The following is a 567,723-nucleotide window of genomic DNA, read 5'->3' as shown; positions in this document are numbered from 1 at the left end:
GGCGCACAGAGACTGGGGCTGCTTCGTTGCCTTGCCACCTCAAACTTCAAAAGTAACCTAGGGGGTCCTTGCCAAGCTCCTTCCGCAGCACTGACCTGAATCCGAGAGCGTCTCAGGATATCTCTTACCAAGAAGGGGCTAGCCTGGAAAGCTGTTGCTCAGCCTCATCTGCCCATGGCACTGGTCGGACAAGCGCTCTCAGACTGGGGCTGTTTGCTTGCCTTGCCACTTGTACTTTAAACATAGCCCGGGTGTCCCTTCCAAGTGCCTCCAGCAGGCCTGCCCCAAATATGCGAACGTCTCCACATAGCTCTCAACCAGAAGGGGCGAGGCTGGAAAGCTGTTGCTCAGCCTCATCTGTCCATGGCACTGCTCGCACAGAGGCACAGAGAATGGGGCTGCTTGCTTGTCTTGTCCCCTCAAACTTCAAACGTATCTTAGGTGGTCCGTGACGGGCGCCTCCGGCAGCCCTGCTCTGAAAATGTGAACGTCTGCAGATAGCTGGCAGCCAGAAGGGGCTAGCCTGGAAAGCTGTTTCTCAGCCTCATCTGCCCATGGCACTGCTCATACAGGCGCACAGAGACTTGGGCTGCTTGCTTGCCTTGCCACCTCAAACTTCAAACAAATCCCGGGCATCCCTGACGTGTGCCTCCAGCAGACCTGCACTGAAAAAGCGTAAGTCTCCGGATAGCTCGCACCCAGAAAGGGCTAGCCTTGAAAGCTGTTTCTCAGCCACATCTGCCCATGCCACTGCTCGCAAAAGCGCACAAAGACTGGGACTGCTTGCTTACCTTGCTACCTCAAACTTCAAATGTAGCCTAGGGGACCCTTGCCGGGCGCCTGCCGTAACCCTGTCCCGAATATGCGAGCGTCTCAGGATATCTCACACCAAGACGGGACTAGCCTTGAAAGCTGTTGCTCAGCCTCATCTGCCCATGGCACTGCTCGCACAGGCGCACAGAGACTGGGGCTGCTTGCTTGCCTTGCCACCTCAAACTTCAAAAGTAACCTAGGGGGTCCTTGCCAAGCTCAATCCGCAGACCTGACCTGAATCCGCGATCGTCTCAGGATATCTCTTACCAAGAAGGGACTAGCCTGGAAAGCTTTTGCTCAGCCTCATCTGCCCATGGCACTGGTCGGACAGGCGCACTCAGACTGGGGCTCCTTCTTTTCCTTGCCACCTTAAACTTCAAACACAGCCCGGGTGTCCCTTCCTAGTGCCTCCAGCAGCCCTGCCCCAAATAGGGGAACGTCTCCAGATAGCACTCAACCAGAAGGGGTGAGCCTGGAAAGCTGTTGCTCAGCCTCATCTGCCCATGGCACTGCTCGCAGAGGCGCCCAGAGACTTGGGCTGCTTGCTTGCCTTGCCACCTCAAACTTCAAACGTAGCCCGGGTGTCCCTTCTTGGTGCCTCCAGCAGCACTGCACCGAAAATGCGAACGCCTCAGGATAGCTCGCACCCAGAAAGGGCTAGCCTGGAAAGCTGTTGCTCAGCCTCATCTGCCCATGGCACTGCTCGCACAAGCGCACACAGACTGGGGCTGCTTGCTTGCCTTGCCGCGTAAAACTTGAAACGTAGCCCAAGGGTCCCTTCTTGGTGCCTCTAGCAGCACTGCACCGAAAATGCGAACGTCTCCAGATAGCTCGAACCTAGAAGGGCATAGCCTGGAAAGCTGTTGCTCAGCCTCATCTGCCCATGGCACGGGTCGCACAAGCGCACACAGACTGAAGCTGCTTGCTTGCCTTGCCACCTTAAACTTCAAACATAGTGATGGGGTCCCTTCAGGGTGCCTCCAGCAGCCCTGCCCCAAATATCAGAACGTCTCCAGATATCTCGCAACCATAAGGGGCTAGCCTGGAAAACTGTTGCTCAGCCTCACCTGCCCATGGCACTGCTCGCACAGCCACACAGAGACTGAGGCTGCTTGCTTGCCTTGCAACTCAAACTTCAAACGTAGCCCCAGTGTCCCTGCCGTGAGCCTATAGCAGCCCTGCACCGAAGGTGCAAACGTCTTCAGATAGACCGCAGCCAGAAGGGGCTAGCCTGGAAAGCTGTTGCTCAGCCTCATCTGCCCATGGCACTGGTCGCAGAATAGCACACAGACTGGGGCTGCTTGGTTGCCTTGCCACCTTAAAATTCAAACATAGCCTAGGGGGACTTTGCCGGGGGCCTCCCGCAGCCCTGACCCTAATATGCGAGCGTCTTCAGCATATCTCTTACAAAGAAGGGGCTAGCCTGGAAAGCTGTTGCTCAGCCTCATCTGCCCATGTCACTGCTCGCACAGAGGCACAGAGACTGGGGCTGCTTGCTTGTCTTGCCACTTGAAATTCCAAACGTAGCCTGGGAATGGTGGTGTCCCTGCCAGGCTCCTTTCGCAGCCCTGCTCTTAAATTGCGAATGTCTGCAGGTAGCTGGCAGCCAGAAGGGGCTAGCATGGAAAGCTGTTGCTCAGCCTCATCTGCCCATGGCACTGCTCGCACAGGCGCACAGAGACTGGGGCTGCTTGCTTGTCTTGCCACCTCAAACTTCAGACGTAGCTTAGGTGGTCCGTGCCGGGGGCCTCCGGCAGCCCTGCTCCCAGAATTCGAACGTCTGCAGATAGCTCGCAGCCAGAAAGGGCTAGCCTGGAAAGCTGTTGCTCAGCCTCATCTGCCCATGGCAGTGCTCGCACAGAGGCACAGAGACTAGGGCTGCTTGCTTGTCTTGCCCCCTCAAACTTCAAATGTAGCTTAGGTGGTCCATGCCGGGCGGTTCCGGCAACCCAGCTCGAAAAATGCGAACGTCTGCAGATAGCTCGCAGCCAGAAAGTGCTAGCCTGGAAAGCTGTTGCTCAGCCTCATCTGCCCATGGCACTGCTTGCACAGAGGCTCAGAGACTGGGGCTGCTTGCTTGTCTTGCCACCTCAAACTTCACATGTAGCATTGGGGGTGCATGCCGGGCTCCTCCGGCAGCCCTGCTCCCAAAATTCGAACGTCTGCAGATAGCTCGCAGCCAGAAAGAGCTAGCCTGGAAAGCTGTTGCTCAGCCTCATCTGCCCATGGCACTGCTCGCACAGAGGCCCAGAGACTGGGGCTGCTTGCTTGTCTTGCCACTTGAAACTTCAAACGCATGCTGGGAATGTGGGTTGTCCCTGCCAGGCTGCTTTCACAGCTCTGCTCCCAAATTGCGAATGTCTGCAGATAGCTGGCAGCCAGAAGGGGCTAGCCTGGAAAGCTGTTGCTCAGCCTCATCTGCCCATGGCACTGCTCGCACAGAGGCACAGAGACTGGGGCTGCTTGCTTGTCTTGCCACTTGAAACTTCAAACGCATGCTGGGAATGTGGGTTGTCCCTGCCAGGCTGCTTTCACAGCTCTGCTCCCAAATTGCGAATGTCTGCAGATAGATTGCAACCAGAAAGAGCTAGCATGGAAAGCTGTTGCTCAGCCTCATCTGCCCATGGCACTGCTCGCACAGAGGCACAGAGAATGGGGCTCCTTGATTGTCTTGTCACCTCAAAATTCAAACGTAGCCTGGGAATGGTGGTGTCTCTGCCAGGCTCCTTTCACAGCCCTGCTCTGAAAGTGCGAACGTCTGCAGGTAGCTGGCAGCCAGAAGGGGCTAGCATGGAAAGCTGTTGCTCAGCCTCATCTGCCCATGGCACTGCTCGCACAGAGGCCCAGAGACTGGGGCTGCTTGCTTGTCTTGCCACTTGAAACTTCAAACGCATGCTGGGAATGTGGGTTGTCCCTGCCAGGCTGCTTTCACAGCTCTGCTCCCAAATTGCGAATGTCTGCAGATAGCTGGCAGCCAGAAGGGGCTAGCCTGGAAAGCTGTTGCTCAGCCTCATCTGCCCATGGCACTGCTCGCACAGAGGCACAGAGAATGGGGCTGCTTGCTTGCCTTGCCAACTTAAACTTGAAACGTAGCCCAGGGGTCCCTTCTTGGTGCGTCTAGCAGCACTGCACCGAAAATGCGAACGTCTCCAGATAGCTTGAACCCAGAATCCCCTAGCCTGGAAAGCTGTTGCTCAGCCCCATCTGCCCATGGCACTGCTCGCACAGAGGCACAGAGACTGGGGCTGCTTGCTTGCCTTGCCAACTCAAACTTCAAACGTAGCACCGGTGTCCTTGTCGGGAGCCTCTAGCAGCCCTGCACCGAAGGTGCAAACATCTCCAGATAGCTCGAACCCAGAAGGGGCTAGCCTGGAAAGCTGTTGCTCAGCCTCATCTGCGCATGGCACTGCTTGCACAGATGCACAGACACTGTGGCTGCTTGCTTGCCTTGCCACATGAAACTACAGAAGTAGCCCGGGGCTCCCTGCCTGGTGCCTATAGCAGCCCTGCACCAAAGGTGCAAATGTCTCCAGATAGCTTGCACCCAGAAGGGGCTAGCCTGGAAAGCTTTTGCTCAGCGTCATCTGCCCATGGCACTGCTCGCACAGGCGCCCAGAGACTGGGGCTGCTTGCTTGCCTTTCCACCTTAAACTTATAAATTAGCCCGGGTGTCCCAGCCGGGTACCTACAGCAGACCTGCACTGAAAACGCGAACATATCCAGATATCTCGAATCCAGAAGGGCCTAGCCTGGAAAGCTGTTGCTCAGCCTCATCTGCCCATGGCACTGCTCGCACAGGCGCACAGAGACTGGGGATGCTTGCTTGCCTTGCCACTTAAAACTTCCAACGTATCCCAGGTGTACCTTCTTGGTGCCTCTAGCAGCACTGCACCGAAAATGCGAACGTCTCCAGATAGCTCGAACCCAGAAGGGCCTAGCCTGGAAAGCTGATGCTCAGCCTCATCTGCCCCTGGCACTGCTCGCACAGGCGCACAGAGACTGGGGCTGCTTGCTGGCCTTGCCACCTCAAACTTCAAACGTAGCTCGGTACTCCGTGATTCGTGTCTCCAGCAGACGTGCTGCGAAAATGCGAACGTATCCAGATATCTCGAACCCAGAAGGGCCTAGCCTGGAAAGCTATTGCTAAGCCTCATCTGCGCATGGCACAGCTCGCACAGACGCACAGATACTGGGGCTGCTTGCTTGCCTTGCTACTTCAGACTTATAACATTTCCTATGGGGTCTTTTCCAGGCGCCACCCACAGCCCTGACCTGAATATGCGACCGTACCAGTATATCTCTTACCAAGAAGGGGCTATCCTGGAAAACTGTTGCTCAGCCTCATTTGCCCATGGCACTGCTCGCACAAGAGCACAGAGACTGGGGCAGCTTACTTGCCTTGCTACCTCAAACTTGAAACGTAGCCTAGGGGACCCTTGACGGGCGCCTGCCGTAACCCTGTCCCGAATATGCGAGCATCTCAGGATGTCTCTTACCAGGAAGGGGCTATCCTGGAAAGCTGTTGCTCTGCCTCATCTGCCCATGGCACTGGTCGCACAAGCGCACACAGACTGAAGCTGCTTGCTTGCCTTGCCACCTTAAACTTCAAACATAGTGATGGGGTCCCTTCAGGGTGCCTCCAGCAGCCCTGCCCCAAATATCAGAATGTCTCCAGATATCTCGCAACCATAAGGGGCTAGCCTGGAAAACTGTTGCTCAGCCTCATCTGCCCATGGCACTGCTCGCACAGGCACACAGAGACTGAAGCTGCTTGCTTGCCTTGCAACTCAAACTTCAAACGTAGCCCCAGTGTCCCTGCCGTGAGCCTATAGCAGCCCTGCACCGAAGGTGCAAACGTCTTCAGATAGACCGCACCCAGAAGGGGCTAGCCTGGAAAGCTGTTTCTCAGCCTCATCTGCTCATGGCACTGCTCGCACAGAGGCACAGAGAATGGGGCTGCTTGCTTGTCTTGCCACCTCAAACTTCAAACGTAGCCAGGGAAAGTTCGTGTCCCAGCCAGGCTCCTTTCGCAGCCATGCTCTTAAAATGCGAACGTCTGCAGGTAGCTGGCAGCCAGAAGGGGCTAGCATGGAAAGCTGTTGCTCAGCCTCATCTGCCCATGGCACTGCTCGCACAGAGGCACAGAGAATGGGGCTGCTTGCTTGTCTTGCCACCTCAAACTTCAAACGTAGCCTGGGAATGGTGGTGTCCCAGCCAGGCTCCTTTCGCAGACCTGCTCCGAAAGTGCCAACGTCTGCAGATAGCTGGCAGCCAGAAGGGGCTAGCCTGGAAAGCTGTTTCTCAGCCTCATCTGCTCATGGCACTGCTCGCACAGAGGCACAGAGAATGGGGCTGCTTGCTTGTCTTGCCACCTCAAACTTCAAACGTAGCCTGGGAATGGTGGTGTCCCAGCCAGGCTCCTTTCGCAGCCCTGCTCTTAAAATGCGAACGTCTGCAGATAGCTGGCACCCAGAAGGGGCTAGCATGGAAAGCTGTTGCTCAGCCTCATCTGCCCATGCCACAGCTCGCAAAAGCGCACAAAGACTAGGACTGCTTGCTTACCTTGCTACCTCAAACTTCAAATGTAGCCTAGGGGACCCTTGCCGGGCGCCTGCCGTAAACCCTGTCCCGAATATGCGAGCGTCTCAGGATATCTATTACCAAGAAGGGGCTATCCTGGAAAGCTCTTGCTCAGCCTCATCTGCCCTTGGCACTGCTCGCACAGATGCACACAGACTGGGACGGCTTGCTTGCCTTGCCGCGTCAAATTTGAAACGTAGCCCAGGGGTCCCTTCTTGGTGCATCTATCAGCACTACACAGAAAATGCGAACGTCTCCAGATAGCTCGAACCCAGAAGGGCCTAGCCTAGAAAGCTGTTTTTCGGTCTCATGTGCACACGGCACTGCTCACACAGGCGCACAGAGACTTGGGCTGCTTGCTTGCCTTGCCACCTCAAACTTCAAAAGTAACCTAGGGGGTCCTTGTCAAGCTCCTTCCGCAGACCTGACCTGAATTCGCGATCGTCTCAGGATATCTCTTACCAAGAAGGGACTAGCCTGGAAAGCTTTTGCTCAGCCTCATCTGCCCATGGCACTAGTCGGACAGGCGCACTCAGACTGGGGCTGCTTCCTTTCCTTGCCATCTTAAACTTCAAACATAGCCCGGGTGTCCCTTCCTAGTGCCTCCAGCAGCCCTGCCCCAAATAGGCGAACGTCTCCAGATAGCACTCAACCAGAAGGGGCGAGCCTGGAAAGCTGTTGCTCAGCCTCATCTGCCCATGGCACTGCTCGCACAGGCGCCCAGAGACTTGGGCTGCTTGCTTGCCTTGCCACCTCAAACTTCAAACGTAGCCCGGGTGTCCCTTCTTGGTGCCTCCAGCAGCACTGCACCGAAAATGCGAACGCCTCAGGATAGCTCGCACCCAGAAAGGGCTAGCCTTGAAAGCTGTTGCTCAGCCTCATCTGCCCAAGGCGCTGCTCGCACAGGCGCACAGAGACTAGGGCTGTTTGCTTGCCTTGCCACCTCAAACATCAAATGTAGCCTAAGGGGTCATATCTGGGGGCCTTCTGCAGCCCTCACCCGAATATGAAACGTCTCAGGATATCACTTACCAAGTATTGGCTAGCCTGGAAAGCTGTTGCTCAGCCTCATCTGCCCATGGCACTGCTCGCACAAGCGCACACAGACTGGGGCTGCTTGCTTGCCTTGCCGCGTCAAACTTGAAACGAAAAACACAGAAAAACACAGAAAATGCGAACGTCTCCAGATAGCTCGAACCTGGAAGGGCATAGCCTGGAAAACTGTTGCTCAGCCTCATTTGCCCATAGCACTGCTCACACAGATGCACAGAGACTGGGTCTGCGTGCTTGCCTTGCCACCTCAAACTTCAAACAAATCCTGGGCGTCCGTGCCGGTTGCCTCCAGCAGACCTGCACTGAAAATGCAAACATCTCCAGATAGATCTTACCCAGAAAGGGCTAGCCTTGAAAGCTGTTGCTCAGCCTCATCTGCCCATGGCAGTGCTTGCACAGACGCACAGAGACTGGGGCTGCTTGCTTGCCTTGCTACTTCAAACTTATAACGTTTCCTAGGGGGTTTTTGCCAGGGGCCTCTCACAGCCCTGACGTGAATACGAGAACGTCTCAGTATATCACTTACCAAGAAGGAGCTAGCGTGCAAAGCTGTTGCTCAGCCTCATCTGCCCATGGCACTGCTCGCACAGATGTACAGAGACTGGGGCTGCTTGCTGGCCTTGCCACCTCAAACTTAAAACGTAGCCCGGGACTCCGTGATTTGTAACTCCAGCAGACGTGCTCCGAAAATGCGAACGTCTCCAGATAGCTCGAACCCAGAAGGGCCTAGCCTGGAAAGCTGTTGCTCAGCTTCATCTGCCCATGGCACTAGTCGGACAGGCGCACTCAGACTGGGGCTGCTTCCTTTCCTTGCCATCTTAAACTTCAAACATAGCCCGGGTGTCCCTTCCTAGTGCCTCCAGCAGCCCTGCCCCAAATAGGCGAACGTCTCCAGATAGCACTCAACCAGAAGGGGCGAGCCTGGAAAGCTGTTGCTCAGCCTCATCTGCCCATGGCACTGCTCGCACAGGCGCACAGAGACTAGGGCTGTTTGCTTGCCTTGCCACCTCAAACATCAAATGTAGCCTAAGGGGTCATATCTGGGGGCCTTCTGCAGCCCTCACCCGAATATGAAACGTCTCAGGATATCACTTACCAAGTATTGGCTAGCCTGGAAAGCTGTTGCTCAGCCTCATCTGCCCATGGCACTGCTCGCACAAGCGCACACAGACTGGGGCTGCTTGCTTGCCTTGCCGCGTCAAACTTGAAACGAAAAACACAGAAAAACACAGAAAATGTGAACGTCTCCAGATAGCTCGAACCTGGAAGGGCATAGCCTGGAAAACTGTTGCTCAGCCTCATTTGCCCATAGCACTGCTCACACAGATGCACAGAGACTGGGTCTGCGTGCTTGCCTTGCCACCTCAAACTTCAAACAAATCCTGGGCGTCCGTGCCGGTTGCCTCCAGCAGCCCTGCCTTAAATATGCGAACGTCTCCAGATAGCTCTCAAACAGAAGGGGCGAGCCTGGAAAGCCGTTGCTCAGCCTCATCTGCGCATGGCACTGCTCGCACAGGCACACAGAGACTGGGGCTGCTTGCTTGCCTCGCCAACTCAAGCTTCAAAAATATCCTAGGGGGTCCTTGCCAAGCTCGTTCCGCAGCCATGACATGAATCCACGAGTGTCTGAGGATATCTCTTACCAAGAAGCGGCTAGCCTGGAAAGCTGTTGCTCAGCCTCATCTGCCCATGGCTCTGCACGCACAGATGCACAGAAACTGGGTCTGCTTACTTGCCTTGCCGCGTCAAACTTGAAACGTAGCCCGGGGATCCCTTCAGGGTGCCTCCAGCACAACTGCACTGAAAATGGGAACATATCCAGATATCTCGAATCCAGAAGGGCGTAGCCTTGAAAGCTGTTGCTCAGCCTCATCTGCCCATGGCACTGCTCGCACAGGCGCACAGAGACTGGGTCTGCTTGCTTGCCTTGCCGCGTCAAACTTGAAACGTAGCCCAGGGGTCCCTTCTTGGTGCCTCTAGCAGCACTGCACCGAAAATGCGAACGTCTCCAGATAGCTTGAACCCAGAATCCCCTAGCCTGGAAAGCTGTTGCTCAGCCCCATCTGCCCATGGCACTGCTCGCACAGACGCCCAGAGACTGGGGCTGCTTGCTTGCCTTGCCAACTCAAACTTCAAACGTAGCACCGGTGTCCTTGTCGGGAGCCTCTAGCAGCCCTGCACCGAAGGTACAAACATCTCCAGATAGCTCGAACCCAGAAGGGGCTAGCCTGGAAAGCTGTTGGTCAGCCCCATCTGCCCATGGCACTGCTCGCACAGATGCCCAGAGAATGGGGCTGCTTGCTTGCCTTGCCAACTCAAACTTCAAACATAGCACCGGTGTCCTTGTCGGGAGCCTCTAGCAGCCCTGCACCGAAGGTGCAAACGTCTCCAGATACCTCGAACCCAGAAGGGGTAGCCTGGAAAGCTGTTGCTCAGCCTCATCTGCGCATGGCACTGCTCGCACAGGCGCACAGAGACTGGGGCTGCTTGCTTGCCTTGCCACATGAAACTACAGAAGTAGCCCGTGGCTCCCTGCCTGGTGCCAATAGCAGCCCTGCACCAAAGGTGCAAATGTCTCCAGATAGCTTGCACCCAGAAGGGGCTAGCCTGGAAAGCTGTTGCTCAGCGTCATCTGCCCATGGCACTGCTCGCACAGGCGCCCAGAGACTGGGGCTGCGTGCTTGCCTTTCCACCTTAAACTTATAAATTAGCCCGGGTGTCCCAGCCGGGTACCTACAGCAGACCTGCACTGAAAACGCGAACATATCCAGATATCTCGAATCCAGAAGGGCCTAGCCTGGAAAGCTGTTGCTCAGCCTCATCTGCCCATGGCACTGCTCGCACAGGCGCACAGAGACTGGGGATGCTTGCTTGCCTTGCCACTTAAAACTTCCAACGTATCCCAGGTGTACCTTCTTGGTGCCTCTAGCAGCACTGCACCGAAAATGCGAACGTATCCAGATAGCTCGAACCCAGAAGGGCCTAGCCTGGAAAGCTGATGCTCAGCCTCATCTGCCCCGGCACTGCTCGCACAAGAGCACAGAGACTGGGGCTGCTTACTTGCCTTGCTACCTCAAACTTGAAACGTAGCCTAGGGGACCCTTGACGGGCGCCTGCCGTAACCGTGTCCCGAATATGCGAGCGTCTCAGGATGTCTCTTACCAGGAAGGGGCTATCCTGGAAAGCTGTTGCTCTGCCTCATCTGCCCATGGCACTGGTCGCACAAGCGCACACAGACTGAAGCTGCTTGCTTGCCTTGCCACCTTAAACTTCAAACATAGTGATGGGGTCCCTTCAGGGTGCCTCCAGCAGCCCTGCCCCAAATATCAGAACGTCTCCAGATATCTCGCAACCATAAGGGGCTAGCCTGGAAAACTGTTGCTCAGCCTCATCTGCCCATGGCACTGCTCGCACAGGCACACAGAGACTGAGGCTGCTTGCTTGCCTTGCAACTCAAACTTCAAACGTAGCCCCAGTGTCCCTGCCGTGAGCCTATAGCAGCCCTGCACCGAAGATGCAAACTTCAGATAGACCGCACCCAGAAGGGGCTAGCCTGGAAAGCTGTTGCTCAGCCTCATCTGCGCATGGCACTGCTTGCACAGACGCACAGAGACTGGGGCTGCTTGCTTGCCTTGCCACCTCAATCTTCAAACGTAGCCCGGGGCTCCCTGCTGGGTGCCTCCAGCAGACCTGCACTGAAAATGCGAACATCTCCAGATAGATCGCACCCAGAAGGCAGTAGACTTGCAAGCTGTTTCTCAGCCTCATCTGCGCATGGCACTGCTCTCACAGCTGCACAGAGACTGGGGCTGCTTGCTGGCCTTGCCACCTCAAACTTCAAACGTAGCCCGCGACTCCGTGATGTGTGACTCCAGCAGACGTGCTCCGAAAGTGCGAACGTATCCAGATAGCTCGCACCCAGAAGGGGCTAGGCAGGAAACTTGTTTCTCAGTCTCATCTGCCCATGGCACTGCACGCACAGATGCACAGAAACTGGGTCTGCTTACTTGCCTTGCCGCGTCAAACTTGAAACGTAGCCCGGGGATCCCTTCAGGGTGCCTCCAGCACACCCGCACTAAAAATGCGAACATATCCAGATATCTCGAATCCAGAAGGGCGTAGCCTTGAAAGCTGTTGCTCAGCCTCATCTGCCCATGGCACTGCTCGCACATATGCGCAGAGACTGGGTCTGCTTGCTTGCCTTGCCACCTCAAACTTAAAACGTAGCCCGGGACTCCGTGATTTGTAACTCCAGCAGACGTGCTCCGAAAATGCGAATGTCTCCAGATAGCTCGAACCCAGAAGGGCCTAGACTGGAAAGCTGTTGCTCAGCTTCATCTGCCCATGGCACTGGTCGGACAGGCTGACTCAGACTGGGGCTGCTTGCTTGCCTTGCCACCTTAAACTTCAAATATAGCCCGGGTGTCCCTTCCGGGTGCCTCCAGCAGCCCTGCCTTAAATATGCGAACGTCTCCAGATAGCTCTCAAACTGAAGGGGCGAGCCTGGAAAGCCGTTGCTCAGCCTCATCTGCGCATGGCACTGCTCGCACAGGCACACAGAGACTGGGGCTGCTTGCTTGCCTCGCCAACTCAAGCTTCAAAAATATCCTAGGGGGTCCTTGCCAAGCTCGTTCCGCAGCCATGACATGAATCCACGAGTGTCTGAGGATATCTCTTACCAAGAAGCGGCTAGCCTGGAAAGCTGTTGCTCAGCCTCATCTGCCCATGGCTCTGCACGCACAGATGCACAGACACTGTGGCTGCTTGCTTGCCTTGCCACATGAAACTACAGAAGTAGCCCGGGGCTCCGTGCTTGGTGCCTATAGCAGCCCTGCACCAAAGGTGCAAATGTCTCCAGATAGCTTGCACCCAGAAGGGGCTAGCCTGGAAAGCTGTTGCTCAGCGTCATCTGCCCATGGCACTGCTCGCAGAGGCGCACAGAGAATGGGGCTGCTTGCTTGCCTTTCCACCTTAAACTTATAAATTAGCCCGGGTGTCCCAGCCGGGTACCTACAGCAGACCTGCACTGAAAACGCGAACATATCCAGATATCTCGAATCCAGAAGGGCCTAGCCTGGAAAGCTGTTGCTCAGCCTCATCTGCCCCTGGCTCTGCTCGCACAGGCGCGCAGAGACTGGGGGTGCTTGCTTGCTTTGCCACCTCAATTTTCAAACGTAGCCCGGGGATCCCTGTCGTGTGCCTCCAGCAGACCTGCACTGAAGATGTGAACGTCTTAGGACATCTCCTACCAAGTATTGACTAGCCTGGAAAGCTGTTGCTCAGCCTCATCTGCCCATGGCACTGCTCGCACAGGCGCACAGAGACTAGGGCTGCTTGCTTGCCTTGCCACCTCAATTTTCAAACGTAGCCCGGGGATCCCTGCCCGCTGCCTCCAGCAGACGTGTACTGAAGATGCGAACGTCTCAGGATATCTCTTACCAAGAAGGGGCTAGCCTCGAAAGCTGTTGCTCAGCCCCATCTGTACATGGCACTGCTCACACAGGCGCACAGAGACTAGGGTGCTTGCTTGCCTTGCCACCTCAATTTTAAACATAGCCCAGGAATCCCTGCTGGGTGCCTTCAGCAGACCCTACACTGAAAATGCGTAAGTCTCCAGAAAGACCTCACCCAGAAGGGACTAACCTGGAAAGCTGTTTCTCCGCCTCATCTGCCCATGGCACTGCTCGCACAGGCACCCAGAGACTGGGGCTGCTTGCTTGCCTTGCCACCTCAAACTTCAAATGTAGACCGGGGATCCCTGCCGGGTGCCTCCAGCAGACCTGCACTGAAGATGAGAACGCATCAGGATATCTCTTTCGAAGTATTGGCTAGCCTGGAAAGCTGTTGCTCAGCCTCATCTGCCCATGGCACTGCTCGCACAGGCGCACAGAGGGACTGGGGCTGCTTGCTTGCCTTGCCACCTCAAACTTCAAACTTATCGTAGGGGGTCCTTGGCGGTGGCTTCCCGCAGCCCTGACCCGAATACGCAAACATCTCAGGATATCTCTTACCAAATAGGGGCTAGCCTGGAAAGCTGTTTCTCAGCCTCATCTGACCATGACACTGCTCGCACAGGCACACAGAGACTGAGGCTGCTTGCTTGCCTTGCCACCTCAAACTTGAAACCTAGCCTAGGGGGTCCTTGCCAAGCTCTTTCCGCAGCCCTGACCCGAATATGCCAACAATCTCAGGATATCTCTTACCAAGAAGTGTTTAGCCTGGAAAGCTGTTGCTCAGCCTCATCTGCCCATGGCACTGCTCGCACAGGCGCACAGAGAGTCTGGGGCTGCTTGCTTGCCTTGCCACCTCAAACTTCAAACGTATCCTAGGGGGTCTTGGCCGGGTGCAGGTAGCACGCTTATCCCGAATATGCGAGCGTCTCAGGATATCTCTTACAAAAAGGGGCTAGCCTGGAAAGCTGTTGCTCAGCATCATCTGCCCGTGACACTGCTCGCACAAGCACACAGACTCTGGGGCTGCTTTCTTGCCTTGCCACCTCAATTTTCAAACGTAGCCCAGGGATCCCTGCCGGGTGCCTCCAGCAGCCCTGCACCAAAAATGCTAAAGTCTCCGGATAGCTTGCAGCTAGAAAGGGTTAGCCTGGAAAGCTGTTGCTCAGCCTCATCTGCCCATGGCACTGCTCGCACAGCCACACAGAGACTGTGGTTTCTTGCTTGCCTTGCCACCTCAAACTTCATACGTAGCCTAGGGGGTCCTTGCTGGGGGCCTCCCGCAGCCCTCACATGAATATATGAACCTCTCACGATATCTCTTACCAAGTATTGACTAGCCTGGAAAGCTGTTGCTCAGCCTCATCTTCCCATGGCTCTGCTCGCACAGGCGCGCAGAGACTGGGGCTGCTTGCTTGCTTTGCCACCTCAATTTTCAAACGTAGCCCGGGGATCCCTGTCGTGTGCCTCCAGCAGACCTGCACTGAAGATGTGAACGTCTTAGGACATCTCCTACCAAGTATTGACTAGCCTGGAAAGCTGTTGCTCAGCCTCATCTGCCCATGGAACTGCTCGCACAGGCGCACAGAGACTGGGGCTGCTTGCTTGCGTTACCACCTCAAACTTGAAACGTATCCTAGAGGGTCCTTGCCAAGCTCCTTCCGGAGCCCTGACTTGAATATGCCAACAATCTCAGGATATCTCTTACCATGAATGGTTTAGCCTGGAAAGCAGTTGCTCAGCCTCATCCGCCCATGGCACTGCTCGCACAGGCACACAGAGACTGGGGCTGCTTGCGTGCCTTGCCACCTCAAACTTCAAAATTATCATAGGGGGTCCTTGGCGGGGGCCTCCTGCAGCCCTCACCTTAATATGTGAACGTCTCAGGATATCTCTAATCAAGTATTTGCTAGTCTGGAAAGCTGTTGCTCAGCCTCATCTGCCCATGGCACTGCTCGCACAGTCACACAGAGAGACTGGGGGTGCTTGCTTGCCTTGCCAGCTCAAACTACAAATATATACTAGGGGGTCCTTGGCGGGGGCCTCTGGCAGCCCTGACCCGAATATGCGAACGTCTCAGGATATCTCTTACGATGAATGGTTTAGCCTGGAAAGCTGTTGCTCAGCCTCATCTGCCCATGGCACTGCTCGCACAGGCGCACAGAGACTGGGGCTGCTTGCTTGCCTTGCCACCTCAAACTTCAAATAAATCCGGGGCGTCCCTGCCAGGTGCCTCCTGCAGCCCTGCACTGAAAATGCGAACGTCTCCAAATAGCTCGCATCCATAAGTGGTTAGCCTGGAAAGCTGTTGCTCACCCTCATCTGCCCATGGCACTGCTCGCACGGGCGCACAGACTCTGGGGGTACTTGCTTGTCTTGCCACCTCCAACTACATACGTATCCTAGGGGGCCTTGCTGGGGGCCTCCCACAGCCCTCACCCGAATATGTGAACGTCTCACGATATCTCTTACCAAGTATTGGCTAGCCTGGAAAGCTGTTGCTCAGCCTCATCTGCCCATGGCACTGCTCGCACACGCGCACAGACACTGTGTCTGCTTGCTTGCCTTGCCAACTCAGTTTTCAAACGTAGCTCGGGGATCCCTGAAGTGCGCCTCTAGCAGACCTGTACTGAAGATGCGAGCGTGTCAGGATATCTCTTACCAAGAAGGGGCTAGCGTGGAAAGCTGTTGCTCAACCTCATCTGCCCATGGCACTGCTCGCAGAGGCGCACAGAGAATGGGACCGCTTGCTTGCCTTGCCACCTCAAACTTGAAAACGTAGTATAGGGGGTCCTTGCCACGCTGCTTCCGCAGCCCTGACCCGAATATGCCAACAATCTCAGGATATCTCTTACCCTGAATGGTTTAGCCTAGAAAGCTGTTGCTCAGCCTCATCTGCCCATGGCACTGCTCGCACAGGTGCACAGAGAGACTGGGGGTGCTTGCTTGCCTTGCCAGCTCAAACTACAAATGTATACTAGGGGGTCCTTTGCAGGGGCCTCTGGCAACCCTGACCCGAATATGCGAACGTCTCAGGATATCTCTTACCAAGAAGCAGCTAGCCTGGTAAGCCGTTGCTCAGCCTCATCTGCACATGGCACTGCTCGCACAGGCGCACAGAGAGTCTGGGTCTGCTTGCTTGCCTTGCCACCTCAAACTTCAAACTTATCCTAGGGGGTCTTGGCCGGGTGCAGGTAGCACGCTTATCCCGAATATGCGAGCGTCTCAGGATATCTCTTACAAAAAGGGGCTAGCCTGGAAAGCTGTTGCTCAGCCTCATCTGCCCGTGACACTACTCGCACAAGCACACAGACTCTGGGGCTGCTTTCTTGCCTTGCCACCTCAATTTTCAAACGTAGCCCAGGGATCCCTGCCGGGTGCCTCCAGCAGCCCTGCACCAAAAATGCTAAAGTCTCCGGATAGCTTGCAGCTAGAAAGGGTTAGCCTGGAAAGCTGTTGCTCAGCCTCATCTGCCCATGGCACTGCTCGCACAGCCACACAGAGACTGTGGTTTCTTGCTTGCCTTGCCACCTCAAACTTCAAATAAATCCGGGGTGTCCCTGCCAGGTGCCTCCTGCAGCCCTGCACTGAAAATGCGAACGTCTCCAAATAGCTCGCATCCATAAGTGGTTAGCCTGGAAAGCTGTTGCTCACCCTCATCTGCCCATGGCACTGCTCGCACGGGCGCACAGAATCTGGGGCTACTTGCTTGCCTTGCCACCTCCAACTACATACGTATCCTATGGGGCCTTGCTGCGGGCCTCCCACAGCCCTCACCCGAATATGTGAACGTCTCACGATATCTCTTACCAAGTATTGGCTAGCCTGGAAAGCTGTTGCTCAGCCTCATCTGCCCATGGCACTGCTCGCAGACGCGCACAGAGACTGTGTCTGCTTGCTTGCCTTGCCACCTCAATTTTCAAACGTAGCTCGGGGATCCCTGACGTGTGCCTCCAGCAGACCTGCACTGAAGATGTGAACGTCTTAGGACATCTCCTACCAAGTATTGACTAGCCTGGTAAGCCGTTGCTAAGTCTCATCTGCACATGGCACTGCTCGCACAGGCGCACAGAGACTAGGGCTGCTTGCTTGCCTTGCCACCTCAATTTTCAAACGTAGCCCGGGGATCCCTGCCCGCTGCCTCCAGCAGACGTGTACTGAAGATGCGAACGTCTCAGGATATCTCTTACCAAGAAGGGGCTAGCCTGGAAAGCTGTTGCTCAGCCTCATCTGCCCATGGAACTGCTCGCACAGGCGCACAGAGACTGGGGCTGCTTGCGTGCCTTGCCACCTCAAACTTCAAATGTTGCCTAGGGGGTCTGTGCCGGGTGCCCGCCGCACCCTTGTTTTGAAGATGTGAACGTCTCAGGATATCTCTTACCAAATACGGGCTAGCCCGGAAAGCTGTTGCTCAGCCTCATCTGACCATGACACTGCTCGCACAGGCGCACAGAGACTGGGGCTGCTTGCTTGCCTTGCCACCTCAAACTTGAAAACGTAGTATAGGGGGTCCTTGCCACGCTGCTTCCGCAGCCCTGACCCGAATATGCCAACAATCTCAGGATATCTCTTACCATGAATGGTTTAGCCTGGAAAGCAGTTGCTCAGCCTCATCCGCCCATGGCACTGCTTGCACAGGCGCACAGAGACTGGGGCTGCTTGCGTGTCTTGCCACCTCAAACTTCAAAATTATCATAGGGGGTCCTTGGCGGGGGGCTCCCGCAGCCCTGACCCGAATATGCGAACGTCTCAGGATATGTCTTACCAAATAGGGGCTAGCCCGGCAAGCTGTTGCTCAGCCTCATCTGACCATGACACTGCTCGCACAGGCACACAGAGACTGAGGCTGCTTGCTTGCCTTGCCACTTCAAACTTCAACCGTAGCCTAGGGGGTCCTTGCCAAGCTCCTTTCGCAGCCCTGACCAGAATACGCAAACATCTCAGGATATCTCTTACCAAGAAGTGTTTAGCCTGGAAAGCACTTGCTCAGCCTCATGTGCCCATGGCACTGCTCGCACAGGCGCACAGAGATTGGGGCTGCTTGCTTGCCTTGCCACCTCAATTTTCAAACGTAGCCCGGGGATCCCGGATTTGTGACTCCAGCAGACGTGCAATGAAGTTGCGAACGTCTTAGGATGTCTCTTACCAAGTATTGACTAGCCTGGAAAGCTGTTGCTCAGCCTCCTCTGCACATGGCACTGCTCGCACAGGCGCACAGAGACTGGGGCTTCTTCCTTGCCTTGCCACCTCAAACTTCAAATAAATCCGGGGCGTCCCTGCCAGGTGCCTCCTGCAGCGCTGCACTGAAAATGCGAACGTCTCCAAATAGCTCGCATCCATAAGGAGTTAGCCTGGAAAGCTGTTGCTCACCCTCATCTGCCCATGGCACTGCTCGCACGGACGCACAGACTCTGGGGCTACTTGCTTGCCTTGCCACCTCCAACTACATACGTATCCTAGGGGGCCTTGCTGGGGGCCTCCCACAGCCCTCACCCGAATATGTGAACGTCTCACGATATCTCTTACCAAGTATTGGCTAGCCTGGAAAGCTGTTGCTCAGCCTCATCTGCCCATGGCACTGCTCGCACACGCGCACAGACACTGTGTCTGCTTGCTTGCCTTGCCAACTCAGTTTTCAAATGTAGCTCGGGGATCCCTGACGTGCGCCTCTAGCAGACCTGTACTGAAGATGCGAGCGTGTCAGGATATCTCTTACCAAGAAGGGGCTAGCGTGGAAAGCTGTTGCTCAACCTCATCTGCCCATGGCACTGCTCGCACAGGCGCACAGAGGGACTGGGGCTGCTTGCTTGCCTTGCCAGCTCAAACTACAAATGTATACTAGGGGGTCCTTGGCGGGGGCCTCTGGCAACCCTGACCCGAATATGCGAACGTCTCAGGATATCTCTTACCAAGAAGCAGCTAGCCTGGTAAGCCGTTGCTAAGTCTCATCTGCCCATGACACTGCTCAAACAGGCGCACAGAGACTGGGGCTGCTTTCTTGCCTTGCCACCTCAATTTTCAAACGTAGCCCAGGGATCCCTGCCAGGTGCCTCCAGCAGACGTGTACTGAAAATGCTAAAGTCTCCGGAAAACTTGCAGCCAGAAAGGGCTAGCCTGGAAAGCTGTTGCTCAGCCTCATCTGCCCATGGCACTGCTCGCACAGGCGCACAGAGACTGGGGCTTCTTCCTTGCCTTGCCACCTCAAACTTCAAATAAATCCGGGGCGTCCCTGCCAGGTGCCTCCTGCAGCCCTGCACTGAAAATGCGAACGTCTCCAAATAGCTCGCATCCATAAGGGGTTAGCCTGGAAAGCTGTTGCTCACCCTCATCTGCCCATGGCACTGCTCGCACGGGCGCACAGACTCTGGGGCTACTTGCTTGCCTTGCCACCTCCAACTACATACGTATCCCAGGGGGCCTTGCTGGGGGCCTCCCACAGCCCTCACCCGAATATGTGAACGTCTCACGATATCTCTTACCAAGTATTGGCTAGCCTGGAAAGCTGTTGCTCAGCCTCATCTGCCTATGGCACTGCTCGCACACGCGCACAGACACTGTGTCTGCTTGCTTGCTTGCCAACTCAGTTTTCAAACGTAGCTCGGGGATCCCTGACGTGCGCCTCTAGCAGACCTGTACTGAAGATGCAAGCGTGTCAGGATATCTCTTACCAAGAAGGGGCTAGCGTGGAAAGATGTTGCTCAACCTCATCTGCCCATGGCACTGCTCGCAGAGGCGCACAGAGAATGGGACCGCTTGCTTGCCTTGCCACCTCCAACTTGAAAACGTAGTATAGGGGGTCCTTGCCACGCTCCTTCCGCAGCCCTGACCCGAATATGCCAACAATCTCAGGATATCTCTTACCATGAATGGTTTAGCCTAGAAAGCTGTTGCTCAGCCTCATCTTCCCATGGCTCTGCTCGCACAGGCGCGCAGAGACTGGGGCTGCTTGCTTGCTTTGCCACCTCAATTTTCAAACGTAGCCGGGGGATCCCTGACGTGTGCCTCCAGCAGACCTGCACTGAAGATGTGGACGTCTTAGGACATCTCCTACCAAGTATTGACTAGCCTGGAAAGCTGTTGCTCAGCCTCATCTGACCATGGAACTGCTCGCACAGGCGCACAGAGACTAGGGCTGCTTGCTTGCCTTGCCACCTCAATTTTCAAACGTAGCCCGGGGATCCCTGCCCGCTGCCTCCAGCAGACGTGTACTGAAGATGCGAACGTCTCAGGATATCTCCTACCAAGAAGGGGCTAGCCTGGAAAGCTGTTGCTCAGCCTCATCTGACCATGATACTGCTCGCACAGGCGCACAGAGACTGGGGCTGCTTGCTTGCCTTACCACCTCAAACTTGAAAACGTAGTATAGGGGGTCCTTGCCACGCTGCTTCCGCAGCCCTGACCCGAATATGCCAACAATCTCAGGATATCTCTTACCATGAATGGTTTAGCCTGGAAAGCAGTTGCTCAGCCTCATCCGCCCATGGCACTGCTTGCACAGGCGCACAGAGACTGGGGCTGCTTGCGTGTCTTGCCACCTCAAACTTCAAAATTATCATAGGGGGTCCTTGGCGGGGGGCTCCCGCAGCCCTGACCCGAATATGCGAACGTCTCAGGATATCTCTTACCAAATAGGGGCTAGCCCGGCAAGCTGTTGCTCAGCCTCATCTGACCATGACACTGCTCGCACAGGCACACAGAGACTGAGGCTGCTTGCTTGCCTTGCCACTTCAAACTTCAACCGTAGCCTAGGGGGTCCTTGCCAAGCTCCTTTCGCAGCCCTGACCAGAATACGCAAACATCTCAGGATATCTCTTACCAAGAAGTGTTTAGCCTGGAAAGCACTTGCTCAGCCTCATGTGCCCATGGCACTGCTCGCACAGGCGCACAGAGATTGGGGCTGCTTGCTTGCCTTGCCACCTCAATTTTCAAACGTAGCCCGGGGATCCCGGATTTGTGACTCCAGCAGACGTGCAATGAAGTTGCGAACGTCTTAGGATGTCTCTTACGAAGTATTGACTAGCCTGGAAAGCTGTTGCTCAGCCTCCTCTGCACATGGCACTGCTCGCACAGGCGCACAGAGACTGGGGCTTCTTCCTTGCCTTGCCACCTCAAACTTCAAATAAATCCGGGGCGTCCCTGCCAGGTGCCTCCTGCAGCCCTGCACTGAAAATGCGAACGTCTCCAAATAGCTCGCATCCATAAGGAGTTAGCCTGGAAAGCTGTTGCTCACCCTCATCTGCCCATGGCACTGCTCGCACGGGCGCACAGACTCTGGGGCTACTTGCTTGCCTTGCCACCTCCAACTACATACGTATCCTAGGGGGCCTTGCTGGGGGCCTCCCACAGCCCTCACCCGAATATGTGAACGTCTCACGATATCTCTTACCAAGTATTGGCTAGCCTGGAAAGCTGTTGCTCAGCCTCATCTGCCCATGGCACTGCTCGCACACGCGCACAGACACTGTGTCTGCTTGCTTGCCTTGCCAACTCAGTTTTCAAATGTAGCTCGGGGATCCCTGACGTGCGCCTCTAGCAGACCTGTACTGAAGATGCGAGCGTGTCAGGATATCTCTTACCAAGAAGGGGCTAGCGTGGAAAGCTGTTGCTCAACCTCATCTGCCCATGGCACTGCTCGCACAGGCGCACAGAGGGACTGGGGCTGCTTGCTTGCCTTGCCAGCTCAAACTACAAATGTATACTAGGGGGTCCTTGGCGGGGGCCTCTGGCAACCCTGACCCGAATATGCGAACGTCTCAGGATATCTCTTACCAAGAAGCAGCTAGCCTGGTAAGCCGTTGCTAAGTCTCATCTGCCCATGACACTGCTCAAACAGGCGCACAGAGACTGGGGCTGCTTTCTTGCCTTGCCACCTCAATTTTCAAACGTAGCCCAGGGATCCCTGCCGGGTGCCTCCAGCAGACGTGTACTGAAAATGCTAAAGTCTCCGGAAAACTTGCAGCCAGAAAGGGCTAGCCTGGAAAGCTGTTGCTCAGCCTCATCTGCCCATGGCACTGCTCGCACAGGCGCACAGAGACTGGGGCTGCTTGCTTGCCTTGCCACCTCAAACTTCAAATAAATCCGGGGCGTCCCTGCCAGGTGCCTCCTGCAGCCCTGCACTGAAAATGCGAACGTCTCCAAATAGCTCGCATCCATAAGGGGTTAGCCTGGAAAGCTGTTGCTCACCCTCATCTGCCCATGGCACTGCTCGCACGGGCGCACAGACTCTGGGGCTACTTGCTTGCCTTGCCACCTCCAACTACATACGTATCCCAGGGGGCCTTGCTGGGGGCCTCCCACAGCCCTCACCCGAATATGTGAACGTCTCACGATATCTCTTACCAAGTATTGGCTAGCCTGGAAAGCTGTTGCTCAGCCTCATCTGCCTATGGCACTGCTCGCACACGCGCACAGACACTGTGTCTGCTTGCTTGCTTGCCAACTCAGTTTTCAAACGTAGCTCGGGGATCCCTGACGTGCGCCTCTAGCAGACCTGTACTGAAGATGCAAGCGTGTCAGGATATCTCTTACCAAGAAGGGGCTAGCGTGGAAAGATGTTGCTCAACCTCATCTGCCCATGGCACTGCTCGCAGAGGCGCACAGAGAATGGGACCGCTTGCTTGCCTTGCCACCTCCAACTTGAAAACGTAGTATAGGGGGTCCTTGCCACGCTGCTTCCGCAGCCCTGACCCGAATATGCCAACAATCTCAGGATATCTCTTACCATGAATGGTTTAGCCTAGAAAGCTGTTGCTCAGCCTCATCTTCCCATGGCTCTGCTCGCACAGGCGCGCAGAGACTGGGGCTGCTTGCTTGCTTTGCCACCTCAATTTTCAAACGTAGCCGGGGGATCCCTGACGTGTGCCTCCAGCAGACCTGCACTGAAGATGTGGACGTCTTAGGACATCTCCTACCAAGTATTGACTAGCCTGGAAAGCTGTTGCTCAGCCTCATCTGCCCATGGAACTGCTCGCACAGGCGCACAGAGACTAGGGCTGCTTGCTTGCCTTGCCACCTCAATTTTCAAACGTAGCCCGGGGATCCCTGCCCGCTGCCTCCAGCAGACGTGTACTGAAGATGCGAACGTCTCAGGATATCTCCTACCAAGAAGGGGCTAGCCTGGAAAGCTGTTGCTCAGCCTCATCTGACCATGATACTGCTCGCACAGGCGCACAGAGACTGGGGCTGCTTGCTTGCCTTACCACCTCAAACTTGAAAACGTAGTATAGGGGGTCCTTGCCACGCTGCTTCCGCAGCCCTGACCCGAATATGCCAACAATCTCAGGATATCTCTTACCATGAATGGTTTAGCCTGGAAAGCAGTTGCTCAGCCTCATCCGCCCATGGCACTGCTTGCACAGGCGCACAGAGACTGGGGCTGCTTGCGTGTCTTGCCACCTCAAACTTCAAAATTATCATAGGGGGTCCTTGGCGGGGGGCTCCCGCAGCCCTGACCCGAATATGCGAACGTCTCAGGATATCTCTTACCAAATAGGGGCTAGCCCGGCAAGCTGTTGCTCAGCCTCATCTGACCATGACACTGCTCGCACAGGCACACAGAGACTGAGGCTGCTTGCTTGCCTTGCCACTTCAAACTTCAACCGTAGCCTAGGGGGTCCTTGCCAAGCTCCTTTCGCAGCCCTGACCAGAATACGCAAACATCTCAGGATATCTCTTACCAAGAAGTGTTTAGCCTGGAAAGCACTTGCTCAGCCTCATGTGCCCATGGCACTGCTCGCACAGGCGCACAGAGATTGGGGCTGCTTGCTTGCCTTGCCACCTCAATTTTCAAACGTAGCCCGGGGATCCCGGATTTGTGACTCCAGCAGACGTGCAATGAAGTTGCGAACGTCTTAGGATGTCTCTTACCAAGTATTGACTAGCCTGGAAAGCTGTTGCTCAGCCTCCTCTGCACATGGCACTGCTCGCACAGGCGCACAGAGACTGGGGCTTCTTCCTTGCCTTGCCACCTCAAACTTCAAATAAATCCGGGGCGTCCCTGCCAGGTGCCTCCTGCAGCGCTGCACTGAAAATGCGAACGTCTCCAAATAGCTCGCATCCATAAGGAGTTAGCCTGGAAAGCTGTTGCTCACCCTCATCTGCCCATGGCACTGCTCGCACGGGCGCACAGACTCTGGGGCTACTTGCTTGCCTTGCCACCTCCAACTACATACGTATCCTAGGGGGCCTTGCTGGGGGCCTCCCACAGCCCTCACCCGAATATGTGAACGTCTCACGATATCTCTTACCAAGTATTGGCTAGCCTGGAAAGCTGTTGCTCAGCCTCATCTGCCCATGGCACTGCTCGCACACGCGCACAGACACTGTGTCTGCTTGCTTGCCTTGCCAACTCAGTTTTCAAATGTAGCTCGGGGATCCCTGACGTGCGCCTCTAGCAGACCTGTACTGAAGATGCGAGCGTGTCAGGATATCTCTTACCAAGAAGGGGCTAGCGTGGAAAGCTGTTGCTCAACCTCATCTGCCCATGGCACTGCTCGCACAGGCGCACAGAGGGACTGGGGCTGCTTGCTTGCCTTGCCAGCTCAAACTACAAATGTATACTAGGGGGTCCTTGGCGGGGGCCTCTGGCAACCCTGACCCGAATATGCGAACGTCTCAGGATATCTCTTACCAAGAAGCAGCTAGCCTGGTAAGCCGTTGCTAAGTCTCATCTGCCCATGACACTGCTCAAACAGGCGCACAGAGACTGGGGCTGCTTTCTTGCCTTGCCACCTCAATTTTCAAACGTAGCCCAGGGATCCCTGCCGGGTGCCTCCAGCAGACGTGTACTGAAAATGCTAAAGTCTCCGGAAAACTTGCAGCCAGAAAGGGCTAGCCTGGAAAGCTGTTGCTCAGCCTCATCTGCCCATGGCACTGCTCGCACAGGCGCACAGAGACTGGGGCTGCTTGCTTGCCTTGCCACCTCAAACTTCAAATAAATCCGGGGCGTCCCTGCCAGGTGCCTCCTGCAGCCCTGCACTGAAAATGCGAACGTCTCCAAATAGCTCGCATCCATAAGGGGTTAGCCTGGAAAGCTGTTGCTCACCCTCATCTGCCCATGGCACTGCTCGCACGGGCGCACAGACTCTAGGGCTACTTGCTTGCCTTGCCACCTCCAACTACATACGTATCCCAGGGGGCCTTGCTGGGGGCCTCCCACAGCCCTCACCCGAATATGTGAACGTCTCACGATATCTCTTACCAAGTATTGGCTAGCCTGGAAAGCTGTTGCTCAGCCTCATCTGCCTATGGCACTGCTCGCACACGCGCACAGACACTGTGTCTGCTTGCTTGCTTGCCAACTCAGTTTTCAAACGTAGCTCGGGGATCCCTGACGTGCACCTCTAGCAGACCTGTACTGAAGATGCAAGCGTGTCAGGATATCTCTTACCAAGAAGGGGCTAGCGTGGAAAGATGTTGCTCAACCTCATCTGCCCATGGCACTGCTCGCAGAGGCGCACAGAGAATGGGACCGCTTGCTTGCCTTGCCACCTCCAACTTGAAAACGTAGTATAGGGGGTCCTTGCCACGCTCCTTCCGCAGCCCTGACCCGAATATGCCAACAATCTCAGGATATCTCTTACCATGAATGGTTTAGCCTAGAAAGCTGTTGCTCAGCCTCATCTTCCCATGGCTCTGCTCGCACAGGCGCGCAGAGACTGGGGCTGCTTGCTTGCTTTGCCACCTCAATTTTCAAACGTAGCCGGGGGATCCCTGACGTGTGCCTCCAGCAGACCTGCACTGAAGATGTGGACGTCTTAGGACATCTCCTACCAAGTATTGACTAGCCTGGAAAGCTGTTGCTCAGCCTCATCTGCCCATGGAACTGCTCGCACAGGCGCACAGAGACTAGGGCTGCTTGCTTGCCTTGCCACCTCAATTTTCAAACGTAGCCCGGGGATCCCTGCCCGCTGCCTCCAGCAGACGTGTACTGAAGATGCGAACGTCTCAGGATATCTCCTACCAAGAAGGGGCTAGCCTGGAAAGCTGTTGCTCAGCCTCATCTGACCATGATACTGCTCGCACAGGCGCACAGAGACTGGGGCTGCTTGCTTGCCTTACCACCTCAAACTTGAAAACGTAGTATAGGGGGTCCTTGCCACGCTGCTTCCGCAGCCCTGACCCGAATATGCCAACAATCTCAGGATATCTCTTACCATGAATGGTTTAGCCTGGAAAGCAGTTGCTCAGCCTCATCCGCCCATGGCACTGCTTGCACAGGCGCACAGAGACTGGGGCTGCTTGCGTGTCTTGCCACCTCAAACTTCAAAATTATCATAGGGGGTCCTTGGCGGGGGGCTCCCGCAGCCCTGACCCGAATATGCGAACGTCTCAGGATATCTCTTACCAAATAGGGGCTAGCCCGGCAAGCTGTTGCTCAGCCTCATCTGACCATGACACTGCTCGCACAGGCACACAGAGACTGAGGCTGCTTGCTTGCCTTGCCACTTCAAACTTCAACCGTAGCCTAGGGGGTCCTTGCCAAGCTCCTTTCGCAGCCCTGACCAGAATACGCAAACATCTCAGGATATCTCTTACCAAGAAGTGTTTAGCCTGGAAAGCACTTGCTCAGCCTCATGTGCCCATGGCACTGCTCGCACAGGCGCACAGAGATTGGGGCTGCTTGCTTGCCTTGCCACCTCAATTTTCAAACGTAGCCTGGGGATCCCGGATTTGTGACTCCAGCAGACGTGCAATGAAGTTGCGAAAGTCTTAGGATGTCTCTTACCAAGTATTGACTAGCCTGGAAAGCTGTTGCTCAGCCTCCTCTGCACATGGCACTGCTCGCACAGGCGCACAGAGACTGGGGCTTCTTCCTTGCCTTGCCACCTCAAACTTCAAATAAATCCGGGGCGTCCCTGCCAGGTGCCTCCTGCAGCGCTGCACTGAAAATGCGAACGTCTCCAAATAGCTCGCATCCATAAGGAGTTAGCCTGGAAAGCTGTTGCTCACCCTCATCTGCCCATGGCACTGCTCGCACGGGCGCACAGACTCTGGGGCTACTTGCTTGCCTTGCCACCTCCAACTACATACGTATCCTAGGGGGCCTTGCTGGGGGCCTCCCACAGCCCTCACCCGAATATGTGAACGTCTCACGATATCTCTTACCAAGTATTGGCTAGCCTGGAAAGCTGTTGCTCAGCCTCATCTGCCCATGGCACTGCTCGCACACGCGCACAGACACTGTGTCTGCTTGCTTGCCTTGCCAACTCAGTTTTCAAATGTAGCTCGGGGATCCCTGACGTGCGCCTCTAGCAGACCTGTACTGAAGATGCGAGCGTGTCAGGATATCTCTTACCAAGAAGGGGCTAGCGTGGAAAGCTGTTGCTCAACCTCATCTGCCCATGGCACTGCTCGCACAGGCGCACAGAGGGACTGGGGCTGCTTGCTTGCCTTGCCAGCTCAAACTACAAATGTATACTAGGGGGTCCTTGGCGGGGGCCTCTGGCAACCCTGACCCGAATATGCGAACGTCTCAGGATATCTCTTACCAAGAAGCAGCTAGCCTGGTAAGCCGTTGCTAAGTCTCATCTGCCCATGACACTGCTCAAACAGGCGCACAGAGACTGGGGCTGCTTTCTTGCCTTGCCACCTCAATTTTCAAACGTAGCCCAGGGATCCCTGCCGGGTGCCTCCAGCAGACGTGTACTGAAAATGCTAAAGTCTCCGGAAAACTTGCAGCCAGAAAGGGCTAGCCTGGAAAGCTGTTGCTCAGCCTCATCTGCCCATGGCACTGCTCGCACAGGCGCACAGAGACTGGGGCTGCTTGCTTGCCTTGCCACCTCAAACTTCAAATAAATCCGGGGCGTCCCTGCCAGGTGCCTCCTGCAGCCCTGCACTGAAAATGCGAACGTCTCCAAATAGCTCGCATCCATAAGGGGTTAGCCTGGAAAGCTGTTGCTCACCCTCATCTGCCCATGGCACTGCTCGCACGGGCGCACAGACTCTAGGGCTACTTGCTTGCCTTGCCACCTCCAACTACATACGTATCCCAGGGGGCCTTGCTGGGGGCCTCCCACAGCCCTCACCCGAATATGTGAACGTCTCACGATATCTCTTACCAAGTATTGGCTAGCCTGGAAAGCTGTTGCTCAGCCTCATCTGCCTATGGCACTGCTCGCACACGCGCACAGACACTGTGTCTGCTTGCTTGCTTGCCAACTCAGTTTTCAAACGTAGCTCGGGGATCCCTGACGTGCACCTCTAGCAGACCTGTACTGAAGATGCAAGCGTGTCAGGATATCTCCTACCAAGAAGGGGCTAGCGTGGAAAGATGTTGCTCAACCTCATCTGCCCATGGCACTGCTCGCAGAGGCGCACAGAGAATGGGACCGCTTGCTTGCCTTGCCACCTCCAACTTGAAAACGTAGTATAGGGGGTCCTTGCCACGCTCCTTCCGCAGCCCTGACCCGAATATGCCAACAATCTCAGGATATCTCTTACCATGAATGGTTTAGCCTAGAAAGCTGTTGCTCAGCCTCATCTTCCCATGGCTCTGCTCGCACAGGCGCGCAGAGACTGGGGCTGCTTGCTTGCTTTGCCACCTCAATTTTCAAACGTAGCCGGGGGATCCCTGACGTGTGCCTCCAGCAGACCTGCACTGAAGATGTGGACGTCTTAGGACATCTCCTACCAAGTATTGACTAGCCTGGAAAGCTGTTGCTCAGCCTCATCTGCCCATGGAACTGCTCGCACAGGCGCACAGAGACTAGGGCTGCTTGCTTGCCTTGCCACCTCAATTTTCAAACGTAGCCCGGGGATCCCTGCCCGCTGCCTCCAGCAGACGTGTACTGAAGATGCGAACGTCTCAGGATATCTCCTACCAAGAAGGGGCTAACCTGGAAAGCTGTTGCTCAGCCTCATCTGACCATGATACTGCTCGCACAGGCGCACAGAGACTGGGGCTGCTTGCTTGCCTTACCACCTCAAACTTGAAAACGTAGTATAGGGGGTCCTTGCCACGCTGCTTCCGCAGCCCTGACCCGAATATGCCAACAATCTCAGGATATCTCTTACCATGAATGGTTTAGCCTGGAAAGCAGTTGCTCAGCCTCATCCGCCCATGGCACTGCTTGCACAGGCGCACAGAGACTGGGGCTGCTTGCGTGTCTTGCCACCTCAAACTTCAAAATTATCATAGGGGGTCCTTGGCGGGGGGCTCCCGCAGCCCTGACCCGAATATGCGAACGTCTCAGGATATGTCTTACCAAATAGGGGCTAGCCCGGAAAGCTGTTGCTCAGCCTCATCTGACCATGACACTGCTCGCACAGGCACACAGAGACTGAGGCTGCTTGCTTGCCTTGCCACTTCAAACTTCAACCGTAGCCTAGGGGGTCCTTGCCAAGCTCCTTTCGCAGCCCTGACCAGAATACGCAAACATCTCAGGATATCTCTTACCAAGAAGTGTTTAGCCTGGAAAGCACTTGCTCAGCCTCATGTGCCCATGGCACTGCTCGCACAGGCGCACAGAGATTGGGGCTGCTTGCTTGCCTTGCCACCTCAATTTTCAAACGTAGCCCGGGGATCCCGGATTTGTGACTCCAGCAGACGTGCAATGAAGTTGCGAACGTCTTAGGATGTCTCTTACGAAGTATTGACTAGCCTGGAAAGCTGTTGCTCAGCCTCCTCTGCACATGGCACTGCTCGCACAGGCGCACAGAGACTGGGGCTTCTTCCTTGCCTTGCCACCTCAAACTTCAAATAAATCCGGGGCGTCCCTGCCAGGTGCCTCCTGCAGCGCTGCACTGAAAATGCGAACGTCTCCAAATAGCTCGCATCCATAAGGAGTTAGCCTGGAAAGCTGTTGCTCAGCCTCATCTGCCCATGGCACTGCTCGCACGGGCGCACAGACTCTGGGGCTACTTGCTTGCCTTGCCACCTCCAACTACATACGTATCCTAGGGGGCCTTGCTGGGGGCCTCCCACAGCCCTCACCCGAATATGTGAACGTCTCACGATATCTCTTACCAAGTATTGGCTAGCCTGGAAAGCTGTTGCTCAGCCTCATCTGCCCATGGCACTGCTCGCACACGCGCACAGACACTGTGTCTGCTTGCTTGCCTTGCCAACTCAGTTTTCAAATGTAGCTCGGGGATCCCTGACGTGCGCCTCTAGCAGACCTGTACTGAAGATGCGAGCGTGTCAGGATATCTCTTACCAAGAAGGGGCTAGCGTGGAAAGCTGTTGCTCAACCTCATCTGCCCATGGCACTGCTCGCACAGGCGCACAGAGGGACTGGGGCTGCTTGCTTGCCTTGCCAGCTCAAACTACAAATGTATACTAGGGGGTCCTTGGCGGGGGCCTCTGGCAACCCTGACCCGAATATGCGAACGTCTCAGGATATCTCTTACCAAGAAGCAGCTAGCCTGGTAAGCCGTTGCTAAGTCTCATCTGCCCATGACACTGCTCAAACAGGCGCACAGAGACTGGGGCTGCTTTCTTGCCTTGCCACCTCAATTTTCAAACGTAGCCCAGGGATCCCTGCCGGGTGCCTCCAGCAGACGTGTACTGAAAATGCTAAAGTCTCCGGAAAACTTGCAGCCAGAAAGGGCTAGCCTGGAAAGCTGTTGCTCAGCCTCATCTGCCCATGGCAATGCTCGCACAGGCGCACAGAGACTGGGGCTGCTTGCTTGCCTTGCCACCTCAAACTTCAAATAAATCCGGGGCGTCCCTGCCAGGTGCCTCCTGCAGCCCTGCACTGAAAATGCGAACGTCTCCAAATAGCTCGCATCCATAAGGGGTTAGCCTGGAAAGCTGTTGCTCACCCTCATCTGCCCATGGCACTGCTCGCACGGGCGCACAGACTCTGGGGCTACTTGCTTGCCTTGCCACCTCCAACTACATACGTATCCCAGGGGGCCTTGCTGGGGGCCTCCCACAGCCCTCACCCGAATATGTGAACGTCTCACGATATCTCTTACCAAGTATTGGCTAGCCTGGAAAGCTGTTGCTCAGCCTCATCTGCCTATGGCACTGCTCGCACACGCGCACAGACACTGTGTCTGCTTGCTTGCCTTGCCAACTCAGTTTTCAAACGTAGCTCGGGGATCCCTGACGTGCACCTCTAGCAGACCTGTACTGAAGATGCAAGCGTGTCAGGATATCTCTTACCAAGAAGGGGCTAGCGTGGAAAGATGTTGCTCAACCTCATCTGCCCATGGCACTGCTCGCAGAGGCGCACAGAGAATGGGACCGCTTGCTTGCCTTGCCACCTCCAACTTGAAAACGTAGTATAGGGGGTCCTTGCCACGCTCCTTCCGCAGCCCTGACCCGAATATGCCAACAATCTCAGGATATCTCTTACCATGAATGGTTTAGCCTAGAAAGCTGTTGCTCAGCCTCATCTGCCCATGGCTCTGCTCGCACAGGCGCGCAGAGACTGGGGCTGCTTGCTTGCTTTGCCACCTCAATTTTCAAACGTAGCCGGGGGATCCCTGACGTGTGCCTCCAGCAGACCTGCACTGAAGATGTGGACGTCTTAGGACATCTCCTACCAAGTATTGACTAGCCTGGAAAGCTGTTGCTCAGCCTCCTCTGCCCATGGAACTGCTCGCACAGGCGCACAGAGACTAGGGCTGCTTGCTTGCCTTGCCACCTCAATTTTCAAACGTAGCCCGGGGATCCCTGCCCGCTGCCTCCAGCAGACGTGTACTGAAGATGCGAACGTCTCAGGATATCTCCTACCAAGAAGGGGCTAGCCTGGAAAGCTGTTGCTCAGCCTCATCTGACCATGATACTGCTCGCACAGGCGCACAGAGACTGGGGCTGCTTGCTTGCCTTACCACCTCAAACTTGAAACATATCCTAGAGTGTCCTTGACAAGCTCCTTCCGGAGCCCTGACTTGAATATGCCAACAGTCTCAGGATATCTCTTACCATGAATGGTTTAGCCAGGAAAGCAGTTGCTCAGCCTCATCCGCCCATGGCACTGCTTGCACAGGCGCACAGAGACTGGGGCTGCTTGCTTGCCTTGCCACCTCAAACTTGAAAAAGTAGTATAGGGGGTCCTTGCCACGCTGCTTCCGCAGCCCTGACCCGAATATGCCAACAATCTCAGGATATCTCTTACCATGAATGGTTTAGCCTGGAAAGCAGTTGCTCAGCCTCATCCGCCCATGGCACTGCTTGCACTTGCGCACAGAGACTGGGGCTGCTTGCGTGCCTTGCCACCTCAAACATCAAAATTATCATAGGGGGTCCTTGGCGGGGGCCTCCTGCAGCCCTGACATTAATATGCGAACGTCTCAGGATATCTCTTACCAAGTATTGGCTAGCCTGGAAAGCTGTTGCTCAGCCTCATCTGCACATGGCACTGCTCGCACAGATGCACAGAGACTGGGGCTGCTTGCTTGCCTTGCCACCTCAAACTTCAAACGTTGCCTAGGGGGTCTGTGCCGGGTGCCCGCCGCACCCGTGTCCTGAAGATGTGAACGTCTCGGTATATCTCTTACCAAGTATTGACTAGCCTGGAAAGCTGTTGCTCAGCCTCATCTGACCATGACACTGCTCGCACAGGCGAGAAGAGAGACTGTGTCTGCTTGCTTGCCTTGCCAGCTCAAACTACAAATGTATCCTAGGGGGTCCTTGGCGGGGGCCTCTGGCAACCCTGACCCGAATATGCGAACGTCTCAGGATATCTCTTACCAAGAAGCAGCTAGCCTGGTAAGCCGTTGCTAAGTCTCATCTGCCCATGACACTGCTCAAACAGGCACACAGAGACTGAGGCTGCTTGCTTGCCTTGCCACTTCAAACTTCAACCGTAGCCTAGGGGGTCCTTGCCAAGCTCCTTTCGCAGCCCTGACCAGAATACGCAAACATCTCAGGATATCTCTTACCAAGAAGTGTTTAGCCTGGAAAAAACTTGCTCAGCCTCATCTGCCCATGGCACTGCTCGTACAGGCGCACAGAGAGACTGGGGCTGCTTGCTTGCCTTGCCACCTCAAACTTCAAACGAATCCCGGGCGTCCCTGCCAGGTGCCTTCAGCAGCCCTGCACCGAAAATGTGTAAGTCTCCGGATAGGTCGCACCCAGAAAAGGCTAGCCTGGAAAGCTGTTGCTCAACCTCATGTGCCCATGGCACTGCTCGCACAGGCGCACAGAGATTGGGGCTGCTTGCTTGCCTTGCCACCTCAATTTTCAAACGTAGCCCAGGGATCCCTGCCGGGTGCCTCCAGCAGCCCTGCACTGAAAATGCTAAAGTCTCCGGAAAACTTGCAGCCAGAAAGGGCTAGCCTGGAAAGCTGTTGCTCAGCCTCATCTGCCCATGGCACTGCTCGCACAGGCGCACAGAGACTGGGGCTGCTTGCTTGCCTTGCCACCTCAAACTTCAAATAAATCCGGGGCGTCCCTGCCAGGTGCCTCCTGCAGCCCTGCACTGAAAATGCGAACGTCTCCAAATAGCTCGCATCCATAAGTGGTTAGCCTGGAAAGCTGTTGCTCACCCTCATCTGCCCATGGCACTGCTCGCACGGGCGCACAGACTCTGGGGCTACTTGCTTGCCTTGCCACCTCCAACTACATACGTATCCTAGGGGGCCTTGCTGGGGGCCTCCCACAGCCCTCACCCGAATATGTGAACGTCTCACGATATCTCTTACCAAGTATTGGCTAGCCTGGAAAGCTGTTCCTCAGCATCATCTGCCCATGGAACTGCTCGCACAGGCGCACAGAGACTGGGGCTGCTTGCGTGCCTTGCCACCTCAAACTTCAAAATTATCATAGGGGGTCCTTGGCGGGGGGCTGCCGCAGCCCTGACCTTAATATGCGAACGTCTCAGGATATCTCTTACCAAGTATTGGCTAGCCTTGAAAGCTGTTGCTCAGCCTCATCTGCACATGGCACTGCTCGCACAGATGCACAGAGACTGGGGCTGCTTGCTTGCCTTGCCACCTCAAACTTCAAATGTTGCCTAGGGGGTCTGTGCCGGGTGCCCGCCGCAGCCTTGTTTTGAAGATGTGAACGTCTCAGGATATCTCTTACCAAATACGGGCTAGCCCGGAAAGCTGTTGCTCAGCCTCATCTGACCATGACACTGCTCGCACACGCGCACAGACACTGTGTCTGCTTGCTTGCCTTGCCAACTCAGTTTTCAAACGTAGCTCGGGGATCCCTGACGTGCGCCTCTAGCAGACCTGTACTGAAGATGCGAGCGTGTCAGGATATCTCTTACCAAGAAGGGGCTAGCGTGGAAAGCTGTTGCTCAACCTCATCTGCCCATGGCACTGCTCGCAGAGGCACACAGAGAATGGGACCGCTTGCTTGCCTTGCCACCTCAAACTTGAAAACGTAGTATAGGGGGTCCTTGCCACGCTGCTTCCGCAGCCCTGACCCGAATATGCCAACAATCTCAGGATATCTCTTACCATGAATGGTTTAGCCTAGAAAGCTGTTGCTCAGCCTCATCTTCCCATGGCACTGCTCGCACAGGCGCACAGAGAGACTGGGGGTGCTTGCTTGCCTTGCCAGCTCAAACTACAAATGTATCCTAGGGGGTCCTTGGCGGGGGCCTCTGGCAACCCTGACCCGAATATGCGAACGTCTCAGGATATCTCTTACCAAGAAGGGGCTAGCCCGGAAAGCTGTTGCTCAGCCTCATGTGCCCATGGCACTGCTCGCACAGGCGCACAGAGATTGGGGCTGCTTGCTTGCCTTGCCACCTCAATTTTCAAACGTAGCCCGGGGATTTCGGATTTGTGACTCCAGCAGACCTGCAATGAAGTTGCGAACGTCTTAGGATGTCTCTTACCAAGTATTGACTAGCCTGGAAAGCTGTTGCTCAGCCTCCTCTGCACATGGCACTGCTCGCACAGGCGCACAGAGACTGGGGCTTCTTCCTTGCCTTGCCACCTCAAACTTCAAATAAATCCGGGGCGTCCCTGCAGGTGCCTCCTGCAGCCCTGCACTGAAAATGCGAACGTCTCCAAATAGCTCGCATCCATAAGGAGTTAGCCTGGAAAGCTGTTGCTCACCCTCATCTGCCCATGGCACTGCTCGCACGGGCGCACAGACTCTGGGGCTACTTGCTTGCCTTGCCACCTCAAACTTCAAATGTTGCCTAGGGGGCCTTGCTGGGGGCCTCCCACAGCCCTCACCCGAATATGTGAACGTCTCACGATATCTCTTACCAAGTATTGGCTAGCCTGGAAAGCTGTTGCTCAGCCTCATATGCCCATGGCACTGCTCGCACACGCGCACAGAGACTGTGTCTGCTTGCTTGCCTTGCCAACTCAGTTTTCAAACGTAGCTCGGGGATCCCTGACGTGCGCCTCTAGCAGACCTGTACTGAAGATGCGAGCGTGTCACGATATCTCTTACCAAGAAGGGGCTAGCGTGGAAAGCTGTTGCTCAACCTCATCTGCCCATGGCACTGCTCGCACAGGCGCACAGAGAGACTGGGGCTGCTTGCTTGCCTTGCCAGCTCAAACTTGAAAACGTAGTATAGGGGGTCCTTGCCACGCTCCTTCCGCAGCCCTGACCCGAATATGCCAACAATCTCAGGATATCTCTTACCATGAATGGTTTAGCCTGGAAAGCAGTTGCTCAGCCTCATCTGCCCATGGCACTGCTCGCACAGGCGCACAGAGACTGGGGCTGCTTGCTTGCCTTGCCACCTCAAACTTCAAATAAATCCGGGGCGTCCCTGCCAGGTGCCTCCTGCAGCCCTGCACTGAAAATGCGAACGTCTCCAAATAGCTCGCATCCATAAGTGGGTAGCCTGGAAAGCTGTTGCTGACCCTCATCTGCCCATGGCACTGCTCGCACGGGCGCACAGACTCTGGGGCTACTTGCTTGCCTTGCCACCTCCAACTACATACGTATCCTAGGGGGCCTTGCTGGGGGCCTCCCACAGCCCTCACCCGAATATGTGAACGTCTCACGATATCTCTTACCAAGTATTGGCTAGCCTGGAAAGCTGTTGCTCAGCCTCATCTGCCCATGGCACTAGTCGGACAGGCGCACTCAGACTGTGTCTGCTTGCTTGCCTTGCCACCTCAATTTTCAAACGTAGCTCGGGGATCCCTGACGTGTGCCTCCAGCAGACCTGCACTGAAGATGTGAACGTCTTAGGACATTTCCTACCAAGTATTGACTAGCCTGGAAAGCTGTTGCTCAGCCTCATCTGCCCATGGAACTGCTCGCACAGGCGCACAGAGACTAGGGCTGCTTGCTTGCCTTGCCACCTCAAACTTGAAAACGTAGTATAGGGGGTCCTTGCCACGCTCCTTCCGCAGCCCTGAACCGAATATGCCAACAATCTCAGGATATCTCTTACCCTGAATGGTTTAGCCTGGAAAGCAGTTGCTCAGCCTCATCCGCCCATGGCACTGCTCTCACAGGCGCACAGAGACTGGGGCTGCTTGTGTGCCTTGCCACCTCAAACTTCAAAATTATCATAGGGGGTCCTTGGCGGGGGGCTCCCGTAGCCCTGACCCGAATATGCAAGCGTCTCAGGATATGTCTTACCAAATAGGGGCTAGCCCGGAAAGCTGTTGCTCAGCCTCATCTGACCATGACACTGCTCGCACAGGCACACAGAGACTGAGGCTGCTTGCTTGCCTTGCCACCTCAATTTTCAAACGTAGCCCGGGGATCCCTGCCCGCTGCCTCCAGCAGACGTGTACTGAAGATGCGAACGTCTCAGGATATCTCTTACCAAGAAGGGTCTAGCCTGGAAAGCTGTTGCTCAGCCTCATCTGCCCATGGAACTGCTCGCACAGGCGCACAGAGACTGGGGCTGCTTGCGTGCCTTGCCACCTCAACTTCAAAATTATCATAGGGGGTCCTTGGCGGGGGGCTCCCGCAGCCCTGACCTTAATATGCGAACGTCTCAGGATATCTCTTACCAAGTATTGGCTAGCCTTGAAAGCTGTTGCTCAGCCTCATCTGCACATGGCACTGCTCGCACAGATGCACAGAGACTGGGGCTGCTTGCTTGCCTTGCCACCTCAAACTTCAAATGTTGCCTAGGGGGTCTGTGCCGGGTGCCCGCCGCAGCCTTGTTTTGAAGATGTGAACGTCTCAGGATATCTCTTACCAAATACGGGCTAGCCCGGAAAGCTGTTGCTCAGCCTCATCTGACCATGACACTGCTCGCACTGGCGCACAGAGACTGGGGATGCTTGCTTGCCTTGCCACCTCAAACTTGAAAACGTAGTATAGGGGGTCCTTGCCACGCTGCTTCCGCAGCCCTGACCCGAATATGCCAACAATCTCAGGATATCTCTTACCATGAATGGTTTAGCCTGGAAAGCAGTTGCTCAGCCTCATCCGCCCATGGCACTGCTTGCACAGGCGCACAGAGACTGGGGCTGCTTGCGTGCCTTGCCACCTCAAACTTCAAAATTATCATAGGGGGTCCTTGGCGGGGGGCTCCCGCAGCCCTGACCCGAATATGCGAACGTCTCAGGATATCTCTTACCAAATAGGGGCTAGCCCCGAAAGCTGTTGCTCAGCCTCATCTGACCATGACACTGCTCGCACAGGCACACAGAGACTGAGGCTGCTTGCTTGCCTTGCCACTTCAAACTTCAACCGTAGCCTAGGGGGTCCTTGCCAAGCTCCTTTCGCAGCCCTGACCAGAATACGCAAACATCTCAGGATATCTCTTACCAAGAAGTGTTTAGCCTGGAAAGCACTTGCTCAGCCTCATCTGCCCATGGCACTGCTCGTACAGGCGCACAGAGAGACTGGGGCTGCTTGCTTGCCTTGCCACCTCAAACTTCAAACGAATCCCGGGCGTCCCTGCCAGGTGCCTTCAGCAGCCCTGCACCGAAAATGTGTAAGTCTCCGGATAGGTCGCACCCAGAAAAGGCTAGCCTGGAAAGCTGTTGCTCAGCCTCATGTGCCCATGGCACTGCTCGCACAGGCGCACAGAGATTGGGGCTGCTTGCTTGCCTTGCCACCTCAATTTTCAAACGTAGCCCGGGGATCCCGGATTTGTGACTCCAGCAGACCTGCAATGAAGTTGCGAACGTCTTAGGATGTCTCTTACCAAGTATTGACCAGCCTGGAAAGCTGTTGCTCAGCCTCATCTGCCCATGGCACTGCTCGCACGGGCGCACAGACTCTGGGGCTACTTGCTTGCCTTGCCACCTCCAACTACATACGTATCCTAGGGGGCCTTGCTGGGGGCCTCCCACAGCCCTCACCCGAATATGTGAACGTCTCACGATATCTCTTACCAAGTATTGGCTAGCCTGGAAAGCTGTTGCTCAGCCTCATCTGCCCATGGCACTGCTCGCACACGCGCACAGACACTGTGTCTGCTTGCTTGCCTTGCCAACTCAGTTTTCAAATGTAGCTCGGGGATCCCTGACGTGCGCCTCTAGCAGACCTGTACTGAAGATGCGAGCGTGTCAGGATATCTCTTACCAAGAAGGGGCTAGCGTGGAAAGCTGTTGCTCAACCTCATCTGCCCATGGCACTGCTCGCACAGGCGCACAGAGAATGGGACCGCTTGCTTGCCTTGCCACCTCAAACTTGAAAACGTAGTATAGGGGGTCCTTGCCACGCTCCTTCCGCAGCCCTGACCCGAATATGCCAACAATCTCAGGATATCTCTTACCATGAATGGTTTAGCCTGGAAAGCAGTTGCTCAGCCTCATCTGCCCATGGCACTGCTCGCACAGGCGCACAGAGAGACTGGGGCTGCTTGCTTGCCTTGCCAGCTCAAACTACAAATGTATACTAGGGGGTCCTTGGCGGGGGCCTCTGGCAACCCTGACCCGAATATGCGAACGTCTCAGGATATCTCTTACCAAGAAGCAGCTAGCCTGGTAAGCCGTTGCTAAGTCTCATCTGCCCATGACACTGCTCACACAGGCGCACAGAGACTGGGGCTGCTTTCTTGCCTTGCCACCTCAATTTTCAAACGTAGCCCAGGGATCCCTGCCGGGTGCCTCCAGCAGCCCTGTCACTGAAAATGCTAAAGTCTCCGGAAAACTTGCAGCCAGAAAGGGCTAGCCTGGAAAGCTGTTGCTCAGCCTCATCTGCCCATGGCACTGCTCGCACAGGCGCACAGAGACTGGGACTTCTTCCTTGCCTTGCCACCTCAAACTTCAAATAAATCCGGGGCGTCCCTGCCAGGTGCCTCCTGCAGCGCTGCACTGAAAATGCGAACGTCTCCAAATAGCTCGCATCCATAAGGGGTTAGCCTGGAAAGCTGTTGCTCACCCTCATCTGCCCATGGCACTGCTCGCACGGGCGCACAGACTCTGGGGCTACTTGCTTGCCTTGCCACCTCCAACTGCATACGTATCCTAGGGGGCCTTGCTGGGGGCCTCCCACAGCCCTCACCCGAATATGTGAACGTCTCACGATATCTCTTACCAAGTATTGGCTAGCCTGGAAAGCTGTTGCTCAGCCTCATCTGCCCATGGCACTGCTCGCACACGCGCACAGACACTGTGTCTGCTTGCTTGCCTTGCCAACTCAGTTTTCAAATGTAGCTCGGGGATCCCTGACGTGCGCCTCTAGCAGACCTGTACTGAAGATGCGAGCGTGTCAGGATATCTCTTACCAAGAAGGGGCTAGCGTGGAAAGCTGTTGCTCAACCTCATCTGCCCATGGCACTGCTCGCAGAGGCGCACAGAGAATGGGACCGCTTGCTTGCCTTGCCACCTCAAACTTGAAAACGTAGTATAGGGGGTCCTTGCCACGCTCCTTCCGCAGCCCTGACCCGAATATGCCAACAATCTCAGGATATCTCTTACCATGAATGGTTTAGCCTGGAAAGCTGTTGCTCAGCCTCATCTGCCCATGGCACTGCTCGCACAGGCGCACAGAGAGACTGGGGCTGCTTGCTTGCCTTGCCAGCTCAAACTACAAATGTATACTAGGGGGTCCTTGGCGGGGGCCTCTGGCAACCCTGACCCGAATATGCGAACGTCTCAGGATATCTCTTACCAAATAGGGGCTAGCCCGGAAAGCTGTTGCTCAGCCTCATCTGACCATGACACTGCTCGCACAGGCACACAGAGACTGAGGCTGCTTGTTTGCCTTGCCACTTCAAACTTCAACCGTAGCCTAGGGGGTCCTTGCCAAGCTCCTTTCGCAGCCCTGACCAGAATACGCAAACATCTCAGGATATCTCTTACCAAGAAGTGTTTAGCCTGGAAAGCACTTGCTCAGCCTCATCTGCCCATGGCACTGCTCGTACAGGCGCACAGAGAGACTGGGGCTGCTTGCTTGCCTTGCCACCTCAAACTTCAAACGAATCCCGGGCGTCCCTGCCAGGTGCCTTCAGCAGGCCTGCACCGAAAATGTGTAAGTCTCCGGATAGGTCGCACCCAGAAAAGGCTAGCCTGGAAAGCTGTTGCTCAGCCTCATGTGCCCATGGCACTGCTCGCACAGGCGCACAGAGATTGGGGCTGCTTGCTTGCCTTGCCACCTCAATTTTCAAACGTAGCCCGGGGATCCCGGATTTGTGACTCCAGCAGACCTGCAATGAAGTTGCGAACGTCTTAGGATGTCTCTTACCAAGTATTGACTAGCCTGGAAAGCTGTTGCTCAGCCTCCTCTGCACATGGCACTGCTCGCACAGGCGCACAGAGACTGGGGCTTCTTCCTTGCCTTGCCACCTCAAACTTCAAATAAATCCGGGGCGTCCCTGCCAGGTGCCTCCTGCAGCGCTGCACTGAAAATGCGAACGTCTCCAAATAGCTCGCATCCATAAGGGGTTAGCCTGGAAAGCTGTTGCTCACCCTCATCTGCCCATGGCACTGCTCGCACGGGCGCACAGACTCTGGGGCTACTTGCTTGCCTTGCCACCACCAACTACATACGTATCCTAGGGGGCCTTGCTGGGGGCCTCCCACAGCCCTCACCCGAATATGTGAACGTCTCACGATATCTCTTACCAAGTATTGGCTAGCCTGGAAAGCTGTTGCTCAGCCTCATCTGCCCATGGCACTGCTCGCACACGCGCACAGAGACTGTGTCTGCTTGCTTGCCTTGCCAACTCAGTTTTCAAATGTAGCTTGGGGATCCCTGACGTGCGCCTCTAGCAGACCTGTACTGAAGATGCGAGCGTGTCAGGATATCTCTTACCAAGAAGAGGCTAGCGTGGAAAGCTGTTGCTCAACCTCATCTGCCCATGGCACTGCTCGCAGAGGCGCACAGAGAATGGGACCGCTTGCTTGCCTTGCCACCTCAAACTTGAAAACGTAGTATAGGGGGTCCTTGCCACGCTGCTTCCGCAGCCCTGACCCGAATATGCCAACAATCTCAGGATATCTCTTACCATGAATGGTTTAGCCTGGAAAGCAGTTGCTCAGCCTCATCTGCCCATGGCACTGCTCGCACAGGCGCACAGAGAGACTGGGGCTGCTTGCTTGCCTTGCCAGCTCAAATTACAAATGTATCCTAGGGGGTCCTTGGCGGGGGCCTCTGGCAACCCTGACCCGAATATGCGAACGTCTCAGGATATCTCTTACCAAATAGGGGCTAGCCCCGAAAGCTGTTGCTCAGCCTCATCTGACCATGACACTGCTCGCACAGGCACACAGAGACTGAGGCTACTTGCTTGCCTTGCCACTTCAAACTTCAACCGTAGCCTAGGGGGTCCTTGCCAAGCTCCTTTCGCAGCCCTGACCAGAATACGCAAACATCTCAGGATATCTCTTACCAAGAAGTGTTTAGCCTGGAAAGCACTTGCTCAGCCTCATCTGCCCATGGCACTGCTCGTACAGGCGCACAGAGAGACTGGGGCTGCTTGCTTGCCTTGCCACCTCAAACTTCAAACGAATCCCAGGCGTCCCTGCCAGGTGCCTTCAGCAGGCCTGCACCGAAAATGTGTAAGTCTCCGGATAGGTCGCACCCAGAAAAGGCTAGCCTGGAAAGCTGTTGCTCAGCCTCATGTGCCCATGGCACTGCTCGCACAGGCGCACAGAGAGACTGGGGCTGCTTGCTTGCCTTGCCACCTCAATTTTCAAACGTAGCCCGGGGATCCCGGATTTGTGACTCCAGCAGACCTGCAATGAAGTTGCGAACGTCTTAGGATGTCTCTTACCAAGTATTGACTAGCCTGGAAAGCTGTTGCTCAGCCTCCTCTGCACATGGCACTGCTCGCACAGGCGCACAGAGACTGGGGCTTCTTCCTTGCCTTGCCACCTCAAACTTCAAATAAATCCGGGGCGTCCCTGCCAGGTGCCTCCTGCAGCGCTGCACTGAAAATGCGAACGTCTCCAAATAGCTCGCATCCATAAGGGGTTAGCCTGGAAAGCTGTTGCTCACCCTCATCTGCCCATGGCACTGCTCGCACGGGCGCACAGACTCTGGGGCTACTTGCTTGCCTTGCCACCTCCAACTACATACGTATCCTAGGGGGCCTTGCTGGGGGCCTCCCACAGCCCTCACCCGAATATGTGAACGTCTCACGATATCTCTTACCAAGTATTGGCTAGCCTGGAAAGCTGTTGCTCAGCCTCATCTGCCCATGGCACTGCTCGCACACGCGCACAGACACTGTGTCTGCTTGCTTGCCTTGCCAACTCAGTTTTCAAATGTAGCTCGGGGATCCCTGACGTGCGCCTCTAGCAGACCTGTACTGAAGATGCGAGCGTGTCAGGATATCTCTTACCAAGAAGGGGCTAGCGTGAAAAGCTGTTGCTCAACCTCATCTGCCCATGGCACTGCTCGCACAGGCGCACAGAGAATGGGACCGCTTGCTTGCCTTGCCACCTCAAACTTGAAAACGTAGTATAGGGGGTCCTTGCCACGCTGCTTCCGCAGCCCTGACCCGAATATGCCAACAATCTCAGGATATCTCTTACCATGAATGGTTTAGCCTGGAAAGCAGTTGCTCAGCCTCATCTGCCCATGGCACTGCTCGCACAGGCGCACAGAGAGACTGGGGGTGCTTGCTTGCCTTACCAGCTCAAACTACAAATGTATCCTAGGGGGTCCTTGGCGGGGGCCTCCGGCAACCCTGACCCGAATATGCGAACGTCTCAGGATATCTCTTACCAAATAGGGGCTAGCCCGGAAAGCTGTTGCTCAGCCTCATCTGACCATGACACTGCTCGCACAGGCACACAGAGACTGAGGCTGCTTGCTTGCCTTGCCACTTCAAACTTCAACCGTAGCCTAGGGGGTCCTTGCCAAGCTCCTTTCGCAGCCCTGACCAGAATACGCAAACATCTCAGGATATCTCTTACCAAGAAGTGTTTAGCCTGGAAAGCACTTGCTCAGCCTCATCTGCCCATGGCACTGCTCGTACAGGCGCACAGAGAGACTGGGGCTGCTTGCTTGCCTTGCCACCTCAAACTTCAAACGAATCCCGGGCGTCCCTGCCAGGTGCCTTCAGCAGGCCTGCACCGAAAATGTGTAAGTCTCCGGATAGGTCACACCCAGAAAAGGCTAGCCTGGAAAGCTGTTGCTCAGCCTCATGTGCCCATGGCACTGCTCGCACAGGCGCACAGAGATTGGGGCTGCTTGCTTGCCTTGCCACCTCAATTTTCAAACGTAGCCCAGGGATCCCTGCCGGGTGCCTCCAGCAGCCCTGCACTGAAAATGCGAACGTCTCCAAATAGCTCGCATCCATAAGGGGTTAGCCTGGAAAGCTGTTGCTCACCCTCATCTGCCCATGGCACTGCTCGCATGGGCGCACAGACTCTGGGGCTACTTGCTTGCCTTGCCATCTCCAACTACATACGTATCCTAGGGGGCCTTGCTGGGGGCCTCCCACAGCCCTCACCCGAATATGTGAACGTCTCACGATATCTCTTACCAAGTATTGGCTAGCCTGGAAAGCTGTTGCTCAGCCTCATCTGCCCATGGCACTGCTCGCACACGCGCACAGACACTGTGTCTGCTTGCTTGCCTTGCCAACTCAGTTTTCAAATGTAGCTCGGGGATCCCTGACGTGCGCCTCTAGCAGACCTGTACTGAAGATGCGAGCGTGTCAGGATATCTCTTACCAAGAAGGGGCTAGCGTGGAAAGCTGTTGCTCAACCTCATCTGCCCATGGCACTGCTCGCAGAGGCGCACAGAGAATGGGACCGCTTGCTTGCCTTGCCACCTCAAACTTGAAAACGTAGTATAGGGGGTCCTTGCCACGCTGCTTCCGCAGCCCTGACCCGAATATGCCAACAATCTCAGGATATCTCTTACCCTGAATGGTTTAGCCTAGAAAGCTGTTGCTCAGCCTCATCTTCCCATGGCTCTGCTCGCACAGGCGCACAGAGAGACTGGGGCTGCTTGCTTGCTTTGCCACCTCAATTTTCAAACGTAGCCGGGGGATCCCTGACGTGTGCCTCCAGCAGACCTGCACTGAAGATGTGAACGTCTTAGGACATCTCCTACCAAGTATTGACTAGCCTGGAAAGCTGTTGCTCAGCCTCATCTGCCCATGGAACTGCTCGCACAGGCGCACAGAGACTAGGGCTGCTTGCTTGCCTTGCCACCTCAATTTTCAAACGTAGCCCGGGGATCCCTGCCCGCTGCCTCCAGCAGACGTGTACTGAAGATGCGAGCGTGTCAGGATATCTCCTACCAAGAAGGGGCTAGCGTGGAAAGCTGTTGCTCAACCTCATCTGCCCATGGCACTGCTCGCAGAGGCGCACAGAGAATGGGACCGCTTGCTTGCCTTGCCACCTCAAACTTGAAAACGTAGTATAGGGGGTCCTTGCCACGCTCCTTCCGCAGCCCTGACCCGAATATGCCAACAATCTCAGGATATCTCTTACCATGAATGGTTTAGCCTAGAAAGCTGTTGCTCAGCCTCATCTGCCCATGGCACTGCTCGCACAGGCGCATAGAGAGACTGGGGCTGCTTGCTTGCCTTGCCAGCTCAAACTACAAATGTATACTAGGGGGTCCTTGGCGGGGGCCTCTGGCAACCCTGACCCGAATATGCGAACGTCTCAGGATATCTCTTACCAAGAAGCAGCTAGCCTGGTAAGCCGTTGCTAAGTCTCATCTGCCCATGACACTGCTCACACAGGCGCACAGAGACTGGGGCTGCTTTCTTGCCTTGCCACCTCAATTTTCAAACGTAGCCCAGGGATCCCTGCCGGGTGCCTCCAGCAGCCCTGCACTGAAAATGCTAAAGTCTCCGGAAAACTTGCAGCCAGAAAGGGCTAGCCTGGAAAGCTGTTGCTCAGCCTCATCTGCCCATGGCACTGCTCGCACAGGCGCACAGAGACTGGGGCTGCTTGCTTGCCTTGCCACCTCAAACTTCAAATAAATCCGTGGCGTCCCTGCCAGGTGCCTCCTGCAGCCCTGCACTGAAAATGCGAACGTCTCCAAATAGCTCGCATCCATAAGTGGTTAGCCTGGAAAGCTGTTGCTCACCCTCATCTGCCCATGGCACTGCTCGCACGGGCGCACAGACTCTGGGGCTACTTGCTTGCCTTGCCACCTCCAACTACATACGTATCCCAGGGGGCCTTGCTGGGGGCCTCCCACAGCCCTCACCCGAATATGTGAATGTCTCACGATTTCTCTTACCAAGTATTGGCTAGCCTGGAAAGCTGTTGCTCAGCCTCATCTGCCCATGGCACTGCTCGCACAGGCGCACAGAGACTGGGGCTGCTTGCGTGCCTTGCCACCTCAAACTTCAAAATTATCATAGGGGGTCCTTGGCGGGGGGCTCCCGCAGCCCTGACCTTAATATGCGAACGTCTCAGGATATCTCTTACCAAGTATTGGCTAGCCTTGAAAGCTGTTGCTCAGCCTCATCTGCACATGGCACTGCTCGCACAGGCGCACAGAGACTGGGGCTGCTTGCTTGCCTTGCCACCTCAAACTTCAAATGTTGCCTAGGGGGTCTGTGCCGGGTGCCCGCCGCAGCCTTGTTTTGAAGATGTGAACGTCTCAGGATATCTCTTACCAAATACGGGCTAGCCCGGAAAGCTGTTGCTCAGCCTCATCTGACCATGACACTGCTCGCACAGGCACACAGAGACTGGGGCTGCTTGCTTGCCTTGCCACATCAAACTTCAACCGTAGCCTAGGGGGTCCTTGCCAAGCTCCTTTCGCAGCCCTGACCAGAATACGCAAACATCTCAGGATATCTCTTACCAAGAAGTGTTTAGCCTGGAAAGCACTTGCTCAGCCTCATCTGCCCATGGCACTGCTCGTACAGGCGCACAGAGAGACTGGGGCTGCTTGCTTGCCTTGCCACCTCAAACTTCAAACGAATCCCGGGCGTCCCTGCCAGGTGCCTTCAGCAGCCCTGCACCGAAAATGTGTAAGTCTCCGGATAGGTCGCACCCAGAAAAGGCTAGCCTGGAAAGCTGTTGCTCAGCCTCATCTGCCCATGGCACTGCTCGCATAGGCGCACAGAGATTGGGGCTGCTTGCTTGCCTTGCCACCTCAATTTTCAAACGTAGCCCGGGGATCCCGGATTTGTGACTCCAGCAGACCTGCAATGAAGTTGCGAACGTCTTAGGATGTCTCTTACCAAGTATTGACTAGCCTGGAAAGCTGTTGCTCAGCCTCCTCTGCACATGGCACTGCTCGCACAGGCGCACAGAGACTGGGGCTTCTTCCTTGCCTTGCCACCTCAAACTTCAAATAAATCCGGGGCGTCCCTGCCAGGTGCCTCCTGCAGCCCTGCACTGAAAATGCGAACGTCTCCAAATAGTTCGCATCCATAAGGAGTTAGCCTGGAAAGCTGTTGCTCACCCTCATCTGCCCATGGCACTGCTCGCACGGGCGCACAGACTCTGGGGCTACTTGCTTGCCTTGCCGCCTCCAACTACATACGTATCCTAGGGGGCCTTGCTGGGGGCCTCCCACAGCCCTCACCCGAATATGTGAACGTCTCACGATATCTCTTACCAAGTATTGGCTAGCCTGGAAAGCTGTTGCTCAGCCTCATCTGCCCATGGCACTGCTCGCACACGCGCACAGAGACTGTGTCTGCTTGCTTTCCTTGCCAACTCAGTTTTCAAATGAAGCTCGGGGATCCCTGACGTGCGCCTCTAGCAGACCTGTACTGAAGATGCGAGCGTGTCAGGATATCTCTTACCAAGAAGGGGCTAGCGTGGAAAGCTGTTGCTCAACCTCATCTGCCCATGGCACTGCTCGCACAGGCGCACACAGAGAATGGGACCGCTTGCTTGCCTTGCCAGCTCAGACTACAAATGTATACTAGGGGGTCCTTGACGGGGGCCTCTGGCAACCCTGACCCGAATATGCGAACGTCTCAGGATATCTCTTACCAAGAAGCAGCTAGCCTGGTAAGCCGTTGCTAAGTCTCATCTGCCCATGACACTGCTCACACAGGCGCACAGAGACTGGGGCTGCTTTCTTGCCTTGCCACCTCAATTTTCAAACGTAGCCCAGGGATCCCTGCCGGGTGCCTCCAGCAGCCCTGCACTGAAAATGCTAAAGTCTCCGGAAAACTTGCAGCCAGAAAGGGCTAGCCTGGAAAGCTGTTGCTCAGCCTCATCTGCCCATGGCACTGCTCGCACAGGCGCACAGAGACTGGGGCTGCTTGCTTGCCTTGCCACCTCAAACTTCAAATAAATCCGGGGCGTCCCTGCCAGGTGCCTCCTGCAGCCCTGCACTGAAAATGCGAACGTCTCCAAATAGCTCGCATCCATAAGTGGTTAGCCTGGAAAGCTGTTGCTCACCCTCATCTGCCCATGGCACTGCTCGCACGGGCGCACAGACTCTGGGGCTACTTGCTTGCCTTGCCACCTCCAACTACATACGTATCCTAGGGGGCCTTGCTGGGGGCCTCCCACAGCCCTCACCCAAATATGTGAACGTCTCACGATATCTCTTACCAAGTATTGGCTAGCCTGGAAAGCTGTTGCTCAGCCTCATCTGCCCATGGCACTGCTCGCACACGCGCACAGAGACTGTGTCTGCTTGCTTGCCTTGCCAACTCAGTTTTCAAATGTAGCTCGGGGATCCCTGACGTGCGCCTCCAGCAGACCCGCACTGAAGATGTGAACGTCTTAGGACATCTCCTACCAAGTATTGACTAGCCTGGAAAGCTGTTGCTCAGCCTCATCTGCCCATGGAACTGCTCGCACAGGCGCACAGAGACTAGGGCTGCTTGCTTGCCTTGCCACCTCAATTTTCAAACGTAGCCCGGGGATCCCTGCCCGCTGCCTCCAGCAGACGTGTACTGAAGATGCGAGCGTGTCAGGATATCTCCTACCAAGAAGGGGCTAGCGTGGAAAGCTGTTGCTCAACCTCATCTGCCCATGGCACTGCTCGCAGAGGCGCACAGAGACTGGGGCTGCTTGCTTGCCTTGCCACCTCAAACTTGAAAACGTAGTATAGGGGGTCCTTGCCACGCTCCTTCCGCAGCCCTGACCCGAATATGCCAACAATCTCAGGATATCTCTTACCATGAATGGTTTAGCCTGGAAAGCTGTTGCTCAGCCTCATCTGCCCATGGCACTGCTCGCACAGGCGCACAGATAGACTGGGGCTGCTTGCTTGCCTTGCCAGCTCAAACTACAAATGTATACTAGGGGGTCCTTGGCGGGGGCCTCTGGCAACCCTGACCCGAATATGCGAACGTCTCAGGATATCTCTTACCAAGAAGCAGCTAGCCTGGTAAGCCGTTGCTAAGTCTCATCTGCCCATGACACTGCTCACACAGGCGCACAGAGATTGGGGCTGCTTTCTTGCCTTGCACCTCAATTTTCAAACGTAGCCCAGGGATCCCTGCCGGGTGCCTCCAGCAGCCCTGCACTGAAAATGCTAAAGTCTCCGGAAAACTTGCAGCCAGAAAGGGCTAGCCTGGAAAGCTGTTACTCAGCCTCATCTGCCCATGGCACTGCTCGCACAGGCGCACAGAGACTGGGGCTGCTTGCTTGCCTTGCCACCTCAATTTTCAAACGTAGCCCGGGGATCCCTGACGTGTGCCTCCAGCAGACCTGCACTGAAGATGTGAACGTCTTAGGACATCTCCTACCAAGTATTCACTAGCCTGGAAAGCTGTTGCTCAGCCTCATCTGACCATGACACTGCTCGCACAGGCGCACAGAGACTAGGGCTGCTTGCTTGCCTTGCCACCTCAAACTTGAAAACGTAGTATAGGGGGTCCTTGCCACGCTCCTTCCGCAGCCCTGAACCGAATATGCCAACAATCTCAGGATATCTCTTACCATGAATGGTTTAGCCTGGAAAGCAGTTGCTCAGCCTCATCCGCCCATGGCACTGCTTGCACAGGCGCACAGAGACTGGTGCTGCTTGCTTGCCTTGCCACCTCAAACTTCAAATGTTGCCTAGGGGTCTATGCCGGGTGCCCACCGCAGCCTTGTTTTGAAGATGTGAACGTCTCAGGATATCTCTTACCAAATACGGGCTAGCCCGGAAAGCTGTTGCTCAGCCTCATCTGACCATGACACTGCTCGCACAGGCGCACAGAGACTGGGGCTGCTTGCTTGCCTTGCCACCTCAAACTTGAAAACGTAGTATAGGGGGTCCTTGCCACGCTGCTTCCGCAGCCCTGACCCGAATATGCCAGCAATCTCAGGATATCTCTTACTATGAATGGTTTAGCCTGGAAAGCAGTTGATCAGCCTCATCCGCCCATGGCACTGCTTGCACAGGCGCACAGAGACTGGGGCTGCTTGCGTGCCTTGCCACCTCAAACTTCAAAATTATCATAGGGGGTCCTTGGCGGGGGGCTCCCGCAGCCCTGACCCGAATATACGAACGTCTCAGGATATGTCTTACCAAATAGGGGCTAGCCCGGAAAGCTGTTGCTCAGCCTCATCTGACCATGACACTGCTCGCACAGGCACACAGAGACTGAGGCTGCTTGCTTGCCTTGCCACTTCAAACTTCAACCGTAGCCTAGGGGGTCCTTGCCAAGCTCCTTTCGCAGCCCTGACCAGAATACGCAAACATCTCAGGATATCTCTTACCAAGAAGTGTTTAGCCTGGAAAGCACTTTCTCAGCCTCATCTGCCCATGGCACTGCTCGTACAGGCGCACAGAGAGACTGGGGCTGCTTGCTTGCCTTGCCACCTCAAACTTCAAACGAATCCCGGGCGTCCCTGCCAGGTGCCTTCAGCAGCCCTGCACCGAAAATGTGTAAGTCTCCGGATAGGTCGCACCCAGAAAAGGCTAGCCTGGAAAGCTGTTGCTCAGCCTCATGTGCCCATGGCACTGCTCGCACAGGCGCACAGAGATTGGGGCTGCTTGCTTGCCTTGCCACCTCAATTTTCAAACGTAGCCCGGGGATCCCGGATTTGTGACTCGAGCAGACGTGCAATGAAGTTGCGAACGTCTTAGGATGTCTCTTACCAAGTATTGACTAGCCTGGAAAGCTGTTGCTCAGCCTCCTCTGCACATGGCACTGCTCGCACAGGCGCACAGAGACTGGGGCTTCTTCCTTGCCTTGCCACCTCAAACTTCAAATAAATCCGGGGCGTCCCTGCCAGGTGCCTCCTGCAGCGCTGCACTGAAAATGCGAACGTCTCCAAATAGCTCGCATCCATAAGGGGTTAGCCTGGAAAGCTGTTGCTCACCCTCATCTGCCCATGGCACTGCTCGCACGGGCGCACAGACTCTGGGGCTACTTGCTTGCCTTGCCACCTCCAACTACATACGTATCCTAGGGGGCCTTGCTGGGGGCCTCCCACAGCCCTCACCCGAATATGTGAACGTCTCACGATATCTCTTACCAAGTATTGGCTAGCCTGGAAAGCTGTTGCTCAGCCTCATCTGCCCATGGCACTGCTCGCACACGCGCACAGAGACTGTGTCTGCTTGCTTGCCTTGCCAACTCAGTTTTCAAATGTAGCTCGGGGATCCCTGACGTGCGCCTCTAGCAGACCTGTACTGAAGATGCGAGCGTGTCAGGATATCTCTTACCAAGAAGGGGCTAGCGTGGAAAGCTGTTGCTCAACCTCATCTGCCCATGGCACTGCTCGCACAGGCGCACAGAGAGACTGGGGCTGCTTGCTTGCCTTGCCAGCTCAAACTACAAATGTATACTAGGGGGTCCTTGGCGGGGGCCTCTGGCAACCCTGACCCGAATATGCGAACGTCTCAGGATATCTCTTACCAAGAAGCAGCTAGCCTGGTAAGCCGTTGCTAAGTCTCATCTGCCCATGACACTGCTCACACAGGCGCACAGAGACTGGGGCTGCTTTCTTGCCTTGCCACCTCAATTTTCAAACGTAGCCCAGGGATCCCTGCCGGGTGCCTCCAGCAGCCCTGCACTGAAAATGCTAAAGTCTCCGGAAAACTTGCAGCCAGAAAGGGCTAGCCTGGAAAGCTGTTGCTCAGCCTCATCTGCCCATGGCACTGCTCGCACAGGCGCACAGAGACTGGGGCTGCTTGCTTGCCTTGCCACCTCAAGCTTCAAATAAATCCGGGGCGTCCCTGCCAGGTGCCTCCTCCAGCCCTGCACTGAAAATGCGAACGTCTCCAAATAGCTCGCATCCATAAGGGGTTAGCCTGGAAAGCTGTTGCTCACCCTCATCTGCCCATGGCACTGCTCGCACGGGCGCACAGACTCTGGGGCTACTTGCTTGCCTTGCCACCTCCAACTACATACGTATCCTAGGGGGCCTTGCTGGGGGCCTCCCACAGCCCTCACCCGAATATGTGAACGTCTCACGATATCTCTTACCAAGTATTGGCTAGCCTGGAAAGCTGTTGCTCAGCCTCATCTGCCCATGGCACTGCTCGCACACACGCACAGACACTGTGTCTGCTTGCTTGCCTTGCCAACTCAGTTTTCAAACGTAGCTCGGGGATCCCTGACGTGCGCCTCTAGCAGACCTGTACTGAAGATGCAAGCGTGTTAGGATATCTCTTACCATGAATGGTTTAGCCTAGAAAGCTGTTGCTCAGCCTCATCTTCCCATGGCTCTGCTCGCACAGGCGCGCAGAGACTGGGGCTGCTTGCTTGCTTTGCCACCTCAATTTTCAAACGTAGCCGGGGGATCCCTGACGTGTGCCTCCAGCAGACCTGCACTGAAGATATGAACGTCTTAGGACATCTCCTACCAAGTATTGACTAGCCTGGAAAGCTGTTGCTCAGCCTCATCTGCCCATGGAACTGCTCGCACAGGCACACAGAGACTAGGGCTCCTTGCTTGCCTTGCCACCTCAATTTTGAAACGTAGCCCGGGGATCCCTGCCCGCTGCCTCCAGCAGACGTGTACTGAAGATGCGAGCGTGTCAGGATATCTCCTACCAAGAAGGGGCTAGCCTGGAAAGCTGTTGCTCAGCCTCATCTGACCATGATACTGGTCGCACAGGCGCACAGAGACTGGGGCTGCTTGCTTGCCTTACCACCTCAAACTTGAAACATATCCTAGAGGGTCCTTGCCAAGCTACTTCCGGAGCCCTGACCCGAATATGCCAACAATCTCAGGATATCTCTTACCATGAATGGTTTAGCCTGGAAAGCAGTTGCTCAGCCTCATTGGCCCATGGCACTGCTTGCACAGGCGCACAGAGACTGGGGCTGCCTGCGTGCCTTTCCACCTCAAACTTCAAAATTATCATAGGGGGTCCTTGGCGGGGGGCTCCCGCAGCCCTGAACTTAATATGCGAACGTCTCAGGATATCTCTTACCAAGTATTGGCTAGCCTTGAAAGCTGTTGCTCAGCCTCATCTGCACATGGCACTGCTCGCACAGATGCACAGAGACTGGGGCTGCTTGCTTGCCTTGCCACCTCAAACTTCAAATGTTGCCTAGGTGGTCTGTGCCGGGTGCCCGCCACACCCTTGTCCTGAATATGTGAACGTCTCAGGATATCTCTTACCAAGTATTGACTAGCCTGGAAAGCTGTTGCTCAGCCTCATCTGCCCATGGCACTGCTCGCACAGGCGCACAGAGACTGGGGCTGCTTGCTTGCCTTGCCACCTCAAACTTGAAAAAGTAGTATAGGGGGTCCTTGCCACGCAGCTTCCGCAGCCCTGACCCGAATATGCCAACAATCTCAGGATATCTCTTACCATGAATGGTTTAGCCTGGAAAGCAGTTGCTCAGCCTCATCCGCCCATGGCACTGCTCGCACAGGCGCACAGAGAGACTGGGGCTGCTTGCTTGCCTTGCCAGCTCAAACTACAAATGTATCCTAGGGGGTCCTTGGCGGGGGCCTCTGGCAACCCTGACCCGAATATGCGAACGTCTCAGGATATCTCTTACCAAATAGGGGCTAGCCCGGAAAGCTGTTGCTCAGCCTCATCTGACCATGACACTGCTCGCACAGGCACACAGAGACTGAGGCTGCTTGCTTGCCTTGCCACTTCAAACTTCAACCGTAGCCTAGGGGGTCCTTGCCAAGCTCCTTTCGCAGCCCTGACCAGAATACGCAAACATCTCAGGATATCTCTTACCAAGAAGTGTTTAGCCTGGAAAGCACTTGCTCAGCCTCATCTGCCCATGGCACTGCTCGCACAGGCGCACAGAGAGACTGGGGCTGCTTGCTTGCCTTGCCACCTCAAACTTCAAACGAATCCCGGGCGTCCCTGCCAGGTGCCTTCAGCAGCCCTGCACCGAAAATGTGTAAGTCTCCGGATAGGTCGCACCCAGAAAAGGCTAGCCTGGAAAGCTGTTGCTCAGCCTCATGTGCCCATGGCACTGCTCGCACAGGCGCACAGAGAGACTGGGGCTGCTTGCTTGCCTTGCCACCTCAATTTTCAAACGTAGCCCGGGGATCCCGGATTTGTGACTCCAGCAGACCTGCAATGAAGTTGCGAACGTCTTAGGATGTCTCTTACCAAGTATTGACTAGCCTGGAAAGCTGTTGCTCAGCCTCCTCTGCACATGGCACTGCTCGCACAGTCGCACAGAGACTGGGGCTTCTTCCTTGCCTTGCCACCTCAAACTTCAAATAAATCCGGGGCGTCCCTGCCAGGTGCCTCCTGCAGTGCTGCACTGAAAATGCGAACGTCTCCAAATAGCTCGCATCCATAAGGGGTTAGCCTGGAAAGCTGTTGCTCACCCTCATCTGCCCATGGCACTGCTCGCACGGGCGCACAGACTCTGGGGCTACTTGCTTGCCTTGCCACCTCCAACTACATACGTATCCTAGGGGGCCTTGCTGGGGGCCTCCCACAGCCCTCACCCGAATATGTGAACGTCTCACGATATCTCTTACCAAGTATTGGCTAGCCTGGAAAGCTGTTGCTCAGCCTCATCTGCCCATGGCACTGCTCGCACACGCGCACAGACACTGTGTCTGCTTGCTTGCCTTGCCAACTCAGTTTTCAAATGTAGCTCGGGGATCCCTGACGTGCGCCTCTAGCAGACCTGTACTGAAGATGCGAGCGTGTCAGGATATCTCTTACCAAGAAGGGGCTAGCGTGGAAAGCTGTTGCTCAACCTCATCTGCCCATGGCACTGCTCGCAGAGGCACACAGAGAATGGGACCGCTTGCTTGCCTTGCCACCTCAAACTTGAAAACGTAGTATAGGGGGTCCTTGCCACGCTGCTTCCGCAGCCCTGACCCGAATATGCCAACAATCTCAGGATATCTCTTACCATGAATGGTTTAGCCTGGAAAGCAGTTTCTCAGCCTCATCCGCCCATGGCACTGCTTGCACAGGCGCACAGAGACTGGGGCTGCTTGTGTGCCTTGCCACCTCAAACTTCAAAATTATCATAGGGGGTCCTTGGCGGGGGCCTCTGGCAACCCTGACCCGAATATGCGAACGTCTCAGGATATCTCTTACCAAGAAGGGGCTAGCGTGGAAAGCTGTTGCTCAACCTCATCTGCCCATGGCACTGCTCGCAGAGGCACACAGAGAATGGGACCGCTTGCTTGCCTTGCCACCTCAAACTTGAAAACGTAGTATAGGGGGTCCTTGCCACGCTGCTTCCGCAGCCCTGACCCGAATATGCCAACAATCTCAGGATATCTCTTACCATGAATGGTTTAGCCTGGAAAGCAGTTGCTCAGCCTCATCTGCCCATGGCACTGCTCGCACAGGCGCACAGAGAGACTGGGGGTGCTTGCTTGCCTTGCCAGCTCAAACTACAAATGTATCCTAGGGGGTCCTTGGCGGGGGCCTCTGGCAACCCTGACCCGAATATGCGAACGTCTCAGGATATCTCTTACCAAATAGGGGCTAGCCCGGAAAGCTGTTGCTCAGCCTCATCTGCCCATGGCACTGCTCGCACAGGCACACAGAGACTGAGGCTGCTTGCTTGCCTTGCCACTTCAAACTTCAACCGTAGCCTAGGGGGTCCTTGCCAAGCTCCTTTCGCAGCCCTGACCAGAATACGCAAACATCTCAGGATATCTCTTACCAAGAAGTGTTTAGCCTGGAAAGCACTTGCTCAGCCTCATCTGCCCATGGCACTGCTCGTACAGGCGCACAGAGAGACTGGGGCTGCTTGCTTGCCTTGCCACCTCAAACTTCAAACGAATCCCGGGCGTCCCTGCCAGGTGCCTTCAGCAGCCCGGCACCGAAAATGTGTAAGTCTCCGGATAGGTCGCACCCAGAAAAGGCTAGCCTGGAAAGCTGTTGCTCAGCCTCATGTGCCCATGGCACTGCTCGCACAGGCGCACAGAGATTGGGGCTGCTTGCTTGCCTTGCCACCTCAATTTTCAAACGTAGCCCGGGGATCCCGGATTTGTGACTCCAGCAGACCTGCAATGAAGTTGCGAACGTCTTAGGATGTCTCTTACCAAGTATTGACTAGCCTGGAAAGCTGTTGCTCAGCCTCCTCTGCACATGGCACTGCTCGCACAGGCGCACAGAGACTGGGGCTTCTTCCTTGCCTTGCCACCTCAAACTTCAAATAAATCCGGGGCGTCCCTGCCAGGTGCCTCCTGCAGCGCTGCACTGAAAATGCGAACGTCTCCAAATAGCTCGCATCCATAAGGGGTTAGCCTGGAAAGCTGTTGCTCACCCTCATCTGCCCATGGCACTGCTCGCACGGGCGCACAGACTCTGGGGCTACTTGCTTGCCTTGCCACCCCCAACTACATACGTATCCTAGGGGGCCTTGCTGGGGGCCTCCCACAGCCCTCACCCGAATATGTGAACGTCTCACGATATCTCTTACCAAGTATTGGCTAGCCTGGAAAGCTGTTGCTCAGCCTCATCTGCCCATGGCACTGCTCGCACACGCGCACAGACACTGTGTCTGCTTGCTTGCCTTGCCAACTCAGTTTTCATATGTAGCTCGGGGATCCCTGACGTGCGCCTCTAGCAGACCTGTACTGAAGACGCGAGCGTGTCAGGATATCTCTTACCAAGAAGGGGCTAGCGTGGAAAGCTGTTGCTCACCCTCATCTGCCCATGGCACTGCTCGCAGAGGCACACAGAGACTGGGGCTTCTTCCTTGCCTTGCCACCTCAAACTTGAAAACGTAGTATAGGGGGTCCTTGCCACGCTGCTTCCGCAGCCCTGACCCGAATATGCCAACAATCTCAGGATATCTCTTACCATGAATGGTTTAGCCTGGAAAGCAGTTGCTCAGCCTCATCTGCCCATGGCACTGCTCGCACAGGCGCACAGAGAGACTGGGGGTGCTTGCTTGCCTTGCCAGCTCAAACTACAAATGTATCCTAGGGGGTCCTTGGCGGGGGCCTCTGGCAACCCTGACCCGAATATGCGAACGTCTCAGGATATGTCTTACCAAATAGGGGCTAGCCCGGAAAGCTGTTGCTCAGCCTCATCTGACCATGACACTGCTCGCACAGGCACACAGAGACTGAGGCTGCTTGCTTGCCTTGCCACTTCAAACTTCAACCGTAGCCTAGGGGGTCCTTGCGAAGCTCCTTTCGCAGCCCTGACCAGAATACGCAAACATCTCAGGATATCTCTTACCAAGAAGTGTTTAGCCTGGAAAGCACTTGCTCAGCCTCATCTGCCCATGGCACTGCTCGTACAGGCGCACAGAGAGACTGGGGCTGCTTGCTTGCCTTGCCACCTCAAACTTCAAACGAATCCCGGGCGTCCCTGCCAGGTGCCTTCAGCAGCCCTGCACCGAAAATGTGTAAGTCTCCGGATAGGTCGCACCCAGAAAAGGCTAGCCTGGAAAGCTGTTGCTCAGCCTCATGTGCCCATGGCACTGCTCGCACAGGCGCACAGAGAGACTGGGGCTGCTTGCTTGCCTTGCCACCTCAATTTTCAAACGTAGCCCGGGGATCCCGGATTTGTGACTCCAGCAGACCTGCAATGAAGTTGCGAACGTCTTAGGATGTCTCTTACCAAGTATTGACTAGCCTGGAAAGCTGTTGCTCAGCCTCCTCTGCACATGGCACTGCTCGCACAGGCGCACAGAGACTGGGGCTTCTTCCTTGCCTTGCCACCTCAAACTTCAAATAAATCCGGGGCGTCCCTGCCAGGTGCCTCCTGCAGCGCTGCACTGAAAATGCGAACGTCTCCAAATAGCTCGCATCCATAAGGGGTTAGCCTGGAAAGCTGTTGCTCACCCTCATCTGCCCATGGCACTGCTCGCACGGGCGCACAGACTCTGGGGCTACTTGCTTGCCTTGCCACCTCCAACTACATACGTATCCTAGGGGGCCTTGCTGGGGGCCTCCCACAGCCCTCACCCGAATATGTGAACGTCTCACGATATCTCTTACCAAGTATTGGCTAGCCTGGAAAGCTGTTGCTCAGCCTCATCTGCCCATGGCACTGCTCGCACACGCGCACAGACACTGTGTCTGCTTGCTTGCCTTGCCAACTCAGTTTTCAAATGTAGCTCGGGGATCCCTGACGTGCGCCTCTAGCAGACCTGTACTGAAGATGCGAGCGTGTCAGGATATCTCTTACCAAGAAGGGGCTAGCGTGGAAAGCTGTTGCTCAACCTCATCTGCCCATGGCACTGCTCGCAGAGGCACACAGAGAATGGGACCGCTTGCTTGCCTTGCCACCTCAAACTTGAAAACGTAGTATAGGGGGTCCTTGCCACGCTGCTTCCGCAGCCCTGACCCGAATATGCCAACAATCTCAGGATATCTCTTACCATGAATGGTTTAGCCTGGAAAGCAGTTGCTCAGCCTCATCCGCCCATGGCACTGCTTGCACAGGCGCACAGAGACTGGGGCTGCTTGCGTGCCTTGCCACCTCAAACTTCAAAATTATCATAGGGGGTCCTTGGCGGGGGCCTCTGGCAACCCTGACCCGAATATGCGAACGTCTCAGGATATCTCTTACCAAGAAGGGGCTAGCGTGGAAAGCTGTTGCTCAACCTCATCTGCCCATGGCACTGCTCGCAGAGGCACACAGAGAATGGGACCGCTTGCTTGCCTTGCCACTTCAAACTTCAACCGTAGCCTAGGGGGTCCTTGCGAAGCTCCTTTCGCAGCCCTGACCAGAATACGCAAACATCTCAGGATATCTCTTACCAAGAAGTGTTTAGCGTGGAAAGCACTTGCTCAGCCTCATCTGCCCATGGCACTGCTCGTACAGGCGCACAGAGAGACTGGGGCTGCTTGCTTGCCTTGCCACCTCAAACTTCAAACGAATCCCGGGCGTCCCTGCCAGGTGCCTTCAGCAGCCCTGCACCGAAAATGTGTAAGTCTCCGGATAGGTCGCACCCAGAAAAGGCTAGCCTGGAAAGCTGTTGCTCAGCCTCATGTGCCCATGGCACTGCTCGCACAGGCGCACAGAGATTGGGGCTGCTTGCTTCCTTGCCACCTCAATTTTCAAACGTAGCCCGGGGATCCCGGATTTGTGACTCCAGCAGACCTGCAATGAAGTTGCGAACGTCTTAGGATGTCTCTTACCAAGTATTGACTAGCCTGGAAAGCTGTTGCTCAGCCTCCTCTGCACATGGCACTGCTCGCACAGGCGCACAGAGACTGGGGCTGCTTGCTTGCCTTGCCACCTCAAACTTGAAAAAGTAGTATAGGGGGTCCTTGCCACGCAGCTTCCGCAGCCCTGACCCGAATATGCCAACAATCTCAGGATATCTCTTACCATGAATGGTTTAGCCTGGAAAGCAGTTGCTCAGCCTCATCCGCCCATGGCACTGCTCGCACAGGCGCACAGAGAGACTGGGGGTGCTTGCTTGCCTTGCCAGCTCAAACTACAAATGTATCCTAGGGGGTCCTTGGCGGGGGCCTCTGGCAACCCTGACCCGAATATGCGAACGTCTCAGGATATCTCTTACCAAATAGGGGCTAGCCCGGAAAGCTGTTGCTCAGCCTCATCTGACCATGACACTGCTCGCACAGGCACACAGAGACTGAGGCTGCTTGCTTGCCTTGCCACTTCAAACTTCAACCGTAGCCTAGGGGGTCCTTGCCAAGCTCCTTTCGCAGCCCTGACCAGAATACGCAAACATCTCAGGATATCTCTTACCAAGAACTGTTTAGCCTGGAAAGCACTTGCTCAGCCTCAACTGCCCATGGCACTGCTCGCACAGGCGCACAGAGAGACTGGGGCTGCTTGCTTGCCTTGCCACCTCAAACTTCAAACGAATCCCGGGCGTCCCTGCCAGGTGCCTTCAGCAGCCCTGCACCGAAAATGTGTAAGTCTCCGGATAGGTCGCACCCAGAAAAGGCTAGCCTGGAAAGCTGTTGCTCAGCCTCATGTGCCCATGGCACTGCTCGCACAGGCGCACAGAGAGACTGGGGCTGCTTGCTTGCCTTGCCACCTCAATTTTCAAACGTAGCCCGGGGATCCCGGATTTGTGACTCCAGCAGACCTGCAATGAAGTTGCGAACGTCTTAGGATGTCTCTTACCAAGTATTGACTAGCCTGGAAAGCTGTTGCTCAGCCTCCTCTGCACATGGCACTGCTCGCACAGGCGCACAGAGACTGGGGCTTCTTCCTTGCCTTGCCACCTCAAACTTCAAATAAATCCGGGGCGTCCCTGCCAGGTGCCTCCTGCAGCGCTGCACTGAAAATGCGAACGTCTCCAAATAGCTCGCATCCATAAGGGGTTAGCCTGGAAAGCTGTTGCTCACCCTCATCTGCCCATGGCACTGCTCGCACGGGCGCACAGACTCTGGGGCTACTTGCTTGCCTTGCCACCTCCAACTACATACGTATCCTAGGGGGCCTTGCTGGGGGCCTCCCACAGCCCTCACCCGAATATGTGAACGTCTCACGATATCTCTTACCAAGTATTGGCTAGCCTGGAAAGCTGTTGCTCAGCCTCATCTGCCCATGGCACTGCTCGCACACGCGCACAGACACTGTGTCTGCTTGCTTGCCTTGCCAACTCAGTTTTCAAATGTAGCTCGGGGATCCCTGACGTGCGCCTCTAGCAGACCTGTACTGAAGATGCGAGCGTGTCAGGATATCTCTTACCAAGAAGGGGCTAGCGTGGAAAGCTGTTGCTCAACCTCATCTGCCCATGGCACTGCTCGCACACGCGCACAGACACTGTGTCTGCTTGCTTGCCTTGCCAACTCAGTTTTCAAATGTAGCTCGGGGATCCCTGACGTGCGCCTCTAGCAGACCTGTACTGAAGATGCGAGCGTGTCAGGATATCTCTTACCAAGAAGGGGCTAGCGTGGAAAGCTGTTGCTCAACCTCATCTGCCCATGGCACTGCTCGCAGAGGCACACAGAGAATGGGACCGCTTGCTTGCCTTGCCACCTCAAACTTGAAAACGTAGTATAGGGGTTCCTTGCCACGCTGCTTCCGCAGCCCTGACCCGAATATGCCAACAATCTCAGGATATCTCTTACCATGAATGGTTTAGCCTGGAAAGCAGTTTCTCAGCCTCATCCGCCCATGGCACTGCTTGCACAGGCGCACAGAGACTGGGGCTGCTTGCGTGCCTTGCCACCTCAAACTTCAAAATTATCATAGGGGGTCCTTGGCGGGGGCCTCTGGCAACCCTGACCCGAATATGCGAACGTCTCAGGATATCTCTTACCAAATAGGGGCTAGCCTGGAAAGCTGTTGCTCAGCCTCATCTGACCATGACACTGCTCGCACTGGCGCACAGAGACTGGGGCTGCTTGCTTGCCTTGCCACCTCAAACTTGAAAACGTAGTATAGGGGGTCCTTGCCACGCTGCTTCCACAGCCCTGACCCGAATATGCCAAAAATCTCAGGATATCTCTTACCATGAATGGTTTAGCCTGGAAAGCAGTTTCTCAGCCTCATCCGCCCATGGCACTGCTTGCACAGGCGCACAGAGACTGGGGCTGCTTGCTTGCCTTGCCACCTCAAACTTCAAAATTATCATAGGGGGTCCTTGGCGGGGGCCTCTGGCAACCCTGACCCGAATATGCGAACGTCTCAGGATATGTCTTACCAAATAGGGGCTAGCCTGGAAAGCTGTTGCTCAGCCTCATCTGACCATGACACTGCTCGCACAGGCACACAGAGACTGAGGCTGCTTGCTTGCCTTGCCACTTCAAACTTCAACCGTAGCCTAGGGGGTCCTTGCCAAGCTCCTTTCGCAGCCCTGACCAGAATACGCAAACATCTCAGGATATCTCTTACCAAGAAGTGTTTAGCCTGGAAAGCACTTGCTCAGCTTCATCTGCCCATGGCACTGCTCGTACAGGCGCACAGAGAGACTGGGGCTGCTTGCTTGCCTTGCCACCTCAAACTTCAAACGAATCCCGGGCGTCCCTGCCAGGTGCCTTCAGCAGCCCTGCACCGAAAATGTGTAAGTCTCCGGATAGGTCGCACCCAGAAAAGGCTAGCCTGGAAAGCTGTTGCTCAGCCTCATGTGCCCATGGCACTGCTCGCACAGGCGCACAGAGATTGGGGCTGCTTGCTTGCCTTGCCACCTCAATTTTCAAACGTAGCCCGGGGATCCCGGATTTGTGACTCCAGCAGACCTGCAATGAAGTTGCGAACGTCTTAGGATGTCTCTTACCAAGTATTGACTAGCCTGGAAAGCTGTTGCTCAGCCTCCTCTGCACATGGCACTGCTCGCACAGGCGCACAGAGACTGGGGCTTCTTCCTTGCCTTGCCACCTCAAACTTCAAATAAATCCGGGGCGTCCCTGCCAGGTGCCTCCTGCAGCGCTGCACTGAAAATGCGAACGTCTCCAAATAGCTCGCATCCATAAGGGGTTAGCCTGGAAAGCTGTTGCTCACCCTCATCTGCCCATGGCACTGCTCGCACGGGCGCACAGACTCTGGGGCTACTTGCTTGCCTTGCCACCTCCAACTACATACGTATCCTAGGGGGCCTTGCTGGGGGCCTCCCACAGCCCTCACCCGAATATGTGAACGTCTCACGATATCTCTTACCAAGTATTGGCTAGCCTGGAAAGCTGTTGCTCAGCCTCATCTGCCCATGGCACTGCTCACACACGCGCACAGACACTGTGTCTGCTTGCTTGCCTTGCCAACTCAGTTTTCAAATGTAGCTCGGGGATCCCTGACGTGCGCCTCTAGCAGACCTGTACTGAAGATGCGAGCGTGTCAGGATATCTCTTACCAAGAAGGGGCTAGCGTGGAAAGCTGTTGCTCAACCTCATCTGCCCATGGCACTGCTCGCAGAGGCACACAGAGACTGGGGCTTCTTCCTTGCCTTGCCACCTCAAACTTCAAATAAATCCGGGGCGTCCCTGCCAGGTGCCTCCTGCAGCGCTGCACTGAAAATGCAAACGTCTCCAAATAGCTCGCATCCATAAGGGGTTAGCCTGGAAAGCTGTTGCTCACCCTCATCTGCCCATGGCACTGCTCGCACGGGCGCACAGACTCTGGGGCTACTTGCTTGCCTTGCCACCTCCAACTACATACGTATCCTAGGGGGCCTTGCTGGGGGCCTCCCACAGCCCTCACCCGAATATGTGAACGTCTCACGATATCTCTTACCAAGTATTGGCTAGCCTGGAAAGCTGTTGCTCAGCCTCATCTGCCCATGGCACTGCTCGCACAGGCGCACAGAGACTGGGGCTGCTTGCTTGCCTTGCCAACTCAGTTTTCAAATGTAGCTCGGGGATCCCTGACGTGCGCCTCTAGCAGACCTGTACTGAAGATGCGAGCGTGTCAGGATATCTCTTACCAAGAAGGGGCTAGCGTGGAAAGCTGTTGCTCAGCCTCATCTGCCCATGGCACTGCTCGCACAGGCGCACAGAGAGACTGGGGGTGCTTGCTTGCCTTGCCAGCTCAAACTACAAATGTATCCTAGGGGGTCCTTGGCGGGGGCCTCTGGCAACCCTGACCCGAATATGCGAACGTCTCAGGATATCTCTTACCAAATAGGGGCTAGCCCGGAAAGCTGTTGCTCAGCCTCATCTGACCATGACACTGCTCGCACAGGCACACAGAGACTCAGGCTGCTTGCTTGCCTTGCCACTTCAAACTTCAACCGTAGCCTAGGGGGTCCTTGCCAAGCTCCTTTCGCAGCCCTGACCAGAATACGCAAACATCTCAGGATATCTCTTACCAAGAAGTGTTTAGCGTGGAAAGCACTTGCTCAGCCTCATCTGCCCATGGCACTGCTCGTACAGGCGCACAGAGAGACTGGGGCTGCTTGCTTGCCTTGCCACCTCAAACTTCAAACGAATCCCGGGCGTCCCTGCCAGGTGCCTTCAGCAGCCCTGCACCGAAAATGTGTAAGTCTCCGGACAGGTCGCACCCAGAAAAGGCTAGCCTGGAAAGCTGTTGCTCAGCCTCATGTGCCCATGGCACTGCTCGCACAGGCGCACAGAGATTGGGGCTGCTTGCTTGCCTTGCCACCTCAATTTTCAAACGTAGCCCGGGGATCCCGGATTTGTGACTCCAGCAGACCTGCAATGAAGTTGCGAACGTCTTAGGATGTCTCTTACCAAGTATTGACTAGCCTGGAAAGCTGTTGCTCAGCCTCCTCTGCCCATGGCACTGCTCGCACACGCGCACAGACACTGTGTCTGCTTGCTTGCCTTGCCAACTCAGTTTTCAAATGTAGCTCGGGGATCCCTGACGTGCGCCTCTAGCAGACCTGTACTGAAGATGCGAGCGTGTCAGGATATCTCTTACCAAGAAGGGGCTAGCGTGGAAAGCTGTTGCTCACCCTCATCTGCCCATGGCACTGCTCGCAGAGGCACACAGAGACTGGGGCTTCTTCCTTGCCTTGCCACCTCAAACTTCAAATAAATCCGGGGCGTCCCTGCCAGGTGCCTCCTGCAGCGCTGCACTGAAAATGCGAACGTCTCCAAATAGCTCGCATCCATAAGGGGTTAGCCTGGAAAGCTGTTGCTCACCCTCATCTGCCCATGGCACTGCTCGCACGGGCGCACAGACTCTGGGGCTACTTGCTTGCCTTGCCACCTCCAACTACATACGTATCCTAGGGGGCCTTGCTGGGGGCCTCCCACAGCCCTCACCCGAATATGTGAACGTCTCACGATATCTCTTACCAAGTATTGGCTAGCCTGGAAAGCTGTTGCTCAGCCTCATCTGCCCATGGCACTGCTCGCACACGCGCACAGACACTGTGTCTGCTTGCTTGCCTTGCCAACTCAGTTTTCAAATGTAGCTCGGGGATCCCTGACGTGCGCCTCTAGCAGACCTGTACTGAAGATGCGAGCGTGTCAGGATATCTCTTACCAAGAAGGGGCTAGCGTGGAAAGCTGTTGCTCAACCTCATCTGCCCATGGCACTGCTCGCAGAGGCACACAGAGAATGGGACCGCTTGCTTGCCTTGCCACCTCAAACTTGAAAACGTAGTATAGGGGGTCCTTGCCACGCTGCTTCCGCAGCCCTGACCCGAATATGCCAACAATCTCAGGATATCTCTTACCATGAATGGTTTAGCCTGGAAAGCAGTTGCTCAGCCTCATCTGCCCATGGCACTGCTCGCACAGGCGCACAGAGAGACTGGGGGTGCTTGCTTGCCTTGCCAGCTCAAACTACAAATGTATCCTAGGGGGTCCTTGGCGGGGGCCTCTGGCAACCCTGACCCGAATATGCGAACGTCTCAGGATATCTCTTACCAAATAGGGGCTAGCCCGGAAAGCTGTTGCTCAGCCTCATCTGACCATGACACTGCTCACACAGGCACACAGAGACTGAGGCTGCTTGCTTGCCTTGCCACTTCAAACTTCAACCGTAGCCTAGGGGGTCCTTGCCAAGCTCCTTTCGCAGCCCTGACCAGAATACGCAAACATCTCAGGATATCTCTTACCAAGAAGTGTTTAGCCTGGAAAGCACTTGCTCAGCCTCATCTGCCCATGGCACTGCTCGTACAGGCGCACAGAGAGACTGGGGCTGCTTGCTTGCCTTGCCACCTCAAACTTCAAACGAATCCCGGGCGTCCCTGCCAGGTGCCTTCAGCAGCCCTGCACCGAAAATGTGTAAGTCTCCGGATAGGTCGCACCCAGAAAAGGCTAGCCTGGAAAGCTGTTGCTCAGCCTCATGTGCCCATGGCACTGCTCGCACAGGCGCACAGAGATTGGGGCTGCTTGCTTGCCTTGCCACCTCAATTTTCAAACGTAGCCCGGGGATCCCGGATTTGTGACTCCAGCAGACCTGCAATGAAGTTGCGAACGTCTTAGGATGTCTCTTACCAAGTATTGACTAGCCTGGAAAGCTGTTGCTCAGCCTCCTCTGCACATGGCACTGCTCGCACAGGCGCACAGAGACTGGGGCTGCTTGCTTGCCTTGCCACCTCAAACTTGAAAAAGTAGTATAGGGGGTCCTTGCCACGCAGCTTCCGCAGCCCTGACCCGAATATGCCAACAATCTCAGGATATCTCTTACCATGAATGGTTTAGCCTGGAAAGCAGTTGCTCAGCCTCATCCGCCCATGGCACTGCTCGCACAGGCGCACAGAGAGACTGGGGCTGCTTGCTTGCCTTGCCAGCTCAAACTACAAATGTATCCTAGGGGGTCCTTGGCGGGGGCCTCTGGCAACCCTGACCCGAATATGCGAACGTCTCAGGATATCTCTTACCAAATAGGGGCTAGCCCGGAAAGCTGTTGCTCAGCCTCATCTGACCATGACACTGCTCGCACAGGCACACAGAGACTGAGGCTGCTTGCTTGCCTTGCCACTTCAAACTTCAACCGTAGCCTAGGGGGTCCTTGCCAAGCTCCTTTCGCAGCCCTGACCAGAATACGCAAACATCTCAGGATATCTCTTACCAAGAAGTGTTTAGCCTGGAAAGCACTTGCTCAGCCTCATCTGCCCATGGCACTGCTCGCACAGGTGCACAGAGAGACTGGGGCTGCTTGCTTGCCTTGCCACCTCAAACTTCAAACGAATCCCGGGCGTCCCTGCCAGGTGCCTTCAGCAGCCCTGCACCGAAAATGTGTAAGTCTCCGGATAGGTCGCACCCAGAAAAGGCTAGCCTGGAAAGCTGTTGCTCAGCCTCATGTGCCCATGGCACTGCTCGCACAGGCGCACAGAGATTGGGGCTGCTTGCTTGCCTTGCCACCTCAATTTTCAAACGTAGCCCGGGGATCCCGGATTTGTGACTCCAGCAGACCTGCAATGAAGTTGCGAACGTCTTAGGATGTCTCTTACCAAGTATTGACTAGCCTGGAAAGCTGTTGCTCAGCCTCCTCTGCACATGGCACTGCTCGCACAGGCGCACAGAGACTGGGGCTGCTTGCTTGCCTTGCCACCTCAAACTTGAAAAAGTAGTATAGGGGGTCCTTGCCACGCAGCTTCCGCAGCCCTGACCCGAATATGCCAACAATCTCAGGATATCTCTTACCATGAATGGTTTAGCCTGGAAAGCAGTTGCTCAGCCTCATCCGCCCATGGCACTGCTCGCACAGGCGCACAGAGAGACTGGGGCTGCTTGCTTGCCTTGCCAGCTCAAACTACAAATGTATCCTAGGGGGTCCTTGGCGGGGGCCTCTGGCAACCCTGACCCGAATATGCGAACGTCTCAGGATATCTCTTACCAAATAGGGGCTAGCCCGGAAAGCTGTTGCTCAGCCTCATCTGACCATGACACTGCTCGCACAGGCACACAGAGACTGAGGCTGCTTGCTTGCCTTGCCACTTCAAACTTCAACCGTAGCCTAGGGGGTCCTTGCCAAGCTCCTTTCGCAGCCCTGACCAGAATACGCAAACATCTCAGGATATCTCTTACCAAGAAGTGTTTAGCCTGGAAAGCACTTGCTCAGCCTCATCTGCCCATGGCACTGCTCGCACAGGCGCACAGAGAGACTGGGGCTGCTTGCTTGCCTTGCCACCTCAAACTTCAAACGAATCCCGGGCGTCCCTGCCAGGTGCCTTCAGCAGCCCTGCACCGAAAATGTGTAAGTCTCCGGATAGGTCGCACCCAGAAAAGGCTAGCCTGGAAAGCTGTTGCTCAGCCTCATGTGCCCATGGCACTGCTCGCACAGGCGCACAGAGAGACTGGGGCTGCTTGCTTGCCTTGCCACCTCAATTTTCAAACGTAGCCCGGGGATCCCGGATTTGTGACTCCAGCAGACCTGCAATGAAGTTGCGAACGTCTTAGGATGTCTCTTACCAAGTATTGACTAGCCTGGAAAGCTGTTGCTCAGCCTCCTCTGCACATGGCACTGCTCGCACAGGCGCACAGAGACTGGGGCTGCTTGCTTGCCTTGCCACCTCAAACTTGAAAAAGTAGTATAGGGGGTCCTTGCCACGCAGCTTCCGCAGCCCTGACCCGAATATGCCAACAATCTCAGGATATCTCTTACCATGAATGGTTTAGCCTGGAAAGCAGTTGCTCAGCCTCATCCGCCCATGGCACTGCTCGCACAGGCGCACAGAGAGACTGGGGCTGCTTGCTTGCCTTGCCAGCTCAAACTACAAATGTATCCTAGGGGGTCCTTGGCGGGGGCCTCTGGCAACCCTGACCCGAATATGCGAACGTCTCAGGATATCTCTTACCAAATAGGGGCTAGCCCGGAAAGCTGTTGCTCAGCCTCATCTGACCATGACACTGCTCGCACAGGCACACAGAGACTGAGGCTGCTTGCTTGCCTTGCCACTTCAAACTTCAACCGTAGCCTAGGGGGTCCTTGCCAAGCTCCTTTCGCAGCCCTGACCAGAATACGCAAACATCTCAGGATATCTCTTACCAAGAACTGTTTAGCCTGGAAAGCACTTGCTCAGCCTCATCTGCCCATGGCACTGCTCGCACAGGCGCACAGAGAGACTGGGGCTGCTTGCTTGCCTTGCCACCTCAAACTTCAAACGAATCCCGGGCGTCCCTGCCAGGTGCCTTCAGCAGCCCTGCACCGAAAATGTGTAAGTCTCCGGATAGGTCGCACCCAGAAAAGGCTAGCCTGGAAAGCTGTTGCTCAGCCTCATGTGCCCATGGCACTGCTCGCACAGGCGCACAGAGAGACTGGGGCTGCTTGCTTGCCTTGCCACCTCAATTTTCAAACGTAGCCCGGGGATCCCGGATTTGTGACTCCAGCAGACCTGCAATGAAGTTGCGAACGTCTTAGGATGTCTCTTACCAAGTATTGACTAGCCTGGAAAGCTGTTGCTCAGCCTCCTCTGCACATGGCACTGCTCGCACAGGCGCACAGAGACTGGGGCTTCTTCCTTGCCTTGCCACCTCAAACTTCAAATAAATCCGGGGCGTCCCTGCCAGGTGCCTCCTGCAGCGCTGCACTGAAAATGCGAACGTCTCCAAATAGCTCGCATCCATAAGGGGTTAGCCTGGAAAGCTGTTGCTCACCCTCATCTGCCCATGGCACTGCTCGCACGGGCGCACAGACTCTGGGGCTACTTGCTTGCCTTGCCACCTCCAACTACATACGTATCCTAGGGGGCCTTGCTGGGGGCCTCCCACAGCCCTCACCCGAATATGTGAACGTCTCACGATATCTCTTACCAAGTATTGGCTAGCCTGGAAAGCTGTTGCTCAGCCTCATCTGCCCATGGCACTGCTCGCACACGCGCACAGACACTGTGTCTGCTTGCTTGCCTTGCCAACTCAGTTTTCAAATGTAGCTCGGGGATCCCTGACGTGCGCCTCTAGCAGACCTGTACTGAAGATGCGAGCGTGTCAGGATATCTCTTACCAAGAAGGGGCTAGCGTGGAAAGCTGTTGCTCAACCTCATCTGCCCATGGCACTGCTCGCAGAGGCACACAGAGAATGGGACCGCTTGCTTGCCTTGCCACCTCAAACTTGAAAACGTAGTATAGGGGGTCCTTGCCACGCTGCTTCCGCAGCCCTGACCCGAATATGCCAACAATCTCAGGATATCTCTTACCATGAATGGTTTAGCCTGGAAAGCAGTTTCTCAGCCTCATCCGCCCATGGCACTGCTTGCACAGGCGCACAGAGACTGGGGCTGCTTGCGTGCCTTGCCACCTCAAACTTCAAAATTATCATAGGGGGTCCTTGGCGGGGGCCTCTGGCAACCCTGACCCGAATATGCGAACGTCTCAGGATATGTCTTACCAAATAGGGGCTAGCCCGGAAAGCTGTTGCTCAGCCTCATCTGACCATGACACTGCTCGCACAGGCACACAGAGACTGAGGCTGCTTGCTTGCCTTGCCACTTCAAACTTCAACCGTAGCCTAGGGGGTCCTTGCCAAGCTCCTTTCGCAGCCCTGACCAGAATACGCAAACATCTCAGGATATCTCTTACCAAGAAGTGTTTAGCCTGGAAAGCACTTGCTCAGCCTCATCTGCCCATGGCACTGCTCGTACAGGCGCACAGAGAGACTGGGGCTGCTTGCTTGCCTTGCCACCTCAAACTTCAAACGAATCCCGGGCGTCCCTGCCAGGTGCCTTCAGCAGCCCTGCACCGAAAATGTGTAAGTCTCCGGATAGGTCGCACCCAGAAAAGGCTAGCCTGGAAAGCTGTTGCTCAGCCTCATGTGCCCATGGCACTGCTCGCACAGGCGCACAGAGATTGGGGCTGCTTGCTTGCCTTGCCACCTCAATTTTCAAACGTAGCCCGGGGATCCCGGATTTGTGACTCCAGCAGACCTGCAATGAAGTTGCGAACGTCTTAGGATGTCTCTTACCAAGTATTGACTAGCCTGGAAAGCTGTTGCTCAGCCTCCTCTGCACATGGCACTGCTCGCACAGGCGCACAGAGACTGGGGCTTCTTCCTTGCCTTGCCACCTCAAACTTCAAATAAATCCGGGGCGTCCCTGCCAGGTGCCTCCTGCAGCGCTGCACTGAAAATGCGAACGTCTCCAAATAGCTCGCATCCATAAGGGGTTAGCCTGGAAAGCTGTTGCTCACCCTCATCTGCCCATGGCACTGCTCGCACGGGCGCACAGACTCTGGGGCTACTTGCTTGCCTTGCCACCTCCAACTACATACGTATCCTAGGGGGCCTTGCTGGGGGCCTCCCACAGCCCTCACCCGAATATGTGAACGTCTCACGATATCTCTTACCAAGTATTGGCTAGCCTGGAAAGCTGTTGCTCAGCCTCATCTGCCCATGGCACTGCTCGCACACGCGCACAGACACTGTGTCTGCTTGCTTGCCTTGCCAACTCAGTTTTCAAATGTAGCTCGGGGATCCCTGACGTGTGCCTCTAGCAGACCTGTACTGAAGATGCGAGCGTGTCAGGATATCTCTTACCAAGAAGGGGCTAGCGTGGAAAGCTGTTGCTCAACCTCATCTGCCCATGGCACTGCTCGCACAGGCGCACAGAGAATGGGACCGCTTGCTTGCCTTGCCACCTCAAACTTGAAAACGTAGTATAGGGGGTCCTTGCCACGCTGCTTCCGCAGCCCTGACCCGAATATGCCAACAATCTCAGGATATCTCTTACCATGAATGGTTTAGCCTGGAAAGCAGTTGCTCAGCCTCATCTGCCCATGGCACTGCTCGCACAGGCGCACAGAGAGACTGGGGCTGCTTGCTTGCCTTGCCAGCTCAAACTACAAATGTATCCTAGGGGGTCCTTGGCGGGGGCCTCTGGCAACCCTGACCCGAATATGCGAACGTCTCAGGATATCTCTTACCAAATAGGGGCTAGCCCGGAAAGCTGTTGCTCAGCCTCATCTGACCATGACACTGCTCGCACAGGCACACAGAGACTGAGGCTGCTTGCTTGCCTTGCCACTTCAAACTTCAACCGTAGCCTAGGGGGTCCTTGCCAAGCTCCTTTCGCAGCCCTGACCAGAATACGCAAACATCTCAGGATATCTCTTACCAAGAAGTGTTTAGCCTGGAAAGCACTTGCTCAGCCTCATCTGCCCATGGCACTGCTCGTACAGGCGCACAGAGAGACTGGGGCTGCTTGCTTGCCTTGCCACCTCAAACTTCAAACGAATCCCGGGCGTCCCTGCCAGGTGCCTTCAGCAGCCCTGCACCGAAAATGTGTAAGTCTCCGGATAGGTCGCACCCAGAAAAGGCTAGCCTGGAAAGCTGTTGCTCAGCCTCATGTGCCCATGGCACTGCTCGCACAGGCGCACAGAGATTGGGGCTGCTTGCTTGCCTTGCCACCTCAATTTTCAAACGTAGCCCGGGGATCCCGGATTTGTGACTCCAGCAGACCTGCAATGAAGTTGCGAACGTCTTAGGATGTCTCTTACCAAGTATTGACTAGCCTGGAAAGCTGTTGCTCAGCCTCCTCTGCACATGGCACTGCTCGCACAGGCGCACAGAGACTGGGGCTGCTTGCTTGCCTTGCCACCTCAAACTTGAAAAAGTAGTATAGGGGGTCCTTGCCACGCAGCTTCCGCAGCCCTGACCCGAATATGCCAACAATCTCAGGATATCTCTTACCATGAATGGTTTAGCCTGGAAAGCAGTTGCTCAGCCTCATCCGCCCATGGCACTGCTCGCACAGGCGCACAGAGAGACTGGGGGTGCTTGCTTGCCTTGCCAGCTCAAACTACAAATGTATCCTAGGGGGTCCTTGGCGGGGGCCTCTGGCAACCCTGACCCGAATATGCGAACGTCTCAGGATATCTCTTACCAAATAGGGGCTAGCCCGGAAAGCTGTTGCTCAGCCTCATCTGACCATGACACTGCTCGCACAGGCACACAGAGACTCAGGCTGCTTGCTTGCCTTGCCACTTCAAACTTCAACCGTAGCCTAGGGGGTCCTTGCCAAGCTCCTTTCGCAGCCCTGACCAGAATACGCAAACATCTCAGGATATCTCTTACCAAGAAGTGTTTAGCCTGGAAAGCACTTGCTCAGCCTCATCTGCCCATGGCACTGCTCGCACAGGCGCACAGAGAGACTGGGGCTGCTTGCTTGCCTTGCCACCTCAAACTTCAAACGAATCCCGGGCGTCCCTGCCAGGTGCCTTCAGCAGCCCTGCACCGAAAATGTGTAAGTCTCCGGATAGGTCGCACCCAGAAAAGGCTAGCCTGGAAAGCTGTTGCTCAGCCTCATGTGCCCATGGCACTGCTCGCACAGGCGCACAGAGAGACTGGGGCTGCTTGCTTGCCTTGCCACCTCAATTTTCAAACGTAGCCCGGGGATCCCGGATTTGTGACTCCAGCAGACCTGCAATGAAGTTGCGAACGTCTTAGGATGTCTCTTACCAAGTATTGACTAGCCTGGAAAGCTGTTGCTCAGCCTCCTCTGCACATGGCACTGCTCGCACAGGCGCACAGAGACTGGGGCTTCTTCCTTGCCTTGCCACCTCAAACTTCAAATAAATCCGGGGCGTCCCTGCCAGGTGCCTCCTGCAGCGCTGCACTGAAAATGCGAACGTCTCCAAATAGCTCGCATCCATAAGGGGTTAGCCTGGAAAGCTGTTGCTCACCCTCATCTGCCCATGGCACTGCTCGCACGGGCGCACAGACTCTGGGGCTACTTGCTTGCCTTGCCACCTCCAACTACATACGTATCCTAGGGGGCCTTGCTGGGGGCCTCCCACAGCCCTCACCCGAATATGTGAACGTCTCACGATATCTCTTACCAAGTATTGGCTAGCCTGGAAAGCTGTTGCTCAGCCTCATCTGCCCATGGCACTGCTCGCACACGCGCACAGACACTGTGTCTGCTTGCTTGCCTTGCCAACTCAGTTTTCAAATGTAGCTCGGGGATCCCTGACGTGCGCCTCTAGCAGACCTGTACTGAAGATGCGAGCGTGTCAGGATATCTCTTACCAAGAAGGGGCTAGCGTGGAAAGCTGTTGCTCAACCTCATCTGCCCATGGCACTGCTCGCAGAGGCACACAGAGAATGGGACCGCTTGCTTGCCTTGCCACCTCAAACTTGAAAACGTAGTATAGGGGGTCCTTGCCACGCTGCTTCCGCAGCCCTGACCCGAATATGCCAACAATCTCAGGATATCTCTTACCATGAATGGTTTAGCCTGGAAAGCAGTTTCTCAGCCTCATCCGCCCATGGCACTGCTTGCACAGGCGCACAGAGACTGGGGCTGCTTGCGTGCCTTGCCACCTCAAACTTCAAAATTATCATAGGGGGTCCTTGGCGGGGGCCTCTGGCAACCCTGACCCGAATATGCGAACGTTGCAGGATATGTCTTACCAAATAGGGGCTAGCCCGGAAAGCTGTTGCTCAGCCTCATCTGACCATGACACTGCTCGCACAGGCACACAGAGACTGAGGCTGCTTGCTTGCCTTGCCACTTCAAACTTCAACCGTAGCCTAGGGGGTCCTTGCCAAGCTCCTTTCGCAGCCCTGACCAGAATACGCAAACATCTCAGGATATCTCTTACCAAGAAGTGTTTAGCCTGGAAAGCACTTGCTCAGCCTCATCTGCCCATGGCACTGCTCGTACAGGCGCACAGAGAGACTGGGGCTGCTTGCTTGCCTTGCCACCTCAAACTTCAAACGAATCCCGGGCGTCCCTGCCAGGTGCCTTCAGCAGCCCTGCACCGAAAATATGTAAGTCTCCGGATAGGTCGCACCCAGAAAAGGCTAGCCTGGAAAGCTGTTGCTCAGCCTCATGTGCCCATGGCACTGCTCGCACAGGCGCACAGAGATTGGGGCTGCTTGCTTGCCTTGCCACCTCAATTTTCAAACGTAGCCCGGGGATCCCGGATTTGTGACTCCAGCAGACCTGCAATGAAGTTGCGAACGTCTTAGGATGTCTCTTACCAAGTATTGACTAGCCTGGAAAGCTGTTGCTCAGCCTCCTCTGCACATGGCACTGCTCGCACAGGCGCACAGAGACTGGGGCTTCTTCCTTGCCTTGCCACCTCAAACTTCAAATAAATCCGGGGCGTCCCTGCCAGGTGCCTCCTGCAGCGCTGCACTGAAAATGCGAACGTCTCCAAATAGCTCGCATCCATAAGGGGTTAGCCTGGAAAGCTGTTGCTCACCCTCATCTGCCCATGGCACTGCTCGCACGGGCGCACAGACTCTGGGGCTACTTGCTTGCCTTGCCACCTCAAACTACATACGTATCCTAGGGGGCCTTGCTGGGGGCCTCCCACAGCCCTCACCCGAATATGTGAACGTCTCACGATATCTCTTACCAAGTATTGGCTAGCCTGGAAAGCTGTTGCTCAGCCTCATCTGCCCATGGCACTGCTCGCACACGCGCACAGACACTGTGTCTGCTTGCTTGCCTTGCCAACTCAGTTTTCAAATGTAGCTCGGGGATCCCTGACGTGCGCCTCTAGCAGACCTGTACTGAAGATGCGAGCGTGTCAGGATATCTCTTACCAAGAAGGGGCTAGCGTGGAAAGCTGTTGCTCAACCTCATCTGCCCATGGCACTGCTCGCAGAGGCACACAGAGACTGGGGCTTCTTCCTTGCCTTGCCACCTCAAACTTCAAATAAATCCGGGGCGTCCCTGCCAGGTGCCTCCTGCAGCGCTGCACTGAAAATGCGAACGTCTCCAAATAGCTCGCATCCATAAGGGGTTAGCCTGGAAAGCTGTTGCTCACCCTCATCTGCCCATGGCACTGCTCGCACGGGCGCACAGACTCTGGGGCTACTTGCTTGCCTTGCCACCTCAAACTACATACGTATCCTAGGGGGCCTTGCTGGGGGCCTCCCACAGCCCTCACCCGAATATGTGAACGTCTCACGATATCTCTTACCAAGTATTGGCTAGCCTGGAAAGCTGTTGCTCAGCCTCATCTGCCCATGGCACTGCTCGCACACGCGCACAGACACTGTGTCTGCTTGCTTGCCTTGCCAACTCAGTTTTCAAATGTAGCTCGGGGATCCCTGACGTGCGCCTCTAGCAGACCTGTACTGAAGATGCGAGCGTGTCAGGATATCTCTTACCAAGAAGGGGCTAGCGTGGAAAGCTGTTGCTCAACCTCATCTGCCCATGGCACTGCTCGCACAGGCGCACAGAGAATGGGACCGCTTGCTTGCCTTGCCACCTCAAACTTGAAAACGTAGTATAGGGGGTCCTTGGCGGGGGCCTCTGGCAACCCTGACCCGAATATGCGAACGTCTCAGGATATCTCTTACAAAATAGGGGCTAGCCCGGAAAGCTGTTGCTCAGCCTCATCTGACCATGACACTGCTCGCACAGGCACACAGAGACTGAGGCTGCTTGCTTGCCTTGCCACTTCAAACTTCAACCGTAGCCTAGGGGGTCCTTGCCACGCTGCTTCCGCAGCCCTGACCCGAATATGCCAACAATCTCAGGATATCTCTTACCATGAATGGTTTAGCCTGGAAAGCAGTTGCTCAGCCTCATCTGCCCATGGCACTGCTCGTACAGGCGCACAGAGAGACTGGGGCTGCTTGCTTGCCTTGCCACCTCAAACTTCAAACGAATCCCGGGCGTCCCTGCCAGGTGCCTTCAGCAGCCCTGCACCGAAAATGTGTAAGTCTCCGGATAGGTCGCACCCAGAAAAGGCTAGCCTGGAAAGCTGTTGCTCAGCCTCATGTGCCCATGGCACTGCTCGCACAGGCGCACAGAGATTGGGGCTGCTTGCTTGCCTTGCCACCTCAATTTTCAAACGTAGCCCGGGGATCCCGGATTTGTGACTCCAGCAGACCTGCAATGAAGTTGCGAACGTCTTAGGATGTCTCTTACCAAGTATTGACTAGCCTGGAAAGCTGTTGCTCAGCCTCCTCTGCACATGGCACTGCTCGCACAGGCGCACAGAGAGACTGGGGCTTCTTCCTTGCCTTGCCACCTCAAGCTTCAAATAAATCCGGGGCGTCCCTGTCAGGTGCCTCCTGCAGCCCTGCACTGAAAATGCGAACGTCTCCAAATAGCTCGCATCCATAAGTGGTTAGCCTGGAAAGCTGTTGCTCACCCTCATCTGCCCATGGCACTGCTCGCACGGGCGCACAGACTCTGGGGCTACTTGCTTGCCTTGCTACCTCAAACTACATACGTATCCTAGGGGGCCTTGCTGGGGGCCTCCCACAGCCCTCACCCGAATATGTGAACGTCTCACGATATCTCTTACCAAGTATTGGCTAGCCTGGAAAGCTGTTGCTCAGCCTCATCTGCCCATGGCACTGCTCGCACACGCGCACAGACACTGTGTCTGCTTGCTTGCCTTGCCAACTCAGTTTTCAAATGTAGCTCGGGGATCCCTGACGTGCGCCTCTAGCAGACCTGTACTGAAGATGCAAGCGTGTCAGGATATCTCTTACCAAGAAGGGGCTAGCGTGGAAAGCTGTTGCTCAACCTCATCTGCCCATGGCACTGCTCGCACAGGCGCACAGAGAGACTGGGACCGCTTGCTTGCCTTGCCAGCTCAAACTACAAATGTATACTAGGGGGTCCTTGGCGGGGGCCTCTGGCAACCCTGACCCGAATATGCGAACGTCTCAGGATATCTCTTGCCAAGAAGCAGCTAGCCTGGTAAGCCGTTGCTAAGTCTCATCTGCCCATGACACTGCTCACACAGGCACACAGAGACTGGGGCTGCTTTCTTGCCTTGCCACCTCAATTTTCAAACGTAGCCCAGGGATCCCTGCCGGGTGCCTCCAGCAGCCCTGCACTGAAAATGCTAAAGTCTCCGGAAAACTTGCAGCCAGAAAGGGCTAGCCTGGAAAGCTGTTGCTCAGCCTCATCTGCCCATGGCACTGCTCGCACAGGCGCACAGAGACTGGGGCTGCTTGCTTGCCTTGCCACCTCAAACTTCAAATAAATCCGGGGCGTCCCTGCCAGGTGCCTCCTGCAGCCCTGCACTGAAAATGCGAACGTCTCCAAACAGCTCGCATCCATAAGTGGTTAGCCTGGAAAGCTGTTGCTCACCCTCATCTGCCCATGGCACTGCTCGCACGGGCGCACAGACTCTGGGGCTACTTGCTTGCCTTGCCACCTCCAACTACATACGTATCCTAGGGGGCCTTGCTGGGGGCCTCCCACAGCCCTCACCCGAATATGTGAACGTCTCACGATATCTCTTACCAAGTATTGGCTAGCCTGGAAAGCTGTTGCTCAGCCTCATCCGCCCATGGCACTGCTCGCACACGCGCACAGACACTGTGTCTGCTTGCTTGCCTTGCCAACTCAGTTTTCAAACGTAGCTCGGGGATCCCTGACGTGCGCCTCTAGCAGACCTGTACTGAAGATGCGAGCGTGTCAGGATATCTCTTACCAAGAAGGGGCTAGCGTGGAAATCTGTTGCTCAACCTCATCTGCCCATGGCACTGCTTGCAGAGGCGCACAGAGAATGGGACCGCTTGCTTGCCTTGCCACCTCAAACTTGAAAACGTAGTATAGGGGGTCCTTGCCACGCTGCTTCCGCAGCCCTGACCCGAATATGCCAACAATCTCAGGATATCTCTTACCCTGAATGGTTTAGCCTAGAAAGCTGTTGCTCAGCCTCATCTTCCCATGGCTCTGCTCGCACAGGCGCGCAGAGACTGGGGCTGCTTGCTTGCTTTGCCACCTCAATTTTCAAACGTAGCCGGGGGATCCCTGACGTGTGCCTCCAGCAGACCTGCACTGAAGATGTGAACGTCTTAGGACATCTCCTACCAAGTATTGACTAGCCTGGAAAGCTGTTGCTCAGCCTCATCTGCCCATGGAACTGCTCGCACAAACGCACAGAGACTAGGGCTGCTTGCTTGCCTTGCCACCTCAATTTTCAAACGTAGCCCGGGGATCCCTGCCCGCTGCCTCCAGCAGACGTGTACTGAAGATGCGAACGTCTCAGGATATCTCTTACCAAGAAGGGGCTAGCCTGGAAAGCTGTTGCTCAGCCTCATCTGCCCATGGAACTGCTCGCACAGGCGCACAGAGACTGGGGCTGCTTGCGTGCCTTGCCACCTCAAACTTCAAAATTATCATAGGGGGTCCTTGGCGGGGGGCTCCCGCAGCCCTGACCTTAATATGCGAACGTCTCAGGATATCTCTTACCAAGTATTGGCTAGCCTTGAAAGCTGTTGCTCAGCCTCATCTGCACATGGCACTGCTCGCACAGATGCACAGAGACTGGGGCTGCTTGCTTGCCTTGCCACCTCAAACTTCAAATGTTGCCTAGGGGGTCTGTGCCGGGAGCCCGCCGCACCCTTGTCCTGAAGATGTGAACGTCTCAGGATATCTCTTACCAAGAAGGGGCTAGCGTGGAAAGCTGTTGCTCAGCCTCATCTGACCATGACACTGCTCGCACTGGCGCACAGAGACTGGGGCTGCTTGCTTGCCTTGCCACCTCAAACTTGAAAACGTAGTATAGGGGGTCCTTGCCACGCTGCTTCCGCAGCCCTGACCCGAATATGCCAACAATCTCAGGATATCTCTTACCATGAATGGTTTAGCCTGGAAAGCAGTTTCTCAGCCTCATCCGCCCATGGCACTGCTCGCACAGGCGCACAGAGACTGGGGCTGCTTGCGTGCTTTGCCACCTCAAACTTCAAAATTATCATAGGGGGTCCTTGGCGGGGGCCTCTGGCAACCCTGACCCGAATATGCGAACGTCTCAGGATATCTCTTACCAAATAGGGGCTAGCCCGGAAAGCTGTTGCTCAGCCTCATCTGACCATGACACTGCTCGCACAGGCACACAGAGACTGAGGCTGCTTGCTTGCATTGCCACTTCAAACTGCAACCGTAGCCTAGGGGGTCCTTGCCAAGCTCCTTTCGCAGCCCTGACCAGAATACGCAAACATCTCAGGATATCTCTTACCAAGAAGTGTTTAGCCTGGAAAGCACTTGCTCAGCCTCATCTGCCCATGGCACTGCTCACACAGGCGCACAGAGAGACTGGGGCTGCTTGCTTGCCTTGCCACCTCAAACTTCAAACGAATCCCGGACGTCCCTGCCAGGTGCCTTCAGCAGCCCTGCACCGAAAATGCGAACGTCTCCAAATAGCTCGCATCCATAAGGGGTTAGCCTGGAAAGCTGTTGCTCACCCTCATCTGCCCATGGCACTGCTCGCACGGGCGCACAGACTCTGGGGCTACTTGCTTGCCTTGCCACCTCCAACTACATACGTATCCTAGGGGGCCTTGCTGGGGGCCTCCCACAGCCCTCACCCGAATATTTGAACGTCTCACGATATCTCTTACCAAGTATTGGCTAGCCTGGAAAGCTGTTGCTCAGCCTCATCTGCCCATGGCACTGCTCGCACACACGCACAGACACTGTGTCTGCTTGCTTGCCTTGCCAACTCAGTTTTCAAATGTAGCTCGGGGATCCCTGACGTGCGCCTCTAGCAGACCTGTACTGAAGATGCGAGCGTGTCAGGATATCTCTTACCAAGAAGGGGCTAGCGTGGAAAGCTGTTGCTCAACCTCATCTGCCCATGGCACTGCTCGCAGAGGCGCACAGAGAATGGGACCGCTTGCTTGCCTTGCCACCTCAAACTTGAAAACGTAGTATAGGGGGTCCTTGCCACGCTCCTTCCGCAGCCCTGACCCGAATATGCCAACAATCTCAGGATATCTCTTACCATGAATGGTTTAGCCTGGAAAGCAGTTGCTCAGCCTCATCTGCCCATGGCACTGCTCGCACAGGCGCACAGAGAGACTGGGGCTGCTTGCTTGCCTTGCCAGCTCAAACTACAAATGTATACTAGGGGGTCCTTGGCAGGGGCCTCTGGCAACCCTGACCCGAATATGCGAACGTCTCAGGATATCTCTTACCAAGAAGCAGCTAGCCTGGTAAACCGTTGCTAAGTCTCATCTGCCCATGACACTGCTCACACAGGCGCACAGAGACTGGGGCTGCTTTCTTGCCTTGCCTCCTCAATCTTCAAACGTAGCCCAGGGATCCCTGCCGGGTGCCTCCAGCAGCCCTGCACTGAAAATGCTAAAGTCTCCGGAAAACTTGCAGCCAGAAAGGGCTAGCCTGGAAAGCTGTCGCTCAGCCTCATCTGCCCATGGCACTGCTCGCACAGGCGCACAGAGACTGGGGCTGCTTGCTTGCCTTGCCACCTCAAACTTCAAACCAAGCCTAGGGGGTCCTTGGCGGGGGCCTCCCGCAGGCCTGACCCGAATATGTGAACGTCTCACGATATCTCTTACCAAGTATTGACTAGCCTGGAAAGCACTTGCTCAGCCTCATCTGCCCATGGCACTGCTCGCACAGACGCACAGAGACTGTGTCTGCTTGCTTGCCTTGCCACATTAATTTTCAAACGTAGCCCGAGGATCCCTGCCAGGTGCCTCCAGCACACCTGTACTGAAGATGCGAACGTCTCAGGATATCTCTTACCCAGAAAGGGCTAGCCTGGAAAGCTGTTGCTCAGCCTCATCTGCCCATGGCACTGCTCGCACAGGCGCACAGAGACTGGGGCTACTTGCTTGCCTTGCCATTTCAAACTTCAAAAGTATCCTAGGGGGTCTGTGCCGGGTGCCCGCCGCACCCTTGTCCCGAATATGCGAGCGTCTCAAGATATCTCTTACCAAAAAGGGGCTAGCCTGGAAAGGTGTTGCTCAGCCTCATCTGTTCGCGACACTGCTCGCACAGGCGCACAGAGACTGGGGCTGCTTCATTGCCTTGCCACCTCAATCTTGAAACGTAGCCTATGGGGTCCTTGCCGGGCCTCTCCCACAGCCCTGACCTTAATATGCGAACGTCTCAGGATATCTCTTAATGAGATGGGGCTAGCCTTGTAAGCTTCAAACTTAGCCTGGGGCTCTCTGCCCGGTGCATTCAGCAGCCCTGCATTGAAAATTTGAACGTCTTGGGATATCTCTTACCAAGAAGGGGCTAGCCTAGAAAGCTGTTGCTCATACTCATCTGCTCATGGCAGTGCTCGCACAGGCGCACAGAGACTGGGGCTGCGTGCTTGCCTTTACTCCTAAAACTTTAAACGTAGCCCAGGGATCCCTGCAGGGCGCCACAGGCAGACCTGCACCTAGAATGCGAAAGTCTCACGATATCTGTTACCAAGAAGGTTTTAGCCTGGAGATCAGTTGCTCAGCCTCATCTGCCCATGGCACTGCTCGCACAGGCGCTCAGAGACTGGCGCTGCTTGCTTGCCTTGTCACCTCAAACTTCAAACGCAGCCTGGGGATCCCTGCAGGGCTCCTCAGGCAGACCTTCACCGAAAATGCGAACGTCTCCGGATATCACTTACCAAGAAGGGGCTAGCCTGGAAAGCTGTTGCTCAGCCTCATCTGCCCATGGCACTGCTCGCACAGGCGCACACAGACTGGGGCTGCTGGCTTGCCTTGCCACCTCAAACTTCAAATGTAGCCTAGGGGGTCTTTGCCAGGCGTTTTCCGCAGCCCATACCCAAATATGCGAGCGTCTCCAGACAGCTCGCTTCCAGAAGGGGCTAGCCTTGAAAGCTGTTGCTCATCCTCCTCTTCCCATGGCACTGCTCGCACAGGCGCACAGAGTCTGGGGATTCTTGCTTGCCTTTCCACCTCAAACTTCAGACGTAGCCTAGGAGGTCTTTGCCAGGTGCCTGCCGCAGCCCAGACCCGAATATGTGAGCGTCTCAAGATATCTTTTGCCAAGAAGGGTCTAGCCTGGAAAGCTGTTGCTAAGCCTCCTTTGGCCATGGCACTGGTTTCACAGGCGCCCAGAGACTGGGGCTGCTTGCTTGCCTTGCCACCGCAAACTTCAAACCTAGCCTAGGGGGTCGTTGCCGGGCACCTCCCGCAGACGTCACCTGAATATGCGAACACCTCAGGAAATCTTGTACCAAAATTGTCTAGCCTGGAAAGCTGTTACTCAGCCTCATCTGCCCATGGCACTGTTCATAAAGGCGCAGAGAGACTGAGAGTGCTTGCTTAACATGCAACATCAAAATACAAACGTCCCGGGGGTCCCTACCGGGCACCTCCAGAAGCCCTGCACCGAAGGTGTGAACGTGTCCAGATAGCTCGCACGCAGAAGGGGCTAGCCTGGAAAGGTGTTGCTCAGCCTCCTGTGCCCATGGCACTGCTCAAACAGGCCCCAGAGACTGGGGTTGCTTGCTTCCCTTGCCACCGCAAACTTCAAACCTAGCCAAGGGGCTCGTTGCTGGGCACCTCCCACAGACCTGACCCGAATATGCGAATGCCTCAGGATATATCTTACTAAAATTTTCTTGCCATGAAAGCTGTTGCTAAGCCTCATGTGCCCATGCACTTCTCAAGCAGGCGCACAGTGACTGGGGCTGCTTGCTTGCCTTGCCACCTCAAACTTAACACGTAGCCTAGGAGGTTTATTTCCGGGCACCTGCCACAACCCTGACTCGAATATGCGAGCGTCTCAAGATACCTTATGCAAAGAAGGGACTAGAGTGGGAAGCTTTTGCTCAGCCTCATCTGCCCATTGCACTGCTCACACAGGCGCACAGAGACTGGGGTTTCTTGCTTGCCCTGCCACGTAAAAAATCAAATGTTGCCTAGGGGTCCCTGCTGGGTGCCTCCAGCAGCCCCGCAAAGAAGGTGTGAACATCTCCAGACAGATCACACTTAGAAGGGGCTAGGCTGGAAAGCTGTTGCTCAGCCTCATCTGCCCATGGCACTGCTCATACAGGCGCAGAGAGACTGAGAGTGCTTGCTTAACTTGCCACCTCAAAATTCATTCGTACTGGGGGTCCCTACCGGGCGTGTCCAGCAGACCTGCCCCGAAAGGCAGAATGTCTTCAGATAGCTCGCACCCAGAAGGGGCAAGCCTAGAAAGCTGTTGCTCACCCTCATCTGCCCATGGCACTGCTTGCACAGGCGCACAGAGACTGGGGCTGCTTGCATGCCTTGCCATCTCAAACTTACCACGTATCCTAGGAGGTTTTTTTCCGGGCACCTGCCACAAACCTGACCCGAATATGCGAGCTTCTCAAAATATCTTATGCCAAGAAGGGGCTGCTCTGGAAAGCTTTTGCTCAGCCTCATTTGCCCATTGCACTGCTCGCACAGGCGCACAGAGACTGGGGCTGCTTGCTTGCCTTGCCACCTCAAAATTCAAACGTACCCTTGGGGATCTTTGCCGGGCGCTTGCCGCAGCTCATACCCAAATATGCGAGCGTCTCCACATATATCACAGCCAGAAGGGGCTAGCCTGGAAAGCTGTTGCTCAGCCTCATGTGCCCATGGCACTGCTTGCACAGGTGCTCAGAGACTGGGGCTGCTTGCGTGCCTTGCCACCGCAAACTTCAAACCTAGCCTAGGGGGTCGTTGCCGGGCACCTCCCACAGACCTGACCTGAATATGCGAACACCTCAGGAAATCTCTTACCAAAATTGTCTAGACTGGAAAGCTGTTGCTCAGCCTCATCTGCCCATGGCACTGCTCATACAGGCGCAGAGAGTCTGAGAGAGCTTGCTTAACTTGCAACGTCAAAATTCCAACGTCCTGGGGGTCCCTACCAGGCACCTCCAACAGCCCTGCCCCAAAAGGTAGAATGTCTCCAGATACCTCTTACCAAGAAGGGGCTAGCCTGGATAGCTGTTGCTCAGCCTTATCTGCCCATGGCGCTGCTCGCACAGGGGCACAGAGACTGGGGCTGCTTGCTTGCCTTGCCACCTCAAAATTCAAACGTACCCTTGGGGATCTTTGCCGGGCGCTTGCCGCAGCTCATACCCAAATATGCGAGCGTCTCCACATATATCACAGCCAGAAGGGGCTAGCCTGGATAGCTGTTGCTCAGCCTCATCTGCCCATGGCACTGCTCGCACAGGCGCACAGAGACTGGGGCTGCTTGCTTGCCTTGCCACCTCAAACTTCAAACGTAGCCCGGGGATCCCTTCCGGGTGCCTCCAGGAGCCCTGCACCGAAAATGCGAACGTCTCAGGATATCTCGTACCAAAAATTTGCTAGCCTGGAAAGCTGTTGCTCAGCCTCATCTGCCCATGGCACTACTCGCACAGGCGCACAGAGACTGGGGCTGCTTGCTTTCCTTGCAACCTCAAAATTCAAACCTAGCCTAGGAGGTCGTTGAGGGGCACCTGCCACAGACCAGACCCGAATATGCGTACGCCTCAGCATATCTCGTGCCAAAATTGTCTAGCCTGGAAAGCTGTTTCTCAGCCTCATCTGCCCATGGCACTGCTCGTATAGGTACAGAGACACTGAGAATTCTTGCTTACCTTGCCACCTCAAACTTCAAATGTCCCGGGGGTCCCTACGGGTTGCCTACAGCAGCCCTGCCCCAAAAGGTAGAATGTCTCCAGATAGCTTGCACCCAGAAGGAGTTAGCCAGGAAAAGTTTTGCTCAGCCTCATCTGCCCATGGTACTGCTCGCACAGGTGCACAGAGACTGGGGCTGCTTGCTAGTTTTTCCACCTCAAACTTCCCACGTAGCTTAGGAGGTTTTTTCCGGGCGCCCGCCGCAACCCTGACCCGAATATGCAAGCCTCTCAAGATATCTTATGCCAAGAATGGGCTAGTCTGGAAAGCTGTTGCTCAGCCTCATCTGCCCATGGCACTGCTCATACGGGCGCAGAGAGAGTGAAAGTGCTTGCTTTACTTGACACCTCGAAATTCAAATGTCCAGGAGGTCCCTAACAGGTGCCTCCAGCAGCCCTGCCCCAGAAGGCAGAATGTCTTCAGATAGATTGCACGCAGAAGGGGCTAGCCTGGAAAGCTGTTGCTCAGCCTCATCTGCCCATGGCACTGCTCGCACAGAGGCACAGAGACTGGGGCTGCTTGCTTGCCTTGCCACCTCAAACTTCAAACGTAGCCTAGGGGGTCCTTGCCAGGCGCCTACCGCAGCCCAGATCTACATATTCGATCGTCTCATGATGTCTCTTACCAAGAATGGGCTAAACTGGAAAGCTGTTGGTCAGCCTCATCTGCCCATGGCACTGCTCGCACAGGTGCACAGAGACTGGTGTTTCTTGCTTGCCTTGCCACCTCAAAATTCAAATGTAGCCTACAGGTCCCTGCCGGGTGCCTCCAGCAGCCCTGCACCGAAGGTTTGAACGTCTCCAGATAGCTCGCACTTAGAAGGTTCTAGGCTGGAAAGCTGTTTCTCAGCCTCATCTGCCCATGGCACTGCTCACACAGGTGCAGAGAGAGTGGGGCTGCTTGCTTGCCTCACCACCTCAAACTTCAAACGTAACACAGGAGCTCTTTGCCGGGCGCCTGCCGCAGCCCAGACCTGAATATGTGAGCGTCTCAAGATATCTTTTGCCAACAAAGGTCTAGCCTGGAAACCTGTTTCTCAGCCTCCTCTGCCCTTGGCACTGGTTTCACAGACGCACAGAGACTGCGGCTGCTTGCTTGCCTTGCCACCTCAAACTTCAAACCTAGCCTAGGGGATCGTTGCCGGGCACCTCCCACAGACCTGACCTGAATATGCGAACGCCTCAAGATATCTCGTATCAAACTTCTATAGCCTGGAAACCTGTTGCTCACCCTCATCTGCCCATGGCACTGCTCATACAGGCGCAGAGAGACTGAGAGTGCTTGCTTAACTTCCCACCTCAAAATTCAGACGTCCTGGGGGATCCTTCCGGGCGCCTCCAGCAGCCCTTCCCTAAAAAGTAGAATGTGTTCAGATAGCTCGCACCCAGAAGGGGCTAGCCTGGAAAGCTGTTTCCCAGCCTCATCTGCCCATGGCACTGCTCGCACAGGCGAACAGAGACTGGGGCTGCTTGCTTGCCTTGCCACCTCAAAGTTCAGTCGCAGCCTAGGGGATCCTTGCCGGGCGCTTACCGGACCCCGGACCTAAATATGCGAACATCTCAGGATATCTCTTACCAACAAGGGGATAGCCTAGAAAGCTGTTGCTCAGCCTCATCTGCCCATGGCACTGCTCGCACGGGCGCACAGAGACTGTGTCTGCTTGCTTGCCTTGCCACCTGAAACTTCCAACGTAGCTTAGGAGGTTTTTTCCTGGCGCCTGTCGCAACCCTGAACCTAATATGCGAGCGTCTGAAGATATCTTATGCCAAGAAAGGTCTAGCCTCGATAGCTGTTGCTCAGCCTCCTCTGCCCACGGCAGTGCTCGCACAGATGCACAGAGACTGGGGCTGCTTACATGCCTTGCCAACTGAAACTTCAAACGTAGTTTAGGGGGTCTGTGACAGGCACCTGCCGCAGCCCTGACTCGAATATGCGAGCGTCTCAGGATATCTCTTACCAAGAAGGGGCTAGCCTGGAAAGCTGTTGCTCAGCCTCATCTGCCCATGGCACTGCTCGCACAGGCGCAGAGAGACTGAGAGTGCTTGCTTAACTTCCCACCTCAAAATTCAGACGTCCTGGGGGATCCTTCCGGGCGCCTCCAGCAGCCCTTCCCTAAAACGTAGAATGTGTTCAGATAGCTCGCACCCAGAAGGGGCTACCCTGGAAAGCTGTTGCTCAGCCTCATCTGCCCATGGCACTGCTCGCACAGATGCACAGAAACTGGGGCTGCTTGCTTGCCTTGCCACCTCAATATTCAAACGTAAACAAAGGGTCCCTGCCGGGTGCCTCCAACAGCCCTGCAACGAAAATGCGAACGTCTCCACATATATCACAGCCAGAAGGGGCTATCCTGCAAAGCTGTTGCTCAGCCTCATCTGCCCATGGCACTGCTTGCACAGGTGCACAGAGACTGAGGCTGCTTGCTTGTCTTGGCACCTCAATGTTCAAACGTAGCTTGGGGATCCCGGCCGGGTGCCTCCAGCAGACCTGCACCAAAAATGCAAACATCTCCAGATACCTTCCACCCAGAATGGGCTAGCCTGGAAAGATGTTGCTCAGCCTCATCTGCTCATGGCACTGCTTGCACAGGTGCTCAGAGACTTTGGCTGCTTACTTGCCTTGCCACCTCAATCTTCAAACGTAACCAAAGGGTCCCTGACGGGTGCCTCCATCAGCCTGGACCTAAATATGCGAACGTCTCAAGATACCTCTTACCAAGAAGGGGCTAGACTGGAAAGCTTTTGTTCAGCCTTATCTATCCATGGCACTGCTCACACAGGCGCACAAAGACTGGGGCTGCTTGCTTGCCTTGCCACCTCAAACTTCCAACGTAGCCTAGAGGTCCCTGCCGGGTGCCTCAGGCAGCCGTGCAACGAAGGTGTGAAAGTCTCCAGAGAGCTCGCACCCAGAAGGGGCTAGCCTGGAAAGCTGTTTCCCAGCCTCATCTGCCCATGGCACTGCTCGCACAGGCGCCCAGAGACTGGGGCTGCTTGCTTGCCTTGCCACCTCAAACTTCAAACGTAGCCTAGGAGGTTTTTCCCGGGCGCCTGCCGCAACCCTGACCCTAATATGCGAGCGCCACAACATATATTACGCCAAGAAGGGGTAACCTGGAAAGCTGTTGCTCAGCCTCCTCTGCCCATGGCACTGGTTTCACAGGCGCCCAGAGACTGGGGCTGCTTGTTTGCCTTGCCACCTCAAATTTCCATCGCATCCTAGGGGTTCCTTGCCGTGCGCCTACCGGAGCCCGGACCTAAATATGTGAGCGTCTCAGGATAACTCGTACCAAAATTGTCTAGCCTGGAAAGCTGTTGCTCAGCCTCATCTGCCCATGGCACCGCTCATACAGGCGCATAGAGACTGAGATTGCTTGCTTAACTTGCCACCTCAAAATTCAGACGTCCTGGGAAATCCTTCCGGGCGTCTCCAGCAGCCGTTCCCAAAAACGTAGAATGTCTTCAGATAGCTCGCACCCAGAAGGGGCTAAATATTCGAATGTCTCATGATGTCTCTTACGAAGAATGGGATAAACTGGAAAGCTGTTGGTCAGCCTCATCTGCCCATGGCACTGCTCGCACAGGTGCACAGAGACTGGGGCAGCTTACTTGCCTTGCCACCTCAATCTTCAAACGTAACCAAAGGGTCCCTGACGGGTGCCTCCATCAGCCCTGACCTTATTATGCGAACGTCTCAGGATATCTCTTACCAAAAAGGGGCTAGCATGGAAAGCTGTTGCTCAGCCTCATCTGCCCATGGCACTGTTCGCACAGGCGCACAGAGACTGGGGCTCCTTGCTTGCCTTGCCACCTCAAACTTCAAACGTAGCCTAGGAGGTTTTTTCCGGGCGCCTACCGGAGCCCGGACCTAAATATGCGAACGTCTCAAGATACCTCTTACCAAGAAGGGGCTAGACTGGAAAGCTTTTGTTCAGCATTATCTGGCCATGGCACTGCTCACACAGGCGCACAAAGACTGGGGCTGCTTGCTTGCCTTGCCACCTCAAACTTCCAACGTAGCCTAGAGGTCCCTGCCGGGTGCCTCAGGCAGCCGTGCAACGAAGGTGTGAAAGTCTCCAGAGAGCTCGCACCCAGAAGGGGCTAGCCTGGAAAGCTGTTTCCCAGCCTCATCTGCCCATGGCACTGCTCGCACAGGCGCCCAGAGACTGGGGCTGCTTGCTTGCCTTGCCACCTCAAACTTCAAACGTAGCCTAGGAGGTTTTTCCCGGGCACCTGCCGCAACCCTGACCCTAATATGCGAGCGCCACAACATATATTACGCCAAGAAGGGGTAACCTGGAAAGCTGTTGCTCAGCCTCCTCTGCCCATGGCACTGGTTTCACAGGCGCCCAGAGACTGGGGCTGCTTGTTTGCCTTGCCACCTTAAATTTCCATCGCATCCTAGGGGTTCCTTGCCGTGCGCATACCGGAGCCCGGACCTAAATATGTGAGCGTCTCAGGATAACTCGTACCAAAATTGTCTAGCCTGGAAAGCTGTTTCTCAGCCTCATCTGCCCATGGCACTGCTCATACAGGCGCAGAGAGACTGAGAGTGCTTGCTTAACTTGCCACCTCAAAATTCAGACGTCCTGGGAAATCCTTCCGGGCGTCTCCAGCAGCCGTTCCCGAAAACGTAGAATGTCTTCAGATAGCTCGCACCCAGAAGGGGCTAAATATTCGAATGTCTCATGATGTCTCTTACGAAGAATGGGATAAACTGGAAAGCTGTTGGTCAGCCTCATCTGCCCATGGCACTGCTCGCACAGGTGCACAGAGACTGGGGCTGCTTGCTTGCCTTGCCACCTCAAACTTCAAACGTAGCCTAGGAGGTTTTTTCCAGGCGCCTACCAGAGCCCGGACCTAAATATGCAAACGTCTCAAGATACCTCTTACCATGAAGGGGCTAGACTGGAAAACTTTTGCTCAGCCTTATCTGCCCATGGCACTGCTCGCACAGGCGCACATAGACTGGGACTGCTTGCTTGCCTTGCCACCTCAAACTTCAAACGTAGCCTAGGGGGTCCTTGTCGGGTGCCTCCCACAGCCCTGACCCGAATACGTGCGCGTTTCACTATATCTCTTACCAAAAAGGTGCTAGCCTTGAAAGGTGTTGCTCAGCCTCATCTGCCCTTGGCACTACTCGCAAAGACGCACAGAGACTGGGGCTGCTTGCTTGCCTTGCCACCTCCAACTTCAGACGTAGCCTAGAGGGTCCTTGCCGGGCGCCTCCCACAGCCCTGATTGGAATATGCGCGCGTCTCACTATATCACTTAGCAATGAGGGGCTAGCCTTGAAAGGTGTTGCTCAGCATCATCTGCTCAAGGCACTGCTTGCACAGGCGCCCAGAGACTGGGGCTGCTTGCTTGCCTTGCCACCTCAAACTTCAAACGTAACCAGGGGGTCCCTGACGGTTGCCTCCAGCAGCCGTGACCTGAATAGGCGAACGTCTCCAGATAGCTTGCAACCAGAACGGGCTAGCCTGGAAAGCTGTTGCTCAGCCTCATCTGCTCATGGCACTGCTTGCACAGGTGCTCAGAGACTGGGGCTGCTTGCTTACCTTGCAACCTCAAACTTCAAACGTAGCCTAGGGGGTCCTTGCCAGGCGCCTCCCACAGCCCTGACACGAATATGCGCGCGTCTCACTATATCTCTTACCAAAAAGGGGCTAGCCTTGAAAGCTGTTGCTCAGCCTCATCTGCCCATGGCACTGCTCGCGCAGACACACAGAGAGTAGGGCTGCTTGCTTGCCTTGCCACCTCAATCGTCAAACGTATCCTGGGGCTCCCTGCCCGGTCCCTCCAGCAGCCCTGCACCGAGAATTCGAACGCCTCGGATTATCTATTACCAAGATGGGGTTAGCCTGGAAAGCTGTTGCTCAGCCTCGTCTGCTCATGGCACTGCTTTCACAGGTGCTCAGACACTGGGGCTGCTTGCTTGCCTTGCCACCTCAAACTTCAAACGTAGTCTAGGGGGTCCTTGCAGGGGGCCTCCCGCAGCCCTGACCCTAATATGCGAACGTTTCCAGATAGATCGCACCCAGAAGGGACTAGCCTGGAATCTTGTTTCTCAGCCGCATCTGCGCATGGCACTGCTCACACAGGTGCACAGAGACTGGGGTATCTTTCTTCCCTTGCCACCTCAGTCTTCAAAATTAGCCTAGGTGGTCTTTGCCAGGCGCCTGCCACAGCCCTGACCTGAATATGCGAACGTCTCAGGATATCTTTTACAAAGCAGGGGCTAGCCTGGAAAGCTGTTGCTCAGCCTCATCTGCCCATGGCACTGCTCGCACAGGCGCGCAGATACTGCGGATTCTTGCTTGCCTTGTGACCTCAAAATTCAAATGTAGCCTAGGGGTCCCTGCTGGGTGCCTCCAGCAGCCCTGCACCGAAGGTTTGAACATCTCCAGATAGCTTGCACATAGAGGGGGCTAGGCTGGAAAGCTGTTTCCCAGCCTCATCTGCCCATGGCACTGCTTACACAGGCGCAGAGAGAGTGGGGCTGCTTGCTTGCCTTGCCACCTCATACTTCAAACGTAGCCTAGGAGGTCTTTGCCGGGCGCCTGCCGCAGCGCAGACCCGAATATGTGAGCGTCTCAAGATATCTTATGATAAGAAACGTCTAGCCTGGAAACCTGTTTCTCAGCCTCCTCTGCCCATGGGACTGGTTTCACAGGCGCCCAGAGACTGGGGCTGCTTGCTTGACTTGCCACCTCAAACTTCAAACCTAGCCTAGGGGATTGTTGCCAGGCACCTCCCACAGACCTGACCTGAATATGCGAACGCCTCAGAATATCTCGTACCAAAATTGTCTAGCCTGGAAAGCTGTTGCTCAGCCTCATCTGCCCATGGCACTGCTCGCACAGGCGCACAGAGACTGGGGCTGCTTGCTTGCCTTGCCACCTCAATCTTGAAACCTATCTTGGGGATCCCTGCCGGGTTCCTCCAGCAAACCTGCACCAAAAATGCGAACATCTCCAGATAGATTGCACCCCGGAGGCGCTAGCCTTGAAAGCTGTTGCTGAGCCTCATCTGCCCATGAGACTGCTCGCACAGGTGCACAGAGACTAGGGCTGCTTGCTTGCCTTGCCACCTCAAACTTCAGACGTAGCCCGGGGCTCCCAGCCGGGTGCCTCCAGTAGTCCCGCACCGAAAATGGGAACGTGTCAGGATATCTATTAACAAGAAGGGGCTAGCCTGGAAAGCATTTGCTCAGACTCATCTGCAAATGGCACTGCTCGCACAGGCGCACAGAGACTGGGGCTGCTTTCTTGCCTTGCCACCTAAAACTTCAAACGTATCCATGTGGTCCCTGCCGGGTGCCTCCAGCAGCCCTGCACCCAAAATGCGAACTTCTCCATATAGCTCCCACCCAGAAAGGGGCTAGCCTGGAAAGCTGGTGCTCTGCCTCATCTGCCCATGGCACTGCTTGCACATGCGCACAGAGACTGGGACTGCTTATTTGCCTTGCACCTCAAACTTCAAACGTAGTCCGGGGGTCATTGCCGCGTGCCTCCAGCAGCCCTGCACCAAATATGCAAACGTCTCAGGATGTCTCTTACCAAAAAGGGGCTAGCCTGGAAAGCTGTTTCTCAGCCTCATCTGCCCATGGCACTGCTCGCACAGGCTCACAGAGACTGTGGCTGCTTGCTTGCCTTGCCACCTCAAACTTCAAACGCAGCCTAGGAGGTTTTTTCCGGGCGCCTACCGGAGCCCGGACCTAAATATGCGAACGTCTCAAGATACCTCTTAGCAAGAAGGGTCTAGCCTGGAAAGCTGTTGCTCAGCCTCATCTGCCCATGGCACTGCTCGCACAGGCGCACAGAGACTGGGGCTGCTTGCTTGCCTTGCCACCTCAATCTTGAAACCTATCTTGGGGATCCCTGCCGGGTTCCTCCATCAGACCTGCACCAAAAATGCGAACATCTCCAGATAGATTGCACCCCGGAGGCGCTAGCCTTGAAAGCTGTTGCTGAGCCTCATCTGCCCATGAGACTGCTCGCACAGGTGCACAGAGACTAGGGCTGCTTGCTTGCCTTGCCACCTCAAACTTCAGACGTAGCCCGGGGCTCCCAGCCGGGTGCCTCCAGTAGTCCCGCACCGAAAATGGGAACGTGTCAGGATATCTATTAACAAGAAGGGGCTAGCCTGGAAAGCTGTTGCTCAGACTCATCTGCAAATGGCACTGCTCGCACAGGCGCACAGAGACTGGGGCTGCTTTCTTGCCTTGCCACCTAAAACTTCAAACGTATCCATGTGGTCCCTGCCGGGTGCCTCCAGCAGCCCTGCACCCAAAATGCGAACTTCTCCATATAGCTCCCACCCAGAAAGGGGCTAGCCTGGAAAGCTGGTGCTCTGCCTCATCTGCCCATGGCACTGCTTGCACATGCGCACAGAGACTGGGACTGCTTATTTGCCTTGCACCTCAAACTTCAAACGAAGTCCGGGGGTCATTGCCGCGTGCCTCCAGCAGCCCTGCACCAAATATGCAAACGTCTCAGGATGTCTCTTACCAAAAAGGGGCTAGCCTGGAAAGCTGTTGCTCAGCCTCATCTGCCCATGGCACTGGTCGCACAGGCGCACAGAGACTGGGGCTGCTTGCTTGCCTTGCCACCTCAAACTTCAAACGTATCCCGGGGCTCCCTGCCCGGTCCCTCCAGCAGCCCTGCACCGCAAATGCAAACGCCTCGAGTTATCTATTATCAAGAAGGGGTTAATCTGTAACGCTGTTGCTCATCCTCGCTGCTCATGGCACTGTTTGCACAGGTGCTCAGAGACTGGGGCTGATCTCTTGCCTTGCCACCTCAATCTTGAAACCTATCTTGGGGATCCCTGCCGGGTTCCTCCAGCAAACCTGCACCAAAAATGCGAACATCTCCAGACAGATTGCACCCCGGAGGCGCTAGCCTTGAAAGCTGTTGCTGAGCCTCATCTGCCCATGAGACTGCTCGCACAGGTGCACAGAGACTAGGGCTGCTTGCTTGCCTTGCCACCTCAAACTTCAGACGTAGCCCGGGGCTCCCAGCCGGGTGCCTCCAGTAGCCCCGCACCGAAAATGGGAACGTGTCAGGATATCTATTAACAAGAAGGGGCTAGCCTGGAAAGCTGTTGCTCAGACTCATCTGCAAATGGCACTGCTCACGCAGGCGCACAGAGACTGGGGCTGCTTTCTTTCCTTGCCACCTAAAACTTCAAACGTATCCATGTGGTCCCTGCCGGGTGCCTCCAGCAGCCCTGCACCCAAAATGCGAACTTCTCCATATAGCTCCCACCCAGAAAGGGGCTATCCTGGAAAACTGGTGCTCTGCCTCATCTGCCCATGGCACTGCTTGCACATGCGCACAGAGACTGGGACTGCTTATTTGCCTTGCACCTCAAACTTCAAACGTAGTCCGGGGGTCACTGCCGCGTGCCTCCAGCAGCCCTGCACCAAATATGCAAACGTCTCAGGATGTCTCTTACCAAGAAGGGGCTAGCCTGGAAAGCTGTTGCTCAGCCTCATCTGCTCATGGCACTGCTCGCACAGGCGCACAGAGACTGGGGGTGCTTTCTTGCCTTGCCTTCTCAAACTTCAAACGTATCCCGGGGCTCCCTGCCCGGTCCTTCCAGCAGCCCTGCACCGCAAATGCGAACACCTCGAGTTATCTGTTATCAAGAAGGGGTTAATCTGTAACGCTGTTGCTCAGCCTCATCTGCTCATGGCACTGCTTGCACAGGTGCTCACACACTGGGGCTGCTCTCTTGCCTTGCCACCTCAATCTTGAAACCTATCTTGGGGATCCCTCCCGGGTGCCTCCATCAGACCTGCACCAAAAATGCGAACATCTCCAGATAGATTGCACCCAGGAAGCGCTAGCTTTGAAAGCTGTTGCTCACCCTCATCTGCCAATGGCACTGCTCGCACAGGCGCCCAGAGACTGGGGCTGCTTTCTTGCCTTGCCACCTCAAACTTCAAACGTATCCTAGGGTGTCGTCGCCGGGCACCTCCCACAGACCTGACCTGAATATAAGAACGCCTCATGATATGTCGTACCAAAATTGTCTAGCCTGGAAAGCTGTTGCTCAGCCTCATCTGCCCATGACCCTGCTCACACAGGCGCAGAGAGACTGAGAGTGCTTGCTTTACTTGACACCTCGAAATTCAAATGTCCAGGAGGTCCCTACCGGGCGCCTCCAGCAGCCCTGCCCCAGAAGGTAGAATGTCTTCAGATAGCTTGCACCCAGAAGGGGCTTGACTGGAAAGCTGTTGCTCAGCCTCATCTGCCCATGTCATTGCTCGCACAGGCGCATAGAGACTGGGGTTTCTTGATTAACTTGACACGTCAAAATTCACATGTAGCCTAGGGGTCCCTGCCAGGTGCCTCTAGTAGCCCTGCATCGAAGGTGTGAACGTTTCCAGATAACTCGCACCCAGAAGGGGCTAGCCTGGAAAGCTGTTGCTCAGCCTCATCTGCCCATGGCACTGCTCAAACAGGCGCACAGAGACTGTGTCTGCTTGCTTGCCTTGCCACCGCAAACTTAAAACCTAGCCTAGGGGGTCCTTGCCGGGCACCTACCACAGACCTCACCTGAATATGCGAATGCCTCAGGATATCTTGTATCAAAAAGTGTCTAGCCTGGAAAGCTGTTGCTCAGCCTCATCTGCCCACGGCACTGCTTGCACAGGCGCACAGAGACTGGGGCTGCTTGCTTGCCTTGCCACCTCAAACTTCAGACGTAGCCCTGGGTTCCCTGCCGGGTTTCCTCCAGTAGGCCTGCACCGAAAATGCGAACGTCTCAGGATATCTCGTACCAAAAATTTGCTAGCCTGGAAAGCTGTTGCTCAGCCTCATCTGCCCATGGCACTACTCGCACAGGCGCACAGAGACTGGGGCTGCTTGCTTTCCTTGCAACCTCAAAATTCAAACCTAGCCTAGGAGGTCGTTGCGGGGCACCTGCCACAGACCAGACCCGAATATGCGTACGCCTCAGCATATCTCGTGCCAAAATTGTCTAGCCTGGAAAGCTGTTTCTCAGCCTCATCTGCCCATGGCACTGCTCGTATAGGTACAGAGAGACTGAGAATTCTTGCTTACCTTGCCACCTCAAACTTCAAATGTCCCGGGGGTCCCTACGGGTTGCCTACAGCAGCCCTGCCCCAAAAGGTAGAATGTCTCCAGATAGCTTGCACCCAGAAGGAGTTAGCCAGGAAAAGTTTTGCTCAGCCTCATCTGCCCATGGTACTGCTCGCACAGGTGCACAGAGACTGGGGCTGCTTGCTAGTTTTTCCACCTCAAACTTCCCACGTAGCTTAGGAGGTTTTTTCCGGGCGCCTGCCGCAACCCTGACCCGAATATGCAAGCCTCTCAAGATATCTTATGCCAAGAATGGGCTAGTCTGGAAAGCTGTTGCTCAGCCTCATCTGCCCATGGCACTGCTCATACGGGCGCAGAGAGAGTGAAAGTGCTTGCTTTACTTGACACCTCGAAATTCAAATGTCCAGGAGGTCCCTAACAGGTGCCTCCAGCAGCCCTGCCCCAGAAGGCAGAATGTCTTCAGATAGATTGCACGCAGAAGGGGCTAGCCTGGAAAGCTGTTGCTCAGCCTCATCTGCCCATGGCACTGCTCGCACAGAGGCACAGAGACTGGGGCTGCTTGCTTGCCTTGCCACCTCAAACTTCAAACGTAGCCTAGAGGGTCCTTGCCGGGCGCCTACCGCAGCCCAGATCTACATATTCGATCGTCTCATGATGTCTCTTACCAAGAATGGGCTAAACTGGAAAGCTGTTGGTCAGCCTCATCTGCCCATGGCACTGCTCGCACAGGTGCACAGAGACTGGGGTTTCTTGCTTGCCTTGCCACCTCAAAATTCAAATGTAGCCTACGGGTCCCTGCCGGGTGCCTCCAGCAGCCCTGCACCGAAGGTGTGAACATCTCCAGATAGCTCGCACTTAGAAGGTTCTAGGCTGGAAAGCTGTTTCTCAGCCTCATCTGCCCATGGCACTGCTCACACAGGTGCAGAGAGAGTGGGGCTGCTTGCTTGCCTCACCACTTCAAACTTCAAACGTAACACAGGAGCTCTTTGCCGGGCGCCTGCCGCAGCCCAGACCTGAATATGTGAGCGTCTCAAGATATCTTTTGCCAACAAAGGTCTAGCCTGGAAACCTGTTTCTCAGCCTCCTCTGCCCTTGGCACTGGTTTCACAGACGCACAGAGACTGCGGCTGCTTGCTTGCCTTGCCACATCAAAGTTCAGTCGCAGCCTTGGGGATCCTTGCCCGGCGCTTACCGGACCCCGGACCTAAATATGCGAACATCTCAGGATATCTCTTACCAACAAGGGGATAGCCTAGAAAGCTGTTGCTCAGCCTCATCTGCCCATGGCACTGCTCGCACGGGCGCACAGAGACTGTGTCTGCTTGCTTGCCTTGCCACCTGAAACTTCCAACGTAGCTTAGGAGGTTTTTTCCTGGCGCCTGTCGCAACCCTGAACGTAATATGCGAGCGTCTGAAGATATCTTATGCCAAGAAAGGTCTAGCCTGGATAGCTGTTGCTCAGCCTCCTCTGCCCACGGCAGTGCTCGCACAGATGCACAGAGACTGGGGCTGCTTGCATGCCTTGCCAACTGAAACTTCAAACGTAGTTTAGGGGGTCTGTGACAGGCACCTGCCGCAGCCCTGAATCGAATATGCGAGCGTCTCAGGATATCTTGTACCATAAAGGGGCTAGCCTTGAAAGCTGTTGCTCAGCCTTCTCTGCCCATGGCACTGGTGGCACAGGCGCCCAGAGACTGTGGCTGCTTGCTTGCCTTGCCACCGCAAACTTCAAACCTAGCCTAGGGGGTCGTTGCCAGGCACCTGCCACAGACCGCCTCAGAATATCTCGTACCAGAATTGTCTAGCCTGGAAAGCTGTATGTCAGCCTCATCTGCCCATGGCACTGCTCATACAGGCGCAGAGAGACTGAGAGTGCTTGCTTAACTTGCCACCTCAAAATTCAAATGTCCACGGGGTCCCTACCGGGCGCCTCCAGCAGCCCTGCCCCAAAAGGTAGAATGTATTCAGATACCTCGCACCCAGAAGGGGCTAGCCTGGAAAGCTATTGCTCAGCCTCCTCTGCCCATGGCACTGCCCACACAGGCGCATAGAGACTGGGGTTTCTTGCTTAACTTGCCACCTCAGAATTCAAATGCAGCCTAGAGGTTCCTGTTGGGTGCCTCCAACAGCACTGCATCGAAGGTGTGAAAGTCTCCAGATAGCTCACACCCACAAGGGGCTAGCCTGGAAAGCTGTTGCTCAACCTCATCTGCCCATGGCACTGATCGGACAGGCACACAGAGACTAGGGTTTCTTACTTGCCTTGCCACGTCAAAATTCAAAGGTAGCCTAGGGGTCCCTGCCGGATGCCTCCAACAGCACTGCAACGAAGATGTGAACGTCTCAGCATAGTTCGCACCCAGAAGGTGAAAGCCCGGAAAGCTGTTGCTCAGCCTCATCTTCCCATGGCACTGCTCGCACAGGTGCACAGAGACTGGGGCTGCTTCCTCGCCTTGCCACCTAGAACTTCAAATGTATCCTAGGAGGTTTTTTCGGGCGTCTGCCGCAACCCTGACCCGAATATGCGAGCTTCTCCAGATATATCACACCCAGAAGGGGCTATCTTGGAAAGCTGTTGCTCAGCCTCATCTTCCCATGGCACTGCTCGCACAGAGGCACAGAGACTGGGGCTGCTTGCTTGTCTTGCCACCTCAAACTTCAAACGTAGCCTAGGGGGTCGTTGCCGGGCACCTCCCACAGACCTGACCCGAATATGCGAACGTCTCAGGATATCTCTTACCAAGAAGGGGCTAGCCTGGAAAGCTGTTGCTCAGCCTCCTCTGCCTATGGAACTGCTCGCACAGGCGCACAGAGACTATGGCTGCTTGCTTGCCTTGCCACCTCAAACTTCAAACGTAGCCTAGGAGGTTTTTTACAGGCGCCTGTTGCAATCCTGACTCGAATAGGCGAGCGTCTCAACATATCTTATGCCAAGAAGGGGCTAGCCTGGAAAGCTGTTGCTCAGCCTCCTCTGCCCATGGCACTGCCCACACAGGCGCATAGAGACTGGGGTTTCTTACTTAACTTGCCAACTCAAAATTCAAATGCAGCCTAGGGGTCCCTCCCGGGTTCCTCCAGCAGACCTGCACCGAAGGTGTGAGCGTCTCCAGATAGCTCGCACATAGAAGGGGCTAGGCTGCAAAGCTGCTGCTCAGCCTCATCTGCGCATGACGCTGCTCGCACAGGCGCACAGAGACTGGGGCTGCTTGCTTGCCTTGCCACCTCAAACTTCAAACGTACCCCTGGCGTCTCTGCCAGGTCCCTGCAGCAGCCATGCTCTGAAAATGTGAACGTCTCCAGATAGCCCGCACCCAGAAGGGACTTGTAGGCGTGGGTTACGGACCCGTTGTAACGATGTGACCCCAATATGGGTATGATCGTACAGATTTATTAGTCAGCAAAAACAAGGTTTATATAGCAAAACTACTATAGCATCTGAAGGGTTAAAACCCCAACCCATATATAGGCAAAACTACTGCAACTCGTTGTGATTGGTGCAGAGCTGCATCTCGAAGTGAAAACAGTGCTGTGGCAGGAAACAGCAACGTGGCAGGAAGGAAGTGACAGTGTGGCAGGAAACGGTGACGTTCCCCCCTGCTCCAGTGTCCCGAGCTCGTCGCTCTGCCTTCCCAGCAGGGTTCTGTGTCAGCCTCTCCCAAGGCTCACTTCCGGATCGGAACCTGGGTTGCTCAACGCACCAAACTATGTCCCCTCTCGTCCAGCCAGGACTCCACAATTCCCCCTTCTTGTTTTTGAGCAAGCCAGGTTTGCTTCGTCATCTTGGAGAGAGCCCTTTTAAGACAGCTAAAGCAAATACATATTATAATTCCAACAGCAAGTAACACGATACATATGCGCAAAATTTCTACAATTAAACTGTTAAGCCAAGCGGGCAGATTACCAAAGAGCGAGGTGAGAAATCCATCAAAAAATCCCTGGTTTTGTTTATTTGACTGGCATGCTGTTCCAGCCATTGTAATTGCTTGTGGATGGACTTAGTATGATCGGACAAATTCATACAGCACATGCCTTCAAAATCTTCACAGCCATGTCCCTGGGCCAGCAGTAAAAAATCAATTGCGGCTCTATTTTGCAATACCGCATGTCGTAGACTACTCTGATCTTCTAGCAGGGATTGCAAGACTTTTGTGGTAACACTGGCTTGCTTCTCTGCCCAGCACGTCAATTTCCCTAACTGGTTTAACGCTGCGCCGGCAGCGGCACCGGGCACTAATAACGCCAGAAATACTCGCTCGGTGGTACTTGGGAGAGTGATTCGATCATCGCAGTTAGGAGGAAGACCCGTAACACCTCGCTTGGGACGAGTTGTCACCTTCTTCCACCACTGTCGATCTGGAGCTAGTAGTGTCAGCTGACCTAAGTAACAGGTTACGAGGAATTCCTTGCCATGCCCTGTCGCCACAGATTAAGAACACGTCAGGAGGCAAGGCTTTACGCGTAGCATTATTCCACAAGGGAGAACCACCTTCCACCCCGTAGGCGCCCAGACTTTGGAGGCTTCTTTTGTTCGTATCATTGGTGCCACAGAAGGTGACTGCTCTAGAGTGGCCCTGATAGTCATAATAAGAAGCAATTGGAGTGACATTGGCCCACCCTGACTGGTTGAAGAAATGGCGATGGTTAGGCCTAGCAATAGCAGGCCCTGCAAATACAAAACAAGTCTGAGTCCAATTTTTGGTCGTGTTACCAATCCTCATCAATCCTAACAAGTTCAGCACTTGAGGATCCCAGGGCAATGTGCGATTCAGACCTTGTATGAGCTTGGCACTGCAACTACTCACCTGAATCTCCTTTGTACATCTGCCTGCACTATAATTAGCAAAATGAGTAACATTATAGCTAGCTACCCCTATTAGACAGGTGCGAAAAGGTTCTGTTGCGGAAGCAAGAGACAAACAAAATGCTGATTGGCCCGTTTTGTTCACCCAGGTAACCCATAGATTTTGTCGGGGCTCAATGCGGTAAAGGGTTTCTTCGCCTACTATAATCTGACAACACGTAAAGACTACGGCTAACAGGGTAATCACTTGCTTTACGGCCATTCCCTTCAAAAGTGATGTAAGCATCGCACTCTCGTCTTTCCCCCTCCGCTTTGGGGATGGTCCAAACAGCAGGCACTAATTTACTTTGGCTATATTAAAAGAACTACTTACCCTTACGGTTTTAACTCTCTGGTTTGCTAACCTTACCCACTTCAAACTGCTACAGAAATAAGCATCGCTTCCTTTTATCTTGAGCTTTGTAACAATTAAAGCGCGAGCTACGCTGCGCCCTATTAAAGGCACTGATCACACCGATGCTTCCCACACGATATTCGACGCTGCCGCTATGGTTAGCAAGTGTAACAATTACATAAAACCCGAGGCTTACAGATCTCACAAAACATCACAGGTGGTATCGGTGACAAGTACCTCCTGGTAACCACTCCTATACTCTTCCCTCTATTCAGGTTATTTCTACTTGATTGCTCTGCTCGTGAGAGTCTGCTTGTTGCTCCTCGGCTAACTTGTCTTGCTGATTCAAAGCAGGCTTCACGGCTCGGCTAGGCACCCAGACTGGACCGCGATCTGTGGAAACGCACATATAACCTCGACCGTTAAATATCACTGGTACGGGTCCAGCCCATTCTCCAGTAGTCGGGTCTCTATAAATCACTTGAAACCGCGGTAAAGTCGTTGCACGATTGAATTTTAAATTCTGGTGATGCACCACAACAGGCGGTGCCTCCTGATCACCCATAAGGCACAAATAGTTTAAAGTAAAAAGAACTCGATGCAACCTTGATTGTGCTTCTGTTTCAGCTCCTCGCTGTTTATCTAGGTAGTCTTTCAGCACACGATGAGTGCGCTCTATGAGGCCTTGCCCTGTCGGAGAATGCGCAATTCCCATGGTGTGCTTAATTCCCCACGTCAGCAAGAATGATCTCATCTTTTGACTGACGTAGGCAGGTCCATTATCGGTCTTAATTTCTTCAGGGACCCCCAGTACTGCAAAACACGAAAGCAGATGTTTACAAACATGTTGCGCTTTCTCCCCAGGTAAAGCAGTGGCCCATATCATTTTTGAAAAGGTGTCTATTGTGACATGCATGTACTTCAGTCACCCAAATTCGGAGAAGTGTGCGACGTCCATCTGCCACAGCGCAAGTGCCTGTAGCCCTTTTGGATTTACTCCTTGGCCTATACCTGGTCCTTGGTTTCCGCACTTAGGACAGGCCCGAACAATATAACGAGCCTCATTCTCTGTCAGTCCAAATTGCCTTCGCATACCTCTTGCATTTTGGTGAAAATTCTCATGACTCTGTCTGGCCTGCTGAAACTTGTCTACTGGAGGCATAGGGCACGCGGGACTGACTAAGTTGTCAGCAATCTGATTGCCGTGCCCTAGTCCCAGATCCCATTGGTGGCTACGCACATGAATGACACAACAAGGTACGGCCCGTTGAGACAGTACGGTCCGCAACTGGATAAACAGCTTGCCTAATCTAGGATTGACTGCCTCCCTAAGCAAGGCATCCGGTATTCGAGGCACTATCCCGGCTACATAAAGGGAGTCAGTTACAACATTTAAAGGCTCATTTAACCAATTAGTTAAAGCCCAGACTACGGCAGTCAGCTCTAACACTTGCAGCGAATCTCCATCCTGTCCTTGTATCATATGATGACACCACCGGCCCCCTTCTTGCCAAACACAAACTGCCTTACGCAGCCTCCTGCCTGCATCTGTATACACTGTGATTCCTTCGGCCAGCGGCTTCTCCTGAACTCTGGACCTCTCAAGCCATAGATTACGCTTCAAGAACTGCCACAATCTCCCTTTCGGCTGTCGGGAATGTATCCTCCCATCATAGCCTAACAGGGCTTCCTGTATGGGTAGAGCATACCTCAACCACCATTCCAAATCTGCTGCTTTGACTGGTATACTGATGTCCTGCGGCTCTTCCTCTGATATTTCCACCATCCTCGTCCTACCTTTTCTGATTATCTCTCCCACAGCTTCTGATCGTGTCTGTGTACTAGTCTTCGGCTGCACACTTAAAAACACCCATTCTAGTATGTAAAATGGATCATCGCCCCTAATAGGTTTGTCAGTGGCAAAGTCAGGACTATTCAATGATGCTGTACAGGAAGGAGTCTCCCCCTTCTTGTTTTGCCACTGACAAACAAGGGCATACGGTGACTCTGCAGGGTTACAAATAAGCAAGGAAACAGGTAGGGTTAGCAATTGCCTAGCAGTCCAGGCTGTTTGAAGCTTCTGTACGATGTGCTGCAAAGCTGCTTGCTGTGTCTGTGGTAGGGTGACTGCTGTGCTGGGATGTGAGCCACGTAGTAATAATGTCAATGGTGCAATGTCAGCATTGGAAATACCAGCACAGTTGCGCACCCACTGGATATCTCCAAGTAAAGTCTGTACATCAGTCAATGTGCGCAAATTTGTCGCTAACTCCACCTTTTGTGGTCGGATCTTCGCGTCAGAGATGCGCCACCCCAAATACTTCCATGGTGTAGATCGCTGTACCTTTTCCGGGGCAATAACAAGGTCCTTGCTGGCTAAAACAGTACTCAGCTGTGTCAAGGAATCGTCATTGAACGCTTCCTGTTGACAGCAGAGGATGTCATCCATATAATGATAAATGATGGTATTCGGTCATTGCTCCCTGAGTGGAGCTAAGGCCCAAGCCACATAAAGTTGACACAGCGTGGGTGAGTTTCTCATGCCTTGCGGCAAGACAACCCACTCATATCGCTCTGAAGGTGCTGCTTTGTTGGTTACCGGTATCGAAAAGGCAAACCATTGAGTGTCTCGCGGATGTAAAGGTATAGTGAAAAAACAGTCTTTTAGGTCAACAATGATCATGTGCCAACCCGACGGAAGCATAGCAGGTGATGGCATTCCAGGTTGTACAGCTCCCATGGGTTGCATCTGCTCATTAATCTTACGTAGGTCGTGTAAGAGGCGCCATTTGCCGCTCTTTTTCAGAATGACGAAAATGGGGGTATTCCATGGGCTGACTGAAGGCTTGATGTGGCCTGCAGCAAGTTGTTCTGCTACCAATTGCCTTGTTATTTGCAGTCGCTCTTCTGTCATGGGCCACTGGTCAACCCACACGGGTTCGTTGGAAAGCCAGGTTAGCCGTGGGTTGGGCGACTGCTCGCCAGTGCCCATAACTAAAAAGGGGTAGTAGTTAGTACAACTCCAATTTGACTCAAAACGTCGCGGCCAATTAGGGCTGAAAGATTTTCGGGCAGCTGCATGACATAGACCTTTAGACTGACCTTCTGTCCTTCAGGAAAAGTTATTTGCAGAGGGTATTGGCTCATCATGGGAGTGGAGTGTCCCCCCACACCTGCGATAGCCATTGTGGGAACACTCAGTGGCCACTCCTCCGGCCAAACACCCGTACTTACGATCGTGATGTCTGCTCCGGTGTCTAGCATGGCATAGGTTTGTACTGATGCATTTTTCTGACTCAACACAATGCGCATATTAGGGCAACGGTCCATCTTTGTAGTGAAGCAAACTGCAGGGTCTGTGGAATCAAGACTTCGGTTTTCACGAGAAGTCTTTGCTAAAGAATGGTCGATTGAGCTGCCTGTCACTAAAACCTGTGCTATCTTACTGCCTTTGGAACAAACAAAGGAGGACAAAGGGTATGGACCATAATATGAATCTGGTCTGCATAGTTTACATCAATAACCTTAGGAACAATTAGCAGTCCCTTAACGCTGGCAGAAGAACGTCTCACTAAAAGTCCTTTCATTCTGCTGTCGGAATTAATCCTTGGCCCGACCGCATTGCTAGGGATCTCATGTACGGTTGTGTCGTTAAGGACAACGTCTATTGTGGTTGCCAAGTCGATTCCCAAGCTGCCTCTGGTTGCGGCTTGAGGCTGTTGTAAAAAACTCTTGCGTCGCTCGGAGGATTGATTTGTTTCCTCACGCGGCCTCTGTCTGCGCTCCTCCTCTCGTTTCCCGGACATACTTTTGTGGCATGGGTATCCTTTTGACATTTGTCACACCAGACGGCGCTACGGCAGCAACGTCTGACATGCCCCTTTTCCCCACACCGATAGCAAATACGGCAGACTGAAAATTGCGCCTGCAGAGGACTGTTTTGTTGCACTGCAGCTGCAAGTGGTTGGACAACTTCTCTGACCGCTCCTTGCACAGCAACAGCGATCGTTGCCTGTTGCTTGTGTTCTCCAGCCCTCTGGACCCTGGACAGCATGTCTTCAACTCCTGCCTCTCTCGGCAGACCTGCCAGAAGCTGTTTGGTAGCCTTATTGGCGTTGTCAAAGGCTAGCACACGAAACATTTGCTGCTTGGTTTCATCATTTACATCTGGATGATTCATTAACGCACTATACAGCTGGTCGATGAAGTTGCTGTAAGTTTCAGTGGCTCCTTGCACTACAGTTCCGAAAGATGGAACAGACGAACCAGGCAGTGCCAAGAAAGCTTCCAGGGCAAGACGTGCTGACAACTGAAGCACATGGGCGGGGAAGGTCAATTGCTGTTCCATGGTAGCATAAACTCCTTGTCCGGTAAGTATGTCCACTGTTATTCCATGATAAGGATCTTGCTGGTCCTGATGTCGCATTGACTCATCTATAGCCCGTTGTGTCCACGCTGCTCCCCACAACAAGAACTCAGTAGGGGTGAGTAACAATCGCATTAAACTTTGACAGTCATATGGACACATCAGGTCAGCGGAGTAAATCCAGGTAACAATTTGTCGAGTGGCCTCAGGCTTCACCCCATATTGTGTTATGGTGCTACGGGTCTGTTGCAAAATTTTCCAGTCATGTGGTTCCCATTTACTTTGTCCATTAACCTGTACCACAGGACAGGCTAAGGCTTGTGTACCTCCCATAGTGGTGGCAACGTTCCACTGTCCATCTAGGATGGCATCTCTTATAACACTGCTCCAGTGGGTAGGTGTGACCGGTGCTGGAGGCCCAGCTAAACATCTCGGAGAGGAAGCCTCATTTTCCCGGTGGGGGGGGTTGGTAACGATTGACATATGCTGGAACTGCGAGCTCATATCTCGAAGACTCTGTAAAACTGCCTGCAACAGATCGCACGCTTTTTTCCTTGCAATTCGTTCTGGCCGCCATCAGAGGGCATCGGGAGTGGAGACGCCTCGCTGGAATGTGGCAGGGGTGGATAGAGAGGAGGGGCCCATGTTGCAGGCCGGGCCCCAGGAGGGGCCGATGTTGTGAGCCGCGCCCCTTCTCCCTCCCCCTCTGGGGGTGGTACTAGCCGCAGAGGAGAGGCCGATGTTGTAGGCCGCGCCCCAGGAGGGGCCGATGTTGTGAGCCGTGCCCCTTCTCCCTCCCCCTCTGGGGGTGGTACTAGCCGCTCCTCCCCTCTTCCGCAAGACAGTCGCACGTCCGCGCCCGACTCCTCCCCGTTCCCCGGGGGCGGTTGTACTACTGCGTCCGGCTTGCATTTCGAGTTGATGTCTCTGGCAGCAACTTCCGGTGGGCCACCCCCCTCTGCGCCGAGACCGGAACCGCACTCTGCACTAGCTCGAATCTTGGCAATTGTGTTACAAGTGATCCCAGTCATCCCTCTAACGGCAGGTAGCCCGAAAACCCGTGGTAATGTCCCAGGCTTAGGCGCGTGATCTTTCCCGGGCTCCGGAGCTAGCATCTGAGCTGCAGCACACGCCACCTCTCTTTCAGCTTTCATGGCTTTTAAGGTGTTTAATACTGTTCGCCAGAGCTCGCGGACGGCTTTTATCTCCTTTTCCTCTTTGTCCTCCCCGGTTATTGTCCTTTCCCACATCGTCTCTCCTAAGTCTTGCCATTCCGAGACGGAAAACAGTAGCGGGGTGTCCGCAAAGTGACCCCATCGTTGCCCCAGTTTAATCAACTTCATGAGTTGCTTTGCCGTTGTGTCTATTCCTCTCTTAGAGAGAATACCGACTAGCAACGTTGCCGCAGCATCCACCTCCATGCCTGCGACCCCGGCCTCCACGTTAAAATTTAGCTGCGCCAGGCAGCCCCAGTGTGGCTCGAAAATCCCTGGGAGTCGGCCGTCCGTGCCTGCCCTGCGCGTCCGCACCCAGGCAGGACCCTCCCAGCCATTACTCCCACGCCCCCTCTCTAGCTGCTCACCGCAGACCGAGGCACTCCTGCAGGGAAACCGTCCATCCGCGGCTACCAAATGTAGGCGTGGGTTACGGATCCGTTGTAACGATGTGACCCCAATATGAGTATGATCGTTCACCTTTATTAGTCAGCAAAACAAGGTTTATATAGCAAAGCAATTACAGCATCGGAATGGTTAAACCCCCAATCCATATATAGGCAAAACCACTGCAACTCGTTGTGATTGGTGCAGAGCTGCATCTCGAAGTGAAAACAGTACTGTGGCAGGAAACAGCAACGTGGCAGGAAGGAAGTGACAGTGTGGCAGGAAACGGTGACGTTCCCCCTGCTCCAGTGTCCCGAGCTCGTCGCTCTGCCTTCCCAGCAGGGTTCTGTGTCAGCCTCTCCCAAGGCTCACTTCCGGATCGGAACCTGGGTTGCTCAACGCACCAAACTATGTCCCCTCTCGTCCAGCCAGGACCCCAGGGACTAGCACTGAAAGATGTTGCTCAGCGTCATCTGCCCATGGCACTGCTCGCACAGGCGCACACAGACTGATGGTGCTTGCTTGCCTTGCCACCTCAAACTTCAAACGTACCCTAGGGGGTCTTTACCGGGGTCCTTTCGCAGCCCTGACCCGAATATGCAAACGTCTCATGATATCTCTTACCAAGAAGGGGCAGCCTGGAAAGCTGTTGCTCAGCCTCATCTGCCCATGGCATTGATTACACAGACGCACAGAGACTAGGGCTGCTTGCTTGCCTTGCCACCTTTAACTTCAAACATAGCCCGGGTTTCCCTTCCGGGTGCCTCCAACAGCCCTGCTCCAAATATGAGAACGTCTTCAGATAGCTCGCAACCAGAAGGGCCTAGCCTGGAAAACTGTTGCTCAGCCTCATCTGCCCATGGAACTGCTCGCACAGGCGCACAGAGACTGGGGCTGCTTGCTTGCCTTGCCACCTCAAACTTCAAACGTACCCTAGGGGGTCTTTACCGGGGTCCTTTCGCAGCCCTGACCCGAATATGCAAACGTCTCATGATATCTATTACCAAGAAGGGGCATCCTGGAAAGCTGTTGCTCAGCCTCATCTGCCCATGGCATTGATTACACAGACGCACAGAGACTAGGGCTGCTTGCTTGCCTTGCCACCTTTAACTTCAAACATAGCCCGGGTTTCCCTTCCGGGTGCCTCCAACAGCCCTGCTCCAAATATGAGAACGTCTTCAGATAGCTCGCAACCAGAAGGGCCTAGCCTGGAAAGCTGTTGCTCAGCCTCATCTGCCCATGGCACTGCTCGCACAGGCGCACAGAGACTGGGGCTGCTTGCTTGCCTTGCCACCTCAAACTTCAAACGTAGCCCTGGTGTCCCTGCCGGGTGCCTCTAGCAGCCCTGCACCGAAGGTGCAAAAGTCTCCAGATAGCTCGAACCCAAAAGGGGCTAGCCTGGAAAGCTGTTGCTCAGCCTCATCTGCCCATGGCACTGCTCGCACAGATGCACAGAGACTGGGGCTGCTTGCTTGCCTTGCCACCTGAAACTACAAACGTAGCCCGGGGCTCCCTGTCTGGTGCCTACTGCAGCCCTGAACTAAAGGTGCAAATGTCTCCAGATAGCTTGAACCCAAAAGGGGCTAGCCTGGAAAGCTGTTGCTCAGCCTCATCTTCCCATGGCACTGCTCGCACAGGCGCACAGAGACTGGGGCTGCTTGCTTGATTTCCCAACTCAATTTTCAAATGTAGCCTGGGGAACCGTGCCGGGTGCCTCTAGCAGCTCTGCACTGAAGATGCGAAAATCTCCAGGTAGATCGCACCCGGAAGGGACTAGCCTTGAAAGCTGTTGCTCAGCCTCATCTGCCCATGGCACTGCTCACAGAGGCGCACAGAGACTGGGGCTGCTTGCTTGCGTTGCCACCTCAATCTTCAAATGTATCCTAGGGGGTCTTTTTCAAGCTCCTCCCGCAGCCCTGACCTGAATATGCAAACGTCTCTGGATATCTCTTACCAAGAAGGGTTTAGCCTGGAAAGCTATTACTCAGCCTCATCTGCCCATGGCACTGCTCGCAGAGGCGCCCAGAGACTGGGGCTGCTTGCTTGCCTTGCCACCTCAATTTTCAAACGTAGCCCGTGTATCCCTGCCGGGTGCCTCCAGCAGACCTGCACTGAAGATTCGAACATCTTCGGATAGCTCGCACCCAGAAAGGGCTAGCCTGGAAAGCTGTTGCTCAGCCTCATCTGCCCACGGCACTGCTCGCACAGGCGCACACAGACTGGGGCTGCTTGCTTGCCTTGCTACCTCAAACTTCTAACGTAACCTAGGGGGTCTTTGCCGGGCGCCTGCTGTAACCCTGTCCCAAATATGCGATCGTCTCAGGATATCTCTTACCAAGAAGGGGATAGCCTCGAAAGCTGTTGCTCAGCCTCATCTGCCCATGGAACTGCTCGCACAGGCGCACACAGACTGGGGATGCTTGCTTGCCTTTCCACCTTGTCCTGGGTTTGACCAGGCCAGGGTTGATTTCCACCGGACTGCAGGATGGGGCACAGCTGGTGAGTGGGGCCTGACCCCACCGGGGCAAACAGAGCTCGGTATTCCATACCATGTGACATCGCGCTGGGTTCCCTTGGGGGGGGGGTGACGCGGTGGGAACTCACTCGCGGCTTGGGGGCCGGGGCGCTGGTGCTGTTCGGGAGAGCGGTTGTCTGGGTCGTACGGTTCATTGCTGTGTTTTCTCTTCATCTGTATGGTAGTTGATGCTGTTTCCTCTGTTTGCTGTTCTGTTTAACTGCCCTTTTCTCGACCCAGCAGTTTCTCCCTCTTTCTTTTCATTCTCCTCCGCAAGCCAGCGGGGAGAGGGGCGGCCGCGAGGCGCTTTTGTTGCCAGAGACAGCCAAAACCAAAACACACGTCAAACTTCAAACGTATCCTAGGGGGTCCGTGGCGGGGTACTCCCGCAGCCCTGACCCGAATATGCGAAAGTCTCAGGATATCTCTTACCAAGAAGAGGACAGCCTGGAAAGCTGTTGCTCAGCCTCATCTGCCCATGGCACTGCTTGCACAGAATTACAGAGACTGGGGCTGCTTATTTGCCTTGCCACCTCAAAATCAGACATAGGGGTTCCTGCTGGGTGCCTCTAGCACCACTGCACCAAAAATGCAAACGTCTCCAGATAGCTCGCAACCAGAAGGGTCTAGCCTGGAAAGCTGTTGTTCAGCCTCATCTGCCCATGGCACTGCTCACACAGGTGCACAGAGACTGGGGATTCTTGCTTGCCTTGCCACCTCAAACTTCAAACGTAGCCCGGGACTCCATGCTTTGTGCCTCCAGCAGCCGTGCTCCGAAAATGCGAACGTCTCCAGATGGACCGCACCCAGAAGGGACTAGCATTGAAAGATGTTGCTCAGCCTCATCTGCCCATGGCATTGCTCGCACAGGCACACAGAGACTAGGGCTGCTTGCTTGCTTTGCAACCTGTAACTTCAAACATAGCACGGGGATCCCTGCCAGGTGCCTCCAGCAAACCTGCACTGAAAATGTGCAAGTCTCTAAACAGATCGCACCCAGAAAAGACTAGCCTTTAAAGCTGCTGCTCAGCCTCATCTGCCCATGGCACTGCTCGCACAGGTGCACACAGACTGGGGCTGCTTGCTTGACTTGCCACCTCAAACTTCAAACGTAGCCCGTGACTCTGTGCTTTGTGCCTCCAGCAGACGTGCTCCGAAAATGCGAATCTCTCCGGATAGCTTGCACCCAGAAATGGCTAGCCTTGAAAGCCGTTGCTCAGCCTCATCTGCCCATGGCACTGCTCGCACAGGCACACAGAGACTAAGGCTGCTTGCTTGCCTTGCTACCTCAAACTTTACACGTAACCTAGGGGACTCTTGCCAGAGGCCTCCCACATCCCTGACCCGAATATGCGAACGTCTCAGGATATCTCTTACAAGGTATTGGCTATCCTGGAAAGCTGTTGCTCAGACTCATCTGCGCATGGCACTTCTTGCACCGATGCACAGAGACAGGGTCTGCTTGCTTGTCTTGCCACCTCAAACTTGAAGCGTTGCCTAGGGGGTCTTTGCTCGGCACCTCCAGCAGCCCTGACCTGAATATGCGAACGTCTCAGAATATCTCTTATCAGGAAGGGGCTAGACTGGAAAGCTGTTGCTTAGTCTCTTCTGTCCATGGCACTGCTCGCACAGGCGCATAGAGACTGGGGCTGCTTGCTTGCCTTGCCACCTGAAACTCCGAAAGTAGCCCGGGGATCCCTGCCTGGTGCCTACTGCAGCCCTGCACCGCAGGTGCAAATGTCTCAGGATATCTATTACCAAGAAGGGTTTAGCCTGGAAAGATGTTGTTCAGCCTCAGGTCTCATGGCATTGCTTGCACAGACGCACAAAGACTGGGGCTGCTTGCTTGCCTTGCCACCTCAAACTTCAAACGTAGCCCGGGGATCCCTGCCGGGTGCCTCCAGCAGACCTGCACTGAAAATGCGAACATCTCCAGATAGATCGCACCCAGAAGGGATTAGCGTGGAAAGCTGTTGCTCTGCCTCATATGCGCATGGCACTGCTCACACAGATGCACAGAGACTCGGGCTGCTTGCTGGCCTTGCCACCTCAAACTTCAAACATAGCCCAGGACTCCGTGATTTGTGACTCCAGCAGTCGTGCTCTGAAAATGCGAACGTCTCCATTTAGCCCACACCCAGAAGAGGCTAGCCAGGAAAGGTGTTTCTCAGCCTCATCTGCCCATGGCACTGCTCGCACAGATGCACAGAGACTGGGTCTGCTTGCTTGCTTTGCCGCGTCAAACTTGAAATGTATCCCGGGGATCCCTTCCGGGTGCCTCCAGACTCCCTGCACTGAAAATGCGAACATCTCACAGAATCACAGAATCACAGAATAGTAGGGGTTGGAAGGGACCTCTGTGGGTCATCTAGTCCAACCCCCCTGCCGAAGCAGGGTCACCTACAGCAAGCTGCACAGGACCTTGTCCAGGCGGGTCTTGAATATCTCCAGAGAAGGAGACTCCACAACCTCCCTGGGCAGCCTGTTCCAGTGCTCCGTCACCCTCAGAGGGAAGAAGTTCTTCCTCATGTTCAGACGGAACTTCCTGTGCCTGAGTTTGTGCCCATTGCCCCTTGTCCTGTCACTGGGCACCACTGAAAAGAGCTTGGCCCCATCCTCCTGACACCCACCCTTCAGATATTTGTAAGCATTTATAAGGTCCCCTGGCAGCCTTCTCTTCTTCAGGCTGAACAAGCCCAGTTCCTTCAGCCTCTCCTCATAGGGGAGATGTTCCAGTCCCCTCATCATCCTCGTAGCCCTCCGCTGGACTCTCTCCAGTAGCTCTTCATCTTTCTTGAACTGGGGAGCCCAGAACTGGACACAGTACTCCAGATGAGGCCTCACTAGGGCAGTGTAGAGGGGAAGGAGAACCTCCCTCGTCCTGCTGGCCACACTCTTCTTGATGCACCCCAGGATCCCATTGGCTTTCTTGGCAGCCAGGGCACACTGCTGGCTCATGGTTAACCTGTCGTCCACCAGGACACCCAGGTCCCTCTCCGCAGAGCTGCTCTCCAGCAGGTCCACCCCAAGCCTGTACTGGTGCATGAGGTTTTTCCTCCCCAGGTGCAGGACCCTGCATTTGGCTTTGTTGAACCTCATCAGGTTCCTCTCTGCTCAGCTTTCCAGCCTATCCAGGTCACGCTGAATGGCAGCACAGCCTTCCGGTGTATCTACCACACCTCCCAGTTTGGTGTCATCAGCAAACTTGCTGAGGGTACATTCTAACTCTTCATCCAGGTCGTTGATGAAGAAGTTAAACAAGACTGGGCCCAGTACTGACCCCTGGCGGACACCACTTGTTACCAACCTCCAACTAGACTCAGCGCCGCTGATGACAACCCTCTGAGTTCTGCCATTCAGCCAGTTCTCTATCCACTTCACCGACCACTCATCCAGCCCACACTTCCTCAGCTTCCCTAGGAGGATATCATGGGAGACTGTGTCGAAAGCCTTGCTGAAGTCAAGGTAGACAACATCCACGGCTCTCCCTTCGTCTACCCAGCCAGTCATGTCATCGTAGAAAGCTATCAGATTGGTCAGGCATGATTTCCCCTTGGTGAATCCATGCTGACTACTCCTGATAACCTTCTTTTCTTGCACTTGCTTGATGATGGCCTCCAGGATAAGCTGCTCCATCACCTTTCCCAGGATGGAGGTGAGGCTGACCGGCCTGTAGTTCCCTGGGTCCTCCTTCTTGCCCTTTTTGAAGATTGGAGTGACATTGGCCTTTCTCCAGTCCTCGGGCACCTCTCCTGTCCTCCAGGACCTCTCAAAGATGATGGAGAGTGGCTCAGCAATGACATCCGCCAGCTCCCTCAGCACTCGTGGGTGCATTCCATCGGGGCCCATGGATTTGTGGACATCCAGATCACTTAAGCGATCCCTCACACAGTCCTCCTCGACCAAGGGAAAGTCGTCCTCTTTGTAGGCTGCTTCTCTTACCTCCAGGGCCTGGGATTCCTGAGGGCCAGTCTTAGCACTGAAGACTGAAGCAAAGAAGTCATTCAGTAGCTCTGCCTTCTCCGCATCCTCCGTCACCAGGACACCCGCCTCATTCAGCAGCGGCCCCACGTTGTCCCTAGCCTTCCTTTTGCTGCTGATGTAGTTGAAGAAGCCCTTCTTGTTGTTTTTGACATCCCTTGCCAGCTTCAATTCCAGGTGAGCCTTGGCCTTCCTCGTCGCATCCCTGCATGCTCTCACCACGTTTCTGTACTCTTCCCAAGTGGCCTGCCTCTCTTTCCACATTCCATGGACCTTTCTCTTCTGCCTGATCTCCGCTAGAAGCTCCTTGTTTAACCATGCAGGTCTCCTGCCTCCTTTGCTCGATTTCTTTCTCAGGGGGATGCATTGCTCCTGTGCATGGAAGAAGTGTTGTTTAAAGAGCGACCAGCACTCATGGACCCCCCTTCCTTCGAGAGCCCTGGCCCACGGGATTCCTCCCAGTAGCTCCTTGAAGAGGGCAAAGTCAGCCCTCCTGAGGTCCAGGGTTTTGATCCTGCTTATCGCCCTGCTTCCTCCACGCAGGATCCTGAACTCGACCATTTCATGGTCACTGCAGCCGAGTCTACCTCCGACCTTCACATCCTCCACCAGTCCCTCCTTGTTTGTTAACACGAGGTCCAGCAGCGCGCTTTTCCTTGTTGATTCCTCCACCACTTGCATCAGAAAGTTATCATCGATGCTCTGTAGGAACCTCCTGGATTGCGCCTGCCTAGCCGTATGGTCTTCCCAGCTGATGTCAGGGTGGTTGAAGTCCCCCATGAGAACCAGGGCCTGTGACTGTGAGGCTGCTTGCAGCTGCCTGTAGAAGGCCTCATCAACCTCCTCCTCCTGGTCAGGTGGCCTGTAGTACACACCCACCGTAATGTCACCCTTATGAGCCTGTCCCTTAATTCTAACCCACAAGCTTTCAACTTGTTCCTCATTTGCCCCCAGGCCAAGCTCAATGCATTCTAGTTGCTCCCTCACATATAGAGCAACTCCCCCACCTCTCCTTGTTGGTCTGTCTTTCCTAAAGAGTCTGTAGCCATCTATGACAGCATGCCAGTCATGCGAGTTGTCCCACCACGTTTCTGTGATGGCGACCAAGTCGTAGCCGTCCTGCTGTATAATGGCTTCCAAGCTCCTCCTGTTTATTGCCCATGCTACGTGCATTGGTGTAAACACACTTGAGCTGGGCTGTCAATCTCACCCCTGGCCTTGGCACTCCAAGCCTAGGCTCATCCCTAGTGAGCTGGGCAATATCCCCTTCCCCCTTCGAACCTAGTTTAAAGCCCTCTCAATGAGCCCCGCCAGCTCGTGGCCAAGAATCCTTTTTCCCCTTTGAGATAGCTGAGTTCCACCTGTCGCCAGCAGGCCCGGTGCTGTGTACACCTCCCCATGATCAAAGAAGCCAAAATTCGACCGATGGCACCAGTCCCTGAGCCACCTGTTAACCAGGTGAGTTTTCCTGCCCCTTTCAGTGCTGTTCCCTGCCACTGATGGGATGGAGGAAAACACCACCTGCGCCCCTGATCCCTCAACCAATCGCCCCAGTGCCCTGAAGTCCCTTTTGATGGCCTTGGGACTTCTTTCTGCTATCTCGTCCCCGCCAACCTGCATTACCAAGAGGGGGTAGTAATCAGAAGGCCGCACCAGACCATGGAGTTTCTTCGCAACATCCCTAACCCGGGCCCCAGGGAGGCAGCAGACTTCCCTGTGGGATGGGTCCGGTCGGCAGATCGGGCCCTCTGTTCCCCTCAGAAGGGAATCACCTATGACAATGACCCCTTTTTTTTTTCTTAGTTGAGGCAGTTGTAATTCTTGGGGCTGTGTGACTCGTTCTAGGCAACCCCCTGGATGGAGCCTCACCTTCACCCACATCCTCTGTGGCCAGTCCCTCACACTCCAGAGCCCCATATCTGTTGCTTATGGGCAACTGGGCCGGTGAGGGAGGCCGGGGGGAGATTTACTTGCCCCTCCGAGCAGGGACCTGTTTCCATTCCCCCCCATCTCTTAGACCCCCTCTTTCTGCTCGGTGGCAAAAGGGTAGGGGGTTCTCTGCTTTCTGTGGAGCCGCTTCCTGCTGCCTCGGCCTCAGGGAGGGCAGGGTGCGGCTCCACCAGTCGATCTCCCTCTCACACTCCCAGATGCTCCTCAGCCTCTCCACTTCCTCCTTCAGCTCTGCCACCAGGCTGAGCAGGTCATTCACCTGCTCGCACCGAACACAGCAGTTGTCTCTGCTGTCCTCCGGTACGAGTGCCAGGCTCAGGCACTCCCTGCAGCCAGAGACCTGGACACCTGCGTTCTTGCGTGGGGCCTCCGTCTGGGTCCCCACACTCCTTCGAGCAACAGCTTTACCACGGGTGGTAACCATGGCTAGAATATCTCCTGGAAGAGCGATGCCCACTACTTGAGTTGCCAGAAGGGGCGGCTGTACCCTGCCTGTCGCCTTCCCCGCTCGCCCTGCCTGCGCGAACTGCCGCGCAAACTGCTGCGCCGCTCCCGGGCTGCTGCGCCGTCTCTGTTTGCCGGCTCTGTTCGCCCGCGCTCCCTGGGGGCTGCTCTTATCCGTGAGGGGGTTTGGCCGCTGTCACACTCGACTCCGCCCCTGCTGAGTCAGAGCTGCCTCTCGTTGGCACCTCCCGCTTTCCCGCTCGGCGGGGGGGCTGGGATCTCCTCTCTCTCTCTCGGCGCTTTTTGCCGCCTCGCCGCTGCGGTTTTGCCACTGGAGAAAGGGTCCCTCGGCGCGAGCCTCTGCTTCAGAACCATTCACCTTCAGTAGCTTCGCCGAAATGGCCGAAATGGCGGGCACACCGGCTTTTAAACTGCCACTGTCACACTCGACTCTGCCCCCGCTGAGTCAGAGCTGCCGCTCGTTGGCACCTACCACTTTCCCGCTCGGGGGGGGGGGCTGGGGTCTCCTCTCTCTCTCTTGGCGCTTTTTGCCGCATCGCTGCTGCGGTTTTGCCACCGGAGAAAGGGTCCCTCAGCGCGAGCCTCTGCTCCAGAACCCTTCACCTTCAGTAGCTTCGCCAAAAAATCTCCATATAGATCGATGCGAAAAAGGACTAGCCTTGAAATCTGTTGCTCAGCCTCATCTGCCCATGGCACTGCTCGCACAGATGCACAGAGACTGGGTCTGCTTGCTTCCCTTGCCGCGTCAAACTTGAAACGTAGCCTGGGGATCCTTTCTTGGTGCCTCTAGCAGCACTGCACCGAAAATGCGAACGACTCCAGATAGCTCGCACCGAGAAGGGCCTAGCCTGGAAAGCTGTTCCTCAGCCTTATCTGCCCATTGCACTGCTCGCACAGACGCACAGAGACTGGGGATGCTTGCTTGCTTGCCACCTCAAACTTCAAACGTAGCCCGGGTGTCTATTCCGGGTGCCTCCAGCAGCCCTGCACCGAAAATGCGAACATCTCGGGATATCTATTACCAAGAATGGTTTAGCCTTGAAAGCTGTTGCTCAGCCTCATCTGCCCATGGAACTGCTCACACAGGTGCACAGAGACTGGGGATGCTTGCTTGCCTTGCCACCTCAAACTTCAAACATAGCCCGGGACTCCGTGCTTTGTGCCTACAGCAGCTGTGCTCCGAAAATGCGAACTTCTCCAGATAGGCCGCACCCAGAATGGGCTAGCCTGGAAAGCTTTTGCTCAACTTTATCTGCCCATGCAACTGCTCACAAAGGCGCACAGAGAGACTGGGGCTGCTTGCTTGCCTTGCCACCTTAAACTTCAAACATAGCCCGGGTGTCCCTTCCGGGTGCCTCCATCAGCCCTGCCACAAATATGAGAACGTCTCCAGATAGCTCACAACCAGAAGGGGCTAATCTGGAAAACTGTTGCTCAGCCTCATCTGCCCATGGCACTGCTCGCACAGGTGCACAGAGACTGGGGCTGCTTGTTTCCCTTGCCACCTCAAACTTCAAATGTGTCCTAGGGGGTCCTTGCCAAGCTCATTCCGCATGCCTGACCCGTATGTGCAAACATCTCAGGATATCTCTTACCGAAAAGGGTTTAGCCTGGGAAGAAGTTGCTCAGCCTCATCTGCCCATGGCACTGCTCGCACAGGCGCACAGACACTGGGTGTGCTTGCTTGCCTTGCCACCTCAAACTTCAAACATATTCCAGGAGTCCCTGCTGGGTGCCTAAAGAAGGCCTGCACCGAAAATGCGAATGTCTCCAGATAGGTCGCACACAGAAGGGGCTAGCCTGGAAAACTGTTCCTCAGCCTTATTTGCGCATGGCACGGCTTGCACAGATGCACAGAGACTGGGGCTACTTGCCTGCCATGCCACCTCAAACTTCAAACGTAGCCTGGGACTCTGTGCTTTGTGCCTCCAGCAGCCGTGCTCCGAAAATGCGAACGTCTCCATAAACTTCGCAGCCAGAAGGGCCTAGCCCTGAAAGCTGTTGCTCAGCCTCATCTGCCCATGGCACTGCTTGCACAGGCGCACAAAGACTGGGGCTGCTTGCTTGCCTTGCCAACTCAAACTTCAAACGTAGCCCTGGTGTTCCTTCCGGGTGCCTCTAGCAGCCCTGCATCGAAAATGTGAAAGTCTCCAGACAGCTCGAACCCAAAAGGGGCTAGCCTGGAAAGCTGTTGGTCAGCCTCATCTGCTCATGGCATTGCTTGCACAGACGCATGGAGACTGGGGCTACTTGCTTGCCTTGTCACCTCAAACTTCAAAGTCATCACAGGGGGTTCTTGCCATGCCCCTTCCACAGCCCTGACCTGAATATGCGAACGTCTCAGGATATCTCTTACCAAGAAGTGGCTAGGCTGGAAAGCTGTTGCTCAGCCTGACCTGCCCATGGCACTGCTCACACAGGCGCACAGAGAGACTGGGGCTGCTTGCTTGCCTTGCCACCTCAAACTTCAAACGTAGCCTAGGGGGTCTTTGCTGGGCCCCCACCGCACAGTTGTCCCGAATATGCGAGCGTCTCAGGATATCTCTTACCAAGAAGGGCTAGCCTGGAAAGCTGTTGCTCTGTCTCATCTGCCCATGGCACTGCTCTCACAGACGCACAGAGACTGGGGCTGCTTTCTTGCTTTGCCACTTCAGTTTTAAAACTTAGCCCGTAGATCCCTGCCGGGTGCCTCCAGCAGCCCTGCACCGAAATGCGAATGTCTCCGGATAGCTCGAACCCAGAAGGGTCTAGCGTGGAAAGCTGTTGCTCAGCCTCATCTGCCCGGGGCACTGCTCGCACAAGCGCACAGAGACTGGGGCTGCTTGCTGGCCTTGCCACCTCAAACTTGAAACGTATCCTAGGGGGTCCTAGGCGGGGGTCTCCCGCAGCCCTGACCCGAGTAAGCGAACATCTCAGGATATCTGTTACCAAGAAGGGGCTAGCCTGGAAAGCTCTTGCTCAGCCTCATCTGCCCATGGCACTGCTCACACAGGCGCACAGAGAGACTGGGGCTGCTTGCTTGCCTTGCCACCTCAAACTTCAAACAAAACGGGGGCGTCCCTGCCGGGTGGCTCCAGCAACCCTGCACTGGAAAAGCGAAAGTCTCCAGATAACTCACATCCAGAAAGACATAGCCTGGAAAGCTCTTGCTCAGTCTCATCTGCCCATGGCACTGCGTGCACAGGTGCACAGATACTGGGGCTGCTTGCTCGCCTTGCCACCTCAAACTTGAAACGTAGCCTAGCGGGGTCCTTGCCAAGCTCCTTCCGCAGCTCTGACCCGAATATGCGAATGTCTCTGGATATTTCTTCCCAAGAACAGGCTAGCCTGGAAAACTGTTGCTCAGCCTCATCTGCCCATGGCACTGCTCGCAAAGGCGCACAGAAACTGGGTCTGCTTGCTTGCTTTGCATCCTCAAAGTTCAAACGTACCCTAGGAGGTCCTTGCCAAGCTCCTTCCGCACACCTGACCCGAATATGCGAACGTCTCAGGATATCTCTTACCAAGAACGGGCTAGCCTGGAAAGCTGTTGCTCAGCCTCATCTGCCCATGGCACTGCTCAAACAGGCGCCGAGAGAGTGGGGCTGTGCGAGCGTCGGAGGAAAACAGGCAAACGACTCAATATGAGTGATAACACACTGAATCCATTTATTGTCCAGATAGCTCTCCTTTTATCCTGTTAGTTTTAATTATGCCTACTAGTCAAGCAGTAATTGGCCATAGCTCTAAAGGTTACATTCACATAGTCCTCCTACTTGCGGTTATCTTGCGGTTACAGCTGCAGCTGACTTTCTCTTCTGAAATCCTGTTTGCGCACTGCTGGGGATCTCCAGACCCGTCAAGGACACAGTGTCCTTGACTGGCGCCCACGGCCTAGTCATGCTAAGCTCTCTAGGCTTTGCTCGTACAACTGTTCCATGGAGTCGTGGCCTCTCTCCTTTAGCCAATTCCCAACAATTCCCCCTTCTTCTTTTTGTACGATCATAGCCTGTTGAGCTGCTTGCATAAACAGTTTCTTAATACACGAAAATATACATGAAAGACATAGCAACACTACCGTTACTATTATTAGTAACATAATTAAGCTTTGTAATAGGCTGCCAATCCACCCCCCAAGGTTAAGCATATTTGTTAGACCTTCCAACCCAAACAGTCCAGTATCCTGTTTTATCTTCTTTGAGTGGTCCATTAATTGCTGGATTTGCCTGTGAATGGCACTAGAGTTATCCTGTAGGTCCATACAGCACATACCCTCAAAATCTTCACACCCATGACCATGCGCTAAAAGCAAAAAATCAATAGCCATGCGGTTCTGCAATACAGCATGTTGAGCATGAAATAATGAGTCAGCTAACTCCCCCAAAATCAAGCTGGTTTGATTGGCCTCTTTCTTAGCCCAGCATGCAGGTTTATTAATCTTGGTATTAGCTTTTGCCGCAGCTGCTCCTGGGGCAAATATAGAAGCAAAGATTATTTCCCACCTATTCCATAAATTAACATCACCACATCTATTCCCTGCTGCACCAAATGCTTCCGAAGTCTTGATAAATCAGAGTCCAAACACAACAGTCCAAAGTCAAAAACCAGAAATAGTCAATACCTGCAGAACTTACCAAACCAGAGACACAAAACAGTTACTTAGTCCAGACAAATCCATTAGATCACAGAAACCAAATAAATCCATCAGATCACAGAAATGTAAGCACTGCAACATAAAATCACACGTTCACGGTCGCGACCACACACACATACACACAGGCACAACAAGTTTTCAGCATAAATCCAAATACTGCAAAGACAGGACTTACAATAATATTCAACATTTACCAGACAAATTCCCAAGCTTCAGTTTCAGGAAGAGTACTCTCTTTTCAATTTTGGATTAGAAAGGACGCTTTCCTTTCTCGTCAGGGATATAGCTTAATGCTGTGAAGCTTTTACTATGACTAACAAATAGGCAACAAGAAACAATACTGGAAGAATGCCTTTGCCTTATTAATGGTTCCTGCTCATAACTTTTTGGTCCAGTGATCAGAGGTTCTCCCCGAGAATCCCTCGGTGCCGGCTGGAGGTCCTGCAATCCCTCGGACCATTGAAGTTCAAGAGCAGCGTCCTACCTGGGTACCCAAAATCTATTACTAGAAAGCAGCAAAATAATTAACTTCCTAAAACTTAATGTTGGAGTTCTAGAAAGCAGGCATTCTTTACTACAGTACTGAAAGCACAGGGAACAGTTTTACTCAAATGTGTGTACCGAAAAGACACTCTTACTAGATATTTATGCCATGTTAACATACATAATCATTACATTTCTGCAAAGTACTTATCATTCTCCATTTCTCCCCTTTTTTTTTTTTTTATATATATTAATGTCTTTTGTACATGCATATTGGCACCTCTAGGCAGTTGTCAGGAGCCCTCAGGTGAAGGTTTATACTTTTCCTCACGGTGTCTGCTAGTTGACCTTTGCTCTTGTGCAGACGCACTTCTAAAATCGTGTATACCATCCAAGATTGCTTCGTTATACAATAGCTGTTGTGGGAGATAACTGCCAAATATGCAAGGAATGTATTAATTGGTGTGGGTGGTGCACCCACTGCAGTCATCAGAGCACTTGCGTTTGCTGTAATTTTTTCAGTGTTCCCTGTGTAATAGGATCATCCAGAGTGGATCTCTTCTGCTTCCATGTCAGAGGTTGCTCCCTGAGAGTGAGCGTGGTCACCTCTGGCATCGGATTCTGCGTTACGTTCTTTCAGCTCATGATATAGCTCCACATATTTTGCAGGTAACCATCGAGGGCCTGTTGAAAGAAGAACACACGCATACCCTCTTCCCCACATTATTAGTTCTATAGGACTTGTCCATTGTGATTCCCCAAATTCTTTATACCATACTTTTGGTCGAACCACAAATGGAGGGACCATCCCGAATTGACGGTCAGCTGCTGTTGTAAATAATTGAACATCAGAACGATTTTAAAAATTAAGTACATTAACTGTTCCTGTGGGGTAACACTGCCCATAGGATTCCCCCTTTTTTGTTTATTTAGCATAGCTTTGAGGGTCCCGTGGACACTTTTGACAATGGCTTGTGCAGTAGAAGAATGTTGTATACCTGTAACATGTTGTATACTCCAGTCCTGTAGGAAAACAGAAATTATCCGTGAAAAGTTCCTTTTCTCCCATATGTGCCGTGGCTACCAGAAATCCTGAGAAAGTATCCACATTAACATGTACACAATGCAGTTGACCAAATGTTGATATATGTGTAATATCACTTTGCCACAACTCATCAGCTCGTAAACCACGAGGGTTCACTCCTGCACACGATGGTACGGGTGTAATACATTGACAGTCAGGGCATGCATGAACATTTTTTGTGGCTTGCCCCTGGGGCAAAGCAAATTGTTTATGCAAGGAAGAGGCATTTTGATGAAAGAAGTCATGAGATAATCGGGCTTGCTTGAAACTGTGTGGCAGTACTGCTGCCATTGTCAATTGATCTGCTACAACTTTTTCTTCAGTTATTGGTTTTAGTAGAGTAGTATGTAACTATATATGCATTATAAAATACACACGTACACGATTTTCTAATTTCAATAGCAAGGAAAAAAAAATTGTTTGTTATTGACTTCTCTTATCATTGCATCTGCAATGCATTGAACAATATTCACAACATATGCAGAATCTGTGACAACATTGAGTGGTTCAGTCGAAAACAATTCAAAGACGTGCAAGGCCGCTGATAGCTTAAAAATTTGTGTGGATCCTTCAACGACTAAAATAGATGATTGCTAATCGGATGAATTTGTTTGTTTCCGAAACACCGTTCGTGCTCCTTTAATAGGAACAGAAACACATTGGTTTTTTGGCTGGAATGAAATTTGAGAGAGGGAATGTAACAGCTTATGTTGTGGAAGGGTATAATGTATGTTATTGAAATAATCAGCTAGAGCGACTTGCAGAGATAAGGATTCACTGTTTAATGCCACAAAGTCATCTTTAGCCAGCAGCAGGCAAATAGTATCAACTTGCTGACAGTGATTCCAACCTTGTGCTATTAAGGACACTATGATGTGTACCTTTGAAGTCAATGTTTTCATGGGCGTATGAGACAAAAAGATTCATTCCAGTGTCTTCAACTTCTGCGTGTTTACACACCACTGATTGAAAAGAGGGTAAGGCTGTAAAACAAAACCTTCATAAATGATATACAAATTTGTTGGCAATTCGACATTAATTCTGAAGGTAAAGGCAATTGCAATTCTAGCTGAAATCTTTTGTAAAACAGTTTTTGCTTTTGGCATTGATCTTCGGGAAAATAATAAATCTGAGTCCCTTTTAACAAAGTAAATAGAGGGGACAACTCTTCAGCTGTAAAGTCAATATTTTCACCTTTCAGCAGAGTGAATAACATCATGTAGGTAGACCATCTGAACCTTGGAAAGATAATAAAGTCCAGCTGTTTGTTCACAAGGAATTCTACTGCAGTAATTGAATTGTATACATTTTTTTGTAACCAAGTCCTTGAATGTCAGAAAGATGGTTCTCACCGCGACGCTTCTGGGCTGGCCGGGCCGGGCCGGCGTGCTGGGATCGAGGGAAGGGGGGGTGGGGGGGTTGGGGGGGGAACCGTGCCGCCGGTTGCCCGGGGGGAGCCATGTGCCCCACCAGGTGTAAGGTTTGCTGACCCGTTCGATGCGGTGACTGCTGGCGCGGCAGCTGTACAGCGTCTGAGGGACTGTGCAGTTTTATGTTGGAATTCACCTCGTTTTGATCTCAGGTCGGGTACGCCAATTGCTGTCGAGAGACCCTGTCGTGCACTTTTGGGATGCCGGATTTTTACACCCCACTTCCCATTTCTCTGGATTCAAAGGATCGTCAGGTTCTGGCAGATTTACTTCCCGCATTTCTCATGTTCGGTAGGAATTTCGTTGTATGTAGGGTTAAATTTCAACAGACTGCTGCTCTGTCCTTGCTTTTGAGATAAGGACAGAGGAGTAGCAGCTGCTTCTGAGATAGTCTCTGTAAGTTTTAGAGCATTTCAAGCTGTATGCACTGATTTCCAAGTCATGATTTTCTCAGGGATTTTAAACTGCAAGACTTTGTTCTTTCAAACTTCACTGTAAAAATTTTTTGATGGAGCTTTCGCTCCTTTCTAGGTGACTATCCCATTCTCCAGCGAGCCGGGGGGTGGGGGGAACAGACCTGATTCCTGCTCAGGGTCTGTTAGACCCAGCCCCTGCTCACGGCTTTCTTCAGGTGGTAACTTAGTGGCCACTCCTCCGGCCAAACACCTGTACTTACGATTGTCATCCATTAACGTGTTGCACAGGACAGGCTAAGGCTTGCGTACCTCTGATAATGGTGGCAACGTTCCACTGTCCATCTAGGATGGCATCTGTTATAACACTGCTCCAATGGGTAGGTGTGATCCGTGCCAGAGGCCCAGCTAAACATCTCGGAGAGGAAGCCTCATTTTCCCGGTGGGGGGGTTGGTAACGATTGACATATGCTGGAACTGCGAGCTCTTGTCTTGAAGATGCTGCAAAACTGACTGCAACAGATTTTTTTTTTGTTTGTTTGTTTTTTTGTTGGTTTTTTTTTTTTTTTTTGCAATTCATTCTGGCCGCCATCAGAGGGCGTCGGGAGTGGAGACGCCTCGCTGCAAGACGGCAGGGGTGGATAGAGAGGAGGGGCCCATGTTGCAGGCCGCGCCCCAGGAAGGGCCGATGTTGTAAGCCGCACCCCTTCTCCCTCCCCCTCTGGGGGTGGTAGTAGCCGCTCCTCCCCTCTTCCGAAAGGCAGCCGCTCATCTCCTCTTCTGAAAGGCAGCCGCAGTTCCGCGCCCGACTCCTCCCCGTTCCCCAGGGGCGGTCATACTACCGCGTTCGGCTCGCATTTCGAGTTGATGTCTCTGGCAGCAACTTCCGGTGGGCCACCCCCCTCTGCGCCGAGACCGGAACCGCACTCTGCACTCGCTCGAATCTCAGCAATTGTGTTACAAGTGATCCCAGTCATCCCTCTAACGGCAGGTAGCCCGAAAACCTGTGATAATGTCCCAGGCTTAGGCGCGTGATCTTTCCCGGGCTCTGGAGCTAGCATCTGAGCTGCAGCACACGCCACCTCTCTTTCAGCTTTCATGGCTTTTAAGGTGTGTAATACTGTTCGCCAGAGCTCGCGGACGGCTTTTATCTCCTTTTCCTCTTTGTCCTCCCCGGTTATTGTCCTTTCCCACATCGTCTCTCCTAAGTCTTGCCATTCCGAGACGGAAAACAGTAGCGGGGTGTCCGCAAAGTGACCCCATCGTTGCCCCAGTTTAATCAACTTCATGAGTTGCTTTGCCGTTGTGTCTATTCCTCTCTTAGAGAGAATACCGACTAACAACGTTGCCGCAGCATCCACCTCCATGCCTGCGACCCCGGCCTCCACGTTAAAATTTAGCTGCGCCAGGCAGCCCCAGTGTGGCTCGAAAATCCCTGGGAGTCGGCCGTCCGTACCTGCCCTGCGCGTCCGCACCCAGGCAGGACCCTCCCAGCCATTACTCCCACGCCCCCTCTCTAGCTGCTCACCACAGACCGAGGGACTCCTGCAGGGAAACTGTCCATCCGCTGCTACCAAATGTAGGCGTGGGTTACGGATCCGTTGTAACGATGTGACCCCAATATGAGTATGATCGTTCAACCTTTATTAGTCAGCAAAACAAGGTTTATATAGCAAAGCAATTACAGCATCGGAATGGTTAAAACCCCAATCCATATATAGGCAAAACTACTGCAACTCGTTGTGATTGGTGCAGAGCTGCATCTCGAAGTGAAAACAGTACTGTGGCAGGAAACAGCAACGTGGCAGGAAGGAAGTGACAGTGTGGCAGGAAATGGTGACGTTCCCCCTGCTCCAGTGTCCCGAGCTCGTCGCTCTGCCTTCCCAGCACGGTTATGTGTCAGCCGCTCCCAAGGCTCACTTCCAGATCGGAACCTGGGATGCTCAACGCATGAAACGATGTCCCCTCTCGTTCAGCCAGAACTCCACAGGCTAGCCTGGAAAGCTGTTGCTCAGCCTCAACAGCCCATGGCACTGCTCGCACAGGCGAACAGAGACTGGGGCTGCTTGCTTGCCTTGCCACCTCAAACTTCAGACATAGACCGGGTGTCCCTGCCGGGTGCCTCCAGCAGCCCTGCCCAAAATATGAGAACGTCTCCAGATAGCTCGCAACCAGAAGGGGCTAGCCTGCAATGCAGTTGCTCAGCCTCCTCTGCCCATGGCACTGCTCGCACAGGCGCACAGAGACTGGGGCTGCTTGCTTGCCTTGCCACCTCAAACTTCAAACATAGCATAGGGGGGCCTTGCCAAGCTGCTTCTGCACATCTGTCCCGAATATGCGAGCGTCTCAGGTTATCTCTTACCCAGAAGGGTTTAGCCTGGAAAGCTGTTTCTCAGCCTCATCTGGTCATGGCACTGCTTGCACAAATTCACAGAGACTGGGGCTGCTTGCTTGCCTTGCCACCTTAAACTTCAAACATAACCCGGGTGGCCCTTCCGGGTGCCTCCAGTAGCCCTGCACCGAAAATGCGAACGTCTCGGGATATCTATTACCAAGAAGGGTTTAGCCTGGAAAGCTGTTGCTCAGCCTCATCTGCCCATGGCATTGCTCGCACAGAGGCACAGAGACTGGGGCTTCTTGCTTGCCTTGCCACCTCAAACTTCAAAAATAGCCCGGGACTCCGTGCTTTGGGCCGCTAGCAGGCCTGCACCAAAAATGCCAAGTGTTGGAATATCTGTTGAAAAGAAGGTTTTAGGCTGGAAAGCTGTTGTTAAGCCTCATGTGCCCATGACACTCCTCGCACAAGCGCACAGAGACTGGGGCTGCTTGCTTGCCTTGCTACCTCAAACTTCAGACATAGACCGGGTGTCCCTGCCGGGTGCCTCCAGCAGCCCTGCCCCAAATATGAGAACGTCTCCAGATAGCTCACAACCAGAAGGGGCTAGCCTGCAAAGCAGTTGCTCAGCCTCCTCTGCCCATGGCACTGCTAACACAGGCGCACACAGACTGCGGATTCTTGCTTTCCTTGCCAACTCAAACTTCAAACGTAGTCCTGGTGTCCCTGACGGGTGCCTCTTGCAGCCTTGCTCCAAAGGTGCAAACGCCTCCAGATACCTAGCACCCAGAATGGGCTAGCCCGGAAAGCTGTTGCTCAGCCTCATCTGCCCATGGCATTGGTCGCACAGAAGCACAGAGACTGGGGCTGCTCTCTTGCCTTGCCACCTCAAACTTCAAACATAGCCCGGGACTCCGTGCTTTGTGCCTCTAGCAGCCCTGCACCGAAAGTGCGAACGTGTTCGATATCTCTTACCAAGAAGGGGCTAGCCTGGAAAGCTGTTGTTCAGCCTCATCTGGTCATGGCACTGCTTGCACAGGTTCACAGAGACTGGGTCTTCTTGCTTGCCTTGCCACCTCAATTTTCAAACGAATCCCGGGGATCCCTGCCAGGTGCCTCCAGCAAACCTGCACTGAAGATGCGAACGTCTCAGAATTTCTCTTACCAAGAAGGGGCTAGCCTGGAAACCTGTTGTTCAGCCTCATGTGCCCATGGCACTGCTCGCACAGGCGCACAGAGACTGGGGTGCGCTGCTTTCCTTGCCACCTCAAACTACAAACATAGCCCGCGTGTCCCTGCCGGGTGCCTCTAGCAGCCCTGCCCCAAATATGAGAACGTCTCCAGATAGCTCACAACCAGAAGGGGCTAGCCTGCAATGCAGTTGCTCAGCCTCCTCTGCCCATGGCACTGCTCACACAGGCGCACAGAGACTGGGGCTGCTTGCTTGCCTTGCCACCTCAAACTTCAGACGTAGCCTAGGGGGTCCTTGCCAAGTCACTTCTGCAGCCCTGACCTGAATATGCGAATGTCTCAGGATATTTCTTACCAAGAAGGGGCTAGCCTGGAAAAATGTTGCTCAGTCTCATCTGCTCATGGCACTGCATACACAGGCGCACAGAGAGACTGAGGCTTCTTGCTTTCCTTGCATCCTCAAACTTTAAAAAAATCCGTGGCGTCCCTGCTGGGTGCTTCCAGCAGACGTGCACCGAAAATGCGAAAGTCCCCAGATAGCTCACATCCAGAAGGCGCTAGCCTAGAAAGCTGTTGCTCAGCCTCATCTGCCCATGGCACTGCTCGCACAGGCGCACAGAGACAGGGTCTCCTTGCTTGCCTTGCCACTTCAATCTTTAAACGTAGCCCGGGGATTTCTGCCGGATTCCTGCAGCAGACCTGAACTGAAATAGCGAACATCTCCAGATATATCGCACCCAGAAGGGGCTAGCCTGGAAAGCTGTTGCTCAGCCTCATCTGCCCATGGCACTGCTCGCACAGGCGCACAGAGACTGGGGCTGCTTGCTTGCCTTGCCACCTTAAACTTCAAACGTTGCCCGGGTGGCCCTTTCGGGTGCCTCCAGTAGCCCTGCACCGAAAATGCGAACGTCTCGGGATATCTGTTACCAAGAAGTGTTTAGCCTGGAAAGCAGTTGCTCAGCCTCATCTGCCCATGGCACTGCTAGCACAGATGCACAGAGACTGGGGCTGCTTGCTTGCCTTGCCACCTCAAACTTCAAATAAATCCCGGGCATCCCTGCCGGGTGCCTCCAGCAGCCCTGCACCGAAAATGCGAAAGTCTCCGGATAGCTCGCACCCAGAAAGGGCTAGCCTGGAAAGCTGTTGCTCAGCCTCATCTGCACGTGGCACTGCTCGCACAGATGCACAGAGACGGGGGCTGCTTGCTTGGCTTGCCACCTCAAACTTGAAACAAATTCCGGGCGTCCCTGCCAGATGCCTTCAGCAGGCCTGCACCAAAAATGCGAAAGTCTCCGGATAGCTCGCACCCAGAAAGGGCTAGCCTGGAAAGCTGTTGCTCAGCCTCTTTTCCACATGGCACTGCTCACACAGGCGCACAGAGACTGGAGCTGCTTGCTTGCCTTGCCACCTCAAACTTCAAACATATCCTAGGGGGTCCTTGCCAAGCCCCTTCCACACACCTGCCCGAATATGCAAGCGTCTCAGGATATCACTTACCAAGAAGGGTTTAACTTGGAAAGCTGTTGCTCAGCCTCATCTGCCCATGGCACTGCTCGCACAGGCGCACAAAGACTGGGGCTGCTTGCTTGCCTTGCCACCTCAAACTTCAAACATAGCCCAGCGGTCCCTGCTTGGTACCTCTAGCAGCACTGCACCAAAAATGCGAACGGCTCCAGATAGCACGCACCCAGAAGGGGTTAGCCTGGAAAGCTCTTGCTCAGCCTCATCTGCCCATGGCACTGCTTGCACAGGTGCACAGAGACTGGGTCTGCTTGCTTGCCTTGCCACCTCAAACTTCAAACGTAGCCCGGGGATCCCTGCCCGTTGCCTCCAGCAGACCTGTACTGAAAATGCGAACGTCTCAGGGTATCTCTTACCAAGTATTGACTAGCCTGGAAAGCTGTTGCTCAGCCTCATCTGCCCATGGCAATGCTCGCACAGGCGCACAGAGACTGGGGCTACTTGCTTGCCTTGTCACCTCAAACTTGAAGCGTAGCCTAGGGGGTCTTTGCCGGGTTCCCGCCACACCCTTGTCCCGAATATGCGAGCGTCTCAGGATATCTTTTACCAAAAAGGGGCTAGCCTGGAAAGATCTTGCTCAGCCTCATCTGCCCATGGCACTGCTTGCAGAGCCGCACAGAGACAGGGGCTGCTTGCTTGCCTTGCCACCTCAATTTTCAAAAGTATCCCAGGGATCCCTGCCGGGTGCCTCCAGCAGACCTGCACGGAAGATGCGAACATCTCCACATAGATCGCACGCAGAAGGAACTGGCCTTGAAAACTGTTTCTCAGCCTCATCTGGACATGGCACTGCTGGCACAGGCGCACAGAGACTGGGGCTGCTTGCTAGCCTTGCCACCTCAAACTTGAAACGTAGTATAGGGGTTCCTTGACAAGCTCCTTAAGCAGCCCTGACCCGAATATGCGAACGTCTCAGGATATCTCTTACCATGAATGGTTTAGCCTGGAAAGCAGTTGCTCAGCCTCATCTGCACGTGGCACTGCTCGCACAGATGCACAGAGACTGGGGCTGCTTGCTTTCCTTGCCATCTCAAACTTCAAACGTAGCCCGGGACTCCATGCTTTGTGCCTCCAGCAGCCGTGCTCCGAAAGTGTGAACGTCTCCAGAAAGCTCGCACCTAGAAGGGGCTAGCCTGGAAACTATTGCTCAGCCTCATCTGCCCATGACACCGCTAGCACAGGCGCATAGAGACTGGGGCTGCTTGGTTGCCCTGCCACCTTGACGTGCGGAATCAAACTTCACAACTCAGAGAGTTATAAAGCAGGTATATTTATTGCGGCACTGGGTGCAAGGGGTTTCGCTCCTCCTAACTTGCACACCGAGTCACGAAGCATGCACCTACTTATTACAAAGTTTATCTAAGTAGGCTGGACTATTGTAATTATTTCTAGGAATTCATTATCATACTCCACCCCCCTTTACAACTTGCGCAGTGTCATCTGGTGGTCGTCTGTGGGGGTCTTCTGGATGAAGGCTCATAGTCTTCCTCGCTGTGTGCATTCAATTTTGGCTCAAAAACTCCTGAGTTGTCTGTGTTGGCTGAGTCCCAAACCATAGAACCAGTTTCAGCTAGAGAGTTGTTTCTTACAGACAACACAGTTCTGGTTATCAGTCCTTGTTTCTCTTCGTCTCTCTCGCAATCAGTCCTTGTTAGCTACATTTGAGCCACAACAGTCCTTGTTAGCAAGATTACAAAGAGTAGAACTAAATTAATTCACAGTGTTTAACTCTTACCTTAACACAGATGCAAAGTTATATAACAAAATTAAACTAAAGCTACAGCAAAATCGAACTAAATGTCAATTTCCCACATCAATATCTCGTACCAAAAAGCGTCTAGCCTGGAAAGCTGTTGCTCAGCCTCATCTGCCCGTGGCACTGCTCGTACAGGCGCACAGAGACTGAGAGTGCTTGCTTGCCTTTGCACCTCAAACTTCAAACGTCCCGGAGGTCCCTACCGGGCGCTTGCAGCAACCCTGCCCCAAAAGGTAGAATGTCGTCAGATAGCTCTCACCCACAAGGGGCTAGCCTGGAAAGCTGTTGCTCAGCCTCATGTACCCATGGCACTGCTCGCACAGGCACACAGAGACTGGGGCTGCTTGCTTGCCTTGACACCTCAAACCTCAAACATAGCCTAGGTGGTCTTTGCCGGGCACCTGCCGCAGCCCTGACCCGAATATGCGAGCGTCTCAGGATATCTCTTACCAAGAAGGGGCTAGCCTGGAAAGCTGTTGCTCAGCCTCTTCTGCCCATGGCACTGCTCGCACAGGCGCACAGAGACTGGGGCTGCTTGCTTGCCTTGCCACCTCAAACTTCAAATGTAGCCTAGGGGATCTTTGCCGGGCGCCTGCCACAGCCCAGACACGAATATACGAGCGTCTCAAGATATCTTTTACCAGCAAGAGGCTAGCCTGGAAAGCTGTTTGTCCTGGGTTCGGCCAGGACAGGGTTAGTTTTCACCAGAATCCAGGAAGGGGCACAGCCGGGTGGTCTGACCCAACCCCAACCTGGCCAAACAGAGCCGGGTATTCCATACCATGTGCCGTCATGCTGGGTTCCGGTGGGGGGGGCGTCGCGGCGGAAACTCACTCGCGGCTCGGGAGCGCGCGGCGCCGGTCCTGTCCGGGAGAGCGGCTCTGTGCGGTTCGTTGTTGTGTTTTCTCCTTATCTGTATCGTTGTTGTTACTGTTTCCCTTTGTTTGCTGTTCTGTCAAACTGCCCTTATCCCAACCCACCCGTTTTCTGCCTGTTTCTTTCCATTCTCCTCCGCACCACGGCGGGGGGAGGGGCGGCCGCGTGGCACTTTTGTTGCCGGCGACAGCCAAAACCAAAACATTCAATTGGCGCCCAAGCGTGGGGCGGCGATAACGGCAGGGCTGAGCAGTGAGTGTTAAAACAGCTTTCTTAGATTTTGTTATAATTTGTTGTACGTATTTGGTGTGTTAGTTAAACAGTCGCCAGTAAAAATGTTTCTGTCTTTGATCAGATGGCTGTGGTTTTTGAATCCTTATTTGCTGCATCTGTTCGTTGCCATGCTGTTCATTACCTCGGGGAAAAGGACCAGGATGATGATTTTGCTGTACTGTCTGATAACGACTTATGATATGATAACATCACTGTGCATGAAATTAGGCTTGTATTTGCATGCGGCACTACGATCATGTCCGTACCTCGGATCCTATGTCTTAGAATTTGTTAATAATCAAACCCAGCCTGTGGGGAATACCGGAGGGGATTCCTTCCCCCACTTTTTTGCCCCCACTCTTTCCTTCATGCTGGTCCTAACGGCTTTTGAGAATTTCGAGTACCCGTGGGATGCTCAGGGCAGCGCTCTCCTTTTGTTATGCCTCCTGAATGGGCTTCAGGTTTTGTTTAGGGTTAAGCAAGCAGTTAAGAACATTGTGCAGAGACCTGCCCCGGGGCCGGATAGCTGTGAGTGGCTGGGTCTGTGGGACAGCATGAGCAAGTACCTAGGGCAGTGGGCACCCCCGGTGTTTTTTAAACTCACCCCTGAACAGATACAGAATCCCGACAAACTAGTAAAATACCTGCAAAAAGTGTGCTGCCACCCTGGGAACTCCAGAGAGACACAAATCACCACAACGTGCTGGGGTCTGGCCCATGCCTACCAAGCTTCCCTGTTCAACAGTGTTCAGTTCCCTAAAGGGGAAAGGGGGGAAAACGAAGCGGCAGGCACTGCGGCTGGCACTGCCCCCCCAGCCGGCCCTGCAGCCCCTCCAGCCCAGCAGGCAGTCACAGCCCCCCCGACCGGCACCACCGCTGCTGCAGCCACTGGCGTGGTCCCGGCTCCCCCGGCGGGCATGGCAGCGGCTCCAGCCCCAGCTCCAGCTGCAGGCATCGCGGCCGAGCCCAATAACCAACCTGTGGCGGTAGCAGTCGCCCCCGTAAAAGCAAACAAAGACGCAAAGAGAGCAGATCGCTCCAGGAGGGATGACGATGAGCCAGGGTCATCGCGGGAGACAGAGACAGAAATCATCACCCGGTCCCTGTCCCTGGGCGAGCTGCGAGACATGCGGAAAGATTTCAGCCGCCACCCAGGCGAGCACATTGTCACCTGGCTGCTGCGGTGCTGGGATAACGGGGCCAGCAGCTTGGAATTAGAGGGCAAGGAAGCCAAGCAGCTGGGATCCCTGGCCAGGGATGGGGGCATTGACAAGGCCATTGGGAAGAAGGAACAAGTCCTCAGCCTCTGGAGGAGACTTCTGTCAGGCGTGAGGGAGAGGTACCCCTTCAGTGACGATTTTGTATGCTATCCTGGCAAGTGGACCAATATGGAAAGGGGCATTCAGTACTTGAGAGAATTAACTGTGCGGGAGATGGTTTACCGTGAACCAGACGATGACCAGTTACCCACAGACCCAGATGAAGTCCAGTGCACAGCATCTATGTGGAGGAAGTTTGTGCGGAGCGCACCCTCCTCATATGCCAACTCACTGGCAGTAGTAGACTGGAAAGGTAAAGAGGCACCAACAGTGGATGAGGTGGCTGTCAGACTCCGGCAATATGAGGAAAGTCTCTCTTCCTCCCTTGTCTCAGCTGTGAATAAATTGTCCCGGCAGTTCCAGCAATTCAAAGAGGATATGTCCTACTCCCCACCTGTGCGGGCCCGCATCTCGGCTATTAGGGGCAAGCGTTTCTCTGCTCAGGAGAGGGAATACAGAGGCTACACACCATGGGGCACCCTGTGGTTTTACCTGCGTGACCACGGAGAGGACATGAGGAAGTGGGATGGAAAACCCACCTCAAGTCTAGAGGCACGAGTGCATGAGTTGCGAGGTAAAACAATCACCAAAAGGGATTCTCTTAGGAAAAATGCTGCTCCAGTTTCCAGCAGCCAGCTCTCCAGGCCAGGTAAGCAGTTTGATCTTGATTCCGATCCTCTGGAGGGGACCTCCAAGTCATTTCTACAGCAGGTGAGCAGCAAATTCTCTGACCAGGATTAGAGGGGCCCTGTCTCCAGCCAGGTGGAGGGAAGGGACAACCGTGTTTATTGGATGGTGTGGATTCGGTGGCCTGGCACGTCAGATCCACAAGAGTATAAAGATCTAGTGGACACTGGTGCACAGTGTACCTTAATGCCATCAGAGTTCAAAGGGTCAGAGCCATTTGCATTTCGGGAGTGACAGGGGGGTCCCAAGAGCTGAGTGTATTGGAGGCTGAAGTGAGCCTCACTGGGCAGGACTGGCAGAAGCACCCCATTGTGACTGGCCCCGAGGCTCCGTGCATCCTTGGGATAGACTATCTTAGGAGAGGCTATTTCAAGGACCCAAAGGGGTATCGGTGGGGTTTTGGCATAGCTACTTTGGAGACGGAAGAAATTAAACAGCTGTCCATTTTGCCTGGTCTCTCGGAGGATCCTTCCGTTGTGGGGTTGCTGAGGGTTGAAGAACAACAGGTACCCATCGCAACCACAACGGTGCACCGGCGACAGTATCGTACCAACCGAGACTCCCTTCTCCCCATTCATCAGCTGATCCGCCAGCTGGAGAGTCAAGGAGTGATCAGCAAAACTCGCTCACCCTTTAATAGTCCCATATGGCCAGTGAGAAAATCTACTGGAGAGTGGAGACTGACAATAGACTACCGTGGCTTGAATGAAGTCACACCACCGCTGAGTGCTGCCATGCCAGACATGCTAGAACTTCAATATCAGCTGGAGTCAAAGGCAGACAAGTGGTATGCGACAACTGACATTGCTAATGCATTCTTCTCCATCCCTTTGGAAGCAGAGTGCAGGCCACAGTTTGCTTTCACCTGGAGGGGCGTTCAGTACACCTGGAACCGACTGCCCCAGGGGTGGAAACACAGTCCCACCATTTGCCATGGACTAATCCAGACTGCACTGGAAAAGGGTGAAGCTCCAGAACATCTGCAGTACATCAATGACATCATTGTATGGGGTGACACCGCGGAGGAAGTTTTTGAGAAAGGGGAGAAAATAGTTCAGATTCTTCTGAAAGCCGGTTTCGCCAAGAGCGAAGTAAAGTCAAGGGACCTGCGCAAGAGATCCAGTTTTCGGGAATAAAATGGCAGGATGGGCGCCGTCAAATCCCAATGGATGTCATCAACAAAATAGCAGCTATGTCTCCACCAACCAGCAAAAAGGAAGCACAGGCCTTCCTGGGTGTTGTGGGGTTTTGGAGGATGCACATCCCAAATTACAGCCAGATTGTAAGTCCTCTGTACCACGTGACCCGGAAGAAGAATGATTTTGAATGGGGCCCTGAGCAACGACAGGCATTTGAACAGATTAAACGGGAGATAGTTCATGCCGTAGCCCTTGGTCCAGTCCGGTCAGGGCAAGATGTTAAAAACGTGCTCTACACCGCAGCCGGGGAGAACGGCCCAACCTGGAGTCTCTGACAGAAAATACCAGGGGAGACTCGAGGTCGACCCCTGGGGTTTTGGAGCCGGGGATACAAAGGATCCGAGGCCTGCTATACTCCCACGGAAAAAGAGATTCTGGCAGCATTATGAAGGCGTTGGAGCTGCTTCAGAAGTGGTCGGCACTGAAGCACAGCTCCTCCTAGCACCACGATTGCTGGTCCTGGGCTGGATGTTCAAAGAGAGGGTCCCCTCTACGCATCATGCCACCGATGCTACGTGGAGTAAGTGGGTCGCGCTGATCACCCAGCACGCCCGAATGGGAAACCCCAGTCGCCCAGGAATTCTGGAGGTAATCATGGACTGGCCAGAAGGCAAAGATTTTGGAGCATCGCCAGAGGAGGAGGTGACACGTGCTGAAGAGGCCCCACTGCCGAGGGAGAAGGTGAGTCAAGCCAGTTTGCAGAGGTGAAAGCCATCCAGCTGGCTTTCACCTCAATACCCGCAATACCATCCTGGGCCTGGAAAAACAAGTCCTGTGGCGACATGGCACTCCCGAAAGAATTGAGTCGGACAACGGGACTCATTTTCGTAACAGCCTCATAGACACCTGGGCCAAAGAACACAGTATCGAGTGGGTGTATCACATCCCCTACCATGCACCAGCCTCTGGAAAGATCGAGCGGTACAATGGGCTGCTAAAAACCACTTTGAGGGCAATGGGGGGTGGGACTTTCAAAAATTGGGATACCCATTTAGCAAAGGCCACCTGGTTGGTTAACACCAGGGGATCCACCAACCGGGCTGGTCCTGCCCAGTCAAAACCTCAGCGCCCCGAGGAAGGAGATAAAGTCCCTGTAGTGCACACGCGGAACATGTTAGGGAAGACAGTCTGGGTTAGTCCTGCCTCGGGCAAAGGCAAGCCCGTCCACGGGATTGCTTTTGCTCAAGGACCTGGGTGTACCTGGTGGGTAATGCGGAAGGATGGGGAAGTCCGATGTGTACCTCATGGGGATTTGATTTTGGGGGAGAATAGTCCATAAATAAATTGTATAAAGTTAATTGTTAAATAACCCTGTCACTGTCTGTTACCACTGTTATAATTGTTATATTTTGAACCAGTAGTAGCATAGTAAGAATCGTCCAGATTAAAGAAAGATGAACTTTTTTTTTTTTTTTTTTTTGATGAAAACCTAGCAGAGCACAGCGATGATGGAACTGGACCTGGTTTTCAACAACTGGCACCCAGAAACTTCATCGAGATCGACGTCTCCAACCTGCAGACTGTGGGCACGGGTCGCACCAGATATATCAACCGTGAGCTCCAGATGCAGCAAGTGACCGCCCACCACCACACATCACCTCTCCTGCCACGGAAGACCATTACGACAGATGGATTAAGTGTACTCAACGGACACTTTAGAGTGATGATCCATAGACTAAGGTAACGGTATCTGGAGACAGGAGAAGTGGTGGTGATCAACTGGACAAAGGGGGACCCGGGCACGACGTAGATGGTATGGAATAAGGGGTGGATAATGTCCTTGGTTTGGCCAGGACAGGGTTAATTTTCACCAGAATCCAGGAAGGGGCACAGTCGGGTGGTCTGACCCAACCCCAACCTGGCCAAACAGAGCTGGGTATTCCACACCATGTGCCGTCATGCTGGGTTCCGGTGGGGGGGGCGGCACGTTGGGAACTCACTAGCGGTTCGGGAGCGCGCGGCGCCGGTCCGGTTAGGGAGAGCGGCTCTGAGGTTCGTACAATACGTTCTTGTGTTTTCGCCTTATCTGTTCTGTCAAACTGCCCTTAACTCGACCCACTGGTTTTCTGCCTGTTTCTTTCCATTCTCTTCTGCACCGCGGCGGGGAGGGGCAGCCGCGTGCACTTTTGTTGCAGGAGGCAGCCGAAACGAAAACACTTTTGTTCAGCCTCATCTGCCCATGGCACTGCTCGCACAGGCGCACAGAGACTGGGGCTGCTTGCTTGTCTTGCCACCTCAAAATTCAAACGCAACCCAGGGCTCCCTGCCCGTTCCCTCCAGAAGCCCTGCACCAAAAATGCGAACGTCTCAGGATGTCTCTTACCAAGAAGGTGCTAGCCTGGAAAGCTGCTGCTCAGCCTCATCTGCTCATGGCACTGCTTGCACAGGTGCTCAGAGACTGGGGCTGCTTGCTTGCCTTGCCACCTCAATCTTCAAACGTAGCTTGGGGATCCCTGCCGGGTGCCTCCAGCAGACCTGCACCAAAAATGCGAACATCTGCAGATAGCTTCCACCCAGAAGGCCTAGCCTGGAAAGATGTTGCTCAGCCTCATCTGCTCATGGCACTGCTTGCGCAGGTGCTCAGAGACTGGGGCTGCTTGCTTGCCTTGCCACCTCAAACTTCAAACATAGCCTAGGGGGTCCCTTACGGGTGCTTCCAGCAGCCCTGACCCGAATATGCGCGCGTCTCAGGATATCTCTTACCAAAAAGGGGCTAGCCTTGAAAGGTGTTGCTCAGCCTCATCTGCCCTTGGCACTGCTCGCACAGGCGCACAGAGACTGGGGCTGCTTGCTTGCCTTGCCACCACAATCTTCAAACGTAACCAGGGTGTCCCTGACGGGTGCCTCCAGCAGCCCAGCAAAGAATATGCGAAAGTCTCCAGATACCTCGCACCCAGAATGGGCTAGCATGGAGAGCTGTTGCTCAGCCTCTTATGCTCATGGCACTGCTTGCACAGGCGCCCAGAGTCTGGGGCTGCTTGCTTGCCCTGCCACCTCAATCGTCAAACGTATCCAGGCGCTCCCTTCCCAGTCCCTCCAGCAGCCCTGCACCGAAAATGCGAACGCCTCGGGTTATCTATAATCAAGAAGGGGTTAGCCTGGAAAGCTGTTGCTCAGCTTCATCTGCTCATGGCACTGCTTGCACAGGTGCCTAGAGATTGGGGCTGCTTGCTGGCCTTGCCACCTCAAACTTCAAACGTAGCCTAGGGAGTCTCTGCCGGTTGCCTCCAGCAGCCGTGATCCAAATAGGCGAACTTCTCCAGATAGCTTCCACCCAGAATGGGCTAGCCTGGAAAGATGTTGCTCAGCCTCATCTGCCCATGGCACTGCTCGCATAGATGCACAGAGACTGCGGCTGCTTGCTTGCCTTGCCACCTCAAACTTCAACGTAGCCTAGGGGGTCCTTGCCGTGCGCCTCCCACAGCCCTGACCCTAATAGGCGCGCGTCTCAGGATATCTCTTACCAAAAAGGGGCTAGCCTTGAAAGGTGTTGCTCAGCCTCATCTGCCCTTGGCACTGCTCACACAGGCGCACAGAGACTGGGGCTGCTTGCTTGCCTTGCCACCACAATCTTCAAACGTAACCAGGGTGTCCCTGACGGGTGCCTCCAGCAGCCCTGCAAAGAATATGCGAAAGTCTCCAGATACCTCGCACCCAGAATGGGCTAGCATGGAGAGCTGTTGCTCAGCCTCTTATGCTCATGGCACTGTTTGTACAGGCGCCCAGAGTCTGGGACTGCTTGTTTGCCCTGCCACCTCAATCGTCAAACGTATCCAGGCGCTCCCTTCCCAGTCCCTCCAGCAGCCCTGCACCGAAAATGCGAACGCCTCGGGTTATCTATAATCAAGAAGGGGTTAGCCTGGAAAGCTGTTGCTCAGCCTCATCTGCTCATGGCACTGCTTGCACAGGTGCCTAGAGATTGGGGCTGCTTATTGGCCTTGCCACCTCAAACTTCAAACGTAGCCTAGGGAGTCTCTGCCGGTTGCCTCCAGCAGCCGTGATCCAAATAGGCGAACTTCTCCAGATAGCTTCCACCCAGAATGGGCTAGCCTGGAAAGATGTTGCTCAGCCTCATCTGCCCATGGCACTGCTCGCATAGATGCACAGAGACTGCGGCTGCTTGCTTGCCTTGCCACCTCAAACTTCAACGTAGCCTAGGGGGTCCTTGCCGTGCGCCTCCCACAGCCCTGACCCTAATAGGCGCGAGTCTCACTATATCTCTTACCAAAAAGGGGCTAGCCTTGAAAGGTGTTGCTCAGCCTCCTCTGCCCATGGCACTGCTCGCACATGCACACAGAGAATGGGGCTGCTTACTTGCCTTGCCACCTCAAAATTCAAACGCAACCCAGGGCTCCCTGCCCGTTCCCTCCAGAAGCCCTGCACCAAAAATGCGAACGTCTCAGGATGTCTCTTACCAAGAAGGGGTTAGCCTGGAAAGGTGTTTCTCAGCCTCATCTGCTCATTGCACTGCTTGCACACCTGCTCAGACACTGGGGCTGCTTGTTTGCCTTGCCACCTCAATCTTCAAACGTAGCTTGTGGATCCCTGCCGGGTGCCTCCAGGAGACCTGCACCAAAAATGCGAACATCTCCAGATAGCTTCCACCCAGAAGGCCTAGACTGGAAAGCTGTTGCTCAGCCTCATCTGCTCATGGCACTGCTTGCACAGGTGCTCAGAGACTGGGGCTGCTTGCTTGCCTTGCCACCTCAAACTTCAAATATAGCCTAGGGGGTCCCTTCCGGGTGCTTCCAGCAGCCCTGACCCGAATATGCGCGCGTCTCAGGATATCTCTTACCAAAAGGGGGCTAGCCTTGAAAGGTGTTGCTCAGCTTCATCTGCCCATGGCACTGGTCGCACAGGTGCCCAGAGACTGGGGCTGCTTGCTTGCCTTGCCACCTCAAACTTCAAACGTATTAGGGAGTCCCTGACAGTTGCCTCCAGCAGCCGTGCACCAAAGATGGGAACGTCTCCAGAGTGCTTTTACCCAGGAGGGGCTAGCCTGGAAAGCTGTTGCTCAGCCTCATCTGCCCATGGCACTGCTCGCACAGGTGCACAGAGACTGGGGCTTCTTGCTTACCTTGCCATCTCAAACTTCAAACGTATCCTAGGGGGTCCTTGGCGGGGGCCTCCCACAGCCCTCACCCGAATATGTGAACATCTCACGATATCTCTTACCAAGTACTGACTAGCCTGGAAATTTGTTGCTCAGCCTCATGTGCCCTTGGCACTGCTCGCACAGGCGCCCAGAGACTGGGGCTGCTTGCTTGCCTTGCCAGCTCAAACTACAAACGTATCCTAGGGGGTCTTTGGCATGGGCCTCTGCAACCCTGACCCGAATATGCGAACGTCTCAGGATATCTCTTACCAAGAAGGGGCTAGCCTTGAAAGCTGTTGCTCAGCCTCATGTGCCCATGGCACTGCTCGCACAGATGCACAGAGACTGGTGTTTCTTGCTTGCCTTGCCACCTCAAACTTCAAACGTAGCCTAGGGGGTCCTTGCCGGGCACCTCTCACAGCCCTGACCTTAATATGCGCGCGTCTCACTATAACTCTTACCAAAAAGCGGCTAGGCTTGAAAGGTGTTGCTCAGCCTCATCTGCCCTTGGCACTGCTCGCACAGGCGCCTAGAGACTGGGGCTGCTTGCTTGCCTTGCCACCTCAAACTTCAAACGTAATCAGGGGGTCCCTGATAGTTGCCTTCAACAGCCCTGCACCGAAATTGCGAACGTCTCCAGATAGCTTCCAACCAGAAGGGGCTAGCCCGGAAAGCTGTTGCTCAGCCTCATCTGCCCATGGCACTGCTCACACAGACACACAGAGACTGGGGCTGCTTGCTTGCCTTGCCACCTCAAAGCTCAAACGTAGCCTATGGATTTCTTGACGTGGGCCTCTCGCAGCCCTGAGCTGAATATGCGAACGTCTCAGGATATCTCTTACCAAGAAGGGGCTAGCCTGGAAAGCTGTTGCTCAGCCCCATCTGCCCATGGCACTGCTTGCACAGGCGCCCAAAGTCGGGGACTGCTTGCTTGTCTTTCTACCTCAATCTTCAAACGTAACCAGGGGGTCCCTGACGGGTGCCTGCAGCAGCCCTGCAAAATATATGCGAACGTCTCCATATAGCTCGCACCCAGAACAGGCTAGCCTGGAGAGCTGTTACTCAGCCTCATCTGCTCATGGCACTGCTTGCACAGGTGCTCAGAGAGCGGGGCTGCTTGCTTGCCTTGCCACCTGATTCGAAGATCCAGTAAAAAAAACCTAACAGTACAATGTATACTGTTAAGCAGGTATTCTTTATTGCGGCGCCGGGCACACGGGGGATTTCTCCTCCAAACGTGCGCACCAGACACCCTGTTGCTTCAGGTTAAATACAATCACACAGGTAATTATTCATTATATTTCTGGGAACTAATTAGCATATGTAAATATCTTTCACACATGTCTGTTAGTATCTTTGGGTGGTCTTCGGGGGTCCCAAGATGAAGGCCCATCCTCTTCATCACGCTGTTCACTGATAGACATTTGTTTCTGCGCAAACTCAGTTCTAGCATCACATATATCATGTCCTTCAGGTTGTTTTGCTCCGGTCTTGTTGCTCTCTTGGTGCCTCCTTATCTCTGTAGCTTAGCGCATTTGCCCTCCCAAGGCTGAGCTGTCTGGAGTAGAGTTATTTAGGAGTCTCTTTTATCCCACAATTATCCCAATTATTTGCTGAGAATCAAGACCACTTTTGTTTCACTTAATTATTTTGTCTAACGACTAAGTGATAGCTTGTGCCCATGTCCTTCCACTACATTCCTTAATGAGAAAACAGGGATGAGTGTAACAGTTATATTGTTAGATCACTACGCATGCAGAAATACAAGTTACAGTACTAAAGACTACTAAAAACTAGAAAATATTAAGGCTTTTTGTTATAGTTTCACATTTCTTACAATCCCCTCTATCACACCTCAAGCTTCAAACATATCTCTGGGCTCCCTGCCCGATCCCTCCGGCAGCCCTGCACTGAAAATGCGAACGCCTCGTGTTATCTATTACCAAGAAGGGGTTATCCTGGAAAGCTGTTGCTCAGCCTCATCTGCCCATGGCACTGCTCGCACAGTTGCTCAGAGAGTGGGGCTGCTTGCTTGCCTTGCCACCTCAAACTGCAAACATATCCCGGGGCTCCCTACCCGATCCCTCCAGCAGACCTCCACCAAAAATGCGAACATCTCCAGATAGATTCCATCCAGAAGGGGCTAGCCTGGAAAGCTGTTGCTCAGCCTCATCTGCCCATGGCACTGCTCGCACAGATGCACAGAGACTGGGGCTGCTTCCTTGCCTTGCCATCTCAAACTTCAAACGTAGCCTAGGTGGTCCTTGCCGGGAGCCTCCCACAGCCCTGACCCGAATATGCACGCGTGTCACTATATTTCTTACCAAAAAGGGGCTAGCCTTGAAAGGTGTTGCTCAGCCTCATCTGCCCTTGGCACTGCTCATACAGGCGCAGAGAGACTGAGAGAGCTTGCTTAACTTGCCACCTCAGAATTGATACGTCCTGGGGGTCCCTACCGGCCACCTACAGCAGCCCTGCCCCAAAACCTAGAATGTCTTCAGATAGCTCGCACGCAGAAGGGGCTAGCCTAGAAAGCTATTGCTCCGCGTCATATGCCCATGGCACTGCTCGCACAGGCGCACACAGACTGGGGGTGCTTGCTTGTCTTGCCACGTCAAATTTCAAACGTAGCCTAGGAGGTCTTTGCCAGGTGCCTGCCGCAGCCCATACCTTAATATGCGAACGTCTCAGGATATCTCTTACCAAGAAATGGCTAGCCTGGAAAGCTGTTGCTCAGCCTCATCTGCACATGGCACTGCTCGCACAGACACACAGAGACTGGGGCTGCTTGCTTGCCTTGTAACCTCAAACTTCAAACTTATCCCGGGGCTCCCTGCCCGGTCCCTCCAGCAGCCATGCACAGAAAATGCGAAGGCAATGAGATATCTATTACAAAGAAGGTGTTAGCCTGGAAAGCTGTTGCTCAGCCTCATCTGATCATGGCACTGCTCGCACAAACGCACAGAGAGAGTGGGGCTGCTTGCTTGCCTTGCCACCTCAATCTTCAAACGTATCCCGGGGCTCCCTGCCAGGTCCTTCCAGGAGCCCTGCACCGAGAATTCGAACGCCTCGGATTATCTACTACCAAGAAGGGGTTATCCTGGAAAGCTGTTGCTCAGCCTCATCTGCTCATGGCACTGCTTACACAGGTGCTCAGAGACTGGGGCTGCTTGCTTGCCTTGCCACCTCAAACTTCAAACGTAGCCTAGGGGATCCTTGCAGGGGGCCTCCCGCGGTCCTGACCCGAATATGCGAACGTCTCCAGATAGATGGCACCCATAAGGGACTAGCCTAGAATCTTGTTTCTCAGCCTCATCTGCCCATGGCACTACTTGCACAGGTGCACAGAGACTGGGGTATCTTGCTTCCCTTGCCACCTCAATCTTCTAAATTAGCCTAGGTGGTCTTTGCCGGGCGCCTGCCACAGCCCTGACCTGAACATGCGAACGTCTCAGGATATCTCTTACCAAGGAGGGGCTAGCCTTGAAAGCTGTTGCTCAGCCTCGTGTGCCCATGGCACTGCTCGCACAGGCACACAGAGATTGGCGCTGTTTGCTTGCCATTCCACCTCAAACTTCAAATGTAGCCAAAGAGTCATGCCTGGCCCCTCCCACAGCTGTGAGCTTAATATGCGAACGACTCAGTATCTCTTACCAAGAAGGGGCTAGCCTTAAAGGATGTTGCTCAGCCTCATCTGCCCATGGCACTGCTCGCACAGGCGCACAGAGACTGGGGCTGCTTGCTTGCCTTGCCAGCTCAAACTACAAACGTAGCCTAGGGGGTCTTTGGCAAGGGCCTCTGGCAACCCTGACCCGAATATGCGAACGTCTCAGGATATCTCCTACCAAGAAGGGGCTAGCCTTGAAAGCTGTTGCTCAGCCTCATCTGCCCATGACACTGCTCGCAGAGGCGCACAGAGACTGGGGCTGCTTACTTGCCTTGCCACCTCAAACGTCAAACGTAACCAGGAGGTCCCTGACGGTTTCGTCCAGCAGCCATGACCCGAATAAACGAACGTCTCCAGATGGCTTCCACCCAGAAGGGGCTAGCCTGGAAAGCTCTTGCTCAGCCTCATCTGCCCATGGCACTGCTCGCACCGATGCACAGAGACTGGTGTTTCTTGCTTGCCTTGCCACCTCAAACTTCAAACGTAGCCTATGGAGTTCTTGTCGTGGGCCTGTCACAGCCCTGACCTGAATATGCAAACGTCTCAGGATATCACTTACCAAGAAGGGGCTAGCCTGGAAAGCTGTTGCTCAGCCTCATGTGCCCATGGCACTGCTCGCAAAGATGCAGAGAGACTGCGGGTGCTTGCTTGCCTTGCCACCACAAACTTCAAGCGTAGCCAAGGGCTCCTTGCTGGGCGCCTCTCACAGCCGTGACCCGAATATGCGCGCGTCTCACTATAACACTTACCAAAAAGGGGCTAGCCTTGAAAGGTGTTGCTCAGCCTCATCTGGCCTTGGCACGGCTCGCACAGGCGCCCAGAGACTGGGGCTGCTTGCTTGCCTTGCCACCTCAAACTTTAAACGTAATCAGGGGGTCCCTGACGGGTCCCTCCAGCAGCCCTGACCTTAATATGCAAACGTCTCAGGATATCTCTTACCAAGAAGGGGCTAGCCTGGAAAGCTGTTGCTCAGCCTCATCTGCCCATGGCACTGCTTGCACAGGCGCCCAAAGTCGGGGGCTGCTTGCTTGTCTTTCTACCTCAATCTTCAAACGTAACTAGGGGGTCCCTGACGGGTGCCTGCAGCAGCCCTGCAAAGTATATGCGAACGTCTCCAGATAGCTCGCACCCAGAACGGGCTAGCCTGGAGAGCTGTTACTCAGCCTCATCTACTTATAGCACTGCTGGCACATGCGCACAGAGACTGGAGCTGCTTGATTGCCTTGCAACCTCAAACTTCAAACGTATCCATGTGGTCCCTGCTGGTTGCCTCCAGCAGCCCTGACCCAAATAGGCGAACGTCTCCAGATAGCTGCCACCCAGAAAGGGGCTAGCCTGGAAAGCTGTTGCTCAGCCTCATCTGCCCACAGCACTGCTCGCACAGAGGCACAGAGAGTGGGGCTGCTTGCTTGTCTTGCCAATTTAAACTTCAAACGTATCCTGGGAACGGGTATCCCTGCCAGGCTCCTTTCGCAGCCCTGCTCCGAAAGTGCGAACGTCTGCAGATAGCTGCCACCCAGAAAGGGGCTAGCCTGGAAAGCTGTTGCTCAGCCTCATCTGCCCATGGCACTGCTCGCACAGGCGCACAGAGACTGGGGCTGCTTGCTTGCCTTGCCACCTCAAACTTCAGAAGTAGCCCGGGGCTCCCTGCCGGGTGCCTCCAGAAGCCCCGCACCGAAAATGGGAACGTCTCAGGATATCTATTACCAAGAAGGGGCTAGCCTGGAAAGCTGTTGCTCAGCCTCATCTGCCCATGGCACTGCTCATACAGGCGCAGAGAGACTGAGAGAGCTTGCTTAACTTGCCACCTCAGAATTGATACGTCCTGGGGGTCCCTACCGGCCACCTACAGCAGCCCTGCCCCAAAAGCTAATATGTCTTCAGATAGCTCGCACGCAGAAGGGGCTAGCCTAGAAAGCTTTTGCTCAGCCTCATCTGCTTATGGCACTGCTCGCACAGGCGCCCAGACACTGGGGCTGCTTGCTTGCCTTGCCACCTCAAACTTCAAACGTAGCCTAAGGGGTCCTTGGTCGGTGCCTCTCGCAGCCCTGACCTGAATATGCGAACATATCAGGATGTCTCTCACCAAGAAGGGGCTAGCGTGGAAAGCTATTGCTCAGCCTCATCTGCCCATGGCACTGCTCGCACAGGCGCACAGAGACTGGGGGTGCTTGCTTGTCTTGCCACCTCAAATTTCAAACGTAACCAGGGGGTCCCTGACGGTTTCGTCTAGTAGCCATGACCCGAATAAACGAACGTCTCCAGATAGCTTCCACCCAGAAGGGGCTAGCCTGGAAAGCTCTTGCTCAGCCTCATCTGATCATGGCACTGCTCGCACAGATGCACAGAGACTGGTGTTTCTTGCTTGCCTTGCCACCTCAAACTTCAAACGTAGCCTATGGAATTCTTGTCGTGGGCCTGTCACAGCCCTGACCTGAATATGCAAACGTCTCAGGATATCACTTACCAAGAAGGGGCTAGCCTGGAAAGCTGTTGCTCAGCCTCATGTGCCCATGGCACTGCTCGCAAAGACGCAGAGAGACTGCGGGTGCTTGCTTGCCTTGCCACCTCAAACTTCAAGCGAAGCCAAGGGCTCCTTGCTGGGCACCTCTCACAGCCGTGACCCGAATATGCGGGCGTCTCACTATAACTCTTACCAAAAAGGGGCTAGCCTTGAAAGGTGTTACTCAGCCTCATCTGGCCTTGGCACGGCTCGCACAGGCGCCCAGAGACTGGGGCTGCTTGCTTGCCTTGCCACCTCAAACTTCAAACGTAATCAGGGGGTCCCTGACAGTTGCCTCCAGCAGCCCTGCACCAAAATTGCGAATGTCTGCAGATAGCTTCCAATCAGAAGGGGCTAGCCCGGAAAGCTTTTGCTCAGCCTCCTCTGCCCATGGCACTGCTCACAGAGACACACAGAGACTGGGGCTGCTTGCTTGCCTTGCCACCTCAAAGCTCAAACGTAACCAGAGGGACCCTGACGGTTGCCTCCAGCAGCCATGACCCGAATAGGCGAACGTCTCCAGATAGCTTCCACCCAGAAGGGGCTAGCCTGGGAAGCTGTTGCTCAGCCTGATCTGCCCATGGCACTGCTCGCACAGGCGCACAGAGACTGGTGTATCTTGATTCCTTTGCCACCTCAAACTTCAAACGTAGCCTATGGAGTTCTTGACGTGGGCCTCTCGCAGCCCTGACCTGAATATGCGAACGTCTCAGGATATCTCTTACCAAGAAGGGGCTAGCCTGGAAAGCTGTTGTTCAGTCTCATCTGCTCATGGTTCTGCTCGCACAGATGCACAGAGACTGGGGTTGCTTGCTTGCCTTGCCACCTCAAACTTCAAACGTAACCACGGGGTCCCTGACGGGTCCCTCCAGCAGCCCTGACCTTAATATGCAAACGTCTCAGGATATCTCTTCCCAAGTATTGCCTAGCCTGGAAAGCTGTTGCTCAGCCTCATCTGCCCATGGCACTGCTTGCACAGGCGCTCAAAGTCGGGGGCTGCTTGCTTGTCTTTCTACCTCAAACTTCAAACGTAACCATGGGGTCCCTGACGGGTGCCTGCAGCACCCCTGCAAAGTATATGCTGTTGGTCAGCCTCATCTGCTCATGGCACTGCTTGCAGACTTGCTCAGACACTGGGCTGCTTGCTTGCCTTGCAACCTCAAACTTCAAACGTAGCTTGGGGATCCCTGCCAGGTGCCTCCAGCAGACCTCCACCAAAAATGCGAACATCTCCAGATAGCTGCCACCCAGAAAGGGGCTAGCCTGGAAAGCTGTTGCTCAGCCTCATCTGCCCATGGCACTGCTCGCACAGGCGCACAGAGACTGGGGCTGCTTGCTTGCCTTGCCACCTCAAACTTCAGAAGTAGCCGGGGGCTCCCTGACGGGTGCCTCCAGAAGCCCCGCACCGAAAATGGGAACGTCTCAGGATATCTATTACCAAGAAGGGGCTAGCCTGGAAACCTGTTGCTCAGCCTCATCCACCCATGGCACTGCTCGCACAGGCGCAAAGAGACTGGAGCTGCTTCCTTGCCTTACCACCTCAAACTTCAGAGTTATCATAGGGGGTCCTTGCCGTGCCCCTCCCGCAGCCCTTACCCGAATATGCAAACGTCTCAGGATATCTCTTACCAAGTATTGGCTAGCCTGGAAAGCTATTGCTCACCCTCATCTGCACATGGCACTGCTCGCACAGATGCGCAGAGACTGGGGCTGCTTGCTTGCCTTGCCACCTCAGTTTTCAAACGTATTTCGGGGATCCCTGCATGGTGCCTCCAGCAGACCTGTAATGAAGATGCGAACGTCTCAGGATATCTCTTACCAAGTATTGGCTAGCCTGGAAAGCTGTTGCTCAGCCTCATCTGCCCATGACATTGCTCCCACAGGCACACAGAGACTGGGGCTGCTTACTTGCCTTGCCACCTCAAAGTTCAAACAAATCCCGGACGTCCCTGATGGGTGCCTTCAGCAGCCCTGCACCGAAAATGCGAAAGTCTCCGGATAGCTTGCAGCCTGAAAGGGCTAGCCTGGAAAGCTGTTGCTCAGCCTCATCTGCCCATGGCACTGCTCGCACAGGCGCACAGAGACAGGGGCTGCTTGCTTGCCTTGCCACCTCAAACTTCAAACGTAGCCTAGGGGGTCGCTGCCGGGTGCCCGCCGCACCCTTGTCCCGAATATGCGAACGTCTCAGGATATCTCTTACGAAGTATTTGCTAGCCTGGAAAGCTGTTGCTCAGCCTCATCTGTCCATGACACACCTTCCCCAGGCGTACAGAGACTGGGGCTGCTTGCTTGCCTTGCCACCTGAAACTTGAAACGTAGCCTAGGGGGTCCTTGGCGAAGGCCTCTGGCAACCCTGACCCGAATATGCGAACGTCTCAGGATATCTCTCACCAAGAAGGGGCTAGACTGGAAAGCTGTTGCTCAGCCTCATCTGCCCATGGCACTGCTCGCACAGGCGCACAGAGACTGGGGCTGCTTGCTTGCCTTGCCACCTAAAACTTCAAACGTAGCCTAAGGGGTCCTTGGTCGGTGCCTCTCGCAGCCCTGACCTGAATATGCGAACATATCAGGATGTCTCTCACCAAGAAGGGGCTAGCGTGGAAAGCTATTGCTCAGCCTCATCTGCCCATGGCACTGCTCGCACAGGCGCACAGAGACTGGGGGTGCTTGCTTGTCTTGCCACCTCAAATTTCAAACGTAACCAGGGGGTCCCTGACGGTTTCGTCTAGTAGCCATGACCCGAATAAACGAACGTCTCCAGATAGCTTCCACCCAGAAGGGGCTAGCCTGGAAAGCTCTTGCTCAGCCTCATCTGATCATGGCACTGCTCGCACAGATGCACAGAGACTGGTGTTTCTTGCTTGCCTTGCCACCTCAAACTTCAAACGTAGCCTATGGAATTCTTGTCGTGGGCCTGTCACAGCCCTGACCTGAATATGCAAACGTCTCAGGATATCACTTACCAAGAAGGGGCTAGCCTGGAAAGCTGTTGCTCAGCCTCATGTGCCCATGGCACTGCTCGCAAAGACGCAGAGAGACTGCGGGTGCTTGCTTGCCTTGCCACCTCAAACTTCAAGCGAAGCCAAGGGCTCCTTGCTGGGCACCTCTCACAGCCGTGACCCGAATATGCGGGCGTCTCACTATAACTCTTACCAAAAAGGGGCTAGCCTTGAAAGGTGTTACTCAGCCTCATCTGGCCTTGGCACGGCTCGCACAGGCGCCCAGAGACTGGGGCTGCTTGCTTGCCTTGCCACCTCAAACTTCAAACGTAATCAGGGGGTCCCTGACAGTTGCCTCCAGCAGCCCTGCACCAAAATTGCGAATGTCTGCAGATAGCTTCCAATCAGAAGGGGCTAGCCCGGAAAGCTTTTGCTCAGCCTCCTCTGCCCATGGCACTGCTCACAGAGACACACAGAGACTGGGGCTGCTTGCTTGCCTTGCCACCTCAAAGCTCAAACGTAACCAGAGGGACCCTGACGGTTGCCTCCAGCAGCCATGACCCGAATAGGCGAACGTCTCCAGATAGCTTCCACCCAGAAGGGGCTAGCCTGGGAAGCTGTTGCTCAGCCTGATCTGCCCATGGCACTGCTCGCACAGGCGCACAGAGACTGGTGTATCTTGATTCCTTTGCCACCTCAAACTTCAAACGTAGCCTATGGAGTTCTTGACGTGGGCCTCTCGCAGCCCTGACCTGAATATGCGAACGTCTCAGGATATCTCTTACCAAGAAGGGGCTAGCCTGGAAAGCTGTTGTTCAGTCTCATCTGCTCATGGTTCTGCTCGCACAGATGCACAGAGACTGGGGTTGCTTGCTTGCCTTGCCACCTCAAACTTCAAACGTAACCACGGGGTCCCTGACGGGTCCCTCCAGCAGCCCTGACCTTAATATGCAAACGTCTCAGGATATCTCTTACCAAGTATTGCCTAGCCTGGAAAGCTGTTGCTCAGCCTCATCTGCCCATGGCACTGCTTGCACAGGCGCTCAAAGTCGGGGGCTGCTTGCTTGTCTTTCTACCTCAAACTTCAAACGTAACCATGGGGTCCCTGACGGGTGCCTGCAGCACCCCTGCAAAGTATATGCTGTTGGTCAGCCTCATCTGCTCATGGCACTGCTTGCAGACTTGCTCAGACACTGGGCTGCTTGCTTGCCTTGCAACCTCAAACTTCAAACGTAGCTTGGGGATCCCTGCCAGGTGCCTCCAGCAGACCTCCACCAAAAATGCGAACATCTCCAGATAGCTGCCACCCAGAAAGGGGCTAGCCTGGAAAGCTGTTGCTCAGCCTCATCTGCCCATGGCACTGCTCGCACAGGCGCACAGAGACTGGGGCTGCTTGCTTGCCTTGCCACCTCAAACTTCAGAAGTAGCCGGGGGCTCCCTGACGGGTGCCTCCAGAAGCCCCGCACCGAAAATGGGAACGTCTCAGGATATCTATTACCAAGAAGGGGCTAGCCTGGAAACCTGTTGCTCAGCCTCATCCACCCATGGCACTGCTCGCACAGGCGCAAAGAGACTGGAGCTGCTTCCTTGCCTTACCACCTCAAACTTCAGAGTTATCATAGGGGGTCCTTGCCGTGCCCCTCCCGCAGCCCTTACCCGAATATGCAAACGTCTCAGGATATCTCTTACCAAGTATTGGCTAGCCTGGAAAGCTATTGCTCACCCTCATCTGCACATGGCACTGCTCGCACAGATGCGCAGAGACTGGGGCTGCTTGCTTGCCTTGCCACCTCAGTTTTCAAACGTATTTCGGGGATCCCTGCATGGTGCCTCCAGCAGACCTGTAATGAAGATGCGAACGTCTCAGGATATCTCTTACCAAGTATTGGCTAGCCTGGAAAGCTGTTGCTCAGCCTCATCTGCCCATGACATTGCTCCCACAGGCACACAGAGACTGGGGCTGCTTACTTGCCTTGCCACCTCAAAGTTCAAACAAATCCCGGACGTCCCTGATGGGTGCCTTCAGCAGCCCTGCACCGAAAATGCGAAAGTCTCCGGATAGCTTGCAGCCTGAAAGGGCTAGCCTGGAAAGCTGTTGCTCAGCCTCATCTGCCCATGGCACTGCTCGCACAGGCGCACAGAGACAGGGGCTGCTTGCTTGCCTTGCCACCTCAAACTTCAAACGTAGCCTAGGGGGTCGCTGCCGGGTGCCCGCCGCACCCTTGTCCCGAATATGCGAACGTCTCAGGATATCTCTTACGAAGTATTTGCTAGCCTGGAAAGCTGTTGCTCAGCCTCATCTGTCCATGACACACCTTCCCCAGGCGTACAGAGACTGGGGCTGCTTGCTTGCCTTGCCACCTGAAACTTGAAACGTAGCCTAGGGGGTCCTTGGCGAAGGCCTCTGGCAACCCTGACCCGAATATGCGAACGTCTCAGGATATCTCTCACCAAGAAGGGGCTAGACTGGAAAGCTGTTGCTCAGCCTCATCTGCCCATGGCACTGCTCGCACAGGCGCACAGAGACTGGGGCTGCTTGCTTGCCTTGCCACCTAAAACTTCAAACGTACCGGGGGGTCCTTGGCGAAGGAATCTGGCAACCCTGACCCGAATATGCGAAGGACTCTGGATATCTCTTACCAAGTATTGGCTATCCTGGAAAGCTGTTGCTCAGCCTCATCTGCCCATGGCACTGCTCGCACAGGCGCACAGAGACTGGGGCTGCTTGCTTGCCTTGCCACCTCAAACTTCATACGTAGGCTAGGGATTCCTTGCTGGGAGCCTCTGGCAACCCTGACCCGAATATGCGAACGTCTTAGGATATCTCTTACCAAAAAGGGGCTGGCCTGGAAAGCTGTTGCTCAGCCTCATCTGCCCATGGCACTACTCGCAGAAGCGCATAGAGACTGCGGCTGCTTGCTTGCCTTGCCACCTCAAACTTCATACGTAGCCTAGGGGTCCTTTCTGGGGGCATCCAGCAGACCTGTACTGAAGATGCGAACGACTCAGGATATCTCTAATCAAGAAAGGGCTAGCCTGGAAAGCTGTTGCTCAGCCTCATCTGCCCATGGCACTGCTCGCACAGGCGCACAGAGAGACTGGGGCTTCTTTCTTGCCTTGCCACCTCAATTTTCAAACGTAGCCCAGGGATCCCTGACGGGTGACTCCAGCAGACCTGCACTGAAGTTGCGAACTTGTTTAGGATATCTCTTACCAAGTATTGGCTAGCCTGGAAAGCTATTTCTCAGCCTCAACTGCCAATGGAACTGCTCGCACAGGCACACAGAGACTGGGGCTACTTGCTTGCCTTGCCACCTCAAAGTTCAAACGTAGCCAGGGGGTCCTTGCTGGGGGTCTCCCTCAGCCCTCACCCGAATATGTGAACGTCTGACGATATGTCTTACCAAGAAGGGGCTAGCCTGGAAAGCTGTTGCTCAGCCTCATGTGACCATAGAATTGCTCGCACAGGTGCACAGAGACTGGGACTGCTTCCTTGCCTTGCCACCTCAAACTTCAAATGTAGCCTAGGGGGTCTTTGCTGGGTGCCCGCCGTACCCTTGTCCCGAATATGTGAACGTCTCACGACATGCCTTACCAAGTATTGACTAGCCTGGAAAGCTGTTGCTCAGCCTCATCTGCCCATGGCACTGCTCGCACAGGCGCACGGAGTCTGGGGCTGCTTGCTTGCCTTGCCACCTCAAACTTCAAACGTAGCCCGGGGATCCCTGCATGGTGCCTCCAGCAGACCTGTACTGAAGATGCGAACGTCTCAGGATATCTCTCACCCAGAAGGGGCTAGCCTGGAAAGCTGTTGCTCAGCCTCATCTGCCCATGACATTGCTTGCACAGGCACACAGAGACTGGGGCTGCTTACTTGCCTACCACCTCAAACCTCAAACAAATGCCGGGCGTCCCTGATGGGTGCCTTCAGCAGACCTGCACCAAAAATGCGAAAGTCTCCGGATAGATTGCAGACAGAAAGGGCTAGCCAGGAAAGCTGTTGCTCAGCCTCATCTGCCCATGGCACTGCTCGCACAGAGGCACAGAGACTGGGGCTGCTTGCTTGCCTTCCCAGCTCAAACTACAAATGTATACTAGGGGGGCCTTGTCGGGGGCCTCTGGCAACCCTGACCCGAATATGCGAACGTCTTAGGATATCTCTTACCAAAAAGGGGCTGGCCTGGAAAGCTGTTGCTCAGCCTCATCTGCCCATGGCACTGCTCGCAGAGGCGCACAGAGACTGGGGCTGCTTGCTTGCCTTGCCACCTCAAACTTCATACGTAGCCTAGGGGTCCTTTCTGGGGGCATGCAGCAGACCTGTACTGAAGATGCGAACGTCTCAGGATATCTCTAATCAAGAAAGGGCTAGCCTGGAAAGCTGTTGCTCAGCCTCATCCGCCCATGGAATTGCTCGCACAGGCGCACAAAGACTGGGGCTTCTTTCTTGCCTTGCCACCTCAATTTTCAAACGTAGCCCGGGGATCCCTGCATCGTGCCTCCAGCAGACCTGTAATGAAGATGCGAACGTCTCAGGATATCTCTTACCAAGTATTGACTAGCTTGGAAAGCTGTTTCTCAGGCTCATCTGCCCATGGCACTGCTCGCACAGGCGCACAGAGACTGGGGCTGCTTGCTGGCCTTGCCACCTCAAAATTCAAACGTAGCCAGGGGGTCCTTGCTGGGGGTCTCCCGCAGCCCTCACCCGAATATGTGAACGTCTGATGATATGTGTTACGAAGTATTGACTAGCCTCGAAAGCTGTTGCTCAGCCTCATCTGCCCATGGCACTGCTCGCACAGGTGCACAGAGACTGGGGCTGCTTGCTTGCCTTGCCAGCTCAAACTACAAATGTATACTAGGGGGTCCCTGTCGGGGGCCTCTGGCAAACCTGACGCGAATATGCGAACGTCTCAGGATATCTCTTACCAAGTATTGACTAGCTTGGAAAGCTGTTTCTCAGGCTCATGTGCCCATGGCACTGCTCGCACAGGCGCACAGAGACTGGGGCTGCTTGCTTGCCTTGCCACCTCAAACTTCAAATGTATCCGAGGGGTCCTTGCTGGGGGTCTCCCGCAGCCCTCAACCGAATATGCGAACGTCTGACGATATGTCTTACCAAGTATTTACTAGCCTGGTAAACTGTTGCTCAGCCTCATCTGCACATGGCACTGCTCGCACAGGCGCACAGAGACTGGGGCTGCTTACTTGCCTTGCCACCTCAAACTTCAAACAAATCCCGGGCGTCCCTGACGGGTGCCTTCAGCAGCCCTGCACTGAAAATGCGAAAGTCTCCGGATAGCTTGCAGCCAGAAAGGGCTAGCCAGGAAAGCTGTTGCTCAGCCTCATCTGCCCATGGCACTGCTCGCACAGACGCACAGCGACTGGGGCTGCTTGCTTGTCTTGCCAGCTCAAACTACATATGTATACCAGGGGGTCCTTGGCAAAGGCCTCCGGCAACCTTGACCCGAATCTGCGAACGTCTCAGGATATCTCTTGCCAAGTATTGGCTAGCCTGGAAAGCTGTTGCTCAGCCTCATCTGCCCATGGCACTGCTCGCACAGGCGCACAGAGACTGGGGCTGCTTGCTGGCTTTGCCACCTGAAACTTGAAACGTTGCCTAGGGGGTCCTTGCCAAGCTCCTTCCGCAGCCCTGACCCGAAAAAGCCAACAGTCTCAGGATATCTCTTACCAAGAAGGGGCTAGCGTGGAAAGCATTTGCTCAGCCTCATCTGCCAATGGCACTGCTCGCACAGGCGCACAGAGAGACTGGGGCTGCTTGCTTGCCTTCCCAGCTCAAACTACAAATGTATACTAGGGGGTCCTTGACGGGGGCCTCTGGCAACCCTGACCCGAATATGTGAACGTCTTAGGATATCTCTTACCAAAAAGGGGCTGGCCTGGAAAGCTGTTGCTCAGCATCATCTGCACATGGCACTGCTCGCAGAGGCGCACAGAGACTGGGGCTGCTTGCTTGCCTTGCCACCTCAAACTTCATACGTAGCCTAGGGGTCCTTTCTGGGGGCCTCCAGCAGACCCGTACTGAAGATGCGAACGTCTCAGGATATCTCTAATCAATAAAGGGCTAGCCTGGAAAGCTGTTGCTCAGCCTCATCTGCCCATGGCACTGCTCGCACAGGCGCACAGAGACTGGGGCTGCTTGCTTGCCTTGCCACCTCAATTTTCAAACGTAGCCCGGGGATCCCTGCATCGTGCCTCCAGCAGACCTGTAATGAAGATGCGAACGTCTCAGGATATCTCATACCAAGTATTGACTAGCTTGGAAAGCTGTTTCTCAGGCTCATCTGCCCATGGCACTGCTCGCACAGGCGCACAGAGAGACTGGGGCTGCTTGCTTGCCTTGCCAGCTCAAAATACATATGTATACCAGGGGGTCCTTGGCAAAGGCCTCCGGCAACCTTGACCCAAATCTGCGGACGTCTCAGGATATATCTTGCAAAGTACTGGCTAGCCTGGAAAGCTGTTGCTCAGCCTCATCTGCCCATGGCACTGCTTGCAAAGGCGCACAGAGACTGGGGCTGCTTGCTTGCTTTGCCACCTGAAACTTGAAACGTTGCCTAGAGGGTCCTTGCCAAGCTCCTTCCGCAGCCCTGACCCGAAAATGCCACCAATCTCAGGATATCTCTTACCATGAATGGTTTAGCCTGGAAAGCATTTGCTCAGCCTCATCTGCCCATGGCACTGCTCGCACAGGCGCACAGAGAGACTGGGGCTGCTTACTTGCCTTGCCAGCTCAAACTAAAAATGTATACTAGGGGGTCCTTGACGGGGGCCTCTGGCAACCCTGACCCGAATATGCGAACGTCTCAGGATATCTCTTACCAAGAAGGGGCTGGCCTGGAAAGCTGTTGCTCAGCCTCATCTGCCCATGGCACTGCTCGCACAGGCGCACAGAGAGACTGGGGCTGCTTGCTTGCCTTGCCACCTCAATTTTAAAACGTATCTCGGGGATCCCTGACGGGTGACTCCAGCAGACCTGCACTGAAGTTGCGAACGTCTTTAGGATATCTCTTACCAAGTATTGGCTAGCCTGGAAAGCTGTTGCTCAGCCTCATCCGCCCATGGAATTGCTCGCACAGGCGCACAGAGACTGTGGCTGCTTGCTTGCCTTGCCACCTCAAACTTCATACGTAGCCTAAGGGGTCTTTTCTGGGGGTCTCCAGCAGACCTGTACTGAAGATGCGAACGTCTCAGGATATGTCTAATCAAGAAAGGGCTAGTCTGGAAAGCTGTTGCTCAGCCTCATCTGCCCATGGCACTGCTCGCACAGGCGCACAGAGACTGGGGCTGCTTGCTTGCTTTACCCCCTCAATTTTCAAACGTAGCCCGGGGATCCCTGCATCGTGCCTCCAACAGACCTGTAATGAAGATGCGAACGTCTCAGGATATCTCTTACCAAGTATTGACTAGCTTGGAAAGCTGTTTCTCAGGATCATCTGCCCATGGCACTGCTCGCACAGGTGCACAGAGACTGGGGCTGCTTGCTTGCCTTGCCAGCTCAAACTACAAATGTATACTAGGGGGTCCTTGTCGGGGGCCTCTGGCAACCCTGACCCGAATATGCGAACGTCTCAGGATATCTCTTACCAAGAAGGGGCTAGCCTTGAAAGCTGTTGCTCAGCCTCATCTGCCCATGGCACTGTACGCACAGGCGCACAGAGACTGGGGCTGCTTTATTGCCTTGACACCTCAAAGTTCAAACGTGGCCCAGGGATCCCTGCATCGTGCCTCCAGCAGACCTGTAAAGAAGATGCGAACGTCTCAGGATATCTCTTACCAAGTATTGACTAGCTTGGAAAGCTGTTTCTCAGGATCATCTGCCCATGGCACTGCTCGCACAGGCGCACAGAGACTGGGGCTGCTTGCTTGCCTTGTCAGCTCAAACTACATATGTATACCAGGGGGTCCTTGACGAGGGCCTCTGGCAACCCTGACCCGAATATGTGAAAGTCTCTGGATATCTCTTACCAAGAAGGGGCTAGCCTGGAAAGCTGTTGCTCAGCCTCATCTGCCCATGACACTGCTCGCACAGGCGCACAGAGACTGGGGCTGCTTGCTTGCCTTGCCACCTCAAACTTCAAACAAATCCCGGGCGTCCCTGACGGGTGCCTTCAGCAGCCCTGCACTGAAGATGCGAATGTCTCAAGATATCTCTAATCAAGAAAGGGCTAGCCTGGAAAGCTGTTGCTCAGCCTCATCTGCCCATGGCACTGCTCGCACAGGCGCACAGAGACCCTGGATGCTTGCCTTGCCACCTCAAACTTCACACGTAGCCTAGGGGGTCCTTGCTGGGAGCCTCCCACAGCCCACACATGAATATGTGAACGTCTCACTATATGTCTTACCAAATATTGACTAGCCTGGAAAGCTGTTGCTCAGCCTCATCTGCCCATGGCACTGCTCGCACAGGCGCACAGAGACTGGGGCTGCTTGCTTGCTTTGCCACCTCCATTTTCAAACGTAGCTAGGGGATCCCTGACGAGTAACTCCAGCAGACCTGCACTGAATATGCGAACGTCTTGGGATATCTCTTACCAAGAAAGGGCTAGCCTGGAAAGCTGGTGGTCAGCATCATCTGACCATGGCACTGCTCGCACAGGCGCACAGAGTCTGTGGCTTCTTGCTTGCCTTGCCACCTCAAACATCATACGTAGCCTAGGGGGTCCTTGCTGGGGGCTTCCCGCAGCCCTCACCGCAATATGCGAAAATCTGACGATATGTCTTACCAAGTATTGACTAGCCTGGTAACCTGTTGCTCAGCCTCATCTGCACATGGCAGTGCTCGCACAGAGGCACAGAGACTGGGGCTGCTTGCTTGCCTTGCCACCTCAGTTTTCAAATGTAGCCCGGGGATCCCTGCATGGTGCCTCCAGCAGACCAGTACTGAAGATGCGAGCGTGTCAGGATATCTCTTACCAAGAAGGGGCTAGCCTGGAAAGCTGTTGCTCAGCCTCATCTGCCCATGGCACTGCTCGCACAGGCGCACAGAGACTGGAGCTGCTTGCTTCCTTTGCCACCTCAATTTTCAAACGTAGCCTAGGGGGTCCTTGCTGGGGGCCTCCCGCAGCCCTCACATGAATATGTGAACGTCTCACGATATGTCTTACCAAGTACTGACTAGCCTGGTAAGCTGGTGCTCAGCCTCATCTGCCCATGGCACTGCTCAAACAGGCGCACAGAGACTGGGGCTGCTTTATTGCCTTGACACCTCAAACTTCAAAAAATTCCCGGGCGTCCCTGCCGGGTGCCTTCAGCTGACCTGCACCGAAAATGCGAAAGTCTCCGGATAGCTTGCACCCAGAAGGGGCTAGCCCGGAAAGTTCTTGCTCAGCCTCATCTGCCCATGGCAGTGCTCGCACAGGCGCACAGAGAGACTGGGGCTGCTTGCTTGCCTTGTCAGCTCAAACTACAAATGTATACCAGGGGGTCCTTGGCGAAGGCCTCTGGCAACCCTGACCCGAATATGAGCACGTCTCAGGATATCTCTTACCAAGTATTGGCTAGCCTGGAAAGCTGTTGCTCAGCCTCATCTGCCCATGGAACTGCTCGCACAGGCGCACAGAGACTGGGGCTTCTTGCTTGCCTTGCCACCTCAAACTTCATACGTAGCCTAGGGGGTCTTTTCTGGGGGCCTCCAGCAGACCTGTACTGAAGATGCGAACGTCTCAGGATATGTCTAATCAATAAAGGGCTAGCCTGGAAAGCTGTTGCTCAGCCTCATCTGCCCATGGCACTGCTCGCACAGAGGCACAGAGACTGGGGCTGCTTGCTTGTCTTGCCAGCTCAAACTACATATGTATAGCAGAGGGTCCTTGGCAAAGGCCTCCGGCAACCTTGACCCGAATCTGCGAACGTCTCAGGATATCTCTTGCTAAGTATTGGCTAGCCTGGAAAGCTGTTGCTCAGCCTCATCTGCCCATGGCACTGCTCGCAGAGGCGCACAGAGACTGGGGCTGCTTGCTGGCTTTGCCACCTGAAACTTGAAACGTTGCCTAGGGGGTCCTTGCCAAGCTCCTTCCGCAGCCCTGACCCGAAAATGCCAACAATCTCAGGATATCTCTTACCAAGAAGGGGCTAGCGTGGAAAGCATTTGCTCAGCCTCATCTGCCCATGGCACTGCTCGCACAGGCGCACAGAGAGACTGGGGCTGCTTGCTTGCCTTGCCAGCTCAAACTACAAATGTATACTTCGGGGTCCTTGACGAGGGCCTCTGGCAACCCTGACCCGAATATGTGAAAGTCTCTGGATATCTCTTACCAAGAAGGGGCTAGCCTGGAAAGCTGTTGCTCGGCCTCATCTGCCCATGACACTGCTCGCACAGGCGCACAGAGACTGGGGCTGCTTGCTTGCTTTGCCACCTCCATTTTCAAACGTAGCTAGGGGATCCCTGACGAGTAACTCCAGCAGACCTGCACTGAATATGCGAACGTCTTGGGATATCTCTAATCAAGAAAGGGCTAGCCAGGAAAGCTGTTGCTCAGCCTCATCTGCCCATGGCACTGCTCGCACAGAGGCACAGAGACTGGGGCTGCTTGCTTGCCTTCCCAGCTCAAACTACAAATGTATACTAGGGGGGCCTTGTCGGGGGCCTCTGGCAACCCTGACCCGAATATGCGAACGTCTTAGGATATCTCTTACCAAAAAGGGGCTGGCCTGGAAAGCTGTTGCTCAGCCTCATCTGCCCATGGCACTGCTCGCAGAGGCGCACAGAGACTGGGGCTGCTTGCTTGCCTTGCCACCTCAAACTTCATACGTAGCCTAGGGGTCCTTTCTGGGGGCATGCAGCAGACCTGTACTGAAGATGCGAACGTCTCAGGATATCTCTAATCAAGAAAGGGCTAGCCTGGAAAGCTGTTGCTCAGCCTCATCCGCCCATGGAATTGCTCGCACAGGCGCACAAAGACTGGGGCTTCTTTCTTGCCTTGCCACCTCAATTTTCAAACGTAGCCCGGGGATCCCTGCATCGTGCCTCCAGCAGACCTGTAATGAAGATGCGAACGTCTCAGGATATCTCTTACCAAGTATTGACTAGCTTGGAAAGCTGTTTCTCAGGCTCATCTGCCCATGGCACTGCTCGCACAGGCGCACAGAGACTGGGGCTGCTTGCTGGCCTTGCCACCTCAAAATTCAAACGTAGCCAGGGGGTCCTTGCTGGGGTCTCCCGCAGCCCTCACCCGAATATGTGAACGTCTGATGATATGTGTTACGAAGTATTGACTAGCCTCGAAAGCTGTTGCTCAGCCTCATCTGCCCATGGCACTGCTCGCACAGGTGCACAGAGACTGGGGCTGCTTGCTTGCCTTGCCAGCTCAAACTACAAATGTATACTAGGGGGTCCCTGTCGGGGGCCTCTGGCAAACCTGACGCGAATATGCGAACGTCTCAGGATATCTCTTACCAAGTATTGACTAGCTTGGAAAGCTGTTTCTCAGGCTCATGTGCCCATGGCACTGCTCGCACAGGCGCACAGAGACTGGGGCTGCTTGCTTGCCTTGCCACCTCAAACTTCAAATGTATCCGAGGGGTCCTTGCTGGGGGTCTCCCGCAGCCCTCAACCGAATATGCGAACGTCTGACGATATGTCTTACCAAGTATTTACTAGCCTGGTAAACTGTTGCTCAGCCTCATCTGCACATGGCACTGCTCGCACAGGCGCACAGAGACTGGGGCTGCTTACTTGCCTTGCCACCTCAAACTTCAAACAAATCCCGGGCGTCCCTGACGGGTGCCTTCAGCAGCCCTGCACTGAAAATGCGAAAGTCTCCGGATAGCTTGCAGCCAGAAAGGGCTAGCCAGGAAAGCTGTTGCTCAGCCTCATCTGCCCATGGCACTGCTCGCACAGACGCACAGCGACTGGGGCTGCTTGCTTGTCTTGCCAGCTCAAACTACATATGTATACCAGGGGGTCCTTGGCAAAGGCCTCCGGCAACCTTGACCCGAATCTGCGAACGTCTCAGGATATCTCTTGCCAAGTATTGGCTAGCCTGGAAAGCTGTTGCTCAGCCTCATCTGCCCATGGCACTGCTCGCAGAGGCGCACAGAGACTGGGGCTGCTTGCTGGCTTTGCCACCTGAAACTTGAAACGTTGCCTAGGGGGTCCTTGCCAAGCTCCTTCCGCAGCCCTGACCCGAAAATGCCAACAGTCTCAGGATATCTCTTACCAAGAAGGGGCTAGCGTGGAAAGCATTTGCTCAGCCTCATCTGCCAATGGCACTGCTCGCACAGGCGCACAGAGAGACTGGGGCTGCTTGCTTGCCTTCCCAGCTCAAACTACAAATGTATACTAGGGGGTCCTTGACGGGGGCCTCTGGCAACCCTGACCCGAATATGTGAACGTCTTAGGATATCTCTTACCAAAAAGGGGCTGGCCTGGAAAGCTGTTGCTCAGCAACATCTGCACATGGCACTGCTCGCAGAGGCGCACAGAGACTGGGGCTGCTTGCTTGCCTTGCCACCTCAAACTTCATACGTAGCCTAGGGGTCCTTTCTGGGGGCCTCCAGCAGACCCGTACTGAAGATGCGAACGTCTCAGGATATCTCTAATCAATAAAGGGCTAGCCTGGAAAGCTGTTGCTCAGCCTCATCTGCCCATGGCACTGCTCGCACAGGCGCACAGAGACTGGGGCTGCTTGCTTGCCTTGCCACCTCAATTTTCAAACGTAGCCCGGGGATCCCTGCATCGTGCCTCCAGCAGACCTGTAATGAAGATGCGAACGTCTCAGGATATCTCATACCAAGTATTGACTAGCTTGGAAAGCTGTTTCTCAGGCTCATCTGCCCATGGCACTGCTCGCACAGGCGCACAGAGAGACTGGGGCTGCTTGCTTGCCTTGCCAGCTCAAAATACATATGTATACCAGGGGGTCCTTGGCAAAGGCCTCCGGCAACCTTGACCCGAATCTGCGGACGTCTCAGGATATATCTTGCAAAGTACTGGCTAGCCTGGAAAGCTGTTGCTCAGCCTCATCTGCCCATGGCACTGCTTGCAAAGGCGCACAGAGACTGGGGCTGCTTGCTGGCTTTGCCACCTGAAACTTGAAACGTTGCCTAGAGGGTCCTTGCCAAGCTCCTTCCGCAGCCCTGACCCGAAAATGCCACCAATCTCAGGATACCTCTTACCATGAATGGTTTAGCCTGGAAAGCATTTGCTCAGCCTCATCTGCCCATGGCACTGCTCGCACAGGCGCACAGAGAGACTGGGGCTGCTTACTTGCCTTGCCAGCTCAAACTAAAAATGTATACTAGGGGGTCCTTGACGGGGGCCTCTGGCAACCCTGACCCGAATATGCGAACGTCTCAGGATATCTCTTACCAAGAAGGGGCTGGCCTGGAAAGCTGTTGCTCAGCCTCATCTGCCCATGGCACTGCTCGCACAGGCGCACAGAGAGACTGGGGCTGCTTGCTTGCCTTGCCACCTCAATTTTAAAACGTATCTCGGGGATCCCTGACGGGTGACTCCAGCAGACCTGCACTGAAGTTGCGAACGTCTTTAGGATATCTCTTACCAAGTATTGGCTAGCCTGGAAAGCTGTTGCTCAGCCTCATCCGCCCATGGAATTGCTCGCACAGGCGCACAGAGACTGTGGCTGCTTGCTTGCCTTGCCACCTCAAACTTCATACGTAGCCTAAGGGGTCTTTTCTGGGGGTCTCCAGCAGACCTGTACTGAAGATGCGAACGTCTCAGGATATGTCTAATCAAGAAAGGGCTAGTCTGGAAAGCTGTTGCTCAGCCTCATCTGCCCATGGCACTGCTCGCACAGGCGCACAGAGACTGGGGCTGCTTGCTTGCTTTACCCCCTCAATTTTCAAACGTAGCCCGGGGATCCCTGCATCGTGCCTCCAACAGACCTGTAATGAAGATGCGAACGTCTCAGGATATCTCTTACCAAGTATTGACTAGCTTGGAAAGCTGTTTCTCAGGATCATCTGCCCATGGCACTGCTCGCACAGGTGCACAGAGACTGGGGCTGCTTGCTTGCCTTGCCAGCTCAAACTACAAATGTATACTAGGGGGTCCTTGTCGGGGGCCTCTGGCAACCCTGACCCGAATATGCGAACGTCTCAGGATATCTCTTACCAAGAAGGGGCTAGCCTGGAAAGCTGTTGCTCAGCCTCATCTGCCCATGGCACTGCTCGCAGAGGCGCACAGAGACTGGGGCTGCTTGCTGGCTTTGCCACCTGAAACTTGAAACGTTGCCTAGGGGGTCCTTGCCAAGCTCCTTCCGCAGCCCTGACCCGAAAATGCCAACAGTCTCAGGATATCTCTTACCAAGAAGGGGCTAGCGTGGAAAGCATTTGCTCAGCCTCATCTGCCAATGGCACTGCTCGCACAGGCGCACAGAGAGACTGGGGCTGCTTGCTTGCCTTCCCAGCTCAAACTACAAATGTATACTAGGGGGTCCTTGACGGGGGCCTCTGGCAACCCTGACCCGAATATGTGAACGTCTTAGGATATCTCTTACCAAAAAGGGGCTGGCCTGGAAAGCTGTTGCTCAGCATCATCTGCACATGGCACTGCTCGCAGAGGCGCACAGAGACTGGGGCTGCTTGCTTGCCTTGCCACCTCAAACTTCATACGTAGCCTAGGGGTCCTTTCTGGGGGCCTCCAGCAGACCCGTACTGAAGATGCGAACGTCTCAGGATATCTCTAATCAATAAAGGGCTAGCCTGGAAAGCTGTTGCTCAGCCTCATCTGCCCATGGCACTGCTCGCACAGGCGCACAGAGACTGGGGCTGCTTGCTTGCCTTGCCACCTCAATTTTCAAACGTAGCCCGGGGATCCCTGCATCGTGCCTCCAGCAGACCTGTAATGAAGATGCGAACGTCTCAGGATATCTCATACCAAGTATTGACTAGCTTGGAAAGCTGTTTCTCAGGCTCATCTGCCCATGGCACTGCTCGCACAGGCGCACAGAGAGACTGGGGCTGCTTGCTTGCCTTGCCAGCTCAAAATACATATGTATACCAGGGGGTCCTTGGCAAAGGCCTCCGGCAACCTTGACCCGAATCTGCGGACGTCTCAGGATATATCTTGCAAAGTACTGGCTAGCCTGGAAAGCTGTTGCTCAGCCTCATCTGCCCATGGCACTGCTTGCAAAGGCGCACAGAGACTGGGGCTGCTTGCTTGCTTTGCCACCTGAAACTTGAAACGTTGCCTAGAGGGTCCTTGCCAAGCTCCTTCCGCAGCCCTGACCCGAAAATGCCACCAATCTCAGGATATCTCTTACCATGAATGGTTTAGCCTGGAAAGCATTTGCTCAGCCTCATCTGCCCATGGCACTGCTCGCACAGGCGCACAGAGAGACTGGGGCTGCTTACTTGCCTTGCCAGCTCAAACTAAAAATGTATACTAGGGGGTCCTTGACGGGGGCCTCTGGCAACCCTGACCCGAATATGCGAACGTCTCAGGATATCTCTTACCAAGAAGGGGCTGGCCTGGAAAGCTGTTGCTCAGCCTCATCTGCCCATGGCACTGCTCGCACAGGCGCACAGAGAGACTGGGGCTGCTTGCTTGCCTTGCCACCTCAATTTTAAAACGTATCTCGGGGATCCCTGACGGGTGACTCCAGCAGACCTGCACTGAAGTTGCGAACGTCTTTAGGATATCTCTTACCAAGTATTGGCTAGCCTGGAAAGCTGTTGCTCAGCCTCATCCGCCCATGGAATTGCTCGCACAGGCGCACAGAGACTGTGGCTGCTTGCTTGCCTTGCCACCTCAAACTTCATACGTAGCCTAAGGGGTCTTTTCTGGGGGTCTCCAGCAGACCTGTACTGAAGATGCGAACGTCTCAGGATATGTCTAATCAAGAAAGGGCTAGTCTGGAAAGCTGTTGCTCAGCCTCATCTGCCCATGGCACTGCTCGCACAGGCGCACAGAGACTGGGGCTGCTTGCTTGCTTTACCCCCTCAATTTTCAAACGTAGCCCGGGGATCCCTGCATCGTGCCTCCAACAGACCTGTAATGAAGATGCGAACGTCTCAGGATATCTCTTACCAAGTATTGACTAGCTTGGAAAGCTGTTTCTCAGGATCATCTGCCCATGGCACTGCTCGCACAGGTGCACAGAGACTGGGGCTGCTTGCTTGCCTTGCCAGCTCAAACTACAAATGTATACTAGGGGGTCCTTGTCGGGGGCCTCTGGCAACCCTGACCCGAATATGCGAACGTCTCAGGATATCTCTTACCAAGAAGGGGCTAGCCTTGAAAGCTGTTGCTCAGCCTCATCTGCCCATGGCACTGTACGCACAGGCGCACAGAGACTGGGGCTTCTTTATTGCCTTGACACCTCAAAGTTCAAACGTGGCCCAGGGATCCCTGCATCGTGCCTCCAGCAGACCTGTAATGAAGATGCGAACGTCTCAGGATATCTCTTACCAAGTATTGACTAGCTTGGAAAGCTGTTTCTCAGGATCATCTGCCCATGGCACTGCTCGCACAGGCGCACAGAGACTGAGGCTGCTTGCTTGCCTTGTCAGCTCAAACTACATATGTATACCAGGGGGTCCTTGACGAGGGCCTCTGGCAACCCTGACCCGAATATGTGAAAGTCTCTGGATATCTCTTACCAAGAAGGGGCTAGCCTGGAAAGCTGTTGCTCGGCCTCATCTGCCCATGACACTGCTCGCACAGGCGCACAGAGACTGGGGCTGCTTGCTTGCCTTGCCACCTCAAACTTCAAACAAATCCCGGGCGTCCCTGACGGGTGCCTTCAGCAGCCCTGCACTGAAGATGCGAATGTCTCAAGATATCTCTAATCAAGAAAGGGCTAGCCTGGAAAGCTGTTGCTCAGCCTCATCTGCCCATGGCACTGCTCGCACAGGCGCACAGAGACCCTGGATGCTTGCCTTGCCACCTCAAACTTCACACGTAGCCTAGGGGGTCCTTGCTGGGAGCCTCCCACAGCCCACACATGAATATGTGAACGTCTCACTATATGTCTTACCAAATATTGACTAGCCTGGAAAGCTGTTGCTCAGCATCATCTGCACATGGCACTGCTCGCAGAGGCGCACAGAGACTGGGGCTGCTTGCTTGCCTTGCCACCTCAAACTTCATACGTAGCCTAGGGGTCCTTTCTGGGGGCCTCCAGCAGACCCGTACTGAAGATGCGAACGTCTCAGGATATCTCTAATCAATAAAGGGCTAGCCTGGAAAGCTGTTGCTCAGCCTCATCTGCCCATGGCACTGCTCGCACAGGCGCACAGAGACTGGGGCTGCTTGCTTGCCTTGCCACCTCAATTTTCAAACGTAGCCCGGGGATCCCTGCATCGTGCCTCCAGCAGACCTGTAATGAAGATGCGAACGTCTCAGGATATCTCATACCAAGTATTGACTAGCTTGGAAAGCTGTTTCTCAGGCTCATCTGCCCATGGCACTGCTCGCACAGGCGCACAGAGAGACTGGGGCTGCTTGCTTGCCTTGCCAGCTCAAAATACATATGTATACCAGGGGGTCCTTGGCAAAGGCCTCCGGCAACCTTGACCCGAATCTGCGGACGTCTCAGGATATATCTTGCAAAGTACTGGCTAGCCTGGAAAGCTGTTGCTCAGCCTCATCTGCCCATGGCACTGCTTGCAAAGGCGCACAGAGACTGGGGCTGCTTGCTGGCTTTGCCACCTGAAACTTGAAACGTTGCCTAGAGGGTCCTTGCCAAGCTCCTTCCGCAGCCCTGACCCGAAAATGCCACCAATCTCAGGATATCTCTTACCATGAATGGTTTAGCCTGGAAAGCATTTGCTCAGCCTCATCTGCCCATGGCACTGCTCGCACAGGCGCACAGAGAGACTGGGGCTGCTTACTTGCCTTGCCAGCTCAAACTAAAAATGTATACTAGGGGGTCCTTGACGGGGGCCTCTGGCAACCCTGACCCGAATATGCGAACGTCTCAGGATATCTCTTACCAAGAAGGGGCTGGCCTGGAAAGCTGTTGCTCAGCCTCATCTGCCCATGGCACTGCTCGCACAGGCGCACAGAGAGACTGGGGCTGCTTGCTTGCCTTGCCACCTCAATTTTAAAACGTATCTCGGGGATCCCTGACGGGTGACTCCAGCAGACCTGCACTGAAGTTGCGAACGTCTTTAGGATATCTCTTACCAAGTATTGGCTAGCCTGGAAAGCTGTTGCTCAGCCTCATCCGCCCATGGAATTGCTCGCACAGGCGCACAGAGACTGTGGCTGCTTGCTTGCCTTGCCACCTCAAACTTCATACGTAGCCTAAGGGGTCTTTTCTGGGGGTCTCCAGCAGACCTGTACTGAAGATGCGAACGTCTCAGGATATGTCTAATCAAGAAAGGGCTAGTCTGGAAAGCTGTTGCTCAGCCTCATCTGCCCATGGCACTGCTCGCACAGGCGCACAGAGACTGGGGCTGCTTGCTTGCTTTACCCCCTCAATTTTCAAACGTAGCCCGGGGATCCCTGCATCGTGCCTCCAACAGACCTGTAATGAAGATGCGAACGTCTCAGGATATCTCTTACCAAGTATTGACTAGCTTGGAAAGCTGTTTCTCAGGATCATCTGCCCATGGCACTGCTCGCACAGGTGCACAGAGACTGGGGCTGCTTGCTTGCCTTGCCAGCTCAAACTACAAATGTATACTAGGGGGTCCTTGTCGGGGGCCTCTGGCAACCCTGACCCGAATATGCGAACGTCTCAGGATATCTCTTACCAAGAAGGGGCTAGCCTGGAAAGCTGTTGCTCAGCCTCATCTGCCCATGGCACTGCTCGCAGAGGCGCACAGAGACTGGGGCTGCTTGCTGGCTTTGCCACCTGAAACTTGAAACGTTGCCTAGGGGGTCCTTGCCAAGCTCCTTCCGCAGCCCTGACCCGAAAATGCCAACAGTCTCAGGATATCTCTTACCAAGAAGGGGCTAGCGTGGAAAGCATTTGCTCAGCCTCATCTGCCAATGGCACTGCTCGCACAGGCGCACAGAGAGACTGGGGCTGCTTGCTTGCCTTCCCAGCTCAAACTACAAATGTATACTAGGGGGTCCTTGACGGGGGCCTCTGGCAACCCTGACCCGAATATGTGAACGTCTTAGGATATCTCTTACCAAAAAGGGGCTGGCCTGGAAAGCTGTTGCTCAGCATCATCTGCACATGGCACTGCTCGCAGAGGCGCACAGAGACTGGGGCTGCTTGCTTGCCTTGCCACCTCAAACTTCATACGTAGCCTAGGGGTCCTTTCTGGGGGCCTCCAGCAGACCCGTACTGAAGATGCGAACGTCTCAGGATATCTCTAATCAATAAAGGGCTAGCCTGGAAAGCTGTTGCTCAGCCTCATCTGCCCATGGCACTGCTCGCACAGGCGCACAGAGACTGGGGCTGCTTGCTTGCCTTGCCACCTCAATTTTCAAACGTAGCCCGGGGATCCCTGCATCGTGCCTCCAGCAGACCTGTAATGAAGATGCGAACGTCTCAGGATATCTCATACCAAGTATTGACTAGCTTGGAAAGCTGTTTCTCAGGCTCATCTGCCCATGGCACTGCTCGCACAGGCGCACAGAGAGACTGGGGCTGCTTGCTTGCCTTGCCAGCTCAAAATACATATGTATACCAGGGGGTCCTTGGCAAAGGCCTCCGGCAACCTTGACCCGAATCTGCGGACGTCTCAGGATATATCTTGCAAAGTACTGGCTAGCCTGGAAAGCTGTTGCTCAGCCTCATCTGCCCATGGCACTGCTTGCAAAGGCGCACAGAGACTGGGGCTGCTTGCTTGCTTTGCCACCTGAAACTTGAAACGTTGCCTAGAGGGTCCTTGCCAAGCTCCTTCCGCAGCCCTGACCTGAAAATGCCACCAATCTCAGGATATCTCTTACCATGAATGGTTTAGCCTGGAAAGCATTTGCTCAGCCTCATCTGCCCATGGCACTGCTCGCACAGGCGCACAGAGAGACTGGGGCTGCTTACTTGCCTTGCCAGCTCAAACTAAAAATGTATACTAGGGGGTCCTTGACGGGGGCCTCTGGCAACCCTGACCCGAATATGCGAACGTCTCAGGATATCTCTTACCAAGAAGGGGCTGGCCTGGAAAGCTGTTGCTCAGCCTCATCTGCCCATGGCACTGCTCGCACAGGCGCACAGAGAGACTGGGGCTGCTTGCTTGCATTGCCACCTCAATTTTAAAACGTATCTCGGGGATCCCTGACGGGTGACTCCAGCAGACCTGCACTGAAGTTGCGAACGTCTTTAGGATATCTCTTACCAAGTATTGGCTAGCCTGGAAAGCTGTTGCTCAGCCTCATCCGCCCATGGAATTGCTCGCACAGGCGCACAGAGACTGTGGCTGCTTGCTTGCCTTGCCACCTCAAACTTCATACGTAGCCTAAGGGGTCTTTTCTGGGGGTCTCCAGCAGACCTGTACTGAAGATGCGAACGTCTCAGGATATGTCTAATCAAGAAAGGGCTAGTCTGGAAAGCTGTTGCTCAGCCTCATCTGCCCATGGCACTGCTCGCACAGGCGCACAGAGACTGGGGCTGCTTGCTTGCTTTACCCCCTCAATTTTCAAACGTAGCCCGGGGATCCCTGCATCGTGCCTCCAACAGACCTGTAATGAAGATGCGAACGTCTCAGGATATCTCTTACCAAGTATTGACTAGCTTGGAAAGCTGTTTCTCAGGATCATCTGCCCATGGCACTGCTCGCACAGGTGCACAGAGACTGGGGCTGCTTGCTTGCCTTGCCAGCTCAAACTACAAATGTATACTAGGGGGTCCTTGTCGGGGGCCTCTGGCAACCCTGACCCGAATATGCGAACGTCTCAGGATATCTCTTACCAAGAAGGGGCTAGCCTTGAAAGCTGTTGCTCAGCCTCATCTGCCCATGGCACTGTACGCACAGGCGCACAGAGACTGGGGCTTCTTTATTGCCTTGACACCTCAAAGTTCAAACGTGGCCCAGGGATCCCTGCATCGTGCCTCCAGCAGACCTGTAATGAAGATGCGAACGTCTCAGGATATCTCTTACCAAGTATTGACTAGCTTGGAAAGCTGTTTCTCAGGATCATCTGCCCATGGCACTGCTCGCACAGGCGCACAGAGACTGAGGCTGCTTGCTTGCCTTGTCAGCTCAAACTACATATGTATACCAGGGGGTCCTTGACGAGGGCCTCTGGCAACCCTGACCCGAATATGTGAAAGTCTCTGGATATCTCTTACCAAGAAGGGGCTAGCCTGGAAAGCTGTTGCTCGGCCTCATCTGCCCATGACACTGCTCGCACAGGCGCACAGAGACTGGGGCTGCTTGCTTGCCTTGCCACCTCAAACTTCAAACAAATCCCGGGCGTCCCTGACGGGTGCCTTCAGCAGCCCTGCACTGAAGATGCGAATGTCTCAAGATATCTCTAATCAAGAAAGGGCTAGCCTGGAAAGCTGTTGCTCAGCCTCATCTGCCCATGGCACTGCTCGCACAGGCGCACAGAGACCCTGGATGCTTGCCTTGCCACCTCAAACTTCACACGTAGCCTAGGGGGTCCTTGCTGGGAGCCTCCCACAGCCCACACATGAATATGTGAACGTCTCACTATATGTCTTACCAAATATTGACTAGCCTGGAAAGCTGTTGCTCAGCCTCATCTGCCCATGGCACTGCTCGCACAGGCGCACAGAGACTGGGGCTGCTTGCTTGCTTTGCCACCTCCATTTTCAAACGTAGCTAGGGGATCCCTGACGAGTAACTCCAGCAGACCTGCACTGAATATGCGAACGTCTTGGGATATCTCTTACCAAGAAAGGGCTAGCCTGGAAAGCTGGTGGTCAGCATCATCTGACCATGGCACTGCTCGCACAGGCGCACAGAGTCTGTGGCTTCTTGCTTGCCTTGCCACCTCAAACATCATACGTAGCCTAGGGGGTCCTTGCTGGGGGCTTCCCGCAGCCCTCACCGCAATATGCGAAAATCTGACGATATGTCTTACCAAGTATTGACTAGCCTGGTAACCTGTTGCTCAGCCTCATCTGCACATGGCAGTGCTCGCACAGAGGCACAGAGACTGGGGCTGCTTGCTTGCCTTGCCACCTCAGTTTTCAAATGTAGCCCGGGGATCCCTGCATGGTGCCTCCAGCAGACCAGTACTGAAGATGCGAACGTCTCAGGATATCTCTTACCAAGAAGGGGCTAGCCTGGAAAGCTGTTGCTCAGCCTCATCTGCCCATGGCACTGCTCGCACAGGCGCACAGAGACTGGAGCTGCTTGCTTCCTTTGCCACCTCAATTTTCAAACGTAGCCTAGGGGGTCCTTGCTGGGGGCCTCCCGCAGCCCTCACATGAATATGTGAACGTCTCACGATATGTCTTACCAAGTACTGACTAGCCTGGTAAGCTGGTGCTCAGCCTCATCTGCCCATGGCACTGCTCGCACAGGCGCACAGAGACTGGGGCTGCTTTATTGCCTTGACACCTCAAACTTCAAAAAATTCCCGGGCGTCCCTGCCGGGTGCCTTCAGCTGACCTGCACCGAAAATGCGAAAGTCTCCGGATAGCTTGCACCCAGAAGGGGCTAGCCCGGAAAGTTCTTGCTCAGCCTCATCTGCCCATGGCAGTGCTCGCACAGGCGCACAGAGAGACTGGGGCTGCTTGCTTGCCTTGTCAGCTCAAACTACAAATGTATACCAGGGGGTCCTTGGCGAAGGCCTCTGGCAACCCTGACCCGAATATGAGCACGTCTCAGGATATCTCTTACCAAGTATTGGCTAGCCTGGAAAGCTGTTGCTCAGCCTCATCTGCCCATGGAACTGCTCGCACAGGCGCACAGAGACTGGGGCTTCTTGCTTGCCTTGCCACCTCAAACTTCATACGTAGCCTAGGGGGTCTTTTCTGGGGGCCTCCAGCAGACCTGTACTGAAGATGCGAACGTCTCAGGATATGTCTAATCAATAAAGGGCTAGCCTGGAAAGCTGTTGCTCAGCCTCATCTGCCCATGGCACTGCTCGCAGAGGCGCACAGAGACTGGGGCTGCTTGCTGGCTTTGCCACCTGAAACTTGAAACGTTGCCTAGGGGGTCCTTGCCAAGCTCCTTCCGCAGCCCTGACCCGAAAATGCCAACAATCTCAGGATATCTCTTAGCAAGAAGGGGCTAGCGTGGAAAGCATTTGCTCAGCCTCATCTGCCCATGGCACTGCTCGCACAGGCGCACAGAGAGACTGGGGCTGCTTGCTTGCCTTGCCAGCTCAAACTACAAATGTATACTTCGGGGTCCTTGACGAGGGCCTCTGGCAACCCTGACCCGAATATGTGAAAGTCTCTGGATATCTCTTACCAAGAAGGGGCTAGCCTGGAAAGCTGTTGCTCGGCCTCATCTGCCCATGACACTGCTCGCACAGGCGCACAGAGACTGGGGCTGCTTGCTTGCCTTGCCACCTCAAACTTCAAACAAATCCCGGGCGTCCCTGACGGGTGCCTTCAGCAGCCCTGCACTGAAGATGCGAACGTCTCAGGATATCTCTAATCAAGAAAGGGCTAGCCTGGAAAGCTGTTGCTCAGCCTCATCTGCCCATGGCACTGCTCGCACAGGCGCACAGAGACTGGGGCTGCTTGCTTGCTTTGCCACCTCAATTTTCAAACGTAGCCCGGGGATCCCTGACGGGTGACTCCAGCAGACCTGCACTGACTATGCGAACGTCTTAGGATATCTCTTACCAAGTATTTGCTAGTCTGGAAAGCTGTTGCTCAGCCTCATCTGCCCATGACACTGCTCGCACAGGCGCACAGAGACTGGGGCTGCTTGCTTGCTTTGCCACCTCCATTTTCAAACGTAGCTAGGGGATCCCTGACGAGTAACTCCAGCAGACCTGCACTGAATATGCGAACGTCTTGGGATATCTCTTACCAAGAAAGGGCTAGCCTGGAAAGCTGGTGGTCAGCATCATCTGACCATGGCACTGCTCGCACAGGCGCACAGAGTCTGTGGCTTCTTGCTTGCCTTGCCACCTCAAACATCACACGTAGCCTAGGGGGTCCTTGCTGGGGGCCTCCCGCAGCCCTTACATGAATATGCGAAAATCTGACGATATGTCTTACCAAGTATTGACTAGCCTGGTAACCTGTTGCTCAGCCTCATCTGCACATGGCAGTGCTCGCACAGAGGCACAGAGACTGGGGCTGCTTGCTTGCCTTGCCACCTCAGTTTTCAAATGTAGCCCGGGGATCCCTGCATGGTGCCTCCAGCAGACCAGTACTGAAGATGCGAACGTCTCAGGATATCTCTTACCAAGAAGGGGCTAGCCTGGAAAGCTGTTGCTCAGCCTCATCTGCCCATGGCACTGCTCGCACAGGCGCACAGAGACTGGAGCTGCTTGCTTCCTTTGCCACCTCAATTTTCAAACGTAGCCTAGGGGGTCCTTGCTGGGGGCCTCCCGCAGCCCTCACATGAATATGTGAACGTCTCACGATATGTCTTACCAAGTACTGACTAGCCTGGTAAGCTGGTGCTCAGCCTCATCTGCCCATGGCACTGCTCGCACAGGCGCAGAGAGACTGGGGCTGCTTTATTGCCTTGACACCTCAAACTTCAAAAAATTCCCGGGCGTCCCTGCCGGGTGCCTTCAGCTGACCTGCACCGAAAATGCGAAAGTCTCCGGATAGCTTGCACCCAGAAGAGGCTAGCCCGGAAAGTTCTTGCTCAGCCTCATCTGCCCATGGCAGTGCTCGCACAGGCGCACAGAGAGACTGGGGCTGCTTGCTTGCCTTGTCAGCTCAAACTACATATGTATACCAGGGGGTCCTTGGCAAAGGCCTCCGGCAACCTTGACCCGAATCTGCGAACGTCTCAGGATATCTCTTGCTAAGTATTGGCTAGCCTGGAAAGCTGTTGCTCAGCCTCATCTGCCCATGGCACTGCTCGCACAGGCGCACAGAGACTGGGGCTGCTTGCTGGCTTTGCCACCTGAAACTTGAAACGTTGCCTAGGGGGTCCTTGCCAAGCTCCTTCCGCAGACCTGACCCGAAAATGCCAACAATCTCAGGATATCTCTTACCAAGAAGGGGCTAGCGTGGAAAGCATTTGCTCAGCCTCATCTGCCCATGGCACTGCTCGCACAGGCGCACAGAGAGACTGGGGCTGCTTGCTTGCCTTGCCAGCTCAAACTACAAATGTATACTAGGGGGTCCTTGACGAGGGCCTCTGGCAACCCTGACCCAAATATGTGAAAGTCTCTGGATATCACTTACCAAGAAGGGGCTAGCCTGGAAAGCTGTTGCTCAGCCTCATCTGCCCATGACACTGCTCGCACAGGCGCACAGAGACTGGGGCTGCTTGCTTGCCTTGCCACCTCAAACTTCAAACAAATCCCGGGCGTCCCTGACGGGTGCCTTCAGCAGCCCTGCACTGAATATGCGAACGTCTCAGGATATCTCTAATCAAGAAAGGGCTAGCCTGGAAAGCTGTTGCTCAGCCTCATCTGCCCATGGCACTGCTCGCACAGGCGCACAGAGACTGGGGCTGCTTGCTTGCTTTGCCACCTCAATTTTCAAACGTAGCCCGGGGATCCCTGACGGGTGACTCCAGCAGACCTGCACTGACTATGCGAACGTCTTAGGATATCTCTTACCAAGTATTTGCTAGTCTGGAAAGCTGTTGCTCAGCCTCATCTGCCCATGACACTGCTCGCACAGGCGCACAGAGACCCTGGATGCTTGCCTTGCCACCTCAAACTTCACACGTAGCCTAGGGGGTCCTTGCTGGGAGCCTCCCACAGCCCACACATGAATATGTGAACGTCTCACTATATGTCTTACCAAATATTGACTAGCCTGGAAAGCTGGTGCTCAGCCTCATCTGTCCATGGCACTGCTCGCACAGGCGCACAGAGACTGGGGCAACTTGCTTGCCTTGCCACCTCAGACGTCAAACGTAGCCTTAGGGGTCTTTGCCGGGTGCCCGCCGCACCCTTGTCCCGAATATGACAACATCTCAGGATATCTCTTACCAAGCAGGGGCCAGCCTTGAAAGCTGTTGCTCAGCCTCATCTGCCCATGGCACTGCTCGCACAGGCGCACAGAGACTGGGGCTGCTTGCTTGCCTTGCCATCTCAATTTTCAAACATAGCCCCAGGATCCCTGCATCGTGCCTCCAGCAGACCTGTAATGAAGATGCGAACGTCTCAGGATATCTCTTACCAAGTATTGACTAGCTTGGAAAGCTGTTGCTCAGCCTCATCTGCCCATGGCACTGCTCGCACAGGCGCACAGAGACTGGGGCTGCTTGCTTGCTTTGCCACCTCCATTTTCAAACGTAGCTAGGGGATCCCTGACGAGTAACTCCAGCAGACCTGCACTGAATATGCGAACGTCTTGGGATATCTCTTACCAAGAAAGGGCTAGCCTGGAAAGCTGGTGGTCAGCATCATCTGACCATGGCACTGCTCGCACAGGCGCACAGAGTCTGTGGCTTCTTGCTTGCCTTGCCACCTCAAACATCACACGTAGCCTAGGGGGTCCTTGCTGGGGGCCTCCCGCAGCCCTTACATGAATATGCAAACATCTCACGATATGTCTTACCAAGTATTGACTAGCCTGGAAAGCTGTTGCTCAGCCTCATGTGCCCATGGCACTGCTCGCACAGGCGCACAGAGACTGGGGCTGCTTGCTTGCCTTGCAACCTCAAACTTCAAACGTATCCGGGGGGTCCTTGCTGGGGGCTTCCCGCAGCCCTCACCGCAATATGCGAAAATCTGACGATATGTCTTACCAAGTATTGACTAGCCTGGTAACCTGTTGCTCAGCCTCATCTGCACATGGCAGTGCTCGCACAGAGGCACAGAGACTGGGGCTGCTTGCTTGCCTTGCCACCTCAGTTTTCAAATGTAGCCCGGGGATCCCTGCATGGTGCCTCCAGCAGACCAGTACTGAAGATGCGAACGTCTCAGGATATCTCTTACCAAGAAGGGGCTAGCCTGGAAAGCTGTTGCTCAGCCTCATCTGCCCATGGCACTGCTCGCACAGGCGCACAGAGACTGGAGCTGCTTGCTTCCTTTGCCACCTCAATTGTCAAATGTAGCCTAGGGGGTCCTTGCTGGGGGCCTCCCGCAGCCCTCACATGAATATGTGAACGTCTCACGATATGTCTTACCAAGTACTGACTAGCCTGGTAAGCTGGTGCTCAGCCTCATCTGCCCATGGCACTGCTCGCACAGGCGCACAGAGACTGGGGCTGCTTTATTGCCTTGACACCTCAAACTTCAAAAAATTCCCGGGCGTCCCTGCCGGGTGCCTTCAGCTGACCTGCACCGAAAATGCGAAAGTCTCCGGATAGCTTGCACCCAGAAGGGGCTAGCCCGGAAAGTTCTTGCTCAGCCTCATCTGCCCATGGCAGTGCTCGCACAGGCGCACAGAGAGACTGGGGCTGCTTGCTTGCCTTGTCAGCTCAAACTACAAATGTATACCAGGGGGTCCTTGGCGAAGGCCTCTGGCAACCCTGACCCGAATATGAGCACGTCTCAGGATATCTCTTACCAAGTATTGGCTAGCCTGGAAAGCTGTTGCTCAGCCTCATCTGCCCATGGAACTGCTCGCACAGGCGCACAGAGACTGGGGCTGCTTGCTTGCCTTGCCACCTCAAACTTCATACGTAGCCTAAGGGGTCTTTTCTGGGGGCCTCCAGCAGACCTGTACTGAAGATGCGAACGTCTCAGGATATGTCTAATCAATAAAGGGCTAGCCTGGAAAGCTGTTGCTCAGCCTCATCTGCCCATGGCACTGCTCGCACAGGCGCACAGAGACTGGGGCTGCTTTATTGCCTTGACACCTCAAAGTTCAAAAAATTCCCGGGCGTCCCTGCCGGGTGCCTTCAGCTGACCTGAACCGAAAATGCGAAAGTCTCCGGATAGCCTGCACCCAGAAGGGGCTAGCCCGGAAAGTTCTTGCTCAGCCTCATCTGCCCATGGCAGTGCTCGCACAGGCGCACAGAGAGACTGGGGCTGCTTGCTTGCCTTGTCAGCTCAAACTACAAATGTATACCAGGGGGTCCTTGGCGAAGGCCTCTGGCAACCCTGACCCGAATATGAGCACGTCTTAGGATATCTCTTACCAAGTATTGGCTAGCCTGGAAAGCTGTTGCTCAGCCTCATCTGCCCATGACACTGCTCGCACAGGCGCACAGAGACTGGGGCTGCTTGCTGGCCTTGCCACCTCAAACTTCAAACAAATCCCGGGCGTCCCTGACGGGTGCCTTCAGCAGCCCTGCACTGAAGATGCGAACGTCTCAGGATATCTCTAATCAAGAAAGGGCTAGCCTGGAAAGCTGTTGCTCAGCCTCATCTGCCCATGGCACTGCTCGCACAGGCGCACAGAGACTGGGGCAACTTGCTTGCCTTGCCACCTCAGACGTCAAACGTAGCCTTAGGGGTCTTTGCCGGGTGCCCGCCGCACCCTTGTCCCGAATATGACAACGTCTCAGGATATCTCTTACCAAGAAGGGGCCAGCCTTGAAAGCTGTTGCTCAGCCTCATCTGCCCATGGCACTGCTCGCACAGGCGCACAGAGACTGGGGCTGCTTGCTTGCCTTGCCATCTCAATTTTCAAACATAGCCCCAGGATCCCTGCATCGTGCCTCCAGAAGACCTGTAACGAAGATGCGAATGTCTCAGGATATCTCTTACCAAGTATTGACTAGCTTAGAAAGCTGTTTCTCAGGCTCATCTGCCCATAGCACTGCTCGCAGAGGCGCACAGAGACTGGGGCTGCTTGCTTGCCTTGCCACCTCAAACTTCAAACAAATCCCGGGCGTCCCTGACGGTTGCCTTCAGCAGCCCTGCACTGAAAATGCGAAAGTCTCCGGATAGCTTGCAGACAGAAAGAGCTAGCTTGGAAAGCTGTTGCTCAGCCTCATCTGCCCATGGCACTGCTCGCACAGGCGCACAGAGACTGGGGCTGCTTGCTTGCTTTGCCACCTCCATTTTCAAACGTAGCTAGGGGATCCCTGACGAGTAACTCCAGCAGACCTGCACTGAATATGCGAACGTCTTAGGATATCTCTTACCAAGAAAGGGCTAGCCTGGAAAGCTGGTGGTCAGCATCATCTGACCATGGCACTGCTCGCACAGGCGCACAGAGTCTGTGGCTTCTTGCTTGCCTTGCCACCTCAAACATCACACGTAGCCTAGGGGGTCCTTGCTGGGGGCCTCCCGCAGCCCTTACATGAATATGCAAACATCTCACGATATGTCTTACCAAGTATTGACTAGCCTGGAAAGCTGTTGCTCAGCCTCATGTGCCCATGGCACTGCTCGCACAGGTGCACAGAGACTGGGGCTGCTTGCTTGCCTTGCAACCTCAAACTTCAAACGTATCCGGGGGGTCCTTGCTGGGGGCTTCCCGCAGCCCTCACCGCAATATGCGAAAATCTGACGATATGTCTTACCAAGTATTGACTAGCCTGGTAACCTGTTGCTCAGCCTCATCTGCACATGGCAGTGCTCGCACAGAGGCACAGAGAATGGGGCTGCTTGCTTGCCTTGCCACCTCAGTTGTCAAATGTAGCCCGGGGATCCCTGCATGGTGCCTCCAGCAGACCAGTACTGAAGATGCGAACGTCTCAGGATATCTCTTACCAAGAAGGGGCTAGCCCGGAAAGCTCTTGCTCAGCCTCATCTGCCCATGGCACTGCTCGCACAGGCGCACAGAGAGACTGGGGCTGCTTGCTTGCCTTGTCAGCTCAAACTACAAATGTATACCAGGGGGTCCTTGGCGAAGGCCTCTGGCAACCCTGACCCGAATATGAGCACGTCTCAGGATATCTCTTACCAAGTATTGGCTAGCCTGGAAAGCGGTTGCTCAGCCTCATCTGCCCATGGCACTGCTCGCACAGGCGCACAGAGACTGGGGCTGCTTGCTGGCTTTGCCACCTGAAACTTGAAACGTTGCCTAGGGGGTCCTTGCCAAGCTCCTTCCGCAGCCCTGACCCGAAAATGCCAACAGTCTCAGGATATCTCTTACCAAGTATTTGCTAGTCTGGAAAGCTGTTGCTCAGCCTCATCTGCCCATGGCACTGCTCGCACAGAGGCACAGAGACTGGGGCTGCTTGCTTGTCTTGCCCCCTCAAACTTCAAATGTAGCTTAGGTGGTCCGTGCTGGGCGCCTCCGGCAGGGCTGCTCCCAAAATGCGAACGTCTGCAGATAGCTCGCAGGCAGAAGGAGCTAGCCTGGAAAGCTGTTGCTCAGCCTCATCTGCCCATGGCACTGCTCGCACAGAGGCACAGAGACTGGGGCTGCTTGCTTGTCTTGCCCCCTCAAACTTCAAACGTGGCTTTGGGTGTTCGTGCCGGGCATCTGCGGCAGCCCTGCTCCGAAAACGCAAACGTCTGCAGATAGCTCGCAGCCAGAAAGAGCTAGCCTGGAAAGCTGTTGCTCAGCCTCATCTTCCCATGGCACTGCTCGCACAGAGGCACAGAGACTGGGGCTGCTTGCTTGTCTTGCCCCCTGAAACTTCAAATGTAGCATTGGGGGTGCATGCCGGGCTCCTCCGGCAGCCCTGCTCCCAAAATTCGAACGTCTGCAGATAGCTCGCAGCCAGAAAGAGCTAGCCTGGAAAGCTGTTGCTCAGCCTCATCTGCCCATGGCACTGCTCGCACAGAGGCACACAGAATGGGGCTGCTTGCTTGTCTTGCCCCCTCAAACTTCAAACTTATATTTGGTGGTCCGTGCCGCGAGCCTCCGTCAGCCCTGCTCTGAAAATGCGAACATCTGCAGATAGCTCGCAGCCAGAAAGAGCTAGCCTGGAAAGCTGTTGCTCAGCCTCATCTGCCCGTGGCACTGCTCGCACAGAGGCACAGAGACGGGGTCTGCTTGCTTGTCTTGCCCCCTGAAACTTCAAATGTAGCACTGGGGGTGCATGCCGGGCTCCTCCGGCAGCCCTCCTCCCAAAATTCGAACGTCTGCAGATAGCTCGCAGCCAGAAAGGGCTAGCCTGGAAAGCTGCTGCTCAGCCTCATCTGCCCATGGCACTGCTCGCACAGAGGCACAGAGACTGGGGCTGCTTGCTTGTCTTGCAACCTCAAACTTAAAACGTGTCTTAGGTGGTCAATGCCGGGTGACTCCGGCAGTGCTTCTCAGAAAATGCAAACGTCTGCAGACAGCTTGCAGACAACAAGAGCTAGCCTGGAAAGCTGTTGCTCAGCCTCATCTGCCCATGGCAGTGCTCGCACAGAGGCACAGAGACTGGGGCTGCTTGCTTGTCTTGCCCCCTCAAACTTCAAATATATCTTAGGCTGTCCGTGCCGGGCGCCTCCAGCAGCCCTGCTCCCAAAATTCGAACGTCTGCAGATAGATTGCAGCCAGAAAGAGCTAGCATGGAAAGCTGTTGCTCAGCCTCATCTGCCCATGGCACTGCTCGCACAGAGGCACAGAGACTGGGGCTGCTTGCTTTTCTTGCCCCCTCAAACTTCAAACGTGTCTTTGGGTGTTCGTGCCGGGCGTCTGCGGCAGCCCTGCTCCGAAAACGCAAACGTCTGCAGATAGCTCTCAGCCAGAAAGAGCTAGCCTGGAAAGGTGTTGCTCAGCCTCATCTGCCCATGGCACTGCTCGCACAGAGACACAGAGACTGGGGCTGCTTGCTTGTCTTGCTACCTCAAACTTCAGACGTAGCTTAGGTGGTCCGTGCCGGGGGCCTCCGGGAGCCCTGCTCCCAGAATTCGAACGTCTGCAGATAGCTCGCAGCCAGAAAGGGCTAGCCTGGAAAGCTGTTGCTCAGCCTCATCTGTCCGTGGTACTTCTCGCACAGAGGCACAGAGACTGGGGCTGCTTGCTTGTCTTGCCACCTCAAACTTCAAATGTAGCTTAGGTGGTCCATGCTGGGGGCCTCCCGCAGCCCTTACATGAATATGCAAACATCTCACGATATGTCTTACCAAGTATTGACTAGCCTGGAAAGCTGTTGCTCAGCCTCATCTGCCCATGGCACTGCTCGCACAGGCGCACAGAGACTGGGGCTGCTTGCTTGCCTTGCCACCTCAATTTTCAAACGTAGCCCGGGGATCCCTGACGGGTGTCTCCAGCAGACCTGCACTGAATATGCGAATGTCTTAGGATATCTCTTACGAAGTATTTGCTAGCCTGGAAAGCTCTTGCTCAGCCTCATCTGACCGTGGCACTGCTCGCACAGGCGCACAGAGTCCGGGGCTGCTTGCTTGCCTTGCCACCTCAAACTTCACACGTAGCCTAGGGGGTCCTTGCTGGGGGCCTCCCGCAGCCCTCACATGAATATGTGAACGTCTCACGATATGTCTTACCAAGTACTGACTAGCCTGGAAAGCTGCTGCTCAGCCTCATCTGCCCATGGCACTGCTCGCACAGAGGCACAGAGACTGGGGCTGCTTGCTTGTCTTGCCAGCTCAAACTACATATGTATACCAGGGGGTCCTTGGCAAAGGCCTCCGGCAACCTTGACCCGAATCTGCGAAAGTCTCAGGATATCTCTTGCTAAGTATTGGCTAGCCTGGAAAGCTGTTGCTCAGCCTCATCTGCCCATGGCACTGCTCGCAGAGGCGCACAGAGACTGGGGCTGCTTGCTGGCTTTGCCACCTGAAACTTGAAACGTTGCCTAGGGGGTCCTTGCCAAGCTCCTTCCGCAGACCTGACCCGAAAATGCCAACAATCTCAGGATATCTCTTACCAAGAAGGGGCTAGCGTGGAAAGCATTTGCTCAGCATCATCTGCCCATGGCACTGCTCGCACAGGCGCACAGAGAGACTGGGGCTGCTTGCTTGCCTTGCCAGCTCAAACTACAAATGTATACTAGGGGGTCCTTGACGAGGGCCTCTGGCAACCCTGACCCGAATATGTGAAAGTCTCTGGATATCTCTTACCAAGAAGGGGCTAGCCTGGAAAGCTGTTGCTCAGCCTCATCTGCCCATGACACTGCTCGCACAGGCGCACAGAGACTGGGGCTGCTTGCTTGCCTTGCCACCACAATTTTCAAACGTAGCCCGGGGATCCCTGACGGGTGACTCCAGCAGACCTGCACTGACTATGCGAACGTCTTAGGATATCTCTTACCAAGTATTTGCTAGTCTGGAAAGCTGTTGCTCAGCCTCATCTGCCCATGACACTGCTCGCACAGGCGCACAGAGACCCTGGATGCTTGCCTTGCCACCTCAAACTTCACACGTAGCCTAGGGGGTCCTTGCTGGGAGCCTCCCACAGCCCACACATGAATATGTGAACGTCTCACTATATGTCTTACCAAGTATTGACTCGCCTGGAAAGCTGGTGCTCAGCCTCATCTGTCCATGGCACTGCTCGCACAGGCGCACAGAGACTGGGGCAACTTGCTTGCCTTGCCACCTCAGACGTCAAACGTAGCCTTAGGGGTCTTTGCCGGGTGCCCGCCGCACCCTTGTCCCGAATATGACAACGTCTCAGGATATCTCTTACCAAGAAGGGGCCAGCCTTGAAAGCTGTTGCTCAGCCTCATCTGCCCATGGCACTGCTCGCACAGGCGCACAGAGACTGGGGCTGCTTGCTTGCCTTGCCATCTCAATTTTCAAACATAGCCCCAGGATCCCTGCATCGTGCCTCCAGCAGACCTGTAATGAAGATGCGAACGTCTCAGGATATCTCTTACCAAGTATTGACTAGCTTGGAAAGCTGTTTCTCAGGCTCATCTGCCCATGGCACTGCTCGCACAGGCGCACAGAGACTGGGGCTGCTTGCTTGCCTTGCCCCCTCAAACTTCAAACAAATCCCGGGCTTCCCTGACGGGTGCCTGCAGCAGCCCTGCACTGAAAATGCGAAAGTCTCCGGATAGCTTGCAGACAGAAAGGGCTAGCCAGGAAAGCTGTTGCTCAGCCTCATCTGCCCATGGCACTGCTCGCACAGGCGCACAGAGTCTGTGGCTTCTTGCTTGCCTTGCCATCTCAATTTTCAAACATAGCCCCAGGATCCCTGCATCGTGCCTCCAGCAGACCTGTAATGAAGATGCGAACGTCTCAGGATATCTCTTACCAAGTATTGACTAGCTTGGAAAGCTGTTTCTCAGGCTCATCTTCCCATGGCACTGCTCGCAGAGGCGCACAGAGACTGGGGCTGCTTGCTTGCCTTGCCACCTCAAACTTCAAACAAATCCCGGGCTTCCCTGACGGGTGCCTTCAGCAGCCCTGCACTGAAAATGCGAAAGTCTCCGGATAGCTTGCAGACAGAAAGGGCTAGCCAGGAAAGCTGTTGCTCAGCCTCATCTGCCCATGGCACTGCTCACACAGGCGCACAGAGACTGGGGCTGCTTGCTTGCTTTGCCACCTCAAACTTGAAACGTAGCCTAGGGGGTCCTTGCCAAGCTCCTTCCGCAGCCCTGACCCGAAAATGCCAACAATCTCAGGATATCTCTTACCATGAATGGTTTAGCCTGGAAAGCATTTGCTCAGCCTCATCTGCCTATGGCACTGCTCGCACAGGCGCACAGAGAGAGTGGGGCTGCTTGCTTGCCTTCCCAGCTCAAACTACAAATGTATACTAGGGGGTCCTTGTCGGGGGCCTCTGGCAACCCTGACCCGAATATGCGAACGTCTTAGGATATCTCTTACCAAAAAGGGGCTGGCCTGGAAAGCTGTTTTTCAGCATCATCTGCCCATGGCACTGCTCGCAGAGGCGCACAGAGACTGGGGCTGCTTGCTTGCCTTGCCACCTCAAACTTCATACGTAGCCTAGGGGTCCTTTCTGGGGGCCTCCAGCAGACCTGTACTGAAGATGCGAACGTCTCAGGATATCTCTTGCCAAGTACTGGCTAGCCTGGAAAGCTGTTGCTCAGCCTCATCTGCCCATGGCACTGCTCGCACAGGCGCACAGAGAGACTGGGGCTGCTTGCTTGTCTTGCCAGCTCAAACTACATATGTATACCAGGGGGTCATTGGCAAAGGCCTCCGGCAACCTTGACCCGAATCTGCGAACGTCTCAGGATATCTCTTGCCAAGTACCGGCTAGCCTGGAAAGCTGTTGCTCAGCCTCATCTGCCCATGGCACTGCTCGCACAGGCGCACAGAGACTGGGGCAGCTTGCTGGCTTTGCCACCTGAAACTTGAAACGTTGCCTAGGGGGTCCTTGCCAAGCTCCTTCCGCAGCCCTGACCCGAAAATGCCAACAGTCTCAGGATATCTCTTACCAAGTATTTGCTAGTCTGGAAACCTGTTGCTCAGCCTCATCTGCCCATGACACTGCTCGCACAGGCGCACAGAGACTGTGGATGCTTGCCTTGCCACCTCAAACTTCGCACGTAGCCTAGGGGGTCCTTGCTGGGAGCCTCCCACAGCCCACACATGAATATGTGAACGTCTCACTATATGTCTTACCAAATATTGACTAGCCTGGAAAGCTGGTGCTCAGCCTCATCTGTCCATGGCACTGCTCGCACACGCGCACAGAGACTGGGGCAACTTGCTTGCCTTGCCACCTCAGACGTCAAACGTAGCCTTAGGGGTCCTTGCCGGGTGCCCGCCGCACCCTTGTCCCGAATATGACAACGTCTCAGGATATCTCTTACCAAGCAGGGGCCAGCCTTGAAAGCTGTTGCTCAGCCTCATCTGCCCATGGCACTGCTCGCACAGGCGCACAGAGACTGGGGCTTCTTGCTTGCCTTGCCATCTCAATTTTCAAACATAGCCCCAGGATCCCTGCATCGTGCCTCCAGCAGACCTGTAATGAAGATGCGAACGTCTCAGGATATCTCTTACCAAGTATTGACTAGCTTGGAAAGCTGATTCTCAGGCTCATTTGCCCATGGCACTGCTCGCAGAGGCGCACAGAGACTGGGGCTGCTTGCTTGCCTTGCCACCTCAAACTTCAAACAAATCCCGGGCTTCCCTGATGGGTGCCTTCAGCAGCCCTGCACTGAAAATGCGAAAGTCTCCGGATAGCTTGCAGACAGAAAGGGCTAGCCAGGAAAGCTGTTGCTCAGCCTCATCTGCCCATGGCACTGCTCGCACAGGCGCACAGAGACTGGGGCTGCTTGCTTGCTTTGCCACCTGAAACTTGAAACGTAGCCTAGGGGGTCCTTGCCAAGCTCCTTCCGCAGCCCTGACCCGAAAATGCCAACAGTCTCAGGATATCTCTTACTAAGTATTGGCTAGCCTGGAAACCTGTTACTCAGCCTCATCTGCCCATGACACTGCTCGCACAGGCGCACAGAGACTGTGGATGCTTGCCTTGCCACCTCAAACTTCACACGTATCCTAGGGGGTCCTTGCTGGGAGCCTCCCACAGCCCACACATGAATATGTGAACGTCTCACTATATGTCTTACCAAATATTGACTAGCCTGGAAAGCTGGTGCTCAGCCTCATCTGTCCATGGCACTGCTCGCACAGGCGCACAGAGACTGGGGCAACTTGCTTGCCTTGCCACCTCAGACGTCAAACGTAGCCTTAGGGGTCCTTGCCGGGTGCCCGCCGCACCCTTGTCCCGAATACGACAACGTCTCAGGATATCTCTTACCAAGCAGGGGCCTGCCTTGAAAGCTGTTGCTCAGCCTCATCTGCACTGAAAATGCGAAAGTCTCCGGAGAGCTTGCAGACAGAAAGGGCTAGCCAGGAAAGCTGTTGCTCAGCCTCATCTGCCCATGGCACTGCTCGCACAGGCGCACAGAGACTGGGGCTGCTTGCTTGCCTTGCCATCTCAATTTTCAAACATAGCCCCAGGATCCCTGCATCGTGCCTCCAGCAGACCTGTAATGAAGATGCGAACGTCTCAGGATATCTCTTACCAAGTATTGACTAGCTTGGAAAGCTGATTCTCAGGCTCATCTTCCCATGGCACTGCTCACAGAGGCGCACAGAGACTGGGGCTGCTTGCTTGCCTTGCCAGCCCAAACTTCAAACAAATCCCGGGCTTCCCTGACGGGTGCCTTCAGCAGCCCTGCACTGAAAATGCGAAAGTCTCCGGATAGCTTGCAGACAGAAAGGGCTAGCCAGGAAAGTTGCTGCTCAGCCTCATCTGCCCATGGCACTGCTCGCACAGGCGCACAGAGACTGGGGCTGCTTGCTTGCTTTGCCACCTCAAACTTGAAACGTAGCCTAGGGGGTCCTTGCCAAGCTCCTTCCGCAGCCCTGACCCGAAAATGCCAACAATCTCAGGATATCTCTTACCATGAATGGTTTAGCCTGGAAAGCATTTGCTCAGCCTCATCTGCCTATGGCACTGCTCGCACAGGCGCACAGAGAGAGTGGGGCTGCTTGCTTGCCTTCCCAGCTCAAACTACAAATGTATACTAGGGGGTCCTTGTCGGGGGCCTCTGGCAACCCTGACCCGAATATGCGAACGTCTTAGGATATCTCTTACCAAAAAGGGGCTGGCCTGGAAAGCTGTTGCTCAGCCTCATCTGCCCATGGAACTGCTCGCACAGGCGCACAGAGAGACTGGGGCTGCTTGCTTGTCTTGCCAGCTCAAACTACATATTTATACCAGGGGGTCATTGGCAAAGGCCTCCGGCAACCTTGACCCGAATCTGCGAACGTCTCAGGATATCTCTTGCCAAGTACTGGCTAGCCTGGAAAGCTGTTGCTCAGCCTCATCTGCCCATGGCACTGCTCGCACAGGCGCACAGAGACTGGGGCAGCTTGCTGGCTTTGCCACCTGAAACTTGAAACGTTGCCTAGGGGGTCCTTGCCAAGCTCCTTCCGCAGCCCTGACCCGAAAATGCCAACAGTCTCAGGATATCTCTTACCAAGTATTTGCTAGTCTGGAAACCTGTTGCTCAGCCTCATCTGCCCATGACACTGCTCGCACAGGCGCACAGACTGTGGATGCTTGCCTTGCCACCTCAAACTTCACACGTAGCCTAGGGGGTCCTTGCTGGGAGCCTCCCACAGCCCACACATGAATATGTGAACGTCTCACTATATGTCTTACCAAATATTGACTAGCCTGGAAAGCTGTTGCTCAGCCTCATCTGCCCATGGCACTGCTCGCACAGGCGCACAGAGACTGGGGCAACTTGCTTGCCTTGCCACCTCAGACGTCAAACGTAGCCTTAGGGGTCCTTGCCGGGTGCCCGCCGCAGCCCTTGTCCCGAATATGACAACGTCTCAGGATATCTCTTACCAAGCAGGGGCCAGCCTTGAAAGCTGTTGCTCAGCCTCATCTGCCCATGGCACTGCTCGCACAGAGGCACACAGAATGGGGCTGCTTGCTTGCCTTGCCATCTCAATTTTCAAACATAGCCCCAGGATCCCTGCATCGTGCCTCCAGCAGACCTGTAATGAAGATGCGAACGTCTCAGGATATCTCTTACCAAGTATTGACTAGCTTGGAAAGCTGATTCTCAGGCTCATATGCCCATGGCACTGCTCGCAGAGGCGCACAGAGACTGGGGCTGCTTGCTTGCCTTGCCACCTCAAATTTCAAACAAATCCTGGGCTTCCCTGACGGTTGCCTTCAGCAGCCCTGCACTGAAAATGCGAAAGTCTCCAGATAGCTTGCACCCAGAAAGGGCTAGCCTGGAAAGCTGTTGCTCAGCCTCATCTGCCCATGGCACTGCTCGCACAGAGGCACAGAGACTGGGGCTGCTTGCTTGTCTTGCCACCTCAAACTTCACATGTAGCATTGGGGGTGCATGCCGGGCTCCTCCGGCAGCCCTGCTCCCAAAATTCGAACGTCTGCAGATAGCTCGCAGCCAGAAAGAGCTAGCCTGGAAAGCTGTTGCTCAGCCTCATCTGCCCATGGCACTGCTCGCACAGAGGCACAGAGACTGGGGCTGCTTGCTTGTCTTGCAACCTCAAAATTAAAACGTGTCTTAGGTGGTCCATGCCGGGTGACTCCGGCAGTGCTTCTCAGAAAAGGCAAACGTCTGCAGACAGCTTGCAGACAACAAGAGCTAGCCTGGAAAGCTGTTGCTCAGCCTCATCTGCCCATGGCAGTGCTCGCACAGAGGCACAGAGACTGGGGCTGCTTGCTTGTCTTGCCCCCTCAAACTTCAAATGTATCTTAGGCTGTCCGTGCCGGGCGCCTCCAGCAGCCCTGCTCCCAAAATTCGAACGTCTGCAGATAGATTGCAGCCAGAAAGAGCTAGCATGGAAAGCTGTTGCTCAGCCTCATCTGCCCATGGCACTGCTCGCACAGAGGCACAGAGACTGGGGCTGCTTGCTTGTCTTGCCCCCTCAAACTTCAAATGTAGCTTAGGTGGTCCATGCCGGGCGGTTCCGGCAACCCAGCTCCAAAAATGCGAACGTCTGCAGACAGCTCGCAGCCAGAAAGAGCTAGCCTGGAAAGCTGTTGCTCAGCCTCATCTGCCCATGGCACTGCTTGCACAGAGGCACAGAGACTGGGGTTGCTTGCTTGTCTTGCCACCTCAAACTTCACATGTAGCATTGGGGGTACATGCCGGGCTCCTCCGGCAGCCCTGCTCCCAAAATTCGAACGTCTGCAGATAGCTCGCAGCCAGAAAGGGCTAGCCTGGAAAGCTGTTGCTCAGCCTCATCTGCCCATGGCAGTGCTCGCACAGAGGCACAGAGACTGGGGCTGCTTGCTTGTCTTGCCCCCTCAAACTTCAAATGTAGCTTAGGTGGTCCGTGCTGGGCGCCTCCAGCAGGGCTGCTCCCAAAATGCGAACGTCTGCAGATAGCTCGTAGCCAGAAAGAGCTAGCCTGGAAAGCTGTTGCTCAGCCTCATCTGCCCATGGCACTGCTCGCACAGAGGCACAGAGACTGGGGCTGCTTGTTTGTCTAGCCCCGTCAAACTTCAAATGTAGCATTGGGGGAGCATGCCGGGATCCTTCGGCAGCCCTGCTCCCAAAATTCGAACGTCTGCAGATAGATTGCAGCCATAAAGAGCTAGCATGGAAAGCTGTTGCTCAGCCTCATCTGCCCATGGCACTGCTCGCACAGAGGCACAGAGACTGGGGCTGCTTGCTTGTCTTGCCCCCTCAAAATTCAAATGTAGCTTAGGTGGTCCGTGCTGGGCGCCTCCGGCAGGGCTGCTCCCAAAATGCGAACGTCTGCAGATAGCTCGCAGCCAGAAAGAGCTAGCCTGGAAAGCTGTTGCTCAGCCTCATCTGCCCATGGCACTGCTCGCACAGAGGCACAGAGACTGGGGCTGCTTGCTTGTCTTGCCCCCTCAAACTTCAAACGTGACTTTGGGTGTTCGTGCCGGGCGTCTCCGGCAGGGCTGGTCCGAAAATGCGAACGTCTGCAGATAGCTCGCAGCCAGAAAGAGCTAGCCTGGAAAGCTGTTGCTCAGCCTCATCTGCCCATGGCACTGCTCGCACAGAGGCACAGAGACTGGGGCTGCTTGCTTGTCTTGCCCCCTCAAACTTCAAACGTAGCTTAGCTGGTCCATGCAGGGGGCCTCCGGCAGTGCTGGTCCGAAAATGCAAACGTCTGCAGATAGCTCGCAGCCAGAAAGAGCTAGCATGGAAAGCTGTTGCTCGGCCTCATCTGCCCATGGCACTGCTCGCACAGAGGCACAGAGACTGGGGCTGCTTGCTTCTCTTGCCCCCTCAAACTTCAAATGTAGCTTAGGTGGTCCGTGCTGGGCGCCTCCGGCAGAGCTGCTCCCAAAATGCGAACGTCTGCAGATAGCTCGCAGGCAGAAAGAGCTAGCCTGGAAAGCTGTTGGTCAGCCTCATCTGCCCATGGCACTGCTCGCAAAGAGGCACAGAGACTGGGGCTGCTTGCTTTTCTTGCCCCCTCAAACTTCAAACATGGCTTTGGGTGTTCGTGCTGGGCGTCTGCGGCAGCCCTGCTCCCAAAATTCGAACGTCTGCAGATAGCTCGCAGCCACAAAGAGCTAGCCTGGAAAGCTGTTGCTCAGCCTCATCTGCCCATGGCAGTGCTCGCACAGAGGCACAGAGACTGGGGCTGCTTGCTTGTCTTGCCCCCTCAAACTTCAAACGTAGCTTAGGCTGTCCGTGTAGGGGGCCTCCGGCAGCCCTGCTCCCAAAATTCGAACGTCTGCAGATAGATTGCAGCCAGAAAGAGCTAGCCTGGAAAGCTGTTGCTCAGCCTCATCTGCCCGTGGCACTGCTCGCACAGAGGCACAGAGACTGGGGCTGCTTGCTTGTCTTGCCCCCTGAAACTTCAAATGTAGCATTGGGGGTCCATGCCGGGCTCCTCCGGCAGGGCTGCTCCGAAAATGGGAACGTCTGCAGATAGCTCGCAGCCAGAAAGGGCTAGCCTGGAAAGCTGTTGCTCAGCCTCATCTGCCCATGGCAGTGCTCGCACAGAGGCACAGAGACTGGGGCTGCTTGCTTGTCTTGCCCCCTCAAACTTCAAATGTAGCTTAGGTGGTCCGTGCTGGGCGCCTCCAGCAGGGCTGCTCCCAAAATGCGAACGTGTGCAGATAGCTCGTAGCCAGAAAGAGCTAGCCTGGAAAGCTGTTGCTCAGCCTCATCTGCCCATGGCAGTGCTCGCACAGAGGCACAGAGACTGGGGCTGCTTGCTTGTCTAGCCCCGTCAAACTTCAAACGTAGCTTAGGTGGTCCATGCCGGGGTCCTCCGGCAGGGCTGGTCCGAAAATGCGAACGTCTGCAGATAGCTCGCAGCCAGAAAGAGCCAGCATGGAAAGCTGTTGCTCAGCCTCATCTGCCCATGGCACTGCTTGCACAGAGGCACAGAGACTGGGGCTGCTTGCTTGTCTTGCCACCTCAAACTTCAGATGTAGCTTAGGTGGTCCGTGCCGGGGGCCTCCGGCAGCCCTGCTCCCAGAATTCGAACGTCTGCAGATAGCTCGCAGCCAGAAAGGGCTAGCCTGGAAAGCTGTTGCTCAGCCTCATCTGCCCATGGCACTGCTTGCACAGAGGCACAGAGCCTGGGGCTGATTGCTTGTCTTGCCCCCTCAAACTTCACATGTAGCATTGGGGGTGCATGCCGGGCTCCTCCGGCAGCCCTGCTCCCAAAATTCGAACGTCTGCAGATAGCTCGCAGCCAGAAAGAGCTAGCCTGGAAAGCTGTTGCTCAGCCTCATCTGCCCATGGCACTGCTCGCACAGAGGCACAGAGACTGGGGCTGCTTGCTTGTCTTGCCACCTCAAACTTCAAACGTAGCTTAGGCTGTCCGTGTAGGGGGCCTCCGGCAGCCGTGCTTTGAAAATGCGAACGTCTGCAGATAGCTCGCAGCCAGAAAGAGCTAGCCTGGAAAGCTGTTGCTCAGCCTCATCTGCCCATGGCACTGCTCGCACAGAGGCACAGAGACTGGGGCTGCTTGCTTGTCTTGCAACCTCAAACTTAAAACGTGTCTTAGGTGGTCCATGCCGGGCGGTTCCGGCAACCCAGCTCCAAAAATGCGAACATCTGCAGATAGCTCGCAGCCAGAAAGAGCTAGCCTGGAAAGCTGTTGCTCAGCCTCATCTGCCCATGGCACTGCTTGCACAGAGGCACAGAGCCTGGGGCTGCTTGCTTGTCTTGCCCCCTCAAACTTCACATGTAGCATTGGGGGTGCATGCCGGGCTCCTCCGGCTGCCCTGCTCCCAAAATTCGAACGTCTGCAGATAGCTCGCAGCCAGAAAGAGCTAGCCTGGAAAGCTGTTGCTCAGCCTCATCTGCCCATGGCACTGCTCGCACAGAGGCACAGAGACTGGGGCTGCTTGCTTGTCTTGCCACCTCAAACTTCAAACGTAGCTTAGGCTGTCCGTGTAGGGGGCCTCCGGCAGCCGTGCTTTGAAAAAGCGAACGTCTGCAGATAGCTCGCAGCCAGAAAGAGCTAGCCTGGAAAGCTGTTGCTCAGCCTCATCTGCCCATGGCACTGCTCGCACAGAGGCACACAGAATGGGGCTGCTTGCTTGTCTTGCAACCTCAAACTTAAAACGTGTCTTAGGTAGTCCATGCCGGGCGGTTCCGGCAACCCAGCTCCAAAAATGCGAACATCTGCAGATAGCTCGCAGCCAGAAAGAGCTAGCCTGGAAAGCTGTTGCTCAGCCTCATCTGCCCATGGCACTGCTTGCACAGAGGCACAGAGCCTGGGGCTGCTTGCTTGTCTTGCCCCCTGAAACTTCAAATGTAGCATTGGGAGTGCATGCCGGGCTCCTCCGGCTGCCCTGCTCCCAAAATTCGAACGTCTGCAGATAGCTCGCAGCCAGAAAGAGCTAGCCTGGAAAGCTGTTGCTCAGCCTCATCTGCCCATGGCACTGCTCGCACAGAGGCACAGAGACTGGGGCTGCTTGCTTGTCTTGCCCCCTCAAACTTCAAATGTAGCTTAGGTGGTCCGTACTGGGCGCCTCCGGCAGGGCTGCTCCCAAAATGCGAACGTCTGCAGATAGCTCGTAGCCAGAAAGAGCTAGCCTGGAAAGCTGTTGCTCAGCCTCATCTGCCCATGGCACTGCTCGCACAGAGGCACAGAGACTGGGGCTGCTTGCTTGTCTAGCCCCGTCAAACTTCAAACGTAGCTTAGGTGGTCCATGCCGGGGTCCTCCGGCAGCCCTGCTCCCAAAATGCGAATGTCTGCTGATAGCTCTCAGCCAGAAAGAGCTAGCCTGGAAAGCTGTTGCTCAGCCTCATCTGCCCATGGCACTGCTCGCACAGAGGCACAGAGACTGGGGCTGCTTGCTTCTCTTGCCCCCTCAAACTTCAAATGTAGCTTAGGTGGTCCGTGCTGGGCGGTTCCGGCAACCCAGCTCCAAAAATGCGAACGTCTGCAGATAGCTCGCAGCCAGAAAGAGCTAGCCTGGAAAGCTGTTGCTCAGCCTCATCTGCCCATGGCACTGCTCGCACAGAGGCACAGAGACTGGGGCTGCTTGCTTGTCTTGCCACCTCAAACTTCACATGTAGCATTGGGGGTGCATGCCGGGCTCCTCCGGCTGCCCTGCTCCCAAAATTCGAACGTCTGCAGATAGCTCGCAGCCAGAAAGAGCTAGCCTGGAAAGCTGTTGCTCAGCCTCATCTGCCCATGGCACTGCTCGCACAGAGGCACAGAGACTGGGGCTGCTTGCTTGTCTTGCAACCTCAAACTTAAAACGTGTCTTAGGTGGTCCATGCCTGGTGCCTCCGGCAGTGCTTCTCAGAAAATGCAAACGTCTGCAGACAGCTTGCAGACAACAAGAGCTAGCCTGGAAAGCTGTTGCTCAGCCTCATCTGCCCATGGCAGTGCTCGCACAGAGGCACAGAGACTGGGGCTGCTTGCTTCTCTTGCCCCCTCAAACTTCAAATGTAGCTTAGGTGGTCCGTGCTGGGCGGTTCAGGCAACCCAGCTCCAAAAATGCGAACGTCTGCAGATAGCTCGCAGCCAGAAAGAGCTAGCCTGGAAAGCTGTTGCTCAGCCTCATCTGCCCATGGCACTGCTCGCACAGAGGCACAGAGACTGGGGCTGCTTGCTTTTCTTGCCCCCTCAAACTTCAAACGTAGCTTAGGTGGTCCGTGCCGGGGGCCTCCGGCAGCCCTGCTCCCAGAATTCGAACGTCTGCAGATAGCTCGCAGCCAGAAAGGGCTAGCCTGGAAAGCTGTTGCTCAGCCTCATCTGCCCATGGCACTGCTTGCACAGAGGCACAGAGCCTGGGGCTGCTTGCTTGTCTTGCCCCCTCAAACTTCACATGTAGCATTGGGGGTGCATGCCGGGCTCCTCCGGCAGCCCTGCTCCCAAAATTCGAACGTCTGCAGATAGCTCACAGCCACAAAGAGCTAGCCTGGAAAGCTGTTGCTCAGCCTCATCTGCCCATGGCACTGCTCGCACAGAGGCACAGAGACTGGGGCTGCTTGCTTGTCTTGCCCCCTCAAACTTCAAACGTAGCTTAGGCTGTCCGTGTAGGGGGCCTCCGGCAGCCCTGCTTTGAAAATGCGAACGTCTGCAGATAGCTCGCAGCCAGAAAGAGCTAGCCTGGAAAGCTGTTGCTCAGCCTCATCTGCCCATGGCACTGCTCGCACAGAGGCACAGAGACTGGGGCTGCTTGCTTGTCTTGCCCCCTCAAACTTCAAACTTATATTAGGTGGTCCATGCCGGGCGGTTCCGGCAACCCAGCTCCAAAAATGCGAACGTCTGCAGATAGCTCGCAGCCAGAAAGAGCTAGCCTGGAAAGCTGTTGCTCAGCCTCATCTGCCCATGGCACTGCTTGCACAGAGGCACAGAGCCTTGGGCTGCTTGCTTGTCTTGCCCCCTCAAACTTCACATGTAGCATTGGGGGTGCATGCCGGGCTCCTCCGGCTGCCCTGCTCCCAAAATTCGAACGTCTGCAGATAGTTCGCAGCCAGAAAGAGCTAGCCTGGAAAGCTGTTGCTCAGCCTCATCTGCCCATGGCACTGCTCGCACAGAGGCACAGAGACTGGGGCTGCTTGCTTGTCTTGCCCCCTCAAACTTCAAATGTAGCTTAGGTGGTCCGTGCTGGGCGCCTCCAGCAGGGCTGCTCCCAAAATGCGAACGTCTGCAGATAGCTCGTAGCCAGAAAGAGCTAGCCTGGAAAGCTGTTGCTCAGCCTCATCTGCCCATGGCACTGCTCGCACAGAGGCACAGAGACTGGGGCTGCTTGCTTGTCTAGCCCCGTCAAACTTCAAACGTAGCTTAGGTGGTCCATGCCGGGGGCCTCTGGCAGGGCTGGTCCGAAAATGCGAACGTCTGCAGATAGCTCACAGCCAGAAAGAGCCAGCATGGAAAGCTGTTGCTCAGCCTCATCTGCCCATGGCACTGCTTGCACAGAGGCACAGATACTGGGGCTGCTTGCTTGTCTTGCCACCTCAAACTTCAAACGTAGCTTAGGCTGTCCGTGCTGGGCGCCTCCGGCAGCCCTGCTCCCAAAATGCGAATGTCTGCTGATAGCTCTCAGCCAGAAAGAGCTAGCCTGGAAAGCTGTTGCTCAGCCTCATCTGCCCATGGCACTGCTCGCACAGAGGCACAGAGACTGGGGCTGCTTGCTTCTCTTGCCCCCTCAAACTTCAAATGTAGCTTAGGTGGTCCGTGCTGGGCGGTTCCGGCAACCCAGCTCCAAAAATGCAAACGTCTGCAGATAGCTCGCAGCCAGAAAGAGCTAGCCTGGAAAGCTGTTGCTCAGCCTCATCTGCCCATGGCACTGCTCGCACAGAGGCACAGAGACTGGGGCTGCTTGCTTGTCTTGCCACCTCAAACTTCAGATGTAGCTTAGGTGGTCCGTGCCGGGGGCCTCCGGCAGCCCTGCTCCCAGAATTCGAACGTCTGCAGATAGCTCGCAGCCAGAAAGGGCTAGCCTGGAAAGCTGTTGCTCAGCCTCATCTGCCCATGGCACTGCTTGCACAGAGGCACAGAGCCTGGGGCTGATTGCTTGTCTTGCCCCCTCAAACTTCACATGTAGCATTGGGGGTGCATGCCGGGCTCCTCCGGCAGCCCTGCTCCCAAAATTCGAACGTCTGCAGATAGCTCGCAGCCACAAAGAGCTAGCCTGGAAAGCTGTTGCTCAGCCTCATCTGCCCATGGCACTGCTCGCACAGAGGCACAGAGACTGGGGCTGCTTGCTTGTCTTGCCCCCTCAAACTTCAAACGTAGCTTAGGCTGTCCGTGTAGGGGCCCTCCGGCAGCCCTGCTTTGAAAATGCGAACGTCTGCAGATAGCTCGCAGCCAGAAAGAGCTAGCCTGGAAAGCTGTTGCTCAGCCTCATCTGCCCATGGCACTGCTCGCACAGAGGCACACAGAATGGGGCTGCTTGCTTGTCTTGCCCCCTCAAACTTCAAACTTATATTAGGTGGTCCATGCCGGGCGGTTCCGGCAACCCAGCTCCAAAAATGCGAACGTCTGCATATAGCTCGCAGCCAGAAAGAGCTAGCCTGGAAAGCTGTTGCTCAGCCTCATCTGCCCATGGCACTGCTTGCACAGAGGCACAGAGACTGGGGCTGCTTGCTTGTCTTGCCCCCTCAAACTTCACATGTAGCATTGGGGGTGCATGCCGGGCTCCTCCGGCTGCCCTGCTCCCAAAATTCGAACGTCTGCAGATAGCTCGCAGCCAGAAAGAGCTAGCCTGGAAAGCTGTTGCTCAGCCTCATCTGCCCATGGCACTGCTCGCACAGAGGCACAGAGACTGGGGCTGCTTGCTTGTCTTGCAACCTCAAACTTAAAACGTGTCTTAGGTGGTCCATGCCTGGTGCCTCCGGCAGTGCTTCTCAGAAAATGCAAACGTCTGCAGACAGCTTGCAGACAACAAGAGCTAGCCTGGAAAGCTGTTGCTCAGCCTCATCTGCCCATGGCACTGCTCGCACAGAGGCACAGAGACTGGGGCTGCTTGCTTCTCTTGCCCCCTCAAACTTCAAATGTAGCTTAGGTGGTCCGTGCTGGGCGGTTCAGGCAACCCAGCTCCAAAAATGCGAACGTCTGCAGATAGCTCGCAGCCAGAAAGAGCTAGCCTGGAAAGCTGTTGCTCAGCCTCATCTGCCCATGGCACTGCTCGCACAGAGGCACAGAGACTGGGGCTGCTTGCTTTTCTTGCCCCCTCAAACTTCAAACGTAGCTTAGGTGGTCCGTGCCGGGGGCCTCCGGCAGCCCTGCTCCCAGAATTCGAACGTCTGCAGATAGCTCGCAGCCAGAAAGGGCTAGCCTGGAAAGCTGTTGCTCAGCCTCATCTGCCCATGGCACTGCTTGCACAGAGGCACACAGAATGGGGCTGCTTGCTTGTCTTGCCCCCTCAAACTTCACATGTAGCATTGGGGGTGCATGCCGGGCTCCTCCGGCAGCCCTGCTCCCAAAATTCGAACGTCTGCAGATAGCTCGCAGCCACAAAGAGCTAGCCTGGAAAGCTGTTGCTCAGCCTCATCTGCCCATGGCACTGCTCGCACAGAGGCACAGAGACTGGGGCTGCTTGCTTGTCTTGCCCCCTCAAACTTCAAACGTAGCTTAGGCTGTCCGTGTAGGGGGCCTCCGGCAGCCCTGCTTTGAAAATGCGAACGTCTGCAGATAGCTCGCAGCCAGAAAGAGCTAGCCTGGAAAGCTGTTGGTCAGCCTCATCTGCCCATGGCACTGCTCGCACAGAGGCACAGAGACTGGGGCTGCTTGCTTGTCTTGCCCCCTCAAACTTCAAACTTATATTAGGTGGTCCATGCCGGGCGGTTCCGGCAACCCAGCTCCAAAAATGCGAACGTCTGCAGATAGCTCGCAGCCAGAAAGAGCTAGCCTGGAAAGCTGTTGCTCAGCCTCATCTGCCCATGGCACTGCTTGCACAGAGGCACAGAGCCTTGGGCTGCTTGCTTGTCTTGCCCCCTCAAACTTCACATGTAGCATTGGGGGTGCATGCCGGGCTCCTCCGGCTGCCCTGCTCCCAAAATTCGAACGTCTGCAGATAGTTCGCAGCCAGAAAGAGCTAGCCTGGAAAGCTGTTGCTCAGCCTCATCTGCCCATGGCACTGCTCGCACAGAGGCACAGAGACTGGGGCTGCTTGCTTGTCTTGCCCCCTCAAACTTCAAATGTAGCTTAGGTGGTCCGTGCTGGGCGCCTCCAGCAGGGCTGCTCCCAAAATGCGAACGTCTGCAGATAGCTCGTAGCCAGAAAGAGCTAGCCTGGAAAGCTGTTGCTCAGCCTCATCTGCCCATGGCACTGCTCGCACAGAGGCACAGAGACTGGGGCTGCTTGCTTGTCTAGCCCCGTCAAACTTCAAACGTAGCTTAGGTGGTCCATGCCGGGGGCCTCTGGCAGGGCTGGTCCGAAAATGCGAACGTCTGCAGATAGCTCACAGCCAGAAAGAGCCAGCATGGAAAGCTGTTGCTCAGCCTCATCTGCCCATGGCACTGCTTGCACAGAGGCACAGATACTGGGGCTGCTTGCTTGTCTTGCCACCTCAAACTTCAAACGTAGCTTAGGCTGTCCGTGCTGGGCGCCTCCGGCAGCCCTGCTCCCAAAATGCGAATGTCTGCTGATAGCTCTCAGCCAGAAAGAGCTAGCCTGGAAAGCTGTTGCTCAGCCTCATCTGCCCATGGCACTGCTCGCACAGAGGCACAGAGACTGGGGCTGCTTGCTTCTCTTGCCCCCTCAAACTTCAAATGTAGCTTAGGTGGTCCGTGCTGGGCGGTTCCGGCAACCCAGCTCCAAAAATGCAAACGTCTGCAGATAGCTCGCAGGCAGAAAGAGCTAGCCTGGAAAGCTGTTGCTCAGCCTCATCTGCCCATGGCACTGCTTGCACAGAGGCACAGAGCCTGGGGCTGATTGCTTGTCTTGCCCCCTCAAACTTCACATGTAGCATTGGGGGTGCATGCCGGGCTCCTCCGGCAGCCCTGCTCCCAAAATTCGAACGTCTGCAGATAGCTCGCAGCCACAAAGAGCTAGCCTGGAAAGCTGTTGCTCAGCCTCATCTGCCCATGGCACTGCTCGCACAGAGGCACAGAGACTGGGGCTGCTTGCTTGTCTTGCCCCCTCAAACTTCAAACGTAGCTTAGGCTGTCCGTGTAGGGGGCCTCCGGCAGCCCTGCTCCCAAAATTCGAACGTCTGCTGATAGCTCGCAGCCAGAAAGAGCTAGCCTGGAAAGCTGTTGCTCAGCCTCATCTGCCCATGGCACTGCTCGCACAGAGGCACACAGAATGGGGCTGCTTGCTTGTCTTGCCCCCTCAAACTTCAAACTTATATTAGGTGGTCCATGCCGGGCGGTTCCGGCAACCCAGCTCCAAAAATGCGAACGTCTGCATATAGCTCGCAGCCAGAAAGAGCTAGCCTGGAAAGCTGTTGCTCAGCCTCATCTGCCCATGGCACTGCTTGCACAGAGGCACAGAGACTGGGGCTGCTTGCTTGTCTTGCCCCCTCAAACTTCACATGTAGCATTGGGGGTGCATGCCGGGCTCCTCCGGCTGCCCTGCTCCCAAAATTCGAACGTCTGCAGATAGCTCGCAGCCAGAAAGAGCTAGCCTGGAAAGCTGTTGCTCAGCCTCATCTGCCCATGGCACTGCTCGCACAGAGGCACAGAGACTGGGGCTGCTTGCTTGTCTTGCCCCCTCAAACTTCAAATGTAGCTTAGGTGGTCCGTGCTGGGCACCTCCAGCAGGGCTGCTCCCAAAATGCGAACGTCTGCAGATAGCTCGTAGCCAGAAAGAGCTAGCCTGGAAAGCTGTTGCTCAGCCTCATCTGCCCATGGCACTGCTCGCACAGAGGCACAGAGACTGGGGCTGCTTGCTTGTCTTGCCACCTCAAACATCAAACGTAGCTTAGGTGGTCCATGCCGGGGGCCTCCGGCAGGGCTGGTCCGAAAATGCGAACGTCTGCAGATAGCTCGCAGCCAGAAAGAGCCAGCATGGAAAGCTGTTGCTCAGCCTCATCTGCCCATGGCACTGCTTGCACAGAGGCACAGATACTGGGGCTGCTTGCTTGTCTTGCCACCTCAAACTTCAAACGTAGCTTAGGCTGTCCGTGCTGGGCGCCTCCGGCAGCCCTGCTCCCAAAATGCGAATGTCTGCTGATAGCTCTCAGCCAGAAAGAGCTAGCCTGGAAAGCTGTTGCTCAGCCTCATCTGCCCATGGCACTGCTCGCACAGAGGCACAGAGACTTGGGCTGCTTGCTTCTCTTGCCCCCTCAAACTTCAAATGTAGCTTAGGTGGTCCGTGCTGGGCGGTTCCGGCAACCCAGCTCCAAAAATGCAAACGTCTGCAGATAGCTCGCAGCCAGAAAGAGCTAGCCTGGAAAGCTGTTGCTCAGCCTCATCTGCCCATGGCACTGCTCGCACAGAGGCACAGAGACTGGGGCTGCTTGCTTGTCTTGCCACCTCAAACTTCAGATGTAGCTTAGGTGGTCCGTGCCGGGGGCCTCCGGCAGCCCTGCTCCCAGAATTCGAACGTCTGCAGATAGCTCGCAGCCAGAAAGGGCTAGCCTGGAAAGCTGTTGCTCAGCCTCATCTGCCCATGGCACTGCTTGCACAGAGGCACAGAGCCTGGGGCTGATTGCTTGTCTTGCCCCCTCAAACTTCACATGTAGCATTGGGGGTGCATGCCGGGCTCCTCCGGCAGCCCTGCTCCCAAAATTCGAACGTCTGCAGATAGCTCGCAGCCACAAAGAGCTAGCCTGGAAAGCTGTTGCTCAGCCTCATCTGCCCATGGCACTGCTCGCACAGAGGCACAGAGACTGGGGCTGCTTGCTTGTCTTGCCCCCTCAAACTTCAAACGTAGCTTAGGCTGTCCGTGTAGGGGGCCTCCGGCAGCCCTGCTCCCAAAATTCGAACGTCTGCAGATAGCTCTCAGCCAGAAAGAGCTAGCCTGGAAAGCTGTTGCTCAGCCTCATCTGCCCATGGCACTGCTCGCACAGAGGCACACAGAATGGGGCTGCTTGCTTGTCTTGCAACCTCAAACTTAAAACGTGTCTTAGGTGGTCCATGCCGGGCGGTTCCGGCAACCCAGCTCCAAAAATGCGAACGTCTGCAGATAGCTCGCAGCCAGAAAGAGCTAGCCTGGAAAGCTGTTGCTCAGCCTCATCTGCCCATGGCACTGCTCGCACAGAGGCACAGAGACTGGGGCTGCTTGCTTGTCTTGCCCCCTCAAACTTCAAACGTAGCTTAGGCTGTCCGTGTAGGGGGCCTCCGGCAGCCCTGCTTTGAAAATGCGAACGTCTGCAGATAGCTCGCAGCCAGAAAGAGCTAGCCTGGAAAGCTGTTGGTCAGCCTCATCTGCCCATGGCACTGCTCGCACAGAGGCACAGAGACTGGGGCTGCTTGCTTGTCTTGCCCCCTCAAACTTCAAACTTATATTAGGTGGTCCATGCCGGGCGGTTCCGGCAACCCAGCTCCAAAAATGCGAACGTCTGCAGATAGCTCGCAGCCAGAAAGAGCTAGCCTGGAAAGCTGTTGCTCAGCCTCATCTGCCCATGGCACTGCTTGCACAGAGGCACAGAGCCTTGGGCTGCTTGCTTGTCTTGCCCCCTCAAACTTCACATGTAGCATTGGGGGTGCATGCCGGGCTCCTCCGGCTGCCCTGCTCCCAAAATTCGAACGTCTGCAGATAGTTCGCAGCCAGAAAGAGCTAGCCTGGAAAGCTGTTGCTCAGCCTCATCTGCCCATGGCACTGCTCGCACAGAGGCACAGAGACTGGGGCTGCTTGCTTGTCTTGCCCCCTCAAACTTCAAATGTAGCTTAGGTGGTCCGTGCTGGGCGCCTCCAGCAGGGCTGCTCCCAAAATGCGAACGTCTGCAGATAGCTCGTAGCCAGAAAGAGCTAGCCTGGAAAGCTGTTGCTCAGCCTCATCTGCCCATGGCACTGCTCGCACAGAGGCACAGAGACTGGGGCTGCTTGCTTGTCTAGCCCCGTCAAACTTCAAACGTAGCTTAGGTGGTCCATGCCGGGGGCCTCTGGCAGGGCTGGTCCGAAAATGCGAACGTCTGCAGATAGCTCACAGCCAGAAAGAGCCAGCATGGAAAGCTGTTGCTCAGCCTCATCTGCCCATGGCACTGCTTGCACAGAGGCACAGATACTGGGGCTGCTTGCTTGTCTTGCCACCTCAAACTTCAAACGTAGCTTAGGCTGTCCGTGCTGGGCGCCTCCGGCAGCCCTGCTCCCAAAATGCGAATGTCTGCTGATAGCTCTCAGCCAGAAAGAGCTAGCCTGGAAAGCTGTTGCTCAGCCTCATCTGCCCATGGCACTGCTCGCACAGAGGCACAGAGACTGGGGCTGCTTGCTTCTCTTGCCCCCTCAAACTTCAAATGTAGCTTAGGTGGTCCGTGCTGGGCGGTTCCGGCAACCCAGCTCCAAAAATGCAAACGTCTGCAGATAGCTCGCAGCCAGAAAGAGCTAGCCTGGAAAGCTGTTGCTCAGCCTCATCTGCCCATGGCACTGCTCGCACAGAGGCACAGAGACTGGGGCTGCTTGCTTGTCTTGCCACCTCAAACTTCAGATGTAGCTTAGGTGGTCCGTGCCGGGGGCCTCCGGCAGCCCTGCTCCCAGAATTCGAACGTCTGCAGATAGCTCGCAGCCAGAAAGGGCTAGCCTGGAAAGCTGTTGCTCAGCCTCATCTGCCCATGGCACTGCTTGCACAGAGGCACAGAGCCTGGGGCTGATTGCTTGTCTTGCCCCCTCAAACTTCACATGTAGCATTGGGGGTGCATGCCGGGCTCCTCCGGCAGCCCTGCTCCCAAAATTCGAACGTCTGCAGATAGCTCGCAGCCACAAAGAGCTAGCCTGGAAAGCTGTTGCTCAGCCTCATCTGCCCATGGCACTGCTCGCACAGAGGCACAGAGACTGGGGCTGCTTGCTTGTCTTGCCCCCTCAAACTTCAAACGTAGCTTAGGCTGTCCGTGTAGGGGGCCTCCGGCAGCCCTGCTTTGAAAATGCGAACGTCTGCAGATAGCTCGCAGCCAGAAAGAGCTAGCCTGGAAAGCTGTTGCTCAGCCTCATCTGCCCATGGCACTGCTCGCACAGAGGCACACAGAATGGGGCTGCTTGCTTGTCTTGCCCCCTCAAACTTCAAACTTATATTAGGTGGTCCATGCCGGGCGGTTCCGGCAACCCAGCTCCAAAAATGCGAACGTCTGCATATAGCTCGCAGCCAGAAAGAGCTAGCCTGGAAAGCTGTTGCTCAGCCTCATCTGCCCATGGCACTGCTTGCACAGAGGCACAGAGACTGGGGCTGCTTGCTTGTCTTGCCCCCTCAAACTTCACATGTAGCATTGGGGGTGCATGCCGGGCTCCTCCGGCTGCCCTGCTCCCAAAATTCGAACGTCTGCAGATAGCTCGCAGCCAGAAAGAGCTAGCCTGGAAAGCTGTTGCTCAGCCTCATCTGCCCATGGCACTGCTCGCACAGAGGCACAGAGACTGGGGCTGCTTGCTTGTCTTGCCCCCTCAAACTTCAAATGTAGCTTAGGTGGTCCGTGCTGGGCACCTCCAGCAGGGCTGCTCCCAAAATGCGAACGTCTGCAGATAGCTCGTAGCCAGAAAGAGCTAGCCTGGAAAGCTGTTGCTCAGCCTCATCTGCCCATGGCACTGCTCGCACAGAGGCACAGAGACTGGGGCTGCTTGCTTGTCTAGCCCCCTCAAACTTCAAACGTAGCTTAGGTGGTCCATGCCGGGGGCCTCCGGCAGGGCTGGTCCGAAAATGCGAACGTCTGCAGATAGCTCGCAGCCAGAAAGAGCCAGCATGGAAAGCTGTTGCTCAGCCTCATCTGCCCATGGCACTGCTTGCACAGAGGCACAGATACTGGGGCTGCTTGCTTGTCTTGCCACCTCAAACTTCAAACGTAGCTTAGGCTGTCCGTGCTGGGCGCCTCCGGCAGCCCTGCTCCCAAAATGCGAATGTCTGCTGATAGCTCTCAGCCAGAAAGAGCTAGCCTGGAAAGCTGTTGCTCAGCCTCATCTGCCCATGGCACTGCTCGCACAGAGGCACAGAGACTGGGGCTGCTTGCTTCTCTTGCCCCCTCAAACTTCAAATGTAGCTTAGGTGGTCCGTGCTGGGCGGTTCCGGCAACCCAGCTCCAAAAATGCAAACGTCTGCAGATAGCTCGCAGCCAGAAAGAGCTAGCCTGGAAAGCTGTTGCTCAGCCTCATCTGCCCATGGCACTGCTCGCACAGAGGCACAGAGACTGGGGCTGCTTGCTTGTCTTGCCACCTCAAACTTCAGATGTAGCTTAGGTGGTCCGTGCCGGGGGCCTCCGGCAGCCCTGCTCCCAGAATTCGAACGTCTGCAGATAGCTCGCAGCCAGAAAGGGCTAGCCTGGAAAGCTGTTGCTCAGCCTCATCTGCCCATGGCACTGCTTGCTAAGAGGCACAGAGCCTGGGGCTGATTGCTTGTCTTGCCCCCTCAAACTTCACATGTAGCATTGGGGGTGCATGCCGGGCTCCTCCGGCAGCCCTGCTCCCAAAATGCGAACGTCTGCAGATAGCTCGCAGCCAGAAAGAGCTAGCCTGGAAAGCTGTTGCTCAGCCTCATCTGCCCATGGCACTGCTCGCACAGAGGCACAGAGACTGGGGCTGCTTGCTTGTCTTGCCCCCTCAAACTTCAAACGTAGCTTAGGCTGTCCGTGTAGGGGGCCTCCGGCAGCCCTGCTCCCAAAATTCGAACGTCTGCAGATAGCTCGCAGCCAGAAAGAGCTAGCCTGGAAAGCTGTTGCTCAGCCTCATCTGCCCATGGCACTGCTCGCACAGAGGCACACAGAATGGGGCTGCTTGCTTGTCTTGCAACCTCAAACTTAAAACGTGTCTTAGGTGGTCCATGCCGGGCGGTTCCGGCAACCCAGCTCCAAAAATGCGAACGTCTGCAGATAGCTCGCAGCCAGAAAGAGCTAGCCTGGAAAGCTGTTGCTCAGCCTCATCTGCCCATGGCACTGCTTGCACAGAGGCACAGAGCCTGGGGCTGCTTGCTTGTCTTGCCCCCTCAAACTTCACATGTAGCATTGGGGGTGCATGCCGGGCTCCTCCGGCTGCCCTGCTCCCAAAATTCGAACGTCTGCAGATAGCTCGCAGCCAGAAAGAGCTAGCCTGGAAAGCTGTTGCTCAGCCTCATCTGCCCATGGCACTGCTCGCACAGAGGCACAGAGACTGGGGCTGCTTGCTTGTCTTGCCACCTCAAACTTAAAACGTGTCTTAGGTGGTCCATGCCTGGTGCCTCCGGCAGTGCTTCTCAGAAAATGCAAACGTCTGCAGACAGCTTGCAGACAACAAGAGCTAGCCTGGAAAGCTGTTGCTCAGCCTCATCTGCCCATGGCAGTGCTCGCACAGAGGCACAGAGACTGGGGCTGCTTGCTTGTCTTGCCCCCTCAAACTTCAAATGTATCTTAGGCTGTCCGTGCGGGGCGCCTCCAGCAGCCCTGCTCCCAAAATTCGAACGTCTGCAGATAGATTGCAGCCAGAAAGAGCTAGCATGGAAAGCTGTTGTTCAGCCTCATCTGCCCATGGCACTGCTCGCACAGAGGCACAGAGACTGGGGCTTCTTGCTTTTCTTGCCCCCTCAAACTTCAAACGTGGCTTTGGGTGTTCGTGCCGGGCGTCTGCGGCAGCCCTGCTCCGAAAACGCAAATGTCTGCAGATAGCTCTCAGCCAGAAAGAGCTAGCCTGGAAAGGTGTTGCTCAGCCTCATCTGCCCATGGCACTGCTCGCACAGAGGCACAGAGACTGGGGCTGCTTGCTTGTCTTGCCACCTCAAACTTCAGACGTAGCTTAGGCGGTCCGTGACGGGGCCCTCCGGCAGGGCTGCTCCGAAAATGCGAACGTCTGCAGATAGCTCTCAGCCAGAAAGAGCTAGCCTGGAAAGGTGTTGCTCAGCCTCATCTGCCCATGGCACTGCTCGCACAGAGGCACAGAGACTGGGGCTGCTTGCTTGTCTTGCCAGCTCAAACTTCAGACGTAGCTTAGGTGGTCCGTGCCGAGGGCCTCCGGCAGCCCTGCTCCCAGAATTCGAACGTCTGCAGATAGCTCGCAGCCAGAAAGGGCTAGCCTGGAAAGCTGTTGCTCAGCCTCATCTGCCCATGGCACTGCTCGCACAGAGGCACAGAGACTGGGGCTGCTTGCTTGTCTAGCCCCTTCAAACTTCAAATGTAGCACTGGGGGAGCATGCCGGGATCCTCCGGCAGCCCTGCTCCCAAAATTCGAACGTCTTCAGATAGATTGCAACCAGAAAGAGCTAGCATGGAAAGCTGTTGCTCAGCCTCATCTGCCCATGGCACTGCTCGCACAGAGGCACAGAGACTGGGGCTGCTTGCTTGTCTTGCCACCTCAAACTTCAGACGTAGCTTAGGTGGTCCGTGCTGGGCGCCTCCGGCAGGGCTGCTCCCAAAATGCGAACGTCTGCAGATAGCTCGCAGCCAGAAAGAGCTAGCCTGGAAAGCTGTTGCTCAGCCTCATCTGCCCATGGCACTGCTCGCACAGAGGCACAGAGACTGGGGCTGCTTGCTTGTCTTGCCACCTCAAACTTCAAACGTGACTTTGGGTGTTCGTGCCGGGCGCCTCCGGCAGGGCTGCTCCCAAAATGCGAACGTCTGCAGATAGCTCGCAGCCAGAAAGAGCTAGCCTGGAAAGCTGTTGCTCAGCCTCATCTGCCCATGGCACTGCTCGCACAGAGGCACAGAGACTGGGGCTGCTTGCTTGTCTTGCAACCTCAAACTTAAAACGTGTCTTAGGTGGTCCATGCCGGGTGCCTCCGGCAGAGCTTCTCAGAAAATGCAAACGTCTGCAGACAGCTTGCAGACAACAAGAGCTAGCCTGGAAAGCTGTTGCTCAGCCTCATCTGCCCATGGCAGTGCTCGCACAGAGGCACAGAGACTGGGGCTGCTTGCTTGTCTTGCCCCCTCAAACTTCAAATGTATCTTAGGCTGTCCGTGCCGGGCGCCTCCAGCAGCCCTGCTCCCAAAATTCGAACGTCTGCAGATAGATTTCAGCCAGAAAGAGCTAGCATGGAAAGCTGTTGCTCAGCCTTATCTGCCCATGGCACTGCTCGCACAGAGGCACAAAGACTGGGGCTTCTTCTTTTCTTGCCTCCTCAAACTTCAAACGTGGCTTTGGGTGTTCGTGCCGGGCGCCTCCGGCAGGGCTGCTCCGAAAATGCGAATGTCTGCAGATAGCTCGCAGCCAGAAAGAGCTAGCCTGGAAAGCTGTTGCTCAGCCTCATCTGCCCATGGCACTGCACGCACAGAGGCACAGAGACTGGGGCTGCTTGCTTGTCTTGCCACCTCAAACTTCACATGTAGCATTGGGGGTGAATGCCGGGGCCCTCCGGCAGCCCTGCTCCCAAAATGCGAATGTCTGCTGATAGCTCTCAGCCAGAAAGAGCTAGCCTGGAAAGCTGTTGCTCAGCCTCATCTGCCCATGGCACTGCTCGCACAGAGGCACAGAGACTGGGGCTGCTTGCTTCTCTTGCCCCCTCAAACTTCAAATGTAGCTTAGGTGGTCCGTGCTGGGCGGTTCCGGCAACCCAGCTCCAAAAATGCGAACGTCTGCAGATAGCTCGCAGCCAGAAAGAGCTAGCCTGGAAAGCTGTTGCTCAGCCTCATCTGCCCATGGCACTGCTCGCACAGAGGCACAGAGACTGGGGCTGCTTGCTTGTCTTGCCACCTCAAACTTCAAACATAGCTTAGGTGGTCCATGCCGGGGTCCTCCGGCAGGGCTGGTCCGAAAATGCGAACGTCTGCAGATAGCTCGCAGCCAGAAAGAGCCAGCATGGAAAGCTGTTGCTCAGCCTCATCTGCCCATGGCACTGCTTGCACAGAGGCACAGATACTGGGGCTGCTTGCTTGTCTTGCCCCCTGAAACTTCAAATGTAGCATTGGGGGTGCATGCCGGGCTCCTCCGGCAGCCCTGCTCCCAAAATTCGAACGTCTGCAGATAGCTCGCAGCCAGAAAGAGCTAGCCTGGAAAGCTGTTGCTCAGCCTCATCTGCCCATGGCAGTGCTCGCACAGAGGCACAGAGACTGGGGCTGCTTGCTTGTCTTGCCCCCTCAAACTTCAAATGCAGCTTAGGTGGTCCGTGCCGGGGGCCTCCAGCAGCCCTGCTCCCAGAATTTGAACGTCTGCAGATAGCTCGCAGCCAGAAAGAGTTAGCCTGGAAAGCTGTTACTCAGCCTCATCTGCCCGTGGCACTGCTCGCACAGAGGCACAGAGACTGGGGCTGCTTGCTTGTCTTGCCACCTCAAACTTCAGACGTAGCTTAGGTGGTCCGTGCCGGGGCCCTCCGGCAGGGCTGCTCCGAAAATGCGAACGTCTGCAGATAGCTCGCAGCCAGAAAGGGCTAGCCTGGAAAGCTGTTGCTCAGCCTCATCTGCCCATGGCACTGCTCGCACAGAGGCACAGAGACTGGGGCTGCTTGCTTCTCTTGCCCCCTCAAACTTCAAATGTAGCTTAGGTGGTCCGTGCCGGGCGCCTCCGGCAGGGCTGCTCCCAAAATGCGAACGTCTGCAGATAGCTCGTAGCCAGAAAGAGCTAGCCTGGAAAGCTGTTGTTCAGCCTCATCTGCCCATGGCACTGCTCGCACAGAGGCACAGAGACTGGGGCTGCTTGCTTGTCTAGCCCCGTCAAACTTCAAATGTAGCATTGGGGGAGCATGCCGGGATCCTCCGGCAGCCCTGCTCCCAAAATTCGAACGTCTGCAGATAGATTGCAACCAGAAAGGGCTAGCCTGGAAAGCTGTTGCTCAGCCTCATCTGCCCATGGCACTGCTTGCTAAGAGGCACAGAGCCTGGGGCTGATTGCTTGTCTTGCCCCCTCAAACTTCACATGTAGCATTGGGGGTGCATGCCGGGCTCCTCCGGCAGCCCTGCTCCCAAAATGCGAACGTCTGCAGATAGCTCGCAGCCAGAAAGAGCTAGCCTGGAAAGCTGTTGCTCAGCCTCATCTGCCCATGGCACTGCTCGCACAGAGGCACAGAGACTGGGGCTGCTTGCTTGTCTTGCCCCCTCAAACTTCAAACGTAGCTTAGGCTGTCCGTGTAGGGGGCCTCCGGCAGCCCTGCTCCCAAAATTCGAACGTCTGCAGATAGCTCGCAGCCAGAAAGAGCTAGCCTGGAAAGCTGTTGCTCAGCCTCATCTGCCCATGGCACTGCTCGCACAGAGGCACACAGAATGGGGCTGCTTGCTTGTCTTGCAACCTCAAACTTAAAACGTGTCTTAGGTGGTCCATGCCGGGCGGTTCCGGCAACCCAGCTCCAAAAATGCGAACGTCTGCAGATAGCTCGCAGCCAGAAAGAGCTAGCCTGGAAAGCTGTTGCTCAGCCTCATCTGCCCATGGCACTGCTTGCACAGAGGCACAGAGCCTGGGGCTGCTTGCTTGTCTTGCCCCCTCAAACTTCACATGTAGCATTGGGGGTGCATGCCGGGCTCCTCCGGCTGCCCTGCTCCCAAAATTCGAACGTCTGCAGATAGCTCGCAGCCAGAAAGAGCTAGCCTGGAAAGCTGTTGCTCAGCCTCATCTGCCCATGGCACTGCTCGCACAGAGGCACAGAGACTGGGGCTGCTTGCTTGTCTTGCCACCTCAAACTTAAAACGTGTCTTAGGTGGTCCATGCCTGGTGCCTCCGGCAGTGCTTCTCAGAAAATGCAAACGTCTGCAGACAGCTTGCAGACAACAAGAGCTAGCCTGGAAAGCTGTTGCTCAGCCTCATCTGCCCATGGCAGTGCTCGCACAGAGGCACAGAGACTGGGGCTGCTTGCTTGTCTTGCCCCCTCAAACTTCAAATGTATCTTAGGCTGTCCGTGCGGGGCGCCTCCAGCAGCCCTGCTCCCAAAATTCGAACGTCTGCAGATAGATTGCAGCCAGAAAGAGCTAGCATGGAAAGCTGTTGTTCAGCCTCATCTGCCCATGGCACTGCTCGCACAGAGGCACAGAGACTGGGGCTTCTTGCTTTTCTTGCCCCCTCAAACTTCAAACGTGGCTTTGGGTGTTCGTGCCGGGCGTCTGCGGCAGCCCTGCTCCGAAAACGCAAATGTCTGCAGATAGCTCTCAGCCAGAAAGAGCTAGCCTGGAAAGGTGTTGCTCAGCCTCATCTGCCCATGGCACTGCTCGCACAGAGGCACAGAGACTGGGGCTGCTTGCTTGTCTTGCCACCTCAAACTTCAGACGTAGCTTAGGCGGTCCGTGACGGGGCCCTCCGGCAGGGCTGCTCCGAAAATGCGAACGTCTGCAGATAGCTCTCAGCCAGAAAGAGCTAGCCTGGAAAGGTGTTGCTCAGCCTCATCTGCCCATGGCACTGCTCGCACAGAGGCACAGAGACTGGGGCTGCTTGCTTGTCTTGCCAGCTCAAACTTCAGACGTAGCTTAGGTGGTCCGTGCCGAGGGCCTCCGGCAGCCCTGCTCCCAGAATTCGAACGTCTGCAGATAGCTCGCAGCCAGAAAGGGCTAGCCTGGAAAGCTGTTGCTCAGCCTCATCTGCCCATGGCACTGCTCGCACAGAGGCACAGAGACTGGGGCTGCTTGCTTGTCTAGCCCCTTCAAACTTCAAATGTAGCACTGGGGGAGCATGCCGGGATCCTCCGGCAGCCCTGCTCCCAAAATTCGAACGTCTTCAGATAGATTGCAACCAGAAAGAGCTAGCATGGAAAGCTGTTGCTCAGCCTCATCTGCCCATGGCACTGCTCGCACAGAGGCACAGAGACTGGGGCTGCTTGCTTGTCTTGCCACCTCAAACTTCAGACGTAGCTTAGGTGGTCCGTGCTGGGCGCCTCCGGCAGGGCTGCTCCCAAAATGCGAACGTCTGCAGATAGCTCGCAGCCAGAAAGAGCTAGCCTGGAAAGCTGTTGCTCAGCCTCATCTGCCCATGGCACTGCTCGCACAGAGGCACAGAGACTGGGGCTGCTTGCTTGTCTTGCCACCTCAAACTTCAAACGTGACTTTGGGTGTTCGTGCCGGGCGCCTCCGGCAGGGCTGCTCCCAAAATGCGAACGTCTGCAGATAGCTCGCAGCCAGAAAGAGCTAGCCTGGAAAGCTGTTGCTCAGCCTCATCTGCCCATGGCACTGCTCGCACAGAGGCACAGAGACTGGGGCTGCTTGCTTGTCTTGCAACCTCAAACTTAAAACGTGTCTTAGGTGGTCCATGCCGGGTGCCTCCGGCAGAGCTTCTCAGAAAATGCAAACGTCTGCAGACAGCTTGCAGACAACAAGAGCTAGCCTGGAAAGCTGTTGCTCAGCCTCATCTGCCCATGGCAGTGCTCGCACAGAGGCACAGAGACTGGGGATGCTTGCTTGTCTTGCCCCCTCAAACTTCAAATGTATCTTAGGCTGTCCGTGCCGGGCGCCTCCAGCAGCCCTGCTCCCAAAATTCGAACGTCTGCAGATAGATTTCAGCCAGAAAGAGCTAGCATGGAAAGCTGTTGCTCAGCCTTATCTGCCCATGGCACTGCTCGCACAGAGGCACAAAGACTGGGGCTTCTTCTTTTCTTGCCTCCTCAAACTTCAAACGTGGCTTTGGGTGTTCGTGCCGGGCGCCTCCGGCAGGGCTGCTCCGAAAATGCGAATGTCTGCAGATAGCTCGCAGCCAGAAAGAGCTAGCCTGGAAAGCTGTTGCTCAGCCTCATCTGCCCATGGCACTGCACGCACAGAGGCACAGAGACTGGGGCTGCTTGCTTGTCTTGCCACCTCAAACTTCACATGTAGCATTGGGGGTGAATGCCGGGGCCCTCCGGCAGCCCTGCTCCCAAAATGCGAATGTCTGCTGATAGCTCTCAGCCAGAAAGAGCTAGCCTGGAAAGCTGTTGCTCAGCCTCATCTGCCCATGGCACTGCTCGCACAGAGGCACAGAGACTGGGGCTGCTTGCTTCTCTTGCCCCCTCAAACTTCAAATGTAGCTTAGGTGGTCCGTGCTGGGCGGTTCCGGCAACCCAGCTCCAAAAATGCGAACGTCTGCAGATAGCTCGCAGCCAGAAAGAGCTAGCCTGGAAAGCTGTTGCTCAGCCTCATCTGCCCATGGCACTGCTCGCACAGAGGCACAGAGACTGGGGCTGCTTGCTTGTCTTGCCACCTCAAACTTCAAACATAGCTTAGGTGGTCCATGCCGGGGTCCTCCGGCAGGGCTGGTCCGAAAATGCGAACGTCTGCAGATAGCTCGCAGCCAGAAAGAGCCAGCATGGAAAGCTGTTGCTCAGCCTCATCTGCCCATGGCACTGCTTGCACAGAGGCACAGATACTGGGGCTGCTTGCTTGTCTTGCCCCCTGAAACTTCAAATGTAGCATTGGGGGTGCATGCCGGGCTCCTCCGGCAGCCCTGCTCCCAAAATTCGAACGTCTGCAGATAGCTCGCAGCCAGAAAGAGCTAGCCTGGAAAGCTGTTGCTCAGCCTCATCTGCCCATGGCAGTGCTCGCACAGAGGCACAGAGACTGGGGCTGCTTGCTTGTCTTGCCCCCTCAAACTTCAAATGCAGCTTAGGTGGTCCGTGCCGGGGGCCTCCAGCAGCCCTGCTCCCAGAATTTGAACGTCTGCAGATAGCTCGCAGCCAGAAAGAGTTAGCCTGGAAAGCTGTTACTCAGCCTCATCTGCCCGTGGCACTGCTCGCACAGAGGCACAGAGACTGGGGCTGCTTGCTTGTCTTGCCACCTCAAACTTCAGACGTAGCTTAGGTGGTCCGTGCCGGGGCCCTCCGGCAGGGCTGCTCCGAAAATGCGAACGTCTGCAGATAGCTCGCAGCCAGAAAGGGCTAGCCTGGAAAGCTGTTGCTCAGCCTCATCTGCCCATGGCACTGCTCGCACAGAGGCACAGAGACTGGGGCTGCTTGCTTCTCTTGCCCCCTCAAACTTCAAATGTAGCTTAGGTGGTCCGTGCCGGGCGCCTCCGGCAGGGCTGCTCCCAAAATGCGAACGTCTGCAGATAGCTCGTAGCCAGAAAGAGCTAGCCTGGAAAGCTGTTGTTCAGCCTCATCTGCCCATGGCACTGCTCGCACAGAGGCACAGAGACTGGGGCTGCTTGCTTGTCTAGCCCCGTCAAACTTCAAATGTAGCATTGGGGGAGCATGCCGGGATCCTCCGGCAGCCCTGCTCCCAAAATTCGAACGTCTGCAGATAGATTGCAACCAGAAAGAGCTAGCATGGAAAGCTGTTGCTCAGCCTCATCTGCCCATGGCACTGCTCGCACAGAGGCACAGAGACTGGGGCTTCTTGCTCCTCTTGCCCCCTCAAACTTCAACTGTAGCTTAGGTGGTCCGTGCTGGGCGCCTCCGGCAGGGCTGCTCCCAAAATGCGAACGTCTGCAGATAGCTCGCAGCCAGAAAGAGCTAGCCTGGAAAGCTGTTGCTCAGCCTCATCTGCCCATGGCACTGCTCGCACAGAGGCACAGAGACTGGGGCTGCTTGCTTGTCTTGCCACCTCAAACTTCAAACGTGACTTTGGGTGTTCGTGCCGGGCGCCTCCGGCAGCGCTGCTCCGAAAATGCGAATGTCTGCAGATAGCTCGCAGCCAGAAAGAGCTAGCCTGGAAAGCTGTTGCTCAGCCTCATCTGCCCATGGCACTGCTCGCACAGAGGCACAGAGACTGGGGCTGCTTGCTTGTCTTGCCCCCTCAAACTTCAAACGTAGCTTAGGTGGTCCATGCCGGGGGCCTCCGGCAGGGCTGGTCCGAAAATGCGAACGTCTGCAGATAGCTCGCAGCCAGAAAGAGCCAGCATGGAAAGCTGTTGCTCAGCCTCATCTGCCCATGGCACTGCTTGCACAGAGGCACAGATACTGGGGCTGCTTGCTTGTCTTGCCCCCTGAAACTTCAAATGTAGCATTGGGGGTGCATGCCGGGCTCCTCCGGCAGCCCTGCTCCCAAAATTCGAACGTCTGCAGATAGCTCGCAGCCAGAAAGAGCTAGCCTGGAAAGCTGTTGCTCAGCCTCATCTGCCCATGGCACTGCTCGCACAGAGGCACAGAGACTGGGGCTGCTTGCTTGTCTTGCCACCTCAAACTTCAAACGTAGCTTAGGGGGTTCGTGCCGGGCGTCTCTGGCAGCCCTGCTCTGAAAATGCGAACGTCTGCAGATAGCTCGCAGCCAGAAAGAGCTAGCCTGGAAAGCTTTTGCTCAGCCCCATCTGCCCATGGCACTGCTCGCACAGAGGCACAGAGACTGGGGCTGCTTGCTTGTCTTGCAACCTCAAACTTAAAACGTGTCTTAGGTGGTCCATGCCGGGTGCCTCCGGCAGAGCTTCTCAGAAAATGCAAACGTCTGCAGACAGCTTGCAGACAACAAGAGCTAGCCTGGAAAGCTGTTGCTCAGCCTCATCTTCCCATGGCAGTGCTCGCACAGAGGCACAGAGACTGGGGCTGCTTGCTTGTCTTGCCACCTCAAACTTCAAACGTGGCTTTGGGTGTTCGTGCCGGGCGTCTGCGGCAGCCCTGCTCCGAAAACGCAAACATCTGCAGATAGCTCTCAGCCAGAAAGAGCTAGCCTGGAAAGGTGTTGCTCAGCCTCATCTGCCCATGGCACTGCTCGCACAGAGGCACAGAGACTGGGGCTGCTTGCTTGTCTTGCCACCTCAAACTTCAGACGTAGCTTAGGGGGTCCGTGCCGGGGGCCTCCGGCAGGCCTGCTCCCAGAATTCGAACGTCTGCAGATAGCTCACAGCCAGAAAGAGCTAGCCTGGAAAGCTGTTACTCAGCCTCATCTGCCCATGGCACTGCTCGCACAGAGGCACAGAGACTGGGGCTGCTTGCTTGTCTTGCCACCTCAAACTTCAGACGTAGCTTAGGTGGTCCGTGACGAGGCCCTCCGGCAGGGCTGCTCCGAAAATTCGAACGTCTGCAGATAGCTCGCAGCCAGAAAGGGCTAGCCTGGAAAGCTGTTGCTCAGCCTCATCTGCCCATGGCAGTGCTCGCACAGAGGCACAGAGACTGGGGCTGCTTGCTTCTCTTGCCCCCTCAAACTTCAAATGTAGCTTAGGTGGTCCGTGCTGGGCGCCTCCGGCAGGGCTGCTCCCAAAATCCGAACGTCTGCAGAGAGCTCGTAGCCAGAAAGAGCTAGCCTGGAAAGCTGTTGCTCAGCCTCATCTGCCCATGGCACTGCTCGCACAGAGGCACAGAGACTGGGGCTGCTTGCTTGTCTAGCCCCGTCAAACTTCAAATGTAGCATTGGGGGAGCATGCCGGGATCATCCGGCAGCCCTGCTCCCAAAATTCGAACGTCTGCAGATAGATTGCAACCAGAAAGAGCTAGCATGGAAAGCTGTTGCTCAGCCTCATCTGCCCATGGCAGTGCTCGCACAGAGGCACAGAGACTGGGGCTGCTTGCTTGTCTTGCCACCTCAAACTTCAAATGTAGCTTAGGTGGTCCGTGCTGGGCGCCTCCGGCAGGGCTGCTCCCAAAATGCGAACGTCTGCAGATAGCTCGCAGCCAGAAAGAGCTAGCCTGGAAAGCTGTTGCTCAGCCTCATCTGCCCATGGCACTGCTCGCACAGAGGCACAGAGACTGGGGCTGCTTGCTTGTCTTGCCACCTCAAACTTCAAACGTGACTTTGGGTGTTCGTGCCGGGCGCCTCCGGCAGGGCTGCTCCCAAAATGCGAATGTCTGCAGATAGCTCGCAGCCAGAAACAGCTAGCCTGGAAAGCTGTTGCTCAGCCTCATCTGCCCATGGCACTGCTCGCACAGAGGCACAGAGACTGGGGCTGCTTGCTTGTCTTGCCACCTCAAACTTCAAACGTAGCTTAGGTGGTCCATGCCGGGTGCCTCCGGCAGCCCTGCTCCCAAAATGCGAACGTCTGCAGATAGATTGCAGCCAGAAAGAGCTAGCCTGGAAAGCTGTTGCTCAGCCTCATCTGCCCATGGCACTGCTTGCACAGAGGCTCAGAGACTGGGGCTGCTTGCTTGTCTTGCCACCTCAAACTTCAAACGTAGCTTAGGTGGTCCGTGCCGGGCGCCTCCGGCAGCCCTGCTCCCAAAATGCGAATGTCTGCTGATAGCTCTCAGCCAGAAAGAGCTAGCCTGGAAAGCTGTTGCTCAGCCTCATCTGCCCATGGCACTGCTCGCACAGAGGCACAGAGACTGGGGCTTCTTGCTTTTCTTGCCCCCTCAAACTTCAAACGTGGCTTTGGGTGTTCGTGCCGGGCGTCTGCGGCAGCCCTGCTCCGAAAACGCAAACATCTGCAGATAGCTCTCAGCCAGAAAGAGCTAGCCTGGAAAGGTGTTGCTCAGCCTCATCTGCCCATGGCACTGCTCGCACAGAGGCACAGAGACTGGGGCTGCTTGCTTGTCTTGCCACCTCAAACTTCAGACGTAGCTTAGGTGATCCGTGCCGGGGCCCTCCGGCAGGGCTGCTCCGAAAATGCGAACGTCTGCAGATAGCTCGCAGCCAGAAAGGGCAAGCCTGGAAAGCTGTTGCTCAGCCTCATCTGCCCATGGCAGTGCTCGCACAGAGGCACAGAGACTGGGGCTGCTTGCCTGTCTTGCCCCCTCAAACTTCAAATGTAGCTTAGGTGGTCGGTGCCGGGGGCCTCCGGCAGCCCTGCTCCCAAAATGCGAACGTCTGCAGATAGCTCGCAGCCAGAAAGAGTTAGCCTGGAAAGCTGTTGCTCAGCCTCATCTGCCCATGGCACTGCTCGCACAGAGGCACAGAGACTGGGGCTGCTTGCTTGTCTTGCCCCCTCAAACTTCAGACGTAGCTTAGGTGGTCCGTGCTGGGCGGGGCCCTCCGGCAGGGCTGCTCCGAAAATGCGAACGTCTGCAGATAGCTCGCAGCCAGAAAGGGCTAGCCTGGAAAGCTGTTGCTCAGCCTCATCTGCCCATGGCAGTGCTCGCACAGAGGCACAGAGACTGGGGCTGCTTGCTTCTCTTGCCCCCTCAAACTTCAAATGTAGCTTAGGTGGTCCATGCCGGGGTCCTCCGGCAGGGCTGCTCCGAAAATGCGAACGTCTGCAGATAGCTCGCAGCCAGAAAGAGCCAGCATGGAAAGCTGTTGCTCAGCCTCATCTGCCCATGGCACTGCTCGCACAGAGGCACAGAGACTGGGGCTGCTTGCTTGTCTTGCCACCTCAAACTTCAAACGTAGCTTAGGTGGTCCATGCCGGGGTCCTCCGGCAGGGCTGGTCCGAAAATGCGAACGTCTGCAGATAGCTCACAGCCAGAAAGAGCCAGCATGGAAAGCTGTTGCTCAGCCTCATCTGCCCATGGCACTGCTTGCACAGAGGCACAGAGACTGGGGCTGCTTGCTTGTCTTGCCACCTCAAACTTCAAATGTAGCATTGGGGGTGCATGCCGGGCTCCTCCGGCAGCCCTGCTCCCAAAATTCGAACGTCTGCAGATAGCTCGCAGCCAGAAAGAGCTAGCCTGGAAAGCTGTTGCTCAGCCTCATCTGCCCATGGCAGTGCTCGCACAGAGGCACAGAGACTGGGGCTGCTTGCTTGTCTTGCCCCCTCAAACTTCAAATGCAGCTTAGGTGGTCCGTGCCGGGGGCCTCCAGCAGCCCTGCTCCCAGAATTTGAACGTCTGCAGATAGCTCGCAGCCAGAAAGAGTTAGCCTGGAAAGCTGTTACTCAGCCTCATCTGCCCATGGCACTGCTCGCACAGAGGCACAGAGACTGGGGCTGCTTGCTTGTCTTGCCACCTCAAACTTCAGACGTAGCTTAGGTGGTCCGTGCCGGGGCCCTCCGGCAGGGCTGCTCCGAAAATGCGAACGTCTGCAGATAGCTCGCAGCCAGAAAGGGCTAGCCTGGAAAGCTGTTGCTCAGCCTCATCTGCCCATGGCACTGCTCGCACAGAGGCACAGAGACTGGGGCTGCTTGCTTCTCTTGCCCCCTCAAACTTCAAATGTAGCTTAGGTGGTCCGTGCTGGGCGCCTCCGGCAGGGCTGCTCCCAAAATGCGAACGTCTGCAGATAGCTCGTAGCCAGAAAGAGCTAGCCTGGAAAGCTGTTGTTCAGCCTCATCTGCCCATGGCACTGCTCGCACAGAGGCACAGAGACTGGGGCTGCTTGCTTGTCTAGCCCCGTCAAACTTCAAATGTAGCATTGGGGGAGCATGCCGGGATCCTCCGGCAGCCCTGCTCCCAAAATTCGAACGTCTGCAGATAGATTGCAACCAGAAAGAGCTAGCATGGAAAGCTGTTGCTCAGCCTCATCTGCCCATGGCACTGCTCGCACAGAGGCACAGAGACTGGGGCTTCTTGCTCCTCTTGCCCCCTCAAACTTCAACTGTAGCTTAGGTGGTCCGTGCTGGGCGCCTCCGGCAGGGCTGCTCCCAAAATGCGAACGTCTGCAGATAGCTCGCAGCCAGAAAGAGCTAGCCTGGAAAGCTGTTGCTCAGCCTCATCTGCCCATGGCACTGCTCGCACAGAGGCACAGAGACTGGGGCTGCTTGCTTGTCTTGCCACCTCAAACTTCAAACGTGACTTTGGGTGTTCGTGCCGGGCGCCTCCGGCAGCGCTGCTCCGAAAATGCGAATGTCTGCAGATAGCTCGCAGCCAGAAAGAGCTAGCCTGGAAAGCTGTTGCTCAGCCTCATCTGCCCATGGCACTGCTCGCACAGAGGCACAGAGACTGGGGCTGCTTGCTTGTCTTGCCCCCTCAAACTTCAAACGTAGCTTAGGTGGTCCATGCCGGGGGCCTCCGGCAGGGCTGGTCCGAAAATGCGAACGTCTGCAGATAGCTCGCAGCCAGAAAGAGCCAGCATGGAAAGCTGTTGCTCAGCCTCATCTGCCCATGGCACTGCTTGCACAGAGGCACAGATACTGGGGCTGCTTGCTTGTCTTGCCCCCTGAAACTTCAAATGTAGCATTGGGGGTGCATGCCGGGCTCCTCCGGCAGCCCTGCTCCCAAAATTCGAACGTCTGCAGATAGCTCGCAGCCAGAAAGAGCTAGCCTGGAAAGCTGTTGCTCAGCCTCATCTGCCCATGGCACTGCTCGCACAGAGGCACAGAGACTGGGGCTGCTTGCTTGTCTTGCCACCTCAAACTTCAAACGTAGCTTAGGGGGTTCGTGCCGGGCGTCTCTGGCAGCCCTGCTCTGAAAATGCGAACGTCTGCAGATAGCTCGCAGCCAGAAAGAGCTAGCCTGGAAAGCTTTTGCTCAGCCCCATCTGCCCATGGCACTGCTCGCACAGAGGCACAGAGACTGGGGCTGCTTGCTTGTCTTGCAACCTCAAACTTAAAACGTGTCTTAGGTGGTCCATGCCGGGTGCCTCCGGCAGAGCTTCTCAGAAAATGCAAACGTCTGCAGACAGCTTGCAGACAACAAGAGCTAGCCTGGAAAGCTGTTGCTCAGCCTCATCTTCCCATGGCAGTGCTCGCACAGAGGCACAGAGACTGGGGCTGCTTGCTTGTCTTGCCACCTCAAACTTCAAACGTGGCTTTGGGTGTTCGTGCCGGGCGTCTGCGGCAGCCCTGCTCCGAAAACGCAAACATCTGCAGATAGCTCTCAGCCAGAAAGAGCTAGCCTGGAAAGGTGTTGCTCAGCCTCATCTGCCCATGGCACTGCTCGCACAGAGGCACAGAGACTGGGGCTGCTTGCTTGTCTTGCCACCTCAAACTTCAGACGTAGCTTAGGGGGTCCGTGCCGGGGGCCTCCGGCAGGCCTGCTCCCAGAATTCGAACGTCTGCAGATAGCTCACAGCCAGAAAGAGCTAGCCTGGAAAGCTGTTACTCAGCCTCATCTGCCCATGGCACTGCTCGCACAGAGGCACAGAGACTGGGGCTGCTTGCTTGTCTTGCCACCTCAAACTTCAGACGTAGCTTAGGTGGTCCGTGACGAGGCCCTCCGGCAGGGCTGCTCCGAAAATTCGAACGTCTGCAGATAGCTCGCAGCCAGAAAGGGCTAGCCTGGAAAGCTGTTGCTCAGCCTCATCTGCCCATGGCAGTGCTCGCACAGAGGCACAGAGACTGGGGCTGCTTGCTTCTCTTGCCCCCTCAAACTTCAAATGTAGCTTAGGTGGTCCGTGCTGGGCGCCTCCGGCAGGGCTGCTCCCAAAATCCGAACGTCTGCAGAGAGCTCGTAGCCAGAAAGAGCTAGCCTGGAAAGCTGTTGCTCAGCCTCATCTGCCCATGGCACTGCTCGCACAGAGGCACAGAGACTGGGGCTGCTTGCTTTTCTAGCCCCGTCAAACTTCAAATGTAGCATTGGGGGAGCATGCCGGGATCATCCGGCAGCCCTGCTCCCAAAATTCGAACGTCTGCAGATAGATTGCAACCAGAAAGAGCTAGCATGGAAAGCTGTTGCTCAGCCTCATCTGCCCATGGCAGTGCTCGCACAGAGGCACAGAGACTGGGGCTGCTTGCTTGTCTTGCCACCTCAAACTTCAAATGTAGCTTAGGTGGTCCGTGCTGGGCGCCTCCGGCAGGGCTGCTCCCAAAATGCGAACGTCTGCAGATAGCTCGCAGCCAGAAAGAGCTAGCCTGGAAAGCTGTTGCTCAGCCTCATCTGCCCATGGCACTGCTCGCACAGAGGCACAGAGACTGGGGCTGCTTGCTTGTCTTGCCACCTCAAACTTCAAACGTGACTTTGGGTGTTCGTGCCGGGCGCCTCCGGCAGGGCTGCTCCCAAAATGCGAATGTCTGCAGATAGCTCGCAGCCAGAAACAGCTAACCTGGAAAGCTGTTGCTCAGCCTCATCTGCCCATGGCACTGCTCGCACAGAGGCACAGAGACTGGGGCTGCTTGCTTGTCTTGCCACCTCAAACTTCAAACGTAGCTTAGGTGGTCCATGCCGGGTGCCTCCGGCAGCCCTGCTCCCAAAATGCGAACGTCTGCAGATAGATTGCAGCCAGAAAGAGCTAGCCTGGAAAGCTGTTGCTCAGCCTCATCTGCCCATGGCACTGCTTGCACAGAGGCTCAGAGACTGGGGCTGCTTGCTTGTCTTGCCACCTCAAACTTCAAACGTAGCTTAGGTGGTCCGTGCCGGGCGCCTCCGGCAGCCCTGCTCCCAAAATGCGAATGTCTGCTGATAGCTCTCAGCCAGAAAGAGCTAGCCTGGAAAGCTGTTGCTCAGCCTCATCTGCCCATGGCACTGCTCGCACAGAGGCACAGAGACTGGGGCTTCTTGCTTTTCTTGCCCCCTCAAACTTCAAACGTGGCTTTGGGTGTTCGTGCCGGGCGTCTGCGGCAGCCCTGCTCCGAAAACGCAAACATCTGCAGATAGCTCTCAGCCAGAAAGAGCTAGCCTGGAAAGGTGTTGCTCAGCCTCATCTGCCCATGGCACTGCTCGCACAGAGGCACAGAGACTGGGGCTGCTTGCTTGTCTTGCCACCTCAAACTTCAGACGTAGCTTAGGTGATCCGTGCCGGGGCCCTCCGGCAGGGCTGCTCCGAAAATGCGAACGTCTGCAGATAGCTCGCAGCCAGAAAGGGCAAGCCTGGAAAGCTGTTGCTCAGCCTCATCTGCCCATGGCAGTGCTCGCACAGAGGCACAGAGACTGGGGCTGCTTGCTTGTCTTGCCCCCTCAAACTTCAAATGTAGCTTAGGTGGTCGGTGCCGGGGGCCTCCGGCAGCCCTGCTCCCAAAATGCGAACGTCTGCAGATAGCTCGCAGCCAGAAAGAGTTAGCCTGGAAAGCTGTTGCTCAGCCTCATCTGCCCATGGCACTGCTCGCACAGAGGCACAGAGACTGGGGCTGCTTGCTTGTCTTGCCCCCTCAAACTTCAGACGTAGCTTAGGTGGTCCGTGCTGGGCGGGGCCCTCCGGCAGGGCTGCTCCGAAAATGCGAACGTCTGCAGATAGCTCGCAGCCAGAAAGGGCTAGCCTGGAAAGCTGTTGCTCAGCCTCATCTGCCCATGGCAGTGCTCGCACAGAGGCACAGAGACTGGGGCTGCTTGCTTCTCTTGCCCCCTCAAACTTCAAATGTAGCTTAGGTGGTCCATGCCGGGGTCCTCCGGCAGGGCTGCTCCGAAAATGCGAACGTCTGCAGATAGCTCGCAGCCAGAAAGAGCCAGCATGGAAAGCTGTTGCTCAGCCTCATCTGCCCATGGCACTGCTCGCACAGAGGCACAGAGACTGGGGCTGCTTGCTTGTCTTGCCACCTCAAACTTCAAACGTAGCTTAGGTGGTCCATGCCGGGGTCCTCCGGCAGGGCTGGTCCGAAAATGCGAACGTCTGCAGATAGCTCGCAGCCAGAAAGAGCCAGCATGGAAAGCTGTTGCTCAGCCTCATCTGCCCATGGCACTGCTTGCACAGAGGCACAGAGACTGGGGCTGCTTGCTTGTCTTGCCACCTCAAACTTCAAATGTAGCATTGGGGGTGCATGCCGGGCTCCTCCGGCAGCCCTGCTCCCAAAATTCGAACGTCTGCAGATAGCTCGCAGCCAGAAAGAGCTAGCCTGGAAAGCTGTTGCTCAGCCTCATCTGCCCATGGCAGTGCTCGCACAGAGGCACAGAGACTGGGGCTGCTTGCTTGTCTTGCCCCCTCAAACTTCAAATGCAGCTTAGGTGGTCCGTGCCGGGGGCCTCCAGCAGCCCTGCTCCCAGAATTTGAACGTCTGCAGATAGCTCGCAGCCAGAAAGAGTTAGCCTGGAAAGCTGTTACTCAGCCTCATCTGCCCGTGGCACTGCTCGCACAGAGGCACAGAGACTGGGGCTGCTTGCTTGTCTTGCCACCTCAAACTTCAGACGTAGCTTAGGTGGTCCGTGCCAGGGCCCTCCGGCAGGGCTGCTCCGAAAATGCGAACGTCTGCAGATAGCTCGCAGCCAGAAAGGGCTAGCCTGGAAAGCTGTTGCTCAGCCTCATCTGCCCATGGCACTGCTCGCACAGAGGCACAGAGACTGGGGCTGCTTGCTTCTCTTGCCCCCTCAAACTTCAAATGTAGCTTAGGTGGTCCGTGCTGGGCGCCTCCGGCAGGGCTGCTCCCAAAATGCGAACGTCTGCAGATAGCTCGTAGCCAGAAAGAGCTAGCCTGGAAAGCTGTTGTTCAGCCTCATCTGCCCATGGCACTGCTCGCACAGAGGCACAGAGACTGGGGCTGCTTGCTTGTCTAGCCACCTCAAACTTCAAATGTAGCATTGGGGGAGCATGCCGGGATCCTCCGGCAGCCCTGCTCCCAAAATTCGAACGTCTGCAGATAGATTGCAACCAGAAAGAGCTAGCATGGAAAGCTGTTGCTCAGCCTCATCTGCCCATGGCACTGCTCGCACAGAGGCACAGAGACTGGGGCTTCTTGCTCCTCTTGCCCCCTCAAACTTCAAATGTAGCTTAGGTGGTCCGTGCTGGGCGCCTCCGGCAGGGCTGCTCCCAAAATGCGAACGTCTGCAGATAGCTCGCAGCCAGAAAGAGCTAGCCTGGAAAGCTGTTGCTCAGCCTCATCTGCCCATGGCACTGCTCGCACAGAGGCACAGAGACTGGGGCTGCTTGCTTGTCTTGCCACCTCAAACTTCAAACGTGACTTTGGGTGTTCGTGCCGGGCGCCTCCGGCAGCGCTGCTCCGAAAATGCGAATGTCTGCAGATAGCTCGCAGCCAGAAAGAGCTAGCCTGGAAAGCTGTTGCTCAGCCTCATCTGCCCATGGCACTGCTCGCACAAAGGCACAGAGACTGGGGCTGCTTGCTTGTCTTGCCCCCTCAAACTTCAAACGTAGCTTAGGTGGTCCATGCCGGGGGCCTCCGGCAGGGCTGGTCCGAAAATGCGAACGTCTGCAGATAGCTTGCAGCCAGAAAGAGCCAGCATGGAAAGCTGTTGCTCAGCCTCATCTGCCCATGGCACTGCTTGCACAGAGGCACAGATACTGGGGCTGCTTGCTTGTCTTGCCCCCTGAAACTTCAAATGTAGCATTGGGGGTGCATGCCGTGCTCCTCCGGCAGCCCTGCTCCAAAAATGCGAACGTCTGCAGATAGCTCGCAGCCAGAAAGAGCTAGCCTGGAAAGCTGTTGCTCAGCCTCATCTGCCCATGGCACTGCTCGCACACAGGCACAGAGACTGGGGCTGCTTGCTTGTCTTGCCACCTCAAACTTCAAATGTAGCATTGGGGGAGCATGCCGGGATCCTCCGGCAGCCCTGCTCCCAAAATGCGAACGTCTGCAGATAGCTCGCAGCCAGAAAGAGTTAGCCTGGAAAGCTGTTGCTCAGCCTCATCTGCCCATGGCACTGCTCGCACAGAGGCACAGAGACTGGGGCTGCTTGCTTGTCTTGCAACCTCAAACTTAAAACGTGTCTTAGGTGGTCCATGCCGGGTGCCTCCGGCAGAGCTTCTCAGAAAATGCAAACGTCTGCAGACAGCTTGCAGACAACAAGAGCTAGCCTGGAAAGCTGTTGCTCAGCCTCATCTTCCCATGGCAGTGCTCGCACAGAGGCACAGAGACTGGGGCTGCTTGCTTGTCTTGCCACCTCAAACTTCAAACGTGGCTTTGGGTGTTCGTGCCGGACGTCTGCGGCAGCCCTGCTCCGAAAACGCAAACATCTGCAGATAGCTCTCAGCCAGAAAGAGCTAGCCTGGAAAGGTGTTGCTCAGCCTCATCTGCCCATGGCACTGCTCGCACAGAGGCACAGAGACTGGGGCTGCTTGCTTGTCTTGCCACCTCAAACTTCAGACGTAGCTTAGGGGGTCCGTGCCGGGGGCCTCCGGCAGGCCTGCTCCCAGAATTCGAACGTCTGCAGATAGCTCGCAGCCAGAAAGAGCTAGCCTGGAAAGCTGTTACTCAGCCTCATCTGCCCATGGCAGTGCTCGCACAGAGGCACAGAGACTGGGGCTGCTTGCTTGTCTTGCCCCCTCAAACTTCAAATGTAGCTTAGGTGGTCCGTGCCGGGGGCCTCCCGCAGCCCTGCTCCCAGAATTTGAACGTCTGCAGATAGCTCGCAGCCAGAAAGAGTTAGCCTGGAAAGCTGTTACTCAGCCTCATCTGCCCATGGCACTGCTCGCACAGAGGCACAGAGACTGGGGCTGCTTGCTTGTCTAGCCCCGTCAAACTTCAAATGTAGCATTGGGGGAGCATGCCGGGATCCTCCGGCAGCCCTGCTCCCAAAATGCGAACGTCTGCAGATAGATTGCAACCAGAAAGAGCTAGCATGGAAAGCTGTTGCTCAGCCTCATCTGCCCATGGCAGTGCTCGCACAGAGGCACAGAGACTGGGGCTGCTTGCTTGTCTTGCCACCTCAAACTTCAAATGTAGCTTAGGTGGTCCGTGCTGGGCGCCTCCGGCAGGGCTGCTCCCAAAATGCGAACGTCTGCAGATAGCTCTCAGCCAGAAAGAGCTAGCCTGGAAAGCTGTTGCTCAGCCTCATCTGCCCATGGCACTGCTCGCACAGAGGCACAGAGACTGGGGCTGCTTGCTTGTCTTGCCACCTCAAACTTCAAACGTGACTTTGGGTGTTCGTGCCGGGCGCCTCCGGCAGGGCTGCTCCCAAAATGCGAATGTCTGCAGATAGCTCTCAGCCAGAAACAGCTAGCCTGGAAAGCTGTTGCTCAGCCTCATCTGCCCATGGCACTGCTCGCACAGAGGCACAGAGACTGGGGCTGCTTGCTTGTCTTGCCACCTCAAACTTCAAACGTAGCTTAGGTGGTCCATGCCGGGTTCCTCCGGCAGCCCTGCTCCCAAAATGCGAACGTCTGCAGATAGATTGCAGCCAGAAAGAGCTAGCCTGGAAAGCTGTTGCTCAGCCTCATCTGCCCATGGCACTGCTTGCACAGAGGCTCAGAGACTGGGGCTGCTTGCTTGTCTTGCCACCTCAAACTTCAAACGTAGCTTAGGTGGTCCGTGCCGGGCGCCTCCGGCAGCCCTGCTCCCAAAATGCGAATGTCTGCTGATAGCTCTCAGCCAGAAAGAGCTAGCCTGGAAAGCTGTTGCTCAGCCTCATCTGCCCATGGCACTGCTCGCACAGAGGCACAGAGACTGGGGCTTCTTGCTTTTCTTGCCCCCTCAAACTTCAAACGTGTCTTTGGGTGTTCGTGCCGGGCGTCTGCGGCAGCCCTGCTCCGAAAACGCAGACATCTGCAGATAGCTCTCAGCCAGAAAGAGCTAGCCTTGAAAGGTGTTGCTCAGCCTCATCTGCCCATGGCACTGCTCGCACAGAGGCACAGAGACTGGGGCTGCTTGCTTGTCTTGCCACCTCAAACTTCAGACGTAGCTTAGGTGATCCGTGCCGGGGCCCTCCGGCAGGGCTGCTCCGAAAATGCGAACGTCTGCAGATAGCTCGCAGCCAGAAAGGGCAAGCCTGGAAAGCTGTTGCTCAGCCTCATCTGCCCATGGCAGTGCTCGCACAGAGGCACAGAGACTGGGGCTGCTTGCTTGTCTTGCCCCCTCAAACTTCAAATGTAGCTTAGGTGGTCGGTGCCGGGGGCCTCCGGCAGCCCTGCTCCCAAAATGCGAACGTCTGCAGATAGCTCGCAGCCAGAAAGAGTTAGCCTGGAAAGCTGTTGCTCAGCCTCATCTGCCCATGGCACTGCTCGCACAGAGGCACAGAGACTGGGGCTGCTTGCTTGTCTTGCCCCCTCAAACTTCAGACGTAGCTTAGGTGGTCCGTGCTGGGCGGGGCCCTCCGGCAGGGCTGCTCCGAAAATGCGAACGTCTGCAGATAGCTCGCAGCCAGAAAGGGCTAGCCTGGAAAGCTGTTGCTCAGCCTCATCTGCCCATGGCAGTGCTCGCACAGAGGCACAGAGACTGGGGCTGCTTGCTTCTCTTGCCCCCTCAAACTTCAAATGTAGCTTAGGTGGTCCGTGCTGGGCGCCTCCGGCAGGGCTGCTCCCAAAATGCGAACGTCTGCAGATAGCTCGTAGCCAGAAAGGGCTAGCCTGGAAAGCTGTTGCTCAGCCTCATCTGCCCATGGCACTGCTCGCACAGAGGCACAGAGACTGGGGCTGCTTGCTTGTCTAGCCCCGTCAAACTTCAAATGTAGCATTGGGGGAGCATGCCGGGATCCTCCGGCAGCCCTGCTCCCAAAATTCGAACGTCTGCAGATAGATTGCAACCAGAAAGAGCTAGCATGGAAAGCTGTTGCTCAGCCTCATCTGCCCATGGCAGTGCTCGCACAGAGGCACAGAGACTGGGGCTGCTTGCTTGTCTTGCCACCTCAAACTTCAAATGTAGCTTAGGTGGTCCGTGCTGGGCGCCTCCGGCAGGGCTGCTCCCAAAATGCGAACGTCTGCAGATAGCTCGCAGCCAGAAAGAGCTAGCCTGGAAAGCTGTTGCTCAGCCTCATCTTCCCATGGCACTGCTCGCACAGAGGCACAGAGACTGGGGCTGCTTGCTTGTCTTGCCACCTCAAACTTCAAACGTGGCTTTGGGTGTTCGTGCCGGGCGTCTGCGGCAGCCCTGCTCCGAAAACGCAAACATCTGCAGATAGCTCTCAGCCAGAAAGAGCTAGCCTTGAAAGGTGTTGCTCAGCCTCATCTGCCCATGGCACTGCTCGCACAGAGGCACAGAGACTGGGGCTGCTTGCTTGTCTTGCCACCTCAAACTTCAGACGTAGCTTACGGGGTCCGTGCCGGGCGTCTGCGGCAGCCCTGCTCCGAAAACGCAAACATCTGCAGATAGCTCTCAGCCAGAAAGAGCTAGCCTGGAAAGCTGTTGCTCAGCCTCATCTGCCCATGGCACTGCTCGCACAGAGGCACAGAGACTGGGGCTGCTTGCTTGTCTTGCCACCTCAAACTTCAGACGTAGCTTAGGTGATCCGTGCCGGGGCCCTCCGGCAGGGCTGCTCCGAAAATGCGAACGTCTGCAGATAGCTCGCAGCCAGAAAGGGCTAGCCTGGAAAGCTGTTGCTCAGCCTCATCTGCCCATGGCACTGCTCGCACAGAGGCACAGAGACTGGGGCTGCTTGCTTGTCTTGCCACCTCAAACTTCAGACGTAGCTTAGGGGGTCCATGCCGGGTTCCTCCGGCAGCCCTGCTTTCAAAATGCGAACGTCTGCAGATAGATTGCAGCCAGAAAGAGCTAGCCTGGAAAGCTGTTGCTCAGCCTCATCTGCCCATGGCACTGCTTGCACAGAGGCTCAGAGACTGGGGCTGCTTGCTTGTCTTGCCACCTCAAACTTCAAACGTAGCTTAGGTGGTCCGTGCCAAGCGCCTCCGGCAGCCCTGCTCCCAAAATGCGAATGTCTGCTGATAGCTCTCAGCCAGAAAGAGCTAGCCTGGAAAGCTGTTGCTCAGCCTCATCTGCCCATGGCACTGCTCGCACAGAGGCACAGAGACTGGGGCTTCTTGCTTTTCTTGCCACCTCAAACTTCAAACGTGGCTTTGGGTGTTCGTGCCGGGCGTCTGCGGCAGCCCTGCTCCGAAAACGCAAACATCTGCACATAGCTCTCAGCCAGAAAGAGCTAGCCTGGAAAGGTGTTGCTCAGCCTCATCTGCCCATGGCACTGCTCGCACAGAGGCACAGAAACTGGGGCTGCTTGCTTGTCTTGCCACCTCAAACTTCAGACGTAGCTTAGGTGATCCGTGCCGGGGCCCTCCGGCAGGGTTGCTCCGAAAATGCGAACGTCTGCAGATAGCTCGCAGCCAGAAAGGGCAAGCCTGGAAAGCTGTTGCTCAGCCTCATCTGCCCATGGCAGTGCTCGCACAGAGGCACAGAGACTGGGGCTGCTTGCTTGTCTTGCCCCCTCAAACTTCAAATGTAGCTTAGGTGGTCGGTGCCGGGGGCCTCCGGCAGCCCTGCTCCCAAAATGCGAACGTCTGCAGATAGCTCGCAGCCAGAAAGAGTTAGCCTGGAAAGCTGTTGCTCAGCCTCATCTGCCCATGGCACTGCTCGCACAGAGGCACAGAGACTGGGGCTGCTTGCTTGTCTTGCCCCCTCAAACTTCAGAAGTAGCTTAGGTGGTCCGTGCTGGGCGGGGCCCTCCGGCAGGGCTGCTCCGAAAATGCGAACGTCTGCAGATAGCTCGCAGCCAGAAAGGGCTAGCCTGGAAAGCTGTTGCTCAGCCTCATCTGCCCATGGCAGTGCTCGCACAGAGGCACAGAGACTGGGGCTGCTTGCTTCTCTTGCCCCCTCAAACTTCAAATGTAGCTTAGGTGGTCCGTGCTGGGCGCCTCCGGCAGGGCTGCTCCCAAAATGCGAACGTCTGCAGATAGCTCGTAGCCAGAAAGGGCTAGCCTGGAAAGCTGTTGCTCAGCCTCATCTGCCCATGGCACTGCTCGCACAGAGGCACAGAGACTGGGGCTGCTTGCTTGTCTTGCCACCTCAAACTTCAAATGTAGCATTGGGGGAGCATGCCGGGATCCTCCGGCAGCCCTGCTCACAAAATTCGAACGTCTGCAGATAGATTGCAACCAGAAAGAGCTAGCATGGAAAGCTGTTGCTCAGCCTCATCTGCCCATGGCACTGCTCGCACAGAGGCACAGAGACTGGGGCTGCTTGCTTCTCTTGCCCCCTCAAACTTCAAATGTAGCTTAGGTTGTCCGTGCTGGGCGCCTCCGGCAGGGCTGCTCCCAAAATGCGAACGTCTGCAGATAGCTCGTAGCCAGAAAGAGCTAGCCTGGAAAGCTGTTGCTCAGCCTCATCTGCCCATGGCACTGCTCGCACAGAGGCACAGAGACTGGGGCTGCTTGCTTGTCTAGCCCCGTCAAACTTCAAATGTAGCATTGGGGGAGCATGCCGGGATCCTCCGGCAGCCCTGCTCCCAAAATTCGAACGTCTGCAGATAGATTGCAACCAGAAAGAGCTAGCATGGAAAGCTGTTGCTCAGCCTCATCTGCCCATGGCAGTGCTCGCACAGAGGCACAGAGACTGGGGCTGCTTGCTTGTCTTGCCACCTCAAACTTCAAATGTAGCTTAGGTGGTCCGTGCTGGGCGCCTCCGGCAGGGCTGCTCCCAAAATGCGAACGTCTGCAGATAGCTCGCAGCCAGAAAGAGCTAGCCTGGAAAGCTGTTGCTCAGCCTCATCTTCCCATGGCAGTGCTCGCACAGAGGCACAGAGACTGGGGCTGCTTGCTTGTCTTGCCACCTCAAACTTCAAACGTGGCTTTGGGTGTTCGTGCCGGGCGTCTGCGGCAGCCCTGCTCCGAAAACGCAAACATCTGCAGATAGCTCTCAGCCAGAAAGAGCTAGCCTTGAAAGGTGTTGCTCAGCCTCATCTGCCCATGGCACTGCTCGCACAGAGGCACAGAGACTGGGGCTGCTTGCTTGTCTTGCCACCTCAAACTTCAGACGTAGCTTAGGGGGTCCGTGCCGGGCGTCTGCGGCAGCCCTGCTCCGAAAACGCAAACATCTGCAGATAGCTCTCAGCCAGAAAGAGCTAGCCTGGAAAGCTGTTGCTCAGCCTCATCTGCCCATGGCACTGCTCGCACAGAGGCACAGAGACTGGGGCTGCTTGCTTGTCTTGCCACCTCAAACTTCAGACGTAGCTTAGGTGATCCGTGCCGGGGCCCTCCGGCAGGGCTGCTCCGAAAATGCGAACGTCTGCAGATAGCTCGCAGCCAGAAAGGGCTAGCCTGGAAAGCTGTTGCTCAGCCTCATCTGCCCATGGCACTGCTCGCACAGAGGCACAGAGACTGGGGCTGCTTGCTTGTCTTGCCACCTCAAACTTCAGACGTAGCTTAGGGGGTCCGTGCCGGGGGCCTCCGGCAGGCCTGCTCCCAGAATTCGAACGTCTGCAGATAGCTCTCAGCCAGAAAGAGCTAGCCTGGAAAGGTGTTGCTCAGCCTCATCTGCCCATGGCACTGCTCGCACAGAGGCACAGAGACTGGGGCTGCTTGCTTGTCTTGCCCCCTCAAACTTAAAATGTAGCTTAGGTGGTCGGTGCCGGGGGCCTCCGGCAGCCCTGCTCCCAAAATGCGAACGTCTGCAGATAGCTCGCAGCCAGAAAGAGTTAGCCTGGAAAGCTGTTACTCAGCCTCATCTGCCCATGGCACTGCTCGCACAGAGGCACAGAGACTGGGGCTGCTTGCTTGTCTTGCCCCCTCAAACTTCAGACGTAGCTTAGGTGGTCCGTGCTGGGCGGGGCCCTCCGGCAGGGCTGCTCCGAAAATGCGAACGTCTGCAGATAGCTCGCAGCCAGAAAGGGCTAGCCTGGAAAGCTGTTGCTCAGCCTCATCTGCCCATGGCAGTGCTCGCACAGAGGCACAGAGACTGGGGCTGCTTGCTTCTCTTGCCCCCTCAAACTTCAAATGTAGCTTAGGTGGTCCGTGCTGGGCGCCTCCGGCAGCCCTGCTCCCAAAATGCGAACGTCTGCAGATAGCTCGTAGCCAGAAAGGGCTAGCCTGGAAAGCTGTTGCTCAGCCTCATCTGCCCATGGCACTGCTCGCACAGAGGCACAGAGACTGGGGCTGCTTGCTTGTCTTGCCACCTCAAACTTCAAATGTAGCTTAGGTGGTCCGTGCTGGGCACCTCCGGCAGGGCTGCTCCCAAAATGCGAACGTCTGCAGATAGCTCGTAGCCAGAAAGAGCTAGCCTGGAAAGCTGTTGCTCAGCCTCATCTGCCCATGGCACTGCTCGCACAGAGGCACAGAGACTGGGGCTGCTTGCTTGTCTAGCCCCGTCAAACTTCAAATGTAGCATTGGGGGAGCATGCCGGGATCCTCCGGCAGCCCTGCTCCCAAAATTCGAACGTCTGCAGATAGATTGCAACCAGAAAGAGCTAGCATGGAAAGCTGTTGCTCAGCCTCATCTGCCCATGGCAGTGCTCGCACAGAGGCACAGAGACTGGGGCTGCTTGCTTGTCTTGCCACCTCAAACTTCAAATGTAGCTTAGGTGGTCCGTGCTGGGCGCCTCCGGCAGGGCTGCTCCCAAAATGCGAACGTCTGCAGATAGCTCGCAGCCAGAAAGAGCTAGCCTGGAAAGCTGTTGCTCAGCCTCATCTTCCCATGGCAGTGCTCGCACAGAGGCACAGAGACTGGGGCTGCTTGCTTGTCTTGCCACCTCAAACTTCAAACGTGGCTTTGGGTGTTCGTGCCGGGCGTCTGCGGCAGCCCTGCTCCGAAAACGCAAACATCTGCAGATAGCTCTCAGCCAGAAAGAGCTAGCCTTGAAAGGTGTTGCTCAGCCTCATCTGCCCATGGCACTGCTCGCACAGAGGCACAGAGACTGGGGCTGCTTGCTTGTCTTGCCACCTCAAACTTCAGACGTAGCTTAGGGGGTCCGTGCCGGGCGTCTGCGGCAGCCCTGCTCCGAAAACGCAAACATCTGCAGATAGCTCTCAGCCAGAAAGAGCTAGCCTGGAAAGCTGTTGCTCAGCCTCATCTGCCCATGGCACTGCTCGCACAGAGCCACAGGGACTGGGGCTGCTTGCTTGTCTTGCCACCTCAAACTTCAGACGTAGCTTAGGTGATCCGTGCCGGGGCCCTCCGGCAGGGCTGCTCCGAAAATGCGAACGTCTGCAGATAGCTCGCAGCCAGAAAGGGCTAGCCTGGAAAGCTGTTGCTCAGCCTCATCTGCCCATGGCACTGCTCGCACAGAGGCACAGAGACTGGGGCTGCTTGCTTGTCTTGCCACCTCAAACTTCAGACGTAGCTTAGGGGGTCCGTGCCGGGGGCCTCCGGCAGGCCTGCTCCCAGAATTCGAACGTCTGCAGATAGCTCTCAGCCAGAAAGAGCTAGCCTGGAAAGGTGTTGCTCAGCCTCATCTGCCCATGGCACTGCTCGCACAGAGGCACAGAGACTGGGGCTGCTTGCTTGTCTTGCCCCCTCAAACTTAAAATGTAGCTTAGGTGGTCGGTGCCGGGGGCCTCCGGCAGCCCTGCTCCCAAAATGCGAACGTCTGCAGATAGCTCGCAGCCAGAAAGAGTTAGCCTGGAAAGCTGTTACTCAGCCTCATCTGCCCATGGCACTGCTCGCACAGAGGCACAGAGACTGGGGCTGCTTGCTTGTCTTGCCCCCTCAAACTTCAGACGTAGCTTAGGTGGTCCGTGCTGGGCGGGGCCCTCCGGCAGGGCTGCTCCGAAAATGCGAACGTCTGCAGATAGCTCGCAGCCAGAAAGGGCTAGCCTGGAAAGCTGTTGCTCAGCCTCATCTGCCCATGGCAGTGCTCGCACAGAGGCACAGAGACTGGGGCTGCTTGCTTCTCTTGCCCCCTCAAACTTCAAATGTAGCTTAGGTGGTCCGTGCTGGGCGCCTCCGGCAGGGCTGCTCCCAAAATGCGAACGTCTGCAGATAGCTCGTAGCCAGAAAGGGCTAGCCTGGAAAGCTGTTGCTCAGCCTCATCTGCCCATGGCACTGCTCGCACAGAGGCACAGAGACTGGGGCTGCTTGCTTGTCTTGCCACCTCAAACTTCAAATGTAGCATTGGGGGAGCATGCCGGGATCCTCCGGCAGCCCTGCTCACAAAATTCGAACGTCTGCAGATAGATTGCAACCAGAAAGAGCTAGCCTGGAAAGCTGTTGCTCAGCCTCCTCTGCCCATGGCACTGCTCGCACAGAGGCACAGAGACTGGGGCTGCTTGCTTGTCTAGCCACCTCAAACTTCAAACGTGACTTTGGGTGTTCGTGCCGGGCGTCTCTGGCAGCCCTGCTCTGAAAATACGAATGTCTGCAGATAGCTCGCAGCCAGAAAGAGCTAGCCTGGAAAGCTGTTGCTCAGCCTCATCTGCTCATGGCACTGCTCGCACTGAGGCACAGAGACTGGGGCTGCTTGCTTGTCTTGCCCCCTCAAACTTCAAATGTAGCTTAGGTGGTCCGTGCTGGGCGGTTCCGGCAACCCAGCTCCAAAAATGCGAACGTCTGCAGATAGCTCGCAGCCAGAAAGAGCTAGCCTGGAAAGCTGTTGCTCAGCCTCATCTGCCCATGGCACTGCTCGCACAGAGGCACAGAGACTGGGGCTGCTTGCTTGTCTTGCCACCTCAAACTTCAGACGTAGCTTAGGTGGTCCATGCCGGGGTCCTCCGGCAGGGCTGGTCCGAAAATGCGAACGTCTGCAGATAGCTCGCAGCCAGAAAGAGCCAGCATGGAAAGCTGTTGCTCAGCCTCATCTGCTCATGGCACTGCTTGCACAGAGGCACAGATACTGGGGCTGCTTGCTTGTCTTGCCCCCTGAAACTTCAAATGTAGCATTGGGGGTGCATGCCGGGCTCCTCCGGCAGCCCTGCTCCCAAAATTCGAACGTCTGCAGATAGCTCGCAGCCAGAAAGAGCTAGCCTGGAAAGCTGTTGCTCAGCCTCATCTGCCCATGGCAGTGCTCGCACAGAGGCACAGAGACTGGGGCTGCTTGCTTGTCTTGCCCCCTCAAACTTCAAATGCAGCTTAGGTGGTCCGTGCCGGGGGCCTCCAGCAGCCCTGCTCCCAAAATTCGAACGTCTGCAGATAGCTCGCAGCCAGAAAGAGCTAGCCTGGAAAGCTGTTACTCAGCCTCATCTGCCCATGGCACTGCTCGCACAGAGGCACAGAGACTGGGGCTGCTTGCTTGTCTTGCCACCTCAAACTTCAGACGTAGCTTAGGTGGTCCGTGCCGGGGCCCTCCGGCAGGGCTGCTCCGAAAATGCGAACGTCTGCAGATAGCTCGCAGCCAGAAAGGGCTAGCCTGGAAAGCTGTTGCTCAGCCTCATCTGCCCATGGCACTGCTCGCACAGAGGCACAGAGACTGGGGCTGCTTGCTTCTCTTGCCCCCTCAAACTTCAAATGTAGCTTAGGTGGTCCGTGCTGGGCGCCTCCGGCAGGGCTGCTCCCAAAATGCGAACGTCTGCAGATAGCTCGTAGCCAGAAAGAGCTAGCCTGGAAAGCTGTTGTTCAGCCTCATCTGCCCATGGCACTGCTCGCACAGAGGCACAGAGACTGGGGCTGCTTGCTTGTCTAGCCCCGTCAAACTTCAAATGTAGCATTGGGGGAGCATGCCGGGATCCTCCGGCAGCCCTGCTCCCAAAATTCGAACGTCTGCAGATAGATTGCAACCAGAAAGAGCTAGCATGGAAAGCTGTTGCTCAGCCTCATCTGCCCATGGCACTGCTCGCACAGAGGCACAGAGACTGGGGCTTCTTGCTCCTCTTGCCCCCTCAAACTTCAACTGTAGCTTAGGTGGTCCGTGCTGGGCGCCTCCGGCAGGGCTGCTCCCAAAATGCGAACGTCTGCAGATAGCTCGCAGCCAGAAAGAGCTAGCCTGGAAAGCTGTTGCTCAGCCTCATCTGCCCATGGCACTGCTCGCACAGAGGCACAGAGACTGGGGCTGCTTGCTTGTCTTGCCCCCTCAAACTTCAAACGTAGCTTAGGTGGTCCATGCCGGGGGCCTCCGGCAGGGCTGGTCCGAAAATGCGAACGTCTGCAGATAGCTCGCAGCCAGAAAGAGCCAGCATGGAAAGCTGTTGCTCAGCCTCATCTGCCCATGGCACTGCTTGCACAGAGGCACAGATACTGGGGCTGCTTGCTTGTCTTGCCCCCTGAAACTTCAAATGTAGCATTGGGGGTGCATGCCGGGCTCCTCCGGCAGCCCTGCTCCCAAAATGCGAACGTCTGCAGATAGCTCGCAGCCAGAAAGAGCTAGCCTGGAAAGCTGTTGCTCAGCCTCATCTGCCCATGGCACTGCTCGCACAGAGGCACAGAGACTGGGGCTGCTTGCTTGTCTTGCCACCTCAAACTTCAAACGTAGCTTAGGGGGTTCGTGCCGGGCGTCTCTGGCAGCCCTGCTCTGAAAATGCGAACGTCTGCAGATAGCTCGCAGCCAGAAAGAGCTAGCCTGGAAAGCTTTTGCTCAGCCTCATCTGCCCATGGCACTGCTCGCACAGAGGCACAGAGACTGGGGCTGCTTGCTTGTCTTGCCACCTCAAACTTAAAACGTGTCTTAGGTGGTCCATGCCGGGTGCCTCCGGCAGAGCTTCTCAGAAAATGCAAACGTCTGCAGACAGCTTGCAGACAACAAGAGCTAGCCTGGAAAGCTGTTGCTCAGCCTCATCTTCCCATGGCAGTGCTCGCACAGAGGCACAGAGACTGGGGCTGCTTGCTTGTCTTGCCACCTCAAACTTCAAACGTGGCTTTGGGTGTTCGTGCCGGGCGTCTGCGGCAGCCCTGCTCCGAAAACGCAAACATCTGCAGATAGCTCTCAGCCAGAAAGAGCTAGCCTGGAAAGGTGTTGCTCAGCCTCATCTGCCCATGGCACTGCTCGCACAGAGGCACAGAGACTGGGGCTGCTTGCTTGTCTTGCCACCTCAAACTTCAGACGTAGCTTAGGGGGTCCGTGCCGGGGGCCTCCGGCAGGCCTGCTCCCAGAATTCGAACGTCTGCAGATAGCTCGCAGCCAGAAAGAGCTAGCCTGGAAAGCTGTTACTCAGCCTCATCTGCCCATGGCACTGCTCGCACAGAGGCACAGAGACTGGGGCTGCTTGCTTGTCTTGCCCCCTCAAACTTCAAATGTAGCTTAGGTGGTCCGTGCCGGGGGCCTCCCGCAGCCCTGCTCCCAGAATTTGAACGTCTGCAGATAGCTCGCAGCCAGAAAGAGTTAGCCTGGAAAGCTGTTACTCAGCCTCATCTGCCCATGGCACTGCTCGCACAGAGGCACAGAGACTGGGGCTGCTTGCTTGTCTTGCCACCTCAAACTTCAGACGTAGCTTAGGTGGTCCGTGACGAGGCCCTCCGGCAGGGCTGCTCCGAAAATTCGAACGTCTGCAGATAGCTCGCAGCCAGAAAGGGCTAGCCTGGAAAGCTGTTGCTCAGCCTCATCTGCCCATGGCAGTGCTCGCACAGAGGCAGAGAGACTGGGGCTGCTTGCTTCTCTTGCCCCCTCAAACTTCAAATGTAGCTTAGGTGGTCCGTGCTGGGCGCCTCCGGCAGGGCTGCTCCCAAAATCCGAACGTCTGCAGAGAGCTCGTAGCCAGAAAGAGCTAGCCTGGAAAGCTGTTGCTCAGCCTCATCTGCCCATGGCACTGCTCGCACAGAGGCACAGAGACTGGGGCTGCTTGCTTGTCTTGCCACCTCAAACTTCAAACGTGACTTTGGGTGTTCGTGCCGGGCGCCTCCGGCAGGGCTGCTCCCAAAATGCGAATGTCTGCAGATAGCTCGCAGCCAGAAACAGCTAGCCTGGAAAGCTGTTGCTCAGCCTCATCTGCCCATGGCACTGCTCGCACAGAGGCACAGAGACTGGGGCTGCTTGCTTGTCTTGCCACCTCAAACTTCAAACGTAGCTTAGGTGGTCCATGCCGGGCGCCTCCGGCAGCCCTGCTCCCAAAATGCGAACGTCTGCAGATAGATTGCAGTCAGAAAGAGCTAGCCTGGAAAGCTGTTGCTCAGCCTCATCTGCCCATGGCACTGCTTGCACAGAGGCTCAGAGACTGGGGCTGCTTGCTTGTCTTGCCACCTCAAACTTCAAACGTAGCTTAGGTGGTCCGTGCCGGGCGCCTCCGGCAGCCCTGCTCCCAAAATGCGAATGTCTGCTGATAGCTCTCAGCCAGAAAGAGCTAGCCTGGAAAGCTGTTGCTCAGCCTCATCTGCCCATGGCACTGCTCGCACAGAGGCACAGAGACTGGGGCTTCTTGCTTTTCTTGCCCCCTCAAACTTCAAACGTGGCTTTGGGTGTTCGTGCCGGGCGTCTGCGGCAGCCCTGCTCCGAAAACGCAAACATCTGCAGATAGCTCTCAGCCAGAAAGAGCTATCCTGGAAAGGTGTTGCTCAGCCTCATCTGCCCATGGCACTGCTCGCACAGAGGCACAGAGACTGGGGCTGCTTGCTTGTCTTGCCACCTCTAACTTCAGACGTAGCTTAGGTGATCCGTGCCGGGGCCCTCCGGCAGGGCTGCTCCGAAAATGCGAACGTCTGCAGATAGCTCGCAGCCAGAAAGGGCAAGCCTGGAAAGCTGTTGCTCAGCCTCATCTGCCCATGGCAGTGCTCGCACAGAGGCACAGAGACTGGGGCTGCTTGCTTGTCTTGCCCCCTCAAACTTCAAATGTAGCTTAGGTGGTCGGTGCCGGGGGCCTCCGGCAGCCCTGCTCCCAAAATGCGAACGTCTGCAGATAGCTCGCAGCCAGAAAGAGTTAGCCTGGAAAGCTGTTGCTCAGCCTCATCTGCCCATGGCACTGCTCGCACAGAGGCACAGAGACTGGGGCTGCTTGCTTGTCTTGCCCCCTCAAACTTCAGACGTAGCTTAGGTGGTCCGTGCTGGGCGGGGCCCTCCGGCAGGGCTGCTCCGAAAATGCGAACGTCTGCAGATAGCTCGCAGCCAGAAAGGGCTAGCCTGGAAAGCTGTTGCTCAGCCTCATCTGCCCATGGCAGTGCTCGCACAGAGGCACAGAGACTGGGGCTGCTTGCTTCTCTTGCCCCCTCAAACTTCAAATGTAGCTTAGGTTGTCCATGCCGGGGTCCTCCGGCAGGGCTGGTCCGAAAATGCGAACGTCTGCAGATAGCTCGCAGCCAGAAAGAGCCAGCATGGAAAGCTGTTGCTCAGCCTCATCTGCCCATGGCACTGCTCGCACAGAGGCACAGAGACTGGGGCTGCTTGCTTGTCTTGCCACCTCAAACTTCAAACGTAGCTTAGGTGGTCCATGCCGGGGTCCTCCGGCAGGGCTGGTCCGAAAATGCGAACGTCTGCAGATAGCTCGCAGCCAGAAAGAGCCAGCATGGAAAGCTGTTGCTCAGCCTCATCTGCCCATGGCACTGCTTGCACAGAGGCACAGAGACTGGGGCTGCTTGCTTGTCTTGCCACCTCAAACTTCAAATGTAGCATTGGGGGTGCATGCCGGGCTCCTCCGGCAGCCCTGCTCCCAAAATTCGAACGTCTGCAAATAGCTCGCAGCCAGAAAGAGCTAGCCTGGAAAGCTGTTGCTCAGCCTCATCTGCCCATGGCAGTGCTCGCACAGAGGCACAGAGACTGGGGCTGCTTGCTTGTCTTGCCCCCTCAAACTTCAAATGCAGCTTAGGTGGTCCGTGCCGGGGGCCTCCAGCAGCCCTGCTCCCAGAATTTGAACGTCTGCAGATAGCTCGCAGCCAGAAAGAGTTAGCCTGGAAAGCTGTTACTCAGCCTCATCTGCCCATGGCACTGCTCGCACAGAGGCACAGAGACTGGGGCTGCTTGCTTGTCTAGCCCCGTCAAACTTCAAATGTAGCATTGGGGGAGCATGCCGGGATCCTCCGGCAGCCCTGCTCCCAAAATTCGAACGTCTGCAGATAGATTGCAACCAGAAAGAGCTAGCATGGAAAGCTGTTGCTCAGCCTCATCTGCCCATGGCACTGCTCGCACAGAGGCACAGAGACTGGGGCTTCTTGCTCCTCTTGCCCCCTCAAACTTCAAATGTAGCTTAGGTGGTCCGTGCTGGGCGCCTCCGGCAGGGCTGCTCCCAAAATGCGAACGTCTGCAGATAGCTCGCAGCCAGAAAGAGCTAGCCTGGAAAGCTGTTGCTCAGCCTCATCTGCCCATGGCACTGCTCGCACAGAGGCACAGAGACTGGGGCTGCTTGCTTGTCTTGCCACCTCAAACTTCAAACGTGACTTTGGGTGTTCGTGCCGGGCGCCTCCGGCAGCGCTGCTCCGAAAATGCGAATGTCTGCAGATAGCTCGCAGCCAGAAAGAGCTAGCCTGGAAAGCTGTTGCTCAGCCTCATCTGCCCATGGCACTGCTCGCACAGAGGCACAGAGACTGGGGCTGCTTGCTTGTCTTGCCCCCTCAAACTTCAAACGTAGCTTAGGTGGTCCATGCCGGGGGCCTCCGGCAGGGCTGGTCCGAAAATGCGAACGTCTGCAGATAGCTCGCAGCCAGAAAGAGCCAGCATGGAAAGCTGTTGCTCAGCCTCATCTGCCCATGGCACTGCTTGCACAGAGGCACAGATACTGGGGCTGCTTGCTTGTCTTGCCCCCTGAAACTTCAAATGTAGCATTGGGGGTGCATGCCGGGCTCCTCCGGCAGACCTGCTCCCAAAATTCGAACGTCTGCAGATAGCTCGCAGCCAGAAAGAGCTAGCCTGGAAAGCTGTTGCTCAGCTTCATCTGCCCATGGCACTGCTCGCACAGAGGCACAGAGACTGGGGCTGCTTGCTTGTCTTGCCACCTCAAACTTCAAACGTAGCTTAGGGGGTTCGTGCCGGGCGTCTCTGGCAGCCCTGCTCTGAAAATGCGAACGTCTGCAGATAGCTCGCAGCCAGAAAGAGCTAGCCTGGAAAGCTGTTGCTCAGCCTCATCTGCCCATGGCACTGCTCGCACAGAGGCACAGAGACTGGGGCTGCTTGCTTGTCTTGCAACCTCAAACTTAAAACGTGTCTTAGGTGGTCCATGCCGGGTGCCTCCGGCAGAGCTTCTCAGAAAATGCAAACGTCTGCAGACAGCTTGCAGACAACAAGAGCTAGCCTGGAAAGCTGTTGCTCAGCCTCATCTTCCCATGGCAGTGCTCGCACAGAGGCACAGAGACTGGGGCTGCTTGCTTGTCTTGCCACCTCAAACTTCAAACGTGGCTTTGGGTGTTCGTGCCGGGCGTCTGCGGCAGCCCTGCTCCGAAAACGCAAACATCTGCAGATAGCTCTCAGCCAGAAAGAGCTAGCCTGGAAAGGTGTTGCTCAGCCTCATCTGCCCATGGCACTGCTCGCACAGAGGCACAGAGACTGGGGCTGCTTGCTTGTCTTGCCACCTCAAACTTCAGACGTAGCTTAGGGGGTCCGTGCCGGGGGCCTCCGGCAGGCCTGCTCCCAGAATTCGAACGTCTGCAGATAGCTCGCAGCCAGAAAGAGCTAGCCTGGAAAGCTGTTACTCAGCCTCATCTGCCCATGGCACTGCTCGCACAGAGGCACAGAGACTGGGGCTGCTTGCTTGTCTTGCCCCCTCAAACTTCAAATGTAGCTTAGGTGGTCCGTGCCGGGGGCCTCCCGCAGCCCTGCTCCCAGAATTTGAACGTCTGCAGATAGCTCGCAGCCAGAAAGAGTTAGCCTGGAAAGCTGTTACTCAGCCTCATCTGCCCATGGCACTGCTCGCACAGAGGCACAGAGACTGGGGCTGCTTGCTTGTCTTGCCACCTCAAACTTCAGACGTAGCTTAGGTGGTCCGTGACGAGGCCCTCCGGCAGGGCTGCTCCGAAAATTCGAACGTCTGCAGATAGCTCGCAGCCAGAAAGGGCTAGCCTGGAAAGCTGTTGCTCAGCCTCATCTGCCCATGGCAGTGCTCGCACAGAGGCACAGAGACTGGGGCTGCTTGCTTCTCTTGCCCCCTCAAACTTCAAATGTAGCTTAGGTGGTCCGTGCTGGGCGCCTCCGGCAGGGCTGCTCCCAAAATCCGAACGTCTGCAGAGAGCTCGTAGCCAGAAAGAGCTAGCCTGGAAAGCTGTTGCTCAGCCTCATCTGCCCATGGCACTGCTCGCACAGAGGCACAGAGACTGGGGCTGCTTGCTTGTCTAGCCCCGTCAAACTTCAAATGTAGCATTGGGGGAGCATGCCGGGATCCTCCGGCAGCCCTGCTCCCAAAATTCGAACGTCTGCAGATAGATTGCAACCAGAAAGAGCTAGCCTGGAAAGCTGTTGCTCAGCCTCATCTGCCCATGGCAGTGCTCGCACAGAGGCACAGAGACTGGGGCTGCTTGCTTGTCTTGCCACCTCAAACTTCAAATGTAGCTTAGGTGGTCCGTGCTGGGCGCCTCCGGCAGGGCTGCTCCCAAAATGCGAACGTCTGCAGATAGCTCGCAGCCAGAAAGAGCTAGCCTGGAAAGCTGTTGCTCAGCCTCATCTGCCCATGGCACTGCTCGCACAGAGGCACAGAGACTGGGGCTGCTTGCTTGTCTTGCCACCTCAAACTTCAAACGTGACTTTGGGTGTTCGTGCCGGGCGCCTCCGGCAGGGCTGCTCCCAAAATGCGAATGTCTGCAGATAGCTCGCAGCCAGAAACAGCTAGCCTGGAAAGCTGTTGCTCAGCCTCATCTGCCCATGGCACTGCTCGCACAGAGGCACAGAGACTGGGGCTGCTTGCTTGTCTTGCCACCTCAAACTTCAAACGTAGCTTAGGTGGTCCATGCCGGGTTCCTCCGGCAGCCCTGCTCCCAAAATGCGAACGTCTGCAGATAGATTGCAGCCAGAAAGAGCTAGCCTGGAAAGCTGTTGCTCAGCCTCATCTGCCCATGGCACTGCTCGCACAGAGGCTCAGAGACTGGGGCTGCTTGCTTGTCTTGCCACCTCAAACTTCAAACGTAGCTTAGGTGGTCCGTGCCGGGCGCCTCCGGCAGCCCTGCTCCCAAAATGCGAATGTCTGCTGATAGCTCTCAGCCAGAAAGAGCTAGCCTGGAAAGCTGTTGCTCAGCCTCATCTGCCCATGGCAGTGCTCGCACAGAGGCACAGAGACTGGGGCTGCTTGCTTCTCTTGCCCCCTCAAACTTCAAATGTAGCTTAGGTGGTCCGTGCTGGGCGCCTCCGGCAGGGCTGCTCCCAAAATGCGAACGTCTGCAGATAGCTCGTAGCCAGAAAGGGCTAGCCTGGAAAGCTGTTGCTCAGCCTCATCTGCCCATGGCACTGCTCGCACAGAGGCACAGAGACTGGGGCTGCTTGCTTGTCTTGCCACCTCAAACTTCAAATGTAGCATTGGGGGAGCATGCCGGGATCCTCCGGCAGCCCTGCTCACAAAATTCGAACGTCTGCAGATAGATTGCAACCAGAAAGAGCTAGCATGGAAAGCTGTTGCTCAGCCTCATCTGCCCATGGCACTGCTCGCACAGAGGCACAGAGACTGGGGCTGCTTGCTTCTCTTGCCCCCTCAAACTTCAAATGTAGCTTAGGTGGTCCGTGCTGGGCGCCTCCGGCAGGGCTGCTCCCAAAATGCGAACGTCTGCAGATAGCTCGTAGCCAGAAAGAGCTAGCCTGGAAAGCTGTTGCTCAGCCTCATCTGCCCATGGCACTGCTCGCACAGAGGCACAGAGACTGGGGCTGCTTGCTTGTCTAGCCCCGTCAAACTTCAAATGTAGCATTGGGGGAGCATGCCGGGATCCTCCGGCAGCCCTGCTCCCAAAATTCGAACGTCTGCAGATAGATTGCAACCAGAAAGAGCTAGCATGGAAAGCTGTTGCTCAGCCTCATCTGCCCATGGCAGTGCTCGCACAGAGGCACAGAGACTGGGGCTGCTTGCTTGTCTTGCCACCTCAAACTTCAAACGTGGCTTTGGGTGTTCGTGCCGGGCGTCTGCGGCAGCCCTGCTCCGAAAACGCAAACATCTGCAGATAGCTCTCAGCCAGAAAGAGCTAGCCTTGAAAGGTGTTGCTCAGCCTCATCTGCCCATGGCACTGCTCGCACAGAGGCACAGAGACTGGGGCTGCTTGCTTGTCTTGCCACCTCAAACTTCAGACGTAGCTTAGGGGGTCCGTGCCGGGCGTCTGCGGCAGCCCTGCTCCGAAAACGCAAACATCTGCAGATAGCTCTCAGCCAGAAAGAGCTAGCCTGGAAAGCTGTTGCTCAGCCTCATCTGCCCATGGCACTGCTCGCACAGAGGCACAGAGACTGGGGCTGCTTGCTTGTCTTGCCACCTCAAACTTCAGACGTAGCTTAGGTGATCCGTGCCGGGGCCCTCCGGCAGGGCTGCTCCGAAAATGCGAACGTCTGCAGATAGCTCTCAGCCAGAAAGGGCTAGCCTGGAAAGCTGTTGCTCAGCCTCATCTGCCCATGGCACTGCTCGCACAGAGGCACAGAGACTGGGGCTGCTTGCTTGTCTTGCCACCTCAAACTTCAGACGTAGCTTAGGGGGTCCGTGCCGGGGGCCTCCGGCAGGCCTGCTCCCAGAATTCGAACGTCTGCAGATAGCTCTCAGCCAGAAAGAGCTAGCCTGGAAAGGTGTTGCTCAGCCTCATCTGCCCATGGCACTGCTCGCACAGAGGCACAGAGACTGGGGCTGCTTGCTTGTCTTGCCCCCTCAAACTTAAAATGTAGCTTAGGTGGTCGGTGCCGGGGGCCTCCGGCAGCCCTGCTCCCAAAATGCGAACGTCTGCAGATAGCTCGCAGCCAGAAAGAGTTAGCCTGGAAAGCTGTTACTCAGCCTCATCTGCCCATGGCACTGCTCGCACAGAGGCACAGAGACTGGGGCTGCTTGCTTGTCTTGCCCCCTCAAACTTCAGACGTAGCTTAGGTGGTCCGTGCTGGGCGGGGCCCTCCGGCAGGGCTGCTCCGAAATTGCGAACGTCTGCAGATAGCTCGCAGCCAGAAAGGGCTAGCCTGGAAAGCTGTTGCTCAGCCTCATCTGCCCATGGCAGTGCTCGCACAGAGGCACAGAGACTGGGGCTGCTTGCTTCTCTTGCCCCCTCAAACTTCAAATGTAGCTTAGGTGGTCCGTGCTGGGCGCCTCCGGCAGGGCTGCTCCCAAAATGCGAACGTCTGCAGATAGCTCGTAGCCAGAAAGGGCTAGCCTGGAAAGCTGTTGCTCAGCCTCATCTGCCCATGGCACTGCTCGCACAGAGGCACAGAGACTGGGGCTGCTTGCTTGTCTTGCCACCTCAAACTTCAAATGTAGCATTGGGGGAGCATGCCGGGATCCTCCGGCAGCCCTGCTCACAAAATTCGAACGTCTGCAGATAGATTGCAACCAGAAAGAGCTAGCATGGAAAGCTGTTGCTCAGCCTCATCTGCCCATGGCACTGCTCGCACAGAGGCACAGAGACTGGGGCTGCTTGCTTCTCTTGCCCCCTCAAACTTCAAATGTAGCTTAGGTGGTCCGTGCTGGGCGCCTCCGGCAGGGCTGCTCCCAAAATGCGAACGTCTGCAGATAGCTCGTAGCCAGAAAGAGCTAGCCTGGAAAGCTGTTGCTCAGCCTCATCTGCCCATGGCACTGCTCGCACAGAGGCACAGAGACTGGGGCTGCTTGCTTGTCTAGCCCCGTCAAACTTCAAATGTAGCATTGGGGGAGCATGCCGGGATCCTCCGGCAGCCCTGCTCCCAAAATTCGAACGTCTGCAGATAGATTGCAACCAGAAAGAGCTAGCATGGAAAGCTGTTGCTCAGCCTCATCTGCCCATGGCAGTGCTCGCACAGAGGAACAGAGACTGGGGCTGCTTGCTTGTCTTGCCACCTCAAACTTCAAATGTAGCTTAGGTGGTCCGTGCTGGGCGCCTCCGGCAGGGCTGCTCCCAAAATGCGAACGTCTGCAGATAGCTCGCAGCCAGAAAGAGCTAGCCTGGAAAGCTGTTGCTCAGCCTCATCTTCCCATGGCAGTGCTCGCACAGAGGCACAGAGACTGGGGCTGCTTGCTTGTCTTGCCACCTCAAACTTCAAACGTGGCTTTGGGTGTTCGTGCCGGGCGTCTGCGGCAGCCCTGCTCCGAAAACGCAAACATCTGCAGATAGCTCTCAGCCAGAAAGAGCTAGCCTTGAAAGGTGTTGCTCAGCCTCATCTGCCCATGGCACTGCTCGCACAGAGGCACAGAGACTGGGGCTGCTTGCTTGTCTTGCCACCTCAAACTTCAGACGTAGCTTAGGGGGTCCGTGCCGGGCGTCTGCGGCAGCCCTGCTCCGAAAACGCAAACATCTGCAGATAGCTCTCAGCCAGAAAGAGCTAGCCTGGAAAGCTGTTGCTCAGCCTCATCTGCCCATGGCACTGCTCGCACAGAGGCACAGAGACTGGGGCTGCTTGCTTGTCTTGCCACCTCAAACTTCAGACGTAGCTTAGGTGATCCGTGCCGGGGCCCTCCGGCAGGGCTGCTCCGAAAATGCGAACGTCTGCAGATAGCTCGCAGCCAGAAAGGGCTAGCCTGGAAAGCTGTTGCTCAGCCTCATCTGCCCATGGCACTGCTCGCACAGAGGCACAGAGACTGGGGCTGCTTGCTTGTCTTGCCACCTCAAACTTCAGACGTAGCTTAGGGGGTCCGTGCCGGGGGCCTCCGGCAGGCCTGCTCCCAGAATTCGAACGTCTGCAGATAGCTCTCAGCCAGAAAGAGCTAGCATGGAAAGCTGTTGCTCAGCCTCATCTGCCCATGGCACTGCTCGCACAGAGGCACAGAGACTGGGGCTGCTTGCTTGTCTTGCCCCCTCAAACTTAAAATGTAGCTTAGGTGGTCCGTGCTGGGCGCCTCCGGCAGGGCTGCTCCCAAAATGCGAACGTCTGCAGATAGCTCGTAGCCAGAAAGAGCTAGCCTGGAAAGCTGTTGCTCAGCCTCATCTGCCCATGGCACTGCTCGCACAGAGGCACAGAGACTGGGGCTGCTTGCTTGTCTAGCCCCGTCAAACTTCAAATGTAGCATTGGGGGAGCATGCCGGGATCCTCCGGCAGCCCTGCTCCCAAAATTCGAACGTCTGCAGATAGATTGCAACCAGAAAGAGCTAGCATGGAAAGCTGTTGCTCAGCCTCATCTGCCCATGGCAGTGCTCGCACAGAGGCACAGAGACTGGGGCTGCTTGCTTGTCTTGCCACCTCAAACTTCAAATGTAGCTTAGGTGGTCCGTGCTGGGCGCCTCCGGCAGGGCTGCTCCCAAAATGCGAACGTCTGCAGATAGCTCGCAGCCAGAAAGAGCTAGCCTGGAAAGCTGTTGCTCAGCCTCATCTTCCCATGGCACTGCTCGCACAGAGGCACAGAGACTGGGGCTGCTTGCTTGTCTTGCCACCTCAAACTTCAAACGTGGCTTTGGGTGTTCGTGCCGGGCGTCTGCGGCAGCCCTGCTCCGAAAACGCAAACATCTGCAGATAGCTCTCAGCCAGAAAGAGCTAGCCTTGAAAGGTGTTGCTCAGCCTCATCTGCCCATGGCACTGCTCGCACAGAGGCACAGAGACTGGGGCTGCTTGCTTGTCTTGCCACCTCAAACTTCAGACGTAGCTTAGGGGGTCCGTGCCGGGCGTCTGCGGCAGCCCTGCTCCGAAAACGCAAACATCTGCAGATAGCTCTCAGCCAGAAAGAGCTAGCCTGGAAAGCTGTTGCTAAGCCTCATCTGCCCATGGCACTGCTCGCACAGAGGCACAGAGACTGGGGCTGCTTGCTTGTCTTGCCACCTCAAACTTCAGACGTAGCTTAGGTGATCCGTGCCGGGGCCCTCCGGCAGGGCTGCTCCGAAAATGCGAACGTCTGCAGATAGCTCGCAGCCAGAAAGGGCTAGCCTGGAAAGCTGTTGCTCAGCCTCATCTGCCCATGGCACTGCTCGCACAGAGGCACAGAGACTGGGGCTGCTTGCTTGTCTTGCCACCTCAAACTTCAGACGTAGCTTAGGGGGTCCGTGCCGGGGGCCTCCGGCAGGCCTGCTCCCAGAATTCGAACGTCTGCAGATAGCTCTCAGCCAGAAAGAGCTAGCCTGGAAAGGTGTTGCTCAGCCTCATCTGCCCATGGCACTGCTCGCACAGAGGCACAGAGACTGGGGCTGCTTGCTTGTCTTGCCCCCTCAAACTTAAAATGTATCTTAGGTGGTCGGTGCCGGGGGCCTCCGGCAGCCCTGCTCCCAAAATGCGAACGTCTGCAGATAGCTCGCAGCCAGAAAGAGTTAGCCTGGAAAGCTGTTACTCAGCCTCATCTGCCCATGGCACTGCTCGCACAGAGGCACAGAGACTGGGGCTGCTTGCTTGTCTTGCCCCCTCAAACTTCAGACGTAGCTTAGGTGGTCCGTGCTGGGCGGGGCCCTCCGGCAGGGCTGCTCCGAAAATGCGAACGTCTGCAGATAGCTCGCAGCCAGAAAGGGCTAGCCTGGAAAGCTGTTGCTCAGCCTCATCTGCCCATGGCAGTGCTCGCACAGAGGCACAGAGACTGGGGCTGCTTGCTTCTCTTGCCCCCTCAAACTTCAAATGTAGCTTAGGTGGTCCGTGCTGGGCGCCTCCGGCAGGGCTGCTCCCAAAATGCGAACGTCTGCAGATAGCTCGTAGCCAGAAAGGGCTAGCCTGGAAAGCTGTTGCTCAGCCTCATCTGCCCATGGCACTGCTCGCACAGAGGCACAGAGACTGGGGCTGCTTGCTTGTCTTGCCACCTCAAACTTCAAATGTAGCATTGGGGGAGCATGCCGGGATCCTCCGGCAGCCCTACTCACAAAATTCGAACGTCTGCAGATAGATTGCAACCAGAAAGAGCTAGCCTGGAAAGCTGTTGCTCAGCCTCCTCTGCCCATGGCACTGCTCGCACAGAGGCACAGAGACTGGGGCTGCTTGCTTGTCTAGCCACCTCAAACTTCAAACGTGACTTTGGGTGTTCGTGCCGGGCGTCTCTGGCAGCCCTGCTCTGAAAATGCGAATGTCTGCAGATAGCTCGCAGCCAGAAAGAGCTAGCCTGGAAAGCTGTTGCTCAGCCTCATCTGCCCATGGCACTGCTCGCACAGAGGCACAGAGACTGGGGCTGCTTGCTTATCTTGCCACCTCAAACTTCAAACGCGGCTTAGGTGGTCCATGCCGGGGGCCTCCGGCAGGGCTGGTCCGAAAATGCGAACGTCTGCAGATAGCTCGCAACCAGAAAGAGCTAGCCTGGAAAGCTGTTGCTCAGCCTCATCTGCTCATGGCACTGCTCGCACTGAGGCACAGAGACTGGGGCTGCTTGCTTGTCTTGCCCCCTCAAACTTCAAATGTAGCATTGGGGGTGCATGCCGGGCTCCTCCGGCAGCCCTGCTCCCAAAATACGAACGTCTGCGGATAGCTCGCAGCCAGAAAGAGCTAGCCTGGAAAGCTGTTGCTCAGCCTCATCTGCCCATGGCACTGCTCGCACAGAGGCACAGAGACTGGGGCTGCTTGCTTGTCTTGCGACCTCAAACTTGAAATGTAGCTAAGGCTGTCCGTGCCGGGCGCCTCCGGCAGCCCTGCTCTGAAAATGCGAACGTCTGCAGATAGCTCGCAGCCAGAAAGAGCTAGCCTGGAAAGCTGTTGCTCAGCCTCATCTGCCCATGGCACTGCTCGCACAGAGGCACAGAGCCTGGGGCTGCTTGCTTGTCTTGCCCCCTCAAACTTCAAACGTAGCTTAGGGGGTTCGTGCCGGGCGTCTCTGGCAGCCCTGCTCTGAAAATGCGAACGTCTGCAGATAGCTCGCAGCCAGAAAGAGCTAGCCTGGAAAGCTTTTGCTCAGCCTCATCTGCCCATGGCACTGCTCGCACAGAGGCACAGAGACTGGGGCTGCTTGCTTGTCTTGCCCCCTCAAACTTCAAATGTAGCATTGGGGGTGCATGCCGGGCTCCTCCGGCAGCCCTGCTCCCAAAATTCGAACATCTGCAGATAGCTCGCAGCCAGAAAGAGCTAGCCTGGAAAGCTGTTGCTCAGCCTCATCTGCCCATGGCAGTGCTCGCACAGAGGCACAGAGACTGGGGCTGCTTGCTTGTCTTGCCCCCTCAAACTTCAAACGTATCTTAGGCTGTCCGTGCCGGGCGCCTCCAGCAGCCCTGCTCCCAAAATTCGAACGTCTGCAGATAGATTGCAGCCAGAAAGAGCTAGCCTGGAAAGCTGTTACTCAGCCTCATCTGCCCATGGCACTGCTCGCACAGAGGCACAGAGACTGGGGCTGCTTGCTTGTCTTGCCACCTCAAACTTCAGACGTAGCTTAGGTGATCCGTGCCGGGGCCCTCCGGCAGGGCTGCTCCGAAAATGCGAACGTCTGCAGATAGCTCGCAGCCAGAAAGGGCTAGCCTGGAAAGCTGTTGCTCAGCCTCATCTGCCCATGGCAGTGCTCGCACAGAGGCACAGAGACTGGGGCTGCTTGCTTGTCTAGCCCCGTCAAACTTCAAATGTATCATTGGGGGAGCATGCCGGGATCCTCCGGCAGCCCTGCTCCCAAAATTCGAACGTCTGCAGATAGATTGCAACCAGAAAGAGCTAGCCTGGAAAGCTGTTGCTCAGCCTCATCTGCCCATGGCACTGCTCGCACAGAGGCACAGAGACTGGGGCTGCTTGCTTGTCTTGCCCCCTCAAACTTCAAACGTAGCTTAGGGGGTTCGTGCCGGGCGTCTCTGGCAGCCCTGCTCTGAAAATGCGAACGTCTGCAGATAGCTCGCAGCCAGAAAGAGCTAGCCTGGAAAGCTTTTGCTCAGCCTCATCTGCCCATGGCACTGCTCGTACAGAGGCACAGAGACTGGGGCTGCTTGCTTGTCTTGCCCCCTCAAACTTCAAATGTAGCTTAGGTGGTCCGTGCTGGGCGGTTCCGGCAACCGAGCTCCAAAAATGCGAACGTCTGCAGATAGCTCGCAGCCAGAAAGAGCTAGCCTGGAAAGCTGTTGCTCAGCCTCATCTGCCCATGGCACTGCTCGCACAGAGGCACAGAGACTGGGGCTGCTTGCTTGTCTTGCCACCTCAAACTTCAGACGTAGCTTAGGTGGTCCGTGCCGGGGGCCTCCGGCAGCCCTGCTCCCAGAATTCGAACGTCTGCAGATAGCTCGCAGCCAGAAAGGGCTAGCCTGGAAAGCTGTTTCTCAGCCTCATCTGCCCATGGCACTGCTTGCACAGAGGCACAGAGCCTGGGGCTGCTTGCTTGTCTTCCCCCTCAAACTTCACATGTAGCATTGGGGGTGCATGCCGGGCTCCTCCGGCAGCCCTGCTCCCAAAATTCGAACGTCTGCTGATAGCTCGCAGCCACAAAGAGCTAGCCTGGAAAGCTGTTGCTCAGCCTCATCTGCCCATGGCACTGCTCGCACAGAGGCACAGAGACTGGGGCTGCTTGCTTTTCTTGCAACCTCAAACTTAAAACGTGTCTTAGGTGGTCCATGCCGGGTGCCTCCGGCAGAGCTTCTCAGAAAATGCAAACGTCTGCTGATAGCTCGCAGCCAGAAAGAGCTAGCCTGGAAAGCTGTTGCTCAGCCTCATCTGCCCATGGCACTGCTCGCACAGAGGCACAGAGACTGGGGCTGCTTGCTTCTCTTGCCCCCTCAAACTTCAAATGTAGCATTGGGGGTGCATGCCGGGCTCCTCCGGCAGCCCTGCTCCCATAATTCGAACGTCTGCAGATAGCTCGCAGCCAGAAAGAGCTAGCCTGGAAAGGTGTTGCTCAGCCTCATCTGCCCATGGCACTGCTCGCACAGAGGCACAGAGACTGGGGCTGCTTGCTTGTCTTGCCACCTCAAACTTCAAATGTAGCATTGGGGGTGCATGCCGGGCTCCTCCGGCAGCCCTGCTCCCAAAATTCGAACGTCTGCAGATAGCTCGCAGCCAGAAAGAGCTAGCCTGGAAAGCTGTTGCTCAGCCTCATCTGCCCATGGCACTGCTCGCACAGAGGCACAGAGACTGGGGCTGCTTGCTTGTCTTGCAACCTCAAACTTAAAACGTGTCTTAGGTGGTCCATGCCGGGTGCCTCCGGCAGAGCTTCTCAGAAAATGCAAACGTCTGCAGACAGCTTGCAGACAACAAGAGCTAGCCTGGAAAGCTGTTGCTCAGCCTCATCTGCCCATGGCAGTGCTCGCACAGAGGCACAGAGACTGGGGCTGCTTGCTTGTCTTGCCACCTCAAACTTCAAATGTATCTTAGGCTGTCCGTGCCGGGCGCCTCCAGCAGCCCTGCTCCCAAAATTCGAACGTCTGCAGATAGATTGCAGCCAGAAAGAGCTAGCATGGAAAGCTGTTGCTCAGCCTCATCTGGCCATGGCACTGCTCGCACAGAGGCACAGAGACTGGGGCTTCTTGCTTTTCTTGCCCCCTCAAACTTCAAACGTGGCTTTGGGTGTTCGTGCCGGGCGTCTGCGGCAGCCCTGCTCCGAAAACGCAAACATCTGCAGATAGCTCTCAGCCAGAAAGAGCTAGCCTGGAAAGGTGTTGCTCAGCCTCATCTGCCCATGGCACTGCTCGCACAGAGGCACAGAGACTGGGGCTGCTTGCTTGTCTTGCCACCTCAAACTTCAGACGTAGCTTAGGTGGTCCGTGCCGGGGGCCTCCGGCAGCCCTGCTCCCAGAATTCGAATGTCTGCAGATAGCTCGCAGCCAGAAAGAGCTAGCCTGGAAAGCTGTTACTCAGCCTCATCTGCCCATGGCACTGCTCGCACAGAGGCACAGAGACTGGGGCTGCTTGCTTGTCTTGCCACCTCAAACTTCAGACGTAGCTTAGGTGATCCGTGCCGGGGCCCTCCGGCAGGGCTGCTCCGAAAATGCGAATCTCTGCAGATAGCTCGAAGCCAGAAAGGGCTAGCCTGGAAAGCTGTTGCTCAGCCTCATCTGCCCATGGCAGTGCTCGCACAGAGGCACAGAGACTGGGGCTGCTTGCTTGTCTTGCCCCCTCAAACTTCAAATGCAGCTTAGGTGGTCCGTGCTGGGCGCCTCCGGCAGGGCTGCTCCCAAAATGCGAACGTCTGCAGATAGCTCGTAGCCAGAAAGAGCTAGCATGGAAAGCTGTTGCTCAGCCTCATCTGCCCATGGCACTGCTCGCACAGAGGCACAGAGACTGGGGCTGCTTGCTTCTCTTGCCCCCTCAAACTTCAAATGTAGCTTAGGTGGTTTGTGCTGGGCGCCTCCGGCAGGGCTGCTCCCAAAATGCGAACGTCTGCAGATAGCTCGCAGCCAGAAAGAGCTAGCCTGGAATGCTGTTGCTCAGCCTCATCTGCCCATGGCACTGCTCGCACAGAGGCACAGAGACTGGGGCTGCTTGCTTGTCTTGCCACCTCAAACTTCAAACGTGACTTTGGGTGTTCGTTCCGGGCGCCTCCGGCAGGGGTGCTCCGAAAATGCCAATGTCTGCAGATAGCTCGCAGCCAGAAAGAGCTAGCCTGGAAAGCTGTTGCTCAGCCTCATCTGCCCATGGCACTGCTCGCACAGAGGCACAGAGACTGGGGCTGCTTGCTTGTCTTGCCACCTCAAACTTCAAACGTAGCTTAGGTGGTCCATGCCGGGGGCCTCCGGCAGGGCTGGTCCGAAAATGCAAACGTCTGCAGATAGCTCGCAGCCAGAAAGAGCTAGCCTGGAAAGCTGTTGCTCAGCCTCATCTGCACATGGCACTGCTCGCACAGAGGCACAGAGACTGGGGCTGCTTGCTTGTCTTGCCCCCTCAAACTTCAAATGTAGCATTGGGGGTGCATGCCGGGCTCCTCCGGCAGCCCTGCTCCCAAAATACGAACGTCTGCGGATAGCTCGCAGCCAGAAAGAGCTAGCCTGGAAAGCTGTTGCTCAGCCTCATCTGCCCATGGCACTGCTCGCACAGAGGCACAGAGACTGGGGCTGCTTGCTTGTCTTGCGACCTCAAACTTCAAATGTAGCTTAGGCTGTCCGTGCCGGGCGCCTCCGGCAGCCCTGCTCTGAAAATGCGAACGTCTGCAGATAGCTCGCAGCCAGAAAGAGCTAGCCTGGAAAGCTGTTGCTCAGCCTCATCTGCCCATGGCACTGCTCGCACAGAGGCACAGAGCCTGGGGCTGCTTGCTTGTCTTGCCCCCTCAAACTTCAAACGTAGCTTAGGGGGTTCGTGCCGGGCGTCTCTGGCAGCCCTGCTCTGAAAATGCGAACGTCTGCAGATAGCTCGCAGCCAGAAAGAGCTAGCCTGGAAAGCTTTTGCTCAGCCTCATCTGCCCATGGCACTGCTCGCACAGAGGCACAGAGACTGGGGCTGCTTGCTTGTCTTGCCCCCTCAAACTTCAAATGTAGCATTGGGGGTGCATGCCGGGCTCCTCCGGCAGCCCTGCTCCCAAAATTCGAACATCTGCAGATAGCTCGCAGCCAGAAAGAGCTAGCCTGGAAAGCTGTTGCTCAGCCTCATCTGCCCATGGCAGTGCTCGCACAGAGGCACAGAGACTGGGGCTGCTTGCTTGTCTTGCCCCCTCAAACTTCAACTGTATCTTAGGCTGTCCGTGCCGGGCGCCTCCAGCAGCCCTGCTCCCAAAATTCGAACGTCTGCAGATAGATTGCAGCCAGAAAGAGCTAGCCTGGAAAGCTGTTACTCAGCCTCATCTGCCCATGGCACTGCTCGCACAGAGGCACAGAGACTGGGGCTGCTTGCTTGTCTTGCCACCTCAAACTTCAGACGTAGCTTAGGTGATCCGTGCCGGGGCCCTCCGGCAGGGCTGCTCCGAAAATGCGAACGTCTGCAGATAGCTCGCAGCCAGAAAGGGCTAGCCTGGAAAGCTGTTGCTCAGCCTCATCTGCCCATGGCAGTGCTCGCACAGAGGCACAGAGACTGGGGCTGCTTGCTTGTCTAGCCCCGTCAAACTTCAAATGTATCATTGGGGGAGCATGCCGGGATCCTCCGGCAGCCCTGCTCCCAAAATTCGAACGTCTGCAGATAGATTGCAACCAGAAAGAGCTAGCCTGGAAAGCTGTTGCTCAGCCTCATCTGCCCATGGCACTGCTCGCACAGAGGCACAGAGACTGGGGCTGCTTGCTTGTCTTGCCCCCTCAAACTTCAAACGTAGCTTAGGGGGTTCGTGCCGGGCGTCTCTGGCAGCCCTGCTCTGAAAATGCGAACGTCTGCAGATAGCTCGCAGCCAGAAAGAGCTAGCCTGGAAAGCTTTTGCTCAGCCTCATCTGCCCATGGCACTGCTCGTACAGAGGCACAGAGACTGGGGCTGCTTGCTTGTCTTGCCCCCTCAAACTTCAAATGTAGCTTAGGTGGTCCGTGCTGGGCGGTTCCGGCAACCGAGCTCCAAAAATGCGAACGTCTGCAGATAGCTCGCAGCCAGAAAGAGCTAGCCTGGAAAGCTGTTGCTCAGCCTCATCTGCCCATGGCACTGCTCGCACAGAGGCACAGAGACTGGGGCTGCTTGCTTGTCTTGCCACCTCAAACTTCAGACGTAGCTTAGGTGGTCCGTGCCGGGGGCCTCCGGCAGCCCTGCTCCCAGAATTCGAACGTCTGCAGATAGCTCGCAGCCAGAAAGGGCTAGCCTGGAAAGCTGTTGCTCAGCCTCATCTGCCCATGGCACTGCTTGCACAGAGGCACAGAGCCTGGGGCTGCTTGCTTGTCTTCCCCCTCAAACTTCACATGTAGCATTGGGGGTGCATGCCGGGCTCCTCCGGCAGCCCTGCTCCCAAAATTCGAACGTCTGCTGATAGCTCGCAGCCACAAAGAGCTAGCCTGGAAAGCTGTTGCTCAGCCTCATCTGCCCATGGCACTGCTCGCACAGAGGCACAGAGACTGGGGCTGCTTGCTTTTCTTGCAACCTCAAACTTAAAACGTGTCTTAGGTGGTCCATGCCGGGTGCCTCCGGCAGAGCTTCTCAGAAAATGCAAACGTCTGCTGATAGCTCGCAGCCAGAAAGAGCTAGCCTGGAAAGCTGTTGCTCAGCCTCATCTGCCCATGGCACTGCTCGCACAGAGGCACAGAGACTGGGGCTGCTTGCTTCTCTTGCCCCCTCAAACTTCAAATGTAGCATTGGGGGTGCATGCCGGGCTCCTCCGGCAGCCCTGCTCCCATAATTCGAACGTCTGCAGATAGCTCGCAGCCAGAAAGAGCTAGCCTGGAAAGCTGTTGCTCAGCCTCATCTGCCCATGGCACTGCTCGCACAGAGGCACAGAGACTGGGGCTGCTTGCTTGTCTTGCCACCTCAAACTTCAGACGTAGCTTAGGGGGTTCGTGCCGGGCGTCTCTGGCAGCCCTGCTCTGAAAATGCGAACGTCTGCAGATAGCTCGCAACCAGAAAGAGCTAGCCTGGAAAGCTTTTGCTCAGCCTCATCTGCACATGGCACTGCTCGCACAGAGGCACAGAGACTGGGGCTGCTTGCTTGTCTTGCCCCCTCAAACTTCAAATGTAGCATTGGGGGTGCATGCCGGGCTCCTCCGGCAGCCCTGCTCCCAAAATTCGAACATCTGCAGATAGCTCGCAGCCAGAAAGAGCTAGCATGGAAAGCTGTTGCTCAGCCTCATCTGCCCATGGCACTGCTCACACAGAGGCACAGAGACTGGGGCTTCTTGCTTTTCTTGCCACCTCAAACTTCAAACGTGGCTTTGGGTGTTCGTGCCGGGCGTCTGCGACAGCCCTGCTCCCAAAACGCAAACATCTGCTGATAGCTCTCAGCCAGAAAGAGCTAGCCTGGAAAGGTGTTGCTCAGCCTCATCTGCCCATGGCACTGCTCGCACAGAGGCACAGAGACTGGGCTGCTTGCTTTACTTGCCCCCTCAAACTTCATACGTGGCTTTGGGTGTTCGTGCCGGGCGTCTGCGGCAGCCCTGCTCCGAAAACGCAAACATCTGCAGATAGCTCTCAGCCAGAAAGAGCTAGCCTGGAAAGCAGTTGCTCAGCCTCATCTGCCCATGGCACTGCTCGCACAGAGGCACAGAGACTGGGGCTGCTTGCTTCTCTTGCCCCCTCAAACTTCAAATGTAGCTTAGGTGGTTTGTGCTGGGCGCCTCCGGCAGGGCTGCTCCCAAAATGCGAACGTCTGCAGATAGCTCGCAGCCAGAAAGAGCTAGCCTGGAAAGCTGTTGCTCAGCCTCATCTGCCCATGGCACTGCTCGCACAGAGGCACAGAGACTGGGGCTGCTTGCTTGTCTTGCCACCTCAAACTTCAAACGTGACTTTGGGTGTTCGTGCCGGGCGCCTCCGGCAGGGGTGCTCCGAAAATGCGAATGTCTGCAGATAGCTCGCAGCCAGAAAGAGCTAGACTGGAAAGCTGTTGCTCAGCCTCATCTGCCCATGGCACTGCTCGCACAGAGGCACAGAGACTGGGGCTGCTTGCTTGTCTTGCCACCTCAAACTTCAAACGTAGCTTAGGTGGTCCATGCCGGGGGCCTCCGGCAGGGCTTGTCCGAAAATGCGAACGTCTGCAGATAGCTCGCAGCCAGAAAGAGCTAGCCTGGAAAGGTGTTGCTCAGCCTCATCTGCCCATGGCACTGCTCGCACAGAGGCACAGAGACTGGGGCTGCTTGCTTGTCTTGCCCCCTGAAACTTCAAATGTAGCATTGGGGGTGCATGCCGGGACCCTCCGGCAGCCCTGCTCCCAAAATTCGAACGTCTGCAGATAGCTCGCAGCCAGAAAGAGCTAGCCTGGAAAGCTGTTGCTCAGCCTCATCTGCCCATGGCACTGCTCGCACAGAGGCACAGAGACTGGGGCTGCTTGCTTCTCTTGCCACCTCAAACTTCAAATGTAGCTTAGGCTGTCCGTGCCGGGCGCCTCTGGCAGCCCTGCTCCCAAAATGCAAATGTCTGCAGATAGCTCGCAGCCAGAAAGAGCTAGCCTGGAAAGCTGTTGCTCAGCCTCATCTGCCCATGGCACTGCTCGCACAGAGGCACAGAGACTGGGGCTGCTTGCTTGTCTTGCCACCTCAAACTTCAAACTTGACTTTGGGTATTCGTGCCGGACGTCTGCAGCAGCCCTGCTCCGAAAATGCAAACGTCTGCAGATAGCTCGCAGCCAGAAAGAGCTAGACTGGAAAGCTGTTGCTCAGCCTCATCTGCCCATGGCACTGCTCGCACAGAGGCACAGAGACTGGGGCTGCTTGCTTGTCTTGCCCCCTCAAACTTCAGACGTAGCTTAGGGGGTTCGTGCCGGGCGTCTCTGGCAGCCCTGCTCTGAAAATGCGAACGTCTGCAGATAGCTCGCAGCCAGAAAGAGCTAGCCTGGAAAGCTTTTGCTCAGCCTCATCTGCCCATGGCACTGCTCGCACAGAGGCACAGAGACTGGGGCTGCTTGCTTGTCTTGCCCCCTCAAACTTCAAATGTAGCATTGGGGGTGCATGCCGGGCTCCTCCGGCAGCCCTGCTCCCAAAATTCGAACATCTGCAGATAGCTCTCAGCCAGAAAGAGATAGCCTGGAAAGCTGTTGCTCAGCCTCATCTGCCCATGGCACTGCTCGCACAGAGGCACAGAGACTGGGGCTGCTTGCTTGTCTTGCAACCTCAAACTTAAAACGTGTCTTAGGTGGTCCATGCCGGGTGCCTCCGGAAGTGCTTCTCAGAAAATGCAAACGTCTGCAGACAGCTTGCAGACAACAAGAGCTAGCCTGGAAAGCTGTTGCTCAGCCTCATCTGCCCATGGCACTGCTCGCACAGAGGCACAGAGACTGGGGCTGCTTGCTTGTCTTGCCCCCTCAAACTTCAAATGTAGCTTAGGCTGTCCGTGCCGGGCGCCTCCAGCAGCCCTGCTCCCAAAATTCGAACGTCTGCAGATAGATTGCAGCCAGAAAGAGCTAGCATGGAAAGCTGTTGCTCAGCCTCATCTGCCCATGGCACTGCTCGCACAGAGGCATAGAGACTGGTCTGCTTGCTTTTCTTGCCCCCTCAAACTTCAAACGTGCCTTTGGGTGTTCGTGCCGGGCGTCTGCGGCAGCCCTGCTCCGAAAACGCAAACATCTGCAGATAGCTCTCAGCCAGAAAGAGCTAGCCTGGAAAGGTGTTGCTCAGCCTCATCTGCCCATGGCACTGCTCGCACAGAGGCACAGAGAATGGGGCTGCTTGCTTGTCTTGCCCCCTCAAACTTCACATGTAGCATTGGGGGTGCATGCCGGGCTCCTCCGGCAGCCCTGCTCCCAAAATTCGAACGTCTGCTGATAGCTCGTAGCCAGAAAGAGCTAGCCTGGAAAGCTGTTGCTCAGCCTCATCTGCCCATGGCACTGCTCGCACAGAGGCACAAAGACTGGGGCTGCTTGCTTGTCTAGCCCCGTCAAACTTCAAACGTAGCATTGGGGGAGCATGCCGGGATCCTCAGGCAGCCCTGCTCCCAAAATTCGAACATCTGCAGATAGACTGCAACCAGAAAGAGCTAGCATGGAAAGCTGTTGCTCAGCCTCATCTGCCCATGGCACTGCTCGCACAGAGGCACAGAGACTGGGGCTGCTTGCTTCTCTTGCCCCCTCAAACTTCAAATGTAGCTTAGGTGGTCCGTGCTGGGCGCCTCCGGCAGGGCTGCTCCCAAAATGCGAACGTCTGCAGATAGCTCGCAGCCAGAAAGAGCTAGCCTGGAAAGCTGTTGCTCAGCCTCATCTGCCCATGGCACTGCTCGCACAGAGGCACAGAGACTGGGGCTGCTTGCTTGTCTTGCCACCTCAAACTTCAAACGTAGCTTAGGTGGTCCATGCCGGGGGCCTCCGGCAGGGCTGGTCCGAAAATTCGAACGTCTGCAGATAGCTCGCAGCCAGAAAGAGCTAGCCTTGAAAGCTGTTGCTCAGCCTCATCTGCCCATGGCACTGCTCGCACAGAGGCACAGAGACAGGGGCTGCTTGCTTGTCTTGCCCCCTCAAACTTCACGTGTAGCATTGGGGGTGCATGCCGGCCTCCTCCGGCAGCCCTGCTCCCACAATTCGAACGTCTGCAGATAGCTCGTAGCCAGAAAGAGCTAGCCTGGAAAGCTGTTGCTCAGCCTCATCTGCCCATGGCACTGCTCGCACAGAGGCACAGAGACTGGGGCTGCTTGCTTGTCTTGCCACCTCAAACTTCAAACGTGACTTTGTGTGTTCGTGCCGGGCGCCTGCGGCAGGGCTGCTCCGAAAATGCGAATGTCTGCAGATAGCTCGCAGCCAGAACGAGCTAGCCTGGAAAGCTGTTGCTCAGCCTCATCTGCCCATGGCACTGCTCGCACAGAGGCACAGAGACTGGGGCTGCTTGCTTGTCTTGCCACCTCAAACTTCAAACGTAGCTTAGGTGGTCCATGCCGGGGGCCTCCGGCAGGGCTGGTCCGAAAATGCGAACGTCTGCAGATAGCTCGCAGCCAGAAAGAGCTAGCCTTGAAAGCTGTTGCTCAGCCTCATCTGCCCATGGCACTGCTCGCACAGAGGCACAGAGACAGGGGCTGCTTGCTTGTCTTGCCCCCTCAAACTTCACGTGTAGCATTGGGGGTGCACGCCGGGCTCCTCCGGCAGCCCTGCTCCCAAAATTCGAACGTCTGCAGATAGCTCGTAGCCAGAAAGAGCTAGCCTGGAAAGCTGTTGCTCAGCCTCATCTGCCCATGGCACTGCTCGCACAGAGGCACAGAGACTGGGGCTGCTTGCTTGTCTTGCCACCTCAAACTTCAAACGTGACTTTGGGTGTTCGTGCCGGGCGCCTGCGGCAGGGCTGCTCCGAAAATGCGAATGTCTGCAGATAGCTCGCAGCCAGAAAGAGCTAGCCTGGAAAGCTGTTGCTCAGCCTCATCTGCCCATGGCACTGCTCGCACAGAGGCACAGAGACTGGGGCTGCTTGCTTGTCTTGCCACCTCTAACTTCAGACGTAGCTTAGGGGGTTCGTGCCGGGGGCCTCCGGCAGGGCTGGTCCGAAAATGCGAACGTCTGTAGATAGCTCGCAGCCAGAAAGAGCTAGCCTGGAAAGCTGTTGCTCAGCCTCATCTGCCCATGGCACTGCTCGCACAGAGGCACAGAGACAGGGGCTGCTTGCTTGTCTTGCCCCCTCAAACTTCAAATGTAGCATTGGGGGTGCATGCCGGGCTCCTCCGGCAGCCCTGCTCCCAAAATTCGAACGTCTGCAGATAGCTCGCAGCCAGAAAGAGCTAGCCTGGAAAGCTGTTGCTCAGCCTCATCTGCCCATGGCACTGCTCGCACAGAGGCACAGAGACTGGGGCTGCTTGCTTGTCTTGCAACCTCAAACTTAAAACGTGTCTTAGGTGGTCCATGCCGGGTGCCTCCGGCAGTGCTTCTCAGAAAATGCAAACGTCTGCAGACAGCTTGCAGACAACAAGAGATAGCCTGGAAAGCTGTTGCTCAGCCTCATCTGCCCATGGCAGTGCTCGCACAGAGGCACAGAGACTGGGGCTGCTTGCTTGTCTTGCCCCCTCAAACTTCAAATGTATCTTAGGCTGTCCGTGCCGGGCGCCTCCAGCAGCCCTGCTCCCAAAATTCGAACGTCTGCAGATAGATTGCAGCCAGAAAGAGCTAGCATGGAAAGCTGTTGCTCAGCCTCATCTGCCCATGGCACTGCTCGCACAGAGGCACAGAGACTGGTGCTTCTTGCTTTTCTTGCCCCCTCAAACTTCAAATGTAGCTTAGGTGGTCCGTGCTGGGCGCCTCCGGCAGGGCTGCTCCCAAAATGCGAACGTCTGCAGATAGCTCGCAGCCAGAAAGAGCTAGCCTGGAAAGCTGTTGCTCAGCCTCATCTGCCCATGGCACTGCTCGCACAGAGGCACAGAGACTGGGGCTGCTTGCTTGTCTTGCCACCTCAAACTTCAAACGTGACTTTGGGTATTCGTGCCGAACGCCTCTGGCAGGGCTGCTCCGAAAATGCGAATGTCTGCAGATAGCTCGCAACCAGAAAGAGCTAGCCTGGAAAGCTGTTGCTCAGCCTCATCTGCCCATGGCACTGCTCGCACAGAGGCACAGAGACTGGGGCTGCTTGCTTGTCTTGCCACCTCAAACTTCAAACGTGACTTTCGGTATTCGTGCCGGGCGTCTCTGGCAGCCCTGCTCTGAAAATGCAAACGTCTGCAGATAGCTCGCAGCCAGAAAGAGCTAGCCTGGAAAGCTGTTGCTCAGCCTCATCTGCCCATGGCACTGCTCGCACAGAGGCACAGAGACTGGGGCTGCTTGCTTCTCTTGCCCCCTCAAACTTCAAATGTAGCTTAGGTGGTCCGTGCTGGGCGCCTCCGGCAGGGCTGCTCCCAAAATGCGAACGTCTGCAGATAGCTCGCAGCCAGAAAGAGCTAGCCTGGAAAGCTGTTGCTCAGCCTCATCTGCCCATGGCACTGCTCGCACAGAGGCACAGAGACTGGGGCTGCTTGCTTGTCTTGCCCCCTCAAACTTCAAATGTAGCTTAGGTGGTCCGTGCTGGGCGCCTCCGGCAGGGCTGCTCCCAAAATGCGAACGTCTGCAGATAGCTCGCAGCCAGAAAGAGCTAGCCTGGAAAGCTGTTGCTCAGCCTCATCTGCCCATGGCACTGCTCGCACAGAGGCACAGAGACTGGGGCTGCTTGCTTGTCTAGCCCCGTCAAACTTCAAACGTAGCATTGGGGGAGCATGCCGGGATCCTCAGGCAGCCCTTCTCCCAAAATTCGAACATCTGCAGATAGACTGCAACCAGAAAGAGCTAGCCTGGAAAGCTGTTGCTCAGCCTCATCTGCCCATGGCACTGCTCGCACAGAGGCACAGAGACTGGGGCTGCTTGCTTGTCTTGCCACCTCAAACTTCAAACGTAGCTTAGGTGGTCCATGCCGGGGGCCTCCGGCAGGGCTGGTCCGAAAATGCGAACGTCTGCAGATAGCTCGCAGCGAGAAAGAGCTAGCCTGGAAAGCTGTTGCTCAGCCTCATCTGCCCATGGCACTGCTCGCACAGAGGCACAGAGACAGGGGCTGCTTGCTTGTCTTGCCCCCTCAAACTTCACATGTAACATTGGGGGTGCATGCCAGGCTCCTCCGGCAGCCCTGCTCCCAAAATTCGAACGTCTGCTGATAGCTCGCAGCCAGAAAGAGCTAGCCTGGAAAGCTGTTGCTCAGCCTCATCTGCCCATGGCACTGCTCGCACAGAGGCACAGAGACTGGGGCTGCTTGCTTGTCTTGCCACCTCAAACTTCAAACGTGACTTTGGGTGTTCGTGCCGGGCGCCTCCGGCAGGGCTGCTCCGAAAATGCGAATGTCTGCAGATAGCTCGCAGCCAGAAAGTGCTAGCCTGGAAAGCTGTTGCTCAGCCTCATCTGCCCATGGCACTGCTCGCACAGAGGCACAGAGACTGGGGCTGCTTGCTTGTCTTGCCACCTCAAACTTCAGACGTAGCTTAGGGGGTGCATGCCGGGGGCCTCCTGCAGGGCTGGTCCGAAAATGCGAACGTCTGTAGATAGCTCGCAGCCAGAAAGAGCTAGCCTGGAAAGCTGTTGCTCAGCCTCATCTGCCCATGGCAGTGCTCGCACAGAGGCACAGAAACTGGGGCTGCTTGCTTGTCTTGCCCCCTCAAACTTCACATGTAGCATTGGGGGTGCATGCCGGGCTCCTCCGGCAGCCCTGCTCTGAAAATGCGAACGTCTGCAGATAGCTCGCAGCCAGAAAGAGCTAGCCTGGAAAGCTGTTGCTCAGCCTCATCTGCCCATGGCACTGCTCGCACAGAGGCACAGAGACTGGGGCTGCTTGCTTGTCTTGCCACCTCAAACTTAAAACGTGTCTTAGGTGGTCCATGCCGGGTGCCTCCGGCACTGCTTCTCAGAAAATGCAAACGTCTGCAGACAGCTTGCAGACAACAAGAGCTAGCCTGGAAAGCTGTTGCTCAGCCTCATCTGCCCATGGCAGTGCTCACACAGAGGCACAGAGACTGGGGCTGCTTGCTTGTCTTGCCCCCTCAAACTTCAAATGTATCTTAGGCTGTCCGTGCCAGGCGCCTCCAGCAGCCCTGCTCCCAAAATACGAACGTCTGCAGATAGCTCGCAGCCAGAAAGAGCTAGCCTGGAAAGCTGTTACTCAGCCTCATCTGCCCATGGCACTGCTCGCACAGAGGCACAGAGACTGGGGCTGCTTGCTTGTCTTGCCACTTCAAACTTCAGACGTAGCTTAGGTGGTCCGTGCCGGGGCCCTCCGGCAGGGCTGCTCTGAAAATGCGAACGTCTGCAGATAGCTCGCAGCCAGAAAGGGCTAGCCTGGAAAGCTGTTGCTCAGCCTCATCTGCCCATGGCAGTGCTCGCACAGAGGCACAGAGACTGGGGCTGCTTACTTGTCTTGCCCCCTCAAACTTCAAATGTAGCTTAGGTGGTCCGTGCTGGGCGCCTCCGGCAGGGCTGCTTCCAAAATGCGAACGTCTGCAGATAGCTCGTAGCCAGAAAGAGCTAGCCTGGAAAGCTGTTGCTCAGCCTCATCTGCCCATGGCACTGCTCGCACAGAGGCACAGAGACTGGGGCTGCTTGCTTGTCTAGCCCCGTCAAACTTCAAACGTAGCATTGGGGGAGCATGCCGGGATCCTCAGGCAGCCCTGCTCCCAAAATTCGAACATCTGCAGATAAACTGCAACCAGAAAGAGCTAGCATGGAAAGCTGTTACTCAGCCTCATCTGCCCATGGCACTGCTCGCACAGAGGCACAGAGACTGGGGCTGCTTGCTTGTCTTGCCCCCTCAAACTTCAAATGTAGCTTAGTTGGTCCGTGCTGGGCGCCTCCGGCAGGGCTGCTCCCAAAATGCGAACGTCTGCAGATAGCTCGCAGCCAGAAAGAGCTAGCCTGGAAAGCTGTTGCTCAGCCTCATCTGCCCATGGCAGTGCTCGCACAGAGGCACAGAGACTGGGGCTGCTTGCTTGTCTTGCCCCCTCAAACTTCAAACGTGACTTTGGGTGTTCGTGCCGGGCGCCTCCGGCAGGGCTGCTCCGAAAATGCGAATGTCTGCAGATAGCTCGCAGCCAGAAAGAGCTAGCCTGGAAAGCTGTTGCTCAGCCTCATCTGCCCATGGCACTGCTCGCACAGAGGCACAGAGACTGGGGCTGCTTGCTTGTCTTGCCCCCTCAAACTTCAAATGTATCTTAGGTGGTCCGTGCCGGGCGCCTCCAGCAGCCCTGCTCCCAAAATTCGAACGTCTGCAGATAGATTGCAGCCAGAAAGAGCTAGCATGGAAAGCTGTTGCTCAGCCTCATCTGCCCATGCACTGCTCGCACAGAGGCACAGAGACTGGGGCTTCTTGCTTTTCTTCCCCCTCAAACTTCAAACGTGGCTTTGGGTGTTCGTGCCGGGCATCTGCGGCAGCCCTGCTCCGAAAACGCAAACATCTGCAGATAGCTCTCAGCCAGAAAGAGCTAGCCTGGAAAGGTGTTGCTCAGCCTCATCTGCCCATGGCACTGCTCACACAGAGGCACAGAGACTGGGGCTGCTTGCTTGTCTTGCCACCTCAAACTTCAGACGTAGCTTAGGTGGTCCTTGCCGGGGGCCTCCGGCAGCCCTGCTCCCAGAATTCGAACGTCTGCAGATAGCTCGCAGCCAGAAAGAGCTAGCCTGGAAAGCTGTTACTCAGCCTCATCTGCCCATGGCACTGCTCGCACAGAGGCACAGAGACTGGGGCTGCTTGCTTGTCTTGCCCCCTCAAACTTCAAATGTAGCTTAGGTGGTCCATGCTGGGCGCCTCCGGCAGGGCTGCTCCGAAAATGCGAATGTCTGCAGATAGCTCGTAGCCAGAAAGAGCTAGCCTGGAAAGCTGTTGCTCAGCCTCATCTGCCCATGGCACTGCTCGCACAGAGGCACAGAGACTGGGGCTGCTTGCTTGTCTTGCCACCTCAAACTTCAAACGTGACTTTGGGTATTCGTGCCGGGCGCCTCCGGCAGGGCTGCTCCGAAAATGCGAATGTCTGCAGATAGCTCGCAGCCAGAAAGAGCTAGCCTGGAAAGCTGTTGCTCAGCCTCATCTGCCCATGGCACTGCTCGCACAGAGGCACAGAGACTGGGGCTGCTTGCTTGTCTTGCCCCCTCAAACTTCAAATGTAGCTTAGTTGGTCCGTGCTGGGCGCCTCCGGCAGGGCTGCTCCCAAAATGCGAACGTCTGCAGATAGCTCGCAGCCAGAAAGAGCTAGCCTGGAAAGCTGTTGCTCAGCCTCATCTGCCCATGGCAGTGCTCGCACAGAGGCACAGAGACTGGGGCTGCTTGCTTGTCTTGCCCCCTCAAACTTCAAACGTGACTTTGGGTGTTCGTGCCGGGCGCCTCCGGCAGGGCTGCTCCCAAAATGCGAATGTCTGCAGATAGCTCGCAGCCAGAAAGAGCTAGCCTGGAAAGCTGTTGCTCAGCCTCATCTGCCCATGGCACTGCTCGCACAGAGGCACAGAGACTGGGGCTGCTTGCTTGTCTTGCCACCTCAAACTTCAGACGTAGCTTAGGTGGTCCGTGCCGGGGCCCTCCGGCAGGGCTGCTCCGAAAATGCGAACGTCTGCAGATAGCTCGCAGCCAGAAAGGGCTAGCTTGGAAAGGTGTTGCTCAGCCTCATCTGCCCATGGCAGTGCTCGCACAGAGGCACAGAGACTGGGGCTGCTTGCTTGTCTTGCCCCCTCAAACTTCAAATGTAGCTTAGGTGGTCCGTGCTGGGCGCCTCCGGCAGGGCTGCTCCCAAAATGCGAACGTCTGCAGATAGCTCGCAGCCAGAAAGAGCTAGCCTGGAAAGCTGTTGCTCAGCCTCATCTGCCCATGGCACTGCTCGCACAGAGGCACAGAGACTGGGGCTGCTTGCTTGTCTTGCCACCTCAAACTTCAATCGTGACTTTGGGTGTTCGTGCTGGGCGCCTCCGGCAGGGCTGCTCCGAAAATGCGAATGTCTGCAGATAGCTCACAGCCAGAAAGAGCTAGCCTGGAAAGCTGTTGCTCAGCCTCATCTGCCCATGGCACTGCTCGCACAGAGGCACAGAGACTGGGGCTGCTTGCTTGTCTTGCCACCTCAAACTTCAAACGTAGCTTAGGTGGTCCGTGCCGGGGGCCTCCGGCAGGGCTGGTCCGAAAATGCGAACGTCTGCAGATAGCTCGCAGCCAGAAAGAGCTAGCCTGGAAAGCTGTTGCTCAGCCTCATCTGCCCATGGCACTGCTCGCACAGAGGCACAGAGACTGGGGCTGCTTGCTTGTCTTGCAACCTCAAACTTAAAACGTGTCTTAGGTGGTCCATGCCGGGTGCCTCCGGCAGGGCTGCTCTGAAAATGCAAACGTCTGCAGACAGCTTGCAGACAACAAGAGCTAGCCTGGAAAGCTGTTGCTCAGCCTCATCTGCCCATGGCACTGCTCGCACAGAGGCACAGAGACTGGGGCTGCTTGCTTGTCTTGCCCCCTCAAACTTCAAATGTATCTTAGGTGGTCCGTGCCGGGCGCCTCCAGCAGCCCTGCTCCCAAAATTCGAACGTCTGCAGATAGATTGCAGCCAGAAAGAGCTAGCATGGAAAGCTGTTGCTCAGCCTCATCTGCCCATGCACTGCTCGCACAGAGGCACAGAGACTGGGGCTTCTTGCTTTTCTTCCCCCTCAAACTTCAAACGTGGCTTTGGGTGTTCGTGCCGGGCATCTGCGGCAGCCCTGCTCCGAAAACGCAAACATCTGCAGATAGCTCTCAGCCAGAAAGAGCTAGCCTGGAAAGGTGTTGCTCAGCCTCATCTGCCCATGGCACTGCTCACACAGAGGCACAGAGACTTGGGCTGCTTGCTTGTCTTGCCACCTCAAACTTCAGACGTAGCTTAGGTGGTCCTTGCCGGGGGCCTCCGGCAGCCCTGCTCCCAGAATTCGAACGTCTGCAGATAGCTCGCAGCCAGAAAGAGCTAGCCTGGAAAGCTGTTACTCAGCCTCATCTGCCCATGGCACTGCTCGCACAGAGGCACAGAGACTGGGGCTGCTTGCTTGTCTTGCCCCCTCAAACTTCAAATGTAGCTTAGGTGGTCCGTGCTGGGCGCCTCCGGCAGGGCTGCTCCCAAAATGCGAACGTCTGCAGATAGCTCGTAGCCAGAAAGAGCTAGCCTGGAAAGCTGTTGCTCAGCCTCATCTGCCCATGGCACTGCTCGCACAGAGGCACAGAGACTGGGGCTGCTTGCTTGTCTTGCCACCTCAAACTTCAAACGTGACTTTGGGTATTCGTGCCGGGCGCCTCCGGCAGGGCTGCTCCGAAAATGCGAATGTCTGCAGATAGCTCGCAGCCAGAAAGAGCTAGCCTGGAAAGCTGTTGCTCAGCCTCATCTGCCCATGGCACTGCTCGCACAGAGGCACAGAGACTGGGGCTGCTTGCTTGTCTTGCCACCTCAAACTTCAAACGTAGCTTAGGTGGTCCATGCCGGGGGCCTCCGGCAGGGCTGGTCCGAAAATGGGAACGTCTGCAGATAGCTCGCAGCCAGAAAGAGCTAGCCTGGAAAGCTGTTGCTCAGCCTCATCTGCCCATGGCACTGCTCGCACAGAGGCACAGAGACTGGGGCTGCTTGCTTGTCTTGCCACCTCAAACTTCAAATGTAGCATTGGGGGTGCATGCCGGGCTCCTCCGGCAGCCCTGCTCCCAAAATTCGAACGTCTGCAGATAGATTGCAACCAGAAAGAGCTAGCATGGAAAGCTGTTGCTCAGCCTCATCTGCCCATGGCACTGCTCGCACAGAGGCACAGAGACTGGGGCTGCTTGCTTGTCTTGCCACCTCAAACTTCAAATGTAGCTTAGGCTGTCCGTGCCGGGCGCCTCCGGCAGCCCTGCTCCCAAAATGCAAATGTCTGCAGATAGCTCGCAGCCAGAGAGAGCTAGCCTGGAAAGCTGTTGGTCAGCCTCATCTGCCCATGGCACTGCTCGCACAGAGGCACAGAGACTGGGGCTGCTTGCTTGTCTTGCCACCTCAAACTTCAAAAGTGACTTTGGGTATTCGTGCCGGGCGTCTCTGGCAGCCCTGCTCTGAAAATGCAAACGTCTGCAGATAGCTCTCAGCCAGAAAGAGCTAGCCTGGAAAGCTGTTGCTCAGCCTCATCTGCCCATGGCACTGCTCGCACAGAGGCACAGAGACTGGGGCTGCTTGCTTGTCTTGCCACCTCAAACTTCAAACGTGTCTTTGGGATCCGTGCCGGGCGCCTCTGGCAGCCCTGCTCTGAAAATGCAAACGTCTGCAGATAGCTCGTAGCCAGAAAGAGCTAGCCTGGAAAGCTGTTGCTCAGCCTCATCTGCCCATGGCACTGCTCGCACAGAGGCACAGAGCCTGGGGCTGCTTGCTTGTCTAGCCCCGTCAAACTTCAAACGTAGCATTGGGGGAGCATGCCGGGATCCTCAGGCAGCCCTGCTCCCAAAATTCGAACATCTGCAGATAAACTGCAACCAGAAAGAGTTAGCATGGAAAGCTGTTACTCAGCCTCATCTGCCCATGGCACTGCTCGCACAGAGGCACAGAGACTGGGGCTGCTTGCTTGTCTTGCCCCCTCAAACTTCAAATGTAGCTTAGTTGGTCCGTGCTGGGCGCCTCCGGCAGGGCTGCTCCCAAAATGCGAACGTCTGCAGATAGCTCGCAGCCAGAAAGAGCTAGCCTGGAAAGCTGTTGCTCAGCCTCATCTGCCCATGGCAGTGCTCGCACAGAGGCACAGAGACTGGGGCTGCTTGCTTGTCTTGCCCCCTCAAACTTCAAACGTGACTTTGGGTGTTCGTGCCGGGCGCCTCCGGCAGGGCTGCTCCGAAAATGCGAATGTCTGCAGATAGCTCGCAGCCAGAAAGAGCTAGCCTGGAAAGCTGTTGCTCAGCCTCATCTGCCCATGGCAGTGCTCGCACAGAGGCACAGAGACTGGGGCTGCTTGCTTGTCTTGCCACCTCAAACTTCAAACGTAGCTTAGGTGGTCCATGCCGGGGGCCTCCGGCAGGGCTGGTCCGAAAATGCGAACGTCTGCAGATAGCTCGCAGCCAGAAAGAGCTAGCCTGGAAAGCTGTTGCTCAGCCTCATCTGCCCATGGCACTGCTCGCACAGAGGCACAGAGACTGGGGCTGCTTGCTTGTCTTGCAACCTCAAACTTAAAACGTGTCTTAGGTGGTCCATGCCAGGTGCCTCCGGCAGGGCTGCTCTGAAAATGCAAACGTCTGCAGACAGCTTGCAGACAACAAGAGCTAGCCTGGAAAGCTGTTGCTCAGCCTCATCTGCCCATGGCACTGCTCGCACAGAGGCACAGAGACTGGGGCTGCTTGCTTGTCTTGCCCCCTCAAACTTCAAATGTATCTTAGGTGGTCCGTGCCGGGCGCCTCCAGCAGCCCTGCTCCCAAAATTCGAACGTCTGCAGATAGATTGCAGCCAGAAAGAGCTAGCATGGAAAGCTGTTGCTCAGCCTCATCTGCCCATGCACTGCTCGCACAGAGGCACAGAGACTGGGGCTTCTTGCTTTTCTTCCCCCTCAAACTTCAAACGTGGCTTTGGGTGTTCGTGCCGGGCATCTGCGGCAGCCCTGCTCCGAAAACGCAAACATCTGCAGATAGCTCTCAGCCAGAAAGAGCTAGCCTGGAAAGGTGTTGCTCAGCCTCATCTGCCCATGGCACTGCTCACACAGAGGCACAGAGACTGGGGCTGCTTGCTTGTCTTGCCACCTCAAACTTCAGACGTAGCTTAGGTGGTCCTTGCCGGGGGCCTCCGGCAGCCCTGCTCCCAGAATTCGAACGTCTGCAGATAGCTCGCAGCCAGAAAGAGCTAGCCTGGAAAGCTGTTACTCAGCCTCATCTGCCCATGGCACTGCTCGCACAGAGGCACAGAGACTGGGGCTGCTTGCTTGTCTTGCCCCCTCAAACTTCAAATGTAGTTTAGGTGGTCCGTGCTGGGCGCCTCCGGCAGGGCTGCTCCCAAAATGCGAACGTCTGCAGATAGCTCGTAGCCAGAAAGAGCTAGCCTGGAAAGCTGTTGCTCAGCCTCATCTGCCCATGGCACTGCTCGCACAGAGGCACAGAGACTGGGGCTGCTTGCTTGTCTTGCCACCTCAAACTTCAAACGTGACTTTGGGTATTCGTGCCGGGCGCCTCCGGCAGGGCTGCTCCGAAAATGCGAATGTCTGCAGATAGATTGCAGCCAGAAAGAGCTAGCCTGGAAAGCTGTTGCTCAGCCTCATCTGCCCATGGCAGTGCTCGCACAGAGGCACAGAGACTGGGGCTGCTTGCTTGTCTTGCCACCTCAAACTTCAAACATAGCTTAGGTGGTCTATGCCGGGGGCCTCCGGCAGGGCTGGTCCGAAAATGGGAACGTCTGCAGATAGCTCGCAGCCAGAAAGAGCTAGCCTGGAAAGCTGTTGCTCAGCCTCATCTGCCCATGGCACTGCTCGCACAGAGGCACAGAGACTGGGGCTGCTTGCTTGTCTTGCCACCTCAAACTTCAAATGTAGCATTGGGGGTGCATGCCGGGCTCCTCCGGCAGCCCTGCTCCCAAAATTCGAACGTCTGCAGATAGATTGCAACCAGAAAGAGCTAGCATGGAAAGCTGTTGCTCAGCCTCATCTGCCCATGGCACTGCTCGCACAGAGGCACAGAGACTGGGGCTGCTTGCTTGTCTTGCCACCTCAAACTTCAAATGTAGCTTAGGCTGTCCGTGCCGGGCGCCTCCGTCAGCCCTGCTCCCAAAATGCAAATGTCTGCAGATAGCTCGCAGCCAGAGAGAGCTAGCCTGGAAAGCTGTTGGTCAGCCTCATCTGCCCATGGCACTGCTCGCACAGAGGCACAGAGACTGGGGCTGCTTGCTTGTCTTGCCACCTCAAACTTCAAAAGTGACTTTGGGTATTCGTGCCGGGCGTCTCTGGCAGCCCTGCTCTGAAAATGCAAACGTCTGCAGATAGCTCGCAGCCAGAAAGAGCTAGCCTGGAAAGCTGTTGCTCAGCCTCATCTGCCCATGGCACTGCTCGCACAGAGGCACAGAGACTGGGGCTGCTTGCTTGTCTTGCCACCTCAAACTTCAAATGTAGCTTAGGCTGTCCGTGCCGGGCTCCTCCGGCAGCCCTGCTCCCAAAATGCATATGTCTGCAGATAGCTCGCAGCCAGAAAGAGCTAGCCTGGAAAGCTGTTGCTCAGCCTCATCTGCCCATGGCAGTGCTCGCACAGAGGCACAGAGACTGGGGCTGCTTGCTTGTCTTGCCACCTCAAACTTCAAATGTAGCTTAGGCTTTGCGTGCCGGGCGCCTCCGGCAGCCCTGCTCCCAAAATGCAAATGTCTGCAGATAGCTCGCAGCCAGAAAGAGCTAGCCTGGAAAGCTGTTGCTCAGCCTCATCTGCCCATGGCACTGCTCGCACAGAGGCACAGAGACTGGGGCTGCTTGCTTGTCTTGCCACCTCAAACTTCAAACGTGACTTTGGGTATTCGTGCCAGGCGTCTCTGGCAGCCCTGCTCTGAAAATGCAAACGTCTGCAGATAGCTCGCAGCCAGAAAGAGCTAGCCTGGAAAGCTGTTGCTCAGCCTCATCTGCCCATGGCACTGCTCGCACAGAGGCACAGAGACTGGGGCTGCTTGCTTGTCTTGCCACCTCAAACTTCAAATGTAGCTTAGGCTGTCCGTGCCGGGCGCCTCCGGCAGCCCTGCTCCCAAAATGCATATGTCTGCAGATAGCTCTCAGCCAGAAAGAGCTAGCCTGGAAAGCTGTTGCTCAGCCTCATCTGCCCATGGCACTGCTCGCACAGAGGCACAGAGACTGGGGCTGCTTGCTTGTCTTGCCACCTCAAACTTCAAATGTAGCTTAGGCTGTCCGTGCCGGGCGCCTCCGGCAGCCCTGCTCCGAAAGTGCAAACGTCTGCAGATAGCTCGCAGCCAGAAAGAGCTAGCCTGGAAAGCTGTTGCTCAGCCTCATCTGCCCATGGCACTGCTCGCACAGAGGCACAGAGCCTGGGGCTGCTTGCTTGTCTTGCCCCCTCAAACTTCAGACGTAGCTTAGGGGCTTCGTGCCGGGCGTCTCTGGCAGCCCTGCTCTGAAAATGCGAACGTCTGCAGATAGCTCGCAGCCAGAAAGAGCTAGCCTGGAAAGCTGTTGCTCAGCCTCATCTGCCCATGGCACTGCTCGCACAGAGGCACAGAGACTGGGGCTGCTTGCTTGTCTTTCCACCTCAAACTTCAAACGTGACTTTGGGTGTTCGTGCCGGGCGCCTCCGGCAGGGCTGCTCCCAAAATGCGAATGTCTGCAGATAGCTCTCAGCCAGAAAGAGCTAGCCTGGAAAGCTGTTGCTCAGCCTCATCTGCCCATGGCACTGCTCGCACAGAGGCACAGAGACTGGGGCTGCTTGCTTGTCTTGCCACCTCAAACTTCAAACGTGACTTTGGGTATTCGTGCCGGGCGTCTCTGGCAGCCCTGCTCTGAAAATGCAAACGTCTGCAGATAGATTGCAGCCAGAAAGAGCTAGCATGGAAAGCTGTTGCTCAGTCTCATCTGCCCATGGCACTGCTCGCACAGAGGCACAGAGACTGGGGCTGCTTGCTTGTCTTGCCACTTCAAACTTCAAATGTAGCTTAGCCTGTCCGTGCCGGGCGCCTCCGGCAGCCCTGCTCCCAAAATGCAAATGTCTGCAGATAGCTCGCAGCCAGAAAGAGCTAGCCTGGAAAGCTGTTGGTCAGCCTCATCTGCCCATGGCACTGCTCGCACAGAGGCACAGAGACTGGGGCTGCTTGCTTGTCTTGCCACCTCAAACTTCAAACGTGACTTTGGGTATTCGTGCCAGGCGTCTCTGGCAGCCCTGCTCTGAAAATGCAAACGTCTGCAGATAGCTCGCAGCCAGAAAGAGCTAGCCTGGAAAGCTGTTGCTCAGCCTCATCTGCCCATGGCACTGCTCGCACAGAGGCACAGAGACTGGGGCTGCTTGCTTGTCTTGCCACCTCAAACTTCAAATGTAGCTTAGGCTGTCCGTGCCGGGCGCCTCCGGCAGCCCTGCTCCCAAAATGCATATGTCTGCAGATAGCTCGCAGCCAGAAAGAGCTAGCGTGGAAAGCTGTTGCTCAGCCTCATCTGCCCATGGCACTGCTCGCACAGAGGAACAGAGACTGGGGCTGCTTGCTTGTCTTGCCCCCTGAAACTTCAAATGTAGCATTGCGGGGGCATGCCGGGCTCCTCCGGCAGCCCTGCTCCCAAAATTCGAACGTCTGCAGATAGAATGCAGCCAGAAAGAGCCAGCATGGAAAGCTGTTGCTCAGCCTCATCTGCCCATGGCACTGCTCGCACAGAGGCACAGAGACTGGGGCTGCTTGCTTGTCTTGCCACCTCAAACTTCAAACGTGACTTTGGGTATTCGTGCCGGGCGTCTCTGGCAGCCCTGCTCTGAAAATGCAAACGTCTGCAGATAGCTCGCAGCCAGAAAGAGCTAGCCTGGAAAGCTGTTGCTCAGCCTCATCTGCCCATGGCACTGCTCGCACAGAGGCACAGAGACTGGGGCTGCTTGCTTGTCTTGCCACTTCAAACTTCAAATGTAGCTTAGCCTGTCCGTGCCGGGCGCCTCCGGCAGCCCTGCTCCCAAAATGCGAACGTCTGCAGATAGCTCGCAGCCAGAAAGAGCTAGCCTGGAAAGCTGTTGCTCAGCCTCATCTGCCCATGGCACTGCTCGCACAGAGGCACAGAGACTGGGGCTGCTTGCTTGTCTTGCCACCTCAAACTTCAAATGTAGCTTAGGCTGTCCGTGCCGGGCGCCTCCGGCAGCCCTGCTCCCAAAATGCAAATGTCTGCAGATAGCTCGCAGCCAGAAAGAGCTAGCCTGGAAAGCTGTTGGTCAGCCTCATCTGCCCATGGCACTGCTCGCACAGAGGCACAGAGACTGGGGCTGCTTGCTTGTCTTGCCCCCTCAAACTTCAAACGTGACTTTGGGTATTCGTGCCGGGCGTCTCTGGCAGCCCTGCTCTGAAAATGCAAACGTCTGCAGATAGCTCGCAGCCAGAAAGAGCTAGCCTGGAAAGCTGTTGCTCAGCCTCATCTGCCCATGGCACTGCTCGCACAGAGGCACAGAGACTGGGGCTGCTTGCTTGTCTTGCCACCTCAAACTTCAAACGTAGCTTAGGCTGTCCGTGCCGGGCGCCTCCGGCAGCCCTGCTCCCAAAATGCATATGTCTGCAGATAGCTCGCAGCCAGAAAGAGCTAGCCTGGAAAGCTGTTTCTCAGCCTCATCTGCCCATGGCACTGCTCGCACAGAGGCACAGAGACTGGGGCTGCTTGCTTGTCTTGCCCCCTGAAACTTCAAATGTAGCATTGGGGGGGCATGCCGGGCTCCTCCGGCAGCCCTGCTCCCAAAATTCGAACGTCTGCAGATAGCTCGCAGCCAGAAAGAGCTAGCCTGGAAAGCTGTTGCTCAGCCTCATCTGCCCATGGCACTGCTCGCACAGAGGCACAGAGACTGGGGCTGCTTGCTTGTCTTGCAACCTCAAACTTAAAACGTGTCTTAGGTGGTCCATGCCGGGTGCCTCCGGCAGTGCTTCTCAGAAAATGCAAACGTCTGCAGACAGCTTGCAGACAAAAAGAGCTAGCCTGGAAAGCTGTTGCTCAGCCTCATCTGCCCATGGCAGTGCTCGCACAGAGGCACAGAGACTGGGGCTGCTTGCTTGTCTTGCCCCCTCAAACTTCAAATGTATCTTAGGCTGTCCGTGCCGGGCGCCTCCAGCAGCCCTGCTCCCAAAATTCGAACGTCTGCAGATAGATTGCAGCCAGAGAGAGCTATCCTGGAAAGCTGTTGCTCAGCCTCATCTGCCCATGGCACTGCTCGCACAGAGGCACAGAGACTGGGGCTTCTTGCTTTTCTTGCCCCCTCAAACTTCAAACGTGGCTTTGGGTATTCGTGCCGGGCGTCTGCGGCAGCCCTGCTCCGAAAACGCAAAAATCTGCAGATAGCTCTCAGCCAGAAAGAGCTAGCCTGGAAAGCTGTTGCTCAGCCTCATCTGCCCATGGCAGTGCTCGCACAGAGGCACAGAGACTGGGGCTGCTTGCTTGTCTTGCCCCCTCAAACTTCAAATGTATCTTAGGCTGTCCGTGCCGGGCGCCTCCAGCAGCCCTGCTCCCAAAATTCGAACGTCTGCACATAGATTGCAGCCAGAAAGAGCTAGCATGGAAAGCTGTTGCTCAGCCTCATCTGCCCATGGCACTGCTCACACAGAGGCACAGAGACTGGGGCTTCTTGCTTTTCTTGCCCCCTCAAACTTCAAACGTGGCTTTGGGTGTTCGTGCCGGGCGTCTGCGGTAGCCCTGCTCCGAAAAAGCAAACATCTGCAGATAGCTCTCAGCCAGAAAGAGCTAGCCTGGAAAGCTGTTGCTCAGCCTCATCTGCCCATGGCACTGCTCGCACAGAGGCACAGAGACTGGGGCTGCTTGCTTGTCTTGCCACATCAAACTTCAAATGTAGCATTGGGGGTGCATGCCGGGTCCTCCAGCAGCCCTGCTCCCAAAATTCGAACGTCTGCAGCTAGCTCGCAGCCAGAAAGAGCTAGCCTGGAAAGCTGTTACTCAGCCTCATCTGCCCATGGCACTGCTCGCACAGAGGCACAGAGACTGGGGTTGCTTGCTTGTCTTGCCACCTCAAACTTCTGACGTAGCTTAGGTGGTCCGTGCCGGGGCCCTCCGGCAGGGCTGCTCCGGAAATGCGAACGTCTGCAGATAGCTCGAACCCAGAAATGGCTAGCCTGGAAAGCTGAAGCTCAGCCTCATCTGCCCATGGCACTGCTCACACAGAGGCACAGGGACTGGGGCTGCTTGCTTGTCTTGCCCCCTCAAACTTTAAATGCAGCTTAGGTGGTCCGTGCTGGGCGCCTCCGGCAGGGCTGCTCCCAAAATGCGAACGTCTGCAGATAGCTCGTAGCCAGAAAGAGCTAGCCTGGAAAGCTGTTGCTCAGCCTCATCTGCCCATGGCAGTGCTCGCACAGAGGCACAGAGACTGGGGCTGCTTGCTTGTCTTGCCCCGTCAAACTTCAAATGTAGCATTGGGGGAGCATGCCGGGATCCTCCGGCAGTCCTGCTCCCAGAATTCGAACGTCTGCAGATAGATTGCAACCAGAAAGAGCAAGCCTGGAAAGCTGTTGCTCAGCCTCATCTGCCCATGGCACTGCTCGCACAGAGGCACAGAGACTGGGGCTGCTTGCTTGTCTTGCCACCTCAAACTTCAAATGTAGCTTAGGTGGTCCGTGCTGGGCGCCTCCGGCAGGGCTGCTCCCAAAATGCGAACGTCTGCAGATAGCTCGCAGCCAGAAAGAGCTAGCCTGGAAAGCTGTTGCTCAGCCTCATCTGCCCATGGCACTGCTTGCACAGAGGCACAGAGACTGGGGCTGCTTGCTTGTCTTGCCACCTCAAACTTCAAACGTGACTTTGGGTGTTCGTGCCGGGCGCCTCCGGCAGGGCTGCTCCGAAAATGCGAACGTCTGCAGATAGCTCGCAGCCAGAACGAGCTAGCCTGGAAAGCTGTTGCTCAGCCTCATCTGCCCATGGCACTGCTCGCACAGAGGCACAGAGACTGGGGCTGCTTGCTTGTCTTGCCACCTCAAACTTCAAACGTGACTTTGGGTATTCGTGCCGGGCGTCTCTGGCAGCCCTGCTCTTAAAATGCAAACGTCTGCAGATAGCTCTCAGCCAGAAAGAGCTAGCCTGGAAAGCTGTTGCTCAGCCTCATCTGCCCATGGCACTGCTCGCACAGAGGCACAGAGACTGGGGCTGCTTGCTTGTCTTGCCACCTCAAACTTCAAATGTAGCTTAGGCTGTCCGTGCCGGGCGCCTCCGGCAGCCCTGATCCCAAAATGCATATGTCTGCAGATAGCTCGCAGCCAGAAAGAGCTAGCCTGGAAAGCTGTTGCTCAGCCTCATCTGCCCATGGCACTGCTCGCACAGAGGCACAGAGACTGGGGCTGCTTGCTTGTCTTGCCCCCTCAAACTTCAAATGTAGCTTAGGCTGTCCGTGCCGGGCGCCTCCGGCAGCCCTGCTCCAAAAATGCAAACGTCTGCAGATAGCTCGCAGCCAGAAAGAGCTAGCCTGGAAAGCTGTTGCTCAGCCTCATCTGCCCATGGCACTGCTCGCACAGAGGCACAGAGCCTGGGGCTGCTTGCTTGTCTTGCCCCCTCAAACTTCAGACGTAGCTTAGGGGGTTCGTGCCGGGCGTCTCTGGCAGCCCTGCTCTGAAAATGCGAACGTCTGCAGATAGCTCGCAGCCAGAAAGAGCTAGCCTGGAAAGCTGTTGCTCAGCCTCATCTGCCCATGGCATTGCTCGCACAGAGGCACAGAGACTGGGGCTGCTTGCTTGTCTTGGCCCGTCAAACTTCAAACGTAGTTTAGGCTGCCCGTGCCGGGCGCCTCCGGCAGCCCTGCTCCCAAAATGCGAACATCTGCAGATAGCTCTCAGCCAGAAAGAGCTAGCCTGGAAAGCTGTTCCTCAGCCTCATCTGCCCATGGCACTGCTCGCACAGAGGCACAGAGACTGGGGCTGCTTGCTTGTCTTGCCACGTCAAACTTCAAATGTAGCATTGGGGGTGCATGCCGGGCTCCTCCGGCAGCCCTGCTCCCAAAATTCGAACGTCTGCAGATAGAATGCAGCCAGAAAGAGCCAGCATGGAAAGCTGTTGCTCAGCCTCATCTGCCCATGGCACTGCTCGCACAGAGGCACAGAGACTGGGGCTGCTTGCTTGTCTTGCCACCTCAAACTTCAACCGTAGCTTAGGCTGTCCGTGCCGGGCGCCTCTGGCAGCCCTGCTCCCAAAATGCGAATGTCTGCTGATAGCTCTCAGCCAGAAAGAGCTAGCCTGGAAAGCTGTTGCTCAGCCTCATCTGCCCATGGCAGTGCTCGCACAGAGGCACAGAGACTGGGGCTGCTTGCTTGTCTTGCCCCCTCAAACTTCAAATGTATCTTAGGCTGTCCGTGCCGGGCGCCTCCAGCAGCCCTGCTCCCAAAATTCGAACGTCTGCAGATAGATTGCAGCCAGAGAGAGCTAGCATGGAAAGCTGTTGCTCAGCCTCATCTGCCCATGGCACTGCTCGCACAGAGGCACAGAGACTGGGGCTTCTTGCTTTTCTTACCCCCTCAAACTTCAAACGTGGCTTTGGGTGTTCGTGCCGGGCGTCTGCGGCAGCCCTGCTCCGAAAACGCAAACATCTGCAGATAGCTCTCAGCCAGAAAGAGCTAGCCTGGAAAGCTGTTGCTCAGCCTCATCTGCCCATGGCACTGCTCGCACAGAGGCACAGAGACTGGGGCTGCTTGCTTGTCTTGCCACATCAAACTTCGGACGTATCTTAGGTGGTCCATGCCGGGGGCCTCCCGCAGCCCTGCTCCCAGAATTCGAACGTCTGCAGCTAGCTCGCAGCCAGAAAGAGCTAGCCTGGAAAGCTGTTACTCAGCCTCATCTGCCCATGGCACTGCTCGCACAGAGGCACAGAGACTGGGGCTGCTTGCTTGTCTTGCCACCTCAAACTTCAGATGTAGCTTAGGTGGTCCGTGCCGGGGCCCTCCGGCAGGGCTGCTCCGAAAATGCGAACGTCTGCAGATAGCTCGAACCCAGAAAGGGCTAGCCTGGAAAGCTGAAGCTCAGCCTCATCTGCCCATGGCACTGCTCACACAGAGGCACAGAGACTGGGGCTGCTTGCTTGTCTTGCCCCCTCTCAAACTTCAAATGTAGCTTAGGTGGTCCGTGCTGGGCGCCTCCGGCAGGGCTGCTCCCAAAATGCGAACGTCTGCAGATAGCTCGTAGCCAGAAAGAGCTAGCCTGGAAAGCTGTTGCTCAGCCTCATCTGCCCACGGCAGTGCTCGCACAGAGGCACAGAGACTGGGGCTGCTTGCTTGTCTTGCCCCGTCAAACTTCAAATGTAGCATTGGGGGAGCATGCCGGGATCCTCAGGCAGCCCTGCTCCCAGAATTCGAACGTCTGCAGATAGATTGCAACCAGAAAGAGCAAGCATGGAAAGCTGTTGCTCAGCCTCATCTGCCCATGGCACTGCTTGCACAGAGGCACAGAGACTGGGGCTGCTTGCTTGTCTTGCCCCCTCAAACTTCAAATGTAGCTTAGGTGGTCCGTGCTTGGCGCCTCCGGCAGGGCTGCTCCCAAAATGCGAACGTCTGCAGATAGCTCTCAGCCAGAAAGAGCTAGCCTGGAAAGCTGTTGCTCAGCCTCATCTGCCCATGGCACTGCTCGCACAGAGGCACAGAGACTGGGTGTGCTTGCTTGTCTTGCCACCTCAAACTTCAAACGTGACATTGTGTGTTCGTGCTGGGCGCCTCCGGCAGGGCTGCTCCGAAAATGTGAATGTCTGCAGATAGCTCGCAGCCAGAAAGAGCTAGCCTGGAAAGCTGTTGCTCAGCCTCATCTGCCCATGGCACTGCTCGCACAGAGGCACAGAGACTGGGGCTGCTTGCTTGTCTTGCCACCTCAAACTTCAAACGTGACTTTGGGTATTCGTGCCGGGCGTCTCTGGCAGCCCTGCTCTGAAAATGCAAACGTCTGCAGATAGCTCGCAGCCAGAAAGAGCTAGCCTGGAAAGCTGTTGCTCAGCCTCATCTGCCCATGGCACTGCTCGCACAGAGGCACAGAGACTGGGGCTGCTTGCTTGTCTTGCCACCTCAAACTTCAAATGTAGCTTAGGTGGTCCGTGCCGGGCGCCTCCAGCAGCCCTGCTCCCAAAATGCATATGTCTGCAGATAGCTCGCAGCCAGAAAGAGCTAGCCTGGAAAGCTGTTGCTCAGCCTCATCTGCCCATGGCACTGCTCGCACAGAGGCACAGAGACTGGGGCTGCTTGCTTGTCTTGCCACCTCAAACTTCAACTGTAGCTTAGGCTGTCCGTGCCGGGCGCCTCCGGCAGCCCTGCTCCGAAAATGCAAACGTCTGCAGATAGCTCGCAGCCAGAAAGCGCTAGCCTGGAAAGCTGTTGCTCAGCCTCATCTGCCCATGGCACTGCTCGCACAGAGACACAGAGCCTGGGGCTGCTTGCTTGTCTTGCCCCCTCAAACTTCAGACGTAGCTTAGGGGGTTCGTGCCGGGCGTCTCTGGCAGCCCTGCTCTGAAAATGCGAACGTCTGCAGATAGCTCTCAGCCAGAAAGAGCTAGCCTAGAAAGCTGTTGCTCAGCCTCATCTGCCCATGGCACTGCTCGCACAGAGGCACAGAGACTGGGGCTGCTTGCTTGTCTTGGCCCGTCAAACTTCAAACGTAGTTTAGGCTGCCCGTGCCGGGCGCCTCCGGCAGGCCTGCTCCCAAAATGCGAACATCTGCAGATAGCTCTCAGCCAGAAAGAGCTAGCCTGGAAAGCTGTTTCTCAGCCTCATCTGCCCATGGCACTGCTCGCACAGAGGCACAGAGACTGGGGCTGCTTGCTTGTCTTGCCACGTCAAACTTCAAATGTAGCATTGGGGGTGCATGCCGGGCTCCTCCGGCAGCCCTGCTCCCAAAATTCGAACGTCTGCAGATAGAATGCAGCCAGAAAGAGCCAGCATGGAAAGCTGTTGCTCAGCCTCATCTGCCCATGGCACTGCTCGCACAGAGGCACAGAGACTGGGGCTGCTTGCTTGTCTTGCCACCTCAAACTTCAAACGTAGCTTAGGCTGTCCGTGCCGGGCGCCTCTGGCAGCCCTGCTCCTAAAATGCGAATGTCTGCTGATAGCTCTCAGCCAGAAAGAGCTAGCCTGGAAAGCTGTTGCTCAGCCTCATCTGCCCATGGCACTGCTCGCACAGAGGCACAGAGACTGGGGCTGCTTGCTTGTCTTACCCCCTCAAACTTCAAATGTATCTTAGGTGGTCCATGCTGGGCGCCTCCGGCAGGGCTGCTCCCAAAATGCGAACGTCTGCAGATAGCTCGCAGCCAGAAAGAGCTAGCCTGGAAAGCTGTTGCTCAGCCTCATCTGCCCATGGCAGTGCTCGCACAGAGGCACAGAGACTGGGGCTGCTTGCTTGTCTTGCCCCCTCAAACTTCAAATGTATCTTAGGCTGTCCGTGCCGGGCGCCTCCAGCAGCCCTGCTCCCAAAATTCGAACGTCTGCAGATAGATTGCAGCCAGAGAGAGCTAGCATGGAAAGCTGTTGCTCAGCCTCATCTGCCCATGGCACTGCTCGCACAGAGGCACAGAGACTGGGGCTTCTTGCTTTTCTTACCCCCTCAAACTTCAAACGTGGCTTTGGGTGTTCGTGCCGGGCGTCTGCGGCAGCCCTGCTCCGAAAACGCAAACATCTGCAGATAGCTCTCAGCCAGAAAGAGCTAGCCTGGAAAGCTGTTGCTCAGCCTCATCTGCCCATGGCACTGCTCGCACAGAGGCACAGAGACTGGGGCTGCTTGCTTGTCTTGCCACATCAAACTTCGGACGTATCTTAGGTGGTCCGTGCCGGGGGCCTCCCGCAGCCCTGCTCCCAGAATTCGAACGTCTGCAGATAGCTCGCAGCCAGAAATAGCTAGCCTGGAAAGCTGTTACTCAGCCTCATCTGCCCATGGCACTGCTCGCACAGAGGCACAGAGACTGGGGCTGCTTCCTTGTCTTGCCACCTCAAACTTCAGACGTAGCTCAGGTGGTCCGTGCCGGGGCCCTCCGGCAGGGCTGCTCCGAAAATGAGAATCTCTGCAGATAGCTCGCAGCCAGAAAGGGCTAGCCTGGAAAGCTGAAGCTCAGCCTCATCTGCCCATGGCACTGCTCACACAGAGGCACAGAGACTGGGGCTGCTTGCTTGTCTTGCCCCGTCAAACTTCAAATGTAGCATTGGGGGTGCATGCCGGGCTCCTCCGGCAGCCCTGCTCCCAAAATTCGAACGTCTGCAGATAGCTCGCAGCCAGAAAGAGCTAGCCTGGAAAGCTGTTGCTCAGCCTCATCTGCCCATGGCACTGCTCGCACAGAGGCACAGAGACTGGGGCTGCTTGCTTGTCTTGCCACCTCAAACTTCAAACGTGACTTTGGGTATTCGTGCCGGACGTCTGCGGCAGCCCTGCTCCGAAAATCCGAACGTCTGCAGATAGCTCGCACCCAGAAAGAGCTAGCTTGGAAAGCTGTTGCTCAGCCTCATCTGCCCATGGCACTGCTCGCACAGAGGCACAGAGCCTGGGGCTGCTTGCTTGTCTTGCCCCCTCAAACTTCAGACATAGCTTAGGGGGTTCGTGCCGGGCGTCTCTGGCAGCCCTGCTCTGAAAATGCGAACGTCTGCAGATAGCTCGCAGCCAGAAAGAGCTAGCCTGGAAAGCTGTTGCTCAGCCTCATCTGCCCATGGCACTGCTCGCACAGAGGCACAGAGACTGGGGCTGCTTGCTTGTCTTCCCACCTCAAACTTCAAATGTAGCTTAGGCTGTCCGTGCCGGGCGCCTCCGGCAGCCCTGCTCCCAAAATGCAAATGTCTGCAGATAGCTCTCAGCCAGAAAGAGCTAGCCTGGAAAGCTGTTGGTCAGCCTCATGTGCCCATGGCACTGCTCGCACAGAGGCACAGAGACTGGGGCTGCTTGCTTGTCTTGCCACCTCAAACTTCAAACGTGACTTTGGGTGTTCGTGCCGGGCGCCTCCGGCAGGGCTGCTCCGAAAATGCGAATGTCTGCAGATAGCTCGCAGCCAGAAAGAGCTAGCCTGGAAAGCTGTTGCTCAGCCTCATCTGCCCATGGCACTGCTCGCACAGAGGCACAGAGACTGGGGCTGCTTGCTTGTCTTGCCACCTCAAACTTCAAACGTAGCTTAGGTGGTCCGTGCCGGGGGCCTCCGGCAGGGCTGGTCCGAAAATGCGAACGTCTGCAGATAGCTCGCAGCCAGAAAGAGCTAGCCTGGAAAACTGTTGCTCAGCCTCATCTGCCCATGGCAGTGCTCGCACAGAGGCACAGAGACTGGGGCTGCTTGCTTGTCTTGCCCCCTGAAACTTCAAATGTAGCATTGGGGGTGCATGCCGGGCTCCTCCGGCAGCCCTGCTCCCAAAATTCGAATGTCTGCAGATAGCTCGCAGCCAGAAAGAGCTAGCCTGGAAAGCTGTTGCTCAGCCTCATCTGCCCATGGCACTGCTCGCACAGAGGCACAGAGACTGGGGCTGCTTGCTTGTCTTGCCCCCTCAAACTTCAAATGTAGCTTAGGCTGTCCGTGCCGTGCGCCTCCGGCAGCCCTGCTCCCAAAATGCAAATGTCTGCAGATAGCTCGCAGCCAGAAAGAGATAGCCTGGAAAGCTGTTGGTCAGCCTCATCTGCCCATGGCACTGCTCGCACAGAGGCACAGAGACTGGGGCTGCTTGCTTGTCTTGCCACCTCAAACTTCAAACGTGACTTTGGGTATTCGTGCCGGACGTCTGCGGCAGCCCTGCTCCGAAAATGCGAACGTCTGCAGATAGCTCGCAGCCAGAAAGAGCTAGCCTGGAAAGCTGTTGCTCAGCCTCATCTGCCCATGGCACTGCTTGCACAGAGGCACAGAGACTGGGGCTGCTTGCTTGTCTTGCCCCCTCAAACTTCAGACATATCTTAGGGGGTTCGTGCCGGGCGTCTCTGGCAGCCCTGCTCTGAAAATGCGAACGTCTGCAGATAGCTCGCAACCAGAAAGAGCTAGCCTGGAAAGCTGTTGCTCAGCCTCATCTGCCCATGGCACTGGTCGCACAGAGGCACAGGGACTGGGGCTGCTTGCTTGTCTTGCCCCGTCAAACTTCAAACGTAGCTTAGGCTGCCCGTGCCGGGCTGCTCCGGCAGCCCTGCTCCGAAAATGCGAACATCTGCAGATAGCTCTCAGCCAGAAAGAGCTAGCCTGGAAAGCTGTTGCTCAGCCTCATCTGCCCATGGCACTGCTCGCACAGAGGCACAGAGACTGGGGCTGCTTGCTTGTCTTACCCCCTCAAACTTCAAATGTAGCTTAGGTGCTCCGTGCTGGGCTCCTCCAGCAGCCCTGCTCCCAAAATGCGAACGTCTGCAGATAGCTCGCAGGCAGAAAGAGCTAGCCTGGAAAGCTGTTGCTCAGCCTCATCTGCCCATGGCACTGCTCGCACAGAGGCACAGAGACTGGGGCTGCTTGCTTGTCTTGCCACCTGAAACTTCAAACGTAGCTTAGGTGGTCCGTGCCGGGGGCCTGCGGCAGGGCTGGTCCGAAAATGCGAACGTCTGCAAATAGCTCGCAGCCAGAAAGGGCTAGCCTGGAAAGCTGTTGCTCAGCCTCATCTGCCCATGGCAGTGCTCGCACAGAGGCACAGAGACTGGGGCTGCTTGCTTGTCTTGCCCCCTCAAACTTCAAATGTAGCTTAGGTGGTCCGTGCTGGGCGCCTCCGGCAGGGCTGCTCCCAAAATGCGAACGTCTGCAGATAGCTCGCAGCCAGAAAGAGCTAGCCTGGAAAGCTGTTGCTCAGCCTCATCTGCCCATGGCACTGCTCGCACAGAGGCACAGAGACTGGGGCTGCTTGCTTGTCTAGCCCCCTCAAACTTCAAACGTAGCTTAGGGGGTTCGTGCCGGGCGTCTCCGGCAGCCCTAATCTAAAAATGCGAACGTCTGCAGATAGCTCGCAGCCAGAAAGAGCTAGCCTGCAAAGCTGTTTCTCAGCCTCATCTGCCCATGGCACTGCTCGCACAGAGGCACAGGGACTGGGGCTGCTTGCTTGTCTTGCCACCTCAAACTTCAAATGTAGCATTGGGGGTGCATGCCGGGCTCCTCCGGCAGCCCTGCTCCCAAAATTCGAACGTCTGCAGACAGCTTGCAGACAACAAGAGCTAGCCTGGAAAGCTGTTGCTCAGCCTCATCTGCCCATGGCACTGCTCGCACAGAGGCACAGAGACTGGGGCTGCTTGCTTGACTTGCCACCTCAAACTTCAAATGTAGCATTGGGGGAGCTTGCCGGGATCCTCCGGCAGCCCTGCTCCCAAAATTCGAACATCTGCAGATAGATTGCAACCAGAAAGAGCTAGCATGGAAAGCTGTTGCTCAGCCTCATCTGCCCATGGCACTGCTCGCACAGAGGCACAGAGACTGGGGCTGCTTGCTTGTCTTGCCCCCTCAAACTTCAAATGTAGCTTAGGTGGTCCGTGCTGGGCGCCTCCGGCAGGGCTGCTCCCAAAATGCGAACGTCTGCAGATAGCTCGCAGCCAGAAAGAGCTAGCCTGGAAAGCTGTTGCTCAGCCTCATCTGCCCATGGCACTGCTCGCACAGAGGCACAGAGACTGGGGCTGCTTGCTTGTCTTGCCACCTCAAACTTCAAACGTGGCTTTGGGTGTTCGTGCCGGGTGCCTCCGGCAGGGCTGCTCCGAAAACGCGAATGTCTGCAGATAGCTCTCAGCCAGAAAGAGCTAGCCTGGAAAGCTGTTGCTCAGCCTCATCTGCCCATGGCACTGCTCGCACAGAGGCACAGAGACTGGGGCTGCTTGCTTGTCTAGCCCCGTCAAACTTCAAATGTATCATTGGGGGAGCATGCCAGGATCCTCCGGCAGCCCTGCTCCCAAAATTCGAACGTCTGCAGATAGATTGCAACCAGAAAGAGCTAGCATGGAAAGCTGTTGCTCAGCCTCATCTGCCCATGGCACTGCTCGCACAGAGGCACAGAGACTGGGGCTGCTTGCTTGTCTTGCCCCCTGAAACTTCAAATGTAGCATTGGGGGTGCATGCCGGGCTCCTCCGGCAGCCCTGCTCCCAGAATTCGAACGTCTGCAGATAGCTCGCAGTCAGAAAGAGCTAGTCTGGAAAGCTGTTGGTCAGCCTCATCTGCCCATGGCACTGCTCGCACAGAGGCACAGAGACTGGGGCTGCTTGCTTGTCTTGCCACCTCAAACTTCAAACGTGACTTTGGGTATTCGTGCCGGACGTCTGCGGCAGGGCTGCTCCCATAATGCAAACGTCTGCAGATAGCTCGCAGCCAGAAAGAGCCAGCATGGAAAGCTGTTGCTCAGCCTCATCTGCCCATGGCACTGCTCGCACAGAGGCACAGAGACTGGGGCTGCTTGCTTGTCTTCCCACGTCAAACTTCAAATGTAGCATTGGGGGTGCATGCCGGGCTCCTCCGGCAGCCCTGCTCCCAAAATTCGAACGTCTGCAGATAGATTGCAGCCAGAAAGAGCCAGCATGGAAAGCTGTTGCTCAGCCTCATCTGCCCATGGCACTGCTCGCACAGAGGCACAGAGACTGGGGCTGCTTGCTTGTCTTGCCACCTCAAACTTCAAACGTGACTTTGGGTATTCGTGCCGGACGTCTGCGGCAGGGCTGCTCCCAAAATGCAAACGTCTGCAGATAGCTCGCAGCCAGAAAGAGCCAGCATGGAAAGCTGTTGCTCAGCCTCATCTGCCCATGGCACTGCTCGCACAGAGGCACAGAGACTGGGGCTGCTTGCTTGTCTTCCCACGTCAAACTTCAAATGTAGCATTGGGGGTGCATGCCGGGCTCCTCCGGCAGCCCTGCTCCCAAAATTCGAACGTCTGCAGATAGATTGCAGCCAGAAAGAGCCAGCATGGAAAGCTGTTGCTCAGCCTCATCTGCCCATGGCACTGCTCGCACAGAGGCACAGAGACTGGGGCTGCTTGCTTGCCTAGCCCCCTCAAACTTCAAACGTAGCTTAAGGGGTTCGTGCCGGGCGTCTCCGGCAGCCCTGCTCCCAAAATTCGAACGTCTGCAGATAGATTGCAGCCAGAAAGAGCCAGCATGGAAAGCTGTTGCTCAGCCTCATCTGCCCATGGCACTGCTCGCACAGAGGCACAGAGACTGGGGCTGCTTGCTTGCCTAGCCCCCTCAAACTTCAAATGTAGCTTAAGGGGTTCGTGCCGGGCGTCTCCGGCAGCCCTGCTCCCAAAATGCGAACGTTTGCAGATAGATTGCAGCCAGAAAGAGCCAGCATGGAAAGCTGTTGCTCAGCCTCATCTGCCCATGGCACTGCTCGCACAGAGGCACAGAGACTGGGGCTGCTTGCTTGTCTTGCCCCCTCAAACTTCAAATGTAGCTTAGGTGGTCCGTGCTGGGCGCCTCCGGCAGGGCTGCTCCCAAAATGCGAACGTCTGCAGATAGCTCGCAGCCAGAAAGAGCTAGCCTGGAAAGCTGTTGCTCAGCCTCATCTGCCCATGGCACTGCTCGCACAGAGGCACAGAGACTGGGGCTGCTTGCTTGTCTTGCCACCTCAAACTTCAAACGTGACTTTGGGTGTTCGTGCCGGGTGCCTCCGGCAGGGCTGCTCCGAAAATGCGAATGTCTGCAGATAGCTCGCAGCCAGAAAGAGCTAGCCTGGAAAGCTGTTGCTCAGCCTCATCTGCCCATGGCACTGCTCGCACAGAGGCACAGAGACTGGGGCTGCTTGCTTGTCTTGCCCCCTCAAACTTCAAATGTAGCTTAGGTGGTCCGTGCTGGGCGCCTCCGGCAGGGCTGCTCCCAAAATGCGAACGTCTGCAGATAGCTCGCAGCCAGAAAGAGCTAGCCTGGAAAGCTGTTGCTCAGCCTCATCTGCCCATGGCACTGCTCGCACAGAGGTACAGAGACTGGGGCTGCTTGCTTGTCTTGCCACCTCAAACTTCAAACGTGACTTTGGGTGTTCGTGCCGGGTGCCTCCGGCAGGGCTGCTCCGAAAATGCGAATGTCTGCAGATAGCTCGCAGCCAGAAAGAGCTAGCCTGGAAAGCTGTTGCTCAGCCTCATCTGCCCATGGCACTGCTCGCACAGAGGCACAGAGACTGGGGCTGCTTGCTTCTCTTGCCCCCTGAAACTTCAAATGTAGCATTGGGGGTGCATGCTGGGCTCCTCCGGCAGCCCTGCTCCCAGAATTCGAACGTCTGCAGATAGCTCGCAGCCAGAAAGAGCTAGCCTGGAAAGCTGTTGGTCAGACTCATCTGCCCATGGCACTGCTCGCACAGAGGCACAGAGACTGGGGCTGCTTGCTTGTCTTGCCACCTCAAACTTCAAACGTGGCTTTGGGTATTCGTGCCGGACGTCTGCGGCAGGGCTGCTCCCAAAATGCAAACGTCTGCAGATACCTTGCAGCCAGAAAGAGCCAGCATGGAAAGCTGTTGCTCAGCCTCATCTGCCCATGGCACTGCTCGCACAGAGGCACAGAGACTGGGGCTGCTTGCTTGTCTTCCCACGTCAAACTTCAAATGTAGCATTGGGGGTGCATGCTGGGCTCCTCCGGCAGCCCTGCTCCCAAAATTCGAACGTCTGCAGATAGATTGCAGCCAGAAAGAGCCAGAATGGAAAGCTGTTGCTCAGCCTCATCTGCCCATGGCACTGCTCGCACAGAGGCACAGAGACTGGGGCTGCTTGCTTGTCTTCCCACGTCAAACTTCAAATGTAGCACTGGGGGAGCATGCCGGGATCCTCCGGCAGCGCTGCTCCCAAAATTCGAACGTCTGCAGATAGATTGCAGCCAGAAAGAGCTAGTATGGAAAGCTGTTGCTCAGCCTCATCTGCCCATGGCACTGCTCTCACAGAGGCACAGAGACTGGGGCTGCTTGCTTGTCTTGCCCCCTCAAACTTCAAATGTATCTTAGGGTGTCCGTGCCGGGCGCCTCCGGCAGGGCTGCTCCGAAAATGCGAACGTCTGCAGATAGCTCGCAGCCAGAAAGAGCTAGCCTGGAAAGCTGTTGCTCAGCCTCATCTGCCCATGGCACTGCTCGCACTGAGGCACAGAGACTGGGGCTGCTTGCTTGTCTTGCCACCTCAAACTTCAAACGTGGCTTTGGGATCCGTGCCGGGCGCCTCCGGCAGCCCTGCTCCGAAAATGCGAACGTCTGCAGATAGCTCTCAGCCAGAAAGAGCTAGCCTGGAAAGCTGTTTCTCAGCCTCATCTGCCCATGGCACTGCTCGCACAGAGGCACAGAGACTGGGGCTGCTTGCTTGTCTTCCCACGTCAAACTTCAAATGTAGCATTGGGGGTGCATGCCGGGCTCCTCCGGCAGCCCTGCTCCCAAAATTCGAACGTCTGCAGATAGATTGCAGCCAGAAAGAGCCAGCATGGAAAGCTGTTGCTCAGCCTCATCTGCCCATGGCACTGCTCGCACAGAGGCACAGCGACTGGGGCTGCTTGCTTGTCTTGCCACCTCAAACTTCAAACGTAGCTTAGGCTGTCCGTGCCGGGCGCCTCCGGCAGCCCTGCTCCCAAAATGCGAATGTCTGCTGATAGCTCTCAGCCAGAAAGAGCTAGCCTGGAAAGCTGTTGCTCAGCCTCATCTGCCCATGGCACTGCTCGCACAGAGGCACAGAGACTGGGGCTGCTTGCTTGTCTTACCCCCTCAAACTTCAAATGTAGCTTAGGTGGTCCGTGCTGGGCACCTCCGGCAGGGCTGCTCCCAAAATTCGAACGTCTGCAAATAGCTCGCAGCCAGAAAGGGCTAGCCTGGAAAGCTGTTGCTCAGCCTCATCTGCCCATGGCACTGCTCGCACAGAGGCACAGAGACTGGGGCTGCTTGCTTGTCTTGCCCCCTCAAACTTCAAATGTAGCTTAGGTGGTCCGTGCTGGGCGCCTCCGGCAGGGCTGCTCCCAAAATGCGAACGTCTGCAGATAGCTCGCAGCCAGAAAGGGCTAGCCTGGAAAGCTGTTGCTCAGCCTCATCTGCCCATGGCAGTGCTCGCACAGAGGCACAGAGACTGGGGCTGCTTGCTTGTCTTGCCCCCTCAAACTTCAAATGTAGCTTAGGTGGTCCGTGCTGGGCGCCTCCGGCAGGGCTGCTCTAAAAATGCGAACGTCTGCAGATAGCTCTCAGCCAGAAAGAGCTAGCCTGGAAAGCTGTTTCTCAGCCTCATCTGCCCATGGCACTGCTCGCACAGAGGCACAGGGACTGGGGCTGCTTGCTTGTCTTGCCACGTCAAACTTCAAATGTAGCATTGGGGGTGCATGCCGGGCTCCTCCGGCAGCCCTGCTCTAAAAATGCGAACGTCTGCAGATAGCTCTCAGCCAGAAAGAGCCAGCATGGAAAGCTGTTGCTCAGCCTCATCTGCCCATGGCACTGCTCGCACAGAGGCACAGAGACTGGGGCTGCTTGCTTGTCTTGCCACCTCAAACTTCAAACGTAGCTTAGGCTGTCCGTGCCGAGCGCCTCCGGCAGCCCTGCTCCCAAAATGCGAACGTCTGCAGATAGCTCGCAGCCAGAAAGAGCTAGCCTCGAAAGCTGTTGCTCAGCCTCATCTGCCCATGGCACTGCTCGCACAGAGGCACAGAGACTGGGGCTGCTTGCTTGTCTTGCCACCTCAAACTTCAAACGTAGCTTAGGTGGTCCGTGCCGGGGGCCTGCGGCAGGGCTGGTCCGAAAATGCGAACGTCTGCAGAGAGCTCGTAGCCAGAAAGGGCTAGCCTGGAAAGCTGTTGCTCAGCCTCATCTGCCCATGGCAGTGCTCGCACAGAGGCACAGAGACTGGGGCTGCTTGCTTGTCTTGCCCCCTCAAACTTCAAATGTAGCTTAGGTGGTCCGTGCCGGGCGCCTGCGGCAGGGCTGCTCCCAAAATGCGAACTTCTGCAGATAGCTCCCAGCCAGAAAGAGATAGCCTGGAAAGCTGTTGCTCAGCCTCATCTGCCCATGGCACTGCTCGCACAGAGGCACAGAGACTGGGGCTGCTTGCTTGTCTAGCCCCCTCAAACTTCAAACGTAGCTTAGGGGGTCCGTGCCGGGCGTCTCCGGCAGCCCTGCTCTGAAAATGCGAACATGTGCAGATAGATTGCAGCCAGAAAGAGCTAGCCTGGAAAGCTGTTGCTCAGCCTCATCTGCCCATGGCACTGCTCGCACAGAGGCACAGAGACTGGGGCTGCTTGCTTGTCTTGCCCCGTCAAACTTGAAATGTAGCTTAGGGGGTTCGTGCCGGACGTCTGCGGCAGCCCTGCTCCGAAAATGCGAACGTCTGCAGATAGCTCGCAGCCAGAAAGAGCTATCCTGGAAAGCTGTTGCTCAGCCTCATCTGCCCATGGCACTGCTCGCACAGAGGCACAGAGACTGGGGCTGCTTGCTTGTCTTGCCACGTCAAACTTCAAATGTAGCACTGGGGGAGCATGCCGGGATCCTCCGGCAGCCCTGCTCCCAAAATTCGAACGTCTGCAGATAGATTGCAACCAGAAAGAGCTAGCCTGGAAAGCTGTTGCTCAGCCTCATCTGCCCATGGCACTGCTCGCACAGAGGCACAGAGACTGGGGCTGCTTGCTTGTCTTGCCACCTCAAACTTCAAACGTGTCTTTGGGATCCGTGCCGGGCGCCTCCGGCAGCCCTGCTCCGAAAATGCGAACGTCTGCAGATAGCTCGCAGGCAGAAAGAGCCAGCCTGGAAAGCTGTTGCTCAGCCTCATCTGCCCATGGCACTGCTCGCACAGAGGCACAGAGACTGGGGCTGCTTGCTTGTCTTGCCACGTCAAACTTCAAACGTATCTTAGGTGGTCCATGCGGGGTGCCTACGGCATCCCTGCTCCGAAAATGCAAAGGTCTGCAGATAGCTCGCAGGCAGAAAGAGCTAGCCTGGAAAGCTGTTGCTCAGCCTCATCTGCCCATGGCACTGCTCGCACAGAGGCACAGAGACTGGGGCTGCTTGCTTGTCTTGCCCCCTCAAACTTCACATGTAGCATTGGGGGTGCATGCCAGGCTCCTCCGGCAGCCCTGCTCCCAAAATTCGAATGTCTGCAGACAGATTGCAGCCAGAAAGAGCTAGCCTGGAAAGCCGTTGCTCAGCCTCATCTGCCCATGGCACTGCTCGGACGGAGGCACAGAGACTGGGGCTGCTTGCTTGTCTTGCAACCTCAAACTTCAAACGTAGCTTAGGTGGTCCGTGCCGGGGGCCTGCGGCAGGGCTGGTCCGAAAATGTGAACGTCTGCAGATAGCTCTCAGTCAGAAAGAGCTAGCCTGGAAAGCTGTTGCTCAGCCTCATCTGCCCATGGCACTGCTCGCACAGAGGCACAGAGACTGGGGCTGCTTGCTTCTCTTGCCACCTCAAACTTCAAACCTATCTTAGGTGGTCCATGCCGGGTGCCTACGGCTTCCCTGCTCCGAAAATGCAAACGTCTGCAGACAGCTCCCAGACAAGGAGACATAGCCAGGAAATCTGTTGCTCAGCCTCATCTGCTCGTGGCACTGCTCACACAGAGGCACAGAGACTGGAGCTGCTTGCTTGTCTTGCCCCCTCAAACTTCAAACGTATCTTAGGTGGTCCATGCCGGGTGCCTCCGGCATCCCTGCTCCGAAAATGCGAACGTCTGCAGATAGCTCGCAGGCAGAAAGAGCTAGCCTGGAAAGCTGTTGCTCAGCCTCATCTGCCCATGGCACTGCTCGCACAGAGGCACAGAGACTGGGGCTGCTTGCTTGTCTTGCCACCTCAAACTTCAAACGTGGCTTAGGTGGTCCATGCCGGGTGTCTACGGCATCCCTGCTCCGAAAATGCAAACGTCTGCAGATAGCTCGCAGCCAGAAAGAGCTAGCCTGGAAAGCTGTTGCTCAGCCTCATCTGCCCATGGCACTGCTCGCACAGAGGCACAGAGACTGGGGCTGCTTGCTTGTCTTGCCCCCTCAAACTTCACATGTAGCATTGGGGGTGCATGCCGGGCTCCTCTGGCAGCCCTGCTCCCAAAATTCGAATGTCTGCAGACAAATTGCAGCCAGAAAGAGCTAGCATGGAAAGCTGTTGCTCAGCCTCATCTGCCCATGGCACTGCTCGCACAGAGGCACAGAGACTGGGGCTGCTTGCTTGTCTTGCCACCTCAACTTCAAATGTATCTTAGGGTGTCTGTGCCTTGCGCCTCCGGCAGGGCTGCTCCGAAAATGCGAACGTCTGCAGATAGCTCTCAGCCAGAAAGAGCTAGCCTGGAAAGCTGTTGCTCAGCCTCATCTGCCCATGGCACTGCTAGCACAGAGGCACTGAGACTGGGGCTGCTTGCTTGTCTTGCCCCGTCAAACTTCAAAAGTATCTTAGGGGGTTCGTGCCAGGCGTCTCCGGCAGCCCTGCTCTGAAAATGCGAACGTTTGCAGATAGCCCTCAGCCAGAAAGAGCTAGCCTGGAAAGCTGTTGCTCAGCCTCATCTGCCCATGGCACTGCTCGCACAGAGGCACAGAGACTGGGGCTGCTTGCTTGTCTTCCCACGTCAAACTTCAAATGTAGCATTGGGGGTGCATGCCGGGCTCCTCCGGCAGCCCTGCTCCCAAAATACGAACGTCTGCAGATAGATTGCAGCCAGAAAGAGCCAGCATGGAAAGCTGTTGGTCAGCCTCATCTGCCCATGGCACTGCTCGCACAGAGGCACAGAGACTGGGGCTGCTTGCTTGTCTTGCCACGTCAAACTTCAAATGTAGCACTGGGGGAGCATGCCGGGATCCTCCGGCAGCCCTGCTCCCAAAATTCGAACGTCTGCAGATAGATTGCAACCAGAAAGAGCTAGTATGGAAAGCTGTTGCTCAGCCTCATCTGCCCATGGCACTGCTCGCACTGAGGCACAGAGACTGGGGCTGCTTGCTTGTCTTGCCACCTCAAACTTCAAATGTATCTTAGGGTGTCCGTGCCGGGCGCCTCCGGCAGGGCTGCTCCGAAAATGCGAACGTCTGCAGATAGCTCGCAGCCAGAAAGAGCTAGCCTGGAAAGCTGTTCCTCAGCCTCATCTGCCCATGGCACTGCTCGCACTGAGGCACAGAGACTGGGGCTGCTTGCTTGTCTTGCCTCCTCAAACTTCAAACGTGTCTTTGGGATCCGTGCCGGGCGCCTCCGGCAGCCCTGCTCCGAAAATGCGAACGTCTGCAGATAGCTCTCAGCCAGAAAGAGCTAGCCTGGAAAGCTGTTTCTCAGCCTCATCTGCCCATGGCACTGCTCGCACAGAGGCACAGAGACTGGGGCTGCTTGCTTGTCTTCCCACGTCAAACTTCAAATGTAGCATTGGGGGTGCATGCCGGGCTCCTCCGGTAGCCCTGCTCCCAAAATTCGAACGTCTGCAGATAGATTGCAGCCAGAAAGAGCCAGCATGGAAAGCTGTTGCTCAGCCTCATCTGCCCATGGCACTGCTCGCACAGAGGCACAGAGACTGGGGCTGCTTGCTTGTCTTGCCACCTCAAACTTCAAACGTAGCTTAGGCTGTCCGTGCCGGGCGCCTCCGGCAGCCCTGCTCCCAAAATGCGAATGTCTGCTGATAGCTCTCAGCCAGAAAGAGCTAGCCTGGAAAGCTGTTGCTCAGCCTCATCTGCCCATGGCACTGCTCGCACAGAGGCACAGAGACTGGGGCTGCTTGCTTGTCTTACCCCCTCAAACTTCAAATGTAGCTTAGGTGGTCCGTGCTGGGCGCCTCCGGCAGGGCTGCTCCCAAAATTCGAACGTCTGCAGATAGCTCTCAGCCAGAAAGAGCTAGCCTGGAAAGCTGTTGCTCAGCCTCATCTGCCCATGGCACTGCTCGCACAGAGGCACAGAGACTGGGGCTGCTTGCTTGTCTTGCCACCTCAAACTTCAAACGTAGCTTAGGTGGTCCGTGCCGGAGGCCTGCGGCAGGGCTGGTCCGAAAATGCGAACGTCTGCAAATAGCTCGCAGCCAGAAAGGGCTAGCCTGGAAAGCTGTTGCTCAGCCTCATCTGCCCATGGCAGTGCTCGCACAGAGGCACAGAGACTGGGGCTGCTTGCTTGTCTTGCCCCCTCAAACTTCAAATGTATCTTAGGCTGTCCGTGCTGGGCGCCTCCGGCAGGGCTGCTCCCAAAATGCGAACGTCTGCAGATAGCTCGCAGCCAGAAAGAGCTAGCCTGGAAAGCTGTTGCTCAGCCTCATCTGCCCATGGCACTGCTCGCACAGAGGCACAGAGACTGGGGCTGCTTGCTTGTCTAGCCCCCTCAAACTTCAAACGTAGCTTAGGGGGTTCGTGCCGGGCGTCTCCGGCAGCCCTGCTCTGAAAATGCGAACGTTTGCAGATAGCCCTCAGCCAGAAAGAGCTAGCCTGGAAAGCTGTTGCTCAGCCTCATCTGCCCATGGCACTGCTCGCACAGAGGCACAGAGACTGGGGCTGCTTGCTTGTCTTCCCACGTCAAACTTCAAATGTAGCATTGGGGGTGCATGCCGGGCTCCTCCGGCAGCCCTGCTCCCAAAATACGAACGTCTGCAGATAGATTGCAGCCAGAAAGAGCCAGCATGGAAAGCTGTTGGTCAGCCTCATCTGCCCATGGCACTGCTCGCACAGAGGCACAGAGACTGGGGCTGCTTGCTTGTCTTGCCACGTCAAACTTCAAATGTAGCACTGGGGGAGCATGCCGGGATCCTCCGGCAGCCCTGCTCCCAAAATTCGAACGTCTGCAGATAGATTGCAACCAGAAAGAGCTAGTATGGAAAGCTGTTGCTCAGCCTCATCTGCCCATGGCACTGCTCGCACTGAGGCACAGAGACTGGGGCTGCTTGCTTGTCTTGCCACCTCAAACTTCAAATGTATCTTAGGGTGTCCGTGCCGGGCGCCTCCGGCAGGGCTGCTCCGAAAATGCGAACGTCTGCAGATAGCTCGCAGCCAGAAAGAGCTAGCCTGGAAAGCTGTTCCTCAGCCTCATCTGCCCATGGCACTGCTCGCACTGAGGCACAGAGACTGGGGCTGCTTGCTTGTCTTGCCTCCTCAAACTTCAAACGTGTCTTTGGGATCCGTGCCGGGCGCCTCCGGCAGCCCTGCTCCGAAAATGCGAACGTCTGCAGATAGCTCTCAGCCAGAAAGAGCTAGCCTGGAAAGCTGTTTCTCAGCCTCATCTGCCCATGGCACTGCTCGCACAGAGGCACAGAGACTGGGGCTGCTTGCTTGTCTTCCCACGTCAAACTTCAAATGTAGCATTGGGGGTGCATGCCGGGCTCCTCCGGTAGCCCTGCTCCCAAAATTCGAACGTCTGCAGATAGATTGCAGCCAGAAAGAGCCAGCATGGAAAGCTGTTGCTCAGCCTCATCTGCCCATGGCACTGCTCGCACAGAGGCACAGAGACTGGGGCTGCTTGCTTGTCTTGCCACCTCAAACTTCAAATGTATCTTAGGGTGTCCGTGCCGGGCGCCTCCGGCAGGGCTGCTCTGAAAATGCGAACGTCTGCAGATAGATCGCAGCCAGAAAGAGCTAGCCTGGAAAGCTGTTGCTCAGCCTCATCTGCCCATGGCACTGCTCGCACTGAGGCACAGAGACTGGGGCTGCTTGCTTGTCTTGCCACCTCAAACTTCAAACGTGTCTTTGGGATCCGTGCCGGGCGCCTCTGGCAGCCCTGCTCCGAAAATGCGAACGTCTGCAGATAGCTCGCAGACAAGGAGACATAGCCAGGAAATCTGTTGCTCAGCCTCATCTGCTCGTGGCACTGCTCACACAGAGGCACAGAGACTGGGGCTCCTTGCTTGTCTTGCCACCTCAAACTTCAAACGTATCTTAGGTGGTCCATGCCGGGTGCCTCCGGCATCCCTGCTCCGAAAATGCGAACGTCTGCAGACAGCTTGCAGGCAGAAAGAGCTAGCCTGGAAAGCTGTTGCTCAGCCTCATCTGCCCATGGCACTGCTCGCACAGAGGCACAGAGACTGGGGCTGCTTGCTTGTCTTGCCACCTCAAACTTCAAACGTGGCTTAGGTGGTCCATGCCGGGTGTCTACGGCATCCCTGCTCCGAAAATGCAAACGTCTGCAGATAGCTCGCAGGCAGAAAGAGCCAGCATGGAAAGCTGTTGCTCAGCCTCATCTGCCCATGGCACTGCTCGCACAGAGGCACAGAGACTGGGGCTGCTTGCTTGTCTTCCCACGTCAAACTTCAAATGTAGCATTGGGGGTGCATGCCGGGCTCCTCCGGCAGCCCTGCCCCAAAATACGAACGTCTGCAGATAGATTGCAGCCAGAAAGAGCCAGCATGGAAAGCTGTTGCTCAGCCTCATCTGCCCATGGCACTGCTCGCACAGAGGCACAGAGACTGGGGCTGCTTGCTTGTCTTGCCACGTCAAACTTCAAATGTAGCACTGGGGGAGCATGCCGGGATCCTCCGGCAGCCCTGCTCCCAAAATTCGAACGTCTGCAGATAGATTGCAACCAGAAAGAGCTAGTATGGAAAGCTGTTGCTCAGCCTCATCTGCCCATGGCACTGCTCTCACAGAGGCACAGAGACTGGGGCTGCTTGCCTGTCTTGCCACCTCAAACTTCAAATGTATCTTAGGGTGTCCGTGCCGGGCGCCTCCGGCAGGGCTGCTCTGAAAATGCGAACGTCTGCAGATAGATCGCAGCCAGAAAGAGCTAGCCTGGAAAGCTGTTGCTCAGCCTCATCTGCCCATGGCACTGCTCGCACTGAGGCACAGAGACTGGGGCTGCTTGCTTGTCTTGCCACCTCAAACTTCAAACGTGTCTTTGGGATCCGTGCCGGGCGCCTCTGGCAGCCCTGCTCCGAAAATGCGAACGTCTGCAGATAGCTCGCAGACAAGGAGACATAGCCAGGAAATCTGTTGCTCAGCCTCATCTGCTCGTGGCACTGCTCACACAGAGGCACAGAGACTGGAGCTGCTTGCTTGTCTTGCCACCTCAAACTTCAAACGTATCTTAGGTGGTCCATGCCGGGTGCCTCCGGCATCCCTGCTCCGAAAATGCGAACGTCTGCAGACAGCTTGCAGGCAGAAAGAGCTAGCCTGGAAAGCTGTTGCTCAGCCTCATCTGCCCATGGCACTGCTCGCACAGAGGCACAGAGACTGGGGCTGCTTGCTTGTCTTGCCACCTCAAACTTCAAACGTGGCTTAGGTGGTCCATGCCGGGTGTCTACGGCATCCCTGCTCCGAAAATGCAAACGTCTGCAGATAGCTCGCAGGCAGAAAGAGCCAGCATGGAAAGCTGTTGCTCAGCCTCATCTGCCCATGGCACTGCTCGCACAGAGGCACAGAGACTGGGGCTGCTTGCTTGTCTTGCCCCCTCAAACTTCACATGTAGCATTGGGGGTGCATGCCGGGCTCCTCCGGCAGCCCTGCTCCCAAAATTCGAATGTCTGCAGACAAATTGCAGCCAGAAAGAGCTAGCATGGAAAGCTGTTGCTCAGCCTCATCTGCCCATGGCACTGCTCGCACAGAGGCACAGAGACTGGGGCTGCTTGCTTGTCTTGCCACCTCAACTTCAAATGTATCTTAGGGTGTCTGTGCCTTGCGCCTCCGGCAGGGCTGCTCCGAAAATGCGAACGTCTGCAGATAGCTCTCAGCCAGAAAGAGCTAGCCTGGAAAGCTGTTGCTCAGCCTCATCTGCCCATGGCACTGCTCGCACAGAGGCACAGAGACTGGGGCTGCTTGCTTGTCTTGCCACCTCAAACTTCAAAAGTATCTTAGGGGGTTCGTGCCAGGCGTCTCCGGCAGCCCTGCTCTGAAAATGCGAACGTTTGCAGATAGCCCTCAGCCAGAAAGGGCTAGCCTGGAAAGCTGTTGCTCAGCCTCATCTGCCCATGGCACTGCTCGCACAGAGGCACAGAGACTGGGGCTGCTTGCTTGTCTTCCCACGTCAAACTTCAAATGTAGCATTGGGGGTGCATGCCGGGCTCCTCCGGCAGCCCTGCTCCCAAAATACGAACGTCTGCAGATAGATTGCAGCCAGAAAGAGCCAGCATGGAAAGCTGTTGCTCAGCCTCATCTGCCCATGGCACTGCTCGCACAGAGGCACAGAGACTGGGGCTGCTTGCTTGTCTTGCCACGTCAAACTTCAAATGTAACACTGGGGGAGCATGCCGGGATACTCCGGCAGCCCTGCTCCCAAAATTCGAACGTCTGCAGATAGATTGCAACCAGAAAGAGCTAGTATGGAAAGCTGTTGCTCAGCCTCATCTGCCCATGGCACTGCTCGCACTGAGGCACAGAGACTGGGGCTGCTTGCTTGTCTTGCCACCTCAAACTTCAAATGTATCTTAGGGTGTCCGTGCCGGGCGCCTCCGGCAGGGCTGCTCCGAAAATGCGAACGTCTGCAGATAGCTCGCAGCCAGAAAGAGCTAGCCTGGAAAGCTGTTCCTCAGCCTCATCTGCCCATGGCACTGCTCGCACAGAGGCACAGAGACTGGGGCTGCTTGCTTGTCTTGCCTCCTCAAACTTCAAACGTGTCTTTGGGATCCGTGCCGGGCGCCTCCGGTAGCCCTGCTCCGAAAATGCGAACGTCTGCAGATAGCTCTCAGCCAGAAAGAGCTAGCCTGGAAAGCTGTTTCTCAGCCTCATCTGCCCATGGCACTGCTCGCACAGAGGCACAGAGACTGGGGCTGCTTGCTTGTCTTCCCACGTCAAACTTCAAATGTAGCATTGGGGGTGCATGCCAGGCTCCTCCGGTAGCCCTGCTCCCAAAATTCGAACGTCTGCAGATAGATTGCAGCCAGAAAGAGCCAGCATGGAAAGCTGTTGCTCAGCCTCATCTGCCCATGGCACTGCTCGCACAGAGGCACAGAGACTGGGGCTGCTTGCTTTTCTTGCCACCTCAAACTTCAAACGTAGCTTAGGTGGTCCGTGCCGGAGGCCTGCGGCAGGGCTGGTCCGAAAATGCGAACGTCTGCAAATAGCTCGCAGCCAGAAAGAGCTAGCCTGGAAAGCTGTTGCTCAGCCTCATCTGCCCATGGCAGTGCTCGCACAGAGGCACAGAGACTGGGGCTGCTTGCTTGTCTTGCCCCCTCAAACTTCAAATGTAGCTTAGGTGGTCCGTGCTGGGCGCCTCCGGCAGGGCTGCTCCCAAAATGCGAACGTCTGCAGATAGCTCGCAGCCAGAAAGAGCTAGCCTGGAAAGCTGTTGCTCAGCCTCATCTGCCCATGGCACTGCTCGCACAGAGGCACAGAGACTGGGGCTGCTTGCTTGTCTTGCCCCCTCAAACTTCAAACGTAGCTTAGGGGGTTCGTGCCGGGCGTCTCCGGCAGCCCTGCTCCGAAAATGCGAACGTCTGCAAATAGCTCGCAGCCAGAAAGGGCTAGCCTGGAAAGCTGTTGCTCAGCCTCATCTGCCCATGGCAGTGCTCGCACAGAGGCACAGAGACTGGGGCTGCTTGCTTGTCTTGCCCCCTCAAACTTCAAATGTAGCTTAGGTGGTTCGTGCCGGGCGTCTCCGGCAGCCATGCTCTGAAAATGCGAACGTTTGCAGATAGATTGCAGCCAGAAAGAGCTAGCCTGGAAAGCTGTTACTCAGCCTCATCTGCCCATGGCACTGCTCGCACAGAGGCACAGAGACTGGGGCTGCTTGCTGGTCTTGCCACCTCAAACTTCAGACGTAGATTAGGCTGTCCGTGCCGGGCGCCTCCGGCAGCCCTGCTCCGAAAATGCGAACGTCTGCAGATAGCTCGCAGCCAGAAAGAGCTAGCCTGGAAAGCTGTTGCTCAGCCTCATCTGCCCATGGCACTGCTCGCACAGAGGCACAGAGACTGGGGCTGCTTGCTTGTCTTGCCACCTCAAACTTCAAACGTGTCTTTGGGATCCGTGCCGGGCGCCTCTGGCAGCCCTGCTCCGAAAATGCGAACGTCTGCAGATAGCTCTCAGCCAGAAAGAGCCAGCATGGAAAGCTGTTGCTCAGCCTCATCTGCCCATGGCACTGCTCGCACAGAGGCACAGAGACTGGGGCTGCTTGCTTGTCTTGCCTCCTCAAACTTCAAACGTGTCTTTGGGATCCGTGCCGGGCGCCTCCGGCAGCCCTGCTCCGAAAATGCGAACGTCTGCAGATAGCTCTCAGCCAGAAAGAGCTAGCCTGGAAAGCTGTTTCTCAGCCTCATCTGCCCATGGCACTGCTCGCACAGAGGCACAGAGACTGGGGCTGCTTGCTTGTCTTCCCACGTCAAACTTCAAATGTAGCATTGGGGGTGCATGCCGGGCTCCTCCGGTAGCCCTGCTCCCAAAATTCGAACGTCTGCAGATAGATTGCAGCCAGAAAGAGCCAGCATGGAAAGCTGTTGCTCAGCCTCATCTGCCCATGGCACTGCTCGCACAGAGGCACAGAGACTGGGGCTGCTTGCTTGTCTTGCCACGTCAAACTTCAAATGTAGCACTGGGGGAGCATACCGGGATCCTCCGGCAGCCCTGCTCCCAAAATTCGAACGTCTGCAGATAGATTGCAACCAGAAAGAGCTAGTATGGAAAGCTGTTGCTCAGCCTCATCTGCCCATGGCACTGCTCGCACTGAGGCACAGAGACTGGGGCTGCTTGCTTGTCTTGCCACCTCAAACTTCAAATGTATCTTAGGGTGTCCGTGCCGGGCGCCTCCGGCAGGGCTGCTCCGAAAATGCGAACGTCTGCAGATAGCTCGCAGCCAGAAAGAGCTAGCCTGGAAAGCTGTTCCTCAGCCTCATCTGCCCATGGCACTGCTCGCACTGAGGCACAGAGACTGGGGCTGCTTGCTTGTCTTGCCTCCTCAAACTTCAAACGTGTCTTTGGGATCCGTGCCGGGCGCCTCCGGCAGCCCTGCTCCGAAAATGCGAACGTCTGCAGATAGCTCTCAGCCAGAAAGAGCTAGCCTGGAAAGCTGTTTCTCAGCCTCATCTGCCCATGGCACTGCTCGCACAGAGGCACAGAGACTGGGGCTGCTTGCTTGTCTTCCCACGTCAAACTTCAAATGTAGCATTGGGGGTGCATGCCGGGCTCCTCCGGTAGCCCTGCTCCCAAAATTCGAACGTCTGCAGATAGATTGCAGCCAGAAAGAGCCAGCATGGAAAGCTGTTGCTCAGCCTCATCTGCCCATGGCACTGCTCGCACAGAGGCACAGAGACTGGGGCTGCTTGCTTGTCTTGCCACCTCAAACTTCAAATGTATCTTAGGGTGTCCGTGCCGGGCGCCTCCGGCAGGGCTGCTCTGAAAATGCGAACGTCTGCAGATAGATCGCAGCCAGAAAGAGCTAGCCTGGAAAGCTGTTGCTCAGCCTCATCTGCCCATGGCACTGCTCGCACTGAGGCACAGAGACTGGGGCTGCTTGCTTGTCTTGCCACCTCAAACTTCAAACGTGTCTTTGGGATCCGTGCCGGGCGCCTCTGGCAGCCCTGCTCCGAAAATGCGAACGTCTGCAGATAGCTCGCAGACAAGGAGACATAGCCAGGAAATCTGTTGCTCAGCCTCATCTGCTCGTGGCACTGCTCACACAGAGGCACAGAGACTGGGGCTCCTTGCTTGTCTTGCCACCTCAAACTTCAAACGTATCTTAGGTGGTCCATGCCGGGTGCCTCCGGCATCCCTGCTCCGAAAATGCGAACGTCTGCAGACAGCTTGCAGGCAGAAAGAGCTAGCCTGGAAAGCTGTTGCTCAGCCTCATCTGCCCATGGCACTGCTCGCACAGAGGCACAGAGACTGGGGCTGCTTGCTTGTCTTGCCACCTCAAACTTCAAACGTGGCTTAGGTGGTCCATGCCGGGTGTCTACGGCATCCCTGCTCCGAAAATGCAAACGTCTGCAGATAGCTCGCAGGCAGAAAGAGCCAGCATGGAAAGCTGTTGCTCAGCCTCATCTGCCCATGGCACTGCTCGCACAGAGGCACAGAGACTGGGGCTGCTTGCTTGTCTTCCCACGTCAAACTTCAAATGTAGCATTGGGGGTGCATGCCGGGCTCCTCCGGCAGCCCTGCTCCCAAAATACGAACGTCTGCAGATAGATTGCAGCCAGAAAGAGCCAGCATGGAAAGCTGTTGCTCAGCCTCATCTGCCCATGGCACTGCTCGCACAGAGGCACAGAGACTGGGGCTGCTTGCTTGTCTTGCCACGTCAAACTTCAAATGTAGCACTGGGGGAGCATGCCGGGATCCTCCGGCAGCCCTGCTCCCAAAATTCGAACGTCTGCAGATAGATTGCAACCAGAAAGAGCTAGTATGGAAAGCTGTTGCTCAGCCTCATCTGCCCATGGCACTGCTCTCACAGAGGCACAGAGACTGGGGCTGCTTGCCTGTCTTGCCACCTCAAACTTCAAATGTATCTTAGGGTGTCCGTGCCGGGCGCCTCCGGCAGGGCTGCTCTGAAAATGCGAACGTCTGCAGATAGATCGCAGCCAGAAAGAGCTAGCCTGGAAAGCTGTTGCTCAGCCTCATCTGCCCATGGCACTGCTCGCACTGAGGCACAGAGACTGGGGCTGCTTGCTTGTCTTGCCACCTCAAACTTCAAACGTGTCTTTGGGATCCGTGCCGGGCGCCTCTGGCAGCCCTGCTCCGAAAATGCGAACGTCTGCAGATAGCTCGCAGACAAGGAGACATAGCCAGGAAATCTGTTGCTCAGCCTCATCTGCTCGTGGCACTGCTCACACAGAGGCACAGAGACTGGAGCTGCTTGCTTGTCTTGCCACCTCAAACTTCAAACGTATCTTAGGTGGTCCATGCCGGGTGCCTCCGGCATCCCTGCTCCGAAAATGCGAACGTCTGCAGACAGCTTGCAGGCAGAAAGAGCTAGCCTGGAAAGCTGTTGCTCAGCCTCATCTGCCCATGGCACTGCTCGCACAGAGGCACAGAGACTGGGGCTGCTTGCTTGTCTTGCCACCTCAAACTTCAAACGTGGCTTAGGTGGTCCATGCCGGGTGTCTACGGCATCCCTGCTCCGAAAATGCAAACGTCTGCAGATAGCTCGCAGGCAGAAAGAGCCAGCATGGAAAGCTGTTGCTCAGCCTCATCTGCCCATGGCACTGCTCGCACAGAGGCACAGAGACTGGGGCTGCTTGCTTGTCTTGCCCCCTCAAACTTCACATGTAGCATTGGGGGTGCATGCCGGGCTCCTCCGGCAGCCCTGCTCCCAAAATTCGAATGTCTGCAGACAAATTGCAGCCAGAAAGAGCTAGCATGGAAAGCTGTTGCTCAGCCTCATCTGCCCATGGCACTGCTCGCACAGAGGCACAGAGACTGGGGCTGCTTGCTTGTCTTGCCACCTCAACTTCAAATGTATCTTAGGGTGTCTGTGCCTTGCGCCTCCGGCAGGGCTGCTCCGAAAATGCGAACGTCTGCAGATAGCTCTCAGCCAGAAAGAGCTAGCCTGGAAAGCTGTTGCTCAGCCTCATCTGCCCATGGCACTGCTCGCACAGAGGCACAGAGACTGGGGCTGCTTGCTTGTCTTGCCACCTCAAACTTCAAAAGTATCTTAGGGGGTTCGTGCCAGGCGTCTCCGGCAGCCCTGCTCTGAAAATGCGAACGTTTGCAGATAGCCCTCAGCCAGAAAGGGCTAGCCTGGAAAGCTGTTGCTCAGCCTCATCTGCCCATGGCACTGCTCGCACAGAGGCACAGAGACTGGGGCTGCTTGCTTGTCTTCCCACGTCAAACTTCAAATGTAGCATTGGGGGTGCATGCCGGGCTCCTCCGGCAGCCCTGCTCCCAAAATACGAACGTCTGCAGATAGATTGCAGCCAGAAAGAGCCAGCATGGAAAGCTGTTGCTCAGCCTCATCTGCCCATGGCACTGCTCGCACAGAGGCACAGAGACTGGGGCTGCTTGCTTGTCTTGCCACGTCAAACTTCAAATGTAGCACTGGGGGAGCATGCCGGGATACTCCGGCAGCCCTGCTCCCAAAATTCGAACGTCTGCAGATAGATTGCAACCAGAAAGAGCTAGTATGGAAAGCTGTTGCTCAGCCTCATCTGCCCATGGCACTGCTCGCACTGAGGCACAGAGACTGGGGCTGCTTGCTTGTCTTGCCACCTCAAACTTCAAATGTATCTTAAGGTGTCCGTGCCGGGCGCCTCCGGCAGGGCTGCTCCGAAAATGCGAACGTCTGCAGATAGCTCGCAGCCAGAAAGAGCTAGCCTGGAAAGCTGTTCCTCAGCCTCATCTGCCCATGGCACTGCTCGCACAGAGGCACAGAGACTGGGGCTGCTTGCTTGTCTTGCCTCCTCAAACTTCAAACGTGTCTTTGGGATCCGTGCCGGGCGCCTCCGGTAGCCCTGCTCCGAAAATGCGAACGTCTGCAGATAGCTCTCAGCCAGAAAGAGCTAGCCTGGAAAGCTGTTTCTCAGCCTCATCTGCCCATGGCACTGCTCGCACAGAGGCACAGAGACTGGGGCTGCTTGCTTGTCTTCCCACGTCAAACTTCAAATGTAGCATTGGGGGTGCATGCCAGGCTCCTCCGGTAGCCCTGCTCCCAAAATTCGAACGTCTGCAGATAGATTGCAGCCAGAAAGAGCCAGCATGGAAAGCTGTTGCTCAGCCTCATCTGCCCATGGCACTGCTCGCACAGAGGCACAGAGACTGGGGCTGCTTGCTTTTCTTGCCACCTCAAACTTCAAACGTAGCTTAGGTGGTCCGTGCCGGAGGCCTGCGGCAGGGCTGGTCCGAAAATGCGAACGTCTGCAAATAGCTCGCAGCCAGAAAGAGCTAGCCTGGAAAGCTGTTGCTCAGCCTCATCTGCCCATGGCAGTGCTCGCACAGAGGCACAGAGACTGGGGCTGCTTGCTTGTCTTGCCCCCTCAAACTTCAAATGTAGCTTAGGTGGTCCGTGCTGGGCGCCTCCGGCAGGGCTGCTCCCAAAATGCGAACGTCTGCAGATAGCTCGCAGCCAGAAAGAGCTAGCCTGGAAAGCTGTTGCTCAGCCTCATCTGCCCATGGCACTGCTCGCACAGAGGCACAGAGACTGGGGCTGCTTGCTTGTCTTGCCCCCTCAAACTTCAAACGTAGCTTAGGGGGTTCGTGCCGGGCGTCTCCGGCAGCCCTGCTCCGAAAATGCGAACGTCTGCAAATAGCTCGCAGCCAGAAAGGGCTAGCCTGGAAAGCTGTTGCTCAGCCTCATCTGCCCATGGCAGTGCTCGCACAGAGGCACAGAGACTGGGGCTGCTTGCTTGTCTTGCCCCCTCAAACTTCAAATGTAGCTTAGGTGGTTCGTGCCGGGCGTCTCCGGCAGCCATGCTCTGAAAATGCGAACGTTTGCAGATAGATTGCAGCCAGAAAGAGCTAGCCTGGAAAGCTGTTACTCAGCCTCATCTGCCCATGGCACTGCTCGCACAGAGGCACAGAGACTGGGGCTGCTTGCTGGTCTTGCCACCTCAAACTTCAGACGTAGATTAGGCTGTCCGTGCCGGGCGCCTCCGGCAGCCCTGCTCCGAAAATGCGAACGTCTGCAGATAGCTCGCAGCCAGAAAGAGCTAGCCTGGAAAGCTGTTGCTCAGCCTCATCTGCCCATGGCACTGCTCGCACAGAGGCACAGAGACTGGGGCTGCTTGCTTGTCTTGCCACCTCAAACTTCAAACGTGTCTTTGGGATCCGTGCCGGGCGCCTCTGGCAGCCCTGCTCCGAAAATGCGAACGTCTGCAGATAGCTCTCAGCCAGAAAGAGCCAGCATGGAAAGCTGTTGCTCAGCCTCATCTGCCCATGGCACTGCTCGCACAGAGGCACAGAGACTGGGGCTGCTTGCTTGTCTTGCCACGTCAAACTTCAAATGTAGCACTGGGGGAGCATGCCGGGATCCTCCGGCAGCCCTGCTCCCAAAATTCGAACGTCTGCAGATAGATTGCAACCAGAAAGAGCTAGTATGGAAAGCTGTTGCTCAGCCTCATCTGCCCATGGCACTGCTCTCACAGAGGCACAGAGACTGGGGCTGCTTGCCTGTCTTGCCACCTCAAACTTCAAATGTATCTTAGGGTGTCCGTGCCGGGCGCCTCCGGCAGGGCTGCTCTGAAAATGCGAACGTCTGCAGATAGATCGCAGCCAGAAAGAGCTAGCCTGGAAAGCTGTTGCTCAGCCTCATCTGCCCATGGCACTGCTCGCACAGAGGCACAGAGACTGGGGCTGCTTGCTTGTCTTGCCACCTCAAACTTCAAACGTGTCTTTGGGATCCGTGCCGGGCGCCTCCGGCAGCCCTGCTCCGAAAATGCGAACGTCTGCAGATAGCTCTCAGCCAGAAAGAGCTAGCCTGGAAAGCTGTTTCTCAGCCTCATCTGCCCATGGCACTGCTCGCACAGAGGCACAGAGACTGGGGCTGCTTGCTTGTCTTCCCACGTCAAACTTCAAATGTAGCATTGGGGGTGCATGCCAGGCTCCTCCGGCAGCCCTGCTCTGAAAATGCGAACATCTGCAGATAGATTGCAGCCAGAAAGAGCTAGCCTGGAAAGCTGTTGCTCAGCCTCATCTGCCCATGGCACTGCTCGCACAGAGGCACAGAGACTGGGGCTGCTTGCTTGTCTTGCCACCTCAAACTTCAAACGTCGCTTAGGCTGTCCGTGCCGGGCGCCTCCGGCAGCCCTGCTCCCAAAATGCGAATGTCTGCTGATAGCTCTCAGCCAGAAAGAGCTAGCCTGGAAAGCTGTTGCTCAGCCTCATCTGCCCATGGCACTGCTCGCACAGAGGCACAGAGACTGGGGCTGCTTGCTTGTCTTACCCCCTCAAACTACAAATGTAGCTTAGGTGGTCCGTGCTGGGCGCCTCCGGCAGGGCTGCTCCCAAAATTCGAACGTCTGCAGATAGCTCTCAGCCAGAAAGAGCTAGCCTGGAAAGCTGTTGCTCAGCCTCATCTGCCCATGGCACTGCTCGCACAGAGGCACAGAGACTGGGGCTGCTTGCTTTTCTTGCCACCTCAAACTTCAAACGTAGCTTAGGTGGTCCGTGCCGGGGGCCTGCGGCAGGGCTGGTCCGAAAATGCGAACGTCTGCAAATAGCTCGCAGCCAGAAAGGGCTAGCCTGGAAAGCTGTTGCTCAGCCTCATCTGCCCATGGCAGTGCTCGCACAGAGGCACAGAGACTGGGGCTGCTTGCTTGTCTTGCCACCTCAAACTTCAAATGTAGCTTAGGTGGTCCGTGATGGGCGCCTCCGGCAGGGCTGCTCCCAAAATGCGAACTTCTGCAGATAGCTCGCAGCCACAAAGAGCTAGCCTGGAAAGCTGTTGCTCAGCCTCATCTGCCCATGGCACTGCTCGCACAGAGGCACAGAGACTGGGGCTGCTTGCTTGTCTAGCCCCCTCAAACTTCAAACGTAGCTTAGGGTGTTCGTGCCGGGCGTCTCCGGCAGCCCTGCTCTAAAAATGCGAACGTCTGCAGATAGCTCTCAGCCAGAAAGAGCTAGCCTGGAAAGCTGTTGCTCAGCCTCATCTGCCCATGGCACTGCTCGCACAGAGGCACAGGGACTGGGGCTGCTTGCTTGTCTTGGCACCTCAAAGTTCAAATGTAGCATTGGGGGTGCATGCCGGGCTCCTCCGGCAGCCCTGCTCTAAAAATGCGAACGTCTGCAGATAGCTCTCAGCCAGAAAGAGCCAGCATGGAAAGCTGTTGCTCAGCCTCATCTGCCCATGGCACTGCTCGCACAGAGGCACAGAGACTGGGGCTGCTTGCTTGTCTTGCCCCCTCAAACTTCAAACGTAGCTTAGGTGGTCCGTGCCGGGCGCCTCCGGCAGCCCTGCTCCCAAAATGCGAATGTCTGCTGATAGCTCTCAGCCAGAAAGAGCTAGCCTGGAAAGCTGTTGCTCAGCCTCATCTGCCCATGGCACTGCTCGCACAGAGGCACAGAGACTGGGGCTGCTTGCTTGTCTTGCCCCCTCAAACTTCAAATGTAGCTTAGGTGGTCCGTGCTGGGCGCCTCCGGCAGGGTTGCTCCCAAAATGCGAACGTCTGCAGATAGCTCGCAGCCAGAAAGAGCTAGCCTGGAAAGCTGTTGCTCAGCCTCATCTGCCCATGGCACTGCTCGCACAGAGGCACAGAGACTGGGGCTGCTTGCTTGTCTTGCCACCTCAAACTTCAAACGTAGCTTAGGTGGTCCGTGCCGGGGGCCTGCGGCAGGGCTGGTCCGAAAATGCGAACGTCTGCAAATAGCTCGCAGCCAGAAAGGGCTAGCCTGGAAAGCTGTTGCTCAGCCTCATCTGCCCATGGCAGTGCTCGCACAGAGGCACAGAGACTGGGGCTGCTTGCTTGTCTTGCCCCCTCAAACTTCAAATGTAGCTTAGGTGGTCCGTGCTGGGCGCCTCCGGCAGGGCTGCTCCCAAAATGCGAACGTCTGCAGATAGCTCTCAGCCAGAAAGAGCTAGCCTGGAAAGCTGTTGCTCAGCCTCATCTGCCCATGGCACTGCTCGCACAGAGGCACAGAGACTGGGGCTGCTTGCTTGTCTAGCCCCCTCAAACTTCAAACGTAGCTTAGGGGGTTCGTGCCGGGCGTCTCCGGCAGCCCTGCTCTAAAAATGCGAACGTCTGCAGATAGCTCGCAGCCAGAAAGGGCTAGCCTGGAAAGCTGTTGCTCAGCCTCATCTGCCCATGGCACTGCTCGCACAGAGGCACAGAGACTGGGGCTGCTTGCTTGTCTTGCCCCCTCAAACTTCACATGTAGCATTGGGGGTGCATGCCAGGCTCCTCCGGCAGCCCTGCTCCCAAAATTCGAATGTCTGCAGACAGATTGCAGCCAGAAAGAGCTAGCATGGAAAGCTGTTGCTCAGCCTCATCTGCCCATGGCACTGCTCGCACAGAGGCACAGAGACTGGGGCTGCTTGCTTTTCTTGCCACCTCAAACTTCAAACGTAGCTTAGGTGGTCCGTGCCGGGGGCCTGCGGCAGGGCTGGTCCGAAAATGCGAACGTCTGCAAATAGCTCGCAGCCAGAAAGGGCTAGCCTGGAAAGCTGTTGCTCAGCCTCATCTGCCCATGGCAGTGCTCGCACAGAGGCACAGAGACTGGGGCTGCTTGCTTGTCTTGCCCCCTCAAACTTCAAATGTAGCTTAGGTGGTCCGTGCTGGGCGCCTCCGGCAGGGCTGCTCCCAAAATGCGAACGTCTGCAGATAGCTCTCAGCCAGAAAGAGCTAGCCTGGAAAGCTGTTGCTCAGCCTCATCTGCCCATGGCACTGCTCGCACAGAGGCACAGAGACTGGGGCTGCTTGCTTGTCTAGCCCCCTCAAACTTCACATGTAGCATTGGGGGTGCATGCCAGGCTCCTCCGGCAGCCCTGCTCCCAAAATTCGAATGTCTGCAGACAGATTGCAGCCAGAAAGAGCTAGCATGGAAAGCTGTTGCTCAGCCTCATCTGCCCATGGCACTGCTCGCACAGAGGCACAGAGATTGGGGCTGCTTGCTTGTCTTGCCCCGTCAAACTTGAAATGTAGCTTAGGGGATTCGTGCCGGGCGTCTCCGGCAGCCCTGCTCTGAAAATGCGAACGTTTGCAGATAGATTGCAGCCAGAAAGAGCCAGCATGGAAAGCTGTTGCTCAGCCTCATCTGCCCATGGCACTGCTCGCACAGAGGCACAGAGACTGGGGCTGCTTGCTTGTCTTGCCCCCTCAAACTTCAAATGTAGCTTAGGTGGTCCGTGCTGGGCGCCTCCGGCAGGGCTGCTCCCAAAATGCGAACGTCTGCAGATAGCTCGCAGCCAGAAAGAGCTAGCCTGGAAAGCTGTTGCTCAGCCTCATCTGCCCATGGCACTGCTCGCACAGAGGCACAGAGACTGGGGCTGCTTGCTTGTCTAGCCCCCTCAAACTTCAAACGTAGCTTAGGGGGTTCGTGCCGGGCGTCTCCGGCAGCCCTGCTCTAAAAATGCAAACGTCTGCAGATAGCTCGCAGCCAGAAAGAGCTAGCCTGGAAAGCTGTTGCTCAGCCTCATCTGCCCATGGCACTGCTCGCACAGAGGCACAGGGACTGGGGCTGCTTGCTTGTCTTGCCCCGTCAAACTTGAAATGTAGCTTAGGGGGTTCGTGCCGGGCGTCTCCGGCAGCCCTGCTCTGAAAATGCGAACGTTTACAGATAGATTGCAGCCAGAAAGAGCTAGCCTGGAAAGCTGTTGCTCAGCCTCATCTGCCCATGGCACTGCTCGCACAGAGGCACAGAGCCTGGGGCTGCTTGCTTGTCTTGCCCCCTCAAACTTCACATGTAGCATTGGGGGTGCATGCCGGGCTCCTCCGGCAGCCCTGCTCCCAAAATTCGAATGTCTGCAGACAGATTGCAGCCAGAAAGAGCTAGCATGGAAAGCTGTTGCTCAGCCTCATCTGCCCATGGCACTGCTCGCACAGAGGCACAGAGACTGGGGCTGCTTGCTTGTCTTGCCCCGTCAAACTTCAAATGTAGCTTAGGGGGTTCGTGCCGGGCGTCTCCGGCAGCCCTGCTCTGAAAATGCGAACGTTTGCAGATAGATTGCAGCCAGAAAGAGCCAGCATGGAAAGCTGTTGCTCAGCCTCATCTGCCCATGGCACTGCTCGCACAGAGGCACAGAGACTGGGGCTACTTGCTTGTCTTGCCACCTCAAACTTCAAACGTAGCTTAGGCTGTCCGTGCCGGGCGCCTCCGGCAGCCCTGCTCCCAAAATGCGAATGTCTGCTGATAGCTCTCAGCCAGAAAGAGCTAGCCTGGAAAGCTGTTGCTCAGCCTCATCTGCCCATGGCACTGCTCGCACAGAGGCACAGAGACTGGGGCTGCTTGCTTGTCTTACACCCTCAAACTTCAAATGTAGCTTAGGTGGTCCGTGCTGGGCGCCTCCGGCAGGGCTGCTCCCAAAATTCGAACGTCTGCAGATAGCTCTCAGCCAGAAAGAGCTAGCCTGGAAAGCTGTTGCTCAGCCTCATCTGCCCATGGCACTGCTCGCACAGAGGCACAGAGACTGGGGCTGCTTGCTTTTCTTGCCACCTCAAACTTCAAACGTAGCTTAGGTGGTCCGTGCCGGGGGCCTGCGGCAGGGCTGGTCCGAAAATGCGAACGTCTGCAGATAGCTCGCAGCCAGAAAGAGCTAGCCTGGAAAGCTGTTGCTCAGCCTCATCTGCCCATGGCACTGCTCGCACAGAGGCACAGAGACTGGGGCTGCTTGCTTGTCTAGCCCCCTCAAACTTCAAACGTAGCTTAGGTGGTCCGTGCTGGGCGCCTCCGGCAGGGCTGCTCCCAAAATGCGAACGTCTGCAGATAGCTCGCAGCCAGAAAGAGGTAGCCTGGAAAGCTGTTTCTCAGCCTCATCTGCCCATGGCACTGCTCGCACCGAGGCACAGGGACTGGGGCTGCTTGCTTGTCTTGCCACGTCAAACTTCACCTGTAGCATTGGGGGTGCATGCCGGGCTCCTCCGGCAGCCTTGCTCCCAAAATTCGAACGTCTGCAGATAGCTCGCAGCCAGAAAGAACCAGCATGGAAAGCTGTTGCTCAGCCTCATCTGCCCATGGCACTGCTCGCACAGAGGCACAGAGACTGGGGCTGCTTGCTTGTCTTGCCACCTCAAACTTCAAACGTAGCTTAGGCTGTCCGTGCCGGGCGCCTCCGGCAGCCCTGCTCCCAAAATGCGAATGTCTGCTGATAGCTCTCAGCCAGAAAGAGCTAGCCTGGAAAGCTGTTGCTCAGCCTCATCTGCCCATGGCACTGCTCGCACAGAGGCACAGAGACTGGGGCTGCTTGCTTGTCTTGCCCCCTCAAACTTCAAATGTAGCTTAGGTGGTCCGTGCTGGGCGCCTGCGGCAGGGCTGCTCCCAAAATGCGAACTTCTGCAGATAGCTCGCAGCCAGAAAGAGCTAGCCTGGAAAGCTGTTGCTCAGCCTCATCTGCCCATGGCACTCCTCGCACAGAGGCACAGAGACTGGGGCTGCTTGCTTGTCTAGCCCCCTCAAACTTCAAACGTAGCTTAGGGGGTTCGTGCCGGGCGTCTCCGGCAGCCCTGCTCTCAAAATGCGAACATCTGCAGATAGATTGCAGCCAGAAAGAGCTAGCCTGGAAAGCTGTTGCTCAGCCTCATCTGCCCATGGCACTGCTCGCACAGAGGCACAGAGACTGGGGCTGCTTGCTTGTCTTGCCTCGTCAAACTTCAAACGTAGCTTAGGGGGTTCGTGCCGGGCGTCTCCGGCAGCCCTGCTCTGAAAATGCGAACGTTTGCAGATAGATTGCAGCCAGAAAGAGCTAGCCTGGAAAGCTGTTGCTCAGCCTCATCTGCCCATGGCACTGCTCGCACAGAGGCACAGAGACTGGGGCTGCTTGCTGGTCTTGCCACCTCAAACTTCAGACGTAGATTAGGCTGTCCGTGCCGGGCGCCTGCCACAGGGCTGCTCCGAAAATGCGAACGTCTGCAGATAGCTCGCAGCCAGAAAGAGCTAGCCTGGAAAGCTGTTGCTCAGCCTCATCTGCCCATGGCACTGCTCGCACAGAGGCACAGAGACTGGGGCTGCTTGCTTGTCTTGCCACGTCAAACTTCAAATGTAGCACTGGGGTAGCATGCCGGGATCCTCCGGCAGCCCTGCTCCCAAAATTCGAACGTCTGCAGATAGATTGCAACCAGAAAGAGCTAGCATGGAAAGCTGTTGCTCAGCCTCATCTGCCCATGGCACTGCTCGCACAGAGGCACAGAGACTGGGGCTGCTTGCTTGTCTTGCCACCTCAAACTTCAAATGTATCTTAGGGAGTCCGTGCCGGGCGCCTCCGGCAGGGCTGCTCCGAAAATGCGAACGTCTGCAGATAGCTCGCAGCCAGAAAGAGCTAGCCTGGAAAGCTGTTGCTCAGCCTCATCTGCCCATGGCACTGCTCGCACTGAGGCACAGAGACTGGGGCTGCTTGCTTGTCTTGCCACCTCAAACTTCAAACGTGTCTTTGGGATCCGTGCCGGGCGCCTCCGGCAGCCCTGCTCCGAAAATGCGAACGTCTGCAGATAGCTCTCAGCCAGATAGAGCTAGCCTGGAAAGCTGTTGCTCAGCCTCATCTGCCCATGGCACTGCTCGCACAGAGGCACAGAGACTGGGGCTGCTTGCTTGTCTTGCCACCTCAAACTTCAAATGTAGCATTGGGGGTGCATGCCGGGCTCCTCCGGCAGCCCTCCTCCCAAAATGCAAATGTCTGCAGATAGCTCGCAGCCAGAAAGAGCTAGCCTGGAAAGCTGTTGCTCAGCCTCATCTGCCCATGGCACTGCTCGCACAGAGGCACAGAGACTGGGGCTGCTTGCTTGTCTTGCCACCTCAAACTTCAAACGTGGCTTAGGTGGTCCATGCCGGGTGTCTACGGCATCCCTGCTCCGAAAATGGAAACGTCTGCAGATAGCTCGCAGGCAGAAAGATCTAGCCTGGAAAGCTGTTGCTCAGCCTCATCTGCCCATGGCACTGCTCGCAGAGAGGCACAGAGACTGGGGCTGCTTGCTTGTCTTGCCCCCTCAAACTTCACATGTAGCATTGGGGGTGCATGCCGGGCTCCTCCGGCAGCCCTGCTCCCAAAATTCGAATGTCTGCAGACAGATTGCAGCCAGAAAGAGCTAGCATGGAAAGCTGTTGCTCAGCCTCATCTGCCCATGGCACTGTTCGCACAGAGGCACAGAGACTGGGGCTGCTTGCTTGTCTTGCCACCTCAACTTCAAATGTATCTTAGGGTGTCCGTGCCGGGCGCCTCCGGCAGGGCTGCTCCGAAAATGCGAACGTCTGCAGATAGCTCTCAGCCAGAAAGAGCTAGCCTGGAAAGCTGTTGCTCAGCCTCATCTGCCCATGGCACTGCTCGCACTGAGGCACAGAGACTGGGGCTGCTTGCTTGTCTTGCCCCCTCAAACTTCAAACGTGGCTTTGGGATCCGTGTCGGGCGTCTGCGGCAGCCCTACTCCAAAAATCTAGCGTCTGCAGATAGCTCTCAGCCAGAAAGAGCTAGCCTGGAAAGCTTTTGCTCAGCCTCATCTGCCCATGGCACTGCTCGCACAGAGGCACAGAGACTGGGGCTGCTTGCTTGTCTTGCCACGTCAAACTTCAAACGTGGCTTTTGGTGTTCGTGCCGGGCGTCTGCGGCAGCCCTGCTCCGAAAACGCAAACGTCTGCAGATAGCTCTCAGCCAGAAAGAGCTAGCCTGGAAAGCTGTTGCTCAGCCTCATCTGCCCATGGCACTGCTCGCACAGAGGCACAGAGACTGGGGCTGCTTGCTTGTCTTGCCACCTCAAACTTCACATGTAGCATTGGGGGTGCATGCCGGGCTCCTCCGGCAGCCCTGCTCCCAAGATTCGAATGTCTGCAGACAGATTGCAGCCAGAAAGAGCTAGCCTGGAAAGGTTTTGCTCAGCCTCATCTGCCCATGGCACTGCTCGGACAGAGGCACAGAGACTGGGGCTGCTTTCTTGTCTTGCCACCTCAAACATCAAACGTAGCTTAGGCTCTCCGTGTCAGGCGCCTCCAGTAGCCCTGCTCCCAAAATGCGAACGTCTGCAGATAGCTCGCAGCCAGAAAGACCTAGCCTGGAAAGCAGTTGCTCAGCCTCATCTGCCCATGGCACTGCTCGCACAGAGGCACAGAGACTGGGGCTGCTTGCTTGTCTTGCCACCTCAAACTTCAAACGTAGCGTAGGTGGTCCGTGCCGGGGGCCTGCGGCAGGGCTGGTCCGAAAATGCGAACGTCTGCAGATAGCTCTCAGTCAGAAAGAGCTAGCCTGGAAAGCTGTTGCTCAGCCTCATCTGCCCATGGCACTGCTCGCACAGAGGCACAGAGACTGGGGCTGCTTGCTTGTCTTGCCCCCTCAAACTTCAAACGTATCTTAGGTGGTCCATGCCGGGTGCCTCCGGCATCCGTGCTCCGAAAATGCAAACGTCTGCAGACAGCTCGCAGACAAGGAGACATAGCCAGGAAATCTGTTGCTCAGCCTCATCTGCTCGTGGCACTGCTCACACAGAGGCACAGAGACTGGAGCTGCTTGCTTGTCTTGCCACCTCAAACTTCAAACGTATCTTAGGTGGTCCATGCCGGGTGCCTCCGGCTTCCCTGCTCCGAAAATGCGAACGTCTGCAGACAGCTTGCAGCCAGAAAGAGCTAGCCTGGAAAGCTGTTGCTCAGCCTCATCTACCCATGGCACTGCTCGCACACAGGAACAGAGACTGGGGCTGCTTGCTTGTCTTGCCCCCTCAAACTTCAAATGTAGCTTAGGCTCTCCGTGTCAGGCGCCTCCAGCAGCCCTGCTCCCAAAATGCGAACGTCTGCAGATAGCTCGCAGCCAGAAAGAGCTAGCCTGGAAAGCTTTTGCTCAGCCTCATCTGCCCATGGCACTGCTCGCACAGAGGCACAGAGACTGGGGCTGCTTGCTTGTCTTGCCACGTCAAACTTCAAACGTGGCTTTTGGTGTTCGTGCCGGGCGTCTGCGGCAGCCCTGCTCCGAAAACGCAAACGTCTGCAGATAGCTCTCAGCCAGAAAGAGCTAGCCTGGAAAGCTGTTGCTCAGCCTCATCTGCCCATGGCACTGCTCGCACAGAGGCACAGAGACTGGGGCTGCTTGCTTGTCTTGCCACCTCAAACTTCACATGTAGCATTGGGGGTGCATGCCGGGCTCCTCCGGCAGCCCTGCTCCCAAAATTCGAATGTCTGCAGACAGATTGCAGCCAGAAAGAGCTAGCATGGAAAGCTGTTGCTCAGCCTCATCTGCCGATGGCAGTGCTCGCACAGAGGCACAGAGACTGGGGCTGCTTGCTTGTCTTGCCACCTCAACTTCAAATGTATCTTAGGGTGTCCGTGCCGGGCGCCTCCGGCAGGGCTGCTCCGAAAATGCGAACGTCTGCAGATAGCTCTCAGCCAGAAACACCTAGCCTGGAAAGCTGTTGCTCAGCCTCATCTGCCCATGGCACTGCTCGCACAGAGGCACAGAGACTGGGGCTGCTTGCTTGTCTTGCCACCTCAACTTCAAATGTATCTTAGGGTGTCCGTGCCGGTGGCCTCCGGCAGGGCTGGTCTGAAAATGCGAACGTCTGCAGATAGCTCTCAGCCAGAAAGAGCTAGCCTGGAAAGCTGTTGCTCAGCCTCATCTGCCCATGGCACTGCTCGCACTGAGGCACAGAGACTGGGGCTGCTTGCTTGTCTTGCCACCTCAAAGTTCACATGTAGCATTGGGGGTGCATGCCGGGCTCCTCCGGCAGCCCTGCTCCCAAGATTCGAATGTCTGCAGACAGATTGCAGCCAGAAAGAGCTAGCCTGGAAAGGTTTTGCTCAGCCTCATCTGCCCATGGCACTGCTCGCACAGAGGCACAGAGACTGGGGCTGCTTGCTTGTCTTGCCACCTCAAACATCAAACGTAGCTTAGGCTCTCCGTGTCAGGCGCCTCCAGCAGCCCTGCTCCCAAAATGCGAACGTCTGCAGATAGCTCGCAGCCAGAAAGAGCTAACCTGGAAAGCTGTTGCTCAGCCTCATCTGCCCATGGCACTGCTTGCACTGAGGCACAGAGACTGGGGCTGCTTGCTTGTCTTGCCCCCTCAAACTTCAAACGTGGCTTTGGGATCCGTGTCGGGCTTCTGCAGCAGCCCTGCTCTGAAAATGCGAACGTCTGCAGATAGCTCGCAGGCAGAAAGAGCTAGCCTGGAAAGCTGTTGCTCAGGCTCATCTGCCCATGGCACTGCTCGCACAGAGGCACAGAGACTGGGGCTGCTTGCTTGTCTTGCCACGTCAAACTTCAAACGTAGCTTAGGCTGCCCGTGCCGGGCGCCTCCGGCAGGGCTGCTCCGAAAATGCGAACGTCTGCAGATAGCTCGCAGGCAGAAAGAGCTAGCCTGGAAAGCTGTTGCTCAGCCTCATCTGCCCATGGCACTGCTCGCACAGAGGCACAGGGACTGGGGCTGCTTGCTTGTCTTGCCACGTCAAACTTCAAATGTAGCATTGGGGGTCCGTGCCGGGGGCCTCCGGCAGCCCTGCTCTAAAAATGCGGACGTCTGCAGATAGCTCGCAGCCAGAAAGAGCCAGCATGGAAAGCTGTTGCTCAGCCTCATCTGCCCATGGCACTGCTCGCACAGAGGCACAGAGACTGGGGCTGCTTGCTTGTCTTGCCACCTCAAACTTCAAACGTAGCTTAGGCTGTCCGTGCCTGGCGCCTCCGGCAGCCCTGCTCCCAAAATGCGAATGTCTGCTGATAGCTCTCAGCCAGAAAGAGCTAGCCTGGAAAGCTGTTGCTCAGCCTCATCTGCCCATGGCACTGCTCGCACAGAGGCACAGAGACTGGGGCTGCTTGCTTGTCTTGCCCCCTCAAACTTCAAATGTAGCTTAGGCTGTCCGTGCTGGGCGCCTCCGGCAGGGCTGGTCCCTAAATGCGAACGTCTGCAGATAGCTCGCAGCCAGAAAGAGCTAGCCTGGAAAGCTGTTGCTCAGCCTCATCTGCCCATGGCACTGCTCGCACAGAGGCACAGAGACTGGGGCTGCTTGCTTGTCTTGCCACCTCAAACTTCAGACGTAGCTTAGGTGGTCCGTGCCGGGGGCCTGCGGCAGGGCTGGACCGAAAATGCGAACGTCTGCAAATAGCTCGCAGCCAGAAAGGGCTAGCCTGGAAAGCTGTTGCTCAGCCTCATCTGCCCATGGCAGTGCTCGCACAGAGGCACAGAGACTGGGGCTGCTTGCTTGTCTTGCCCCCTCAAACTTCAAATGTAACTTAGGTGGTCCGTGCTGGGCGCCTGCGGCAGGGCTGCTCCCAAAATGCGAACGTCTGCAGATAGCTCGCAGCCACAAAGAGCTAGCCTGGAAAGCGGTTGCTCAGCCTCATCTGCCCATGGCACTGCTCGCACAGAGGCACAGAGACTGGGGCTGCTTGCTTGTCTAGCCCCCTCAAACTTGAAATGTAGCTTAGGGGGTTCGTGCCGGGCGTCTCCGGCAGCCCTGCTCTGAAAATGCGAACGTTTGCAGATAGATTGCAGCCAGAAAGAGCTAGCCTGGAAAGCTGTTGCTCAGCCTCATCTGCTCGTGGCACTGCTCACACAGAGGCACAGAGACTGGGGCTGCTTGCTTCTCTTGCCACCTCAAACTTCAAATGTAGCTTTGGGGGTCCGTGCAGGGGGCCTCTGACAGCCCTGCTCTGAAAATGCGAACGTCTGCAGATAGCTCGCAGCCAGAAAGAGCTAGCCTGGAAAGCTGTTGCTCAGCCTCATCTGCCCATGGCACTGCTCGCACAGAGGCACAGAGACTGGGGCTGCTTGCTTGTCTTGCCACCTCAAACTTCAAATGTAGCTTAGGTGGTCCGTGCCGGGCGCCTCCGGCAGCCCTGCTCCCAAAATGCGAATGTCTGCAGATAGCTCGCAGTCAGAAAGAGCTAGCCTGGAAAGCTGTTGCTCAGCCTCATCTGCCCATGGCACTGCTCGCACAGAGGCACAGAGACTGGGGCTGCTTGCTTGTCTTGCCCCCTCAAACTTCAAATGTAGCTTAGGCTCTCCGTGTCAGGCGCCTCCGGCAGCCCTACTCCGAAAATGCGAACGTCTGCAGATAGCTCGCAGCCAGAAAGAGCTAGCCTGGAAAGCTGTTGGTCAGCCTCATCTGCCCATGGCGCTGCTCGCACAGAGGCACAGAGACTGGGGCTGCTTGCTTGTCTTGCCCCCTCAAACTTCACATGTAGCATTGGGGGTGCATGCCGGGCTCCTCCAGCAGCCCTGCTCCCAAAATACGAACGTCTGCAGATAGCTCTCAGCCAGAAAGAGCTAGCCTGGAAAGCTGTTGCTCAGCCTCATCTGCCCATGGCACTGCTCGCACAGAGGTACAGAGACTGGGGCTGCTTGCATGTCTTGCCCCCTCAAACTTCAACTGTAGCTTAGGTGGTCTGTGCCGCGAGCCTCCGTCAGCCCTGCTCTGAAAATGCGAACATCTGCAGATAGCTCTCAGCCAGAAAGAGCTAGCCTGGGAAGCTGTTGCTCAGCCTCATCTGCCCATGGCACTGCTCGCACAGAGGCACAGAGACAGGGGCTGTTTGCTTGTCTTGCCACCTCAAACTTCAAATGTAGCTTTGGGGGTCCGTGCAGGGCGCCTCTGACAGCCCTGCTCTGAAAATGCGAACGTCTGCAGATAGCTCTCAGCCAGAAAGAGGTAGCCTGGAAAGCTGTTGCTCAGCCTCATCTGCCCATGGCACTGCTCGCACAGAGGCACAGAGACTGGGGGTGCTTGCTTGTCTTGCCCCCTCAAACTTCAAATGTAGCATTGGGAGTGCATGCCGTGCTCCTCCGGCAGCCCTGCTCCCAAAACGCAAACGTCTGCAGATAGCTCGCAGCCAGAAAGAGCTAGCCTGGAAAGCTGTTGCTCAGCCTCATCTGCCCATGGCACTGCTCGCACAGAGGCACAGAGACAGGGGCTGCTTGCTTGTCTTGCCACCTCAAACTTCAGACGTAGCTTAGGGGATTCGTGCCGGCCGTCTCTGGCAGCCCTGCTCTGAAAATGCTAACGTCTGCAGATAGCTCGCAGCCAGAAAGAGCTAGCCTGGAAAGCTGTTGCTCAGCCTCATCTGCCCATGGCACTGCTCTCACAGAGGCACAGAGACTGGGGCTGCTTGCTTGTCTTGCCACCTCAAACTTCAAACGTAGCTTTGGGCGTCCGTGCCGGGGGCCTCCGGCAGGGCTGGTCCGAAAATGCAAACGTCTGCAGATAGCTCGCAGCCAGAAAGAGCTAGCCTGGAAAGCTGTTGCTCAGCCTCATCTGCCCATGGCACTGCTCGCACAGAGGCACAGAGACAGGGGCTGCTTGCTTGTCTTGCCCCCTCAAACTTCAAACGTAGCTTAGGCTGTCCGTGCCAGGGGCCTGCGGCAGGGCTGGTCCGAAAATGCGAACGTCTGCAGATAGCTCGCAGCCAGAAAGAGCTAGCCTGGAAAGCTGTTGCTCAGCCTCATCTACCCATGGCACTGCTCGCACAGAGGCACAGAGACTGGGGCTGCTTGCTTGTCTTGCCCCCTCAAACTTCAAATGTAGCTTAGGCTCTCAGTGTCAGGCGCCTCCGGCAGCCCTGCTGCGAAAATGCGAACGTCTGCAGATAGCTCTCAGCCAGAGAGAGCAAGCCTGGAAAACTGTTGCTCAGCCTCATCTGCCCATGGCACTGCTCGCACAGAGGCACAGAGACTGGGGCTGCTTGCTTGTCTTGCCCCCTCAAACTTCAAACGTGTCTTTGGGATCCGTGTCGGGCGTCTGCGGCAGCTCTGCTCCGAAAATGCGAACGTCTGCAGATAGCTCTCAGCCAGAAAGAGCTAGCCTGGAAAGCTGTTGGTCAGCCTCATCTGCCCATGGCGCTGCTCGCACAGAGGCACAGAGACTGGGGCTGCTTGCTTGTCTTGACCCCTCAAACTTCAAACGTATCTTAGGTGGTGCATGCCGGGCTCCTCCGGCAGCCCTGCTCCCAAAATTCGAACGTCTGCAGATAGCTCTCAGCCAGAAAGAGCTAGCCTGGAAAGCTGTTGCTCAGCCTCATGTGCCCATGGCACTGCTCGCACAGAGGCACAGAGACTGGGGCTGCTTGCTTGTCTTGCCCCCTCAAACTTCAAATGTAGCTGTGGGTGTGCATGACGGGCTCCTCCGGCAGCCCTGCTCCCAAAATTCGAACGTCTGCAGATAGATTGCAGCCAGAAAGAGCTAGCCTGGAAAGCTGTTGCTCAGCCTCATCTGCCCATGGCACTGCTCGCACAGAGGCACAGAGACTGAGGCTGCTTGCTTGTCTTGCCACCTCAAACTTCAAAAGTAGCTTTGGGGGTCCGTGCCGGGGGCCTCCGGCAGGGCTGCTCCCAAAATGCGAACGTCTGCAGATAGCTCGCAGCCAGAAAGAGCTAGCCTGGAAAGCTGTTGCTCAGCCTCATCTGCCCATGGCACTGCTCACACAGAGGCACAGAGACTGGGGCTGCTTGCTTGTCTTGCCCCCTCAAACTTCAAATGTAGCTTAGGCTCTCCGTGTCAGGCGCCTCCGGCAGCCCTGCTGCGAAAATGCGAACGTCTGCAGATAGCTCGCAGCCAGAGAGAGCTAGCCTGGAAAGCTGTTGCTCAGCCTCATCTGCCCATGGCACTGCTCGCACAGAGGCACAGAGACTGGGGCTGCTTGCTTGTCTTGCCCCCTCAAACTTCAAACGTGTCTTTGGGATCCGTGTCGGGCGTCTGCGGCAGCTCTGCTCCGAAAATGCGAACGTCTGCAGATAGCTCTCAGCCAGAAAGAGCTAGCCTGGAAAGCTGTTGCTCAGCCTCATCTGCCCATGGCACTGCTCGCACAGAGGCACAGAGACTGGGGCTGCTTGCTTGTCTTGCCCCCTCAATCTTCAAACGTGTCTTTGGGATCCGTGTCGGGCGTCTGCGGCAGCCCTGCTCCCAAAATTCGAAAGTCTGCAGATAGCTCTCAGCCAGAAAGAGCTAGCCTGGAAAGCTGTTGCTCAGCCTCATCTGCCCATGGCACTGCTCGCACAGAGGCACAGAGACTGGGGCTGCTTGCTTGTCTTGCCCCCTCAAACTTCAAATGTAGTTTAGGTGGTCCGTGCCGGGCGCCTCCGGCAGCCCTGCTCCGAAAATGCTTATGTCTGCAGACAGCTCGCAGCCAGAAAGAGCTAGCCTGGAAAGCAGTTGGTCAGCCTCATCTGCCCATGGCACTGCTCGCACAGAGGCACAGAGACTGGGGCTGCTTGCTTGTCTTCCCCCTCAAACTTCAAATGTAGCTGTGGGTGTGCATGACGGGCTCCTCCAGCAGCCCTGCTCCCAAAATTCGAACGTCTGCAGATAGATTGCAGCCAGAAAGAGCTAGCATGGAAAGCTGTTGCTCAGCCTCATCTGCCCATGGCACTGCTCGCACAGAGGCACAGAGACTGGGGCTGCTTGCTTGTCTTGCCACCTCAAACTTCAAATGAACTTTGGGGGTCCGTGCAGGGGGCCTCTGACTGCCCTGCTCTGAAAATGCTAACGTCTGCAGATAGCTTGCAGCCAGAAAGAGCTAGCCTGGAAAGCTGTTTCTCAGCCTCATCTGCCCATGGCACTGCTCTCACAGAGGCACAGAGACTGGGGCTGCTTGCTTGTATTGCCACGTAAAACTTCAAACGTAGCTTTGGGGGTCCGTGCTGGGGGCCTCCGGCAGGGCTGCTCCCAAAATGCAAACGTCTGCAGATAGCTCGCAGCCAGAAAGAGCTAGCCTGGAAAGCTGTTGCTCAGCCTCATCTGCCCATGGCACTGCTCACACAGAGGCACAGAGACTGGGGCTGCTTGCTTGTCTTGCCCCCTCAAACTTCACATGTAGCATTGGGGGTGCATGCCGGGCTCCTCCGGCAGCCCTGGTCCGAAAATGCGAATGTCTGCAGACAGCTAGCAGCCAGAAAGAGCTAGCCTGGAAAGCTGTTGGTCAGCCTCATCCGCCCATGGCACTGCTCGCGCAGAGGAACAGAGACTGGGGCTGCTTGCTTGTCTTGCCACCTCAAACTTCAAACGTGGCTTTGGGTGTTCGTGCCGGGCGTCTGCAGCAGCCCTGCTCCGAAAACGCAAACGTCTGCAGATAGCTCTCAGCCAGAAAGAGCTAGCCTGGAAAGCTGTTGCTCAGCCTCATCTGCCCATGGCACTGCTTGCACAGAGGCACAGAGACTGGGGCTGCTTGCTTGTCTTGCCACCTCAGACTTCAAATGTAGCATTGGGGGTGCATGCCGGGCTCCTCCGGCACCCCTGCTCCCAAAATTCGAACGTCTGCAGAGAGCGCGCAGCCAGAAAGAGCTAGCCTGGAAAGCTGTTGCTCAGCCTCATCTGCCCATGGCACTGCTCGCACAGAGGCACAGAGACTGGGGCTGTTTGCTTGTCTTGCCACCTCAAACTTCAAATGTAGCTTTGGGGGTCCGTGCAGGGGGCCTCTGACAGCCCTGCTCTGAAAATGCGAACGTCTGCAGATAGCTCGCAGGCAGAAAGAGCTAGCCTGGGAAGCTGTTGCTCAGCCTCATCTGCCCATGGCACTGCTCGCACAGAGGCACAGAGACTGGGGCTGCTTGCTTGTCTTGCCACCTCAAACTTCAAATGTAGCTTAGGCTGTCCGTGCCGGGCGCCTCCGGCAGCCCTGCTCCCAAAATGCGAATGTCTGCAGATAGCTCGCAGTCAGAAAGAGCTAGCCTGGAAAGCTGTTGCTCAGCCTCATCTGCCCATGGCACTGCTCGCACAGAGGCACAGAGACTGGGGCTGCTTGCTTGTCTTGCCCCCTCAAACTTCAAACGTGGCTTTGGGTGTTCGTGCCGGGCGTCTGCGGCAGCCCTGCTCCGAAAACGCTAACATCTGCAGATAGATTGCAGCCAGAAAGAGCTAGCCTGGAAAGCTGTTGCTCAGCCTCATCTGCCCATGGCACTGCTCGCACAGAGGCACAGAGACTGGGGCTGCTTGCTTGTCTTGCCACCTCAAACTTCAGACGTAGCTTAGGGGATTCGTGCCGGGCGTCTCTGGCAGCCCTGCTCTGAAAATGCTAACGTCTGCAGATAGCTCGCAGCCAGAAAGAGCTAGCCTGGAAAGCTGTTGCTCAGCCTCATCTGCCCATGGCACTGCTCTCACAGAGGCACAGAGACTGGGGCTGCTTGCTTGTCTTGCCACGTCAAACTTCAAAGGTAGCTTTGGGCGTCCGTGCCGGGGGCCTCCGGCAGGGCTGCTCCCAAAATGCAAACGTCTGCAGATAGCTCGCAGCCAGAAAGAGCTAGCCTGGAAAGCTGTTGCTCAGCCTCATCTGCCCATGGCACTGCTCGCACAGAGGCACAGAGACAGGGGCTGCTTGCTTGTCTTGCCCCCTCAAACTTCAAACGTAGCTTAGGTGTTCCGTGCCGGGGGCCTGCAACAGGGCTCGTTCGAAAATGCGAACGTCTGCAGATAGCTCGCAGCCAGAAAGAGCTAGCCTGGAAAGCTGTTGCTCAGCCTCATCTGCTCGTGGCACTGCTCACACAGAGGCACAGAGACTGGAGCTGCTTGCTTGTCTTGCCACCTCAAACTTCAAACGTATCTTAGGTGGTCCATGCCGGGTGCCTACGACATCCCTGCTCCGAAAAAGCGAACGTCTGCAGATAGCTCGCAGCCAGAAAGAGCTATCCTGGAAAGCTGTTGCTCAGCCTCACCTGCCCATGGCACTGCTCGCACAGAGGCACAGAGACTGGGGCTGCTTGCTTGTCTTGCCACGTCAAACTTCAAATGTAGCACTGGGGGAGCATGCCGGGATCCTCCGGCAGCCCTGCTCCCAAAATTCGAACGTCTGCAGATAGCTCGCAGCCACAAAGAACTAGCCTGGAAAGCTGTTGCTCAGCCTCATCTGCCCATGGCACTGCTCGCACAGAGGCACAGAGACTGGGGCTGCTTGCTTGTCTTGCCCACTCAAACTTCAAACGTGGCTTTGGGATCCGTGTCGGGCGTCTGCGGCAGCTCTGCTCCGAAAATGCGAACGTCTGCAGATAGCTCGCAGCCAGAAAGAGCTAGCCTGGAAAGCTGTTGGTCAGCCTCATCTGCCCATGGCGCTGCTCGCACAGAGGCACAGAGACTGGGGCTGCTTGCTTGTCTTGCCCCCTCAAACTTCACATGTAGCATTGGGGGTGCATGCCGGGCTCCTCCGGCAGCCCTGCTCCCAAAATACGAACGTCTGCAGATAGCTCTCAGCCAGAAAGAGCTAGCCTGGAAAGCTGTTGCTCAGCCTCATCTGCCCATGGCACTGCTCGCACAGAGGTACAGAGACTGGGGCTGCTTGCATGTCTTGCCCCCTCAAACTTCAACTGTAGCTTAGGTGGTCCGTGCCGCGAGCCTCCGTCAGCCCTGCTCTGAAAATGCGAACATCTGCAGATAGCTCTCAGCCAGAAAGAGCTAGCCTGGAAAGCTGTTGCTCAGCCTCATCTGCCCATGGCACTGCTCGCACAGAGGCACAGAGACAGGGGCTGTTTGCTTGTCTTGCCACCTCAAACTTCAAATGTAGCTTTGGGGGTCCGTGCAGGGGGCCTCTGACAGCCCTGCTCTGAAAATGCGAACGTCTGCAGATAGCTCGCAGGCAGAAAGAGCTAGCCTGGAAAGCTGTTGCTCAGCCTCATCTGCCCATGGCACTGCTCGCACAGAGGCACAGAGACTGCGGCTGCTTGCTTGTCTTGCCACGTCAAACTTGAAATGTAGCATTGGGGGTGCTTGCCGGGCTCGTCCGGCAGGGCTGGTCCGAAAATGCGAACGTCTGCAGATAGCTCTCAGCCAGAAAGAGCTGGCCTGGAAAGCTGTTGCTCAGCCTCATCTGCCCATGGCACTGCTCGCACAGAGGCACAGAGACTGGGGGTGCTTGCTTGTCTTGCCCCCTCAAACTTCAAATGTAGCATTGGGGGTGCATGCCGTGCTCCTCCGGCAGCCCTGCTCCCAAAATGCGAACGTCTGCAGATAGATTGCAGCCAGAAAGAGCTAGCCTGGAAAGCGGTTGCTCAGCCTCATCTGCCCATGGCACTGCTCGCACAGAGGCACAGAGACAGGGGCAGCTTGCTTGTCTTGCCACCTCAAACTTCAGACGTAGCTTAGGGGATTCGTGCCGGGCGTCTCTGGCAGCCCTGCTCTGAAAATGCTAACGTCTGCAGATAGCTCGCAGCCAGAAAGAGCTAGCCTGGAAAGCTGTTGCTCAGCCTCATCTGCCCATGGCACTGCTCTCACAGAGGCACAGAGACTGGGGCTGCTTGCTTGTCTTGCCACCTCAAACTTCAAACGTATCTTTGGGCGTCCGTGTCGGGGGCCTCCGGCAGGGCTGGTCCGAAAATGCAAACGTCTGCAGATAGCTCGCAGCCAGAAAGAGCTAGCCTGGAAAGCTGTTGCTCAGCCTCATCTGCCAATGGCACTGCTCGCACAGAGGCACAGAGACTGGGGCTGCTTGCTTGTCTTGCCCCCTCAAACTTCAAACGTAGCTTAGGCTGTTCGTGCCAGGGGCCTGCGGCAGGGCTGGTCCGAAAATGCGAACGTCTGCAGATAGCTCGCAGCCAGAAAGAGCTAGCCTGGAAAGCTGTTGCTCAGCCTCATCTACCCATGGCACTGCTCGCACAGAGGCACAGAGACTGGGGCTGCTTGCTTGTCTTGCCCCCTCAAACTTCAAATGTAGCTTAGGCTGTCCGTGCCGGGCGCCTCCGGCATCCCTGCTCCCAAAATGCAAACATCTGCAGACAGATTGCAGAAAACAAGAGCCAGCATGGAAAGCTGTTGCTCAGCCTCATCTGCCCATGGCACTGCTCGCACAGAGGCACAGAGACTGGGGCTGCTTGCTTGTCTTGCCACCTCAAACTTCAAATGTAGCTTAGGTGGTCCGTGCTGGGCGCCTCCGGCAGGGCTGCTCCGAAAATGCGAACGTCTGCAGATAGCTCGCAGCCAGAAAGAGCTAGCCTGGAAAACTGTTGCTCAGCCTCATCTGCCCATGGCACTGCTCGCACAGAGGCACAGAGACTGGGGCTGCTTGCTTGTCTTGCCCCCTCAAACTTCAAATGTAGCTGTGGGTGTGCATGACGGGCTCCTCCGGCAGCCCTGCTCACAAAATTCGAACGTCTGCAGATAGATTGCAGCCAGAAAGAGCTAGCCTGGAAAGCTGTTGCTCAGCCTCATCTGCCCATGGCACTGCTCGCACAGAGGCACAGAGACTGGGGCTGCTTGCTTGTCTTGCCACCTCAAACTTCAAATGAAGCTTTGGGGGTCCGTGCAGGGGGCCTCTGACTGCCCTGCTCTGAAAATGCGAACGTCTGCAGATAGCTCGCAGGCAGAAAGAGCTAGCCTGGAAAGGTGTTGCTCAGCCTCATCTGCCCATGGCACTGCTCGAACAGAGGCACAGAGACTGGGGCTGCTTGCTTGTCTTGCCACCTCAAACATCAAACGTAGCTTAGGGGGTTCGTGCCGGGCGTCTCTGGCAGCCCTGCTCTGAAAATGCGAACGTCTGCAGAGAGCGCGCAGCCAGAAAGAGCTAGCCTGGGAAGCTGTTGCTCAGCCTCATCTGCCCATGGCACTGCTCGCACAGAGGCACAGAGACTGGGGCTGCTTGCTTGTCTTGCCCCCTCAAACTTCAAATGTAGCTTTGGGGGTCCGTGCAGGGGGCCTCTGGCAGGGCTGCTCCCAAAATGCGAACGTCTGCAGATAGCTCGCAGGCAGAAAGAGCTAGCCTGGAAAGCTGTTGCTCAGCCTCATCTGCCCATGGCACTGCTCGCACAGAGGCACAGAGACTGGGGCTGCTTGCTTGTCTTGCCACCTCAAACTTCAAATGTAGCATTGTGAGTGCATGCCGGGCTCCTCCGGCAGCCCTGCTCCGAAAATGCGAACGTCTGCAGATAGCTCGCAGCCAGAAAGAGCTAGCCTGGAAAGCTGTTGCTCAGCCTCATCTGCCCATGGCACTGCTCGCACAGAGGCACAGAGACTGGGGCTGCTTGCTTGTCTTGCCCCCTCAAACTGCAAACGTAGCTTAGGCTGTCCGTGCCGGGCGCCTCCGGCAGCCCTGCTCCAAAGATGCGAACGTCTGCAGATAGCTCTCAGTCAGAAAGAGCTAGCCTGGAAAGCTGTTGCTCAGCCTCATCTGCCCATGGCACTGCTCGCACAGAGGCACAGAGCCTGGGGCTGCTTGCTTGTCTTGCCCCCTCAAACTTCAAACTTATATTTGGTGGCCCGTGCCGCGAGCCTCCGTCAGCCCTGCTCTGAAAATGCGAACGTCTGCAGATAGCTCGCAGCCAGAAAGAGCTAGCCTGGAAAGCTGTTGCTCAGCCTCATCTGCCCATGGCACTGCTCGCACAGAGGTACAGAGACTGGGGCTGCTTGCTTGTCTTGCCACGTCAAACTTCACATGTAGCATTGGGGGTGAATGCCGGGCTCCTCCGGCAGCCCTGCTCCCAAAATTCGAACGTCTGCAGATAGCTCTCAGCCAGAAAGAGCTAGCCTGGAAAGCTGTTGCTCAGCCTCATCTGCCCATGGCACTGCTCGCACAGAGGCACAGAGACTGGGGCTGCTTGCTTGTCTTGCCCCCTCAAACTTCAAACGTGACTTTGGGTGTTCGTGCCGGGCGCCTCCGGCAGGGCTGCTCCGAAAATGCGAATGTCTGCAGATAGATTGCAGCCAGAAAGAGCTAGCCTGGAAAGCTGTTGCTCAGCCTCATCTGCCCATGGCAGTGCTCGCACAGAGGCACAGAGACTGGGCTGCTTGCTTGTCTTGCCACCTCAAACTTCAAATGAAGCTTTGGGTGTCCGTGCAGGGGGCCTCTGACTGCCCTGCTCTGAAAATGCGAAGGTCTGCAGATAGCTCGCAGGCAGAAAGAGCTAGCCTGGAAAGCTGTTGCTCAGCCTCATCTGCCCATGGCACTGCTCGAACAGAGGCACAGAGACTGGGGCTGCTTGCTTGTCTTGCCACCTCAAACTTCAAACGTAGCTTAGGGGGTTCGTGCCCGGCGTCTCTGGCAGCCCTGCTCTGAAAATGCGAACGTCTGCAGATAGCTCGCAGCCAGAAAGAGCTAGCCTGGAAAGCTGTTGCTCAGCCTCATCTGCCCATGGCACTGCTCGAACAGAGGCACAGAGACTGGGGCTGCTTGCTTGTCTTGCCACCTCAAACTTCACTTGTAGCATTGGGGGTGCATGCCGGGCTCCTCTGGCAGAACTGCTCCCAAAATTCGAACGTCTGCAGATAGCTCTCAGCCAGAAAGAGCTAGCCTGGAAAGCTGTTGGTCAGCCTCATCTGCCCATGGCACTGCTCGCACAGAGGCACAGAGACTGGGGCTGATTGCTTGTCTTGCCCCCTGAAAATTCAAATGTAGCTTAGGTGGTCCGTTCTGGGCGCCACCGGCAGGGCTGCTCCCAAAATGCGAACGTCTGCAGATAGCTCGCAGCCAGAAAGAGCTAGCCTGGAAAGCTGTTGCTCAGCCTCATCTGCCCATGGCAGTGCTCGCACAGAGGCACAGAGACTGGGGCTGCTTGCTTGTCTTGCCACCTCAAACTTCACTTGTAGCATTGGGGGTGCATGCCGGGCTCCTCTAGCAGAACTGCTCCCATAATGCGAACGTCTGCAGATAGCTCGCAGCCAGAAAGAGCTAGCCTGGAAAGCTGTTGGTCAGCCTCATCTGCCCATGGCACTGCTCGCACAGAGGCACAGAGACTGGGGCTGCTTGATTGTCTTGCCCCCTCAAACTTCAAATGTAGCTTTGGGTGTTCGTGCCGGGCGTCTGCGGCAGCCCTGCTCCCAAAATTCGAAAGTCTGCAGATAGATTGAAGCCAGAAAGAGCTAGCCTGGAAAGCTGTTGCTCAGCCTCATCTGCCCATGGCACTGCTCGCACAGAGGCACAGAGACTGGGGCTGCTTGCTTGTCTTGCCCCCTCAAACTTCACATGTAGCATTGGGGGTGCATGCCGGGCTCCTCCGGCAGCCCTGCTCCCAAAATTCGAACGTCTGCAGATAGCTCTCAGCCAGAAAGAGCTAGCCTGGAAAGCTGTTGCTCAGCCTCATCTGCCCATGGCACTGCTCGCACAGAGGCACAAAGACTGGGGCTGCTTGCTTGTCTTCCCACGTCAAACTTCAAATGTAGCATTGGGAGTGCATGCCGGGCTCCTCCGGCAGCCCTGCTCCCAAAATTCGAACTTCTGCAGTTAGATTGCAGCCAGAAAGAGCTAGCCTGGAAAGCTGTTGCTCAGCCTCATCTGCCCATGGCACTGCTCGCACAGAGGCACAGAGACTGGGGCTGCTTGCTTGTCTTGCCACGTCAAACTTCAAATGTAGCATTGGGGGTGCATGCCGGGCTCCTCCGGCAGCCCTGCTCCCAAAATGCGAACGTCTGCAGATAGCTCGCAGCCAGAAAGAGCTAGCCTGGAAAGCTGTTGCTCAGCCTCATCTGCCCATGGCACTGCTCGCACAGAGGCACAGAGACTGGGGCTGCTTGCTTGTCTAGCCCCGTCAAACTTCAAACGTATCTTAGGTGGTCCATGCCGGGTGCCTCCGGCATCCCTGCTCCCAAAATGCAAACATCTGCAGACAGATTGCAGACAACAAGAGCTAGCCTGGAAAGCTGTTGCTCAGCCTCATCTGCCCATGGCACTGCTCGCACAGAGGCACAGAGACTGGGGCTGCTTGCTTGTCTTGCCACCTCAAACTTCAAATGAAGCTTTGGGGGTCCGTGCAGGGGGCCTCTGACTGCCCTGCTCTGAAAATGCGAACGTCTGCAGATAGCTCGCAGGCAGAAAGAGCTAGCCTGGAAAGGTGTTGCTCAGCCTCATCTGCCCATGGCACTGCTCGAACAGAGGCACAGAGACTGGGGCTGCTTGCTTGTCTTGCCACCTCAAACATCAAACGTAGCTTAGGGGGTTCGTGCCGGGCGTCTCTGGCAGCCCTGCTCTGAAAATGCGAACGTCTGCAGAGAGCGCGCAGCCAGAAAGAGCTAGCCTGGGAAGCTGTTGCTCAGCCACATCTGCCCATGGCACTGCTCGCACAGAGGCACAGAGACTGGGGCTGCTTGCTTGTATTGCCACCTCAAACTTCAAATGTAGCTTTGGGGGTCCGTGCAGGGGGCCTCTGGCAGGGCTGCTCCCAAAATGCGAACGTCTGCAAATAGCTCGCAGGCAGAAAAAGCTAGCCTGGAAAGCTGTTGTCCAGCCTCATCTGCCCATGGCACTGCTCGAACAGAGGCACAGAGACTGGGGCTGCTTGCTTGTCTTGCCACGTCAAACTTCAAATGTAGCATTGTGAGTGCATGCCGGGCTCCTCCGGCAGCCCTGCTCCAAAAATGCGAACGTCTGCAGATAGCTCGCAGCCAGAAAGAGCTAGCCTGGAAAGCTGTTGCTCAGCCTCATCTGCCCATGGCACTGCTCGCACAGAGGCACAGAGACTGGGGCTGCTTGCTTGTCTTGCCCCCTCAAACTGCAAACGTAGCTTAGGCTGTCCGTGCCGGGCGCCTCCGGCAGCCCTGCTCCAAAGATGCGAACGTCTGCAGATAGCTCTCAGCCAGAAAGAGCTAGCCTGGAAAGCTGTTGCTCAGCCTCATCTGCCCATGGCACTGCTCGCACAGAGGCACAGAGCCTGGGGCTGCTTGCTTGTCTTGCCCCCTCAAACTTCAAACTTATATTTGGTGGCCCGTGCCGCGAGCCTCCGTGAGCCCTGCTCTGAAAATGCGAAGGTCTGCAGATAGCTCGCAGGCAGAAAGAGCTAGCCTGGAAAGCTGTTGCTCAGCCTCATCTGCCCATGGCACTGCTCGAACAGAGGCACAGAGACTGGGGCTGCTTGCTTGTCTTGCCCCCTCAAACTTCAAATGTAGCTTAGGTGGTCCGTGCTGGGCGCCTCCGGCAGGGCTGCTCCCAAAATGCGAACGTCTGCAGATAGCTCGCAGGCAGAAAGAGCTAGCCTGGAAAGCTGTTGCTCAGCCTCATCTGCCCATGGCACTGCTCGCACAGAGGCACAGAGACTGGGGCTGCTTGCTTGTCTTGCCACCTAAAACTTCAAATGTAGCTTAGGTGGTCCGTGCCGGGGGCCTGCGCCAGGGCTGGTCCGAAAATGCGAAAGTCTGCAGATAGCTCGCAGTCAGAAAGGGCTAGCCTGGAAAGCTGTTGCTCAGCGTCATCTGCCCATGGCACTGCTCGCACAGAGGCACAGAGACTGGGGCTGCTTGCTTGTCTTGCCACCTCAAACTTCACTTGTAGCATTGGGGGTGCATGCCGGGCTCCTCTGGCAGAACTGCTCCCAAAATTCGAACGTCTGCAGATAGCTCTCAGCCAGAAAGAGCTAGCCTGGAAAGCTGTTGCTCAGCCTCAACTGCCCATGGCACTGCTCGCACAGAGGCACAGAGACTGGGGCTGCTTGCTTGTCTTGCCACCTCAAACTTCAAACGTAGCTTAGGCTGTCCGTGCCGGGCGCCTCCAGCAGCCCTGCTCCGAAAATGCGAATGTCTGCAGACAGCTAGAAGCCAGAAAGAGCTAGCCTGGAAAGCTGTTGGTCAGCCTCATCTGCCCATGGCACTGCTCGCACAGAGGCACAGGGACTGGGGCTGATTGCTTGTCTTGCCCCCTGAAACTTCAAATGTAGCTTAGGGTGTCCGTGCCGGGCGCCACCGGCAGGGCTGCTCCCAAAATGCGAATGTCTGCAGATAGCTCGCAGCCAGAAAGAGCTAGCCTGGAAAGCTGTTGCTCAGCCTCATCTGCCCATGGCAGTGCTCGCACAGAGGCACAGAGACTGGGGCTGCTTGCTTGTCTTGCCCCCTCAAACTTCACTTGTAGCATTGGGGGTGCATGCCGGGCTCCTCTGGCAGAACTGCTCCCATAATGCGAACGACTGCAGATAGCTCGCAGCCAGAAAGAGCTAGCATGGAAAGCTGTTGCTCAGCCTCATCTGCCCATGGCACTGCTCGCACAGAGGAACAGAGACTGGGGCTGCTTGCTTGTCTTCCCACGTCAAACTTCAAATGTAGCTTAGGTGGTCCGTGCTGGGCGCCTCCGGCAGGGCTGCTCCCAAAATGCAAACATCTGCAGACAGATTGCAGACAACAAGAGCTAGCCTGGAAAGCTGTTGCTCAGCCTCATCTGCCCATGGCACTGCTCGCACAGAGGCACAGAGACTGGGGCTGCTTGCTTGTCTTGCCACCTCAAACTTCAAATGAAGCTTTGGGGGTCCGTGCAGGGGGCCTCTGACTGCCCTGCTCTGAAAATGCGAACGTCTGCAGATAGCTCGCAGGCAGAAAGAGCTAGCCTGGAAAGGTGTTGCTCAGCCTCATCTGCCCATGGCACTGCTCGAACAGAGGCACAGAGACTGGGGCTGCTTGCTTGTCTTGCCACCTCAAACATCAAACGTAGCTTAGGGGGTTCGTGCCGGGCGTCTCTGGCAGCCCTGCTCTGAAAATGCGAACGTCTGCAGAGAGCGCGCAGCCAGAAAGAGCTAGCCTGGGAAGCTGTTGCTCAGCCACATCTGCCCATGGCACTGCTCGCACAGAGGCACAGAGACTGGGGCTGCTTGCTTGTCTTGCCACCTCAAACTTCAAATGTAGCTTTGGGGGTCCGTGCAGGGGGCCTCTGGCAGGGCTGCTCCCAAAATGCGAACGTCTGCAGATAGCTCGCAGGCAGAAAAAGCTAGCCTGGAAAGCTGTTGCTCAGTCTCATCTACCCATGGCACTGCTCGCACAGAGGCACAGAGCCTGGGGCTGCTTGCTTGTCTTGCCACCTCAAACTTCAAACGTATCTTAGGTGGTCCGTGCCGGGGGCCTCCGGCAGGGCTGGTCCGAAAATGCAAACGTCTGCAGATAGCTCACAGCCAGAAAGAGCTAGCCTGGAAAGCTGTTGCTCAGCCTCATCTGCCCATGGCACTGCTCGCACAGAGGTGTGGGGGGATGGCAAGGCTCGACCGAATTGCTTGTTGTAGAAAATCCATTTTAAGCTTAACACACGGTGTCCTTGACAGAACAAGGAATTTAACAAATCAACTCTGCGGTTAGCAAGAATGTGAAAAACAGGTTGCAGCTGGAGAAGAATGAGGGAGTATGGGCGGAGTTGACATTTTAGCTAGCTAGCCAATAATGAGCTCTAACTTTGCAATATGTAGTAGCTAATTAATCACTCTATAAATTGTGTAACCAAACTGTAATAAACGAAGCTTGCTTATCACTCACATTGAGTCGGCTGCATTCTTCCGCCGCTTCTCCAGGTTCGCGACCCTCGGGGCAGGACTTAGCCGATCGCCCCGACATTTGGCGCCCGAACAGGGACCTGGAGCAGCGGCAAGGAGCGGGGCACTGGGAGCAGCGACCAGGGGGCAGAAGCGACCGAACACTGCGCTGTGGTGTGTCGACTTAGGAGCCTGACTACGTGATTTTGCGTACGCTCGCCACCGCAAGGGCTACAGGTTAAGGGCTGCAAGGATATCGCTTCGGCAGGTATATGTTTTTAATTGTTGTTAAAGGATAAAGGCTTATTGTTAAAGGTATGGATAAGGAAGTAGCCCTAGAGTTATTACAGCGCTTTTTAGAAAAGCGGGGAGTAGAGCTTGGTTGTATTAAACAGCTAGCGGGACTAGTGGCAACCGGTAAGCTCAAGGGGTTTTTTAAGACTCCAGATTCGTTATTTGAGGAGAAGGAGTGGAGGGATTTTGGAGACGTGTTATGGGATATGGTGATTGATGATGACAAGATAGGTAAAAAGTTAATGAAGCCGTGGCGGGAGGTTATCAATTGCATTAAGAGGTATAAAGTTGAGAAAAACCTTGCGGCTGTTGTTACTCAGAAGTTGGAAAAGGTAGAGCCGTCAGCCCCCCCGCCGGAGGCGGGATGTTCCTTGTTTTCTAGTGGAACCACGGCACCCCCTGGAGACAATGCCTGGTTATTTAGCACGAGTAAGGTCCCGGAGCCTCCGTGCTGGGAAAAAGTGAAGGTGACGATGGAAGGGTCTAGTAACAATCAAGAGGCTGAGGAAGAAAAGGAGTTAGGGATAGGGCGGAAGGTGGAGCAGCAAGGGATGGAGCAAGGAAAGGGGGAGCAAGGGAATAAAGGAACGGGAAAGGATAGTGGGACCTGTAGGAGACCGATGGGTATTAATTGGAGGAAGGTGGCAGACGAAGCGTCTGAGGCAGGGGAATTTCTCCCCTTGGCCTTTCCGGTAGCGTTTGAAGAAGATGCGCATGGGGATTATCATGGTAATCATGCTCCGTTAGGCTGGAAATTGTTGTCACAGTTACGGAACACGGTGAATGAATCAGGTTTGCACGGCGAGCCATCTAAGCAGATGTTGAATTATATTTGGGGAGGTGTTGTGCTTTGTCCTGAGGATATTAAGGTTATTATGCGAATGATTATGACTCAGTCGCAGTTATTGCTGTGGCAGGCCCATTGGCAGCGATATTGTGAAGCGTCCGCTCAAACGCCGCGGGAGCAGGGCGATCCGCTGCGAGGCGTAACAGTAGAACAACTGATGGGGGCAGGTCCTTTTGTCACAATCAGGGCACAACTGCAGATGGGGCCGCAGCGGTGCTTGGAGGCTATGCGTACGGCTAGAGCTGCTCTTGAACACGTTAAAACCGCACAGCCCTCGCCGTCCTATATGGGCATTAAGCAAGGAAGGGAGGAAACTTTTGCTCGCTTTATTGATCGCCTCACTAGTGCCATAGAACAGTCAGATGTACCGGAGTGGATGAGGGCAGCTTTGCTGAGGCAGTGTGTTATTCAGAATTCGAATACTCAAACTAGAAACATCATAAGTTCTTTACCCGCTGATGCCACAGTAGAGCTAATGTTGGATAGAATGAGTAGGGTACCGGTAGGACCACAAGCTATGTTGGTCGAGGCTATGAAACAGTTAGGAAGCGATATCCTTCAAGCCCAACAACAGGCCTTCACAGCCCAACAGCAATTCCAACAGCAAGTGTTCGCCGCTCTGCAACCCCTTCGAGTTAATGCTGCGGAGGCACGACCGAAGCCGCCACGAAACTTTAAGTGTTACCGATGTGGGCGAGAAGGACATATGGGACGTAATTGTCAAGCCACCAGGGTGTGGTGTGAGAACTGCCGTACGAACAATCACAATACTGAGATATGTCTCAAGTCGGGAAACGGACGGATGAGCGCGTCGAGCCGTCGCGCCCCGACACAAGTAGCAGCTCCAGCAGTGCAGCAAGTGACTACCAACTTATAAACGCCCACAGCGACATCAGCAGCCAGTTACAACCAGCTGCAGCCGGCAGCCTCGGAATGGATGTGGCAACGGCAGTAGCTGTCACCCTATTGGATCAAAGACCCCAACGAGTACCAAGCAATGTAAAGGGACCAGTGATTATTAATAAACAAGCATGTGAATCGTTATTACTCGGCCGCTCGTCAACAAGCCTAAAAGGTTTGACGGTCATCCCAAGACTCATTGACGCCGATTTTACCGGGACTATTAGCATCATTGTCCAGACATCGTTTCCGCCAATACATATTCCAACAGGCAGCAAAATTGCCCAATTGATACCGCTGCCGCACCTGACTGCGGGTATTTCCCCGAGAATCACCACCCCCCGGGAGGACCGAGGATTTGGCTCAACGGGAGCAGGAGTATTTCTGACCATGTCTATGAACCATCGACCGACTACGATGGCTACGCTAGAGGCCCGGGGTCAACAGATCCACCTCTCGCTGCTGTTGGATACAGGTGCTGACTTAACTATTATAGAAGAAGGGGTCTGGCCTAAAACATGGCCTACGAAACCAATGGAGCGAGGAGTTGAAGGAGTGGGAGGATACACTCCGGTACAACGGAGCGTGGACCGTATTTTGATAATCATAGACAACAGACATGCGACCGTGCCAGTCACTGTCATGCCCCTCCCGACTGGAGTGAATGGTCTAATTGGAAGAGATGTTCTTGACCAATTGGGGGTGGTGCTAACCACCGAGAAGGTTTTTCAGTAACGGTCACTGCAACCTGGGCTTTCCCGATCCCATTGCAGTGGATAACGAACGAACCAGTGTGGGTCGAGCAGTGGCCGTTAAAGCAGGAAAGCCTCGCCGCCGCTCATCAAATAGTGCAAGAACAACTAGACCAAAAACATCTGCGGTTATCGACAAGCCCTTGGAACACCCCAATTTTTGTGATCAAGAAAAAATCTGGAAAATTTAGGCTAGTACATGACTTAAGGGCAGTTAACACTCAAATGCAATCGATGGGAGCGCTGCAGCCAGGACTACCTAACCCCGCTATGTTACCAGAACATTGGAGACTGTTGATAGTGGACTTAAAAGATTGCTTTTTTACTATTGCATTACACGAGCAAGATATGCAACGCTTCGCGTTTACTTTGCCCTCTGTTAACAAAGAGGCGCCAGCACAGCGTTTTGAATGGACAGTATTACCACAAGGGATGAAGAATAGTCCCACGCTGTGCCAGTTGTATGTGGACAATGCACTACAACCCTTAAGGAAATTATGGCCACACACGTTAATTTATCATTATATGGATGATATCCTGCTCGCGCAGGAGTCGGAGTTCAGCGCCGAACAAGTTCAGCTATTACATACGACACTGAGAGAGAATGGCTTAATAATAGCTGTTGAAAAAATTCAAACGAAAGCGCCATGGCTATATCTAGGCTGGAAGATTGCTGACTCTCAGATTCAACCACAAAAACTACAACTCAACACGTCAATCAACACGCTACATGATGCCCAGAGGCTGATGGGAGACATCCAATGGATCCGTCCTGTCGTCGGAATATCCAACGCACAGTTGGACAGCCTTCGACCGTTACTACGTGGGACAGACCCAACTACACCGGTGCAACTTACGTCGGAACAGCAGCGTATCCTCTCTCAAATTGCTGACCAGATTGCCTCACGTTTCGTCCACCGTCGTGACCCCGACCTCCCTATTGACCTTTGTGTATTTTTAACAAATTCTCATCTATTAGGAGCCCTATCGCAATTTAAAAAGAAAAAGGGGGAAGTGTGGGGGGATGGCAAGGCTCGACCGAATTGCTTGTTGTAGAAAATCCATTTTAAGCTTAGCACACGGTGTCCTTGACAGAACAAGGAATTTAACAAATCAACTCTGCGGTTAGCAAGAATGTGAAAAACAGGTTGCAGCTGGAGAAGAATGAGGGAGTATGGGCGGAGTTGACATTTTAGCTAGCTAGCCAATAATGAGCTCTAACTTTGCAATATGTAGTAGCTAATTAATCACTCTATAAATTGTGTAACCAAACTGTAATAAACGAAGCTTGCTTATCACTCACATTGAGTCGGCTGCATTCTTCCGCCGCTTCTCCAGGTTCGCGACCCTCGGGGCAGGACTTAGCCGATCGCCCCGACACAGAGGCACAGAGACTGGGGCTGCTTGCTTGTCTTGCCACCTCAAACTTCAAACGTATTTTAGGTGGTCCGTGCCGGGGGCCTCCGGCAGCCCTGCTCCCAAAATGCGAATGTCTGCAGATAGCTCGCAGCCAGAAAGAGCTAGCCTGGAAAGCTGTTGGTCAGCCTCATCTGCCCATGGCACTGCTCGCACAGAGGCACAGAGACTGGGGCTGCTTGCTTGTCTTGCCACCTCAAACTTCAAACGTATCTTAGGTGGTCCATGCCGGGAGCCTCCGGCATCCCTGCTCCGAAAATGCAAACTTCTGCAGAAAGCGAGCAGACAACAAGAGCTAGCCTGGAAAGCTGTTGCTCAGCCTCATCTGCCCATGGCACTGCTCGCACAGAGGCACAGAGACTGGGGCTGCTTGCTTGTCTTGCCCCCTCAAACTTCAAATGTAGCTTAGGTGGTCCGTGCTGGGCTCCTCCGGCAGGGCTGCTCCCAAAATGCGAACGTCTGCAGATAGCTCGCAGCCAGAAAGAGCCAGCATGGAAAGCTGTTGCTCAGCCTCATCTGCCCATGGCACTGCTCGCACAGAGGCACAGAGACTGGGGCTGCTTGCTTGTCTTGCCACCTCAAACTTCAAACGTAACTTTGGGGGTCCGTGCCGGGCGCCTACGGCAGCCCTGCTCCAAAGATGCGAACGTCTGCAGATAGCTCGCAGCCAGAAAGAGCTAGCCTGGAAAGCTGTTGCTCAGCCTCATCTGCCCATGGCACTGCTCGCACAGAGGCACAGAGACTGGGGCTGCTTGCTTGTCTTGCCACGTCAAACTTCAAACGTAGCTTAGCTGGTCCATGACGGGTGCCTCCGGCATCCCTGCTCCGAAAATGCGAACGTCTGCAGATAGCTTGCAGGCAGAAAGAGCTAGCCTGGAAAGCTGTTGCTCAGTCTCATCTACCCATGGCACTGCTCGCACAGAGGCACAGAGCCTGGGGCTGCTTGCTTGTCTTGCCACCTCAAACTTCAAACGTATCTTAGGTGGTCCGTGCCGGGGGCCTCCGGCAGGGCTGCTCCCAAAATGCAAACGTCTGCAGATAGCTCGCAGCCAGAAAGAGCTAGCCTGGAAAGCTGTTGCTCAGCCTCATCTGCCCATGGCACTGCTCACACAGAGGCACAGAGACTGGGGCTGCTTGCTTGTCTTGCCCCCTCAAACTTCACATGTAGCATTGGGGGTGCATGCCGGGCTCCTCCGGCAGCCCTGGTCCGAAAATGCGAATGTCTGCAGACAGCTAGCAGCCAGAAAGAGCTAGCCTGGAAAGCTGTTGGTCAGCCTCATCCGCCCATGGCACTGCTCGCGCAGAGGAACAGAGACTGGGGCTGCTTGCTTGTCTTGCCACCTCAAACTTCAAACGTGGCTTTGGGTGTTCGTGCCGGGCGTCTGCAGCAGCCCTGCTCCGAAAACGCAAACGTCTGCAGATAGCTCTCAGCCAGAAAGAGCTAGCCTGGAAAGCTGTTGCTCAGCCTCATCTGCCCATGGCACTGCTTGCACAGAGGCACAGAGACTGGGGCTGCTTGCTTGTCTTGCCACCTCAGACTTCAAATGTAGCATTGGGGGTGCATGCCGGGCTCCTCCGGCACCCCTGCTCCCAAAATTCGAACGTCTGCAGAGAGCGCGCAGCCAGAAAGAGCTAGCCTGGAAAGCTGTTGCTCAGCCTCATCTGCCCATGGCACTGCTCGCACAGAGGCACAGAGACTGGGGCTGTTTGCTTGTCTTGCCACCTCAAACTTCAAATGTAGCTTTGGGGGTCCGTGCAGGGGGCCTCTGACAGCCCTGCTCTGAAAATGCGAACGTCTGCAGATAGCTCGCAGGCAGAAAGAGCTAGCCTGGGAAGCTGTTGCTCAGCCTCATCTGCCCATGGCACTGCTCGCACAGAGGCACAGAGACTGGGGCTGCTTGCTTGTCTTGCCACCTCAAACTTCAAATGTAGCTTAGGCTGTCCGTGCCGGGCGCCTCCGGCAGCCCTGCTCCCAAAATGCGAATGTCTGCAGATAGCTCGCAGTCAGAAAGAGCTAGCCTGGAAAGCTGTTGCTCAGCCTCATCTGCCCATGGCACTGCTCACACAGAGGCACAGAGACTGGGGCTGCTTGCTTGTCTTGCCCCCTCAAACTTCAAACGTGGCTTTGGGTGTTCGTGCCGGGCGTCTGCGGCAGCCCTGCTCCGAAAACGCTAACGTCTGCAGATAGATTGCAGCCAGAAAGAGCTAGCCTGGAAAGCTGTTGCTCAGCCTCATCTGCCCATGGCACTGCTCGCACAGAGGCACAGAGACTGGGGCTGCTTGCTTGTCTTGCCACCTCAAACTTCAGACGTAGCTTAGGGGATTCGTGCCGGGCGTCTCTGGCAGCCCTGCTCTGAAAATGCTAACGTCTGCAGATAGCTCGCAGCCAGAAAGAGCTAGCCTGGAAAGCTGTTGCTCAGCCTCATCTGCCCATGGCACTGCTCTCACAGAGGCACAGAGACTGGGGCTGCTTGCTTGTCTTGCCACGTCAAACTTCAAAGGTAGCTTTGGGCGTCCGTGCCGGGGGCCTCCGGCAGGGCTGCTCCCAAAATGCAAACGTCCGCAGATAGCTCGCAGCCAGAAAGAGCTAGCCTGGAAAGCTGTTGCTCAGCCTCATCTGCCCATGGCACTGCTCGCACAGAGGCACAGAGACAGGGGCTGCTTGCTTGTCTTGCCCCCTCAAACTTCAAACGTAGCTTAGGTGTTCCGTGCCGGGGGCCTGCAACAGGGCTCGTTCGAAAATGCGAACGTCTGCAGATAGCTCGCAGCCAGAAAGAGCTAGCCTGGAAAGCTGTTGCTCAGCCTCATCTGCTCGTGGCACTGCTCACACAGAGGCACAGAGACTGGAGCTGCTTGCTTGTCTTGCCACCTCAAACTTCAAACGTATCTTAGGTGGTCCATGCCGGGTGCCTACGACATCCCTGCTCCGAAAATGCGAACGTCTGCAGATAGCTCGCAGCCAGAAAGAGCTATCCTGGAAAGCTGTTGCTCAGCCTCACCTGCCCATGGCACTGCTCGCACAGAGGCACAGAGACTGGGGCTGCTTGCTTGTCTTGCCACGTCAAACTTCAAATGTAGCACTGGGGGAGCATGCCGGGATCCTCCGGCAGCCCTGCTCCCAAAATTCGAACGTCTGCAGATAGCTCGCAGCCACAAAGAACTAGCCTGGAAAGCTGTTGCTCAGCCTCATCTGCCCATGGCACTGCTCGCACAGAGGCACAGAGACTGGGGCTGCTTGCTTGTCTTGCCCACTCAAACTTCAAACGTGGCTTTGGGATCCGTGTCGGGCGTCTGCGGCAGCTCTGCTCCGAAAATGCGAACGTCTGCAGATAGCTCGCAGCCAGAAAGAGCTAGCCTGGAAAGCTGTTGGTCAGCCTCATCTGCCCATGGCGCTGCTCGCACAGAGGCACAGAGACTGGGGCTGCTTGCTTGTCTTGCCCCCTCAAACTTCACATGTAGCATTGGGGGTGCATGCCGGGCTCCTCCGGCAGCCCTGCTCCCAAAATACGAACGTCTGCAGATAGCTCTCAGCCAGAAAGAGCTAGCCTGGAAAGCTGTTGCGCAGCCTCATCTGCCCATGGCACTGCTCGCACAGAGGTACAGAGACTGGGGCTGCTTGCATGTCTTGCCCCCTCAAACTTCAACTGTAGCTTAGGTGGTCCGTGCCGCGAGCCTCCGTCAGCCCTGCTCTGAAAATGCGAACATCTGCAGATAGCTCTCAGCCAGAAAGAGCTAGCCTGGGAAGCTGTTGCTCAGCCTCATCTGCCCATGGCACTGCTCGCACAGAGGCACAGAGACAGGGGCTGTTTGCTTGTATTGCCACCTCAAACTTCAAATGTAGCTTTGGGGGTCCGTGCAGGGGGCCTCTGACAGCCCTGCTCTGAAAATGCGAACGTCTGCAGATAGCTCGCAGGCAGAAAGAGCTAGCCTGGAAAGCTGTTGCTCAGCCTCATCTGCCCATGGCACTGCTCGCACAGAGGCACAGAGACTGGGGCTGCTTGCTTGTCTTGCCACCTCAAACTTCAAACGTGGCTTTGGGTGTTCGTGCCGGGCGTCTGCGGCAGCCCTGCTCCGAAAACGCAAACGTCTGCAGACAGCTGGCAGCCAGAAAGAGCTAGCCTGGAAAGCTGTTGCTCAGCCTCATCTGCCCATGGCACTGCTCGCACAGAGGCACAGAGACTGCGGCTGCTTGCTTGTCTTGCCACGTCAAACTTGAAATGTAGCATTGGGGGTGCTTGCCGGGCTCGTCCGGCAGGGCTGGTCCGAAAATGCGAACGTCTGCAGATAGCTCTCAGCCAGAAAGAGCTGGCCTGGAAAGCTGTTGCTCAGCCTCATCTGCCCATGGCACTGCTCGCACAGAGGCACAGAGACTGGGGGTGCTTGCTTGTCTTGCCCCCTCAAACTTCAAATGTAGCATTGGGGGTGCATGCCGTGCTCCTCCGGCAGCCCTGCTCCCAAAATGCGAACGTCTGCAGATAGATTGCAGCCAGAAAGAGCTAGCCTGGAAAGCGGTTGCTCAGCCTCATCTGCCCATGGCACTGCTCGCACAGAGGCACAGAGACAGGGGCTGCTTGCTTGTCTTGCCACCTCAAACTTCAGACGTAGCTTAGGGGATTCGTGCCGGGCGTCTCTGGCAGCCCTGCTCTGAAAATGCTAACGTCTGCAGATAGCTCGCAGCCAGAAAGAGCTAGCCTGGAAAGCTGTTGCTCAGCCTCATCTGCCCATGGCACTGCTCTCACAGAGGCACAGAGACTGGGGCTGCTTGCTTGTCTTGCCACCTCAAACTTCAAACGTAGCTTTGGGCGTCCGTGCCGGGGGCCTCCGGCAGGGCTGGTCCGAAAATGCAAACGTCTGCAGATAGCTCGCAGCCAGAAAGAGCTAGCCTGGAAAGCTGTTGCTCAGCCTCATCTGCCAATGGCACTGCTCGCACAGAGGCACAGAGACTGGGGCTGCTTGCTTGTCTTGCCCCCTCAAACTTCAAACGTAGCTTAGGCTGTTCGTGCCAGGGGCCTGCGGCAGGGCTGGTCCGAAAATGCGAACGTCTGCAGATAGCTCGCAGCCAGAAAGAGCTAGCCTGGAAAGCTGTTGCTCAGCCTCATCTACCCATGGCACTGCTCGCACAGAGGCACAGAGACTGGGGCTGCTTGCTTGTCTTGCCCCCTCAAACTTCAAATGTAGCTTAGGCTGTCCGTGCCGGGCGCCTCCGGCATCCCTGCTCCCAAAATGCAAACATCTGCAGACAGATTGCAGAAAACAAGAGCCAGCATGGAAAGCTGTTGCTCAGCCTCATCTGCCCATGGCACTGCTCGCACAGAGGCACAGAGACTGGGGCTGCTTGCTTGTCTTGCCACCTCAAACTTCAAATGTAGCTTAGGTGGTCCGTGCTGGGCGCCTCCGGCAGGGCTGCTCCGAAAATGCGAACGTCTGCAGATAGCTCGCAGCCAGAAAGAGCTAGCCTGGAAAGCTGTTGCTCAGCCTCATCTGCCCATGGCACTGCTCGCACAGAAGCACAGAGACTGGGGCTGCTTGCTTGTCTTGCCCCCTCAAACTTCAAATGTAGCTGTGGGTGTGCATGACGGGCTCCTCCGGCAGCCCTGCTCACAAAATTCGAACGTCTGCAGATAGATTGCAGCCAGAAAGAGCTAGCCTGGAAAGCTGTTGCTCAGCCTCATCTGCCCATGGCACTGCTCGCACAGAGGCACAGAGACTGGGGCTGCTTGCTTGTCTTGCCACCTCAAACTTCAAATGAAGCTTTGGGGGTCCGTGCAGGGGGCCTCTGACTGCCCTGCTCTGAAAATGCGAACGTCTGCAGATAGCTCGCAGGCAGAAAGAGCTAGCCTGGAAAGGTGTTGCTCAGCCTCATCTGCCCATGGCACTGCTCGAACAGAGGCACAGAGACTGGGGCTGCTTGCTTGTCTTGCCACCTCAAACATCAAACGTAGCTTAGGGGGTTCGTGCCGGGCGTCTCTGGCAGCCCTGCTCTGAAAATGCGAACGTCTGCAGAGAGCGCGCAGCCAGAAAGAGCTAGCCTGGGAAGCTGTTGCTCAGCCTCATCTGCCCATGGCACTGCTCGCACAGAGGCACAGAGACTGGGGCTGCTTGCTTGTCTTGCCCCCTCAAACTTCAAATGTAGCTTTGGGGGTCCGTGCAGGGGGCCTCTGGCAGGGCTGCTCCCAAAATGCGAACGTCTGCAGATAGCTCGCAGGCAGAAAGAGCTAGCCTGGAAAGCTGTTGCTCAGCCTCATCTGCCCATGGCACTGCTCGCACAGAGGCACAGAGACTGGGGCTGCTTGCTTGTCTTGCCACCTCAAACTTCAAATGTAGCATTGTGAGTGCATGCCGGGCTCCTCCGGCAGCCCTGCTCCGAAAATGCGAACGTCTGCAGATAGCTCGCAGCCAGAAAGAGCTAGCCTGGAAAGCTGTTGCTCAGCCTCATCTGCCCATGGCACTGCTCGCACAGAGGCACAGAGACTGGGGCTGCTTGCTTGTCTTGCCCCCTCAAACTGCAAACGTAGCTTAGGCTGTCCGTGCCGGGCGCCTCCGGCAGCCCTGCTCCAAAGATGCGAACGTCTGCAGATAGCTCTCAGTCAGAAAGAGCTAGCCTGGAAAGCTGTTGCTCAGCCTCATCTGCCCATGGCACTGCTCGCACAGAGGCACAGAGCCTGGGGCTGCTTGCTTGTCTTGCCCCCTCAAACTTCAAACTTATATTTGGTGGCCCGTGCCGCGAGCCTCCGTCAGCCCTGCTCTGAAAATGCGAACGTCTGCAGATAGCTCGCAGCCAGAAAGAGCTAGCCTGGAAAGCTGTTGCTCAGCCTCATCTGCCCATGGCACTGCTCGCACAGAGGTACAGAGACTGGGGCTGCTTGCTTGTCTTGCCACGTCAAACTTCACATGTAGCATTGGGGGTGAATGCCGGGCTCCTCCGGCAGCCCTGCTCCCAAAATTCGAACGTCTGCAGATAGCTCTCAGCCAGAAAGAGCTAGCCTGGAAAGCTGTTGCTCAGCCTCATCTGCCCATGGCACTGCTCGCACAGAGGCACAGAGACTGGGGCTGCTTGCTTGTCTTGCCCCCTCAAACTTCAAACGTGACTTTGGGTGTTCGTGCCGGGCGCCTCCGGCAGGGCTGCTCCGAAAATGCGAATGTCTGCAGATAGATTGCAGCCAGAAAGAGCTAGCCTGGAAAGCTGTTGCTCAGCCTCATCTGCCCATGGCAGTGCTCGCACAGAGGCACAGAGACTGGGGCTGCTTGCTTGTCTTGCCACCTCAAACTTCACTTGTAGCATTGGGGGTGCATGCCGGGCTCCTCTAGCAGAACTGCTCCCATAATGCGAACGTCTGCAGATAGCTCGCAGCCAGAAAGAGCTAGCCTGGAAAGCTGTTGCTCAGCCTCATCTGCCCATGGCACTGCTCGCACAGAGGCACAGAGACTGGGGCTGCTTGATTGTCTTGCCCCCTCAAACTTCAAATGTAGCTTTGGGTGTTCGTGCCGGGCGTCTGCGGCAGCCCTGCTCCCAAAATTCGAAAGTCTGCAGATAGATTGCAGCCAGAAAGAGCTAGCCTGGAAAGCTGTTGCTCAGCCTCATCTGCCCATGGCACTGCTCGCACAGAGGCACAGAGACTGGGGCTGCTTGCTTGTCTTGCCCCCTCAAACTTCACATGTAGCATTGGGGGTGCATGCCGGGCTCCTCCGGCAGCCCTGCTCCCAAAATACGAACGTCTGCAGATAGCTCTCAGCCAGAAAGGGCTAGCCTGGAAAGCTGTTGCTCAGCCTCATCTGCCCATGGCACTGCTCGCACAGAGGCACAAAGACTGGGGCTGCTTGCTTGTCTTCCCACGTCAAACTTCAAATGTAGCATTGGGAGTGCATGCCGGGCTCCTCCGGCAGCCCTGCTCCCAAAATTCGAACTTCTGCAGTTAGATTGCAGCCAGAAAGAGCTAGCCTGGAAAGCTGTTGCTCAGCCTCATCTGCCCATGGCACTGCTCGCACAGAGGCACAGAGACTGGGGCTGCTTGCTTGTCTTGCCACGTCAAACTTCAAATGTAGCATTGGGGGTGCATGCCGGGCTCCTCCGGCAGCCCTGCTCCCAAAATGCGAACGTCTGCAGATAGCTCGCAGCCAGAAAGAGCTAGCCTGGAAAGCTGTTGCTCAGCCTCATCTGCCCATGGCACTGCTCGCACAGAGGCACAGAGACTGGGGCTGCTTGCTTGTCTAGCCCCGTCAAACTTCAAACGTATCTTAGGTGGTCCATGCCGGGTGCCTCCGGCATCCCTGCTCCCAAAATGCAAACATCTGCAGACAGATTGCAGACAACAAGAGCTAGCCTGGAAAGCTGTTGCTCAGCCTCATCTGCCCATGGCACTGCTCGCACAGAGGCACAGAGACTGGGGCTGCTTGCTTGTCTTGCCACCTCAAACTTCAAATGAAGCTTTGGGGGTCCGTGCAGGGGGCCTCTGACTGCCCTGCTCTGAAAATGCGAACGTCTGCAGATAGCTCGCAGGCAGAAAGAGCTAGCCTGGAAAGGTGTTGCTCAGCCTCATCTGCCCATGGCACTGCTCGAACAGAGGCACAGAGACTGGGGCTGCTTGCTTGTCTTGCCACCTCAAACATCAAACGTAGCTTAGGGGGTTCGTGCCGGGCGTCTCTGGCAGCCCTGCTCTGAAAATGCGAACGTCTGCAGAGAGCGCGCAGCCAGAAAGAGCTAGCCTGGGAAGCTGTTGCTCAGCCACATCTGCCCATGGCACTGCTCGCACAGAGGCACAGAGACTGGGGCTGCTTGCTTGTATTGCCACCTCAAACTTCAAATGTAGCTTTGGGGGTCCGTGCAGGGGGCCTCTGGCAGGGCTGCTCCCAAAATGCGAACGTCTGCAGATAGCTCGCAGGCAGAAAAAGCTAGCCTGGAAAGCTGTTGCTCAGCCTCATCTGCCCATGGCACTGCTCGAACAGAGGCACAGAGACTGGGGCTGCTTGCTTGTCTTGCCACGTCAAACTTCAAATGTAGCATTGTGAGTGCATGCCGGGCTCCTCCGGCAGCCCTGCTCCAAAAATGCGAACGTCTGCAGATAGCTCGCAGCCAGAAAGAGCTAGCCTGGAAAGCTGTTGCTCAGCCTCATCTGCCCATGGCACTGCTCGCACAGAGGCACAGAGACTGGGGCTGCTTGCTTGTCTTGCCCCCTCAAACTGCAAACGTAGCTTAGGCTGTCCGTGCCGGGCGCCTCCGGCAGCCCTGCTCCAAAGATGCGAACGTCTGCAGATAGCTCTCAGCCAGAAAGAGCTAGCCTGGAAAGCTGTTGCTCAGCCTCATCTGCCCATGGCACTGCTCGCACAGAGGCACAGAGCCTGGGGCTGCTTGCTTGTCTTGCCCCCTCAAACTTCAAACTTATATTTGGTGGCCCGTGCCGCGAGCCTCCGTCAGCCCTGCTCTGAAAATGCGAAGGTCTGCAGATAGCTCGCAGGCAGAAAGAGCTAGCCTGGAAAGCTGTTGCTCAGCCTCATCTGCCCATGGCACTGCTCGAACAGAGGCACAGAGACTATGGCTGCTTGCTTGTCTTGCCCCCTCAAACTTCAAATGTAGCTTAGGCTGTCCGTGCTGGGCGCCTCCGGCAGGGCTGCTCCCAAAATGCGAACGTCTGCAGATAGCTCGCAGGCAGAAAGAGCTAGCCTGGAAAGCTGTTGCTCAGCCTCATCTGCCCATGGCACTGCTCGCACAGAGGCACAGAGACTGGGGCTGCTTGCTTGTCTTGCCACCTAAAACTTCAAATGTAGCTTAGGTGGTCCGTGCCGGGGGCCTGCGCCAGGGCTGGTCCGAAAATGCGAAAGTCTGCAGATAGCTCGCAGTCAGAAAGGGCTAGCCTGGAAAGCTGTTGCTCAGCGTCATCTGCCCATGGCACTGCTCGCACAGAGGCACAGAGACTGGGGCTGCTTGCTTGTCTTGCCACCTCAAACTTCACTTGTAGCATTGGGGGTGCATGCCGGGCTCCTCTGGCAGAACTGCTCCCAAAATTCGAACGTCTGCAGATAGCTCTCAGCCAGAAAGAGCTAGCCTGGAAAGCTGTTGCTCAGCCTCAACTGCCCATGGCACTGCTCGCACAGAGGCACAGAGACTGGGGCTGCTTGCTTGTCTTGCCACCTCAAACTTCAAACGTAGCTTAGGCTGTCCGTGCCGGGCGCCTCCAGCAGCCCTGCTCCGAAAATGCGAATGTCTGCAGACAGCTAGAAGCCAGAAAGAGCTAGCCTGGAAAGCTGTTGGTCAGCCTCATCTGCCCATGGCACTGCTCGCACAGAGGCACAGGGACTGGGGCTGATTGCTTGTCTTGCCCCCTGAAACTTCAAATGTAGCTTAGGGTGTCCGTGCCGGGCGCCACCGGCAGGGCTGCTCCCAAAATGCGAATGTCTGCAGATAGCTCGCAGCCAGAAAGAGCTAGCCTGGAAAGCTGTTGCTCAGCCTCATCTGCCCATGGCAGTGCTCGCACAGAGGCACAGAGACTGGGGCTGCTTGCTTGTCTTGCCCCCTCAAACTTCACTTGTAGCATTGGGGGTGCATGCCGGGCTCCTCTGGCAGAACTGCTCCCATAATGCGAACGACTGCAGATAGCTCGCAGCCAGAAAGAGCTAGCATGGAAAGCTGTTGCTCAGCCTCATCTGCCCATGGCACTGCTCGCACAGAGGAACAGAGACTGGGGCTGCTTGCTTGTCTTCCCACGTCAAACTTCAAATGTAGCTTAGGTGGTCCGTGCTGGGCGCCTCCGGCAGGGCTGCTCCCAAAATGCAAACATCTGCAGACAGATTGCAGACAACAAGAGCTAGCCTGGAAAGCTGTTGCTCAGCCTCATCTGCCCATGGCACTGCTCGCACAGAGGCACAGAGACTGGGGCTGCTTGCTTGTCTTGCCACCTCAAACTTCAAATGAAGCTTTGGGGGTCCGTGCAGGGGGCCTCTGACTGCCCTGCTCTGAAAATGCGAACGTCTGCAGATAGCTCGCAGGCAGAAAGAGCTAGCCTGGAAAGGTGTTGCTCAGCCTCATCTGCCCATGGCACTGCTCGAACAGAGGCACAGAGACTGGGGCTGCTTGCTTGTCTTGCCACCTCAAACATCAAACGTAGCTTAGGGGGTTCGTGCCGGGCGTCTCTGGCAGCCCTGCTCTGAAAATGCGAACGTCTGCAGAGAGCGCGCAGCCAGAAAGAGCTAGCCTGGGAAGCTGTTGCTCAGCCACATCTGCCCATGGCACTGCTCGCACAGAGGCACAGAGACTGGGGCTGCTTGCTTGTCTTGCCACCTCAAACTTCAAATGTAGCTTTGGGGGTCCGTGCAGGGGGCCTCTGGCAGGGCTGCTCCCAAAATGCGAACGTCTGCAGATAGCTCGCAGGCAGAAAAAGCTAGCCTGGAAAGCTGTTGCTCAGTCTCATCTACCCATGGCACTGCTCGCACAGAGGCACAGAGCCTGGGGCTGCTTGCTTGTCTTGCCACCTCAAACTTCAAACGTATCTTAGGTGGTCCGTGCCGGGGGCCTCCGGCAGGGCTGGTCCGAAAATGCAAACGTCTGCAGATAGCTCACAGCCAGAAAGAGCTAGCCTGGAAAGCTGTTGCTCAGCCTCATCTGCCCATGGCACTGCTCGCACAGAGGTGTGGGGGGATGGCAAGGCTCGACCGAATTGCTTGTTGTAGAAAATCCATTTTAAGCTTAACACACGGTGTCCTTGACAGAACAAGGAATTTAACAAATCAACTCTGCGGTTAGCAAGAATGTGAAAAACAGGTTGCAGCTGGAGAAGAATGAGGGAGTATGGGCGGAGTTGACATTTTAGCTAGCTAGCCAATAATGAGCTCTAACTTTGCAATATGTAGTAGCTAATTAATCACTCTATAAATTGTGTAACCAAACTGTAATAAACGAAGCTTGCTTATCACTCACATTGAGTCGGCTGCATTCTTCCGCCGCTTCTCCAGGTTCGTGACCCTCGGGGCAGGACTTAGCCGATCGCCCCGACATTTGGCGCCCGAACAGGGACCTGGAGCAGCGGCAAGGAGCGGGGCACTGGGAGCAGCGACCAGGGGGCAGAAGCGACCGAACACTGCGCTGTGGTGTGTCGACTTAGGAGCCTGACTACGTGATTTTGCGTACGCTCGCCACCGCAAGGGCTACAGGTTAAGGGCTGCAAGGATATCGCTTCGGCAGGTATATGTTTTTAATTGTTGTTAAAGGATAAAGGCTTATTGTTAAAGGTATGGATAAGGAAGTAGCCCTAGAGTTATTACAGCGCTTTTTAGAAAAGCGGGGAGTAGAGCTTGGTTGTATTAAACAGCTAGCGGGACTAGTGGCAACCGGTAAGCTCAAGGGGTTTTTTAAGACTCCAGATTCGTTATTTGAGGAGAAGGAGTGGAGGGATTTTGGAGACGTGTTATGGGATATGGTGATTGATGATGACAAGATAGGTAAAAAGTTAATGAAGCCGTGGCGGGAGGTTATCAATTGCATTAAGAGGTATAAAGTTGAGAAAAACCTTGCGGCTGTTGTTACTCAGAAGTTGGAAAAGGTAGAGCCGTCAGCCCCCCCGCCGGAGGCGGGATGTTCCTTGTTTTCTAGTGGAACCACGGCACCCCCTGGAGACAATGCCTGGTTATTTAGCACGAGTAAGGTCCCGGAGCCTCCGTGCTGGGAAAAAGTGAAGGTGACGATGGAAGGGTCTAGTAACAATCAAGAGGCTGAGGAAGAAAAGGAGTTAGGGATAGGGCGGAAGGTGGAGCAGCAAGGGATGGAGCAAGGAAAGGGGGAGCAAGGGAATAAAGGAACGGGAAAGGATAGTGGGACCTGTAGGAGACCGATGGGTATTAATTGGAGGAAGGTGGCAGACGAAGCGTCTGAGGCAGGGGAATTTCTCCCCTTGGCCTTTCCGGTAGCGTTTGAAGAAGATGCGCATGGGGATTATCATGGTAATCATGCTCCGTTAGGCTGGAAATTGTTGTCACAGTTACGGAACACGGTGAATGAATCAGGTTTGCACGGCGAGCCATCTAAGCAGATGTTGAATTATATTTGGGGAGGTGTTGTGCTTTGTCCTGAGGATATTAAGGTTATTATGCGAATGATTATGACTCAGTCGCAGTTATTGCTGTGGCAGGCCCATTGGCAGCGATATTGTGAAGCGTCCGCTCAAACGCCGCGGGAGCAGGGCGATCCGCTGCGAGGCGTAACAGTAGAACAACTGATGGGGGCAGGTCCTTTTGTCACAATCAGGGCACAACTGCAGATGGGGCCGCAGCGGTGCTTGGAGGCTATGCGTACGGCTAGAGCTGCTCTTGAACACGTTAAAACCGCACAGCCCTCGCCGTCCTATATGGGCATTAAGCAAGGAAGGGAGGAAACTTTTGCTCGCTTTATTGATCGCCTCACTAGTGCCATAGAACAGTCAGATGTACCGGAGTGGATGAGGGCAGCTTTGCTGAGGCAGTGTGTTATTCAGAATTCGAATACTCAAACTAGAAACATCATAAGTTCTTTACCCGCTGATGCCACAGTAGAGCTAATGTTGGATAGAATGAGTAGGGTACCGGTAGGACCACAAGCTATGTTGGTCGAGGCTATGAAACAGTTAGGAAGCGATATCCTTCAAGCCCAACAACAGGCCTTCACAGCCCAACAGCAATTCCAACAGCAAGTGTTCGCCGCTCTGCAACCCCTTCGAGTTAATGCTGCGGAGGCACGACCGAAGCCGCCACGAAACTTTAAGTGTTACCGATGTGGGCGAGAAGGACATATGGGACGTAATTGTCAAGCCACCAGGGTGTGGTGTGAGAACTGCCGTACGAACAATCACAATACTGAGATATGTCTCAAGTCGGGAAACGGACGGATGAGCGCGTCGAGCCGTCGCGCCCCGACACAAGTAGCAGCTCCAGCAGTGCAGCAAGTGACTACCAACTTATAAACGCCCACAGCGACATCAGCAGCCAGTTACAACCAGCTGCAGCCGGCAGCCTCGGAATGGATGTGGCAACGGCAGTAGCTGTCACCCTATTGGATCAAAGACCCCAACGAGTACCAAGCAATGTAAAGGGACCAGTGATTATTAATAAACAAGCATGTGAATCGTTATTACTCGGCCGCTCGTCAACAAGCCTAAAAGGTTTGACGGTCATCCCAAGACTCATTGACGCCGATTTTACCGGGACTATTAGCATCATTGTCCAGACATCGTTTCCGCCAATACATATTCCAACAGGCAGCAAAATTGCCCAATTGATACCGCTGCCGCACCTGACTGCGGGTATTTCCCCGAGAATCACCACCCCCCGGGAGGACCGAGGATTTGGCTCAACGGGAGCAGGAGTATTTCTGACCATGTCTATGAACCATCGACCGACTACGATGGCTACGCTAGAGGCCCGGGGTCAACAGATCCACCTCTCGCTGCTGTTGGATACAGGTGCTGACTTAACTATTATAGAAGAAGGGGTCTGGCCTAAAACATGGCCTACGAAACCAATGGAGCGAGGAGTTGAAGGAGTGGGAGGATACACTCCGGTACGACGGAGCGTGGACCGTATTTTGATAATCATAGACAACAGACATGCGACCGTGCCAGTCACTGTCATGCCCCTCCCGACTGGAGTGAATGGTCTAATTGGAAGAGATGTTCTTGACCAATTGGGGGTGGTGCTAACCACCGAGAAGGTTTTTCAGTAACGGTCACTGCAACCTGGGCTTTCCCGATCCCATTGCAGTGGATAACGAACGAACCAGTGTGGGTCGAGCAGTGGCCGTTAAAGCAGGAAAGCCTCGCCGCCGCTCATCAAATAGTGCAAGAACAACTAGACCAAAAACATCTGCGGTTATCGACAAGCCCTTGGAACACCCCAATTTTTGTGATCAAGAAAAAATCTGGAAAATTTAGGCTAGTACATGACTTAAGGGCAGTTAACACTCAAATGCAATCGATGGGAGCGCTGCAGCCAGGACTACCTAACCCCGCTATGTTACCAGAACATTGGAGACTGTTGATAGTGGACTTAAAAGATTGCTTTTTTACTATTGCATTACACGAGCAAGATATGCAACTCTTCGCGTTTACTTTGCCCTCTGTTAACAAAGAGGCGCCAGCACAGCGTTTTGAATGGACAGTATTACCACAAGGGATGAAGAATAGTCCCACGCTGTGCCAGTTGTATGTGGACAATGCACTACAACCCTTAAGGAAATTATGGCCACACACGTTAATTTATCATTATATGGATGATATCCTGCTCGCGCAGGAGTCGGAGTTCAGCGCCGAACAAGTTCAGCTATTACATACGACACTGAGAGAGAATGGCTTAATAATAGCTGTTGAAAAAATTCAAACGAAAGCGCCATGGCTATATCTAGGCTGGAAGATTGCTGACTCTCAGATTCAACCACAAAAACTACAACTCAACACGTCAATCAACACGCTACATGATGCCCAGAGGCTGATGGGAGACATCCAATGGATCCGTCCTGTCGTCGGAATATCCAACGCACAGTTGGACAGCCTTCGACCGTTACTACGTGGGACAGACCCAACTACACCGGTGCAACTTACGTCGGAACAGCAGCGTATCCTCTCTCAAATTGCTGACCAGATTGCCTCACGTTTCGTCCACCGTCGTGACCCCGACCTCCCTATTGACCTTTGTGTATTTTTAACAAATTCTCATCTATTAGGAGCCCTATCGCAATTTAAAAAGAAAAAGGGGGAAGTGTGGGGGGATGGCAAGGCTCGACCGAATTGCTTGTTGTAGAAAATCCATTTTAAGCTTAGCACACGGTGTCCTTGACAGAACAAGGAATTTAACAAATCAACTCTGCGGTTAGCAAGAATGTGAAAAACAGGTTGCAGCTGGAGAAGAATGAGGGAGTATGGGCGGAGTTGACATTTTAGCTAGCTAGCCAATAATGAGCTCTAACTTTGCAATATGTAGTAGCTAATTAATCACTCTATAAATTGTGTAACCAAACTGTAATAAACGAAGCTTGCTTATCACTCACATTGAGTCGGCTGCATTCTTCCGCCGCTTCTCCAGGTTCGCGACCCTCGGGGCAGGACTTAGCCGATCGCCCCGACACAGAGGCACAGAGACTGGGGCTGCTTGCTTGTCTTGCCACCTCAAACTTCAAACGTATTTTAGGTGGTCCGTGCCGGGGGCCTCCGGCAGCCCTGCTCCCAAAATGCGAATGTCTGCAGATAGCTCGCAGCCAGAAAGAGCTAGCCTGGAAAGCTGTTGGTCAGCCTCATCTGCCCATGGCACTGCTCGCACAGAGGCACAGAGACTGGGGCTGCTTGCTTGTCTTGCCACCTCAAACTTCAAACGTATCTTAGGTGGTCCATGCCGGGAGCCTCCGGCATCCCTGCTCCGAAAATGCAAACTTCTGCAGAAAGCGAGCAGACAACAAGAGCTAGCCTGGAAAGCTGTTGCTCAGCCTCATCTGCCCATGGCACTGCTCGCACAGAGGCACAGAGACTGGGGCTGCTTGCTTGTCTTGCCCCCTCAAACTTCAAATGTAGCTTAGGTGGTCCGTGCTGGGCTCCTCCGGCAGGGCTGCTCCCAAAATGCGAACGTCTGCAGATAGCTCGCAGCCAGAAAGAGCCAGCATGGAAAGCTGTTGCTCAGCCTCATCTGCCCATGGCACTGCTCGCACAGAGGCACAGAGACTGGGGCTGCTTGCTTGTCTTGCCACCTCAAACTTCAAACGTAACTTTGGGGGTCCGTGCCGGGCGCCTACGGCAGCCCTGCTCCAAAGATGCGAACGTCTGCAGATAGCTCTCAGTCAGAAAGAGCTAGCCTGGAAAGCTGTTGCTCAGCCTCATCTGCCCATGGCACTGCTCGCACAGAGGCACAGAGACTGGGGCTGCTTGCTTGTCTTGCCACGTCAAACTTCAAACGTAGCTTAGCTGGTCCATGACGGGTGCCTCCGGCATCCCTGCTCCGAAAATGCGAACGTCTGCAGATAGCTTGCAGGCAGAAAGAGCTAGCCTGGAAAGCTGTTGCTCAGTCTCATCTACCCATGGCACTGCTCGCACAGAGGCACAGAGCCTGGGGCTGCTTGCTTGTCTTGCCACCTCAAACTTCAAACGTATCTTAGGTGGTCCGTGCCGGGGGCCTACGGGAGGGCTGCTCCGAAAATGCAAAGGTCTGCATATAGCTCGCATCCAGAAAGAGCTAGCCTGGAAAGCTGTTGCTCAGCCTCATCTGCCCATGGCACTGCTCGCACAGAGGCACAGAGACTGGGGCTGCTTGCTTGTCTTGCTACCTCAAAGTTCAAACGTATCTTAGGTGGTCCGTGCCGGGGGCCTCCGGCAGCCCTGCTCCCAAAATGCGAATGTCTGCAGATAGCTCGCAGCCAGAAAGAGCTAGCCTGGAAAGCTGTTGCTCAGCCTCATCTGCCCATGGCACTGCTCGCACAGAGGCACAGAGACTGGGGCTGCTTGCTTGTCTTGCCACCTCAAACTTCAAACGTAGCTTAGGTGGTCCGTGCCGGGGGCCTCCGGCAGCCCTGCTCCCAAAATGCGAATGTCTGCAGATAGCTCGCAGCCAGAAAGAGCTAGCCTGGAAAGCTGTTGCTCAGCCTCATCTGCCCATGGCACTGCTCGCACAGAGGCACAGAGACTGGGGCTGCTTGCTTGTCTTTCCCCCTCAAACTTCAAATGTAGCTTAGGTGGTCCGTGCTGGGCGCCACCGACAGGGCTGTTCCCAAAATGCGAACGTCTGCAGATAGCTCGCAGCCAGAAAGAGCTAGCCTGGAAAGCTGTTGCTCAGCCTCATCTGCCCATGGCACTGCTCGCACAGAGGCACAGAGACTGGGGCTGCTTGCTTGTCTTGCCACGTCAAACTTCAAATGTAGCATTGTGGGTGCATGCCGGGCTCCTCCGGCAGCCCTGCTCCCAAAATTCGAACGTCTGCAGACAGATTGCAGCCAGAAAGAGCCAGCATGGAAAGCTGTTGCTCAGCCTCATCTGCCCATGGCACTGCTCGCACAGAGGCACAGAGACTGGGGCTGCTTGCTTGTCTTGCCCCCTCAAACTTCAGACATAGCTTAGGGGGTTCGTGCCGGGTGTCTCTGACAGCCCTGCTCTGAAAAAGCGAACGTCTGCAGATAGCTCGCAGCCAGAAAGAGCTAGCCTGGAAAGCTGTTGCTCAGCCTCATCTGCCCATGGCACTGCTCGCACAGAGGCACAGAGACTGGGGCTGCTTGCTTGTCTTGCCACCTCAAACTGCAAATGTAGCTTAGGTGGTCCGTGCCGGGGGCCTCCGGCAGGGCTGGTCCGAAAATGCGAACGTCTGCAGATAGCTCACAGCCAGAAAGAGCTAGCCTGGAAAGCTGTTGCTCAGCCTCATCTGCCCATGGCACTGCTCGCACAGAGGCACAGAGACTGGGGCTGCTTGCTTGTCTTGCCCCCTCAAACTTCAAATGTAGCTTAGGTGGTCCGTGCTGGGCGCCACCGACAGGGCTGTTCCCAAAATGCGAACGTCTGCAGATAGCTCGCAGCCAGAAAGAGCTAGCCTGGAAAGCTGTTGCTCAGCCTCATCTGCCCATGGCACTGCTCGCACAGAGGCACAGAGACTGGGGCTGCTTGCTTGTCTTGCCACCTCAAACTTCAAATGTAGCTTAGGTGGTCCGTGCCGGGGGCCTCCGGCAGGGCTGGTCCGAAAATGCGAACGTCTGCAGATAGCTCACAGCCAGAAAGAGCTAGCCTGGAAAGCTGTTGCTCAGCCTCATCTGCCCATGGCACTGCTCGCACAGAGGCACAGAGACTGGGGCTGCTTGCTTGTCTTGCCACCTCAAACTGCAAATGTAGCTTAGGTGGTCCGTGCCGGGGGCCTCCGGCAGGGCTGCTCCGAAAATGCGAACGTCTGCAGATAGCTCACAGCCAGAAAGAGCTAGCCTGGAAAGCTGTTGCTCAGCCTCATCTGCCCATGGCACTGCTCGCACAGAGGCACAGAGACTGGGGCTGCTTGCTTGTCTTGCCACCTCAAACTTCAAATGTAGCTTAGGTGGTCCGTGCTGGGCGCCACCGACAGGGCTGTTCCCAAAATGCGAACGTCTGCAGATAGCTCGCAGCCAGAAAGAGCTAGCCTGGAAAGCTGTTGCTCAGCCTCATCTGCCCATGGCACTGCTCGCACAGAGGCACAGAGACTGGGGCTGCTTGCTTGTCTTGCCACGTCAAACTTCAAATGTAGCATTGTGGGTGCATGCCGGGCTCCTCCGGCAGCCCTGCTCCCAAAATTCGAACGTCTGCAGACAGATTGCAGCCAGAAAGAGCCAGCATGGAAAGCTGTTGCTCAGCCTCATCTGCCCATGGCACTGCTCGCACAGAGGCACAGAGACTGGGGCTGCTTGCTTGTCTTGCCCCCTCAAACTTCAGACATAGCTTAGGGGGTTCGTGCCGGGTGTCTCTGACAGCCCTGCTCTGAAAAAGCGAACGTCTGCAGATAGCTCGCAGGCAGAAAGAGCTAGCCTGGAAAGGTGTTGCTCAGCCTCATCTGCCCATGGCACTGCTCGCACAGAGGCACAGAGACTGGGGCTGCTTGCTTGTCTTGCCACCTCAAACTGCAAATGTAGCTTAGGTGGTCCGTGCCGGGAGCCTCCGGCAGGGCTGGTCCGAAAATGCGAACGTCTGCAGATAGCTCACAGCCAGAAAGAGCTAGCCTGGAAAGCTGTTGCTCAGCCTCATCTGCCCATGGCACTGCTCGCACAGAGGCACAGAGACTGGGGCTGCTTGCTTGTCTTGCCCCCTCAAACTTCAAATGTTGCTTAGGTGGTCCGTGCTGGGCACCTCCGGCAGCCCTGCTCCCAAAATTCGAATGTCTGCAGACAGATTGCAGCCAGAAAGAGCTAGCCTGGAAAGCTGTTGCTCAGCCTCATCTGCCCATGGCACTGCTCGCACAGAGGCACAGAGACTGGGGCTGCTTGCTTGTCTTGCCCCCTCAAACTTCAAATGTATCTTAGGGTGTCCGTGCCGGGCGCCTCCGACAGGGCTGCTCCGAAAATGCGAACGTCTGCAGATAGCTCGCAGCCAGAAAGAGGTAGCCTGGAAACTTCTTGCTCAGCCTCATCTGCCCATGGCACTGCTCGCACAGAGGCACACAGACTGGGGCTGCTTGCTTGTCTTGCCCCCTCACACTTCAAACGTAGATTTGGTGGTCCGTGCCGCGAGCCTCCGTCAGCCCTGCTCTGAAAATGCGAACATCTGCAGATAGCTCGCAGTCAGAAAGAGCTAGCCTGGAAAGCTGTTGCTCAGCCTCATCTGACCATGGCAGTGCTTGCACAGAGGCACAGAGACTGGGGATGCTTGCTTTTCTTGTCCCCTCAAACTTCAAACGTATCTTAGGCTGTCCGTGCAGGGGGCCTTCGGCAGCCCTGCTCTGAAAATGCGAACGTCTGCAGATAGCTCGCAGCCAGAAAGAGCTAGCCTGGAAAGCTGTTGCTCAGCCTCATCTGCCCATGGCACTGCTCGCACAGAGGCACACAGACTGGGGCTGCTTGCTTGTCTTGCCCCCTCACACTTCAAACGTTGATTTGGTGGTCCGTGCAGCGGACCTCCGGCAGCGTTGCTCCCAAAATGCGAACGTCTGCAGATAGCTCGCAGCCAGAAAGAGCTAGCCTTTAAAGGTGTTGCTCAGCCTCATCTGCCCATGGCATTGCTCGCACAGAGGCACAGAGACAGGGGCTGCTGTCTTGTCTTGCCCCCTCAAACTTCATACGTATCTTAGGCTGTCCGTGTAGGGGGCCTTCGGCAGCCCTGCTCTGAAAATGCGCACGTCTGCAGATAGCTCGCAACCAGAAAGAGCAAGCCTGGAAAGGTGTTGCTCAGCCTCATCTGCCCATGGCACTGCTCGCACAGAGGCACAGAGACTGGGGCTGCTTGCTTGTCTTGCCACCTCAAACTTCAAACGTAGCTTAGGTGGTCCGTGCCGGGGGCCTCCGGCAGCCCTGCTCCCAAAATGCGAATGTCTGCAGATAGCTCGCAGCCAGAAAGAGCTAGCCTGGAAAGCTGTTGCTCAGCCTCATCTGCCCATGGCACTGCTCGCACAGAGGCACAGAGACTGGGGCTGCTTGCTTGTCTTTCCCCCTCAAACTTCAAATGTAGCTTAGGTGGTCCGTGCTGGGCGCCACCGACAGGGCTGTTCCCAAAATGCGAACGTCTGCAGATAGCTCGCAGCCAGAAAGAGCTAGCCTGGAAAGCTGTTGCTCAGCCTCATCTGCCCATGGCACTGCTCGCACAGAGGCACAGAGACTGGGGCTGCTTGCTTGTCTTGCCACGTCAAACTTCAAATGTAGCATTGTGGGTGCATGCCGGGCTCCTCCGGCAGCCCTGCTCCCAAAATTCGAACGTCTGCAGACAGATTGCAGCCAGAAAGAGCCAGCATGGAAAGCTGTTGCTCAGCCTCATCTGCCCATGGCACTGCTCGCACAGAGGCACAGAGACTGGGGCTGCTTGCTTGTCTTGCCCCCTCAAACTTCAGACATAGCTTAGGGGGTTCGTGCCGGGTGTCTCTGACAGCCCTGCTCTGAAAAAGCGAACGTCTGCAGATAGCTCGCAGCCAGAAAGAGCTAGCCTGGAAAGCTGTTGCTCAGCCTCATCTGCCCATGGCACTGCTCGCACAGAGGCACAGAGACTGGGGCTGCTTGCTTGTCTTGCCACCTCAAACTGCAAATGTAGCTTAGGTGGTCCGTGCCGGGGGCCTCCGGCAGGGCTGGTCCGAAAATGCGAACGTCTGCAGATAGCTCACAGCCAGAAAGAGCTAGCCTGGAAAGCTGTTGCTCAGCCTCATCTGCCCATGGCACTGCTCGCACAGAGGCACAGAGACTGGGGCTGCTTGCTTGTCTTGCCCCCTCAAACTTCAAATGTAGCTTAGGTGGTCCGTGCTGGGCGCCACCGACAGGGCTGTTCCCAAAATGCGAACGTCTGCAGATAGCTCGCAGCCAGAAAGAGCTAGCCTGGAAAGCTGTTGCTCAGCCTCATCTGCCCATGGCACTGCTCGCACAGAGGCACAGAGACTGGGGCTGCTTGCTTGTCTTGCCACCTAAAACTTCAAATGTAGCTTAGGTGGTCCGTGCCGGGGGCCTCCGGCAGGGCTGGTCCGAAAATGCGAACGTCTGCAGATAGCTCACAGCCAGAAAGAGCTAGCCTGGAAAGCTGTTGCTCAGCCTCATCTGCCCATGGCACTGCTCGCACAGAGGCACAGAGACTGGGGCTGCTTGCTTGTCTTGCCACCTCAAACTGCAAATGTAGCTTAGGTGGTCCGTGCCGGGGGCCTCCGGCAGGGCTGGTCCGAAAATGCGAACGTCTGCAGATAGCTCACAGCCAGAAAGAGCTAGCCTGGAAAGCTGTTGCTCAGCCTCATCTGCCCATGGCACTGCTCGCACAGAGGCACAGAGACTGGGGCTGCTTGCTTGTCTTGCCACCTCAAACTTCAAATGTAGCTTAGGTGGTCCGTGCTGGGCGCCACCGACAGGGCTGTTCCCAAAATGCGAACGTCTGCAGATAGCTCGCAGCCAGAAAGAGCTAGCCTGGAAAGCTGTTGCTCAGCCTCATCTGCCCATGGCACTGCTCGCACAGAGGCACAGAGACTGGGGCTGCTTGCTTGTCTTGCCACGTCAAACTTCAAATGTAGCATTGTGGGTGCATGCCGGGCTCCTCCGGCAGCCCTGCTCCCAAAATTCGAACGTCTGCAGACAGATTGCAGCCAGAAAGAGCCAGCATGGAAAGCTGTTGCTCAGCCTCATCTGCCCATGGCACTGCTCGCACAGAGGCACAGAGACTGGGGCTGCTTGCTTGTCTTGCCCCCTCAAACTTCAGACATAGCTTAGGGGGTTCGTGCCGGGTGTCTCTGACAGCCCTGCTCTGAAAAAGCGAACGTCTGCAGATAGCTCGCAGGCAGAAAGAGCTAGCCTGGAAAGGTGTTGCTCAGCCTCATCTGCCCATGGCACTGCTCGCACAGAGGCACAGAGACTGGGGCTGCTTGCTTGTCTTGCCACCTCAAACTGCAAATGTAGCTTAGGTGGTCCGTGCCGGGAGCCTCCGGCAGGGCTGGTCCGAAAATGCGAACGTCTGCAGATAGCTCACAGCCAGAAAGAGCTAGCCTGGAAAGCTGTTGCTCAGCCTCATCTGCCCATGGCACTGCTCGCACAGAGGCACAGAGACTGGGGCTGCTTGCTTGTCTTGCCCCCTCAAACTTCAAATGTTGCTTAGGTGGTCCGTGCTGGGCACCTCCGGCAGCCCTGCTCCCAAAATTCGAATGTCTGCAGACAGATTGCAGCCAGAAAGAGCTAGCCTGGAAAGCTGTTGCTCAGCCTCATCTGCCCATGGCACTGCTCGCACAGAGGCACAGAGACTGGGGCTGCTTGCTTGTCTTGCCCCCTCAAACTTCAAATGTATCTTAGGGTGTCCGTGCCGGGCGCCTCCGACAGGGCTGCTCCGAAAATGCGAACGTCTGCAGATAGCTCGCAGCCAGAAAGAGGTAGCCTGGAAACTTCTTGCTCAGCCTCATCTGCCCATGGCACTGCTCGCACAGAGGCACACAGACTGGGGCTGCTTGCTTGTCTTGCCCCCTCACACTTCAAACGTAGATTTGGTGGTCCGTGCCGCGAGCCTCCGTCAGCCCTGCTCTGAAAATGCGAACATCTGCAGATAGCTCGCAGTCAGAAAGAGCTAGCCTGGAAAGCTGTTGCTCAGCCTCATCTGACCATGGCAGTGCTTGCACAGAGGCACAGAGACTGGGGATGCTTGCTTTTCTTGTCCCCTCAAACTTCAAACGTATCTTAGGCTGTCCGTGCAGGGGGCCTTCGGCAGCCCTGCTCTGAAAATGCGAACGTCTGCAGATAGCTCGCAGCCAGAAAGAGCTAGCCTGGAAAGCTGTTGCTCAGCCTCATCTGCCCATGGCACTGCTCGCACAGAGGCACACAGACTGGGGCTGCTTGCTTGTCTTGCCCCCTCACACTTCAAACGTTGATTTGGTGGTCCGTGCAGCGGACCTCCGGCAGCGTTGCTCCCAAAATGCGAACGTCTGCAGATAGCTCGCAGCCAGAAAGAGCTAGCCTTTAAAGGTGTTGCTCAGCCTCATCTGCCCATGGCATTGCTCGCACAGAGGCACAGAGACAGGGGCTGCTGTCTTGTCTTGCCCCCTCAAACTTCATACGTATCTTAGGCTGTCCGTGTAGGGGGCCTTCGGCAGCCCTGCTCTGAAAATGCGCACGTCTGCAGATAGCTCGCAACCAGAAAGAGCAAGCCTGGAAAGGTGTTGCTCAGCCTCATCTGCCCATGGCACTGCTCGCACAGAGGCACAGAGACTATGGCTGCTTGCTTGTCTTGCCCCCTCAAACTTCAAACGTGATTTTGGGATCCGTGTCGGGCGTCTGCGGCAGCCCTGCTCCGAAAATGCGAACGTCTGCAGATAGATTGCAGCCAGAAAGAGGTAGCATGGAAAGCTGTTGCTCAGCCTCATCTGCCCATGGCACTGCTCGCACAGAGGCACAGAGACTGGGGCTGCTTGCTTGTCTTGCCACGTCAAACTTCAAACGTAGCTTAGGCTGCCCGTGCCGGGGGCCTACGGCAGCCCTGCTCCGAAAATGCGAACGTCTGCAGATAGCTCTCAGCCAGAAAGAGCTAGCCTGGAAAGCTGTTGCTCAGCCTCATCTGCCCATGGCAGTGCTCGCACAGAGGCACAGAGACTGGGGCTGCTTGCTTGTCTTGCCACCTCAATCTTCAAACCTATCTTAGGTGGTCCATGCGGGGTGCCTACGGCATCCCTGCTTTGAAAATGCGAACGTCTGCAGATAGCTCGCAGCCAGAAAGAGCTAGCCTGGAAAGCTGTTGCTCAGCCTCATCTGCCCATGGCACTGCTCGCACAGAGGCACAGAGACTGGGGCTGCTTGCTTGTCTTGCCCCCTCAAACTTCACATGTAGCATTGGGGGTGCATGCCGGGCTCCTCCGGCATCCCTGCTCCCAAAATTCAAATGTCTGCAGACAGATTGCAGCCAGAAAGAGCTAGCCTGGAAAGCTGTTGCTCAGCCTCATCTGCCCATGGCACTGCTCGCACAGAGGCACAGAGACTGGGGCTGCTTGCTTGTCTTGCTCCCTCAAACTTCAAACGTATCTTAGGTGGTCCATGCCGGGTGCCTCCGGCATCCCTGCTCCGAAAATGCGAACGTCTGCAGACAGCTTGCAGCCAGAAAGAGCTAGCCTGGAAAGCTGTTGCTCAGCCTCATCTACCCATGGCACTACTCGCACAGAGGCACAGAGACTGGGGCTGCTTGCTTGTCTTGCCCCCTCAAACTTCAAATGTAGCTTAGGCTCTCCGTGTCAGGCGCCTCCAGCAGCCCTACTCCCAAAATGCGAACGTCTGCAGACAGCTTGCAGCCAGAAAGAGCTAGCCTGGAAAGCTGTTGCTCAGCCTCATCTGCCCATGGCACTGCTCGCACAGAGGCACAGAGACTGGGGCTGCTTGCTTGTCTTGCCACCTCAAACTTCAAATGAATCTTAGGGTGTCCGTGCCGGGCGCCTTCAGCAGGGCTGCTCCGAAAATGCGAACGTCTGCAGATAGCTCGCAGGCAGAAAGAGCTAGCCTGGAAAGCTGTTGCTCAGCCTCATCTGCCCATGGCACTGCTCGCACTGAGGCACAGAGACTGGGGCTGCTTGCTTGTCTTGCCCCCTCAAACTTCAAACGTGGCTTTGGGATCCGTGTCGGGTGTCTGCGGCAGCCCTACTCCAAAAATCAAACGTCTGCAGATAGCTCTCAGCCAGAAAGAGCTAGCCTGGAAAGCTCTTGCTCAGCCTCATCTGCCCATGGCACTGCTCGCACAGAGGCACAGAGACTGGGGCTGCTTGCTTGTCTTGCCACGTCAAACTTCAAACGTAGCTTAGGCTGCCCGTGCCGGGCGCCTCCAGCAGCCCTGCTCCGAAAATGCGAACGTCTGCAGATAGCTCTCAGCCAGAAAGAGCTAGCCTGGAAAGCTGTTGCTCAGCCTCATCTGCCCATGGCACTGCTCGCACAGAGGCACACAGACTGGGGCTGTTTGCTTTTCTTGCCACCTCAAACTTCAAACGTATCTTAGGTGGTCCATGCCGGGTGCCTCCGGCATCCCTGCTCCGAAAATGCAATCGTCTGCAGACAGCTCGCAGACAAGGAGACATAGCCAGGAAATCTGTTGCTCAGCCTCATCTGCCCATGGCACTGCTCACACAGAGGCACAGAGACTGGGGCTGCTTGCTTGTCTTGTCACCTCAAACTTCAAATGTAGCTTAGGCTCTCCGTGTCAGGCGCCTCCAGCAGCCCTGCTCCCAAATTGCGAACGTCTGCAGATAGCTCTCAGCCAGAAAGAGCTAGCCTGGAAAGCTGTTGCTCAGCCTCATCTGCCCATGGCACTGCTCGCACAGAGGCACAGAGACTGGGGCTGCTTGCTTGTCTTGCCCCCTCAAACTTCAAACGTAGCTTAGGCTGTCCGTGCCGGGCGCCTCCGGCAGCCCTGCTCCGAAAATGCGAATGTCTGCAGACAGCTAGCAGCCAGAAAGAGCTAGCCTGGAAAGCTGTTGGTCAGCCTCATCCGCCCATGGCACTGCTCGCACAGAGGAACAGAGACTGGGGCTGCTTGCTTGTCTTGCCACCTCAAACTTCAAACGTGGCTTTGGGTGTTCGTGCAGGGCGTCTGCGGCAGCCCTGCTCCGAAAACGCAAACGTCTGCAGATAGCTCGCAGCCATAAAGAGCTAGCCTGGAAAGCTGTTGCTCAGCCTCATCTGCCCATGGCACTGCTTGCACAGAGGCACAGAGACTGGGGCTGCTTGCTTGTCTTGCCCCCTCAAACTTCAAATGTAGCATTGGGGGTGCATGCCGGGCTCCTCCGGCACCCCTGCTCCCAAAATTCGAACGTCTGCAGAGAGCGCGCAGCCAGAAAGAGCTAGCCTGGAAAGCTGTTGCTCAGTCTCATCTGCCCATGTCACTGCTCGCACAGAGGCACACAGACTGGGGCTACTTGCTTGTCTTGCCCCCTCACACTTCAAACGTTGATTTGGTGGTCCATGCAGCGGACCTCCGGCAGGGTTGCTCCCAAAATGCGAACGTCTGCAGATAGCTCGCAGCCAGAAAGAGCTAGCCTTTAAAGGTGTTGCTCAGCCTCATCTGCCCATGGCATTGCTCGCACAGAGGCACAGAGACAGGGGCTGCTGTCTTGTCTTGCCCCCTCAAACTTCATACGTATCTTAGGCTGTCCGTGTAGGGGGCCTTCGGCAGCCCTGCTCTGAAAATGCGCACGTCTGCAGATAGCTCGCAGCCAGAAAGAGCAAGCCTGGAAAGGTGTTGCTCAGCCTCATCTGCCCATGGCACTGCACGCACAGAGGCACAGAGACTATGGCTGCTTGCTTGTCTTGCCCCCTCAAACTTCAAACGTGATTTTGGGATCCGTGTCGGGCGTCTGCGGCAGCCCTGCTCCGAAAATGCGAACGTCTGCAGATAGATTGCAGCCAGAAAGAGGTAGCATGGAAAGCTGTTGCTCAGCCTCATCTGCCCATGGCACTGCTCGCACAGAGGCACAGAGACTGGGGCTGCTTGCTTGTCTTGCCACGTCAAACTTCAAACGTAGCTTAGGCTGCCCGTGCCGGGGGCCTACGGCAGCCCTGCTCCGAAAATGCGAACGTCTGCAGATAGCTCGCAGCCAGAAAGAGCTAGCCTGGAAAGCTGTTGCTCAGCCTCATCTGCCCATGGCAGTGCTCGCACAGAGGCACAGAGACTGGGGCTGCTTGCTTGTCTTGCCACCTCAAACTTCAAACGTATCTTAGGTGGTCCATGCGGGGTGCCTACGGCATCCCTGCTCCGAAAATGCGAACGTCTGCAGATAGCTCGCAGCCAGAAAGAGCTAGCCTGGAAAGCTGTTGCTCAGCCTCATCTGCCCATGGCACTGCTCGCACAGAGGCACAGAGACTGGGGCTGCTTGCTTGTCTTGCCCCCTCAAACTTCACATGTAGCATTGGGGGTGCATGCCGGGCTCCTCCGGCATCCCTGCTCCCAAAATTCAAATGTCTGCAGACAGATTGCAGCCAGAAACAGCTAGCCTGGAAAGCTGTTGCTCAGCCTCATCTGCCCATGGCACTGCTCGCACAGAGGCACAGAGACTGGGGCTGCTTGCTTGTCTTGCTCCCTCAAACTTCAAACGTATCTTAGGTGGTCCATGCCGGGTGCCTCCGGCATCCCTGCTCCGAAAATGCAAACGTCTGCAGACAGCTCGCAGACAAGGAGACATAGCCAGGATAGCTGTTGCTCAGCCTCATCTGCTCGAGGCACTGCTCACACAGAGGCACAGAGACTGGGGCTGCTTGCTTGTCTTGCCACCTCAAACTTCAAACGTATCTTAGGTGGTCCATGCCGGGTGCCTCCGGCATCCCTGCTCCGAAAATGCAAACGTCTGCAGATAGCTTGCAGCCAGAAAGAGCTAGCCTGGAAAGCTGTTGCTCAGCCTCATCTACCCATGGCACTGCTCGCACAGAGGCACAGAGACTGGGGCTGCTTGCTTGTCTTGCCCCCTCAAACTTCAAATGTAGCTTAGGCTCTCCGTGTCAGGCGCCTCCAGCAGCCCTACTCCCAAAATGCGAACGTCTGCAGATAGCTCGCAGCCAGAAAGAGCTAGCCTGGAAAGCTGTTGCTCAGCCTCATCTGCCCATGGCACTGCTCGCACAGAGGCAGAGAGACTGGGGCTGCTTGCTTGTCTTGCCACCTCAAACTTCAAATGAATCTTAGGGTGTCCGTGCCGGGCGCCTTCAGCAGCCCTGCTCCGAAAATGCGAACGTCTGCAGATAGCTCGCAGGCAGAAAGAGCTAGCCTGGAAAGGTGTTGCTCAGCCTCATCTGCCCATGGCACTGCTCGCACTGAGGCACAGAGACTGGGGCTGCTTGCTTGTCTTGCCCCCTCAAACTTCAAACGTGGCTTTGGGATCCGTGTCGGGTGTCTGCGGCAGCCCTACTCCAAAAATCAAACGTCTGCAGATAGATCTCAGCCAGAAAGAGCTAGCCTGGAAAGCTGTTGCTCAGCCTCATCTGCCCATGGCACTGCTCGCACAGAGGCACAGAGACTGGGGCTGCTTGCTTGTCTTGCCACGTCAAACTTCAAACGTAGCTTAGGCTGCCCGTGCCGGGCGCCTCCGGCAGCCCTGCTCCGAAAATGCGAACGTCTGCAGATAGCTCTCAGCCAGAAAGAGCTAGCCTGGAAAGCTGTTGCTCAGCCTCATCTGCCCATGGCACTGCTCGCACAGAGGCACAGAGACTGGGGCTGTTTGCTTTTCTTGCCACCTCAAACTTCAAACGTATCTTAGGTGGTCCATGCCGGGTGCCTCCGGCATCCCTGCTCCGAAAGTGCAATCGTCTGCAGACAGCTCGCAGACAAGGAGACATAGCCAGGAAATCTGTTGCTCAGCCTCATCTGCCCATGGCACTGCTCACACAGAGGCACAGAGACTGGGGCTGCTTGCTTGTCTTGCCACCTCAAACTTCAAATGTAGCTTAGGCTCTCCGTGTCAGGCGCCTCCAGCAGCCCTGCTCCCAAAATGCGAACGTCTGCAGATAGCTCGCAGCCAGAAATAGCTAGCCTGGAAAGCTGTTGCTCAGCCTCATCTGCCCATGGCACTGCTCGCACAGAGGCACAGAGACTGGGGCTGCTTGCTTGTCTTGACCCCTCAAACTTCAAACTTATATTTGGTGGTCCGTGCCGCGAGACTCCGTCAGCCCTGCTCTGAAAATGCGAACGTCTGCAGATAGCTCGCAGCCAGAAAGAGCTAGCCTGGAAAGCTGTTGCTCAGCCTCATCTGCCCATGGCGCTGCTCGCACAGAGGCACAGAGACTGGGGCTGCTTGCTTGTCTTGCCACGTCAAACTTCACATGTAGCATTGGGGGTGCATGCCGGGCTGCTCGGGCAGCACTGCTCCCAAAATGCGAACGTCTGCAGATAGCTCTCAGCCAGAAAGAGCTAGCCTGGAAAGCTGTTGCTCAGCCTCATCTGCCCATGGCACTGCTCGCACAGAGGCACAGAGACTGGGGCTGCTTGCTTGTCTTGCCCCCTCAAACTTCAAACGTAGCTTAGGCTGTCCGTGCCAGGCGCCTCCGGCAGCCCTGCTCCGAAAATGCGAATGTCTGCAGACAGCTAGCAGCCAGAAAGAGCTAGCCTGGAAAGCTGTTGGTCAGCCTCATCCGCCCATGGCACTGCTCGCACAGAGGAACAGAGACTGGGGCTGCTTGCTTGTCTTGCCACCTCAAACTTCAAACGTGGCTTTGGGTGTTCGTGCAGGGCGTCTGCGGCAGCCCTGCTCCGAAAACGCAAACGTCTGCAGATAGCTCGCAGCCATAAAGAGCTAGCCTGGAAAGCTGTTGCTCAGCCTCATCTGCCCATGGCACTGCTTGCACAGAGGCACAGAGACTGGGGCTGCTTGCTTGTCTTGCCCCCTCAAACTTCAAATGTAGCATTGGGGGTGCATGCCGGGCTCCTCCGGCACCCCTGCTCCCAAAATTCGAACGTCTGCAGAGCGCGCGCAGCCAGAAAGAGCTAGCCTGGGAAGCTGTTGCTTAGCCTCATCTGCCCATGGCACTGCTTGCACAGAGGCACAGACACTGGGGCTGTTTGCTTGTCTTGCCACCTCAAACTTCAAACGTATCTTAGGTGGTCCGTGCAGGGGGCCTCTGACAGCCCTGCTCTGAAAATGCGAACGTCTGCAGATAGCTCGCAGCCAGAAAGAGCTAGCCTGGAAAGCTGTTGCTCAGCCTCATCTGCCCATGGCACTGCTCGCACAGAGGCACAGAGACTGGGGCTGCTTGCTTGTCTTGCCCCCTCAAACTTCACATGTAGCAGTGGGGGTGCATGCCGGGCTCCTCCGGCAGCCCTACTCCCAAAATGCAAACATCTGCAGACAGCTTGCAGCCAGAAAGAGCTAGCCTGGAAAGCTGTTGCTCAGCCTCATCTGCCCATGGCACTGCTCGCACAGAGGCACAGAGACTGGGGCTGCTTGCTTGTCTTGCCCCCTCAAACTTCAAATGTATCAGTGGGGGTGCATGCCGGACTCCTCCGGCATCCCTGCTCCCAAAATTAGAACGTCTGCAGAGCGCGCGCAGCCAGAAAGAGCTAGCCTGGGAAGCTGTTGCTTAGCCTCATCTGCCCATGGCACTGCTTGCACAGAGGCACAGACACTGGGGCTGTTTGCTTGTCTTGCCACCTCAAACTTCAAACGTATCTTAGGTGGTCCGTGCAGGGGGCCTCTGACAGCCCTGCTCTGAAAATGCGAACGTCTGCAGATAGCTCGCAGCCAGAAAGAGCTAGCCTGGAAAGCTGTTGCTCAGCCTCATCTGCCCATGGCACTGCTCGCACAGAGGCTCACAGACTGGGGCTGCTTGCTTGTCTTGCCCCCTCAAACTTCAAACTTATATTTGTTGATCCGTGCCGCGAGCCTCCGTCAGCCCTGCTCTGAAAATGCGAACATCTGCAGATAGCTCGCAGCCAGAAAGAGCTAGCCTGGAAAGCTGTTGCTCAGCCTCATCTGCCCATGGCACTGCTCGCACAGAGGCACAGAGACTGGGGCTGCTTGCTTGTCTTGCCCCCTCAAACTTCACATGTAGCAGTGGGGGTGCATGCCGGGCTCCTCCGGCAGCCCTACTCCCAAAATGCAAACATCTGCAGACAGCTTGCAGCCAGAAAGAGCTAGCCTGGAAAGCTGTTGCTCAGCCTCATCTGCCCATGGCACTGCTCGCACAGAGGCACAGAGACTGGGGCTGCTTGCTTGTCTTGCCCCCTCAAACTTCAAATGTAGCTTAGGTGGTCCGTGCTGGGCGCCTGCGGCAGGGCTAGTCCGAAAATGCGAACGTCTGCAGATAGCTCGCAGCCAGAAAGGGCTAGCCTGGAAAGCTGTTGGTCAGCCTCATCTGCCCATGGCACTTCTCGCACAGAGGCACAGAGACTGGGCCTGCTTGCTTGTCTTGCCACCTCAAACTTCAAACGTAGCTTAGGTGGTCCGTGCCGGGGGCCTGCGGCAGGGCTGGTCCGAAAATACGAACGTCTGCAGATAGCTCGCAGCCAGAAAGAGCTAGCCTGGAAATCTGTTGCTCAGCCTCATCTGCCCATGGCACTGCTCGCACAGAGGCACAGAGACTGGGGCTGCTTGCTTGTCTTGCCCCCTCAAACATCAAACGTATCTTAGGTGGTCCATGCCGGGTGGCTCCGGCATCCCTAGTCCTAAAAAGCAAACATCTGCAGACAGATTGCAGACAACAAGAGCTAGCCTGGAAAGCTGTTGCTCAGCCTCATCTGCCCATGGCACTGCTCGCACAGAGGCACAGAGACTGGGGCTGCTTGCTTGTCTTGCCCCCTCAAACTTCAAATGTAGCTTAGGTGGTCCGTGCTGGGCGCCTGCGGCAGGGCTGGTCCGAAAATGCGAACGTCTGCAGATAGCTCGCGGCCAGAAAGGGCTAGCCTGGAAAGCTGTTGGTCAGCCTCATCTGCCCATGGCACTTCTCGCACAGAGGCACAGAGACTGGGCCTGCTTGCTTGTCTTGCCACCTCAAACTTCAAACGTAGCTTAGGTGGTCCGTGCCGGGGGCCTGCGGCAGGGCTGGTCCGAAAATACGAACGTCTGCAGATAGCTCGCAGCCAGAAAGAGCTAGCCTGGAAATCTGTTGCTCAGCCTCATCTGCCCATGGCACTGCTCGCACAGAGGCACAGAGACTGGGGCTGCTTGCTTGTCTTGCCACCTCAAACATCAAACGTATCTTAGGTGGTCCATGCCGGGTGGCTCCGGCATCCCTAGTCCCAAAAAGCAAACATCTGCAGACAGATTGCAGACAACAAGAGCTAGCCTGGAAAGCTGTTGCTCAGCCTCATCTGCCCATGGCACTGCTCGCACAGAGGCACAGAGACTGGGGCTGCTTGCTTGTCTTGGCACCTCAAACTTCAAATGTAGCTTAGGTGGTCCGTGCTGGGCGCCTCCGGCAGGGCTGCTCCCAAAATGCGAACGTCTGCAAATAGCTCGCAGGCAGAAAGAGCTAGCCTGGAAAGGTGTTGCTCAGCCTCATCTGCCCATGGCACTGCTCGCACAGAGGCACAGAGACTGGGGCTGCTTGCTTGTCTTGCCCCCTCAAACTTCAAACGTAGCTTAGGGGTTTCGTGCCGGGCGTCTCCGTCAGCCCTGCTCTTAAAATGCGAACGTCTGCAGATAGATTGCAGCCAGAAAGAGCTAGCCTGGAAAGCTGTTGCTCAGCCTCATCTGCCCATGGCACTGCTCGCACTGAGGCACAGAGACTGGGGCTGCTTGCTTGTCTTGCCCCCTCAAACTTCAAACGTAGCTTAGGCTGTCCGTGCCGGGCGTCTCCGGCAGGGCTGCTCCCAAAATGCGAACGTCTGCAGATAGCTCGCAGCCAGAAAGAGCTAGCCTGGAAAGCTGTTGCTCAGCCTCATCTGCCCATGGCACTGCTCGCACAGAGGCACAGAGACTGGGGCTGCTTGCTTGTCTTGCCACGTGAAACAAGAAATGTAGCATTGGGGGTGCATGCCGGGCTTCTTCGGCAGCCCTGCTCCCAAAATTCGAACGTCTGCAGATAGATTGCAGCCAGAAAGAGCCAGCATGGAAAGCTGTTGCTCAGCCTCATCTGCCCATGGCACTGCTCGCACAGAGGCACAGAGACTGGGGCTGCTTGCTTGTCTTGCCACCTCAAACTTCAAACGTAGCTTAGGCTGTCCGTGCCGGCCGCCTGCGGCAGCCCTGCTCCCAAAATGCGAATGTCTGCAGATAGCTCGCAGGCAGAAAGAGCTAGCCTGGAAAGCTGTTGCTCAGCCTCATCTGCCCATGGCACTGCTCGCACAGAGGCACAGAGACTGGGGCTGCTTGCTTGTCTTGCCACCTCAAACATCAAACGTATCTTAGGTGGTCCATGCCGGGTGCCTCTGGCATCCCTAGTCCCAAAATGCAAACATCTGCAGACAGATTGCAGACAACAAGAGCTAGCCTGGAAAGCTGTTGGTCAGCCTCATCTGCCCATGGCACTGCTCGCACAGAGGCACAGAGACTGGGGCTGCTTGCTTGTCTTGCCACCTCAAACTTCAAACGTAGCTTAGGCTGTCCGTGCCGAGCGCCTCCGGCATCCCTGCTCCCAAAATGCAAACATCTGCAGACAGATTTCAGACAACAAGAGCTAGCCTGGAAAGCTGTTGCTCAGCCTCATCTGCCCATGGCACTGCTCGCACAGAGGCACAGAGACTGGGGCTGCTTGCTTGTCTTGCCCCCTCAAACTTCAAATGTAGCTTAGGCTGTCCGTGCTGGGCGCCTCCGGCAGGGCTGCTCCCAAAATGCGAACGTCTGCAGATAGCTCGCAGGCAGAAAGAGCTAGCCTGGAAAGCTGTTGCTCAGCCTCATCTGCCCATGGCACTGCTCGCACAGAGGCACAGAGACTGGGGCTGCTTGCTTGTCTTGCCCCTTCAAACTTCAAATGTGCCTTTGGGTGTTCGTGCCGCGCGTCTGCGGCAGCCCTGCTCCGAAAACGCAAACGTCTGCAGATAGCTCGCAGCCAGAAAGAGCTAGTCTGGAAAGCTGTTGCTCAGCCTCATCTGCCCATGGCACTGCTCGCACGGAGGCACAGAGACTGGGGCTGCTTGCTTGTCTTGCCCCCTCAAACTTCAAACGTATCTTAGGGGTTTCGTGCCGGGCGTCTCCGGCAGCCCTGCTCTGAAAATGCGAACGTCTGCAGATAGCTCGCAGCCAGAAAGATCTAGCCTGGAAAGCTGTTGCTCAGCCTCATCTGCCCATGGCACTGCTCGCACAGAGGCACAGAGACTGGGGCTGCTTGCTTGTCTTGCCACCTCAAACATCAAACGTATCTTAGGTGGTCCATGCCGGGTGGCTCCGGCATCCCTAGTCCCAAAAAGCAAACATATGCAGACAGATTGCAGACAACAAGAGCTAGCCTGGAAAGCTGTTGCTCAGCCTCCTCTGCCCATGGCACTGCTCGCACAGAGGCACAGAGACTGGGGCTGCTTGCTTGTCTTGGCACCTCAAACTTCAAATGTAGCTTAGGTGGTCCGTGCTGGGCGTCTCCGGCAGGGCTGCTCCCAAAATGCGAACGTCTGCAGATAGCTCGCAGCCAGAAAGAGCTAGCCTGGAAAGCTGTTGCTCAGCCTCATCTGCCCATGGCACTGCTCGCACAGAGGCACAGAGACTGGGGCTGCTTGCTTGTCTTGCCCCCTCAAACTAGAAATGTAGCATTGGGGGTGCATGCCGGGCTTCTTCGGCAGCCCTGCTCCCAAAATTCGAACGTCTGCAGATAGATTGCAGCCAGAAAGAGCCAGCATGGAAAGCTGTTGCTCAGCCTCATCTGCCCATGGCACTGCTCGCACAGAGGCACAGAGACTGGGGCTGCTTGCTTGTCTTGCCCCCTCAAACTTCAAACGTGCCTTTGGGATCCGTGTCGGGCGTCTGCGGCAGCCCTGCTTCGAAAATGCGAATGTCTGCAGATAGCTCGCAACCAGAAAGAGCTAGCCTGGAAAGCTGTTGCTCAGCCTCATCTGCCCATGGCACTGCTCGCACAGAGGCACAGAGACTGGGGCTGCTTGCTTGTCTTGCCCCCTCAAACTTCAAATGTAGCTTAGGTGGTCCGTGCTGGGCGCCTCCGGCAGGGCTGCTCCCAAAATGCGAACGTCTGCAGATACCTCGCAGGCAGAAAGAGCTAGCCTGGAAAGCTGTTGCTCAGCCTCATCTGCCCATGGCACTGCTCGCACAGAGGCACAGTGACTATGGCTGCTTGCTTGTCTTGCCCCCTCAAACTTCAAACGTGGTTTTGGGATCCGTGTCGGGCGTCTGCGGCAGCCCTGCTCCGAAAATGCGAACGTCTGCAGATAGATTGCAGCCAGAAAGAGGTAGCATGGAAAGCTGTTGCTCAGCCTCATCTGCCCATGGCAGTGCTCGCACAGAGGCACAGAGACTGGGGCTGCTTGCTTGTCTTGCCACCTCAAACTTCAAACGTATCTTAGGTGGTCCATGCGGGGTGCCTACGGCATCCCTGCTCCGAAAATGCGAACGTCTGCAGATAGCTCGCAGCCAGAAAGAGCTAGCCTGGAAAGCTGTTGCTCAGCCTCATCTGCCCATGGCACTGCTCGCACAGAGGCACAGAGACTGGGGCTGCTTGCTTGTCTTGCCCCCTCAAACTTCACATGTAGCATTGGGGGTGCATGCCGGGCTCCTCCGGCATCCCTGCTCCGAAAATTCAAATGTCTGCAGACAGATTGGAGCCAGAAAGAGCTAGCCTGGAAAGCTGTTGCTCAGCCTCATCTGCCCATGGCACTGCTCGCACAGAGGCACAGGGACTGGGGCTGCTTGCTTGTCTTGCCACCTCAAACTTCAAATGAATCTTAGGGTGTCCGTGCCGGGCGCCTTCAGCAGGGCTGCTCCGAAAATGCGAACGTCTGCAGATAGCTCGCAGGCAGAAAGAGCTAGCCTGGAAAGGTGTTGCTCAGCCTCATCTGCCCATGGCACTGCTCGCACTGAGGCACAGAGACTGGGGCTGCTTGCTTGTCTTGCCCCCTCAAACTTCAAACGTGGCTTTGGGATCCGTGTCGGGTGTCTGCGGCAGCCCTACTTCAAAAATCAAACATCTGCAGATAGCTCTCAGCCAGAAAGAGCTAGCCTGGAAAGCTCTTGCTCAGCCTCATCTGCCCATGGCACTGCTCGCACAGAGGCACAGAGACTGGGGCTGCTTGCTTGTCTTGCCACGTCAAACTTCAAACGTAGCTTAGGCTGCCCGTGCCGGGCGCCTCCGGCAGCCCTGCTCCGAAAATGTGAACGTCTGCAGATAGCTCTCAGCCAGAAAGAGCTAGCCTGGAAAGCTGTTGCTCAGCCTCATCTGCCCATGGCACTGCTCGCACTGAGGCACAGAGACTGGGGCCGTTTGCTTTTCTTGCCACCTCAAACTTCAAACGTATCTTAGGTGGTCCATGCCGGGTGCCTCCGGCATCCCTGCTCCGAAAATGCAATCGTCTGCAGACAGCTCGCAGACAAGGAGACATAGCCAGGAAATCTGTTGCTCAGCCTCATCTGCCCATGGCACTGCTCGCACAGAGGCACAGAGACTGGGGCTGCTTGCTTGTCTTGCCCCCTCAAACTTCAAACGTGGCTTTGGGTGTTCGTGCAGGGCGTCTGCGGCAGCCCTGCTCCGAAAACGCAAACGTCTGCAGATAGCTCTCAGCCATAAAGAGCTAGCCTGGAAAGCTGTTGGTCAGCCTCATCCGCCCATGGCACTGCTCGCACAGAGGAACAGAGACTGGGGCTGCTTGCTTGTCTTGCCACCTCAAACTTCAAACGTGGCTTTGGGTGTTCGTGCAGGGCGTCTGCGGCAGCCCTGCTCCGAAAACGCAAACGTCTGCAGATAGCTCGCAGCCAGAAAGAGCTAGCCTGGTAAGCTGTTGCTCAGCCTCATCTGCCCATGGCACTGCTTGCACAGAGGCACAGAGACTGGGGCTGCTTGCTTGTCTTGCCCCCTCAAACTTCAAATGTAGCATTGGGGGTGCATGCCGGGCTCCTCCGGCACCCCTGCTCCCAAAATTCGAACGTCTGCAGAGAGCGCGCAGCCAGAAAGAGCTAGCCTGGGAAGCTGTTGCTTAGCCTCATCTGCCCATGGCACTGCTTGCACAGAGGCACAGACACTGGGGCTGTTTTCTTGTCTTGCCACCTCAAACTTCAAACGTATCTTAGGTGGTCCGTGCAGGGGGCCTCCAGCAGGGCTGCTCCCAAAATGCGAACGTCTGCAGATAGCTCGCAGCCAGAAATGGCTAGCCTGGAAAGCTGTTGCTCAGCCTCATCTGCCCATGGCACTGCTCGCACAGAGGCACACAGACTGGGGCTACTTGCTTGTCTTGCCCCCTCACACTTCAAATGTAGCAGCGGGGGTTAATGCCGGGCTCCTCCGGCAGCCCTGCTCCCAAAATCTGAACGTCTGCAGAGAGCGCGCAGCCAGAAAGAGCTAGCCTGGAAAGCTGTTGCTCAGCCTCATCTGCCCATGGCACTGCTCGCACAGAGGCACAGAGACTGGGGCTGCTTGCTTGTCTTGCCCCCTCAAACTTCAAACGTATCTTAGGGGTTTCGTGCCGGGCGTCTCCGGCAGCCCTGCTCTGAAAATGCGAACGTCTGCAGATAGATTGCAGCCAGAAAGAGCTAGCCTGGAAAGCTGTTGCTCAGCCTCATCTGCTCATGGCACTGCTCGCACTGAGGCACAGAGACTGGGGCTGCTTGCTTGTCTTGCCACCTCAAACTTCAAACGTATCTTAGGTGGTCTGTGTCGGGTGCCTCCGGCATCCCTGCTCCAATAATGAAAACGTCTGCAGACAGCTCGCAGCCAGAAAGAGCTAGCCTGGAAAGCTGTTGTCCAGACTCATCTGCCCATGGCACTGCTCGCACAGAGGCACAGAGACTGGGGCTGCTTGCTTGTCTTGCCACCTCAAACTTCAAACGTGGCTTTGGGATCCGTGTCGGGCGTCTGCGGCAGCCCTGCTCCGAAAATGCGAATGTCTGCAGATAGCTCGCAACCAGAAAGAGCTAGCCTGGAAAGCTGTTGCTCAGCCTCACCTGCCCATGGCACTGCTCGCACAGAGGCACAGAGCCTGGGGCTGCTTGCTTGTCTTGCCCCCTCAAACTTCAAATGTATCTTAGGGTGTCCGTGCCAGGCGCCTCCAGCAGGGCTGCTCCGAGAATGCGAACGTCTGCAGATAGCTCGCAGCCAGAAAGAGCTAGCCTGGAAAGCTGTTGCTCAGCCTCATCTGCTCATGGCACTGCTCGCACTGAGGCACAGAGACTGGGGCTGCTTGCTTGTCTTGCCCCCTCAAACTTCACTTGTACCATGGGGGGTGCATGCCGTGCTCCTCCGGCAGCCCTGCTCCCAAAATTCGAATGTCTGCAGACAGATTGCAGCCATAAACAGCTAGCCTGGAAAGGTGTTGCTCAGCCTCATCTGCCCATAGCACTGCTCGCACAGAGGCACAGAGACTGGGGCTGCTTGCTTGTCTTGCCACCTCAAACTTCAAACGTAGCTTAGGTGGTCCGTGCCGGGAGCCTCTGGCATCCCTGCTCCAAAAATGCAAACATCTGCAGAAAGCTTGCAGACAACAAGAGCTAGCCTGGAAAGCTGTTGCTCAGCCTCATCTGCCCATGGCACTGCTCGCACAGAGGCACAGAGACTGGGGCTGCTTGCTTGTCTTGCCCCCTCAAACTTCAAATGTATCTTAGGTGGTCCGTGCTGGGCGCCTCCAGCAGGGCTGCTCCCAAAATGCGAACGTCTGCAGATAGCTCGCAGCCAGAAATGGCTAGCCCGGAAAGCTGTTGCTCAGCCTCATCTGCCCATGGCAGTACTCACACAGAGGCACAGAGACTGGGGCTGCTTGCTTGTCTTGCCCCCTCAAACTAGAAATGTAGCATTGGGGGTGCATGCCGGGCTCCTCCGGCAGCCCTGCTCCCAAAATTCGAACATCTGCAGATAGATTGCAGCCAGAAAGAGCTAGCCTGGAAAGCTGTTGCTCATCCTCATCTGCCCATGGCACTGCTCGCACAGAGGCACAGAGACTGGGGCTGCTTGCTTGTCTTGCCACCTCAAACTTCAAACGTAGCTTAGGCTGTCCGTGCCGGCCGCCTGCGGCAGCCCTGCTCCCAAAATGCGAATGTCTGCAGATAGCTCGCAGCCAGAAAGAGCTAGCCTGGAAAGCTGTTGCTCAGCCTCATCTGCCCATGGCACTGCTCGCACAGAGGCACAGAGACTGGGGCTGCTTGCTTGTCTTGCCACCTCAAACATCAAACGTATCTTAGGTGGTCCATGCCGGGTGACTCCGGCATCCCTAGTCCCAAAATGCAAACATCTGCAGACAGATTGCAGACAACAAGAGCTAGCCTGGAAAGCTGTTGCTCAGCCTCATCTGCCCATGGCACTGCTCGCACAGAGGCACAGAGACTGGGGCTGCTTGCTTGTCTTGCCACCTCAAACTTCAAACGTAGCTTAGGCTGTCCGTGCCGAGCGCTTCCGTCATCCCTGCTCCCAAAATGCAAACATCTACAGACAGATTGCAGACAACAAAAGCTAGCCTGGAAAGCTGTTGCTCAGCCTCATCTGCCCATGGCACTGCTCGCACAGAGGCACAGAGACTGGGGCTGCTTGCTTGTCTTGCCCCCTCAAACTTCAAATGTAGCTTAGGTGGTCCGTGCTGGGCGCCTCCGGCAGGGCTGCTCCCAAAATGCGAACGTCTGCAGATACCTCGCAGGCAGAAAGAGCTAGCCTGGAAAGCTGTTGCTCAGCCTCATCTGCCCATGGCACTGCTCGCACAGAGGCACAGAGACTGGGGCTGCTTGCTTGTCTTGCCCCCTCAAACTTCAAACGTGGCTTTGGGATCCGTGTCGGGCGTCTGCGGCAGCCCTGCTCCGAAAATGCGAATGTCTGCAGATAGCTCGCAACCAGATAGAGCTAGCCTGGAAAGCTGTTGCTCAGCCTCATCTGCCCATGGCACTGCTCGCACAGAGGCACAGAGCCTGGGGCTGCTTGCTTGTCTTGCCCCCTCAAACTTCAAATGTATCTTAGGGTGTCCGTGCCGGGCGCCTCCGGCAGGGCTGCTCCGAAAATGCGAACGTCTGCAGATAGCTCTCAGCCAGAAAGAGCTAGCCTGGAAAGCTGTTGCTCAGCCTCATCTGCCCATGGCACTGCTCGCACTGAGGCACAGAGACTGGGGATGCTTGCTTGTCTTGCCCCCTCAAACTTCACATGTATCATGGGGGGTGCATGCCGTGCTCCTCCGGCAGCCCTGCTCCCAAAATTCGCATGTCTGCAGACAGATTGCAGCCATAAAGAGCTAGCCTGGAAAGGTGTTGCTCAGCCTCATCTGCCCATGGCACTGCTCGCACAGAGGCACAGAGACTGGGGCTGCTTGCTTGTCTTGCCACCTCAAACTTCAAACGTAGCTTAGGTGGTCTGTGCCGGGAGCCTCCGGCATCCCTGCTCCAAAAATGCAAACATCTGCAGAAAGCTTGCAGACAACAAGAGCTAGCCTGGAAAGCTGTTGCTCAGCCTCATCTGCCCATGGCAGTGCTCGCACAGAGGCACAGAGACTGGGGCTGCTTGCTTGTCTTGCCCCCTCAAACTTCAAATGTAGCTTAGGTGCTCCGTGCTGGTCGCCTCCAGCAGGGCTGCTCCCAAAATGCGAACGTCTGCAGATAGCTCGCAGGCAGAAAGAGCTAGCCTGGAAAGCTGTTGCTCAGCCTCATCTGCCCATGGCACTGCTCGCACAGAGGCACAGAGACTGGGGCTGCTTGCTTGTCTTGCCACCTCAAACTTCAAACGTAGCTTAGGTGGTCCGTGCTGGGGGCCTATGGCAGGGCTGCTCCGAAAATGCAAACGTCTGCAGATAGCTCGCAGCCAGAAAGAGCTAGCCTGGAAAGCTGTTGTCCAGACTCATCTGCCCATGGCACTGCTCGCACAGAGGCACAGAGACTGGGGCTGCTTGCTTGTCTTGCCACCTCAAACTTCAAACGTGGCTTTTCGATCCGTGTCGGGCGTCTGCGGCAGCCCTGCTCCGAAAATGCGAATGTCTGCAGATAGCTCGCAACCAGAAAGAGCTAGCCTGGAAAGCTGTTGCTCAGCCTCATCTGCCCATGGCACTGCTCGCACAGAGGCACAGAGCCTGGGGCTGCTTGCTTGTCTTGCCCCCTCAAACTTCAAATGTATCTTTGGGTGTCCGTGCCGGGCGCCTCCGGCAGGGCTGCTCCGAAAATGCGAACGTCTGCAGATAGCTCGCAGCCAGAAAGAGCTAGCCTGGAAAGCTGTTGCTCAGCCACATCTGCTCATGGCACTGCTCGCACAGAGGAACAGAGACTGGGGCTGCTTGCTTGTCTTGCCCCCTCAAACTTCACATGTACCATGGGGGGTGCATGCCGGGCTCCTCCGGCAGCCCTGCTCCCAAAATTCGAATGTCTGCAGACAGATTGCAGCCATAAAGAGTTAGCCTGGAAAGGTGTTGCTCAGCCTCATCTGCCCATGGCACTGCTCGCACAGAGGCACTGAGACTGGGGCTGCTTGCTTGTCTTGCCCCGTCAAACTTCAAACGTAACTTAGGTGGTCCGTGCCGGTGGCCTCCGGCAGGGCTGGTCCGAAAATGCGAACGTCTGCAGATAGCTCGCAGCCAGAAAGAGCTAGCCTGGAAAGCTGTTGCTCAGCCTCATCTGCCCATGGCACTGCTCGCACAGAGGCACAGAGACTGGGGCTGCTTGCTTGTCTTGCCCCCTCAAACTTCAAACGTAGCTTTGGGATCCGTGTTGGGCGTCTCCGGCAGCCCTGCTCTAAAAATGCGAATGTCTGCAGATAGCTCGCAGCCAGAAAGAGCTAGCCTGGAAAGCTGTTGCTCAGCCTCATCTGCTCATGGCACTGCTCGCACTGAGGCACAGAGACTGGGGCTACTTGCTTGTCTTGCCACCTCAAACTTCAAACGTAGCTTAGGTGGTCCGTGCCGGGAGCCTCCGGCATCCCTGCTCCAAAAATGCAAACATCTGCAGAAAGCTTGCAGACAACAAAAGCTAGCCTGGAAAGCTGTTGCTCAGCCTCATCTGCCCATGGCACTGCTCGCACAGAGGCACAGAGACTGGGGCTGCTTGCTTGTCTTGCCCCCTCAAACTTCAAATGTAGCTTAGGTGGTCCGTGCCGGGGGCCTCTGGCAGGGCTGCTCCGAAAATGCAAACGTCTGCAGATAGCTCGCAGCCAGAAAGAGCTAGCCTGGAAAGCTGTTGTCCAGACTCATCTGCCCATGGCAATGCTCGCACAGAGGCACAGAGACTGGGGCTGCTTGCTTGTCTTGCCCCCTCAAACTTCAAACGTGCCTTTGGGATCCGTGTCGGGCGTCTGCGGCAGCCCTGCTTCGAAAATGCGAATGTCTGCAGATAGCTCGCAACCAGAAAGAGCTAGCCTGGAAAGCTGTTGCTCAGCCTCATCTGCCCATGGCACTGCTCGCACTGAGGCACAGAGCCTGGGGCTGCTTGCTTGTCTTGCCACCTCAAACTTCAAATGTATCTTAGGGTGTCCGTGCCGGGCGCCTCCGGCAGGGCTGCTCCGAAAATGCGAACGTCTGCAGATAGCTCGCAGCCAGAAAGAGCTAGCCTGGAAAGCTGTTGCTCAGCCTCATCTGCTCATGGCACTGCTTGCACAGAGGCACAGAGACTGGGGCTGCTTGCTTGTCTTGCCCCCTCAAACTTCACGTGTACCATGGGGGGTGCATGCCGTGCTCCTCCGGCAGCCCTGCTCCCAAAATTCGCATGTCTGCAGACAGATTGCAGCCATAAAGAGCTAGCCTGGAAAGGTGTTGCTCAGCCTCATCTGCCCATGGCAGTGCTCGCACAGAGGCACAGAGACTGGGGCTGCTTGCTTGTCTTGCCCCCTCAAACTTCAAATGTAGCTTAGGTGGTCCGTGCCAAGCGCCTCCGGCAGGGCTGGTCCGAAAATGTGAACGTCTGCAAATAGCTCGCAGGCAGAAAGAGCTAGCCTGGAAAGCTGTTGCTCAGCCTCATCTGCCCATGGCACTGCTCGCACAGAGGCACAGAGACTGGGGCTGCTTGCTTGTCTTGCCACCTCAAACTTCAAACGTGTCTTTGGGTGTTCGTGCCGCGCGTCTGCGGCAGCCCTGCTCTGAAAAAGCAAACGTCTGCAGATAGCTCGCAGCCAGAAAGAGCTAGCCTGGAAAGCTGTTGCTCAGCCTCATCTGCCCATGGCACTGCTCACACAGAGGCACAGAGACTGGGGCTGCTTGCTTGTCTTGCCCCCTCAAACTTCAAATGTAGCAGTGGGGGTTAATGCCGGGCTCCTCCGGCAGCCCTGCTCCCAAAATTTGAACGTCTGCAGATAGCGCGCAGCCAGAAAGAGCTAGCCTGGAAAGCTGTTGCTCAGCCTCATCTGCCCATGGCACTGCTCGCACAGAGGCACAGAGACTGGGGCTGCTTGCTTGTCTTGCCCCCTCAAACTTCACATGTACCATGGGGGGTGCATGCCGTGCTCCTCCGGCAGCCCTGCTCCCATAATTCGAATGTCTGCAGACAGATTGCAGCCATAAAGAGCTAGCCTGGAAAGCTGTTGCTCAGCCTCATCTGCCCATGGCAGTGCTCGCACAGAGGCACAGAGACTGGGGCTGCTTGCTTGTCTTGCCACCTCAAACTTCAAACGTAGCTTAGGTGGTCCGTGCCGGGAGCCTCCGGCATCCCTGCTCCAAAAATGCAAACATCTGCAGAAAGTTTGCAGACAACAAGAGCTAGCCTGGAAAGCTGTTGCTCAGCCTCATCTGCCCATGGCACTGCTCGCACAGAGGCACAGAGACTGGGGCTGCTTGCTTGTCTTGCCACCTCAAACTTCAAACGTATCTTAGGTGGTCCGTGCCGGGGGCCTCTGGCAGGGCTGCTCCGAAAATGCAAACGTCTGCAGATAGCTCGCAGCCAGAAAGAGCTAGCCTGGAAAGCTGTTGTCCAGACTCATCTGCCCATGGCACTGCTCGCACAGAGGCACAGAGACTGGGGCTGCTTGCTTGTCTTGCCCCCTCAAACTTCACATGTACCATGGCGGGTGCATGCCGTGCTCCTCCGGCAGCCCTGCTCCCAAAATTCGCATGTCTGCAGACAGATTGCAGCCAGAATGAGCTAGCCTGGAAAGGTGTTGCTCAGCCTCGTCTGCCCATGGCAGTGCTCGCACAGAGGCACAGAGACTGGGGCTGCTTGCTTGTCTTGCCCCCTCAAACTTCAAATGTATCTTAGGTGGTCTGTGCCGAGCGCCTCCGGCAGGGCTGGTCCGAAAATGCGAACGTCTGCAGATAGCTCGCAGCCAGAAAGAGCTAGCCTGGAAAGCTGTTGCTCAGCCTCATCTGCCCATGGCACTGCTCGCACAGAGGCACTGAGACTGGGGCTGCTTGCTTGTCTTGCCCCGTCAAACTTCAAATGTAGCTTAGGTGGTCCGTGCTGGGCGCCTCCGGCAGCCCTGCTCCGAAAATGCGAACGTCTGCAGATAGCTCGCAGCGAGAAAGAGCTAGCCTGGAAAGCTGTTGCTCAGCCTCATCTGCCCATGGCACTGCTCGCACAGAGGCACAGAGACTGGGGCTGCTTGCTTGTCTTGCCACCTCAAACTTCAAACGTAGCTTAGGTGGTCCGTGCCGGTGGCCTCCGGCAGGGCTGGTCCGAAAATGCGAACGTCTGCAGATAGCTCGCAGACAGAAAGAGCTAGCCTGGAAAGCTGTTGCTCAGTCTCATCTGCCCATGGCACTGCTCGCACAGAGGCACAGAGACTGGGGCTGCTTGCTTGTCTTGCCCCCTCAAACTTCAAACGTAGCTTTGGGATCCGTGTCGGGCGTCTGCGGCAGCCCTGCTCCGAAAATGCGAATGTCTGCAGATAGCTCGCAGCCAGAAAGAGCTAGCCTGGAAAGCTGTTGCTCAGCCTCATCTGCTCATGGCACTGCTCGCACTGAGGCACAGAGACTGGGGCTGCTTGCTTCTCTTGCCACCTCAAACTTCAAACGTAGCTTAGGTGGTCCGTGCCGGGAGCCTCCGGCATCCCTGCTCCAAAAATGCAAACATCTGCAGAAAGCTTGCAGACAACAAAAGCTAGCCTGGAAAGCTGTTGCTCAGCCTCATCTGCCCATGGCACTGCTCGCACAGAGGCACAGAGACTGGGGCTGCTTGCTTGTCTTGCCCCCTCAAACTTCAAATGTAGCTTAGGTGGTCCGTGCCGGGGGCCTCTGGCAGGGCTGCTCCGAAAATGCAAACGTCTGCAGATAGCTCGCAGCCAGAAAGAGCTAGCCTGGAAAGCTGTTGTCCAGACTCATCTGCCCATGGCAATGCTCGCACAGAGGCACAGAGACTGGGGCTGCTTGCTTGTCTTGCCCCCTCAAACTTCAAACGTGCCTTTGGGATCCGTGTCGGGCGTCTGCGGCAGCCCTGCTTCGAAAATGCGAATGTCTGCAGATAGCTCGCAACCAGAAAGAGCTAGCCTGGAAAGCTGTTGCTCAGCCTCATCTGCCCATGGCACTGCTCGCACAGAGGCACAGAGCCTGGGGCTGCTTGCTTGTCTTGTCACCTCAAACTTCAAATGTATCTTAGGGTGTCCGTGCCGGGCGCCTCCGGCAGGGCTGCTCCGAAAATGCGAACGTCTGCAGATAGCTCGCAGCCAGAAAGAGCTAGCCTGGAAAGGTGTTGCTCAGCCTCATCTGCTCATGGCACTGCTCGCACTGAGGCACAGAGACTGGGGCTGCTTGCTTGTCTTGCCCCCTCAAACTTCACATGTACCATGGGGGGTGCATGCCGTGCTCCTCCGGCAGCCCTGCTCCCAAAATTCGCATGTCTGCAGACAGATTGCAGCCATAAAGAGCTAGCCTGGAAAGCTGTTGCTCAGCCTCATCTGCCCATGGCAGTGCTCGCACAGAGGCACAGAGACTGGGGCTGCTTGCTTGTCTTGCCCCCTCAAACTTCAAATGTAGCTTAGGTGGTCCGTGCCAAGCGCCTCCGGCAGGGCTGGTCCGAAAATGTGAACGTCTGCAAATAGCTCGCAGGCAGAAAGAGCTAGCCTGGAAAGCTGTTGCTCAGCCTCATCTGCCCATGGCACTGCTCGCACAGAGGCACAGAGACTGCGGCTGCTTGCTTGTCTTGCCACCTCAAACTTCAAACGTGTCTTTGGGTGTTCGTGCAGCGCGTCTGCGGCAGCCCTGCTCTGAAAACGCAAACGTCTGCAGATAGCTCGCAGCCAGAAAGAGCTAGCCTGGAAAGCTGTTGCTCAGCCTCATCTGCCCATGGCACTGCTCACACAGAGGCACAGAGACTGGGGCTGCTTGCTTGTCTTGCCCCCTCAAACTTCAAATGTAGCAGTGGGGGTTAATGCCGGGCTCCTCCGGCAGCCCTGCTCCCAAAATTTGAACCTCTGCAGATAGCGCGCAGCCAGAAAGAGCTAGCCTGGAAAGCTGTTGCTCAGCCTCATCTGCCCATGGCACTGCTCGCACAGAGGCACAGAGACTGGGGCTGCTTGCTTGTCTTGCCCCCTCAAACTTCACATGTACCATGGGGGGTGCATGCCGTGCTCCTCCGGCAGCCCTGCTCCCATAATTCGAATGTCTGCAGACAGATTGCAGCCATAAAGAGCTAGCCTGGAAAGCTGTTGCTCAGCCTCATCTGCCCATGGCACTGCTCGCACAGAGGCACAGAGACTGGGGCTGCTTGCTTGTCTTGCCACCTCAAACTTCAAACGTAGCTTAGGTGGTCCGTGCCGGGAGCCTCCGGCATCCCTGCTCCAAAAATGCAAACATCTGCAGATAGCTCGCAGCCAGAAAGAGCTAGCCTGGAAAGGTGTTGCTCAGCCTCATCTGCCCATGGCAGTGCTCGCACAGAGGCACAGAGACTGGGGCTGCTTGCTTGTCTTGCCCCCTCAAACTTCAAATGTAGCTTAGGTGGTCTGTGCCGAGCGCCTCCGGCAGGGCTGGTCCGAAAATGCGAACGTCTGCAGATAGCTCGCAGCCAGAAAGAGCTAGCCTGGAAAGCTGTTGCTCAGCCTCATCTGCCCATGGCACTGCTCGCACAGAGGCACAGAGACTGGGGCTGCTTGCTTGTCTTGCCCCCTCAAACTTCAAATGTAGCTTAGGTGGTCCGTGCCGGGCGTCTCCGTCAGCCCTGCTCTGAAAATGCGAACGTCTGCAGATAGATTGCAGCCAGAAAGAGCTAGCCTGGAAAGCTGTTGCTCAGCCTCATCTGCCCATGGCACTGCTCGCACTGAGGCACAGAGACTGGGGCTGCTTGCTTGTCTTGCCACCTCAAACTTCAAACGTAGCTTAGGCTGTCCGTGCCGGGCGCCTCCGGCAGCCCTGCTCCCAAAATGCGAACGTCTGCAGATAGCTCGCAGCCAGAAAGAGCTAGCCTGGAACGCTGTTGCTCAGCCTCATCTGCCCATGGCACTGCTCGCACAGAGGCACAGAGACTGGGGCTGCTTGCTTGTCTTGCCACCTCAAACTTCAAACGTATCTTAGGTGGTCCGTGTCGGGTGCCTCCGGCATCCCTGCTCCAAAAATGCAAACGTCTGCAGACAGCTCGCAGCCAGAAAGAGCTAGCCTGGAAAGCTGTTGTCCAGACTCATCTGCCCATGGCACTGCTCGCACAGAGGCACAGAGACTGGGCCTGCTTGCTTGTCTTGCCCCCTCAAACTTCAAACGTGGCTTTGGGATCCGTGTCGGGCGTCTGCGGCAGCCCTGCTCCGAAAATGCGAATGTCTGCAGATAGCTCTCAGCCAGAAAGAGCTAGCCTGGAAAGCTGTTGCTCAGCCTCATCTGTCCATGGCACTGCTCGCACAGAGGCACAGAGCCTGGGGCTGCTTGCTTGTCTTGCCCCCTCAAACTTCAAAAGTATCTTAGGGTGTCCGTGTCGGGCGCCTCCGGCAGGGCTGCTCCGAAAATGCGAACGTCTGCAGATAGCTCGCAGCCAGAAAGAGCTAGCCTGGAAAGCTGTTGCTCAGCCTCATCTGCCCATGGCACTGCTCGCACTGAGGCACAGAGACTGGGGCTGCTTGCTTGTCTTGCCCCCTCAAACTTCAAACGTGGCTTTGGGATCCGTGTTGGGCGTCTGCGGCAGCTCTGCTCCGAAAATGCGAATGTCTGCAGATAGCTCGCAACCAGAAAGAGCTAGCCTGGAAAGCTGTTGCTCAGCCTCATCTGCCCATGGCACTGCTCGCACAGAGGCACAGAGCCTGGGGCTGCTTGCTTGTCTTGCCCCCTCAAACTTCAAATGTATCTTAGGGTGTCCGTGCCGGGCGCCTCCGGCAGGGCTGCTCCAAAAATGCGAACGTCTGCAGATAGCTCGCAGCCAGAAAGAGCTAGCCTGGAAAGCTGTTGCTCAGCCTCATCTGCCCATGGCACTGCTTGCACTGAGGCACAGAGACTGGGGCTGCTTGCTTGTCTTGCCCCCTCAAACTTCACACGTAGCTTAGGTGGTCTGTGCCGGGAGCCTCCGGCATCCCTGCTCCAAAAATGCAAACATCTGCAGAAAGCTTGCAGACAACAAGAGCTAGCCTGGAAAGCTGTTGCTCAGCCTCATCTGCCCATAGCACTGCTCGCACAGAGGCACAGAGACTGGGGCTGCTTGCTTGTCTTGCCACCTCAAACTTCAAACGTAGCTTAGGTGGTCCGTGCCGGTGGCCTCCGGCAGGGCTTGTCCGAAAATGCGAACGTCTGCAGATAGCTCGCAGCCAGAAAGAGCTAGCCTGGAAAGCTGTTGCTCAGCCTCATCTGCCCATGGCACTGCTCGCACAGAGGCACAGAGACTGGGGCTGCTTGCTTGTCTTGCCACCTCAAACTTCAAACGTAACTTTGGGGGTCCGTGCCGGGGGCCTCCGGCAGGGCTGCTCTGAAAAAGCGAACGTCTGCAGATAGATTGCAGCCAGAAAGAGCTAGCCTGGAAAGCTGTTGCTCAGCCTCATCTGCCCATGGCACTGCTCGCACAGAGGCACAGAGACAGGGGCTGCTTGCTTGTCTTGCCACGTCAAACTTCAAACGTAGCTTAGGCTGTCCGTGCCGGGCGCCTCCGGCAGCCCTGCTCCGAAAATGCGAACGTCTGCAGATAGCTCGCAGCCTGAAAGAGCTAGCCTGGAAAGCTGTTGCTCAGCCTCATCTGCCCATGGCACTGCTCGCACAGAGGCACAGAGACAGGGGCTGCTTGCTTGTCTTGCCCCCTCAGACTTCAAACGTATCTTAGGTGGTCCATGCTGGGTGCCTCCGGCATCCCTGCTCCAAAAATGCAAACGTCTGCAGACAGCTCGCAGCCAGAAATAGCTACCCTGGAAAGCTGTTGTCCAGACTCATCTGCCCATGGCACTGCTCGCACAGAGGCAGAGAGACTGGGGCTGCTTGCTTGTCTTGCCCCCTCAAACTTCAAACGTGGCTTTGGGATCCGTGTCGGGCGTCTGCGGCAGCCCTGCTCCGAAAATGCGAATGTCTGCAGATAGCTCGCAGCTAGAAAGAGCTAGCCTGGAAAGCTGTTGCTCAGCCTCATCTGCCCATGGCACTGCTCGCACAGAGGCACAGAGACTGGGGCTGCTTGCTTGTCTTGCCCCCTCAAACTTCAAATGTATCTTAGGGTATCCGTGCCGGGCGCCTCCGGCAGGGCTGCTCCGAAAATGCGAACGTCTGCAGATAGCTCGCAGCCAGAAAGAGCTAGCCTGGAAAGCTGTTGCTCAGCCTCATCTGCCCATGGCACTGCTCGCACTGAGGCACAGAGACTGGGGCTGCTTGCTTGTCTTGCCCCCTCAAACTTCAAACGTGGCTTTGGGATCCGTGTCGGGCGTCTGCGGCAGCTCTGCTCCGAAAATGCGAATGTCTGCAGATAGCTCGCAACCAGAAAGAGCTAGCCTGGAAAGCTGTTGCTCAGCCTCATCTGCCCATGGCACTGCTCGCACAGAGGCACAGAGCCTGGGGCTGCTTGCTTGTCTTGCCCCCTCAAACTTCAAATGTATCTTAGGGTGTCCGTGCCGGGCGCCTCCGGCAGGGCTGCTCCAAAAATGCGAACGTCTGCAGATAGCTCGCAGCCAGAAAGAGCTAGCCTGGAAAGCTGTTGCTCAGCCTCATCTGCCCATGGCACTGCTTGCACTGAGGCACAGAGACTGGGGCTGTTTGCTTGTCTTGCCCCCTCAAACTTCACACGTAGCTTAGGTGGTCTGTGCCGGGAGCCTCCGGCATCCCTGCTCCAAAAATGCAAACATCTGCAGAAAGCTTGCAGACAACAAGAGCTAGCCTGGAAAGCTGTTGCTCAGCCTCATCTGCCCATGGCACTGCTCGCACAGAGGCACAGAGACTGGGGCTGCTTGCTTGTCTTGCCACCTCAAACTTCAAACGTAGCTTAGGTGGTCCGAGCCGGTGGCCTCCGGCAGGGCTTGGCCGAAAATGCGAATGTCTGCAGATAGCTCGCAGCCAGAAAGAGCTAGCTTGGAAAGCTGTTGCTCAGCCTCATCTGCCCATGGCACTGCTCGCACAGAGGCACAGAGACTGGGGCTGCTTGCTTGTCTTGCCACCTCAAACTTCAAACGTAACTTTGGGGGTCCGTGCCGGGGGCCTCCGGCAGGGCTGCTCTGAAAAAGCGAACGTCTGCAGATAGATTGCAGCCAGAAAGAGCTAGCCTGGAAAGCTGTTGCTCAGCCTCATCTGCCCATGGCACTGCTCGCACAGAGGCACAGAGACAGGGGCTGCTTGCTTGTCTTGCCACGTCAAACTTCAAACGTAGCTTAGGCTGTCCGTGCCGGGCGCCTCCGGCAGCCCTGCTCCGAAAATGCGAACGTCTGCAGATAGCTCGCAGCCAGAAAGAGCTAGCCTGGAAAGCTGTTGCTCAGCCTCATCTGCCCATGGCACTGCTCGCACAGAGGCACAGAGACTGGGGCTGCTTGCTTGTCTTGCCCCCTCAAACTTCAAACGTATCTTAGGTGGTCCATGCTGGGTGCCTCCGGCATCCCTGCTCCAAAAATGCAAACGTCTGCAGACAGCTCGCAGCCAGAAATAGCTACCCTGGAAAGCTGTTGTCCAGACTCATCTGCCCATGGCACTGCTCGCACAGAGGCAGAGAGACTGGGGCTGCTTGCTTGTCTTGCCCCCTCAAACTTCAAACGTGGCTTTGGGATCCGTGTCGGGCGTCTGTGGCAGCCCTGCTCCGAAAATGCGAATGTCTGCAGATAGCTCGCAGCTAGAAAGAGCTAGCCTGGAAAGCTGTTGCTCAGCCTCATCTGCCCATGGCACTGCTCGCACAGAGGCACAGAGACTGGGGCTGCTTGCTTGTCTTGCCCCCTCAAACTTCAAATGTATCTTAGGGTATCCGTGCCGGGCGCCTCCGGCAGGGCTGCTCCGAAAATGCGAACGTCTGCAGATAGCTCTCAGCCAGAAAGAGCTAGCCTGGAAAGCTGTTGCTCAGCCTCATCTGCCCATGGCAGTGCTCGCACAGAGGCACAGAGACTGGGGCTGCTTGCTTGTCTTGCCCCCTCAAACTTCAAACGTGGCTTTGGGATCCGTGTTGGGCGTCTGCGGCAGCTCTGCTCCGAAAATGCGAATGTCTGCAGATAGCTCGCAACCAGAAAGAGCTAGCCTGGAAAGCTGTTGCTCAGCCTCATCTGCCCATGGCACTGCTCGCACAGAGGCACAGAGCCTGGGGCTGCTTGCTTGTCTTGCCCCCTCAAACTTCAAATGTATCTTAGGGTGTCCGTGCCGGGCGCCTCCGGCAGGGCTGCTCCAAAAATGCGAACGTCTGCAGATAGCTCGCAGCCAGAAAGAGCTAGCCTGGAAAGCTGTTGCTCAGCCTCATCTGCCCATGGCACTGCTTGCACTGAGGCACAGAGACTGGGGCTGCTTGCTTGTCTTGCCCCCTCAAACTTCACACGTAGCTTAGGTGGTCTGTGCCGGGAGCCTCCGGCATCCCTGCTCCAAAAATGCAAACATCTGCAGAAAGCTTGCAGACAACAAGAGCTAGCCTGGAAAGCTGTTGCTCAGCCTCATCTGCCCATAGCACTGCTCGCACAGAGGCACAGAGACTGGGGCTGCTTGCTTGTCTTGCCACCTCAAACTTCAAACGTAGCTTAGGTGGTCCGTGCCGGTGGCCTCCGGCAGGGCTTGTCCGAAAATGCGAACGTCTGCAGATAGCTCGCAGCCAGAAAGAGCTAGCCTGGAAAGCTGTTGCTCAGCCTCATCTGCCCATGGCACTGCTCGCACAGAGGCACAGAGACTGGGGCTGCTTGCTTGTCTTGCCACCTCAAACTTCAAACGTAACTTTGGGGGTCCGTGCCGGGGGCCTCCGGCAGGGCTGCTCTGAAAAAGCGAACGTCTGCAGATAGATTGCAGCCAGAAAGAGCTAGCCTGGAAAGCTGTTGCTCAGCCTCATCTGCCCATGGCACTGCTCGCACAGAGGCACAGAGACAGGGGCTGCTTGCTTGTCTTGCCACGTCAAACTTCAAACGTAGCTTAGGCTGTCCGTGCCGGGCGCCTCCGGCAGCCCTGCTCCGAAAATGCGAACGTCTGCAGATAGCTCGCAGCCTGAAAGAGCTAGCCTGGAAAGCTGTTGCTCAGCCTCATCTGCCCATGGCACTGCTCGCACAGAGGCACAGAGACTGGGGCTGCTTGCTTGTCTTGCCCCCTCAGACTTCAAACGTATCTTAGGTGGTCCATGCTGGGTGCCTCCGGCATCCCTGCTCCAAAAATGCAAACGTCTGCAGACAGCTCGCAGCCAGAAATAGCTACCCTGGAAAGCTGTTGTCCAGACTCATCTGCCCATGGCACTGCTCGCACAGAGGCAGAGAGACTGGGGCTGCTTGCTTGTCTTGCCCCCTCAAACTTCAAACGTGGCTTTGGGATCCGTGTCGGGCGTCTGCGGCAGCCCTGCTCCGAAAATGCGAATGTCTGCAGATAGCTCGCAGCTAGAAAGAGCTAGCCTGGAAAGCTGTTGCTCAGCCTCATCTGCCCATGGCACTGCTCGCACAGAGGCACAGAGACTGGGGCTGCTTGCTTGTCTTGCCCCCTCAAACTTCAAATGTATCTTAGGGTATCCGTGCCGGGCGCCTCCGGCAGGGCTGCTCCGAAAATGCGAACGTCTGCAGATAGCTCGCAGCCAGAAAGAGCTAGCCTGGAAAGCTGTTGCTCAGCCTCATCTGCCCATGGCACTGCTCGCACTGAGGCACAGAGACTGGGGCTGCTTGCTTGTCTTGCCCCCTCAAACTTCAAACGTGTCTTTGGGATCCGTGTCGGGCGTCTGCGGCAGCTCTGCTCCGAAAATGCGAATGTCTGCAGATAGCTCGCAACCAGAAAGAGCTAGCCTGGAAAGCTGTTGCTCAGCCTCATCTGCCCATGGCACTGCTCGCACAGAGGCACAGAGCCTGGGGCTGCTTGCTTGTCTTGCCCCCTCAAACTTCAAATGTATCTTAGGGTGTCCGTGCCGGGCGCCTCCGGCAGGGCTGCTCCAAAAATGCGAACGTCTGCAGATAGCTCGCAGCCAGAAAGAGCTAGCCTGGAAAGCTGTTGCTCAGCCTCATCTGCCCATGGCACTGCTTGCACTGAGGCACAGAGACTGGGGCTGCTTGCTTGTCTTGCCCCCTCAAACTTCACACGTAGCTTAGGTGGTCTGTGCCGGGAGCCTCCGGCATCCCTGCTCCAAAAATGCAAACATCTGCAGAAAGCTTGCAGACAACAAGAGCTAGCCTGGAAAGCTGTTGCTCAGCCTCATCTGCCCATGGCACTGCTCGCACAGAGGCACAGAGACTGGGGCTGCTTGCTTGTCTTGCCACCTCAAACTTCAAACGTAGCTTAGGTGGTCCGAGCCGGTGGCCTCCGGCAGGGCTTGGCCGAAAATGCGAATGTCTGCAGATAGCTCGCAGCCAGAAAGAGCTAGCTTGGAAAGCTGTTGCTCAGCCTCATCTGCCCATGGCACTGCTCGCACAGAGGCACAGAGACTGGGGCTGCTTGCTTGTCTTGCCACCTCAAACTTCAAACGTAACTTTGGGGGTCCGTGCCGGGGGCCTCCGGCAGGGCTGCTCTGAAAAAGCGAACGTCTGCAGATAGATTGCAGCCAGAAAGAGCTAGCCTGGAAAGCTGTTGCTCAGCCTCATCTGCCCATGGCACTGCTCGCACAGAGGCACAGAGACAGGGGCTGCTTGCTTGTCTTGCCACGTCAAACTTCAAACGTAGCTTAGGCTGTCCGTGCCGGGCGCCTCCGGCAGCCCTGCTCCGAAAATGCGAACGTCTGCAGATAGCTCGCAGCCAGAAAGAGCTAGCCTGGAAAGCTGTTGCTCAGCCTCATCTGCCCATGGCACTGCTCGCACAGAGGCACAGAGACTGGGGCTGCTTGCTTGTCTTGCCCCCTCAAACTTCAAACGTATCTTAGGTGGTCCATGCTGGGTGCCTCCGGCATCCCTGCTCCAAAAATGCAAACGTCTGCAGACAGCTCGCAGCCAGAAATAGCTACCCTGGAAAGCTGTTGTCCAGACTCATCTGCCCATGGCACTGCTCGCACAGAGGCAGAGAGACTGGGGCTGCTTGCTTGTCTTGCCCCCTCAAACTTCAAACGTGGCTTTGGGATCCGTGTCGGGCGTCTGTGGCAGCCCTGCTCCGAAAATGCGAATGTCTGCAGATAGCTCGCAGCTAGAAAGAGCTAGCCTGGAAAGCTGTTGCTCAGCCTCATCTGCCCATGGCACTGCTCGCACAGAGGCACAGAGACTGGGGCTGCTTGCTTGTCTTGCCCCCTCAAACTTCAAATGTATCTTAGGGTATCCGTGCCGGGCGCCTCCGGCAGGGCTGCTCCGAAAATGCGAACGTCTGCAGATAGCTCTCAGCCAGAAAGAGCTAGCCTGGAAAGCTGTTGCTCAGCCTCATCTGCCCATGGCACTGCTCGCACTGAGGCACAGAGACTGGGGCTGCTTGCTTGTCTTGCCACCTCAAACTTCAAACGTGGCTTTGGGATCCGTGTCGGGCGTCTGCGGCAGCTCTGCTCCGAAAATGCGAATGTCTGCAGATAGCTCGCAACCAGAAAGAGCTAGCCTGGAAAGCTGTTGCTCAGCCTCATCTGCCCATGGCAGTGCTCGCACAGAGGCACAGAGCCTGGGGCTGCTTGCTTGTCTTGCCCCCTCAAACTTCAAATGTATCTTAGGGTGTCCGTGCCGGGCGCCTCCGGCAGGGCTGCTCCAAAAATGCGAACGTCTGCAGATAGCTCGCAGCCAGAAAGAGCTAGCCTGGAAAGCTGTTGCTCAGCCTCATCTGCCCATGGCACTGCTTGCACTGAGGCACAGAGACTGGGGCTGCTTGCTTGTCTTGCCACCTCAAACTTCACACGTAGCTTAGGTGGTCTGTGCCGGGAGCCTCCGGCATCCCTGCTCCAAAAATGCAAACATCTGCAGAAAGCTTGCAGACAACAAGAGCTAGCCTGGAAAGCTGTTGCTCAGCCTCATCTGCCCATGGCACTGCTCGCACAGAGGCACAGAGACTGGGGCTGCTTGCTTGTCTTGCCACCTCAAACTTCAAACGTAGCTTAGGTGGTCCGTGCCGGTGGCCTCCGGCAGGGCTTGGCCGAAAATGCGAACGTCTGCAGATAGCTCGCAGCCAGAAAGAGCTAGCTTGGAAAGCTGTTGCTCAGCCTCATCTGCCCATGGCACTGCTCGCACAGAGGCACAGAGACTGGGGCTGCTTGCTTGTCTTGCCACCTCAAACTTCAAACGTAACTTTGGGGGTCCGTGCCGGGGTCCTCCGGCAGGGCTGCTCTGAAAAAGCGAACGTCTGCAGATAGATTGCAGCCAGAAAGAGCTAGCCTGGAAAGCTGTTGCTCAGCCTCATCTGCCCATGGCACTGCTCGCACAGAGGCACAGAGACAGGGGCTGCTTGCTTGTCTTGCCACGTCAAACTTCAAACGTAGCTTAGGCTGTCCGTGCCGGGCGCCTCCGGCAGCCCTGCTCCGAAAATGCGAACGTCTGCAGATAGCTCGCAGCCTGAAAGAGCTAGCCTGGAAAGCTGTTGCTCAGCCTCATCTGCCCATGGCACTGCTCGCACAGAGGCACAGAGACAGGGGCTGCTTGCTTGTCTTGCCCCCTCAAACTTCAAACGTATCTTAGGTGGTCCATGCTGGGTGCCTCCGGCATCCCTGCTCCAAAAATGCAAACGTCTGCAGACAGCTCGCAGCCAGAAATAGCTACCCTGGAAAGCTGTTGTCCAGACTCATCTGCCCATGGCACTGCTCGCACAGAGGCACAGAGACTGGGGCTGCTTGCTTGTCTTGCCCCCTCAAACTTCAAACGTGGCTTTGGGATCCGTGTCGGGCGTCTGCGGCAGCCCTGCTCCGAAAATGCGAATGTCTGCAGATAGCTCGCAGCTAGAAAGAGCTAGCCTGGAAAGCTGTTGCTCAGCCTCATCTGCCCATGGCACTGCTCGCACAGAGGCACAGAGACTGGGGCTGCTTGCTTGTCTTGCCCCCTCAAACTTCAAATGTATCTTAGGGTATCCGTGCCGGGCGCCTCCGGCAGGGCTGCTCCGAAAATGCGAACGTCTGCAGATAGCTCTCAGCCAGAAAGAGCTAGCCTGGAAAGCTGTTGCTCAGCCTCATCTGCCCATGGCACTGCTCGCACTGAGGCACAGAGACTGGAGCTGCTTGCTTGTCTTGCCCCCTCAAACTTCACATGTACCATAGGGGGTGCATGCCGTGCTCCTCTGGCAGCCCTGCTCCCAAAATTCGAATGTCTGCAGACAGATTGCAGCCATAAAGAGCTAGCCTGGAAAGCTGTTGCTCAGCCTCATCTGCCCATGGCACTGCTCGCACAGAGGCACAGAGACTGGGGCTGCTTGCTTGTCTTGCCACCTCAAACTTCAAACGTAGCTTAGGTGGTCCGTGCCGGGAGCCTCCGGCATCCCTGCTCCAAAAATGCAAACATCTGCAGAAAGCTTGCAGACAACAAGAGCTAGCCTGGAAAGCTGTTGCTCAGCCTCATCTGCCCATGGCACTGCTCGCACAGAGGCACAGAGACTGGGGCTGCTTGCTTGTCTTGCCACCTCAAACTTCAAATGTAGCTTAGGCTGTCCGTGCCGGGCGCCTCCGGCAGCCCTGCTCCCAAAATGCGAACGTCTGCAGATAGCTCGCAGCCAGAAAGAGCTAGCCTGGAAAGCTGTTGCTCAGCCTCATCTGCCCATGGCACTGCTCGCACAGAGGCACAGAGACTGGGGCTGCTTGCTTGTCTTGCCACCTCAAACTTCAAACGTAGCTTAGGTGGTCCGTGTCGGGTGCCTCCGGCATCCCTGCTCCGAAAATGCAAACGTCTGCAGACAGCTCGCAGCCAGAAAGAGCTAGCCTGGAAAGCTGTTGCTCAGCCTCATCTGCCCATGGCACTGCTCGCACAGAGGCACAGAGACTGGGGCTGCTTGCTTGTCTTGCCCCCTCAAACTTCAAATGTAGCTTAGGGTGTCCGTGACGGGCGCATCCGGCAGGGCTGCTCCCAAAATGCGAACGTCTGCAGATATCTCGCAGCCAGAAAGAGCTAGCCTGGAAAGCTGTTGCTCAGCCTCATCTGCCCATGGCACTGCTCGCACAGAGGCACAGAGACTGGGGCTACTTGCTTGTCTTGCCACCTCAAACTTCAAACGTAACTTTGGGGGTCCGTGCCGGGGGCCTCCGGCAGGGCTGCTCTGAAAAAGCGAACGTCTGCAGATAGCTCGCAGCCAGAAAGAGCTAGCCTGGAAAGCTGTTGCTCAGCCTCATCTGCCAATGGCACTGCTCGCACAGAGGCACAGAGACTGGGGCTGCTTGCTTGTCTTGCCACCTCAAACTTCAAACGTATCTTAGGTGGTCCGTGTCGGGTGCCTCCGGCATCCCTGCTCCGAAAATGCGAATGTCTGCAGATAGCTCGCAACCAGAAAGAGCTAGCCTGGAAAGCTGTTGCTCAGCCTCATCTGCCCATGGCACTGCTCGCACAGAGGCACAGAGCCTGGGGCTGCTTGCTTGTCTTGCCCCCTCAAAATTCAAATGTATCTTAGGGTGTCCGTGCCGGGCGCCTCCGGCAGGGCTGCTCCCAAAATTCGAATGTCTGCAGATAGATTGCAGCCATAAAGAGCTAGCCTGGAAAGGTGTTGCTCAGCCTCATCTGCCCATGGCACTGCTCGCACAGAGGCACAGAGACTGGGGCTGCTTGCTTGTCTTGCCACCTCAAACTTCAAACGTATCTTAGGTGCTCCGTGCCGGGGGCCTCTGGCAGGGCTGCTCCGAAAATGCAAACGTCTGCAGATAGCTCGCAGCCAGAAAGAGCTAGCCTGGAAAGCTGTTGCTCAGCCTCATCTGCCCATGGCACTGCTCGCACAGAGGCACAGAGACTGGGGCTGTTTGGTTGTCTTGCCGCCTCAAACTTCAAACGTAGTAGGGTGGTCCGTGCCGGTGGCCTCCGGCAGGACTGGTACGAAAATGCGAACGTCTGCAGATAGCTCGCAGCCAGAAAGAGCTAGCCTGGAAAGCTGTTGCTCAGCCGCATGTGCCCATGGCACTGCTCGCACAGAGGCACAGAGACTGGGGCTGCTTGCTTGTCTTGCCACCTCAAACTTCAAACGTAACTTTGGGGGTCCGTGCCGGGGGCCTCCGGCAGGGCTGCTCTGAAATAGCGAACGTCTGCAGATAGATTGCAGCCAGAAAGACCTAGCCTGGAAAGGTGTTGCTCAGCCTCATCTGCCCATGGCACTGCTCGCACAGAGGCACAGAGACAGGGGCTGCTTGCTTGTCTTGCCACCTCAAACTTCAAACGTAGCTTAGGCTGTCCGTGCCGGGCGCTTCCGGCAGCCCTGGTCCCAAAATGCGAACGTCTGCAGATAGCTCGCAGCCAGAAAGAGCTAGCCTGGAAAGCTGTTGCTCAGCCTAATCTGCCCATGGCACTGCTCGCACAGAGGCAGAGAGACTGGGGCTGCTTGCTTGTCTTGCCACCTCAAACTTCAAACGTATCTTAGGTGGTCCGTGTCGGGTGCCTCCGGCATCCCTGCTCCAAAAATGCAAACGTCTGCAGACAGCTCGCAGCCAGAAAGAGCTAGCCTGGAAAGCTGTTGCTCAGCCTCATCTGCCCATGGCACTGCTCGCACAGAGGCACAGAGACAGGGGCTGCTTGCTTGTCTTGCCCCCTCAAACTTCAAATGTATCTTAGGGTGTCCGTGCCGGGCACCTCCGGCAGGGCTGCTCCGAAAATGCGAACGTCTGCAGGTAGCTCGCAGCCAGAAAGAGGTAGCCTGGAAAGCTGTTGCTCAGCCTCATCTGCCCATGGCACTGCTCGCACTGAGGCACAGAGACTGGGGCTGCTTGCTTGTCTTGTCCCCTCAAACTTCACATGTACCATAGGGGGTGCATGCCGGGCTCCTCCGGCAGCCCTGCTCCCAAAATTCGAATGTCTGCAGACAGATTGCAGCCATAAAGAGCTAGCCTGGAAAGCTGTTGCTCAGCCTCATCTGCCCATGGCACTGCTCGCACAGAGGCACAGAGACTGGGGCTGCTTGCTTGTCTTGCCACCTCAAACTTCAAACGTAGCTTAGGTGGTCCGTGCCGAGAGCCTCCGGCATCCCTGCTCCAAAAATGCAAACATCTGCAGAAAGCTTGCAGACAACAAGAGCTAGCCTGGAAAGCTGTTGCTCATCCTCATCTGCCAATGGCACTGCTCGCACAGAGGCACAGAGACTGGGGCTGCTTGCTTGTCTTGCCCCCTCAAACTTCAAACGTAGCTTAGGTGGTCCGTGCCGGTGGCCTCCGGCAGGGCTGCTCCGAAAATGCGAACGTCTGCAGATAGCTGGCAGCCAGAAGGGTCTAGCCTGGAAAGCTGTTGCTCAGCCTCATCTGCCCATGGCACTGCTCACACAGAGGCACAGAGACTGGGGCTGCTTGCTTGTCTTGCCCCCTCAAACTTCAAACGTGGCTTTGGGATCCGTGTCGGGCGTCTGCGGCAGCCCTGCTCCGAAAATGCGAATGTCTGCAGATAGCTCGCAACCAGAAAGAGCTAGCCTGGAAAGCTGTTGCTCAGCCTCATCTGCCCATGGCACTGCTCGCACAGAGGCACAGAGCCTGGGGCTGCTTGCTTGTCTAGCCCCCTCAAACTTCAAATGTATCTTAGGGTGTCCGTGCCGGGCGCCTCCGGCAGGGCTGCTCCCAAAATGCGAACGTCTGCAGATAGCTCTCAGCCAGAAAGAGCTAGCCTGGAAAGCTGTTGCTCAGCCTCATCTGCCCATGGCACTGCTCGCGCTGAGGCACAGAGACTGGGGATGCTTGCTTGTCTTGCCCCCTCAAACTTCACATGTACCATGGGGGGTGCATGCCGTGCTCCTCCGGCAGCCCTGCTCCCAAAATTCGCATGTCTGCAGACAGATTGCAGCCATAAAGAGCTAGCCTGGAAAGCTGTTGCTCAGCCTCATCTGCCCATGGCACTGCTCGCACAGAGGCACAGAGACTGGGGCTGCTTGCTTGTCTTGCCACCTCAAAATTCAAACGTAGCTTAGGTGGTCTGTGCCGGGAGCCTCCGGCATCCCTGCTCCAAAAATGCAAACATCTGCAGAAAGCTTGCAGACAACAAGAGCTAGCCTGGAAAGCTGTTGCTCAGCCTCATCTGCCCATGGCAGTGCTCGCACAGAGGCACAGAGACTGGGGCTGCTTGCTTGTCTTGCCACCTCAAACTTCAAATGTAGCTTAGGTGCTCCGTGCCGGGAGGCCTCCAGCAGGGCTGCTCCCAAAATGCGAACGTCTGCAGATAGCTCGCAGGCAGAAAGAGCTAGCCTGGAAAGCTGTTGCTCAGCCTCATCTGCCCATGGCACTGCTCGCACAGAGGCACAGAGACTGGGGCTGCTTGCTTGTCTTGCCACCTCAAACTTCAAACGTAGCTTAGGTGGTCCGTGCTGGGGGCCTCTGGCAGGGCTGCTCCGAAAATGCAAACGTCTGCAGATAGCTCGCAGCCAGAAAGAGCTAGCCTGGAAAGCTGTTGTCCAGACTCATCTGCCCATGGCACTGCTCGCACAGAGGCACAGAGACTGGGGCTGCTTGCTTGTCTTGCCCCCTCAAACTTCAAATGTAGCTTAGGTGGTCCGTGCTGGGCGCATCCGGCAGGGCTGCTCCCAAAATGCGAACGTCTGCAGATATCTCGCAGCCAGAAAGAGCTAGCCTGGAAAGCTGTTGCTCAGCCTCATCTGCCCATGGCACTGCTCGCACAGAGGCAGAGAGACTGGGGCTGCTTGCTTGTCTTGCCACCTCAAACTTCAAACGTAACTTTGGGGGTCCGTGCCGGGGGCCTCCGGCAGGGCTGCTCCGAAAAAGCGAACGTCTGCAGATAGCTCGCAGCCAGAAAGAGCTAGCCTGGAAAGCTGTTGCTCAGCCTCATCTGCCAATGGCACTGCTCGCACAGAGGCACAGAGACTGGGGCTGCTTGCTTGTCTTGCCACCTCAAACTTCAAACGTATCTTAGGTGGTCCGTGTCGGGTGCCTCCGGCATCCCTGCTCCGAAAATGCGAATGTCTGCAGATAGCTCGCAACCAGAAAGAGCTAGCCTGGAAAGCTGTTGGTCAGCCTCATCCGCCCATGGCACTGCTCGCACAGAGGCACAGAGCCTGGGGCTGCTTGCTTGTCTTGCCCCCTCAAACTTCAAATGTATCTTAGGGTGTCCGTGCCGGGCGCCTCCGGCAGGGCTGCTCCCAAAATTCGAATGTCTGCAGAGAGATTGCAGCCATAAAGAGCTAGCCTGGAAAGGTGTTGCTCAGCCTCATCTGCCCATGGCACTGCTCGCACAGAGGCACAGAGACTGGGGCTGCTTGCTTGTCTTGCCACCTCAAACTTCAAACGTAGCTTAGGTGGTCCGTGCCGGGGGCCTCTGGCAGGGCTGCTCCGAAAATGCAAACGTCTGCAGATAGCTCGCAGCCAGAAAGAGCTAGCCTGGAAAGCTGTTGCTCAGCCTCATCTGCCCATGGCACTGCTCGCACAGAGGCACAGAGACTGGGGCTGTTTGGTTGTCTTGCCGCCTCAAACTTCAAACGTAGTAGGGTGGTCCGTGCCGGTGGCCTCCGGCAGGACTGGTACGAAAATGCGAACGTCTGCAGATAGCTCGCAGCCAGAAAGAGCTAGCCTGGAAAGCTGTTGCTCAGCCGCATGTGCCCATGGCACTGCTCGCACAGAGGCACAGAGACTGGGGCTGCTTGCTTGTCTTGCCACCTCAAACTTCAAACGTAACTTTGGGGGTCCGTGCCGGGGTCCTCCGGCAGGGCTGCTCTGAAAAAGCGAACGTCTGCAGATAGATTGCAGCCAGAAAGACCTAGCCTGGAAAGGTGTTGCTCAGCCTCATCTGCCCATGGCACTGCTCGCACAGAGGCACAGAGACAGGGGCTGCTTGCTTGTCTTGCCACCTCAAACTTCAAACGTAGCTTAGGCTGTCCGTGCCGGGCGCTTCCGGCAGCCCTGGTCCCAAAATGCGAACGTCTGCAGATAGCTCGCAGCCAGAAAGAGCTAGCCTGGAAAGCTGTTGCTCAGCCTAATCTGCCCATGGCACTGCTCGCACAGAGGCAGAGAGACTGGGGCTGCTTGCTTGTCTTGCCACCTCAAACTTCAAACGTATCTTAGGTGGTCCGTATCGGGTGCCTCCGGCATCCCTGGTCCAAAAATGCAAACGTCTGCAGACAGCTCGCAGCCAGAAAGAGCTAGCCTGGAAAGCTGTTGCTCAGCCTCATGTGCCCATGGCACTGCTCACACAGAGGCAGAGAGACTGGGGCTGCTTGCTTGTCTTGCCACCTCAAACTTCAAACGTAACTTTGGGGGTCCGTGCCGGGGGCCTCCGGCAGGGCTGCTCTGAAAAAGCGAACGTCTGCAGATAGATTGCAGCCAGAAAGAGCTAGCCTGGAAAGGTGTTTCTCAGCCTCATCTGCCCATGGCACTGCTCGCACAGAGGCACAGAGACAGGGGCTGCTTGCTTGTCTTGCCCCCTCAAACTTCAAATGTATCTTAGGGTGTCCGTGCCGGGCACCTCCGGCAGGGCTGCTCCGAAAATGCGAACGTCTGCAGATAGCTCGCAGCCAGAAAGAGCTAGCCTGGAAAGCTGTTGCTCAGCCTCATCTGCCCATGGCACTGCTCGCACTGAGGCACAGAGACTGGGGCTGCTTGCTTGTCTTGTCCCCTCAAACTTCACATGTACCATAGGGGGTGCATGCCGGGCTCCTCCGGCAGCCCTGCTCCCAAAATTCGAATGTCTGCAGACAGATTGCAGCCATAAAGAGCTAGCCTGGAAAGCTGTTGCTCAGCCTCATCTGCCCATGGCACTGCTCGCACAGAGGCACAGAGACTGGGGCTGCTTGCTTGTCTTGCCCCCTCAAACTTCAAACGTAGCTTAGGTGGTCCGTGCCGAGAGCCTCCGGCATCCCTGCTCCAAAAATGCAAACATCTGCAGAAAGCTTGCAGACAACAAGAGCTAGCCTGGAAAGCTGTTGCTCAGCCTCATCTGCCAATGGCACTGCTCGCACAGAGGCACAGAGACTGGGGCTGCTTGCTTGTCTTGCCCCCTCAAACTTCAAACGTAGCTTAGGTGGTCCGTGCCGGTGGCCTCCGGCAGGGCTGCTCCGAAAATGCGAACGTCTGCAGATAGCTGGCAGCCAGAAGGGTCTAGCCTGGAAAGCTGTTGCTCAGCCTCATCTGCCCATGGCACTGCTCACACAGAGGCACAGAGACTGGGGCTGCTTGCTTGTCTTGCCCCCTCAAACTTCAAACGTGGCTTTGGGATCCGTGTCGGGCGTCTGCGGCAGCCCTACTCCGAAAATGCGGATGTCTGCAGATAGCTTGCAACCAGAAAGAGCTAGCCTGGAAAGCTGTTGCTCAGCCTCATCTGCCCATGGCACTGCTCGCACAGAGGCACAGAGCCTGGGGCTGTTTGCTTGTCTTGCCCCCTCAAACTTCAAATGTATCTTAGGGTGTCCGTGCCGGGCGCTTCCGGCAGCCCTGGTCCCAAAATGCGAACGTCTGCAGATAGCTCTCAGCCAGAAAGAGCTAGCATGGAAAGCTGTTGCTCAGCCTCATCTGCCCATGGCACTGCTCGCACTGAGGCACAGAGACTGGGGATGCTTGCTTGTCTTGCCCCCTCAAACTTCACATGTACCATGGGGGGTGCATGCCGTGCTCCTCCGGCAGCCCTGCTCCCAAAATTCGCATGTCTGCAGACAGATTGCAGCCATAAAGAGCTAGCCTGGAAAGGTGTTGCTCAGCCTCATCTGCCCATGGCACTGCTCGCACAGAGGCACAGAGACTGGGGCTGCTTGCTTGTCTTGCCACCTCAAAATTCAAACGTAGCTTAGGTGGTCTGTGCCGGGAGACTCCGGCATCCCTGCTCCAAAAATGCAAACATCTGCAGAAAGCTTGCAGACAACAAGAGCTAGCCTGGAAAGCTGTTGCTCAGCCTCATCTGCCCATGGCACTGCTCGCACAGAGGCACAGAGACTGGGGCTGCTTGCTTGTCTTGCCCCCTCAAACTTCAAATGTAGCTTAGGTGCTCCGTGCCGGGAGGCCTCCAGCAGGGCTCCTCCCAAAATGCGAACGTCTGCAGATAGCTCGCAGGCAGAAAGAGCTAGCCTGTAAAGCTGTTGCTCAGCCTCATCTGCCCATGGCACTGCTCGCACAGAGGCACAGAGACTGGGGCTGCTTGCTTGTCTTGCCACCTCAAACTTCAAACGTAGCTTAGGTGGTCCGTGCTGGGGGCCTCTGGCAGGGCTGCTCCGAAAATGCGAACGTCTGCAGATAGCTCGCAGCCAGAAAGAGCTAGCCTGGAAAGCTGTTGTCCAGACTCATCTGCCCATGGCACTGCTCGCACAGAGGCACAGAGACTGGGGCTGCTTGCTTGTCTTGCCCCCTCAAACTTCAAATGTATCTTAGGGTGTCCGTGCCGGGCGCCTCTGGCAGGGCTGCTTCGAAAATGCGAACGTCTGCAGATAGCTTGCAGCGAGAAAGAGCTAGCCTGGAAAGCTGTTGCTCAGCCTCATCTGCCCATGGCACTGCTCGCACAGAGGCACAGAGACTGGGGCTGCTTGCTTGTCTTGCCCCCTCAAACTTCAAACGTAGCTTTGGGATCCGTGTCGGGAGTCTGCGGCAGCCCTGCTCCGAAAATGCGAATGTCTGCAGATAGCTCGCAGCCAGAAAGAGCTAGCCTGGAAAGCTGTTGCTCAGCCTCATCTGCCCATGGCACTGCTCACACAGAGGCAGAGAGACTGGGGCTGCTTGCTTGTCTTGCCACCTCAAACTTCAAACGTAACTTTGGGGGTCCGTGCCGGGGGCCTCCGGCAGGGCTGCTCTGAAAAAGCGAACGTCTGCAGATAGATTGCAGCCAGAAAGAGCTAGCCTGGAAAGGTGTTGCTCAGCCTCATCTGCCCATGGCACTGCTCGCACAGAGGCACAGAGACAGGGGCTGCTTGCTTGTCTTGCCCCCTCAAACTTCAAATGTATCTTAGGGTGTCCGTGCCGGGCACCTCCGGCAGGGCTGCTCCGAAAATGCGAACGTCTGCAGATAGCTCGCAGCCAGAAAGAGCTAGCCTGGAAAGCTGTTGCTCAGCCTCATCTGCCCATGGCACTGCTCGCACTGAGGCACAGAGACTGGGGCTGCTTGCTTGTCTTGTCCCCTCAAACTTCACATGTACCATAGGGGGTGCATGCCGGGCTCCTCCGGCAGCCCTGCTCCCAAAATTCGAATGTCTGCAGACAGATTGCAGCCATAAAGAGCTAGCCTGGAAAGCTGTTGCTCAGCCTCATCTGCCCATGGCACTGCTCGCACAGAGGCACAGAGACTGGGGCTGCTTGCTTGTCTTGCCCCCTCAAACTTCAAACGTAGCTTAGGTGGTCCGTGCCGAGAGCCTCCGGCATCCCTGCTCCAAAAATGCAAACATCTGCAGAAAGCTTGCAGACAACAAGAGCTAGCCTGGAAAGCTGTTGCTCAGCCTCATCTGCCAATGGCACTGCTCGCACAGAGGCACAGAGACTGGGGCTGCTTGCTTGTCTTGCCCCCTCAAACTTCAAACGTAGCTTAGGTGGTCCGTGCCGGTGGCCTCCGGCAGGGCTGCTCCGAAAATGCGAACGTCTGCAGATAGCTCGCAGCCAGAAGGGTCTAGCCTGGAAAGCTGTTGCTCAGCCTCATCTGCCCATGGCACTGCTCACACAGAGGCACAGAGACTGGGGCTGCTTGCTTGTCTTGCCCCCTCAAACTTCAAACGTGGCTTTGGGATCCGTGTCGGGCGTCTGCGGCAGCCCTGCTCCGAAAATGCGAATGTCTGCAGATAGCTCGCAACCAGAAAGAGCTAGCCTGGAAAGCTGTTGCTCAGCCTCATCTGCCCATGGCACTGCTCGCACAGAGGCACAGAGACTGGGGCTGCTTGCTTGTCTTGCCCCCTCAAACTTCAAATGTATCTTAGGGTGTCCGTGCCGGGCGCCTCCGGCAGGGCTGCTCCGAAAATGCGAACGTCTGCAGATAGCTCTCAGCCAGAAAGAGCTAGCCTGGAAAGCTGTTGCTCAGCCTCATCTGCCCATGGCACTGCTCGCACTGAGGCACAGAGACTGGGGATGCTTGCTTGTCTTGCCCCCTCAAACTTCACATGTACCATGGGGGGTGCATGCCGTGCTCCTCCGGCAGCCCTGCTCCCAAAATTCGCATGTCTGCAGACAGATTGCAGCCATAAAGGGCTAGCGTGGAAAGGTGTTGCTCAGCCTCATCTGCCCATGGCACTGCTCGCACAGAGGCACAGAGACTGGGGCTGCTTGCTTGTCTTGCCACCTCAAAATTCAAACGTAGCTTAGGTGGTCTGTGCCGGGAGCCTCCGGCATCCCTGCTCCAAAAATGGAAACATCTGCAGAAAGCTTGCAGACAACAAGAGCTAGCCTGGAAAGCTGTTGCTCAGCCTCATCTGCCCATGGCACTGCTCGCACAGAGGCACAGAGACTGGGGCTGCTTGCTTGTCTTGCCATCTCAAACTTCAAACGTAGCTTAGGTGGTCCGTGCTGGGGGCCTCTGGCAGGGCTGCTCCGAAAATGCAAACGTCTGCAGATAGCTCGCAGCCAGAAAGAGCTAGCCTGGAAAGCTGTTGTCCAGACTCATCTGCCCATGGCACTGCTCGCACAGAGACACAGAGACTGGGGCTGCTTGGTTGTCTTGCCCCCTCAAACTTCAAACGTGGCTTTGGGATCCGTGTCGGGCGTCTGCGGCAGCCCTGCTCCGGAAATGCGAATGTCTGCAGATAGCTCGCAACCAGAAAGAGCTAGCCTTTAAAGCTGTTGCTCAGCCTCATCTGCCCATGGCACTGCTCGCACAGAGGCACAGAGCCTGGGGCTGCTTGCTTGTCTTGCCCCCTCAAACTTCCAATGTATCTTAGGGTGTCCGTGCCGGGCGCCTCCGGCAGGGCTGCTCTGAAAATGCGAACGTCTGCAGATAGCTCGCAGCCAGAAAGAGCTAGCCTGGAAAGCTGTTGCTCAGCCTCATGTGCCCATGGCACTGCTCGCACAGAGGCACAGAGACTGGGGCTGCTTGCTTGTCTTGCCCCCTCAAACTTCAAATGTAGCTTAGATGGTCCGTGCTGGGCGCCTCCGGCAGGGCTGCTCCCAAAATGCGAACGTCTGCAGATAGCTCGCAGGCAGAAAGAGCTAGCCTGGAAAGCTGTTGCTCAGCCTAATCTGCCCATGGCACTGCTCGCACAGAGGCAGAGAGACTGGGGCTGCTTGCTTGTCTTGCCACCTCAAACTTCAAACGTGTCTTAGGTGGTCCATGTCGGGTGCCTCCGGCATCCCTGCTCCAAAAATGCAAACGTCTGCAGACAGCTCGCAGCCAGAAAGAGCTAGCCTGGAAAGCTGTTGCTCAGCCTCATCTGCCCATGGCACTGCTCACACAGAGGCACAGAGACTGGGGCTGCTTGCTTGTCTTGCCACCTCAAACTTCAAACGTAACTTTGGGGGTCCGTGCCGGGGGCCTCCGGCAGGGCTGCTCTGAAAAAGCGAATGTCTGCAGATAGATTGCAGCCAGAAAGAGCTAGCCTGGAAAGGTGTTTCTCAGCCTCATCTGCCCATGGCACTGCTCGCACAGAGGCACAGAGACAGGGGCTGCTTGCTTGTCTTGCCCCCTCAAACTTCAAATGTATCTTAGGGTGTCCGTGCCGGGCACCTCCGGCAGGGCTGCTCCGAAAATGCGAACGTCTGCAGATAGCTCGCAGCCAGAAAGAGCTAGCCTGGAAAGCTGTTGCTCAGCCTCATCTGCCCATGGCACTGCTCGCACTGAGGCACAGAGACTGGGGCTGCTTGCTTGTCTTGTCCCCTCAAACTTCACATGTACCATAGGGGGTGCATGCTGGGCTCCTCCGGCAGCCCTGCTCCCAAAATTCGAATGTCTGCAGACAGATTGCAGCCATAAAGAGCTAGCCTGGAAAGCTGTTGCTCAGCCTCATCTGCCCATGGCACTGCTCGCACAGAGGCACAGAGACTGGGGCTGCTTGCTTGTCTTGCCCCCTCAAACTTCAAATGTAGCTTAGGTGGTCCGTGCCGGTGGCCTCCAGCAGGGCTGCTCCGAAAATGCGAACGTCTGCAGACAGCTCGCAGCCAGAAAGAGCTAGCCTGGAAAGCTGTTGCTCAGCCTCATCTGCCCATGGCACTGCTCGCACAGAGGCACAGAGACTGGGGCTGCTTGCTTGTCTTGCCGCCTCAAACTTCAAACGTAATAGGGTGGTCCGTGCCGGTGGCCTCCGGCAGGGCTGGTCCGAAAATGCGAACGTCTGCAGATAGCTCGCAGCCAGAAAGAGCTAGCCTGGAAAGCTGTTGCTCAGCCTCATCTGCCCATGGCACTGCTCGCACAGAGGCACAGAGACAGGGGCTGCTTGCTTGTCTTGCCACGTCAAACTTCAAACGTAGCTTAGGCTGTCCGTGCCGGGCGCCTCCGGCAGCCCTGCTCCCAAAATGCGAACGTCTGCAGATAGCTCGCAGCCAGAAAGAGCTAGCCTGGAAAGCTGTTGCTCAGCCTCATCTGCCCATGGCACTGCTCGCACAGAGGCACAGAGACTGCGGCTGCTTGCTTGTCTTGCCACCTCAAACTTCAAACGTAGCTTAGGTGGTCCGTGTCGGGTGCCTCCGGCATCCCTGCTCCAAAAATGCAAACGTCTGCAGACAGCTCGCAGCCAGAAAGAGCTAGCCTGGAAAGCTGTTGCTCAGCCTCATGTGCCCATGGCACTGCTCGCACAGAGGCACAGAGACTGGGGCTGCTTGCTTGTCTTGCCACCTCAAACTTCAAACGTAACTTTGGGGGTCCGTGCCGGGGGCCTCCGGCAGGGCTGCTCTGAAAAAGCGAACGTCTGCAGATAGATTGCAGCCAGAAAGAGCTAGCCTGGAAAGGTGTTGCTCAGCCTCATCTGCCCGTGGCACTGCTCGCACAGAGGCACAGAGACTGGGGCTGCTTGCTTGTCTTGCCACCTCAAACTTCAAATGTAGCTTAGGCTGTCCGTGCCGGGCGCCTCCGGCAGCCCTGCTCCCAAAATGCGAACGTCTGCAGATAGCTTGCAGCCAGAAAGAGCTAGCCTGGAAAGCTGTTGCTCAGCCTCATGTGCCCATGGCACTGCTCGCACAGAGGCACAGAGACTGGGGCTGCTTGCTTGTCTTGCCCCCTCAAACTTCAAATGTAGCTTAGATGGTCCGTGCTGGGCGCCTCCGGCAGGGCTGCTCCCAAAATGCGAATGTCTGCAGATAGCTCGCAGGCAGAAAGAGCTAGCCTGGAAAGCTGTTGGTCAGCCTCATCTGCCCATGGCACTGCTCGCACTGAGGCACAGAGACTGGGGCTGCTTGCTTGTCTTGCCACCTCAAACTTCAAACGTAGCTTAGGTGGTCCGTGCCGCTGGCCTCCGGCAGGGCTGCTCTGAAAAAGCGAACGTCTGCAGATAGCTCGCAGCCAGAAAGAGCTAGCCTGGAAAGGTGTTGCTCAGCCTCATCTGCCCATGGCACTGCTCGCACAGAGGCACAGAGACTGGGGCTGCTTGCTTGTCTTGCCACCTCAAACTTCAAACGTATCTTAGGTGGTCCGTGTCGGGTGCCTCCGGCATCCCTGCTCCAAAAATGCAAACGTCTCCAGACAGCTCGCAGCCAGAAAGAGCTAGCCTGGAAAGCTGTTGTCCAGACTCATCTGCCCATGGCACTGCTCGCACAGAGGCACAGAGACTGGGGCTGCTTGCTTGTCTTGCCCACTCAAACTTCAAACGTGGCTTTGGGATCCGTGTCGGGCGTCTGCGGCAGCTCTGCTCCGAAAACGCGAATGTCTGCAGATAGCTCGCAACCAGAAAGAGCTAGCGTGGAAAGCTGTTGCTCAGCCTCATCTGCCCATGGCACTGCTCGCACAGAGGCACAGAGCCTGGGGCTGCTTTCATGTCTTGCCCCCTCAAACTTCAAATGTATCTTAGGGTGTCCGTGCCGGGCGCCTCCGGCAGGGCTGGTCCGAAAATGCGAACGTCTGCAGATAGCTCGCAGCCAGAAAGAGCTAGCCTGGAAAGGTGTTGGTCAGCCTCATCTGCCCATGGCACTGCTCGCACTGAGGCACAGAGACTGGGGCTGCTTGCTTGTCTTGCCCCCTCAAACTTCACATGTACCATAGGGGGTGCATGCCGGGCTCCTCCGGCAGCCCTGCTCCCAAAATTCGAATGTCTGCAGAGAGATTGCAGCCATTAAGAGCTAGCCTGGAAAGGTGTTGCTCAGCCTCATCTGCCCATGGCACTGCTCGCACAGAGGCACAGAGACTGGGGCTGCTTGCTTGTCTTGCCACGTCAAACTTCAAACGTAGCTTAGGCTGTCCGTGCCCGGCGCCTCCGGCAGCCCTGCTCCCAAAATGCGAACGTCTGCAGAGAGCTCGCAGGCAGAAAGAGCTAGCCTGGAAAGCTGTTGCTCAGCCTAATCTGCCCATGGCACTGCTCGCACAGAGGCACAGAGACTGGGGCTGCTTGCTTGTCTTGCCACCTCAAACTTCAAACGTATCTTAGGTGGTCCGTGTCGGGTGCCTCCGGCATCCCTGCTCCAAAAATGCAAACGTCTGCAGACAGCTCGCAGCCAGAAAGAGCTAGCCTGGAAAGCTGTTGCTCAGCCTCATCTGCCCATGGCACTGCTCGCACAGAGGCACAGAGACTGGGGCTGCTTGCTTGTCTTGCCCCCTCAAACTTCAAATGTAGCTTAGATGGTCCGTGCTGGGCGCCTCCGGCAGGGCTGCTCCCAAAATGCGAACGTCTGCAGATAGCTCGCAGGCAGAAAGAGCTAGCCTGGAAAGCTGTTGGTCAGCCTCATCTGCCCATGGCACTGCTCGCACTGAGGCACAGAGACTGGGGCTGCTTGCTTGTCTTGCCACCTCAAACTTTAAACGTAGCTTAGGTGGTCCGTGCCGGTGGCCTCCGGCAGGGCTGCTCTGAAAAAGCGAACGTCTGCAGATAGCTCGCAGCCAGAAAGAGCTAGCCTGGAAAGGTGTTGCTCAGCCTCATCTGCCCATGGCACTGCTCGCACAGAGGCACAGAGACTGGGGCTGCTTGCTTGTCTTGCCACCTCAAACTTCAAACGTATCTTAGGTGGTCCGTGTCGGGTGCCTCCGGCATCCCTGCTCCAAAAATGCAAACGTCTGCAGACAGCTCGCAGCCAGAAATAGCTAGCCTGGAAAGCTGTTGTCCAGACTCATCTGCCCATGGCACTGCTCGCACAGAGGCACAGAGACTGGGGCTGCTTGCTTGTCTTGCCCCCTCAAACTTCAAACGTGGCTTTGGGATCCGTGTCGGGCGTCTGCGGCAGCTCTGCTCCGAAAATGCGAATGTCTGCAGATAGCTCGCAACCAGAAAGAGCTAGCCTGGAAAGCTGTTGCTCAGCCTCATCTGCCCATGGCACTGCTCGCACAGAGGCACAGAGACAGGGGCTGCTTGCTTGTCTTGCCACGTCAAACTTCAAATGTATCTTAGGGTGTCCGTGCCGGGCGCCTCCGGCAGCCCTGCTCCCAAAATGCGAACGTCTGCAGAGAGCTCGCAGCCAGAAAGAGCTAGCCTGGAAAGCTGTTGCTCAGCCTCATCTGCCCATGGCACTGCTCGCACAGAGGCACAGAGACTGCGGCTGCTTGCTTGTCTTGCCACCTCAAACTTCAAACGTATCTTAGGTGGTCCGTGTCGGGTGCCTCCGGCATCCCTGCTCCGAAAATGCAAACGTCTGCAGACAGCTCGCAGCCAGAAAGAGCTAGCCTGGAAAGCTGTTGCTCAGCCTCATCTGCCCATGGCACTGCTCGCACAGAGGCACAGAGACTGGGGCTGCTTGCTTGTCTTGCCCCCTCAAACTTCAAATGTAGCTTAGATGGTCCGTGCTGGGCGCCTCCGGCAGGGCTGCTCCCAAAATGCGAACGTCTGCAGACAGCTCGCAACCAGAAAGAGCTAGCCTGGAAAGCTGTTGGTCAGCCTCATCTGCCCATGGCACTGCTCGCACTGAGGCACAGAGACTGGGGCTGCTTGCTTGTCTTGCCACCTCAAACTTCAAACGTATCTTAGGTGGTCCGTGTCGGGTGCCTCCGGCATCCCTGCTCCAAAAATGCAAACGTCTGCAGACAGCTCGTAGCCAGAAAGAGCTAGCCTGGAAAGCTGTTGTCCAGACTCATCTGCCCATGGCACTGCTCGCACAGAGGCACAGAGACTGGGGCTGCTTGCTTGTCTTGCCCCCTCAAACTTCAAACGTGGCTTTGGGATCCGTGTCGGGCGTCTGCGGCAGCTCTGCTCCGAAAATGCGAATGTCTGCAGATAGCTCGCAACCAGAAAGAGCTAGCCTGGAAAGCTGTTGCTCAGCCTCATCTGCCCATGGCACTGCTCGCACAGAGGCACAGAGCCTGGGGCTGCTTGCTTGTCTTGCCCCCTCAAACTTCAAATGTATCTTAGGGTGTCCGTGCCGGGCGCCTCCGGCAGGGCTGCTCCAAAAATGCGAACGTCTGCAGATAGCTCGCAGCCAGAAAGAGCTAGCCTGGAAAGGTGTTGGTCAGCCTCATCTGCCCATGGCACTGCTCGCACTGAGGCACAGAGACTGGGGCTGCTTGCTTGTCTTGCCCCCTCAAACTTCACATGTACCATAGGGGGTGCATGCCGGGCTCCTCCGGCAGCCCTGCTCCCAAAATTCGAATGTCTGCAGAGAGATTGCAGCCATAAAGAGCTAGCCTGGAAAGGTGTTGCTCAGCCTCATATGCCCATGGCACTGCTCGCACAGAGGCACAGAGTCTGGGGCTGCTTGCTTGTCTTGCCACCTCAAACTTCAAACGTAGCTTAGGTGGTCCGTGCCGGGAGTCTCCGGCATCCCTGCTCCAAAAATGCAAACATCTGCAGAAAGCTTGCAGACAACAAGAGCTAGCCTGGAAAGCTGTTGCTCAGCCTCATCTGCCCATGGCACTGCTCGCACAGAGGCACAGAGACTGGGGCTGCTTGCTTGTCTTGCCGCCTCAAACTTCAAACGTAGTAGGGTGGTCCGTGCCGGTGGCCTCCGGCAGGGCTGGTCCGAAAATGCGAACGTCTGCAGATAGCTCGCAGCCAGAAAGAGCTAGCCTGGAAAGCTGTTGCTCAGCCTCATCTGCCCATGGCACTGCTCGCACAGAGGCACAGAGACAGGGGCTGCTTGCTTGTCTTGCCACGTCAAACTTCAAACGTAGCTTAGGCTGTCCGTGCCGGGCGCCTCTGGCAGCCCTGCTCCCAAAATGCGAACGTCTGCAGAGAGCTCGCAGCCAGAAAGAGCTAGCCTGGAAAGCTGTTGCTCAGCCTCATCTGCCCATGGCACTGCTCGCACAGAGGCACAGAGACTGGGGCTGCTTGCTTGTCTTGCCACCTCAAACTTCAAACGTAGCTTAGGTGGTCCGTGCCGGGAGCCTCCGGCATCCCTGCTCCAAAAATGCAAACGTCTGCAGACAGCTCGCAGCCAGAAAGAGCTAGCCTGGAAAGCTGTTGCTCAGCCTCATGTGCCCATGGCACTGCTCGCACAGAGGCACAGAGACTGGGGCTGCTTGCTTGTCTTGCTACCTCAAACTTCAAACGTAACTTTGGGGGTCCGTGCCGGGGGCCTCCGGCAGGGCTGCTCTGAAAAAGCGAACGTCTGCAGATAGATTGCAGCCAGAAAGAGCTAGCCTGGAAAGGTGTTGCTCAGCCTCATCTGCCCGTGGCACTGCTCGCACAGAGGCACAGAGACTGGGGCTGCTTGCTTGTCTTGCCACCTCAAACTTCAAATGTAGCTTAGGCTGTCCGTGCCGGGCGCCTCCGGCAGCCCTGCTCCCAAAATGCGAACGTCTGCAGATAGCTTGCAGCCAGAAAGAGCTAGCCTGGAAAGCTGTTGCTCAGCCTAATCTACCCATGGCACTGCTCGCACAGAGGCACAGAGACTGGGGCTGCTTGCTTGTCTTGCCACCTCAAACTTCAAACGTATCTTAGGTGGTCCGTGTCGGGTGCATCCGGCATCCCTGCTCCAAAAATGCAAACGTCTGCAGACAGCTCGCAGCCAGAAAGAGCTAGCCTGGAAAGCTGTTGCTCAGCCTCATGTGCCCATGGCACTGCTCGCACAGAGGCACAGAGACTGGGGCTGCTTGCTTGTCTTGCCCCCTCAAACTTCAAATGTAGCTTAGATGGTCCGTGCTGGGCGCCTCCGGCAGGGCTGCTCCCAAAATGCGAACGTCTGCAGATAGCTCGCAGGCAGAAAGAGCTAGCCTGGAAAGCTGTTGGTCAGCCTTATCTGCCCATGGCACTGCTCGCACTGAGGCACAGAGACTGGGGCTGCTTGCTTGTCTTGCCACCTCAAACTTCAAACGTAGCTTAGGTGGTCCGTGCCGCTGGCCTCCGGCAGGGCTGCTCTGAAAAAGCGAACGTCTGCAGATAGCTCGCAGCCAGAAAGAGGTAGCCTGGAAAGGTGTTGCTCAGCCTCATCTGCCCATGGCACTGCTCGCACAGAGGCACAGAGACTGGGGCTGCTTGCTTGTCTTGCCACCTCAAACTTCAAATGTATCTTAGGTGGTCCGTGTCGGGTGCCTCCGGCATCCCTGCTCCAAAAATGCAAACGTCTGCAGACAGCTCGCAGCCAGAAAGAGCTAGCCTGGAAAGCTGTTGTCCAGACTTATCTGCCCATGGCACTGCTCGCACAGAGGCACAGAGACTGGGGCTGCTTGCTTGTCTTGCCCCCTCAAACTTCAAACGTGGCTTTGGGATCCGTGTCGGGCGTCTGCGGCAGCTCTGCTCCGAAAACGCGAATGTCTGCAGATAGCTCGCAACCAGAAAGAGCTAGCGTGGAAAGCTGTTGCTCAGCCTCATCTGCCCATGGCACTGCTCGCACAGAGGCACAGAGCCTGGGGCTGCTTTCATGTCTTGCCCCCTCAAACTTCAAATGTATCTTAGGGTGTCCGTGCCGGGCGCCTCCGGCAGGGCTGCTCCGAAAATGCGAACTTCTGCAGATAGCTCGCAGCCAGAAAGAGCTAGCCTGGAAAGGTGTTGGTCAGCCTCATCTGCCCATGGCACTGCTCGCACTGAGGCACAGAGACTGGGGCTGCTTGCTTGTCTTGCCCCCTCAAACTTCACATGTACCATAGGGGGTGCATGCCGGGCTCCTCCGGCAGCCCTGCTCCCAAAATTCGAATGTCTGCAGAGAGATTGCAGCCATTAAGAGCTAGCCTGGAAAGGTGTTGCTCAGCCTCATCTGCCCATGGCACTGCTCGCACAGAGGCACAGAGACTGGGGCTGCTTGCTTGTCTTGCCACGTCAAACTTCAAACGTAGCTTAGGCTGTCCGTGCCGGGCGCCTCCGGCAGCCCTGCTCCCAAAATGCGAACGTCTGCAGAGAGCTCGCAGGCAGAAAGAGCTAGCCTGGAAAGCTGTTGCTCAGCCTAATCTGCCCATGGCACTGCTCGCACAGAGGCACAGAGACTGGGGCTGCTTGCTTGTCTTGCCACCTCAAACTTCAAACGTATCTTAGGTGGTCTGTGTCGGGTGCCTCCGGCATCCCTGCTCCAAAAATGCAAACGTCTGCAGACAGCTCGCAGCCAGAAAGAGCTAGCCTGGAAAGCTGTTGCTCAGCCTCATCTGCCCATGGCACTGCTCGCACAGAGGCACAGAGACTGGGGCTGCTTGCTTGTCTTGCCACCTCAAACTTCAAATGTAGCTTAGATGGTCCGTGCTGGGCGCCTCCGGCAGGGCTGCTCCCAAAATGCGAACGTCTGCAGATAGCTCGCAGGCAGAAAGAGCTAGCCTGGAAAGCTGTTGGTCAGCCTCATCTGCCCATGGCACTGCTCGCACTGAGGCACAGAGACTGGGGCTGCTTGCTTGTCTTGCCACCTCAAACTTTAAACGTAGCTTAGGTGGTCCGTGCCGGTGGCCTCCGGCAGGGCTGCTCTGAAAAAGCGAACGTCTGCAGATAGCTCGCAGCCAGAAAGAGCTAGCCTGGAAAGGTGTTGCTCAGCCTCATCTGCCCATGGCACTGCTCGCACAGAGGCACAGAGACTGGGGCTGCTTGCTTGTCTTGCCACCTCAAACTTCAAACGTATCTTAGGTGGTCCGTGTCGGGTGCCTCCGGCATCCCTGCTCCAAAAATGCAAACGTCTGCAGACAGCTCGCAGCCAGAAATAGCTAGCCTGGAAAGCTGTTGTCCAGACTCATCTGCCCATGGCACTGCTCGCACAGAGGCACAGAGACTGGGGCTGCTTGCTTGTCTTGCCCCCTCAAACTTCAAACGTGGCTTTGGGATCCGTGTCGGGCGTCTGCGGCAGCTCTGCTCCGAAAATGCGAATGTCTGCAGATAGCTCGCAACCAGAAAGAGCTAGCCTGGAAAGCTGTTGCTCAGCCTCATCTGCCCATGGCACTGCTCGCACAGAGGCACAGAGACAGGGGCTGCTTGCTTGTCTTGCCACGTCAAACTTCAAACGTAGCTTAGGCTGTCCGTGCCGGGCGCCTCCGGCAGCCCTGCTCCCAAAATGCGAACGTCTGCAGAGAGCTCGCAGCCAGAAAGAGCTAGCCTGGAAAGCTGTTGCTCAGCCTAATCTGCCCATGGCACTGCTCGCACAGAGGCACAGAGACTGGGGCTGCTTGCTTGTCTTGCCACCTCAAACTTCAAACGTATCTTAGGTGGTCCGTGTCGGGTGCCTCCGGCATCCCTGCTCCAAAAATGCAAACGTCTGCAGACAGCTCGCAGCCAGAAAGAGCTAGCGTGGAAAGCTGTTGCTCAGCCTCATCTGCCCATGGCACTGCTCGCACAGAGGCACAGAGACTGGGGCTGCTTGCTTGTCTTGCCCCCTCAAACTTCAAATGTAGCTTAGATGGTCCGTGCTGGGCGCCTCCGGCAGGGCTGCTCCCAAAATGCGAACGTCTGCAGACAGCTCGCAGGCAGAAAGAGCTAGCCTGGAAAGCTGTTGCTCAGCCTAATCTGCCCATGGCACTGCTCGCACAGAGGCACAGAGACTGGGGCTGCTTGCTTGTCTTGCCACCTCAAACTTCAAACGTATCTTAGGTGGTCCGTGTCGGGTGCCTCCGGCATCCCTGCTCCAAAAATGCAAACGTCTGCAGACAGCTCGTAGCCAGAAAGAGCTAGCCTGGAAAGCTGTTGTCCAGACTCATCTGCCCATGGCACTGCTCGCACAGAGGCACAGAGACTGGGGCTGCTTGCTTGTCTTGCCCCCTCAAACTTCAAACGTGGCTTTGGGATCCGTGTCGGGCCTCTGCGGCAGCTCTGCTCCGAAAATGCGAATGTCTGCAGATAGCTCGCAACCAGAAAGAGCTAGCCTGGAAAGCTGTTGCTCAGCCTCATCTGCCCATGGCACTGCTCGCACAGAGGCACAGAGCCTGGGGCTGCTTGCTTGTCTTGCCCCCTCAAACTTCAAATGTATCTTAGGGTGTCCGTGCCGGGCGCCTCCGGCAGGGCTGCTCCAAAAATGCGAACGTCTGCAGATAGCTCGCAGCCAGAAAGAGCTAGCCTGGAAAGGTGTTGGTCAGCCTCATCTGCCCATGGCACTGCTCGCACTGAGGCACAGAGACTGGGGCTGCTTGCTTGTCTTGCCCCCTCAAACTTCACATGTACCATAGGGGGTGCATGCCGGGCTCCTCCGGCAGCCCTGCTCCCAAAATTCGAATGTCTGCAGAGAGATTGCAGCCATAAAGAGCTAGCCTGGAAAGGTGTTGCTCAGCCTCATCTGCCCATGGCACTGCTCGCACAGAGGCACAGAGTCTGGGGCTGCTTGCTTGTCTTGCCACCTCAAACTTCAAACGTAGCTTAGGTGGTCCGTGCCGGGAGTCTCCGGCATCCCTGCTCCAAAAATGCAAACATCTGCAGAAAGCTTGCAGACAACAAGAGCTAGCCTGGAAAGCTGTTGCTCAGCCTCATCTGCCCATGGCAGTGCTCGCACAGAGGCACAGAGACTGGGGCTGCTTGCTTGTCTTGCCCCCTCAAACTTCAAACGTAGCTTAGGTGGTCCGTGCCGGGAGCCTCCGGCAGGGCTGCTCTAAAAATGCGAATGTCTGCAGATAGCTCGCAGCCAGAAAGAGCTAGCCTGGAAAGCTGTTGCTCAGCCTCATCTGCCCATGGCACTGCTCGCACAGAGGCACAGAGACTGGGGCTGCTTGCTTGTCTTGCCGCCTCAAACTTCAAACGTAGCTTAGGTGGTCCGTGCCGGTGGCCTCCGGCAGGGCTGGTCCGAAAATGCGAACGTCTGCAGATAGCTCGCAGCCAGAAAGAGCTAGCCTGGAAAGCTGTTGCTCAGCCTCATCTGCCCATGGCACTGCTCGCACAGAGGCACAGAGACTGGGGCTGCTTGCTTGTCTTGCCACCTCAAACTTCAAACGTATCTTAGGTGGTCCGTGCCGGGTGCCTCCGGCATCCCTGCTCCAAAAATGCAAACGTCTGCAGACAGCTCGCAGCCAGAAAGAGCTAGCCTGGAAAGTTGTTGCTCAGCCTCATGTGCCCATGGCACTGCTCGCACAGAGGCAGAGAGACTGGGGCTGCTTGCTTGTCTTGCCACGTCAAACTTCAAACGTATCTTAGGCTGTCCGTGCCGGGCGCCTCCGGCAGCCCTGCTCCCAAAATGCGAACGTCTGCAGATAGCTCGCAGCCAGAAAGAGCTAGCCTGGAAAGCTGTTGCTCAGCCTAATCTGCCCATGGCACTGCTCGCACAGAGGCAGAGAGACTGGGGCTGCTTGCTTGTCTTGCCACCTCAAACTTCAAACGTATCTTAGGTGGTCCGTGCCGGGTGCCTTCGGCATCCCTGCTCCAAAAATGCAAACGTCTGGAGATAGCTCGCAGCCAGAAAGAGCTAGCCTGGAAAGCTGTTGCTCAGCCTCATGTGCCCATGGCACTGCTCGCACAGAGGCAGAGAGACTGGGGCTGCTTGCTTGTCTTGCCACCTCAAACTTCAAACGTAACTTTGGGGGTCCGTGCCGGGGGCCTCCGGCAGGGCTGCTCTGAAAAAGCGAACGTCTGCAGATAGATTGCAGCCAGAAAGAGCTAGCCTGGAAAGGTGTTGCTCAGCCTCATCTGCCCATGGCACTGCTCGCACAGAGGCACAGAGACTGGGGCTGCTTGCTTGTCTTGCCACCTCAAACTTCAAACGTGGCTTTGGGATCCGTGTCGGGCGTCTGCGGCAGCCCTGCTCCGAAAATGCGAACGTCTGCAGATAGCTCGCAGCCAGAAAGAGCTAGCCTGGAAAGCTGTTGCTCAGCCTCATCTGCCCATGGCACTGCTCGCACTGAGGCACAGAGACTGGGGCTGCTTGCTTGTCTTGCCCCCTCAAACTTCACATGTACCATAGGGGGTGCATGCCGGGCTCCTCCGGCAGCCCTGCTCCCAAAATTCGAATGTCTGCAGACAGATTGCAGCCATAAAGAGCTAGCCTGGAAAGGTGTTGCTCAGCCTCATCTGCCCATGGCACTGCTCGCACAGAGGCACAGAGACTGGGGCTGCTTGCTTGTCTTGCCCCCTCAAACTTTAAACGTAGCCTAGGGGTTCCTTGCCGGGCCCCTCCCACAGCCCTGACTCGAATATGCGAACGTCTCAGGATATCTCCTACCAAGAAGGGGCTAGCCTGGAGAGCTGTTGCTCAGACTCATCTCCCCATGGCACTGCTCGCACAGGCGCACAGAGACTGGGGCTGCTTGCTTGCCTTGCTACCTCAAACTTTAAACGTAGCGTAGGGGTTCCTTACAGGGGGCTTCCCGCAGCCCTGACCCGAATATGCGAACTTCTCCACATAGCTCGCACCCAGAAGAGACTAGCATGGCAAGTTGTTGCTCAGCCTCATCTGCTCATGGCACTGCTCGCACAGGCGCACAGAGACTGGGGCTGCTTGCTTGCCTTGCAACCTCAAACTTTAAACGTAGCCTAGGGGGTCCTTGCCGGGCCCCTCCCACAGCCCTGACCCGAATATGCGAACGTCTCAGGATATCTCCTACCAAGAAGGGGCTAGCCTGGAGAGCTGTTGCTCAGACTCATCTCCCCATGGCACTGCTCGCACAGGCGCACAGAGACTGGGGCTGCTTGCTTGCCTTGCCACCTCAAACTTTAAACGTAGCGTAGGGGTTCCTTACAGGGGGCCTCCCACAGCCCTGACCCGAATATGCGAACGTCTCAGGATATCTCTTACCAAGAAGGGGCTAGCCTGGAAAGCTGTTGCTCAGCCTCATCTTGCCATGGCACTGCTCGCATAGGCACACAGAGCCTGGGGCTGCTTGCTTGCCTTGCCACCTCAAACTTCAAAAAAATCCTGGGCATCTCTGCTGGGTGCCTCCAGCAGCCCTGCACCGAAAATGCGAAAGTCTCCAGATAGCTCGCACCCAGAAGGGGCTAGCCTGGAAAGCTGTTGCTCAGCCTCATCTGCCCATGGCACTGCTTGCAGAAGGGCTCAGAGACTGGGGCTGTGTGGAGTCCTGGCTGGATGAGAGGGGACATAGCTTGGAGCGTTGAGCAACCCAGGTTCCAATCTGGAGGTGATCCTTGGGAGCGGCGGACATGGAACCCTGCTGGGAAGGTAGAGCGACGAGCTCGGGACACTGGAGCAGGGGGAACGTCACCGTTTCCTGCCACGCTGTCACTTCCTTCCTGCCACGTTGTTGTTTCCTGCCACAGCACTGTTTTCTCATCGAGATGCAGCTCTGCACCAATCACAACGAGTTGCAGTAGTTTTGCCTATATATGGATTGGGGGTTTGACTAATCAAATGCTGTAATTGCTTTGCTATATAAACCTTGTTTTTGCTGACTAATAAAGGTGAACGATCATACTCATATTGGGGTCACATCGTTACAACGTTTCCGTAACCCACGCCAACATTTGGTAGCAGAGGATGGACTGTTTCCCTACAGGAGTCCTTCATTCTGCGGTAAGCAGCTAGAGAGGGGTTGTGGGAACAACGGCTGGGAGGGACCTGCCTGGGTGCGAACGCGCAGGGCAGACACGGACGGCCGACTCCCAGGAATTTTCGAGCCACACTCGGGCTGCCTGGCGCAGCTAAAATTTAACGTGGAGGCCGTGGTCGCAGGCATGGAGGTGGATGCTGCGGCAACGTTGGTCGTCGGTATTCTCTCTAAGAGAGGAATAGACGCAACGGCAAAGCAACTCATGAAGTTGATTAAACTGGGGCAACGATGGGGTCACTTTGCGGATACCCCGCTACTGTTTTCCGTCTCGGAATGGCAAGAATTAGGAGAGACTATGTGGGAAAGGACAATAACGGGGGAGGAAAAGGAGGAAAAGGAGATAAAAGCCGTCCGCGAGCTCTGGCGAACAGTATTACAGACCTTAAAAGCCATGAAAGCTGAACGAGAGGTGGCGAGTGCTGCATCTCAGATGCTAGCTCCGGAGCCCGGGAAAGATCACGCGCCTAAGCCTGGGACATTATCACGGGTTTTCGGGCTACCTGCCTTTAGAGGGATGACTGGGACCACTTGTAACACAATTGCCGAGATTCGAGCGAGTGCGGAGCACGGTTCCGGTCTGGGCGCAGGGGGGGGGGCCCACCGGAAGTTGCTGCCAGAGACATCAACTCGAAATGCGAGCCGGACGCGGTAGCACGACCACCCCCGGGGAGCAAGGAGGAGTCGGGTGCGGAAGTGTGACTGTCTTTCGGCAGAGGGGAGGAGCGGCTGCCTTCCGGAAGAGGGGAGGAGCGGCTAGTACCACCCCCAGACGGGGAGGGAGAAGGGGCGCGGCTTACAACATCAGCCCCTCCTGGGGCGCGGCCTGCAACATCGGCCCCTCCTCTCTATCCACCCTCGCCATCTTCCAGCAAGGCGTCTCCACTCCCGACGCCCTCTGATGGCGGCCAGAACGAATTGCAAGGAAAAAAAAGCGTGCGATCTTTTGCAGTCAGTTTTGCAGAGTCTTCAAGACATGAGCTTGCAGTTACAGCATATGTCAATCGTTACCAACCCCCCCCACCGGGAAAATGAGGCTTCCTTTCCGAAATGTTTAGCTGGGCCTCCGGCACCGATCACACCTGCCTGCTGTAGCGGTGTTATAAGAGATGCCATCCTAGATGAACAGTGGAACGTTGCCACTACTATGGGAGGTACACAAGCCTTAGCCTGTCCTGTGGTACAGGTTAATGGACAAAGCAAATGGGAACCACATGACTGGAAGATTTTGCAACAGGCCCGTAGCTCCATAATGCAATATGGGGTGAAGTCTGAGGCCACTCGACAAATTGTTACCTGGATTTTTTCTGCTGACTTGATGTGCCCGTATGACGGTCGGAATTTAATGCGACTGCTGCTAACTCCTACTCAGTTCTTGTTGTGGGGATCAGCGTGGATACAATGGGCGGTAGATGAGGCGATGGGACATCTGGACCCTTATTATGAAATAACAGCAGAAGAAAAGGTGGCCACTGTCGTTCAGAAGAGTCCTTTTGTTGCAAATGTACCACCTGAAGAAAGCCATGAGCACGGGCTGGGTCCAACAGACCCTGAGCAGGAATCAGGTCTGTTCCCCCCACCCCCCGGCTCGCTGGAGAATGGGACAGTCACTGAGAAAAGGAGCGAAGGCTCCATTAAAGAATTTTTTACAGTGAAGTTTGAAAGAACAAAGTCTTGCAGTTTAAAATCCCTGAGAAAATCATGACTTGGAAATCAGTGCATTCAGCTTCAAATGCTCTAAAACTTACAGAGACTATCTTAGAAGCAGCTGCTACTCCTCTGTCCTTATCTCAAATGCAAGGACAGAGCAGCAATCTGTTGAAATTTAACCCTACATACGACGAAATTCCTACCGAACATGAGAAATGCAGGAAGTAAATCTGCCAGAACCTGACGATCCTTTGAATCCAGAGAAATGGGAAGTGGGGTGTAAAAATCCGGCATCCCGAAAGTGCACGACAGGGTCTCTCGACAGCAATTGGCGTACCAGACCTGAGATCAAAACGAGGTGAATTCCAACATAAAACTGCACGATCCCTCAGACGCTGTACAGCCGCCGCGCCAGCAGTCACCGCATCGAACGGGTCAGCAAAGCTTACACCTGGTGGGGCACATGGCTCCCCCCAGGCAACCGGCGGCACGGTTCCCCCCCCACCCCCACCTTTTTTTCCCCCCCTCCCCCTTCCCTCGATCCCAGCACGCCGGCCCGTCCCGGCCAGCCCAGAAGCGGCGCGGTGAGAACCATCTTTCTGACATTCAAGGACTTGGTTACAAAAAATGTATACAATTCAATTACTGCAGTAGAATTCCTTGTGAACAAACAGCTGGACTTTATTATCTTTCCAAGGTTCAGATGGTCTACCTACACGATGTTATTCACTCTGCTGAAAGGTGAAAATATTGACTTTACAGCTGAAGAGTTGTCCCCTCTATTTACTTTGTTAAAAGGGACTCAGATTTATTATTTTCCTGAAGAACAATGCCAAAAGCAAAAACTGTTTTACAAAAGATTTCAGATAAAATTCAATTGCCTTTACCTTCAGAATTAATGTCGAATTGCCAACAAATTTGTATATCATTTATGAAGGTTTTGTTTTACAGCCTTACCCTCTTTTCGATCAGTGGTGTGTTAACACGCAGAAGTTGAAGACTCTGGAATGAATCTTTTTGTCTCATAAGCCCATGAAAACATTGACTTCAAAGGTACACATCATAGTGTCCTTAACAGCACAAGGTTGGAATCACTGTCAGCAAGTTGATACTATTTGCCTGCTGCTGGTTAAAGATGACTTTGTGGCATTAAACAGTGAATCCTTATCGCTGCAAGCCGCTCTAGCTGATTATTTAAATAACATACATTATACCCTTCCACAACATAAGCTGTTACATTCCCTCTCTCAAATTTCATTCCAGCCAAAACACCGATGTGTTTCTGTTCCTATTAAAGGAGCACGAACAGTGTTTCGGAAACAAACAAATTCATCCAATTAGTAATCATCTATTTTAGTCGTTGAAGGATCCACACAAATTTTTAAGCTATCAGCGGCCTTGCACGTCTTTGAATTGTTTTCGACTGAACCACTCAATGTTGTCGCAGATTCTGCATATGTTGTGAATATTGTTTAACGCATTGCAGATGCAATGATAAGAGAAGTCAATAACAAACAATTTTTTTTCCTTGCTATTGAAATTAGAAAATTGTGTACATGTATATTTTATAATGCATATATGGTCACATACTACTCTACCAGGACCAATAACTGAAGGAAAGGCTGTAGCAGATAAATTGACAATGGCAGCAGTACTGCCACACAGTTTTAAGCAAGCCCGATTATCTCATGACTTCTTTCATCAAAATCCTCTTCCTTGCATAAACAATTTGCTTTGCCCCAGGGGCAAGCCACAACAAATGTTCATGCATGCCCTGACTGTCAATGTATTACACCCGTACCGTCGTGTGCAGGAGTGAACCCTCGTGGTTTACGAGCTGATGAGTTACAGGACTGGAGTATACAACATGCTACAGGTATACCACATTCTTCTACTGCACAAGCCATTGTCGAAAGTGTCCACGGGACCCTCAAAGCTATGCTAAATAAACAAAGAAAGGGGGAATCCCATGGGCAGTGTTACCCCACAGGAACAGTTAGACAAAGCATTATATGTACTTAATTTTTAAAATCGTTCTGATGATCAATTATTTACAACAGCAGCTGACCGTCAATTTGGGATGGTCCCTCCATTTGTGGTTCGACCAAAGGTATGGTATAAAGAATTTGGGGAATCGCAATGGACAGGTCCTGTAGAACTAATAACGTGGGGAAGAGGGTATGCGTGTGTTCTTCTTTCAACAGGCCCTCGATGGCTACCGGCAAAATATGTGAAGCCATATCATGAGCTGAAAGACCGTAACACAGAATCCGATGCCAGAGGTGACCACGCTCACTCTCAGGGAGCAACCTCTGACATGGAAGCAGAAGAGATCCACTCTGGATGATCCTATTACACAGGGAACACTGAAAAAATTGCAGCAAACGCAAGTACTCTGATGACTGCAGTGGGTGCACCACCCACACCAATTAATACATTCCTTGCATATTTGGCAATTATCTCCCACAACAGCTTTTGTATAACGAAGCAATCTTGGAGGACACGGTATATGTGATTTTAGAACTGCGTCTGCACAAGAGCAAAGGTTAACTAGCAGACACCGTGAGGAAAAGTATAAACCTTCACCTGAGGGCTCCCGACAGCTGCCCAGAGGTGCCAGTATGCATGTACAAAAGACATTAATATATATTAAAAAAAAAAAAGGGGGGGGGGGGGAGAAATGGAGAATGATAAGTACTTCGCAGAAATGTAATGATTATGTATGTTAGCATGGCATAAATATCTAGTAAGAGTGTCTTTTCGGTACACACATTTGAGTAGAACTATTCCCTGTGCGTTCAGTACTGCAGTAAAGAATGCCTGCTTTCTAGAACTCCAACATTAAGTTTTAGGAAGTTAATTATTTTGCTGCTTTCTAGTAATAGATTTTGGGTACCCAGGTAGGACGCTGCTCTTGAACTTCAGTGGTCCGAGGGATTGCAGGACCTCCAGCCGGCACCGAGGGATTCTCGGGGAGAACCTCTGATCACTGGACCAAAAAGTTATGAGCAGGAACCATTAATAAGGCAAAGGCATTCTTCCAGTATTGTTTCTTGCTGCCTATTTGTTAGTCATAGTAAAAGCTTCACAGCATTGAGCTATATCCCTGACAAGAAGAGAAAGCATCCTTTCTGATCCAGAATTGAAAAGAGAGTACTCTTCCTGAAACTGAAGCTTGGGAATTTGTCTGGTAAATGTTGAATATTATTGTAAGTCCTGTCTTTGCAGTATTTGGATTTTTGCTGAAAACTTGGTGTGCCTGTGTGTGTGTGTGTGGTCGCGACCGTGAACGTGTGATTTTATGTTACAGTGCTTGTATTTCTGTGTTCTGATGGATTTATTGGGTTTCTGTGATCTAACGGATTTGTCTGGACTAAGTAACTGTTTTGTGTCTCTGGTTTGGTAAGTTCTGCAGGTATTGACTGTTTCTGGTTTTTGACTTTAGACTGTTGTATTTGAACTCTGATTTATCAAGACTTCGGAAGCATTTGATGCAGCAGGGAATAGATGTGGTGATGTTTGCAGCTTTATGCTTTTATGTACATTAATTTTAGCCTATATAGTTAATGAGTCATAGTTCTAGGTACATTGATCTTAACCTAGGTGATTAATATGGATAGCCAATACTAAATGTTATGGATGTTTGTATATGTGATAAGTATACCTATAACCCAAGTGCAAATTTACTGAGCTCATATTATTGATACACTGCTATTTCGACGCCTAACGCGATGAGATGCATCCCCTCCCATTGACAATAATGATATGTTGTGGTCAAGCGGTACTTTAGTCCCACCATCCACACAGGAAGAAAACTGGATACAAGTAAATCCAGCAAGAAAATTGAATACAAGTAAATCAATCTACTCCCATATGCTAGGTAACAGATTTACCATCAGTATGTATCATTCTCAAGTTAATTTAATCTTTCTTTATATCCAGCAGGTTGTGGTATGCACTTCACATCTCTATGTCTTCAATTAGCATTTGTGTTCTTTTATCTGTTAGTATTGTAGTTTGTGTGGGCCTCTGAAAAAGTGGTAGCAAGCTGAAGACCAAAATTATGTCAGCTCTCATCATCATCAACAACCTCATCAATTAAACCTGGCTTGCTCAAAAAACAAAAAGGGGGAATTGTGGAGTCCTGGCTGGACGAGAGGGGACATAGTTTGGTGCTGTTGAGCAACCCAGGCTTGGTACTGGAGATAGACCTTGAAAGTAGCGAACACAGAACACTGCTACAGAAGTAGATTGGCGAACACTGAACGCTGGGCAGAGAAGCAAGCCAGTGTTACCACAAAAGTCTTGAAATCCTTGCTAGAAGATCAAAGTAGTCTACGACATGCGGTATTGCAAAATAGAGCCGCAATTGATTTTTTACTGCTGGCCCAGGGACATGGCTGTGAGGATTTTGAAGGCATGTGCTGTATGAACTTGTCCGATCATAGTAAGTCCATCCACAAGCAATTACAATGGCTCGAACAGCACGCCAATCAAATACAACAAAACCAGGGATTTTTTCTGATGGACTGCTCACCTCGCTCTTTGGTAATCTGCCCGCCTGGCTTAACAGTTCAATTATAGAAATTTTGCGCATATGTGTCGTGTTACTTGCTGTTGGAATTATAATATGTATTTGCTTTAGCTGTCCTAAAAGGGCTCTCTCCAAGATGACGAAGCAGGCCTGGCTTGCTCAAAAAAAAGAAGGGGGAATTGTGGAGTCCTGGCTGGACGAGAGGGGACATAGCTTGGTGCGTTGAGCAACACAGGTTCCGATCCGGAGGTGAGCCTTGGGAGCGGCTCACACGAAACCCTGCTGGGAAGGCAGAGAGACGAGCTCGTGACACTGGAGCAGGGGGAACGTCACCGTTTCCTGCCACACTGTAACTTCCTTCCTGCCACGCTGTTGTTTCCTGCCACAGCACTGTTTTCACATCGAGATGCAGCTCTGCACCAATCACAACGAGTTGCAGTAGTTTTGCCTATATATGGATTGGGGGTTTGACTAATCAGATGCTGTAATTGCTTTGCTATATAAACCTTGTTTTTGCTGACTAATAAAGGTGAACGATCATACTCATATTGGGGTCACAACGTTACAACGTTTCCGTAACCCAGGCCAACAGGGCTGCTTGCTTGCCTTTCACCTTAAACTTCAAACCTATCTGGGGGTCACTACCGGTTGCTTCCATCAGCCCTGCACAGAAGGTGCAAACGTCTACAGATAGCTCGAACCCATAAGGGGCTAGCCTGGAAAGCTGTTGCTCAGCCTCATCTGTCCATGGCACTGCTGGCACAGACGCACCGAGACTGGGGCTGCTTGCTTGCCTTGCCGCGTCAAACTTGAAACGTAACCTCGTAGGCCTTTGACCGGCATCTCCAGATCCGTGACCTGAATATGCGAACGTCTCAGAGTATATCTTATCAAGAAGGGGCTAGCCTGGAAGCTGCTGCAAAGTCTCATCTGCCCATGGCACTGCTCGCACAAGTGCACAGACACTGGGGCTGCTTGCTTGCCTTGCTACATCAAACTTTACACGTAGCGTAGGGGGTCTTTGCCGGGTGCCTGCCACAGCCCTGAGCTGAATGTGCAAACGTCTCAGGATATCTATTACCAAGAAGGGGCTGGCCGGGAAAGCAGTTGCACAGCCTCATCTGCCCATGGCACTGCTCGCACAAGGACACAGAGACTGGGGTTGCTTGCTTGCCTTGCCACCTTAAACTTCAAAAGTATCTCGGTGGTCCCTGCCGGGTGCCTCCAGCAAACCTGCACTGAAGATGCGAACGTCTCAGGATACCTCTTACAAGAAGGGGCTAGCCTGGAAAGCTATTGCTCAGCCTCATTGGCCCATGGCACTGGTCGCACAGGCGCACAGAGACTGGGGCTGCTTGCTTGCCTTGCCACCTCAAACTTCAAACTTATCCTAGGGCTCCCTGCCCGGTCCCGCCAGCAGCCCTGCACAGAAAATGCGAACGCAATTAGTTATCTATTACAAAGAAGGGGTTAGCCTGGACAGCTGTTGCTCAGTCTCATGTGCCCATGGCACTGCTTGCACAGGTGGTCAGACACTGGGGCTGCTTGCTTGCCTTGCCACCTCAAACTTCACACGTAACCAGGGAGTCCCTGTTGTTTGCCTCCAGCAGTCCTGACCAGAATAGGGGAACTTCTCCAGATAGCTTCCACCCAGAATGGTTTAGCCTGGAAAGCTCTTGCTCAGCCTCATCTGCCCATGACACTGCTCGCGCAGGTGCACAAAGACTGCTGTATCTTGATTCCTTTGCCACCTTAAACTTCAAATGTAGCCTAGGGGGTGTTTGTCCGGCGCCAGCCACAGCCCTGACCTTAATATGCGAACGTCTCAGGATATCTCTTACCAAGAAGGGGCTAGCCTGGAAAGCTGTTTCTCAGCCTCATCTGCTCATGGCACTGCTCGCACAGGTGCTCAGATACTGGGGCTGCTTGCTTGCCTTGCCATCTCAGTCTTCAAACGTAACCAAAGGGTCCCTGACGGGTGCATCCAGCAGCCCTGCAAAGTATATGCGAACGTCTCCATATAGCTCGCACCCAGAACAGGCTAGCATGGAGAGCTGTTGCTCAGCCTCATCTGCCCATGGCACTCCTTGCACAGGTGCTCAGACACTGGGGCTGCTTGCTTGCCTTGCCACCTCAAACTTCAAACGCAACCAGGGGATCCCTGACGATTGCCTCAAGCAGTCGTGACCCAAATAGGCGAACGTCTCCAGATAGCTTCGACCCAGATGGGGCTAGCCCGGAAAGCTGTTGCTCAGCCTCATCTGCTCATGGCACTGCTTGCACAGGTGCTCAGATACTGAGGCTGCTTGCTTGCCTTGCCATCTCAATCTTCAAACGTAACCAAAGGGTCCCTGACAGGTGTCTCCCACAGCCCTGACCTTAATATGCAAACATCTCAGGATATCTGGTACCAAGAAGGGGCTAGCCTGGAAAGCTGTTGCTCAGCCTCATCTGCCCATCGCACTGCTCGCACTGATGCAAAGAGAGTGGGGTTGCTTGCTTGCCTTGCCATCTCAAACTTCAAACGTATCCTAGGGGGTCCTTGCCGGGCGCCTCCCACAGCCCTGACCCGAATATGCCCGCGTCTTACTATATCTCTTACCAAAATGGTCTAGCCTTGAAATGTGTTGCTCAGCCTCGTCTGCCTTTGGCACTGCTTGCACAGATACACAGAGACTGGGGCTGCTTGCTTGCCTTGCCACCTCAAACTTCAAATGAAACCAGGGGGTCCCTTCCGGCTGCCTCCAGCAGCCGTGACCCAAATATGCGAACGTCTCCAGAGAGCTTCCACCCAGAAGGGGCAAGCCCGGAAAGCTGTTGCTCAGCCTCCTCTGCCCATGGCCCTGCTCGCACAGACGCACAGAGACTGGGGCTGCTTGCTTGCCTTGCCACCTCAAACTTCAAACGTATCCAGGGGCTCCCTGCCCTGTCCATCCAGCAGCCCTGCACTGAAAATGCGAACGTCTTCACATAGCGCGCAACCAGGACGGGCTAGCCTGGAAAGCTGTTGCTCAGCCTCATCTGCCCATGGCACCACTCGCACAGGCTCCCACAGACTGGTGTATCTTGCTTCCTTTGCCACCTTAAACATCAAACGTAGCCTACGGGGTCTTTGCCAGGCGCCTGCCGCAGCCCTGACCTGAATATGCGAACATATCAGGATATCACTTACCAAGAAGGGGCTAGCCTGGAAAGCTGTTGCTCAGCCGCATCTGCACATGGCACTGCCGCACAGGCGCACAGAGACTGGGGCTGCTTGCTTGTCTTGCCAAGTCAAACTTCAAACGTAGCCCGGGTGTCCCTGCCGGGTGCCTCTAGCAGCCCTACACCGAAGGTGCAAACGTCTCCAGATAGCTCGCACCCAGAAGGGGCTAGCATGGAATGCTATTGTTCAGCCTCATCTGCCCATGGCACTGCTTGCACAGAGGCACAGAGACTGGGGCTGCTTGCTTGCCTTGGCACCTCAAACTTCAAACATATCCCAGGGGACCCTTGCCAGGGGCCTTCCGCAGCCCTGACCCGAATATGCGAGAGTCTCAGGATACCTCTTACCAAGAAGGGGCTAGCCTGGAAAGCTGTTGCTCATCCTCATCTGCTCATGGTATTGCTCGCACAGGCGCACAGAGACTAGGTCTGCTTGCTTGCCTTGCGCGTCAAAATTAATTGTAGCCTAGGGGGTCCTTGTCAAGCTCCTCCCGCACCCCTGTCCTGAATATGTGAGCATCTCAGGATATCTTTTTCCAAGACGGGGCTAGCTTGGAAAGCTGTTGCTCAGCCACATCTGCCCATGGCACTGCCTGCACAGACGCACAGAGACTGGGGCTGCTTGCTTCCCTTGCCACCTTAAACTTCAAACATAGCCCGGGTGTCCCAGCCGGGTGCCTCCAGCAGCCCTGCTCGAATATGAGTACATCTCCAGATAGCTCGCAACCCGAAGGGGCTAGCCTTGTAAGGCGTTGCTCAGCCTCATCCGCCCATGGCACTGCTCGCACAGATGCACAGAGACTGGGGCTTCTTGCTTGCCTTGCCACCTTAAACTTCAAACATAGCCCGGTTGTCCCAGCTCGGTGCCTCCAGCAGCCCTGCACCGAAAATGTGAATGGCTCCAGATATCTCGAACCCAGAAAAGGCTAGCCTTGAATGGTGTTGCTCAGCCTCATCTGCTCATGGCACTGGTTGCACAAGTGCTCAGAGTCTGGGGCTGCTTGCTTGCATTGCTACCTCAAACTTCAAACGTAGCCCAGAGCTCCCTGCTGGGTCCCTCCAGCACATTTGCACGGAGAATGCGAATGTCTCCAGATAGCTCGAACCCAAAAGGGTCAAGCCTGCAAAGCTGTTGCTCAGCCTTTTCTGCTCATGGCACTGATTGCACAAGTGCTCAGAGACTTGGGCTGCTTGCTTGCCTTGCCACCTCAAACCTCAAACGTAGCCTAGGGGGTCCTTGGCGGGGGCCTCCCACAGCCCTGACCCGAATATACGATCGTCTCAGGATACCTCTTACCAAAAAGGGGCTAGCCTGGATAGCTGTTTCTCAGCCTCATCTGCCCATGGCTCTGCTCGCACAGGCGCACAGAGACTGGGGCTGCTTGCTTGCCTCGCCACCTCAAACTTCAAATGTACCTCGGGGCTCTCTGCCCGGTCCTTACAGCACCCCTGCTCAGAAAATATGAACGTCTCGGGTTATGTATTACCAAGAAGGGGTTAGCCTGCAAAGCTGTTTCACAGCCTCATCTGCCCATGGCACTGCTCGCACAGGCGCACAGAGTCTGTGGCTGCTTGCTTGCCTTGCCACCTCAAACCTCAAACGTAACCAGGGGGTCCCTGCCGGATGCCTCCATCAGCCCTGACCCGAATATGCGAACATCTCCAGATAGCGCGCACCCAGAAGGGTTTAGCCTGGAAAGCTGTTGCTTAGCCTCATCTGCCCATGGCACTGCTCGCAAAGGTGCCCAGAGACTGATGCTGCTTGCTTGCCTTGCCACATCAATGTTCAAACGTAGCCCTGGACTCCCTGCCAGGTGCCTCCATCAGCCCCGCACCGAAAATGACAACGTCTCAGGATATCTTGTACCAAGAAGGGTTTAGCCTGGAAAACTATTGCTCATCCTCATCTCCCCATGGCACTGCTCGCACAGGCGCACAGAGACTGGGGCTGCTTGCTTGCCTTGCCACCTCAAACGTCAGACGTAGCTTATGGGGTCTTTGCCGGGCGCCTGCCACCCCCCTGTCACAATTATGCAAGCGTCTAAGGATATCGCTTACCAAGAAGGGGACAGCCTGGAAAGCTGTTGCTCAGCCTCATCTGCCCATGGCACTGCTCGCACAGGCGCCCAGATACTGGGGCTGCTTGCTTGCCTTGACTCCTCAAACTTCAAACGTAGCTTATGGGGTCTTTGCCAAGCACCTGCCGCTGCCTTCACACGAATATGCGAACGTCTCAGGATATCTCTTAACGAGAAGGGGCTAGCCTGGAAACCTGTTACTCAGCCTCATCTGTCCATGGCACTGCTCGCACAGGCGCACACAGACTGAGAGTGCTTGCTTGCCTTGCCACCTCAAACTTCAAACGCAGCCTAGGGGGTCCTTGGCGGGGGCCTCCCACAGCCCTCACCCGAATATGCAAAAGTCATAGGATATCTCGTACCAAAAAGAAGCCACCCTGGATAGCTGTTGTTCAGCCTCATCTGCCCATGGCACTGCTCGCACAGACACACAGAGACTGGGGCTTCTTGCTTGCCTTGCCACCTCAAACTTCAAAGGTAGCCCGCGGCTCCCTGCTGGATCCCTCCAGCACCCCTGCACAGAGAATGTGAAAGTCTCCAGATAGCTTGCACCCAGAAGGGGCTGGCCTGGAAAACTGTTGCTCAGCCTCATGTGCCCATGGCACTGCTCGTACTGGTGCACAGAGACTGGGGCTGCTTGCTTGCCTTGCCACCTCAAACTTCAAACGTAGCCTAGGGGGTCCTTGCCAGGCTCCTCCCACAGCCCGAACCTTTTTATATGGAACGTCTCAGGATAGCTCTTAACGAGAAGGTGGTAGCCTTGAAAGCTGTTGCTCAGCCTCATCTGCTCATGGCACGGCTTTCACAAGTGCTCAGAGACTAGGGCTGCTTGCTTGCCTTGCAACCTCAAAGTTGAAACATATCCCGGGTGTCCCAGCCGGGTGCCTCCAGCAGCCCTGCTTCAAATATGAGAACGTCTCCAGATAGCTCGCAACCAGAAGGTGCTAGCCTTGAAAGGTGTTTCTCAGCCTCATCTGCCCATGGCACTGCTCGCACAGACGCACACAGACTGGGGCTGCTTGCTTGCCTTGCCACCTCAAACCTCAAACGCAGCCTAGGGGGTCCTTGCAGAGGGCCTCCCACAGCCCTGACCTGAATATGCGAACATATCAGGATATCTCTTAACGAGAAGGGGCTAGCCTGGAAAGCTGTTGCTCAGCATCATCTGCCCAAGGCACTGCTCGCACAGGCGCACAGAGACTGGGGCTGCTTGCTTGCCTTGCCACCTCGATCTTCAAACATAGGTTGGGGATCCCTGCTGGCAGCCTCCAGCAGCCCTTCACCGAAAATGCGAACATCTCCAGATATCTCTAACCAAGAAGGGGCTAGCCTGGAAGGCTGTTATTCAGCCTCATCTGCCCATGGCACTACTCGCACAGGCGTCCAGATACTAAGGCTGCTTGCTTGCCTTGACTCCTCAAACTTCAAACGTAGCTTATGGGGTCTTTGCCAGGCACCTGCCGCAGCCTTTACATGAATATGCGAACGTCTCAGGATATCTCTTACCGAGAAGGGGCTAGCCTGGGAAGCTGTTGCTCAGCCTCATCTGCCCATGGCACTGCTCGCACAGATGCACAGAGAATGGGGTTGCTGCTTGCCCTGCCACCTTAAACTTCAAACACAGCCTAGGGGGTCCTTGCTGGGCCCCTCCCACCGCCCTGACCTTAATACGCGAACGTCTCAGGATAACACTTAACGAGAAAGAGCTAGCCTGGAAAGCTGTTTCACAGCCTCATCTGCCCATGGCACCGCTCGCACAGGCGCACAGAGACTGGGCCTGCTTGCTTGCCTTGCCACCTCAAACTACAAACGTAGCCCGTGCTCCCCGCCGGGTGCCTTCAGCAGCCCTGCAACGAATATTCGAATGTCTCCAGATAGCTCGCACCCAGAAGGGGCTAGCCTGGAAAGCGGTTGCTCAGCCTCATCTGCCCATGGCACTGCTTGCACACGCGCACAGAGACTGGAGCTGCTTGCTTGCCTTGCAACCTCAAACTTCAAACGTAGCTTAAGGGGTCTTTGCCGGGCGCCTGCCGCACTTCTGTCCCAAATAAGCGAGCTTCTGAGGTTGTCTTTTATCAAGAAGGGGTAGCCTGGAAAGCTGTTGCTCAGCCTCATCTGTCCATGGCACTGCTCGCACAGGCGCACAGAGACTGGGGCTGCTTGCTTGCCTTGACTCTTCAAACTTCAAACGTAGCTTATGGGGTGTTTGCCAAGCACCTGCCGCAGCCTTGACACGAATATGCGAACGTCTCAGGATATCTCGTACCAAAAAGGGGCTAGCCTGGAAAGCTGTTGCTCAGCCTCATCTGTCCATGGCACTGCTCGCACAGGCGCAAACAGACTAAGAGTGCTTGCTTGCCTTGCCACCTCAAACCAGAAACGTAGCCTACGGGGTCCTTGGCGGGGGCCTCCCACAGCCCTGACCCGAATATGCAAATGTCATTAGATATGTCGTACCAAAAAGAAGCCATCCTTGAAAGCTGTTGCTCAGCCTCATCTGCCCATGGCACTGCTCGCACAGACGCACAGAGACTGGGGCTGCTTGCTTGCCTTGCCACCTCAAACTTCAAAGGTAGCCCGGGGATCCCTGCTGGGTCCCTCCAGCACCCCTGCACGGAGAATGCGAAAGTCTCCAGATAGCTCGCACCCAGAAGGGGCTAGCCTGGAAAGCTGTTGCTCAGCCTCATCTGCCCATGGCACTGCTCAAACAGGCACACAGAGACTGGGGCTGCAGCCTTGCCTTTACTCCTCAAACTTCAAACGTAGCTTATGGGGTCTTTGCCGGGCACCTGCCGCAGCCGTGACATGAATATGCGAACGTCTCAGGATATCTCTTACCGAGAAGGGGCTAGCCTGGAAAGCTGTTGCTCAGCCTCATCTGTCCATGGCACTGCTCGCACAGGCGCACACAGACTGAGAGTGCTTGCTTGCCTTGCCATCTCAAACTTCAAACGTAGCCTAGGGGGTCCTTGGCGGGGGCCTTCCACAGCCCTGACCTGAATATGCGAACGTCATAGGATATCTCGTACTAAAAAGAAGATAGCCTGGAAAGCTGTTTCACAGCCTCATCTGCCCATGGCACCGCTCGCACAGGCGCACAGAGACTGGGGCTGCTTGCTTGCCTTGCCACCTCAAACTACAAACGTAGCCCGTGCTCCCCGCCGGGTGCCTTCAGCAGCCCTGCAACGAATATTCGAATGTCTCCAGATAGCTCGCACCCAGAAGGGGCTAGCCTGGAAAGCGGTTGCTCAGCCTCATCTGCCCATGGCACTGCTTGCACACGCGCACAGAGACTGGAGCTGCTTGCTTGCCTTGCCACCTCAAACTGCAAACCTAGCCTAGGGGGTCTTTGCCTGGCGCCTGCCGCAGCCCAGACCCGAATACGTGAGCATCTCAAGATATCTTATGCCAAGAAGGGTCTAGCCTGGAAAGCTGTTTCTCAGCCTCATCTGCCCATGGCACTGGTTGCACAGGCGCAAAGAGACCCTAGAGTTTCGTTGCCGGGCATCTCCCACAGACCTGACCTGAATATGCGAACGCCTCAGGATATCTCACACCAAAAAGTGTCTAGCCTGAAAAGCTGTTGCTCAGCCTCATCTGCCCATGGCACTGCTCGCACAGGCGCACAGAGACTGGGGCTGCTTGCTTGTCTTGACACCTCAAAGTTCAAACGTAACCCTGGGGTCCCTGCTGGATTGCCTCCAGTAGCCCTGCACGGAAAATGCGAACATCTCAGCATATCTCATACCAAAAAGGGCCTAGCCTGGAAAACTGTTGCTCAGCCTCATCTGCCCATGGCACAGCTCACACAGGCGCACAGAGACTGGGGCTGCTTGCTTGCCTTGACACCTCAAAGTTCAAACGTAACCCTGGGGTCCCTGCTGGATTGCCTCCAGTAGCCCTGCACGGAAAATGCGAACATCTCAGCATATCTCATACCAAAAAGGGCCTAGCCTGGAAAACTGTTGCTCAGCCTCATCTGCCCATGGCACAGCTCACACAGGCGCACAGAGACTGGGGCTGCTTGCTTGCCTTGCCACCTCAAACTACAAACGTAGCCCGTGCTCCCCGCCGGGTGCCTTCAGCAGCCCTGCAACGAATATTCGAATGTCTCCAGATAGCTCGCACCCAGAAGGGGCTAGCCTGGAAAGCGGTTGCTCAGCCTCATCTGCCCATGGCACAGCTCACACAGGCGCACAGAGACTGGGGCTGCTTGCTTGCCTTGACTCTTCAAACTTCAAACGTAGCCTAGGGGGTGTTTGCCAAGCACCTGCCGCAGCCTTGACATGAATATGCGAACGTCTCAGGATATCTCGTACCAAAAAGGGGCTAGCCTGGAAAGCTGTTGCTCAGCCTCATCTGTCCATGGCACTGCTCGCACAGGCGCAAACAGACTAAGAGTGCTTGCTTGCCTTGCCACCTCAAACCAGAAACGTAGCCTACGGGGTCCTTGGCGGGGGCCTCCCACAGCCCTGACCCGAATATGCAAAAGTCATTATATATCTCGTACCAAAAAGAAGCCATCCTTGAAAGCTGTTGCTCAGCCTCATCTGCCCATGGCACTGCTCGCACAGACGCACAGAGACTGGGGCTGCTTGCTTGCCTTGCCACCTCAAACTTCAAAGGTAGCCCGGGGATCCCTGCTGGGTCCCTCCAGCACCCCTGCACGGAGAATGCGAAAGTCTCCAGATAGCTCGCACCCAGAAGGGGCTAGCCTGGAAAGCTGTTGCTCAGCCTCATCTGCCCATGGCACTGCTCAAACAGGCACACAGAGACTGGGGCTGCAGCCTTGCCTTTACTCCTCAAACTTCAAACGTAGCTTATGGGGTCTTTGCCGGGCACCTGCCGCAGCCGTGACATGAATATGCGAACGTCTCAGGATATCTCTTACCGAGAAGGGGCTAGCCTGGAAAGCTGTTGCTCAGCCTCATCTGTCCATGGCACTGCTCGCACAGGCGCACACAGACTGAGAGTGCTTGCTTGCCTTGCCACCTCAAATTTCAAACGTAGCCTAGGGGGTCCTTGGCGGGGGCCTTCCACAGCCCTGACCTGAATATGCGAATGTCATAGGATATCTCGTACTAAAAAGAAGATAGCCTGGAAAGCTGTTTCACAGCCTCATCTGCCCATGGCACCGCTCGCACAGGCGCACAGAGACTGGGGCTGCTTGCTTGCCTTGCCACCTCAAACTACAAACGTAGCCCGTGCTCCCCGCCGGGTGCCTTCAGCAGCCCTGCAACGAATATTCGAATGTCTCCAGATAGCTCGCACCCAGAAGGGGCTAGCCTGGAAAGCGGTTGCTCAGCCTCATCTGCCCATGGCACTGCTTGCACACGCGCACAGAGACTGGAGCTGCTTGCTTGCCTTGCCACCTCAAACTGCAAACCTAGCCTAGGGGGTCTTTGCCTGGCGCCTGCCGCAGCCCAGACCCGAATACGTGAGCATCTCAAGATATCTTATGCCAAGAAGGGTCTAGCCTGGAAAGCTGTTTCTCAGCCTCATCTGCCCATGGCACTGGTTGCACAGGCGCAAAGAGACCCTAGGGTTTCGTTGCCGGGCATCTCCCACAGACCTGACCTGAATATGCGAACGCCTCAGGATATCTCACACCAAAAAGTGTCTAGCCTGAAAAGCTGTTGCTCAGCCTCATCTGCCCATGGCACTGCTCGCACAGGCGCACAGAGACTGGGGCTGCTTGCTTGTCTTGACACCTCAAACTTCAAACGTAACCCTGGGGTCCCTGCTGGATTGCCTCCAGTAGCCCTGCACGGAAAATGCGAACATCTCAGCATATCTCATACCAAAAAGGGCCTAGCCTGGAAAACTGTTGCTCAGCCTCATCTGCCCATGGCACAGCTCACACAGGCGCACAGAGACTGGGGCTGCTTGCTTGCCTTGACACCTCAAAGTTCAAACATAACCCTGGGGTCCCTGCTGGATTGCCTCCAGTAGCCCTGCACGGAAAATGCGAACGTCTCAGGATATCTCGTACCAAAAAGGGGCTAGCCTGGAAAGCTGTTGCTCAGCCTCATCTGTCCATGGCACTGCTCGCACAGGCGCAAACAGACTAAGAGTGCTTGCTTGCCTTGCCACCTCAAACCAGAAACGTAGCCTACGGGGTCCTTGGCGGGGGCCTCCCACAGCCCTGACCCGAATATGCAAAAGTCATTATATATCTCGTACCAAAAAGAAGCCATCCTTGAAAGCTGTTGCTCAGCCTCATCTGCCCATGGCACTGCTCGCACAGACGCACAGAGACTGGGGCTGCTTGCTTGCCTTGCCACCTCAAACTTCAAAGGTAGCCCGGGGATCCCTGCTGGGTCCCTCCAGCACCCCTGCACGGAGAATGCGAAAGTCTCCAGATAGCTCGCACCCAGAAGGGGCTAGCCTGGAAAGCTGTTGCTCAGCCTCATCTGCCCATGGCACTGCTCAAACAGGCACACAGAGACTGGGGCTGCAGCCTTGCCTTTACTCCTCAAACTTCAAACGTAGCTTATGGGGTCTTTGCCGGGCACCTGCCGCAGCCGTGACATGAATATGCGAACGTCTCAGGATATCTCTTACCGAGAAGGGGCTAGCCTGGAAAGCTGTTGCTCAGCCTCATCTGTCCATGGCACTGCTCGCACAGGCGCACACAGACTGAGAGTGCTTGCTTGCCTTGCCACCTCAAATTTCAAACGTAGCCTAGGGGGTCCTTGGCGGGGGCCTTCCACAGCCCTGACCTGAATATGCGAACGTCATAGGATATCTCGTACTAAAAAGAAGATAGCCTGGAAAGCTGTTTCACAGCCTCATCTGCCCATGGCACCGCTCGCACAGGCGCACAGAGACTGGGGCTGCTTGCTTGCCTTGCCACCTCAAACTACAAACGTAGCCCGTGCTCCCCGCCGGGTGCCTTCAGCAGCCCTGCAACGAATATTCGAATGTCTCCAGATAGCTCGCACCCAGAAGGGGCTAGCCTGGAAAGCGGTTGCTCAGCCTCATCTGCCCATGGCACTGCTTGCACACGCGCACAGAGACTGGAGCTGCTTGCTTGCCTTGCCACCTCAAACTGCAAACCTAGCCTAGGGGGTCTTTGCCTGGCGCCTGCCGCAGCCCAGACCCGAATACGTGAGCATCTCAAGATATCTTATGCCAAGAAGGGTCTAGCCTGGAAAGCTGTTTCTCAGCCTCATCTGCCCATGGCACTGGTTGCACAGGCGCAAAGAGACCCTAGGGTTTCGTTGCCGGGCATCTCCCACAGACCTGACCTGAATATGCAAACGCCTCAGGATATCTCACACCAAAAAGTGTCTAGCCTGAAAAGCTGTTGCTCAGCCTCATCTGCCCATGGCACTGCTCGCACAGGCGCACAGAGACTGGGGCTGCTTGCTTGTCTTGACACCTCAAACTTCAAACGTAACCCTGGGGTCCCTGCTGGATTGCCTCCAGTAGCCCTGCACGGAAAATGCGAACATCTCAGCATATCTCATACCAAAAAGGGCCTAGCCTGGAAAACTGTTGCTCAGCCTCATCTGCCCATGGCACAGCTCACACAGGCGCACAGAGACTGGGGCTGCTTGCTTGCCTTGACACCTCAAAGTTCAAACGTAACCCTGGGGTCCCTGCTGGATTGCCTCCAGTAGCCCTGCACGGAAAATGCGAACATCTCAGCATATCTCATACCAAAAAGGGCCTAGCCTGGAAAACTGTTGCTCAGCCTCATCTGCCCATGGCACTGCTCGCACAGGCGCACAGAGACTGGGGCTGCTTGCTTGCCTTGCCACCTCAAAGTTCAAACGTAGCCTAGGAGGTTTTTTTACAGGCGCCTGTTGCAATCCTGACTCGAATAGGCGAGCGTCTCAACATATCTTATGCCAAGAAGGGTCTAGCCTGGAAAGCTGTTGCTCAGCCTCATCTGTGCATGGCACTGCTCACACAGGTGCAGAGAGACTGGGGCTGCTTGCTTGCCTGGCCACTTCAAACTACAAACGTAGCCAGGGGCTCCCTGCCGGGTGCCTCCCACAGCCCTGCTCCAAAAATGCGAACGTCTCCGGATATCTATTATCAAGAAGGGTTTAGCCTGGAAAGCTGTTGTTCAGCCTCATCTGCTCATGGCATTGCTCGCACAGACGCACAGAGACTGGGTCGTCTTGCTTGCCTTGCCACCTCAATGTTTAAACATAGCCCGGGGATTTCTGCCGGGTTCCTCCAGCAGACCTGCACTGAAAACGCGAACATCTCGGGATATATATTACCAAGAAGGGTTTAGCCTGGAAAGCTGTTGCTCAGCCTCATCAGCCCATGGAACTGCTCATACAGGTGCACAGAGACTGGGGCTGCTTGCTTGCCTTGCCACGTAAATTTTCAAATGTAGCCTAGGGGATCCTTGCTGGGAGCCTCCCGCAGCCCTCACCCAAATATGCGAACATCTCAGCATATCTCTTACCAAGTATTTTCTGTCGTGTAAAGCTGTTGCTCAGCCTCATCTGCTCATGGCACTGCTCGCACAGAAGCACAGAGACTGGGGCTGCTTTCTTGCCTTGCCACCTCAAACTTCAAAAATAGCCCTGGACTCCGTGCTTTGGGCCTCTAGCAGCACTGCACCTAAAATGCGAATGTCTTCAGATAGCACGCACCCAGAAGGGGCTAGCCTGGAAAGCTGTTGCTCAGCCTCATCTGCCCATGGCACTGCTCGCACAGAGGCACAGAGACTGGGGCTGCTTGCTTGTCTTGCCACCTCAAACTTCAAACGTAGCCTGGGAAAGTTGGTGTCCCAGCCAGGCTCCTTTCGCAGCCCTGCTCCCAAAATGCGAACGTCTGCAGATAGCACGCACCCAGAAGGGGCTAGCCTGGAAAGCTGTTGCTCAGCCTCATCTGCCCATGGCATTGGTCGCACAGAAGCACAGGGAATACGGCTGCTTGCTTGCCTTGCAACCTCAAACTTCAAACATAGGCCGGGACTTTGTTCATTGTGCCTCTAGCAGCCCTGCACCGAAAATGCAAACGTGTTCGATATCTAGTGCCAAGAAGGGTTTAGTCTGGAAAGCTGTTGTTCAGCCTCATCTGGTCATGGCACTGCTTGCACAAATTCACAGAGACTCAGTCTGCTTGGTTGCCTTGCCACCTCAATTTTCAAACGAATCCCGGGGATCCCTGCCGGGTGCCTCCAGCAAACCTGCACTGAAGATGCGAACGTCTCAGAATTCCTCTTACCAAGAAGGGGCTAGCCTGGAAAGCTGTTGCTCAGCCTCATCTGCCCATGGCACTGCTTACACAGGCACACAGAGACTGGGGCTGCTTGCTTGCCTTGCCACCTCAAACTTCAAACGTAGCATAAAGTGTCCTTGCCGTGCCCCTCCCACAGCCCTGACCCGAATATGCGAACGTCTCAAGAAATCTCTTACCATGAAGGGGATTGCCTGGAAAGTTATTGCTCAGCCTCATCTGACCATGGCACCTCTCGCACAGGCACACAGAGACTGAGGCTGCTTGCTTTCCTTGCCACCTCAAACTTCAAACGTAGTCCTGGCGTCCCTTCCGCGTGCCTCTAGCAGCCCTGCACAGAAGGTGCAATCGTCTCCAGATAGCTCACACCCAGAAGTGGCTAGGCTGGAAAGCTGTTGCTCAGCCTCTTCTGCTCATGGCAGTGCTTGCACAGACGCACAGAGACTAGGGCTGCTTGCTTCCCTTGCCACCTCAATCTTCAAACGTAGCCCGGGGATCCCTGTCGGGTGACTCCAGCAGACCTACACTGAAAATGCGAACATCTCCAGATAGATAGCACCCAGAAAGGACTAGCCTGGAAATCTGTTTCTCAGCCTCATCTGCCCATGGCACTGCTCGCACAGATGCACAGATACTGAGGCTGCTTGCTTGCCTTGCCACCTCAAAATTCAAACGTAGTTTAGGAGGTCCTTGCCGGGCCCATTCCACAGCCCTGACCTTAATATGCGAATGTCTCAGGATATCTCTTACCAAGAAGGGGCTAGCTTGGAAAGCTGTTGCTCAGCCTCATCTGCCCATGGCACTGCTCGCACAGGCGCATAGAGACTGGGGCTGCTTGCTTGCCTTGCCACCTCAATCTTTAAACGTAGCCCGGGGATTTCTGCCGGGTTCCTCCAGCAGATCTGCACTGAAAATGCGAACATCTCCATATAGATCGCACCCTGAAGGGGCTAGCCTATAAAGCTGTTGCTCAGCCTCAACAATATGCGAGCGTCTCAGAATATCACTTACCAAGTATTTGGTAGCCTGGAAAGCTGTTGCTCAGCGTCATCTGCCCATGGCAATGCTCACAGAGGTACAGAGAGACTGGGGTTTCTTGCTTGCCTTGACACCTCAAAATTCCAATGTAACCTAGGGGTCCCTGCCGTGTGCCTCAGGTTGCCCTGCAACGAAGGTGTGAACGTCTCCAGAGAGTTCGCACCCAGAACTTGCTAGCCTGGAAAGCTGTTGCTCAGCCTCGTCTGCCCATGGCACTGCTCGCACAGGGGCTCAGACAGTGGGGTTGCTTGCTTGACTTGCCACCTCAAACTTCAAACTTATCCTAGGGGGCCCTTGCCAGGCGCCTACGGCAGCTCGGATCTAAATATTCGAACGTCTCAAGATGTCTCTTACCAAGAAGGGGCTAAACTGGAAAGCTGTTGCTGAGCCTCATCTGCCCATGGCACTGCTCGCACAGGTGCACAGAGACTGGGGCTGCTTGCTTGCCTTGCCACGTCAAACTTCAAACGTAGCCTAGGAGGTTTTTTCCGGGCGCCTTCCTCAACCCTGACGAGAATATGCGAGCGTCTCAACATATATTGCGCCAAAAAAGGGCTAGCCTGGAAAGCTGTTGCTCAGCCTCATCTGCCCATGGCACTGCTCACACAGGCGCACAGAGACTGGGGCTGCTTGATAGCCTTTCCACCTCAAACTTCCAACGTAGCTTAGGAGGTTTTTTCCGGGCGCCCAAGGAAACCCTGACCCGAATATGCGAGCCTCTCAAGATATCTTATGCCAAGAATGGGCTAGCCTGGAAAGCTGTTGCTCAGGCTCATCTGCCCGTGGCACTGCTCACACAGGCGCAGAGAGAGTGGGGCTGCTTGCTTGCCTTGCCACGTCAAACTTCAAACATTGCCCGGGGGTCTCTTTCGGGTGCCTCCAGGAGCCGTGCACCGAATATGCGAACGTCTGCAGATAGCTCGCACCCAGAACGCGCTAGCCTGGAAAGCTGTTGCTCAACATCATCTGCCCCTGCCACTGCTCGCACAGGTGCACAGAGACTGGGGCTGCTTGCTTGCCTTGCCACCTCAAAGTTGAAACGTAACCAGGGTGTCCCTGCCCGGTCCCTCCAGAAGCCCTGCACCAAAAATGCGAACGTATCAGGATGTATCTTACAAAGAACGGGCTACCTGGAAAGCTATTGCTCAGCCTCATCTGCTCATGCAACTGCTTGCACAGTTGCTCAGACACTGGGGCTGCTTGCTTGCCTTGCCACCTCAATCTTCAAACGTAGCATGAAGATCCCGGCTGGGTGCCTCCAGCAGACCTGCACCAAAAATGCGAACATCTCCAGACAGCTTGCACCCAGAAAGGGCTAGCCTGGAAAGATGTTGCACAGCCACGTCTGCTCATGGCACTGATTGCACAGGTGCTCAGAGACTTTGGCTGCTTGCTTGCTTTGCCATCTCAGTCTCCAAATGTAACCAAAGGGTCCCTGAGGGGAGCCTCCAGCAGCCCTGCAACGAATATGCGAACGTCTGCAGATAGCTCGCAACCAAACAGGCTAGCCTGGAAAGCTGTTGCTCAGCCTTATCTGCCCATGGCACTCCTTGCACATGCGCACAGAGACTGGGGCTGCTTGCTTGCCTTACCACCTCAAACTTCATACGTAGCCTAGGAGGTTTTTTCCGCGTGCCTGCTGCAACCCTGAACCTAATATGCGAGCGTCTCTACATATATTATGCCAAGAAGGGGCTAGCCTGGAAAGCTGTTGCTCAGCCTCATCTGCCCATGGCACTGCTCGCACAGGCGCACAGAGACTGGGATATCTTGCTTCCTTTGCCACCTTAAACTTCAAACGTAGCCTAGGGGGTCTTTGCCAGGCGCCTGCCACAGTCCTGACCTGAATATGCGAACGTCTCAGGATATCTCTTACCAAAAAGGGGCTAGCCTTGAAATCTGTTGTTCAGCCTCATCTGCCCATGGCACCGCTCGCACAGATGCTCAGAGACTGGGGCTGCTTGCTTGCCTTGCCACCTTAAACTTCATACGTAGCCTAGGAGGTTTTTTCTGGGAGACCTCCGCAACCCTGACCCGAATATGCGAGCATCTCAACATATCTAATGCCAAGAATGGGCTAGCCTGGAAAGTTGTTGCTCAGCCTCATCTGCCCATGGCACTGCTCGCTCAGGCGCAGAGAGAGTGGGGCTGCTTGCTTGCCTTGCCACCTTAATCTTCAAACCTAACCTAGGGGGTCGTTGCCGGGCGCCTGCCACAGCCCTGACACGAATATGTCACCTCCTCAAGATATCTTATGACAAGAAAGATCTAGCCTGCAAAGCTGTTGCTCAGCCTCCTCTGCCCATGGCACTGGTCGCAGAGGCACACAGAGACAGGGGCTGCTTGCTTGCCTTGCCACTGCAAACTTCAAACCTAACCTAGAGGGTCGTTGCCAGGCACCTCCCACAGCCCTGACCTGAATATGCGAACCCCTCAGGATATCTCGTACCAAAATTGTCTAGCCTGGAAAGATGTTGCTCAGCCTCATCTGCCCATGGCACTACTCATACAGGCGCAGAGAGACTGAGAGTGCTTGCTTAACTTCTCATCTCAAAATTCATACGTCCTGGGCGTCCCTACCGGGCGCCTCCATCAGCCCTGCCCCAAAAGGTAGAATGTGTCAAGATATCTCTTACCAAGAAGGGGCTAGCCCGGAAAGCTGTTGCTCAGCCTTATCTGCCCATGGCACTGCTCGCACAGGCGCCCAGAGCCTGGGGCTGCTTGCTTGCCTTGCCACCTCAAACTTCAAACGTATCCTAGGAGGTTATTTCCGGGCGCCTGCTGCAACCCTGAACCTAACATGTGAGCGTCTCAACATATATTATGCCAATAAGGGGCTAGCCTGGAAAGCTGTTGGTCAGCCTCATCTGCCCATGGCAGTGCTCGCACAGATGCACAGAGACTGGGGCTGCTTGCATGCCTTGCCAACTCAAACTTCAAACGTAGCCTAGGAGGGTTTTTCCGCGCGCCTGCCGCAACCCTGACCCTAATATGCGAGCGTCTCAACATATATTATGCCAAGAAGGGGCTAGCCTCGAAAGCTGTTGCTCAGCCTCATCTGCCTATGGCACTGCTCGCACAGGCGCACAGAGACTGGGATATCTTGCTTCCTTTGCCACCTTAAACTTCAAACATAGCCTAGGGGGTCTTTGCCAGGCGCTTGCCACAGTCCTGACCTGAATATGCGAACGTCTCAGGATATCTCTTACAAAAAATGGGTTAGCCTGCAAAGCTGTTGCTCAGCCTCATCTGCCCATGGCACTGCTCGGACAGATGCACAGAGACTGGGGCTGCTTGCTTGCCTTGCCACCTCAAACTTCAAACGTAGCCTAGGGGGTCCTTGCCGGGCGCCTCCCACAGCCCAGACCCGAATATGCACGTGTCTCACTATATCTCTTACGAAAAAGGGGCTTGCGTTGAAAGCTGTTGCTCAGCCTCATCTGCCCATGGCACTGCTCGGACAGATGCACAGAGACTGGGTCTGCTTGCTTGCCTTGCCACCTCAAATTTCAAACATGTCCCGAGGCTATCTGACCGGTCCTTCCAGCAGCCCTGCACCGAAAATGTGAACGTCTCGGGTTATATATTACCAAGAAGGGGTTAGCCTGGAAAACTGTTGCTCAGCCTCATCTGCTGTCCTGGGTTTGGCCAGAACAGGGTTAATTTTCACCGGACTCCAGGAAGGGGCACAGCCGGGGGGTGGGGGCTGACCCCACCTGGCCAAACAGAGCCTGGTATTCCATATCATGTGACGTCACGCTGGGTTCTGGTGGGGGGGGGCGGCGCGGCGGGAAAGCACTCGCGGCTTGGGGGGGCGCGGCACCGGTCCTGTTTCGGGAGAGCGGCTGTCTGGGTCATTACGGTACGTTGTTGTGTTTTCTCCTTATTTGTATCGTCGTTGTTCCTGTTTCCTTCTGTTTACTGCTCTGTTAAACTGCCCTTATCCCGACCCACCAGTTTCTGCCTCTTTCTTTCCATTCTCCTCCGCACGCCGGCGGGGGGAGGGGCGGCCGCGTGGCGCTTTTGTTGCCGGCGGCAGCCGAAACCAAAACATTTAATTGGCGCCCAGACGTGGAGCGGGGATAACGGCAGGGCTGAGCAGCGGATGTTAAAACTGCTTTCTTAGATTTTGTTACATTTTGTTATAGGCATTTTTCTGTGTTAGTTAAATAGTCGCCGGTAAAAATGTTGCTGACTTTGTTTAGATGGCTGTGGTTTTTGAACCCTTATTTGCAGTATGTGTTTACTGCCATGCTGTTCATCATTACTGGCAAAAGGATTAAGATGATGATTTTGCTGTACTGTACGATATCGACTTATGATATGATAACATCACTGTGCATGAAATTAGTCTTGTATTTGCATGCGGCACTGCGGTCATTTCCGTACCTCGGATCCTATGTCTTAGATTTTGTTAATAATCAAACCCAGTCTGTGGGGAAAACCGAAGGGGATACCTTCCCCCACTCTTTCGCCCCCCCTCTCTTCCTTCATGCTGGTCCTAAGGGCTTTTGATAATTTCGAGTACCCGTGGGATGCTCAGGGCAGCACTCTCCTTTTGTTATGCCTCCTGAATGGGTACTGGGTTTTGTTTAGGGTTAAGCAAGTCGTTAAGAACATCGTGCAGAGACCTGCCCCGGGGCTGGATAGCTGTGAGTGGCTGGGTGTGTGGGACAGCATGGGCAGATGTCTAGAGCAGTGGGCACCTGCGGTGTGTTTTAAACTCACCCCTGAACAAATACAGAATTTGGACAATCTGGTAAAATATCTGAAAAAAGTGTGCTGCCACCCTGGGAACTCCAGAGAGACACAGATCACCACAATGTGCTGGGGTCTGGCCCATGCCTACCGAGCCCTGTTCAACACTGTTCAGTGCCTTAAGGGGGAAAGGGGGGGAAGCGAAGTGGCAGGCACTGCGGCTGGCGCTGCCCCCCCAGCCGGCCCTGCAGCCCCTCCAGCCCAGCAGGCAGTCACAGCCCCCCCGACCGGCACCACGGTTGCTGCAGCCACAGCTGCAGGGTCTGCCTCGGTTTCCCCGGCAGGCACAGCAGCTGCTCCAGCCCCAGCTCCAGCTGCAGGCATCGCGGCTGAGCCCAATGACCAACCTGTGCCGGTAGCAGTCGCCCCTGTAAAACTAAAGAAAGACGCAAAGAGAGCAGATCGCTCCGGGAGGGATGACGATGAGCCAGGGTCATCGCGGGAGACAGAGACAGAGATCATCACCCGGTCCCTGTCCCTGGGCGAGCTGCGAGACATGTGGAAAGATTTCAGCCGCCACCCAGGCGAGCACATTGTCACCTGGCTGCTGCGGTGCTGGGATAACGGGGCCAGCAGCTTTGAATTAGAGGGCAAGGAAGCCAAGCAGCTGGGATCCCTGGCCAGGGATGGGGGCATTGACAAGGCCATTGGGAAAAAGGAACAAGTCCTCAGCCTCTGGAGGAGACTTCTCTCAGGGGTGAGGGAGAGATACTTCTTCAGTGACGATTTTGTATGTCATCCTGGCAAGTGGACCAATATGGAAAGGGGTATTCAGTACTTGAGGGAATTAGCTGTGCGGGAGCTGGTTTATAATGAACCAGACGATGACCAGTTACCCACAGACCCAGATGAAGTCCAGTGCACAGCATCTATGTGGAGGAAGTTTGTGCGGAGCGCACCCTCCTCATATGCCAACTCACTGGCAGTTGTAAACTGGAAGGGTAAGGATGCACCAACAGTGGATGAGGTGGCTGTCAGACTCCGGCAATACGAGGAAAGTCTCTCTTCCTCCCTTGTCTCAGCTGTGAATAAATTGTCCCAGAAGGTCCAGCGACTCGAACAGAGTATGTCCTACTCCCCACCTGTGCGGGCCCGCATCTCGGCTATTAGGGGCAAGCGTTTCTCTGCTCAGGAGAGGGAATACAGAGGCTATACACCCCGGGGCACCCTGTGGTTTTACCTGCGTGACCACGGAGAGGACATGAGGAAGTGGGATGGAAAACCCACCTCAAGTCTAGAGGCACGAGTCCGTGAGTTGCGAGGTAAAACAATCACCAAAGGGGATTCTCTTAGGAAAAATGCCGCTCCAGTTTCCAGCAGCCAGCTCTCCAGGCCAGGTAGACAGTTTGACCTTGATTCCGATCCTCTGGAAGGGACCTCCAAGTCATTTCTACAGCAGGTGAGCAGCAAATTCTCTGACGAGGATTAGAGGGGCCCTGCCTCCAGCCAGGTGGAGGAAAGGGACAACCGTGTTTATTGGATGGTGTGGATTCGGTGGCCTGGCACGTCAGATCCACAAGAGTATAAAGCTCTAGTGGACACTGGTGCACAGTGTACTTTAATGCCATCAGAGTTCAAAGGGTCAGAGTCCATTTGCATTTCGGGAGTGACAGGGGGGTCCCAAGAGCTGAGTGTATTGGAGGCTGAAGTGAGCCTCACTGGGCAGGACTGGCAGAAGCACCCCATTGTGACTGGCCCCGAGGCTCCGTGCATCCTTGGGATAGACTATCTTAGGAGAGGCTATTTCAAGGACCCAAAGGGGTATCGGTGGGCTTTTGGCATAGCTGCTGTGGAGACGGAAGAAATTAAACAGCTGTCCATTTTGCCTGGTCTCTCGGAGGATCCTTCCGTTGTGGGGTTGCTGAGGGTTGAAGAACAACAGGTACCCATCGCAACCACAACGGTGCACCGGCGACAGTATCGTACCAACCGAGACTCCCTTGTCCCCATTCATCAGCTGATCCGCCAGCTGGAGAGTCAAGGAGTGATCAGCAAAACTCGCTCACCCTTTAATAGTCCCATATGGCCAGTGAGAAAATCTACTGGAGAGTGGAGACTGACAATAGACTACCGTGGCTTGAATGAAGTCACACCACCGCTGAGTGCTGCTGTGCCAGACATGCTAGAACGTCAATATCAGCTGGAGTCAAAGGCAGCCAAGTGGTACGCTACAATTGACATCGCTAATGCATTCTTCTCCATCCCTTTGGCAGCAGAGTGCAGGCCACAGTTTGCTTTCACCTGGAGGGGCATCCAGTACACCTGGAATCGACTGCCCCAGGGGTGGAAACACAGTCCCACCATTTGCCATGGACTAATCCAGACTGCACTGGAAAAGGGTGAAGCTCCAGAACATCTGCAGTACATCGATGACATCATTATATGGGGCGACACAGCGGAGGAGGTTTTTGAGAAAGGGGAGAAAATAGTTCAGATTCTTCTGAAAGCCGGTGTTGCCATTAAGCGAAGTAAAGTCAAGGGACCTGCGCAAGAGATCCAGTTTTTGGGAATAAAATGGCAGGATGGGTGCCGTCAAATCCCAATGGATGTCATCAACAAAATAGCAGCTATGTCTCCACCAACCAGCAAAAAGGAAGCACTGGCCTTCCTGGGTGTTGTGGGTTTTTGGAGGATGCACATCCCAAATTACAGCCAGATTGTAAGTCCTCTGTACCACGTGACCCGGAAGAAGAATGATTTTGAATGGGGCCCTGAGCAACGACAGGCATTTGAACAGATTAAACGGGAGATAGTTCATGCCGTAGCCCTTGGTCCAGTCCAATCAGGGCAAGATGTTAAAAATGTGCTCTACAGCGCAGCCGGGGAGAATGGCCCAAACTGGAGTCTCTGACAGAAAACACCAGGGGAGACTCGAGGTTGACCCCTGGGGTTTTCGAGCCGGGGATACAAAGGATCCGAGGCCCGCTATACTCCCACTGAAAAAGAGATTCTGGCAGCATATGAAGGCGTTCGAGCTGCTTCAGAAGTGGTCGGCACTGAAGCACAGCTCTTCCTAGCACCATGATTGCCGGTCCTGGGCTGGATGTTCAAAGAGAGGGTCCCCTCTACGCATCATGCCACCGATGCTACGTGGAGTAAGTGGGTCGCGCTGATCACCCAGCGCGCCCGAATGAGAAACCGCAGTCACCCAGGAATTCTGGAGGTAATCATGGACTGGCCAGAAGGCAAAGATTTTGGAGCATCGCCAGAGGAGGAGGTGACACGTGCTGAAGAGGCCCCACTGTATAACCAGCTGCCAGAAGATAAGAAACAGTGTGCCCTTTTCACGGCTGGGTCCTGTCGCATTGTGGGGAAGCAGCGGAGGTGGAAGGCTGCTGTATGGAGCCCTACACGACAAGTCACAGAAACTGCCGAGGGAGAAGGTGAGTCCAGCCAGTTTGCAGAGGTGAAAGCCATCCAGTTGGCTTTAGACATTGCCAGTCGAGAGAAGTGGCCAGTGCTCTATCTTTACACCGACTCTTGGATGGTGGCCAATGCCTTGTGGGGGATGGCTGCAGCAATGGAAGAAGAACAACTGGCAGTGCAGAGGCAAACCTATCTGGGCTGCCCCATTGTGGCAAGATATTGCTGCCCGGCTAGAGCAGTTGGCTGTAAAAGTCCGTCACGTGGACGCCCACGTCCCTAAGAGTCGGGCCACTGAGGAACATCAAAACAACCACCAGGTAGATCAGGCTGCTAAGATTGAAGTGGCTCAGGTGGATCTGGACTGGCAACATAAGGGTGAACTCTTTATAGCTCGGTGGGCCCATGACACCTCGGGCCACCAAGGAAGAGACGCGACATACTGATGGCCTCGTGACCGAGGGGTGGACTTGACCATGGATACCATCGCACAGGTTATCCATGAATGTGAAACATGCGCTGCAATCAAGCAAGCCAAGCGGGTAAAGCCTCAGTGGTATGGAGGACGATGGCTAAAATATAAATATGGGGAGGCTTGGCAGATTGACTACATCACACTGCCACAAACCTGCCAAGGCAAGCGCTATGTACTCACAATGGTGGAGGCCACCACCGGATGGCTGGAAACCTACCCTGTGCCCCATGCCACCGCCCGGAATACCATCCTGGGCCTGGAAAAACAAGTCCTGTGGCGACATGGCACTCCCAAAAGAATCGAGTCAGACAACGGGACTCACTTTAGCAACAGCCTCATAGACACCTGGGCCAAAGAACACGGTATTGAGTGGGCGTATCACATCCCCTACCATGCACCAGCCTCTGGAAAGATCGAGCGGTACAATGGGCTGCTAAAAACCACTCTGAGGGCAATGGGGGGTGGGACTTTCAAAAATTGGGATACCCATTTAGCAAAGGCCACCTGGTTGGTTAACACCAGAGGGTCCACCAACCGGGCTGGTCCTGCCCAGTCAAAACCTCAGCGCCCCGTAGAAGGGGATAAAGTTCCTGTAGTGCACATGCGGAACTTGTTAGGGAAGATGGTTTGGGTTAGTCCTGCCTCGGGCAAAGGCAAGCCCGTCCGCGGGATTGCTTTTGCTCAAGGACCTGGGTGTACCTGGTGGGTACTGCGGAAGGATGGGGAAGTCCGATGTGTACCTCATGGGGATTTAATTTTGGGCGAGAATAGTCCATAAATAAATTGTATAAAGTTAGTTGTTAAATAACCCTGTCACTGTCTGTTATCACTGTTATAATTGTTATATTTTGTACCAGTAGTAGCATAGTAAGAATTGTCCAGATTAAAGAGGGATGAACTTTTTCGATGAAAACCTAGCAGAGCACAGCGATGATGGAACTGGACCTGGTTTTCAACAACTGGCATCCAGCAACTTCATCAAGATCAACGTCTCCTGCAGACTGTGGGCACGGGCCGCACCAGATACATCAGCTGTGAGCTCCGGATGCAGCAAGTGACCGCCCACCACCACACATCACCTCCCCTGCCACGGAAGACCATTATGACAGATGGAGCCCGAAGTCATGGATTAAATGAACTCAACGGACACTTTAGAGTGATGATCCATAGACTAAGGGAATGATATCTGGAGACAGGAGAAGTGGTGGTGATCAACTGCACAATGGGGGACCTGGGCATGACGTAGATGGTATGGAATAAGGGGTGGATAATGTCCTGGGTTTGGCCAGAACAGGGTTAATTTTCACCGGACTCCAGGAAGGGGCACAGCCGGGGGGTGGGGGCTGACCCCACCTGGCCAAACAGAGCCTGGTATTCCATACCATGTGACGTCATGCTGGGTTCTGGTGGGGGGGGCGGCGCGGCGGGAAGGCACTCGCGGCTTGGGCGGGCGCGGCGCCGGTCCTGTTTCGGGAGAGCGGCTGTCTGGGTCGTACGGTTCGTTGTTGTGTTTTCTCCTTATTTGTATCGTTGTTGTTCCTGTTTCCCTCTGTTTGCTGTTCTGTTAAACTGCCCTTATCCCGACCCACCAGTTTCTGCCTTTTTCTTTCCATTCTCCTCCGCACGCCGGCGGGGGGACGGGCGGCCACGTGGCGCTTATGTTGCCGGCGGCAGCCGAAACCAAAACATCTGCCCATGGCACTGCTCGCACTGATGCACAGAGAGTGGGGCTGCTTGCTTGCCTTGCCACCTCAAACTTCAAATGTAGCCTAAAGGGTCCTTGCCGGGCGCCTCCCACAGCCATGACCCGAATATGCGCGCGTCTCACTATATCTCTTACCAAAAAGGGGCTTGCGTTGAAAGGTGATGCTCAGCCTCATCTGCCCATGGCACTGCTCGCACAGGGGCACAGAGACTGGGGCTGCTTGCTTGCCTTGCCACATCAATCTTCAAACGTAACCAGGGCGTCCCTGACGGGTGCCTCCAGCAGCTCTGCAAAGTATATGAGAACGTCTCCAGATAGCTCGCACCCAGAACGGGCTAGCCTGGAGAGCTGTTACTCAGCCTCATCTGCTCATGGCACTGCTTGCACAGGCGCAAACAGACTGGGGCTGCTTGCTTGCCTTGCCGCGTCAAACTTGAAACGTAACGTAGGGGGTCTTTTACCGGCACCTCCAGCAGCTGTGACCTGAATATGCAAACGTCTCAGAATATCTCTTACCAAGAAGGGCCTAGCCTGGAAAGCTGTTGCTCAACCTCATCTGCCCATGGCACTACTCGCACAGGCGCCTAGAGACTGGGGCTGCTTGCTTGCCTTCCCACCTCAAACTTCAAACGTAACCAGGGAGTCCCTGACGGGTGCCTCCAGCACCCCTGCAAAGTATATGCGAACGTCACCAGATAGCTCGCACCCAGAACGGGCTAGCCTGGAGAGCTGTTACTCAGCCTCATGTGCTCATGGCACTGCTTGCACAGGTGCTCAGAGACTGGGGGTGCTTGCTTGCCTTGCCACCTCAAACTTCAAACATATCTCTCGGCAACCTGCCCGATCCCTCCGGCAGCCCTGCACTAAAAATGCGAACGCCTCGTGTTATCTATTACCATGAAGGTGTTATCCTGGAAAGCTGTTGCTCAGCCTTATCTGCTCATGGCACTGCTTGCACAGGTGCTCAGAGACTGGGGCTCCTTTCTTGCCTTGCCACGTCAAACTTCAAACGTAAGCAGGGGGTCCCTGACGGCTCCCTCCAGCAGCCCTGACCTTAATATGCAAACTTCTCAGGATGTCTCTTACCAAGAATAGGCTAGCCTGGAAAGATGTTGCTCAGCGTCATCTGCCCATGGCACTGCTTGCACAGGCGCACAAATTCTGGGGCTGCCTGCTTGTCTTGCCACCTCAATCTTCAAATGTAACCAGGGGGTCCCTGACGGGTGCCTCCAGCAGCCCTGCAATGAATATGCGAACGTCTTCACATAACACGCAACCAGGACGGGCTAGCCTGGAAAGATGTTGCTCAGCCTCATCTGCCCATGGCACTGCTCATACAGGCGCCCAGAGACTTGGGCTGCTTGCTTGCCTTGCCACCTCAAACTTCAAACAAATCCCGGACGTCCCTGCTCAGTGCCTCCAGCAGCCCTGCACCGAAAATGCGAAAGTCTCCGGATAGCTCGCACCCAAAAGGGGCTGGCCTGGAAAGCTGTTGCTCAGCCTCATCTGCCTATGGCACTGCTCGCACAGGCGCACAGAGACTGGGGCTGTGTGGAGTTTTGGAAGGACAAGAGGGGACATAGCTTGGTGCATTGAGCAATCCAGATTCCAATCCGGAGGTTATCCTTGGGAGCGGCGGACACAGAACCCTGCTGGGAAGGTAGAGCTACGAGTTCGGGACACTGGAGCAGGGGGAACTTCACTGTGTCCTGCCACACTGGCACTTCCTTCCTGCCACGTTGCTGTTTCCTGCCACAGCACTGTTTTCTCATCGAGATGCAGCTCTGCACCAGTCACAACGAGTTGCAGTAGTTTTGCCTATATATGGGTTGGGGGTTTGACTAATCAAATGCTGTAATTGCTTTGCTATATAAACCTTGTTTTGCTGACTAATAAAGGTGAACGATCATACTCATATTGGGGTCACATCGTTACAACGTTTCCGTAACCCACGCCAACATTTGGTAGCAGCGGTGGGACTGTTTCCCTACAGGAGTCCTTCATTCTGCGGTAAGCAGCTAGAGAGGGGGCGTGGGAACAACGGCTGGGAGGGACCTGCCTGGGTGCGAACGCTCAGGGCAGACACGGACGGCAGACTCCCAGGAATTTTCGAGCCACACTCGGGCTGCCTGGCGCAGCTAAAATTTAACGTGGAGGCTGGGGTCACAGGCATGGAGGTGGATGCTGCGGCAACGTTGCTCGTTGATATGCTCTCTAAGAGAGGAATAGACGCAACGGCAAAGCAACTCATGAAGTTGATTAAACTGGGGCAACGATGGGGTCACTTTGCGGATACCCCGCTACTGTTTTCCGTCTCGGAATGGCAAGAATTAGGAGAGACTATGTGGGAAAGGACAATAATGGGGGAGGAAAAGGAAGAAAAGGAGATAAAAGCCGTCCGCGAGCTCTGGCGAACAGTATTACACACCTTAAAAGCCATGAAAGCTGAACGAGAGGTGGCGTGTGCTGCAGCTCAGATGCTAGCTCAGGAGCCCAGGAAAGATCACGCGCCTAAGCCTGGGACATTATCACGGGTTTTCGGGCTACCTGCCGTTAGAGGGATGGCTGGGATCACTTGTAACACAATTGCCAAGATTCGAGCGAGTGCGGAGTGCGGTTCCGGTCTGGGCGCAGAGGGGGGGGCCCTCCGGAAGTTGCCGCCAGAGAGATCAACTCGAAATGCGAGCCGGACGCGGTAGTACGACCGCCCCCGGGGAGCGAGGAGGAGTTGGGTGCGGAAGTGCGACTGTCTTCCAGAAGAGGGGAGGAGCGGCCAGTACCACCCCCAGAGGGGGAGGGAGAAGGGGCGCGGCTTACGACATCAGCCCCTCCTGGGGCGCAGCCTGCAACATCGGCCCCTCCTCTATATCCACCCCTGCCATCTTCCAGCGAGGCGTCTCCACTCCCGACACCCTCTGATGGCGGCCAGCATGAATTGCAAGGAAAAAAAGCGTGCGATATTTTGCAGTCAGTTTTGCAGAGTCTTCAAGACATGAGCTTGCAGTTCCAGCATATGTCAATCGTTACCAACCCCCCCCCCACCGGGAAAATGAGGCTTCCTCTCTGAAATGTTTAGCTAGGCCTCCGGCACCGATCACACCTACGCGCTGGAGCGGTGTTATAAGAGATGCCATCCTAGATGGACAGTGGAACGTTGCCACCATTATGAGAGATACACAAGCCTTAGCCTGTCCTGTGGTACAGGTTAATGGATGACAATCGTAAGTCCGGGTGTTTGGCCGGAGGAGTGGCCACTAAGTGTTCCCACAACGGCTATCGCAGGGGTGGGGGGACACTCCACTCCCATGATGAGCCAATACCCTCTGCAAATAACCTTTCCTGAAGGGCAGGACGTCAGTTTAAAGGTCTATGTCATGCAGCTGCCCGAAACTCTTTCAGCCCTAATTGGGCGCGACGTTTTGAGTCAAATTGGAGTTGTACTAACTACTACCCCTTTTTAGTTATGGGCACTGGCGAGCAGTCGCCCAACCCACCGCTAACCTGGCTTTCCAACGAACCCGTGTGGGTTGACCAGTGGCCCATGACAGAAGAGCGACTGCAAATAACAAGGCAATTGGTAGCAGAACAACTCGCTGCAGGCCACATCAAGCCTTCAGTCAGCCCATGGAATACCCCCATTTTCGTCATTCCGAAAAAGAGCGGCAAATGGCGCCTCTTACACGACCTACGTAAGATTAATGAGCAGATGCAACCCATGGGAGCTGTACAACCTGGAATGCCATCACCTGCTATGCTTCCGTCGGGTTGGCACGTGATCGTTGTTGACCTGAAAGACTGTTTTTTCGCTATACCTTTAAATCCGCGGGACACTCAACGGTTTGCCTTTTCGATACCGGTAACCAACAAAGCAGCACCTTCAGAGCGATATGAGTGGGTTGTCTTGCCGCAAGGCATGAGAAACTCACCCACGCTGTGTCAACTTTATGTGGCTTGGGCCTTAGCTCCACTCAGGGAGCAATGGCCGAATACAATCATTTATCATTATATGGATGACATCCTCTGCTGTCAACAGGAAGCTTTCACTGACGATTCCTTGACACAGCTGAGTACTGTTTTAGCCAGCAAGGGCCTTGTCATTGCCCCGGAAAAGGTTCAGCGATCTGCACCATGGAAGTATTTGGGGTGGCGCATCTCTGACGCTAAGATCCAACCACAGATGGTGGAGTTAGCGACAAATTTGCGCACATTGACTGATGTACAGACTTTACTTGGAGATATCCAGTGGGTGCGCAACTGTGCTGGTATTTCCAATGCTGACATTGCACCATTGACATTACTACTACGTGGCTCACATCCCAGCACAGCAGTCACCCTACCACAGACGCAACAAGCAGCTTTGCAACACATCGTACAGAAGCTTCAAACAGCTTGGACTGCTAGGCGATTGCTAACCCTACCTGTTTCCTTGCTTATTTGTAACCCTGCAGAGTCAGCATATGCCCTTGTTTGTCAGTGGCAAAACAAGAAGGGGGAGACTCCTTCCTGTACAGCATCGTTGAATAGTCCTGACTTTGCCACTGACAAGCCTATTAGGGGCGATGATCCATTTTACATACTAGAATGGGTGTTTTTAAGTGTGCAGCCAAAGACTAGTACACAGACACGATCAGAAGCTGTGGGAGAGCTAATCAGAAAAGGTAGGACGAGGATAGTGGAAATATCAGGGGAAGAGCCGCAGGACATCAGTATACCGGTCAAAGCAGCAGATTTGGAATGGTGGTTGAGGCATGCTCCACCCATACAGGAAGCTCTGTTAGGCTATGATGGGAGGATACATTCCCGACAGCCGAAAGGGAGATTGTGGCAGTTCTTGAAGTGTAATCTATGGCTTGAGAGGTCCAGAGTTCAGGAGAAGCCGCTGGCCGAAGGAATCACAGTGTATACAGATGCAGGCAGGAGGCTGCGTAAGGCAGTTTGTGTTTGGCAAGAAGGGGGCCAGTGGTGTCATCATATGATACAAGGACAGGATGGAGATTCGCTGCAAATTTTAGAGCTGACTGCCGTGGTCTGGGCTTTAACTAATTGGTTAAATGAGCCTTTAAATGTTGTAACTGACTCCCTTTATGTAGCCGGGATAGTGCCTCGAATACCGGATGCCTTGCTTAGGGAGGCAGTCAATCCTAGATTAGATTATCCAGTTGCGGACCGTACTGTCTCAACGGGCCGTACCTTGTTGTGTCATTCATGTGCGTAGCCACCAACGGGATCTGGGACTAGGGCACGGCAATCAGATTGCTGACAACTTAGTCAGTCCCGCATGCCCTATGCCTCCAGTAGACAAGTTTCAGCAGGCCAGACAGAGTCATGAGAATTTTCACCAAAATGCAAGAGGTCTGCGAAGGCCATTTGGACTGACAGAGAATGAGGCTCGTTATATTGTACAGGCCTGTCCTAAGTGCGGAAACCAAGGACCAGGTATAGGCCAAGGAGTAAATCCAAAAGGGCTACAGGCACTTGCGCTGTGGCAGATGGACGTCACGCACTTCTCCGAATTTGGGCGACTGAAGTACACGCATGTCACAATAGACACCTTTTCAAAAATGATATGGGCCTCTGCTTTACCTGGGGAGAAAGCGCAACATGTTTGTAAACATCTGCTTTCGTGTTTTGCAGTACTGGGGGTCCCTGAAGAAATTAAGACCGATAATGGACCTGCCTACGTCAGTCAAAAGCTGAGATCATTCTTGTTGACGTGGGGAATTAAGCACACCTCGGGAATTGCGCATTCTCCGACAGGGCAAGGCCTCATAGAGCGCACTCATCGTGTGCTGAAAGACTACCTAGATAAACAGCGAGGAGCTGAAACAGAAGCGCAATCAAGGTTGCATCGAGTTCTTTTTACTTTAAACTATTTGTGCCTCATGGGTGATCAGGAGGCACCGCCTGTTGTGGTGCATCACCAGAACTTAAAATTCAATAGTGCAACGACTTTACCGCGGTTTCAAGTGATCTATAGAGACCCGACTACTGGAGAATGGGCTGGACCCGTACCAGTGATATTTAACGGTCGAGGTTATATGTGCGTTTCCACAGATCGCGGTCCAGTCTGGGTGCCTAGCCGAGCCGTGAAGCCTGCTTTGAATCAGCAAGACAAGTTAGCCGAGGAGCAACAAGCAGACTCTCACGAGCGGAGCAATGAAGTAGAAGTAACCTGAATAGAGGGAGGAGTATATAAGTGGTTACCAGGAGGTACTTGTCACCGATAGCACCCGTGATGTTTTGTGAGATCTGTAAGCCTCGGGTTTTATGTAACTGTTGCACTTGCTAACCATAGCGGCGGCGGAGAATATCGTTTGCGAAGCATCGGTGTGATCAGTGCCTTTAATAGGGTGCAGCGTAGATCGCGCTTTAATTGTTACAAAGCTCAAGACAAAAGGAAGCGATGCTTATCTCTGTAGCCGCTTGAAGTAAGTAAGGTTAGCAAACCAGAGATTTAAAACCGTATGGGTAAGTAGTTCTTTTAATATAGCCAAAGTAAGTTAGTGCCTGCTGTTTGGACCGTCCCCAAGCGGAGGGGGAAAGACGAGAGTGCGATGCTTACATCAGTTTTGAAGGGAATGGCAGGAAAACGAGTGGTTACCCTGTTAGCTGTACTCTTTACATGTTGTCAGATTATAATAGGCGAAGAAACCCTTTACAGCATTGAGCCCCGACAAAATCTATGGGTTACCTGGGTGAACAAAATGGGCCAATCAGCATTTTGTTTGTCTCTTGCTTCCGCAACAGAACCTTTTCGCACCTGTCTAATAGGAGTACCTAGTTACAATGTTACTCATTTTACTAATTATAGTGCAGGCAGATGTACAAAGGAGATTCAAGTGAGTAATTGCAGTGCCAAACTCATACAAGGTCTGAATCGCACATTGCCCTGGGATGCTCAAGTGCTGAACTTGCTAGGATCGATGAGGACTGGTAACACAACCAAAAAGTGGACTCAAACTTGTTTTGTATTTGCAGGGCCTGCTATTGCTAGGCCTAACCATCGCCATTTCTTCAACCAGTCAGGGTGGGCCAATGTCACTCCAATTGCTTCTTATTATGACTATCAGGGTCACTCTAGAGCTGTCACCTTCTGTGGTACCAATGATACGAACAAAAGCAGCCCTCAAAGTCTGGGCGCCTACGGGATGGAAGGTGGTTTTCCCTTGTGGAATAATGCTACGCCTAAAGCCTTGCCTCCTGACGTGTTTTTAATCTGTGGCGACAGGGCATGGCAAGGAATTCCTCATAACATCTATGGCGGCCCGTGTTACTTAGGTCAGCTGACAATGCTAGCTCCAGATCGACAGTGGTGGAAGAAGGTAACAACTCATCCCAAACGAGGTGTTACGGGTCTTCCTCCTAACTGCGATGATCGAATCACTCGCCCAAGTACCACCGAGCGAGTATTTATGGCATTATTAGTGCCCGGTGCCGCCGGCGGCGCAGCGTTAAACCAGCTAGGGAAATTGACGTGCTGGGCAGAGAAGCAAGCCAGTGTTACCACAAAAGTCTTGCAATCCTTGCTAGAAGATCAGAGTAGTCTACGACATGCAGTATTGCAAAATAGAGCCGCAATTGATTTTTTACTGCTGGCCCAAGGACATGGTTGTGAGGATTTTGAAGGCATGTGCTGTATGAATTTGTCCAATCATAGTAAGTCCATCCACGAGCAATTACAATGGCTCGAACAGCACGCCAATCAAATACAACAAAGCCAGGGATTTTTTGATGGATTTCTCACCTCGCTCTTTGGTAATCTGCCCGCTTGGCTTAACAATTTAATTATAGAAATTTTGCGCATATGTGTCGTGTTACTTGCTGTTGGAATTATAATATGTATTTGCTTTAGCTGTCTTAAAAGGGCTCTCTCCAAGATGACGAAGCAAACCTGGCTTGCTCAAAAAAAAGAAGAGGGAATTGTGGAGTCCTGGCTGGACGAGAGGGGACATAGCTTGGTGCGTTGAGCAACCCAGGTTCTGATCCGGAAGTGAGCCTTGGGAGAGGCTGACACGGAACCCTGCTGGGAAGGCAGAGCGACGAGCTCGGGACACTGGAGCAGGGGGAACGTCACCGTTTCCTGCCACACTGTCACTTCCTTCCTGCCACGCTGTTGTTTCCTGCCACAGTACTGTTTTCACTTCGAGATGCAGCTCTGCACCAATCACAACGAGTTGCAGTAGTTTTGCCTATATATGGGTTGGAGGTTTAACCATTCAGATGCTGTAATAGTTTTGCTATATAAACCTTGTTTTTGCTGACTAATAAAGGTGAACGATCATACTCATATTGTGGTCACATCGTTACAACGGATCCGTAACCCATGCCAACACTTGCTTACCTTGCCACCTAAATTTTCAAACGTAGCCCAGGGATCCCTGCCGGGTGCCTCCAGCAGACCTGCACTGAAGATGCGAACGTGTCCAGATAGCTCGAACCCAGAAGGGGCGACCCTGGAAAGCTGTTGCGCAGCGTCATCTGCCTATGGCACTGCTCGCACAGATGCACAGGGACTGGGGCTGCTTGCTTGCCTTGCCACCTCAAACTTCAATCGCATCCTAGGGGGTCCTTGCCGGGCCCCTCCCACAGCCCTGACCAGAATATGCGAACGTCTCCAGATAGCTCGCACCGAGAACGGGCTAGGCTGGAAAGCTGTTGCTCAGCCTCATCTGCCCATGGCACTGCTCGCTCAGGCACTCAGAGACTGGGGCTGCTTGCTTTCCTTGACACCTCAGTCTTCAGACGTAAACAGGGGGTCCCTGCAGGGAGCCTCCCAGAGCCCTGACCCGAATATGCCAACGTCTGCAGATAGCTTGCACCAAGAAGGTGCTAGCCTGGAAAGCTGTTGCTCAGTCTCATCTGCCCATGGCACTGCTCACGCAGGCTCACAGAGACTGGGGCTGCCTGCTTGCCTTGCCACCTCAAACCTCAAACATAGCCTAGGGGCTCTTTGCCAGGCGCCTGCCACACCCCTGTCCTAAATATGGGAGCGTCTCAGGATATCTCTTACCAAGAAGTGGCTAGCCTTGAAAGGTGTTGCTCAGCCTCATCTGCCCATGGCACTGCTTGCACACGCGCACAGAGACTGGAGCTGCTTGCTTGCCTTGCCACCTCAAACTGCAAACCTAGCCTAGGGGGTCTTTGCCTGGCGCCTGCCGCAGCCCAGACCCGAATACGTGAGCATCTCAAGATATCTTATGCCAAGAAGTGTCTAGCCTGGAAAGCTGTTTCTCAGCCTCATCTGCCCATGGCACTGGTTGCACAGGCGCAAAGAGACCCTAGGGTTTCGTTGCCGGGCATCTCCCACAGACCTGACCTGAATATGCGAACGCCTCAGGATATCTCACACCAAAAAGTGTCTAGCCTGAAAAGCTGTTGCTCAGCCTCATCTGCCCATGGCACTGCTCGCACAGGCGCACAGAGACTGGGGCTGCTTGCTTGTCTTGACACCTCAAACTTCAAACGTAACCCTGGGGTCCCTGCTGGATTGCCTCCAGTAGCCCTGCACGGAAAATGCGAACATCTCAGCATATCTCATACCAAAAAGGGCCTAGCCTGGAAAACTGTTGCTCAGCCTCATCTGCCCATGGCACAGCTCACACAGGCGCACAGAGACTGGGGCTGCTTGCTTGCCTTGACACCTCAAAGTTCAAACGTAACCCTGGGGTCCCTGCTGGATTGCCTCCAGTAGCCCTGCACGGAAAATGCGAACATCTCAGCATATCTCATACCAAAAAGGGCCTAGCCTGGAAAACTGTTGCTCAGCCTCATCTGCCCATGGCACAGCTCACACAGGCGCACAGAGACTGGGGCTGCTTGCTTGCCTTGCCACCTCAAACTACAAACGTAGCCCGTGCTCCCCGCCGGGTGCCTTCAGCAGCCCTGCAACGAATATTCGAATGTCTCCAGATAGCTCGCACCCAGAAGGGGCTAGCCTGGAAAGCGGTTGCTCAGCCTCATCTGCCCATGGCACAGCTCACACAGGCGCACAGAGACTGGGGCTGCTTGCTTGCCTTGACTCTTCAAACTTCAAACGTAGCCTAGGGGGTGTTTGCCAAGCACCTGCCGCAGCCTTGACATGAATATGCGAACGTCTCAGGATATCTCGTACCAAAAAGGGGCTAGCCTGGAAAGCTGTTGCTCAGCCTCATCTGTCCATGGCACTGCTCGCACAGGCGCAAACAGACTAAGAGTGCTTGCTTGCCTTGCCACCTCAAACCAGAAACGTAGCCTACGGGGTCCTTGGCGGGGGCCTCCCACAGCCCTGACCCGAATATGCAAAAGTCATTATATATCTCGTACCAAAAAGAAGCCATCCTTGAAAGCTGTTGCTCAGCCTCATCTGCCCATGGCACTGCTCGCACAGACGCACAGATACTGGGGCTGCTTGCTTGCCTTGCCACCTCAAACTTCAAAGGTAGCCCGGGGATCCCTGCTGGGTCCCTCCAGCACCCCTGCACGGAGAATGCGAAAGTCTCCAGATAGCTCGCACCCAGAAGGGGCTAGCCTGGAAAGCTGTTGCTCAGCCTCATCTGCCCATGGCACTGCTCAAACAGGCACACAGAGACTGGGGCTGCAGCCTTGCCTTTACTCCTCAAACTTCAAACGTAGCTTATGGGGTCTTTGCCGGGCACCTGCCGCAGCCGTGACATGAATATGCGAACGTCTCAGGATATCTCTTACCGAGAAGGGGCTAGCCTGGAAAGCTGTTGCTCAGCCTCATCTGTCCATGGCACTGCTCGCACAGGCGCACACAGACTGAGAGTGCTTGCTTGCCTTGCCACCTCAAATTTCAAACGTAGCCTAGGGGGTCCTTGGCGGGGGCCTTCCACAGCCCTGACCTGAATATGCGAATGTCATAGGATATCTCGTACTAAAAAGAAGATAGCCTGGAAAGCTGTTTCACAGCCTCATCTGCCCATGGCACCGCTCGCACAGGCGCACAGAGACTGGGGCTGCTTGCTTGCCTTGCCACCTCAAACTACAAACGTAGCCCGTGCTCCCCGCCGGGTGCCTTCAGCAGCCCTGCAACGAATATTCGAATGTCTCCAGATAGCTCGCACCCAGAAGGGGCTAGCCTGGAAAGCGGTTGCTCAGCCTCATCTGCCCATGGCACTGCTTGCACACGCGCACAGAGACTGGAGCTGCTTGCTTGCCTTGCCACCTCAAACTGCAAACCTAGCCTAGGGGGTCTTTGCCTGGCGCCTGCCGCAGCCCAGACCCGAATACGTGAGCATCTCAAGATATCTTATGCCAAGAAGGGTCTAGCCTGGAAAGCTGTTTCTCAGCCTCATCTGCCCATGGCACTGGTTGCACAGGCGCAAAGAGACCCTAGGGTTTCGTTGCCGGGCATCTCCCACAGACCTGACCTGAATATGCGAACGCCTCAGGATATCTCACACCAAAAAGTGTCTAGCCTGAAAAGCTGTTGCTCAGCCTCATCTGCCCATGGCACTGCTCGCACAGGCGCACAGAGACTGGGGCTGCTTGCTTGTCTTGACACCTCAAACTTCAAACGTAACCCTGGGGTCCCTGCTGGATTGCCTCCAGTAGCCCTGCACGGAAAATGCGAACATCTCAGCATATCTCATACCAAAAAGGGCCTAGCCTGGAAAACTGTTGCTCAGCCTCATCTGCCCATGGCACAGCTCACACAGGCGCACAGAGACTGGGGCTGCTTGCTTGCCTTGACACCTCAAAGTTCAAACATAACCCTGGGGTCCCTGCTGGATTGCCTCCAGTAGCCCTGCACGGAAAATGCGAACGTCTCAGGATATCTCGTACCAAAAAGGGGCTAGCCTGGAAAGCTGTTGCTCAGCCTCATCTGTCCATGGCACTGCTCGCACAGGCGCAAACAGACTAAGAGTGCTTGCTTGCCTTGCCACCTCAAACCAGAAACGTAGCCTACGGGGTCCTTGGCGGGGGCCTCCCACAGCCCTGACCCGAATATGCAAAAGTCATTATATATCTCGTACCAAAAAGAAGCCATCCTTGAAAGCTGTTGCTCAGCCTCATCTGCCCATGGCACTGCTCGCACAGACGCACAGAGACTGGGGCTGCTTGCTTGCCTTGCCACCTCAAACTTCAAAGGTAGCCCGGGGATCCCTGCTGGGTCCCTCCAGCACCCCTGCACGGAGAATGCGAAAGTCTCCAGATAGCTCGCACCCAGAAGGGGCTAGCCTGGAAAGCTGTTGCTCAGCCTCATCTGCCCATGGCACTGCTCAAACAGGCACACAGAGACTGGGGCTGCAGCCTTGCCTTTACTCCTCAAACTTCAAACGTAGCTTATGGGGTCTTTGCCGGGCACCTGCCGCAGCCGTGACATGAATATGCGAACGTCTCAGGATATCTCTTACCGAGAAGGGGCTAGCCTGGAAAGCTGTTGCTCAGCCTCATCTGTCCATGGCACTGCTCGCACAGGCGCACACAGACTGAGAGTGCTTGCTTGCCTTGCCACCTCAAATTTCAAACGTAGCCTAGGGGGTCCTTGGCGGGGGCCTTCCACAGCCCTGACCTGAATATGCGAACGTCATAGGATATCTCGTACTAAAAAGAAGATAGCCTGGAAAGCTGTTTCACAGCCTCATCTGCCCATGGCACCGCTCGCACAGGCGCACAGAGACTGGGGCTGCTTGCTTGCCTTGCCACCTCAAACTACAAACGTAGCCCGTGCTCCCCGCCGGGTGCCTTCAGCAGCCCTGCAACGAATATTCGAATGTCTCCAGATAGCTCGCACCCAGAAGGGGCTAGCCTGGAAAGCGGTTGCTCAGCCTCATCTGCCCATGGCACTGCTTGCACACGCGCACAGAGACTGGAGCTGCTTGCTTGCCTTGCCACCTCAAACTGCAAACCTAGCCTAGGGGGTCTTTGCCTGGCGCCTGCCGCAGCCCAGACCCGAATACGTGAGCATCTCAAGATATCTTATGCCAAGAAGGGTCTAGCCTGGAAAGCTGTTTCTCAGCCTCATCTGCCCATGGCACTGGTTGCACAGGCGCAAAGAGACCCTAGGGTTTCGTTGCCGGGCATCTCCCACAGACCTGACCTGAATATGCAAACGCCTCAGGATATCTCACACCAAAAAGTGTCTAGCCTGAAAAGCTGTTGCTCAGCCTCATCTGCCCATGGCACTGCTCGCACAGGCGCACAGAGACTGGGGCTGCTTGCTTGTCTTGACACCTCAAACTTCAAACGTAACCCTGGGGTCCCTGCTGGATTGCCTCCAGTAGCCCTGCACGGAAAATGCGAACATCTCAGCATATCTCATACCAAAAAGGGCCTAGCCTGGAAAACTGTTGCTCAGCCTCATCTGCCCATGGCACAGCTCACACAGGCGCACAGAGACTGGGGCTGCTTGCTTGCCTTGACACCTCAAAGTTCAAACGTAACCCTGGGGTCCCTGCTGGATTGCCTCCAGTAGCCCTGCACGGAAAATGCGAACATCTCAGCATATCTCATACCAAAAAGGGCCTAGCCTGGAAAACTGTTGCTCAGCCTCATCTGCCCATGGCACTGCTCGCACAGGCGCACAGAGACTGGGGCTGCTTGCTTGCCTTGCCACCTCAAAGTTCAAACGTAGCCTAGGAGGTTTTTTTACAGGCGCCTGTTGCAATCCTGACTCGAATAGGCGAGCGTCTCAACATATCTTATGCCAAGAAGGGTCTAGCCTGGAAAGCTGTTGCTCAGCCTCATCTGTGCATGGCACTGCTCACACAGGTGCAGAGAGACTGGGGCTGCTTGCTTGCCTGGCCACTTCAAACTACAAACGTAGCCAGGGGCTCCCTGCCGGGTGCCTCCCACAGCCCTGCTCCAAAAATGCGAACGTCTCCGGATATCTATTATCAAGAAGGGTTTAGCCTGGAAAGCTGTTGTTCAGCCTCATCTGCTCATGGCATTGCTCGCACAGACGCACAGAGACTGGGTCGTCTTGCTTGCCTTGCCACCTCAATGTTTAAACATAGCCCGGGGATTTCTGCCGGGTTCCTCCAGCAGACCTGCACTGAAAACGCGAACATCTCGGGATATATATTACCAAGAAGGGTTTAGCCTGGAAAGCTGTTGCTCAGCCTCATCAGCCCATGGAACTGCTCATACAGGTGCACAGAGACTGGGGCTGCTTGCTTGCCTTGCCACGTAAATTTTCAAATGTAGCCTAGGGGATCCTTGCTGGGAGCCTCCCGCAGCCCTCACCCAAATATGCGAACATCTCAGCATATCTCTTACCAAGTATTTTCTGTCGTGTAAAGCTGTTGCTCAGCCTCATCTGCTCATGGCACTGCTCGCACAGAAGCACAGAGACTGGGGCTGCTTTCTTGCCTTGCCACCTCAAACTTCAAAAATAGCCCTGGACTCCGTGCTTTGGGCCTCTAGCAGCACTGCACCTAAAATGCGAATGTCTTCAGATAGCACGCACCCAGAAGGGGCTAGCCTGGAAAGCTGTTGCTCAGCCTCATCTGCCCATGGCACTGCTCGCACAGAGGCACAGAGACTGGGGCTGCTTGCTTGTCTTGCCACCTCAAACTTCAAACGTAGCCTGGGAAAGTTGGTGTCCCAGCCAGGCTCCTTTCGCAGCCCTGCTCCCAAAATGCGAACGTCTGCAGATAGCACGCACCCAGAAGGGGCTAGCCTGGAAAGCTGTTGCTCAGCCTCATCTGCCCATGGCATTGGTCGCACAGAAGCACAGGGAATACGGCTGCTTGCTTGCCTTGCAACCTCAAACTTCAAACATAGGCCGGGACTTTGTTCATTGTGCCTCTAGCAGCCCTGCACCGAAAATGCAAACGTGTTCGATATCTAGTGCCAAGAAGGGTTTAGTCTGGAAAGCTGTTGTTCAGCCTCATCTGGTCATGGCACTGCTTGCACAAATTCACAGAGACTCAGTCTGCTTGGTTGCCTTGCCACCTCAATTTTCAAACGAATCCCGGGGATCCCTGCCGGGTGCCTCCAGCAAACCTGCACTGAAGATGCGAACGTCTCAGAATTCCTCTTACCAAGAAGGGGCTAGCCTGGAAAGCTGTTGCTCAGCCTCATCTGCCCATGGCACTGCTTACACAGGCACACAGAGACTGGGGCTGCTTGCTTGCCTTGCCACCTCAAACTTCAAACGTAGCATAAAGTGTCCTTGCCGTGCCCCTCCCACAGCCCTGACCCGAATATGCGAACGTCTCAAGAAATCTCTTACCATGAAGGGGATTGCCTGGAAAGTTATTGCTCAGCCTCATCTGACCATGGCACCTCTCGCACAGGCACACAGAGACTGAGGCTGCTTGCTTTCCTTGCCACCTCAAACTTCAAACGTAGTCCTGGCGTCCCTTCCGCGTGCCTCTAGCAGCCCTGCACAGAAGGTGCAATCGTCTCCAGATAGCTCACACCCAGAAGTGGCTAGGCTGGAAAGCTGTTGCTCAGCCTCTTCTGCTCATGGCAGTGCTTGCACAGACGCACAGAGACTAGGGCTGCTTGCTTCCCTTGCCACCTCAATCTTCAAACGTAGCCCGGGGATCCCTGTCGGGTGACTCCAGCAGACCTACACTGAAAATGCGAACATCTCCAGATAGATAGCACCCAGAAAGGACTAGCCTGGAAATCTGTTTCTCAGCCTCATCTGCCCATGGCACTGCTCGCACAGATGCACAGATACTGAGGCTGCTTGCTTGCCTTGCCACCTCAAAATTCAAACGTAGTTTAGGAGGTCCTTGCCGGGCCCATTCCACAGCCCTGACCTTAATATGCGAATGTCTCAGGATATCTCTTACCAAGAAGGGGCTAGCTTGGAAAGCTGTTGCTCAGCCTCATCTGCCCATGGCACTGCTCGCACAGGCGCATAGAGACTGGGGCTGCTTGCTTGCCTTGCCACCTCAATCTTTAAACGTAGCCCGGGGATTTCTGCCGGGTTCCTCCAGCAGATCTGCACTGAAAATGCGAACATCTCCATATAGATCGCACCCTGAAGGGGCTAGCCTATAAAGCTGTTGCTCAGCCTCAACAATATGCGAGCGTCTCAGAATATCACTTACCAAGTATTTGGTAGCCTGGAAAGCTGTTGCTCAGCGTCATCTGCCCATGGCAATGCTCACAGAGGTACAGAGAGACTGGGGTTTCTTGCTTGCCTTGACACCTCAAAATTCCAATGTAACCTAGGGGTCCCTGCCGTGTGCCTCAGGTTGCCCTGCAACGAAGGTGTGAACGTCTCCAGAGAGTTCGCACCCAGAACTTGCTAGCCTGGAAAGCTGTTGCTCAGCCTCGTCTGCCCATGGCACTGCTCGCACAGGGGCTCAGACAGTGGGGTTGCTTGCTTGACTTGCCACCTCAAACTTCAAACTTATCCTAGGGGGCCCTTGCCAGGCGCCTACGGCAGCTCGGATCTAAATATTCGAACGTCTCAAGATGTCTCTTACCAAGAAGGGGCTAAACTGGAAAGCTGTTGCTGAGCCTCATCTGCCCATGGCACTGCTCGCACAGGTGCACAGAGACTGGGGCTGCTTGCTTGCCTTGCCACGTCAAACTTCAAACGTAGCCTAGGAGGTTTTTTCCGGGCGCCTTCCTCAACCCTGACGAGAATATGCGAGCGTCTCAACATATATTGCGCCAAAAAAGGGCTAGCCTGGAAAGCTGTTGCTCAGCCTCATCTGCCCATGGCACTGCTCACACAGGCGCACAGAGACTGGGGCTGCTTGATAGCCTTTCCACCTCAAACTTCCAACGTAGCTTAGGAGGTTTTTTCCGGGCGCCCAAGGAAACCCTGACCCGAATATGCGAGCCTCTCAAGATATCTTATGCCAAGAATGGGCTAGCCTGGAAAGCTGTTGCTCAGGCTCATCTGCCCGTGGCACTGCTCACACAGGCGCAGAGAGAGTGGGGCTGCTTGCTTGCCTTGCCACGTCAAACTTCAAACATTGCCCGGGGGTCTCTTTCGGGTGCCTCCAGGAGCCGTGCACCGAATATGCGAACGTCTGCAGATAGCTCGCACCCAGAACGCGCTAGCCTGGAAAGCTGTTGCTCAACATCATCTGCCCCTGCCACTGCTCGCACAGGTGCACAGAGACTGGGGCTGCTTGCTTGCCTTGCCACCTCAAAGTTGAAACGTAACCAGGGTGTCCCTGCCCGGTCCCTCCAGAAGCCCTGCACCAAAAATGCGAACGTATCAGGATGTATCTTACAAAGAACGGGCTACCTGGAAAGCTATTGCTCAGCCTCATCTGCTCATGCAACTGCTTGCACAGTTGCTCAGACACTGGGGCTGCTTGCTTGCCTTGCCACCTCAATCTTCAAACGTAGCATGAAGATCCCGGCTGGGTGCCTCCAGCAGACCTGCACCAAAAATGCGAACATCTCCAGACAGCTTGCACCCAGAAAGGGCTAGCCTGGAAAGATGTTGCACAGCCACGTCTGCTCATGGCACTGATTGCACAGGTGCTCAGAGACTTTGGCTGCTTGCTTGCTTTGCCATCTCAGTCTCCAAATGTAACCAAAGGGTCCCTGAGGGGAGCCTCCAGCAGCCCTGCAACGAATATGCGAACGTCTGCAGATAGCTCGCAACCAAACAGGCTAGCCTGGAAAGCTGTTGCTCAGCCTTATCTGCCCATGGCACTCCTTGCACATGCGCACAGAGACTGGGGCTGCTTGCTTGCCTTACCACCTCAAACTTCATACGTAGCCTAGGAGGTTTTTTCCGCGTGCCTGCTGCAACCCTGAACCTAATATGCGAGCGTCTCTACATATATTATGCCAAGAAGGGGCTAGCCTGGAAAGCTGTTGCTCAGCCTCATCTGCCCATGGCACTGCTCGCACAGGCGCACAGAGACTGGGATATCTTGCTTCCTTTGCCACCTTAAACTTCAAACGTAGCCTAGGGGGTCTTTGCCAGGCGCCTGCCACAGTCCTGACCTGAATATGCGAACGTCTCAGGATATCTCTTACCAAAAAGGGGCTAGCCTTGAAATCTGTTGTTCAGCCTCATCTGCCCATGGCACCGCTCGCACAGATGCTCAGAGACTGGGGCTGCTTGCTTGCCTTGCCACCTTAAACTTCATACGTAGCCTAGGAGGTTTTTTCTGGGAGACCTCCGCAACCCTGACCCGAATATGCGAGCATCTCAACATATCTAATGCCAAGAATGGGCTAGCCTGGAAAGTTGTTGCTCAGCCTCATCTGCCCATGGCACTGCTCGCTCAGGCGCAGAGAGAGTGGGGCTGCTTGCTTGCCTTGCCACCTTAATCTTCAAACCTAACCTAGGGGGTCGTTGCCGGGCGCCTGCCACAGCCCTGACACGAATATGTCACCTCCTCAAGATATCTTATGACAAGAAAGATCTAGCCTGCAAAGCTGTTGCTCAGCCTCCTCTGCCCATGGCACTGGTCGCAGAGGCACACAGAGACAGGGGCTGCTTGCTTGCCTTGCCACTGCAAACTTCAAACCTAACCTAGAGGGTCGTTGCCAGGCACCTCCCACAGCCCTGACCTGAATATGCGAACCCCTCAGGATATCTCGTACCAAAATTGTCTAGCCTGGAAAGATGTTGCTCAGCCTCATCTGCCCATGGCACTACTCATACAGGCGCAGAGAGACTGAGAGTGCTTGCTTAACTTCTCATCTCAAAATTCATACGTCCTGGGCGTCCCTACCGGGCGCCTCCATCAGCCCTGCCCCAAAAGGTAGAATGTGTCAAGATATCTCTTACCAAGAAGGGGCTAGCCCGGAAAGCTGTTGCTCAGCCTTATCTGCCCATGGCACTGCTCGCACAGGCGCCCAGAGCCTGGGGCTGCTTGCTTGCCTTGCCACCTCAAACTTCAAACGTATCCTAGGAGGTTATTTCCGGGCGCCTGCTGCAACCCTGAACCTAACATGTGAGCGTCTCAACATATATTATGCCAATAAGGGGCTAGCCTGGAAAGCTGTTGGTCAGCCTCATCTGCCCATGGCAGTGCTCGCACAGATGCACAGAGACTGGGGCTGCTTGCATGCCTTGCCAACTCAAACTTCAAACGTAGCCTAGGAGGGTTTTTCCGCGCGCCTGCCGCAACCCTGACCCTAATATGCGAGCGTCTCAACATATATTATGCCAAGAAGGGGCTAGCCTCGAAAGCTGTTGCTCAGCCTCATCTGCCTATGGCACTGCTCGCACAGGCGCACAGAGACTGGGATATCTTGCTTCCTTTGCCACCTTAAACTTCAAACATAGCCTAGGGGGTCTTTGCCAGGCGCTTGCCACAGTCCTGACCTGAATATGCGAACGTCTCAGGATATCTCTTACAAAAAATGGGTTAGCCTGCAAAGCTGTTGCTCAGCCTCATCTGCCCATGGCACTGCTCGGACAGATGCACAGAGACTGGGGCTGCTTGCTTGCCTTGCCACCTCAAACTTCAAACGTAGCCTAGGGGGTCCTTGCCGGGCGCCTCCCACAGCCCAGACCCGAATATGCACGTGTCTCACTATATCTCTTACGAAAAAGGGGCTTGCGTTGAAAGCTGTTGCTCAGCCTCATCTGCCCATGGCACTGCTCGGACAGATGCACAGAGACTGGGTCTGCTTGCTTGCCTTGCCACCTCAAATTTCAAACATGTCCCGAGGCTATCTGACCGGTCCTTCCAGCAGCCCTGCACCGAAAATGTGAACGTCTCGGGTTATATATTACCAAGAAGGGGTTAGCCTGGAAAACTGTTGCTCAGCCTCATCTGCTGTCCTGGGTTTGGCCAGAACAGGGTTAATTTTCACCGGACTCCAGGAAGGGGCACAGCCGGGGGGTGGGGGCTGACCCCACCTGGCCAAACAGAGCCTGGTATTCCATATCATGTGACGTCACGCTGGGTTCTGGTGGGGGGGGGCGGCGCGGCGGGAAAGCACTCGCGGCTTGGGGGGGCGCGGCACCGGTCCTGTTTCGGGAGAGCGGCTGTCTGGGTCATTACGGTACGTTGTTGTGTTTTCTCCTTATTTGTATCGTCGTTGTTCCTGTTTCCTTCTGTTTACTGCTCTGTTAAACTGCCCTTATCCCGACCCACCAGTTTCTGCCTCTTTCTTTCCATTCTCCTCCGCACGCCGGCGGGGGGAGGGGCGGCCGCGTGGCGCTTTTGTTGCCGGCGGCAGCCGAAACCAAAACATTTAATTGGCGCCCAGACGTGGAGCGGGGATAACGGCAGGGCTGAGCAGCGGATGTTAAAACTGCTTTCTTAGATTTTGTTACATTTTGTTATAGGCATTTTTCTGTGTTAGTTAAATAGTCGCCGGTAAAAATGTTGCTGACTTTGTTTAGATGGCTGTGGTTTTTGAACCCTTATTTGCAGTATGTGTTTACTGCCATGCTGTTCATCATTACTGGCAAAAGGATTAAGATGATGATTTTGCTGTACTGTACGATATCGACTTATGATATGATAACATCACTGTGCATGAAATTAGTCTTGTATTTGCATGCGGCACTGCGGTCATTTCCGTACCTCGGATCCTATGTCTTAGATTTTGTTAATAATCAAACCCAGTCTGTGGGGAAAACCGAAGGGGATACCTTCCCCCACTCTTTCGCCCCCCCTCTCTTCCTTCATGCTGGTCCTAAGGGCTTTTGATAATTTCGAGTACCCGTGGGATGCTCAGGGCAGCACTCTCCTTTTGTTATGCCTCCTGAATGGGTACTGGGTTTTGTTTAGGGTTAAGCAAGTCGTTAAGAACATCGTGCAGAGACCTGCCCCGGGGCTGGATAGCTGTGAGTGGCTGGGTGTGTGGGACAGCATGGGCAGATGTCTAGAGCAGTGGGCACCTGCGGTGTGTTTTAAACTCACCCCTGAACAAATACAGAATTTGGACAATCTGGTAAAATATCTGAAAAAAGTGTGCTGCCACCCTGGGAACTCCAGAGAGACACAGATCACCACAATGTGCTGGGGTCTGGCCCATGCCTACCGAGCCCTGTTCAACACTGTTCAGTGCCTTAAGGGGGAAAGGGGGGGAAGCGAAGTGGCAGGCACTGCGGCTGGCGCTGCCCCCCCAGCCGGCCCTGCAGCCCCTCCAGCCCAGCAGGCAGTCACAGCCCCCCCGACCGGCACCACGGTTGCTGCAGCCACAGCTGCAGGGTCTGCCTCGGTTTCCCCGGCAGGCACAGCAGCTGCTCCAGCCCCAGCTCCAGCTGCAGGCATCGCGGCTGAGCCCAATGACCAACCTGTGCCGGTAGCAGTCGCCCCTGTAAAACTAAAGAAAGACGCAAAGAGAGCAGATCGCTCCGGGAGGGATGACGATGAGCCAGGGTCATCGCGGGAGACAGAGACAGAGATCATCACCCGGTCCCTGTCCCTGGGCGAGCTGCGAGACATGTGGAAAGATTTCAGCCGCCACCCAGGCGAGCACATTGTCACCTGGCTGCTGCGGTGCTGGGATAACGGGGCCAGCAGCTTTGAATTAGAGGGCAAGGAAGCCAAGCAGCTGGGATCCCTGGCCAGGGATGGGGGCATTGACAAGGCCATTGGGAAAAAGGAACAAGTCCTCAGCCTCTGGAGGAGACTTCTCTCAGGGGTGAGGGAGAGATACTTCTTCAGTGACGATTTTGTATGTCATCCTGGCAAGTGGACCAATATGGAAAGGGGTATTCAGTACTTGAGGGAATTAGCTGTGCGGGAGCTGGTTTATAATGAACCAGACGATGACCAGTTACCCACAGACCCAGATGAAGTCCAGTGCACAGCATCTATGTGGAGGAAGTTTGTGCGGAGCGCACCCTCCTCATATGCCAACTCACTGGCAGTTGTAAACTGGAAGGGTAAGGATGCACCAACAGTGGATGAGGTGGCTGTCAGACTCCGGCAATACGAGGAAAGTCTCTCTTCCTCCCTTGTCTCAGCTGTGAATAAATTGTCCCAGAAGGTCCAGCGACTCGAACAGAGTATGTCCTACTCCCCACCTGTGCGGGCCCGCATCTCGGCTATTAGGGGCAAGCGTTTCTCTGCTCAGGAGAGGGAATACAGAGGCTATACACCCCGGGGCACCCTGTGGTTTTACCTGCGTGACCACGGAGAGGACATGAGGAAGTGGGATGGAAAACCCACCTCAAGTCTAGAGGCACGAGTCCGTGAGTTGCGAGGTAAAACAATCACCAAAGGGGATTCTCTTAGGAAAAATGCCGCTCCAGTTTCCAGCAGCCAGCTCTCCAGGCCAGGTAGACAGTTTGACCTTGATTCCGATCCTCTGGAAGGGACCTCCAAGTCATTTCTACAGCAGGTGAGCAGCAAATTCTCTGACGAGGATTAGAGGGGCCCTGCCTCCAGCCAGGTGGAGGAAAGGGACAACCGTGTTTATTGGATGGTGTGGATTCGGTGGCCTGGCACGTCAGATCCACAAGAGTATAAAGATCTAGTGGACACTGGTGCACAGTGTACTTTAATGCCATCAGAGTTCAAAGGGTCAGAGTCCATTTGCATTTCGGGAGTGACAGGGGGGTCCCAAGAGCTGAGTGTATTGGAGGCTGAAGTGAGCCTCACTGGGCAGGACTGGCAGAAGCACCCCATTGTGACTGGCCCCGAGGCTCCGTGCATCCTTGGGATAGACTATCTTAGGAGAGGCTATTTCAAGGACCCAAAGGGGTATCGGTGGGCTTTTGGCATAGCTGCTGTGGAGACGGAAGAAATTAAACAGCTGTCCATTTTGCCTGGTCTCTCGGAGGATCCTTCCGTTGTGGGGTTGCTGAGGGTTGAAGAACAACAGGTACCCATCGCAACCACAACGGTGCACCGGCGACAGTATCGTACCAACCGAGACTCCCTTGTCCCCATTCATCAGCTGATCCGCCAGCTGGAGAGTCAAGGAGTGATCAGCAAAACTCGCTCACCCTTTAATAGTCCCATATGGCCAGTGAGAAAATCTACTGGAGAGTGGAGACTGACAATAGACTACCGTGGCTTGAATGAAGTCACACCACCGCTGAGTGCTGCTGTGCCAGACATGCTAGAACGTCAATATCAGCTGGAGTCAAAGGCAGCCAAGTGGTACGCTACAATTGACATCGCTAATGCATTCTTCTCCATCCCTTTGGCAGCAGAGTGCAGGCCACAGTTTGCTTTCACCTGGAGGGGCATCCAGTACACCTGGAATCGACTGCCCCAGGGGTGGAAACACAGTCCCACCATTTGCCATGGACTAATCCAGACTGCACTGGAAAAGGGTGAAGCTCCAGAACATCTGCAGTACATCGATGACATCATTATATGGGGCGACACAGCGGAGGAGGTTTTTGAGAAAGGGGAGAAAATAGTTCAGATTCTTCTGAAAGCCGGTGTTGCCATTAAGCGAAGTAAAGTCAAGGGACCTGCGCAAGAGATCCAGTTTTTGGGAATAAAATGGCAGGATGGGTGCCGTCAAATCCCAATGGATGTCATCAACAAAATAGCAGCTATGTCTCCACCAACCAGCAAAAAGGAAGCACTGGCCTTCCTGGGTGTTGTGGGTTTTTGGAGGATGCACATCCCAAATTACAGCCAGATTGTAAGTCCTCTGTACCACGTGACCCGGAAGAAGAATGATTTTGAATGGGGCCCTGAGCAACGACAGGCATTTGAACAGATTAAACGGGAGATAGTTCATGCCGTAGCCCTTGGTCCAGTCCAATCAGGGCAAGATGTTAAAAATGTGCTCTACAGCGCAGCCGGGGAGAATGGCCCAAACTGGAGTCTCTGACAGAAAACACCAGGGGAGACTCGAGGTTGACCCCTGGGGTTTTCGAGCCGGGGATACAAAGGATCCGAGGCCCGCTATACTCCCACTGAAAAAGAGATTCTGGCAGCATATGAAGGCGTTCGAGCTGCTTCAGAAGTGGTCGGCACTGAAGCACAGCTCTTCCTAGCACCATGATTGCCGGTCCTGGGCTGGATGTTCAAAGAGAGGGTCCCCTCTACGCATCATGCCACCGATGCTACGTGGAGTAAGTGGGTCGCGCTGATCACCCAGCGCGCCCGAATGAGAAACCGCAGTCACCCAGGAATTCTGGAGGTAATCATGGACTGGCCAGAAGGCAAAGATTTTGGAGCATCGCCAGAGGAGGAGGTGACACGTGCTGAAGAGGCCCCACTGTATAACCAGCTGCCAGAAGATAAGAAACAGTGTGCCCTTTTCACGGCTGGGTCCTGTCGCATTGTGGGGAAGCAGCGGAGGTGGAAGGCTGCTGTATGGAGCCCTACACGACAAGTCACAGAAACTGCCGAGGGAGAAGGTGAGTCCAGCCAGTTTGCAGAGGTGAAAGCCATCCAGTTGGCTTTAGACATTGCCAGTCGAGAGAAGTGGCCAGTGCTCTATCTTTACACCGACTCTTGGATGGTGGCCAATGCCTTGTGGGGGATGGCTGCAGCAATGGAAGAAGAACAACTGGCAGTGCAGAGGCAAACCTATCTGGGCTGCCCCATTGTGGCAAGATATTGCTGCCCGGCTAGAGCAGTTGGCTGTAAAAGTCCGTCACGTGGACGCCCACGTCCCTAAGAGTCGGGCCACTGAGGAACATCAAAACAACCACCAGGTAGATCAGGCTGCTAAGATTGAAGTGGCTCAGGTGGATCTGGACTGGCAACATAAGGGTGAACTCTTTATAGCTCGGTGGGCCCATGACACCTCGGGCCACCAAGGAAGAGACGCGACATACTGATGGCCTCGTGACCGAGGGGTGGACTTGACCATGGATACCATCGCACAGGTTATCCATGAATGTGAAACATGCGCTGCAATCAAGCAAGCCAAGCGGGTAAAGCCTCAGTGGTATGGAGGACGATGGCTAAAATATAAATATGGGGAGGCTTGGCAGATTGACTACATCACACTGCCACAAACCTGCCAAGGCAAGCGCTATGTACTCACAATGGTGGAGGCCACCACCGGATGGCTGGAAACCTACCCTGTGCCCCATGCCACCGCCCGGAATACCATCCTGGGCCTGGAAAAACAAGTCCTGTGGCGACATGGCACTCCCAAAAGAATCGAGTCAGACAACGGGACTCACTTTAGCAACAGCCTCATAGACACCTGGGCCAAAGAACACGGTATTGAGTGGGCGTATCACATCCCCTACCATGCACCAGCCTCTGGAAAGATCGAGCGGTACAATGGGCTGCTAAAAACCACTCTGAGGGCAATGGGGGGTGGGACTTTCAAAAATTGGGATACCCATTTAGCAAAGGCCACCTGGTTGGTTAACACCAGAGGGTCCACCAACCGGGCTGGTCCTGCCCAGTCAAAACCTCAGCGCCCCGTAGAAGGGGATAAAGTTCCTGTAGTGCACATGCGGAACTTGTTAGGGAAGATGGTTTGGGTTAGTCCTGCCTCGGGCAAAGGCAAGCCCGTCCGCGGGATTGCTTTTGCTCAAGGACCTGGGTGTACCTGGTGGGTACTGCGGAAGGATGGGGAAGTCCGATGTGTACCTCATGGGGATTTAATTTTGGGCGAGAATAGTCCATAAATAAATTGTATAAAGTTAGTTGTTAAATAACCCTGTCACTGTCTGTTATCACTGTTATAATTGTTATATTTTGTACCAGTAGTAGCATAGTAAGAATTGTCCAGATTAAAGAGGGATGAACTTTTTCGATGAAAACCTAGCAGAGCACAGCGATGATGGAACTGGACCTGGTTTTCAACAACTGGCATCCAGCAACTTCATCAAGATCAACGTCTCCTGCAGACTGTGGGCACGGGCCGCACCAGATACATCAGCTGTGAGCTCCGGATGCAGCAAGTGACCGCCCACCACCACACATCACCTCCCCTGCCACGGAAGACCATTATGACAGATGGAGCCCGAAGTCATGGATTAAATGAACTCAACGGACACTTTAGAGTGATGATCCATAGACTAAGGGAATGATATCTGGAGACAGGAGAAGTGGTGGTGATCAACTGCACAATGGGGGACCTGGGCATGACGTAGATGGTATGGAATAAGGGGTGGATAATGTCCTGGGTTTGGCCAGAACAGGGTTAATTTTCACCGGACTCCAGGAAGGGGCACAGCCGGGGGGTGGGGGCTGACCCCACCTGGCCAAACAGAGCCTGGTATTCCATACCATGTGACGTCATGCTGGGTTCTGGTGGGGGGGGCGGCGCGGCGGGAAGGCACTCGCGGCTTGGGCGGGCGCGGCGCCGGTCCTGTTTCGGGAGAGCGGCTGTCTGGGTCGTACGGTTCGTTGTTGTGTTTTCTCCTTATTTGTATCGTTGTTGTTCCTGTTTCCCTCTGTTTGCTGTTCTGTTAAACTGCCCTTATCCCGACCCACCAGTTTCTGCCTTTTTCTTTCCATTCTCCTCCGCACGCCGGCGGGGGGACGGGCGGCCACGTGGCGCTTATGTTGCCGGCGGCAGCCGAAACCAAAACATCTGCCCATGGCACTGCTCGCACTGATGCACAGAGAGTGGGGCTGCTTGCTTGCCTTGCCACCTCAAACTTCAAATGTAGCCTAAAGGGTCCTTGCCGGGCGCCTCCCACAGCCATGACCCGAATATGCGCGCGTCTCACTATATCTCTTACCAAAAAGGGGCTTGCGTTGAAAGGTGATGCTCAGCCTCATCTGCCCATGGCACTGCTCGCACAGGGGCACAGAGACTGGGGCTGCTTGCTTGCCTTGCCACATCAATCTTCAAACGTAACCAGGGCGTCCCTGACGGGTGCCTCCAGCAGCTCTGCAAAGTATATGAGAACGTCTCCAGATAGCTCGCACCCAGAACGGGCTAGCCTGGAGAGCTGTTACTCAGCCTCATCTGCTCATGGCACTGCTTGCACAGGCGCAAACAGACTGGGGCTGCTTGCTTGCCTTGCCGCGTCAAACTTGAAACGTAACGTAGGGGGTCTTTTACCGGCACCTCCAGCAGCTGTGACCTGAATATGCAAACGTCTCAGAATATCTCTTACCAAGAAGGGCCTAGCCTGGAAAGCTGTTGCTCAACCTCATCTGCCCATGGCACTACTCGCACAGGCGCCTAGAGACTGGGGCTGCTTGCTTGCCTTCCCACCTCAAACTTCAAACGTAACCAGGGAGTCCCTGACGGGTGCCTCCAGCACCCCTGCAAAGTATATGCGAACGTCACCAGATAGCTCGCACCCAGAACGGGCTAGCCTGGAGAGCTGTTACTCAGCCTCATGTGCTCATGGCACTGCTTGCACAGGTGCTCAGAGACTGGGGGTGCTTGCTTGCCTTGCCACCTCAAACTTCAAACATATCTCTCGGCAACCTGCCCGATCCCTCCGGCAGCCCTGCACTAAAAATGCGAACGCCTCGTGTTATCTATTACCATGAAGGTGTTATCCTGGAAAGCTGTTGCTCAGCCTTATCTGCTCATGGCACTGCTTGCACAGGTGCTCAGAGACTGGGGCTCCTTTCTTGCCTTGCCACGTCAAACTTCAAACGTAAGCAGGGGGTCCCTGACGGCTCCCTCCAGCAGCCCTGACCTTAATATGCAAACTTCTCAGGATGTCTCTTACCAAGAATAGGCTAGCCTGGAAAGATGTTGCTCAGCGTCATCTGCCCATGGCACTGCTTGCACAGGCGCACAAATTCTGGGGCTGCCTGCTTGTCTTGCCACCTCAATCTTCAAATGTAACCAGGGGGTCCCTGACGGGTGCCTCCAGCAGCCCTGCAATGAATATGCGAACGTCTTCACATAACACGCAACCAGGACGGGCTAGCCTGGAAAGATGTTGCTCAGCCTCATCTGCCCATGGCACTGCTCATACAGGCGCCCAGAGACTTGGGCTGCTTGCTTGCCTTGCCACCTCAAACTTCAAACAAATCCCGGACGTCCCTGCTCAGTGCCTCCAGCAGCCCTGCACCGAAAATGCGAAAGTCTCCGGATAGCTCGCACCCAAAAGGGGCTGGCCTGGAAAGCTGTTGCTCAGCCTCATCTGCCTATGGCACTGCTCGCACAGGCGCACAGAGACTGGGGCTGTGTGGAGTTTTGGAAGGACAAGAGGGGACATAGCTTGGTGCATTGAGCAATCCAGATTCCAATCCGGAGGTTATCCTTGGGAGCGGCGGACACAGAACCCTGCTGGGAAGGTAGAGCTACGAGTTCGGGACACTGGAGCAGGGGGAACTTCACTGTGTCCTGCCACACTGGCACTTCCTTCCTGCCACGTTGCTGTTTCCTGCCACAGCACTGTTTTCTCATCGAGATGCAGCTCTGCACCAGTCACAACGAGTTGCAGTAGTTTTGCCTATATATGGGTTGGGGGTTTGACTAATCAAATGCTGTAATTGCTTTGCTATATAAACCTTGTTTTGCTGACTAATAAAGGTGAACGATCATACTCATATTGGGGTCACATCGTTACAACGTTTCCGTAACCCACGCCAACATTTGGTAGCAGCGGTGGGACTGTTTCCCTACAGGAGTCCTTCATTCTGCGGTAAGCAGCTAGAGAGGGGGCGTGGGAACAACGGCTGGGAGGGACCTGCCTGGGTGCGAACGCTCAGGGCAGACACGGACGGCAGACTCCCAGGAATTTTCGAGCCACACTCGGGCTGCCTGGCGCAGCTAAAATTTAACGTGGAGGCTGGGGTCACAGGCATGGAGGTGGATGCTGCGGCAACGTTGCTCGTTGATATGCTCTCTAAGAGAGGAATAGACGCAACGGCAAAGCAACTCATGAAGTTGATTAAACTGGGGCAACGATGGGGTCACTTTGCGGATACCCCGCTACTGTTTTCCGTCTCGGAATGGCAAGAATTAGGAGAGACTATGTGGGAAAGGACAATAATGGGGGAGGAAAAGGAAGAAAAGGAGATAAAAGCCGTCCGCGAGCTCTGGCGAACAGTATTACACACCTTAAAAGCCATGAAAGCTGAACGAGAGGTGGCGTGTGCTGCAGCTCAGATGCTAGCTCAGGAGCCCAGGAAAGATCACGCGCCTAAGCCTGGGACATTATCACGGGTTTTCGGGCTACCTGCCGTTAGAGGGATGGCTGGGATCACTTGTAACACAATTGCCAAGATTCGAGCGAGTGCGGAGTGCGGTTCCGGTCTGGGCGCAGAGGGGGGGGCCCTCCGGAAGTTGCCGCCAGAGAGATCAACTCGAAATGCGAGCCGGACGCGGTAGTACGACCGCCCCCGGGGAGCGAGGAGGAGTTGGGTGCGGAAGTGCGACTGTCTTCCAGAAGAGGGGAGGAGCGGCCAGTACCACCCCCAGAGGGGGAGGGAGAAGGGGCGCGGCTTACGACATCAGCCCCTCCTGGGGCGCAGCCTGCAACATCGGCCCCTCCTCTATATCCACCCCTGCCATCTTCCAGCGAGGCGTCTCCACTCCCGACACCCTCTGATGGCGGCCAGCATGAATTGCAAGGAAAAAAAGCGTGCGATATTTTGCAGTCAGTTTTGCAGAGTCTTCAAGACATGAGCTTGCAGTTCCAGCATATGTCAATCGTTACCAACCCCCCCCCCACCGGGAAAATGAGGCTTCCTCTCTGAAATGTTTAGCTAGGCCTCCGGCACCGATCACACCTACGCGCTGGAGCGGTGTTATAAGAGATGCCATCCTAGATGGACAGTGGAACGTTGCCACCATTATGAGAGATACACAAGCCTTAGCCTGTCCTGTGGTACAGGTTAATGGATGACAATCGTAAGTCCGGGTGTTTGGCCGGAGGAGTGGCCACTAAGTGTTCCCACAACGGCTATCGCAGGGGTGGGGGGACACTCCACTCCCATGATGAGCCAATACCCTCTGCAAATAACCTTTCCTGAAGGGCAGGACGTCAGTTTAAAGGTCTATGTCATGCAGCTGCCCGAAACTCTTTCAGCCCTAATTGGGCGCGACGTTTTGAGTCAAATTGGAGTTGTACTAACTACTACCCCTTTTTAGTTATGGGCACTGGCGAGCAGTCGCCCAACCCACCGCTAACCTGGCTTTCCAACGAACCCGTGTGGGTTGACCAGTGGCCCATGACAGAAGAGCGACTGCAAATAACAAGGCAATTGGTAGCAGAACAACTCGCTGCAGGCCACATCAAGCCTTCAGTCAGCCCATGGAATACCCCCATTTTCGTCATTCCGAAAAAGAGCGGCAAATGGCGCCTCTTACACGACCTACGTAAGATTAATGAGCAGATGCAACCCATGGGAGCTGTACAACCTGGAATGCCATCACCTGCTATGCTTCCGTCGGGTTGGCACGTGATCGTTGTTGACCTGAAAGACTGTTTTTTCGCTATACCTTTAAATCCGCGGGACACTCAACGGTTTGCCTTTTCGATACCGGTAACCAACAAAGCAGCACCTTCAGAGCGATATGAGTGGGTTGTCTTGCCGCAAGGCATGAGAAACTCACCCACGCTGTGTCAACTTTATGTGGCTTGGGCCTTAGCTCCACTCAGGGAGCAATGGCCGAATACAATCATTTATCATTATATGGATGACATCCTCTGCTGTCAACAGGAAGCTTTCACTGACGATTCCTTGACACAGCTGAGTACTGTTTTAGCCAGCAAGGGCCTTGTCATTGCCCCGGAAAAGGTTCAGCGATCTGCACCATGGAAGTATTTGGGGTGGCGCATCTCTGACGCTAAGATCCAACCACAGATGGTGGAGTTAGCGACAAATTTGCGCACATTGACTGATGTACAGACTTTACTTGGAGATATCCAGTGGGTGCGCAACTGTGCTGGTATTTCCAATGCTGACATTGCACCATTGACATTACTACTACGTGGCTCACATCCCAGCACAGCAGTCACCCTACCACAGACGCAACAAGCAGCTTTGCAACACATCGTACAGAAGCTTCAAACAGCTTGGACTGCTAGGCGATTGCTAACCCTACCTGTTTCCTTGCTTATTTGTAACCCTGCAGAGTCAGCATATGCCCTTGTTTGTCAGTGGCAAAACAAGAAGGGGGAGACTCCTTCCTGTACAGCATCGTTGAATAGTCCTGACTTTGCCACTGACAAGCCTATTAGGGGCGATGATCCATTTTACATACTAGAATGGGTGTTTTTAAGTGTGCAGCCAAAGACTAGTACACAGACACGATCAGAAGCTGTGGGAGAGCTAATCAGAAAAGGTAGGACGAGGATAGTGGAAATATCAGGGGAAGAGCCGCAGGACATCAGTATACCGGTCAAAGCAGCAGATTTGGAATGGTGGTTGAGGCATGCTCCACCCATACAGGAAGCTCTGTTAGGCTATGATGGGAGGATACATTCCCGACAGCCGAAAGGGAGATTGTGGCAGTTCTTGAAGTGTAATCTATGGCTTGAGAGGTCCAGAGTTCAGGAGAAGCCGCTGGCCGAAGGAATCACAGTGTATACAGATGCAGGCAGGAGGCTGCGTAAGGCAGTTTGTGTTTGGCAAGAAGGGGGCCAGTGGTGTCATCATATGATACAAGGACAGGATGGAGATTCGCTGCAAATTTTAGAGCTGACTGCCGTGGTCTGGGCTTTAACTAATTGGTTAAATGAGCCTTTAAATGTTGTAACTGACTCCCTTTATGTAGCCGGGATAGTGCCTCGAATACCGGATGCCTTGCTTAGGGAGGCAGTCAATCCTAGATTAGATTATCCAGTTGCGGACCGTACTGTCTCAACGGGCCGTACCTTGTTGTGTCATTCATGTGCGTAGCCACCAACGGGATCTGGGACTAGGGCACGGCAATCAGATTGCTGACAACTTAGTCAGTCCCGCATGCCCTATGCCTCCAGTAGACAAGTTTCAGCAGGCCAGACAGAGTCATGAGAATTTTCACCAAAATGCAAGAGGTCTGCGAAGGCCATTTGGACTGACAGAGAATGAGGCTCGTTATATTGTACAGGCCTGTCCTAAGTGCGGAAACCAAGGACCAGGTATAGGCCAAGGAGTAAATCCAAAAGGGCTACAGGCACTTGCACTGTGGCAGATGGACGTCACGCACTTCTCCGAATTTGGGCGACTGAAGTACACGCATGTCACAATAGACACCTTTTCAAAAATGATATGGGCCTCTGCTTTACCTGGGGAGAAAGCGCAACATGTTTGTAAACATCTGCTTTCGTGTTTTGCAGTACTGGGGGTCCCTGAAGAAATTAAGACCGATAATGGACCTGCCTACGTCAGTCAAAAGCTGAGATCATTCTTGTTGACGTGGGGAATTAAGCACACCTCGGGAATTGCGCATTCTCCGACAGGGCAAGGCCTCATAGAGCGCACTCATCGTGTGCTGAAAGACTACCTAGATAAACAGCGAGGAGCTGAAACAGAAGCGCAATCAAGGTTGCATCGAGTTCTTTTTACTTTAAACTATTTGTGCCTCATGGGTGATCAGGAGGCACCGCCTGTTGTGGTGCATCACCAGAACTTAAAATTCAATAGTGCAACGACTTTACCGCGGTTTCAAGTGATCTATAGAGACCCGACTACTGGAGAATGGGCTGGACCCGTACCAGTGATATTTAACGGTCGAGGTTATATGTGCGTTTCCACAGATCGCGGTCCAGTCTGGGTGCCTAGCCGAGCCGTGAAGCCTGCTTTGAATCAGCAAGACAAGTTAGCCGAGGAGCAACAAGCAGACTCTCACGAGCGGAGCAATGAAGTAGAAGTAACCTGAATAGAGGGAGGAGTATATAAGTGGTTACCAGGAGGTACTTGTCACCGATAGCACCCGTGATGTTTTGTGAGATCTGTAAGCCTCGGGTTTTATGTAACTGTTGCACTTGCTAACCATAGCGGCGGCGGAGAATATCGTTTGCGAAGCATCGGTGTGATCAGTGCCTTTAATAGGGTGCAGCGTAGATCGCGCTTTAATTGTTACAAAGCTCAAGACAAAAGGAAGCGATGCTTATCTCTGTAGCCGCTTGAAGTAAGTAAGGTTAGCAAACCAGAGATTTAAAACCGTATGGGTAAGTAGTTCTTTTAATATAGCCAAAGTAAGTTAGTGCCTGCTGTTTGGACCGTCCCCAAGCGGAGGGGGAAAGACGAGAGTGCGATGCTTACATCAGTTTTGAAGGGAATGGCAGGAAAACGAGTGGTTACCCTGTTAGCTGTACTCTTTACATGTTGTCAGATTATAATAGGCGAAGAAACCCTTTACAGCATTGAGCCCCGACAAAATCTATGGGTTACCTGGGTGAACAAAATGGGCCAATCAGCATTTTGTTTGTCTCTTGCTTCCGCAACAGAACCTTTTCGCACCTGTCTAATAGGAGTACCTAGTTACAATGTTACTCATTTTACTAATTATAGTGCAGGCAGATGTACAAAGGAGATTCAAGTGAGTAATTGCAGTGCCAAACTCATACAAGGTCTGAATCGCACATTGCCCTGGGATGCTCAAGTGCTGAACTTGCTAGGATCGATGAGGACTGGTAACACAACCAAAAAGTGGACTCAAACTTGTTTTGTATTTGCAGGGCCTGCTATTGCTAGGCCTAACCATCGCCATTTCTTCAACCAGTCAGGGTGGGCCAATGTCACTCCAATTGCTTCTTATTATGACTATCAGGGTCACTCTAGAGCTGTCACCTTCTGTGGTACCAATGATACGAACAAAAGCAGCCCTCAAAGTCTGGGCGCCTACGGGATGGAAGGTGGTTTTCCCTTGTGGAATAATGCTACGCCTAAAGCCTTGCCTCCTGACGTGTTTTTAATCTGTGGCGACAGGGCATGGCAAGGAATTCCTCATAACATCTATGGCGGCCCGTGTTACTTAGGTCAGCTGACAATGCTAGCTCCAGATCGACAGTGGTGGAAGAAGGTAACAACTCATCCCAAACGAGGTGTTACGGGTCTTCCTCCTAACTGCGATGATCGAATCACTCGCCCAAGTACCACCGAGCGAGTATTTATGGCATTATTAGTGCCCGGTGCCGCCGGCGGCGCAGCGTTAAACCAGCTAGGGAAATTGACGTGCTGGGCAGAGAAGCAAGCCAGTGTTACCACAAAAGTCTTGCAATCCTTGCTAGAAGATCAGAGTAGTCTACGACATGCAGTATTGCAAAATAGAGCCGCAATTGATTTTTTACTGCTGGCCCAAGGACATGGTTGTGAGGATTTTGAAGGCATGTGCTGTATGAATTTGTCCAATCATAGTAAGTCCATCCACGAGCAATTACAATGGCTCGAACAGCACGCCAATCAAATACAACAAAGCCAGGGATTTTTTGATGGATTTCTCACCTCGCTCTTTGGTAATCTGCCCGCTTGGCTTAACAATTTAATTATAGAAATTTTGCGCATATGTGTCGTGTTACTTGCTGTTGGAATTATAATATGTATTTGCTTTAGCTGTCTTAAAAGGGCTCTCTCCAAGATGACGAAGCAAACCTGGCTTGCTCAAAAAAAAGAAGAGGGAATTGTGGAGTCCTGGCTGGACGAGAGGGGACATAGCTTGGTGCGTTGAGCAACCCAGGTTCTGATCCGGAAGTGAGCCTTGGGAGAGGCTGACACGGAACCCTGCTGGGAAGGCAGAGCGACGAGCTCGGGACACTGGAGCAGGGGGAACGTCACCGTTTCCTGCCACACTGTCACTTCCTTCCTGCCACGCTGTTGTTTCCTGCCACAGTACTGTTTTCACTTCGAGATGCAGCTCTGCACCAATCACAACGAGTTGCAGTAGTTTTGCCTATATATGGGTTGGAGGTTTAACCATTCAGATGCTGTAATAGTTTTGCTATATAAACCTTGTTTTTGCTGACTAATAAAGGTGAACGATCATACTCATATTGTGGTCACATCGTTACAACGGATCCGTAACCCATGCCAACACTTGCTTACCTTGCCACCTAAATTTTCAAACGTAGCCCAGGGATCCCTGCCGGGTGCCTCCAGCAGACCTGCACTGAAGATGCGAACGTGTCCAGATAGCTCGAACCCAGAAGGGGCGACCCTGGAAAGCTGTTGCGCAGCGTCATCTGCCTATGGCACTGCTCGCACAGATGCACAGGGACTGGGGCTGCTTGCTTGCCTTGCCACCTCAAACTTCAATCGCATCCTAGGGGGTCCTTGCCGGGCCCCTCCCACAGCCCTGACCAGAATATGCGAACGTCTCCAGATAGCTCGCACCGAGAACGGGCTAGGCTGGAAAGCTGTTGCTCAGCCTCATCTGCCCATGGCACTGCTCGCTCAGGCACTCAGAGACTGGGGCTGCTTGCTTTCCTTGACACCTCAGTCTTCAGACGTAAACAGGGGGTCCCTGCAGGGAGCCTCCCAGAGCCCTGACCCGAATATGCCAACGTCTGCAGATAGCTTGCACCAAGAAGGTGCTAGCCTGGAAAGCTGTTGCTCAGTCTCATCTGCCCATGGCACTGCTCACGCAGGCTCACAGAGACTGGGGCTGCCTGCTTGCCTTGCCACCTCAAACCTCAAACATAGCCTAGGGGCTCTTTGCCAGGCGCCTGCCACACCCCTGTCCTAAATATGGGAGCGTCTCAGGATATCTCTTACCAAGAAGTGGCTAGCCTTGAAAGGTGTTGCTCAGCCTCATCTGCCCATGGCACTGCTCGCACAGGCGCACAGAGACTGGGGCTCCTTGCTTGCCTTGCCACCTCAAACTTCACCGTTACCTCGGGGCTCCCTGCCGGGTCCCTCCGGCAGCCCTGCACCGAGAATGCTAACGTCTAAGCATATCTCTTACCAAGAAGGGTGTAGCCTGGAAAGCTGTTCCTCAGCCTCATCTGCTAAGGGCACTGCTCACACAGGCGCCCAGAGACATGGGCTGCTTGCTTGCCTTGCCACCTCAAACCTCAAACGTAGCCTAGGGTGTCCTTGCAGGGGGCCTCCCAGAGCCCTGACCTGAATATGCGAACGTCTCAGGATATCTCTTTCCAAGAAGGGGCTAGCCTGGAAATCTGTTGGTCAGCCTCATCTGCCCATGGTACTGCTCGCACAGGAGCACACAGACTGAAAGTGCTTGCTTGCCTTGCCACCACAAATCACCAAAGTATCCTGGGGCTCCCTGCTGGGTCTCTCCAGCACCCCTGCACGGAGAATGCGAATGTCTCAGGATATCTCGTACCAAGAAAGGTTTAGCCTGGAAAGCTGTTGCTCAGCCTCATCTGCCCATGGCACTGCTCAAACAGGCCCACATAGACTGGGGCTGCTTGCTTGCCTTGCCACGTCAAAATTCACACCTAACCTAGGGGGTCGTTGCCGGGCACCTCCCACTGACCTGACCCGACTATGCGAACTCCTCAGGATATATCTTACTAAAGTTGTCTAGCCTGGAAAGCTGTTGCTCAACCTCATGTGCCCATGGCACTGCTCGTAGAGGCGCAGAGAGAATGAGAATACTTGCTTAACTTGCCACCTCAAACTTCAAACGTCCCGGGGCTCCCTACCGGGCGCCTCCAGTAGCCCTGCCGCAAAATATTGTATGTCTTCAGATAGCTCTCACCCAGAAGGGGCTAGCCTGGAAAGCCGTTGCTCAGCCTCATCTGCCCACGGCACTGCTCGCACAGGCGCACAGAGACTGGGGCTGCTTGCTAGCCTTGCCACCTCAAATTTCCAACGTAGCCTAGGGGTCTTTGTCGGGTGCCTCAGGCAGCACTGCAAGGAAGGTGTGAACGTCTCAGGATATCTCTTACCAAGAAGGGGCTAGACTGGAAAGCTGTTTCTCAGCCTCATCTGCCCATGGCACTGCTCGCACAGGGGCTCAGAGACTGGGGCTACTTGCTTGCCTTCCACCTCAAACTTCAAACGTAGCCTAGGGGGTCCTTGCCGGGCGCCTACCACAGCTCGGCTCTAAATATTCGAACGTCTCATGATGTCTCTTACCAAGAATGGGCTACACTGGAAAGCTGTTGGTCAGCCTCATCTGCCCATGGCACTGCTCGCACAGGCGCACAGAGACTGGGGCTGCTTGCATGCCTTGCCACCTCAAACTTCTAACGTAGCCTAGGTGTCTCTGCCGGGTGCCTCAGGTTGCCCTGCAACGAAGGTGTGAACGTCTCCAGATAGCTCGCACCCAGAAGGGGCTAGCCTGGAAAGCTGTTGCTCAGCCTCATCTGCCCATGGCACTGCTCGCACAGGCGCACAGAGACTGGGGCTGCTTGCTTGCCTTGCCACCTCAAACTTCAAACCTAACCTAAAGGGTCGTTGCCGGGCACCTCCCACAGACCTGACCGGAATATGCAAACCCCTCAGGATATCTCGTACCAAAATTGTCTTGCCTGGAAAGCTGTTTCTCAGCCCCATCTGCCCATGGCACTACTCCTACAGGCGCAGAGAGACTGAGAGTGCTTGCTTAACTTGCCACCTCAAAATTCATACGTCCTGGGGGTTCCTACCGGGCGCCTTGTCCTGGGTTTGGCCAGGACAGGGTTAATTTTCGCCGGACTCCAGGAAGGGGCACAGCCGGGCGGTGGGGGCTCATTCCACCTGGCCAAACAGAGCCGGGTATTCCATACCATGTGACGTCACGCTGGGTTCCGGTGGGGGGTGGGGCGCGGCGGGAAATAACTCGCGGCTCGGGAGCGTGCGGCGCCGGTGCGGTCCGAGAGAGCGGGTCTGTTTTTGTCGTGTTTTCTCCTTATCTGTATTGTTGTTGTTCCTGTTTCCCTCTGTTTGCTGTTCTGTTAAACTGCCCTTATCCCGACCCACCAGTTTCTGCCTCTTTCTTTCCATTCTGCTCCGCACGCCGGCGGGGGGAGGGGCGGCCGCGTGGCGCTTTTGTTGTCGGCGGCAGCCGAACCAGAACATTTAATTGGCGCCCAGACGTGGAGCGGGGATAACGGCAGGGCTGAGCAGCGGATGTTAAAACTGCTTTCATAAATTTTGTTAAAATTTATTTTACGCATTTACTGTGTTCGTTAAAGTCGCCGGTAAAAATGTTTCTGACTTTGATCAAATATCTGTGCTACGTAAATCCTTACTTGCTGTATGTGTTTGCCGCCGTGCTGTTTGTTACCTCGGGAAAAAAGATCAGGATGATGATTTTGCTGTACTGTATGATATCGACTTATGATATGATAACATCACTGTGCATGAAATTAGGCTTGTGTTTGCATGCGGCACTGCGGTCATTTCCGTACCTCGGATCCTATGTCTTAGAATTTGTTAGTAATCAAACCCAATCTGTGGGGAAAACCGAAGGGGATACCTTCCCCCACTCTTTCGCCCCCCCTCTCTCCCTCGGGCTGGTCCTAACGGCTTTTGAGAATTTCGAGTTTTCGGCGAAGCTACTGAAGGTGAAGGGTTCTGGAGCAGAGGCTCGGGCCGAGGGACCCTTTCTCCGGTGGCAAAACCGCAGCAGCGAGGCGGCAAACAGCGCCGAGAGAGAGAGAGGAGACCCCAGCCCCCCCCCCCGAGCGGGAAAGCGGGAGGTGCCAATGAGCGGCAGCTCTGACTCAGCGGGGGCGGAGTCGAGTGTGACAGCGGCAGTTTAAAAGCCGCTGTGCCCGCCATTTCGGCCATTTCGGCGAAGCTACTGAAGGTGAAGGGTTCTGGAGCAGAGACTCGCATCGAGGGACCCTTTCTCCGGTGGCAAAACCACAGCGGCAAGTCGGCAAAAAACGCTGAGAGAGAGAGAGGAGACCCCAGCCCCCCCCCCGAGTGGGAAAGCGGGAGGTGCCAACGAGCGACAGCTCTGACTCAGCAGGGGCGGAGTCGAGTGTGACAGTGGCCAAACCCCCTCACGGATAAGAGCAGCCCCCAGGGAGCGCGAGCGACCAGGAGCACGGGTGAACAGAGCCGGCAAACAGAGGCGGCGCAGCAGCCCGGGAGCGGCGCAGCAGTTTGCGCGGCAGTTCGCGCAGGCAGGGCAAGCGGGGAAGGCGACTGGCAGGGTACAGCCGACCCTTCTGGCAACTCAAGTAGTGGGCACCACTCTTCCAGGAGATATTCTAGCCATGGTTACCACCCGTGGTAAAGCTGTTGCTCGAAGGAGTGTGGGGACCCAGACGGAGGCCCCACGCAAGAACGCGGGTGTCCAGGTCTCTGGCTGCAGGGAGTGCCTGAGCCTGGCGCTCGTACCGGAGGACAGCAGAGACAACTGCTGTGTTCCGTGCGAGCAGGTGAATGACCTGCTCAGCCTGGTGGCAGAGCTGAAGGAGGAAGTGGAGAGGCTGAGGAGCATCCGGGAGTGTGAGAGGGAGATTTACTGGTGGAGCCGCTCCCTGCCCTCCCTGAGGCAGAGGCAGCAGGAAGCGGCTCCACAGAAAGCAGAGAACCCCCTACCCTCTTGCCACCGAGCAGAAAGAGGGGGCCTAAGAGATGGGGGGGAATGGAAACAGGTCCCTGCTCGGGGGGGCAAGCGAATCTCCCCCCGACCTCCCTCACCGACCCAGTTGCCCTTAAGCAACAGATATGGGGCTCTGGAATGTGAGGGACTGGCCACAGAGGATGTGGGTGAAGGTGAGGCTCCACCCAGGGGGTTGCCTAGGACGAGTCAGACAGCCCCAAGAATTACGACTGCCTCAACTAAGAAAAAAAAGGAGGGTCATTGTCATAGGTGATTCCCTTCTGAGGGGAACAGAGGGCCCGATCTGCCGACCGGACCCATCCCACAGGGAAGTCTGCTGCCTCCCTGGGGCCCGGGTTAGGGATGTTGCGAAGAAACTCCCTGGTCTGGTGCGGCCTTCTGATTACTACCCCCTCTTGGTAATGCAGGTTGGCGGGGACGAGATAGCAGAAAGAAATCCCAAGGCCATCAAAAGGGACTTCAGGGCACTGGGGCGATTGGTTGAGGGATCAGGGGCGCAGGTGGTGTTTTCCTCCATCCCATCAGTGGCAGGGAACAGCACTGAAAGGGGCAGGAAAACTCACCTGGTTAACAGGTGGCTCAGGGACTGGTGCCATCAGTCAAATTTTGGCTTCTTTGATCATGGGGAGGTGTACACAGCACCGGGCCTGCTGGCGACAGGTGGAACTCAGCTATCTCAAAGGGGAAAAAGAATTCTTGGCCACGAGCTGGCGGGGCTCATTGAGAGGGCTTTAAACTAGGTTCGAAGGGGGAAGGGGATATTGCTCAGCTCACTAGGGATGAGCCTAGGCTTGGAGTGCCAAGGCCAGGGGTGAGATTGACAGCCCAGCTCAAGTGTGTTTACACCAATGCACGTAGCATGGGCAATAAACAGGAGGAGCTGGAAGCCATTATACAGCAGGACGGCTACGACTTGGTCACCATCACAGAAACGTGGTGGGACAACTCGCATGACTGGCATGCTGTCATAGATGGCTACAGACTCTTTAGGAAAGACAGACCAACAAGGAGAGGTAGGGGAGTTGCTCTATATGTGAGGGAGCAACTAGAATGCATTGAGCTTGGCCTGGGGGCAAATGAGGAACAAGTTGAAAGCTTGTGGGTTAGAATTAAGGGACAGGCTCATAAGGGTGACATTACGGTGGGTGTGTACTACAGGCCACCTGACCAGGAGGAGGAGGTTGATGAGGCCTTTTACAGGCAGCTGCAAGCAGCCTCACAGTCACAGGCCCTGGTTCTCATGGGGGACTTCAACCACCCTGACATCAGCTGGGAAGATCATACAGCTAGGCAGGCGCAATCCAGGAGGTTCCTACAGAGCATCGATGATAACTTTCTGATGCAAGTGGTGGAGGAACCAACAAGGAAAGGCGTGCTGCTGGACCTTGTGTTAACAAACAAGGAGGGACTGGTGGAGGATGTGAAGGTTGGAGGTAGACTCGGCTGCAGTGACCATGAAATGGTCGAGTTCAGGATCCTGCGTGGAGGAAGCAGGGCGATAAGCAGGATCAAAACCCTGGATCTCAGGAGGGCTGACTTTGCCCTCTTCAAGGAGCTACTGGGAGGAATCCCGTGGGCCAGGGCTCTCGAAGGCAGGGGGGTCCAAGAGTGCTGGTCGCTCTTTAAACAACACTTCTTCCATGCACAGGAGCAATGCATCCCCCTGAGAAAGAAATCTAGCAAAGGAGGCAGGAGACCCGCATGGTTAAATGAGGAGCTTCTAGCGGAGATCAGGCAGAAGAGAAAGGTCCATGGAATGTGGAAAGAGGGGCAGGCCACTTGGGAAGAGTACAGAAAAGTGGTGAGAGCATGCAGGGATGCGACGAGGAAGGCCAAGGCCTACCTGGAATTGAAGCTGGCAAGGGATGTCAAAAACAACAAGAAGGGCTTCTTCAACTACATCAGCAGCAAAAGGAAGGCTAGGGACAACGTGGGGCCGCTGCTGAATGAGGCGGGTGTCCTGGTGACGGAGGATGCGGAGAAGGCAGAGCTACTGAATGCCTTCTTTGCTTCAGTCTTCAGTGCTAAGACTGGCCCTCAGGAATCCTAGGCCCCGGAGGTAAGAGAAGAAGCCTACAAAGAGGACGACTTTCCCTTGGTCGAGGAGGACTGTGTGAGGGATCGCTTAAGCGATCTGGATGTCCACAAATCCATGGGCCCCGATGGAATGCACCCACGAGTGCTGAGGGAGCTGGCGGATGTCATTGCTGAGCCACTCTCCATCATCTTTGAGAGGTTCTGGAGCACAGGAGAGGTGCCCGAGGACTGGAGAAAGGCCAATGTCACTCCAATCTTCAAAAAGGGCAAGAAGGAGGACCCAGGGAACTACAGGCCGGTCAGCCTCACCTCCATCCCGGGAAAGGTGATGGAGCAGCTTATCCTGGAGGCCATCATCAAGCAAGTGGAAGAAAAGAAGGTTATCAGGAGTAGTCAGCATGGATTCACCAAGGGGAAATCATGCCTGACCAATCTGATAGCTTTCTACAATGACATGACTGGCTGGGTAGACGAAGGGAGAGCCGTGGATGTTGTCTACCTTGACTTCAGCAAGGCTTTCGACACAGTCTCCCATGATATCCTCCTAGGGAAGCTCAGGAAGTGTGGGCTGGATGAGTGGTCGGTGAAGTGGATAGAGAACTGGCTGAATGGCAGAACTCAGAGGGTTGTCATCAGCGGCGCTGAGTCTAGTTGGAGGCTGGTAACAAGTGGTGTCCCCCAGGGGTCAGTACTGGGCCCAGTCTTGTTTAACTTCTTCATCAACGACCTGGATGAAGAGTTAGAATGTACCCTCAGCAAGTTTGCTGATGACACCAAACTGGGAGGTGTGGTAGACACACCGGAAGGCTGTGCTGCCATTCAGCGTGACCTGGATAGGCTGGAAAGCTGGGCAGAGAGGAACCTGATGAGGTTCAACAAAGCCAAATGCAGGGTCCTGCACCTGGGGAGGAACAACCTCATGCACCAGTACAGGCTTGGGGTGGACCTGCTGGAGAGCAGCTCTGCAGAGAGGGACCTGGGCGTCCTGGTGGACGACAGGTTAACCATGAGCCAGCAGTGTGCCCTGGCTACCAAGAAAGCCAATGGGATCCTGGGGTGCATCAAGAAGAGTGTGGCCAGCAGGACGAGGGAGGTTCTCCTTCCCCTCTACGCTGCCCTGGTGAGGCCTCATCTGGAGTACTGTGTCCAGTTCTGGGCTCCCCAGTTCAAGAAAGATGAAGAGCTACTGGAGAGAGTCCAGCGGAGGGCTTCAAGGATGATGAGGGGACTGAAACATCTCCCCTACGAGGAGAGGCTGAGGGAGCTGGGCTTGTTCAGCCTGAAGAAGAGAAGGCTGCGAGGGGACCTAATAAATGCCTACAAATATCTGAAGGGTGGGTGTCAGGAGGATGGGGCCAAGCTCTTTTCAGTGGTGCCCAGTGATAGGACAAGGGGCAATGGGCACAAACTGAGGCACAGGAAGTTCCGTCTGAACATGAGGAAGAACTTCTTCCTTCTGAGGGTGACGGAGCACTGGAACAGGCTGCCCAGGGAGGTTGTGGAGTCTCCTTCTCTGGAGATATTCAAGACCCGCCTGGACAAGGTCCTGTGCAGCCTGCTGTAGGTGACCCTGCTTCAGCAGGAGGGTTGGACTAGATGACCCACAGAGGTCCCTTCCAACCACTACTATTCTGTGATTCTGTGATTCTGTCCCTGACGGGTGCCTCCAGCAGCCCTGCAAAGAATATGCGAACGTCTCCAGATAGCTTGCACCCAGAAGGGGCTAGCCTGGAGAGCTGTTGCTCAGCCTCATCTGCCCATGGCACTGCTCGCACAGGCGCACAGAGACTGGGGCTGCTTGCTTCCCTTGCCACCTCAAACTTCAAACGTAGCCCGGGGATCCCTGCTGGTGCCTCCAGCAGCCCTGCACCGAAAATGCGAACGTCTCAGCATGTCCTTTAACAAGAAGGGGCTAGCCTGGAAAGCTGTTGCTCAGCCTCATCTGCCCATGGCACTGCTCACACAGGCGCCCAGAGACTGGGGCTGCTTGCTTGTCTTGCCACTTCAAACTTCAAACGTATCCTAGGGCATCCTTGCAGGAGGGATCCCGTAGCTCTGACCCGAGTATGCGAATGTCTCCGGATTGCTCGTACCTAGAAGGGACTAGCCTGAAAACTTGTTGCTCAGCCTCATCTGCCCGTGGCACTGCTCACACAGACGCCCAGAGACTGGGGTATGTTGCTTTTTTTGCCACCTCAAACTTCAAACATATTCTAGGGGTTTTTGCCAAGCGCCTGCCACAGCCCTGACCTGAATATGCGAACGTCTCAGGATATCTCTTAACAAGAAGGGGCTAGCCTGGAAAGCTGTTGCTCAGCCTCCTCTGCCCATGGCACTGCTTGCACATATGCACAGAGACTGAAGTATCTTGCTTACCTTGCCACCTCAAACTTCAAACATAGCCTGGGGGTCCTTGCCGGGTCCCTCCCAAAACCCTCACCTAAATATGCGAACGTCTCAGGATATCTCTTACCAAGGATGGGATAGCCTTGAAAGCTGTTCTGCAGCCTCATCTGCCCATGGCACGGCTCGCACTGATGCACAGAGACTGGGGCTGCTTGCTTGCCTCTCCACCTCAAACTTCAAACGTTACCCGGGGCTCCCTGCCCGGTCCCTGCAGCAGCCCTGCACCGAAAATGTGAACGTCTCAGGATGTCTGTTACCAAGAAAGGGATAGCCTGGAAAGCTGTTCCTCAGCCTCATCTGCCCATGGCACTGCTTCCACAGGCGCCCAGAGTCTGGTGTTGCTTACTTGGCTTGCCACCTCAATGTTCAAACGTATCCAGGCGGTCCCTGACGGGTGCCTCCAGCAGCACTGCAAAGAATATGCGATTGTCTCCAGATAGCTCACGACCAGAACAGGCTAGCCTGGAGAGCTGTTGCTCAGCCTCATCTGCCCATGGCACTGCTTGCACAGGTGCTATGGGACTGGGGCTGGTTGCTTGCCTTGCCACCTCAAACTTCAAATGTAGCCTAGGGGTCCTTGCCTGGACCCTCCCACAGCCCAGACCTAAATATGCGAACGTCTCAGGATATCACTTACCAAGGATGGCCTAGCCTGGAAAGCTGTTGTGCAGCCTCATCTGCCCATGGCACTGCTCGCACAGATGCACATAGAATGGGGGTGCTTGCTTGCCTTGCCACCTCAAACTTCAAACGTATCCTAGGGGGTCCTTGACGGTCCCCTCCCACAGCCCTGATCTTAATATGCGAACGTCTCAGGATAAATTCTGCCAAGAAAGGGCTAGCCTGGAAAGCTGTTGCTCAGCCTCATCTGCGCATGGCACTGCTCGCACAGAGGCACAGAGACTGGGGCTGCTTGCTTGCCTTGCTACCTCAAACTTCAAATGTAGCCAAGAGACCCTTGCCTGGCCCCTCCCAAAACCCTGAGCTTAATATGCGAATGTCTCAAGATATCTCTTACCAAGAAGGGGCTAGCCTTGAAAGCTGTTGCTCAGCCTCAGCTGCCCATGGCACTGATTGCACAGGCGCCCAGAGACTGGGGGTGCTTGCCTGCCTTGCCACCTCGAACTTCAGTCGTAGCCTAAGGGATCCTTGCCGGGTCCCTCCCACAACCCTGACCTTAAAATGCGAGACTCTCAGTATATCTCTTACCAAGAAGGGGCTAGCCTGGAATGCTGTTGCTCAGCCTCATCTGCCCATGGCATTGCTCGCACAGATGCACAGAGAGTGGGGCTGGTTTCTTGCCTTGCCACCTCAATCTTCAAACGTAACCAGGGGGTCCCTGACAGGTGCCTCCAGCAGCCCTGCAGCGAATATGCTAATTTCTCCAGATAGCTCGCAAGCAGAAGGGACTAGCCTGAAAACTTTTGCTCAGCCTCATCTGCTCATGGCACTGCTCGCACAGGTGCACAGAGACTGGGGCTGCTTGCTTCCCTAGCTACCTCGGTCTTCAAATGTAGCCTGGGGCTCTTTGTCGGGTCCCTCCAGCAGCCCTGCACCGAGAATGTGAACGTCTCAGGATATCGCTTACCAAGAAGGGTCTAGCCTGGAAAGCGGTTGCTCAGCCTCATCTGCCCATGGCACTGCTTGCACAGGCGCCGAGAGTCTAGGGCTGCTTGCTTGCCTTGCCACGTCAAACTTCAAATGTAGCCTAGGTGTCCTTGCCTGGCCCCTCCCACAGCCCTGATCTTAATATGAGAACGTCTCAGGATATCTTCTACCAAGAAGGGGTAGCCTGGAAAGCTGTTGTGCAGCCTCATCTGCCCATGGCACTGCTCAAACAGGCGCCCAGAAACTGGGGCTGATTGCTTGCCTTGCCACCTCAAACTTCAAATGTAGCCCGGGGGTCCCTGCCCCGTGCCTCCAGCAGCCATGCAGCGAATATGCGAACGTCTCAGGATGTCTCTTAGCAAGAAGGGGCTAACCTGGAAAGCTGTTGCTCAGCCTCATCTGCCCAGGGCACTGCTCACACAGGCGCCCAGAGTCTGGGGCTGCTTGCTTGCCTTGCCACCTCAATCTTCAGACGTAACCAGGGGGTCCCTGACGGGTGCCTCCAGCAGCCCTGCAACGAATAAGCGAACGTATCCAGATATCTCTTACCAAGAAGGGGCTAGCCTTGAGAGCTGTTGCTCAGCCTCATCTGCCCATGGCATAGCTCACACAGGCGCTCAGAGACTGGGGCTGATTGCTTGCCTTGCCACATCAAACTTCAAAAGTAGCCTAGGGGGTCCTTGACGGGTCACTCCCACAACCCTGACCTTAAAATGCGAGCGTCTCAGTATATCTCTTACCAAGTAGGGCCTAGCCTGGAAAGCTGTTGCTCAGCCTCATCTGCCCATGGCACTGCTCGCACAGACGCATAGAGACTGGGGCTGCTTACTTGGCTTGCCACCTCAAACTTCAAATGTAGCCTACGGGATCCTTGCAGGGGGCCTCCCGCAGCCCTGACCTGAATATGCGCACGTCTCCAGAGAGCTTGCCCACAGAATGAACTAGCCTGGAAAGTTATTGCTCAACCTCATCTGCCCAGGGCACTGCTCGCACAAGCGCCCAGAGACTGGGGCTGATTGCTTGCCTTGCCACCTCAAACTTCAATCGTAGCCTAGGAGATCCTTGCCGGGTAACTCCCAAAACTCAGACCTTAAAATGCGAGCGTCTCTGTATATCTCTTATCAAGTAGGGGCTAGCCTGGAAAGCTGTTACTCAGCCTCCTCTGCCCATGGCACTGCTCACACAGGCGCCCAGAGACTGGGGCTGCTTACTTGCCTTGCCACCTCAATCTTCAAACGTAACCAGGGGGTCCCTGAAGGGTGCCTCCAGCAGCCCTTCAAAGAATATGCGAACGTCTCCAGACAGCTCGCACCCACAAGGGACTAGCGTGGAAAGCTGTTTGTGAGCCTCATCTGCCCATGGCACTGCTCGCACAGGCGCCCAGAGACTGGGGCTGCTTGCTTGCCTTGCCACCTCAAACTTCAAACGTACCCTAGACGGTCCTTTCCGGGCGCCTCCGACAGCCCTGACCCGAAAATGCGAACGTCTCAGAATGTCTCTTACCAAGAAGTGTCTAGCCCTTAAAGCTGTTGCTCAGCCTCATCTGCCCATGGCACTGCTTTCACAGGAGCACAGAGACTGGGGATGCTTGCTTGCCTTGCCACGTCAAACTTCAAATGTAGCCTAGGTGTCCTTGCCTGGCCCCTCCCACAGCCCTGATCTTAATATGAGAACGTCTCAGGATATCTTCTACCAAGAAGGGGCAGCCTGGAAAGCTGTTGTGCAGCCTCATCTGCCCATGGCACTGCTCAAACAGGCGCCCAGAAACTGGGGCTGATTGCTTGCCTTGCCACCTCAAACTTCAAATGTAGCCCGGGGGTCCCTGCCCCGTGCCTCCAGCAGCCCTGCAGCGAATATGCGAAGGTCTCAGGATGTCTCTTAGCAAGAAGGGGCTAACCTGGAAAGCTGTTGCTCAGCCTCATCTGCCCAGGTCACTGCTCACACAGGCGCCCAGAGTCTGGGGCTGCTTGCTTGCCTTGCCACCTCAATCTTCAGACGTAACCAGGGGGTCCCTGACGGGTGCCTCCAGCAGCCCTGCAACGAATAAGCGAACGTATCCAGATATCTCTTACCAAGAAGGGGCTAGCCTTGAGAGCTGTTGCTCAGCCTCATCTGCCCATGGCATAGCTCACACAGGCGCTCAGAGACTGGGGCTGCTTGCTTGCCTTGCCACCTCAAACTTCAAAAGTAGCCTAGGGGGTCCTTGGCGGGTCACTCCCACAACCCTGACCTTAAAATGCGAGCGTCTCAGTATATCTCTTACCAAGTAGGGCCTAGCCTGGAAAGCTGTTGCTCAGCCTCATCTGCCCATGGCACTGCTCGCACAGACGCATAGAGACTGGGGCTGCTTACTTGGCTTGCCACCTCAAACTTCAAACGTAGCCTACGGGATCCTTGCAGGGGGTGTCCCGCAGCCCTGACCCGAATAGGCGAACGTCTCCAGACAGCTCGCACCCAGAACGGACTAGCCTGGAGAGCTGTTGCTCTGCCTCATCTGCCCATGGCACTGCTCGCAGAGGCGCACAGAGACTGGGGCTGCTTGCTTCCCTAGCCACCTGAGTCTTCAAACGTAGCCTGGGGCTCTTTGCCGGGTCTTTCCAGCAGCCCTGCACCGAGAATGTGAACGTCTCAGGATATCTCTTACCAAGAAGGGTCTAGCCTGGAAACCTGTACTCAGCCTCATCTGCCCATGGCACTGCTTGCACAGGCGCCCAGAGTCTGGGGCTGCTTGCTTGCCTTGCCACCTCAATCTTCAAATGTATCCTAGGTGTCCTTGCCTGGCCCATCCCACAGCCCTGATCTTAATATGAGAACGTCTCAGCATATCTTCTACCAAGAAGGTACTAGCCTGGAAAGTTATTGCTCAGCCTAATCTGCCCATGGCACTGCTCGCACAGGCGCACAGAGAAACTGAGTTATCTTGCTTGCCTTGCCACCTCAAACTTCAGTCGTAGCCGAGGGGTTCCTTGCCGGGCCACTCCCAAAACCCTGAACTTAAAATGCGAGCGTCTCAGTATATCTCTTACCAAGTAAGGGCTAGCCTGCAAAGCTGTTACTCAGCCTCCTCTGCCCATGGCACTGCTCACACAGGCGCACAGAGACTGGGGCTTCTTGCCTACCTTGCCACCTCAAACTGCAAACGTATCAAGGGGTTCCCTGCCGGTTGCCTCCAGCAGCCCTGACCCGAATAGGCGAACGTCTCCAGATCGCTCGTACCCAGAAGGGACCAGCCTGGAAAGCTGTTGTGCAGCCTCATCTGCCCACGGCAATGCTCGCACAGGCACACAGGGACTGGGGATGCTTGCTTGCCTTGCCACCTCAAACTTCAAATGTATGCCGGGGCTCCGTGCCCAGTCCCTCCAGCAGCCCTGCACTGCAACTGCGAACGGCTCGGGTTATCTGTTATCAAGAAGGGGTTAATCTGTAATGCTGTTGCTTAGCCTCATCTGCTCATGGCACTGCTCGCACAGATGCACAGAGACTGGGGCTGCTTGCTTGCCTTTCCACCTCAAACTTCAAACGTAGCCGAGGGTATCCTTGCTTGGTCACTCCCAAAACCCTGACCTCTAAATGCGAGCGTCTCTGTATATCTCTTATCAAGTAGGGGCTAGCCTGGAAAGCTGTTGCTCAAGCTCCTCTGCCCATGGCACTGCTCGCACAGGCGCACAGAGACTGAGGTATCTTGCTTCCCTTGCCACCTCAAACTTCAAATGTAGCCTAGGGGGTCCTTGCCGGGTCCCTCCCAAAACCCTGACCTTAAAATGCAAGTGTCTCAGTATATCTATTACCAAGTAAGGGCTAGCCTGGAAAGCTGTTACTCAGCCTCATCTGGCCATGGCACTGCTCACACAGGCGCCCAGAATCTGGGGATGCTTGCTTGCCGTTCTGCCTTAAACTTCAAATGTAGCCAAGAGGCCCTTGCCTGGCCCCTCCCACAGCCCTGAGCTTAATATGCAAACGTCTCAAGATATCTCTTGCCAAGAAGGGGCTAGCCTTGAAAGCTGTTGCTCAGCCTCATCTGCCCATGGCACTGCTCGCACAAGCGCACAGAGACTGGGGCTGCTTGCTTGCCTTGCCACCTCAAACTTCAAACGTAGCCTACGGGATCCTTGCAGTGGGCCTCCCACAGCCCTGACCTTTAAATGCGAGCGTCTCTGTATATCTCTTACCAAGTAATGGCTCACCTGGAAAGCTGTTACTCAGCCTCATCTGCCCATGGCAGTGGTCGCACAGGCGGACAGAGACTGAGGTATCTTGCTTTCCTTGCCACCTCAAACTTCAAACGTAGCCTAGGGGGTCCCTGACGGGTGCCTCCAGCAGCCCTGCAAAGAATATGCTAACGTCTCCAGATAGTTCGCACCCAGAACGGGCTAGCCTGGAGAGCTCTTGCTCAGCCTCATCTGCCCATGGCACTGCTCGCACAGGCACACAGAGACTGGGGCTGCTTGCTTGCCTTGCCACCTCAATCTTCAAACGTAACCAGGGGGTCCCTGACGGGTGCCTCTAGCAGCCCTGCAACGAATAAGCGAACGTCTCCATATAGCTCGCACCCAGAACGGGCTATCCTGGAGAGCTGTTGCTCAGACTCGTCTGCCCCTTGCACTGCTCGCAGAGATGCACAGAGACTGGGGCTGCTTGCCTACCTTGCCACCTCAAACTGCAAACGTATCAAGGGGTTCCCTGCCGGTTGCCTCCAGCAGCCCTGACCCGAATAGGCGAACGTCTCCAGATCGCTCGTACCCAGAAGGGACCAGCCTGGAAAGCTGTTGTGCAGCCTCATCTGCCCATGGCACTTCTCGCACAGGCACACAGAGACTGGGGATGCTTGCTTGCCTTGCCACCTCAGACTTCAAAAGTAGCCTAGGGGGTCCTTGGCGGGTCACTCCCACAACCCTGACCTTAAAATGCGAGCGTCTCAGTATATCTCTTACCAAGAAGGGGCGAGCCTGGAAAGCTGTTGCTCAGCCTCCTCTGCCCATGGCACTGCTCTCTCAGACGCATAAAGACTGGGGCTGCTTGCTTGCCTTGCCACCTCAAACTTCAAACGTAGCCTACGGGATCCTTTCAGGGGGCCTCCCACAGCCCTGACCTGAATATGCGCACGTCTCCAGATAGCTCGCACCCAGAAGGAACTAGCCTGGAAAGCTATTGCTCAACCTCATCTGCCCATGGCACTGCTCGCACAAGTGCCCAGAGACTGAGGTATCTTGCTTCCGTTGCCACCTCAAACTTCAAACGTAGCCGAGGGGGGCCTTGCCGGGTCACTCCCAAAACCCTGACCTTAAAATGCGAGCGTCTCTGTATATTTCTTACCAAGTAAGGGCTAGCCTGGAAAGCTGTTACTCTGCCTCATCTGCCCATGGCACTGCTCGCACAGGCGCACAGAGACTGAGGTATCCTGCTTGCCTTGCCACCTCAATCTTCAAACGTAACCAGGGGGTCCCTGAAGGGTGCCTCCAGCAGCCCTTCAAAGAATATGCGAACGTCTGCAGATAGCTCGCAACCAGAACATGCTACCCTGGAGAGCTATTGCTCAGCCTCATCTGCCCATGGCACTGCTCGCACAGAAGCACAGAGACTGGGGCTGCTTGCTTGCCTCACCACGTCAAGCTTCAAAGTAGCCTAGGGGGTCATTGCCAAGCTCCTTCTGTAGCCGAGAGCCGAATACGCAAACGTCTCAAGATATCTCTTACCAAGAACAGTGTAGCCTCGAAAGCTGTTGCTCACCCTCATCTGCCCATGGCACTGCTCGCTCAGGCGCACAGAGACTGGGGCTGCTTGCTTGCCTTTCACCTTAAACTTCAAACCTATCTGGGGGTCACTATCGGGTGCCTCCATCAGCCCTGCACAGAAGGTGCGAACGTCTTCAGATATCTCTTACCAAGAAGGGTTCAGCCTGGAAAGCTGTTGCTCAGCCTCATCTGCCCATGGCACTGCTCGCACAGACGCCCAGAGACTGGGGCTTCTTGCTTTCCTTGCCACCTCAAACTTCAGACTTATCCTAAGGGGTCCTTGCCAATCTCCTTCCGCAGCCCTGACCCGAATATTCAAACGTCTCAGGATATGTCATACCCAGAAGGGGCTAGCCTGGAAATCTGTTGCTCAGCCTCATCTGCCCATGGCACTGCTCGCAGAGGCGCACAGAGAGACTGGGTCTGCTTGCTTGCCTTGCCACCTCAAACTTCAAACGTAGCCTATGGGGTCTTTGCCGGGCACCCACCGCACCCCTGTCCTGAATATGCGAGCGTCTCAGGATAACTCTTACCAAGAAGGAGCTAGCCTGGAAAACTGTTGTTCAGCCTCATCTACTTATGGCACTGCTCGCACAGGTGCTCAGAGACTGGGGCTGCTTGCTTCTGGTGTCCTGCCTGGATGAGAGGGGACATAGCTTGGTGCGTTGAGCAACCCAGGTTCTGATCCGTAAGTGAGCATTTGGAGCCGCTGACATGGAACCCTGCTGGGAAGGCAGAGCGACGAGCTCGGGACACTGGAGCAGGGGGAACGTCACCGTTTCCTGCCACACTGTCACTTCCTTCCTGCCACGTTGCTGTTTCCTGCCACAGTACTGTTTTCACTTCGAGATGCAGCTCTGCACCAATCACAATGAGTTGCAGTAGTTTTGCCTATGTATGGCCTGGGGGTTTAACCATTCAGATGCTGTAATTGCTTTGCTATATAAACCTTGTTTTTGCTGACTAATAAAGGTGAACGATCATACTCATATTGGGGTCACATCGTTACAACGGATCCGTAAACCATGCCAACATTTGGTAGCAGCGGATGAACAGTTTCCCTGCAGAAGTCCTTCGGTCTGCAGTGAGCAGCTAGAGAGGGGGCGTGGGAACAACGGTTGGGAGGGTCCTGCCTGGGTGCGAATGCGCAGGGCAGACACGGACGGCAGACTCCCAGGAATTTTCGAGCCACACTCGGGCTGCCTGGCGCAGCTAAAATTTAACGTGGAGGCCGTGGTCGCAGGCATGGAGGTGGATGCTGCGGCAACGTTGCTCGTCGGTATGCCCTCTAAGAGAGGAATAGACGCAACGGCAAAGCAACTCATGAAGTTGATTAAACTGGGGCAACGATGGGGTCACTTTGCGGATACCCCGCTACTGTTTTCCATCTCAGAATGGCAAGAGTTAGGAGAAACTATGTGGGAAAGGACAATAATGGGGGAGGAAAAGGAAGAAAAGGAGATAAAAGCCGTCCGCGAGCTCTGGCGAACAGTATTACACACCTTAAAAGCCATGAAAGCTGAACGAGAGGTGGCGTGTGCTGCAGCTCAGATGCTAGCTTAGGAGCCCAGGAAAGATCACGCGCCTAAGCCTGGGACATTATCACGGGTTTTCGGGCTACCTGCCATTAGAGGGATGACTGGGATCACTTGTAACACAGTTGCCAAGATTCGAGCGAGTGCGGAGTGCGGTTCCGGTCTGGGCGCAGGGGGGGGGCCCACCGGAAGTTGCCGCCAGAGAGATCAACTCGAAATGCGAGCCGGACGCGGTAGTACGACCGCCCCCGGGGAACGGGGAGGAGTCGGGTGCGGAGTGCAACTGTCTTCTGAAAGAGGGGAGGAGCGGCTGCCTTCCGGAAGAGGGGAGGAGCGACTAGTACCACCCCCAGAGGGGGAGGGAGAAGGGGCACGGCTTACGACATCGGCCCCTCCTGGGGCACGGCCTGTAACATTGGCCCCTCCTCTATATCCACCCCTGCCATCTTCCAGCGAGGCGTCTCCACTCCCGATGCCCTCTGATGGCGGCCAGAATGAATTGCAAGGAAAAAAATCGTGCGATCTTTTGCAGTCAGTTTTGCAGAGTCTTCAAGACATGAGCTTGCAGTTCCAGCATATGTCAATCGTTACCAACCCCCCCCCCACCGGGAAAATGAGGCTTCCTCTCTGAAATGTTTAGCTGGGCCTCTGGCACCGATCACACCTACCCGCTGGAGCGGTGTTATAAGAGATGCCATCCTCGATGGACAGTGGAACGTTGCCACCATTATGAGAGATACACAAGCCTTAGCCTGTCCTGTGGTACAGGTTAATGGATGACAATCGTAAGTACGGGTGTTTGGCCGGAGGAGTGGCCACTAAGTGTTCCCACAACGGCTATCGCAGGGGTGGGGGGACACTCCACTCCCATGATGAGCCAATACCCTGTGCAAATAACCTTTCCTGAAGGACAGGATGTCAGTTTAAAGGTCTATGTCATGCAGCTGCCCGAAACTCTTTCAGCCCTAATTGGGCACGACGTTTTGAATCAAATTCGAGTTGTACTAACTACTACCCCTTTTTAGTTATGGGCACTGGCGAGCAGTCGCCCAACCCACCGCTAACCTGGCTTTCCAACGAACCCGTGTGGGTTGACCAGTGGCCCATGACAGAAGAGCGACTGCAAATAACAAGGCAATTGGTAGCAGAACAACTCGCTGCAGGCCACATCAAGCCTTCAGTCAGCCAATGGAATACCCTCATTTTCGTCATTCCAAAAAAGAGCGGCAAATGGCGCCTCTTACACGACCTACGTAAGATTAATGAGCAGATGCAACCCATGGGAGCTGTACAACCTGGAATGCCATCACCTGCTATGCTTCCGTCGGGTTGGCACGTGATCGTTGTTGACCTAAAAGACTGTTTTTTCGCTATACCTTTAAATCCGCGGGACACTCAACGGTTTGCCTTTTCGATACCGGTAACCAACAAAGCAGCACCTTCAGAGCGATATGAGTGGGTTGTCTTGCCGCAAGGCATGAGAAACTCACCCACGCTGTGTCAACTTTATGTGGCTTGGGCCTTAGCTCCACTCAGGGAGCAATGGCCGAATACAATCATTTATCATTATATGGATGACATCCTCTGCTGTCAACAGGAAGCTTTCACTGACGATTCCTTGACACAGCTGAGTACTGTTTTAGCCAGCAAGGGCCTTGTCATTGCCCCGGAAAAGGTTCAGCGATCTGCACCATGGAAGTATTTGGGGTGGCGCATCTCTGACGCTAAGATCCAACCACAGATGGTGGAGTTAGCGACAAATTTGCGCACATTGACTGATGTACAGACTTTACTTGGAGATATCCAGTGGGTGCGCAACTGTGCTGGTATTTCCAATGCTGACATTGCACCATTGACATTACTACTACGTGGCTCACATCCCAGCACAGCAGTCACCTTACCACAGACGCAACAAGCAGCTTTGCAACACATCGTACAGAAGCTTCAAACAGCTTGGACTGCTAGGCGATTGCTAACCCTACCTGTTTCCTTGCTTATTTGTAACCCTGCAGAGTCAGCATATGCCCTTGTTTGTCAGTGGCAAAACAAGAAGGGGGAGACTCCTTCCTGTACAGCATCGTTGAATAGTCCTGACTTTGCCACTGACAAGCCTATTAGGGGCGATGATCCATTTTACATACTAGAGTGGGTGTTTTTAAGTGTGCAGCCAAAGACTAGTACACAGACACGATCAGAAGCTGTGGGAGAGCTAATCAGAAAAGGTAGGACGAGGATAGTGGAAATATCAGGGGAAGAGCCGCAGGACATCAGTATACCGGTCAAAGCAGCAGATTTGGAATGGTGGTTGAGGCATGCTCCACCCATACAGGAAGCTCTGTTAGGCTATGATGGGAGGATACATTCCCGACAGCCGAAAGGGAGATTGTGGCAGTTCTTGAAGTGTAATCTATGGCTTGAGAGGTCCAGAGTTCAGGAGAAGCCGCTGGCCGAAGGAATCACAGTGTATACAGATGCAGGCAGGAGGCTGCGTAAGGCAGTTTGTGTTTGGCAAGAAGGGGGCCAGTGGTGTCATCATATGATACAAGGACAGGATGGAGATTCGCTGCAAATTTTAGAGCTGACTGCCGTGGTCTGGGCTTTAACTAATTGGTTAAATGAGCCTTTAAATGTTGTAACTGACTCCCTTTATGTAGCCGGGATAGTGCCTCGAATACCGGATGCCTTGCTTAGGGAGGCAGTCAATCCTAGATTAGATTATCCAGTTGCGGACCGTACTGTCTCAACGGGCCGTACCTTGTTGTGTCATTCATGTGCGTAGCCACCAACGGGATCTGGGACTAGGGCACGGCAATCAGATTGCTGACAACTTAGTCAGTCCCGCATGCCCTATGCCTCCAGTAGACAAGTTTCAGCAGGCCAGACAGAGTCATGAGAATTTTCACCAAAATGCAAGAGGTCTGCGAAGGCCATTTGGACTGACAGAGAATGAGGCTCGTTATATTGTACAGGCCTGTCCTAAGTGCGGAAACCAAGGACCAGGTATAGGCCAAGGAGTAAATCCAAAAGGGCTACAGGCACTTGCGCTGTGGCAGATGGACGTCACGCACTTCTCCGAATTTGGGCGACTGAAGTACACGCATGTCACAATAGACACCTTTTCAAAAATGATATGGGCCTCTGCTTTACCTGGGGAGAAAGCGCAACATGTTTGTAAACATCTGCTTTCGTGTTTTGCAGTACTGGGGGTCCCTGAAGAAATTAAGACCGATAATGGACCTGCCTACGTCAGTCAAAAGCTGAGATCATTCTTGTTGACGTGGGGAATTAAGCACACCTCGGGAATTGCGCATTCTCCGACAGGGCAAGGCCTCATAGAGCGCACTCATCATGTGCTGAAAGACTACCTAGATAAACAGCGAGGAGCTGAAACAGAAGCGCAATCAAGGTTGCATCGAGTTCTTTTTACTTTAAACTATTTGTGCCTTATGGGTGATCAGGAGTCACCGCCTGTTGTGGTGCATCACCAGAACTTAAAATTCAATCGTGCAACGACTTTACCGCGGTTTCAAGTGATCTATAGAGACCCGACTACTGGAGAATGGGCTGGACCCGTACCAGTGATATTTAACGGTCGAGGTTATATGTGCGTTTCCACAGATCGCGGTCCAGTCTGGGTGCCTAGCCGAGCCGTGAAGCCTGCTTTGAATCAGCAAGACAAGTTAGCCGAGGAGCAACAAGCAGACTCTCACGAGCAGAGCAATCAAGTAGAAGTAACCTGAATAGAGGGAGGAGTATATAAGTGGTTACCAGGAGGTACTTGTCACCGATAGCACCCGTGATGGTTTGTGAGATCTGTAAGCCTCGGGTTTTATGTAATTGTTACACTTGCTAACCATAGCGGCGGCGGAGAATATCGTTTGCGAAGCATCGGTGTGATCAGTGCCTTTAATAGGGCGCAGCGTAGCTCGCGCTTTAATTGTTATAAAGCTCAAGACAAAAGGAAGCGATGCTTATCTCTGTAGCCGCTTGAAGTAAGTAAGGTTAGCAAACCAGAGAGTTAAAACCGTATGGGTAAGTAGTTCTTTTAATATACCCAAAGTAAGTTAGTGCCTGCTGTTTGGACCGTCCCCAAAGCGGAGGGGGAAAGACGAGAGTGCGATGCTTACATCAGTTTTGAAGGGAATGGCAGGAAAACGAGTGGTTACCCTGTTAGCCGTACTCTTTACATGTTGTCAGATTATAGTAGGCGAAGAAACCCTTTACCGCACTGAGCCCTGAAAAAGTTTATGGGTTACCTGGGTGAACAAAACGGGCCAATCAGCATTTTGTTTGTCTCTTGCTTCCGCAACAGAACCTTTTCGCACCTGTCTAATAGGAGTACCTAGTTACAATGTTACTCATTTTACTAATTATAGTGCAGGCAGATGTACAAAGGAGATTCAGGTGAGTAGTTGCAGGGCCAAGCTCACACAAGGTCTGAATCGCACATTGCCCTGGGATGCTCAAGTGCTGAACTTGTTAGGATCGATGAGGATTGGTGACACGACCAAAAAGTGGACTCAGACTTGTTTTGTATTTGCAGGGCCTGCTATTGCTAGGCCTAACCATCGCCATTTCTTCAACCAGTCAGGGTGGGCCAATGTCACTCCAATTGCTTCTTATTATGACTATCAGGGTCACTCTAGAGCTGTCACCTTCTGTGGTACCAATGATACGAACAAAAGAAGCCCCCAAAGTCTGGGCGCCTACGGGATGGAAGGTGGTTTTCCCTTGTGGAATAATGCTACGCCTAAAGCCTTGCCTCCTGACGTGTTTTTAATCTGTGGCGACAGGGCATGGCAAGGAATTCCTCGTAACCTGTTACTTAGGTCAGCTGACAATGCTAGCTCCAGATCGACAGTGGTGGAAGAAGGTAACAACTCATCCCAAACGAGGTGTTACGGGTCTTCCTCCTAACTGCGATGATCGAATCACTCGCCCAAGTACCACCGAGCGAGTATTTATGGCATTATTAGTGCCCGGTGCCGCCGGCGGCGCAGCGTTAAACCAGCTAGGGAAATTGACGTGCTGGGCAGAGAAGCAAACCAGTGTTACCACAAGAGTCTTGCAATCCTTGCTAGAAGATCAGAGTAGTCTACGACATGCAGTATTGCAAAATAGAGCCGCAATTGATTTTTTACTGCTGGCCCAAGGACATGGTTGTGAGGATTTTGAAGGCATGTGCTGTATGAATTTGTCCAATCATAGTAAGTCCATCCACAAGCAATTACAATGGCTCGAACAGCACGCCAATCAAATACAACAAAACCAGGGATTTTTTGATGGATTTCTCACCTCGCTCTTTGGTAATCTGCCCGCTTGGCTTAACAATTTAATTATAGAAATTTTGCGCATATGTGTCGTGTTACTTGCTGTTGGAATTAAAATATGTATTTGCTTTAGCTGTCTTAAAAGGGCTCTCTCCAAGATGACGAAGCAAACCTGGCTTGCTCAAAAACAAGAAGGCGGAATTGTGGAGTCCTGGCTGGACGAGAGGGGACATAGCTTGGTGCGTTGAGCAACCCAGGTTCTGATCCAGAAGTGAGCCTTGGGAGAGGCTGACACGGAACCCTGCTGGGAAGGGAGAGCGACGAGCTCAGGACACTGGAGCAGGGGGAACGTCACCGTTTCCTGCCACACTGTCACTTCCTTCCTGCCACGTTGCTGTTTCCTGCCACAGTACTGTTTTCACTTCGAGATGCAGCTCTGCACCAATCACAACGAGTTACAGTAGTTTTGCCTATATATGCGTTGGAGGTTTAACCATTCAGATGCTGTAATAGTTTTGCTATATAAACCTTGTTTTTGCTGACTAATAAAGGTGAACGATCATACTCATATTGTGGTCACATCGTTACAACGGATCCGTAACCCATGCCAACACTTGCTTACCTTGCCACCTAAATTTTCAAACGTAGCCCAGGGATCCCTGACAGGTGCCTCCAGCAGACCTGCACTGAAGATGCGAACATCTCCAGATAGATCGCACCCAGAAGGGACTAGCCTTGAAAGTTGTTTCTCAGCCTCATCTGCCCATGGCACTGCTCGCACAGATGCACAGAGACTGGGTCTGCTTGCTTGACTTCCGTGTGAAATGTGAAACATGCCCGAGGGCGGTCTTTGCCCGGCACCTCCAGCAGCCGTGACCTGAATATGAGAACATCTCAGAATATATCTTATCACGAAGAGGCTAGCCTGGAAAGCTGTTGCTCAGGCTCATCTGCCCATGGCACTGCTCGCACAGGCGCACACAGAAGGGGGCTGCTTGCATGCCTTGCACCTCAAACTTCAAACGTACCCTGAGGCGCCGTGCTTTGTGCCTCTGCAGCCCTGACCCGAATATGCGAACGTCTCAGGATATCGCTTACCAAGGAGGGGCTAGCCTGGAAAGCTGTTTCTCAGCCTCATCTGCCCATGGCACTGGTCGCACAGGCGCACACATATGGGGCTACTTGCTTGCCTTGCCTCCTTAAACTTCAAACATAGTACGGGTGTCCCTTCCGGGTGCCTCCAGCAGCCTTGACCCAAAAATGGGGACGTCTCCAGATAGCTTGTAACCAGAAGGGGCTAGCCTGGAAAACTGTTGCTCAGCATCATCTGCCCATGGAACTGCTCGCAAAGATGCACAGAGACTGGGGCTGCTTGCTTGCATTGCCACATCAAACTTCAAACGTAGCCCTGGTGTCCCTGCCGGCTGCCTCCAGCAAGCGCTGCACCGAAGGTGCAAATGTCTCCAGATAGCTCGAAACCAGAAGGGGCTAGTCTGGAGAGCTGTTGCTCAGCCTCATCTGCCCATGGCACTGCTCGCACAGGCACAAAGAGACTGGGACTTCTTACTTGCCTTGCCACCTCAAACTTCTAACGTAGCCTTGGGGGTCTTTGCCGGGGGCCTCCCGCAGCCCTGACCCTAATATGAGAGCGTCTCAGAATATCTCTGTCCAAGAAGCGGCTACCCTGCAAAGCTGTTGCTCAGCCTCATCTGCCCATGGCACTGCTCGCACGGGCGCAGAGAGACTGGGGCTGCTTGCTTGCCTTGCCACCGTAAACTTCAAACATAGCACGGGTGTCCCTTCCGGATGCCTCCAGCAGCCCTGTACCGAAAATGGGAACGTCTCGGGATATCTCTTAATGAGAAGGGTTTAGCCTGGAAAGCTGTTGCTCAGCCTCATCTGCCCATGGCATTGGTCGCACAGGCGCACAGAGACTGGGGCTGCTTCCTTGCCTTGCCACCTCAAACGTGAAACGCAGCCCTGGTGTCCCTGCGGGGTGCCTCCAGCAGCCCTGCACCGAAAATGCGAACGTCTCCATATAGCTCGAACCCAGAAGGGGCTAGTCTGGAAAGCTCTTTCTCAGAATCATCTGCCCATTGCACTGCTTGCACAGACGCACAGAGACTAGGGCTGCTTGCTTGCCTTGCCACCTCAATCCTCAAACGCAGCCCGGGTACCCCTGCCTGGTGCCTCCAGCAGACCTGCACTGAAAATGCGAACATCTCTAGATAGATCGCACCCAGAAGGGTTAGCCTTGAAACCTGTTTCTCAGCCTCATCTGCCCATGGCACTGCTCGCACAGATGCACAGAGACTGGGTCTGCTTGCTTGCCTTGCCACCTTAAACTTCAAACATAGCCCGGGTGTCTCTTCCGGGTGCCTCCAGAAACCCTGCCCCAAATATCAGAACGTCTCCAGATAGTCCGCCCCCAGAAAGGACTAGTATTGAAAGATGTTACTCAGCCTCATCTGCCCATGGCACTGCTCGCACAGACGCACAGAGACTGGGTCTGCTTGCTTGCCTTGCCACCTCAAAATTCATATGTACCCTAGGGCGTCTTTGCCGGGGTCCTTTCGCAGCTCTGACCCGAATACGCAAACGTGTCATGATATCTCTTACCAAGAAGGGGCTAGCCTGGAAAGCTGTTGCTCAGCCTCATCTGCCCATGGCATTGCTTGCACAGACGCACAGAGTCTAGGGCTGCTTGCTTCCCTTGCCACCTCAATCTTCAAACATATCCCGGGGATCGGTGCCAAGTGCCTCCAGCAGACCTGCACTGAAAATGCGCACATCTCCAGATAGATCGCACCCAGAAGGGACTAGCCTTGAAAGCTGTTTCTCAGCCTCATCTGCCCATTGCACTGCTCGAACAGATGCACAGAGACTGGAGCTGCTTGCTTGCCTTTCCAACTTAAACTTCAAACATAGCCCGGGGATCCCTGCCGGATGCTTCCAGCCGTCCTGCACCAAAAATGCGAAAGTCTCCAGATAGCTCGCACCCAGAAGGGGGTAGCCTGGAAATCTGTTGCTCAGCCTCATCTGCCCATGGCACTGCTCGCACAGGCGCACAGAGACTGGGTCTGCTTGCTTGCCTTGCCACCTCAAACGTCAAACGTTTGCTAGGGCGTCTTTGCCGGGCTCCTGCCGCACCCCTGTCCCGAATATGCGAGCGTCTCAGGATATTTCTTACCAAGAAGAAGACAGCCTGGAAAGCTGTTGCTCAGCCTCATCTGCCCATGGCACTGCTCGCACAGGAGCACAGAGACTGGGTCTGCTTGCTTGCCTTACCAGCTCAAAGTTCAAACGTACCCAAGGGGGTCTTTGCCTGTTGCCTGCCGCACCCCTGTCCCAAATGTGCGAGAGTCTCAGGATATTTCTTACCAAGAAGGGACTAACCTGGAAAGCTGTTGCTCAGCCTCATCTACACATGGCACTGTTTGCACAGGCACAGATGGACTGGGGCTGCTTGCTTGCCTTGCCACCTTAAACTTCAAACATAGCCTATGTTTCCCTTCCGGATGCCTCCAGCAGCCCTGCCCCAAATTTGAGGACGTTACCAGATAGATCGCACCCAGAAGGGTCTAGCCTGGAAAACTGTTGCTCAGCCTCATCTGCCCATGGCACTGCTCGCACAGAGGCACAGAGACTGGGGCTGCTTGCTTGTCTTGCCACCTCAAAATTCAAACGTAGCCCTGGTGTCCCTGCCAGGTGCCTCTAGCAGCCCTGCATCGAAAATGCGAACGTCTCCAGATAGCTCGAACCCAGAAGGGGCTAGACTGGAAATCTGTTGCTCAGCCTCATCTGACCACGGCACTGCTTGCACAGATGCACAGAGACTGGGCCTGCTTGCTTGCCTTGCCACCTCAAACTTCAAACGTAGCCGAGGGGGTCCTTGCCAAGCTGCTTCCGCAGCCCTGACTTGAATATGCGAACGTCTCAAAATATCTCATACCAAGTGTTGGCTAGCCTGGAAAGCTGTTGCTCAGCCTCATCTGCCCATGGCACTGCTCGCACAAGCGCACACAGACTGGGGCTGCTTGCTTGCCTTGCCACCTTAAACTTAAAACATAGCACGGGTGTTCCTTCCAAGTGCCTCCAGCAGCCCTGCCCCAAATATGAGAACATCTCCAGAGAGCTCGCAACCAGAAGGGGCTAGCCTGGAAAGCTGTTGCTCCGCCTCATCTGCCCATGGCACTGCTCGCACAGGCACACAGAGACTGGGTGTGCTTGCTTGCCTTGGTACCTCAAAATTCAAACGTACCATAGGGGGTCTTTGCCGGGGTCCTGTCGCAGCCCTGACCCGAATAAGCAAACGTCTCATGATATCTCTGACCAAGAAGGGGCTAGCCTGGAAAGCTGTTGCTCAGCCTCATCTGCCCATGGCATTGGTCGCACAGGCGCACACAGACTGGGGCTGCTTGCTTGCCTTGCCTCCTTAAACTTCAAACATATTACGGGTGTCCCTTCCGGGTGCCTCCAGCAGCCTTGACCCAAATATGAGGACGTCTCCAGATAGCTTGCAACGAGAAGGGGCTAGCCTGGAAAGCTATTGCTCAACCTCATCTGCCCATGGCACTGCTCGCACAGAGGCACAGAGACTGGGGCTGCTTGCTTGTCTTGCCACCTCAATCTTCAAACGTAGCCCGGGGATCTCTGCCGGGTGCCTCCAGCAGACCTGCACTGAAAATGCGCACATCTCTAGATAGATCCCACCCAGAAGGTACTAGCCTTGAAAGCTGTTTCTCCGCCTTATGTACCCATGGCACTGCTCGCACAGATGCACAAAGACTGGGGCTGCTTGCTTGGCGTGCCAACTTAAACTTCAAACATAGCCCGGGTTTCCCTTCCGGGTGCCTCCAGCAGCCTTACCCCAAATATGAGAACGTCTCCAGATAGCTTGCAACCAGAAGGGGCTAGCCTGGAAAACTGTTGATCAGCCTCATCTGCCCATGGCACTGCTCGCACAAGCGCACAGAGAGACTGGGGCTGCTTGCTTGCCTTGCCACCTCAAACTTCAAACGTAGCTGAGGGGGTCTTTGCCGGGTGTCTTGGGCACAAACTGAGGCACAGGAAGTTCCGTCTGAACATGAGGAGGAACTTCTTCTCTCTGAGGGTGACGGAGCACTGGAACAGGCTGCCCAGGGAGGTTGTGGAGTCTCCTTCTCTGGAGATATTCAAGACCCGCCTGGACAAGGTCCTGTGCAGCCTGCTGTAGGTGACCCTGCCTCGGCGGGGGGGTTGGACTAGATGACCCACAGAGGTCCCTTCCAACCCCTGCTATTCTGTGATTCTGTGATTCTGTGGGTGCCTCCTGCAGCCCTGCACCGAAAATGCGAACGTCTCCAGATAGCTCGAACCCAGAAGGGGTTAGCCTGGAAAGCTGTTGCTCAGCCTCATCTGCCCATGGCACTGGTCGCAGAATAGCACACAGACTGTAGCTGCTTGGTTGCCTTGCCACCTTAAAATTCAAACATAGCCTAGGGGGTCTTTGCCGGGGGCCTCCCGCATCCCTGACCCTAATATGCGAGCGTCTTCAGCATATCTCTTACAAAGAAGGGGCTAGCCTGGAAAGCTGTTGCTCAGCCTCATCTGCCCATGGCACTGCTCGCACAGAGGCACAGAGCCTGGGGCTGCTTGCTTGTCTTGCCACTTGAAACTCCAAACGTAGCCTGGGAATGGTGGTGTCCCTGCCAGGCTCCTTTTGCAGCCCTGCTCTTAAAATGCGAACGTCTGCAGGTAGCTGGCAGCCAGAAGGGGCTAGCATGGAAAGCTGTTGCTCAGCCTCATCTGCCCATGGCACTGCTCGCACAGAGGCACAGAGAATGGGGCTGCTTGCTTATCTTGCCACTTGAAACTTCAAACTTAGCCTTAGAATGGTGGTGTCCCTGCCAGGCTCCTTTCGCAGCCATGCTCTTAAAATGCGAACGTCTGCAGATAGCTGGCAGCCAGAAGGGGCTAGCCTGGAAAGCTGTTGCTCAGCCTCATCTCCCAATGGCAGTGCTCGCACAGAGGCACAGAGACTGGGGCTGCTTTCTTGCCTTGCCACCTCAAACTTCTAACATAGGCTAGGGGGTCTTTGCTGGGGGCCTCCCGCAGCCCTTACCGTAATATGCGAGCGTCTCAGAATATCTCTGACCAAGAAGGGGCTAGCCTGGAAAGCTGTTGCTCAGCCTCATCTGCCCATGGCATTGGTCGCACAGGCGCACACAGCGTGGGGCTGCTTGCTTGCCTTGCCACAGTAAACTTCAAACATAGCACGGGTGTCCCTTCCGGGTGCCTCCAGCAGCCCTGCACCGAAAATGCGAACGTCTCGGGATATCTCTTAATGAGAAGGTGCTAGTCTGGAAAGCTCTTGCTCAGCCTCATCTGCCCATGGCACTGCTTGCATAAACGCACAGAGTCTAGGGCTGCTTGCTTGCCTTGCCACCTGAATCCTCCAACACAGCCTGGGGACCCCTGCCGGGTGCCTCCAGCAGACCTGCACTGAAAATGCGCACATCTCTAGATAGATCGCACCCAGAAGGGATTAGCCTAGAAACCTGTTGCTCAGCCTCATCAGCCCATGGCACTGCTCGCACAGGCACACAGGGACTGGGGCTGCTTGCTTGCCTTGCCACCTCAAACTTCAAACATAGCCCGGGTGTCTCTTCCGGGTTCCTCCAGCAGCCCTGCCCCAAATATGAGAACGTCTCCACATAGCCCGCACCCAGAAGGGACTAGCATTGAAAGCTGTTGTTCAGCCTCATCTGCCCATGGCACTGCTCGCACAAGCGCACAGAGACTGGGGCTGCTTGCTTGCCTTGCCACCTCAAACTTCTAACATAGCCTAGGGGGTCTTTGCCGGGGGCCTCCCTCAGCCCTGACCCTAATATGCGAGCGTCTCAGAATATCTCTGACAAAGAAGGGGCTAGCCTGGAAAGCTGTTGCTCAGCCTCATCTGCCCTTGGCATTGGTCGCACAGGCGCACAGAGACTGGGGCTGCTTCGTTGCCTTGCCACCTCAAACTTCAAAAGTAACCTAGGGGGTCCTTGCCAAGCTCCTTCCGCAGCACTGACCTGAATCCGAGAGCGTCTCAGGATATCTCTTACCAAGAAGGGGCTAGCCTGGAGAGCTGTTGCTCAGCCTCATATGCCCATGGCACTGGTCGGACAAGCGCTCTCAGACTGGGGCTGTTTGCTTGCCTTGCCACTTGTACTTTAAACATAGCCCGGGTGTCCCTTCCAAGTGCCTCCAGCAGGCCTGCCCCAAATATGCGAACGTCTCCACATAGCTCTCAACCAGAAGGGGCGAGGCTGGAAAGCTGTTGCTCAGCCTCATCTGTCCATGGCACTGCTCGCACAGAGGCACAGAGAATGGGGCTGCTTGCTTGTCTTGTCCCCTCAAACTTCAAACGTATCTTAGGTGGTCCGTGACGGGCGCCTCCGGCAGCCCTGCTCTGAAAATGTGAACGTCTGCAGATAGCTGGCAGCCAGAAGGGGCTAGCCTGGAAAGCTGTTTCTCAGCCTCATCTGCCCATGGCACTGCTCATACAGGCGCACAGAGACTTGGGCTGCTTGCTTGCCTTGCCACCTCAAACTTCAAACAAATCCCGGGCATCCCTGACGTGTGCCTCCAGCAGACCTGCACTGAAAAAGCGTAAGTCTCCGGATAGCTCGCACCCAGAAAGGGCTAGCCTTGAAAGCCGTTTCTCAGCCACATCTGCCCATGCCACTGCTCGCAAAAGCGCACAAAGACTGGGACTGCTTGCTTACCTTGCTACCTCAAACTTCAAATGTAGCCTAGGGGACCCTTGCCGGGCGCCTGCCGTAACCCTGTCCCGAATATGCGAGCGTCTCAGGATATCTCACACCAAGAAGGGACTAGCCTTGAAAGCTGTTGCTCAGCCTCATCTGCCCATGGCACTGCTCGCACAGGCGCACAGAGACTGGGGCTGCTTGCTTGCCTTGCCACCTCAAACTTCAAACGTAGCCCGGGTGTCCCTTCTTGGTGCCTCCAGCAGCACTGCACCGAAAATGCGAACGCCTCAGGATAGCTCGCACCCAGAAAGGGCTAGCCTGGAAAGCTGTTGCTCAGCCTCATCTGCCCATGGCACTGCTCGCACAAGCGCACACAGACTGGGGCTGCTTGCTTGCCTTGCCGCGTAAAACTTGAAACGTAGCCCAAGGGTCCCTTCTTGGTGCCTCTAGCAGCACTGCACCGAAAATGCGAACGTCTCCAGATAGCTCGAACCTAGAAGGGCATAGCCTGGAAAACTGTTGCTCAGCCTCATTTGCCCATAGCACTGCTCACACACAGGCACAGACAATGGGGCTGCTTGCTTGTCTTGTCCCCTCAAACTTCAAACGTAGCCTGGGAAAGTTGGTGTCCCAGCCAGGCTCCTTTCGCAGTCCTGCTCCGAAAGTGCGAACGTCTGCAGATAGCTGGCAGCCAGAAGGGGCTAGCCTGGAAAGCTGTTGCTCAGCCTCATCTGCCCATGGCACTGGTGGCACAAGCGCACACAGACTGAAGCTGCTTGCTTGCCTTGCCACCTTAAACTTCAAACATAGTGATGGGGTCCCTTCAGGGTGCCTCCAGCAGCCCTGCCCCAAATATCAGAACGTCTCCAGATATCTCGCAACCATAAGGGGCTAGCCTGGAAAACTGTTGCTCAGCCTCATCTGCCCATGGCACTGCTCGCACAGGCACACAGAGACTGAGGCTGCTTGCTTGCCTTGCAACTCAAACTTCAAACGTAGCCCCAGTGTCCCTGCCGTGAGCCTATAGCAGCCCTGCACCGAAGGTGCAAACGTCTTCAGATAGACCGCAGCCAGAAGGGGCTAGCCTGGAAAGCTGTTGCTCAGCCTCATCTGCCCATGGCACTGGTCGCAGAATAGCACACAGACTGGGGCTGCTTGGTTGCCTTGCCACCTTAAAATTCAAACATAGCCTAGGGGGACTTTGCCGGGGGCCTCCCGCAGCCCTGACCCTAATATGCGAGCGTCTTCAGCATATCTCTTACAAAGAAGGGGCTAGCCTGGAAAGCTGTTGCTCAGCCTCATCTGCCCATGGCACTGCTCGCACAGAGGCACAGAGAATGGGGCTGCTTGCTTGTCTTGCCACTTGAAATTCCAAACGTAGCCTGGGAATGGTGGTGTCCCTGCCAGGCTCCTTTCGCGGCCCTGCTCTTAAATTGCGAATGTCTGCAGGTAGCTGGCAGCCAGAAGGGGCTAGCATGGAAAGCTGTTGCTCAGCCTCATCTGCCCATGGCACTGCTCGCACAGAGGCCCAGAGACTGGGGCTGCTTGCTTGTCTTGCCACTTGAAACTTCAAACGCATGCTGGGAATGTGGGTTGTCCCTGCCAGGCTGCTTTCACAGCTCTGCTCCCAAATTGCGAATGTCTGCAGATAGCTGGCAGCCAGAACGGGCTAGCCTGGAAAGCTGTTGCTCAGCCTCATCTGCCCATGGCACTGCTCGCACAGGCGCACAGAGACTGGGGATGCTTGCTTGCCTTGCCACTTAAAACTTCCAACGTATCCCAGGTGTACCTTCTTGGTGCCTCTAGCAGCACTGCACCGAAAATGCGAACGTCTCCAGATAGCTCGAACCTAGAAGGGCATAGCCTGGAAAACTGTTGCTCAGCCTCATTTGCCCATAGCACTGCTCACACACAGGCACAGACAATGGGGCTGCTTGCTTGTCTTGTCCCCTCAAACTTCAAACGTAGCCTGGGAAAGTTGGTGTCCCAGCCAGGCTCCTTTCGCAGTCCTGCTCCGAAAGTGCGAACGTCTGCAGATAGCTGGCAGCCAGAAGGGGCTAGCCTGGAAAGCTGTTGCTCAGCCTCATCTGCCCATGGCACTGGTGGCACAAGCGCACACAGACTGAAGCTGCTTGCTTGCCTTGCCACCTTAAACTTCAAACATAGTGATGGGGTCCCTTCAGGGTGCCTCCAGCAGCCCTGCCCCAAATATCAGAACGTCTCCAGATATCTCGCAACCATAAGGGGCTAGCCTGGAAAACTGTTGCTCAGCCTCATCTGCCCATGGCACTGCTCGCACAGGCACACAGAGACTGAGGCTGCTTGCTTGCCTTGCAACTCAAACTTCAAACGTAGCCCCAGTGTCCCTGCCGTGAGCCTATAGCAGCCCTGCACCGAAGGTGCAAACGTCTTCAGATAGACCGCAGCCAGAAGGGGCTAGCCTGGAAAGCTGTTGCTCAGCCTCATCTGCCCATGGCACTGGTCGCAGAATAGCACACAGACTGGGGCTGCTTGGTTGCCTTGCCACCTTAAAATTCAAACATAGCCTAGGGGGACTTTGCCGGGGGCCTCCCGCAGCCCTGACCCTAATATGCGAGCGTCTTCAGCATATCTCTTACAAAGAAGGGGCTAGCCTGGAAAGCTGTTGCTCAGCCTCATCTGCCCATGGCACTGCTCGCACAGAGGCACAGAGACTGGGGCTGCTTGCTTGTCTTGCCACTTGAAATTCCAAACGTAGCCTGGGAATGGTGGTGTCCCTGCCAGGCTCCTTTCGCAGCCCTGCTCTTAAATTGCGAATGTCTGCAGGTAGCTGGCAGCCAGAAGGGGCTAGCATGGAAAGCTGTTGCTCAGCCTCATCTGCCCATGGCACTGCTCGCACAGAGGCCCAGAGACTGGGGCTGCTTGCTTGTCTTGCCACTTGAAACTTCAAACGCATGCTGGGAATGTGGGTTGTCCCTGCCAGGCTGCTTTCACAGCTCTGCTCCCAAATTGCGAATGTCTGCAGATAGCTGGCAGCCAGAATGGGCTAGCCTGGAAAGCTGTTGCTCAGCCTCATCTGCCCATGGCACTGCTCGCACAGGCGCACAGAGACTGGGGATGCTTGCTTGCCTTGCCACTTAAAACTTCCAACGTATCCCAGGTGTACCTTCTTGGTGCCTCTAGCAGCACTGCACCGAAAATGCGAACGTCTCCAGATAGCTCGAACCCAGAAGGGCCTAGCCTGGAAAGCTGATGCTCAGCCTCATCTACCCCGGCACTGCTCGCACAGGCGCACAGAGACTGGGGCTGCTTGCTGGCCTTGCCACCTCAATCTTCAAACGTAGCTCGGTACTCGGTGATTCGTGTCTCCAGCAGACGTGCTCCGAAAATGCGAACGTATCCAGATAGCTCGAACCCAGAAGGGCCTAGCCTGGAAAGCTATTGCTAAGCCTCATCTGCGCATGGCACAGCTCGCACAGACGCACAGATACTGGGGCTGCTTGCTTGCCTTGCTACTTCAGACTTATAAAATTTCCTATGGGGTCTTTGCCAGGCGCCACCCACAGCCCTGACCTGAATATGCGACCGTACCAGTATATCTCTTACCAAGAAGGGGCTATCCTGGAAAACTGTTGCTCAGCCTCATTTGCCCATGGCACTGCTCGCACAAGAGCACAGAGACTGGGGCTGCTTACTTGCCTTGCTACCTCAAACTTGAAACGTAGCCTAGGGGACCCTTGACGGGCGCCTGCCGTAACCCTGTCCCGAATATGCGAGCGTCTCAGGATGTCTCTTACCAGGAAGGGGCTATCCTGGAAAGCTGTTGCTCTGCCTCATCTGCCCATGGCACTGGTCGCACAAGCGCACACAGACTGAAGCTGCTTGCTTGCCTTGCCACCTTAAACTTCAAACATAGTGATGGGGTCCCTTCAGGGTGCCTCCAGCAGCCCTGCCCCAAATATCAGAACGTCTCCAGATATCTCGCAACCATAAGGGGCTAGCCTGGAAAACTGTTGCTCAGCCTCATCTGCCCATGGCACTGCTCGCAGAGGCACACAGAGACTGAGGCTGCTTGCTTGCCTTGCAACTCAAACTTCAAACGTAGCCCCAGTGTCCCTGCCGTGAGCCTATAGCAGCCCTGCACCGAAGATGCAAACGTCTTCAGATAGACCGCACCCAGAAGGGGCTAGCCTGGAAAGCTGTTGCTCAGCCTCATCTGCGCATGGCACTGCTTGCACAGACGCACAGAGACTGGGGCTGCTTGCTTGCCTTGCCACCTCAATCTTTAAACGTAGCCCGGGGCTCCCTGCTGGGTGCCTCCAGCAGACCTGCACTGAAAATGCGAACATCTCCAGATAGATCGCACCCAGAAGGCAGTAGACTTGAAAGCTGTTTCTCAGCCTCATCTGCGCATGGCACTGCTCGCACAGCTGCACAGAGACTGGGGCTGCTTGCTGGCCTTGCCACCTCAAACTTCAAACGTAGCACGCGACTCCGTGATTCGTGACTCCAGCAGACGTGCTCCGAAAGTGCGAACGTATCCAGATAGCTCGCACCCAGAAGGGGCTAGGCAGGAAACTTGTTTCTCAGTCTCATCTGCCCATGGCACTGCACGCACAGATGCACAGAAACTGGGTCTGCTTACTTGCCTTGCCGCGTCAAACTTGAAACGTAGCCCGGGGATCCCTTCAGGGTGCCTCCAGCACACCTGCACTGAAAATGCGAACATATCCAGATATCTCGAATCCAGAAGGGCATAGCCTTGAAAGCTGTTGCTCAGCCTCATCTGCCCATGGTACTGCTCGCACAGAGGCACAGAGACTGGGGCTGCTTGCTTGCCTTGCAACTCAAACTTCAAACGCAGCCCCAGTGTCCCTGCCGTGAGCCTATAGCAGCCCTGCACCGAAGGTGCAAACGTCTTCAGATAGACCGCAGCCTGAAGGGGCTAGCCTGGAAAGCTGTTGCTCAGCCTCATCTGCCCATGGCACTGGTCGCAGAATAGCACACAGACTGGGGCTGCTTGGTTGCCTTGCCACCTTAAAATTCAAACGTAGCCTAGGGGGTCTTTGCCGGGGGCCTCCCGCAGCCCTGACCCTAATATGCGAGCGTCTTCAGCATATCTCTTACAAAGAAGGGGCTAGCCTGGAAAGCTGTTGCTCAGCCTCATCTGCCCATGGCACTGCTCGCACAGAGGCACAGAGACTGGGGCTGCTTGCTTGTCTTGCCACTTGAAATTCCAAACGTAGCCTGGGAATGGTGGTGTCCCTGCCAGGCTCCTTTCGCAGCCCTGCTCTTAAAATGCGAACGTCTGCAGGTAGCTGGCAGCCAGAAGGGGCTAGCATGGAAAGCTGTTTCTCAGCCTCATGTGCCCATGGCACTGCTCGCACAGAGGCCCAGAGACTGGGGCTGCTTGCTTGTCTTGCCACTTGAAACTTCAAACGAATGTTGGGAATGTGGGTTGTCCCTGCCAGGCTGCTTTCACAGCTCTGCTCCCAAATTGCGAATGTCTGCAGATAGCTGGCAGCCAGAAGGGGCTAGCCTGGAAAGCTGTTGCTCAGCCTCATCTGCCCATGGCACTGCTCGCACAGAGGCCCAGAGACTGGGGCTGCTTGCTTGTCTTGCCACTTGAAACTTCAAACGCATGCTGGGAATGTGGGTTGTCCCTGCCAGGCTGCTTTCACAGCTCTGCTCCCAAATTGCGAACGTCTGCAGATAGCTGGCAGCCAGAAGGGGCTAGCATGGAAAGCTGTTGCTCAGCCTCATCTGCCCATGGCACTGCTCGCACAGAGGCACAGAGAATGGGGCTGCTTGCTTGTCTTGCCACCACAAACTTCAAACGTAGCATGGGAAATTTGGTGTCCCTGCCAGCCTCCTTTCACAGCCCTGCTCCGAAAGTGCGAACGTCTGCAGATAGCTGGCAGCCAGAAGGGGCTAGCCTGGAAAGCTGTTTCTCAGCCTCATCTGCTCATGGCACTGCTCGCACAGAGGCACAGAGAATGGGGCTGCTTGCTTGTCTTGCCATCTCAAACTTCAAACGTAGCCTGGGAAAATTCGTGTCCCAGCCAGGCTCCTTTCGCAGCCATGCTCTTAAAATGCGAACGTCTGCAGGTAGCTGGCAGCCAGAAGGGGCTAGCCTGGAAAGCTGTTGCTCAGCCCCATCTGCCCATGGCACTGCTCGCACAGACGCCCAGAGACTGGGGCTGCTTGCTTGCCTTGCCAACTCAAACTTCAAACGTAGCACCGGTGTCCTTGTCGGGAGCCTCTAGCAGCCCTGCACCGAAGGTGCAAACATCTCCAGATAGCTTGAACCCAGAAGGGGCTAGCCTGGAAAGCTGTTGCTCAGCCTCATCTGCGCATGGCACTGCTTGCACAGATGCACAGACACTGTGGCTGCTTGCTTGCCTTGCCACATGAAACTACAGAAGTAGCCCGGGGCTCCCTGCCTGGTGCCTATAGCAGCCCTGCACCAAAGGTGCAAATGTCTCCAGATAGCTTGCACCCAGAAGGGGCTAGCCTGGAAAGCTGTTGCTCAGCGTCATCTGCCCATGGCACTGCTCGCACAGGCGCCCAGAGACTGGGGCTGCTTGCTTGCCTTTCCACCTTAAACTTATAAATTAGCCCGGGTGTCCCAGCCGGGTACCTACAGCAGACCTGCACTGAAAACGCGAACATATCCAGATATCTCGAATCCAGAAGGGCCTAGCCTGGAAAGCTGTTGCTCAGCCTCATCTGCCCATGGCACTGCTCGCACAGGCGCACAGAGACTGGGGATGCTTGCTTGCCTTGCCACTTAAAACTTCCAACGTATCCCAGGTGTACCTTCTTGGTGCCTCTAGCAGCACTGCACCGAAAATGCGAACGTCTCCAGATAGCTCGAACCCAGAAGGGCCTAGCCTGGAAAGCTGATGCTCAGCCTCATCTGCCCCTGGCACTGCTCGCACAGGCGCACAGAGACTGGGGCTGCTTGCTGGCCTTGCCACCTCAAACTTCAAACGTAGCTCGGTACTCCGTGATTCGTGTCTCCAGCAGACGTGCTCCGAAAATGCGAACGTATCCAGATAGCTCGAACCCAGAAGGGCCTAGCCTGGAAAGCTGTTGCTCAGCCTCATCTGCCCATGGCACTGCTCGCACAGAGGCACAGAGACTGGGGCTGCTTGCTTGCCTTGCTACTTCAGACTTATAACATTTCCTATGGGGTCTTTGCCAGGCGCCACCCACAGCCCTGACCTGAATATGCGAGCGTACCACTATATCTCTTACCAAGAAGGGGCTATGCTGGAAAACTGTTGCTCAGCCTCATTTGCCCATGGCACTGCTCGCACAAGAGCACAGAGACTGGGGCAGCTTACTTGCCTTGCTACCTCAAACTTGAAACGTAGCCTAGGGGACCCTTGACGGGCGCCTGCCGTAACCCTGTCCCGAATATGCGAGCGTCTCAGGATGTCTCTTACCAGGAAGGGGCTATCCTGGAAAGCTGTTGCTCTGCCTCATCTGCCCATGGCACTGGTCGCACAAGCGCACACAGACTGAAGCTGCTTGCTTGCCTTGCCACCTTAAACTTCAAACATAGTGATGGGGTCCCTTCAGGGTGCCTCCAGCAGCCCTGCCCCAAATATCACAACGTCTCCAGATATCTCGCAACCATAAGGGGCTAGCCTGGAAAACTGTTTCTCAGCCTCATCTGCCCATGGCACTGCTCGCACAGGCACACAGAGACTGAGGCTGCTTGCTTGCCTTGCAACTCAAACTTCAAACGTAGCCCCAGTGTCCCTGCCGTGAGCCTATAGCAGCCCTGCACCGAAGGTGCAAACGTCTTCAGATAGACCGCACCCAGAAGGGGCTAGCCTGGAAAGCTGTTTCTCAGCCTCATCTGCGCATGGCACTGCTCGCACAGCTGCACAGAGACTGGGGCTGCTTGCTGGCCTTGCCACCTCAAACTTCAAACGTAGCCCGCGACTCCGTGATTTGTGACTCCAGCAGACGTGCTCCGAAAGTGCGAACGTATCCAGATAGCTCGCACCCAGAAGGGGCTAGGCTGGAAACTTGTTTCTCAGTCTCATCTGCCCATGGCACTGCACGCACAGATGCACAGAAACTGGGTCTGCTTACTTGCCTTGCCGCGTCAAACTTGAAACGTAGCCCGGGGATCCCTTCAGGGTGCCTCCAGCACACCTGCACTGAAAATGCGAACATATCCAGATATCTCGAATCCAGAAGGGCGTAGCCTTGAAAGCTGTTGCTCAGCCTCATCTGCCCATGGCACTGCTCGCACATATGCGCAGAGACTGGGTCTGCTTGCTTGCCTTACCAACTTAAACTTGAAACGTAGCCCAGGGGTCCCTTCTTGGTGCGTCTAGCAGCACTGCACCGAAAATACGAAAGTCTCCAGATAGCTCGAACCCAGAATCCCCTAGCCTGGAAAGCTGTTGCTCAGCCCCATCTGCCCATGGCACTGCTCGCACAGACGCCCAGAGAATGGGGCTGCTTGCTTGCCTTGCTACTTCAAACTTATAACATTTCCTAGGGGGTTTTTGCCAGGGGCCTCCCACAGCCCTGACGTGAATACGAGAACGTCTCAGTATATCACTTACCAAGAAGGAGCTAGCGTGCAAAGCTGTTGCTCAGCCTCATCTGCCCATGGCACTGCTCGCACAGATGTACAGAGACTGGGGCTGCTTGCTGGCCTTGCCACCTCAAACTTAAAACGTATCCCGGGACTCCGTGATTTGTAACTCCAGCAGACGTGCTCCGAAAATGCGAACGTCTCCAGATAGCTCGAACCCAGAAGGGCCTAGCCTGGAAAGCTGTTGCTCAGCTTCATCTGCCCATGGCACTGGTCGGACAGGCTGACTCAGACTGGGGCTGCTTGCTTGCCTTGCCACCTTAAACTTCAAATATAGCCCGGGTGTCCCTTCCGGGTGCCTCCAGCAGCCCTGCCTTAAATATGCGAACGTCTCCAGATAGCTCTCAAACAGAAGGGGCGAGCCTGGAAAGCCGTTGCTCAGCCTCATCTGCGCATGGCACTGCTCGCACAGGCACACAGAGACTGGGGCTGCTTGCTTGCCTCGCCAACTCAAGCTTCAAAAATATCCTAGGGGGTCCTTGCCAAGCTCGTTCCGCAGCCATGACATGAATCCACGAGTGTCTGAGGATATCTCTTACCAAGAAGCGGCTAGCCTGGAAAGCTGTTGCTCAGCCTCATCTGCCCATGGCTCTGCACGCACAGATGCACAGAAACTGGGTCTGCTTACTTGCCTTGCCGCGTCAAACTTGAAACGTAGCCCGGGGATCCCTTCAGGGTGCCTCCAGCACAACTGCACTGAAAATGGGAACATATCCAGATATCTCGAATCCAGAAGGGCGTCGCCTTGAAAGCTGTTGCTCAGCCTCATCTGCCCATGGGACTGCTCGCACAGGCGCACAGAGACTGGGTCTGCTTGCTTGCCTTGCCGCGTCAAACTTGAAACGTAGCCAAGGGGTCCCTTCTTGGTGCGTCTAGCAGCACTGCACCGAAAATGCGAACGTCTCCAGATAGCTTGAACCCAGAATCCCCTAGCCTGGAAAGCTGTTGCTCAGCCCCATCTGCCCATGGCACTGCTCGCACAGGCACACAGAGACTGGGGCTGCTTGCTTGCCTTGCCAACTCAAACTTCAAACGTAGCACCGGTGTCCTTGTCGGGAGCCTCTAGCAGCCCTGCACCGAAGGTGCAAACATCTCCAGATAGCTCGAACCCAGAAGGGGCTAGCCTGGAAAGCTGTTGGTCAGCCCCATCTGCCCATGGCACTGCTCGCACAGACGCACAGAGACTGGGGCTGCTTGCTTGCCTTGCCAACTCAAACTTCAAACATAGCACCGGTGTCCTTGTCGGGAGCCTCTAGCAGCCCTGCACCGCAGGTGCAAACATCTCCAGATAGCTCGAACCCAGAAGGGGCTAGCCTGGAAAGCTGTTGCTCAGCCTCATCTGCGCATGGCACTGCTCGCACAGAGGCACAGAGACTGGGGCTGCTTGCTTGCCTTGCCACATGAAACTACAGAAGTAGCCCGGGGCTCCCTGCCTGGTGCCAATAGCAGCCCTGCACCAAAGGTGCAAATGTCGCCAGATAGCTTGCACCCAGAAGGGGCTAGCCTGGAAAGCTGTTGCTCAGCGTCATCTGCCCATGGCACTGCTCGCACAGGCGCCCAGAGACTGGGGCTGCTTGCTTGCCTTGCCACCTTAAACTTATAAATTAGCCCGGGTGTCCCAGCCAGGTACCTACAGCAGACCTGCACTGAAAACGCGAACATATCCAGATATCTCGAATCCAGAAGGGCCTAGCCTGGAAAGCTGTTGCTCAGCCTCATCTGCCCATGGCACTGCTCGCACAGGCGCACAGAGACTGGGGATGCTTGCTTGCCTTGCCACTTAAAACTTCCAACGTATCCCAGGTGTACCTTCTTGGTGCCTCTAGCAGCACTGCACCGAAAATGCGAACGTCTCCAGATAGCTCGAACCCAGAAGGGCCTAGCCTGGAAAGCTGATGCTCAGCCTCATCTGCCCCGGCACTGCTCGCACAGGCGCACAGAGACTGGGGCTGCTTACTTGCCTTGCCACCTCAAACTTCAAACGTAGCTCGGTACTCCGTGATTCGTGTCTCCAGCAGACGTGCTCCGAAAATGCGAACGTATCCAGATAGCTCGAACCCAGAAGGGACTATCCTGGAAAGCTATTGCTAAGCCTCATCTGCGCATGGCACAGCTCGCACAGACGCACAGATACTGGGGCTGCTTGCTTGCCTTGCTACTTCAGACTTATAACATTTCCTATGGGGTCTTTGCCAGGCGCCACCCACAGCCCTGACCTGAATATGCGAGCGTACCAGTATATCTCTTACCAAGAAGGGGCTATGCTGGAAAACTGTTGCTCAGCCTCATTTGCCGATGGCACTGCTCGCACAAGAGCACAGAGACTGGGGCAGCTTACTTGCCTTGCTACCTCAAACTTGAAACGTAGCCTAGGGGACCCTTGACGGGCGCCTGCCGTAACCTTGTCCCGAATATGCGAGCGTCTCAGGATGTCTCTTACCAGGAAGGGGCTATCCTGGAAAGCTGTTGCTCTGCCTCATCTGCCCATGGCACTGGTCGCACAAGCGCACACAGACTGAAGCTGCTTGCTTGCCTTGCCACCTTAAACTTCAAACATAGTGATGGGGTCCCTTCAGGGTGCCTCCAGCAGCCCTGCCCCAAATATCAGAACGTCTCCAGATATCTCGCAACCATAAGGGGCTAGCCTGGAAAACTGTTGCTCAGCCTCATCTGCCCATGGCACTGCTCGCACAGGCACACAGAGACTGAGGCTGCTTGCTTGCCTTGCAACTCAAACTTCAAACGTAGCCCCAGTGTCCCTGCCGTGAGCCTATAGCAGCCCTGCACCGAAGGTGCAAACGTCTTCAGATAGACCGCACCCAGAAGGCAGTAGACTTGAAAGCTGTTTCTCAGCCTCATCTGCGCATGGCACTGCTCGCACAGCTGCACAGAGACTGGGTCTGCTTGCTGGCCTTGCCACCTCAAACTTCAAACGTAGCCCGCGACTCCGTGATTTGTGACTCCAGCAGACGTGCTCCGAAAGTGCGAACGTATCCAGATAGCTCGCACCCAGAAGGGGCTAGGCAGGAAACTTGTTTCTCAGTCTCATCTGCCCATGGCACTGCACGCACAGATGCACAGAAACTGGGTCTGCTTACTTGCCTTGCCGCGTCAAACTTGAAACGTTGCCCAGGGATCCCTTCAGGGTGCCTCCAGCACACCTGCACTGAAAATGCGAACATATCCAGATATCTCGAATCCAGAAGGGCGTAGCCTTGAAAGCTGTTGCTCAGCCTCATCTGCCCATGGCACTGCTCGCACAGGCGCACAGAGACTGGGTCTGCTTGCTTGCCTTACCAACTTAAACTTGAAACGTAGCCCAGGGGTCCCTTCTTGGTGCGTCTAGCAGCACTGCACCGAAAATACGAAAGTCTCCAGATAGCTTGAACCCAGAATCCCCTAGCCTGGAAAGCTGTTGCTCAGCCCCATCTGCCCATGGCACTGCTCGCACAGACGCCCAGAGAATGGGGCTGCTTGCTTGCCTTGCCAACTCAAACTTCAAACGTAGCACCGGTGTCCTTGTCGGGAGCCTATAGCAGCCCTGCACCGAAGGTGCAAACATCTCCAGATAGCTCGAACCCAGAAGGGCCTAGCCTGGAAAGCTGATGCTCAGCCTCATCTGCCCCTGGCACTGCTCGCACAGGCGCACAGAGACTGGGGCTGCTTGCTGGCCTTGCCACCTCAAACTTCAAACGTAGCTCGGTACTCCGTGATTCGTGTCTCCAGCAGACGTGCTCCGAAAATGCGAACGTCTCCAGATAGCTCGAACCCAGAAGGGCCTAGTCTGGAAAGCTATTGCTAAGCCTCATCTGCGCATGGCACAGCTCGCACAGACGCACAGCTACTGGGGCTGCTTGCTTGCCTTGCTACTTCAGACTTATAACATTTCCTATGGGGTCTTTGCCAGGCGCCACCCACAGCCCTGACCTGAATATGCGACCGTACCAGTATATCTCTTACCAAGAAGGGGCTATCCTGGAAAACTGTTGCTCAGCCTCATTTGCCCATGGCACTGCTCGCACAAGAGCACAGAGACTGGGGCTGCTTACTTGCCTTGCTACCTCAAACTTGAAACGTAGCCTAGGGGACCCTTGACGGGCGCCTGCCGTAACCCTGTCCCGAATATGCGAGCGTCTCAGGATGTCTCTTACCAGGAAGGGGCTATCCTGGAAAGCTGTTGCTCTGCCTCATCTGCCCATGGCACTGGTCGCACAAGCGCACACAGACTGAAGCTGCTTGCTTGCCTTGCCACCTTAAACTTCAAACATAGTGATGGGGTCCCTTCAGGGTGCCTCCAGCAGCCCTGCCCCAAATATCAGAACGTCTCCAGATATCTCGCAACCATAAGGGGCTAGCCTGGAAAACTGTTTCTCAGCCTCATCTGCCCATGGCACTGCTCGCAGAGGCACACAGAGACTGAGGCTGCTTGCTTGCCTTGCAACTCAAACTTCAAACGTAGCCCCAGTGTCCCTGCCGTGAGCCTATAGCAGCCCTGCACCGAAGATGCAAACGTCTTCAGATAGACCGCACCCAGAAGGGGCTAGCCTGGAAAGCTGTTTCTCAGCCTCATCTGCCCATGGCACTGCTCGCACAGAGGCACAGAGACTGGGGCTTCTTGCTTGTCTTGCCACTTGAAACTCCAAACGTAGCCTGGGAATGGTGGTGTCCCTGCCAGGCTCCTGTCACAGCCCTGCTCTTAAAATGCGAACGTCTGCAGGTAGCTGGCAGCCAGAAGGGGCTAGCATGGAAAGCTGTTGCTCAGCCTCATCTGCCCATGGCACTGCTCGCACAGAGGCACAGAGACTGGGGCTGCTTGCTTGTCTTGCCACTTGAAACTTCAAACGCATGCTGGGAATGTGGGTTGTCCCTGCCAGGCTGCTTTCACAGCTCTGCTCCCAAATTGCGAATGTCTGCAGATAGCTGGCAGCCAGAAGGGGCTAGCCTGGAAAGCTGTTGCTCAGCCTCATCTGCCCATGGCACTGCTCGCACAGAGGCACAGAGAATGGGGCTGCTTGCTTGCCTTGCCAACTTAAACTTGAAACGTAGCCCAGGGGTCCCTTCTTGGTGCGTCTAGCAGCACTGCACCGAAAATGCGAACGTCTCCAGATAGCTTGAACCCAGAATCCCCTAGCCTGGAAAGCTGTTGCTCAGCCCCATCTGCCCATGGCACTGCTCGCACAGAGGCACAGAGACTGGGGCTGCTTACTTGCCTTGCTACCTCAAACTTGAAACGTAGCCTAGGGGACCCTTGACGGGCGCCTGCCGTAACCCTGTCCCGAATATGCGAGCGTCTCAGGATGTCTCTTACCAGGAAGGGGCTATCCTGGAAAGCTCTTGCTCTGCCTCATCTGCCCATGGCACTGGTCGCACAAGCGCACACAGACTGAAGCTGCTTGCTTGCCTTGCCACCTTAAACTTCAAACATAGTGATGGGGTCCCTTCAGGGTGCCTCCAGCAGCCCTGCCCCAAATATCAGAACGTCTCCAGATATCTCGCAACCATAAGGGGCTAGCCTGGAAAACTGTTGCTCAGCCTCATCTGCCCATGGCACTGCTCGCACAGCCACACAGAGACTGAGGCTGCTTGCTTGCCTTGCAACTCAAACTTCAAACGTAGCCCCAGTGTCCCTGCCGTGAGCCTATAGCAGCCCTGCACCGAAGGTGCAAACGTCTTCAGATAGACCGCACCCAGAAGGGGCTAGCCTGGAAAGCTGTTGCTCAGCCTCATCTGCCCATGGCACTGCTCGCACAGCTGCACAGAGAATGGGGCTGCTTGCTTGTCTTGCCACCTCAAACTTAAAACGTAGCCTGGGAAAGTTCGTCTCCCAGCCAGGCTCCTTTCGCAGCCATGCTCTTAAAATGCGAACGTCTGCAGGTAGCTGGCAGACAGAAGGGGCTAGCATGGAAAGCTGTTGCTCAGCCTCATCTGCCCATGGCACTGCTCGCACAGAGGCCCAGAGACTGGGGCTGCTTGCTTGTCTTGCCACTTGAAACTTCAAACGCATGCTGGGAATGTGGGTTGTCCCTGCCAGCCTCCTTTCACAGCTCTGCTCCCAAATTGCGAATGTCTGCAGATAGCTGGCAGCCAGAAGGGGCTAGCCTGGAAAGCTGTTGCTCAGCCTCATCTGCCCATGGCACTGCTCGCACAGAGGCACAGAGAATGGGGCTGCTTGCTTGCCTTGCCAACTTAAACTTGAAACGTAGCCCAGGGGTCCCTTCCTGGTGCGTCTAGCAGCACTGCACCGAAAATGCGAACGTCTCCAGATAGCTTGAACCCAGAATCCCCTAGCCTGGAAAGCTGTTGCTCAGCCCCATCTGCCCATGGCACTGCTCACGCAGAGGCACAGAGACTGGGGCTGCTTGCTTGCCTTGCCAACTCAAACTTCAAACGTAGCACCGGTGTCCTTGTCGGGAGCCTCTAGCAGCCCTGCACCGAAGGTGCAAACATCTCCAGATAGCTCGAACCCAGAAGGGGCTAGCCTGGAAAGCTGTTGCTCAGCCTCATCTGCGCATGGCACTGCTTGCACAGATGCACAGACACTGTGGCTGCTTGCTTGCCTTGCCACATGAAACTACAGAAGTAGCCCGGGGCTCCCTGCCTGGTGCCTATAGCAGCCCTGCACCAAAGGTGCAAATGTCTCCAGATAGCTTGCACCCAGAAGGGGCTAGCCTGGAAAGCTTTTGCTCAGCGTCATCTGCCCATGGCACTGCTCGCACAGGCGCCCAGAGACTGGGGCTGCTTGCTTGCCTTTCCACCTTAAACTTATAAATTAGCCCGGGCGTCCCAGCCGGGTACCTACAGCAGACCTGCACTGAAAACGCGAACATATCCAGATATCTCGAATCCAGAAGGGCCTAGCCTGGAAAGCTGTTGCTCAGCCTCATCTGCCCATGGCACTGCTCGCACAGGCGCACAGAGACTGGGGATGCTTGCTTGCCTTGCCACTTAAAACTTCCAACGTATCCCAGGTGTACCTTCTTGGTGCCTCTAGCAGCACTGCACCGAAAATGCGAACGTCTCCAGATAGCTCGAACCCAGAAGGGCCTAGCCTGGAAAGCTGATGCTCAGCCTCATCTGCCCCTGGCACTGCTCGCACAGGCGCACAGAGACTGGGGCTGCTTGCTGGCCTTGCCACCTCAAACTTCAAACGTAGCTCGGTACTCCGTGATTCGTGTCTCCAGCAGACGTGCTCCGAAAATGCGAACGTATCCAGATAGCTCGAACCCAGAAGGGCCTAGCCTGGAAAGCTATTGCTAAGCCTCATCTGCGCATGGCACAGCTCGCACAGACGCACAGCTACTGGGGCTGCTTGCTTGCCTTGCTACTTCAGACTTATAACATTTCCTATGGGGTCTTTGCCAGGCGCCACCCACAGCCCTGACCTGAATATGCGACCGTACCAGTATATCTCTTACCAAGAAGGGGCTATCCTGGAAAACTGTTGCTCAGCCTCATTTGCCCATGGCACTGCTCGCACAAGAGCACAGAGACTGGGGCTGCTTACTTGCCTTGCTACCTCAAACTTGAAACGTAGCCTAGGGGACCCTTGACGGGCGCCTGCCGTAACCCTGTCCCGAATATGCGAGCGTCTCAGGATGTCTCTTACCAGGAAGGGGCTATCCTGGAAAGCTGTTGCTCAGCCTCATCTGCCCATGGCACTGGTCGCAGAATAGCACACAGACTGGGGCTGCTTGGTTGCCTTGCCACCTTAAAATTCAAACATAGCCTAGGGGGTCTTTGCCGGGGGCCTCCCGCAGCCCTGACCCTAATATGCGAGCGTCTTCAGCATATCTCTTACAAAGAAGGGGCTAGCCTGGAAAGCTGTTGCTCAGCCTCATCTGCCCATGGCACTGCTCGCACAGAGGTACAGAGACTGGGGCTTCTTGCTTGTCTTGCCACTTGAAACTCCAAACGCATGCTGGGAATGGTGGTGTCCCTGCCAGGCTCCTTTCGCAGCCCTGCTCTTAAAATGCGAACGTCTGCAGGTAGCTGGCAGCCAGAAGGGGCTAGCCTGGAAAGCTGTTGCTCAGCCTCATCTGCCCATGGCACTGCTCGCACAGAGGCCCAGAGACTGGGGCTGCTTGCTTGTCTTGCCACTTGAAACTTCAAACGCATGCTGGGAATGTGGGTTGTCCCTGCCAGGCTGCTTTCACAGCTCTGCTCCCAAATTGCGAATGTCTGCAGGTAGCTGGCAGCCAGAAGGGGCTAGCCTGGAAAGCTGTTGCTCAGCCTCATCTGCCCATGGCACTGCTCGCACAGAGGCACAGAGAATGGGGCTGCTTGCTTGCCTTGCCAACTTAAACTTGAAACGTAGCCCAGGGGTCCCTTCTTGGTGCGTCTAGCAGCACTGCACCGAAAATGCGAACGTCTCCAGATAGCTTGAACCCAGAATCCCCTAGCCTGGAAAGCTGTTGCTCAGCCCCATCTGCCCATGGCACTGCTCGCACAGAGGCACAGAGACTGGGGCTGCTTGCTTGCCTTGCCAACTCAAACTTCAAACGTAGCACCGGTGTCCTTGTCGGGAGCCTCTAGCAGCCCTGCACCGAAGGTGCAAACATCTCCAGATAGCTCGAACCCAGAAGGGGCTAGCCTGGAAAGCTGTTGCTCAGCCTCATCTGCGCATGGCACTGCTTGCACAGATGCACAGACACTGTGGCTGCTTGCTTGCCTTGCCACATGAAACTACAGAAGTAGCCCGGGGCTCCCTGCCTGGTGCCTATAGCAGCCCTGCACCAAAGGTGCAAATGTCTCCAGATAGCTTGCACCCAGAAGGGGCTAGCCTGGAAAGCTTTTGCTCAGCGTCATCTGCCCATGGCACTGCTCGCACAGGCGCCCAGAGACTGGGGCTGCTTGCTTGCCTTTCCACCTTAAACTTATAAATTAGCCCGGGTGTCCCAGCCGGGTACCTACAGCAGACCTGCACTGAAAACGCGAACATATCCAGATATCTCGAATCCAGAAGGGCCTAGCCTGGAAAGCTGTTGCTCAGCCTCATCTGCCCATGGCACTGCTCGCACAGGCGCACAGAGACTGGGGATGCTTGCTTGCCTTGCCACTTAAAACTTCCAACGTATCCCAGGTGTACCTTCTTGGTGCCTCTAGCAGCACTGCACCGAAAATGCGAACGTCTCCAGATAGCTCGAACCCAGAAGGGCCTAGCCTGGAAAGCTGATGCTCAGCCTCATCTGCCCCTGGCACTGCTCGCACAGGCGCACAGAGACTGGGGCTGCTTGCTGGCCTTGCCACCTCAAACTTCAAACGTAGCTCGGTACTCCGTGATTCGTGTCTCCAGCAGACGTGCTCCGAAAATGCGAACGTATCCAGATAGCTCGAACCCAGAAGGGCCTAGCCTGGAAAGCTATTGCTAAGCCTCATCTGCGCATGGCACAGCTCGCACAGACGCACAGCTACTGGGGCTGCTTGCTTGCCTTGCTACTTCAGACTTATAACATTTCCTATGGGGTCTTTGCCAGGCGCCACCCACAGCCCTGACCTGAATATGCGACCGTACCAGTATATCTCTTACCAAGAAGGGGCTATCCTGGAAAACTGTTGCTCAGCCTCATTTGCCCATGGCACTGCTCGCACAAGAGCACAGAGACTGGGGCTGCTTACTTGCCTTGCTACCTCAAACTTGAAACGTAGCCTAGGGGACCCTTGACGGGCGCCTGCCGTAACCCTGTCCCGAATATGCGAGCATCTCAGGATGTCTCTTACCAGGAAGGGGCTATCCTGGAAAGCTGTTGCTCTGCCTCATCTGCCCATGGCACTGGTCGCACAAGCGCACACAGACTGAAGCTGCTTGCTTGCCTTGCCACCTTAAACTTCAAACATAGTGATGGGGTCCCTTCAGGGTGCCTCCAGCAGCCCTGCCCCAAATATCAGAACGTCTCCAGATATCTCGCAACCATAAGGGGCTAGCCTGGAAAACTGTTGCTCAGCCTCATCTGCCCATGGCACTGCTCGCACAGGCACACAGAGACTGAGGCTGCTTGCTTGCCTTGCAACTCAAACTTCAAACGTAGCCCCAGTGTCCCTGCCGTGAGCCTATAGCAGCCCTGCACCGAAGGTGCAAACGTCTTCAGATAGACCGCACCCAGAAGGGGCTAGCCTGGAAAGCTGTTGCTCAGCCTCATCTGCCCATGGCACTGGTCGCAGAATAGCACACAGACTGGGGCTGCTTGGTTGCCTTGCCACCTTAAAATTCAAACATAGCCTAGGGGGTCTTTGCCGGGGGCCTCCCGCAGCCCTGACCCTAATATGCGAGCGTCTTCAGCATATCTCTTACAAAGAAGGGGCTAGCCTGGAAAGCTGTTGCTCAGCCTCATCTGCCCATGGCACTGCTCGCACAGAGGCACAGAGACTGGGGCTTCTTGCTTGTCTTGCCACTTGAAACTCCAAACGCATGCTGGGAATGGTGGTGTCCCTGCCAGGCTCCTTTCGCAGCCCTGCTCTTAAAATGCGAACGTCTGCAGGTAGCTGGCAGCCAGCAGGGGCTAGCATGGAAAGCTGTTGCTCAGCCTCATCTGCCCATGGCACTGCTCGCACAGAGGCACAGAGACTGGGGCTGCTTGCTTGTCTTGCCACTTGAAACTTCAAACGCATGCTGGGAATGTGGGTTGTCCCTGCCAGGCTGCTTTCACAGCTCTGCTCCCAAATTGCGAATGTCTGCAGATAGCTGGCAGCCAGAAGGGGCTAGCCTGGAAAGCTGTTGCTCAGCCTCATCTGCCCATGGCACTGCTCGCACAGAGGCACAGAGAATGGGGCTGCTTGCTTGCCTTGCCAACTTAAACTTGAAACGTAGCCCAGGGGTCCCTTCTTGGTGCGTCTAGCAGCACTGCACCGAAAATGCGAACGTCTCCAGATAGCTTGAACCCAGAATCCCCTAGCCTGGAAAGCTGTTGCTCAGCCCCATCTGCCCATGGCACTGCTCGCACAGAGGCACAGAGACTGGGGCTGCTTGCTTGCCTTGCCAACTCAAACTTCAAACGTAGCACCGGTGTCCTTGTCGGGAGCCTCTAGCAGCCCTGCACCGAAGGTGCAAACATCTCCAGATAGCTCGAACCCAGAAGGGGCTAGCCTGGAAAGCTTTTGCTCAGCGTCATCTGCCCATGGCACTGCTCGCACAGGCGCCCAGAGACTGGGGCTGCTTGCTTGCCTTTCCACCTTAAACTTATAAATTAGCCCGTGTGTCCCAGCCGGGTACCTACAGCAGACCTGCACTGAAAACGCGAACATATCCAGATATCTCGAATCCAGAAGGGCCTAGCCTGGAAAGCTGTTGCTCAGCCTCATCTGCCCATGGCACTGCTCGCACAGGCGCACAGAGACTGGGGATGCTTGCTTGCCTTGCCACTTAAAACTTCCAACGTATCCCAGGTGTACCTTCTTGGTGCCTCTAGCAGCACTGCACCGAAAATGCGAACGTCTCCAGATAGCTCGAACCCAGAAGGGCCTAGCCTGGAAAGCTGATGCTCAGCCTCATCTGCCCCTGGCACTGCTCGCACAGGCGCACAGAGACTGGGGCTGCTTGCTGGCCTTGCCACCTCAAACTTCAAACGTAGCTCGGTACTCCGTGATTCGTGTCTCCAGCAGACGTGCTCCGAAAATGCGAACGTATCCAGATAGCTCGAACCCAGAAGGGCCTAGCCTGGAAAGCTATTGCTAAGCCTCATCTGCGCATGGCACAGCTCGCACAGACGCACAGCTACTGGGGCTGCTTGCTTGCCTTGCTACTTCAGACTTATAACATTTCCTATGGGGTCTTTGCCAGGCGCCACCCACAGCCCTGACCTGAATATGCGACCGTACCAGTATATCTCTTACCAAGAAGGGGCTATCCTGGAAAACTGTTGCTCAGCCTCATTTGCCCATGGCACTGCTCGCACAAGAGCACAGAGACTGGGGCTGCTTACTTGCCTTGCTACCTCAAACTTGAAACGTAGCCTAGGGGACCCTTGACGGGCGCCTGCCGTAACCCTGTCCCGAATATGCGAGCGTCTCAGGATGTCTCTTACCAGGAAGGGGCTATCCTGGAAAGCTGTTGCTCTGCCTCATCTGCCCATGGCACTGGTCGCACAAGCGCACACAGACTGAAGCTGCTTGCTTGCCTTGCCACCTTAAACTTCAAACATAGTGATGGGGTCCCTTCAGGGTGCCTCCAGCAGCCCTGCCCCAAATATCAGAACGTCTCCAGATATCTCGCAACCATAAGGGGCTAGCCTGGAAAACTGTTGCTCAGCCTCATCTGCCCATGGCACTGCTCGCACAGGCACACAGAGACTGAGGCTGCTTGCTTGCCTTGCAACTCAAACTTCAAACGTAGCCCCAGTGTCCCTGCCGTGAGCCTATAGCAGCCCTGCACCGAAGGTGCAAACGTCTTCAGATAGACCGCACCCAGAAGGGGCTAGCCTGGAAAGCTGTTGCTCAGCCTCATCTGCCCATGGCACTGGTCGCAGAATAGCACACAGACTGGGGCTGCTTGGTTGCCTTGCCACCTTAAAATTCAAACATAGCCTAGGGGGTCTTTGCCGGGGGCCTCCCGCAGCCCTGACCCTAATATGCGAGCGTCTTCAGCATATCTCTTACAAAGAAGGGGCTAGCCTGGAAAGCTGTTGCTCAGCCTCATCTGCCCATGGCACTGCTCGCACAGAGGCACAGAGACTGGGGCTGCTTGCTTGTCTTGCCACTTGAAACTCCAAACGTAGCCTGGGAATGGTGGTGTCCCTGCCAGGCTCCTTTCGCAGCCCTGCTGTTAAAATGCGAACGTCTGCAGGTAGCTGGCAGCCAGAAGGGGCTAGCATGGAAAGCTGTTGCTCAGCCTCATCTGCCCATGGCACTGCTCGCACAGAGGCCCAGAGACTGGGGCTGCTTGCTTGTCTTGCCACCTCAAACTTCAGACGTAGCTTAGGTGGTCCGTGCCGGGGGCCTCCGGCAGCCCTGCTCCCAGAATTCGAACGTCTGCAGATAGCTCGCAGCCAGAAAGGGCTAGCCTGGAAAGCTGTTGCTCAGCCTCATCTGCCCATGGCAGTGCTCGCACAGAGGCACAGAGACTAGGGCTGCTTGCTTGTCTTGCCCCCTCAAACTTCAAATGTAGCTTAGGTGGTCCATGCCGGGCGGTTCCGGCAACCCAGCTCGAAAAATGCGAACGTCTGCAGGTAGCTGGCAGCCAGAAAGTGCTAGCCTGGAAAGCTGTTGCTCAGCCTCATCTGCCCATGGCACTGCTTGCACAGAGGCTCAGAGACTGGGGCTGCTTGCTTGTCTTGCCACCTCAAACTTCACATGTAGCATTGGGGGTGCATGCCGGGCTCCTCCGGCAGCCCTGCTCCCAAAATTCGAACGTCTGCAGATAGCTCGCAGCCAGAAAGAGCTAGCCTGGAAAGCTGTTGCTCAGCCTCATCTGCCCATGGCACTGCTCGCACAGAGGCCCAGAGACTGGGGCTGCTTGCTTGTCTTGCCACTTGAAACTTCAAACGCATGCTGGGAATGTGGGTTGTCCCTGCCAGGCTGCTTTCACAGCTCTGCTCCCAAATTGCGAATGTCTGCAGATAGCTGGCAGCCAGAAGGGGCTAGCCTGGAAAGCTGTTGCTCAGCCCCATCTGCCCATGGCACTGCTCGCACAGAGGCACAGAGACTGGGGCTGCTTGCTTGCCTTGCCAACTCAAACTTCAAACGTAGCACCGGTGTCCTTGTCGGGAGCCTCTAGCAGCCCTGCACCGAAGGTGCAAACATCTCCAGATAGCTCGAACCCAGAAGGGGCTAGCCTGGAAAGCTGTTGCTCAGCCTCATCTGCGCATGGCACTGCTTGCACAGATGCACAGACACTGTGGCTGCTTGCTTGCCTTGCCACATGAAACTACAGAAGTAGCCCGGGGCTCCCTGCCTGGTGCCTACAGCAGCCCTGCACCAAAGGTGCAAATGTCTCCAGATAGCTTGCACCCAGAAGGGGCTAGCCTGGAAAGCTTTTGCTCAGCGTCATCTGCCCATGGCACTGCTCGCACAGGCGCCCAGAGACTGGGGCTGCTTGCTTGCCTTTCCACCTTAAACTTATAAATTAGCCCGGGTGTCCCAACCGGGTACCTACAGCAGACCTGCACTGAAAACGCGAACATATCCAGATATCTCGAATCCAGAAGGGCCTAGCCTGGAAAGCTGTTGCTCAGCCTCATCTGCCCATGGCACTGCTCGCACAGGCGCACAGAGACTGGGGATGCTTGCTTGCCTTGCCACTTAAAACTTCCAACGTATCCCAGGTGTACCTTCTTGGTGCCTCTAGCAGCACTGCACCGAAAATGCGAACGTCTCCAGATAGCTCGAACCCAGAAGGGCCTAGCCTGGAAAGCTGATGCTCAGCCTCATCTGCCCCTGGCACTGCTCGCACAGGCGCACAGAGACTGGGGCTGCTTGCTGGCCTTGCCACCTCAAACTTCAAACGTAGCTCGGTACTCCGTGATTCGTGTCTCCAGCAGACGTGCTCCGAAAATGCGAACGTATCCAGATAGCTCGAACCCAGAAGGGCCTAGCCTGGAAAGCTATTGCTAAGCCTCATCTGCGCATGGCACAGCTCGCACAGACGCACAGATACTGGGGCTGCTTGCTTGCCTTGCTACTTCAGACTTATAACATTTCCTATGGGGTCTTTGCCAGGCGCCACCCACAGCCCTGACCTGAATATGCGACCGTACCAGTATATCTCTTACCAAGAAGGGGCTATCCTGGAAAACTGTTGCTCAGCCTCATTTGCCCATGGCACTGCTCGCACAAGAGCACAGAGACTGGGGCTGCTTACTTGCCTTGCTACCTCAAACTTGAAACGTAGCCTAGGGGACCCTTGACGGGCGCCTGCCGTAACCCTGTCCCGAATATGCGAGCGTCTCAGGATGTCTCTTACCAGGAAGGGGCTATCCTGGAAAGCTGTTGCTCTGCCTCATCTGCCCATGGCACTGGTCGCACAAGCGCACACAGACTGAAGCTGCTTGCTTGCCTTGCCACCTTAAACTTCAAACATAGTGATGGGGTCCCTTCAGGGTGCCTCCAGCAGCCCTGCCCCAAATATCAGAACGTCTCCAGATATCTCGCAACCATAAGGGGCTAGCCTGGAAAACTGTTGCTCAGCCTCATCTGCCCATGGCACTGCTCGCACAGGCACACAGAGACTGAGGCTGCTTGCTTGCCTTGCAACTCAAACTTCAAACGTAGCCCCAGTGTCCCTGCCGTGAGCCTATAGCAGCCCTGCACCGAAGGTGCAAACGTCTTCAGATAGACCGCACCCAGAAGGGGCTAGCCTGGAAAGCTGTTGCTCAGCCTCATCTGCCCATGGCACTGGTCGCAGAATAGCACACAGACTGGGGCTGCTTGGTTGCCTTGCCACCTTAAAATTCAAACATAGCCTAGGGGGTCTTTGCCGGGGGCCTCCCGCAGCCCTGACCCTAATATGCGAGCGTCTTCAGCATATCTCTTACAAAGAAGGGGCTAGCCTGGAAAGCTGTTGCTCAGCCTCATCTGCCCATGGCACTGCTCGCACAGAGGCACAGAGACTGGGGCTGCTTGCTTGTCTTGCCACTTGAAACTCCAAACGTAGCCTGGGAATGGTGGTGTCCCTGCCAGGCTCCTTTCGCAGCCCTGCTGTTAAAATGCGAACGTCTGCAGGTAGCTGGCAGCCAGAAGGGGCTAGCATGGAAAGCTGTTGCTCAGCCTCATCTGCCCATGGCACTGCTCGCACAGAGGCCCAGAGACTGGGGCTGCTTGCTTGTCTTGCCACCTCAAACTTCAGACGTAGCTTAGGTGGTCCGTGCCGGGGGCCTCCGGCAGCCCTGCTCCCAGAATTCGAACGTCTGCAGATAGCTCGCAGCCAGAAAGGGCTAGCCTGGAAAGCTGTTGCTCAGCCTCATCTGCCCATGGCAGTGCTCGCACAGAGGCACAGAGACTAGGGCTGCTTGCTTGTCTTGCCCCCTCAAACTTCAAATGTAGCTTAGGTGGTCCATGCCGGGCGGTTCCGGCAACCCAGCTCGAAAAATGCGAACGTCTGCAGGTAGCTGGCAGCCAGAAAGTGCTAGCCTGGAAAGCTGTTGCTCAGCCTCATCTGCCCATGGCACTGCTTGCACAGAGGCTCAGAGACTGGGGCTGCTTGCTTGTCTTGCCACCTCAAACTTCACATGTAGCATTGGGGGTGCATGCCGGGCTCCTCCGGCAGCCCTGCTCCCAAAATTCGAACGTCTGCAGATAGCTCGCAGCCAGAAAGAGCTAGCCTGGAAAGCTGTTGCTCAGCCTCATCTGCCCATGGCACTGCTCGCACAGAGGCCCAGAGACTGGGGCTGCTTGCTTGTCTTGCCACTTGAAACTTCAAACGCATGCTGGGAATGTGGGTTGTCCCTGCCAGGCTGCTTTCACAGCTCTGCTCCCAAATTGCGAATGTCTGCAGATAGCTGGCAGCCAGAAGGGGCTAGCCTGGAAAGCTGTTGCTCAGCCCCATCTGCCCATGGCACTGCTCGCACAGAGGCACAGAGACTGGGGCTGCTTGCTTGCCTTGCCAACTCAAACTTCAAACGTAGCACCGGTGTCCTTGTCGGGAGCCTCTAGCAGCCCTGCACCGAAGGTGCAAACATCTCCAGATAGCTCGAACCCAGAAGGGGCTAGCCTGGAAAGCTGTTGCTCAGCCTCATCTGCGCATGGCACTGCTTGCACAGATGCACAGACACTGTGGCTGCTTGCTTGCCTTGCCACATGAAACTACAGAAGTAGCCCGGGGCTCCCTGCCTGGTGCCTATAGCAGCCCTGCACCAAAGGTGCAAATGTCTCCAGATAGCTTGCACCCAGAAGGGGCTAGCCTGGAAAGCTTTTGCTCAGCGTCATCTGCCCATGGCACTGCTCGCACAGGCGCCCAGAGACTGGGGCTGCTTGCTTGCCTTTCTACCTTAAACTTATAAATTAGCCCGGGTGTCCCAACCGGGTACCTACAGCAGACCTGCACTGAAAACGCGAACATATCCAGATATCTCGAATCCAGAAGGGCCTAGCCTGGAAAGCTGTTGCTCAGCCTCATCTGCCCATGGCACTGCTCGCACAGGCGCACAGAGACTGGGGATGCTTGCTTGCCTTGCCACTTAAAACTTCCAACGTATCCCAGGTGTACCTTCTTGGTGCCTCTAGCAGCACTGCACCGAAAATGCGAACGTCTCCAGATAGCTCGAACCCAGAAGGGCCTAGCCTGGAAAGCTGATGCTCAGCCTCATCTGCCCCTGGCACTGCTCGCACAGGCGCACAGAGACTGGGGCTGCTTGCTGGCCTTGCCACCTCAAACTTCAAACGTAGCTCGGTACTCCGTGATTCGTGTCTCCAGCAGACGTGCTCCGAAAATGCGAACGTATCCAGATAGCTCGAACCCAGAAGGGCCTAGCCTGGAAAGCTATTGCTAAGCCTCATCTGCGCATGGCACAGCTCGCACAGACGCACAGATACTGGGGCTGCTTGCTTGCCTTGCTACTTCAGACTTATAACATTTCCTATGGGGTCTTTGCCAGGCGCCACCCACAGCCCTGACCTGAATATGCGACCGTACCAGTATATCTCTTACCAAGAAGGGGCTATCCTGGAAAACTGTTGCTCAGCCTCATTTGCCCATGGCACTGCTCGCACAAGAGCACAGAGACTGGGGCTGCTTACTTGCCTTGCTACCTCAAACTTGAAACGTAGCCTAGGGGACCCTTGACGGGCGCCTGCCGTAACCCTGTCCCGAATATGCGAGCGTCTCAGGATGTCTCTTACCAGGAAGGGGCTATCCTGGAAAGCTGTTGCTCTGCCTCATCTGCCCATGGCACTGGTCGCACAAGCGCACACAGACTGAAGCTGCTTGCTTGCCTTGCCACCTTAAACTTCAAACATAGTGATGGGGTCCCTTCAGGGTGCCTCCAGCAGCCCTGCCCCAAATATCACAACGTCTCCAGATATCTCGCAACCATAAGGGGCTAGCCTGGAAAACTGTTGCTCAGCCTCATCTGCCCATGGCACTGCTCGCACAGCCACACAGAGACTGAGGCTGCTTGCTTGCCTTGCAACTCAAACTTCAAACGTAGCCCCAGTGTCCCTGCCGTGAGCCTAAAGCAGCCCTGCACCGAAGGTGCAAACGTCTTCAGATAGACCGCACCCAGAAGGGGCTAGCCTGGAAAGCTGTTTCTCAGCCTCATCTGCCCATGGCACTGGTCGCAGAATAGCACACAGACTGGGGCTGCTTGGTTGCCTTGCCACCTTAAAATTCAAACATAGCCTAGGGGGTCTTTGCCGGGGGCCTCCCGCAGCCCTGACCCTAATATGCGAGCGTCTTCAGCATATCTCTTACAAAGAAGGGGCTAGCCTGGAAAGCTGTTGCTCAGCCTCATCTGCCCATGGCACTGCTCGCACAGAGGCACAGAGACTGGGGCTTCTTGCTTGTCTTGCCACTTGAAACTCCAAACGCATGCTGGGAATGGTGGTGTCCCTGCCAGGCTCCTTTCGCAGCCCTGCTCTTAAAATGCGAACGTCTGCAGGTAGCTGGCAGCCAGAAGGGGCTAGCCTGGAAAGCTGTTGCTCAGCCTCATCTGCCCATGGCACTGCTCGCACAGAGGCACAGAGACTGGGGCTGCTTGCTTGTCTTGCCACTTGAAACTTCAAACGCATGCTGGGAATGTGGGTTGTCCCTGCCAGGCTGCTTTCACAGCTCTGCTCCCAAATTGCGAATGTCTGCAGATAGCTGGCAGCCAGAAGGGGCTAGCCTGGAAAGCTGTTGCTCAGCCTCATCTGCCCATGGCACTGCTCGCACAGAGGCACAGAGAATGGGGCTGCTTGCTTGCCTTGCCAACTTAAACTTGAAACGTAGCCCAGGGGTCCCTTCTTGGTGCGTCTAGCAGCACTGCACCGAAAATGCGAACGTCTCCAGATAGCTTGAACCCAGAATCCCCTAGCCTGGAAAGCTGTTGCTCAGCCCCATCTGCCCATGGCACTGCTCGCACAGAGGCACAGAGACTGGGGCTGCTTGCTTGCCTTGCCAACTCAAACTTCAAACGTAGCACCGGTGTCCTTGTCGGGAGCCTCTAGCAGCCCTGCACCGAAGGTGCAAACATCTCCAGATAGCTCGAACCCAGAAGGGGCTAGCCTGGAAAGCTGTTGCTCAGCCTCATCTGCGCATGGCACTGCTTGCACAGATGCACAGACACTGTGGCTGCTTGCTTGCCTTGCCACATGAAACTACAGAAGTAGCCCGGGGCTCCCTGCCTGGTGCCTATAGCAGCCCTGCACCAAAGGTGCAAATGTCTCCAGATAGCTTGCACCCAGAAGGGGCTAGCCTGGAAAGCTTTTGCTCAGCGTCATCTGCCCATGGCACTGCTCGCACAGGCGCCCAGAGACTGGGGCTGCTTGCTTGCCTTTCCACCTTAAACTTATAAATTAGCCCGGGTGTCCCAGCCGGGTACCTACAGCAGACCTGCACTGAAAACGCGAACATATCCAGATATCTCGAATCCAGAAGGGCCTAGCCTGGAAAGCTGTTGCTCAGCCTCATCTGCCCATGGCACTGCTCGCACAGGCGCACAGAGACTGGGGATGCTTGCTTGCCTTGCCACTTAAAACTTCCAACGTATCCCAGGTGTACCTTCTTGGTGCCTCTAGCAGCACTGCACCGAAAATGCGAACGTCTCCAGATAGCTCGAACCCAGAAGGGCCTAGCCTGGAAAGCTGATGCTCAGCCTCATCTGCCCCTGGCACTGCTCGCACAGGCGCACAGAGACTGGGGCTGCTTGCTGGCCTTGCCACCTCAAACTTCAAACGTAGCTCGGTACTCCGTGATTCGTGTCTCCAGCAGACGTGCTCCGAAAATGCGAACGTATCCAGATAGCTTCAACCCAGAAGGGCCTAGCCTGGAAAGCTATTGCTAAGCCTCATCTGCGCATGGCACAGCTCGCACAGACGCACAGATACTGGGGCTGCTTGCTTGCCTTGCTACTTCAGACTTATAACATTTCCTATGGGGTCTTTGCCAGGCGCCACCCACAGCCCTGACCTGAATATGCGACCGTACCAGTATATCTCTTACCAAGAAGGGGCTATCCTGGAAAACTGTTGCTCAGCCTCATTTGCCCATGGCACTGCTCGCACAAGAGCACAGAGACTGGGGCTGCTTACTTGCCTTGCTACCTCAAACTTGAAACGTAGCCTAGGGGACCCTTGACGGGCGCCTGCCGTAACCCTGTCCCGAATATGCGAGCATCTCAGGATGTCTCTTACCAGGAAGGGGCTATCCTGGAAAGCTGTTGCTCTGCCTCATCTGCCCATGGCACTGGTCGCACAAGCGCACACAGACTGAAGCTGCTTGCTTGCCTTGCCACCTTAAACTTCAAACATAGTGATGGGGTCCCTTCAGGGTGCCTCCAGCAGCCCTGCCCCAAATATCAGAACGTCTCCAGATATCTCGCAACCATAAGGGGCTAGCCTGGAAAACTGTTGCTCAGCCTCATCTGCCCATGGCACTGCTCGCACAGGCACACAGAGACTGAGGCTGCTTGCTTGCCTTGCAACTCAAACTTCAAACGTAGCCCCAGTGTCCCTGCCGTGAGCCTATAGCAGCCCTGCACCGAAGGTGCAAACGTCTTCAGATAGACCGCACCCAGAAGGGGCTAGCCTGGAAAGCTGTTGCTCAGCCTCATCTGCCCATGGCACTGGTCGCAGAATAGCACACAGACTGGGGCTGCTTGGTTGCCTTGCCACCTTAAAATTCAAACATAGCCTAGGGGGTCTTTGCCGGGGGCCTCCCGCAGCCCTGACCCTAATATGCGAGCGTCTTCAGCATATCTCTTACAAAGAAGGGGCTAGCCTGGAAAGCTGTTGCTCAGCCTCATCTGCCCATGGCACTGCTCGCACAGAGGCACAGAGACTGGGGCTGCTTGCTTGTCTTGCCACTTGAAACTCCAAACGCATGCTGGGAATGGTGGTGTCCCTGCCAGGCTCCTTTCGCAGCCCTGCTCTTAAAATGCGAACGTCTGCAGGTAGCTGGCAGCCAGCAGGGGCTAGCATGGAAAGCTGTTGCTCAGCCTCATCTGCCCATGGCACTGCTCGCACAGAGGCCCAGAGACTGGGGCTGCTTGCTTGTCTTGCCACTTGAAACTTCAAACGCATGCTGGGAATGTGGGTTGTCCCTGCCAGGCTGCTTTCACAGCTCTGCTCCCAAATTGCGAATGTCTGCAGATAGCTGGCAGCCAGAAGGGGCTAGCCTGGAAAGCTGTTGCTCAGCCTCATCTGCCCATGGCACTGCTCGCACAGAGGCACAGAGAATGGGGCTGCTTGCTTGCCTTGCCAACTTAAACTTGAAACGTAGCCCAGGGGTCCCTTCTTGGTGCGTCTAGCAGCACTGCACCGAAAATGCGAACGTCTCCAGATAGCTTGAACCCAGAATCCCCTAGCCTGGAAAGCTGTTGCTCAGCCCCATCTGCCCATGGCACTGCTCGCACAGAGGCACAGAGACTGAGGCTGCTTGCTTGCCTTGCAACTCAAACTTCAAACGTAGCCCCAGTGTCCCTGCCGTGAGCCTATAGCAGCCCTGCACCGAAGGTGCAAACGTCTTCAGATAGACCGCACCCAGAAGGGGCTAGCCTGGAAAGCTGTTTCTCAGCCTCATCTGCCCATGGCACTGGTCGCAGAATAGCACACAGACTGGGGCTGCTTGGTTGCCTTGCCCCCTTAAAATTCAAACATAGCCTAGGGGGTCTTTTCCGGGGGCCTCCCGCAGCCCTGACCCTAATATGCGAGCGTCTTCAGCATATCTCTTACAAAGAAGGGGCTAGCCTGGAAAGCTGTTGCTCAGCCTCATCTGCCCATGGCACTGCTCGCACAGAGGCACAGAGACTGGGGCTTCTTGCTTGTCTTGCCACTTGAAACTCCAAACGCATGCTGGGAATGGTGGTGTCCCTGCCAGGCTCCTTTCGCAGCCCTGCTCTTAAAATGCGAACGTCTGCAGGTAGCTGGCAGCCAGAAGGGGCTAGCCTGGAAAGCTGTTGCTCAGCCTCATCTGCCCATGGCACTGCTCGCACAGAGGCACAGAGACTGGGGCTGCTTGCTTGTCTTGCCACTTGAAACTCCAAACGCATGCTGGGAATGTGGGTTGTCCCTGCCAGGCTGCTTTCACAGCTCTGCTCCCAAATTGCGAATGTCTGCAGATAGCTGGCAGCCAGAAGGGGCTAGCCTGGAAAGCTGTTGCTCAGCCTCATCTGCCCATGGCACTGCTCGCACAGAGGCACAGAGAATGGGGCTGCTTGCTTGCCTTGCCAACTTAAACTTGAAACGTAGCCCAGGGGTCCCTTCTTGGTGCGTCTAGCAGCACTGCACCGAAAATGCGAACGTCTCCAGATAGCTTGAACCCAGAATCCCCTAGCCTGGAAAGCTGTTGCTCAGCCCCATCTGCCCATGGCACTGCTCGCACAGAGGCACAGAGACTGGGGCTGCTTGCTTGCCTTGCCAACTCAAACTTCAAACGTAGCACCGGTGTCCTTGTCGGGAGCCTCTAGCAGCCCTGCACCGAAGGTGCAAACATCTCCAGATAGCTCGAACCCAGAAGGGGCTAGCCTGGAAAGCTGTTGCTCAGCCTCATCTGCGCATGGCACTGCTTGCACAGATGCACAGACACTGTGGCTGCTTGCTTGCCTTGCCACATGAAACTACAGAAGTAGCCCGGGGCTCCCTGCCTGGTGCCTATAGCAGCCCTGCACCAAAGGTGCAAATGTCTCCAGATAGCTTGCACCCAGAAGGGGCTAGCCTGGAAAGCTTTTGCTCAGCGTCATCTGCCCATGGCACTGCTCGCACAGGCGCCCAGAGACTGGGGCTGCTTGCTTGCCTTTCCACCTTAAACTTATAAATTAGCCCGGGTGTCCCAGCCGGGTACCTACAGCAGACCTGCACTGAAAACGCGAACATATCCAGATATCTCGAATCCAGAAGGGCCTAGCCTGGAAAGCTGTTGCTCAGCCTCATCTGCCCATGGCACTGCTCGCACAGGCGCACAGAGACTGGGGATGCTTGCTTGCCTTGCCACTTAAAACTTCCAACGTATCCCAGGTGTACCTTCTTGGTGCCTCTAGCAGCACTGCACCGAAAATGCGAACGTCTCCAGATAGCTCGAACCCAGAAGGGCCTAGCCTGGAAAGCTGATGCTCAGCCTCATCTGCCCCTGGCACTGCTCGCACAGGCGCACAGAGACTGGGGCTGCTTGCTGGCCTTGCCACCTCAAACTTCAAACGTAGCTCGGTACTCCGTGATTCGTGTCTCCAGCAGACGTGCTCCGAAAATGCGAACGTATCCAGATAGCTTCAACCCAGAAGGGCCTAGCCTGGAAAGCTATTGCTAAGCCTCATCTGCGCATGGCACAGCTCGCACAGACGCACAGATACTGGGGCTGCTTGCTTGCCTTGCTACTTCAGACTTATAACATTTCCTATGGGGTCTTTGCCAGGCGCCACCCACAGCCCTGACCTGAATATGCGACCGTACCAGTATATCTCTTACCAAGAAGGGGCTATCCTGGAAAACTGTTGCTCAGCCTCATTTGCCCATGGCACTGCTCGCACAAGAGCACAGAGACTGGGGCTGCTTACTTGCCTTGCTACCTCAAACTTGAAACGTAGCCTAGGGGACCCTTGACGGGCGCCTGCCGTAACCCTGTCCCGAATATGCGAGCATCTCAGGATGTCTCTTACCAGGAAGGGGCTATCCTGGAAAGCTGTTGCTCTGCCTCATCTGCCCATGGCACTGGTCGCACAAGCGCACACAGACTGAAGCTGCTTGCTTGCCTTGCCACCTTAAACTTCAAACATAGTGATGGGGTCCCTTCAGGGTGCCTCCAGCAGCCCTGCCCCAAATATCAGAACGTCTCCAGATATCTCGCAACCATAAGGGGCTAGCCTGGAAAACTGTTGCTCAGCCTCATCTGCCCATGGCACTGCTCGCACAGGCACACAGAGACTGAGGCTGCTTGCTTGCCTTGCAACTCAAACTTCAAACGTAGCCCCAGTGTCCCTGCCGTGAGCCTATAGCAGCCCTGCACCGAAGGTGCAAACGTCTTCAGATAGACCGCACCCAGAAGGGGCTAGCCTGGAAAGCTGTTGCTCAGCCTCATCTGCCCATGGCACTGGTCGCAGAATAGCACACAGACTGGGGCTGCTTGGTTGCCTTGCCACCTTAAAATTCAAACATAGCCTAGGGGGTCTTTGCCGGGGGCCTCCCGCAGCCCTGACCCTAATATGCGAGCGTCTTCAGCATATCTCTTACAAAGAAGGGGCTAGCCTGGAAAGCTGTTGCTCAGCCTCATCTGCCCATGGCACTGCTCGCACAGAGGCACAGAGACTGGGGCTGCTTGCTTGTCTTGCCACTTGAAACTCCAAACGCATGCTGGGAATGGTGGTGTCCCTGCCAGGCTCCTTTCGCAGCCCTGCTCTTAAAATGCGAACGTCTGCAGGTAGCTGGCAGCCAGCAGGGGCTAGCATGGAAAGCTGTTGCTCAGCCTCATCTGCCCATGGCACTGCTCGCACAGAGGCCCAGAGACTGGGGCTGCTTGCTTGTCTTGCCACTTGAAACTTCAAACGCATGCTGGGAATGTGGGTTGTCCCTGCCAGGCTGCTTTCACAGCTCTGCTCCCAAATTGCGAATGTCTGCAGATAGCTGGCAGCCAGAAGGGGCTAGCCTGGAAAGCTGTTGCTCAGCCTCATCTGCCCATGGCACTGCTCGCACAGAGGCACAGAGAATGGGGCTGCTTGCTTGCCTTGCCAACTTAAACTTGAAACGTAGCCCAGGGGTCCCTTCTTGGTGCGTCTAGCAGCACTGCACCGAAAATGCGAACGTCTCCAGATAGCTTGAACCCAGAATCCCCTAGCCTGGAAAGCTGTTGCTCAGCCCCATCTGCCCATGGCACTGCTCGCACAGAGGCACAGAGACTGGGGCTGCTTGCTTGCCTTGCCAACTCAAACTTCAAACGTAGCACCGGTGTCCTTGTCGGGAGCCTCTAGCAGCCCTGCACCGAAGGTGCAAACATCTCCAGATAGCTCGAACCCAGAAGGGGCTAGCCTGGAAAGCTGTTGCTCAGCCTCATCTGCGCATGGCACTGCTTGCACAGATGCACAGACACTGTGGCTGCTTGCTTGCCTTGCCACATGAAACTACAGAAGTAGCCCGGGGCTCCCTGCCTGGTGCCTACAGCAGCCCTGCACCAAAGGTGCAAATGTCTCCAGATAGCTTGCACCCAGAAGGGGCTAGCCTGGAAAGCTTTTGCTCAGCGTCATCTGCCCATGGCACTGCTCGCACAGGCGCCCAGAGACTGGGGCTGCTTGCTTGCCTTTCCACCTTAAACTTATAAATTAGCCCGGGTGTCCCAACCGGGTACCTACAGCAGACCTGCACTGAAAACGCGAACATATCCAGATATCTCGAATCCAGAAGGGCCTAGCCTGGAAAGCTGTTGCTCAGCCTCATCTGCCCATGGCACTGCTCGCACAGGCGCACAGAGACTGGGGATGCTTGCTTGCCTTGCCACTTAAAACTTCCAACGTATCCCAGGTGTACCTTCTTGGTGCCTCTAGCAGCACTGCACCGAAAATGCGAACGTCTCCAGATAGCTCGAACCCAGAAGGGCCTAGCCTGGAAAGCTGATGCTCAGCCTCATCTGCCCCTGGCACTGCTCGCACAGGCGCACAGAGACTGGGGCTGCTTGCTGGCCTTGCCACCTCAAACTTCAAACGTAGCTCGGTACTCCGTGATTCGTGTCTCCAGCAGACGTGCTCCGAAAATGCGAACGTATCCAGATAGCTCGAACCCAGAAGGGCCTAGCCTGGAAAGCTATTGCTAAGCCTCATCTGCGCATGGCACAGCTCGCACAGACGCACAGATACTGGGGCTGCTTGCTTGCCTTGCTACTTCAGACTTATAACATTTCCTATGGGGTCTTTGCCAGGCGCCACCCACAGCCCTGACCTGAATATGCGACCGTACCAGTATATCTCTTACCAAGAAGGGGCTATCCTGGAAAACTGTTGCTCAGCCTCATTTGCCCATGGCACTGCTCGCACAAGAGCACAGAGACTGGGGCTGCTTACTTGCCTTGCTACCTCAAACTTGAAACGTAGCCTAGGGGACCCTTGACGGGCGCCTGCCGTAACCCTGTCCCGAATATGCGAGCGTCTCAGGATGTCTCTTACCAGGAAGGGGCTATCCTGGAAAGCTGTTGCTCTGCCTCATCTGCCCATGGCACTGGTCGCACAAGCGCACACAGACTGAAGCTGCTTGCTTGCCTTGCCACCTTAAACTTCAAACATAGTGATGGGGTCCCTTCAGGGTGCCTCCAGCAGCCCTGCCCCAAATATCAGAACGTCTCCAGATATCTCGCAACCATAAGGGGCTAGCCTGGAAAACTGTTGCTCAGCCTCATCTGCCCATGGCACTGCTCGCACAGGCACACAGAGACTGAGGCTGCTTGCTTGCCTTGCAACTCAAACTTCAAACGTAGCCCCAGTGTCCCTGCCGTGAGCCTATAGCAGCCCTGCACCGAAGGTGCAAACGTCTTCAGATAGACCGCACCCAGAAGGGGCTAGCCTGGAAAGCTGTTGCTCAGCCTCATCTGCCCATGGCACTGGTCGCAGAATAGCACACAGACTGGGGCTGCTTGGTTGCCTTGCCACCTTAAAATTCAAACATAGCCTAGGGGGTCTTTGCCGGGGGCCTCCCGCAGCCCTGACCCTAATATGCGAGCGTCTTCAGCATATCTCTTACAAAGAAGGGGCTAGCCTGGAAAGCTGTTGCTCAGCCTCATCTGCCCATGGCACTGCTCGCACAGAGGCACAGAGACTGGGGCTGCTTGCTTGTCTTGCCACTTGAAACTCCAAACGTAGCCTGGGAATGGTGGTGTCCCTGCCAGGCTCCTTTCGCAGCCCTGCTGTTAAAATGCGAACGTCTGCAGGTAGCTGGCAGCCAGAAGGGGCTAGCATGGAAAGCTGTTGCTCAGCCTCATCTGCCCATGGCACTGCTCGCACAGAGGCCCAGAGACTGGGGCTGCTTGCTTGTCTTGCCACCTCAAACTTCAGACGTAGCTTAGGTGGTCCGTGCCGGGGGCCTCCGGCAGCCCTGCTCCCAGAATTCGAACGTCTGCAGATAGCTCGCAGCCAGAAAGGGCTAGCCTGGAAAGCTGTTGCTCAGCCTCATCTGCCCATGGCAGTGCTCGCACAGAGGCACAGAGACTAGGGCTGCTTGCTTGTCTTGCCCCCTCAAACTTCAAATGTAGCTTAGGTGGTCCATGCCGGGCGGTTCCGGCAACCCAGCTCGAAAAATGCGAACGTCTGCAGGTAGCTGGCAGCCAGAAAGTGCTAGCCTGGAAAGCTGTTGCTCAGCCTCATCTGCCCATGGCACTGCTTGCACAGAGGCTCAGAGACTGGGGCTGCTTGCTTGTCTTGCCACCTCAAACTTCACATGTAGCATTGGGGGTGCATGCCGGGCTCCTCCGGCAGCCCTGCTCCCAAAATTCGAACGTCTGCAGATAGCTCGCAGCCAGAAAGAGCTAGCCTGGAAAGCTGTTGCTCAGCCTCATCTGCCCATGGCACTGCTCGCACAGAGGCCCAGAGACTGGGGCTGCTTGCTTGTCTTGCCACTTGAAACTTCAAACGCATGCTGGGAATGTGGGTTGTCCCTGCCAGGCTGCTTTCACAGCTCTGCTCCCAAATTGCGAATGTCTGCAGATAGCTGGCAGCCAGAAGGGGCTAGCCTGGAAAGCTGTTGCTCAGCCCCATCTGCCCATGGCACTGCTCGCACAGAGGCACAGAGACTGGGGCTGCTTGCTTGCCTTGCCAACTCAAACTTCAAACGTAGCACCGGTGTCCTTGTCGGGAGCCTCTAGCAGCCCTGCACCGAAGGTGCAAACATCTCCAGATAGCTCGAACCCAGAAGGGGCTAGCCTGGAAAGCTGTTGCTCAGCCTCATCTGCGCATGGCACTGCTTGCACAGATGCACAGACACTGTGGCTGCTTGCTTGCCTTGCCACATGAAACTACAGAAGTAGCCCGGGGCTCCCTGCCTGGTGCCTATAGCAGCCCTGCACCAAAGGTGCAAATGTCTCCAGATAGCTTGCACCCAGAAGGGGCTAGCCTGGAAAGCTTTTGCTCAGCGTCATCTGCCCATGGCACTGCTCGCACAGGCGCCCAGAGACTGGGGCTGCTTGCTTGCCTTTCTACCTTAAACTTATAAATTAGCCCGGGTGTCCCAACCGGGTACCTACAGCAGACCTGCACTGAAAACGCGAACATATCCAGATATCTCGAATCCAGAAGGGCCTAGCCTGGAAAGCTGTTGCTCAGCCTCATCTGCCCATGGCACTGCTCGCACAGGCGCACAGAGACTGGGGATGCTTGCTTGCCTTGCCACTTAAAACTTCCAACGTATCCCAGGTGTACCTTCTTGGTGCCTCTAGCAGCACTGCACCGAAAATGCGAACGTCTCCAGATAGCTCGAACCCAGAAGGGCCTAGCCTGGAAAGCTGATGCTCAGCCTCATCTGCCCCTGGCACTGCTCGCACAGGCGCACAGAGACTGGGGCTGCTTGCTGGCCTTGCCACCTCAAACTTCAAACGTAGCTCGGTACTCCGTGATTCGTGTCTCCAGCAGACGTGCTCCGAAAATGCGAACGTATCCAGATAGCTCGAACCCAGAAGGGCCTAGCCTGGAAAGCTATTGCTAAGCCTCATCTGCGCATGGCACAGCTCGCACAGACGCACAGATACTGGGGCTGCTTGCTTGCCTTGCTACTTCAGACTTATAACATTTCCTATGGGGTCTTTGCCAGGCGCCACCCACAGCCCTGACCTGAATATGCGACCGTACCAGTATATCTCTTACCAAGAAGGGGCTATCCTGGAAAACTGTTGCTCAGCCTCATTTGCCCATGGCACTGCTCGCACAAGAGCACAGAGACTGGGGCTGCTTACTTGCCTTGCTACCTCAAACTTGAAACGTAGCCTAGGGGACCCTTGACGGGCGCCTGCCGTAACCCTGTCCCGAATATGCGAGCGTCTCAGGATGTCTCTTACCAGGAAGGGGCTATCCTGGAAAGCTGTTGCTCTGCCTCATCTGCCCATGGCACTGGTCGCACAAGCGCACACAGACTGAAGCTGCTTGCTTGCCTTGCCACCTTAAACTTCAAACATAGTGATGGGGTCCCTTCAGGGTGCCTCCAGCAGCCCTGCCCCAAATATCAGAACGTCTCCAGATATCTCGCAACCATAAGGGGCTAGCCTGGAAAACTGTTGCTCAGCCTCATCTGCCCATGGCACTGCTCGCACAGGCACACAGAGACTGAGGCTGCTTGCTTGCCTTGCAACTCAAACTTCAAACGTAGCCCCAGTGTCCCTGCCGTGAGCCTATAGCAGCCCTGCACCGAAGGTGCAAACGTCTTCAGATAGACCGCACCCAGAAGGGGCTAGCCTGGAAAGCTGTTGCTCAGCCTCATCTGCCCATGGCACTGGTCGCAGAATAGCACACAGACTGGGGCTGCTTGGTTGCCTTGCCCCCTTAAAATTCAAACATAGCCTAGGGGGTCTTTGCCGGGGGCCTCCCGCAGCCCTGACCCTAATATGCGAGCGTCTTCAGCATATCTCTTACAAAGAAGGGGCTAGCCTGGAAAGCTGTTGCTCAGCCTCATCTGCCCATGGCACTGCTCGCACAGAGGCACAGAGACTGGGGCTGCTTGCTTGTCTTGCCACTTGAAACTCCAAACGTAGCCTGGGAATGGTGGTGTCCCTGCCAGGCTCCTTTCGCAGCCCTGCTGTTAAAATGCGAACGTCTGCAGGTAGCTGGCAGCCAGAAGGGGCTAGCATGGAAAGCTGTTGCTCAGCCTCATCTGCCCATGGCACTGCTCGCACAGAGGCCCAGAGACTGGGGCTGCTTGCTTGTCTTGCCACCTCAAACTTCAGACGTAGCTTAGGTGGTCCGTGCCGGGGGCCTCCGGCAGCCCTGCTCCCAGAATTCGAACGTCTGCAGATAGCTCGCAGCCAGAAAGGGCTAGCCTGGAAAGCTGTTGCTCAGCCTCATCTGCCCATGGCAGTGCTCGCACAGAGGCACAGAGACTAGGGCTGCTTGCTTGTCTTCCCCCTCAAACTTCAAATGTAGCTTAGGTGGTCCATGCCGGGCGGTTCCGGCAACCCAGCTCGAAAAATGCGAACGTCTGCAGGTAGCTGGCAGCCAGAAAGTGCTAGCCTGGAAAGCTGTTGCTCAGCCTCATCTGCCCATGGCACTGCTTGCACAGAGGCTCAGAGACTGGGGCTGCTTGCTTGTCTTGCCACCTCAAACTTCACATGTAGCATTGGGGGTGCATGCCGGGCTCCTCCGGCAGCCCTGCTCCCAAAATTCGAACGTCTGCAGATAGCTCGCAGCCAGAAAGAGCTAGCCTGGAAAGCTGTTGCTCAGCCTCATCTGCCCATGGCACTGCTCGCACAGAGGCCCAGAGACTGGGGCTGCTTGCTTGTCTTGCCACTTGAAACTTCAAACGCATGCTGGGAATGTGGGTTGTCCCTGCCAGGCTGCTTTCACAGCTCTGCTCCCAAATTGCGAATGTCTGCAGATAGCTGGCAGCCAGAAGGGGCTAGCCTGGAAAGCTGTTGCTCAGCCCCATCTGCCCATGGCACTGCTCGCACAGAGGCACAGAGACTGGGGCTGCTTGCTTGCCTTGCCAACTCAAACTTCAAACGTAGCACCGGTGTCCTTGTCGGGAGCCTCTAGCAGCCCTGCACCGAAGGTGCAAACATCTCCAGATAGCTCGAACCCAGAAGGGGCTAGCCTGGAAAGCTGTTGCTCAGCCTCATCTGCGCATGGCACTGCTTGCACAGATGCACAGACACTGTGGCTGCTTGCTTGCCTTGCCACATGAAACTACAGAAGTAGCCCGGGGCTCCCTGCCTGGTGCCTATAGCAGCCCTGCACCAAAGGTGCAAATGTCTCCAGATAGCTTGCACCCAGAAGGGGCTAGCCTGGAAAGCTTTTGCTCAGCGTCATCTGCCCATGGCACTGCTCGCACAGGCGCCCAGAGACTGGGGCTGCTTGCTTGCCTTTCTACCTTAAACTTATAAATTAGCCCGGGTGTCCCAACCGGGTACCTACAGCAGACCTGCACTGAAAACGCGAACATATCCAGATATCTCGAATCCAGAAGGGCCTAGCCTGGAAAGCTGTTGCTCAGCCTCATCTGCCCATGGCACTGCTCGCACAGGCGCACAGAGACTGGGGATGCTTGCTTGCCTTGCCACTTAAAACTTCCAACGTATCCCAGGTGTACCTTCTTGGTGCCTCTAGCAGCACTGCACCGAAAATGCGAACGTCTCCAGATAGCTCGAACCCAGAAGGGCCTAGCCTGGAAAGCTGATGCTCAGCCTCATCTGCCCCTGGCACTGCTCGCACAGGCGCACAGAGACTGGGGCTGCTTGCTGGCCTTGCCACCTCAAACTTCAAACGTAGCTCGGTACTCCGTGATTCGTGTCTCCAGCAGACGTGCTCCGAAAATGCGAACGTATCCAGATAGCTCGAACCCAGAAGGGCCTAGCCTGGAAAGCTATTGCTAAGCCTCATCTGCGCATGGCACAGCTCGCACAGACGCACAGATACTGGGGCTGCTTGCTTGCCTTGCTACTTCAGACTTATAACATTTCCTATGGGGTCTTTGCCAGGCGCCACCCACAGCCCTGACCTGAATATGCGACCGTACCAGTATATCTCTTACCAAGAAGGGGCTATCCTGGAAAACTGTTGCTCAGCCTCATTTGCCCATGGCACTGCTCGCACAAGAGCACAGAGACTGGGGCTGCTTACTTGCCTTGCTACCTCAAACTTGAAACGTAGCCTAGGGGACCCTTGACGGGCGCCTGCCGTAACCCTGTCCCGAATATGCGAGCGTCTCAGGATGTCTCTTACCAGGAAGGGGCTATCCTGGAAAGCTGTTGCTCTGCCTCATCTGCCCATGGCACTGGTCGCACAAGCGCACACAGACTGAAGCTGCTTGCTTGCCTTGCCACCTTAAACTTCAAACATAGTGATGGGGTCCCTTCAGGGTGCCTCCAGCAGCCCTGCCCCAAATATCAGAACGTCTCCAGATATCTCGCAACCATAAGGGGCTAGCCTGGAAAACTGTTGCTCAGCCTCATCTGCCCATGGCACTGCTCGCACAGCCACACAGAGACTGAGGCTGCTTGCTTGCCTTGCAACTCAAACTTCAAACGTAGCCCCAGTGTCCCTGCCGTGAGCCTATAGCAGCCCTGCACCGAAGGTGCAAACGTCTTCAGATAGACCGCACCCAGAAGGGGCTAGCCTGGAAAGCTGTTTCTCAGCCTCATCTGCCCATGGCACTGGTCGCAGAATAGCACACAGACTGGGGCTGCTTGGTTGCCTTGCCCCCTTAAAATTCAAACATAGCCTAGGGGGTCTTTGCCGGGGGCCTCCCGCAGCCCTGACCCTAATATGCGAGCGTCTTCAGCATATCTCTTACAAAGAAGGGGCTAGCCTGGAAAGCTGTTGCTCAGCCTCATCTGCCCATGGCACTGCTCGCACAGAGGCACAGAGACTGGGGCTGCTTGCTTGTCTTGCCACTTGAAACTCCAAACGTAGCCTGGGAATGGTGGTGTCCCTGCCAGGCTCCTTTCGCAGCCCTGCTCTTAAAATGCGAACGTCTGCAGGTAGCTGGCAGCCAGAAGGGGCTAGCATGGAAAGCTGTTGCTCAGCCTCATCTGCCCATGGCACTGCTCGCACAGAGGCCCAGAGACTGGGGCTGCTTGCTTGTCTTGCCACCTCAAACTTCAGACGTAGCTTAGGTGGTCCGTGCCGGGGGCCTCCGGCAGCCCTGCTCCCAGAATTCGAACGTCTGCAGATAGCTCGCAGCCAGAAAGGGCTAGCCTGGAAAGCTGTTGCTCAGCCTCATCTGCCCATGGCAGTGCTCGCACAGAGGCACAGAGACTAGGGCTGCTTGCTTGTCTTGCCCCCTCAAACTTCAAATGTAGCTTAGGTGGTCCATGCCGGGCGGTTCCGGCAACCCAGCTCGAAAAATGCGAACGTCTGCATGTAGCTGGCAGCCAGAAAATGCTAGCCTGGAAAGCTGTTGCTCAGCCTCATCTGCCCATGGCACTGCTTGCACAGAGGCTCAGAGACTGGGGCTGCTTGCTTGTCTTGCCACCTCAAACTTCACATGTAGCATTGGGGGTGCATGCCGGGCTCCTCCGGCAGCCCTGCTCCCAAAATTCGAACGTCTGCAGATAGCTCGCAGCCAGAAAGAGCTAGCCTGGAAAGCTGTTGCTCAGCCTCATCTGCCCATGGCACTGCTCGCACAGAGGCCCAGAGACTGGGGCTGCTTGCTTGTCTTGCCACTTGAAACTTCAAACGCATGCTGGGAATGTGGGTTGTCCCTGCCAGGCTGCTTTCACAGCTCTGCTCCCAAATTGCGAATGTCTGCAGATAGCTGGCAGCCAGAAGGGGCTAGCCTGGAAAGCTGTTGCTCAGCCTCATCTGCCCATGGCACTGCTCGCACAGAGGCACAGAGACTGGGGCTGCTTGCTTGTCTTGCCACTTGAAACTTCAAACGCATGCTGGGAATGTGGGTTGTCCCTGCCAGGCTGCTTTCACAGCTCTGCTCCCAAATTGCGAATGTCTGCAGATAGCTGGCAGCCAGAAGGGGCTAGCCTGGAAAGCTGTTGCTCAGCCTCATCTGCCCATGGCACTGCTCGCACAGAGGCACAGAGACTGGGGCTGCTTGCTTGTCTTGCCACTTGAAACTTCAAACGCATGCTGGGAATGTGGGTTGTCCCTGCCAGGCTGCTTTCACAGCCCTGCTCCGAAATTGCGAACGTCTGCAGATAGCTGGCAGCCAGAAGGGGCTAGCCTGGAAAGCTGTTTCTCAGCCTCATCTGCTCATGGCACTGCTCGCACAGAGGCACAGAGAATGGGGCTGCTTGCTTGTCTTGCCACCTCAAACTTAAAACGTAGCCTGGGAAAGTTCGTCTCCCAGCCAGGCTCCTTTCGCAGCCATGCTCTTAAAATGCGAACGTCTGCAGGTAGCTGGCAGACAGAAGGGGCTAGCATGGAAAGCTGTTGCTCAGCCTCATCTGCCCATGGCACTGCTCGCACAGAGGCACAGAGAATGGGGCTCCTTGATTGTCTTGCCACCTCAAAATTCAAACGTAGCCTGGGAATGGTGGTGTCTCTGCCAGGCTCCTTTCACAGCCCTGCTCTGAAAGTGCGAACGTCTGCAGGTAGCTGGCAGCCAGAAGGGGCTAGCATGGAAAGCTGTTGCTCAGCCTCATCTGCCCATGGCACTGCTCGCACAGAGGCCCAGAGACTGGGGCTGCTTGCTTGTCTTGCCACTTGAAACTTCAAACGCATGCTGGGAATGTGGGTTGTCCCTGCCAGCCTTCTTTCACAGCTCTGCTCCCAAATTGCGAATGTCTGCAGATAGCTGGCAGCCAGAAGGGGCTAGCCTGGAAAGCTGTTGCTCAGCCTCATCTGCCCATGGCACTGCTCGCACAGAGGCACAGAGAATGGGGCTGCTTGCTTGCCTTGCCAACTTAAACTTGAAACGTAGCCCAGGGGTCCCTTCTTGGTGCGTCTAGCAGCACTGCACCGAAAATGCGAACGTCTCCAGATAGCTTGAACCCAGAATCCCCTAGCCTGGAAAGATGTTGCTCAGCCCCATCTGCCCATGGCACTGCTCGCACAGAGGCACAGAGACTGGGGCTGCTTGCTTGCCTTGCCAACTCAAACTTCAAACGTAGCACCGGTGTCCTTGTCGGGAGCCTCTAGCAGCCCTGCACCGAAGGTGCAAACATCTCCAGATAGCTCGAACCCAGAAGGGGCTAGCCTGGAAAGCTGTTGCTCAGCCTCATCTGCGCATGGCACTGCTTGCACAGATGCACAGACACTGTGGCTGCTTGCTTGCCTTGCCACATGAAACTACAGAAGTAGCCCGGGGCTCCCTGCCTGGTGCCTATAGCAGCCCTGCACCAAAGGTGCAAATGTCTCCAGATAGCTTGCACCCAGAAGGGGCTAGCCTGGAAAGCTTTTGCTCAGCATCATCTGCCCATGGCACTGCTCGCACAGGCGCCCAGAGACTGGGGCTGCTTGCTTGCCTTTCCACCTTAAACTTATAAATTAGCCCGGGTGTCCCAGCCGGGTACCTACAGCAGACCTGCACTGAAAACGCGAACATATCCAGATATCTCGAATCCAGAAGGGCCTAACCTGGAAAGCTGTTGCTCAGCCTCATCTGCCCATGGCACTGCTCGCACAGGCGCACAGAGACTGGGGATGCTTGCTTGCCTTGCCACTTAAAACTTCCAACGTATCCCAGGTGTACCTTCTTGGTGCCTCTAGCAGCACTGCACCGAAAATGCGAACGTCTCCAGATAGCTCGAACCCAGAAGGGCCTAGCCTGGAAAGCTGATGCTCAGCCTCATCTGCCCCTGGCACTGCTCGCACAGGCGCACAGAGACTGGGGCTGCTTGCTGGCCTTGCCACCTCAAACTTCAAACGTAGCTCGGTACTCCGTGATTCGTGTCTCCAGCAGACGTGCTCCGAAAATGCGAACGTATCCAGATAGCTCGAACCCAGAAGGGCCTAGCCTGGAAAGCTATTGCTAAGCCTCATCTGCGCATGGCACAGCTCGCACAGACGCACAGCTACTGGGGCTGCTTGCTTGCCTTGCTACTTCAGACTTATAACATTTCCTATGGGGTCTTTGCCAGGCGCCACCCACAGCCCTGACCTGAATATGCGACCGTACCAGTATATCTCTTACCAAGAAGGGGCTATCCTGGAAAACTGTTGCTCAGCCTCATTTGCCCATGGCACTGCTCGCACAAGAGCACAGAGACTGGGGCTGCTTACTTGCCTTGCTACCTCAAACTTGAAACGTAGCCTAGGGGACCCTTGACGGGCGCCTGCCGTAACCCTGTCCCGAATATGCGAGCATCTCAGGATGTCTCTTACCAGGAAGGGGCTATCCTGGAAAGCTGTTGCTCTGCCTCATCTGCCCATGGCACTGGTCGCACAAGCGCACACAGACTGAAGCTGCTTGCTTGCCTTGCCACCTTAAACTTCAAACATAGTGATGGGGTCCCTTCAGGGTGCCTCCAGCAGCCCTGCCCCAAATATCAGAACGTCTCCAGATATCTCGCAACCATAAGGGGCTAGCCTGGAAAACTGTTGCTCAGCCTCATCTGCCCATGGCACTGCTCGCACAGCCACACAGAGACTGAGGCTGCTTGCTTGCCTTGCAACTCAAACTTCAAACGTAGCCCCAGTGTCCCTGCCGTGAGCCTATAGCAGCCCTGCACCGAAGGTGCAAACGTCTTCAGATAGACCGCACCCAGAAGGGGCTAGCCTGGAAAGCTGTTGCTCAGCCTCATCTGCCCATGGCACTGGTCGCAGAATAGCACACAGACTGGGGCTGCTTGGTTGCCTTGCCCCCTTAAAATTCAAACATAGCCTAGGGGGTCTTTGCCGGGGGCCTCCCGCAGCCCTGACCCTAATATGCGAGCGTCTTCAGCATATCTCTTACAAAGAAGGGGCTAGCCTGGAAAGCTGTTGCTCAGCCTCATCTGCCCATGGCACTGCTCGCACAGAGGCACAGAGACTGGGGCTTCTTGCTTGTCTTGCCACTTGAAACTCCAAACGTAGCCTGGGAATGGTGGTGTCCCTGCCAGGCTCCTTTCGCAGCCCTGCTCTTAAAATGCGAACGTCTGCAGGTAGCTGGCAGCCAGAAGGGGCTAGCATGGAAAGCTGTTGCTCAGCCTCATCTGCCCATGGCACTGCTCGCACAGAGGCCCAGAGACTGGGGCTGCTTGCTTGTCTTGCCACTTGAAACTTCAAACGCATGCTGGGAATGTGGGTTGTCCCTGCCAGGCTGCTTTCACAGCTCTGCTCCCAAATTGCGAATGTCTGCAGATAGCTGGCAGCCAGAAGGGGCTAGCCTGGAAAGCTGTTGCTCAGCCTCATCTGCCCATGGCACTGCTCGCACAGAGGCACAGAGAATGGGGCTGCTTGCTTGCCTTGCCAACTTAAACTTGAAACGTAGCCCAGGGGTCCCTTCTTGGTGCGTCTAGCAGCACTGCACCGAAAATGCGAACGTCTCCAGATAGCTTGAACCCAGAATCCCCTAGCCTGGAAAGCTGTTGCTCAGCCCCATCTGCCCATGGCACTGCTCGCACAGAGGCACAGAGACTGGGGCTGCTTGCTTGCCTTGCCAACTCAAACTTCAAACGTAGCACCGGTGTCCTTGTCGGGAGCCTCTAGCAGCCCTGCACCGAAGGTGCAAACATCTCCAGATAGCTCGAACCCAGAAGGGGCTAGCCTGGAAAGCTGTTGCTCAGCCTCATCTGTGCATGGCACTGCTTGCACAGATGCACAGACACTGTGGCTGCTTGCTTGCCTTGCCACATGAAACTACAGAAGTAGCCCGGGGCTCCCTGCCTGGTGCCTATAGCAGCCCTGCACCAAAGGTGCAAATGTCTCCAGATAGCTTGCACCCAGAAGGGGCTAGCCTGGAAAGCTTTTGCTCAGCGTCATCTGCCCATGGCACTGCTCGCACAGGCGCCCAGAGACTGGGGCTGCTTGCTTGCCTTTCCACCTTAAACTTATAAATTAGCCCGGGTGTCCCAGCCGGGTACCTACAGCAGACCTGCACTGAAAACGCGAACATATCCAGATATCTCGAATCCAGAAGGGCCTAGCCTGGAAAGCTGTTGCTCAGCCTCATCTGCCCATGGCACTGCTCGCACAGGCGCACAGAGACTGGGGATGCTTGCTTGCCTTGCCACTTAAAACTTCCAACGTATCCCAGGTGTACCTTCTTGGTGCCTCTAGCAGCACTGCACCGAAAATGCGAACGTCTCCAGATAGCTCGAACCCAGAAGGGCCTAGCCTGGAAAGCTGATGCTCAGCCTCATCTGCCCCTGGCACTGCTCGCACAGGCGCACAGAGACTGGGGCTGCTTGCTGGCCTTGCCACCTCAAACTTCAAACGTAGCTCGGTACTCCATGATTCGTGTCTCCAGCAGACGTGCTCCGAAAATGCGAACGTATCCAGATAGCTCGAACCCAGAAGGGCCTAGCCTGGAAAGCTATTGCTAAGCCTCATCTGCGCATGGCACAGCTCGCACAGACGCACAGATACTGGGGCTGCTTGCTTGCCTTGCTACTTCAGACTTATAACATTTCCTATGGGGTCTTTGCCAGGCGCCACCCACAGCCCTGACCTGAATATGCGACCGTACCAGTATATCTCTTACCAAGAAGGGGCTATCCTGGAAAACTGTTGCTCAGCCTCATTTGCCCATGGCACTGCTCGCACAAGAGCACAGAGACTGGGGCTGCTTACTTGCCTTGCTACCTCAAACTTGAAACGTAGCCTAGGGGACCCTTGACGGGCGCCTGCCGTAACCCTGTCCCGAATATGCGAGCATCTCAGGATGTCTCTTACCAGGAAGGGGCTATCCTGGAAAGCTGTTGCTCTGCCTCATCTGCCCATGGCACTGGTCGCACAAGCGCACACAGACTGAAGCTGCTTGCTTGCCTTGCCACCTTAAACTTCAAACATAGTGATGGGGTCCCTTCAGGGTGCCTCCAGCAGCCCTGCCCCAAATATCAGAACGTCTCCAGATATCTCACAACCATAAGGGGCTAGCCTGGAAAACTGTTGCTCAGCCTCACCTGCCCATGGCACTGCTCGCACAGCCACACAGAGACTGAGGCTGCTTGCTTGCCTTGCAACTCAAACTTCAAACGTAGCCCCAGTGTCCCTGCCGTGAGCCTATAGCAGCCCTGCACCGAAGGTGCAAACGTCTTCAGATAGACCGCACCCAGAAGGGGCTAGCCTGGAAAGCTGTTGCTCAGCCTCATCTGCCCATGGCACTGGTCGCAGAATAGCACACAGACTGGGGCTGCTTGGTTGCCTTGCCACCTTAAAATTCAAACATAGCCTAGGGGGTCTTTGATGGGGGCCTCCCGCAGCCCTGACCCTAATATGCGAGCGTCTTCAGCATATCTCTTAAAAAGAAGGGGCTAGCCTGGAAAGCTGTTGCTCAGCCTCATCTGCCCATGGCACTGCTCGCACAGAGGCACAGAGAATGGGGCTGCTTGCTTGCCTTGACAACTTAAACTTGAAACGTAGCCCAGGGGTCCCTTCTTGGTGCGTCTAGCAGCACTGCACCGAAAATGCGAACGTCTCCAGATAGCTTGAACCCAGAATCCCCTAGCCTGGAAAGCTGTTGCTCAGCCCCATCTGCCCATGGCACTGCTCGCACAGAGGCACAGAGACTGGGGCTGCTTGCTTGCCTTGCCAACTCAAACTTCAAACGTAGCACCGGTGTCCTTGTCGGGAGCCTCTAGCAGCCCTGCACCGAAGGTGCAAACATCTCCAGATAGCTCGAACCCAGAAGGGGCTAGCCTGGAAAGCTGTTGCTCAGCCTCATCTGCGCATGGCACTGCTTGCACAGATGCACAGACACTGTGGCTGCTTGCTTGCCTTGCCACATGAAACTACAGAAGTAGCCCGGGGCTCCCTGCCTGGTGCCTATAGCAGCCCTGCACCAAAGGTGCAAATGTCTCCAGATAGCTTGCACCCAGAAGGGGCTAGCCTGGAAAGCTTTTGCTCAGCGTCATCTGCCCATGGCACTGCTCGCACAGGCGCCCAGAGACTGGGGCTGCTTGCTTGCCTTTCCACCTTAAACTTATAAATTAGCCCGGGTGTCCCAGCCGGGTACCTACAGCAGACCTGCACTGAAAACGCGAACATATCCAGATATCTCGAATCCAGAAGGGCCTAGCCTGGAAAGCTGTTGCTCAGCCTCATCTGCCCATGGCACAGCTCGCACAGACGCACAGATACTGGGGCTGCTTGCTTGCCTTGCTACTTCAGACTTATAACATTTCCTATGGGGTCTTTGCCAGGAGCCACCCACAGCCCTGACCTGAATATGCGACCGTACCAGTATATCTCTTACCAAGAAGGGGCTATCCTGGAAAACTGTTGCTCAGCCTCATCTGCCCATGGCACTGCTCGCACAAGAGCACAGAGACTGGGGCTGCTTACTTACCTTGCTACCTCAAACTTGAAACGTAGCCTAGGGGACACTTGACGGGCGCCTGCCGTAACCCTGTCCCGAATATGCGAGCGTCTCAGGATGTCTCTTACCAGGAAGGGGCTAGCCTGGAAAGCTGTTGCTCAGCCTCATCTGCCCATGGCACTGCTCGCAGAATAGCACACAGACTGGGGCTGCTTACTTACCTTGCTACCTCAAACTTGAAACGTAGCCTAGGGGACACTTGACGGGCGCCTGCCGTAACCCTGTCCCGAATATGCGAGCGTCTCAGGATGTCTCTTACCAGGAAGGGGCTAGCCTGGAAAGCTGTTGCTCAGCCTCATCTGCCCATGGCACTGCTCGCACAGAGGCACAGAGACTGGGGCTGCTTGCTTGTCTTGCCACTTGAAACTTCAAACGCATGCTGGGAATGTGGGTTGTCCCTGCCACGCTGCTTTCACAGCTCTGCTCCCAAATTGCGAATGTCTGCAGATAGCTGGCAGCCAGAAGGGGCTAGCCTGGAAAGCTGTTGCTCAGCCTCATCTGCCCATGGCACTGCTCGCACAGAGGCCCAGAGAATGGGGCTGCTTGCTTGTCTTGCCACCTCAAACTTCAAACGCATGCTGGGAATGGTGGTGTCCCTGCCAGCCTCCTTTCGCAGCCCTGCTCCGAAAGTGCGAACGTCTGCAGATAGCTGGCAGCCAGAAGGGGCTAGCCTGGAAAGCTGTTGCTCAGCCTCATCTGCTCATGGCACTGCTCTCACAGAGGCACAGAGAATGGGACTGCTTGCTTGTCTTGCCACCTCAAACTTCAAACGTAGCCTGGGAAAGTTCATGTCCCAGCCAGGCTTCTTTCGCAGCCATGCTCTTAAAATGCGAACGTCTGCAGGTAGCTGGCAGCCAGAAGGGGCTAGCATGGAAAGCTGTTGCTCAGCCTCATCTGCCCATGGCACTGCTCGCACAGAGGCACAGAGACTGGGGCTGCTTGCTTGTCTTGCCACCTCAAACTTCAAACGTAGCCTGGGAATGGTGGTGTCCCAGCCAGGCTCCTTTCGCAGCCCTGCTCCGAAAGTGCGAACGTCTGCAGATCGCTGGCAGCCAGAAGGGGCTAGCCTGGAAAGCTGTTGCTCAGCCTCATCTGCCCATGGCACTGCACGCACAGATGCACAGAAACTGGGGCTGCTTACTTGCCTTGCCGCGTCAAACTTGAAACGTAGCCCGGGGATCCCTTCAGGGTGCCTCCAGCACACCTGCACTGAAAATGCGAACATATCCAGATATCTCGAATCCAGAAGGGCGTAGCCTTGAAAGCTGTTGCTCAGCCTCATCTGCCCATGGCACTGCTCGCACATATGCGCAGAGACTGGGTCTGCTTGCTTTCCTTGCCAACTCAAACTTGAAACGTAGCCCAGGGGTCCCTTCTTGGTGCGTCTAGCAGCACTGCACCGAAAATGCGAAAGTCTCCAGATAGCTCGAACCCAGAATCCCCTAGCCTGGAAAGCTGTTGCTCAGCCCCATCTGCCCATGGCACTGCTCGCACAGACGCCCAGAGAATGGGGCTGCTTGCTTGCCTTGCCAACTCAAACATCAAACGTAGCACCGGTGTCCTTGTCGGGAGCCTCTAGCAGCCCTGCACCGAAGGTGCAAAGGTCTCCAGATAGCTTGCACCCAGAAGGGGCTAGCCTGGAAAGCTGTTGCTCAGCCTCATCTGCCCATGGCACTGCTCGCACAGGTGCCCAGAGACTGGGGCTGCTTGCTTGCCTTTCCACCTTAAACTTATAAATTAGCCCGGGTGTCCCAGCCGGGTACCTTCAGCAGACCTGCACTGAAAACGCGAACATATCCAGATATCTCGAATCCAGAAGGGCCTAGCCTGGAAAGCTGTTGCTCAGCCTCATCTGCCCATGGCACTGCTCGCACAGGCGCACAGAGACTGGGGATGCTTGCTTGCCTTGCCACTAAAAACTTCCAACGTATCCCAGGTGTACCTTCTTGGTGCCTCTAGCAGCACTGCACCGAAAATGCGAACGTCTCCAGATAGCTCGAACCCAGAAGGGCCTAGCCTGGAAAGCTGATGCTCAGCCTCATCTGCCCCTGGCACTGCTCACACAGGCGCACAGAGACTGGGGCTGCTTGCTGGCCTTGCCACCTCAAACTTCAAACGTAGCTCGGTACTCCGTGATTCGTGTCTCCAGCAGACGTGCTCCGAAAATGCGAACGTATCCAGATAGCTCGAACCCAGAAGGGCCTAGCCTGGAAAGCTATTGCTAAGCCTCATCTGCGCATGGCACAGCTCGCACAGACGCACAGATACTGGGGCTGCTTGCTTGCCTTGCTACTTCAGACTTATAACATTTCCTATGGGGTCTTTGCCAGGCGCCACCCACAGCCCTGACCTGAATATGCGACCGTACCAGTATATCTCTTACCAAGAAGGGGCTATCCTGGAAAACTGTTGCTCAGCCTCATTTGCCCATGGCACTGCTCGCACAGCCACACAGAGACTGAGGCTGCTTGCTTGCCTTGCAACTCAAACTTCAAACGTAGCCCCAGTGTCCCTGCCGTGAGCCTATAGCAGCCCTGCACCGAAGGTGCAAACGTCTTCAGATAGACCGCACCCAGAAGGGGCTAGCCTGGAAAGCTGTTGCTCAGCCTCATCTGCCCATGGCACTGGTCACAGAATAGCACACAGACTGGGGCTGCTTGGTCGCCTTGCCACCTTAAAATTCAAACATAGCCTAGGGGGTCTTTGCCGGGGGCCTCCCGCATCCCTGACCCTAATATGCGAGGGTCTTCAGCATATCTCTTACAAAGAAGGGGCTAGCCTGGAAAGCTGTTGCTCAGCCTCATCTGCCTATGGCACTGCTCGCACAGAGGCACAGAGACTGGGGCTTCTTGCTTGTCTTGCCACTTGAAACTCCAAACATAGCCTGGGAATGGTGGTGTCCCTGCCAGGCTCCTTTCGCAGCCCTGCTCTTAAAATGCGAACGTCTGCAGGTAGCTGGCAGCCAGAAGGGGCTAGCATGGAAAGCTGTTGCTAAGCCTCATCTGCCCATGGCACTGCTCGCACAGAGGCACAGAGAATGGGGCTGCTTGCTTGTCTTGCCACCTCAAACTTCAAACGCATGCTGGGAATGGTTGTGTCCCTGTCAGGCTACTTTCGCAGCCATGCTCTTAAAATGCGAACGTCTGCAGATAGCTGGCAGCCAGAAGGGGCTAGCCTGGAAAGCTGTTTCTCAGCCTCATCTGCCCATGGCAGTGCTC

This window comes from Opisthocomus hoazin, chromosome W (assembly GCF_030867145.1).
Source record: "Opisthocomus hoazin isolate bOpiHoa1 chromosome W, bOpiHoa1.hap1, whole genome shotgun sequence".
Classification (NCBI taxonomy): domain Eukaryota; kingdom Metazoa; phylum Chordata; class Aves; order Opisthocomiformes; family Opisthocomidae; genus Opisthocomus; species Opisthocomus hoazin.
The sequence above is the reverse complement of the archived record's forward strand: the minus strand, read 5'-3'. Positions refer to the sequence as shown.